At 40.8% G+C, this 576,716-nt stretch overlaps 4 protein-coding genes across 7 annotated transcripts; 2 read left to right on the top strand and 2 right to left on the bottom strand.

Annotated features, from left to right (window-relative positions):
* Nucleotides 1-116,474: 116,474 nt before the first annotated feature.
* Nucleotides 116,475-527,043, bottom strand: CTNNA3 (catenin alpha 3; the record flags this gene model as incomplete). Its single annotated transcript, XM_083865913.1, has 18 exons — nucleotides 526,933-527,043; nucleotides 523,089-523,195; nucleotides 517,916-518,108; nucleotides 510,857-511,023; nucleotides 499,840-499,959; nucleotides 450,611-450,874; nucleotides 446,385-446,588; nucleotides 289,789-289,869; nucleotides 284,481-284,633; nucleotides 261,937-262,029; nucleotides 242,270-242,426; nucleotides 218,741-218,941; nucleotides 198,732-198,883; nucleotides 174,329-174,421; nucleotides 165,875-166,056; nucleotides 136,128-136,233; nucleotides 128,748-128,882; nucleotides 116,475-116,762 (listed from the first exon to the last, which is right to left on the bottom strand). Exons 1-18 carry the CDS (start codon nucleotides 526,955-526,957, stop codon nucleotides 116,475-116,477), a joined length of 2,721 nt encoding a protein of 906 aa, XP_083722039.1. The 5' UTR covers nucleotides 526,958-527,043.
* Nucleotides 344,067-421,697, top strand: LRRTM3 (leucine rich repeat transmembrane neuronal 3). Its single transcript, XM_083865926.1, has 2 exons — nucleotides 344,067-346,235; nucleotides 421,216-421,697. The coding sequence occupies exons 1-2, from the start codon at nucleotides 344,655-344,657 to the stop codon at nucleotides 421,423-421,425; spliced, it is 1,791 nt and encodes a 596-aa protein (XP_083722052.1). The 5' UTR covers nucleotides 344,067-344,654; the 3' UTR covers nucleotides 421,426-421,697.
* A 20,344-nt stretch (nucleotides 527,044-547,387) lies between the features above and the next one.
* DNAJC12 (DnaJ heat shock protein family (Hsp40) member C12) lies at nucleotides 547,388-560,659 on the bottom strand. 2 transcript variants are annotated; one of them, XM_083866268.1, is made up of 7 exons: nucleotides 557,560-560,659; nucleotides 556,770-556,938; nucleotides 556,446-556,561; nucleotides 553,414-553,492; nucleotides 551,615-551,754; nucleotides 550,181-550,382; nucleotides 547,388-548,457 (listed from the first exon to the last, which is right to left on the bottom strand). In XM_083866268.1, the coding sequence occupies exons 3-7, from the start codon at nucleotides 556,521-556,523 to the stop codon at nucleotides 548,363-548,365; spliced, it is 594 nt and encodes a 197-aa protein (XP_083722394.1). In that variant the 5' UTR covers nucleotides 556,524-556,561; nucleotides 556,770-556,938; nucleotides 557,560-560,659; the 3' UTR covers nucleotides 547,388-548,362. The 2 variants fall into 2 exon arrangements, with proteins under 2 accessions (XP_083722394.1, XP_083722395.1); XM_083866269.1 differs by having other exon boundaries at nucleotides 556,770-556,855.
* A 47-nt stretch (nucleotides 560,660-560,706) lies between these two features.
* Nucleotides 560,707-575,341, top strand: SIRT1 (sirtuin 1). Of its 3 annotated transcripts, XM_083866265.1 has the most exons (10): nucleotides 561,417-561,463; nucleotides 561,991-562,066; nucleotides 563,873-563,989; nucleotides 564,879-565,120; nucleotides 566,416-566,568; nucleotides 567,610-567,757; nucleotides 570,081-570,160; nucleotides 572,505-572,691; nucleotides 573,418-573,975; nucleotides 574,854-575,341. In XM_083866265.1, the coding sequence occupies exons 2-10, from the start codon at nucleotides 562,021-562,023 to the stop codon at nucleotides 575,153-575,155; spliced, it is 1,833 nt and encodes a 610-aa protein (XP_083722391.1). In that variant the 5' UTR covers nucleotides 561,417-561,463; nucleotides 561,991-562,020; the 3' UTR covers nucleotides 575,156-575,341. The 3 variants fall into 3 exon arrangements, with proteins under 3 accessions (XP_083722393.1, XP_083722392.1, XP_083722391.1); XM_083866267.1 differs by lacking the exons at nucleotides 561,417-561,463; nucleotides 561,991-562,066 and adding an exon at nucleotides 560,707-560,740; XM_083866266.1 differs by lacking the exon at nucleotides 561,991-562,066 and having other exon boundaries at nucleotides 560,822-561,463.
* Nucleotides 575,342-576,716: the final 1,375 nt, after the last annotated feature.

Raw genomic sequence — 576,716 nt, 5'->3', positions numbered from 1 at the left:
AGCTCAACTGGTCATGTGTTCAGTACATTATCTATAGCAACATGTAACAGCCAATAGCTCTGTCAGGAGCCTGAGGGTGTGGCAAATACAGAAAGGGCAAGAGGCACCTAAAGAGATCATAAGCTGTTTAAATCCTAAATCCTCTGGGACTTTTTTCAGTTAAAATTTCTGACAGGATAGGTTTGAATTTCAAACAGAGAAGAGTTATGTTGGCAGAAGTCTACAGCTACCACAGGTAACATTGGATTAGCTAGTCTATTTTATACTGACACTTAAAGAGCATAAATAGGTACAGGTAATTGTGAATTCTTTACAATCGTATTCTGGGTGTTGCTAGCTAGTTCCCTATATTTTGAATCTGGAAGACAGTTAGTGTATTTAACCCATGCGGTGGTCTTGAAAGAATGACATAACAACATATTAATCTTAGAGTACCTTCTAGTTACATTTCAGCACTAAGTGTGTATAGGCAGGGCTTTGTTAGGTACAGTGAGAAGCACAACCCAGCAGCTGAAAGTTGTGTTATTCCCTTCATGTATTAAAAACCTGAACAGAGACTATAGTCTCTGCTGGCCTTGGCATCCAGGCTTTGCAGCTCTCAAGGGGAGGAACAACCTGGCTCCTTGCATTGTTTTGCAGCATCATTTATGTCGGCCCCATGACTGCCCCAGTCCCGCCCATGTGCCCTCTGTTGCAGTATTTTAAATGGTTTGGACTCAGATTCTGCTGAATGTATGTGTTGCTATCCGCAAAATATTGCTTGTGATTGGCTTAATTTTCTGAAAGAGAAGAAGATCTAAGTTCACTAATGAAAACAAAAGAGTTTAGGAGCATTATGTTTTCAGCTGAAAATTTTCATGTGTCAGAAGTTCATAGTAGTGCTTTTTTTTGTTTTGTTTTCAAGGCTGTTTGTTGTAGGATGATATTTCCTTTGTCTCAAAACAGAAATGTGTTGTTTACTGTATACTGTACTTCTTGCTTTTCAGAGGGTCAGTTTGTCAATGATATGCTGCAATTTTGCAGCTCTGTACAGCTTTAATACTCCTGTCATCCACTGCCATTTCCAACAAAACTGAGTAGAAATTCACGTGAGGCTTTACAGGACCTGTGTACCTCCTGCTGATCATTACCCTCAGGCAGGCTGATTGTGAGTACTCTGCCCTCAGGACCACTTTGCCGTGTGCCCTACAAGGCGTGCAGCAGAGAAGAAGGAAGGCCCTCCTTTGAGGCTGCTGGATAAATAAGAAATAAGAGGCAGATATGGCTCCAGATGTCTCGTACATCAACTGTCTGCTCCAGGAGGGCGACATGTGGATTAAAATGGCAGCGTTGGGTGGTACTGTGTAAGCTGGCCCACATCATACCTGCAGGGAGCCCTGAGCTGCTGTCCAAGCAGTTCTGGTAGCACAGGGATGATCTGATGGTCTGCAAGTGCCAGGTCCTGTCAGCATTCCTACATCTGATGGCAATTGTAAGAAACCAAAGACTTTGTGACTGCTAAATGCTGCTTCCAAAGGGCTCTTGAAATCATGAGTGTCTTTAAAAGTCTTGAGATGTGAGAGTCCTTGATAGTCTTAGGAGTACTGCTAACTCTTCCCCACTTGTTGAAAATGTAAAAACTCCCAGCTGCCACAGGCAGTCCAGAAAAAGCTGTCAGAAACACATGCTGGCTGAGAGCTGGCATGTAATCTGGATTAGAGTTGTTCAAATGTTCTTGTAAACATCAGTAACCTATTCTCACCCTTGGCGGTCAGTCTTGGCTGGGTGAGTACTACAGAGTTCTGACACTTTCAGCTTTGTTAGGCATGGTCTTTACACTGTTAGATGTTCCTCTTTCTTGGAAAACAAATCTGTTACTTCTTCAAAACAAAATCTTCCTAATTTTTAAGGCTGCAGATGCCTTATCCCCAGGAGCAAAACTATGTAGACATCATAAAGCTATAACACTTTTATTAAAGACCAGGGAGAAAAAAAATGCAGCTCACTTCACTCTTTTTTTTCCCATACCTGACTTGGAGTGCAGTTTGTACTGAGCATGCTGTCAGAAAGGGTAGACATGCAGGACTCATTATCCTCTTATAAAGAAGTGGTATCAGTTCTAGGACTTTGTATGGGGTAGGTGGTATCTGACTCATGGAAAAGGTGTGTAAGGAACTATGATGCTCAAAGATGGGCTTTGTGTGTATAGTCTTCTCAGCATTTTGTCGCTTGCTGTATGGATGTATTAAGGGCTTATTAGGTGTCTCAATGGGATGTCATGCACACTATCTTTGTAATATATGTTTGGATTTGGTGCATGTGATAAAAATAGGGTAAAAATTCGTGTATAAAATAATAATTCGATGTATAATGAAACAAAGCTAAAGTAAAATTGTAAAATCCAATAGAAGGGTAACCGTTCTCTCTCAGCCTGCTAATCTCAGTTGAAAAGACAGGACGAAGGTCATCAACTTAGACAAAAGACACTGGCCAACCCTGATAAGAATCGCTTCCTTGCCAAGGCAAGGAGAAATTCCTTCCTGACGTCGATGCCAATTTCACCAACCTTCTGGTGCCACAAGCGGAATGAAATCAACATAAGACGGACTTTTGGAATTGACATAAGAAAGGAGCCTTCCCGGAATGAGACAACTAGACTTAATGAGGTCCGGGAGGACCATCGAAAAGAAATCCGGACTATTCAACCCACCTTGGACACCTGGACTGCCTAAGGGCAGAAAATTCCTATAAAACGGTGGACTGAGAGCTGCACTGGCGTGGACTAGGGCGTCTGGTACATCGGTGCGGACCTCTATCCACCCAGCGCGCGCTGACAATTTCCTATCATTGTGGTTTTTCTCTTTTTCAGGTGCTCGATATTCTGTTATTAATAAATTGTCATTTATTAACCTGAAATTTGCCTTTGCATTTATAACAGATTTGGTGCCGTGACTCGGATTCGGAGGAGGCTGCGGGGACCTGCGATCCAGGAGGGTACCCCCGCTGATTTCGGCGGCCTGGTGAGTGAGGAGACCCCGCGGCTCCACCCGAACCTCCGAACCAAATTTAGGAGCGAGAAAACCACAAAAATAGGACAGGGGAAAGAACGGATCCGGGGGCAAAGAGAGCTCGGGAAGGCAAAGGGCCTTCGGAAAAGCCGCGGCTTGCAATTGCTCGTAAAACGTCTAAGTGCACGAAGACATCCACGCAGGAAAAGGAGCTGTAAGTACTGCTGGTTGAGCGGGTGATTGGGCGAGTGTGTGAGACGTGATCTGATCACGGAGCGAGTGCGGACTTCAAGGTCGCAGTTCCGTCTTTTCCCGCGAGGGGAGCGGTCGGCCGCGAAGGAAGCGATTTCGTGTGAAACTCTCTTACATTGCTTGTCAAAACCGGGACGAGGGAAGTCTCGGGGACCGATCACGGAGTGGGCAAAAAGGGGAAGGGTACGTCCTGTTGAGCTCGGGAATCGGTAAACCCTTTTTGCCAGCGGACCAAGGTAAGGGTCCAAAGAAAATCCGAAAGGATTGAGAGCCGATCAGGAACCCTCGGCACAGCTCGCTGGAGGGGGAGTGATCGAAAAAGCCCCATCCCCTGTGAAACAACCAAAGACACAACGCACAGGCAGAAAAGTCGACTTGCAGGGAATTTCTAAGATTTGGTAAGGAAATTCGCGAAATATGGGACAGAAAAAGAGTAAGCCCCAGAAAAAAACCTCAGAAAGCCCCCCCTCTGGTAAGGGAAAGGGAACCATGAAAATCCCTCGAAATAGTCCCTTGGGGTGGATGTTGGAGCACTGGGGAGATTGTCCACAGAGGAAAGAGAAATCTAAGGAAAGAATGATTTACTATTGCATGGATGTGTGGGGTGGAGAGAAATTGGGGGAACACCTCACATGGCTGGTAATGGGATCATTTGAAAGCTGGACATGTAGTAAGTTAAATCGCTATGTGAAAAACAAGAGCCCCTCGAACCCCGAGGAGAGGGAATATGCCCGGCTTTGGTTAAACACCCGAGCTGGTTTATTCCCGATAAAACAGAAAGGGCGGCCCGGAACTGGGACCGAGCCCTGGGAGCCCCTAGATCACCTCCCACCTCCCTACATTGGGCTGAATTCCCCACCCTCTCCAGAGCAAGTGGTGCCCACAGCCCCTTCCGATCCTCCAAACCAGCTTTTGGGGGCACAGGCATCTCAGGTGGGGAGTCATGCCTCCCCTCCATTGTCCCCACTGGCAGCTCCCTCACTGCCACCCCCGCTCCTGCCTCTCCCGTCTGGCCTGGGTCCGTCGGCGGCGCCCCCGCTGATAGATGCCATGGCTGCGGGAGCCCCCTCTGAGATCCCGTCTGCGCCAGCTTGGGGGCACTCTCGGTCACCTTTTCCGCCGCCACCAGGGCTGGTCCGAGCGGAGGAGAGACCCCCCTCGGCTGCACAGGCGGCAGTCCCGCCCCCGCAGTCCGGGAAAGGGAGACAACCCACCGCTACCAGTTCTCCCCCTGCTAGCAGAACCCGATTGAAAGCAAGGATGGTGGGTGATGAATGGGGAGAGAATGAGAATGTGGGACACAGTTTACTTCCATTAAGGGAAGTACCAACTGCCCCAGGGATCATTGGATTTGTAAATGTGCCTCTCAATACAGGAGACGTAAGAGCGTTCAAAAAGGAAATGGGGCGATTGTTGGATGATCCTTTTGGTGTAGCGGACAGGTTGGATGAGTTCCTAGGGAGCAGCATTTATACATATGAGGACCTGATGGCAATCCTGAGGTCTTTATTCAATAGTGAGGAAAGAGAGATGATAAAACAGGCGGGTATCAGAGACTGGGACCGGAGGAACCCACAGGGGACACCTGGGGATCAAAAGTGGCCCAGCTCTAGCCCAACCTGGAATGCACAAACAGAGGACGGGAGAAGGAGCATGGTAGATCTAAGGAATATCATAATTCAGGGCATCCGGGAAGCTGTCCCAAGGGGTCAGAACATTAGCAAGGTTTTCAATGAATGTCAAGGGAAAGAGGAGTCCCCCTCTGAGTGGATCGAGCGATTAAGGCGAAGTCTGCAGATATATTCTGGGACGGACCCTAATTCCCCTGTGGGGGAAGTTCTGCTCAAAACTCAGTTTGTGGCAAAGTCATGGGAGGACATTCGGAGAAAATTGGAAAAGATAGAGGGTTGGCAGGACAAAAGCTTGCAGGAATTGTTGCGGGAAGCCCAGAAAATATACATGAGGAGGGAGGATGAAAAGCAGAAAGTACAAGCTAAGGTTTTGGTAGCTGCGGTGAAGGAGGTCCAGAGACAGGAACAGGCTTCGGGGAAATATAAAACCTTACCCCGAAAGTCTCAAGGCCCCCGAAAAGCAGCCCCAGACACGAGAAGGGAACTGCCCGAGTGCTACTATTGCAAAAGGGTAGGACACCTTCGAAGGGACTGCAAAAAGAGAATTAAAGATGAAAAAGTATTTCAGGAAGATTAGGGGTGTCAGGGGCTCTTCACCTTGGGGACCAGGACATCTAACGAGCCCCTGGTAAAACTGAAAGTGGGTCCCCAGCGTCAAGAAACCGTTTTTCTGGTGGATACCGGGGCAGAAAGGAGCACTTTACAAAATCTACCAATAGGGTGCACGGTCGGTAAGGAGAAAGTTGTGGTGGTGGGTGCAAAAGGGGATCCCTTTAAAGTACCTGTGATAGAAAGCGTGGAGATTGAATCAGAAAATAAAGTCTGCCTAGGGAATTTGTTGTTGGTAGAGGAAGCTGATTACAACTTGCTAGGGAGAGATATGATCATAGCTCTTGGAATTAGCATAGTTGTAAGAAGTTCCGATCTTGTGGTGAAAATGTTTAAACTCACTGAGAAGGATGAGGCAGACATCAATCCAGAGGTATGGCACTCTAAAGGGGAGGTGGGGAAGCTAGAAATAGACCCTATTCATATTATAATCGAGAACCCCGGGGACCCTATACGGGTCAAACAGTATCCCATTCCCCTGGAAGGGAGAAAGGGATTGAAGCGGGTTATCGATGACCTCTTGAAGGGAGGAACAATAGAGCCATGCATGTCCCCCCATAACACCCCTATACTGGCTGTAAAGAAGGCAGATGGAAGCTATCGGTTAGTTCAGGATTTGAGGGCAGTGAATGCCCGAACCAGGACTAGGTTTCCGGTAGTGGCCAATCCGTATACTTTGTTGAATCGGCTTACGCCTGAGGATGTGTGGTATAGTGTGATTGACCTGAAGGATGCATTTTGGACTTGCCCTTTGGATGAGAAAAGCAGGGATTACTTTGCTTTTCAGTGGGAGGACCCCGATACCAACAGAAAACAGCAGTTGAGATGGACGGTGCTTCCGCAAGGATTTGTAGAATCCCCTAATCTATTCGGGCAGGCCCTGGAGCACCTCTTGACTCAGTTTACCCCAAAGGCAGGGACGAAATTGTTGCAGTATGTGGATGATCTGCTAATAGCAGGATCTTCAAAGGAGCGGGTGAGGGAATGTACAGTGGAATTGTTAAACTTTATTGGAGCTAAGGGTCTGAAAGTTTCAAAATCCAAACTGCAGTTCACGGAGCCCGAAGTGAAGTACCTGGGGCATTGGCTGTCCCAAGGGAAAAAGAAATTGGACCCTGAGAGAGTCGCGGGAATTATAGCATTGCCCGCGCCAAAAACTAAAAGGCAAATACGCCAATTATTAGGGCTCCTGGGATACTGCAGGCAGTGGATTGAGGGTTTCAGTGAAAAGGTAAAATTTCTGTATGAAAGATTAAACACCGACAGGGTGAAGTGGACCGAACAGGATGAATTAGATTTTCAAAAACTAAAAGAGGTTCTCATGACAGCCCCAGTACTGACCCTTCCAGATGTGAATAAAGAATTCCAGTTGTTTGTAGATGTTAGTGGGCAAACTGCACAGGGAGTCCTGACTCAGGAATGGGCCAGCAAAAAGAAACCCATAGGATTTTTATCAAAAATCCTGGATCCTGTGAGTCGAGGTTGGCCTACGTGTTTGCAGGCTATAGTTGCAGTGGCACTCCTGGTGGAAGAGGCGAGAAAGATTACCTTCGGAGCCTCTCTGGTAGTTTACACCCCTCACAATGTGAGAAACATTCTGCAACAAAAAGCGGAAAAGTGGCTGACCGATTCCAGGCTTCTGAAATATGAAGCCATTCTGATCAGCTCCCCGGGATTGGAGTTGAAAACCACCTCGGCACAAAACCCTGCACAGTTCATGTTTGGAGACCTTTCTGAGGAACTATTGCATGATTGTGCTGAGATCGTGGAACTTCAGACAAAAGTAAGATCAGATTTGGAGGATCAGGAATTGGAGGGGGGAGAGAAATGGTTTGTGGATGGGTCGGCAAGAGTAGTCGAAGGGAAAAGAAAATCAGGATACGCAGTGGTGGATGGCAGAACGGGAAAAGTGGTGGAATCGGGTCCCCTAAGACCCGAATGGTCGGCCCAGGCTTGTGAGCTTTATGCTCTCCTAAGAGCTCTCAAAGGGTTAAAGGGAAAGAAGGGGACCATATTCACTGATTCTCGGTATGCGTTTGGGGTGGTTCACACTTTTGGGAAAATTTGGGAAGAAAGGGGCTTGATAAACACAAAAGGAAAAGGTTTGGTCCACGGCGAAATGATTCGACAAATCTTGGAGGCAATCAGGGAACCAAAAGAGATTGCGGTGGTGCATGTAAAAGGGCATCAGGTCGGGTTGCAATTTCAGACGCGTGGGAATAACCTGGCTGACCAAGAGGCAAAAAGGGCAGCATTACTCACAGTAAGAATCCCCGAGGTGATTGGGGAGGAAAACTCCGGAATCCAAATATGTCCCTCTGAAAGGGACATTGAAGGATTCAAGGAGATGGGAGGGGCATTGGAGATGGGAAAATGGAAATTACCGGATGGAAGGGAATTGGTCCCGAAAGGGGTGGCCAGAGGGATCCTGAGACGCCTGCACGAACAGACCCACTGGGGAACACGGGCATTGGCTGACCAGTTTCTGAAATTCTTTGGGTGCAAGGGGATCTTTGAGTTGGCAAAACAAGAGGTACAGGGGTGCGTGACTTGCCAGAAAGTGAATCGATCCAGATCCAGACAAGCGGCTTGGGGAGGTCGTCCGATTTCATACCGGCCGTTTGAAAGGATCCAGGTGGATTTCACTGAATTACCAAAGGTCGGGAGGTATAGGTACTTATTGGTTATTGTGGACAAATTGACACATTGGGTAGAGGCGTACCCAAGGGCAAAAGCCACGGCTCAAACGGTTTCCAAAGTATTATTAGAGGAAATAGTCCCCAGGTATGGAATAGTGGATTGCATAGATTCAGATCAAGGGACTCATTTTACCTCGAAAATCATAAAACAATTAACCGAGGCCTTGGGAATCAGATGGCAATATCACACCCCCTGGCACCCTCAAAGTTCAGGGCAAGTAGAAAGAATGAATCAGACCTTAAAAACTCAGTTGGCAAAACTCATGCTGGAAACTAAGATGTGTTGGGTAAAATGCCTTCCCCTTGCTTTGTTGAACATAAGAACCATGCCTCATTCTGATACGGGACTGTCCCCCTTTGAAATGTTGTATGGGATGCCATACAAACATGGAATGCCTGTGGGACATCCCCGAGTCGAGGATGTGCAGTTACAACCTTATCTCATCACTGTAAACAAAAATTTACAGGAGCTCAGAAGGCGTGGACTCATCCCCCAAAGTGCCCCTCTCGGATTTGCGATTCATCACATTCGGCCCGGAGATAAAGTGTTAATCAGGACTTGGAAAGAGATTCCTCTCGCCCCGCAATGGGAAGGACCGTTCCTGGTACTACTCACAACTGACACCGCAGTTCGAACCGCTGAGAAGGGTTGGACTCATTCCTCAAGGGTGAAAAAGATCGAGGACTCAAAAGCCTCGGACTGGAAGGTCACCACCCCTCCTGGAGAGCTCAAAATCAAACTCAAGCGTCAACCTAGATGACCGACCAGATAAGTTGTAATACCCCAGGTTGTGAGTGCTTTCCTTTCATTCACTTTGAATGCGTGTACTGTAAACAGGTTTGGGTCACCCATTGCTGGAGAGGGAGTAGACCTAAAGGTCTGTGCACTAACTGTCTAATCGAGGAGCAGGTTAACACAGACCGCCTCTTAGTACTTGCCACTCGGGCCGGACTTTTTAAATTAGATTCTCCTGAGTGGTATCAGATTTTCAAAAAGGGAATAAAGGGAAAATTGGACGCTAAAGCAGAACCCTTAGCAATTGAGTGCCGGAGGACCATCAAGGTACCTTGCCGAGGAGATACAATCAAATTATCCCGGTGGGCAACCTATAAGAGAAGGTTTGCCATCAGGACCACACGGGCCCCTGAAGCAAACCCTTGCTGTCGGGAAGATGGTTTACCCCGCCGTATGTTCCCATACGGGCGATGGGCAAGGCAGAGGGGTTTTTCGGTGGGGAATCCTGACGGTCCTGAGCCTAGCCGTGTGCTGGGCCAAGGGGGCCCTTCCAGGGGCGCTCCTGGGGGAGAATCCTCCCGCGAAGTGTGAATGGTGCTTAACAGCACCAGAAACCGGGCCGATAATGGATTGTCCTCTAAAAAGGCAGTTGGGTGATTGTTGGGCTAATGGCACTCGATTTCACCTTTGTGAATTAGAAGGAAGGGTCCGGTGCCAACGCTCAGGGGCAAGTCCTAAGGGCGGGCTGTTCAGGGATCCTGCTCACTCACTCGTTAGACGAAGGCGGGAGCTCGAAACTCCTCACCCGGTACCAACATGTCAACAATGTAACAAAACTGTATGGATGGGAGGAAAAAGGCAATCTACCTTCCTTGCCTACTATAAGGTGAATCCCCTGTGCTACGACAAAGCGAAACTAAAAATATGTAATATGGGTGGAAAATTGTATTGGGAAGGGAGGAATCTCAAACATGAGGAAACGGGTTTCTTGGACTCAGAACCCATCATTTTCGAGTTATTGCCTCCGGGAGATAAGCGTGTGTGTTTGCAGTTTGACCAAGTTTTTTGTTTTTCAAGGGACGAGGAAGGGATGGACCCTGAAAGTAAAATGAAACAGGTAACATTGGAACTCAGGAGAAAGGAAGCTGAGGCCAGAAAGAGGAGAATTGAGCAGGAAAGGTTGAAATCGCTCAGTGAACAGTACGAGCAATTGGAAAGGCAATACGGGGATGGGGGATTTCCGGCCCCTAACCAAAACCTCTTTGTAGAACTAATGCAGGAGATAGCCACTGAATTGGGGCTGACGGATTGCTGGATTTGTGGGGGATTAAAGTCAGCCGAAAGGTGGCCCTGGAAAGGAGAAGGATTAGCCCCGGAACAACTTCTAAAATGGGAAAGCTCTAAATTGTCAAAAATAGTAAAGAGACCGGAGGGATGGATTTTGGAAAAAAGGATAGTGGGAACTATCTGCATCAGCCGGGAGGGGAAGGAGTTCACCGACCTGGTGGGTTATACTCCTTGCATAAATACCCTAACGGTGAATGACAAAACACGGGTCTGGCAACCTGAACCACCCTCCGGATATTGGAGCCAAATTCGAGAAAAAGATTGTGAGTGGTTTGAGACTATGGGACTTTGTTGGCACAAAAGTCCCGGGGCTAATCCATTTCAGGCACTAGCGGGACTGAGAGAGTACTGGGACGAGCCGGGGAGAACCAATATAGGCTGGAAAGCTCCAGATGGGATATATTGGATTTGTGGAAAGAAGGCCTATAGCGAACTTCCCCGGAAATGGAAGGGGTCCTGTACCCTAGGAATGATAAGACCCTTCTTTTTCACCTTGCCCAGAGCCGAAAGCAGTTTGTTAGGAGCTCCTCTGTTCGAAACATTAAACCGACAGAGAAGGGAGATAAGACGAGTGTTACCCATAGCCGGAGGCAACCAGAAATGGGGGGAGGAGGAGTGGCCCGCTGAAAGAATCATTGAGTATTATGGGCCAGCCACCTGGGCTAACGATGGCAGTTGGGGATATCGAACACCCATTTACCTCCTGAATAGGCTGATTCGGCTGCAAGCAGTGGTAGAAGTGGTTTCTAACCACACCTCAGAGGCCTTGGAACTCCTGGCAAAACAGCATTCACAAATGAGGGCTTTTGTGTATCAAAATCGGCTTGCCCTGGACTACCTGCTAGCAGAGGAAGGAGGGGTCTGCGGCAGATTCAATGAATCAGAATGCTGCATCGAAATCGATGACTATGGGGAGACTATCAAAGGGTTAGCACAGGAAATAAAAAAGGTGGCACATGTGCCAGTCCAGAAGTGGAATTCAATTCTTCAGGCTTCATGGTGGGACCAGCTGTTCGGACAAGGGGAATGGTGGAAGAAGGTAATATTCTTTATAACGTGCTCCATTGCAGGCATTGTCTTCCTCCCGTGTCTGATCCCTTGTTTCATTCGACTGATACATTCAGTCGTCCAAGGGATGCAAATAGCATCCCTTCCCATGGATCCAGAGGCAGCACAAGGGAAAACTGTGTCCAAAATAATGAAACTTGAGGAAGAAAAAGGTAAAAGAAGGGCTGCAGAGGCCCTAAGGGAATTCGAAAAGGAGCGGAAGCTCCAACAAGGTGATGAATCCTCTCAGGAGGACTGGGAAGAATGTGACTTTTTAAACTAAAATTAAGGTCAATAAAGGGAGAAAAACGAATTTTTAATTTGATGAATTATTAGGTGGGGGACTGTGATAAAAATAGGGTAAAAATTCGTGTATAAAATAATAATTCGATGTATAATGAAACAAAGCTAAAGTAAAATTGTAAAATCCAATAGAAGGGTAACCGTTCTCTCTCAGCCTGCTAATCTCAGTTGAAAAGACAGGACGAAGGTCATCAACTTAGACAAAAGACACTGGCCAACCCTGATAAGAATCGCTTCCTCGCCAAGGCAAGGAGAAATTCCTTCCTGACGTCGATGCCAATTTCACCAACCTTCTGGTGCCACAAGCGGAATGAAATCAACATAAGACGGACTTTTGGAATTGACATAAGAAAGGAGCCTTCCCGGAATGAGACAACTAGACTTAATGAGGTCCGGGAGGACCATCGAAAAGAAATCCGGACTATTCAACCCACCTTGGACACCTGGACTGCCTAAGGGCAGAAAATTCCTATAAAACGGTGGACTGAGAGCTGCACTGGCGTGGACTAGGGCGTCTGGTACATCGGTGCGGACCTCTATCCACCCAGCGCGCGCTGACAATTTCCTATCATTGTGGTTTTTCTCTTTTTCAGGTGCTCGATATTCTGTTATTAATAAATTGTCATTTATTAACCTGAAATTTGCCTTTGCATTTATAACAGTGCATTATCTCTGTGGTGGACAAGAAGTATGCATAATCACCTCATCATTTCTCTGTAAATGATAAATCACGAGAAAAATGGCTTCAACAGTTTTAAGAAAAATACATAATTTTTAAAGGAAGTTCTTCTACAGGAGATTATGAAGATGCATAATACAAAATAAAAAGTCTTCTCATTTCTGAGTGTGATTTTTTAAACAGCCCCTTCTATGATGATTAAATTTTCATATTGATTCAAGACCCTGTAGTACCTGTCATGGTACCTCACCTGTGATTACTTTTGTTTCTCCTCCATAGCAGCAAGAGTGAGGTGTGGTGGTTTTGAGGAAAGTGCTTGGGACCAAAGGATCTTAAAGAGCTCACAGATGTTACCTTTGCCATCACAGACATCTTCTTTAATGCTCAGAATTAGCTGAATGTGAGCTGGCTATTCAGCCTCTGGAGAACCCCAGTGCCTCCAGGAGTAATCAGCTTGAGCACAGCAGTATGACCCTATTGTGAATTTCTGAGCCATGGAAATATCACCAGCTTTACCCCTTTGCTTTGGTTCTATGTGCATGATTGTGAGAATGAGATAAACCAGAGTAAATGAAAGCAATCTGAATAACAACACCAGCAAAATTTCCCTTTATTTAACACACTATTCTTCCACTGTATTTATCAATTCCGTTTTACTCTTCACCTCTTACTAAACCTAAAGTGAAAGATCAGAGATAAAAAAACAAAGGGAGGGAAGGATCAAGTAGGTTTTATCTCACTGAAAGGAATGGCAGAGGCGCCATTGACTTCAATGGCTGCATTTCCTTTTGTGCTTTCCTTTGATTCAGAAGTGTGCTTTTGAAGCAGATTATCAGCACTTACTGTGCTTTGGCTTACATCCTGAAGTGTTTGTGGAGACAAACTTGAGTTCCTGTTGAATTAGACTGAGCTTGAGGATGTACTCCAGAAGTATAACTCATGCACTTGAAAGAACAGTCAGACCATGGGAGGAAAGAAGGGCTAATCTAAGTAAAGGTGCTCTCAAATGGATGTAATGTGGACATTAAATCCTAGGTGCTGCTGTTTAATTTTACTGCTAGGCCACAGGATTTGCAAATACAAACATGAGCAGTGGATCCAGGATTGCTCTGTCTGGTCTTTGTTTTAAAAAGTACTGTACTTCTTGGGGAGTTAATAGCTTCCTTAATATGTGTTGGCTGATGCAATGGCTAATAGAAATCAGAAGTGTTTAAATTGAGATCCAATATGAAATCAAAGTTATTAGAAGAAAAGAGATGTTTGAAATTAATTTGAAACGGTGATTTATCCCAAGTTTAAAAATTAGTTTTCTTGTATGGAATTGCTGTTACAAAGGTGCTGTCAAAATGCTTGACTGGTCTAAAGCATACATGTCTTGAAGAAGATGACATTTTTAGAATGTGGATCTGCAGAACCAACTTATCACCATGAATTGAATAATGCTGGGCCATATTTGCATTCCTTCTAGTACTGTAATAGCACCTTGTGAAGCTTCAATGTTTAGTTTTTGATGGGTTTTTAAAAGGAAAATTTGAAAGGAAAAATTTGAAAACTCTTTTGTGGGAGGGAACAAGAACATATATCTGCTATGTGAGTTAGTGCATTATTTTAACTTTGTGTGGTCTTACCGGAAATCTTTTTAATTACGATGACTTTAAAATATATTATTAGTGATCTGAATTAATTGGAACTAATGTAAAGATCAAGGGCATAAAAAGACATGTCACATAGCATGTGTTTGCTCATTAGATATGACAGTAACTCTGCAGAGGAAATTAATATTGATATGTATATTGAAACAGAAATACACTGGAAAGGAAGAGAGGCTGAGCACTGTTCCTTGCCATCATTAACAGTGGCAAAATAATTAATATTGACTACAACTTCTCATATGTTAAGTGTTTTCTGTCAGTTGCTACCATTTCATTTCCCTGAGACAAATGGCGATTCCAGTAACACTGCTGCATTTCAGACAAGGACTACTCCATAATTGGGTCAATTTTCCTAGCTACCATTATGTTAAAATATATTTGTGCAAATTTGGAGACTGTGTTACCGCCTACACAGGTTTTGTGGTGTATGCAAAAGCAAAAGCTGTCAGTGTACATATTAAGCTTTACACATATTTCTCCGTTTAGTTATCTGGCTCTTTTTGTAGGTAAATCAAATCTATGTCACTATTGCTACTTTGCTCTCTCTGGTAGCAAGCCAGCAGAGCTTGTGTATTTGGGGTAGGGCAGCAGGCTTTTGGGCCAAACATACATATTTTTGTTGCTTAACTTTTAACTGTGGTATTTAGAGCTGTAACAAGACATATATCTAAGTTGTGTTTCAGAAGCATTTGCAAATGTTTTGACTCATAGATATTGTGGTCTTACATCACTGCAGTTGGGTAAAGCTCTAGTATATTTTATTTAATGGAAAAAATGTTCAATAGTTAAATAGTTAAGAACATGAAACACTTTGTAAATCAGTAATGTGCTGCTAATCTTTCCTGGTTGTTGCCTATAAGAAGTGCCTCATCTCTACTGGGATTCTCCAGTAGGACAGTAAATGGGGCACAATGTGCCGATATGGTTTCCTGGCTCTCCTCAGTTTCCTTGCTTTGTCTTTCTGAAATATGCATCAGATATAAGGAACTCCCACTACAAAAGCTCCCATAGTAACTTCTCTGAGGAACTGGGAACAAACTGCATGCCAGCAGCAGACTTCTGGTTTAGATGCAGCTGTGGTGACAAGTGCCTTTGGTGGCTCAGTCTCTGGCAGCTGAGGATTTCTGTCCCCCTGCCAGCTCTCCCAGAAGAGCCCTTCCATGTGTGGTATCTCTAGCAGAATGGCTTGTTGCCTTAGCTAAACTGCAATTGCTCTGAGGAATTAAAGCTTGAGCACTGCATGAAGTCTGCAGGATCTGAGGCGCCTTGAAGCAAGAGTTACTTTCTTGGTATATGTGTGTTCATTTTTATAACATCCCTGAGCACCACAGGAGACCTGGCTCCTGTGCCTTGCAAAAAAGTACTATTCTAATAGTGAATTCTGACCATTCTCCTGTGTCAGATGATGGCCTGTGACCCAAAGGAGCAGGGCAGATAATCAGACTCTTAATAACAAAACCATGTGTTGTGGCTACACTTCAACAGGTTTCATATTTATCATAACTTATGCCAGGGAAATGATAATGGACTATTTCCTTTGGGAACAAAGGGGTATAGGTTTTTGAGCTGGCTCAAAAACCATTTCACAGAAGTAGCAGGAGTGCCATAAAAGAAGCTCCAATAGAGGAAAATGTGTGCCTATGAACATGCAAGTGAATGTGAACAGTCAGGTTACCTTCAAAAATCTGCTACATGTGGAGTGTCTGAGCTTTGGGAGAGCTGCAAGGATTTCTGTTTCTCATTCTGATTGCTGTGTAAAGACCTACATAGTGCTGACAAAAGTTATTTCAAAGCAGGTAATGTGCACTCTGCTTAGGTACTAGTGACCACTCCTTTTCTAGGAGTTTAAACCTCTCCAGATAAACCTGGAATTAACAGAATAGAAGAAAATAATTTTTTGAGACAACTTGAATTTGGAAGCAAGTACTGGTATTCAGGTACTGAAGTCAAGAAAACGTTTCCATTTATGGTGAAAACATGATGCAATTTCATTGTTAATGAATGATTGAAACAAACCTCCCGTGCAGAGGATGAGGTATAAATCATTTTGGATAATGGTCCTCAAATAAACACAGGAGTCTGGAACATTTTATGGAGGTGGTAAAAATTAAGGAGGCATTATATGTGATGCCTATCAATCCATCAGAATCTAGTTGTGATATAACTGTGTGCATTTGACAACTGCCTTTCCAACTGGGTTGAGTGGATCAAGAAAACACAGTGATTAGGAGCCCCACAGAAGAATATATGTCTGTGCTCTATGAATATGATACCAGTTATCAAATTTATATGCTGGAAATTTAATTATAGAAAGGTAGAGTTCCAGAAAACAATGTATATGCAAATCTCATCAACAAGAGAGAGAAATTTGGTTTGCTTGCTGTGCTCAAATCTTCAGATGTTAGAAGCTGGTAAATGCAAATTGAGCTTTGTTTTTTATTCCAATGCATGCTTATTAATTAATAGAATTCTCTTCATAGGCACGCTGTAGATTTTATTACTGAAGTGTGGGAGCATATACTGCAATTTGTAGTTCAAATATCATGGAGACTTAATTTTAGAATAAGCATGTAAATCCAGACACAGATATGGTCATAATGGGTTTGTTGTAGAGCACCCTAACCACTTTCCTTAGGCCTGAAAAACAGCTTATGATTTGAGAAGTTGGCCTGTGGTAACCAGGGCTATTCATGTCAAAGGAAATGAAAGCAAATGGAGAAACCTGCCCAGGTGCTGCAGAGCAGTCACCTGAGGTGTGCTCATAGTGGGGTACAGCACAAAGGCAGACAAACCTAACTGTGACACAGATGATGAGCAGGAGGTGCAAAATAGCCAAAGCCTAACACTGAGCAAAAAAAAAAGAATCAGCTGTCCAGGTAAGCAATGTGTTCTTCAGAACAGCACAGCAGTGAGATAGCAGCCAGGGGCAGGGGACATCACAGCAGTCATGGACACTGTTAGGAATATTGATAGGAACTGTTATAATGGAGTTATGAAATTTCCTGTTTCAGAGGAACTTTATGGTAAATCTTGTGGACCTCATCCAATCATTCTGTGCAAAAAATCTCTTAGACAAATATCAAAGTCTAGATAAGTCTATTTCCACATCTGAGAGTGGAGAACTTTACACATAGACACTAGTCTGTTCCCTTGCACCCTGGTGCTCTAGTTCTGCATCCTTGAAGAATGCAGATTTCAAATGGACAAAAACATGATTGGATCTGTCTGTCAGAGTTTGGTTTATTTCCCATAATTTTATTAGTTTCATTAAAATAAAAAACAAAGACAGTATTATGCCAGAATAAATGTATAAGCATTATGACTATTCTGCTCTAATTTGAAAAATCCTTTTAAGAAAAGAAATGTAAGTAGTGAACCGAGTTTACAGGGTATATCATTCTAGGAAGCAATACTGTCACAGTTCTAAGACTGCTTGGCACAGGTCACCCTTCAACTGGGAATTATTTATGACATGCATAAGTAGTCTTGACTGTGTGCAAAGTGATACTGCCTGCATGGTGCAGTGCTGAAGTCTCGGGTTGGGTTTCTCGCCCGAGATTCAGATTGTTAAAAGTCCTTGGCCCTCTAAAAGCCCCGAGTTGCATAGCAAAAAAAATGTGGAGTCTTCAAGGCCTTGTTTTCAGGTTTCTCATGTTGTTTATTATTTGATATCTCAGAATTTTCTCCGCTCCCAGCCGAGGTCCGGACAGTGGCTGAGACATGAGGCGACAGCCCACCAATGGGACGTCACCATACAGATAGCTATGTGTTGGTTATTTACAATTTTATACCAATACCTAGTGCTCACACTAAAAGGGTCATTTCTACTTTGACACAATCCACTCTAACTACCTTGTGTCATAACCACCTTAGAAGATGGAGGATGAGTAAGAAGGAGAGGAACTCAAAGCACCACCCTAATTCTTCCATTTTGTCCCCTACTTATTTCTATGCTAAGAATCCCAAAACTACTAAATTTTTTATTTTGTGCTGTGCTAAACTACTATTTTCACACCTTGGTGGTTTGTAATTCCTCTCTCAGTGTTGGAAGCCTCTCCCATGAACTAAAATCAAAGCCAGGGTCTTCCTCGGCTCTGTGCCAAGGTCTCCAAACCCCCTGGACCGGCTCCACACTCCCCTGTCCAGGGCTCAAACTCCCTTCCTCAGGTCCCAGGTCATCCAAGGGCTGGACTCCAACACTGAAGGAAGCACTACTTTGGGCGTGCTATATTCTCCCCAAATTTTTTGCTTCCTGGTTACTACCTGGATCCCCTTGAAGCATAATGTAGGTCAGAACAACCAAAGGTTGTTTCAAGTTCTCGGGTGCCCCAAAGAGGCTTTCAGACTGCACTGTAATGTATGGATCTGTTATTGCTTTCAGCTCTGTTTCAGTCAAGCACAGCTCTCAAAATATAAAGCACCTACAACATAATAACTTGTAATGACATTCTGCCGGGGGATTTACCTCAGCTCGCAGTTACTCAGCTTGAGAAATGAATACTGGCTGTCTATGTTTACATGACATGCTTTGTAAAAGAAAATCTTTGAAGAGGAATTATCAAAGTATAAGTAGCCTGCTACTGTGCTGAAAATGTTCTGGATTCTGCTCTGTACCAATGGAGGGCTATCATGAAGTGTAAACTGGAGTGTTTTTTTCTCTGAGGGTGTATGGCAAACAGAAGCTGTGCTTTCAAAAATGTGCCAAAAGCACCCTGTAAAGATGGGGTTTTGAAAGTTCTTGACCTCAGCTGTGCTGATGCTCCTTAGCTAAATGCTAATGCTGTTCAAGGCAATGGGAACAGGAGCAGCCCAACAGTGGACTCCACATCCATAGCTCCCAGTGCTGTGCTGTAGGAGAGGCCTTCAGAGGAGTGTTTGTCGGCTGGGAGTTTTGATCCAGCCACAGTTCTCTCCAGGACTGTAATCACACAAACCTGGAGCTCACACAGCTCTGTCAGACACGCTTTCCCCTCTGCCATGCTGCACAAAATCAAAACTAGAGAAGGAGCTTAGATGCCTAATTGAGTGTTACTTCTTCATGCCTTCCTCTTCAGAGTAAGATTCATTGCTTTTCTTTTCCCTCTGGCCCAGGTGTCATTTTAAAACTGTTTTTAAAGTTACCCTGTGAGTTCTATGGAAACTTCCTCCAGTAAGGATTAATTTCTTGTCTATATCTGTCAGTTTAAATAGATTCGAGTTTTAAATTTGCAATTGCTACTGATTTGTAACATGTAGGATACTGTGTGTTGTGAAGGAGAAAACTGCAACTTTTCATTTACAGAATCCCAGAATCCCAGAATATGCTGAGTTGGAAGAGACCCGCAAGGATCATTGAGTCCAGCTCCTATTATTTAGTATTTGTTTAATTTCCTGTTAATCACTACAGATAATTCTGATGGATCATAGCATATTTATTTTTTACACTGTTTCCTATGTTTGAGTTAGAACTATATTATTTTGCCTTTTGCATTGTTATTTTGGAGTTCTCAACTGGATTTTCTTGACTGGATTCTTGAATAGAGAGTGTAGTCTCTTCATGAAAATACACTCAAATTGTGTTCTAAAATATTACCATCACTTCCTAGGCAGCAGGTAAAATGTGAAATTAATTTTTCTGGCAGTGCCTTATTGCAAAACTGGCACAAATGCGAACAAATGTGAAATGAGGACCCGCTATGATCACAGGATATGTGAATTTTGCAAAGGGCAGACTCTGAGAGCTAGTTGAGAAATTTAAACACCCTCTGTGAGTGAGTCACTTAGAGTGTGTTTAAAATAATTCCAGGAAAAGGCATAAAACTCTAAAATAAAGCCAACCCACCACAACAATAAACAAACAAACCTCCACAAAAACAACAGCAAAACAAGCAGCCAAACAAAACCCAGAAAGTCAGTGAGGGTTTTTCATTATCCACTTCTGGAAGCTTTCAGATTGTGTCATGATAATCTCATTAAAGGTACTCTGAACTGTGCTTTTCAAAGGGAGCCTCAGATTTGTGTCATTTTACCTGCTTATGGAGTGCCATGGTGTAGTTAGACCTCCTGGGAAGTATCACTCAAATTGTAACTACTCAAGATTTATGCACTCCAGAAAACACCTTAAGCATACCCAGCAAGGCTTGCAGGTTCTGTTTCTGTAGTAAATTCAGGAACAATGCTGTATAATGTTACGTAATAGTTGGGAAGCTAACATTCTGCTTGTGGGGAAAAAAGAAATCAAAGAGGTTACTTTGGTCATAGAGATAAAAGGTGTCTCAGGCAAAAAAATAGTTCAGAAAGCAAAGCAAAACGAGACTGTAGTTTTCAAACTGTGTGATAGTTTGGGAATGTTAATCTGACTTTGGTGCGTTTTTTGGATTTTTCACTGTAAGAAGGGAAAGTTGTCCTGAGGATGGGGTACTGCCAAGAAAGGTCTTGGGAAACTCACAGTCATGTAGTGTGTGAAACTTGAGGTATATTGGGATAAAACAAAAGAGTTGTAGACCATTAAAAATTATTTATTTGGTAATGACACATTGGAGAAAGTGAATTTTGTGGAAAGTGGAAAAGAACAAAATATTGTTCTTCTATTTTATGTTATGATATTATCCTGAAAATTTACAGTGCTTGTTTGGTAGCACAGACCTCATTTGGGGGGTTGACAAGGCAAAATCCAAGTTTTATGAATTTTGCTTGTAAATAGGGTTTTGAGATATTGCAACATTGAGGAATAGAGATGCCAAGGTCCCCTTTAGTACTGATAGGGAAAAAGGTATGAAGAGCACTTCAGACACTGTTACAAATGATGTAGGAGGAAATAGCTGTGTCTGATTACTTAGGATTGGAAAGAAATTATGTTAATATGAAAATACTATTAATGATAATTAAATTACATTCAAGTTTCTGAAATTAAAGATAACTGAGTTGGAGAAATTAAAGTGACTGTAGAAGGAACTTTAGAAGGGCTAAGCAATTACAGCTTTCAAATGCATGATAAAGGAATGGGACAGTTGGTTTTATTATTTGCAAAATGATACTTGCAAATTGAGACTGGAGTGGGTACCTCCTTTGTTATTACCTACACCTAATAATTCTCATTAGAATTAGGTTGGTTTTCCATCAATGTGACACCCACAAATCTTCATAGTTGCCTCTTTAAATGTAACTGAAAGGTCAGAATAAGGCCCAGATAACTGCAGTGGTATTTACTGTTCATGTCTGTTCATTTACCAAGAACAGTCTCCTTCAAATCTGTTTTGTATGCCCCTGATGGGATTTCTGAGGGGCCATGGCATTTTCAAAAAAGTTGTTATTTCACTCATGTTCTAATTTATAAAACTTAATCAAGTTACTTTTTTGAAATGAAAGATGATTGTGGTGCCAGTGCTAAATGAAATAGCTGTTGTTGAAGTAACAAATCTCGTTAGGGATTGGAGTCACAAATGCTGTCCATTTCTGACCCCCTCACCTGCAGCTGCAAAGGATAATGCATAGCAAGTGTCACTGGATATGTGAGGTGTCGAGGGCAGTAGCTATCATAGATTTACTGCTCAGATTTACAGCTTTAAGTTGCCATAGACCCTAAGGCTTATCTCAGAAGGGTGTGGGATGACTGAACTGCTGATGTAGTTGTTTCAGTTTTAGATTATTACAGTAGTGATTAGGATTATTTGAATTAAAAATGTGTAGTGAAATAACTAGTGAATTTTATTATTTACAAGAATGATTAAAAACTACTTACATTGTATTCCATATGGATTGAATTTCAGTACACTGAGATTTACTGGAAAAAAAAGTTAAGTAGTCCGTTGAAGGTTTATGTGCTGTGAAGCATGAAATCCCCTGGTAGAAGCAATGCTTTGGAGATCAGATCTGTGTTCCTTGAGCTAAAGCTGGTTTCAGCTTTGTTTTGCCCCTCTTTGCTGATGAGCTCCCAGGTGTTCCACACATCTGTGGGCACTGGAAGTCCCTCCAGCACTGCTCTGCACTTGGTGCTCACTGGGACACTTGGAGTAGAATCCAAGCCTGGTGTGAGAGATGTAGAACCACATTAAAGGTTTGAGAAGGAAGAGCTTTAGTTACAGAATTATTTTTTCTAAGTACTTTGCATGGTGACTTAACTATATTATTGATTATTTGTAAGTTACCCCTTTAATCCCTTTTTTCTTAAGACATCTCTTTCTTTCGTCTTGTTGGACAGGACTCTGAAATTCATGTGCAAAAATACAACTGTGTCTAATTCTTGGAATTAGTGCCATTCTTTTCTTGCATTTTTTGCAAAGAAATAGGCTTCAGGCAACGAACTGCATTGAGGGAATGAGCAATTATGCCACACTTAATGAACTCACAAGTTTGATGTCAGTGAATGGCAGCTCATTTTCAAAGTACAGTTTCATGTTAATGTTGAGAAGAGGGAGAAATTGTGTTTTATTTTCTTCTCCTGCTTTCCCAGAGTCGCTTATTTCTTTTGTCATTTTAATGCCATTTTGATACTAGATAGCTAATTACACTGATGATTTATTTTCATATGAAACACCATATAAACAGCCAGGCTAAAGGGGATGTAGTGTAGAAATTATGGACAAAGCATTTACAAGAAGTACCAATCAGAATGGATATGAAAATCTGGGAATGTCATCAATTGCTTATCTTTATTTGAGAATAGGAACTGCAGATTGCTAGTTGAGCATAAAGACATGATTCTAAATAGTGGGTGATAACTTTAAGAGTTTTGAGTCTCAGTGTTGGTAATAGCTCCATCTCACTGAGCTGCTCATGAGAAGAAACCTCCACATGTACTATTTTGAGTGTCTGAAAAAATAAAACAATTTTTCCTCTATGAATTAGCCTAATGTTTATTAGAATAAAAAATTTCATAATTCCTCTGAAATTTCGGTGGTTTTGCAGGTTTCTTCTGCAAGGACAAAAGAAGACCTACTCATTACATGCATGCCCTGTGCCTTGAGCACTGCCTGTGCAGAAGATTCTCAGAATGTTTGTAGGTATGTCTTGGTTTGAATAGACAGTTATCTGCCCAAGGAAGATTGGAGTCTCCCTTGGAATGTAAGCCCCTCCGTCTCCCTTTTTCAAATTATTATAAATTTGCAATTAAAAGGCTGTCAGGCTAAGATTTTGGGAACAGGTATAGCAGTTTTTTACTAGGGATATTAAAAATACAAACACTGTAGTACAAAATAATAAGCAAACAAACAAGGAATCCCAGAAAACCCTGACAGAGTCAGAAATACAACCTGATGCCCTGTTAGTCAGGGCATTGGAAACAGTCCAAAGTCAGCCCTCCTGGAGTGGCAGATGTGGGCCTGTTGGAAGCACAGATGGTCCTGTGGAGCCAAGGGTCCCGAAATGGGTCCGGTCTTCCTTTGGGAGTCCCATGGGAACACCGGAGTGCCTGGTGACACTTGTGGCTCCTTTTTATCTAGGTGGAAATGGTTTAGCTTCTTCTCCCTGCGTGGAGCATCTCACAATAGGATGATGAAATGTGTCATGCCATTGGTGAGCTTTAATGGTCCATTAACAGAAGATATTCCCATGGGGGTAGTGGAAGACTGAGCAGAGATAAGACACAATACCCCACCTGGTTTTTAACAGCTGGCTTGTTATCAGAGAAGGCAGTTACCACCTCCCTTCTGGAGTGACAACAGAAAAGATAAAACCTCCCAAACCAAACTTTGGCCATCTCTTTGTTTTGGTCAAGTACTCTTAAGTATCCAACACTTAGTCTCCTTGGTAACTTTGGGGAAAAAATTCTTTAAAGTAAAAAATAAGCAAACCTAACCCCCAACAAGGTATTACATTTATTAGTGGTGTCAAATCCTTAAGTTTTCTGTCACAGTCAGAGGCATGACATTTGCCCAGGGGCTTCAGTCATCAGATAAAAAACTGTAATAAAATGATTGATCATTTCTATAATGTACTTAAGTGTCGCCCCTGACTTTCTTGCTTTCAAGTGTTTGAGTCTTTGCAGCCTGATTCTCACACTGCTTCATGTAAACAATACTGTATTCTTGGAATTTATCAGTATGTTTTGCATAACTAGTTCTCTGAGAGACAATTTGACTGATGGTCATAGTGACCAATGGAGTCAGGAGGTTGTAACCTCCTTGGGCCAATCTGGGCCCTCTGTACAAAATGTATATAAGTAGAATTGAAGTCAGATAATAAAGAGCCTTCCATGTTTGATCCTGCTGCTGCCTGCTGTCCTCTGTGAGGGTCCACACCCATGTCGCAACATGTTACCCCTCTAAGGGCGGGGGTAACAATTTGTGACCCCAACTGTGGAGAACTGGGTCCCCTGTAACACTTAAGCAAACAGGAATTAGGGATTGGACCACTTACTGACACCAGTATTTTTAAATCCCCCCAAAGTTCCTAGACAGCTACAGTAAGGGTTTCTCTTGTCCTTGTCCCACTTAGGAGCTTTCCCATGTTTGCTGTGCTGGGCAAAGCAATGACTGCTGTGCTTGGGCTGGGTCAGGATCTGTGTGTGTGGTCAGTGGGCACAGCCCCGGTGTGTCAGCAGGGACAGTCCCGGTGTGTCAGTGGTGACAGCCCCGGTGTGTCAGCAGGGACAGTCCCGGTGTGTCAGTGGTGACAGCCTCAGTGTGTCAGCGGGGACAGTCCTAGGTGTGTCAGTGGGGACAGCCCCGGTGTGTCAGCAGGGACAGGCTGTGGGACAGGACAGGACGGGATATGTGTGGTGCTTCCCCAGTCGCCTCAGCCCGGGCACTGCACTGCATCCTTGTGTCTCTGACGACTTCCTCCATGAGCACATCAAGACTACTGGATCCCTTGTACTTTCCATCCTGTTTATCCAGTCTTACACTCCCTACTTCGATGTTCCTTCTGAGTCTTGATTGTTCTATAAAAAAGGAAACATTACAGAATTCGAAATCTGGATCCCAGGCAGATTTTTGATGGCATGCTACATCTGGAGCCTTTCGTATTTAGAGATTTCTTACCACAGATTTAGGGTTTACACTTGTTTTTACCTTTAATTTGGTTTCTTAGCTCCTGCCAAACCACAAGTCCATACACATCTCTGGCCTAAAAATTTTTTAAGACCTTCTTTAACTGTGATTTTACCTGAAGTGATCTTTTCTGCCAAGAGTGAGGTACTTACTGGGAGGGGTGAGAGGGAGTAAATTACTATGTACTAGAAACATTCATGTTCTGTGAGGATTATGACAACATTGCTAATTAAACAAATAAAATCTTATAGATTTTTTCTCTCATTCTGTCCTTTTAGTCTGTGGCTGTTCTTCATGATAATTACTCTGTAAATATCCAAAATGTTTATTGATCACCACTGGCAAACTATTCTAATTAAGAGTGAAATTCATTAAATAAGTACATGGGAAGCAACTCCTTCTGGCTGTAGAAATCGAAATGGATATTTGGTAGTTTGGGAGTTCATGATTGCAGTGTAAAATCCACATGAATAGAAAGTGGGTTTGGAAACCTTAAAAGCTCATTACCAAAAAGTAACACTTTTATCAAATTTATTAAAATTTCTGTTCAGCAAAATGAATCTTACAAGTACTGAGTCTGTAAGGTAGGGTAATTTAGAATTGAATTTTTCTATAATCAGCAAAGAGCAAGTATACTAGATAGTAGGTACAGGCCTATAAAAGTGAAGGGACAGGAAGATGGATTAGGAATGAAAAATGTTACAAATACTCTGATCCTTGAAGAATCACATAATGTATAGTGCAGAAATTATACAAACATCAAGGGAGACTGATAAGCACAGAGAGGGGACAAATTCCAGCAAGAGGAATACTCAGGGAATGGATGTTGACAGAGAGGAACAAAAATTAGAACAAATACAATGTTAGTCAACAAAATTTTGCTTCTAAGTCCTAAAAGTACTTATTAAAAGAGGTTTTCTGTTTTGAAGTCCAGACATAACCCCAAAACACAAACTTTAAAGGCAATGGTATATTCATACTTAGTAGAACAAACCTGTGCTAGGTACACCAATAGGCACAAAAAAGGTTTAGATCAAGTGTAGTCAGGGGCTTTTTTCTGGGGTAAGTTTTTGTGATATCTCTCATTTTGCTCTAAGTTGAATTTGGTTAGAAAATGGTGTGTCACTGTAAGTGAATAAAGCAGAGTGTCAGTGATTAGTCACTTCAGAATTTCAGTTCTTAGGCACCTCCTTCTTGCTACAGCATAATCTAAATTTAGCAGTGTAGTTTTTAGCAGAAGGGAGAGAATTCCTTTGATCTGATAAAATGTTCTTCATCTGACAATGCCTCTACTCAAATGCAGCATGTTAAAAAGTCCTACATAAAGAATGCTAACAAAAGACTAAACCTGACAATAGTGTGATGTTTATAAGAGAAAAAAACTGGCCAAAGAAATCTTTCTCCTGTTCTTGAATGTTTTTCTGTACTGTAAGGGACTTCTGCGGCTAGAAAGAGATTGGTAAGAAAATTCAGCTGAAATGGAAAATGCTTCTCCTTAAGAACAACAACTAAGAGGTAATTGTAGTTAAAGAGTTTTTGAAGAGTACTACATTAGCTTGAGTATATCTGGTTTTCTTAGGGCAGATTTTACATTTCAAAACTGTGTTAACATTAGTCATTGAGTTAAAGATCTAAGTGTAGCATGGCTGAGTCTAATGTAGTGCTTTTGATTTTGTCCTTTGATTAGTTCAGCGTTCTGGAGGATATTCCTCATTCTGAAACAGTGTCCCCATAGACTCAGTGTTAATCATTGTTGGGACAGCTCTGTTAATTGACACCAGTGTTACTTTCTTCTGTTCTTGAGGTGCTTACAAGTTTATTCACATTTAGTATTTCTTTCTTCTTTAAGTTGTTAATTCCAACATTAATTTTTTCCTGAGTGTTGACTCATTCCTTTGTTTCAACTTACTGTGTTCAGTCCTTCTTTCTTCCCTGTGCTACTCATAATCATAACTCATTTTCTCTGAATGCATAAATGGCCCCAAGGCACAGGCATTTCTAATTGAGGACGTTTCAGAAGTTCAGTTTAATGATTCATGAATGAGCAGGTGAATGCCAAACTCCCAGGTTGCTGCTTTGTGGTGGTGCTTAAATTCAATTCCAATTGGGTTTTCATTGCTCCAGTTTGGTTTTATAATTTGTGTTTTATAATTTTGTAATTATTACTATTGTTTAAGATGGCCTCTCCTTCTCTCCTTCCCTCTCCTTCTCCCCTTCTCTCCTTCCCCCAGACTTTCCCGCCAAAACCTTGGTTGTCCTGGTAACCCTATCCCATAATAGTTGTTTACCACTTTTCTGTTAAGTGTCAATCTTTAAGTTATATAACTTCCCCATCCCCTCATCATGTATTCCTCCTCCCCAAGTTACTTATTATTGGTTCAAAAGTTGTGCATCCCCTTATTATACATTGGCAAAAGGTTGTAATTGGTCCCACGCAATCCCACCCCTGTAACCCACTCAATAAAAAGCCGTGCCATTTCGAGGCCAGCGTCTCTCTCCGGAGCGCTGCCTTGGGACCACGCATCCCTTGGTTGCACACCCTGAGAGTCCCGCCTTTCTATTCTGCGCACTATCCACACCGTGGTCGAGTTTGCCCACGCCTCTGGCAAAGTGGCCCCTGGATGTAGTGGTGGCAGGGCTGGCCGGAACTGCACCCATTGGAAAGCCGAACCACTGCACTGCTTCAGCATTTCAACTGCTCTGGTGTTATACAGATCTCAAACATATGGGCGCTGTACTTCCAGCCAGATGACTTCATAAGGCCATTCTATTGCTTTAGCCATTTCTGTTTCTGTTAAGTGGCAAAAACAATATAAGTAATATTATCTTTTTCAATTTATTTCCTTCTTTTTTAACCTAGGTAATTTTTACTTTATGTCTTAATTTATATGTCACTGTTTTCAAGAGACATCTACTTGCACAGTATAACTAGTAAGTGCCATAAACCTGTAATGAAATACAAATGCTGCTGGATACAAGGCCTTATTGAAAAAATCAGAACTCACAGATTTCAAACAAATATCTGCTAGCTGAGATTGAAAGCATGGGTGTGTGCAGAGATTGTGCAGTTCGTTCTGAGAAGCACTGGAGATGTACTAACTCTGTCATAGCACTTGTTGATAGTTAGAACTAAAGACAAAGGCCTGATTTTTGCTAACTCTGTGTTAGGGTCACTGAGTGACACTTCCCACTGTCTCTCCCTTTCTTTTTTTTCCAGAGGAACTAACAAAAACTATCCAGTGTGCCGTTACGTAATTCATGTGCTTAAGCAATATTCAGAAGTTTATCTTCTGTGATGCTCAGTAGATTAAAAAAATACTTACTTTAAAATTTCCTATTTTCTTTTTTTTATTTGTCTCTGTTGAAATACAACATCTGCCTTTGAACAACCAGAGGGCAGGTTTCCATTAGCAGAAACTGAGCTTGTGACAGGCATAAACCACTCTCCCTTGTAGTAAATTATCACACTTTTTAACGGTAGTTACTCCCCTGAAGTTGTAACCAAGTGCATTAGAAATCCTACCAAGGCACCTGGATATATATTTGAGGCATGCAAATACTTTGAGCTGGTAGACCTAGCAGACACCTATTCTCTGCGGATCACCTGGACACAAAGTGTATGGTAAACAATGCACTATAACAATGCCCTGATCAGAGCCTGCTGATGCTGGAGCATGGGTAAGAAGCCAGCACAGTCCTATAAAACTAAATCAAGTAGTAAAGGATGTTAATGGAGTATCCTGTGCCCATCTTTTCAGTTTTTTGATTTGGCTTGCTTGTGTGTAAAATTTGTTTAAGGGATGTTCTTGCTGAGAAGTCCATCTTGTAGATCTTCTGTTCTTCCACATCTGTTATGCCATGTCGGTGTTTCTAAGAGGTTGGAGTCTTGAATCTTAGATTTGAGTGATCTGGAGCTTGGATGTTTTGTTAAATATGAGAAACTGTGGGTTTAGAAAGTAGGTGAACTGGTCTGGATACACATATCTCAAAGAATCTCTTTCAACTGAAGTAAGAATCTCTCCTGTAAAAATCTAATTTCCTTGTTTTAAATATCACTTTAAAGGAAAACAATGCTATATGTTCCTGAAACAGTGTTTCATCTTTTGGAGGGTACAGAATTGTCCTTGTCTGGAGGGTGATGCTTCATGTAATAATGAAGTGTTTTGCTATGAAATGCACTTCAAAATTTTTTTTTCATTGCCTTTTGTTCGACTGTCCTGATGGTCTATATATCTGTGTAAAGTAAGGAGGGAGAGAAGAGAGGACTACACTAAGTTTTGCTTTGGTAAGCTGTTTTTGTAATGACTTGATTCACTGTGAAACAGCTCCCTGTCATCAGTTTTAAAGTCCTTTAGTGGCTGTACTACATCCAAATCAAAGGTGATGGTCATATTTTAACTTGGTAGTGGTACAAGTCATGGATCACCTTTGGTTGTGGATGAATGCACACATGCATTGTGGCTTGAACCCACCTAGAGATGGTGAACTGCTTTCACTTGTGGCAGGGAACAACAGCTTTACTTCCCTCAGCCTGCTAGCAGCCAGTGAGGTATCAGCCTTTAACTGTTAGAGTCTTAATTTTGGATTTTTGTTTACAAAATCAGCAGAGAAGGGCATTCAGTTTGCATAGGCTCACCACTCCTTCCACATTACAGACAACAAAAGGATTTTCAATTACTTTTGTGGCCCTGATTTAATTTTTTCAGGGTTTAAGGATGATCCAACTTTTCCTTTATTAATCCCTTCTACTCCCTCTTTCATAACCCTGCACCACCTTCTCTTATTTTATTATTTTTGCTCTCCTCACCTCCTTCTTTGAGGTGTAACTCCCTCAAGTTGCTTTGTCAGCTTTCTAGCTGTTATGGTGCTCCTTATGCTTTTTATTTACTTCCACACCTTTCATAATCCTGTCTTCTCCTTTCGGAATCTTACTCTTTTTTCCCAAATTACTAGCTGTAGTCTGTCTTCACAGAGTAGTACAGGCAACATACATATTATCTCACATTTTCACAGAGGTGTGTGTTTAAATGCTTTGCTGAATTCTTCTGCTGATTACACTTCCAGCAAAAGAGAGAAATTATAGCGCATGGATCGCTTTGAGCAAATCTCAAGGGAATGCTTTTCAGAAAGCTGCTTGCAGTTTTGACAAAACACAAAGACCCTAACATTACCTACCCTCTTCTTCCAAATATGAAATTTATGAAAGAGCAAAGAGTGTCCCCAAGTTAACCCATGTAGAAAAAGTTTGGCTGTTGTCTTGTTTTCATAAAATGTCTTTACAAGAGTTAGTGGATTTGTAGGTAGTGTTGATGTAATGAAAAGACTTTAGATGGCAGTTCTTGATAACATGGATTATATCAATATTGCACAAATGCTTAATTTTAAGTCTTTAGGCTGATTTCAGTGGAATTAGTTAAATGTGTATTTGTTTCCTTCTGTGGGAGTTACAAAATCAGAAGCACAGATGTTATGTCACTGAGGAAGGGCACATGCCCTTTGGAAACATAGAAAAGGTGCTCAAAGCAAGTTCTGATAGGCAGGGAGAACAAATTGTTACTTTCAAATATTGTTCAGAAATAACTTTCAAGAAGGGTAAAGGAAAAAGTTGATTTTGCAAATATTCTGGAAACAAACAGTTCCTTGCAAACTATTTGCTGAACTGGTTTATCTTTTTATTTTGTTTGCAAACTGTTCTACAACAGACTTCAAATTTTACAGTTTTGTTCTCCTGAGTTATTTTTGCAAATGCTTAATGAGGAAAATCTTCATCTTGTGGATTGTTTACTAATTGTGTTTTCCATATGTTTATATGATTAGCTTTTCTGTGGAGGAATTTCATCACTTTCATCACATGCTTAAGGACTGATTTTTCTGGAAATGGTTATATGTAGCATAGTGCTGGAGAAGAATATGGAAGCACTAAAATCTTTACTTTCTGTCAGATAGTGTCTTTGAGACCTTGCATGCTAAAGATTCTGCAGAACTTTGAATCATTCATATTTTGAAGAATATGGTTTTTTTCTGCTCATCACTTTAAAACCTACTGGTACTAAACTCAGTGTTGTTAGCAGCTTTCATCTGTATTGAGGTTTATTCTTTGTCAGACACAGACATTTGTTTTTAAGGAATGAAAGCCAACAGCTATGACCACACACCAGACACTGTGCAGACTTAAGAGTCTTCAGATTATACATCAATAATCTTTGCCCTTTTACCTCCTGAGTTCAATTCTCTTGCCTTTTTTTATACTCAGTCTTGCATTTCCACTTCCCTCATTATTTATATTCCTGAGGCCCTCTCAGCTTTTTGCCACCCTTCTTCCAGGATCCACCGAGCAAGCCTTGGCCTGACAGAGTGTAACTGTAGGGCTTTGTCAAGCTCTCAGTGTTGAGTTGTTTTTTAATATGCCAAATCACCTCACAAACTAGCAAATCTCATCTCCAGTCACTTCCCGGCTTTTTTGGAAGAGTAATTGGAGATGGGTGGACAGTTAGACTGATTCAGCATTTCAAGTAGGCAACATGTTGGTTAATATGATTTTTGCTCCTGTTTTAGTTTTGAATATGCCTGCAGTATCTTGTCGGACGCAGAGAAAAGATAGAATTATGCCTGTCATTGAAATGAAATGGGAGTCTGAGACTGTTAGGGGTTTCAGAAGGATTACAAGTTCTGCACGGATGAAATTCACAATTTCTTTATGAAACCATCCTGGAGGATGTGCCTAAGCAGTCTGAAGCAGTTCAAAGTGCTTATTGGTTTCAAAGCAAAACATGACATACGTCATCCAACTCCCACTCTGTGTTTATTTCTTCATAACTGGGGAAAAAGAGGAAGAGAAATAGCAGAACAGGACATGAGTCTACCAGTCTGTGAATAACATCAGATGTTCTTGCCCAAATGAAGTCACTGACAAAGATCCATTCTCTGCCATATGAACATAAATCATCCTTTGTGGCAAAGGGTGTTATGGCTGGGTCTGTCTGAAAAGATATCTTTCGAATTGTATGTGTGCATGCCTTAAGGTTGTAATGTACTTCTAAATCAGTGTGGCCCAGTTCTCTCTGCCCAAGGTGCCATCTCAGTGTCTGCCCAAGTTGGATCTGTGCAAACCAGCAGAATTCAGCAGAACTTCTGTAAGTCCCAGCTCAAGCCAGAGACTGACTGTATATCTTTTAGTGGCATCTGGGGGAAATCTCTGACAGAAATGTCAGCCCCCCCATCTCACATGGATACAGAGACCTGTGGGTGATGTAGTTCTCACAGCTTGCCTTCATAAGTACAAAGGTTCACTGTTTATCACTACTTCTTAATTTCCTTTACATATGTATTTATTTATTTAACAATCTTTAAACTATGCTACTAATGATATCAGGGTTACAGGAACATTACTTTGGCACCAGAGTGCCTGAAGACACAGTCCTATTGTCATTTGGTCACTGGTCTAACTACAAGAGCATTTTGTGGGATCAGCAAGAGAAGTTGTTATCACATTTTCTGTAAAAAGCCTCCTGAGTTCAGTGAATTGCATTGTCCTTCAGGTCTCAAGCAATGGATGAAATAAATTTGGTTCAGCTTGTAAGTGCTTTAGGACAGCACATACTCAATGTCCTGTGTCAGGGAGGAATTTAGCCATTGACTCTGGAAACACTGGATCTCTTGGCAATGAGAAAGTAGCAGTCATCCTCCTCATTGCCTGTGGTATCTTTGCTGGGGTTGATAAACAATTAAAAAGATCCAGACAAACAGAACCTTTAAACACAAAATTGCTTCTTGAAAACTGACCTGATCCATTTCCTGTTCAAAACACAGGGGATTTTTGGATCTTGAAGGGACTAAGCCAAACAATACAAGCAACCATCCATTTGCTTAGTGAAACATTAAAACAAGTCATAAGATTAGCCTGTTAATCACAGTCATAACCTGTCTAAGATAAAAGGGCAAAGCCAATGTTGTGCTCTCTGCACAACTACACCAGACATTGATTTCCCTCTGCCTTCCACTGTCCGGACCGGTGGTGAGGTATTGTAATAAGTTGGCTGTGACTCCATTATCTTCATGCAGGGAAAACCCAATTCTTTATTATCACAACTCATTTTATACAATTTTTACAGACCTCATGTGCAACTTTAATTGATTAATAGCTTTCTTGCTAATTACTCTATTGGTTAGTAAAAGGTATTCTACTTGTCTATCAAATCTCTCTATTCTTGGATAGTTTACATATTTTCTTTACTGATTCTCATGGGACAAATCCCTTGCTGTTGCAGGTGCATTTGTTTTTCAACCCAGGAATAGGTTATTATGCCAACGAGTTTTCATACCAAGATTGTTTTTGCATGGGAACTTGCAAATTACTTAGAAGAAGTGACAGGCTAACTGGCAATTTAGCAGAGCAGGCCTGATTTTATGAGGCCTTTCTTTTATAATTCTTTTACCTGTCATGACAGTGATGTGCTGGTTGTAAGCACTTACAATGAAGGTTATTTTTAGCGAATATATGGCAAGGTGGTGTCCTGGTTTAGGGCAAATTTGAGAGGAAGCCTCTGAATGGGGTCCCTCTAGAAAGCACATTCAAGCAGCCCCTCCCCTAACTGGTCTGGGAAAGAATTTCCGTAGAGAAAAGTGGAAAAAACTGTGTATTCAACAAGAAAAGTGTTCACAAGCATAAAAAATGAATAACATTAAACAATAAAACCTCTCTCTATTCTGAAGAGAGGTGGCAAATTCAGAAAGTCCTTGCTGTGTGTGTAGCTTGTCTCACCCAGTCTCTGCTCAGTCCCAGCTGGCCACAGGCTTGTGCTCCAGGTGTTCTCTGGGTTTTCAGTCCAGAAACAGGTTTAAACAGTTCCAAGAAAAAGAAAAAAGTCCAAGGAACTTCTCTGCTTCAGCTAGCTAAAACTAACTAAAAGCACAGTCCAGGAACAGAAGGCGGAGCAGTGAGTGCAGTTCCTGCAAACAAGCCCCACACTGCTTCTTTGCCCCCCTTCACTCTCAGAACCAGTCTGAAAGGTGCAGAACTCAATATCCAGCATAAACAGAACAGACAGTTAGGGATACAAGTGTCATAAAGTCACCTCAGGACAGGTGGTAAAACAACAGATTTACAGCTGGTAAAAACTGAAAACAAGGTTTGTCTAGAGTTCGTTCATAATTTTTCAGATATTAGATCGAGTTACCAAATATGAAAAAATGCTGTAAAAAAAAGAGACATTAAGACAATTAGCTCTAAAGTTGCATCAAATAAAAGCAAAACAAGCAGACAGGACATGTAAACCCATGGAGGATCCACAAACAGCTGCAATAGAGCATCAGGTGGTAAGAGAACCTAAATATACCTAAAGGTGAGCTTACACTGACAGCAACAGCAGTTTGCTCACTTTATGGGTTATACAATTGTACTGCAGCCAAATGACTTTAAAAAAGGAAGCATAAGAAACACAGAAAGGGAGGAAATGTACAGTGAGACCCACTTCACAGTATTTTCCCAAATACAGAACCTCAGAATTCTACTTCCACACTGTTGAGGGATAGCCATGCCAAAGAAGCCAATTTCTGTAGCTGCAGTTTAAATGAGCAAGCAGAGAAAGCAAGGTCTTTGCTACACAACACAGACTGAGGGATTTTATCTTTAGTGGAAGCTTTATTGTGGCTCAGTTGACACAGCTTGATACTGCTGAGGAAAAACAGGCTATGTCAAGCCAGAGGAGCTTTTCAGCTGACGTCCTTTGACTTGGACAAGTGAGCTGAACATCTCAGTGAATTATTCTGTACCTACACTTCACAGTCCCATCTAACAGTGTCAGAAGTATGGAAGCAGAGGAATCAACTTAGCCCATAGGCTTCATTTAAGACTGAATGACAAAATGCCACCTATCAGATGAAAGATAATAATGGTATTTGTCTTCTAAGTCATTATGTAAGAATAAAAAAGACTTTTTTGAGTGATCTGTAGAAAGAACAATTTCTTAGCATTTATAGAAAATATATGGAGGAAAATATTAGGCGATAACCATGAGGGGGAGAAACCCAAACGTACACACAAAAAACCAAATCAACAGATGTAACAGACAGCTGTGTGAATATGGAAAAAAGAAAGTCACTACAATTACTATTGTAGACCAGTTTTTGCAAAAAGAAAGAAAAGGAAATACCAGAAGATGCTCCCAGTATAATCACTTTGAGATAAAATATTTACATTAGTATCTATGTTACTTGTGCTGGTATTACTAATATATTTCTTGTCTGTCTGGTGTTAAGCCATAGGTCAGGTTTAGATCTCAAAATCATAGCAAGGAGTGGTTTCTGTAAGTTGTTTTTTTTCTGAAAACTGAAGACTAAAACAAGACATTAAATGAAAAAATTACTGTGTGTATCATTCAGCTTCCCAAAATCTATTAATTTTCCTTCATTGTTTCTGCACACAAACATCAAGCTGGAAAAAAGGTGAAATTTCTAGGAGGGACAGTCCAAATACTCAGATTGTGTTCTCAAAAATAAATACCATGATTAGGGTACAGCTCAGCTTTATTTTTAGTCCACACAGGATAGACAGTTTGATAAAACAGATGTGGTCTTCAAATTCAGTATCTCATTTTTGCTTTGGCAGCGTCTTTTTTCTGAAAAATCTACACCACTGGCAAATATTGTCAGACAATGTTGTCTTTCATTTGACTGAACTAGAAACATAATTTTGTGACCCTATCCAGAAGGAAATGTTCAAATTTATAGAGGTTTTTGGATTAGTTCATTTTTACTGTCTTGGACAAACTGAAGAAAGTGGTTTGAGGAGAAGACTAGATGGAGAAGTTCAGAAGAATTGGATGTGTTCATGGACACACGGACTCATCTCAGGAGTTTTCATATCCAGCTTGACAAAGAAGCATTCAGAGATGCTAGATCTGAGAACTCTACCAGCAGTGTTTCATTGGCATTCTGAGACAGCTCTAATGACAACTCCCAGCTATTCTTTTACATTCAGAAAATCTTTAATTATGAAGTAGGGCATGTATTCAAATGATGTTTTAATTTCTAAAGGCTTTTTTGCCTTTTATGATTTCCTCTGAGCTGCTTTCACCATCTAGCTTTGCTCTTTAGAGAACCATAAGAAGTAGTATTTGTGGGTCTGAACCTCAGACAGAAACGTAGCCACAGCTTGGAAGCAGGAGGACTCACACCTGGGAATTAGGAAGCTTTATTTCAGGCCCCAAGCCCACGTGGAAGTGAGTCTCTGGGGCTTAGTGTGCCCATTAAATACAGGGGCCGTTCCCTGGCAAGGCAACACCCAGAACGATTTAGGAATGAAGGGGAGTGAGTTAAGAAAAAGGGGGCATTGGCAGGGCTATGGCAGAAAGAGGAGTGGGATATTGTTAGGGAAAAGCCATCGGTAGTTGGGAAAGGGGGCTTGTAGGGACAAACCATTAAATTAATGATTTGAAATTAGTAACAAAACATACAGAAGTTTGGGAAATCCAAAATGCACACTGCAACAGCTTTTGAAGAACTTGACCACAGCTGATAGACTTTATGAAACCCCACAGCTCAGTTAAGATTAAATAGGCAGAATTGCTCATAAAAACTGTGGTAGATGTGGTAATTATTTTTTTCCATCAGAGAAAAATGCCTGAGAAGACTTCTAAGAAACAAACAAATGATAGAGAGTCAGCAAGATGAACAGAGGAAGGGAATTGTGTGGAGACCAGATGTGATATTGAACCCTATCATAACTAATTGCTGATGGAGTTGTACAAGAGGCAGAATCCATGTTCACTGACTGCAGATCTGATGGCAGGGTAGCACAGGGGTGTCTGCAGTGTCCGTAACTGAGGTCAGCCAGATATTGAATGTCCAACAATTACCAGTGTGTGCTCTGGGTCCCCTCAGTGGCAGACAGGAGCAAGCCCCGGGACTCCTGCATTGTAGTGCTGCCTTCACCACATTGCTCAATTGCCCAGCTCTGCTCCAGTGCCCTTCCAGTGCTGCCACGTGGGCACCTCACAGGTTGCAGCCCTGCAGTGTTTCTGTGTAGAACCACCAAGAGATGTGTGAAATGGCCCAGTTCTTCTCTCACTCAAAAAAGCCAGCCCACCACAAGCATGTTCTTCCATAAAGAGCAGTGGTAGTGGCTCTGTGCTGGAGATGACAAGGAAAAGACAGCTCCAGTGTTCCTAAAGCAGTGTATTAAATCTTAATAGTTCAGTAATCAGGGGGTTCCTAGCCTGAAAGGCTATTATTTCCTCTTGAAAGCAGAGACTGAATCACTGCTGTGACGTTTTTTCAGCCTTGTGTTCTCTCCTCTAGAGGCTTTTATGGCTTTGCTTTGATTTCACTCTTTTTCCTTTCCATATTTGGGCTTTAGGAAAAGAGACAGATTTAGCATTTTATCACAACTGCTCTTGCACCAAGCAGGAATTTTGTTCTGTGGCTACTTAAGAGCATTGCCCAATGTATTTAGTTAGCTCTAATTAACAGCTCTAAACATACAGGAATATTTAGATTTCATAAATTTATATGTAATATATATTTATTACCAAAAGTATATTGCACATTAATAAGGTACTATTATAATACCCTATAATTAGAATGTTTAGATCTGCTAAGCATCTCCAAACATTCAGAGAGATAATAACTAGAAGTTGGAATGTGTGTTGGAAGGAAAAACAAATTCCATTTGCATTGGCCCTAGCTGTCGGAGTTCAGGGCATCCCTCTGGGCACCCTGGAAGGTCACAGACCTCAGTAGAGAGGCCTGGGACCCGAGAAAGAGGGTCCAGGGTCTGTCCAGGGGGGTTTGAGACCCTGGCAGAGAGCCCAGAAAGACACAGGCTTTGATTTCAGTCCATGAGAAAAACTTTCAACGCAGAGAGGAATTATAAGTCACAAATGTATAACAGACAGTAGTGTAGTTAATCACTGGGTGGAAAATTTTGTAGTTTTCAGTTTTTAGAATGGAGTTGACTGGAGGACAAGATGGAGATTTTAGGGCAGTGCCCTGGGTTGTTCTTGTTCTCCCTTGGCATCCATTTTCTGCAGTGACATGGGCACAAGGTAGTTTGAGGGGATTGGGTCAAAGTAGAAATGACCCTTCCAGTATAGGTATAAGGCATTGACACAGAATTGTAAATAATAGACACGTAGTTATCTGTATAAGAGGCAGCGACCTCCCATCACGTGGGGAGTTGCATTGTATCTGAGCTGCTGTGAACACCTTGGCCAGACACAGAGAATTGTAAGATAAGAAATAATATCGCTAGAAACCAAGAAAAAACAAGACCTTGAGACTCTGCTTCATTCTTGCGCCGAGCACAGACTCAGAGTCTTCAGAGGTCAGAGAGCAAAAAAGATCCACTCAAACCACCAGCCTGGAATCTCGGGGAGAGAAACCCAAACCAGAGCCTAGCAACAGTACTTTCAATCTGTTGTCTGTTCTCTACTTTCATATAGCAATTTCTACTAAAAGTTACTTTTTTTTCAGAAGGGAACAGGCTTTAAGCCACTTCTGGCTTCCCCTTACCTGACGATGGATCTGTCATAATAAGTTGATTCCTTTGCTCAATAATCTACACATTTGCCTATTGAAAATAAACTTTCTTACACTTCCTTCTCAGAAGCCTGTATTTATATAGTAATTTATTTAGTGGAAATTAATTAGATTGTTAAAATAGAATTTTGTGAGGTCTTGCTGAAATGTAGTCTGTACACTTTAAATAACTTGTGTCTAGTTTCTGCCTCATTTAATCAAACTCCTAGAAAATGTATTAGGGATCACAAGAAAGATTGTACTAGATATTTCAGTCCCTAGAGAAATAAAGGCTGTGTGTCAGATCTGGTCATGAATTCTGGTTTAACTGGCCTTATCAGGAATTCTGATTCATTAAACATTAGGCATTGTGTACATATACATCTGTTAGAGATGAAATGTTTCTCAGCTGGTAAGGATAGAGGTGGACTCAGAAGTTGTGGTTTTGGGGCTCCCCTGCTGGCAAACCATTGTTCAAATTCTGCTCTAATTATTATTCAAATTACACAGTGGGACAGCTCCAGCAGGAAAATTGGGATAAGCCTGTCTCAAACTAATTCATAGGCTGGTTATGTGGTGGCATTTATTAACATTGTGGGAGTTCTAAATTCAAATCCCTGTTCTACCAATAAATGATACAACTATGGAATTTTTATATGTTATTTCTTATCAGTTAGCATTTTCTCCCCTGTTTTCAAGAGCCAAGTTTACGGATTACATTAAAATGTAATACAAATTGTGTGATATAATTTACACAGGCAGAGGAGAAAGAGTTCTAGAAAAGCAGAAGTTGAAAGGCACAGGATGGCCTCTTCCTATCATCTCTCATGTGCTGCCTCTCTAACACTTTGCAGCTGCTTCAGGCCAGGTGTCATGCCTGCTCCGGAAAATTCCTGCTACACTTGCCTTGCAGTGTCATGCCCATTGTCCTGAAAAAATGTGTGAGACTGTACACGTTACACGTCTCAGAAATAAAAGTCAAAGAAATAATATTATATATTATTTATAGAATAATATTTATTTTATATGTTTTTGGTTTCGGTGCTTAGAAATTTGGAGGAATAAGCTGTCAGAACACTTTGTGCCAGCAGTGGATGGCCCTTGGTATACAGTATAACTGAGGCCATCTTAGAGTGCAAATAGATACTCATTTAGGCACTCCATGGCCTCACCAAATTTTGCTCTGCATGATCAGGGCCTAGTGTAAACTGTTGTCTTACTTACGCAGTGCATGATATAAATAAATAAATAAAATCATATATAGGATAACCACTTGTTCTCAGCCAAATGGCATTGATGTTCAAATGTTCCTTATTGGTGTTCAAAATTGAAAAAGCTATTTTAAGGAACTACAAACACTGGAATGCTGAGATAACTTTCACATCTTTACTTTTTCATTTAACATAGCCATTACTTCATTCTACATTTGGAAAAAGATAGCTGTGCTACGTCTTTTGTCATTGAATTGCATAGGAACAAAGAGAGAAGGAAAGGGATATCAAGCAAAGGAGGAAGTGATTCCTTGGTAGAGGAGAATGGTTTCGTAGCATTTTAAGGAAGGAGATGCATGGGATTAGGCATATCTTTAATTCTGTGTAAGCTAAGGAATTTGTTAGAAATCTGCACAGAGTGTTAGGATAATTCTAGTAAAGGAGACTATTGGGATCAGATTTATTTCAGATTGCCTACTGGTACTGCTTGTCTGTCATCTGCCATGTGTGAGCACAGGTTCTTTTCTGCTGCATCTCTGCTCTAAATGGGTACACACCTGTGTAGGATTGAAATCAGCCCTGGTGAGACCTGCTACATTTCCCACTGAAAGCTTGTGTCATCAAGAAGTAATTGATGTTGCAGACTTTCACTGATTTTTAAAGGAAAAATTACCTTAAATATTGATTTCAGTCTTCCATTAACTGTTGGAGTAAATGTTTCTTTGTAGGGCAGTCACACTTCATGTTGTTATAACAGTTTGAGAAAATCCAAAGACTTGTTTCACTTGATACTATTTTCTGGCTTTTTTGTAAACCTGTGTGAAATTCAATTAATCAGTAAATGGATAAAAGCTATAGTCAAGGCAATATAAATCAGTCTTGCTTTTGTGTTAGAAAACATCCCTGGGAAAATCACGGTGCAAATTAAATAGGCATTAAGTCAGAGAATCTGTAAAAGCTGTATACCTCTAGATACTGTCTTGAAATTTCATTGTACTTTAAATACTTTTCAATCTGGTAAACACCTTAGCTCAAACATGAAAGTGTGTACTTTCAAGGATGTTTCTGGCTTGCTTCTTAATAAGTAATCCCGTGATCTGCTTGATTCTAGTTATTTTTCTTCATTTTGCATTCTTGTCTGAAAAGAAAAAAAAGGGACTCAAGATTCTCTGATTTTTAACTGAGCCACTGCTTTCTGGTGTTCTTATCTGTAGCAGGAGACTTTAGTAGCAAAACAAAAAGCAAAAAGCAGTGGCTAGAACTGGAAGTATGTTGTAACATCTATACTGATGTTTGTTAACTACAAAAGGTTCAGATGTGATGATTCACACACAAGTGCCACTGCTATTAATAGGCGTCTCAAGACTCTGTCAACTGTAGCATGTTGCTGCTTTTTCAGTTTCTGCTGTGCTGCTCCGACACAGTTGTGTAAAGAATTTTGTCTGTCATAAGTCTTGCAAGAGGAAGGATGAACTGGCTGGGAGCTCAGACAGGTCAACATGTTGGCCCCTAGGCCATCCACAGAGGACATCACTCTCACACAGGGAGTGTGCAGCCTCTAGGCTGATTCAGAGTATAGTGATTTCCCCCCAGGAAGTCTCCCTGGGAGATTTCTCTGGGCTCATAGTGACCAAAGTGTGTCAAAACCATGAGCCTTTGCAATGTTATGTTCATTTGTTACTTCTTATTGCTTAGTTCCGTAGTTCCTGGTTTTCCCCTGCACTGATTGGTGTATTTTGGATCCTCAACCTGATTGCCCCTTTCCCAATTCCTTTCCCCATTGGCGAAGTTGTAAAACCTCACCCCCTGGCTACCCTCTGTAGTCCCTGTCCCCCTGAGCTATTGGTTCTTCCCCTTTGGATGTCCTGGAATAAGGAAGATTCTTGAAGGAGAGAAGACCCCATCTCACTGCCTCATTCCTGTGTTGCCTGCAGTGGCAAGCGTGGATCTGCTGCTGAGGCAGCCTCACAAAAGAGCAAATCACCCAACACCTGTGCCTCTGTCACACAGAGGGTATCTTTAAAGATGCTTCTGACGAGGAAGGTCGTGGCACCTTCACCACCAGACCAGGCCACAACAGATCAATGTGCAGACACAGGTGTAAGACTCCAGAAAAGCTGCTCAGTTTGGCTGTGCTCAATTTGCCTGGAGCCATTGGGTCGATGTGAGCCTGTAAAAGTGAGCAGCCACTGCCTTGGCTGAAGGGGCTCTTCATTCTGTGTCCTGGCTCTGCCAGTCCATCCCAGCTCTGTCCCATGTACCCCTCACCGCACAGAGGCTCCTGAGTCTGCAGTGGCCCAGGTAGCACAGAATTCCAGGATGGTTTGGGTTGGAAGGGATGTTAAAGATCATCTTGTCCTGCTTTCTTGCAGGGACACCTTCCACTACCACAGGCTGCTCTGAGCCCCATCCAGCCTGGCCTGGGACACTTCCAGGCATCCAGGGGCAGCCACAGCTGCTCTGGGCACCCTGTGCTGGGGCCTCACCATCCTCATTTGGTTATGTAAGTGGAAGTGAAGAGACCATTTTCTTCTGATCTAGGTAGACTGATGTCAGAAGAACAGTTAGTATGACAAGGTTATCAATTCTTAAAATGCTAGAAATGCTGTAAAATTGCCCAACGTTGCATATAATCTAATCTGAACAAAAAAATTTCAGCAGTTTTTTCCTAAGAGCTGTTTTCTTGAGTTTTTCCCCAAACCCAACTTTCAAAATGTGTGATACGCATTATATTTTTGAGCCATATGGGAACATCAACACTTGGGCTCCACATGTCTAATGTTAAACGCCTTTGTTAGGGGGTGTAAAGCTGTTTGATACAAAAGGCATTGAGATTTTTAAATTTTAAATTTCTTTTAAAATGGAATTCAGTATCCTAGTCAGATTTATGTCTTTGGAAAGCTAACTACTAGACAAATGAAAAGAACCTGAGAAAAGAAAAGCTTCTGGGAGTAAGACATCTAAATTTGCACTTTTAATGTTTTCCTAACATTTGAAAGATTTCATTTGTGAAAAGAACACTAGGTATGATTAATTGTAAGGAAATAGTGCAAATTGTGTTAAATATACACTTATCAAGGCAGTGAAAGTGAAGATAATGAATCTGCAGAATATACTCTGCACATTATATTTTTGTTGTGATTGGCTGGGGAGGCTGCTTGAGGTTGTTGAGTACCAGGAATGATTTCTCTTGAGCAGTGTGCAGTAGGAGTGAAGAACAGCCTCTACATTTTTGATCGATATGTTTATTAATTTCCCAGACAGCAAGATAAGGCTCAAAGAATATTGCAGTGCTCTTTACTGCGGTGGGTCAAGGTGTTTTCAGCCCAGTGCCTCATAGGGCCCAGGCTGCACTTCTATGGATTCTGGTCCAGCCAGCTGTCCCTTGAGCACTTCCTATGCTTCACTATGATAAAAGAGGAAAATACAGTTCATTAAGGAGATGGAATGTTACTGATTGGTAAAACTTTACAAAAGGAAAGTCATGTAAACTCGTGGCTCAGGCCTGTTACTTCAGCTGAGTAGAAAAGGACTGTGAGAAAGACTCAGCTGAGTTAGGGGTAGGAAAACAAGTTACATAACCATTGCATGTTCACATTGTGGTGAATGGTGATTGGTTGAATTATGTTATGATTTAAAACTATGTAACTGAAAAAGGTAACTGCTTAAAAAGGCCTGGTTTTTGCAATAAAGCGAATCTTCTTTGCACCTGCCTAGGGATCCTGTGTCACTATGGACCCTCACCCACAACAGGAGGCAGTAAAATTTCTGAAGCTTAAACTCATTCATCAATAGCTTCTTTTTCTAAACCTTTTGTTTCTCTTGTCCATGATACTTCTCTTTAGATACCGAAGGGTGATACAGTGAAAGTAAAATGTTACTCTTTTCTTTCCTTCAGTTGTGATAATTCACTTTCCTCCATAAAGATGCAACTTTTCTTTCTTCCAGAAGACCACAGACTGATGTCACAATCTTTGTAGTACCTTTTGCTTTTTAATTTTTTTTAATTGTTTACATGAAAACTATGTTTGCAGAGTTTGCAGGAGAGGCTTCCCTTACGTAAGTATCTTTTCCAAAGCACTGGCTAAACCTCCAGGAGTGAGCCTGGCTTGCCAATGACTCGCTTTAGGCAGGTATGACTTTGTTGCTGTGCTGCCTTTTGTAGTTTTAATGTGTATGAGCAGTATGAGATAGCAAAACTCACAAATGGCTAGCAAAAGGAATTCAGAATTGTTGGCAGTCAACTTCTGTGTTGAGAAAGAATATCAGAAAGTATAGAAGATTGGAAGAGGGCATGCACCCAACAGACCAGTTTGATACTCTGCAGTCACAACTGTGTACAGCTTGTAAAATAAGTAGTGAATAAGCTCTCCCTTTTTCAAAGTGGGGTAAAAAAGGAAACCAAAAATTACTGACAAAATAGATGCAAAAATACATTTCAGGACATAATGTGTAGCATTTACCTGCCTCAGTGTTGGAGTATACTCTGTGATGGAGGTCAGTTGATGAAATGTGCTTTTGTGCACCCCTCCTTATTTGAATGTTTTCACATAGAAATTTGTGAAAACATGTAGAGGTGTCTTGTCTCTGCCTTGGCTGGCCCTGACACCTTGACAGTAAAGGGTATAGCTTGGTAGCAGGATGAACCTCACCGACCCCTGTGAGTTCTTGCTTGCCCGAAGGAGTGAAGCAATGACAGCAGGAAAAAAGAGGGAGGCTGTTCAGGGCTAACTGCTGGCTTTATTCATCAGGGTATCTGCCCTAGCAGACACCCCTCAGCAGAAGCAGCGGGGAAAGGAGGAGTAGGAAAAAGCCCGGGAAACCCCCCAGCGTAACACCTTTTATTGGGGGGAGGATCTCAGGGATGGGTTTAACTGGGGACAAATCAGGGACCAAGGGGGTATGGCTCTCCAGGTAAATTACACACATTGTAACAAATCAATAACTCGGGTGGGGAGACAGCTGAAGTCTTGTCCAATCACTTGGGGTCCTTACTGAAACTTTCCAGACTTTTGGGAGAGACCCCAAAGTGACAGACAAGACCCAGGAGCTGTATAACTTATGACTGACATATAACAGGGGTTGGGGTAAAACCAATAAGGGTAGAACATGGGTGACATGCGGCAAACCATTACAACTTATAAAAAAGAATATAAAACAAGGAACAAATACATACATAAAAGTGATAAAACCAAAAACACACCACTACAAAAACAGGATATTTAATAGATTAAAATTCGGTGGGTTATATTACTTTCACAGAGCTTTGAAGCAATGTGTTCATTAAAATACTCAGCAAGAAAATTGTCTGGAGAAAAGAAAGCAAAAGGAGGAAGGGATGAAGACTGCAGCGATCATATTTTTTGACAAAAACAAATATAGGAGGGCGTGCTAGCATTTGTGAAGTTTGACATAAAAGGCTGTAGGAAGTACAGCAGTTAACAGAGAGGCAGATGTTAACAGAGTAAAATGTAATCAAGATGAATACAAAGAGGTTCTCACTCTGTAAAAACTAACAATGAAAAACGTAAAACATGGGAATGCTGACAAAGAAACAGTATTAGAAAAGCAGGATCATGGAAGTACTAAATTGAACATAAGCATGCAGTATGGTGCTGCTACAAAAATGCAAGTGGGGGATAGAACTGAAAGAGGACTTCTCTTTCTTTGGGCTAAGAAGAATGAATTTTCTCAAAGAACATTCTCTGGCTGAAGCAGTATCATCAGAAATGTTACGAAAAATGTTCTGCTGGGTCACTGCTTCAAACCAATACTGACCTGCTCCATAAAATCTTTTTCTCTTCAGAACTGACTTTTCAAAAGGCTTTGTAGATTAAATTATGAACCTTCCCTCACTGCATTAAAGAAATTGTCCCTTACAGCCTTTCTGGCTTTGTCCTGCTTGCAGAGCACTACTCCTCTTCTGCAGAGAACAATTAAAATTGCTACTTTATTCTGTGTATCCTGTTTATTGTTGCATCTCCCCATTGAGTTTTTGACCTCCACATAAGGAGCATCCTAGAACAAGCACTCCTCCAGCAGCCATTTCTCCAGTACTTCCCTGTACCTCTGCCATGTTCAGCTGACCTTTTGTGCATAGCCCTTACAGCTGAAAGCTATTTGTGCTACATGGAATAGAGGAGAACTTTTTTTAAGACAAAGGTTTTTTTGCTCTCCTTAGGTTAATCATCAGCTTTTCCATTACCACTAAATTAAAATAGAGCCAATTATGGAGGGCTGTTGGAATTGGAATAAATTGGTATCCACAGGACGAAAAAGCTGGATGTTTTTGCTTCTATTACAGTTATTTCTACTTTCAACAACTTTCATCTGACTTGTGTTTTGTAAATGGTCTCTTGCAGAGCTCTTTCTGAGGCTTCTTTGCTTAATTTTCTTTTTAGCATTCTGTTGATTTATTTTCTTGGTTGCCATCTGAATCCTACTTTATATGGCTTTTGACAGATGCTTCTGGTTTTAACTTGCTGCAAGCTATGGCTGTTAGTTTCACATTGTACATTTGCTCTGCTGTTGAATATTCTGGATTGCACTTTCATATTATTGCCTTTTCGTCTAATAATGCAAAGCCATATGCAATTTTAGCTTCAGAGTTATGAACTAGATACATAAAATTCTTCAGCACATAAACAACTGCTGTGTTTGAAGCAGTGGCTGTTCTTGCTGTGAAGCTGTCTCATCATACCATGCATTGTCCTGACCGAGTACCACGTATTTCACTGAACACTCTTATTAGCAGCTCCTAATACAGGTGGCATGAGTGTTCTGTGGCAGGCTGATGATGTTACTGTTCAGAAGAAGCAAAGCTATTCTTTTACTGTTAATTACATTTAAAATTATGTCTGCATGCAATACCATATTCAATTCTACTTGAATATTATCTAGGCTGTTGTAGGGTGCGATTAGTTTAATTACCTTGAAAAGAATTTGGAAGTTGTTAGTTCTTCTGAGGTAATTTAAAAAATAAGGTAGGGTTGTATTTTCTCTGCAAATCCCTCAGACACATGGTAAGCTTCTGGGGTAACAGCTCATGTTAGATTGAACTGCTGAGAAAAAAAAAGGACAGAAAAATCAGAAGTAACTGCCCTTACTGATAACAGCTGTGGTCATGGAAAATAAGGAAGATTTTTCAAAATGTTGGAATCAGAGACAAGATGATAAAGGAGTCTCTCAGAGACAACATATAGTTCTTGAACAGCTGACAAAGACAGCAGCAATTGTGCCAGAGCACGGTCCAGAACAAATGTCTTGTCAGGAATTGTGTAAGTGTATTTCCTACTGGGGAGCATCCAGTTCTTAATGTTTGAGCTGAGCAAAGGAAAATGGACAAGGGACATCAACAGGTTTGCCAGAGGGGGGGACGAGAAACTCATGTAACAGTTTGGTTTCTTTTATTCTAAAACAAAGCTGTAAGGATCTTATTTCACTGGTCTTCGCAATTCAGTGTAGATGAGGTGTGAAACAAGAACAATTAATGTTGTATAGTGAGCTTTGCCCTCTGGAAATTTAGCTGTAAAGAGGCTGTGATGAACAAAGGGATTCTTTCCTCATGGCCTTGGCTGTATCATTTATGGATAAAGCAGCTTCTTCCATTAAACTGTAGTTCACATAGTTTTAAATAGAATCACCAAGAAATACTAAGAGATCAGTAAACATATGATTTGGAAGAAAAAAAATCACATGTACAGTAGATCAGTTTGCTTAGTTTATAACAAGAGGGATATTTTGATCTTTTCATTTAATGATGATTCAACAGAGGAAGGTCTGTAAGCAGAGATTTCACACAAGATAGAATGCTGAAGACACTTAGCATGAAGAATGTGGTGTGTATTGGTGGACTTGCCAGGGGAAGTTAAGTCCACACTTCTTTAGTGAAACACTGAATAGAAGTCACAGGAATGGGAACGAAATAGCAAAAAGGGCCTTGTTTATATGCTTGGGTTTGGGAGAGATCTGGTATGTGACACTGCACAATTGGCTTCATGTACCTTGTTGGTTTCACATACGTTTCACACTTAGGCTGTAAAATGCTTGGCCAGGGCTGGATCCTGCTCTGGGTACCCGCAGGGCCTTTAAATGAGGCTTTGGTCCTCCTGGCAGCCACAAGGCACCAACCCAGACTGCACACGAAGCAGGGTGTCAGCGCTCTCTTACAGTGAATCCCCATTGCCTCCTGCTCTCTGCAGCTCAACCAAAGAGTACCATGCTTCCAAGGACATTTTACAGACATTCCTACATTGCCTTGCTTTAATAATCTGCAGTTTTCCTTCTCAGTTCATTATTACCTAAACATGGATTTCTATACTTGCACATCTTAGCAGAGCACAGTTTGTCTAGAAAAAGCAGTGTAAGACGATCATGCTGGAAATTACAAGTTGTTTCCAGCCTAAATTGTACCTGTAGTATGCTTCTACTGGATTGTACTCAAAAATAATTTACTCAATAATAATGCAAAAATATATGTATGTCTTGCAGTCTGAAGTCTTCAGTTGTTAGTTTTATTGGGCTTTAATCCATTTTAGTGCAGAAGGCTCCAAATGTCTTGAAGAGAAGAAAAATGTAAACAATTCTCTTCTGTAATCTTATAAATTGCTATATCATGTTATTAAAAAAAATAAATTAGATGGAAGTCTTCATTAAAACTGAATGCTGATGAAGGAGGCATTGGTGCTTGTTTAAGCACTGCTGTAAAGGGCTAGTAACAGTGGTAGTTGATGTAATGTCATTCTAAAGAATACTCCATGATAATAAATAATCTCATAATAACTAATCCCTCTAAAGTAAGAAAACCAAATTTGAAGAGGGCTGGTATGGAGTATTACTGTATTTGAACATGAGCTAGTAGAAAGGATGTAAGATTTAGGCTACAAATTAGAACTATAAAAATGCCACAGTTTCAACTAGAATGTGAAAATTAAAATATGGCAAGAGGTAATGAGGAAGTACATGTGGAACATAGCTTTTCAAGTTACCGTTGTACTGTCTTGGCCCAGTTCTTAGCAACAATTATGCAGTTGTAGTAGAAAGGGATCTTAGAAGTGGAATTTATCTGCTTGCCCTTTGATGACTGATGGTTCTAGCTGAAAATGCATTTTGTAGTGTGGATTTGCATTTTTTGAAGTTTTTAATTTGCAAGTTATTCTTAAATTTAAATTTTACTGTGGAGACAGTAAGTTGTATTAAACCAACAAATATAGCTGAGAAAAATGAGGCATTCAGGAGCACAAGGGGAGAACCTCTGTGTCTATACTTGAGACATGGCTACCACAGTTTGCATTTTGATAAGTAGAGTGAGATCTGAGTGCAGGAAATCTCTTGCTTCCTTAAGAGATCAAGCAAATTAACTCTTAACCCAGAGCTCATGATTGTCTCCTGTTTTCTTAAGAATAAATTGATGCCATCTAGCAAGATTGGCACTAGCAAGAGTTTTCCAGCTCTTTACACTATCCTGCTGCATCCAGAATTCCCTGTGCTTGTTGGAGCCCTGGTTTTGAGGGCTCCTTTTCACTCTCTGCCCTGTGTAACTGTGCTCTCCATTCTCTGGCATTTGTGCTGTTCTGCTCTGCAATCTGCCTTAGAAGTTCTCTCCTCTGAAGTCCATCCTTTGATCCACAGAAAGTGTAAGATCTCACCAAATAGCTGCCTGATTCTGCTGTACCTTTTCTCTTCTAGATCTCTGTGTTTTCTCTCACTAAACTTCATTTTTTTCCCTTTGATCTCTTCTGGGTTGGTTTTTTTTTTATTCTTTTTAGTCTAAATAAACTGTCCAAAAGGCAGCTTTTTCTTCTTGGTCTGCATAACACATTTCCTGGCCTCAACACTTCCTTTGTTTTTGTTTATTTACAGGTATTGCCCTGTTATCTTCCCTGCCAGTTAATTTTCTTTAATGCCGGGGGTTTAATGTGTTTGAAATCAAATTTTGTGTTATGATATTCTTGAAAATAGCATGGTCCCAGCCCATCTGGAAAGCTTCTTTTCTCAGCTATGTCCCCTTGCTCCATATTTGCCATGTTATTTCTCTGTTTCTAGACCTAATGCAGTCAGGGGGAACAACAAATCATGCCTTCACTGTGGACTTAGCTGTGGGCATAATAACAAACCCTGTGAAAGTTACAGTGCAAGTTTCGGGTTGTTGATTAGAATTCCCTTCCTGTCAGCAGGGGACATGGGCATTTCTGTTTGATAATTCAGGATATTTTCAAAAGCACAAAAGAAGTTGGAGGAGGAAGTTTGGAGCTCTCCCTGCAGGGGTTTGTGGCTGTTGACTGGAGAAGGACCCCAGTGCTCCATGTCCACCTGCCATCAGTCAGGCACCTCCATCAGTTCCCAGGAGTGGAAAGTCACCTTAGCCCAGGTATGCCAGCCAGCAGCAGCTGTGAGAGAAGGTGGAATTACAGGCAGCAGGATTTGGAGATGGGTACATTTTCTTTCTTTTTCTCCCTTATGGGAGGTTTCCTGGACTGGTCTGAACTATGAACGTGATTGTGACTTGTACTCTGAGACAGTAAACTGGTCTCACTTGCCCTACAAAAATCCCTCTGAAACTGGTTTCCTGTTTCTTTGCTTGTTTTAAGTCTGAACAAAATATCTCAAGGCATAAGACTTGCAAAATAAAGATCTCTTTATCTCAGAGTCATGAACCAAACACCAAATTTAGGCAGGAATCAATCTTCATGTGAACAGCAGATGATTCTTAATTCAATTTAAAAGAGGAGGAAAGCAAAACGGAGTAGTAGGACAAAATGCCAGTAAATGAAAGACAGTTCTTCTATGCATCTTTTGAAGACTAATGCACAGAAGTAGCCTTTTGGCTGTTTCTGTGCTTTAGGTACTGTGGGTGACTAGCAAAATACTGTAACTGTAATGTAAAGCCTCCTGTAATTACCAATGCTATGCAATTTGTATTTTTTTTTAATAAAAAGTATTACCATAAATCCCATGAACCATTTATTGTTTCTTAGATTCAGGAAGAATTGGGATTTTTTTTTACCTTGAGGTTACAGAGACCACCGTATCCAGGAGGAGTCTTGTGAAATGCATAAGGGCAGTGAAAATTAAATGACTGGGGTTTTTTGTTGCTTTAATTCATCTAGGTGTTTGCTTATAGAACATCATTATATCTTCCTAGAAGGAACTGCTTTCATATAAAGTGCAAACGTGCTGCAGGAGTTGCCTTCATAACTTGATGGGATAATGGAGATTGCCAGGGAAGAAAGCAGCCCGGTGACACACTCAGTGGAATTGTCTTTTAAATATTCCTTTCCTAGATCCAAGTGCATCATTGCAGGGGTCCAAAACTAGACCTGGGAAAGTGTCAGCTATGTTTTATGGGAATACTGCATTTATTTCAGAACTTGCAAATGTGATGAAACAGAATCTTTGCTGGGAATTTACTGACTTTTAAGTTCTTTTGGTCTCCATTTCATGATGCTCACCGGCAGCAAGTTTTGTTTGTTTAGAGCTAAACTTGGTAGTGCTTGAGCTGTGTGAGAATGACCTTCAGTGAAGGAGTTGGGAGGAGGAGGAGGGGGTTGCAGTGATATTTTGCTGTGCACTGAGAGAGATGGTATTTTAGTGGATCCAGACTGGTGTGTGTGATAGAGCAACCCTTGTTGCCTGGTGTGGATCTCCATCTGCTCTCCATGTGGAAGGCAGCTGTGTTTGCACACACACAAGTGATACAAATTCCCTAGCACAGCTCTGGTAGTGCTAGGACTGTGTGGCCAGGGGAGCATTGCTGAGTGCTGAGGTTGCAGAGACAAGCAGGTTCAAAGCAAGGCGGGTTGGGTTGGAACACAGTGTGTGCATGGAAAAAAACAGTGGGACCATTGTAAGAGAGCCAGAAGCTCTGGCACCAGAGCTCAGCCTTTCTCTCCTCCAGCTGGCAGGGAGCAAACTAAAATTTAGCCAAAAGAATAAAAGAACGTCTTTCCAATTTCCAGGAAAAACATCTCACATGTATAGTTTATTATTTTTTACTTAATTTTCCTGACATAACCAAGGCCTCAGGATGAGAAATGTGAAAGAGTTTATCCAGCATTAATCTGTTTTTAAACTAAGGGTTGAATAGAATGCAATAAATACTTTGACATGTTAATGAGCATTATAGGAGCAATAAGAATTAAACAAAATAATACCTGCTGGGAGCTTAATTGACCAGCATTCACTTTGAGCCATAACTGAGACTGGAGTTCTTTGGGAAAAAGAGTTGTGATTATGTAATGGAAGATGATTATAGCTCAAGCACATGGGAGTGGATTATGTTTGCAGAGATACCAAATGCCAGAATGAAGATTATTTTTGCACCTGTAGCATCTGGTCCTGTGAGAAAGTAAATTAGAATAAATATCCCCCTGTTCTTGTACAATGACTTTCTTATATTCTTATGAAATATTTTTAATCTCCACTTGTGGAATTCTTCCTCCCACATGAGAGATAATTTTTACATGGAGCATCTGCCAGTCATTTATGCATCCAGGCCCACAGAATGTGCATGAAAAGAATGTCTCAGGGAATTTGACTTCTAGGATTGCAATGAGAGCTCTTTGACCCGTCCCTCAAGACACCATCTTCTCGACATCATGGTAATCCAGAAATGGAACTCTTGTTCAGACAACAATGAAAATCCCCTAACTCTTTTACTGTCCAGGCAGAGTTAGATCAGACTCCCAGTCAGACCTCTTGTGTGAGGGCCATGGGGATTTGCAGGTCAGCTCACACTTGTCTGCAGTTTGACAGTTATGGCACAGGGTGAAGTAGTATTCTTCAGAGCTGATTCTCTTGCTCTCACACCAATATTCTGTAGAATGAAACTTCTTTGGTGTCAGCAAGAGCTCAGAGTACTGCCCCTTTGTTCTTGAACTTATTTTCTCATTGCAGAATATGCAGACCCTTCTTATCCCAGCTCTGCAGGATGATTAGCTGCACTGTAAACAAGGGATTTGCAACCAGGCATTATTTTCTATTCCATTTTAATGTGGCTCTCCTTAGAGTACGCAATTTAAGTTTTAATTTCTTATTAAGAGTAGCCATTGCAGATAAATAATTCTGTGAAGAAAAGGGAAAACAGATTACTTGCCACTAATCTATGTTCCATTTTAGCACCCTGAAAATGAAGAGTTGCCAGGAGAGTGGGAGGGAGGAGGAGGAGGAAGAGGAGGAGGAGGGGGGGTGGGGGGGGGGGGGCGGGGAGAAACACTGGTTAAACACAGATCATTCTTTCACCCAAATGTCAATAACAGCTTATTCAAAATTATTTTCTAGATTTTCAGGGCATTAGAAGTTTCTGTACCCACAGACAGTAAGCTGTTGACTGTGGAAAATCATAATAGAAAGAGATGGAAGCTACAGTCTGCAATTATGTAATAGAAAAGCAGTCCAGCAGTGTGAAATGTCCTTTTCTCCTAGGAATAATATCATGGTGAATATTGTTTTGTACCACTGATGTGACACTGTTATCTTAGAAAATGGGTTTTAGTAGTTTTTATTTTTAGTACTTTCTTAGAGAAGCCAACTGTGTGCTTCTCCCTATAAAAAGTTAGAGATATTTTAAAAATTCCTTTTGATAAACAAGGTATGAGAACTAACCAGAAGAAAACTGGTATTCTATGTACTAATAAGTTTCAGTCAATACTATCATAAGACTTGGTGATGGAAATTGTCTTTTCACAGTGTTTGCAAAGAAAGGCAGATACAAAATGAATTGGACACCTTTAAGATTTCCAGAGGAAAAGACGGTTGATCTAAAGAGTTGGACTTCGGTGAAGGAATAAGTCTAGAAGATGTCACTGATATGATGATTGGATCTGTTTGGAAATAATCATCTGGGTTTTCAATTTAAAATATTTTTGCTGACTCACGACCAGCCTACAAGAACAATTGCTATTCTAAAACACTGCGAGCTAAGGGCCAAGGCAGTGGGGCCATGCCAGTCAGCAGAGCTTTAGACAGGCTGGCAGTGAGGTGTGCTGTTTAAAGCAGGGTGCAGAATCTGTCAGAGGAGTGGAATATTTTATGTACACTGGGATTCTCTGAGGTTTTGGTGCCCAGGGTTTGATGGGCTGGGTTGTGGTGTGTTTTACAAGGCATGAGTAAGGTAAAGTAGAAGGAAGGTGTTTCTGTACATTCTCAGTGTGTTGTATGTGGTGTGGAACGGGACCCTGCCTCCAGTTCCACACAGGAAACGATCCTTGAGCTCCAGTCAGTCAGCACCATTGCTCCCAGCTTAGTGTTTTATTAACATACTTATCTTTGATCATTGTGTTAACAGAGTTTGGTGCTGCTCAGCCCGAAGAGCTGCCTGCTGCATAACTCTGCTTTTACAGTGGAATGATTCCATTGTTTTCAATGGTGCTATGTGATTTAAAAAGAATACTAATAGACATCTGAATTAACTCCTGTGTTTTCCCCTTCAGAATGATACAGGAGACAGGCTTTTTATGCACTTCATTTAGTCACATATTAATATTTTAAATCCTTAGAATAAAAGACTTCCTGGAGGACTTGGGTGAAGATTTGTCTTTCTAGTCTGCTCTGTCAAACACCAGAACTTCAAAAAAGGGAAGAAATATCATGATTTCTTTCAATGCAACTTGATGGTGTACTTTGAAATTACTTCTTAAGTTTTGATGTCAGTAATATTTGAGCAGTTTACGTTATTATTAATAATTGACTTTAAGTACCTTCAATGATCTGCTCAATTTCTAATCTGAATTTATGAAGTCTTTAATAATACTGTGCTGGAATGGAAAGCAGTGATGAAAAGAAAAAAGCATATGCTTCTGATTTTCTAGTAAACTTTTTTTTTTCTGCAGAGAAAAATGGGGTCTTTTTAGTAAGACTCAGTTCTTACTTAAACGATAAAGAGGAGGTATTTTATGGGCATTGCATTTACATAGTTGTCTCACGTTATTGTTTTTACTTAAATTAGCCTTCTGTCACCACCCACTTACCAGTTAGAGTGGTGTTTTTGGAGGGAGTTGTTCTCTGCAGTTTCTAAATTAAAATCAAAGACAGAAGACTATACTTTTTTGGTTTATTGTTTTGGTTATTTTTTGTGTGTTTTAATAAAAGGTCTATCTGCACAAACAGGAAGATATTGGACACAATATTGCATCAATATAGGTGCAGTTTAGATCGTCTGAAAATGCAAATGATGAGTACATTTACCTGATGGTGTAGAGTTATTCACTGGAATGTGTTCAATTATTATTTTCGAGTGGCTTATAGTGGTGTTAAAGCATTACCCCTGGACTGCATTGATGCTCCATGCCTCAGTTCTCTAGCATTAAAATAAGGGTAATAGGTCCTCCCTTTCGCCCTTTTGTTTTCTCTTTGGTATAGAGCCTAAATTTGGGGCTCTGAGTCTCTCTCCTCTGTGTTTGCTTGTTCAGCAGTGTGGGATCCTTGAGTGCTACTGTTGTACTGACAGTATGAACGAAATGATCTCTCACTTCTTCAGCTCTTGGGTTTGCTGTTCATTGTTAAGGAAGGTGATTCTCTTCAATGTGTTTTTAATAAACCCCTTTAGACATTTTTTCATGACTGTTCTGTTCATTGTGAAAATCTCTTTCCCATAGCTGCTACATTGGGGTTTTATTTGATTTGGAGCTTATATTAGCTGACAAGACTTAGGGATTTTGTATGTGAATCAACCTGCCATTGCTCAACTGAGTTTATTGTCTCCTGAATTATTCCACCTCTTTCCCCTTCCCCAGCATTTGTGCCCTGGGAAATGATGGCACTTTCTCAGGGGAATATTTAATGGTGTTAATTTTCAGAATGAGAGAAAGGAAAGATGCTTAGAGCTCCCCCCATAAAAAGTACACAAGGATGGATTTGTCCTTAGCATGCAGGCAGTCCTTAGACTGTCAGTTATGCAAGTTCATAGACAGTGATTTCTGACCTAACTTTCTGCTCACTCCTGGTTTCTAGCAGGCAGATCATCAGTGAAATATTTAAGATACCGAAAGAGTACCTGCATAAAAAAAATAAAATGAATGCTAATAACATTAAATGAAAATGATTTGTTTATGCTTTTTCACAGTAAAATATGTTTTAATTTTTTTCATCTACAGTGCTGCAGTGATTTGAAAGCCAGAGCAAGTTCACCAGGGGCATTATGATAAAACTGGAATTAAAGCTCAGCCTACTCAATTTATTTGTATCATAAAGCAGTCAAAAATGCTGATGGCAGTTGAGCTATTGATAGTTTATCAAGTTTTATGGACTAATAGAATGTAGATCACCAGTACTTGTGTTAATAATGATTTTATAGCACTGTTTATAAATAAAGGCAATGATTAAAGAATGTTGGTTAAACAACATGTCTGATAGTTCCCTAGAAAATATTTCTTCTTTCTTTTTCCTTTTTAGTTGAATTCACAAGCCTCAAGAGTTGCAGTTTACTTATTGAGGGAGAGCATATCAATTACCATAAACTGGAGAACAGCTAATAAACATGCTGGATACTTTTAATTAATTTTTGATTGCAAAGTGTCAGAGTAAGAGAGTGTGTGTGGTTGCTGGCTTTGCCTCTCCTTGCACTCTTTCATGTGCCTGTATCTGCCCCTAGCTACAGATTGTGTAGTACAGCAACCACATTGACCTGGTGTAAACTGGAAACCTCATTATTTTGCAATTAGATGTCACTGATTTGACATTTTTTAGAATATGCAGAGTGTGTCTAAATGTGATGCCCAGAAGGATTGATTTGGCTGGTTTTTGTCAGTCATCCTGAAGGATGTCCCATTTTTCAGAAGTGGCTCAAGTGAGAGATCTGAATTAATGATGTATGCTGAACAGGAATGGCCATTGGGTGCTGAGAAGAGTTCTGCCATAGCTGCCCAGATAAGGTCTCTCATGCAAGGACAGCTAAACATGGACAGGTTCCCTGGCAGGCTGTGGAATCCCTTCCCAGGGACAAAGGTCCAACTTCAGGGACTGTCTGTGGGCTGGAGCCTGTTCTGTTCATCACAGCAGTCACAGGACTGCCAAGCTGCCAGGTCCTGACACAAGTGATCAGAAATATCACATCAAGCAGAGGGGGGTCCACCTGAAACCCAATTTTGTTACTAAAAGCCAGAAACTGGAATTCTCATCAGAATAACATGAAACAAAAGGCTTGTCTTGGTTGCTGTCTGAAATGGGCCCAGTAGGGCTGAATCACTGAAACCCTTCCGGCTGTCACCTTACATCTGACACTGCTGAGTAGAGCACTTCGTTTCTTGTAAGTGTAAGCTTGCTAATAGTTTATAAGAATCAGTTCTTGTCATTTTTACTGGCATGAGGGAATTTGTTAGCACCCTCAGATCTCTCAGCTGTGGTTTCTATTATATCCTTTTTTTTCCTTGGCTAGGGAGAAGATGCACCTTGGCATTGAGAGAAATTATTTTCATGCAGGAATAGTTCTGGTAAAATTAATCTGAATTTAATATAAGGATAAGCATTTAGTTCATCAAATAGAATATTTGTCGGGGCAAAGCTGGCTTGACTTAGGCGGTTTTCCTTTATTTATTGGCAACTACCACAAACTTAATTAGTGATCCATATATTGAGAAAAAAAGCCAAAGTATTTATCCCTTAGAGAAATACTTTGCCTTCCCTCTCGCCAGGCTCAGGTTCAGCCCACCACATTTTCATGCCCCTTCCTGCTGCTGCTCCTCCAGGTGTTTTCCCCCTTCCCTCAGAATGGGAGGGGCTGCTGGGAGGTGCTGGGAGGCTGGAGTCACCTCTTCTCCTGGAGACCAAACCCAGACAAGACAAGTGCTCCAGCCCTGAGCATCCCAAGGGCTCTGCAGAACTTGCCTCTATCAAGTTCTGGCAGCTGTGGGCTGTAGAGAGTTATAACCTCAGAGCATGCACCAGATCTGCTCAGTTCAGCCTGGCTGCCTATCTGAGAATACAAAATGGTTTTCTTTACTGTGTTGGAAACTACCTCAGGTTTCTCATTAGTTCATATGATGGCCTCTTTGGGGTGTGACCTAATATTTACTGCTGCTCATCATTCATCTTTTGAGGTCATTTAGAGACTGTGGCCAGACAGAAGGAGCTTCGCTTTTATTTCACTGCTCTAAGTTTTGGTGCTGCAAGGATAGGGGTACAGTGGAAACAGAAAGGTGAGAAAGATGTTTTAAGTGAAATTAACTGCTATTGTACTGACAGCCTGATTATGAAACCACCCTGTCTCCTTTCCTCTGCTAGTAGGTACATCTTTTCTCTGTAACTTCAGAAACTGTGGAATAGCTTTCTTCCAATATTTTAAATCCTTGGAGAAAAATACTAGAAGGGATCTACTTGTAGCTTTAAATTACTTAAATAACAGGCTGTTAATTTAAATGGAAGCATCCAGCAAGGGAAGAACTCCCCTCTTTTCATAGCATATGCATTCTGTGCGGGGTTAGCCTGTCCTGAAGGGGCCGACCCGTCGTACCAACAGTTCCAGGGTTGCCGGCGATTAGCAGCCCCTCGCCACCTGCAACCAGGGTTCTTGCTGCAGAATAGCCCGCACCAGAGCAAGGGAGAAGGAGGAATGAGAGGGGACTCTCGGGGAGGTGAACCAGAGGAACTTTATTCTCCGGCTCGGGTCCCAGGAGAGACCACGAGCAGGGTTAGCAGCAACTTTTAAACATCAGGGGTGGGTGAATATACAACCAATGGGTGAACAGGGAGGAGTGTCTTTCCAAACAACAACCAATGGTAAATGACGGGGTGATGAATACATTATAACGGAACCAACCAGAACTACAGAATCAGAGAACTCTCTAGCAAAAGGGGTAGGGAACAAACTGATGGACAGATCTAAAATTATATAATTCGAATGATTGACAACTGAACCTTAACAAGTAAACAACTATTATGGGATGTCTGTTACTAGGATAACAGGGTTTTGGCGGGAAGGGGTGAGGGGAGAGGAAGCCATTTTGGGAAAAGGAAACAAGCATAAATTTAACAATTAAACACTGAACTTAAGTCGAACTGAACTTGGTGAAGCACCACCACAATTCTGGATGTTTACTTCATTCTATATTTGCTTTTTGGTTCCTATCCATCATCTCCTGTATGAATCACAGGTCTGAGAAACTGAACCTATGAGGCAAGTTTAATGTTTTTCTTTCTTCTGTGTTGTTCTCAGTAGAGGAAAGAGATGAAAAATCAAGTAGAAAACTCAGGCAGCCACAACTAAGCAAAATTCCTGATCCTTCAAAGACACAGGGTTTTTTACAGACTTCAAAGCATGCTGTGTCAGACTGATGTTCAGCATGAGACACAAGTCTCACAGTAGTTGATGGTACTCCTTAAAGATTTCCTTCTGCAAATACATGAAGATTAAGGCTGAGCTAACCTGTGATATTTTGTCATTAGTTTAGCTTTAAATAAGTGAAGAGTCAATCCTGTAAAAGTCATTAAGTACCTAAGCCCATCACGATCACTGGGACTTCCAGACATCACATTTCGGTGGTCCATAATCTAGGAAGTCACTAACTTTTGACAGGTCTCTGGACATTTGGTGGCTGCTTCCTGTCAGAAACAGAGGTGCCTAAATCAGTGTTCTCAGCTCGGCTGGTACCTGCTGGGATATCTAAACCTTGACCTTCTTAGAGCCAGCAATAACAATTGGTGTGAGCTCAGGGAGAAGACTGTAAGGGGGTTGCAGTCAAGTGTTTAGAAGACATTTCCCCTTTTTGTTTCTGTTTTTACTTGGTTTAATTACTAGGTTAAGAATATGTTTTAAGCTTGTCTGCATATGAAACCAGGGAAGATCTCATTTGGTTTGTTATCTGTACAGTAAGAGTTGTAAGGACTGGTTGTGGAAAGGGCATTAGAAACCAGGGGATGAAAGAATTTTCTGAGACTGTCCTGGATATCATTCTTTTGTTAAAGGAAGCTGACTGTTTGCAATACTCAGAGAAATTTTGGAAAACCGGAGTGGTACATGGATTACTATCCTTTATGGAGTGTCTTCTAGACCTTCCTGAGTTCTTGCTGGCAGGGGGGTGCTGCTGTTTGGATTCCAGGTTGCACAGCTCAAGGTGGGTTGCCTGTAATAACTCAATAATGTTCCCTCACCTTTCATTCCCATCTCAAGCTTTGTATGTTGGTTTATGTTATATATCAAGTGACTGCTCAAGCTGGTTTTTTTAGGAGTTGGGGTTTTTTGTGCTGTATTGCATTTTTATGCTTTCCTAAGTTTATTGCCTTTGTTGTGATCTGTGCCATGAATCAATGAAATGTAGGTAACTCAAGATTGTATATGACTTCTGAGTTAACAGAAGGTGCTTGTGGTTTATTGATGTCGTTCATGTAAGGTACTGAAGGGCAGTTTCTTATGGATTTAGTTCAAGGCTATCTCAACACCTGTTTAATGATAGGTACTTGCTAAAAATACATAGCAATAAACCTCTCCTAAGCAGTAGCATTGCTAAGCACTACGGGTTGAGATGTTAAAAGCAACTTTAAAAAAAAGTGAACCAAGGAAAAAAGAACAAAACATAAAAAAGCCCCTAGAAGTGATGGAGGGGTATTTATTGGAATTAATAGCATGATATTTGTACATTGATTACGGTGTAACATTGCACTGATTAGGCGTGTCTCAGAAGTCACGTATGTCAATACAGGGGATTTGAGGGATCTTTTTAAAGTGCTAAGGAATGAGACCAGGAAACCTTCCAAGAACATGAAAAAAGTATCTGCCTACCTGCTGAGCTGAGCTGCAAAGGCAGAATACCCACGTTAGAGCTGCTATTGGTGCAAAAGTGGATTTTCCTAAGTGTTACCCGTGCACACCTGCTGTGAGACACCAGGGCCTCTTCCAGCATTTCGTTCTTGGTTGGGATTTGACTGCCTGTGATCAGACACAAAATGCTGACTTGTTACCATTTCCTACATCCACAGCGCTGGTGGTGAGAGGTGAGGAAGGCAGATTGCACTCCTCTGGATAATTTCAGTGTTAAAAATAAGAAATCAAGGATTTCCAAATAACCCAGAAAATGAGCTGTGAAGTTTGCAAGACACAAGAGCCTTCTGAATGTCTTTGTGTTTATGAAGGTGCTTCTTATGGGGAGGAAATGCCTCGAGAATGTTAATATCCTTATGCTGTTATTAATGCAGATAGTCTCCTTCTCCTCTTTTTCTTTCTCAGTGTCTTTTTGTCTTGGATTGTGGAATTTTATTAAGACCTGAATTACATTTTCTAAAGATTTTGCTAATGCCATGGGTGCCAAGAGAATTTCTATGTCATTGCCTCCAACAATTGGATCAATATAATAGTACTTTCTGGGGTCTTCCAAATGTGTAACCGAAGTGAATTTATTCCAAGTGCATTTTGATTCATGTCATTCATCCTTACCTGAGAGATTTGTTTCAAAGGTGAGGATGCAGCTGAAGAAAGGATTTTGGGGTTGCCTTGGTTTTGTACATCCTTTATTTCTACAAAGAAAACATAATTCCAGAGGAGTAAAATACTATAGATATTATTTAGAAACTAATTGACATAAAGATGTTTGCTATTTAGTTATGGCTGTTTAAAAATAAATAGCTAATCAAAAAATCTCATTATGTGGAAGAAAAATATCTACTGTGAATCCTCACAGTTCTTTTCCTAAATTTGTTCAGACTTAGTCTGTTGCAGTACACCTGTCTTTTGATGTGATGATTTTATGTGCTTCTCATAGAGCTTCCCTGTGTTCTAAGTGTAATAGCTGCTTATAAATAACTAAAATCACAGCATTGTTTTTACTTACGGATTTTGGAGAATCTATTGGAATGCATGTGGGGGTTTTGTCTTTGTGAAAGTGAGGAGGAGAAGGTGCAGAGAGGTAGCATGGCCTTGCTTGGTGTCACAGAACAAGTCACCCTCTGAGCCCACAGTACTGCTGGGTCCTTTTCCCTGGCAAGCTCCAGCCCAGCTGCTGAGGAAGAGCTGCTGTCAGAGCCACAGAGCCTTGCAGCTTGGACAGGTCATGCTGTCAACTGACACATCTTGCTTTGTCCCCAAAAAAGGGCATTGTGCTTATAGAGCAGGATTTTGCTCTGTCAAAACTTCCTCCACGACCTGGTAAACTGTGGAGTAGTAATTTGGTTCTTGGATTTGTGCATACTCGTTCTGTGTTGAAAAAAGGTGGAAAAACTAGGGAATGGTGAATGAATGAATTGAAAAACTAGGGAATGGTTCTGACCAAAGTCTAATGATAGGAAGCAGAAAGTCTCATTGTTAAAGTAAATTATTCAAGTACCTGCTGAAGTCTTTAAAAAGTGTATGCCACTCTCAAGGTTCGTTATGACACACAATATGCCAAAAAATTTCTGTACTGTGAATCCTTGGAAAACAAGTTCTGGCTCATAAAATCTCCTATGCAGGGCAAGACAATTTTCGTGGAGGAAGAGTAAGTTATCTTACTGTGGCTGCAGTAGACCAGACCTCCATGCTAAGAGCACATACATTCCAGCAGCCACACAGGATGGTGTTACTGATCTACTTGGCAGTGTCATCTGAGGAAACAGATGAAGCTGACTTAGTGGGAGCATCATTCTTTTGTATCTCCTCACACTTCCTAAAAGTAAATAAAGCTTGAATTGTGGAAATGCTTTGCTGGCTGTATAGTATATATGGCCTTTATATGGCTGATGGACAGATGGATTCTGTACTATGTGTTTCCATGGCTGAAATAACATGGAATTCCCTATACTCGGCATTTGTTCCATAGACATTGTTTTTTTTATTTCACACAGTAGTATTCCAGGAAGGAAATTGCTCTCCCACATCTTATTAATCAAATAAGACTTCCAAATTTTAGTTAATATCAGGAATAACTTTATTTTTCTTCTAGTTTTGAAATTCAAGCAGTTTGTATGTTGGTGGCCTTCCACTTCTTTAGAACATTGTGTTTGATAAATGACTGTCAGCAGACCTAAAATCAGCATTGACATTGATAAAATTATGTCAGTAGACACAATGCAGGATTAATTAGAAAGTTTGGCTTATAGGAGATCACTCTGTATACTCTTTCACTGCCTGCATTTTCATTCTTACTGAGAGTTACATAGGGCTGCTAGCAAACACTTCCCATTTGGAGATGACTTGCACTGCCACAATCTCTGTATATGAGTTAGCATTTCTGCATATAGAGTTAAATAAATAATGTTCCTAAGCTTGGGAGTTTGACCCTTTGACCATGGGAAAGGACAGGTGCTGAGCACAGTTATTGTCTGCCCTTGTATCTCAGTGCCAAACAGTTACACTCTTAGAACGAGCTGGAAAAGCCAGAAAAGAGGCAAATGCTCCTCCAGTGTTTGACTCCAGCAAGTACCTCTTTATCAGATCTGCTGTAGCTTATCTAGCAGGTTACAGGTGTGATGTGGAAGTTGTTATGCAGAGTGTGTGACCTGTGCTGAGTTTAAAAAAAGCTGTTGCCAACAAGTTGTTAAAAAACCCCTCAGCTTCGGTCTGAATCTCTCTCTTTGAGGAGCACTGAAATTCATGATAATCCAAGGAGGAATGGTAGTCTTTAGAAGTAATGTGTGAGGGAAAAAGAAATGAAGAGAGTTATTCTTTGTTTATTCTCCTCAAGATCAGAATCTATAGTTTATTAGTCATAAGAAAATAAAGGTAGAAAAATTCTATGGAGCTTTCTGACAAGACTTTTACCAGTGAGACTCTCACAACAGTAAAACATAGGAGAGCTAGAACTTTAGGGAAAAGGTTGTTCAAAAACAAATCACTGACATTGTGGGGGAGGAGTGTCAATATAAATCAAACAGGAGAAGAGGATGGTAGGTGATGCCTACTCCCACAGCTCACACTCTTTGCGAGAGGCCTAGTTATTCTGTAGCAGAGAGAATGTGTTCATCCAGCTTCTGGCTCTGCAAGTTCCTTTAGGATAACATGAACAGGAGTGGTTTTAATAGATTAAAAGGTGATGTTTTAGGAGGAAAATATAGATAGAAAACAGTGCTTATTTTATAGTAATTTCATTTTCTTGGAGGTTTGGAAAGTCAGTGCAGTACTTTACTGTGCTCCCTATACAGCACTCATGTTTCAACTTGAAATGTTCTTGGGGGAATGGAGCCTAGTGATACCAGGCTTTCAGCGGTGTAAACAAATTGCACAAAAACATTTGTTCCACATCCAGGAAATATGGCACATGCATTACAGCCAAATTTAAAATGAGATATTAATAATTAAAAACTGCCCATCATAATTTATTCCAGAGCTTAATGGAGGATAAATGCTTTGTATCACAGAGATCTGGCTCTCATTTTGCTGTCAGTTTGTATATGCAGCAATTCAGCCTCGAGTGAGACTGAGTTCTTGGGGTGAAGAAGGAGACAATAATTTGAGTTTTAAAAAATATTTATGTAATTTAAGATTGCTTGTTAAAAAACCAAGTTCAAATAGATTTATAATTGAAAATAATTTCTCACAGTCGGAACTTAATTTCAATAATATGATAGAGAACTTTTATTGTACCCCTTGAGGCAAATGAAATGCATATTTGTATTAAAATAGATTTTTAAAGTGTGTTAGACAGGGTCCTACCACCATTAGTGGTTCTGCACAGAGTCTTCTAAATGCATCACAGTCTGATTCCTTATAAACACTTGGAGCAGCACCAGTGCAGGGAGCACTGGCACGAGGTGCCTCAGCCCAACATGCCTTCCATCCACAGTGCCAGCTCTAATGCCCAAAGGTAGCCCCTGGGCATGGCTTTCCAGGATTTCTGCAAAACAATGCTGTGGATTTTCCTTATCTCAGCAACAAGGGAAACTTCACTCTGTTATAGGGAGTCCTTCTGCCTCTAGCATTGCAGCCTGCAGCCAGCTCCCCTGCTGCAGCTGGGCCTTTTTGCCTTCCGTGCCAGGTAGTTTGTTTGGTCACCCATTGGCACTGCTAAGCAGTTACCATTTCAATTTCCCATTCAGGTATTTCTGCAGTGACCTTAGCCTGGATATGTCTAATGTCCTTCAGGACCCTCAATGTATCTGAACTGAAAAAGAAAAAGAAGTAAAGCCAGTATGTTGAACCCAAAGATAGCCATCTACCTCAGGATTTGTGGCTTATGCCCTTTCTATGTTTCTGTAATTGGTGATGTTGACACCTTTTGTCAATGCTTCTTTTTTTTTTTTTTTTTTTTTTTTTTTTTTAGGTTTAAGATAAGCCTGGACATATGCATCCATGGTGTTTTGGGCAAGGACAAGATTTGTTCAGTTTTACTTTGGGTAAGCCTTTCATCAGGCTGCTTTTATTTGAATCTGCCTTTGCTCTGTATTTTATGCATATAGCAAGATACTTAAATACTTGTGAATCTTCCTATGAGACCTAGTATGCTTTGAAATTGTGAACCATGATCTGTTGTATATCAAAATATAAAGTCTGTCTGCTGGAAGTCTGTTTGCACAAGTTAGGTGTTACAGAGGTGTCCCTCTGAGAAGCTATCAGTGATACATAGAGGATCTCCAAAGTCATCATGACATACTGGTTATTACTGAAAACTAGGTCGTTTTCGTATGAATTGGGACAGCAGGAACAAGGGTCAATGAAAAGAAGGAGAGTGAGGGATTGTCAGTTGCATGTCTGAAAAGTAAAATATCTGTCTTCCCTTTGAACTATCTCCTCAGATCTTGGAAACTAGTTGGGTGTTTTTTCTTGTTTTTTTCTGCTCATTTACATCCTAATGTATTTTCCTGGAATCAGCCATATAATCTTTTTGTGATTAGCTGTGGTAGATTTAGTCTTGGCCCCTGGAGCTCCTTTCAAGTCAATACAGAGCTGACAGTAACATCTGGAATATGATGGGAATAAATGGCAGCAAGACCTCTGGAGTCCCAGCCTGCGCACCCTGTCTATGACATGAGAAGTGACAAGGAATGTGTTTCTGAGCTCCTGAGCCATTTGCAGCTTTTAAAATCTAAATATTTGAATACTGATAGCAGCACAAGAATGCAGGTTTCCATTCAGTCATGTAAGATGCACATATGCATTGTGGACAAAAGCCAGTGTGAAGCTCCTTGGACAGAAGGTTTACAGCACAAAGACGGAAGCTTTCCAAGTGTTATGGGCAAATTCCAGCAGGCAGCTGAGCCCCACAGCTGCTTGCTCACTTGCCCCCAGTGGGATGAGGGGGAGAATTGGAGGAGGAGAAGGGAGAAAATGTGTGGGTTGATAAAGTCATTTCAACAGATAAAGCAAAAGCTGTGCACACAAGGAAAGCAGAACAAGGAACTGATTCCCCACTGTCCATGGTTGGGCGGGTGTTGATCCATCCCCAGGAGAGCAGGGCCCCATCATGTGTGATGGTGACTTGGGAAGACAAACTCCATCTTCTTTCTCTTCATAAATCCCCAACTGCTCTTAGCTAAAAGGGCAGTCCTTCAGACTGTGTTGTTTAGCACTGACAACCTGTGCTGCCTTGACTGCAGGAGGGTGTTGTCAGAACATTCTTCCTATAATTATCAGAAACCTCAGAGGATGTCCTCTGAAAAATTTTCATTTCTAATGGCTCTGTATTACCAGCCTGTGCCTGCTTGCATGTTCTGATTAAATATGGCATCTTGAGGCTCCTTCTGTTAAAGTTTTCATAGAAGCTACTTCCTCTGAGGGTACACAGTTTTTCTTCAGCTATCCTGACTTCTTTACTAGTGTCAGCTTCTTTTACAGAAAGAAGCCGAGCAGTGTGAGCAGCATGGAGCTTCTCTTGTCATGTCCTGGTGAAATCCTTTACTCTCTCCTACTAGTTCCCACTTTGTCACTAATGTTCATGCTGGCCACCAATGTTTTTAATACTAAAACACATTCAAACCTAAATCCAGCAGGAGTGAGAAAGTTCTCCAGCATCAGACAACTTAACATACACGTTGAGGGCTACTCTTCAAAGTGGGTATGGCTCTGAAATCACAGCAAGATCCACAGCTTCCAGAGGGTGCTTTTCCCTTCAAGTTTCTGTCCCCATTTCAGATGAGGAGTGCCCCCCTTGGTGGGGACTCCCCATTTTCTTCCCAAGTGTTTGAAGCACTGCGTTCTGCAGAGCATTCTCTACCTGTGTTCAGACCATTAGCGATATTCCAAGAGATTTCCGGGGGAGAAGCCTCCCTACAGTTTTGCTTCCTTGCAAACTATTCTGTTTTTCTGCCCTAGCACCTTCTTAGCATGTGCTCCAGAAATTGTAACTGGGTAAATTATGGTCTGCTGTCATCAGTCCTCAGCATCCAATACCTCAGCAGTGAGACAGAACTGCCAGAGAGCTGAAAGTTTTTAATCCTACACACAGATCCAACCCCCATAATTTCAGTCAAATGTCTTTTCAAGGATAGACTGACAGATTTAACTCCTAATGGCAGTCTATAAATTCTGCAAGACAGGCTTTTAATATCCTAGTCTATGGGTATACTTTCTAATTCTTGAGAATATTCAATCTATTCCTCCTTCCTAATCCCCTTTCTAAGAAACCATCACAGGATCTTGAAATCCTATCATTATTTTATCCAGGTGCTATAAAATGAATCTCCTATACACTTTGATGCAAATGAGTTTTTCAGAATCTTCTCCCCATTTAAAAGAATGAAGGCTAGAAAATATTTTGAATTTTTTGATCCAAAACTTCTTATTTGGAATGGTGCTTGTCTGGGCAGTATTCTGCTGAAGAAGGTAGCAATTTTCACTTCTCAGGCTGTAGGATATAGACACACACATGTGCACCAGATCACTGCATCCGTTCTCAGCAAGTAAGAACCAGTCTCAGTCAGTTCCAAGGGCAGCTGTTGGTGTTTCCTGTACCCACCTTTAAAGATTCTGCTGCCAACAGACACCTTGGATATGGGGGGAAACGAGACCTTCTTTATCTGAAAAAGTGCTGAGAAACAGAGCATTGGTGCTGACTTTGCAATGACCTCAGGACAATGTGACTCGAGGTGAATTGTTGAAGAAAACAGCCTGAATGAAAGTGATTTTTTTGTTTTGTTCAGGACGTTGCTAATTAAACATTTTGCTTTCTAAAATTCAAAATTACATTAATGCTCCCTGTGTGTTCACTGTAGCAGTAAATTACAAAATTTATTATAATTTAGAGTTAAGAAAACAATTTGCTTTTGAGGTATGGTAGCAAAGAGGCAGTGATAAGGAAAATAATGAGTACGTGCAACTATATATGCATATAACATAGGCATAACATTTTAATGTGTGTCCCTCAGTACAGAGCACGACTTCCAGGGAGTAAAGACTGGAGTTTTGAGGCCAAGATCTATAACTGTTGTTTGTGGCACTGACAGACTTTTACCCCCACCAGCAGATAAGCTGCTTCTACCTTCTAAGCTAAGTTCTAATTTTTTAATGAACTTTTTAGATTTAGACTGTCTCAGCTCTGTGCACAGCTTGCTACACTCACCTTATGGAGCAAAGTTTTGCGATAAAGAGAAACGTAATGAAATCCTTTTTGGCATTTCATGCATATATGGAATTTAGGAACTGTAGCTTGAGCTGCACTGAAGTCATAGGTGGGCTGTTGGAAATCTGTTACAGATTTCCTCAGGAAAGGAGGGCATGATGTGTATTTAGACCTCCTTGAACTACCCTAACTGAGGCCTGGCTGAGGCCTAGCTGAGGCCCAAGGCCTGTGATGCAGTAGAAAATTCTCAGTTAGCTGTGGTGCTGCTAAAAATTAGATGTTAAGGTGTTAATGGGAGATAGTGGGTTTTCCAGGTGTTAATAGGTATAGTTATTAGTGTGAATCTTAAGATTCACCACCTTGAGCCACTTTAAGAGTAAATCAAACAAAGTGTGTTTACATTCTTTCCTCTGCTGTGTGCCAATGAAAAAGTTGTTACATGTATAAACAATGTAGAATAGTATATAAGTTGCTGTACTGCACATAATAAATGGACTTTGTAGAATTAACCATAGTGGTTGTCTCTACGTCTGTCTCAGTCCAACCCTCTCTTATCATTGGTATCCCTGGCTTCATAAATCTTGTGAAATTCAGGAGCAAATGCAGAGACTTGATACAAGTTCAGTAATCCATCAGGACTGATCCAGTGCACCAGCATCTCTGTCAATCACTATCTTGCAGCTGATACTAGGATAAAAACACTGATATATTTTCATACAATATTTAGCTAACAGTTCTTCCCCTTTCTTCTTTCTCCTTTTAAATGTCTCTCATATATCTTACAGAAAAGTATTTATTTCATGGTTCCACTCTGTGGAGTTTAATATCTCTTCTACCTTACATCGGCATCTAGAAATGCATTTTTTCTATGCAGAACCTTGGCAGTGTAAGAAAAAGAACTGCAAAATTTAACTCTGTTCCTTTTCTAACTGGTTAAAAGCACAGCAGTAGGAGTTAGCTGACTAAGAGCAATCATTAGGGATTTCTTTTTAAGGGTTTCATAAAGAGATTTTTTGGATTAGTTTTCACTTAGAGAAGTCTGTAATTTGCCTCTTCAAATCAAAACTCAAAGAGAAATAAATAAACAGTTTAAAATATGCTCTTGGAAACTAATTTTTAGTACTTCTGAAAAAAATGAAAATTAGAAGGCTCCTAAGTACATATATGTTGAATTTAGAGTGTTAAAACCCTTGGTTATTGTATAATGAGTGTATTAATATTTAATTTTTTAAAAAAAAAATTGTAATGTAACAATGAGAAGCCACCTTGGTAAGCAAAAAGGGGGGGAGCTCTTTAAAAACCGCAGCCCCCCCCCAAACAGCTGAAGAAGAGAGAAGAGAAGCCCCCCCCCACGCTTGCCAAACTGCAGCAGCCCCCCCACAGACGCTGGCAGCCCCGCTCCCACACTGCTCCCGCTGCGGAGCCGCCAGAAGCATACACACACCACCCCCCCCCACCCCACACCCCCCCCCCCCCCCCCCCCCCCCGTCGAAACCGCGAGACCCCCGAGCTGCCAGACCCCGGCCCAACCCTCCTGCACCGCGGAACGGCTGCTGGCACCACGGCGCCCGCTCACTGCCCGGCTGCGACCGCCGCGCGGCCGTCCTGCTGCCACCGGACCCCAGCCTGACTCCCCGCCATGAGGCTGCCACAGCGCCGATTGCAAAATAACCCCCCCGGGGCAACCCCGTGCTACCAACATGTAAATTAAAACCCCCAGTGTAAACTGGGACTCTTTTTAAAACCAAAAAAACCCTATAAAAACAAACCAATGTAAAATTTAAACCCACAAAAGATAGTACTAAACTGTGTATGCCCTAAAGTATTAATGAACAATTTTTTGTAACTCGCTGTAACCTAAAAAGTACCCAAGAAAAGGCAGGACCCCAAACTGACTCGATGAAAACAAGAATTCCTTAGACCCCCAGCAAGGAGAGAGTTCCCAGCTTTGCAGGAACTTCAGATTGCAAAGCTGACCAAGACCCTCCTCCTCAAGGGTAAACTCGGAAGGGCTGAAACCTCCCTCGAGCCGCCCTTGTAAGAGCTGATTAATAAAGGCATTTTAAGGAGAAAAATATTATCTCCCCCCATTTTTAACACTTCTAATTTTGCTGCAGGTGCATCTATAAATGGGAAAAAATAGAGTCAAAGGGGTGATGTTTAAATGTAAGTAGACTTAGGAGGCAGTGTGATAAATAGGCTTATTGTCTGTGTGTCAGGCTGCCTTATGTTGTGTGCTGTGGGAACTGCCTCATCCAGCCTTACTCTTTTGTGCTAGGACAGCTTTGCTTTGTTCTGCTGATTTGTGCTCTTATTTATATAGGTGCCAGTACTTTCCTGTTTATCACAGACTTGCTATCTGGCTTCCAGTTTGGTAGTTGAATATTAGAACAGCTATTGGGATTTGGGATTAGAGATAGTGTTGTGCTAATGCTAAGTATGCATTTTTGCTTGAATTCACTGCTTTTACAAAAAGTATATACTTAATCAGCAAACTTTGAAATTTGAGAGTGTCTCAGCTACATTTCTTACTAACAATTGTCACATTTTACTGTTATTTAGCTTGTTTCCTGGTGATAATTACTGTTCTCATCTTTTATATTGAGAGTATCCTGGAAAAGTTTTAGTAGCCATATGCTGAACATGCTTTTCAACCCAAAAATAGCAATTCCAGCTTGGTTCCATGCAGTTTCAGTTGTTTGTTTGTCCTGTGAGGAATCACTGTGTGTGACATGTTGCACACACAGGCAGTAGCTCTTGGATGCCACTGTGGCTCCTGCATATGCCTTCTCCATGCTGGGTATACAGAATAGTTGGAACACAAAGATAAAGGTATTCTAGAATTCTACAATTTTAAAGGGTTGTGTGTTTTGGGTTGTTTTTTTTTTTTTACGTCAGTTACTTTACTTTTAGAATATGCTGTTGAATGGAGTCTGATATGGGCAGGAACTAAAACCAGCCTGAAAGGGCAGCGGGATATTCATGTTTGTAGCGTTACCTTGGGAAAGGTGGAGCTGGAGTCCCACACAGCCTGTGTGCACTGTGTGCACTGCCCTTCTGGTAACACAGACTTCCACAGCCCTGCCCCGTGGCCAAGGCCAGCAGGAACATGGCTAAAGTTGTGTGCTTCCCCAGAGAGCAAAGGTGGGAAGTCCTGCAGGGCTCCCCGAGGTGGGGACTGTTGCACCACACATAGAAAAGTTAAGCTAAAAGTATTCAGAGCACATCACTTATTCAAATACCTGACACTGCTGCTTTTTTCTTTCTTTTCATCAGACTGACACCAAAAAGCACTCTGGGAGAAAACTATAACTAGAAAATGAACAGATAAGGCATATGCAAAAATGGAATTTCCCTCCAATGTTAATTACCAATATAGAACTGCACTTTGATTAGGAAGATTTGGTAAGTCACTGACAAGGCTCCATATTGAAGGCTATATTAGTTATTAATTTGATAAGCAGGATGGATTTCTTGCTCCTTGTTTGCAGTATGTTACCAGTAAGCTTAATAGTCTTTGATTCTAAACCAACTGAAAACTATTTTCTGGCCATATGAAACTTCTTAATTTTTCTGATGTTAATCTTTCTTTAATGACTTCTGTGGAAGGATGTGTTTTATCATCCAGCTGGTGGCCTTAAATAAATTTTCCCTTTTTTCTTGAATCAGACTTAGAATTGAAGGAAAGGATTACATAAATAAGGTTTTGTCTTCTGGCAACCTTCTTATATTATGTCAACTTATTGCAGCAATACATTTACCTTTCCTTGATCTTGGATGCAGTAACTCAGTGTATCCAATTGTGGGGGGTTGACCCAGCCTGGACACCAGGTGCTCCCCAGAACTCCTCTGTCACTGCCCTCCTCAGCTGGACAGGAGAAGAAAATGCGATCAAAGGCTCCTGCTGCAATCCTGTGCAAAACAGACTCAGCTTGGGGCAATTAGTTTAAATCAGAGTAGGAATAAGAAGTAAAATGAAGTCCTAAAATACCTTTTGTTCACCCCACCATTTTTCCCAGGCTCAGCTTCATTTCTGAATTCTCCATCTAATTCCCCACAGTGGCACAAGGGACGAGAATAGAGACATGGTCAGTTCTTTAAATGTTTCTGCTGCTACTTCCTCCTCCAGGGGAGGATTTATCACGTTTATCCCCTGCTCCATCATGGGCCCCTTCCATGGGGTGCAATCCTTCGGGAGCAGCCTGCTCCAGTGTCCCCCACAGGGTCATGAGTGCTGCCAGGACACCTGCTCCAGCAGGGTAACAATGCCTTACCACCAACCCAGCTCCAAGAAATCCTGACTCTCAGGCAAGGTTAGATGGAGGAGAGCTGATACAACATTCATGTTCAGTCTAGAATTGGTGGTGGTCTTGTATCAAGACATGTCATAGAAATATTTCACATCTAAAATGCTCTGTAGAAGTGTGCAGAACCAAGGGAACTGGAACCAGAGAGACCATAAGCATTTATTATATTAGAAATTTGTCTAGATAATAATTAAAGTTGTTAATAGTGTAAAAGCCTATGTAAATTTGGCAGAAAAAGTGCTGAGTGTAGCAGTTGGAGAGAAATACCAGCAAACAAGCAGGTGAGATTTCAAAGGTTAGAAATGCATGTGCAAGACAGGAATTAGTAAGAAGCTGTAGTTTTTGGTGATGAAGACAACTTTCTCAAGCACACCTTTCAGCCCCTCCAAATTACTTCCTCACCAAAGGATATCCAGGGGCATTTCAGTAGCCAAGGAGAGAATGCTTATAAACTGTTGTGGAAGCCATTCTAGTAAAGTGTGCCTGGGGACTGAGAACTGTAGAGCTTGGTCACTGCAATACAGCTTCTTATTCATAGTGTAGCATTGTTACTGAGTTACTAGGAACAGCAATGGAAAGCCAGACTGTTTTACTTGCTATTACTGGATACACATCATGTAAATGGCTGTAAAATTGAGATGGTTATTACTTATGTGCCATAGTTGGATTAAGCCTTATTGTGGTGCTTTGAGAACTGCTACACCCAGAATTTTGCAGTGCTCTCCTCAGTGAGGACTGTGCCATATGACAGTATGGCCAAACAGCTCAGAGTAGGAGCACATCATGTAGAGTTCTTTAGATCCTAAATGATGTACTTTCCTTTCTCTTTTCCTAGGAGAAGTTACTGCATTGAAATTTCTCAGTATTCCATAAGAGTACAAGAGCTCATCATACGTGGAAGTATATCCCTCAAAGAGCCATAAATAAACAAACTCTGAACAGTCAAAGGCTTCTTAAGAGAATCCAGTGAGTCATGCTCTGTACCTGCAAAAACAGGCTGGCTTTACTGAAGCTGCTCTGGTCTACCTCAGAACCTGACTGCCTCAGCTCTCCCTGGGCTGTAGGAGAAGGGGAGTTGCCCTTCCCAGGCCTGGTGCTCGCCCACTTCCAATAAACAGGAGTTCCTCCACTTCATCTACAGACAGAAAGAAGTGCTTCTCAGTTGTTTCATACCAAGCTTCTGAAATAGAAATTTTAATGTAGCACTAACTTTTTAAAGGCAAACGGCTACAAAGCGTTGTTTGAAGTATCAGATATTTGTCTGCATATTGCAAAACCTGCAGCTTCTGAGATCCCACTTTGGGGAGCAGCTGATGTGAAACACCCAAGGAAGAACAGGCAGCCTCCCTCCCCTAAAGCCTGGTGTGGCCTTATCATCCCTCTCGCCTGTGCCTGAGTAGCAACGAGATCCACCTGTGGAACATGCACAGCCCACCCAGCCACGGCTGGCAGTGTTTCAGAGGAACTGGGCTGAGAACAAAGAACAAACGAAGCACAAGGGGCACAGAGAGAAGAAGAGTATAAGGTAAAGCTTTGTTTTAGGTGCTGCCTTTGAAAGGCTGATGTAGAGGAGAAGAGCTGTGAGAACACTGCTTCAAAGTGCTGCTTAGCCTGCCTGTAGCAGACACTCACAGTCAGGGAGAGGAAGGAGCAACCCCTGTTGTAAATACAGGTGTTTTGGACTGGGACCTGGAACAGCAGCTGGCAAGCCTTGGGAGAACCTTGGAAGAAGGTAAGATAACCAGAAATAAAATTATGAAAATAGATGTGCACAGGGGTGTGAAGTGGCACAACACTTCTTGAATTTTGGAGAAGACATGTTGGAAAGTTCTAGTGCATCTTTACAGGTTTAGGATAATCCAGGATCAAAATGAACCCATAGTAGTCAGAGTAGTAGAAACAGTTTTGGTACTGTAACTACTTACAGTGAGGATTTTTGCTGATATTGCTGTAGTAGGTCCATACCATGCCTCATTGCGCATCTGATTGGACTAGCACAAACTTCTAGCTTCAGTAACTGTTGGTATCTGGCAGAGGGTGACAAAGAGGCCTGCATCTCCTAGGGTAAGTTCATGGTGAGTCAGGATGTGGAAATGTCTCATTTCTGCTGCACTGAGCATACACAGCCTGCAGCAAGGAGTTGGGGATATGGTGTGTCTGCTCAGGACACTTGAATTGTGAACAAAATGTGTATGGCCATGGTTATGTGTGGGTGGTGGTGTTCTGTCCTCTCTGGCTGGGGGCTGTGCATTCTATTTGCCTCTAGAAAGATTTTGCCCTCTAAGTGCTTTTAGTGTTAGTGTAGCAGCAGTCAGCTCTGTGCAGCTCTGTCTGCAGAAAATGTTCCCCTTAAACTGCCTTGTGCTCACTCCCTAAAAGCTGCATCCTCTTGGAGAAAGGTGAGGACTGATTTGAAACTTGAATTGAAAAGAATGGGTAAAACTATGAAAGCAGATTCCTGGATTAGTGATTAGACTTCGCAAAATGTTTCTGTTGAAATAGCAAGTCAGAGTTGTCTTGGAGTACAATGAGAAGCATGTCTTGATTTTGAAGTAGCTAATTCTGCTCTAAAAGCTTCTGCTCTGTGTATTTAAATACCCACTCCCCATATATTTTTGAACTTTGAATTTTCTAGTACTTTCTTTTTCTTTCTGATGTTCTAACTAGTTTCAAATTTTTATGTTTCTAGAACTGACAGTTAATGTAGAGCTCAAATGCTAACTGAAATCACCTTAATTTTGGGCACAATACAGGTCAAAGTAATTTTCATACAGGTTACCTCAATACAAATGCCTCTTGCACTCTTAAAATAAATGCATGTTCCACAATAGCTCCTTATTGCTGTCAGTATTGCAGTGTATCAGCCAGGTAGGGCAAAGCAAATGCTGTTGGAGACATAAATTTATCATAGTTTTCGTGGCCTATATGACAACTGCTAAAATTTCAAGGCTCATAATTAATAATGCTGGCAGTGAGAAAGAGGGAAAGAAGTCATCAGGAGAGGTAATATTTTCCTACATTGAAACCAAGTAAGGCTGCTGAGGAGAGAGCCTACTTCAGGAAGAGTCACTACAAGAACCAGCCAGCATGGAAATGTTTTCATATTTATCTCAATAAAAATAAAACTTGAAGATGACAGCTGAAAATTGAAGCATTAGAGTCAAGACAATGTCTTGGCCTGGGAATAATTGGGAGGGGGGAGGGTAAGGGGATGGGGATTGGGGAATGGATTTAAAGTCTTAACAGCTTAGAATCAGTAAGTTAATGTTTTTTACAAAGTGTTTTCATTGCCTCAATTGCTATTGCGGGATTAAATCAAGAATTCTTGCAACAGATAAAGTGTTGTGTAATTTCATTTTGGAGAAACCCTCAGCCTCTTTTTCATCATCTGTAAGAGATATATTAAAGGATTTTCTGGTTTGTGTAAATTTCAGAGACAAGAGGACATCATAATTTCATAATTTGTTAACAATGCTTGTGGGTATCTTTTATCATAGAGTAAAAGATTATTGGCTTATGATTTTTTTAAAAAAAGAAATATTTGTTTCATCAGCAGTGTGCCTTCACAGAGATTGTATCCATCCAACTCTCTAGAACAGTGTTGGAAAAGTTCTGGTTTAGACAAAAAATTCTAAAATACTGGTCATTGCTAGAACATGCTAGATTTTCAGATATAATTTTATTCTTCAGTGTAATGTAAATTGCCTTCCGCTACTTCACTAGTTAGGGTCAAACATATTGATATTAAATAATAGCAGTGGTCCCAGTGATCCATTTCAGAGTTCTTTCTGTGGTACTTGGCAGGACTGCTGGAAAGTATTTAGCTGGAGTGTTGACTCCCCTTCCCTGGCCAGTCTTTTGATGTAAGACAGTAAAAGAAGCCTTTTCTCTAACAGGCAAAAACATTCAGCTGGTGAATAAGTACCACCTGTCACATTTCTACCAAATTACTAATTAAATTCTCCTCCTCCCCATATTTAACACAAAATTGTATCCCAGAATCAGAAGGATTCTATCAGTGCCTTCTAAGTTACAGCTAACAGAGAAAATACCTGGTGCATTAAAACAGCCTTTACTGTACCTACCACTCTGTCATTTCAGTTTTATTCACAGTCTTTCCTGTTTGTTGGAGAAAATGAAAGTTCAACAAGAAAGTTTTACAGATATAAATGCTTAGCAGAAGGCTCTCTAAATGGTAAAACCTGTAAGTGAAATAGAAATTAAAGCAAGTTTTCATATGGAAGAATAAAGGATGTCTAAAGTTAGAATTGCTGAGCCAGTTCTCACTGGACAACTAAGAAAGCAAAGGTTAAGTCGAGATGGAAAGAGGTTTTATGGCTAGAGCAAAGGATATGTTGACCACAAACAAAAATGTTTTTACCAAGCAAAAGTAAGTCTCAAAAAGAGCAGAAAATACCATAGGCAAACACAAACATGTTTTTACCAAGTAGGAAAAAGGTCTAAGAATTTTCCACTGCAAGAAAACAGAAAAGTAACTTTAAGCTTAAACTGTAATTTACTAACTCGATGTGATTGGGTAGTACTAACCATAAAATGGTAATGATAATAGTTATGATAGGCTAGAGGTAATGACAAAGGTATTGTGTGTAATGCTGATTGGGTTTTATGTATTAAGATGCTTGGCAAAGAAAACTATATAATGAATTGTAACCAGAACTAACATGGCTTCAGGCATGCCAAAGCCATAGCTGGCAGCTTTAGGCATGGCTCTGTCACCCACAACCCAGGAATGCTGTAACGTCTTCTGTACAACAAACAGCATTTTGAAGTGCTGCTGTTGTCCCACATCACTCATTCAAACTCTTACACCTGTTCTTATCAATTTTCTTAGGTATTCCTAAAATCTGGTGGTCTGAAGCTGAACTTTTAAAGCTTGAAAGTATTCATGGTGCATTTGCTTTATTTCATAGGTTTAGCCTATGGCAATTTTGATTTCCACTTAGAGTGCTGGAGACAAGCAAATGGTCATTTGAGTGAGCAAATGTTTTTGGTGTTCTTTCAGTTATTTTTGGCATTTGTAGGAATCTAGGAGTTTCTTGTGGGTCCTGAAATCAATACTGGCCTGTGATAGTGGTTCCTGCCAAGAAGTCCAGGAGAAAGTTGAGTTGTAGTAGCTGCAGTGATGAGCAGAGACGGTTAAGAAAAGCAGGCAATGTTGGAGTAAATTGTTCATGAAGTGTTCCTTTTTCGTCACCAGTACTTCTCTCTTAAGCATAGATAACATTAATTTTATCTACTGTGGTCATGTTATCGTGGTATCCTATTGCTTAACAACAAGCAAACCACTGGAATTACAAATGGAGGATGATGAATAGCCCCCTCTTGGAAAGTGTAAGGCTGGTTGTTAATCATAGTATGAACTTAAGGAAGAGACAGGCACTACAGGGGGGTAGGTTACTTCTGTGGGTACACAGCCCACTTTGAGATTTATTTTTCTTGCTCCCTATTAACACTAATTGTTAAAATGATGCTCTTGTATAATGAAATGTATTTGGCTTGCAAATGCTGTGGGTGGGCAGGGCTTGTTTTTTCTGAGTAAGCAGTTAAGTGGTTGGTAACCATTTGAATGGTACACATGAATAAGCTCATATGTGTATTTGCAAGGCCACTAGCAGGCATGTAAAACTTATTTTTGCATCTTGTTCTGAATTCATCAGTTGGGGAATTATTTAGGAGAGCATTTTTAATGGAAATACCATGCCAGTTTTTATTGAATTTTTGTTTTAATCTCTGTTTTCAGTTATGGGATGTGTTACCCTGCAGAATTAGAGAATTTACTGTAATCAAACCAGATATTTTAGATCTGACTAGGAACAATATCATTGACTGATGTGTATTGGTAAAAAAAACACTTAGTGCACAGGCCTAACTCTGACATTAGGAATTCTGGGAAGTTGCCATAGGGGAAGCCTTTTTTCACATCATCAGCTCAGTCTCTGTGATGCTCTTAGGGACAGTGGCTGACACAGATATGAGCTTTGCCTTAAACAGCCTAAAAAGCAGTTTTCTGGTCAGTACTCAAGGAACTTTGTCTCATTTTTCTTACAAAATTGCACCAAAACTTCAGTGCATTTTGTTATTTCGCATGGAGAGGATTCAGAGCTTTTCCAGTACGTGATAAGATGCTGAAAGACTTGCATACTTTGTTTGGTCTAAATGCCTCTTTAAATCAAAGATCCCAAATACACAAAGGAATGTAGATATGCAGCTTGATCAAATACATGATTAACAGCTGTCTTATAGTTAGAAAAATGGCTGACTTCTGTGATAAGCAGCCCAGGTGTATTTGTATTTCATTGGTCAGAAAACACTCTGGAAACCAAAATCAACAGAGTCATGGGTCAGAAGTTAATTATAAATACATCAAATAATCAGGGCTTCTGATGAAGGAAGGGGTGCTCCCAAGGGCTATGAAAGTGGTTGCTGTGCTGGGGTTGTGGCACATGGCAGGGGATGATGTACACCCCTGACACAGCAGGGCCTCGTTCCCTTGGAATCCCAGAGCTGAACTGCATATTCCTGTCTTTGGGTTCCTGCATTCTGTAGGCGAGGGCTGTAAATTGAGAGACCTTACTGGGGGGTCTGGTGCTGCTGCAGGAAACCAAGAGAAGGGAGGAAACTGGGATGGGGTGTTTGTGCCCTTCCCACAATAGGAGGAGGTGGTGAGAGCCAGTTTCAGCACATCAGGTGGCCAGGGTCTCCTATGCAGCAAGGCAGTGAGCAGTGGAACCCCCATCAAAGAAACTGGGGATGCTACAGTTTGGATAAATTGGAGAAATGAGTTAATGGAAGAGATGGCTCTGAAGGGATGCTAAATTTACAGAAATATCATCCAAGTCATGATGTCCTTAGGCCAAAAATAGTTGACAGAAGAATTTTACCTTAGAAGTGCTTATTGCCACACTTGGAGGCAGGATGACCTTCATCTGATAGAGTGCTGCTTTTCTGATGGTAAAGTTCTGTTCTCATTTTGCAGCTTGTACTGTCAGAGGAGTTCGAGCCACTTCTGTAGCCCAGCTTATATAGGATTTATTACAAAAGCAATTCACTTAGGGGTCCCAGGGCCTGAAATACCAGTCCAAAAAGGAGGGAACTTACTATGATGGGGTTTTTTTAACCAGACATGTTGTGATCTTGCTTATTTTCTAACCATGATTTGTTGGCATCTTGCAGCCTTACCCACTCAATTGACCTGTTAAAATACACAATGAATTTCTGTTGAACTGTAGGAACTTGGAATATCTTGACAGAACTCACATTATTTTTACACAGTTAAGTGGAAATTAGAAATCTGTAGTTTTGTACTGAAAAAATTCTCTGAATTGCAGTACTATGTTAAGTCTTTTCTGCAAAGGTCAAGCTTCATCGACGACCTGAACATTCTTCACAAGAATAGGCTTCAGAATCTGTAGTTTTTCTTAGGCATTGCTTTCACCACTTTGTTTTTGTCCCCTTGGCCCCTTTTTTAAGAGAGTAAAATAATCAATTTATGGAGAAGCAAGTCACTCACTCATAGGTGCTCTGATATCCCCCAGATCTGAATTTGGTTTGTGTCAAACTATTTGCTTTATAAGTAGGAAGGCTTTGGTAGTTTGTGCATATTTGGTTTAGGGGGTGAGTGTAACAGTGTGTCTTTTCGGAGTGCAGCCATGGCCCTTCTAGATCACAGTCAGACTCTCCATAGAGAAACTGCCTGAGAAGAATTCAGGCAGCAATTCAAGCTCACACATCCACACACGTTACAAGGCTGGCTCAGCAGAGAGGCAGAGGGCTCTCAGCCCCAGAACAATTCCAGCAAGCATTTATTCCAGTGTGCCAAAGGTGAATCTGGAGGCAGAGAAGGGACCATGTGGTGTTTCTCAGTTATACAGGGTCTCAGGTTCGTGGGTGGTTGAGGGGGTGAGGCAGGGCAGGGGGCAAGTGACCATAGGGAAAAGAGGAACAGGACACCTGGCCCCAGAGCCAATGAGAAAACAGGGAAAGGGGATGCCATGGGGTGGGTGATGAACTTGCCAAACCCAGAGAGAAGATTGTGCAATGTCTGCAAGGATCCATGGGGGAGAAGACTTTTTTTATTCTTTTACACCTGGGGTATCTTTAATCTCATTTTTCCAGGGAAGGGCAGTTGGAAGTTTCTTTAATGGCATGAGGGACTCCGCAGGTGAGCATTCAGGTCAGGGCCTTTGTCCTTGGTGCCTGAACAGAGCATGTCCTGCTCTCACACTGGGGTTGTCCAGGAACATCACTGGTTCTCTTTCCAGGGTAATGGAGTGTGTCCCTTAAAGGTTAAGGAAATCCTTCTCCCAGCACAGCCAGGTGTGATAGGAGCCCTGGCTGTAAGTTGTGAGCCAAAAGACATATAGGTTAAACAGGTCACCAGTCACACAGCATTTCTGGGGCAGGTCTAGGAGCTTTTAGTTCCCAGGGTAACTACAAAGTGATACATTCAGTGTTGAGCATCTTGTACAGAAATGTTACAGAATGCAGTTAATACACTTACCTAAAACTGTTCTGATTAAAAATAGCAGATTTCCCAGTTAGATACTCCAAATAAGTCAATAGTGACAAAGTTTCTTAATGTACAGAACAAACAAAAATTTGTCGTGTGCCTGTTTCTATTTTAAAATTATTCCTATGAAGGAGAAAGCAGACATGCTTTCCATCGCCTCTAGTTTACTCTCCCCAAACATTGTAGGTAGAGGATGCTGAAGGACATCTTAACAAAACATTACAATTTTGCCTGTTCTTTTTCTTCTATTCTCAGATCATTTCTTGTACTCTCGCTCAATAGAGGTAAAAAAACCTCTTCAGTTTACTGTATCCCTAAACCTCGTGCAATTTGAGTTTCAAGAAGTCATAGAATTCCAGTATGTTTGGGAGTGATTTTCATTCCCATCTCTGTAGGATAGAGCCATTTTGGGAGGGGCTCAACCTCTTCATTTCCAGGGCAGAAAGACCACCCAGCTGACCAGGCTCAGAGGCTGCTGCACTGAACTGCAGGACCAGATTAAGTATTTCCTGCAAAATAATACATAAACTTTCTTCATTCTCAGAAGTAGAGGTGTTCCAGTAAGGGAGAGGAAGGTGAATTTATTTTAGAAGAATAGGTAAAAAAATACAAGAAAATTACAATTAATGAAAAAAAAAGTTCATTAAGTGGGTTACTATCACAGATTTATCCCCTCATTCATTCTAAAAATTTAATGAAATCATTCTTCTCTCTTTGTTCAGTTTATTGTTTTTTATTTATAAAAGTTTTTCATTCTCTTAATGTTTGCTCTTTTGTCTCACACTTGCCTTGTCACACTTCCTCACTTTAATTTTAGGGATTGAAGATGCTCTTTTTATTGTCTTTCTTATCAGATCAGCATCTCAGATTGTTGCTGCAGGATACTTAAGGAATGAGACTTTCATCTTCAGTAGTTGGCAGATTGCATCAATTCATGGTTGAGGGAAAAAGGAAGTTATGTATGTTTATATTACATATATTTTTTTGTAGCGCAAAAATGTCTTTGCTGAATACTCCCTGTCTTAGAAATTTTGTGTAATGACTTCAATACAGCTGTGCTTCCTAGAATGTAGTTTGGACCCACTAAAGCTTCACTCTGCACCTCTGGCTTACTCACATTGCTGAATGTCTTGTGTTCAACATATCATAAAAGTATTCTTCAAGTGTGGCAGTTTCATAACCTTCTCTCTGCTGATTTCTTCACCTCTATCTGTCCCCAGTCCCAAATCAAGAGTAGGTTTCAATGACTGTAAGAGAGGAGATCCACAGAATTTAACAAGGCTATTAAGCAACTTGAATCTAGGTAATTGCTTAGATACATTTCTGGATACATACCCAACCAAATAAAGGACTGTATTATTAGATCATTAAACTTACTGGTTTTTTCTTCTCACCTTGAGACCTGTGATTGTGACAGCATGTTATTAATTACTTTATAGCTTTGCTTGGGACTCTTGCTGTACGTGCTGTCCTCTTATGCCTCGATTGTTACACTGGCACATAAAACAGGGTGGTTAATTTGGCTTCATTGGAGCTCTGCCAGATTCTGATGGAAATGAGGTTAGAATTTGTTTGTCCAGTGTAAGTAAATGGAAAGCTACACTAAGAATCAGTAAAACCCAGCCAAATTACTACTCCAACAGAAGGTTGTCTATAAACATTAACAGAAATTCTAACTATAGTAAAATTGGGACTGTGCTTGTTCTAAATACCTTATACAATTCTGATACAGATGGATGTAATGAATTAAAAACAACCTTGGAAGTGCCACTTGTCATGAAGTATGGACTGGTCTGGGATATCCTGTGGGTCTCTTGGGGTCAGCTGCCCTGCTGTGTCCCAGCTCCCTGTGCTCCCCCAGCCTTCTCAGAGCTTCTCTGGGAATCTGCACATGCAGTGCATGTTCCATGGGTCCTCAGGCCAGCTGGGCATCAGTGTTGCACACTCTGGATGTGTAAGTTCACAGCTTTCCTCTTAGACCTTCTGATGGTCTTATCTGTGCTGTCCCCACTGGCACAGGAGATAGGATGTACCATCTCCCCATTTCCTGTATACTTTTCTTGTTGGTGAGCTACTCTTAGGTTATTCTCACTTCTAGCATAACCACTTTGATTGAGTTCTACACCATAGCTTGTCTAAGAGTGATAGAAAACCCATTTCAAGCATTGTCAGTCATAGCCAATCATGAGTCAAAGGCTTTAGTGAAGTCAACAAACAAGATGATTACTGAAATATTTGAACAAGAGTGATTGAGCTCTTGAGATTTGTCCCTTGTGCCTTGTCCAAGTGTATGTCATATCAACTCACATTGATATTCTGAGTTGCTTTTTAATCTTTGCATCCTTTTCAGAATAACGACCTTCCCTTCATGCAGTATCAATGAGATTGATTTGTAGTTATATGTTTCTTTTAGTACTCTTTCTCAGGTCCTGGAGTGTACATTGATCTTTTCCAGGAACCTGGCTGCCCTCCAGTTTCCCACAGCTTCATGACCATAGAAATCAACTGTGCCACTGCTGCAGTTCAGGAAGCTGTATTGGTGCATTATCCTGTGTTTGAACTCCACTCTTCATTCTTATAGCAGCTTGTGCTGCTTTGCAGTGTAACAGTGGTGCTTCTGTGTTACCTGCTCAGGGGGTACCACTCATCAGTTCCTCACCCTTACATAGTCTCTGCCAATGTTCTTTCTGTCTGCCATTGCTTGCTTCTCTTCTCTTCAGATTCTGTCACCTTTCATTGGGCACCCATGACAGGAGCTTTTCAGTAGCGCTGCAGTGACACTGTTAAAAATACCTTGAGTCAAATGTTATGTCAACTTCTCATTATTGGTACACCTTTTGATCTCCTCATTGCAGTTTTTTTTTTCAATTTTTTTTGCGGAATTAGTATAAATTATTCTCTAATTATATATATATATTTGTAAACTAAATAACAATTTTTAGCTTATCTAGGAGGTAGCCCTGTTTCTTAGTAATGTTTCAATGTCATGTTTTTCAAGAAAATTTAGTAATATGTCCTCCTAAAATTGGTTCTGCTACTTTCTGTTTGGATCTTGCTTTCAGTTTTAACACTGCTTGAAAACAAGTTTCAGTATCTGCAGGTTATGTTCTGTTACATACACAAAGTTGAAACTTAGCATATCATTAGAACTTCTTCTCCTGCTACCTTCTGACTCTTGAATACAGCCAAAGAGTCATAACCTGCACCAGGTTTGGCAAAGTCAGGGTGTACATGTCTTGCTTGCACAGATTTTCCATACAGAATTCCACTAGTCACTAGCCTTCATTTTAGCTTTCTTTTATTCTTGACTTCTTTTCCTGCATCTTTCCCAACTTTGGTATTCATCAAGGTGAAATATTAAGAGCCTCTCCTTCTGAAAATAACTATTTAACTCCCTCATTCATTCATTCTTAATGCAAGAGTAGCCATGTAGGCTATGATTCCCTGCTGTGGTATAAAAGACCACTGTGTTCTTTGCTAAAGTGTTTAAATTATTTTGATGTGACTCATGGCCAAAATTCCCAACATATCTGCTGGTTTTAATTGTAATTGATTTACAGTTAAGACAGTTAATGCAGTGCAAGAGGCTTAAAAATTACACCCATAATATGTTTTCTTAAATTTTGTTGATTTTGATTTTTTGCGCTCAGTAGCCACTATATCTGAATTTGGCCAAGTTGCTGCATCATAAAAACGTTTTCTCAAAGTGTAACGCTTATCTTCCATCATGAACCTACTGATCTCCTATTTTGAGAGCAGGAGAGGATTGAGGGGAGTCTCAGTGATTTCTGAACTTACTTGAGCCTGTAAGGTAAAGTAGTTCAGCCTGGCCTAACAGAAAATTAATTGTCCTCGCAGTGGAAAAGATGAAGACCTTGCTTCTCTTTGTTGAAGAATCAGAATTTTTTTTTCCTATTCATAGGTCTATTTGGTTTACAGCATTTTCCTCCATTAAGAGGATGTACCCAGCACTGTTGTGCTCTAGAACGGGATGGTTTTTGGGTGTTTTCAGAATTTAGAAGTAAGATGTGTTGCAAATACTTGAAAGAATACTTGAAAGAATTCAGTCTCTCCATGATGTCATAAGTGATTGTGCTGATGGTTTTACCAAAACTTACTGCACATGTTCAGCATGGTGGTATTTCATTATCTTTTGACTCTTTCTCTCAGTTTGACACCGGAATACTTTACACGGAGGTTACACATACAGAAGTTTGAAGTAGTAGCTTTTCTAATAGCAACAGGGGTAATAAAATTATGCCCTTAGTGTATGAAAATGGAAAATACATTGTATAAGTCTCAGATCACTTTAAACCGGCTGAATTAAATCTCAGGCATTCTCAGAAGAAATATTTTGCTTTGGGGCTGTGTATATGAAAGATTAAGAGAAATCATTTTTAGACCAACTTATTGCAGAAGAGATGATTGAAAATATTTTAAAGTCATATTGATAGCTTTGCTGGAATCAGTATGTGTATACAAATAGGTATTTATACATGTTGACTTCACAATCTTTTCTAGACTTTATTCTGCAGTCTTACAGTCATGGGTAGTCCTGTTTCTCTAAAATAAAATGTCCTTTAATGAGTATAATTATTTTCTCTTGAAAAATACTTATTTCTCCTGTGAATATGAGGGATGAAAGGTTTTAAGTGCCAAAATCTGGTCTTACTTTACTGGGTTTTCTATTTCTGAATTACCACTGTTGTGCATTAGAATTTGTCCAGTATTCTGAGCAGTAGTCCTGTGTGTGGAGCAGAGAAGCAGTGTAGGATTTGGCTTTCCTCAGGCATAAGGACAGAAATGAGAACTAAAAGAGGTGGAAGAGTGGAATATCCCTTCTCCCTGGTGCTGGCAGCACGGACTGCAGCAGGTCAAGGGAGAAGGGAAACTGTGTGTCCTCAATGAGGAGCTGCCATCTGGGTGCCTTGGCATCCAGATGTCACATTCCTTAGTAGTCAGAGAATGCAACAACTGTTTCAGGGTTTACTTGGAGGGAAATTTGGCTTGCAGGGAGGAGGCAGATGTGAAGTAGACATAAAGATTTTGGAAAGTAATTTAAAAAGATTGGATATTCTGCTTTATACTCTTCAGAAATTTGTTCCACCTGGTTTGCTGTTATTACAAATCTTGGGAATATCCTTGAAATGTCAAATACGACAAAAAATGTTTATGCCTCTTTACTGTATGTGTGAAGTCTTCAGGTAAAGACTTTTGAATGCTTTTTTTTAACACAGCAGTCTTTCCACAGAACTGAGAACTCTTGTTACTAAACCACACTTTAACAGTGTGCTTTAAATTTAGGGAGTATTTACAACAGAAGTGTTCACTGAATCATTGATGTCAGTATAATAATTAACATAACCCAGATCTAAGAACCAAAATTGGTATTACTCAGCAAAGAATACTTGTTCTGGCTGAGGAGAAGGCTGTGTAAATTATGCAGAATTCATTGTGCATCAGAATGTGCTCTGCCTACAACAGAAGAAAATAAATTAAAAAATCCATATTCAGTTAGAAAGTTGAAAAAGTGGTGCTTAAATAATTATGTATCACTAACTGATGCTTTTTATCTACCCCATGGTTCTGGTCTGTAACAGAAATCAAACTGGGACAAGATCCACACCAGCTTTTGAAGTCCAAATAAATTTAATTTCAGCAGTAGAAGGATCATGAGGACAGTTCTGAGGCAGCATTGCAGTCTGGAGAGAGAAGCATGCATTTGCCTTCAATCAGCCTGGGGCTATATCTGGAGGCATCCCACCATCACTCCCATTGTCCTCAGAAATTTTCTTTCAAATTCTTGTTTGTATGTGTGTCACACTTTGGGAACATGCATGCCAGAACCGTTGATTCCATAATTTTTCACTTCCCCTGCATGCTCAGCACTGCTTCTGAGCCTCCACCCACGTGCAGTATTTGATCATCAAATGGGCAGAAAACACCCCAAACCTTCATTTCAGCTGCTGTTTGAGCTGCCGGTTTGTTTGGGGCTTTTATTCCTCACTGCAGTTGACTGTAATTGCTGAGTTTTGCATTCAGGTTGTATTGATTTGAAGTTTCCTGGGGTTTATTCCTATGTGAAGGGCAGGCCGGGGGTCCTGTGTGCTCTCAGTGTGGTGCTGGCTGGGAGCTCAGCTGTGTCCCTGAAGGTGCCCCTGGCCAGCCGTGGTGCCTCTGCTGAGGGCAAACATTGCAGCTGGGACACTGATCTCTGCAGCCTTCAAACCCAGGGCACCCCAGCCCTGGCACAGAACCTCTGGAGGAATTGCTGTGGTTTACAAACACATGTACATCCACATATGGGATGCTAATTTTTTTTAATCAGATTTGGCAGCCTAGAGTTTTAAAAAAACACATTGGATTTTGCAAACTTGCCCCCTAACTCTCTAACCTTTTTATTAATAAAAATACACTGCTCCCAGCCCTTTATTCTGTTGCGTCTGAGTCTTTGCCTGCTCCTGTTTTAGGGAATGCTTTTGTGGCAGTCTCCTATAGGAGGCTCAGCACTAAAACATTCAAGTCCTAAAACTCAAATGGAACTTTTATAGTTTTTCTGCATTCTAGCAAGAACAGAAAATGGGAAAACTTTGGAGACGCTTTTATGTGAAAAAAAACCTGATGTTTGGGGTTGCAGTTTTTATCCAGAATCACTGTTTTCAAAAAGGAGATCTGTTTATCTCTCACAGCCTACAGGATGTTTACAACTGCATGGTTTTAATCTCTTTAAATCAAAAAAAGAATGTTACTGACTCAGAGTCCTGCCTTTTTGTCAGTTCATTGCTTCAACAAGCTTCAGGTCTTACATGCATAAGATGACAGGGCATGAAGACTTTCCCTGATGTAGATAAGCAGTTCTGTGAAATAAGAATTCCTGTGACTCCTTACTCCAATGTTAAGGTGGTTATACAGCCAATCTTACTGGCTCATACAACTGATGTCATTGTTTAGACAACAAGTGACATTAGTGAGTTACAGGTGGTAACCAGTGTACTGCCCTCTAAGAAGGGGAAAATTTCTTGTGAAATACAGGTTTTTGCTCTGTTTTGGATGCTAAGCCACATATATAAAAAACTTGTTTGTGTTTGGTGTTTCCTTCTTGGCTTGTTTTATTACGTAGTTTTCAAAAAACTGATTGGTTTGGCCTGTGACCTTTACTATGCCAGCCAGTCCTTTACCTCTGGCTGCATATTAATCTGAAAACCTTGGTTTATTATCCCATACTGACCAGTGTCAATTTAAAACTGACTGCAAGATCATTATAGGAAATTAGGCCCTGCATATGTATTTATAAAGTAATATGTAAATGGGTCCTTGCAGTGGAGATACACTTAACGCAAAATAGAAGCAATGTAGCAACTCTCCATTGGGCAGCTTCGGATCTATGACAGGTGCTGTTACACCAGTTGAATTGTTTGTTTATCTTAATTTTGTGAGTGATGAAGAGATACAAAGAAAATTATTTGGAACACTTGACATTCAGAAGCCAGCAGATGTACACACCCAGCTTGTTACCATATGGTTCCAATGTCCTTTGGCATGTTTCATAGAAAGCTCAGATCCAGATCACATCACCAAACATAAATTTCAAGTAAAAGCTTTCCTACTTATAAGTATACTTGTTGCTTGGATGGAGCAGTTGGTGAAATATGGATGGATCCAGAGTACCTTAACTGTTCAGAACTGCTAGAAAGGAAGGGACCTGTGTCCTTATATTTTTGTGTCCTTATTTTTTATACTGACTTAAACCCTCCAGAATTCCAGACTCCTAGATCTGCTTGGCCAGTACTCCCACTTCACCCTTTTCTGTCCTGTATCTATTAGTTTTTACTTAACCCTTTGCCATGTGAGTGTGTATTAGACTTTGGTTTTCAGTTCAGGTATTTATGGTGTATTAAGGGCATGGAAATGCCCGTGGTTTCACCTTTTTTCTGTGAATGTTTCTCATCTGGTTTGTGTCCTTTGGAACTTGACAGTCATTAACCTGTAGTTAACATCTGCCTACAGAACATGGAGCTGGGACTGGAAACCTCAGTGACTGAGCTTGAGAACCCAGCTCTCATGTGAGCTTTGAAGTGCTCTCCTGAAATCCACCAAAAAGTTAGTGACTTAGAATGTATGACACTTCATGTACTCAATTCAATGAAAGATACCAGATGAAATAGAGCTTCCATGGCTTGTATGTAGTACTTGGTGTTAGTTCCAAAATTGCCTTTTTCTTTTTTACCCTCCATTCTCACTGATGGTGTGTTTTTATAAAAAAACAGACAAAGACATGGGGTTATACTTCTGGCTTGGCTGAACCTGAAGGAAGTATTTGGCTTTCTATGAAGCCAAGGTTGAAGTTGTTGATGTTGAAGCTTCCCCCTTCTCAGGTAGGCAGGAAGGGAAGTAATTATTCAAATATTAGTCGATTGTTAGTGGTTCTGTTGATATGAAACCTACAAGACACACTGCAAACAGTATTTTAGTGTTGCAGAAAGGAGACCCATGGTTGTTTTTTCTATTCACACAACTGCCAACTTCATGTCACCAGAGGAAACTGCTGTAATTATTTGGTATTCCTTTCTTTATTCGATGTGACATAAGGCAGAGTAGTTCCCATGACATAAATACATGGTTAGAGGATTTTTTAAATGCCCATTTTATGCTATACCTATTCAGACCTTTTGGGAAGCTTGTTGAAAATAGTTTATGGTTTTGGGTTTTGCTTTAAAATGGCAGTGACAGGAAAAATTTTTATGGATGTTTCTACTAATGGCTAGAGATTCTAAGGTGGAAGTTGCATAATTTCATGCACTGGTTGTATTTTCCAGGTTATTTTCATTTTGATAGCTTTTTAAACAAATAGTTGAACAGCATGAGCTATCTACTTTTCCTCTGTGCAATAGCCAAAAATTAACTGTAAAAAAAAAAGAGACACTGATGAATGTGCTTTGGTGGAGACAGCTGAGAAAAACAGTAGCCAGTTTTTATAACCCTATTTTTTGCTCCCAGGCAAGAAGCCTGTGACAGGTCAGTGGTTCACGAAGAGGTTTTGTTTCTGTTTCATAGTTATTTGTTTAACTCAAGAAATCCAAACAGCAAGAGCGAGTCCAGTCCTTTTTTGGTTATCATATTTATGGTAGAAATCCATGCCATATGCATGTGAGCATCGGCACTGGAGTGTGGGGGAGAGGCAGGAGTCAATAGAGTTTAAAGCTGGCTTCGGATTGAGGAGGGAAGATAGGGAAAATGCCTGTTGAGAACGTATCAGAAAAGTTTCTGTGGGGGTGCTGAAATGTTATCATAAGTTTCTTAGTTGTAGGTTTGATGTGATTTGGACTTTAACCCTAGCCTGGTAAAGTTCCTGTCTTGGATTGTGCTTATCAAAGGTTGATAAGAGTTGCCAAGACAACTCTAATCCTCTGCCCTGGGTTTCGATCATCCTATTGTATTTTCCCTCATCCCATTGTATTTCTCCCCCACATGTCCACCATCCCCCAGGCCCCAGAACCTTCAGGAGAGGTGTCTGACAGGGATTGGTGGGTCTCACAGGACCACATCCCAAATTCACCTGATTTGTTAATGTTGTGTATTGCATTTTGACCTTACCCACCTGGCCTTGTTTCATTGGTCTGGTAACTTGTGTCCACCCCTGAGATTTTGGGGGAACAAAAACCCCCTGTAACCGAGGCTGGGGGTCACTCCCCAGAGGCACAGGCCTGGAACCAGGGGCTGCCCCTGAGTTACCCGAATAAAACCTTTTCTCCCTGAGCCTGGAGTGTCCCCTCTTTCGAACCACGACCGAGACAGCTAAGGCAAAGGTGCTGCGGAGCCAAAGACCCACGCAAAGGTACTGTTGGGCGTATCACAGCTAGCAGAGTGGCCCAGCTGACGCTGAGCTGACCTGAGAAACAGATACGCGAAGCAACAGATTGGTGCCCATCCGTGGGGCCTGCAGACGCCTTTTGACCCGCTGTACCGTGGGGGCTGACACGGAGGCCCGAGGAAGTCTCGGACCCTGTGACCCAGAGACCTTCTGAGAGGACGTCGCCTTGTCGTGTCCCGAGGCCTTCAGCATTTCACGGAGCCACTGGGGTTGCTAAAAAGCACCCCTGGTGGAAGAAGGGAACAGCTCCTGCCCAGAGGAGTCCCCTTCCGGCTTGTGGTTGCCCTAGCAACGCCTCCAACGTCCCGAGGGCTTGGTGAGTATTGTTCCTCTAAGGGAGGGGAGAATACCCACCACAGAGGCTTGGGAAGCCTCAGGGAACCCTAGGAGGGACGGGACGGGGGGGACCGGGGGTCCACCCGAAGGAAGCCCTTACCCCTAGGAAAGGACGCCCACAGGGATTTGGGGGGTGGTTTTGCTGGGAAGGGGTGGTGATAAAGGTAACAGCTAGTCAGAATGGGAAACGGACTAAACACCACCCAGAAAGAGGTTTTTGAAAGTTTAATTGGAGTTTTAATTGTTGCCAAAGTTAAATACTCAAAAAAGGAACTGAAAAAGTTTATTAGGTATTTGTTTTTGCATTTTCCGAATGTTAATTCGGACCAAGTGAACAGCATTTGGTTCTGGGAAAATGCTTCTAAAAAGTTGGAAAAATTAGGGAAGTCAGGAGATGTCCTAGCTGCAAAATTTGCATTCTGGCCGTGGCAAATAAAAAGTGCCTTAAAAGAGATCACAGGAATGCAAGATAACAAAGTTGCATTCTCTCAGAGCATTCCCTCAGTCCCTTCCCCCCATCCCCCTCCCCCTGCCTCTCCCGAGTCCCCCCAGCCCCCCCGGTCCCCTTCCCCGGCCTCCCCGAAATCCCCCAAACCCCCCAGGTCTCCCCTTTTTCCTTCCTCCAGGTCACCCAAGCCCCCCAAGTCCCCTAAAACCCCCAAAACCCCCCCAGGTATTTTAAAAAATGCTCCGGCGTCCCAGGGTTCCCCCTCGCCAAGCATTTTGAGAATTCCTGGGTCCCCCGCCCCCGCAGCCACGGCCGGGCTGTTCGGGGCTCCCGGGGCAGTCTGGCTGGCCAGAACGCCCAAACCCCCCCCACGACCCCCCCGATTTCCCCAGCCAACAAACCCAGAGTCCGTTTCTCATTCGCCGAGGAAGACCACCAGTCCCCAACCCCCTCGGTTGGGTCCGGCAGCGAAAACGGCTGTGAGAAACCCCCGAAGGGAGACACGGAGGCCCCCCCCTCCCCAGAGAACAAAGGAGGAGGCCCCCGTAATGGCGGCAGCCACGAGGTGCAGCCTCTTTGTGCCCCTCCCCCTTCGTCTTGTTCCCAGAATCCCTTTCAGCCCCCTCCTACTGGCCCTTCCCTCTACCCGCCCCCTTTTTCCTCACAAGGCTTGCCCCCGCCCCTTCCCACGCCCCTTCCCACGCCCCTTCCCCCGCCCCTGCCCCCGCCCCTTCCACCGCCCCCACAGAGCCAGGGGTGGGGTTTACCCAACTCCTACTGTGAGGGCACTGCCCCGACTCCGCCCAGAACCTTCCCCCTGCCCGCCCCGCCCCCGAAGTGGGCGGTTCCTTCCTCCGGGGAAACTCCTTACCCTCCCCACCCCCTTTTTCCCCAGCCATCTTTCCCGGATCCGAGCTATCCCGAGCCACGTGGTCCCGGGGAAGCCCCGCACCCCCCACCACCCCTGCCGCCCCTGGGACCGGGAGATCACGGCACAACCCCAACAGCGTGGGGCTCGCCGCTGCCCTCGGGGCTGCCAGCTGCCCCTCCCCCGCCGGGGCTGCCGGCGCTGCCTCCAGAGCTGGGACCGCCCACTGCCTGGGCTGCTGCCTTCCCCCCCCCGGAGCCGCAGCCGCCCGCTCCCCTCCCCCCACCGAATGCCGGCGCTGCCGCCGCTTTTGCCGGGTTACCGGGACAGTGGCTGAGCGGACCGGACCCCGTGGCCCCCCTCCCCCTCCCCCCTCGTGGCACCCACCGGTGGCCGGGGCGCCCCTGCCCCAGCCCGCCCCCCCGCAGCCCCTGCGTGGCGTGGACGGAGCTTCTCTCCCCCTCTCACTGCCGTGCGGCGTGGCCCCTACCCCGGTACCGCCCCCCCACCAGCCGCTGCCGATGGGGACATGGACCCAGCAGCCCCCTCCCACAGGGGGAGCCCCACCGGCACCGCCCCCGCCCTACCCCCCACTCGGGAACACGGTGTCCCCGACTGCACCTCCTTTGGGGAATGCTTTTCCAAGCTACCAAAGGCCACAGCCGCCCGTGCCACAGGCAGGCTGGGAGCCACCCCCAGCTTACAACTGGGAACCTGAGGCAGCGGCTGGGGTCCGAGAGGGAGAGAAGCAGGAGCCTGGGGGTGCAAACACAAATGGGGTACCCACAGTTACTCCGGTGACATACCGAAGGAGCAGGGGGCAGGGGACCACGGTAGCCACCTGGAAAGCGTTGTCACAGACGCTTGTTAAAGACCTCATGAAGGCATTAAAGGAGAATGGGCGAGATAGCCCTTACTTCGAAGGCTTGTTGTTTACTTCCTTTGGTGGAATCACAGTTGTACCTTTTGATTTGAAGCAGATTTTCAAGTGCCTCTCAAGCAAAATGGAATTTGAGCTATGGGAGGTCACTTGGGGAAAACTGCTGAAAGCTGCATTGCCAGGTTTGCTGGAGGACCCAACCACAGCAACTGATAATGCAGGCAATCCTATTACCCTAAACCACCTGTTGGGTGAAGGGGATTGGAAAGCAGCCTCAGATCAGGCCACCAACATTCCCCAAAATGTCCTAGAGTTTGTAGCTAATCAAGCATGCAAAGCCTTTCTGAAAATGCGGCCAGATGGCCCCTCACAATATTACTTAGACATTTTTCAGGAACCACAAGAACCCTATGTCAAATTTGTGGAGCGACTTGCTTCAGCTGTGGAACAGCAATTTGATGGAGAGGAGGGACAGAAACAAGTGATTCAGCAGTTGGTTTTCTCTCATGCGAACGAGGAGTGCACTGCTGCAATAAATCTGATACCCAGAGAACCAGGCTCGACACCTCCTCTCAAGGAGATGCTACAAGCCGTGAGTGCTGTCGTCCCACGCTGCAGAAAACCAGCTCTTAAAGAGGGGAAAACACGACATAAAATCACCGCTGCTGCTGTGGAGACACCTAAAACACCAGAACCACAAAAGAAGAACGCTCCTGCACGAGCTAACAGCCAATGTTTTCTGTGTGGAAAAAGCGGTCACTGGATCAATCAGTGTCCAATGAAGGGACAATTTGACAATTTCTTAAAACAGGAAAGGGAACATGAGGGGAGGGAGAACAAAAAGAACACCAGGGTGTCAAAAAACTGATTCGAGAGCGCGGAACTGCCCAGCGTGGCGATCCCAATCGGGCAGCCCAAACAACCCAAAAAGAAAAAAGGTCACCTAAATCAGATTTGTCTCTCTCTTCACAGGACCTGACAAAACAAGGGAAACCGAGGCACATAGTATTGCCTGAGCCATCAGGATCCTTGACAACAGCGGACAGGTATGGGCCATTTAGGCTCCAGTTGGCTGAGCCTCTTCACCTGCGGGACAGTCAGTGGCAAACAGCCATGGTCTCAAAGGAACCCGGCATGTGGCACATGGTGGAGACAAAATTTGTGGTCATTGGGGACTGTAAGTTCACCCCCTCAGACATACAGGTCGCTCCTGGGACAATCACAACTGACCCAGAGCGATTTGTTGTGTGGCTCCGCAGTGAAAACCCACCCACCTTCCTACCAAAAGGGCAAATTATTGCCCAGGCCATCCCAGCAGTGCAAGGGCTTGTAGTAAAAACTAGTCCAGAGGAAAGTGCCACAGAGAGTGGCAAAGGAGAAAGCGACAAAGACACCACTGTCGCTGTGGTGAAAAAGATAGGCTCAAACAGGCCAAAAGATTTCTGTAAGCTTTCTATGGGTGGGGAATCCAAACTCCTTAAAGGAGCTTGGGACACAGCCGCGGATGTGACGGTCGTCCCAGAAAGGATGTGGCCATCACATTGGGAACTGCAGGACATTGCCAAACATGTAAATGGTATTGGAGGCTTGCAACTAGCCAAGCAGTCAAAAAAGGCAGTGACAATTGAAGGGCCAAATGGGCAAATGGCCACGCTACGCCCATTTGTTTTGGATTTTGATGAACCTCTGTGGGGAAGAGATTTGATGTCCCAATGGGGAGTCACAATTAACATTCCTGACCCTCCAAAGGTTTTTCGGGCAGTGGTCACTGAGGAGCGCCCTATACAGAAACTGAATTGGCTGTCAGATGATCCAGTCTGGATAGAGCAGTGGCCACTTTCTAAACAAAAGTTAAAGGCGCTCAATGAGCTTGTGGAAGAACAGCTGAAAAAGGGCCACATTGAAGAGACCACTTCACCGTGGAACTCTCCAGTGTTTGTCATTCAGAAAGCAGATAAGACCAGGTGGAGGCTCCTCCATGACCTCCGCAAAATTAATGAGGTAATTGAGGACATGGGATCCCTGCAACCAGGGATGCCCGCCCCAAGCATGCTCCCCGAAAACTGGAGTTTGACTGTAATTGACATAAAGGACTGTTTCTTTCACATTCCCCTCCATCCTGATGATGCCCCAAGGTTTGCATTCTCGGTGCCCACCTTGAACCGAGAGGCTCCACGAAAGAGGTTTCAGTGGAAAGTTCTTCCGCAGGGTTTAAAAAACTCACCTGTGATCTGTCAAAGGTATGTTGCTTCCCTGCTCGCACCTGTGCGTGCAGCGGTGCCCCAAGTAATAATCCAGCATTACATCGATGATGTGTTGATTTCTGCACCAACAGACGACCTGTTGGCACATGCCCTTGACCTCACCGTGGCTGCACTGGTTGATGCAGGTTTTGAACTACAGGAATCCAAAATTCAAAAGATGCCACCCTGGAAATACCTAGGGCTGGAAATTGGGAAGAGGACTATTGTTCCTCAAAAATTGGAAATCAAAACCCAAATTCAGACCCTTGCAGATGTCCATCAGCTGTGTGGAGCTCTGAATTGGGTGAGACCTTGGCTGGGTCTTTCTACCGAAGACCTGGCCCCCCTTTTCAATTTGTTAAAAGGGGGAGCTGAACTGAGTTCACCCAGGGCCCTCACCCCAGAGGCAAAAATTGCACTGGATAACATTCAACACGCATTGTCCACCAGACAGGCCAACAGATGTAAACCTGACCTGCCTTTTCGTTTCATCATCTTAGGAAAGCTGCCACATCTCCATGGGATGATTTTCCAGTGGAACAACAAAACCCTCAAAAAATCAAGGGAGGTCCAAGGCAAAGAAGATCCTCTCTCTATTATAGAGTGGGTCTTTCTGAGCCACCACAGGACCAAAAGAATGACAAAGCCACAAGAATTGATGGCTGACCTGATCCGGAAAGCCAGAATGCGCCTTAGGGAACTGGCTGGTTGTGACTTTGAGTGCATTCACATGCCAATCAAATTGAAATCTGGTCAAATTACAAAAGCTATGTTAGAGCATCTGCTTCAAGAGAACGAAGCGCTGCAGTTTGCCCTAGATAACTACCCTGGTCGAATTTCTATTCATCGGCCTGCCCACAAAATTTTCAATTCGGATGCCCAATTTCGATTGGAATTAAAAAGTGTCCAAAGCAAGGAGCCTCTTAAGGCTCTAACCATCTTCACTGACGCGTCTGGAAAGTCCCACAAATCAGTTATGACTTGGCGGGACCCTCTCACCCAGAGGTGGGAATCAGAGGTGGTTGAGGTGGAAGGATCACCTCAGGTTGCCGAGCTGGCCACAGTCATTAGAGCATTTGAGACGTTCCCTGGACCTTTCAATTTGGTAACAGATTCAAGTTATGTTGCAGGAATAGTTTCTAGAGCAGAACATTCTGTGCTGCAGGAGGTTTCCAACGTCACTCTGTTTAAGTTGCTTTCCAAGCTGGTCAAACTGATTTCCCACAGGAAGCAACCCTTTTATGTGATGCACACCAGGTCGCATACAGAGCTCCCAGGTTTCATAGCAGAGGGAAACAGGAGAGCCGATGCTCTCGCTGCCCCTGTGGAGGTAGCCCCTCTGCCAAACCGTTTTGAGCAAGCCAGAATCAGTCATCAGCTTCACCATCAAAACGCGCCAGGTTTGGTCAGGCAGTTTAACTTAACCCGTGACCAGGCCAAAGCGATTGTGACTGGCTGTCCGCAATGTCACAGGTATGCCATCCCATCCATGCCCACAGGCGTGAATCCCCGTGGTTTGTCCAGTTGTGAAGTGTGGCAGACAGACGTCACGCACTTTGCCCCCTTTGGGAGGCAGAAATACGTGCACGTCTCTGTGGACACGTTCTCAGGAGCTGTTTTTGCTTCTGCCCACACAGGGGAAAAGGCTGGGGATGCTATCAAGCATCTCATCCAGGCTTTCTCTGTCCTGGGCATCCCCAAGTCCCTGAAAACAGACAATGGTCCAGCATACAGGTCCAAAGAATTCTGCAGTTTTCTGCAACAATGGGGAGTGGAACACAAAACTGGGATCCCCCACTCTCCGACAGGCCAGGCAATTGTAGAAAGGACTCATCAGAACCTCAAGAGAGTCCTCAGCCAGCAGCAACCGATTCTCAAGATTGAGCCACCGTCTGTAAGACCAGCCCGTGCCTTGTTCACGTTGAATTTTCTTAACTGTTCCTTTGAAACCATGAACCCGCCGGTGACAAGGCATTTCCGTGGGAGCTCACAGTTGGAGCCCCGGGAAAGGCCAAAGGTCCTTGTCAAGGATCCAGAAACTTTGAGAATACAGGGTCCCCATGATTTAGTAACCTGGGGACGTGGGTACGTCTGCGTCTCCACTCCCACCGGTTTGCGGTGGATCCCCTCCAGAAATGTGAGACCCTATGTTCCCAAGGCTTCAGAAATGAAAGTACCCCAGGTCACTGTGGCCTCCTGGAGAAGGAGGAAAAAGGAGGAAGAGGAAGCGGGCCCAGAGGCAAGTCCTCCCAGCCCAATTACTCTTCCCTCCTGGGTTTTCTGTCATGAAGAGGAAGCAGAAGAGCTGTTTCCCCCAGAGGAGTGTTTTCGATGGTTGTTTAACTGACCCCTTTCTTCTAAGTTACAGAACCGCAGTCCAGGTGATCAGCATGGAGGTCCGCAGCACAGCAGTTTGTGCCCTTGCAGTGCTGCTCAGCTTCCCGTTGATAACCACCTCCTGGATCGTTCCACAGCCCAAAACCAATGTATGGAAAACGCTCGCAAAGAGTCTAGGTCAAGATCACATCTGCCTAGCCTCAGCAGCAGCCCAAGATCCCATGTCATCCTGCCTGGTAGGAATCCCTGTGAAAGAAGAGGAGTTTCCATTCTCACTCCTCCAGATACAACAAAAATACAACCGAAAACCTGTTGAAGCTAGCCACTTTACAGAAATTGGTGATGCCTCTTCTGCTTTTGTTATAAATCCCCTTGCTTTTTGGAAAGAGTGGTTGCAGACACTCCCGCGTGCCCCCCAAGAGCCCCAAGAATTAGACCTTCTTGGGTCCTCAAAAGCTCCTTTTTGTGTTCACTTTCGTTACACCCCCCAAGACGAACACACCAAGTCATTTTATCATTTGTTGCAAATTAAGGATTCTTATATAGCAAAAAACTGGTGCACAAAAATTGCACATGTTACCACTCCTTCCACTGATGCTCACAGTCCCTTTCCCCGTTCCCTACCCAAAGGTTTTTTCCTTATTTGTGGTGACGGAGCTTTTACAGGCATTCCTGCTCGGCTGATCGGAGGCCCATGCACTTTAGGCAAGCTGAGCCTGTTTACTCCAAACATGACTCAAATCCTCAATTGGCACAGAAAAAATTCCTCTCTCCATGTACCAATCCAGAAAAGAGACCTAACAAGTCTCGACCCAGATTGTAATTCGGAAATCATCCACTGGTCCAGGGCAAAGGCCACAGCCCTGACAGTTTTTTTACCCTAGGTCTCGATAGCAAAATCCATGGGAGAATTAGGCCGTTTAGAATGTTGGGTGGCCAAACAGGCAAATTTAACAACTCAAGCTATAAGTGACCTCCTATCAGACGAACAGATTACCAGGCAGGCAACCCTTCAGAACCGCGCCGCGATTGATTATCTACTTCTACTGAACCAACATTCATGTGAGGAGTTTGAAGGACTGTGTTGCTTCAATCTGTCATCTAAGGCTGAGAACGTCAAAAAATCAATCCAGCAGCTGCGAGGAATGGTCGAGTCCATCAAGCAAGAAACAGGGGACTGGTTTGACAACCTCTTCAAAGGTGTTGGACTCTCTAACATTGCCAGCTCGTGGATCAAAACCGGACTGTTGTTTCTGTTCATCATCTTAATTGTAGCCATTGCTTCTGGTTTGGTCAAAAGCCTGATCATGAATGCAATTTTCCCCACTACTGCCCCCTCAGTGCATTCAGTGACACCTGCCATCGAATTCCCACCAGACTCTGACTCCAGCAGCGAGTGTGATTCAGATATCTACACTCCAGACCAGTGACACAAATAAAAGAAAAAGGGGGAGGTGTGGGGGTGCTGAAATGTTATCATAAGTTTCTTAGTTGTAGGTTTGATGTGATTTGGACTTTAACCCTAGCCTGGTAAAGTTCCTGTCTTGGATTGTGCTTATCAAAGGTTGATAAGAGTTGCCAAGACAACTCTAATCCTCTGCCCTGGGTTTCGATCATCCTATTGTATTTTCCCCCATCCCATTGTATTTCTCCCCCACATGTCCACCATCCCCCAGGCCCCAGAACCTTCAGGAGAGGTGTCTGACAGGGATTGGTGGGTCTCACAGGACCACATCCCAAATTCACCTGATTTGTTAATGTTGTGTATTGCATTTTGACCTTACCCACCTGGCCTTGTTTCATTGGTCTGGTAACTTGTGTCCACCCCTGAGATTTTGGGGGAACAAAAACCCCCTGTAACCGAGGCTGGGGGTCACTCCCCAGAGGCACAGGCCTGGAACCAGGGGCTGCCCCTGAGTTACCCGAATAAAACCTTTTCTCCCTGAGCCTGGAGTGTCCCCTCTTTCGAACCACGGCCGAGACAGCTAAGGCAAAGGTGCTGCGGAGCCAAAGACCCACGCAAAGGTACTGTTGGGCGTATCACAGCTAGCAGAGTGGCCCAGCTGACGCTGAGCTGACCTGAGAGACAGATACGCAAAGCAACAAGTTTCCATCAAGGTATGTCCTGCCATTAGAAGTCACAAAGGTTATAACAATTTTGCTTTTTAGGGATTTTTTTTAATACCTTTTGGCTTCTGCTGGGAGAGAAAGAATGTTGGGCCAGAGAGAAAAGTCCACGTTATGCGAGAGAAACTGCATTTGATATTGTGACTTGGACTTTGCCTTCAGTTTTAGGCTATTTAATAAGTTCCTAAGCTGAGTTATAACCAAGACAAATTGAATTCTTGAGCTGAATATATAACCAGCCAACAAAGTTAGCTTATTGTCACTATTTGTGTTTAAAAGCTTGATTAGTCATGGTATTAATCCTTTGATCCAATTAATTTAATTTAACTCAAACAACACTGAGGCTAACTTATTGGTGTATTAATTTGACCATTATTTGATTTGGATACTGAATTTTTATTTTAAGATTTTAAGAACCTCCAGTGTAATTAGCATTTACTGATGTTGCATCTACTTGATTTCACATGTGTGGCCTATGAATATTGTAGGGAGTTTACTACAGCAAGCCCCTCCCTTTCTCCTGTAGGAAAAAATAGACCAAACCAAGCCAGGGAAGCCTGTGTAGCTGCAAAGCAAAATATCGATTCCTGAGCGGTGTCCTGGCTGCAGCTGCTGCCCCACAGAGCCCGTGGTGAGGACAGCTCTGTGCAGGGAGCGATGCAGTTCCTGCCCCGCAGAGCTGTGGCCTAAGGGATACCCGTAGTACCGCCGAGGGGACACAGCACGGGCAGCTCTGGTCTTCTAAGAGCATGAGACATTCTTCTGGAGGGTCAGAAGATTTTAGGGGATGCAATTCCCACTGGTTTTGCCTTCTCCCAGCCCATCTTAGCCTGACTGTAATTGTTGGACATTGCTGTTTAATCCTGAAAACTTCCACATTGAGCTCTGAGTTCAGAGAAGGTTATCTGGCTCACTGCTTGTGAAACTCGCAGCAGCAAATTCGGAGAGAATTCGTGTAGGGGTAGGACACGTGTAATGGGATTCTTTGCTGGAAAGTGGGATGATATCCCTGAAAGAAGTTAGTTCTGAATGAGGGATTTGCACACTGAGCCTTTTGATCTGCGAGACGATCAATTCTCCATTACAATTTCTCCTCTTTTACCCACTTACATTTTCTGTTACCACTACAATTTGAGGCAGTGAATTCCAACATTATATGCTGAAAAAGAAACTTTCACTTTGTTTATTTTGGACCTGTCACTTGGCAAGGTTACAGCAAAATATTTTTCTAAATACTGTATTGTGCTATAATAAATGCAAGTAGAGGTTTTAAAATACAGATATCCAAAGTTAGATATCTAATTTAATCTTGAAAAGAACTGAAATTTCTTTCAGAAATGCCTACATTTATATTGAAAACTAGTGGGTCAAGTGTGTATTTCTGCTTCTAAAATTACATGTAATGAAATAAATGTAATTTGAGTTTTATTCAGTGGAAAATTCATTTTCACTCTCTTCCTCACCAACCAGAAGTATTATTTCTGGAGTGTGGTATGCCCATTTCCTATGCATTAATTTTGATGGGGGAAAAAATACAAATGAAGCATTTAATTTAAATGATGCTTCATCTTCTAATGTATTTCTGCCATTTTTCAATAGTTAATGACAGTGTTAATGAAACTTGATTTCTGAGCAATTATGCAATGCACTTCATAGTGGCAAAATGATTAATTAGGACCCTTTGTTGGGAAGCCAGAGTAACAGCTAACACAGTGTTGAAGTGGGGGTTTAAAATTCAGATTAAATTCTGTAGTTGCATTAAATTCTTAGGCTGGACACTAAATGGCAGAACCGTAGGAGCATTTAAAGCAAAGGTGGCTCCAGGTGAGATCTTTATTGCTAGCTGAAAGATCAATGTGGTACAGAGAACATTTCTCCAAAATTACATCTGCTGCTTATTGCCAGTCTGTTTGAATGCTGCCCTTCAGCTGAGCTGCTCTGCTTCAGCCCAGTGCTGCTGATGCAGGGCTGTGTCCTGAGAGAGCCCAGAAGGACCCTCACTTCTCTGGGGGCTGCAAGGAGAGATGAGAGGGCTCCCAGCAGGGCTGTGAAGGAAGGAGCAGGAGCCTAAGATGCCTTCAGTGCCTGACATTTACTGAAACTCGGGTCCAGACTGACAGGGCTTTAAACTGACACTGATCTCATGCCTTGGAGCTTGCTGGGGGAACAGGAGAAGGAAGCAGGCAGGTACTGTAGGGAGATGCTGTTCCACTGCTGGAGTGTTCTTCATGTATACCCAGAGCCTACAGGCTGAAATTTTAGATTGGCAATCTGCTCAGGGTTAACACTTGAGTTCCTTCTTGTTGCAGATAGTAGTGTTTTATTTCACCTTTTCAATTCCTTATACTCGTTCTTTGGAAGTGCTGCTTTCCCTAATGGAATGAGAAGAAATTGAATTATTTTCCTGAATCATGTCACTGATGTTCATTCTCTGTCACTCATGTTCCTATTTAGGTCTTTAATCACTGGCCCAGAAATCAGTCTGTCTGTCTTCTTTCTAATGTCTGGTGGTTTTTCCTGCAGTTCCCTTTTACTCTTCTCCCTGCAGCTTCATGATTTCCTGTGTGTGTTCCTGCTTTCCCTGACAGCTGCCCAGCTATTCCCTGCAGAGCCTTCCTCTATTAATATGGGCAGTTAGTCCAGCTCTTGAGTTCCTTGTGGTGTGAGGGGGTTTGTGTTTGAGTTTTTTGTTTGTTTTCTTCCTAATGTTTCCGTTTTCTAACCCTGAGTTTTGTAAGGACCCTAAACATAGGCTGCTCTTGGGGGTTAATGAGTTATGGTTTTCACCTCATGCCTTTGACTTTTATTTTTTATTTCCTGTGTTTGAGGTCCATTGAATGTGCTGTGTTTAGTGGGTGATGCTTCCACAATCCGTTGAACTTTTAAAATGCACATGTAATTATTTGCATTGTTTCTGGCTTTCTGCAAATACATTTCTGCTTTGCTCTGTGCTACCAATTATTTAATATACCATGAAATGTTGCAGGAAAACCTGATGCAAGCATTCTATGACTTCATTGCTAATGTATTCATTCTGAGATATATTAATCTGTTCTACAAGCACTACAAGCTTTGCAAGGTAATTTGCCTTTTAGATTTCTTTAAGTTTAAACGTTTAAAAAGGAAGTTTTCCCAATTGAGCTGATCTGAATATACAGTAAGAGGCTCTGATTTCCGTGCTGCTTTACTGCCTTAGAAATTTCAGTTGCATTTATGGTTATGAAATTTGTTCTTAACTACAGACTGCAGTAAAAATTCAGCAACATCTTGAATATCTGCTTTCATTTCTAAATAATACAGAAATCTTTCTCAGTTTGATGTAGCTGAGTAGCTGGCCATTCCAATTTGTAATTACATAAGGTCACAGCAGAACATCAGTAGTGCTGGAGTATTCCACCGTGAGTACTAGGGGAAAAATGCCTCTGCTAAGACTTGCGTTAAGGAAATAAGTGGTGTGTATATATAAAGAGCTGTAGTCATGGAAGTATGTAACCAGAAGCAAATTAATTCCATTTCCTTTCTTAAATAAGATCTCAGTAAAAGAGGTGAGGTTGAAACTTGTTATTTGACCTGCTGAGTTTCTTCAAATTAAATTTAAAGGGTAATTGATCAAGAAGATATATTAAAAAAAATTTGTTTTCTCTGGAATGTTTCTGAAGAGAAGCTGATGGGTGAGGAGTCACCTCAACAAGACAACTCAAACACTCATCCATGGGAAACATGCAAGGCTAGGTTAGGGTTATGTTCCCACTGGGTGTGGGGACGCCTGAGTGTCAGGTCTTTTCTTTTACTGTCTGAAGTCAACTTCTGAAATCTAAAGATCACCTTCAATTTTGCCAAACTCTGCTTGTGCTGCTATTTCTATATATTCAGTAAATAACATAAAAATATTGGGCATAGGACATGGGTTTTAGTACAGAGTAGTTACAGGCTGTCTGTAGTTAGGTAGTTCTTCTTTTTTCTTATGCAAATCTCCTAAGTATAGTCCATTTAAAAGCCTTGCAAAAATGACTATTTTATAATCCATGCAACCTATGGTTTTGTTGGCTGAGCCTTTCATCTAATATGCTTATCTGTGGAAGCTGCTCCACTTTCCACAGTAAAATGTATATATTTACAGACTCAGAGGAAAAGAATTTAAATAAGAGCATACTTCATAGATACAAAGATTAAAAGTCATGCCCTTGTCATGGTGTATAGTTGGTTTGTTGTTTCCACTCACTATGGGACAGCTTTGAGAAAACAGAGTAGTGTGTTTGTCAGTGCAAATCAAGCAAAAGGGAGCTGTGTCTCGTATTCTGGAGCAGTCTTTGAACTGGAAAGTTTTGAGGCTGTGAAAAGCCCTGGTAACAGAGAGCAGATTTTGGCTGGAAGTGGGAAACTGGTTGAAATCAGTCTGATCAGTCTGGTGTGCTTCATAGCTATCTTTTCTAGCTCACATTGAGTTGTTGTTGTTTTTTTTTTTTAAGACTGGCGTGAACAGAATTTGTAGTGTTGATTCCTCTACTTGCTTAGATTATTGGTTTATATTAGATTTTTCATCAAAATTCTGTGCTTATAAAGGCAGTTTGGAATTAATATTCTTGCACTTTCAGTGTGTGAAATGGTGCAAGGAATATCTTTTTTGTTTCATAATAATTCAAAACATTGTAGTAATCTGTTTATTTAATCATAGCTTCAACATGCAAAATGCCTTATTAATTATTTCTTATGGTAAGTCTTAGACTTCTGTGGCAGAGTTCTCAGCTGCAAGTACTGTATTAATGCAGGACAAGAATAAATAAATATTTCTGCAAAAAAAGTAACAGTCTTTCTGTAGCGTTATAAATTTGCTTCCAGGGCTTTCTCTACCTTCTCTCGTATGTACCACCCAAATTCAGCTTGTTAAGAACTGCTGGCATATGAGACCTTTCCTCATTCTGTTTCAGTGTTTCCCTCCATAGAGAAGACTGGTATAATCTGGCTTTCCTTGCCAGCAATTCTGTTTTCTGAAGCAGAAAATTAAATTTGCTCTTCTTTCCTATGAAGAAGCCAGTCTGTGTCTCATTCACACTAGGCTGTCCTGACATACCAGCAGCAGCAAATGTGAAAATAGTGTGTCCAAGCTCCCAGGACAGCAGAAAATTATTTTCCAGCAGAATCTCTATCAGATGCAGGTTCTGATTCTTATTCATACCAAGATACCTTCCGATTGCTCCAGGAGTGCCAGGAGCTGTCCCAAAGGTAGAAGGGGTAATTTATACTCTCTGCCAGAAGCATCCAGCCCCTTGCACTGGAATTCCCCCTCAGTGGAAGTGCTTCATCTTCAGAGCCCTGACAGTGAGTTTTTCAGATGATGCTGCTCCAGATGATCAGCTTAACATTCTGTCTTAGTGCTATAGTTAGTGCTTCTTTAGGTCCTGAATCTTTATGGGCAGATCAGGACCATTTGTTAGAACAGGGTAAAATATTGGGTGAGTGCACAGTGATGTTTGGGTGGAGTAGTTTTGCTGGGATATTTCCTATAGCTGTACTGTTAGCCTGCCCAGTAATGTAATTTATTTCTCCTGCTGAATGTCATTCAGCTTCTCCTGTAATTTACGTTGGAATAACAGGTAGAGAATAGTGCCTTGGACCTGGAGTATGGGCTGCCACATGAATGACACAGGTTACCTGTAAAATTTACTCCAATGCATTGTGTCCTAGTTTGCTTTTCAAGAGATGGCACAGCCGATGGCCTTTCTTGTGTCTTACTTAGCTAAAGGAAATAAAAGTAACTAACTGAAGCATTGATCGTATGGAATCTTTAACAAATACAATGTTTACTTGTTAAATACTGAAGAAATGTTAATCTCTTTCTGCTTTGACTTCCTGCCATCTCCCTCTGCTCTCTCTTCCCTTCTCCAAAACAGGCCAGAGTTTAATTTTTTTTATTGCAGTTTATTCTCCTGTATTGCTCAGAACTTACTGTTAAGTGTAAAAGCATTTCCCTTTTCTCCAGCCGTCAGTGAATCACCCGTGTGTGACCCTGCCACATCACATTAAGCTTATCAGTCATTCTTTGTGTCTTTGTGTCATCTTATGAGGGATTTCACCTAAGGGTTTTGCTTTACATGTTGCTGTTCTTCAGCTGAAATAAGTTCTCTGTGGCTTTCTTCTCTTCTGTTGTTTGTGTGCATGTGAAACAGGGTACCAAATAAACTTCATTATGGGGAGGGTCAGAAAAACAAGCATAGACTTCCTGATGCTTAGTTATAGTAGGAAACAGTTAAGCCATCCCAGCAATGGTAGGGTGAATGCAAACTCTCACAAGGAACTATGGAGAGCAAAACAGCTTCCTATATAAAGGCAGGAAAAATGGAACTTGCCTTTGAAGGTGCTGACAATATGGAATAAAATAAAAACTGGTTGCAGTGACTAAATCACTAAAGTTTTGCTTGAGCCTTTACATCAATTTTGAATGGCTTTACCAGAAGTGAATTACATACATTTTTTTAATTGCATTGCTTATTATAAAGCAACATAAGTCTCAGGCCAAGTGAGTTTCCCAAGATTGCACATTAAAAAGCTGAGAGAAGAGTTTTAAATTGTACCTCATACTCTGGACAACAAATAAGCTTCAGCACAAAATTTTGGTACAGAATAAAACATAGAAATAAAACATAAAAACTGTAGAGTCATACCATATTTTAACCATACAATGTACCATAGATGTGGTTATTCTTTGTACAGTCTAATTAACATGAAAATAAATGGATCTGGCCAAAACATGCAGATACAGATTCATTTGCTCCACTCATGTCCAGACTCCCTCCTCCAACAGTACGAATCACAGTAGGATGAATAAAAGTGGTAGTTTTGCTACTGTACTGCAATGTTGGTACAAAAATCAATTTCTTCTGCTTTGGAGATGCCAGGTGCCTTCTGAATGTGGTATTTAGTGATCCTGAAAAGATAGTGAAACAACTGAAAGGTATGTCAAGAGAAAATCCATCTGTAGAGGAAAAATCAATTATTTTAATTCATTTCAATTTCTCATTTTACAAACTTCATTACATCCAATTCTATTATAAAAATCCACTCTCTCAATATAGGAAATAATTGGAAGAAGAAAGTTCAACTGGATTAGATAATTAATTTATCTAAGTCTTAAAATGTTTCTGGGGTTTTTTTTTCAATCAGATATAACAAAATTACAGAAGCTCCTATTATCAGCCCAGATACAGTCTCATGCACAAAAGATTTATCCAAATAAGTAATTCTGGTCTGTACTTCTTATAAATTGATACTGAACTAATTCATCACCCCCAAACCACAGTAATTTACATGTTAGCAGGAGCTGGTAGAGGTATACTGTGCTGCCAGTCTGGCTGTTCCTGATGAGCCCCCCTGTTGGAGTAATGCATGCTGCACCTCAGGTAACAAGGCATGGCCTGCTGCTTACGTGACTCAGCAAAACATCAGGGGAAATAATGTTCATTTTGAATTGAGTACGTAAACACTGGCTTTGTGTCGTTGCCGTGCATTTAATACCAATCTGTCTGTTATCTTGCTGTCCTACAATGAAATGCCCACAGGTGTCCCAAGCATATTCAATTGCTCTGTTGCTGGGAGGTATTACCCAGGTTAGCTGGGTGTGTGTGCTGCTCTGTAGGCTGGGAACAGAGCAGCCCCTCGGGTGCCTCCTGCTGCTGGCAGAGGACCAGCCTGGGCAGCGCTGTGGGCTGGGAGGCTGCGGGGACGGGGCTCCCTCTGCGCCTCCAGCCTGGGCTCACAGCGCCTTCCCTGCAGGGCACATCACGGGAGGATTGCCTGCATACTGCTGCCATTCTGCCTTGGGAGGATTGCCTGCATCCTGGTACCATTCTGCCTTGGGAGGATTGCCTGCATCCTGGTAGCATTTTGATGGAGAGCAGTAGGCACTGCTTCTTGGAACTCCCCTGCAGGGTTGCATATCTGTTATGTCCTTACCTATCTGGTTAAGAGAGAAATGGCTCCCTCAGAGATTCATAATTAAAATATGAATACAAATCTCATGGTTGCTGTGCTTCTGGGGAGAGCTAAACTTCAGAGATCAGAGTATTGAAAGCAATGTCTCCAAAACTCAGATACAGCAGTACAGAAGTAGTAAATGGTGACAGGGAGATGGCTGAGGTCTTTAAAATACTTCTGATTATCCCCTTTGTTACTGCAGTTCTCAGGAGGACTTGGTTTCCTTGAGGCTCCTGTAACAAGAGATTGCAGTGCAGTGGCTTCAGAAGTCCAGTGAGTAATTCCTGGTTTTAAAGGAAAAAGCTTGTTTTCTAATCTCTGTCTCAAAGTCTTGTTTTCTTTTATGACACATGGTTTGCCATCTGTTCTCAGAGCACACAAGTTTAAGGATGAGAATTTTGAAAAAAATAACCATTTTCTAAACAACTAAATACTGTTGCTGTTGCCAAAGCACAGATCAGAGGGAGAAGCCTTTGGCCACTGCAGTTAAGGCTGTTGACTTTGTAGGTGGAGCCTGTTCTGTTTGCACACTAAGGTTTTGAGTGCTTTGTGAGCTCTTCTGTATGTGCTGCTTTAATTCTTCAGTGTTTTGCTACTAATCCCTGTTTTATCCTCCCTTTAGGTATCAGAATTTTTGGGTATTACAGTGGGCGATTAACACAGCTTGCCAAAACAGCTTGGCACTTGCATAAAAAAGGTTGGAGTCTTACTGCCAGGGAGGCAGTGTGGGAATGATGACAATTAGGCTGAAGGTGGTCAATGGATCTTTTATTCATTTAAGGAGAGCTAGCTACAATGGAAAATCTCTCTACAAGGAAAAAAGAGATATATGTAAGAAACATGGGGAGTTTATCTCTCTCTTCATCCCTCAGATTAAACAAGCAGGTTGGGATCATACTGATTTCACAGGATGAAGAAAAACCTTTCACTCGAAAAGCAAGGATGGAATTCAAGTAAACGCTGGATATGTATTAATAATAGCAATATTAAAAGTGTTGCAAAGTGATCTGAGTGCTGTTCCAGCTCATGTGCAGCAGGTTGATCCATGAGGGTGTTTGTTATCCAGTGCTTGGGGGTGTGTCAGAGTCCTAGCACTACTTCTTTCCTTGGTGACAAGCAAAATGTCCCTTGAATCCCATCTTTTGAGAGTAGTCCAGTGAAAATGAAAAGTGAACTTCCTTAAGAAGGTGGTTGGTGGCTTTCAAAATCCTTTCTGCATGCTGACAATGAATTGGTGGCTTCAAAGTGCTCAGTACGTGTAGGAGGAACTTCATACAAAGAACCCCCACAGAGGCATTTCTGGAGGAAAGCAGCACTTATTTCTGCCCCTTGAGAAACGGTGCCTTAACAATGGAATTGCAAAACAGAAGTTTTCTATGTTGTGTAAATGTCACTCTTCCTCTTCTCCCCCTTTTCCTCTGGGCTCAGAAAGGGGGTATACATTCTCTCCTGCAGAAGCATTCCCAGCAGCAGAACAGAGCCAGGATGGCCACTGGCACTCACACATGGTGCTCTGCCAGCCCACAGGCCCCACACTCGGGGTGAAGTGCCAAAGTGGGGACAGCTGGGAAAGCCCGAGGAGACCACTGTGAGCAGGGCACTGGGAATGTGGAGCTGTGCTCAGGTGTCACAGCAGCTGGAATTGGTAGAGGTACTGGAACAGGGGAGGAGAAGACTGGCACCATAAATCTTTGCCCCCATTAGGTACTCATCTCCAGGGAATTGTAACAAAGTTTGGCTTGTGACTGGATTTCCATAAAAACAAACTTCTGTTTTGATCACAGACTGAACCCATTTTATTGTGAGACCTGTATCTGGGAATATCCAGTCCAGGCAGTGTCTTACATACAAGCTAAAAAGCAAAACAGAATAGAGAAGGCCTGGGACAAGAGGAGTGAACACAGAATAGTTTGGCAGGTTTGAGTCTTGAATTTCATTCCAGTGACAGGGTTGTCTACAGTCTTTATTTTTAGCCAAAATTATGGGTTTACTTCACAGTAACTGCTTCAGATGGAATCTCTGGGATGGATACAGTTGCTGAAATGTTAGTGCACTTATATGCTGTATTCATTCCAGACCCCTGAGAACAAGAGGTTCTTCCAAGGGGGGAAATAGGGAAGAATAGTTGAAGGACAGGATGCTGGGGGAAGTGAAGCAACTTAGTCATTCTTGTTAACATAACAACTACTTGTCTTGAAATTATATTGGCTTGTATAATGCTTGCAGCTAGACAAAAATTATTTCAGTGATAATAGATCTCATCCTGAGCCAAAAAGTTGTCTCATTTCCCTTTCTTTTTATATCTTTTTATATCTTTTTATGATTTTCCTATTCAAACTCTTCAAAGGTTTGCAGACATAATTATTCTGTGCTTATTTTTAATTGCTGGAGGCTCAAGTTCCAGTTTGCTTTCTGCAGTTGCTATACTTTTGCCATAAGATGCAGCCATTTTTTTCCCTGTCAGATAATTCAAAAGCCAAAAATTGAGGCTGAGTATATGAGAGGCTGCACCTTTATAAGTGAAACATTCATGAACTCCTGTGTACTTGCTGTGAATTCTAACAACTTAAGTTTATTGGTAACTAAATATTATGTAATTATATCATTCTATAAATGCATTTAACTATAAATATATCTGTATATTTAATTATACTATAATTATGTTAATTTCTGTTACTCATGTTTTATTATTGTGTTATAATAGTCATTACTAATGTACGTTGTAATCGATAAAAAATACAAAATAGGTTAATTATATAATTATAAATAAGTATATAATATATAAATAGGTAAGTAAGAGAGGAGGGCTATTTTTCTGTCAGCCAAGTACTAAGGCGACCACATTAAGGGCAGATGGTTTGCAGTGTGTGCTCAGAGTCTGCCTCGCTTTTGTTCACTATTCCTGTATGAAGTCTGTGGCACCTGTATAATCCATACAGAATCACTGAATGTTGAGGGGTTGCAGTGGACCTTGGAGACCATCTCATCCAACACTTGCCACTGTCCCAGGCTGTTCCAAGCCCTATCCAGCTTGGCCTTGGACAGTACCAGGGATCCAGGGGCATCACAGCCTCCCTGGGCACCCTGTGCCAGGGCCTCCCCACCCACCCTCACAGAAAAGAATTCCTTCCCCATATGTAACCTACCTTCCCCCTCCATGAATTTGTACCCAAGATGTAAAGTAGCAGAGCTCTAGTCCTGTCTTTTCTGTCCTTAACTTGCTCCTAAGTGCAGATGAGCTAAATATAAACTTTGTAATATGCACCCGGAAGTTCTCTCAAAGAAACTGATGCAAACCCTCTTGACAAGTTGTACTGCTTGTTTTATTTACTTATTTTCATTTGAGGTTCTAAGGACCACACCCCCAGCAAGCTGCAAAGCCCCAATGTCAGTGATGTCTGAGAGGACTAGACTGGGTTTGTAGAGGGAATGGGAAGGCAGGTAAGAGCCTTTTGCTGTTTTTTCATCTTTGGAAAGCCTTGACTCCAGGAAGATTCTGCTTTCATGGAGCAATCATTGCTTTAAATTACTCGTCCTCCACCAGAGAAGCTAAAAACTCACCAAGAAAGTTTTCTCCTATTCTCTCGGCCATGCTGGCTGGTTGAGCATGGTACAAAGTGTGGGAACAATGTCCTATGCTGTTTCCATCCAGTGAGAGAGCTCTGGGAATGAAGCAGCTAAGGCACTGGGAATATGGCTTGCTGGAGCAGAAAGCAGTAGCTCCTTTAACCTTCCAGCCCCTGGAAAGAGCAGTGCCTGACCCACAGTGCAGGAGCTGTGGGGTGCTGGCAGCTGCCCCTCAGTCACATGCCTTCTATGAAGGTAACAGAACTGCAACCGAAAAGCCAAGGGCTCTAAAATGACCAGGCTGATAAAAGATTTGAGGGTCAATGTGATAAATTTGGGGTAAAAATTCGTGTATGAAATAATAATCCAATGTATAATAAGAACAATGTTAATAAAATGTAAAATCTAGTAGGAAGCAAACCGTTCCCCCCTCAGCCTGCTGGCTTCAGTTGCGAAACAGGACAAGAATCATCAGACTAGACAAAGACTCTAGCCAGCCTCGATAAGAATCACTTCCTCGCCAACGCAAGGAGAAATTCCTTCTTGAGACGATGCAGATTTCATCAATGCCCTGGCACGATATGCAAACTGAAATCAACATAAGACTGACCTGTGAAATTGACATAAGAAAGAACCTTCCCAGAATGGAACAACGGGACTTGACAAGATCCGGGAAGGCCATCGAAAAGAAATTCGGACTATTCAGCCCACCCTGGACACCTGGACTGCCTAAGGGCAGAAAAATCCTATAAAATGGTGGACTGAAAGCTGCACAGGCGTGGATTTGGGCGTCTTGTACCCTGGTGTGCGGACCCCTATCCACTCAGCGCAGCACTGATATTTTCCTATTTTGTGGCTTTCTCATTTTGCTGGTGTTCGATATTGTGTTATTAATAAATTGTCTTTTATTAATCCGATATTTGCCATTGCATTTATAACAGTCAAGAAGAAACAACATCCTGCACAGGGCATCTCTGTGGTCTCCAGCCTGCTTTAACACAGTCATTTTCACCATTAGGAAGTAGAATGTGAGTGTTTCCTAACCTGTAAGAAGCTCCTTAAAACAGAACTGTTAGGTCCACCTCATGCAGTGCAAGCTTTCATCTAAACTATTGCTTTTTAGGCTGGAGCCAAAAATTAGTTCCTCAGCTTCCAGTTCCTTGGACCATAACAGCACATTCCTCCTGCTGATGAGAGACATCAGGGGCTTTAAAGTATTTTCATGGTTTGTTTGCCATTTCTGCTTTGGATGTATTTTGTTTCTCTTTATGCCAAGAAAGTTTCCAGTGAGTTGTGGTTTTTTATTTGAAAGGCAGTATTTTTCAGTGAAGCAATGCCACTTCCAGCATGCAACACAAAATCCATGGCTTTTTAATTAACATTGCCAGTGCATTTTCTTCCCCTTAACAAGTGTGTAGCATTATCTGCTTGATCTTTTATTATTATTTAATTACTCGTATGCTAAATTGCCTCTACTGGACAATATCAGATGTGTGCTTTTGTTCTGTTGTCTCTCTCTTCCCAGCCCCCAGGGGCATTACCTGTGGAGTGTAAGCAGGCAGAGCTCCCTCCGTGCTCCAGGCCCGGCTCTGCGGGATGCAGAGGATTCTGTGCAGCAGGAAGGGAAGTGGGAACCCAGCACAGGGCTGGGGAAGGTCCCTGGGGTCTTGGGTGTCCGAGAGCTGCTGGCAGGGAGGGGGAGGCAAGTGCTGCCTTTCCAGGCTGTGGGGACGCAGGGCTGAGGCAGGAACAGGCAGCCTTGCTGGCTGCAGCCCCAGCCCCAGGCTCAGGTACCACGGTGAGAGCCCAGCGCTGCCTCTGGCTCCACAGCTCCCGTGTTCTCTGCCAGAAGTGCCAGCCCTGGTACTGTCCTGTCCAGCACTCGCACACACCAGCCCCCCTGTCTCTTCCAACACAGGCTATTTGTTCTGTTCTGGTTTTAAATCCAGCCTGAGTCAATAGGGGTCATTCATCTCATTTCCCGAGTCTATATACTGGCAAATCCCCCAGAGTTCAACCAGAAGCAACACACAAAGGAGAAGTAATATCTGGAAGCAAAAATAGAATTTTATTATCTACTGCTGATAAAGACTTAATTTTATTTTTCTTTCCAAAAAGAAAACTTCTAAAGGCTCATGGAAGAACTTGCTCTATAAACATACTTTTCTCAAATGCTTCAGTAGTGGGCTCAGAGAAAATAAGGGATGGAACCCCTTCAAAAGTGTTGCAGGACTTTCAAAACACCATGCCAGGCCTGATGTCAGGCTGCTTAGCTGTGTTCTTTAGTAGAGATGCAGCTATAGAGCTTTCCTAGTGGTACCAGGCTGTGCTGGCAGAAAAAAATATTCAACAGCTTTGGAATTCATGGAAGTGTTGCAGATCTGTCCTCTCAAACTAATGGGCTTCAGCAATGGACTCTCACTTTTTAGTGCTCTAGTGAAAATTTTTCATATAAAATTGCTTTCAATCATCCATCACACTTTGCTCTGTAATGTGATAATGGGGAGAGGCCAAGGCAGGCTGATGGAATCATCTGAGCGGATGAGGTGAGAAAGCTGCAGCTCTGCCAGGCTAAGAGTAGTGGAGGGCACAGTGTGAGGGGATGTGCTGGTGAGAGGCAGACAGGAACTGGGGGAGAAGTTATGCTCTGAAAGCTGGGCTAGCAGGAAATGAGGTTGAAGGACGAATGAGGAGCTGCTTGGAATAAAACTTACTGAGCAGTTCATCCTCCTTCAGAATTCTTCCTGGTGGCAAGGAAGTGGTGGTTCCCTCCTTCCCAAACTGGCTGAGGGGTAATGAGCTGGGCTTTTTACAGCTCCAGGACTTCTTACCCTCTGCCTCCTTAGCCAGGGATAAACTTTTTCACTTGGGATTGAATTTGATCCAAGATAAATTTAGTCTAGATTTAATTATCGTTCTTTTGGCTCTTCTCAACAACCTGCAGTGGGTTTTAAGGTTTGTTCATTTAGAGGGTGACTTTGGTGTACTGAATTGCTGTGTTGAGCTCAAACTGGCTACTGAGGATGGCCAGAGTAAGAGCAGAGACTGGCAGTGCAGGAAGGAGCATGAAATGAAGCAGTGAAGTGTGCTTTGGTGATACTGATGCTGGAGAACCTCTCCTGCAGAACAGCTAATGGAGCACATGCAGCCAGGAAGGCTGGTGCTCCTGTGAGCACACCTGGCAGGCCTTGTACTTCAGCCACACTGAAAAAATCCCACAACACTGACAGCAGCTTCTCAGGGGTGTACATGCTTTTTTTATTAATAACGTGATACCAAGGCATTAGTTACAAATGTTTGACATCAAGGTGACCAGGATCAAAGGTGTAACCTGGAGACTGGAGGGTTTCAGGACAGTCACACCCCCCAGAGCAGGTCACAAGGCTGTGTCAGCTCACCTGCTGCCTCTGGGGCCCTAGGAGGTGCAGCAAAGACAGGAGACATTACTGAGATCTTGATGCAAACGTGCTGGAGGGAACCGGAATTGGAAAAAGACAATTTTCTTCCAAACTCTTCCTTTTGTTCAATTAAGCTGAATGCAACATTAGAGAAGGTGTGGAAGAATGATGTGTAGAATTTTTAATTCATGAGCACTATAATTTCACAGGATTTCATAACCAACAGCCTAGAAATTACCCTGCCCCAGCATCCTGAGCTTACAAACAGAGCCAGCCCCAAGAGGAAAGGCACATATTGGGGTTATTCTTGCTGCCCACACTGGGCTGGGTCAGGCACTGCTCTGCAAACATGGTAATAAATGACCTAGAGCAGTGGCCCAGCGTATGGAGCCATCCCATAATTGCAGCCAGTGACACACAGGAAGCTCTGGCTTTTGAGGGAGCCCTTTCACTGTAGGAAATGTAGAAGGGCATGCCAAAGGATCTACTGAATGGCCAAGCAAAGACATCTTGAGTAACAAATGCAGTCTGGGAAAAATTTGTGACATGGAAAAAAGGTAAGTTAGATCCCTCTAAAAAGATTAGTCCAAGTGGATTTCAGATTCAAAGTACATGGCAGAGGTCTGGACTAGCTGAATTTACCTTCATTACACACTTTGAGTGCAGCCATTCAGCACTCACCAGCACAGTCCTGCACTCAGGACTCATCTGTCAGAAGTAACTTAATTCCCTACAGTTGCTTGGGAAAAGTCTCCCCATTCCAAAGGTTCAAGATATGTGTATTTCACGCACTGGTCTCAGAATAATGATTTATTTCAAAGTTGTTATTTTGTGCAGCAATTAGGAAATTTTTTTATTGTTAATGTCTGATTAATCTGAACTGCCAAATATAACAGTCAGCAGATTTATTGGGGCTCACAGAAGAGAGCAGGGAGCAGAACACAGACTCCTATTCATGTTTCCAAAGGCCTTCTAACGAGCTGTTATCCCTGCTGTCTTGCAGTCAGTGGTTTTTTTTTACTACATTATTACATCCACGTCATTCCAACACTTTGTGTGTTTCATCTGACATTTTCAAGCCTACATTTCCAAGGCATGGCCTTGGCCAAGGATAGGTCTTTGGATGTTGCAGTCTGGACCCAGGTTTAGGGCCCAGACTGGGCTCAGCTAGACTGGTGACAATGCCCATCAGGGACCTGGCCCAGCAGCACCAGTTTGAAATCCTGTGTGTCACCAAACAGATCAACTGCAGCGGGGCCACTCTCACCCCTGCTGAGGGAGCTCCTAACGCCAGGTGACTGCAGGATGGCTTTGGGCACTGCGCTCCTTCCCAGCTGCAGCACAGGCCCAGCTGTGCAGAGACACCAGAGTTTGTCACTGCAGGAGAATCAGTGTTATTTTCAACTGTGTACATCTAATTAATCCAACAGCATTTTCAAATAATTTAAGCAAGTGTTATCTTACAGATTTAGAGCCAAACATTGACATATGTAGTTATTAAATAAGTGGGGGAAAAGACGAAAAATCATTGGAAATTCAATACAGGAAGACATAGTGGCAAAATATTAGACTACTTCTCTGCCTCTGAATTCACTCATGACTTGCACAGGATGGATCCTCTTCTTTGCAGAACCTTTTCTGACAGCAGCATAGATTTCTTCTGGCTTCTCTCTTTTAATCAAGGGCTTCTTCTCTGGAGCCTTCATTCTCCACATCACAACTGGATGTCGTGGGCCAGCAGGACTCTGAATCTTGATGATCTTTGTGGATGCAATATAGGACATCTTCACTGTCTGCACCACAGAATTCATTAAATTTTTGGCAGCCTGGATTAGTGAAGTGACGCTGTCCAGCTGTAATAGGAAACAGAAACACCAGCCTAAAAGTCAGTCTGATTTTAATTACAGTAGGCACAGGAATAAACAACAGCTAAAGACTACCAGAGACTAAACTATAATTTCTGTATTTTCCCTTTGTGTGTTTGATCACTGTACTTGTGATCTGCTGCTCAGATTTATAGTGATGTACAGAAACTCTGTGCAGTGCTGGTGGAATAAAATAATAATTAATAATTAATAAATAAATGAGAAATGCTAATTGTTTTGGTTTTTTAATAGGAATTCATGATGCTTGTGTGCAGGGTCCTATTGCAATTGCTACTGCTGGATAATAAACCAACTTGAAGAAGGGCTGTGAAAATGTGATCCCTTTGCTTCCTTTGTTTCAGCACTCCTGTCCCATTCCAGGCTCCCACTGCTCGGGAGCAGTGCTGGGATACTCTGTCTGGCTCTGTCAGAGCTGCTGAACCTGTTCTCAGCAGCTAAGATTCGTATGGGGTATTAGAAGTGGGATAACCCACAGAAACGCCAGTGGGCTGTGTGGCCTCTCCAGCTGCTTGGGCAGTGCCCCCCAAGGGCAGAATGCAGAACAAACAAAGCCCATCACCAACAGGCACCTTCCCCAGCATCCAGCACAGCCAAACCAGTGCCACAGCAGGGCTCTCTTTCATCACTCTCTGCTCATGGACAGGAAATGGGAACACTGAGGAAGCTCTCTATGGCTGGGCTGGAGAAATAGCAGAATTACTCTTCAGAATGGGACAGCCTTCACACTTAACCTTCTAAACATCCCCTTTGCTGATACCTCTGTGTAAAAGCACTGAGGCCAGTTCTCTGGAGGGCTGTCCATGTGTTTAGTGCAGAGTGATCTGGTCCTTTGCCATCCAGCCAAACCTCAGAGCCTTGGGCAAGGTACAGATTTAGATTTACAGATGGGGTTATTAGGGAAAGTTTTGAGGTCTTCTCCTGTTGCCAGGTCAAACAAATTGCTCAGGTGAGAGAGGTGTGTTATTACTGTCTTCATTCTGACTGTAACACAAATGCAAAATAAAGCAGAAATAAAAAATGCAGCCAAGAGGGTGGATTTAGTTGCAATTTGGAAACACCTCTGAACTGGCAGAAAGACTTTGCAGTTACTACAACATACATTGCTGTTCTCTGGAAACGCAAAACAAAAAAAAAAAGATATCTGGTTGAATGCACACATATGTGTGATGGCAAACTTAATGATCTCAATTCCCCAAGAAAAGGTGTAAAATCTACCAGATGGCCTCTAAAGTTCATTTCTTGCTGCAGCATGTTAACTTTCTAGAAAGGGCTGCCAGGTTCTAGCAGCCACATGATGTTTGCAGGGCACTGCTGCCATTACAGTGGTGAGTGTGGGTGTGTTTGGGGACTGTGAGCCAGGCTGCCCAGCCCCTCAGTAGCCTTGGCCCTGCAGCAGCTTCTGTCACACACTTTGATGTGAACTTCAAAGCATATGCTGGCCCCCAAATTTCAAACACTTCCTTATACATCTAACACATTCTAACAACATCTGCATGCGCACACACGAAATTTCAATTATCTGTGGTTATCTAGATAGCTGACAACACCATAATCCTGACAGCTTCTTGAAAGCTTTGAATAATCCTTCCCCCCACCCCACCTAACATTCCCTCTTCCAGCACTGGCGCTGTAGTAACACCACTATGAAGCTGCTGGGACAAAGGAGAAGATGGTTTTGATTCTGTGGGAGATGGTGAATGCTTCAGAGGAAGTTTTTTCCCTGAAGTTTCCAAGGGACTCCAGTGTGTGTAATTGCTCCACCTTTTTAAAGTTGTGGGTTAATTGGGCAGCAAATAAATTCCTGTTTGCATGGCAGGTAAAAGGCTTCTTGAAGAAACTGGTACCATCCAGGCAGGGTGCTACAAAACTTCAGTTGTTCTTTATGGTGACTTCAGTGTGTACTTTGGAACACGGAGAATGTTGAGGTGAGCACTAGAATTGCTGCGTCCTCGTGTCCACCTGTCCCTTCAGCTTTCTGATGCATGTCACATTTGCCTTCTAAAGAGGCAGGTTCTGTTGGGGTGAACTATTAACTGCATTCAGAATTTTGGAGAAGCTTTTAGAGCTTCTCAGGTGTGTACTACAGACGGTAACAATCAGACCATACATTTAATCTCTTTTTTTTTTTTTTTTTTTTTTTTTTTTTTTTTTTTTTTTTTTCTTTTTTTTTCTTTAGAGAGCAGCTGTTTTTCTACCTCAATGCCAGTAACAATGCAGAGTTTGGTGGAAATCTGTTGTTCTATAAAACTGATGTACTCAAGAACTGTCTTCACTTGGATGCTTTTATCTCAGATATTCAGCAGGCTCTTCAAGGTCTCATATCCAGGAAAACTGAAGAAATGAAACTTGGCATAAATGAAAGACTGATAAAATATTCATTGAGTGTTTAAGTTCATTTCACTTAGAGAGATGTAGCTTCAAACTCTGCAGTGCACAGCAAGTGGTACATTAAGATTCACTAGCAAAACCAACCAACCAACCAACCCCAAACTAAAGCTGTTTCATTTTTGCCTAACTCCACTTTTGCTCTTTCAGCATTTTCCATGGAGATGCAATGTCCCAGCCTCCAGATTTTACAGGTCTCACTGTGTGAGTTAAGCCAGTAATTCATTAAAGGCTTTAGGAAAAACGTCCCTTGCCATTTCTCTCTTCACCTGTCCTGTTAGTACTAATTTACTTGGCTGTCATTGCAGAAGGAATGCAGAATGATTCTGACTACTGTAATTTCACACTGGGGTGAAACACACAAGATACACAGCAGATGACAGTATTTTTTAAGAAAACCCCCCCCATCCCAAATCAGGCTGGCAGCACTCAAGCTGAAATCCACTCTCCCACCTCCAGTACTTCTATTCCTCCTCTGTAATAAGTCCTGAGAGCAAGCCTTTGAATAACAAAGCTAAAGGAAAAGGTTAGACAATAAATTAATTTTGAAACTTTTTTTCCCAGTTTGTTTACATGCATTGTATTTTTCTCATTTTTTGCAAAGTAATTTAATGTCTTGGCAGTAGTGGCAATCCATTGCTATGAAATGTTGAACAATATAATAACTGATATGGCAGTTATTTTTAATACCCAGAATAAACAAGAGAATCATGACTTAGGAACTGAAGAACCCTTTTGCTGTCAAAGGGTTTTTCTGTTCAGTGCACTAAGAAGTGTTTGCACTGTTCTCTGTCAGCAGTAGTTGTATCTGGTGTAGCAGTGAAATACAAACTGTCCTTATTGCAGGGCATGCAGAAAAGCCAGGCTCTGCTGCTGCTGTTTGTGTGGATGTGCAGGTGCTGTCCCTCCGCCATAAGGCAGTGACAGACACCTGCCTTCCTGAATGAAGCTGTGCAGGCCTGCATAACAACGCTCCCCAAGGGTTCTGTGTAACGTGGCAGTGCCTGCAGCCCCAGCTGGGACACTGCTGGGAGTGTTCTTGGAGTGTTTGCAGGGAACTGTGAGGTTTTGCTGTTTGAGAACAGATGTATTAGTTGGCTGTTTACAATATCCCAAGTTGTATTTGCAGTTCAGCCACATTTAGGTTTTTCATACAGGTGGAAGCTGAGAACTGAACATGAAATACAGTTTTTTATCAGTGTTGGAAGTCTGAACTTACAATTCTTTAGGAAACAAGGTCAATTATTAAAACCTGATTTTAATTGAAACACAAGGTTCATTAAATACATTCCTAGAAGCAGATTTCCTTTGGTAAACTATACTGAGAAACTAAGACTGTATTTTTATTTCTTTGATAGCTACATCTAAAAATAACACAAGTTCTACATTTTTGTGGAGAGCAGTGAGTGTCTAATTAGTGCTGCATTTCAGGTAAGGAGTCCTTACTACATTGTGCTTTTGATTTTAATCCTGCATTTTTGCTAGGTGTAGCTATTTGCTGTTTTGATTTATGGTTCTTTCACTAAGGCTGCTATATAAAATAGTCATTTAATCCCTTAAGATTAAAAGTACCAGAACAGTCCAAACAGGTAAATTATTGTGAAATCTCAACTGTTAAGGCATTGGAATTTTTGCTGGGCCTTGGGCAGGATTTTAACACCACTTACTTGCCTGGTTTTCTGAGCCTCCCTTTTTTCCCCACTCAGAGTAGTGTTAATTTCTTTCTAGTGGTAATGGAGATCTCTGTCTAACAGTGACGCCAGAAGATGGGTGTCCAAGAAAGCACAGCGAAGTTGGAACTGGAAGCACCTGGTTACCTACCATGTGTGCTCATGCAGCTCCCAGATGACACACAGGACCTGTCACAGATTCAACCCCAGTACAGCGTGGATAGGAAATGAGGCAAAGGGAGCCTTGCCATTGTGATTATTTTTGTCTGGAAATTGTTTCCTCAGTGTTCTGCTCACTTCTGCTTTGCCATGCTCTCCCTCTGGGATACTGGAGAGATTTTATCCCCATGGACATAGCCTCAGGAAATCGGCTTCACTGCTTGAGTTTCTTTTCAAGGAACTGAGTTTTCCTAAAAAGTGCCTCTTCGTTGGTTATCTATTTCTGTGTGTCCATCCAGTGATTGCATTAAACACCTCAGGGGTGTCTGGGATTTGTTCTGTGTTTTACCCATTTTTCAGGTGGGGAAATTGAATCTAATGGACTAAAAACTAACCATTACCAGAGTCTGCTTCAGGCTAAGAAAGATTCAAAGAACTGAAACTGAGTTCTATAATTAGCCCAGGCCTGTGTCCAAGTTAAATGATAAACAACTAACATTAAGGGCTGTGAAATTGTTCCTGTGCAACACCATAATAGAGCAGATGCTTAGCCAGGCGGATAGCTCAGTTCCTCCCCAGTACCGCTGCTTTCATTTCCAGGGAGGATTTTTAAAAAAATAATCTAGTTTTTAAAAACAGGCCCTTGAGAAAAAGGGAACAGTGGCTTAATATAAATCCATTCCTTGCTGTTGAGGAAGAAATTGAATGTTTGTTGCAATAATCTTTGACATACACTGAGACTAAGAACTGTAAGACACATCCTGATTTTGCTAATTACCAGAGTAATTAGCAAATTAGTAACTAGGAAAAGTTAGCTGCAAACATTACTTTAGCATACATTACCAGACTGCAACTTCCTACTCTATTAAATTAGTTTTTCTCAGTAGATGCAGTTTAGAAAGCAATAGTAACTGAGCTCTCTGTAAGTGATTGACAGGAAAATCTATCCCCTTGCTTTGCTTCCAAAGGCCAGGATTTCTATATCCATGCACTTGCCAGGGTACACTAGGCAAAAGCAGGAAAGTCGTAGTGTTACTCAATAAAAAAACCCCAGAGTGAAACATTTTTGTCAACTCTCAGTGGAAGAAAACTTGTGTCAGCTCTTGAGGGTTAATGTCAGCTGTTAGAAATTGAGCAGTTCAGTATTTTCAGAGTCAAATACTCTGAAAGAAGTGATTTCATACATGATGTGACGCCCTACAAGTAACCTTCCCCATCCATTCAAACAGGCTGAACTAAGAGTTCTCAAGAAGTGCTCAGGAGAAACGGCAGCCAGGAGAAGCAGTGTCTGAGCACAAAGCAGGAACTGTGCCCTGGTGCTGTCAGAGCAGCCACTGTGGATGGGAAGCAAGGAAAAAGAGATGCTGTTCCACCAAAGTCCACACAGCAGTGAGAGCAGGACAGCTGCACTGAAGGCAGAGGAACAAACTAGGTACCTGTGGTGACTCAACAGGGCTGTCAGGGCAGCCCCTGTTCCAGTGCGATTCCCAGCTTGCTGCTTTTAGCCCTTTGCTTCTTCCCTCCCATCCTGCTGGAGCCACAGCAAGGCCATTTTGCTCATCTCACTCCTCTTCCAGGGGGAAAGCACAGCCAGACCCTAAAAGGAGCTGAAGTGCACTGCTCCCATCTCCTGTGCTGCCAAAGGAGCTGAACCCCTTCCAGTGTAGTGTGGGGCCATTTGCCAGCTGCCACAGCAGTGCCCACTGGCCAAGTCAGTCTTTTCCTGGGGTATGGATATTCAGGGATTGGGACTGTGTCAGCCAGAGGCCTGGGGCCAGAGACCCTCTCCTAACTTCTGGCTCACAGCCTTTGCCTCTGTGTTTTCACCTGTGGAACACATTCATTGCAGTGTTGTGCTGGAAACTTGTGAATTAATGGGCCTGGGAACTCAGGAAGGGAAACAGGTATTTCAGTCCAGCCTTGGAGCATGAAGTTAGACACATTAAAGCACCTCCATTTGGCACAAAAGCAGCCTGACATCAGTGTTTAAAAGTCTGGCTCTTGAGATACCTGGGGGAAGAGCTGAAGATAAATGAGACATTATCAGGAACAGCAGAGTGAAACAGCCCTCAGTGCACAGGTAAGGCTGGACAACCTGAAAGGGGCAGGGATTCTGTGCCAGTTAGCAAATTCTGGCACTCTGTAGAGTTTGCTCTTCCAGACCCTTCCTTTTTAAACTTTTTAAGGCCAAAAGCTTTGTGTCTCTTGCCAAGTACAATATAGAAGAAAAAAAGGTAATGACTATAAATAGCACAAAATAGAATTGCCTGGCAAAAGTCATGGAGCACAATATTAATATGTAAGATATGTTCATTTTCTGCCCAGTGGTATAATTCTCTCTAGTTAAAGCATTGTTGAAAAAAGAGCAAACTGGCAAGGTAAGGTGCAAGGATATTGCTGTGCAGTGCTTCAAAGTGAAGTATCAGTTTATCTGGGTAAGTGAATGCAACTCCCATCACTCAGCATACTGCAAATGTTACCCTGTTATTTTGTGCCTGAAGAGGCACCAATTTAATTAATAGAAGGAAATGTGTGTTTCCTATTTAATAACTCCTAATGAAGACTTAGAGAATCCTCACCATTTGAACTTGTGCAGCTTAGAACCTGGCAATGCAAGCCAGTACTCACAGTATTGGATAGGACTGTGAAACACTAAATAGTGAGCAAGGAATTTTTAATGAATGAAAATAACAAAACAGCATTGAATAGAGAATAAGAAGGTGATGATCCACATCTCTTCCTCTCTTTTTCTGTACAGGGCCTCTTCTAACCTCCATAATGGGAGGCTGACTAGAAAGAAGGTACTGGAGCTTGGGGATGGACAGTGAGAAAGGCAGACAAGAGTTTGTGGACTGAAGTCCAAAAGCCACTAAACAAGGAGAGCAGTGAGAAGAGCTGTCAGCTGGGAAGTCCACAAAGTATCCCAGCTGCCCCAGAGAAAGTGGCCTAATTAACCTCCACTAACGATGCAGCCTGGGATGAACTGTAGGTAAGAAACCTTCCAGAGTGGGCAAGGCACAGTGCAGTGCAGGCACAGGGCACACAGATCAAAAACAGCTGAAGGGAACTGAGCTGTGTTTATGGATTTCGACATTGGTTTTCATATGCATAATGCTCTCACAGGTCATGGAGTAAGTGGCAAACTGAGCTACGCTGGCAGCCAGCAGCACCTCCTCCAGTGCAGGTCATCATGTATGTGGGAACAGACTCTGCTGGTGAAAGAGACATAGCTGCCCTTGTGCCATGGCCTGCCACCCACTGCTCCATGGTACCATCCAAGGTTAACTGGGAACACAAGTTTAGGATTCTTTTAGTTGCTCCACCACAGCATCATCCAGAACTGGTAAGACAAGGCTGCTCCGTTTCAAGAAGACGGTTTTGTTTTGCAGATCTGCAAATATGTGACACTACATCCTCTACTTTTCATCCCTCTCTTTCTCTCAATTGGTCTTTGGGCTTCAAGAGAGGCTGGTTTGGGTTATTTTTTAATGAACCTCTATTCTTGTGGGAAGGGATTTTCCTTGAAGATGATTTAAATCCAAGATCCTTGTGCATAGTTCTAATAGTTGGAGACGGGAGGAGTGAGGTGAATGTCAGAGCCATCTCAAAACAGTGCTTTTATCAGTCTGGATTCCACCAGCTGGTACTCACTCTCCTTTTGTTTCTCAAAGTGGATTTGTCACCTTTCTGGTTCTGACCTATCTGAATGTGGAAATGTGTCATTTCTCACAGGAGAGGAGCCTCCCCCCTCAGCTGTTCTGCTGCCGTCTGGCAGCCTGTCCCAGCTCCTCGAGAAGGTGGGAGATGAGGGGAGGGACTGTGAGGAGCCAGAGCCAGCCAGAGGAGGAGTGGCTGCCCAAGGACCGGGAAGGTCATTCCTGGCACACACCTATACATGGGTGCAGGAGGGAGCAAACGATGGAGGAATCTGTGAGGATGATTACTTCCTAATGTTCTTTTTGGTAGATCTCTTTTCCTATAGCAGGTTTTCACTAACCAGAGGATGGATTCATTTTCAGGAGACTCACAAGTCTTTTACTTAATGCACAATAAAACCTTTACTATCTGCAAGAGCAGGGCCTTTTTTCTTCATCATCTTGCCGTCTCCTTTTCTGATTCTCATTCAGGGAAGATCAGGACTGGGGAGAATATAAAATATAATCCTATTCCAGCTACAGTTCTGACTCTTGTATGTTTTAATGCACTTCTAATACTATCTTCTGGGGAGGGAGAAGGTGGGAAGGGGGAGAAGAACCCCTCTGTTTTCCCACACAAAACTTGAGTTTGTCACTTTTTTCAAGGCCAGCTGACCTAGGAATGTGATTAATTTCTAAAGCCCCAACATGCACTTTCAAAGCTGGAACTTGCTCCAGCTTTTAAGAAAAGCAATTCAATAACAAGCCATTTTACACCACTAGTGCATTTCTCTCCCTCATGACTGAGCAATTTATCTGTACAACGTAAATACCGTTATTCTTCTAAAATTGAAGCAATTTAAACATAAATAGTTAAATTAATACAAAAGGCCTTCACTGGTTGGTTGGGCTGCAGTTTCACATAACCACATTTTAATTGCAGGGAGGCAGTTGAGCACAGTCAGTCACGAATGGCATCCCCTTCCCAAGACAGAGACCAGGGAGACTTTTTTTTCAAATTTCTAGAAATTTTTCATATCCACTGACACCAACCGTGTCTCCACTGTCTTTAAAAGGCTTGGAGTGAGAGCACAGGTCTCTTGACACTGGCTACCTATTAGGCTCTTTTCTATGAAGCATCCATGTTATTGAAAAAAAAATAAATTAACACAGTCATTGTTGGAGAGTCATTTTCTAAGACTATTTAAGAGTAGCAACCTTGCAGCATCTCACTTTGATTTCACAGAACACCCCCAAAGCCATTCAGGCCTCTAAGCATGTTCTTCATTTCCACTGACTCAAACTAAGCATCTGCTTAACTCTGTTTATTGAACTAGAAGGGAACAGAGCATTTATCTGAACAAGCAGCTGTCTTTCTCCACTTTCTGGATGCACACAGGACAAGTCCTCACCCTCCTTCCTTGAAGCAGGGTTAGGAGCTATAGTCCTCTCTTTGGGATTATCAATAAAGTTAAATTTGGGGTTTCATTATTAGAACTTAAAATTTTTGCACTAGGCGAATTATGCACTGTTGACAGGAGTGACACACAAAAAAAAAAGGTAAAGAAAACTAGGTGAGTATTCTACAGCAGGAGGCAGAAACAGTGAGAACCAATTTTGGTTTCAACATTTGGCTTTACTATAACCCACATTGGTCACAGAACTGCTTGTGAAAAGAAACAGGTAAGGAAGAGAAACTTGTTAATGTCCAGCCTAAGTGAAAACAAGCATTGGCTTCAGAAATTATAGACTCAATTAAAAATAATTAACTATATGTTCCAGAGGTTCAAACATGGTGTCTGAATTACCATTTGAATAGCCAGCAGAAGGATCCTACAGAAATGAGTGTTTCAAATCTCACTTCAGCAACAGAGGCTTCATTTCTGATGACTGTAATTTTAGTGAGAGGTAAATAGGCATAGGAAGGCCTGAGAGAGGCAGAAGTAAATATGTACAGATATGGATGTGTAGAGATGGGGCTAGGCAGGCACAGGGAGAGATTGAGACAGGTACATGGAGGTTGACACAGGTAGAGACAGGTGCAGACAGGTACAAACAGACATGGACAGGTGGAGACTACAGACAGATATGGATCGATGGAGAGAGGGGACAGATTTTGATAGGTAGAAATAGATATTAACAGATACAGACAGACAGACACATACACACAGATACTGACATACAGAGACAGGTACAAAGAGAGCCTGACAGATTCTCTTAGATCCTGACAGATTCTGTGAGATTTTAGACAATTCTCACACATTTTGACAAATTCTCTTAGAATCTGACAGGTTCTGACAGAGATATTGGCAATGATGGAGACAGATCTTTTAGAGAGATTTTGTCAGCTATTGACAGGTACAGAGAGGGAGATATATAGATATAGATATAGATATAAGGACAGAGAGTGACAAGTACTGACAGGTGGAATAAGTGGTAGATGTATAGAAACATGTATAGATAACTAGTGATAGGTACAGATATATAGGTGGAGATGTGTATATATAGAAAGGTGTAGATAGGTAGAGATAGTATTTCCGTAGACTGGTTTTTTTTTTTTTTTCCTTTTGATTAGGACTGTTTAAACCTACTCCAGACTGAAAAACCCAGAGGAGCACCAGGACCTTACACCTGCAGCCCACCAGGGCCTGGACCTCCAGAGAGACTGATAAGAGACTGAGCAAGCTGAGCTAACCACAGCAAAGACTTTCTGAATTTACCATCTCACTTCAGAGCAACAGAAGGTTTTATTGTTTCATATTAGTCATTCTTTATGCTTGTGAGTGCTTTGTTTGTTATATAAATAGTTTTCCCCACTTTTCTCTGGAGAAGTTCTTTCCCAGATGGGTTGGGGAGTTTACTTCCCAGAGGAACCCTATTCAGAAGATTTCTCCAAAATTTGCCCTAAACCAGGACATAAAGCTAAATATTGATGAGTATAGATAGGTACTGAGACATATGGGCAGGTACAGACAGGGAGAGAGAGGTATGGTTTGCTAGTCCTCTATAGAGATAACTAGAGAGAGCTGTAGATAGATATAGAGAGATGGACCAAGGTATGTAGATAGACAGAGGTAGATACAGACAGGAACAGAGACAGAGATGGGCAACCTGAGATAGGTATAGGTGGATAAAAGAGACAGATGTAGGGAGATGATAGAGACAGGTACAGACAGATGTAGGGTGATGATTGAGACAGGTATAGATCCATACAGATAGATACAGAGCAGGATACACAGAGAGAGATGAGTACAGACAGCCAGTGACAGGTATAGACAAACAAAGAGGAATTACCGCATGTGGATTGCAAGCAGCATGACCATATACAGGCCCATTACTGCACATGGGTCATGGGCAGTGTTCTGGGCAGTGCTGCTCATGGGTCACGGGCAGTGTTCTGGGCAGTGCCACTCACAGGTCGCAGGCAGAATTCCAGGGCACTGCCACACGCAGACCACTTGCCCACATACTTCCAGCATCATGGGAATCATGACCAGGCCCATACAGGAGGTTTTACCCCCTGCACATCACAGGAATCATCACCACTTATGGGAGCATTACCACACGCGATTGTGGGAATCATTGCAGGCCATTGCCACACGTGGATTGTGGGAAACATCACCTGGCACAATCAGCATTGATTTTTACAGCACGGGGATTGTGGGAGGCATCACCTTGCTGTTCCTTTATTTCTGCAGACCTGTAGAATGCCTGCAGCATTTTTTCCTCGCCTAGGACTTCACCCCTGGAGTGTTTTTACTGTGTTCAGACACACACGGGCACATTCCATGTGTGTAAGCCAATGCACCAGCATTTTCAAGTGGGTTACAGTTCTTTAAACCAAACTACTTCAGAATAACAGTGATAACACAATGTGCTGTGAAAATTTAAAAAGAAAAGGTGATTGTTACTCCTTTAAAGACAGAAGTCTTACACTTCACTGTCACAGATTCTTGCTATTAAATGGGTGTTAGAAAAGAAAACAGGATTTGGAGTGACAGTGGAACATGCTGCAAGCTTGAAAAATATCAAGAAGGAAAGCCCAACTCACATGTAACACGTAGTTTGACTAACAGAGTACTTGATGCCATTTTTCTACTTACTGCAGACATGATGAGCTCTCCACCGAGATGCTGGATTTCTGCTTTAACCTGGCTGCAGATTTTGAGCTGATGGGAGTATAGCTTGATCTGTTCTAGGTAAGCCAGTAAATCCTGTTTGCACGACTGGTCTGGGCACTGAAAAGAACGATAAATTAAGCATTTCAGTAACTGCTGATTCAAAATGATGTCTCAGGAATCATGTTAAAACTTCACTGAGGAGTATTCCAGTTGCAGACTACTGGAGCCTTGCTTTTTACTGCAGGTGTATCAGGCTGCAAAGTTCATTCCTCTTGGGAAGCTTTCTAATGCTGTGGTTGGAAGCTCAGATTAAGCTTAAAACTCACCATATGTACTGAGTATTTACCATTGCTGTGCTTGCCTTAGCCATATTTCTAAGCATATCCTTTAGTGTTTGGAGTAATTATTTAAATTCCTAAGATGCTCTCTAAGAAAATACCTCCATTAACAGTGATGAGGGCAATCCAAACTGATTTTGTGGCAATGTAACCATACATGCACAGACATGTTAACATCTATATATTATGTTTTATCTTTAAATATGATCTATGGGTTATTTTTGTGTTCCATCCAGAGTGTATTGAACTCAATCTGCAGATCTTCTCTAGTTTTGGGAACAACAAAATTAGAATGTCTTATGGAAAACTCACTGATTTCAATATTTTTAACAATACAGATTTCTATTACAAAAATAAAAATAGGATCTTTCTAACTTAATTTCTTCCCAAAATACATGGAGTACTTGGAGCACAGTGTTGCTCTGTGGGTACCAGGCCAGCCATCAAAGGCTGGGTATGAATTTGTTCTAAGGCTGATTTTCATTGCTCTGGCAGAATAAAGGGATCTTAAGGGGAATGGTGAGCCCCTGTTGTGCTCCCACAGCTGGTAAGAATAAGAGTGATAAATAAGCAGGAGATCCGTGCAGGTTTGCAGACAGGGTTTTGGCCCAGGTGTGGTACTTACATGATAAATACAGCCCCTTCCTTTCGGCAGGAAACTGCTCAGCTGTGCATACTCAAAAAGAAAAGATACATCCCCACCAACTGCACACTGTCAACACTCACCTGTGGCTTTATTGAATGGTTGTCAGTGGATTTAAATCCAAAATCCACCAGGTGCCAGAAAAAGTACCAATTCTACTCAACTCCAAAAATATTTCAGTTCCTGGCTTTGCTGAAGCAACAGTATGTGTTCAAAGGGCTGGTGTGACAATGCTGTTCTTCATGTCTATGCAATGTTTGGTTAAGCAAGTTCATGCTTTAGACTTAGCAAAAGGTAACAGTAAACGAGGAAGGCCAGAGTGTATAGTTTTAATTTAATTATTATGACTCAGCATCAGTCCTTTACCTCATGTTCTGCTACATCCATTATTGTTTCCTGTATTTGGGCACAGTTTACAGCAAAACCAGAGCACTTCCTTGACGTGTTCTCTTTCCATGTGTGATGTTTTCAAAATGCTAGCACATTATGGAAAACTGCCCTAAAATATGTCTTTTTTTCTTCCTTACTAAGCGCTGCTTTAAGGACTGCCCAAATCAGTATTTATATACTGGTACCCCAGTGTTTAGAAAGCTGGAATACTCACTGTCTACTTAATTCAGTTAATAAAAAATTCAAGTACAATACAATGCAATCCCTTAGAGCATCAGAACTCCTAATACCACGATGGTAGATTGTGTGTATTCCTGGAATGAGATTATTCCTCCTCCATTTTTGCTTTCCTTAGTTACACTTTGATTTAATCCCTCTGGCCAGAAAGACTCAAGAGAAAGGTGTACAGGTTGCCAATATAGTGCCTCATTCACTTCAAACAGTGACAATAGCAATTACAGAAAGTTCAGAGACAAGAATGATTATTATATAGTACTCTTTTATATAATAACAGTGTCAGGAGACAGATGCTGTCTCCCTTACACAGCATTACAGAAGAAATGTGTACCATTTTAGGAATGCTACAGATGAGACACATCAAAGGCCAGGAAACTGCACTCAAGAACAAGACCTTGAGGTTCTGTGGAAACACTTTTAGTGTCAGAAGCATTCAGAAAAGCAAATGCAGGGCATTGGATAAGAAAATTCTTCTGAAAGGTAATCATGCAACTGTGGCATATGTGTCTGTGGCATATCCACAGCTTCACTACCTGAGAAGATGCAGTGCATCTTTCTCCTGCACTGGCCACACCAGGCTCCAGATGGAAAGAGGAAGATTGTAGTGAACCCTGGTATTCTTCTTCCATTACAAAACCCAGGGGTCATTAAAAGTGAGTCCCAGGAGTGCAAAACAAAGAAAATGGTTTTTAACACTGGTTGTTAAATTGCAGAAATCTTTGTTACAGAATGGTTCTATTAAAATTTTACATAGCTAAAGAAGTTACTGGACAAATGAATGGAAAAATATCAAGGACTATTTCACATGCCAAGTGTGTGAAAAACATGTTTGGTAATGTAAATTGTGGCATGGCTGCTGGAGGCTGGGAGCACCATGATGTCCCAAGTCGTGTATATTCAGCATTAGCTGCTGGCAGCAGCTGGGAACAGTGTATCCATACCTGAGGTCATGCCCAGCCAGGGCACACACATACACACTCTCATACACACAGAATGGCCTGCACTGCTCTGAACATGAGCAAGCACTGCAGAAAATTAAACCTCACACCTTGCAGCATGTCCCATCAGCCATCAACAGAAGTTTGGAACAAACGTAGTGTGGGGAGGACACTGCAAAAGGGATCTTCTACCAACTGCTCAGAGGCAGCTGGTACAAACAGCACTTGCTCACCAGCAGAACCAAACACTAGGCTGCAACAGAAAGACAATCAACAAATCCTGAGTTTCATCATCCCACAGGAAATTGATGGTTACCAGTTTATTGCTGCACATTATTAACTGGAGAGCCCATCAGATTCTGAGAGGTTTTTCCTCACACATCCTGCAGGCAGGGGCTGTTGCTAACAAGGGCTTTCTCTAAAAAGAGCATCAGAACTGACCTGCATCCCAAAGATGCAATGGTATTTTACCCAACAGAATATCCACCAGAACATCCAAACAAATCTGAGGAATTAAAATGATGCAGTGATTAAGACCAGGCTGAAACCAGCATTCACCATCCAAGTGAAAAAGCCACAGGCACAGCAGTTGCACAGGGGATGTTAATGAACAATGCACAGGAGCTTCTGACTGCAGACCATTCTGGGTTTGGTTTGGTCTCACTTCATCCGTTTGCCTACAAGGCCAAAGCATTTCTCTACAAAATCCAAATCTGTCTTCATGGGGATCAATACTGGGGATAATCACCTACCACCTACTATAAATGTGTGCTGTGTACAGACAGGAAGTAGCTTTGCTGCTCCACCAGTGGCATTCCCATCACTGAAAGGGATTGTTTGCATGGTGCTGTCCTGACCACCATAATTAGCTCTGACAAACAGCATTCTAAATGACGGCAGTCAGGACCTGCCTGACTGCAATCCTAATGGGTGCAAAACAACTGCAACACAGAGGAGGCTCTTAACACAGACCTCACTCTTCAGCACATTTCGTCAGACGAGGGTGATGTACTGCCTTCATTATCTTATCACATTAAGTAGCAAAAGTCTTCTGACAGAAGGAACAAAGAACAAAAATCTTCTGCCAAAAGGAAATGTCTCCCAATAATGAATTTATAGTGAACCTCTGCACTTGTGATTTATGTGCATAGGTTGCTGTTGATGCTGTAACTGTGACAATTTTCACCATTGTTACTCTGAGCCATCCTAGAAGTGCTTGTGACTGTGGACTGACATACAGCTGAGTTCTGCTAATTGTACCACTGTCTTAGGTTACAATGCAAGATGTAACCAAAAGTATGTATTCTATTACCAGCTGTTAAAACCAGGTGGGGCCATGTTCTTCATCTCTTCCAGGACCCATCCTCCCTCCAGGGATATCTGCTGTTAATAGGCAATTAAGGCTCACTACATGACTGACAAAATTACATCATCCCATTGGGAGATGCTCCTCCCAGGGGGAGGAGCCCAGCATTCCTACCTGGATAAAACTTGAGATTCAGAACACCAGCACAGCCTGTTACACTGGATTCCCAGAGGAAGACTGGACCCATCTACACCACCAGTAGACCTTCAAAGGAAAACTACACCCTTTGTTGTTCCAACAGAACCACATCTGTCACTCCGGGGGACTGGGGCCACAATTCTAACTGGACTGCTACCAAACACCCTGACCAACAGTGTGTCAGGTTGCATTCTGACTCTGTCAGTGTTTTTTTGTACTAGTGCATTTTTAGTTTCATTTTCCTAATAAAGAACTGTTATTCGTATTCCCATATCTTTGCTGAGAGCCTGTTATTTTCAAAATTATAATTCAGAGGGAGGAGGTTTATACTTTCTATTTTCAGGGAGGCTCCTGCCTTCCCTTAGCAGACACCTGTCTTTCCAAATCAACCACACTATGTCCCTTCCCTTCAAACACAGCAACAGGGAGCTATAAAAATCATACAAATCCTTTTTTTCCACATAATAGGAATTCTACATAATTTAGTTGTTAGTAAAAGGCAACATGTGAAATACTCCACTAGAAAGTCTGAATGCTGCTCAGGAAGGCACTCGTTCTACTCTAGGCATCAAATTCCTGACAGCCAGTTTGGCCCAAATTCAGAAAACAGTTATCTGGTAGCCCAGAGGAATGTAAAGTTTATTTTATTTTAAGATCCCAGGAGTGCAGGGCATAGGAAACCTTGCAAAATAACAGCTGAAAAGCAGAATTTGAAAATACCTTCGAGATCAAAAATAAAATACTACAATGAGAAAAGATCTTTCTAAGTTAAAGGATAACTTGGCACAGCCAAAAAAGGTTACAGAAGTTAAAAGATCTCTAGCCATACAAGGAATGAGAGGATCATTCTAAGAATATCTGTAATAGGAGGAATAAATCAAGATTCTCTTTTTTACTAAGTATGACACCTTTCTAGCAATACTTGCAATTATGGTCACTGTAACTGGAATGCCTGCCTTGGTTCATCTTTTGATTTGTGTTTGGGTTTTTCTGGTCTTAATGTAGATAATGTAATATAAAACTGCATCTAAAATCCAAGCAACACCTGTAAGTAAGGAGTGTTCTTCAGATGCACAGAACAAATCCCAGGGGTCAGGTGGCTCCTGGGTGTCATCTGTGTGCAAGCTCTGAGCCAGGACAAAGAGTTGGAGTCAATTCAGTAAAAGGGTTACAATAACCTGAATGATGTCACATTTCCCAGCAACTCTGTTGGGACATATGAATTATCACCACTAATGGTTCATGAATACTTTTTCCTCACACTAATTTGTTCATGTTTCTAGTCCTAAGTTGATGAAGTAATACAGCTGAAATCTTTCTTTCATGAAAGAATATTTCAGTGAGAGTGGATTTCCTGTCCTAAAACCAGAAAGAATTTTTGACCCTTACTCATCTTTGGCTTTGATATCTCATCATTTTCTGCAGTGTATCAGTGATGGGTTTGAATTTTAATTTGTAATAGATAAAATCTTGAAAGGTGCTGTTGTCCGGTGCTGGAAGAATGTGTGTCAAGATCAGGAATGGGGAATCCAGACATTTAACCTATTTTTTCCACAAATCTGATCACAACTGTATAGATGCAAAATAGGAACTCTTTGTTATCTGAAATTCAGGGAGACCCATGACAACCACTAACAGACTGGTGTTGCTTCCTAGACAGTAGAAAAGCAAGCACTGAATATGCAAAAAAAGAGTGAAGGGAAGAAAACAAGCATGTGAGGATGTGAAAACAGCGACTGTCCTGTGCTGCCCTGAACCTGAAAGGTCCACAAAGGAAGAAAGGCGTCAGGAGTGACACCTGCACACTGCCATTTCCTGCAGTCCTCTGCTGGTGTTGCAGGGCCCTAAAGAAACCCACCAACCTGCTGAGCAGGCTGCAGGTGTGCTCATGTGCTGCTGTAGCTCCCTCAGGCAGGCTGCTCAGTTACCCTGCCCCAGCTGGCTGTTCTGGGGGGAGGGCAAGCCATCTGATCTAAAAATCAAACAGCAATAAAGCATACCTTCCAACTCTAACACTTTGCATTTCATGGTGATAAATAACTCATGAGAGTTACTGAAAATAATTGTAAACCTAAATAAAAATTAAAAGTAAAACTAAAAATCACCTTCAAGCTGTGGATTTGCAGAGGCCCAAACAGCCAGTGTTAGGGGTAGGGGGCTGAGAAGGAAAGTACAGCAAAAGCATGCATTCTGTAACTCTGCAGAGGGTGGAGAACAAACTATTGTTGAGCCGGGCAAGTCTGTCCTTACAAAGCTGAGACCAAGCACCTGCCCAGAGCAGCAGAGCTGTGTGTGAGTGCCCCATTCTGTGTTCCCACAGCTCACTTGGAGCAGCTGCCACTGCTGCCAGGTGATTTGGCTGGGTCAGTGAGGAGAGGACAAGGCTGTGCTGCCTGTGCAGCTGGCCTGGCTTTGCCTGGCACAGAGCTCACGCTCTCCACAGTGGCTGGCCCCGTGCTGTGCTGGATTCAGTATGGGAAGGAAGTCAGTAACAAGGACCTTTCAGTGTCCCACACTGCCAGTGAGCAGTGCACAAATACCTGGGGTTGAGCACGGTCAGGACAGGTGACCCAACCTGGCCAAAGGCTATTCCATACCAGTTCCATGGAGCATCATGCCCAGTGTGGGGGATTCAACTGGAAGGGAGTCTGGGCATCAGTGAGCACATGCTGGGGAATTGTGCTGGGCATCACTTCTTTCTCTCTGGTCTCAGTCCTCTCTTGCCCTCTCTTTCAGCATCAATATTACTACTACTACTACTACTACAGCACTATATTTTAAATTATTAAACTTTTTTTATAAAAACTCTACAGGTTTCCTTTTTTTTCCAGTTTCAGGAGTAGGTGACCAAGCAGCTGCATTGTACTCAGTTGCCAGCTGGGGTTAAACAACTATTTGTTTTATACAACTACTATAAGGTATATTAACACATACCTTAATTTGTTAATAATATTAATATATATATATTAAAGCAGCCATAAATATATATATTTTAAATGTGTCTGTCTATATACATGTTCCCATATACTGCATGTCTAAAATGTTGCATTCACAGCTTAAGGGAGCTCACAAATGTTCACACAGATGTACAGATCAGTGTGTGTACCTGGACATTTGTGATGTGTGTACTTCAGGGTGTGCATGAACAGACCACCGATACAAACTGAGAAGAGAATGCACAGGGAGGTTCAGACAGGATCTGTGTACCCAGTGCCTCACAAGTGCTCTGAGAGTGTCACAGGCACTCCTGCAGGAGAGCCTGGGAGGTGTCAGGGGTGTGTGTGGCTCCTGCAGTGCCCCATGGAAACTTACCTGGTCAGCGATGAGCCGCGCCAGCATGTCCATCCGCGAGCCCGACTCCGAGATCATCTTGGCGGCGTTGATGACATCGGACGTGTGCTTCAGTGGGCCTCGCCCCCTTCACAGGAAACAGACACTCAGAACAAATCACAGCCATGAAAACTACCTGCACAACAACTCCACTGAACAAAGAAACTAATCCATACAAAAGTGACAGTAACTAAATCCCCCCACAACATGTTTTCACGTCCCAAAAATATGCATTGTTTGGCATCAACGGGATGCAGAAGTACCAGAAAGATATCACAGTTTCTTAATATTGAAAGTACAGCCCATGCCAAATCCTGATTTTTAAGAAATTTATTGGGCAGTTTGCTATTCCCATGGTTGTATGAAGTTCCTTTCCCTTCCCTGAGTTTTCTAGTAGTATATTCCAAGGAAATTAAGCTCAGTGTATTCTGAGAGCCATCATGGATATCTGGTCAGAAAAATATGGGGTTGGTTTGGTTGGGGTTTTTTGAATTTAATTGGCGCACCCAAGCACAACAAGAGATGTATTAATGGGGCTGCAAATCAGCTTACACATGCCACTCAGAACACAGATGTGCCATATCAGAAAAATACTCCCCAAACAATTTCAGAATTTCTTCAGAATTTCAGCCAAATTCTTATGAACAGTCTGCCAAAAAGTTACTCTTTTTCTGTATGTCCCCCTCCCAAGCCCAAAAAGATGCTTAAATTACAGGAGAATGTTTCTAAGAACTAAGAAGTAAAATGTGAATACTCCAGGCAGACCACCTTTCTCTTCACATTTGCTTGAGTCTCAGTCTCTTTAATGCTGAAACACTTCACCTAAACTAAAATCAACACTTAATTGTACTTCATGCATGTATAAAAGTGAGCAATGCTGCTGAACTCTGCTTTGCCTTTCAACATCTTTGACAGGAATACATCTAAGTTTACCATGTATTTAATTTCTGAAGGCTCCAAATCAATTTACAAGTTCTGCACTGGACAAAGGAAATAGACAACATGAAAAAAATTAACATAACTCTTTGTTCAAATGAGAAGACTATTTTCCTTGAAGTCAATATGGTTTCATGTGTAAAGAGAATTCCAGTAAAAAACTCACTTAACCTAAAAAAAATTATAGTATGGACCTGCACAAATACTGCAGTCAGGAAATGACAATGGTGACAACACAACATGGCAGATAATGTTTAACCTCTTGATTAATCATACTGCTCAGCAAAGACCTCTTAGTCCTTGGAGGAAAGCATACTTTACTTATTACAGTTTCTTATTCTCAACTTTGGAGGCCCACATTTGGAACAACCTAGAATCCAGTATTTTACACACCATTCTTCTACAGAAAGGCACCTTCTTGTTATGGCAAACCTACTTGGCAGACTGCTCAGTTTATAAAAGAATTATAGTGTATGTGGGGAATGAATTTGTAAATGCAATCCCTTATTTCTAGGATAAAGTACTTGATCCCTCACCCATATCCTTCACTTGCCTTTCCTGGTCTTTTCCCTTTGAATCCTTAGTTGTACAACCCAATCCTTATGTGTGCCTACTGACCCGTCCCACCATTCCGGGCCACTGGCCCATCCTTATTTACCCTGCAGCAGTTCCAAAGGCCAGAGGTTTGTCAGGCATCCACAGCACATCCTTTAGCTGCTCCACAAACTACCACTACCCTCCTGGCAAGGTCCAACCCAGGATTTAAATGACTAGCAAAGGAGAGATGGCATCAACAGTTCAAGCCACTTCTGCTTAGGTAATTCTTGTATCTGCAGCAGCTTTGCTGACATTTGAACCTGGCTGAGTATTTTGAGGGTGTAGTTCTCCAATTATACCAGCAATTTTCTTGTACCCTCAGAGATCTAATGAGAATGAAACAATTCCACCCAAAAAAATTACTTCAGACAAATGAAAGTGAAGTATTACTTTTCACCACAAGCCGAGCCACCAGAGGAACACTCAGCAATGATTGTTCTGGAGATTTATGCCCCATGTGGCACCACTGCACCAATAGTTCAAGTTCTCCACTACAGCCCCTACGAAATGTGGGGTGTGATGCCTTGGAACTGTCAGCCACAGCTCAGTCTTGAAATAAATATTTAGGAATGCCTTAGCCTTGTGTTAAAAAGTGCTGAAACCCCAGCACATTAAGGTACAGGCACAAAGAAAGCTCTCTTGCTACACAACCAAGAACTATCTGTGCTCCTTTTTTTACCTTCATGTAAAATCCAGACCCTCTGACATAAAGCAGAAGCTTATCTGCCTTAGGGTATGACATAATAAGCCGTTAATCCCAGTTTATGATGTTGGGGAATTCTGAGTACTTTGGAAAGAATACTTGGGAAAGTACACCAGATCTGCTGAATCACTGGCAAAATGGAAGAAATAGAGAGCAAAAAAACAAAAAAGACCCAAAACAGGATGCTGGTTCAACTGCAAACACTAAATTTGGAAATAAGTAATCTACTGCTTAGAAAGACAGTCCCTACAGTATTTCTGTACAAAGCCAGAGGGGCTATTTCAGCTGTCAGTGTGAACAGGAGTCCCTGAGGCAGAGCTGCTGTGAGAATAGCAGACAGCACACCAAGGTACACACACAGCTAATAACCTACACAAAGCTTTCCTGCAGCTTGCCCTGTTTTGGTGAGACTGCAGCAGCAGGTCTGTCAGGGTTTCCATGAAGAAAGCCTGGACACAATGGGAAGTTGTGCAAAAAGGATGATTTCATGTCTTAAACATAAGGAGAGACGGAAGGGTTTACACCCACAACAATCTGCAAGCTTGGAGTGGGGCAAAGGAGGAATTGTGAGCAAGAGAGGCTGTGGGACACATGGAGAGCCTTGGAGGGGGTCCAGGGCTGTGGTGAGCAGGGAAGAGAATTGGAGCTCTCCTGGAGGAGCAGGTGCAGGGAGGGCAGAGCAGGGCAGCCATGACACTGTGGCACCACTGCCAGTGGAGGAGACCTGACAGTTCTGGGACTGTCCATCCTCTGCTGAGAGCTCTGCAGGCCTATGATTCAACAAAGGAATTTCATGGGTTTTGGTGAGTAACTACCAGGTTCAATGCATGTTGCCTTCTAACAGTACCAGGGCAGCTGTGCACTTTGTGAATTCCCACTTCTGATTTAGCACAAAACCAGTAGATCCAGAATGCCACTAACCTCCCTGAATCCAGTCGTTAGAGACACATAAAGTCTATTAAATCATTTAGGTTGTTCTCCCCAGCCACTGCACAGCTTCCTACCAGTTTTATATCACTTGCATTTTTTCAGGCAAGTTTGAAGTATGAAAAACCACTGTGCTTGAAAGGCAACGATTCCCTGAGCTATCCATCTCACTCTCTGGAATGCTTTTTCACATATTTAGGTCTTCCTCTGTATCACTGTAACAGCATCCCTTTCCTCCTACAATTCTACTCCCTGATCCTCCCCACATGCTGAAGCATCCCAGATTATGGTAGATAGTGCAGACCTGCATGCAATAGCTCATGCACCTACAGCTGTTCAAGAAACAAATATATAAAAATATCTCTACCAAGTACCATCTGCTGGTCAACAACATCACAAAATTTCTCCATTGTGGAGTTTTCCACCTCTTTCCCTGAAGAAATTCTAATTTCTCTGCTATGGAAACTGTGTAGTACTTTTTTTTTTCTTTTTTTTTTTTTTTTTTTTCAAGTCAGCTTTTATCTTACTGTTTTTTCCCTGCTCCCAGTCTCTAATGTTTAAGGCCAAACTTCACCTCACATGCTCAGTTACTGAAGTTGGTCCCCAGTGATTTCACTGTGTTCATAACCTACAACACTAGACTCTGCATTCATTGCATGGTAGATCTAATACATCTATTTTCCTCACACCTCACTATTTCCAAGCATAAAGCCTTACAGCTTGAGCCAGCTGATAACACATTCAAGGTGATGAAAAACAAAGACAAGACATGAAGTACTATATTTACAAGCAATTATATCTCCCCAAGGTAGTGATGGATTGTTACTACAGCTCAAATCAACTGCTCTTTCCAACAACAAAACTGGGAATAGGCCATAAATAATATATACAGAGACATCCAGTTAAGTATAACAAGAAAGGAAATGGATTATATTAAAAAAAAAAAAAAAAAAAAAAAAAGCAGTCTGGAGTATCTCCACAGAGATACAGGAGAAAAAAATTCCAAAACTTCACCTCAGTGTTTCTTGGAAGGTACAATCACAGGAGGAAAGGAGCTGGACTGTGTTAATTAGCACAACACCAAGGGTTTTGGGGAATTGTGAAAGAGAGCCTGAAGCCTTTCAAATCTCATCATTCTTGCTCCAGGAAAACCAAGAGCAACTCCATCCCTGTCTGCCTAAACTTAACCACAGCAATTAGCAGGCATCAGTATGAGGCATTATTTTCTGTTTTCCTTCACACTGGAATTTCACTCTGAAATGCATTGATACTCTTAATTCTTACGGTAATGGAAACTTACACTTCAACTCCAAAACATCTTTGCCATTAACTTTTCCAGGAAGAGAAATTCTTCTGTCTGCAAGCAAAGCTGGTGGCTTCCCCTACACACTGTGCTCCCCTCAGCAAGTGCTTCACGCTTGCCCCACAGCAGAAGCAGCCAGAGGGAGCTGCAGTGAGCAGTGGCTGAGGAACTCAGACCCAGCACAGACACATTTCACAGCACTCCACGGTGTGAGCTGAAAGCTCCAACCCACAGCCCCTGTGGCCACGGCCACTCTTTGGCCCTGAGCTCCAGGCTCTGACCATTCTGCCATCAGGCCTGGTCTGCAATTCAGCAGGTCCTGAGAGCTCCCACACTAACTGAAGTTTGCCTGGGGCACTGCAGAGGAGGCACAACTACAAACCAGTCCTGACCCAGAAACATTTGCTGTTCAAACCTGAGCTCAGCAAAGGATCCAGTCTGGCAATCCTGGCCAAAGCCAGGCCAGCATCCGCCTGAGCAGCCCCAGTCTGGACCAACTGTTAGGGCTGGAGGAGGCTGAGTCCTGGCAAGGGCTCCTTGTGGGTGGGAGTGAGATGGGACATTTTCTGACATGAGAAGGGTCAGAGTTCCCATCCAGGTGACCAAAGTGTTACTTCAGGTATATGCTTGTCCTGAGGAAAGTGCATTACTTACACTGCTGTGCAATTAGGTGCAGCCATTATCTTACTCACAGAAAGATACTCCTACAAATAATAATTATGTTTTATAGACACTGTTGTGGTTAGTTAATTCAGTTGTTCATTCCAAGGTACCATTTGTACCTCCTGCAGTTCTTCCCTAAACACACCAAGTGTTTCTCCTTTCTTCTGCCCCCAGTGCTGCTCTGCAAAGTGCTTTAGTACTGGCATGGTGAGAAATCTGGATTCCAGTCACACATTCTGATCTCTATTCCATGAGCCGTTTCTGAAGTTTGCTTTTTGTTTTATTAACCCAGTGACTGTGTGCAGTCCTGGGATCAGGGATAAGAAAGTAGGATTCACACCTTGCTCATTACAAATGCTCTGAACTTACTGAGTGAATTGTTTTCTCCTGCAGATCACTTTGCTTGCCCCTCTCAGCTGAACGTGCAGAGTTTTAGATTAAATCTGTGAAAGGCTTTGTGTTCGAGGAGGAAAAGCTACACTTTTAGAATCATGGCTATAAACAAAAATCCCATTTATTACATTTGGCTGTACATCTCTATCACTTACACAAACAGGAGGCAGCAGAGCTCCTCAGGAAATTCACAAGGGGAAAAGGTAATTGGACATAGTACAGGTGGATCTCAGAGCTGACCTCTGCCAGCTCATTACAGCTGTAGACACGAGCAAGAAAGGCTTTTGTATCATCTATTTTCTGCTGCTGTCTGGGTATACAGGTTTGGAAATTACAAGAGAAGATGTCCTAATGCTGGCAAAACTAGTAACTAAATTAAGGCCAAACCCCCACTCGACATTTACAGCTGCAATGGCTGAAGCAAGTCTATTCCTTTACAAAATTAATGTAATACAAATTAAAGTGTAGCCAGATGAGAAAAGGGCAGAGTGAAAAAAAAAAAAAAATTAAAGGGCATGAAGAAAACAACCAAAAACTCATTGTAATAAATAGCATTTTGTAGGTAGAAATACCTTTTGTGAGTAAAGGAATTTAAGATTTACAAAAATATCTGGATTCTATGGATCCAAGAATGGGACAGTGGAGTTCCAGACAAAGTGACAAAGGGAACACAGCACACGGTCTGTCTGTTACATAATTCTGAAAATGAAAATGGGTTTAATACAGGAGTTTCTCTTCCCTGCTGCCCTCCTGCACTGGTAATATGTGGGGTCTGCATCTCCCTCCAGAAGGAATGAGGGAGAGGAGGTCCAAAAGCACCAACTTTGTACAGCAAGAGTGGGGTGATACACCCAAACCCAACTTGTGCCTTTTTTCCAGGAGGATCTGTAAAGGCTGTTCAGGGTTGGTGCCTTTTTGACTGTGCAGAAGCCAGCCCCTTACCCTGGTGCCCTTCCAAACCTCTTGGGAGCAATGCCAGCAAAGCAGCTGCCCCAGCTGTCTGTCAGTTCCAAATGGTGCCTGCTGAGGGCAAATAAATCCTATCAATTTGTAATCAAACAAACAAGAAACAGGCATAATATTACAGAGATGAGTAACAGCCCACATGATTTTTCAAGCATAAATATTGTTCAACGAATGGAAAATAAGCTTTTATGGCTTCTGGAAAGATTAGAAGCTGTAAATACCATGTATCTTCAGGCAGAGTCTGAAACCTTCTCCTGTTGTGTTTTCATGATCTGCCTAAACAATACATAGAAAATAGATTAATTCATTGCTTGCTAGGGAAATGCCAAACTTGGAAGAGCACACTCCAAGAGGGACTGGTTATCAAAGGGCTGCTGCCACAGCAGAGGGAAGAAGAGAAGCAACCTGCTTTCTCTAGGATCTGCTTTGGTGCTGGAGCTGCTCAGTTCTCTATTCGTGGCTTGAAAGAAGGGAATAAAGAGAATGCTTAATGAACTTATATTTGATACTGATGTGGAAAAAGAAGGAAATAGGTAACCCTTAATTCCAAATCTGGTCTCCTAGCCTAAGATAAGCAGGAAGAAAACGTAGATGCAATGAAAAAAAATGATATGTGCCCTCAGGTAGTAATATCAAACACAGAGATACACATGGAGAGTCAGTCCCTACACAACAGGACAGTGTAAGAGGCAGAGTTCTAGTGCATCACAAATCCATCAGGAATCAGCACTAACATGCTGCAGAAGAAGAGGTAATGGGAAAGTGACAAATACAGGAGAGAAATAAACACTTCTGGTCTTTGTTATAGTAACGACGGCTCTGTAGAATTCCAGGAGAATTCCTGGAAAGATATAAGACTTTGTTTAGGAAAGAGAAGACTGAGTGCCAACAGAATGAATTAGGTTTGGGTTTGCCTCTGGGCTTCAACTTATTGCAGTGGAATGGCACTAAGGCTCCTCCTGTGCAGTGGCAGTGGCTGGTGCTGTGCACAGGGAAGTTGTGGCATTCACACAGAATAAGGTCCAGCACCAGTGACATCCCACTCAATGCCAGTCCTGTCCCACAGGCATCTGTCCTGTCCCAGTGCCATCCTGTTCCATACTCTTTCTTTCTCCAAGGCAGAATGATAATGCAAATCTGGCTAAAGAAATAATGAAAATGAAGGCCAGTGCAAAAACCCATGGGATTAGTTAAAGGCTTTACACCTCTGTGGCAGTGAAATGGAACTGAAAACTACTGTTATTTACAGCAAATTTTTTTTGCATCAATACAACTTTTTATCAGTCCTATGATTCCTTCTTTTTCTGATCTACTATCAAGATACTCATTGTTGATCTCACATTGGTAGTTTTCTTATCTGGGTCAGCCTTCTCTCCCCAAGTCCCCTGTGCTTTCACCAGCTCTACTAAATAAAGCCAAACTATTATTTAGAAGGCTTTGCTTGCTCTGTGAGGGATCAAGTAATTTATTTTTGTTGCTCTTACCTGCTGTACTGTGCAATCCAAGATCAAAACACAGCTACCAAAAATTTTCTCAGCACTTCATACAATACAGAAGCAGATTTTTCTGAGACCTTCAGTGACCATCAATTTCAATTCTGATAGCTGTGTACAAAATTCCCTGAATCTCACTAAAACCAAGGTCACTTGTGGTGTCTGAGGAAAACCTGAGTGCTGTGGTAATTTCACAAAGCACCTGGAAGACCCTGTGGTACACTTGTAGCTCTTCTCCAGTGACACACCCATGTAACAGGGTTTGTGGGCCCCTGAGCAGCAGGGCCTTGCCTCCCCATTCCCCCCAGCTGCTTCCAAAGGCTTGGTCCCTGTCTGCTACAGCCCCCAGGTCCATCCTTGGTAGTTCTGCTCCTGACTCCTCCCTGCTCCTCCCAGAGCTGCCATCTCTCACCTGTAACAGGCAGCAGGACTGCACCACAACAAACACAATGCCCTTCATCTGTAGCACTGCTTGGACAATGTATTTGAGGGTACATAAACACAGAAGGGACCTTTTCCTAATGATCCCTGAGTTTTCTTCCTCTCTGCTTGGATAAATGAAGTTGTAATCAAGCTATTTGAATGTGACAAGGACAAACAGGCATATTTCCAAGCTCCCATACTCTATTTTGTCAGCTGAATAAACTTTGTTAGAGCAATCCAGGCACTGAGAACTTGGCTGCACTGCAAAACAATTTCACTAGAAGTATTTCTGGAACCAAGTTTTAAAAAGGATAAAACCAGAAAGGAATTCCAGCTTCAGAATGTAGTCCCATATAGCAGAGCACTGCTTTACCATCCTGATCATATCATTTGTGGCACTGAGAAATTCTGATATAATTCTAGGGGAATACAGCTAGGAAGCAGGACTCAAAGTACTGCTGAACTCATGACAGAAGTAGATGTGCTGGAGGGCCACAAGCCCTGGCAAGTGGAGGCAAGACCCTTAAGGAGGAAAAGGTAAGGGTGAATGTATGTATGCAAGCCAGCACAGGCCTGTGCAAGTCTGTGCTAGCCCATATGTAAGTAATGTTACTAAGAAACACATATTGTTGTTATGGTTGTTGTTGTTTAAGCAGGTAGTTATTTTTAGCTCATGCTTGAAAGGTCTGTAAACCAGCAGTGAGTTCAGTAAAATTGGCTTCATGATGCAAACCATGGAGACCCCATCCTTTCAATTGCCCAACACAATTTAGAGGGAAAAATGCTGATATTACTTGAGTAGTTGCTGATAATGTTACCTAGCAGGGATGCTTCACGATTTGGAACTGACTCTTAAAATAATATGGAAGAGAACACAAAGCAGCACCAGGTGGGAACAGAGGAAGGTATGTCAGGAGAGAAGCTGTACCTGCAGCCTAGGAGACAGAAAAACAGCTGAAATTCTGACTGTAAGTTGTTAGATGACAATTCTGACAAAACTTATCACAGCAACTACAGAATGTGGGAAGCAAAGCATCAAAGGGGTATGATGTCTGTACAGGTCTCTGTCTGATGCACGGAGTATTTACGTGTCCAGCACGAAACACAGCAGCATCTGCATGTTTACATGCACTATTTATAGAGATGAAAATCAAACAACCGTGGGATCTTCCCACACTTACGCTTGCGCACACACTGACCACCTTTCCCTTCACTTCCAGATCTCAAAGTCCAAATCTTCTCTCAGACATTTGTAGTTCCCTTGCAAGCCTGATGAAATGTGTTAATGAAAATGTGTAATTTCTGTCCAGTTGAGACCAGCTGCTGAAGGTACATATATTAAATAAACAAACAGAACATCATATAATTAAATACTTTGACCTATACATAAAAAAAAATTTATCAAATTCTCATTGCAATCTTTTCAAAGATGAAAAGCACTTTACAAAGCTCATTATTGTTACTAAACTATTAATCAGTGGATTTTACAGTGAACTTAAAAAAAATAAAATTTAAAAAAAAATAAGGAATGTCAAAGCCTGTAGTGATGAAAAAAGTGGAAAGAGAGGAAGCTGCTGCCCTGCAGCAGGTCTCAGCTGCGTATAAAGTGGACTTTGATGATGCATCTTACCAAACATCCAAGGGTGTCCGTTTGCGTGCACAAGTCAAAGTATGACGTGTCTTGGATTTTCATCTCTGTAAGTGCATATAAACAGAGAAATACTTCTGCGTTTGATACTAGTTTGTAAAGAGATGGAATTATAATAAAAGTATGTACAAGAAATTATGAAATTATAATAAAAGCTTATAAAAGATAGTGCACCTGAATAAATTATATTATGCCTTTTGTAGGCAGATGGCATCCATGAAGCTCAATTTTAGTTCCAGAGGAAATTATTTACAGTTGTAGAAACTGGCTTCCCCAGTTTGCAATTTCCCAGCCACTTTTTCCTGTGCCACCAGAAACATCTCCCCAGATTCCCCGTGATCTGTTTCTCACACCAATAGTGCAAAGTGAGGAAACACCACGAGATCTCAAGTGTTCTGCCATCTCAACCAGGCATCAACTGTGTGTGCCTCTCACCTCTTTTTACTCTCATTATCTGTCATGGTTTGGAAAGCAAAACAAGTGAGAGGCTCCAAGTCAGAAATATAATTTAAAAAGAAGAAAGGTAAGAAGGTAAAAATAAAATAAAATAGATGCAATAACACAAAGGACCACTGACAGAGTCAGAATACAACCCGAGCAGGATAGTGGAAGCAGTCCAGATGAGATGGTCTTCCTAAAGCAGTGATCCTGTAGAAAAAGGTCTGGTAGCTCTGGTCCTCTGGGAATCCAGTGGGTAAGGGCTGCTTGCACTGTCCTACATACCAGCTTATATCCAGGTGAGAATGCTTGGCTCCTCCCCCTGGGCAGAGCATCTCACAATGGGATGATGAGTTGTGAAGTGGGCTCTTGATGGCCCATTACACAGAGATAACCCCTGGAGGGAGTTACCTGTGAGTCACGGGCAAGGTGTTGATGGGCCATTAGCAGAAGACAGCCCAACACTAGAGCACTGCCCCACTTGGTTTTAACAGTTCATGAAGATGGTGATAGAATAAATACTTTGTGTGCATCCTACACTACAACCCAGGACATTATCTCTCAGATGGTTCTCCATCCCCTTCTGCTTCCAGATCCAGTTTTTCAAGGACACTTTCATTTCTAGTTGCTAAGGTCAGCAGACCTTACCAGTCATGGACTTTAATATGGCTGCCTGTCATTTTAATCACTATATTATATACCCACAGTTACTCTTTCAGTGACTGCAAGAAAGTCTCTGTTATTTGCCTGATCAATCTGCCTTCTCCCATTTTTTTCTGTCATGAACCAAAATTACCAGGAGATTTTAACCTCTCTAATACAAGAAACCATCACAAGAGCCTCAGAGACTGTGTATCAGGAATTTCTGAACTCTGTCTGTGAGCAGCAGTGATTGGGTTCTGAACAAGCAACATCAAACCTGTAGGCAGATATGAGGCCTTGAATGCAGGGCTCCCCTGCACTCTGAGCTGGGCTGGGCAGGGAGGGGACAGTGCAAAAGGACAGGTCAGGGCTCATCCCTGCCCAGCAGCCAGGACTGCCCGTGGTACCCTGTGCACTGCCAGCCTGGCTGCAGGGACATTCCTGCCTGTCTCCTGGAGAGCTGGCACAGCGGGCACAGAGGTGTTTGCCTGTGTGCAGGATGTCTCCTCCCGAAGCACACAGGTGAGCTACAGCCCAGTCAGCTCTGAGGAATCCCTTTGCACAGAGCCCCAGCTGCTTCCCACTCCTGTGGACCACTGGCAGAATTTTCAACAGGAGTTATAACGTGCTCTAGAAAAAGCAAGTCTTAAGGGCCTGGAAGGAGAAAGAAATACCACAGGAGGGGTACTAATGAAACAAAATAGGGGTGTTTAGCAGTACAGGGCAAAAATAGGGCAATGCCTCTTAATGCCTCTGTCTTAAGACAGTCAGTACTGCCTTCTACAATCCTCTGGCTATGCTGTAACCTTTAAAAAATAAAACATGCTCCTTCCTTTTAAGAGTGTATTTTTTCAGTTCTCCAATAACAAGCAAATACATTGTCCTGAAAATCACTATTAATATCTTTTTTTTTTAAGAATCCAGCCACATCTACATCCAGACTACTTCCTTATCCTTTCAGAGAATGCCTTGCAGCAAGGCCTGTTCAGCAACTTAAACTCAGTGATTCCCAAAAGGTAGAGCTTATGGCTTTATGACTGCTGTACTATTGGGTTTTTTAGGGTATTTATTCCTCACTTAATTATGTCATTAAAAAAAACTACATTAATGGCAGATGTCAAAATTTTCCATCAGAGCACAGACGCTCAGGAACTGAGCAGCAAAAGTGAGTTACAGGAGCCTGGCCCAGGGCCATGCTGCTGGGGGAAATCACCTCTCTAAAGCAGCCTCTGACCTCTCCAGTGCCAGAGCCCCCCAAGCAGCATCCTCAGATGGACTGTGAGACCTCCCAGGACATCCCTGTGTCCCTCAGGTGGCCCATGGTCCCTGTGCCTAAGCCCTGCACTGCTGTTCAGAGCCAAACTCACAGATCCTCGGCCAGCAGCTCTGCCCCTACACTTATGGCCACTGTTCCAGGGCCATCCTTTGCCTCACGGATGCAAACCCCACATGAGACAACATGTGCAATCAATCAAAGGAATGGAGGAACATGTTCTGTGAAACATCAAACTCTCCCTGAGAACCAAGCAGGGATGAAGCACGTGGCAGGATATGACCTCACTTGTTTAATGGCTTGTACAAATGAGAACTTCTCCCCTGGCATCAGGAAGCTAAGAACATTTCTGGATATAGAAAATCAACCAATACAAAATATATCCATGCAATTTAAGAACATAAGCTACCTGAAGACCATTAGGTACTCTGGCAGATGCATAAACATTTGAATTCAGAAAGTCCAAGCTAGAGATTGAAGGTGCCAACTACCCTCTGGACAAAGAGTTGTAAAGAATCTTAATTACATCATCACCACAAACCCAAATGAAAATACAATGGTGCACTTTACGTACCCATGGAAAAAAAAATGGATGTTAGCAAAAGGAAATATAGACACTGAAGAACTGACTTCTAAAGGATTTTTAGATTTTTCAACAGCTAACAAAGAAGGCAGTAAACTGATTATCCAAAAATAAACATTGAAAAACCCAAACTTGTAGTTCAGAGAGCACTTTTTTCATGAACTCCAGAGAGACTCCAAAAAGACTGCCATGAACAAGAGTCACAGCAGGAGAGCTCTGGTTCAGTAATGCAGGGTCACAGTGCCAGCTGTTGGACACACCCAAAAAGCTCTAACTGTGCATTTATGTGTGCTCTATGACCAACCTGTTTTTTCGCACTTTACACTTCTGTTCTGTTTTTTTCCCTAATCCAACTGACCACAATCCTACTGATCATCTGACAGGAGAAACTGCAAAAGGAAGTAGATTCATTATTTTCAGTTTGCTCTCATATGCCAGAGTTCACATCATGAACCACTACAGCTGTTTTGCAGCGAGAGAATAACATACCTTGTGGAGCAGCCATCTATGTGGAGACCACTCTACAGGTAAAGATCCTGTATTTAGATTTCAGAACCAGCCAAGCAAACTGGAAACCCTGGGAAATCTGACACAGGTCCAGTGCTAGGGGTGTGAACACAGCTGCTCAGAGGGCTTTTAACACAACTGAGCTATGACCTGTATCAATAATGAGGTTTTAACTCTGAACCCTTGTTGCATCAAATTTTCTCATTCCCCTTCACTCTTCAGCTACAGTAATTAAAAAAAAAAAAAACCAAAAAAAAAACAACCCAAACTCATCCAGATCTCAAAACCCACAAAATTGTCCAAAACATTGTGCTGTTTGGATTATTTGGGGTTATTGGGGGAGTATTTCTGAGGCTCAAGCCTGCACACTGGTGATGTCTCCAGCCAGGCCTTTAATTATGAAAGCCCCAAACCATTTCACTGTCCAATCAAGGTTATTGGATTGCCTGACTGCAGTCACTGGGGACACCTCTGCAAGAACTGACAACAACTGGGGACACCTCTGCAAGAACTGACAACAAAAAGTATCTTCCCAAGTGAAGCAGAGGTTTGACAGGCTTCTTTACCCACAGGTGTTCAGAAGCAGTGACTTTAGGGAAAAATAAACTTGTATTCCTAGATGTGGCAGAAAATGGGGAGAACTGGCAAGACTGCTGAGTAGCAGTAGTACCACGGGCTAGAAGGGAGGCCATGCTATGGCCACAACAGTCTCAGCCACCTGAAGTTCTGCCAGGGAGCCTCTGCAAGTGCCTTCCTCACACCCCTCTGACATCCTTCTCGGAGCTGACTCCGAGCACACTCCCTTTCCTCTTCCAGGGCAGTCCCTCCTGTTTGCAATACTCTGGCCTGCAGGGTTTATCACAGCCCTGGAAGGATCCCAGGCTGCTACTCCTCAAGCCTTTAACCCCTGGAACAGCTCGTGCTCCCGGCTGCCACTGCCAGCTCCTTCTGCTGTGAACAACCCCATTTCCCAAACTGCTGCCCAGAAGCTGTTCAGGAACAGCTTCTCAATGCTACTTGAAAGAACAAGACCTCCCAATGGTATAATTATAATTTAACTACCCAGAATGTCACAACAAAGGAATCAGTCTTTGGAAAACCCCCTGGAAAAATACAAGTTATTACCGAAATCTGATTTAAAAACTCACCTGGGCTACCAGTAAACTGCTAACATTTTTGCTCATAAAGATGTATTTGGCTAAAGGGATATCACATTATAGCAAAGCTGTCTTTCAGAGTGCCCATCTTATGTTTTGCAAAGAAAAAAAATGCAATTATTAAAGATTTTTTAACTATGATAAATGCCTTTTTAATTGGATGAAGTTTAGGATGGAATGGAGGCATTTTTTGGAGTTAGGGAATCAATTTTCTGGTAGTTAAACTACTGTATCTTATACTGCTACTCTATCTGCATTTATCAAGTTTTCAAGTTTCATATTCAGAAAACAATGGCAATTTTTGCCAGACTGGGACATTTCCCAAAGGGAGTCATGAAGCTGAGCCCTCTGCATGCCATTCATCATAAATTCAGCAGTAATTGGAATCAAGGGGGCTAGAACCCCTTGAACCTAGAGAGGAACCAAACCAAGACCACCAGAACCAAAATGCTGCCCCAAACCTGTAATGATAGGCTCAAAGCTGGTAGTGGAAGACAGTAAAATTCACCTTTCAAAATTAGTTGAGTCATATTTTCGAATTTCTCAGAAAACTGTCCTCATCCCAATAGTTGTTTTGTTTTTTTTTTTAAAAAAAGCACTTTCAGTGTTGCAAACTGAAACTAATGACATGATCTATATAGAATTAAAACATTTTGTACTAAAAAAAAGAACAAAGTACTCATAAAAAATGTTCATTTTATGTTATATATGCACCTAGCACATCTGCTATGCCACTGGGACAGATGTTTATTAATATGGATATCTGATCATATTGCTATACTGCTAATGCCTCAGTAATCCATCTTCTAAATATCACACAAGTTTCTGATGATATGCAGAACCAATTATCAAAATATTTTTTAAAAAATCCTGCTTTACTGCTATAGCCTGTGAAAAGTACCATTAACTTGCAGTTTGGTTTCAACAACAGGGTACAATAGTTACAAGGTGTTGTGTTTATAATAAGTATGTTGTATAAAATACTTACACACCCTCTAATATGGCAACTTAAACAAAACTTCAAACTCCCAGCATTAGAAAATCTCCCCTCTTCTTGCCACAGTACTACAGATCATGCCCTTACCTAAATTACTGGCTTGTAGTGGGAGAGTTTAGTTACACAATTAGACAATGCAGTTAATTATGGAAATACTGGGCTTCAGCTGAGCATCACTGTTTTAAGATTTATCAAACCATATAAATAATAATGGTTTATTAAATTGAAGATGATAGTATCCTTTTCTAATATTCCAGCACTTAGCTACTGATGTCCACTACACACCTGTCCTCACCCTCACTGTGGACATATTCACTAACCAACTCTTCTCCTAATTTCTAAGCCCTCATGAAGGTACAGATAAAGTTTACTTCATTTCAAGTTCACTAAAGAGTAAAAAGTACCTGGTTGTAAAATGCAAAGAGGAAACTACTTTCAGAATAAAAATATCCACTTTGCATAATGACAAAAACAGACTAAAATGCATTTTCTTTGTACTTCATCAATTTGATATGAGCCTTGCTCGCACTTTGAGAAAAACACTAAGTAAACAAATTCCCCTTGATAGGGCTGACTTGGAGTTATCAACAGCCCTGCAGTGCCAAAGGGAAAGGGTTAGGATGTTCCCATCTCCCCCATTTTTCATGGTGGGCTCTCCTCATTGCTCTGCTTGCATAAACACAGTGTAACGTAGAGACTGTGTGAATGAAATTTGTATTGTCAGCCCCAAGCACTCAAATATCATGAGTCAGGCTTCAAAATACCACACAACTGGAAAAAATGCCAGGAGAATTGAAATAATACATCTGCAGTTCTTTGTATTTACTTTCTCTTTTCCAAGGCTTCAGGGGTCCCATTTTCAGGATTTGCTCAGCAACCATGAAACTTAATTAAAAAATGCTGGGAGTAGGTGAGTTTCTCCTACAATAACATATCGCTAGTGCCAATACACATACAAAGATTTTTAATAATGTTCTGAGTTAGAAGCACTGACGTATTATATGAGCCTAAGAAAAGAGCAGTTAAAACATGCAAGGTCTTAATTTCTGTCTGCTCATCAAATGGCAGTGAGGAAGCTCTCTTGCAGCCACACAGTGGTGAGAGATGAGTGGGAATATGGCAGGAGAATATTGGCACTGGCTAGAATCCCCCACTGATGGCAAAAAAAAAAAAAAAAAAAAAAAAAAAAAAAATTAAAACAAAAAAACCCAGAGCAAAGACTTGAGAAAAATTATTAACATGGAAGCTGTTTTCTAGAATAGTCTTTGGCAGGCAGTTCTGTCTCTTAGAGTGCTGTTCAAGGCTCACCTCACTTTGCTTTCTTCTCCACCACTCTAAGTCATTTGCTACAGACTGGCAATTAGAGAGCATCCATCATTCCTGCTGCACAACACTGGGGTGAGGAAGGGATTTCCTTCTATGCAGTGATGTAAGAACTCAGCTGCTGAAAGGCCTGGTTGAGATACTGCAAACTGCAACCAGAATTTGGGGCTTACAGGGATGATTCCTTAATGTTTTGGACTGCCTGATGCAACCTCAGCAAGACAGGCCATTCTTGATTACATTATTTAGGTACTTCCAGGTTTTCTTAACAACAAAAAAGGCAAGAAAAGAGACTTTTCTGAAGGGACACGCATTTGCTGCAGAAGATTGTATTTACACAACTGACGCAATTCAGCCAGGCAAGTTACTTGGCATCAGCATCAGTGTCACTTTGCATTTGAAAATATGTTTGGCACAGGCTCTCCAGTGAGTAAAACTTATTTTCTTGTATCATGGTAGGTAAAATTTTCTCAGATGGAAAGGGGGAAGGGAGTATTTCAGTTGAATAAAACATGCCCAACAAATAATGCAGTAGTCCTGAACAAAAACACCACTTCATCAGATTTTTCCATCAGTATTAACCACACTTTTTTCTAAGGCCTAAATTATAGCAGCATCTTGCTTCCTCGAGCCTACAGGATTTAAAATTGAAGGGAACTTCTGGAATAAGTTACTGCCTTGACAAGGAATACAGTACAACAGCTGATTGTTCACTGAAATCCTGACAAAATCTTAAGGGTTTCTGCTGCTGAGACAGCAAAGATGTGAAGAATGGCCCTAAGTAACTTAGTGAGGACTTCCCTCTACAACATCCCCATCATCAATCCTCCTCCCACCCTCCTTCTGTTTGGTTTGCCTGCTGTCAGAAGCCAGGGGGAGACTTTATGTGAGTAGTTCTCCCTTGGGAATGTGGGATGTGCATTCCCAACACCAACAACAGGCTGATACTCTGGTGCTGACAGCACCAGAGAGCTTTGCCTTCCTGGGGCCTTCAGCCTGCCATGCTGTGGACAGCAACTGCTCTTGCAGAGAATCTCATGGATGGGTCTGGAAGTGCCCTTTGAAGAATAAACTAAAAAGAACCATCCCACAGCTAGTTTAAAAAGGAATAGGAAATGAAAGAGGAGAAACTCATTAACTCTCTTATTAATCCAGACTGAACTGCTGGTTCCAAAAGCAAAGTTATGGGTTGTGCAGAGGAAAGCTGCAACCCTGTGTGGAAAACAGAACGTTCTTGACAAGGGTAAACTGCATCAATTAATCTGAGCAAGACCTGCCCATGTACAGCACTGAATACTTGGAAATGCATGTTTCAGGCATAAATAGAAAATTAAGGCAATACTGACTGGATGCTTGCAATGCCCCCTCCAGCAGCAGTAACTCCCTTGGCAGCAGCTCCTTCCTGCTGTATCTTGTGTTTTCCACACCATGCCAAACCCTTGGTGTAACATAGCTCTGAGCTCTCATAGTTCCTGCTAACAGATGTCCAGCATCTGGTGCTGCAGCTCCTGCCTTCCTGTACAAGCACTGAGAACCCTGTAAGGAAATCACTTTTAGAATATTCATATTATCCTCATCTGCTACCTCTGACTGGCCCACTTGAAAAGCAGTATCAACAGAGAGCAGGCAGCAATAATGAAGACATTTCGGAGAGAGAAAGAGTCATGCATATTCCAGTACAGAAACATTGAAGCACTAAATTAACTGGGATCTATGATCTGTTTATAACTATTTAGCAAAAAAGTTACTTAAGAGCAGAACATTACCATATGTCTAGTAATTACCACAGGCCCAAACGTACCAAAGAGGCTTCTCAGCCATTACCCACTGAATATGCTGCTCTGCATAGATGATTTGGCCAACAGGAAAAAGATGTTTACGTCAATGAACAACACTGAAAATAAACCACTGCTCAATTCTAAAAGTAAGTCAAAGCTGTGAGTGTAAATGGCCAAGTCTTCTCTTAATTTTACACCTAGCCTTAGAGTTTGCCTTCAGCTCTAGGGAGAGACAGACTCCTGTCATGACAACAACAGAACTAGTGATCAAGTCATCCAGGTGGAAGTGGGAAGCTGATCTGAATGCTGAAAAGCAGAAATTGCATTTGTTTCCTCCTTCTCTGACAATGCACCTGACCAAAAGCACACTTTCTCCACAAGAGCACTCATTCCTGGGGTAGGCCTGCAGAAGAAGTGTGCTCACGACACCTCTCTCCTCCTCCTTTTCAGCTCTGGTTGTATTTTACTTATGTTCTTTCTTGATCTATTGAGGACCTGTGCCTTTTCCATCAGCCTAAAGAGCACCTCAGTGATGGTGTCGGCTACTTATTTTAAGGGAGCAATAGAGGTGCCTATTGCATAGGGATGATCTCAATGGTCTGTGGTAGAAATATGACTACAGCAAGGATCTTCGAACTACTTTTTCAATAGGTGTACCATGAGATGAAGAGACCCTACTGAACCCTCAGCCAGCCCATACACACTGAAGAGTGTCATTCCTTCCCTCTGCCACCACAGAGCACCCCCAAGCAGGGGGTTATGTGACCCACTACTTCCTACCAGTAAGGATAGCTCTCGGATGACCTTAACAGTGCAGGACTGAGACAGCTTTGAGAAAATACTCTGAAAGAACACCTTTGCACCTTTTATGTTTGCAATCTGCCATGCAGATCCCTCTGCACTTGTGTCTTTAGCCCTCTTCTTCCCAGCTCAGGGCTTGGGCTAGAGGCTCACTAGGAGCATCCTCTTTCTGTCCTCCAGTCCTCTGCCTCAACCTGGCAACAAGGCAGGAGGATGGAGAGGAAAAACTCTTTGCTATCCTTTATGAACAGCACTACTCCATTAAGTCTGAGGCATACTGAGATATGCTGAATGCCACTGCCAGTGCCACCTTAAGGAGAAAGACAGAGTTTGGATTCCCAAAAGTACCAAAACAGCGGCTGTTAAAGGTACTGAGTTGAAAAACCTGTGTTAAAAAATGCCATTTAGTTTCGGAAGAGAAGTGTGAAAACCATTGGCAGGGCTATGCAAACTGTGAAAGGTCCAGGTTTAATTAAAAAAGGTTGGAGCAGACTTCAGTCATAATTTCAGCAGAAAACAGCAGTTCAGCACTGTTTCTGTTGTTCACTGTGCTCCCAAGGTGAGCATTTGTGCACAGTTTTTTCTCAGAAGTACACATACGCCAGGAAGAAAACTAAACTAAAATATTACTAAATAAAATTAATTATATCAGAAATACAGTAAGAGTGCTTGCAACCCTGCAGCTTCTGGGAACAGTTATATTTCATTAGATGGCAACTCTATCCTAGCCTGACCCTTGGCCATAAAGAAATCAAAGGTTCTTTCCTGTGGAAATTATTTCCTGTGAGTTGATCACTTATTTGGTAGGGTGAAGAGAGGGATAAGAAATAATACAGCAGAAGTGATTTTGGAAAAACAAAAGCCTTAGCTCTCTGAAAAAACCATGCCTTCATCTGACAGAAAAGGGTGACTGCAGCAAGTGATGTAGTCCTTGTTCTAGGGAGGAGGGGAAAGCAGTAATAAAACAATAATTTAGGAACAACTGAAGTAATATACTTCAGTAGAGGAAATTCTAACTATACTTCTTGTCCCCAGCCTAGAATGTACTTCTGGCATCCCAAACAACCAAAGGAAGACACACCTGGGGAGCCTATAGCTGATTTGGGTACAGCTGGGTACCATATCAACCTGGTTTTCGGGGTGTGCTGTGCCTTCACCTCACCTACACAATGGCAGCAAACACATCTGGAACACAAAGAGACAAAACCTGGTTTTCCTCCAATGCTTATAACCTTATTGTACATGTGAATGTAAAAGAAAATAGTTTGTGTTATAAAATCTCTTTGCTTTGGAAAACATGACTTAAGGCATCAATTTTTCCCCGTTTTATATTCTGATAGAGAACCCTTGATGTACAAAGTTGATATCATTGCTAAGGGTAAAGAAGCAGGCGGAAGAGGGCAGGGAATCCCTGCACCTCACTCCCTTCCCTCCACTGCTCACTTGTCTCCCCACCGAGATGAGAGAGGCAGCTGAGACAACACCACCCCTTTACTGCACTCATCTCATCTCAGTAGCCACAGCCCCTCAGGGGGTTCCCTGAGGATATCAGCAAATTGTTGTGACCAGCTCTGCAAGGCCTATTCTGCCTTAAAAGCAATTCCCACTGATCTGTTTCCTTTAAGTTTCACTATCTGCAACTACTACTCATTTTTATATACCCCCATTAGGTGCTATCTGTATTACCAAGTTCACAAAGGCTGCACAAGTGACAACTCCAGACTCCTGTTTCACCAGCCAGGTCAACAGTGCCATACATCCATTCTTAGACAATAAATTGTCAAGAGAAATGTGGGTGTACATCATACTCTGAACATTACTGATCTCTTGTAAGCAAAACTTCCACTTGAATCAGCATTTAATTCAGAGGGGAAAAATGTAACTAATATTTTATGTCAAATTTCTGGTTGTAATTAATTCACTGCTGTGCCTACACTTCCAATGAAGGAGCTGATAATTGCAAAAGTTTCCAGTCATATTTCTTGGAAGCCCTCCAAAGGTTTAAGCTTCTAACTTCTGCTAATTAATTCAGGAAGAACCTGAACATATGGTGTTATAGCCAAAATATATATAGCATATACAAAATATAGCAAATAAATCCCATAAAAATAGGCCTATATTTTAAAGGGTAAGAAGCTGGGAGAGATGCTTTGCCTTTTTAATGACTACTTCTTTATCTTCCTAGGAGACATTGCTGGGTGCTCCCACCTAACAACATCTTGAGCAAAATAAATATAAAACCAAGACTTGCATCAAGACACTGCAGCTCAAAAGGCAGGTTTCATGCCGTGCCTTTGGAGAATGCTGCAGAACTGCCATTGTTAAAAGTTCCCTGAACACTGTCATGGCCATGGATTCCAGCCCATCACTGATCACCTCGTGCCCAGTATCCCACCTGACCTTGGTTCCCATTGTGGCCTGAGGTGGCCCTGCTGTGCCCGGTGCCACAGGCCCAGGGCAGCAGTGACCCTCAGTGCTGCTGCCCAGGCTCCCCTGGGCCCTGGCACAGGCCAGTGAAGCTCTGGCCTGCAGCCCAGCCCAGCCCAGCCCTGCCCTCTGGCTGGGCACTGGCCCTGCCTCGCCAGCAGCTTCTCCCCTGGGCAGGCTCAGGGACATGCTGCAGCCTGCCTTTGTGCCCCTCAAGGGCCATGGAGCTGCTCCCTTGCTCCTGGGCTGGCACTGCCAGTGGTTACAGCACCCCCGGCTGCTCCTACATGCTGCTGCTGCTGCTGCTGAAGGGAGTGGTGCTCAGGGCAAGTCCTGTCTGCGCTGGGATTACCCCTGGCCCCTGGCTCACCTCCCTCGGGGCAGCTGGGCCCGAACAACCTCCCTGCTGCTGCCCCAGGACAAGGAGGAAGGTGCTGAGGAGCGGCAGAGGAGCAGCCCCAGTGTGGCTGCCCTGCAGCAGCCCAGAGGTCACAGGTTCCTGTTTCCCGGGCTGGGGGCTGAGCTGAGCCCGCCTCTGCCCACCCTGTGAAATGCTGAACAGCCCCAGCTCCAGCGGAGCCCGGCGCCGCTCCCACAGGCACTGTGTTGACCTGCTGTGCCCAAAGGAGGTGTCCCACCACAGCCCTTCCAGCTGCCCAGGACATCTAGCCTGGAAACTTTCAAACTACTGCCTCAATTCCTCTTTACACTCCTGATGCCTCTGCCAACAGGAGCTCACACTTGGGAGTTCTGAAATCCCTTTGTCCTTTGACTACAGCAGACCCTAAAGACGAAAGGCAGAAGATGGCTCTTTCTGGCACAAGACATACACTTGTCACAAAAATGGGGTTGTATGTGCTGTAATGTACACCGATTTGTAGCTGATTTGCTTCTGGTCCTGGATGGATTTTTTGCCAGAGGCTACACAGATCTGTTTGTCTGCCTTATTTCTGATTTTGCTATATTTGAGTATGTCTCCATTTTATTAATTTGTTTTTGACTGCAGGTCCTCATGATCCTCTTTGCCAATCTCACTCTCTTCACTTTTTTTCCTCAACTTTTATGCTAAGGTTTGTAGTACTAGATACTTTGAAATAACTGTTATGCTAATTGTAATATTGCTAGGAATGCAAGGAATTCACTGAAATCTTACACAGGACTACAGGAAAACAAACAAACAAAAAAACCCCCACAAAACAACAACAACAAAAAACACCACCAAAAAAAACCAACTAAGCAACAGCTATTCAGCTATTCCCTCTGATCATTTTGAGGACTCCCTGCCTTCAAGTAAGTACCAGTCACACCTGGACACAGGGAGGTTGTGGCAGCATTGCTTTGTCCTCTGCTCACCCACACATGAGGTATGACTAACACATCAGCACAAAAGAGGAATTTTTAAACAACCAGCACAATCAAGAGCATTACTGTTTAAAATGGAACACACTTTCTTGGACTTCAATTTATAAAATTCTTTTAGGATGTGGAGCATGTAATTGCTCTAATCAGAGGAATTAATCTTCACAGCTTCCATGACTTCAAGGCATCCTATAGCAAGCAAGAACTGATTCAGAAGTGGCTTCACTTCCAGCAGTAAGTCAATTGAACACATCACACCACCAGTAAAGCACCACCAGATTTTTTAAGCTGACTTTTAAGCAGATGACTGGGAGAATTCTCTTTGTGAGAATGTATCTGGATTTCTACCTGTATATAGCAAATTTAGGAGTCATTTTCCATTCTAGCTGCAAAGGACTGTTTGTTTAAAATCAATTAAAGCGTTATCTTAAATTAACTTTCAGGTCCTTATGAAAAAGGCTCCATTCATTAAAAAGGTTCAATTTCTGAGCGCTGCGACTTGTATCAATATCTGGTTTTCTTGCAGGAAAATAAGAATTTTTTAAAAACAGTTTGCAATCATTGGCAATATAAAAAAGAAACTAGAAAGATCAAATATCAAGCCAAAAGAATTTTTTGTCATGTTTCTATTAAAAGTCTGACTGTAACTGTTAAGCCCAATAAAACAACAGTGTTATGTTCACTTTAATTTCAATTCCAAGGAAATGAAAGTTTCACAAATAAAGTTCCTTTTTTAAAAATAGTTTTTAAACAAAAGTACAAATTGTGAATGCCTCACCCTTCCAAGGGAAAAGGCAATAGATAAACTGTGAACTAATTACACACGTTCATCATATAGACAGATATCCACAATATAATTATGTCACTGAGAGAAGGAAGAAATAATAACAGAGCATCTTTCTATCCATTTGCTAAAGAGTTTTTATTTTCCCAGAAATTCCAAGAACAATTTCAGGGACTTAGAAGTTTCTCCTGCCTATACCAGAGCCTTCTGGGTGTCACGTGCTGCCTGCAATCAGCAGCAGTACTCAGAGATGAGACAAAATGTGTGTTTTGGCTTTGACAGCGAAGGCAGAGAACAGAAGAGCCCAAAACAGTTGTGGTTAAGGAACAACAGGTGACACGAAGGAACAGAAGACTGCAAAAACAATGCTGATGCATACAGGCCTGTCTGTGAATGTACTTGTCCCCTCCCTGCTGGGATGCTGACAGGCAGCTCCAGTTCATCCTTTCCCTTTAGCATTTCTACTCCAGTTATGAGTAATAGCAAAACCTGACTGCAGCTGTACATGACTCAGCTGTACTCTGCCACAGAAATGCTGCAGAGGAGAAGAAGAAATGTTGTGCTCGTTATCTTGGCCATTAGCTGTTCACTGTATTGGTTTCAAGTATTTACTGTGCTTTGTTAACCTGCAAAGAGCAGCCATGTGAAGGGTGTCCCTGTGCCTCTGATCCCCTGACATCCTCTGCAGCTGCACACTGCCACCACCAGAACCTGGGGCACTGAGGGAATTCTGACTCTTTAATCCCTATCAGAAGGATTTAAATCAACTCTGCATTCATGATCTACTGTGTTCGTTTAATAATACTACTATTGATGATAATTGTGCCTACTACGGGAAAATAAATCCACTTAGCTTGCAGGTAAATTGGATATATAAATACATGCAGCAACACTGTCACAGAGCCAAACTGTTAAATTATTTGTTTCTTTAAATGTTTCTCTTTTGGTTCGAAGACTTCAGTCCACCAGGCGATTTTCCCTTTGGAATAAGGGTTGTACAAAATAACCAATATCTTTGGATTTTATAGGTTTTTTTAGAAATTTTACTATGAAAGGATGAATATTTAGCACTTAATTATTACAACTATATTGAGTAGCAACTGCCAAATCAGATTCAATACTTGCTGGTGTATGAATTTAAGAATCAACTGAAATTACTTCTACTATAAAAGTGGCAGAAGCATCCACAAAAGTATCATATGAAATATCACATTCTATGCAAATTATCATTAATAAAGACACAGTAGTGGTGTAAAGGAAATTCAGACTCAGTCACAAGCTTTGAGAGATGGGCAGGACACAGATATTGGACTTCTGCCTTCAAAATCTTGACTTATTTGTGTAAATATTAGAAGCTCTGTGACCTTCAGGCAGAAGCAGCAGTATCAGCTGATTGTGCTACACGGTTTAACTTGGCACCCCTCAAGGATCCCTCACAAATGAGAGTCTATGTTTATTTGAGAGCAACAAACGCCATTACAGGCAGTCCTGCCAGGACAGTTGGGTGCCTGAGCACTGCAAGCCCTTCACCAGCATTGGTACCACTCAGCTAATGCAATTCTGCTGCTGCTTTTAACAGCAAGATGTAGCTGCTTAACCCTCTGTGCAGGAAGAAGGAAATTCTGCTAGCTCTGTTTGATAAGGCATGGACGATAAAACACAGCCAAGTATGCACACACACAACTGAACTGTTCTTGCTCAGGAAACAAATTAAAAGAACATCTTTACATAAGTAACATGAGGAGAACCTGCTCTTGACACAGAACCCAAATGAGAGGTTCACCTTCTTTGTCCAAGTCATTGTCTCCAAAATACCTGTCCTTTCTGATAACTCAGCTGGAAAGCACCTCTGATGACAAAACTTTTACAACTTCCAATCTTTAAGTGATTTTTGATGAAATAATTTTAAGTGGAAGTTGTTTGTTCTTATACAGCTTATGACATAAAACAGTGAGTAGCTATGAACTCTCAAAAGCATCCCAGACTGCCTAATGAAACAGTGCTGAGCAGTGAGTACCCTGAGATGAGCAGGGAGGAGAGGGAAAAGGGAAATTCCTACATGTATCTCAAGCTGAGTTGGGATTGCAATGACACTTAGTAATAAAGGTACCATTACCTTTTGTGGCACTGACAAACCAGATTGGTAACAGGGACAATACTGAGAAGGAGAGCTGGGATATAGGATTTCCATATGGGTGAGAGGAGCTGGATGGAGCTGATACAAATCTGAGGGCTAGAAGGGTCACAAAAAAAAAGGCAAAGAAAGCATCAGATTTCAGGGTGCAATGAAAAAGCTCCACAGAATTTCAAAAGAATCTGGCTGCTGGATGGGAAATAGCAGGATCACAGGTAACTCTGAAGTGGGAAGGGGCAACAGGAAAAGTAAATCAAATAGTGAGTTATGATGAGGAGTTTCATGGATTAACTCGACTAGAAATAGAAGCCTCTTCTGTCCTCTTTCTTTGTCTCACAGTCTCTTTGAGCCCAGTAACTACAGAACTGCCATCTCCATTTTGCTCTCCCAAGCAAAGACCAGAAGCCCAGATGAATTAAGGCTGAGGACTGTGGCTATTACCAGGTGAGAAGCTCTGCTTGACAAGGCAACTGCACTTGGTGGTAATCAGGAGTAATTACAGGAGTAATTACAGAGAGAAAAGTTTAGCCCAGCTGCAATCCCTGAAGTACTAGAGAATTACATGTAGCCTTACTACAAGGAAAAAGGGAGACAGATTTTGGAGGATATTTTTGCTAGATTTATTTTTTTCTAGTCTTGTTAATTTGTTTTGCCATTTTCACTATATTTCTCATATTAACTCCAATATTGATGCCATTTTAGAAACAAATGTCAAGTAGCAAAAACAAATACGAGACACTTTCTCACCAGTTTGCTGAGAGCTGCACCCTTTTGTTTAAATGAAGTGTTCATATGGTCCCATTTGGAATCTAATAACCCACAAAATGGGTAAGGGGTAAAAGCCCAGATTCTCATTTACAGTTTACACCTCAGAAAAGTGAGGGGGATTGTCCCAGAGCCTTCAACAGGCCCTGTGAATCCTGAACCCATGGGCTGCCTCCTGTCAGGACAGGCTCTGAAACAGCCCAGCCAGGTCAATTACCAGCACTGGTCTCTCTGTGGTGCATCTACAAAACCACCTCTGACACAGCAGCAAGCTCTGCCTGCTGTTCTAGTCTTACCTGAGCCCTGGTGATACCTTTCCTATCATCAAAGTGCTGTGAAAATCCTGCACAGAGACACCCTGCAGTCCTCTGTTTGAAGGAACTTTCCCTGGTGCACAGGGCTCAAACAGCAAAACTATTTTCAAGAACTTCATAGCAAAGCTCCCTTTATGTTTATACTGACCCTTCCTTGCTCCTTCCTCAACGGGAATTACAAGTTCCAGTGCTGTGATGCAAAGCACTGTTTGAATTAGATACATGTTCCCTTATATGAGCAAAAGGGATTTAGGTATGTTTATTGGCAAATATCTTTTTAATTGTAGTGCTGCTTTGGCAATGGAAAACAAAAATTGTGCTCCATTTACACATAAAGCTTAGGGAAAAACAGAACAAACAAATGCAACCTTGAGATTTTTCTTGTACATTTTTAGCCAGTCAGGAGAGAAATTAGAATATTTCCACTAAAATATTATTAAAACTGTTACAGCAGGTCAGGCCATTTCTTGCTAATTACTTCTACAGAAGACCAAGCAAAAAACCCAGAACTTCGAAAACCAGTCACTGAGATTAAATAATAATGAATGCAAGGTAATACCACATGCAGAACAACAGCACTCAGCTTATGTAACAAGCTACTCAAATACAGAAATTTACTATTTGTCTGAGTAGCTACAGAAATTTACTATTTGTCTGAGTAGCTTCTGATGTAACAAATACGAAATGTCAGGATCTTGTATTTCTTCCATGTTCAAGAACTTGGGAGTTACAGAGTGGCGAGCTCAGACCCTAAGGTGAGCTGGTGCTTGCTGTGCGTTCTGCAATATTCATGCCCTGGGTGTCCAGAGAAGGACAAAGGAGCTGGGAAGGGTCTGGAGTGGCTGAGGGAGCTGGGAAAGGGGCTTGGACTGAAGAAAAGGAGGCTCAGGGGGGACCCTGTGGCTCTGCACAACTCCCTGACAGGAGGGGACAGCCAGGGGAGGTTGGGCTCTGCTCTCAGGAAACAAGGGCCAGGATGAGGGAATGGCTTCAAGTTGCACCAAGGAGAGGTTTGTGTTAGGTATCAAGGAAAATTTCTCCACTGGAAGGGTAGTCCAGCATTGGAACAGGCTGTCCAGGGAAGTGATGGAATCACCACCCCTGGAAGTGTTCAAAAACATGTGAATATGGCACTTTGGGATGTGGTTTAGCAATGAACATAGTGGTGCTGGATTAATGGATGGACACAATGACCTTAAGGATCTTTTCCAACCTAAACAATTCTATGATCCAGATTTCCACAGAGAAGGAAGTGAAGAGCCAGACGTTTCTCAGCACATAAAACTGCCACCTTTGATAAGCAACAATTAGAGAAGAGCCACAAGAGCTCACCTGTTACTCAGGCAGATACAGACTTCATTTGGCATCTTAAAGAAGAAACAAATCTCTCACTGAAGGAGATATTTAAAACCAGCTTTATAACAGATCACAGACTTCTCCATGCAGGTCTTTACCCCCCTCTCACTTGGTGGATTTGGAAAGTGCCAGTGTGATAAAATGCAACAGCTGCCTTCCCCTGTAAGAGCCTGCACCAGAGCCCAGCTCTGTCCCAGCTGCTTCAGCTCGATGCAACCCTGCTCACTGACACCCACACAAAGATACAGAGATTGTTCTTTCTGTCTTGCATGGAAGGACTGATTTTATGAGGCACTAAGTGTCCTGCAAGAGTGGCTGTGTGTTAAGGCTTCACCTGTCAGCAACTATTTTACTGCTAACTACACCAGGGAGGGAAAGGAAGGACAGACACCACCACCTTCCTTTGTTATAATCCATTTGATTTACATAACATTTCATTCAGAGCATGGCAGAAAAAGCTCCTACACTTAAACTTGCTTCCTGTTTTAACAGAATCATCAGACACGTACTGGCAGCAGAAAGAAAGACCAGCTTTGAGAGCTACCTGCTGTGGTACTCTTCATTCATTGAACTACATCTAGCAGCACAAGAGTTCTGAAGAAAGCAATAGCAATAATGGGATATAAAATATGTATGAGTCTGAATGTACACTGTCACATGTGGGCTCTGTACAGCGTGTTTCATGCTTGACAGCATACTATGATACAAGTAGACAGAACAAGAGATGAGACAAATCTACAGCTTAAAATCGAGATTATTGTTACTTTCTCCCTTTCACTGGGAACAGAAACAGAATGCTAAAACATGTGCAAAATCCCTACCAAGAAATTAATAAGAGGAAAAAGGCAAAAAACTAGGGCTAGTTTAAAACATTACATCTCCCAACACTTCAGTGCTCCTACCTGATGTGTTGCATTAGCTGAGCCACTCAATTTTTCAGAGAGACTGTGACCTGACATTAAAAACTCTGTATTTGCTGCTGTGTGACAATGGCCTCCAGCATTTGTAAGTATCCAAGAACCATTTTTTACATAGTTACCTTGTGAAGTCAGTCATTTCCATCATAATCACACACATCCTCTTGGCCAGAACAATTATGTCATTGCTGGTATCATCCCAGATTTCAATCTCTGCATCAAGCTTACTCTTGACTTTTTTGAAATCAGCCACTTGCTCAGCTATCTTTTCCTTTTCAGCTTCTGGCAGTTGAGTCATCTTGGCCTAAAACAGAATAATTTGATCTGTAAAACATCTATTTTGGAGTATTTTCTTTTTTAAAAACAAAACCACTGCACATTAATAAATACACAGTTTAAATACACTATGGCCTGAGCCAACTGTTTGAGTCTGAGCGCTTGTAAATTTCAAAATTTCTATGTTGTCACTGGGTTGGGCCAAATGATCTCAGTGTAATGGGGATAGTGGTGTTCCTGAAACCATTAATTTTAACATAGTGAGAGAAAGAAGATTAAATTCTTCCAAAGAGCCTTTATGAAACATGACTGATAAATTTTCCTATTTCTTAGGGCTGAGGAGCCTAAGTCATTTTAAGTATGATTCATGTAGAAGTCACAAAATGCAGTATTGCTTCAGGTACAAAGTAATCAATGAAAAGGATTAAGTGTCCTGAAATAATCAGTATGCTCCTCTCTTCTGAGAAGGTTCTAGACTATCATCTTAGGAATTGAAAAATATTTATTTGTTCAAATAATCATCTTCTGTCTTTGCAGAAGACGAACAGATGAACGTCAGAAATCTGAATGTGAATAAAATTATCAAAAGCTCCTGAAAATGTAGCAGGGTGAGAGGAATGTTTTTGCCTAATGTTCTCCATGAGAAAGATGCCCAGCCTGCTGCAGCCATGGGTTACTCAGCCCTCCTGTGTCAGGAACAGGCCAGCAAGCAGCCAGGGGTCAGGATATTGCCTGGCCACACAGAGGTCCTGGCCCTTCCTCACACCTCCTATGCCAGGAGAGAGGAGCCATGTGGTGCTGCTGGTGCTGCTGGCTCTGGGGCCATGCTGGTTCTTGTCTCACACCTTCCCTTCAGGCCACCAGGAGCTCACAACTACACATAGCAATTATTAACACACTGTCATTACTCTATAATTACAAAATAAATACTTTGTGACTTATTCTTGTTTAGAAAACATTATCTACTACCAATAAAATGGAAAGTTAAGGCCATGGCTGAATTGTTTATAATTTAAAAAATGAGTCATCGGTTCTATACACAATGTGTATATTTTTCAAGCCACGCCTTTTCAGAGATTTTATTTACACCAGAATCACTGTCACAGGGTTAGCTTTCTGACTTACACAGATTACTGAAAATTATAGCTTTCCCAGCATGTACCTGTAACTGCAGTCACAAAACCACACAGAATCACAGAATGGTTAAGGGTGGAAGGAGCTGTCTTACAGTGGTCAGAATTAGAAAGTACAGCTGTTTTGAGGCTATTGCTCCCATAAAAAACCATTGCTCCATAAAAAAACCCAAAATGGGCTACAGAGGGAAGAGAACTTTCACGAACTCATACATTTTTGCTGATGGGTGGAACGTCTCTGGTATTTCCTAGCCCCAGCTTCAACACTGTTTTGAGTTCAAGATCACAGGCCTGGATCTTGAAACCACAAGAAAGATGACATTTTAATGAGGGAACTATGACATACAGCATCCTGCTATGTGCCAACAATAATGAGCTTCAGGTGAAATGAGACATTATCCACTGCAACAAAGGACAAAGGAAATTGTAATTCTTACCTTGTCTTTTCTTCCTTTCCCTCACACTACTTTAAAACCATGTCAAACAAAATAAAGCAATTGTATACAGAGCCTTTTAAGCACAGATTTAATTTTGTATTGAAATAAGCAACATAACAGTAATTGTGAAATAAAGATCTAAACTGAATGACTATTACATGAGTGCAGGCTTATTTTGTGCAGTGGGAGAAAATGATTTTTTCACTATTTCTTAGACAAAATGTTATTATTGCAGTAGCAGATAACAGTTACGACTAGGTGAGAGGACAAGCTATATGTGTGATATATCTTTCCTTCTAAAAAAAAGGTATTGATTTTTTCTTAAATTTTCTTGACTTAACTTTTCTGAAGGCTGTTTGTTCCTGGAGCTGGAGTCTCCAGCACTGAAGCTTGTGTTATTAGAATTGTCCCATATGCAACCTGACTTACCCTATGAGACTGGTGTTTCCTTTCATTACCTTTCCATGTCTCAGTCAGTTCTCTATCAAAGAAACTGAACTTCTAAGGCCATGTCAGGACACATGGCAGGTAACTAAGTGGTGAAGATTTTGACTCTTCTCTCCCTGGTACATCGCTGGCCAATGACATCCCCACCCTAAGAACTGCCCTTTTGCCTGTTTTTGTCTCCAACTGCTCTCCAGGGATTCGATTATCATATGAAGTTTGATTATGCTCTTAAAATCTCAGGCTGACATACAATTTTTCTTCCCTGACCCCTAAAACCAAATGACTGGCCAGATCCACACCAGCACCATTCTTACCACTTACAGGGACCAGGAAGGAAAGAAAGGCAACAGAAAGTAGCACAATACATTCAAGAAAAATCAAAGAATCTCCCTTGAAAATTATAGTTAACATTTCCAGCTTTGTAGGCTGCAATATGTCATGTAACTACAGAGAAGAAAAGAGGAAAATGCTGTTTTTCTGCAATTTTGTAGGTTACAAGGAAACAAACCCCAGCTTCCCAAATGAGCACATGAAAACCTTCTCAGAGCTTTTACAAGCAAGAACACAAAATAACCTGCTCTTCTCATACTGTAGTTATGAGGTAATGGCAGAGATCCTATAAGAACAGATCTGTACCCCTACTTTGTCGTGAGAACTGAGGTTTTCATTCCCCCAGAGCCCCAGCAGCCACAAGACGTCCTCTGGTCTGTTCCTGCTCTCCTGCTGCAGTCAGCTGAACATTTGGTGAAAAAGAACAGGACCCCTGCAAATCACCCCAAGTACAGAAATATTTTTCAATCACACTGTTTCACAACAGTTCCAATCATGACCTTTACCTGGTTTTTCTTGAACAAACTTTGTAGACCCACTGTCATAAAATACACATGTGTATTTTATGACCCCTGAGCAACCTGAGCTGGTGAGTGGCATCCCTGCCATGGAACAAAATGATCTTTGAGGTCTCTTCCAAGCCAAATCATTCCCTGAGTTTGATTCTGTTTGAGTGCCAGTATGTTCATAAGTGAATTCAGAGACATCACCAAGTCAAAAGGGATTCTGTTAAAATAGTAAGATGTGTCCACTACCTTTTACTACTACTTCTCCTACTGAAGGAATAACTTTGTGAGTTTCGATAAAGAGGTGACAGAGATGATGGTGGATATTTAGCACTCACAGCTAAGTGAATACACACCCCCAGGGATGAACTGTGTGGTGTGTGATGCTGACAGTGGGGAGAAGCTGTATTTCTTTCGATACTTTATTACCTGCTGTCACCAGCTGCCTTCTCTCAGTTTCAAGAACTGCAGCAAGGCTGCTCAAGTGCAGCATTCCTTAAACAAGTTCAGAGAGTGCCTCAGTTGTTCTGCCATGGCAGTTCCACTGTATTTTTAGATACAATATAATTGGATAAACTGGATAAAGAGGTAGAATTATTGGGAGATAGTAAACAAAGTGTTTAATGCCATTTTTGCATCAGTCCTCACTAAGAAGCCTTAGATGATGCAACTACAACGTATTAAATGTAATTTCTCTTTGTCTTGGGGCCATAGGCCTATAGATCAAAAAGCCTCATGTGCTAAGTCTGGGCTTCACCACCAGAGATTTGCCACTGGCTCTCACATCATCCTTACCAATAACCTGGAGAAATAAGGTCTACATGTAATCTCCAGTGGGTGGATATAATGTTGGGTAGAAAACTGCTTGCATTTATCAAGAACACACACCAGGCCAAGGGAAAAGCTGTGAAGGGAGCTGCCCTGGCACTGGCATTAGTCAGTGTTTCCATGGAGCCAAGAGTACACACCACCACTCACAGTGGAAGAGGCCTGGTTTACAATTCCAAGGGAACTTGAGAACTGATCTGGAAACATCACAGGGTATACCGCAGCTGAGACAAGGACAGGGTTCACCCCTCAGAAAAATCACAGCACACTCACAGAACTGAGACAGAACCAGCCATGGGCAGGTGGGTGGGTGGGCATTTGTAGTTGATAAAAGGCTGTGCTCTTGACAGAAAGGCAAACCTCATTAAAAAGCTCCTTCTGAACTATGCACACAGCAGGAAATAGTGCAAATCTCATGTGTGCTGTTGAAATCACAGGTGGCTTCACACATTTGGCAATATAAAGAGTCTGAACACAAAAGTCAAGAATTCATTAGCCAGCTGCAGAGCACCCAGAGGAGAGAGAGACTAACAGGACATATGGGAAAGGCTACCTTGAAGAGTAAATCAAGATTACTGGAGTTATTCAACCTGGAGTCTCCTAAAGAGACAGGCCATGGGAAAAGGATGTGCAAGTACATTAAAAGAAATACACATAGGAAGGAACCTCACATTCTCTGTGTCCATTGCAGATGAGCGCTAACATGTTAATTGCAACACATGAGGTGTAAGGACAATAATTTCCCAATAAACCACCAATTCCAGCAATGAGCTAAGTAGGGAGAGCAACGCAATTGTTCATATAAATGTGTGTGTCAAAAAGAAGTGTATTTATTCTGCCCTGCCCTGGATTAGCTGAGTTCTTAAGGTTCTTTCCAGCTCTGCTTTGGAGAAGTACATAATATCCTGCTACAACCTTAAGTATTTCAGTAACTTAATCTCTTCCCTTTATGGAAATTGGGTTAAAAATTGGCAAGAAAATTAAATGCTTTTGATGGATTATGACTCCTGACAGGGAACCTTTTGCTATGTATCAAGTGTCAAAATTACTGTTCAGAGAACCTACTCAAAATTACAGCAGTTATTTTCATTATGCTTGAATTCTTATCAGTATTTCATGCTTGTGTAGGGCTTTGATAAAAATTAGAGTAAAAAATATTCTAAAATTGACTTTTTTATTAACAAAATAGTACATGCTTCCCATTAACATACACCAGCGTTTCATTTAATGTAGGAATTTAAATGTACAATATTTTCTACTTGAATAAAAGTGGCTAATTAATCTGATGGCAAACCTAACTTCCATTCAAACTACTTTTTTTCATGCAAATATCAACAATTCTTCTTGGTCTTTACTGTTTTATTTACTCTTAGAGATTTTTAGAGCTATATATTCTTATATTTTTAGAGCTATATAACTGATTGCTATATTTCAAATGCAATACAAATAAAACAATGAAATAACTTTGCCTGGATTTTCTCATTCACAGAACATTCTGAATCAATTTTTATCCACCCAGAATTGTTGCACAAACACAGTGTGCAACAAAAGGGTATAAAAAATTATCTTAATCTCAGACATTTTTGTCCATGCATCCACAACATTGTCTGCAGAACTCTGAGAAAAAAAAAGTGGGTGTGATGCTGCCCGAAAGAGTTCTACTCTTGCCACCTCTAAGTGGATTAAGTTGTGAGATAAAACATTTTGCCTTTTCCTCAATATGATGACCTTAACCTGCAGCAGCAACTTTGAACTTAAGTTAAACTGCTCTCATCACTAATTTAGTAATGTCAAACACTTGAAATATTTTTTCCTGATCATTAACATGTATACTGTCTTCTGGGTTTAAAATGAAGTGGGCAAAATCTTACTTGCCCTGCTCGTCAGCACAGAATCCCATGATAGTGAGCCACTATCTCCCTCAGTGGAATTACACTGATCATGACAGCATAAATTAGTCTGTGATAAGCCTCCACAATTTACACACAGCTAACTTTCAGCTGGGAAAAACTGCATTAGTCCTTAGATCCAAAAGCAGTACCTGTTTTTATAGAAGCTAAAGTTTTGATCTAAAGGAACTTCTTCTTCAAGGATGTAAAATCATCCTACAAATAATCATCAGTATTTTTATCCAGTTTAAATACCCAGAGATCTCACAGCACATTGCCCAAGTTGACCTGTATCCCCGAGCCTGGGATGTTGCCAGAGGCACTATCAGATTCATCTTAGAAATAGGAAATTATCTGAGGGAAGAGATCAATGAAGTAACATTTGCAAGATGAGTCAGGAAGATAAATACGAGGCCAAATTTCAGTCCTACTATCTCACCACTAACCTCTACTCTCTCTCTTTATGGAGACAGAATCTGAAGGTGTGATTAATAATACATGACTTTTTCATACATAAGGGAAACAGGATTTGCTAGTTAAGATGTAGCCTTTGTTACAAGTGGCATACACACATCACATCTGGTTTTATATGTTGTGATAAAAACAGGAAGAAAAAAGGCATCAGTTCCCTGTTGGAGCAGTAAGAGATGTGGCATCCAAGAAATTACAACACTCTTGACAAAGGAAGAGGAATCGAGAGTGCTCCTATGCAGCATGAGTATGGAGTCAGATATGTATAAATAAAACTGAATTATTATAGCTGAAATGCCCAAGAGAAAGAACTCAGGGAGGAAAAAAGGCTGCTTTGCAGCCTTACCAAAGCACTTTTGGAACAGTCATTTCTGGTGTCAACACTGCACACAAAAGCCTCCCAACAGGACACAAAGCTGCTGCACCACGCAGAACCACACACTGCCTAAACCTTAACATCTACCTTCCCTGCACAGATTCCTCATATTGCTAAACGGCTTCTGAGTATAAGTCTTCAAATATCAATATCAAATAGCACTCCAAACAAAGGGGCCTTAAATCACTGTTCTTGTTTGCAGCTACTAGATTTGTTAAGAAGTCTTTTTTTAAAAAAGTATGCGCAGGTGCCTGTCAATATGGTATTTCAGGCTGAGTGCATACATATATAATTTAGTCAAAGCTATAATTTTCTATTGCTTTTGGGGGGGTAATGTGCCATTTATGGCTCCGATAGCAGGACCTGAAATCTAGGAAAATTGTTTCTAAACTATAGAATCAGGTTTTAAGCCATGACCTCTATCTAGATGTCACAAAAAAAAGAGCACTTACAGTAACTGTATTATTTTAGGGAGAAATGGAAAAAAATAGAAATGCCCATAGTATAATTTTAAAGTACCGAGGGGTTTTACCTGTATTAACCCCAGTCTGTGTGGGTTAGACCCACATATCTGAGGGCCAGCCTTGCAGAGACATGGCTAATAAAAATGAGTGAGAGGCTAATCACGGGTGCTTTGAAAAAAAAAACATGGTTTTAATAAAGGTGGAAAATAACACAAAAACAAAATAACAAAGCCGAGCACAGCACAGAGACAAACCTCTTGCTGCTACAGCACCTCTAAACGTGAGAAGTGAAAGCAAAAAGCGTGGAGTTCCTTTGTTCTCTCTCTTTTGTACCTAAGGGCTCAGGCGGGCTTTTTGGGCCTTGGCCCAATGAGAAAAACAACATTCTCTGAGTAACATTTCCAGGGTCCAGTCTACATTTCTGTCCAGTCTACAATTGGCTGCCTCTGAGCCAATTGCAAAGAGAAATCCACAGAACTTTCCAGCTAACTTCTTAACATGTCAAAAGGTAAAGTGAGACCCTTTCCCTATAAAGGACACCTGGTAAAGGTATAGAGATTGCATTCTTACAAGTCTGTGCACAAGAGTCCCTTCCACCTCACAAGGAGAAGCACATCCCAGAGACATCTCCCCACAGCACCAATCTTACCTCTGATTGCTAACAGCCAGCTCCCTACCTGCCACTGTCCTCAGCATCTACTTCTTTTGGGGTTTGTGCCCTCTCAAGTATGTGTTACTAATGATTTTCTTTCCAAAGAAAAACAGCCCCTTAAAGAAGTACTCTGGTTTAGCTGAGGAGTAGAAGACCATGCATGAAAATGTGGTTTTTGAAAGCTTTAGTGCATCTTTTCTTGTTCTATTTTGACAGTATCTCCAAACTACTACTGGTGTTTTGGCAGAAAGAGAACACAGGAGGAGAACACAGCAGCATTCCCCTGCTCACAGTGCTCCTCCATGCCCTGGTATGGGTTATACTCATACCTCTGAGGGTCCAGCCTGGCAGAAACATGGCAAAAATCAACTAGTGAGACAGCATGTGTCTTGAAAAATCAAAAAGGTTTTAATAAAGAAGGAGAACAATACAAAAACAAGAACAAAGCCAAGCGCAGTACAGAGACAAGTCTCCTACTTGCGATAACACCTTGAAAGGCACGGAGTTTCTTTGTTCTCTCTCTTTAGTACTTAACAGCCTAGGTGGGCTTTTTGGCCCCTGGCCAAATGAGATGAACAACAGACTTTGAGCTCTTTGGAGCCCAATCCATGCTTCTGTGCTGGCTCTGAGCCAATTACAATGAGAAAAACACAGAACTTTCCAGCTAAACTTCCTAAAATATCTAAAGGTAAGCAGAAACTCTTTCCCTATTTGGAAGCACCTACTGGAGGTGTGGGGTGCAGCACCACACCGTGGGTCACACGTACCCGGTCAGTCTTCCCCTCGGTCTGGACGCTGGTTCGGCTGCGCGTGTCGTGCTCCTCCTCCAGGTCAGACACGTCCTCCAGCTCCTCGGGTGTCTGAAAGGCAGGACAGGGAGGTTATTCTCTGTCACACTGGGAATCTGGCTGCTCATGTCAAACACATCCTAGCTGGTCTAAGGTAAGGTCTGATGAAGGTTCCAGCCGTTACTAAACTCTCTGTTTAAATTGGTGCTGCTGCTAGCAAAGATGTCTAACAAGAAACCTTTACATGACAAGAACGGATTGTGAATGTGTCACTTACCACTTCTATTAAGCAGCACAAGTTCCTGCACTACCAGAAAAAATAAGTGTCCTTAATTTGCTATTTTTATACATGGCATTATTTCATATGCCATTTTCTGTTCCTTTTAGTCACATCAGCTGCCAGTTGATTTTGTGACTGTTTAATTTACAACAAGAAATTTTCTATATGATCCAGGTCTTCAGATTTATTTACTGCTTCCCTTTAACCAAAATATTATTAAAAGAAAAGGATTTTCATGCAGAAGTTGTGAATTTTATCAAAAATACCGTAACAAAAAACCCACAATGAACACGACTTTATAAAGGACACTAAATATAACATTAAAACCAAGTTTCTTCTATCAACAAAACACTACACAATGAAGCATACAAGGTTTTAGGGATTACAAACCACTTAAAAAATAATACTGGTTCTGCCGATGCAATAGGGCAAAGTCAAGAAATTTTACTTTATCAAGTAAATTCACACTTTTAAGAAGCAAAAATATATAGGACCAAGCTTGACAAAGCTGATGACAGATTTACCACCACCTTGACATCTAGAGTTCCAATTAGAGGGAAATCCTGATGTTCCAAGTCCTCCAAAAGCCTGACATTCCAAGAGAAACATGACAAGACCAGGACTATCAGATAACCTCAGTAAAAGACAGGCACAAAAAACCCCAGCCATTACTTTTACCCAATTTTCAATCAAGTCAAATATAATGTATTTAATCCAGAATTGCTGTATATTCTCACCTCCATGTTTTTACTATCAAGGCATATACAAAGAAGATCTGTTGAGAGGAATACTGCAGAGTTCTGTTATTTTATTTCTGGGTCCATAGCACGATAATGGCACTGCACTAACCTGAATAAATCCACCTGCATGCATTTGAGTCCTTTGAGAAAGAACCTCTGTGGTCAGAGGGTGGTACATAAACCACAGAGTTCAACAGCAGCCTTGAAACAAGGCTGAAATAAGCGCTCCATTGCTTCAGCAGCACACAGACAATTTCACCCACTGAAGAAAATCATCGTTTCTATGAGATAACACTGCAACAAATAACTCCGTGTTGGTGTACAAGTTGGCAGAAATAGAACGCTGGGGCTGATAAATGAACCTAAATTTCTTCAAGAAAACAGGCAATCCATTTTTGGGACAAAGATAATCATAATGCTACACTCCCAGAGTGGGGGGAAAGAACATTTTATTTTCAGGCAAAGACTAACATGGTGACCAAGTCTCAGTTTGAATACTGGAATTAGACCTAGTAAGAATTCCACAGTAGCCAAAGGCTGTTACCACACAAAGTTGTTGAAAAAAGCTGCAGTATGAAAGCAAAACGAAATTTTGGTGGTGGTGGATATCCCTGCAATAAAAAAAAACTATCACAAACTCACTTTAATTGAAACATTTAGGGACACTCTTATTAGAGGACCAATAACATAAAGGATGTTAAAACAGTAACTTCAGCTTCTCAGGATTACACTGACTCCCTCAGGCAGGTAAGAGCCTTGATTAAGTGTACAGAAAAAAAGAAATCTTTTTCCTTTTAAAGTTAAACAATACTTGGGTTATTAATACGATTCTTAGGTTTCTATAAAATTAGTTTGGAATTTTTTTCCCCAATCATCATAAAGCTGGATTCATGGCAGCAGAGCCTCATTTCTTCCTGGGTGAACAGGTACTTGAGAATCACACACTTCCAATACAGAGTTCCTTTCTTCTATAAAATGTAGAATTCAAAATGTTGTGACAGGGTAGAATGGTTAAGAACTTTAAACAGTCACATTATATGCTGGTGAATTTTAGGTAATGTGTTTAAGAGCTTGTTGTGGTTTGAAAGCAAAATGAATGAGAGGCTCCAAGTCAGAGATATAATTTAATAAGAAGAAAGGTAAAAAGGTAAAAACAAAATAAAATAAATGCAATAACACAAAGGATCACTGACAGAGTCAGAATACAACCTGAGCAGGATGGTGGAAGCAGTCCAGGTGAGGTGCTCTTCCTGAAGCAGTGATCCTGTAGAAAGGTCTGGCAGCCCTGCTCCTCTGGGAATCCAGTGGATAAGTGCCCTTGCACTGTCCCACATACCAGCTTATATCTAGGTGAGAATGCTTGGCTCCTCCCCCTGGGCAGAGCATCTCACAATAGCATGAGAAGTGTGAAATGGGTCTTTGACGGCCCATTAACAGAGATAACCCCTAGAGGGAGTTACCTGTGACTCATGGGCCATTAGCAGAAGACAGCCAAAAAGTCATTAGCAGAAGACACCCCAAAGGCATTAATGGGCCATTAGCAGAAGACAATCCAAAGGCCATTAGCAGAAGAGGCAGGGGGCTTGGGAAAACACTAGCCTACCTGGTTTCAACAGTTCATGAAAATGGTGATAGAATAAATACTTTGTGTACATCCTACACTGCAACCCAGGACAGAGCTTTATACCATTATTACTCCACAACAAACTGTATATATTTACAGAGTGATTATTTTAGGGCCATCAAGAGAATTATGTAGAATTCCCCTGATATAATTTTTCTGTGAAGTCAAGCTATGTAAATATGACCAGCCTCAACATGGAAACATTAGCAAAGAGGTCAGCAAAAGGACAGCAGGATAAGGCACCTTTCAATGGCAGTCTCAGGTAAGCTTTCTGAAGATGAAACTATCATTATATTAATCTGATCTGGCACTTTACAAACTGCAAATGGTAGAGCAGAGATTCCCTTCCAGCTGCACTGGCATAGGGATTCCCTCTCCAATTCTGTATCATAGCCAGAATATTGACTCAGAGTCTAAGTGCTGCTCACCCGAACCCCTTATGGGCTAAATGCTGTCAGAGTCCCACTTGGTTTTAAATTGCCTATGCCCTTTTCATGTTAGTAAAATCTGTTTGTGGCTGGGATGAAAAGTTTCCTGCACAAAGCCCACTCTCCCAGCTAGAGGACTGCACTCCCATCAAGCTCTCCCCAAGTCATTCTCTCCAAAGTCCAGATCTGCCATGTTTTGAATTGTTGGTACCACAGAATTCAGAAAAACAAACAAACCTATCAAGTTATTCAAGGATATTTCATGCAAATGGAAGTTGTTGATTTATCAAACCTTTAATCACAAACCATAAACTACTGTCATTTTCAGACACACCAAAATTGAAAAAAAACTCCCTACTATAATAACGAGAACAACAGAAGTGGTTTCTCAATTCTTTTCTCTCCATGGAAGCTCTTTTATGTAATTCAAAGCAAAATCTGTGATTTTTTTCATGTTACTCTTGTGATTCAGTATTTATTAAATACCTGAGACACACCTCTATCTGCTTATATGAATATTCTATATTCCAGCACATGGCTATTCAAACGGAATGTCTGATGATTGTATGGTTAAACATGAGGGCTTGCAATACAAAATCAATTGTATTGATGTGCTAGCATCAATAAACAAAAGTTGTGCACACAGACAACAGCACAGCTGGAGGACCGGAGTGAGGACCATGGAAGGAAGTCGAAGGTGTTTTTTAAGACTCCTAACAGGCATCTTATCAACTGCAAGTGACAGAAGAGGAAGAGATTTGAGTTCTGCAGTCAGTGACACAATGAATACAAGACATAAATGGCAGATTCACTGCAAGACATACAGAGGATGGAATTTCCAGTAAATCTAAGGAAGAATGATGATGGGTAAAATGAAGAACAAGACTCCAGCCAGCAACAATGTACAGATTCATGTGTAACACAGTGGTAAACAGTTTATAAACAAATTTGAACAGAGAAAAAGTAGGTTTCCAGCAGCCACTGGAGAACTCTTGGATCCTCTACCCTAGAGCTGCTGGAGGAGGGGAGAAATGCATTCCAAGATGAAGGCTGAGCAGCCTACACCACCACCAAGGTGATGGAGCAGCTGGCAGTGAAAGCAAGGCACGAGGGTGCACAGGACGCCTGCCCAGCCCCCAGCCAGGGCTGCAAGAGATGCCAGTCCTTAGTGAAAAGCCTTTGCTGATCCTGACAACGCACTCAGGTATATTCCTACACATCCATTCTAGGCTGTAATTCCATTACTGTGCCTGACAAGCTACACAAGTAGTATGTACTCCTTTTCACATTTCAGTGATTGCAATAAATCTGCATTCTCAGTGGGTTTGCTACTGAAGACTCAGGCTGAGGACTCAAAGTTGTATTTATAGCAAAGTCTAATACTGATGAATTTGACACCTTGCTGGTACTCAACTCCAAGCCACAACAGCAAGTCATTACTATTGCACCCAGGTGATTTCAGGATATGAATTACCTTTTCATCTATGAAATGAAAACCACTCTCTGCTGACAAACCTTTTAATTTTCTTTTCTACAAGGGTTTTAAAGAGAATAATTAATAAAACCAAGGTCTGACCCTAGTCTTTAGATCTCTGCCAGTTTTTCAAAACTGGTTGCAAATGTGCTTTTCGGTTTATCTGGTTTTTAATCCAAGCTTTGTAGAACAATTCACTTGAACTAAGTCTCACAGCGTCTTCTCTAACACAGTTTTTTATACAAACTCTCTTCAGAAGCAATTATCCAAAGAACTTTATCTATATCATTTGTTTGCAATATGTTAAAAATGGGCGGAGATAATATTTTTCTCCTTAAAATGTCTTGATTAATCAGCTTTTACAAGGGTGGCTTGAGGGATGGGCAGCCCTTCTGGGTTCACCCTGAGGAGGAGGGTCTTGTTCGGCTCTGCAGGCTTAAGTTGCTGTACAGCTGGGAGCTCCTTCCTCGTCGGGGGTCCAAGGAGTTCTTGCTTTCGTTGGGTTGGTCTGGGGGTCTGCTTCTTCTTAGGTACTTTTTAGGTTAGAGCGAGTTACAAAAAATTGTTCATTAATACTTTAGGGTATACACGGTTTAGTACTGTTTTTTGTGTGTTCAAATTTTACATGGATTTGTTTTGGTAGGGGTTTTTTGGTTTTAAAAGAGTCCCAGGTTACATTGGGGTTTTTTTAATTTGCATGTTGGTTGCTGGGGTCGCCTGGGGGTGTTTGCGTAATCACCGCAGTGGCAGCCTCATGGCGGGCGGGCTGGGGTCGTGTGTGCCGCGGCTTGCAGTTTCATGGCGGCAGCTGGGGTCCTGCAGCGGGAGCCGTGGCGACCACGTGCGGGGAGGAAACAGGGACGGCCGCACGTGTTGGGGGAACAGGGATGGCCACGGTGCGGGACATGGAGGCCGGGCCGGGCCGCCCCGAGGCAAGCGAGTCAGTCTGGAGGCGGGGGGGGAAGTGGTAGCTGCGACAGCCATGTGGGCCCCGGGAGCGGGCCGCCCTGTTGGCAGAGCCATGCCGGAGCGGTGGCAGCAGTGGGAGTGCGAGTTTGGGCCGGCTTTCACTTTCAGTTTCTTCGTTGGCTGGGGTCTTGCAGTGGCGGCGTCCTGGCGGCGATTCGCGGCTTTGGGAGCGGTGGTGATGGGTGGCTTGGACCCACACCGGCAGCCGCTCTGTGGCGGGAGCGCGGGCTCAGGCCAGCATCTCAGGAGGAGGAGGGGCGGCAGTGCTGGCGGTTGCTGTGCAGGCTCTTTCGTGGGCTCAGTGGTGGGGGTGCAGGTCCGGCATCCGTGGGGGGGGGCTGCTGCAGGCGCGGGGGCTCCTCTCTCCTCCAGCTGCTTGGGGCGGGGGGGTGCAGTTTTCAAAGAGCTCCCTCCCCTTTTTGTCTACAAAGGTGGCTTTTCATTGTTACATTACAATTTAAAACATTTAAAACCTTAATACACTTAATACACAACAACCAAGGGTTTTAACACTCTAAATTTTCAACATATACTTAGGAGTTCTCTAATTTTCATTCTTTTCACATGGAACCATCAATCCTGCCAATAAAGGGTCTCAGCTGCTAGAACATAATGCAGAGCCAGGTTTAAAATCCCAAAATACACAACATAAATGGACAACGAGGTATCATGGTGTGAAAGGAAGCTATCTCCTCTTATCTAACATTCAATTAAATGCTGACCTTCACACTGTCATTATATGCTCTTATGCTTTATCTTATCTTGGTTTCAACAGGTTCATCAGTCATTCTTTTTCACAGATCAACACTAAAATGCAAAGCAGACTAACACCTTAACGGGAGCTAAGCTGATGACTGATGTCTTTATTTTACCACTGCAAATGCTGTTATTTGTGCTATGTAAATCCCAGAGCAGCAGCAGAATGTTTGCATGCGCTCCAGGAGGATCAGAGTTTGTCTATTATGTCCTTCAGTGAGCACACAATGGCTTTACAGAGATTATCAATTCTACTGTGGACATTTGCCTAACGCCCAGATTTTGAACATCTCATCCTGTCAGGCTGCATGTCACTCAGTGTAACAAACCATGGTACATGTGTCACAAATGCAAAAATATCATGCACTGCAAATATTTAGCTACCGTGTGATATTTTTGTGTATTAGTCACAACACCATCATTATCTCACACTTAATTCTGCCAGATGACACACTGCCAGAGCAAGAGTTTTGATGGGCTAGAAAGAGAATAAGGAACTGCAAGCATTGTTTATCTTTTCTGCCAAGCTGAGCAAGAGCCTCACGTAATTGCTCCTATCTAGTCATTTAAAGTACTTATCGTGTTTTTGCTAAAAGCACTTGAGTGTTGAGAACAATAAACCCCACAAAGGTCAAATTAAAATACTATGTTCTTAATCTGTCAATATTGTGACATCTGAATGGTAAATACCATCCCCTCAGTTAAAGATGATCACGTGTCTATTCCTGAAATCTATTTGTGGCAGTTCCCTTCACATGGTATCTTTAGCATACCACGTTATTTGGGATATTGTTAACAAAAATCAACAAATGATTAATTAAGCCAGAAAGCAGAATTCTGTCTTTGACAGAAGTATTGTCACCATGGACAGGCAAGGAATTTGTCATCAAAAAATAGTAAAATCATTATCCTGCCATAGGCTGTACACATTTGCATTTTCAAATGGTATTAAACATTTCTTGTTACTGACAGAGAAAATTCTGCGAAGTACTTTTTTATATATTAAAGTTGTAATTCCTGTTAAGATCAGTGAAAATATAAACTTTGGTGAAGAACAAAGAGTTTAATTATGAGAATAAGTGGTGACCTTTTGATACTGAAAGATGAAACTATTTTCAATAATAAAAGATGTTACAGGATAAAGAGTAGAGGTTTTAAAACTAAGAAATGCTGTGAACCCACAGCATGGGGCAAAAGTTGCCTTTTTGTTACTGGATCCTTGGAGGTTTTGTTTGCTCATTTCACAAGTCATTTTATAATGTTCTGGTCCAGGAGATTAAGACCAAAAAAGTTAAAATTAATCAGCATTAGAGACAGCAAGGCAGATCAATAGCCTGATTCCACGTGACAAATCTTGTGCCTCCAAGTCTCACTGGGCATACATTAGGAAAACAGTCTTCTCAACAACCAGCCAGGAGATAGGGAACACCTGAACTGAGGAGTGGAACCGAAGAGTTTAAAGTGAAAATTCTGAGTACTGCCCTCTGAAAATCCTTTTAAAGAAAAACTGTGAACTTGGCACAGCTAAGTAAATTGGCACAGAGAGTTTCAGGACCTGTTTTCTATCCTAAGCTACATTTTTTGTGCTGGGAACATGCATTTCAGCTCTGTTCTGATTGCTTCTTCTTTCCTTTCCCCGATAGTACTTTGTACGTATGCCACTCTCGTGTAATGCCTACAGCAATTCAAAGAGAAATTTACTCTGGAAATACTGACCTAGTTATGCTGCACAAAAGCTCTGAGCACATCTTTAACTCTAAAAAGTTAGGGGAAACTTGACAGCTGCCTGAAAATCCCATCTGGTAATGGTATTGTAGCCAAAAGGGTTGAAAGATAACAGCAGGGTAACATTTACAAACAAGGTAACAGTTTTATAAAACCAACAACATCATCCAAAAAGAAGCTAAGATTTCAACGGTGCAAAGCCTTCACCAGGTTACCTGAGGACTCACTTAGGAACCTGAAAGCTTTACTTTTTTTCTAGTTATTTTATTTCAAGAAAGCACTCTTCTGGGTGTAACTTTTTAAAAATAATTTCAAATCCCTAAGAACAAAAGACGATCAAACATAGGTATTACAATCACACAACTCTGCTGTAACCTAAGCCCCTGCCTTGATTCCACAAGAACCGTGACAACTGATACACAGCTTCATGCAACGAACAGCCTTTGCTTATGTCTATATAGTAGGAAAAATCGTCATATGGCTGAGAAGCTTCCCTTCTAAACTCAGAAAACTGGTAATTAACAAGAATAGAACAGTAGGCTTTAATGCAAGTGATTTGCTCTTCAACTATCTAAAATATATTCCCCGTTCCCTCTGCTGAGTTGACATACATTTGCTCCATCTAGTGGGAAGCTAATTAAGACATTTCATTTATAATGGAAATACTTGTTCAGCTGTTTAAAAATGGATTGTGAAAAAGAATTAAGCCATTGTTCTTTTGCTAGTAATCTTCATAAAGCAAATTATATATGCTCTTATATGTGAGCAGCTTATAGCTGTGTTGAAATAGATTTCTAAACATCAACTCAACACTTGAAAATGAGAAGAGATTAGACACCTTGTTTTCTCTCTCTTAACTGTATCTATTAAACCAAAACATCTTTACTGTTGGCCTGGCTATCTGCAAAGGCAACCAGAGAGGTGCTCTGCATTTTGCCTCTGGGAAAATTTGTAATGGTTCCCATTTTTAATAAAAGCCAGAGAAACAAACTGACCAAGCCCAGGCAGCTCAATCTCCTATCAGTCCCTGGAGTGTCATGGCCTGAGTGTCACTGAGAAAGGCCCTGCACACCATCTCCCAGGTGCTGTAGCTAAACTAGGCCATCAGCCTTTGGCTGTGGGGCTCCAAGGGCACTTATCCCAGGCTATGCCCACCTGGGAACACAAGGAGCACCACAGGTGTGTGTGTGAAGGGCTGCAGGACATCCCTGCCAAGGGCAGGGGAGCTGCAGGAGCACACACTCAGCAGGTCTGCACTGACACCAGGGGAAACTGCCCGGGCTCTGTGCTAGGGCTGCCATCCAGATGGACTGATGCACTCTGCAGAAAGGGGCTGACAGGAATCTTCTAAAACTCGCTGAGGGAAAATTCAAACCCTGGAACCCAGAAAGGCAGAAACTATAAACAAAACAAGCTGGGGCTGCCTGACTTCAGAGCAGACCAGCTGAAAAGGACCTTGGGCTTTTGGCACAAAGAACACTGGGCAGGAGCCAATAGTGCTCCTTGGCAGCAACACACAGCATCCTGGGATGGAGTGAGGTGTGGCAAGATAAATCCATTTCTGAGAACCAGAGAGTTGAAATTATACTTTAAAACCATATGATAGAGTCTGCCTTCCTGCAGAAACTCCCTTTCCTCTCCAGAAACCTCCATTTTTTGTGGAGAAGAGTATATCCCAGAGCCAAAACAAAACCATTGCTTCCAGGCAGATGAAATGCAGAAAAGAAACTGCTTTTGGAATGCATCAATATATTAAAGGTAAAAAGGGGGCAGTGAATATCTCAGTTTGACTGTGCTAAAAACATTTCAAGGATCAGAAAGGACAAGAAACAAGAGACAAAGAGACAATTCAGAATTCTAAAAGAACTGCAGGTTTATCAGATGAATAAAGCCTGAGCAATGGCATCCCCCTCAACAAAGATTTCTAACATGCCAGATCTATCTGTTTCTCTTACATGAATTATGCTAAATGATCACACTAAAAAAATTCCCTTAGATAGGTTAATATATTCCTCAGCAAAAGGCTGCCAATGAGAAGTGCATTTCTCAAACTGGAGTAGATAAAATTATTAACTACAATCTCAACATCTGCTTTAGACTCTTCAGTCTCAACTGACCCTCTGTACTATCGGAGCTGCAAGTAAAACAGGTATCTTTAGAAAAGATGCACAGAGTAAGCCTGTCCATCACAAACTCATGCCTCACTGAAAAATGCACACTGTAATGCACAGCCTGCTTATCAAAGTACAGATACCACTGCTGTCATCCTTCCCACATATTCCCACCCAGGACTTGACAATTGTTAAGCACAAATTTCTGGTTTAGCAGCTACTCCTCCCAGACACTCAGACAATGGGAGTAAAACCACCTGAGCCATGAATCCTGCATCCATCACTTTCATTCCTGCTTTTAATTATCAAGAGGCTTCAGATGCCCAGAACATGCATCCACCCACCCTCAGTCATTGAGTAAGCAATGATGTCCAAATGTATGATCAGTGCCAGCTGATGTGGAACTAAGGAACCCATTAAGGCCATCACTGGGCAAACCAGCCTTCATGCTCCAAACCACTAATTTCATTCTGCTTTGGGAGGCTGAGAGCCTTCATTACCAAGCAGGCTCTCCAAGCAAAGCAGAATCAAACAGACACAACGCCCACAACTGTCCCTCAAAAAACACTAGTTCGGGTCTAGCTTCTGAAAAAAATATTTATTACATTATTTTCTTAGAATTTTTGTAGATGCTAAAATTCCTGTTTGTACATAAAGTAAATTCTTCCATCTGCGAAGGTTCCATGACCAAGTTCTCTGAAAGGCAGTACAGAACACTCCCCTCTAAGACATCAAATGAGAAAGTTATTCAGATCAATACTTCGCACATTTTTTCACAATATGTAGCTTTGACAGCCTCTTCTGTCCAGTGAAATAGGAGAGATTCAACACAACTCTGTAATCTGCTAACAGACTGATAGAGTCAAAACTGGCACAAAGTCAAACACAAGAGACTTAATATATATGAAAATTGATCAAAATCTTATGTATGAAATTCAGTTTTCTTCATGTCCAAACTGAACCTTCCCCTTGTATTCAGATTTTATCCTTTTTGTAATCCATTATGAATATGTAACACAGATTTTCTCCAGTCTTGTGCAACAACATTTTACATCAATGAAAACAGCTATCTCATCTTGCCTTCTCTCCCCTTTGGTTCTCTGTTCCCTGGGCTAATTAGAACTAACACATTTGGTGTTTTTCTCATAGGTCACAATTTCTAATGCTCTGGTTATTGCAGCTGCAATAAATCAGAGTGCACTTGCTTAAACAACTAGGGAATTTTGGAGGTTCTCACTGCTCACATTGGGACGTAAATGCCCATTTCTCTTATTTTTAACTCAGGTATGTACAAAGCTGAATAACTGCAACCAATCATAACTCAGTAAAACCTGGCTTGGTTGCATGGGCTGAAATTAGTTTTCCAGACATCTCCAGTATTATCTGACTTGAACAGTAATTGAACAGCAAGAACTAATGAATCTAAACACAAATTAAGCATAAGCAGCCTAAATTTAATCAGTAACTGGCACTGACAGAAATATTTTTATCCCATGGCAACAGATTTTAAAAAGCCTTTCTTACAACAACAGAACAGAATACAGGGACTTTTTTTCTAAATGCAAAGAGTAAAACACACATGATAAATACTTTCTAGAAAAGCACTAGGAATTACAGGGGAGCACAGGCTAAAGAGAATGCAGCAGCATCACATTCCTGATAACAAAGGCAACAAGACACTTCTAAGTATCTGGAGGCACAAAGACAGCAAACCGTATGAAATATGCCTTCCCTTCAACTGAGGGCTGAGCCTCCATTACAAGTACTGTATCAAGTGCTGGGCACTGCACTTCCCAAAGGAAGGACACAGCTGGAGAACAGGATCCAACAAGCATCAGCATGACGTGCAAAAAACCTAAACAAACCCAAACTTTAGGTGTATAGGAAAAAAACAGATCATCCATCCTTGATGGACATGAAGTGCTTTAAAATGCCATAAGGAGAGGTGTGGAGTGGATTAAAGGAAGAACTTTCTAAAGGGAATGGAGTGGGATTGACTGCTTGAAGGCATCCTCCAGTTGCCAGCTATGGATGTCCTAAGAATAGGTCAGAGAAATGAACACAGGGAATTATTTGAAGTTCATCCTGATCTGCACAGGAGACAGCACTGATAGAGTTAGATCAGTATCTTTAGAGTACGTATTTGATTGCTGCATTTATCTCAGGTCAGATAAAAATCAGAATTTATGTATTAGTTACCCTTTTCCAAAGAGACTGGCACCCCTGTAGGGAGGCCAGTTTTCAGGCTTTACTACCTTAGTATGAGTCATGAGAAGAGAATCTGCATATAAACAACACAAGATTAAACTGTAAGATAAGAGGAGAGAAAATAGAAAAGAAATGAAAAAAGGAGGGAAAGGAAAAGAAATTAAGATGATACAAAGAAACACTACAGTGTGAGGCAGGACAATGCACAGCTATGCCTGTGATGCAGCACCACGAGTCCTCAAAGAATACCATGCTGCATCTTTGTGGCAAGCTATTTGGTGTGGGTTGCTGAATGCTCTCTGACAGGAATTTCAATTGTTCCTCTTACTTTCCCTTTGTGGAGGATGGTATTTTTTGGCAATTAATACTGCTCAACCTTTTTTTCTTCCCCAGGCAGTAGATAAATCTCAGAGCTCATAAACAAACCCAAAAATAAACAAAAAGGAGTGGAAATGTATCACAGCCTAAACCTGAACTCTGCCAGGTAGAAGCTGCCTGCCAAAGCCCTGAGCTATCTGGCAATCCCACAGGCTGAGTAGGACTGAACCATTCCATCTCTAAAGAGCCAGGCTGCAGGTAATACTTGCTGCTGAGCTTTCTGGAAAAGAAATACCAGGAGAAAAAGCAGCTTTTTACTGATGAACTAAACACAACTTAAATTTTCATCTCAGTTTTTCTCTACCAGGTGAGACACCAGAAAATTTTAGAGGGAGAAAACAGTCCTGTGAGTTATAAATTCAGTATGACCTACAAATGCATGGTGCAATTTAATATGCCATTTGATAACCCAAACATGGAAATCAGACCAACACTATACAGCAACAACACCATCATGTTGGATGATCTTTTCATTCAGGAAAAAATAACTCCCTTTCTGCAGTTAAAGACAAGCAGGGTGAATCACCTGCTTTCTGACCTGTGAGTTTCCTATAAACTGCATGAGCAGATCAAGCAGCCCAGTCCGAGATGGAGGAAGCTGGAAGATGCAAGGTTTAAGGCTGTATTAATGGAATGGAACCACCAAGTGGAAAGAAAAGCCTAAGTTTAGGCAGACACAATTTCAAGCTTCATCTCTCTTGGGGACTGGCTCCATTTCAGCAATAAGTGATTAACTGCAAACCCCAGCATTGGTAAATTAATTCACGATTTCCACTGATGTTGCTGTGCTTAAAACCTGAGTATGTTCTGCTTCTGGCTCCATTTCCCAAGGTGACAAGAAGATGTTTTATTGGCTGCCCTTTGAGCAGCCAGAGTGAGCTCCACACTCCCACACGTCCAGGGCACTGGTGTGACCTCGCATCACTTCAAGCACATAACCAGGTACTATGATGGCTTCACCTTTGTTGGCTGTGTTTTTCATTCCCTCACTAAAACAGCAAACAATTATTTCTGTTTGTTCTTCATTTGCTGAATGCTAATTAATTTCATGGGTTTTTCTGTATGTATTTGGAATGCCGCTTTCCCAAACTCACAAGAGTTTCAGTGTACCTGACAGGGCCTCCCTGTGGGGCCAGCCAAGCTCCCAGCTACAGCATGCCCTGCTCAGGTGGGATGCCAGACTGGTTTCTCACTGGGGGAAAAGGGTCCAGTCCCCATTCTGAGAACACATCAGCAACAAACTTACAGCTGACATCTGCTGATCTGATCTCCTCCATGCACAAACCACATGTCCTGGGTTGCAGTGTAGGATGTACACAAAGTATTTATTCTATCACCATCTTCATGAACTGTTGAAACCAGGTGGGCTAGTGTTTTCCCGAGCCCCCTGCCTCTTCTGCTAATGGCCCATCAACGCCTTTGGGGTGTTTTCTGCTAATGACTTTTGGGGTGTCTTCTGCTAATGACCCATGAGTCACAGGTAACTCCCTCCAGGGGTTAGCTCTGTTAATGGGCCATCAAGGACCCATTTCACACTTCTCATGCTATGGTGAGATGCTCTGCCCAGGGGGAGGAGCCAAGCATTCTCACCTGGATATAAGCTGGGATTTGGGACAGTGCAAGCAGCACTTACCCACTGGATTCCCAGAGGACCAGAGCTCCCAGACCTTTCTACAGGATCACTGCTTCAGGAAGAGCACTTCACCTGGACTGCTTCCACCATCCTGCTCAGGTTGTATTCTTACCCTGTTAGTGATTCTTTGTGTTATTGCATTTATTTTATTTTATTTTTACCTTTTTACCTTTCTTCTCATAAAATTATATCTCTGACTTGGAGCCTCTCACTCGTTTTGCTTTCAAACCACAACACCACACACAAGGCAGGCAGAGGTGTGATTCACACAACACACAAAGGTGGAAGAAGAACGGATGGCAGCCCCCAGGTGGCTCTGACACCAATTACTGAGGCCAAACCTGTGCCTGCCCTGCAGGACTGCATAGCCAGGCAGTGAGGCAGTGAGCTCAGTGCCCGTGCACTCATGAGGAAACTTCCTGGCGTGCTGGCCACAGCAGGAACACAAGAACCCCAGCAGGCTGCAGGAGGGATGAGATCGCTGCAGTGGGGCTCTCAGCTGCTCTGGGTGCAGCCAGCCTGAGGCAGGTGCCAGGTGACAAAGCCTTTCTCAGGGACACACAGGCATCCCCTGGCTGCCACAGCCTCACTCCAGATGCTTTCCAGCAGCTCTTCATCCCTCACGTGGACACGCTCTGCTGTATCCTAATACACAATTGTGACTCCTGTGGGCAGATTTAACACTGTAGCACATTCCAGGAGATTTCAAAGGCAATTCACACTGGCCCATATGATCATTTCTCATGTGCTATTTCATGCATGTTCAGCAAAAAAGAAGGCTTCTACTTTCCAAAAGAATTACGTTCATTTGCTAAATAATCAGGTTTTCTTCTATTTTCTGTAATTCTATGCAGACTACTTCATGAAGACCAGGATCACGAGGCACTTGGAGTAACAAACTAATTTTAAATTATTATTACTGCTCTAATTTCCTAATAACTGAAGTACCTGGTACAGCAATTACCTGGGAGGTACTGTTGCTGTTTGCTAGGCTACACTGGAGGAATGCTGCAGTAAAACACCAATTTCAACCCAATCCATGTGCTAGAGGATGCACAACACTCTCCTGCTGCAACACACTTCTCTTCAGTACTCATATACACTGATTTTATTGATAATATAATGAAAGGACTCCCCTGTCTCTATTTTAGGAATAGGCTGTAAGTCCCAGCATTTCTCAGGAAATTAGGCAGCATCAGTTTTGCCAACCTCTACAGAATCTTTTCAGGTAAAAAGGACTCACAAATACCATCTTCCAGGCTCAGTGAAGGATATATTTTTTTTTTTTCAATTCTCCAAAGATTTTTTTTTCAAGGTTTCTTTTTTTTGTGAGTCAGTTTCCCTGTTATCACTATGTCTCCTCATGTCCACCTCCCTTCATCAACTGCACTGCAACCCTGATCACACTTTCAAGAAAGCAACCTGGTGTGACTCAAGTTGGCAAGTATTGTTAATTTAAAAAACCCAAACTAAAAAGAAAGAAGTTTTCATTAAAAGCAGAACCTGAACTCAATTATACCCATGGAACACTACGGAATTTAAAAAACAGAAACCAAAAGAACTCAGGGAAGCAATAAAGAACCATTTAATCCCAGACCTTTTCCACTGTCATACTGCTTTCTCAGCAAGGACATGCACAACAAGAGGAGCAGATCTGACACTGTTACACCAGCAGGCAAGAATCAAGGCACAGAATGACACAGACTCCAGCACTGCTACACTACTCCTGTGCCAGCAGAACTCAGATCATAATCTAACACAGATCATTATCAGTGGTTTTTGAAGTCCAGTGACCTTCTGAACACATTTGTGATGTACCTTATTGCTTTTCTGTGCCACATGAAGATCCATCCTACTGGATAAAAGGTTCCACAGTGATAACAGCAACTGAGAAATTTCAACTAAGCCATGACCTCACAGATCACTGTGATCAGCAGTGAAGGGAAATACAGCCAGATCCACTCTGAGCAATGAAGGTCTCTGAGGCAGAACTGCAGCAGCACTGACAGAGCTGATGGCAGCATCACAACTATAGCTGAGCTCCTAGTGCTGCTGGGAGCTGCAGTCTCCATTCCCAGGCTGGCCTTGCTCAGACTCCAGTGAGCCATGTGGCAGGAGGCATACTTTAATATAATCTATGATTTGTAACACTTTTACTGTGCTCTCCAGTTTTGGTTACAGTAATTCAGTCCTCTTTCCTTTCAGCAGCATAATATTCATTCCCTTTCTCTGGGAACATAATTTATATTAGACAGTAAGCACCAAATGGCGAGGAAGGAATACATATCACTTTTTCTTGCTCTAAGAATAAAAAAAAAATTAAAAAAACCTCAGCAAAGATTTTAATGTTTCAGAAGAAATACTGTTATATGTTTAAGTTTCCAATGAACCACTAAAGCAGAGCGATCAAATAATTCTGGAGGGTTGTGTCTTTCTGAAAGAGAAGGGTGATTTTGTGAACAATTAAAAGCATAATCATATGTGACACTTGCAAGGTAATTTAATCCCTACACTGGGAAAACTGACATTTGTAGTAGTCTGTAAGTCAAAACTCTTTATGCCACCCAAAATGGTATTGATTCCTGTGTGTGACCCAGTAATCCCAGCACCAGATTTCCATGGAAAGCCATGTAGCAATTTGCTGCTGAAGAGCTCTTATTTTACTGCACAATGCCTGCAGCTGTGTAGTTTGGGCAGAAGACAACACAGATTTGCCAGGATGGATAACTGCACAAGGATCTTACAATGGATGCAGTTGACATCGCCAGCACTATCTCTGTATCAGCATTTCAGAAATAATTTATTATTTTTGTCTGTATGTACCCATAAAGGTTTTCCTTTTTTCTTTCTTTTCTTAAACAAAACACAACACAACATCCTCTCCATTAGCTGATGTTTAAACTGGAAACCTAAGGCAGGCTAAAGAAAATTCCATTTTTAACTGGGAAGGATGGGTCATACATTCCAGTGCAGAATGTAAACAATGAGGCATAAACACAGCCAACAACAGCGAAAGTATTATGGACTAGCAGCAGCAGGCAGTGGAGCAAGCAGCTTCCTTTTGTAAGTAACTTTAAGACACACTATTGCTTTGTTTGACCCATCAATTCCCCATTACTGTTCTAACTCTAATAAGCAAACAGAGAACTCAGACATGCTTTGACAGGGGCCCTGGATAACACTCTGCTTTCAACAGCATGTTGGACCAGCTGATCTCCTGAGGTCCTTTCCCTCCATGAGCCTCTGGGCACACTTCTTCTCCTCACTGAGAAGAAGGTGAGACAAGTGAAATGTGTGATAGTGAAAAGTAAGATGGGGTTCAAAAGATACTGCAGTACTTCTGCCTTAAAAAGAAGGCTCCATGAATCATAATATTTTGATAAAAATGAAAAAAAACCCCTGAGTAGTATTAAAAGAATTTAAAGCAATGGGGAAAAAACCAAAAACTAATGCATGTTAACATACAGAAACTACAAGTTTGAACATGGCACTACCCAAGTGGTGAGCTCCTGGTACTGCTTTAAATACCCACCTCCACTGATGTGCCTGTAGAGTCACCACGGTGGTGCATGTGAGCTGCTGCTTTGGAGAGATCTCCCCCATCACACCCGTACACAGGACTGGCCTGACAACATCAAGTGCTTTCTCACAAGCTTATTATAGCTGCAATTAGACAGAATCTGCTCCTCCAGCACACGCACAAAACAACACATCAGTTCTACATACTGCTCCTCAGAAGGGGGAGCAGCTGCTTTTGACATTCCTCTACCACTGGATGATGTCTCTGTACAGGAATAATGGGACACATGGATGTGAAAGGACCATTTTGGAATTGCACACAGGAGGATAAACGGGGTCCTTATTTTCCTAGTCACTGTTCATTTTGTATGTAAAAAAGGACCCAGAACCTAAAATCAGGAATCTCCCTGTAAAGCCTGAGCAAATGCCTGGAACATGGGAATGGGGCAGCAGTCAGAAAAAATGTACAAAGAACCAGAAATCTGAAACCTGTTTATCTCGAAGTGCAGAAAAGCAGAAGCACAAAAAAGCAGGTAATTTCTCTTGTCTTGTGTTAACAAAAAATAAAATGAAAAAATCCATAATTTCCCAACTACCCTGTGGATGGACTCTACTTCAATGTTTAAGCAAAGGGGACCTGAAAAAGGAGGAGGAGGAGGGTCACCCATCCTTGAGTGAAATAATATTTTATCTGTGCTCTGGCTTCCACTCCTGTGTCCAAGATGGGAAGGGTAAGCATGTGCTTTTTTTTCTCTTCTGTCTCCCTCCCCTCTACCTGAGATGTGAATACACTACCTGTTTTTAAAATCAATAAACTATATTTCTACTCCTTTTTTTTTTTTTTTTTTTCCTTGTGGAAACACCTCAGCTTTTAAGAACAGGTCCTTGTTATGGCAACTGAGGCAACTCCAAACTAAAGCTATTCCTTAGGGTAACATCCTGCCCACATGTTAACACGAATGGATGCAACTTTCAAGGAAGAGACAAAAAGGGGGTATTATTTACAGATACACTACTGAGCAGCTTTTTGCTCTGTAAAGCAACAAAGTCAGCAACAGGATCACACCAAGAATCAGAAGTCATCTGACTTGCTGAAGACATTAAAGGCCCTAAACTAATGAAACTGAGACCTTTGAGAGTTTGTTATGTGGTGCATAAATGTGAAATAGAAGCAAATTGATATGTATAGCTGTTTGCCAAAATAGAGGGATTTGCTTTATTTATTTCGGACGACAAATTCCCCTGGTACTAAATGGAGATTAGCATTTTTAAAAATATCTTCATGTTAAATTGAAATGTATGCTGAGTGTGTCCCAGAATTGTTCAGTACAGAGCATTTTGAAAAGATATCTGCAAGGTAGAGTCATAATAATAATGACTGACTCTATGATGATAATAGTGATATAAATTTTAACAAGTATTTGTACATTACGAGAAGGCTTCCCAGGTATACTGTAAAGAACACAGACATTTTTAGAAAATATCTATGTAGGTGAATTAAGACATGGCATGTACCCTATGTGGGATAGTGCTTTCAGTTTTCCCATAATGGTACTTCAAGGTTGGTGATAGTGACTTGAGATGTTAAAGGCCAAGTAATATGGCAGAAGCAAGCAGCTGTCAGAAGCTTTTACTTGCAAGTATGCACAGTGCATTGTGGCAGTAAACACTTTTAACTCACCTCTTATTTGGGTTCTACAGCACAAACCAACATTCTCCTTTTATGTGACTCAGGATAAAAACCCGAAAAAGGAAGAGGTGTCCCACTATCCTCAATAAACTACAGGTATTTCTTCTGCACTCTTTTGTAAAGACATCACATGAATACATTCTTTTGCAGTCATACTGCATGCAGATGTATCAATCTTTGTGTGACAGGACTGAAGCTGACAAGCAGCTGCGGAAGGAAAAGTCCTGACCTACTTAGGGCAGAAACAACCAGAAAGTGCTGAGAGGTGCAGGACCAAGTGGCCAACTACTGCTTCAAAGGTTCTGCCACTTGTGCAGCTGGTGTAGAACAGAAAAAGATGAAGAAAAAGGTTTTTATTAAACTTCTCAATATGAGTTTGTAATAAATTAGCATCACGTCTATATTTCAGACCAACAACAATGAAGTTTAACAAGGCTGCATGAACAGCTCCTTGTCTGTCTGTTCCATGAGGTCTCAAGGCCCTCTTGGAAAAATCAACAATAGGACTATATTAAGTGTCTGCCTTTTTCATATGTTTCCCTGTTTTGCTTTGTTTTCTTTAGCTTTTAAACAGAGGTTCAATTAATGTCTGTTATTGCCTGTATTGGACAGGATCTAACTCACTTGGACTACAGAAGTAAAAATAGGCAGAAAACCCTCTGTGTGCAGGAAAATTCTGTCATTAGTTGAAGCAATGGTAGAATTTAAACTGGACACTCATTAACTGGCTGAAACTTGCTACCTTCCTGTCCTAGAGGTCCATGTTCTAAAAATTCCTGTAACTCTGCTGGGTGTAAGATAATGAATTCTGCTGTGATGTCTCTTACTGAGAGAAATCAAGTGTACTGAAGAACTCACAAGCTCTGTTAAGGATGAATTCTTGTATTTCTTTAAAACAGAATGAAAAACCATGCCAGATTTGCAACCAACAAAAGAAGTATAAAAGGGAACTCATCCCAAGGGTATTCTGAGAAAGCCAAAACATGAAAAAGCATTTATGCTGTAGACTCTTGAATGTGTAGCTAAACTGAGTTTGACTTTCCAAAGGAAATTAAAACACACAGCAAAAGACAGTTAGCTAAAGAAACAGGAAAATTAGGAATTGATTGAAGATACAGGGAGTATCTAGCTGAAATAAAAGTATCTAGGTAAGTCAGAAAAGAAAAACAAATGCTTTGCTTCAGTTTTCAGAGGGGCTGGGGGATGGATATTCCATACATCATGGAAGGAACAATGTACTAAACAAACTCAAAAAGCCTAACACCATAAACTGTTGAGGGAACCTACAGCCTCCATGCCAGAATTATGAGAGAAACAGCACAGAGAATACTCATTCAGCAGAAAGGAATTTTAATAAAAGCTTTCAAGTGTTAAGAACAGCAATTTCAATACACATCCTCCACTTCTCACAAAAGTAAGGAATGTGGGTTCCTCACTTACTGCTTCCGTGAGCGTAAGAATTAAAAGCATTTTGCATAGAGTACACAAACCCGCTGCCCTCTTCTTTGCCTCTGCAAAACCTGGACAGCTGCTCACTTGTTTAGCCTCCAAAAAGAACAAAGAACTCTGTGAAACTTTTGACTTAGTGAGTTTGTTTCCACTGTAACTGTTAAAATGACTATAAGTGCTTCAGCTACCAGCATTTACTATTCTTTTGAAGACTAGAATAAAAACACCTTAATACAGAAGTTTTTTTAAAAGTTCAACCATTAATCTTAACATTCTGCAGCATTTAATAAGTGTTATCTCAAAAACCATCAACCCGCTTCCTTTGACTTTACATATTTCACATAGAATTTGCTTTAATTGTACTATCTAATCTATTTCTGTAACATCAATATACTGATTAAAATGTTACCCAGATAATATAGAAATGCTCCTAAGCAAGATCAAGCCCACAAAATCTCTAAAACAAAATAAAAATGGGACCCTTAGAGTCAAAAAATGACTGAGAAATATGGATATGCCCTGGATCAACTATCTAGTTATTTTAAATCAACAGCTACCACTACATTAAGCAGTCCTTGCAAGTGAACAATGAAAAACATCTTAAGGGGAGCAGCAGTATTACACCTCAGCAGTACAACACACCTGCCACTATGTAGCTGCTCTCAAGTACAGTATTTTAGTCTTTAATAAACATTCAACTTCCTTGCAGGACTACAAGGAATGTTTTATTTATCTTTGGTTAAGTTTGGACATTGAAATGCATAGATGATAATTTGCATTAACAATAGTATTGGGCAACATTTTACAGTTAGGAACTCTATTTTTAAAAGTATTCTCTCTGTGTAATTACATGTTTGAAATGCTTTCTGAGAAATTGATTGGGAGAATTTCTGCTTTTACTGCCATGTTGAAAAATTGCCCCCTGTGAATGAGTGGCCTTGTTAATTTACATTTCTCAATTATTTTTTGATTGAGTTTTTACCCTGATTCAGCCGTGCAATCAAATCCCCTGTAATCAGTGAAGCACCTTCTCTGGCACTATCAGCATGTTGGCCACAGAACATTTCATTTCCTCACCCTGAATACATCCTGACTCAGAAAATGAATGCCAGGCTTTCCTCAGCACTCTCTGTGCTGGCAACCACTACCTCTAAGGGATGCTGGAGTAGCTGACTAATGTTTCACCAAAGCCCAAAAAGGCCTTCCCACGGCTGTGGCTGAACAATGGTATTCATTCAGTAGAAAGCTCATGTCCTTTCTAACATCTCTTTAAATTTCCTGAGCTCCCATCAGGACTTGCAAAGCAGCAGTGAAAATGTCCCTGACATTACCCATTCCATCACTGCTGTCTGCTCAGTGGTGTGCAGTGACTCAGGATTTGATGGGTGCACGGCACAGGTAAGGCACACCAGGCACTTCCTGGGCCTTGCACCTATTACAGTCTCTTCACACCTGTGCATTTTCCCCTCAGAATGCCTTTCTGAGTCACTGTCCACATGAACACACACACCACAGAGGACTCTAAGAAAATACACTTCCCTGCAGAGCTGTCTCTGCCTCTTCACAGAAACTGACTGAAGCCATGTTACACTCCTCAGTGCATTTCCCAATTCCCCAGTTCCAGAAAGAAATGCTCAGTTGTGATCATGGAATTCAAGCCTAAGAGGACTGGACATACAGAAGACTCAGATCTCATGGAGAAACAGAAGCAACTTTGTAATCTTAAAAGACCCAAGAGCACCTGAGTCACTAAGGGAAGGGAGGGATGAGCAACACAGGCCTTAAATGAAGCTTATCTAGAAAAAAATGAGATGTTCCAATGAAAACTTCTTTGCCTGTGTTCACTGACACAGGAACTGATCCAAGACCTAACAGAGCATCATCCACAATCTGGTTCATTTGATTTGGACCTACATTCAGTTCACAAACTCTTACTGCTATGGGATACACGTTGGATGTTTCATGGTCTCTCTTCAGTATACAAACATCTTCCTAATTGACAACTGCAATAAGGATGAGACATTCTAATAATTTTCCACATTTGAATTCCTACTTTGACTTACACACTAGAGTACGTTAAGACTGGTATTTTTCACATTAGTATGGTTTTGGTTGGAAGGGACCTTTGAAGGCCACCTAGTCCAACCCCTCGCCATGAGCAGATCAGTTTGCTCAGAGCCCTCTGCACCCTGGCCTTGAATGCTTCCAGGGATGGGGCCTCTAGCACCTCTCTGGGCAACCTGTGCCAGCATTTCACTATTCACATTGTAATAAATTTCTTCCTTTTATCTAGCTAAATCTCTCCCCTTTCAGTCTAAAACCATTACCCCTTGCTTACCACAACAGGCTCTACTGAAAAGTCAGTTCTCATTTATCAGCCCCCTCTAAGTACCAAGGGCTGCAGTGTGGCCTCCACAGAGGCCTCTCCAGCCTGAAGAGCTCCAGGTGGCTCAGCTGCTCCTTGTGGGAGATGTGCTCCATCCCTCTGAGCATTTCTGTGCCTCCTCTGCACCCACCCCAACAGTTCCCTGTCCTTCCTGTGCTGGCACCCCAGAGCTGGAGGCAGCCCTGCAGGTGGGGTCTCACCGAGATGGAGCAGAGGGGCAGACCCACCTCCCGTGACCTGTTCTTGAGCTGGGCTGTCATGGGTTTGCATTCACGAGAAAAGGAATCTGCTTCCTACCATGGTCTCAACTGGAAAGGCAATGCAGAAAACAAACGTCCTTTGAAAAATCTGTAGTTACATCTATAATGTTTAATCCTATTAAAAAAAAAATTGCTGAACATACAGACATTGCAACTCAGTTGTTTACCATTTTTTATGAAGGTATTTGTGGGAAATTCTGCATCTGACAAAATTCTTTGAATTTTAAAAATAAGCTGTTTGGGTTCAATTTCTGAACTTCAGGAAAAATGCAAGGGTAAGCACAGTGATCATAATTGTTTAAGATTGAAAGAAATCAGATTAGGTCTTCTGGTGTAAGGCTGAAATGACTTGATATGGGATTATCAGGATCACCTGGAAATACTCTCTCTCCTACATTCCACAGGTTAAAGCTGAAGAACTGTAAGAAGATTTGGGTTATGTAGCTGCAAGTTAGTAATTAATGAAGTGAAAGAAGATCTTTACCAACCAAATGTAACTATGTATTTTTAAAGAAGTGATGACACTTTTATGCAACATTCTGATGTGGTACTCAATGCAGTTCTGTACTTCTGGAGTTACAATCACACATGTTTCACTGTAGCCCAAATTTCCCAGGTCAATTCAACCTGGATATGATCTTGGGCGCATTTACCACACACACAGTTCTGAATGCTCCCAAAACCGCCCTGATATCCTGATCCATTTCAGATATGAGTATGAAAAGGATGAAAAGAACAAATTACAAACTTACCCGAATCATCATGACCGAGCACCTGATGTTATGAATCGTATCGTACACCTTCTTGGAAATATCCACAAACTGGTTGTCATCAAACAGATGCACTGTGCTCTTGCTTAAGCTCTCCAATGCAATATTTACTTGACTAATAAACTCTGGAATCACTATTAAAAAAAAAAAATAAAAATCTGTGAGCATAAAAAAGGATAGAACATGTAATATTTCTTCTCTTTGGCAAAACATCTGACATTAATAAAAAACTTTGTTTTCTAAAAAGTATTACAGTAATAGTGCAATTACTTTTAAGTGAGAATACATTTGTAGTTTTTATCAGTTATAAAAACGTCCATGGGGAGCACATAAGCTGTGGGTGGTTGTACAGTACTACAAAGAAGAAAGAAGTTTTAAAAGGGGAGATGGGGAAGTAGTTGTAAAAATTTGCTCATTATTTGAATAGCAATTTTACTGCAAGAATCAGGATGAATAACCTAGCTCTAAGTTGGAATCACAACTGAACAGACTGCCACTATTTCAGAATCTGCTTCCAGTCTGAATGGAGATGTAACTAGCACAAGATTGATGCTTATTCTTCAGCTGAGGAAGTCCCACAACAGTAACCTGAATTTACCAGGGCAATTTATCTTGTTTGATTGAATCAAACAAACTGTGCATTTTGAGGCAGTTTGATATTAGTCTCTGCTTTACCCAGAATGGCCTGGGCATTTTCTTCCGGTGCTCCAGGGCCTTATTCTGCATAGTGACCTGGTAGCACTGGATGTCCCTCCACATCAATCTGAAGCAAAGACAACCCGGCATAGAATACAGAGAGAATGAAGATGGAAAATCCACCACGCAGAGGAAAGACCTCAAACAAGCCCAGACCAAACTCATTTCCTGTCACTTGGAGTCTGAGGACACAGAAGAAACAAATGCAAAAGTATAAACCTAAACTTGTGTAATATTCAATATGAATAACAAACCTCATGGTACTAAAGCTCTCTCTCCAGCAGTGTGTTCGTTTCAAACACTAATACTGTTTGTGTTCCACTCTTCACTCCACAATTCCATACTGTGAAATTCACAAATTCTTAACAAACGAAAGCAATACTACTAATGCAATAAATCTGGAACATTCCATGAAAATTTTGGAGTATATAATAAATTTGTAGGCAGACAAAGCTTCAGCTGAAGACAACTGCATTTCTGAATTAGAAAACCTATCAACTTAATACTTTAGGTAGTAGGAAAGGTGTCCCAATAATGCTTTCCTCCCTTACTTTAATGAAGAGACCCACATAACCCTTGGAGACACTTAAATTCATTCTCAAATTACAGTAACTTCACAGCCTTTGAGCCAACAAGTAATTGTCACTTAATTTGAAAAACGGTATTTAAAATCAGTACTACCCTCTTCAGATTATCACTGGAATTGTCTCACTTTCAAAAAGGTCAGTGGAAAGATCTATAACAGTACAGAAAAAAGACAGGGTACATTTCTCATTTGTAACCAAATAAAATAATTAAGGAGAACAAGTGCCTATTTATTGTTTTTTAAAAAATCAAAGAACCACCACTGAGTGAGAACTTTTCATCATTTTATAACTTTTTTTTTTCCTGTAAACAAAGATTTTGGCCACTATGCTATCAAAATAATTCCAAGTGGAACAACCCAGGCTGCACTTGGGTACACAACCACCACCTCAGGGCCTTCCTCTGGCAGCATTTCATATGGGGCTTTGCAGCCACAGCCCTTTTACATAGACAATTAAACACAAGACTATATTGTCATTCTAAAACATGTAGACACCAATTTGCTAAGGAAGTGTGCAAATACACTGGAGCTACCAAACAGGCCTTATTTCCTGGTTATTTCCTCTGTAAGTGATAGGATAACTCCCTCAAATCCAAGACTACCAGGATTTATTTCAGTTTTGAGCTCCCAACCAATGACTAAAACAAAGAGAGCATTTTGGTGAATATATGAGCTCTTATCCATGGATAACTGACATCCAAATTACTTCATAGACCTCAAACGATCAGGCAACCCTCTGAAATACTGCATTAAGTGGACTTGAATTACACCAATAACATGCATCTTTCCTGTACTTAATTTTTCTAGGCAGCCTAAGTATAGTGGAGAAGTGGATGCAACTGAAAACAGATGGAAATGATTCATTATTTTAGTCTTTCAAAAGCAAAATTAAACAAGTAAAATTAAAAATATCAAGTGTTAGACAACTGAGAAGTACTAAATTTTTCTGGGATTTTGGTTTTTTTGTACTTTTTTTGTTGTTGTTTTCTTTATGTTCTGTTTCTCCTTAAAATTAAAAGCAAATTTCAATATGAGCATCTGTAATTCTGCATTCCCTGAGGGAGACGGCACAGAAAGGAGGGTTTGGAAAATACCAATATGTTCATAAGTGTTATAAATGCAAGGGCAAAATCCAGATTAATAAAGAAACGGTTTATTAATCAAACAATCCCAATCACCGACAAACAGAGAAAACCACAAAATAGGATATCTGCAACGCAGCATCGGGTGGATGAGGGATCTGCACATCAAGGTGCAGGTCACCCAAATCCACCCCGAACGATTCTCAGTTCGCTGCTTTATAGGGGTTTTTTTGTCCTGAGGCAGTACAGGTGTCCAGGATGGACCAAATAGTCCAAATTCCTTCTAGATGGCCTTCCCGGATTTGCTGAGTCCCGTGGATCCATTCCGGGAAGGTCTTTTTCTTATACGAATTGAGCCAGCCAGTCTTATGTTGATTCTGGTGTGCATATTGTGCCAGGGAATTTTTCGTCATCGGGGAATTCTGCTTCACCGTTCAAGAAGGAATTCTCCTTGCATCGGACGGGATGTGATTCTTATCGGGGCTGGCTAGCGTCTTTGTTTGGTCTGATGGTCCTTGTCCTGCTTTTTGTTTCACAGCTGGAGCCGCGGAGACTCAGCTAGGTACAGATTTCTACCTGCTAGGTTTTTTACAGTTTATTAACACCATTATATTATACATTTGATTATTATTTTATTTACGAATTTTTATACCAGATTTATCACAATAAGCATAATGTTCCAAGTCCCTAAAGTAATTAAAGACTTCACACTATCAACCTAATTTGTTTTAAAATTCGTCAAGTGTTCCCCAATTCCTCTGGCTTTTTATATAGTACTATTTGTATTTTGTTGTAGGCACGTTGTCTTAGTCCTCTAATATTTTTGCTTGATTTTGTCTTCAATCAAAACCAACTAATGAATCCAGTCTGTAATTTAACAGTTGTCAGGGTCCAGTTCTTCATACAGAAAACTAAACTTCACTAACCCCTTTATTCCAATTAGAAACTCTGTGTCTGTTATTTTTAACAATAAATTGATAAGGAGAACAGATTCTCGGCTTTGCACAAGGCCACTGACAACAGCTGAGAGCACAAGCCCCTGTGCTTGTGCCTCTAAATTCAGCTGTGTTAAGTAACTAACACCACTTCAGCCACCCACAAAGCAGCTTGAGAATGAAAAAGCAACAGTCTCAAAGCTAAACTGTCCACATGTGTCCAACATTCACCTAAAGAATGTCTTAACAAAACAAACGTACCTGACCAGACATGAACAGTCACCTCCTCTTAGAACTGACCAGAAAAAAATTATTTACAATTTTATTTTTTTTAAATTCAAAATGTTTATATTTTTTCACTTAGGGAAAAAAGGAAAGAAACTAGCTAACCAACAATTTACCTCAAGCAAAAGAATTTGTGGTAAATAACCAAAGTCTCCCTTCAGTGTTTATCCACATCTTAAAAGACTATGCACTATCCTAGGGTGACTTTATGACACTTGTATCCCCAGCTGTCTGTTCTGTTTATGCTGGATTTTGAGTTCTGCATCTTTCAGACTGGTTCTGACAGTGAAGGGGGGAAAGAAGCAGTGAGGGGCTTGTTTGCAGGAACTGCACTCACTGCTCCACCTTCTGCTCCTGGACTGTGCTGTCTGCAGGACAGACAGACAGCAGGACAGAGATCTCCTGTGCTTTTAGTTAGTTTTAGCTAGCTGAGGCAGAGAAGTTCCCTGGACTTTTTTCTTTTTCTTGGAACTGTTTAAACCTGTTCTGGACTGAAAACCCAGAGAACACCTGGAGCACAGGCCTGTGGCCCACTGGGACTGAGCAGAGACTGGGTGAGCCAAGCTACACACACAGCAAGGACTTTCTGAAATTGCCACCTCTCTTCAAAATAGTGAGAGGTTTTATTGTTTAATGTTATTCATTTTTTATGCTTGTGAATACTTCACTTGTTGAATAAACAGATATTTTTCCACATTTCTCTAAGGAAATCTTTTCCTGAACCAGTTGGGAGAGAGGTCGCTTAAATCTGCTCTCTAGAGGGACCCTGGAAGTTTCCAGGACACTGGAAGTTTCCTCCCAAAAAGACCCAGTGCTGCCAACAGACTGGGAAAAGGCTGGAGAGCTCCCACTAGAACAAAGAGTGAAGAACTACTCCTTCAAAGGCAGCTTTGAAATGGAAGTGAGAGCACAGGCAGTGACTGAAGCTCTCTGTGGCACAGCTTCAGAGCCCAGCTACACACACGGAAACCCTACCATAGCTCTGGCTTAACTCAGTTCCAGTGGCCTTTCAACACAAGAGAAAACTCTCTTGGGCATCCAGCCACCTGCAGACAACTTCTGTGCCCAAAGAAAAGTCATTAAACAAAGAGCATTTAAAAAAATAAATGAGTGAAAAAATGGTTTTCCTTCTGAAGATAAAAAAATCAGGGTAAGTTACTATTCACAAATTAGGACTCTAAGAGGAGGAAAACTTCCAAAAACCCACCTGCAGACAGAAATATGGTCAAGTAAGGCCTAAAAAGCTACTGGATGAGTTTCATATGAAGCTAGCATGATAGCAGAGCACTGAAATAAAGCAGATGTGCAGGCAGGCAAGTTAAAAGGAGTATGTCCTAGACCTACACCAAGGCACAGGTGCTGGCAGCACGAGAAGTGACTTGACACAAAAGGTGTGTACCTCAAGTATTTTATTATTCCCTCATAACCTGATCCCCTAGCATGAAAGTCAGTGTGATGGGTGTATATACAGGTAGCATCCAGAGGATTTAAGCAGTTTTCCAGGTGCAAGAATTCAGTGGAAGTGAAGAAAAGAATAGTTGTAAAAATTAAAAACACAGCCCTCTCTTAAATGCAAGGTAATACTAGAAACAGTAAGAAATATAGTAAATAGCCACACAGCCTTTATTTAATTACACTCCTTGAGATCAAATAATAGATTGCACTTCTTGTGATTAAAACATAAGCATTTGTAAATTTCCTCTGAAAAGGTATCTGAAAATTTCAGATGGTAAGAACATTGCCTATTCCAGTTAGCCAATTTTACTGCTAAGTATTATGTCTACTCTTAAAGCCACTTCAATCCAGAACAGTATACAAAGAACTAAAAAATAAAACCCATCTAACTGAGGCAACTGTGCTGGGCTAAGGGACACCATGTGAAATACAAGGGATCTGCTGGCAGCAGCCTGAGTCACAGCACCCAACATGCCATTCAGAATGGAACAGATTGTTTCAGCGACTGATGGAGGTAGCTTCATTAGAGGTGTTCCAAAATACATTGAAATAATAGTAGAATTACTGCAGAAAAGAGTACTGTGCTGAGGCTGAGGCTGAATAACACAAACAAGTCTTGAAACTCCAACTTGTGACTGTTACAAATCCACATTATGCAATCCTAATATGAAATCAAGCTGCTTCTGAAGCTGATTGCACTATGGTACAGACCCTTAATTCAAGCCTCTATTTCTGTGATAGGATGTTAAATTGGTAACTTTTTATTATGGTACTGTATCCAATGGCTTTCCAAGAGATACATTTGCATATATATATATATACACATATATATGAGAGAAGCAGAAGAGCTATATTACTATATGCATTTGATATACCCCTTATATTAGCATTCATATTTAATTACCTTATTTGATAACAAGCTTACAGGTTTTATGCAGGAAAAGAGATTAACTACTTGTGGAACTTACCGCAAGTTCAGCTGAAACAGTTCATATTCCTCTGGCAGTCTCAATCCTAGGCCAGTGTATGAGAGGCACGATCTCAGAATCCCCCACTGTGCCCACTCCCCTCCTTGACTATTTAGAGCATAAAGAGCTATAAGTTATCCTAAGGGAATTTTGTATTTCATGCTAAAGTTTCTGCATAATGACAGTGTAATACAAAATGAAGCAGCCCAGGCAGAGGCCTGATGTACATAAGAAGTCTCCTAATGAAGGCAAGCTGTAATCAGTATCTGCTTCTCTAACTCAGATCTGTGCCAGCTGCAGCTGTGCAGAGGCATTTTGCAGCTTGCAAAGCTGGCAGACTGCCGGCAGACCCACAAGCACACAGCTGAGCATGTATATACATATATACACATATAAGTGTACAGAGAATTACCTAGCTGTATGCAAATGCGCATCATGAATATTTTTGTATGCATGTGTTTACAGACATATTAATACATAAACTACGCTGAACACAACAGTTTTGTGGTACCAGATCTTCACAGCTAACAAGGGTAAGATTTTTAGCAGTTAACTATCCTGAATATGAGAAAATATTGACAGTGTGTGAGACCTAATTATTGGCAATGTGTGTAATTAATGAGTGACAATCCAGTAAATTGCTCCTTTTAATTTTGAAACAGCCCTAATTTATTCCTTCCCTAAACACACCCGTGACAGTGATTCAGCTTCCTACCTGGAACACAGAGTTATTTTGCTTTGCACCAGGACAGTTTAGATGTACACACCAGCCCCTGTTCTCCAAAATGTATGGGCACAGGGGATTGATTGCTTGGGACTTAGGAATTCCTGGACTTTGCCCTACACAGGCACCCTCTTCACAGCCTGGCAAACACATGGAAGGAATCTGGGAATTACAGCAGTGCCTTGCATCTGAACACCACAGTTCAAAGCCTCAGTGGAATCCCTCACAGGGATCTTCAAAGGGGTTCTTTGTGGGCATGGTTTTGAGGGAGTAGATGAGTTTCCCTGTGTAAGGAACTCATTAGAGACAGGTCACAGCATCCAAGAGAGCAGAAAGATAATTTAAATCATTTACATAAGACTCCTTTTTTTTTTAAGCCCTCTACCTAATACATTTTGCTGCCATGCTCAAGGGACAGACCGACCATGAGATCCCAGATGAGAATGACATTTCCCCCCAGGACAGATGAGAGGAATTTCAGAATTTATTTCTTATTCCTTAGCAGACAGTGTGGACCATGTGGGCCTGTCTTGTCTCATCAGTCCCATGCTACAGCAGGACATCCATGAGCTGTGGAAACAATCACTACTCCCCAGTTCAGATCACAGCCCAGAACATGCCTTTCCTTCCTTTAAGTGCAGTCCTTGGGTTTCACTTAGAGACATCTGCACTACATAGAATGGAACACAGATACACAGAAGCTAAGAACAGTGAATACCCATAGTCTGTACCTAGAAAAACCCCACAAACACAGCTGAAGCTCAGGCAACAAGAGCAAGGAGACAATTAACAAATCAGTCAATTTCTACAGGCTGCTGACCAAATACTCCCAATCTGGGATTTTCCAAACGGACTGAGCAGGACACAGAAAATCCCATAAAAAGGCAATTAAGAGGAAATAGAGGCCCTGGGGGAGTGACTTCATTCTACATAAGGGAGACTATCTGAACAGAAAGCAGAGCTTTTTAGTAATTTAAGTGGGAAAGAAAACTCCTGAGAGTTTAATAAAAATAAAATTACAAGCACCCCAAACCCCTCTCTGTGAACTTTGTTTGGTTGCATTGTAGAAACATTGTGCTATAAACCGTCTAAGCCAGAGAATGGTGTTAACTCACAAAAACCTTACCATCAGCCTATGAGGGAGAAAGGCGGGAAGAAACAAGTGAGCACAGCAATTTCCAACACACAAACTTGTTTATTGTCCCCAGTCAGTCCTTCAGTGAGGGAGCACAGCAGTGGTACTGAACTTAGGAGTGCTTGGGACTGGCTGCTTTCTGTGTACTCCAGTAACTTTTATTCAAGAGACACCAGTGTCGTTTCAGAAGCTCAGAACGTGTAGCTGAGCCATATTTTCCCAAATATAACTATGCTGACAATGAATTGGTCTTCAAAACATTAACAGCAGACAACAATTCAAACATTTAATTTTGAAATGCAGCCAGCTATTTTGGCAGAAAACTAGAAATATTGTCTTTTCAGAAATCTGGTTCCCAGTGGGTGTAGCATTAACCTAGAAAATCTTAAAATAATTGAATTAGTCACAAAGAATAAAACTGCACAAGATTCCAAGCTTTTTTTGGCCCAAAGACGAAAAAGTTTGCATATCCCAGTGGGAAACATCACAAAATTAATACGGCTTTTTAGGCAGAGTCAGATACTGTGTTTTTGACATAAGGTAGCAAACAAAAAAACATACAAGACAAAATGTTCTTGGTCAAAATGTATTTGGGAAAAGGGTCACATTTTAGTTCTATGTCTACTACAACAGTAACTTGGAATAACTGAAATAATTTAATCAAGAAGAATTATTTTTCATGGAAGACTGCTGACATTTTAAAAGTAAGCACAAGAAAAATACAGCTTGGTAGCCAAAATCCTCAAATACTTAATTACAGTGAAATACCACTAAATGCTGTCATCTGCAAAAAAGGTATTTTTCTGAATGGTGCCAGAAAAATACCATCTCTAAATTTAATATTCACAGCTAGCCTCAGAATGATTCAGAAAGCAGTGACTCATGACAGACTAACTCTGTGCGTGCTTCCTGCCTCTGCTGCAGCCCCTCAGAGCAGTGGGATCACAGACACTGGCACCGGGCAGAAGGAACAGAAACCCAAGGGCTGCATGACAATCACTGTAGTGGATTTGCAGTTAGGTTCTAATTGCTGAAGCCCACCAGGTAGGCTTTCATTATTAGAACACAGTGTACTGCAATGGATTAAAATCCAGAGTGATAAAGGGATGCTGGTACATTTAAAGAGAATGTTCAATTGTAGCATATCATTCAAGAGCAATAAACCTGCTAGTTGCAGATGACGAAATACCAATGGGCAGCTTGTTTGTGGCCAGGGTGACAAACTCAAGTGGCTCTCTCTAAGGGTTCTAAGCAAGAACCTGAAGGGGCTGTTGGCACTTACGGGCAACCATAACTGCATCCTGCATTACACCTTCTGCCTTACAAAGAAGCCTTGTCTTACCCAACTGCCTACCAATAACATTTAAAATGCCTACCAATAACAACAACAAAAAAATATTATCTTTCTGCTCTTTTGGATGCTGTGACCTGTCTCTAATGAGTTCCTTACACAGGGAAACTTCTTCATTATTTACCTGAAATCTCTCCATCAACTAGTGTTCAAATAAATTAGCAACATTTATGGGTATTAGTGCCAACGCTACTGTTACCAGCAGGGAAAATTTCAGCTAAAGAAAGTTCTGTACCAGAATGTAAAGGAACGGTTGAAGTATCACTTATAACAGGTATTGACTGTCCCATGCAGACTCTTAGGGAGAACTCCAACTGCAGTGGACTGCTGACAGACAAGAGAGAAACTGCCAATTACACTTCCTGCTACATCCAGTTCTGTAGACACACTATGGAAAGACTGAAAAGGTTCCCAAGACATTTTTGTTCTTTGCTTGGGGTTTAGAGTCTACAAAGGCTGACTACAAGAAAGCTTCCTCCCAACCTGCAACGCAGACATGATTTTCCTTCAAGATACAGAACAGCAGAATATTAAAGATTCAAGAAATTCAGTTATCAGCTCACAAACAATGGTTAGAAACTGAATAAAACTACTCTGAATAAAACTAGCATTATTAGAAACTGAGTAAAACTATACTTTAAAAAACTAGCATTGCTTCTAACACTATTAAGATACAAACTCTAAAGGTGTTTTTAGGTAAAGGTTCTTACTTGCCATATTAATCTCACAGAACAAAATAGAAGCAAGACAAGTGAACAAATTAAATAAACACAAGAGGACTATGTTGTTATTTGAAAGAAATCTGGAGCACTGCTGCAAAGTTTACTTAGTTCTCAGTAAAGAAAGTAATTACCATGGTTTGAAATGAGCATGCTGAAGAGTAAACAAACACTTTAAAAAGCAGAGCACCTACAAATTTTAAATGCTTCTTTGCCTATTTGGAAACTTATTAGACTAAACCACATGGATTGCATCCATCTGCAATGTTTCTATGCTTGACCATCATTTAATACATAATACTTCATATAAGAGGTCTGTATTAGCATTCTGGAGAAATCTGCAGATTTTGAATCAAGTATACGCAAACATTTTCACTCTCCAAGTCCTTCTTTATTAAGAAGTAACAGTATGTATTTCTAACAACAATCAAGTCACTAAGCAGAGAAAACTTTTCTCTAAGAATATGAGATTACTACAGCAGAGTATGAATGCCCACGTTAAAACATTTAATTACTCAAAAAAGATGGCTCTTATGTGAATGCAGCTGATGTCTAACACAGGGAAAAATCCTACATACATCATTTGAAAAGGATTCTGCATATCACCTCCTTAGACAAGACCAACACAACATCAGGCCAGTCACAGCTTTGTACAGCTAAGTCTTGAAAACCCTCAAAGATAGAAATGTCACTGCATCTCTGTTCTAGTGCTGCACTACAGGGAATAAATCCCCTGCTCAGCCCACACTCTCCCTGATTTTCTCTGCAGCTTGTGGCCACTGCCCTCAGTTCTGCCACCTGTCTCTACCAAGAGGGAGTGGCACCAGAGTCACCACAATTCTCTCAGGAAGCTACAGTTTCTATCCATTGTCCCTTGGCTGCCATCTCCCCATGTCCAAATCTCAGTCTCTCCCTCTTCTCACAAGTCACCTGCACTAAGGCCCAGCCCACTCTCAGTATCCTCTGTTTGTTCCCCAGAACGCTTTTCCCCAACAGTTTGAGTTTGACAAGGCCTACTTTGGGAAGTGTACAGTGGGTACCAGCCTCTTTCCAAGGGTCACATTCTTAGATCTTTCCCATCTTATTTTGGCATTCCTGTTACAATCCATGTATCAACTTTGATGCTCGTCACACTATCATTGAATATTGTTTATTTTACCATAAATGCTTCCTCAGACATCTGCTTTACTGTATTTCCTGAAATCTAGCTTCCCCTTCCTGAAAAAAATGAGCATATCAAAACCAACAGTATGCTGGTATCATCTAGAATTGCTCACTGAACACTTCTGACTTCAGACCAAGGAATCAGTTTCAGGCAATTATCATAAGCCTCCCTCAACATCAAAAGTAAGGTTCCGAAGAAAACACTAATGGTTCTGGTACAAGGCATGCTACTTGAAGCTGCAGGTCAGGAAAGAAATTATAAAATTGAACCATAATGAAAAAAAACCCAACCCCCCACCTAAACAAGCTGCTGAAAAACGTCTATGGGTTTTCCCCAAACATTCCTGTTGCTTAGGATGGTCAACAGTTTACTGCCTCACCTGGCTGCTAAGGCCCAGTATTCCATGAGCAAAGCATGGCTGCTACTTTATAGTGCTTGGGAAGGCTGAGGAATTCTGCAACAACTCTTTTGCACAGTTACCCAAGATACTGACCTTCCCATCTGCTTACTGAAGCTGTCTACCATTGAATTTTTAATGCCTGACAACAATCAAAAAGGAATGTGAGTGACAGACAGTTGTACATTCCTGCATGAAACTCCATGAAAAATGCTTCAATTCTGATAGATGCATTCCTTACACTTTGTCTGCTACCTACTGAATTATTCCGAACAACTGCAGCTGTTTAACAGCACTGGGTAAACTGAGGAGGTGGTCTGGTGTTCCCATTGACTGTGACACAAAATGAAGCCTGCAGCAAACAAAATCAGCTTCAGAGATGACCTTGCCCAGTAGTGGAATTCTGGTAGAAAACAGAATACAGCCCCTAGAAAGCAAGGAGAAGCCCTATTTACAGAAATTTATTTGGCATATAATGCATTAAATGCCATCTCTCCAAATACCATGAATGGTGGTGACAGACTCACTGAGACAAGGTGAGCAAAATGAAGACAAGCTTATCATTTATGATTTCAGCAAGAATCAATTTTACTACGTTAACAGATTTATAATCCAAACATACACATGCAGGCATATATAAATCCTATTGAATTATGCGTATGCTCCCCCCCCATCAAGAGCAACTGCATCATTTCCAGACCTAAAAGTTCATGGTTTATAAAGAAAGAAACACGAAGAGCTGAGGGCATGCAGCCAGAAAGAAATCACTGAAAAAAAAAAAAAAAAAAAAAAAAAAAAAAAAAAAAAAAAAAAAAATCTTAGAGTGCAGTTAGATGTATGTAGTTGGAAATATTACTGGAGGGAGGCAGGGCAATCATATAACTTTATGACAGGGCATGTCACAAAACTATGAATTTTACTATAAAACATAAAAATGTATTACATGCAAAAAATGAAAACTGTGAAAGGTGCTTTTTTAAAATTCTGATTTGGAAATTATCTCCATGAAGAACTTAAGAGTGAGCTACAGTTGAAAAAAAAAAAGATTCTGCAATTTTTTAGGTCCACAGAAATCCTTACTGAGACTGGATTATATTCACATTTTAAACCAAAACAGTCCTCATAGATACAATGAAATAGACAATGAACTCTTAAGTATTGATGATTTATGAAATCAAGTTACTCAGTTCTCAATGCTGCTTAGGAGGCAAATTGTGCTATGATGTGTAAACATCATGGCTCCAGGACATGTCAGATGAAGCCAAAGCTGCCCATTAAGAACTAAAATGTTCCTTGCTGCAAAAAGCTTGTAAAATAGACAAAAAACCCTGCAGTTTCTGTAAGAAAGATGCCATCTCCAACATATTACACTGTTCTAAAAGACAACAGGATGAAAAGATTCCTTGAATGTGGAATGGCAAAGGAAATAAATAATCAGCTGGTGCCTGAGACATAGCAAGCTAACCACAGACAAGTGCAACAGACACAGCATGATTTTAACTCCTCAAAAATGTAAAGTAACAACAGCATCAGGGTTTGTAGGTGCAAGATCCCAAGATACACATTATGACAACACTAATGAGATAAAACTCTGTTCCAGAGGCTCTGGAAAACACATTCCAAAAGTTACAAAGCTGGAAATGAATGAAATGTCCTTAACAGTACAGAGGTCAAGGCATTTAAGAGCTTGTGCAAGAAAGTCACAGCTGAAGTGAACATAATGGTTTTGATACAGGCATAGAGATATCCTTGCGCAAGTTTGAAAGTTTGCTTCAGTTAAAAATACACAGTAGTAAACGGAACAGCAGGGGTTCCTTGATCTTCTTATCAGCCTAGGGAAGGGCTGTCATTAATGAAGGGACTCCACTGAACCAGACCAGTCTAGTAGTCCTTAAGATCTAAAAGAGAGCTAAATTAAAAGGGATATATTAAAGTTATACAGACGTTGGTGAGTCACAAGTCACTTCTTAATGTAACTCCAAGTGAGGGAAGATTTATCACAAAATGTCACATACAATGACTACAGGAGGGCAATTCTATTTGAAAAAAGCCAACAAACCAACCAACCAAAAAACCCAAGACCACAAAACACTGGAGAGAGGAAAAAGCCATTACTGCCCATTAATATACTGCCATTCTCACACTGCCCATTAGTATACTGACATTCTCACATTCCCTGTAGGGCCTATGGAAATTGCAGAAGCAAAGACAACACTGGTGGTTCAGTGGCATTCTCACTTTAAGGAAGGCTTCCCCAAGTGTCCTGTGCTCCAAAATTGGACTACAGGTAAACCAGGCTTCACCAAATTGGCTAATTCATTACCACGGGAACAAGACTTGAATCCACCCAACATTCACTTTTCCAGTTCTTCCACTAGTGTCACTCAAACTGAGAGACCCTTCCCCCAGCTCCCTCCCTCTCCCCATGTAACTTAGACGATGCAAGACCATGTGTGCCAAATCTATGGCAGGTATATTTATGATCCTAATCCAGGAAAATGACCTAACAACCAAAAAAAGCATCAAAACACAAGAGAACACTGCAAAAACAAAGTAATTACTTTCAGAAATATGCATTTATTTAATAATAATGCAGCATTTTAAATGCTGCTCTTACTAAGATTTCTCCTTAGAAGGAGGAAAGTTCTTGGAACTGAGTGTGTTCAAGGACTGCCCTGAACAGCACGTCTGTGCTGGGCACTCCGAGGCTGTCACTGAGCAAGGCCTGGGGGAGTAGTGCACCGAAGAGCACTTTCCTCTGAGTACTTTAAATGATTACTAAGTGCAGCATTTCAAAGCAGCAGATGTGTAGTTAAAGGCACCTTAACGCCCACACAGTGCCTATAAGCAACATGGGTATTACATTGTTATTAACAGAGAAGAAAAAATATTTTTGCGGTACAGGAAAGGAAGAAGAGATTGGCAAAAAGAATTTACAATGTTCAGGGTAATTTTTTGGTTACCTGGAACACAAAAAATGATGGTATTTCCTGTCTATTTTTCAGAACATTCTTATATTGGAAGCAAAATCCAGTGTTTAAAGCAAACATTTTTTAACAGAAATTCACAGAAGGATCAGAACAGAGCCCTACCAAAAAAAAAAAAAAAAAAAAAGCCTCACTGGAGATTCTACCAGTGGAGGTTATTGACTCTGTAATAGAGTAACAGCCACAAGAGTGAAGGGTTATTGCTTAAGTTATAGTCTTAAAATCATCATGTACCTCATAAAAAGGCATATTTTAGGCTAAGTCATGTAAATACCCTCAGTGTTTTTCTTTGCCCATTTTTTTTTTCCCTTTTAGCTCTTAAAATAATTCTGCCAAACAGTTTCTTATAAGCTGTTCCTTGTCTGGGTTGTGCATTGATTTCGCAAGTTCACCAATTCCATAAGCTTGCATGCTCAGGCCTCCCTCCTTCTTCAAATGTTCTGGGGATTTTCATTTTTTTTACATATTTTGAAGTGACAAGAATCAATCCTCTTCTTCAGCAGGTTTTTGGATTTCATAAGCAAGGGTAGAAATCACTGAATACTAAACAGTCTTGAACAGCAAGTATTCTCTTTAGATCTCATTCTGACAGTGATGAACAACTGGTGAAAAATTTTTTCACTGTCTTTCTTAATTAATAAAAGTTATGATTTTTTGTGTGCCCCACAGAATGAGTAAGGTTCATTCACCTCCTTTTAGCCACCCCTGTGGGAATGGACAGTGGTCAGAACATGGATTCTCAAGTTCCAGGCAGTGAGTGCCTTGAAGCCTGTGGGAAAGCCAAGGACAAAGCTCTCTCAGTCTGGCCTCGGAAATCATGAGAAGGAATTCAAAACAATCCCTATAAACAATCCCTGTAGATCTCCTCCTCCTGACACCTGGTGTTTTTCCAACTTGTTTACTGGTAGAGATGTTTACAAAAAGGTGGTGCCCTAAAGGACCAATCCTATTCATTGTACCAAAACATTGTACAAAAGAATCTGTCTCTCAATAAATTTGCTATAAGCCCTCTGAAGAAATTGGAGTTCTACATGTCGTTACATGAGCCGTCCTGAATCGTAACAATACACCCCTAAATAATTTAGAATGATGTTGGTCATATTGGTATTTTTCATTCTACAACAAGAGGTAAAGGCCTTCAACAGCCCATTCATCCCATCTAAGGACACTATCAACACATCTTAGGAAAAACCAGCAAAGTCTCTGGACATGCTCATCTCTCCCCATGCTGGCTCATGTGGCTTTGCCAAAAGATGACAAAATAAGTACCAAGTGTAAGAGTGGGCAGGAGAAAACAGGCAATCCCCTCTTCCATTTCCTCTCAGGAGGCTGTCTTTTGGGTGAAAGGGCCACACTTCTGAAAAAGAAAAATCCCTACTGCAGAAGACTTGAGGCAAGGGACAAAGGAAACTGAAAGCCATTTCACATAAGCTGCTGTGACAAACCTGTAAACTGGAATTGAAAAAGGCAAGTGAAGCAGCCAGGAAAACACAAGCCATTAGCTTGTGCACACAGGCTTGCAAGACATGGAAAAGCTGAATAAAAAGGCCAAGATGGAAGGAGGCTTGTATCATGAAAACAGGACTGTCTCTTTTATGGTTCAGATAAATTACCTTTTCCCAAAGGAAAGCAATATAGTAAATTTAATCCACCCTGCAGAATCAATTAATAAATTACTGCACAGGAAAGCTCTGTTTCAGGTGAACTAGATCAGTATTAATATAGGGCTGCTCAAGTGCCCACACTGAAAGGGCTGTGAAGGGAAAGGGGAGACTGGAAGGTGACCAAAATAGCAATCTTGGGACCAGAAAATAAATAAATGCATTAGCATAAATAAATAAATTCATTCATACTGGCACATAATATTGTGTTAAAATATGCTGCCAAAAAAGTAACTGAGGCCTGTAAAGGTTTTACAGAAAATCACTGAACACCAACCCAAACAACCCAGAAAAGGTCTAAAAGCTTAATGTCTTTGGCCCACTGCAGACTTGAGGCAGTTAAAATACTTCTCCACCCTTTTTATTCTGTTTTTTTGTTGTTTGTTTTTTTTTTTTTACAAGATCTGTAGACATCTAAGTAACTAAAGAATTTATATATATTCACACATATATGTATATCATTATACTTTGGTATTAAAGCAGAACTGCAGACCAAATTTACAATACTGACTTTTTACTCTATCAACAGATATATGCCATAATATAAATTGTTGACTTAAATTTAACTGCTGCAGACTCTGGCAGGCAATAAAATAACAGAGGAGACTGGTATTTAAAAGTACAGAACAAGATCATCCTTCTAGTTCTAAAGATTAGGATTTTATAAACAGAGTTCCTAAAGGTTTCAGTTTGCTTTGATACAGCAGTACACAAACCCTACCAAAATGTAACAATCTGCATATTTCAATCTAACAAACAGTGCCAGACAGAGGCACCAGCAGTAAAGTTTTCACCTAAAAGCTTTCAGCCTTAACCACACCACAACACAGCCTCAAGCTCAACTACTTTACCCTTGTACAGTCAAACAGGTGCTGCCAGGCTAAACCCACTGCCTCCGCACGTGAACACACAACCCCCCACAACTGAACACTTTTCTCCAGGGTCCCCAGAGTTTCACACAGGCCTTGGGCCATGGTGCTCAGTGCTGGATTACAACCATCTGCACTGGGGCCTTGGCTGGAATGCTCTGCTGCTCTTTCCTACCCACACAAACCCGAGAGGAGGGGACAGAGCACGGCCCGGTGTCACTGTGGTGTGAACAAGGGCACAGCCAGCACAGTGCTTCCCCATAGCAGAAGCACCCCTGAAGCCCCATTAGCACAGCCTCAAGGCCTGGAGATCAGCAGGAACTCTGCAAGGGCCCTGGCAGCACAGCACCATTTCACTCCAGGAAGCCTATCACCAAGTCCCTCTGTAACTATGGCCAACATGAGATCATATTCTCTCTTCCCACAGTCTTGTGCTTCATCACATTCTAAACTGAGCCTGTGGACAGCAGCCTTCTCTAATCCGTGACCCTGGCATACACCCATGCAGTGACCTGCATAAAGCAGCTCTTTGGTATCACAGCTGGGTGTGATCACATAACCACAATGTCCTAATGCAGGTCATGCACACACAGAGGGCAAACCAAGGGCTATCAACTTCAGCTCTGGTATTACTGAACTTCTAAAAGCTCAACTCCATAACATAGATGGGGCTTTTACAGAGCCTTGTTGTTAGTCTTCTTGGGGTTTTCTTTCTTGTTCAGGGAAAGGGAAGGGGTAAAAAAAAGGAACAGGATAAACACACCTGAGAAAGCAGACACTCCATTGTATGGTGCTGCAGAGATGCACTTGGCTGCCAACAGATCATATGTACACCCAACTACACCTGAGCTAAGAAATTAGGCTCCAGTTTTTAATAGTCATTTTGTGGCAGTATTAAGATACTACTGTTGAATAGCTCACTTTATCTTAAATGTGTGTCTGTTGTCTTCCAGCTGAAGAGACAGATTGAGTGATCTTTTGCTCTTCCCTTGCATACTGCAGAGAATTAAACATCTTTCTTTTCTTATAAATTATCTCATCATATATTCTACAATTTAACCCTGATCTTTGTTCAATGAACAGTAAATATATCTGCTTCTCTTTAGGCAAATTTCCTCCCTTCTGTTACTTCCAATTTGGATCCTTCCTACTTCTTCTTCCATTTACTCTTCCATTCTTGTTTTTAGTTCTGTGCTATTTCCATGTATACTCCTTGTCTGTAATTTTGTTTTCATTAATTCTACACTCTGCCTACAATAATTTCTCATCAGTAACACCATACCTCTTCCTTTGGCATAAAGGATGCCATTCACTGAACCAGGTTATTTGTGAAAGTTAACTGAAGAGGTTATGGCAGCATAAATACAGTTTTCTCCTAGTGAAGTGTCCCTTTGCAAGACCTAGCTGGGATAGAATGGTTTAGGTTACACCTGTGGGCTACAACCTACCTGCATTTTACCTGTAAGTTGAGAAAGTTTAATAAAACAAAACCAAGTAGCCCTCACACAGTTCAATATCTGTTCACTGCAGAACATATAAATACAGGTGAAAATGAGAAGTACATGTCTTTTCTCCACTCCTATTGAACAAACATAAAGACAGTAAATTCTTTGAAGTACTAAGTCATTTGAGATGTGACCATGCTTGATGTGCCTTGAAACAAACACACATTCCAACCACAACCAGTTTTATGCCTCCCTGTCTTCTGCAGACAGACAGGTTTAGGTATATTATATATACTACTGCCAAAGCAAGGCAACAGAAGAGAAATCAATGTCAACTCCTAATGTCTTTAAACACTATCAATTTCAATAAAAACAGGCTCAGCTTTTACATGAGAATCAAAACTATGCTTTTCTATGCTGTTTCCCTCTCAGTATTTGTCACAATACTTCCAGAAATCATGAAGAAAGGAGTGCAATGGTGAAAATTTTTCAATTTTCTCATCAAAATATCAGAAAACAAGATCAAAACAGGCAAGCCTATTTCAAACTCTTCCCACTGTTCTGTCTCTTTTGCCACTTCACTGTGTCAGTTTACTCTTGTTCACATGAAGAGAGTTCTGTCCCGGATATATTTGAACTTATTAGGAAAGAGCTCAAACAAAATTCCTGTCTTTTCTTGTGCTAAAATAAAGCAAATGTCAGTTAAATGTAAGGTACTAGACATTTGTTTAGATTGACAGAGCTGGGAATTAGATCTCTAAGTTCAGGAAGCCAAATCCTATATTGCAGGGATGTACAGACTTGCCAGAAAATCTCTTGGGAGCAGTTTAACTTCTCAACTATTAGACTTGCAACCATTTAAAACATGGAAGTACTGGGAACTGCACAGACTATTTTTATTTTTTTAATTTAGTATACAATATGAAAAGACAGAAATTAATTTATGGAAAACACAGGAAGTATTTATAGAATAGTGCAGTTACACCCCTTGTGGCCGGTACAGGCATTTTCCAATATAGGATGCCCTTTTTTTTAACATTATGAAAATGTAAAGGAGACTGCTAAACATTTTAAAGCGTTTCAAATTTGTTTTGCAGAACTGAAGACTTTTCAGGACATCTAATTACTGCTTAACAGTCTTTAAAGTGGCAGTACACACAAATCATGCACCTGCTTCTCTACTTTGCCTTTCATCTGCTTTAGAGCAGCTGTGGTGAGGCCAGTGCAATAAAGTGGGAAGCTGCTACCTCATTAGTTACAAGTCTCCAGACAATGTCACACGCATTAAGGACCCCAGTAACAGTCTCCATAACTCAAGAAACCTTACAGAAATTATGTAATTCAAATAAAATTTTAAAAATTAGTCTTGAACCACATGGTCTCATGCTAACTCAACAGCCTGCTAAAAGGAGAAGGAATCACCAGTGTACCACCCGAGCACTACATCAGTGCCCCAGAGGATTGACTTTGGATGCAGCACCTGAAGGCAAGGTTACAGTGTTATGGATAAAGCTGCAGCATGGAGCCTTACCAGCCCTGGAGAGGTGCTGCACGTGCATCATGACTCGCTGGGTGTAGGCTCCTGGCTCGTAGTTGTCCATCTCCCCAGCCACAATGTGCGCGACCCTGGCGGCGCGGCCGCGGATGGCACCGGCAGCACGGTCCAGGCCCTCGGCGTCCTGCTCGCGCAGCGCCACAATGCAGCGGTTCACGTCCTCCAGGATGTGGCTCTCTGCAAGCACAAGGCACTGTTTTAACACCCCTGAGGCATTCACACACCACTTACACAGCTGGGCTGGGCTGCCAAACTTACAGTGCCAAACCTACGCTGAACCACCTTGAAGTTCTCTGAACAATGTAACGATTTCTACAATTCAAAGGCACTGTCATGCTGTCCTATAAGCAATGGCAACAATAAAATACTGAGCCAGAAAGCGTAATAAAAATATGAAAAACACAAAACCTTATATACAAAGTAAATATTTGCAAAATAAAGAAAAAATTATTAAAGCTGCTAAATGAGCTCATCCTCTGTTTTTCTAGGCAAAAATTTTTCAACTGACAGTAGTAAAGTTGTATTTGTTCTTAGCAAACCATTCTTTGATGCTCAAATATGTAGAAATGGGGAAAAAATCAGCAGGAATGACAAAGGAGAAAACACTGGTACTGAAGACTGGTCCAAGTGTAACAAGCACAAGTAAGGATTCAAATGAAGCTAGAAGGTAGTAATGTCAAGAACTACAGAGGGAACAGTTATATGAGATGTTAATATTTCCATCTATACAACCAATATTGAAGGATAGACTCCTTTTTTTTCCAGGCAAAGTAATGCAAATATAAAATTAAACTTATTGTACAAAGGTGGTATCATAAAATATGGTTTTAAATGATAATACGCTTACTGCTTTAAAGTTTAAATATTTCATAAAAACTTCCCTATTAGTGCTGGTATTGCATTTCCCTTCCTACACAGATCTACAATCTGCTTTGTCTCTCAAGAGAGTGTACTACAAGAACACTAGACATGCACTTTGTGAAGGCAATAGATCTGCTCCATCTTCAGAAGTACCAGTGAAACTTCCCTTGCACAAAGCCATGAATTAATTCAGAGCTTACAGGTTTCTTGTTAATTCACGACGGCCAATCTGTACATAAGTATTAAATTATGTTTTATGTTATCCAATAAATTAGACAATCACAGTAACTTGGACAGATAAAACACACCATTAGGTAATTCTAAACTACTACCTGGGTCTGGCATGACTATCTTGGGATTCTGCCTATGCAAAAACCTATGAATTCTAGTTCAGTTTATAAAATGGCTGCATTACAGAATGTCTCTGTAAACATAAATTGTCCTAATCCTTTTCAGATCCATGTCACCATCTCCACAGTGTGCAGAAAGAGAAATGTCTAACAATGCTGACTTTGTCAGTGCTGTGTGTTCAGCATGTGCATATTTGGTAGTTGCACCCATGGACTGACATCTCCACACACACAGGGCACTCAGAGCACTCACAGCTACCTCAATTCCTCCAATGTCAAACACAACACATCCAGCTGGAAACAAGGGGCCAAGTGAGCAGAAGCACAAAGATGTTCCAAGTTCTAACCTGTGCTGTACAGGTTGCATCTCTCCTTTCCTTTTTCAGGCATCTCTTCCTGTGTGCTCCCACAGGGGAAGGTTTCCAAACAAACCAGTTTGTCAATGTGCACAACAATGGAGATAGAGGTCTGACATGCACAGAATGCAGGAGAAACTGCTAAAAAAACCCACTTCTGCTGCCACAGTTACATGCAAAATGAAGCAGTACGGACCTGTATTCATTTTAATACTGTCCATGTATTAGCAGAGACAATGACAGAATGGATAGTACAACCACCACTTTAAGGGCCTTGCTGTGAAGAATACATTGCTTTTTACTGTCCAGCAAAGACAGCAATTAACTGGCTTAATTCTGTGTAACCAGAAAGGCAGGGCCCTTCTGAGACCTATCAAGCAAATTGTCCATCATGGAAGAAAGTCACCTGGTCATTTTGTATGACATGAATGTCGGGTGCATGAAAAAAACAAAACTGCACATGGCCTTGTGGACATACTGCATGAATTGAACACATGGTGGAAAGCTCGCAGCTTCCCAACCTTTTGAGGGGATGTCACAAACAAAACTTTCACGGAATGGCAAACTTGAGAGAGGATGCTCAACAAAAATGCAATTAGACCTGTATGTTGTAAGCCTGAGATTCCCATCAGCAGCTTCCTTCCTAAATGGCAAGACTACTTCTAAACCATTTTAGAATTGGATATAAATTAGACTGTGATGTATGCTCTCAGATACTGTGTTTCAAAGATGAACAAGAAGGATACAGATTTTATTAATTTTGTATTGTCCATCCATCTCATATTAGACGAGCAGTGCAACAGCTTTTCTTGCTCCATTCATCCATGGCCACACGTCAGGGTCACAGGGAATCTGCCCAATGCCATCTGTGTATCCCACGCTCCCAAGCCCCTTGGCAGCACCCACCGTGTGCACTCTGCACTCACGAAAACCACAAGTGAGCCTGTCCCCAGCACAGGCCCTGCCCAGCAGCCAATGCGGAATAACCACAGCCAACAAGGCAGCTTCTCACCATGTTCTGAAGGTCTTCCCAGATAAAGTACTTCCCAATCAATAAAACTTTGCTTAACTTCATTTTCCCAAGGCACAAGTAAGCTTATTTGCCTCAGGAGATCTAATAGAAAAGAAAAGAAACAGCACTGATCACAGTCCAGCTGAGATTGTTTTAGTCTCTATCTTTCTTACAGATACTTCCTCCTCCTATACCAAATGTATTAGGTCAACTTTTGATTTTCGGCCAAATATCTTACTTTTCAAAGCAGAAAAGGAAGACTAGGATGATGGACTACCTCTTTGTCATGATTCAATGTCTAGCAGAAGAGTTAATTGTAACAGTGGATTGATAGATGTTTAAAGAAATTGTAAGATTGCCATGGTTGCCACAGCAATTATCACGGGCAGTGCACTGCACCTTCTGATTTCCCTCTGGGATTTTGGTGTTAGTCAAAACTGGCCAAAAATTATATCTCAGCTGAGCTAACCAATGGCTAACAAAGTTATCTGACAAAGCCATGACTCAGACTGTCTCTGGGACAAAATCAATAGCTCCTCCTCTGCATGTCATCTAAGAAAAAGACAGGTGATGCCCTTCCACTCCACTTGGCACTGATAAGGCCTCAGTTGAAGCACTTTAATTAAAGTTTTTTTGCTCAGCTAAAAAAAAAATAAAATTGTGAGCTAAATAGAGACATTATGAAAAAAGAAAAGAAAAATAATTACTAGAAATTAAAAAAATGTAGTGCATGAAGAAGCATTATAAAACTCAATTTGGTCTCCTGAAGACAAGACAGAAAATAAAACATTCTTTTCTACAAGCCCTAAATCATAAAATTAGGAATGTATGCAGTGATAGTCTAGCCAAAAAATGATTTCTATCTTTTCCCATCTATAGGCATGATAAAACGGGAAGCACAGAAACTTTGTACAGAAAGTCTGCTTCCCTTCAGATAACTCCTATTCCCTGGGCAAGGTACCTTAGATCGCTCATCAGAAAAGGATTCCAAGTTTTCCAACAATGTCACTACCTAGTATGGCAAAAGACATGCTCCCACAGATTCATAATGCTTTGATGAACTCCAGAAAGATACCTAACATCAAATAAATGGTAAGAACATGCATAGTTAGATTTAGCAAGTTTTAGTGCCAAAGTTAAGAGAACAAAGCAACTAAGCAGAGAGTGCAAGTCCTGGTATACAACTCCCTGTTATAACCTATCTTGTATTCAGATAGAAAAGATAAAGTTAATCTAATTCCCACCTTTTTGCTACATACTGAAGTTCAGACAATGCTCAAGGCTAAATCTCCATCAGCAATCTTAAGAAATAGATTTTCTTGGCACTTGCAGCTCTTTTAATAAAATACATATATTCTATAAGCAGGACAGTGTCTTAGTCACTACTCAGAAATAAAATCACTGGTAATCACTTAATGTCCAAAGTTTGTGGCACTTTCAAGAGAGGAATTTTTAAATTAATAGGAAAGTGCAGAAAAATAATTACTTAGAACAAGGAAAATACGTATCCTTGCTTCTCTAATTGTATTAGCTATACATTCTTCATCTGCCAGATCTAAGAAGCTAAATGATAATTTCTAGTATTGTTGTTGCTAATCCACCTAACAACACTGTCATTCTGTCTCACACCAAGGGTGGTATTGACAAGCAGGGTTCCCAATTATTCAGTATTTAGCCAAATGCATTCAGACTTCCACAATGCTCCAGTTTTAGACACACAGAGCCATAACATAAGAAGTGTTGAAGTGTCTGCTGTCCAGCTTAAAAGGCAAGGAGCATCCAGAAAGCTCCAGGCTAAAGCTTCACCTCAGTTCCTGCAAAAATTATAGAGCCAGACCTCAAAGAAAACATTTCCAGGCACCAGAAGGACAAGAAGATTATTAGGAAAAAATAGTACTGATTTACTAGTAGGGGCAAATCAAGCATGGACAAACTGATTCCTTTCAGTGATGGACAGGCTCTGTGCATGGGGGCAGTGCTCTGGTTATCCTTGACCTGAAGGACACTTGTGTCAGTGTCCCCAGTCTCCCCACAGGGAAATGAAGGTGGCACACCTGGGCAGGTGAACAGACAGAGGCAGGAGTCAGCCCTGCAGGCTCACTGAGGAGCAGGCAGTAGGACAAAGTTGGACAGCTGCTCCTCAGGAAGAGGAGGCTGGGACGGTTTAAAGGGCAGACACAGGAACACATCTTGAGCAGCTCTGGAGGTGACATCAACCCCACAGCTGGCTCATACTCCAGAGGACAGGGCTGACACCCAGGCCAACCCTGACAAGCTGGAAAAATTGCAGCAACAGGCAATTGCTCAGCAGGAAAGCAAAGGAAACTTGGGACTTGATATAAAGGAAAAAAAAATAGCTTCTCCATTATGAGCATGGGGAAACATTTGAAGAAATTCCCTGTGAAGACCAGAAATTAACTGATGCAGACAAGTGGGTGCAAATGCTGTTGTTCCTAGCTGCTACAGAAAATTAATTTATTGTTCTCTTTGTGGCAGACTTTTCAGCATTGTTCAACTATAACCTCCCTCTGAAAGGGAAATTGTGATGTCAAGAAAGATCAAGCACATATATGAGAAGCCTCCTGAGTTAACCTGTATGCCTGATCTTAATGGAACAGATTTTCCTGAAGGAACATGTCTACAAAATTTGCTAGAGTGGTCGAGGAAAAAGTAGGCTAACTTGCAAAAAGGTAAAATCCAGGAGTATCCAGTACTACAGGACATACTGTGTGTGCCTCTAAGAATGAGCTGGAGGCTGCAAGACAAAAGCTAGAAGACAACAGAAGAGAAAGGATGGAAGACGGCTGAGAAAAGAGGGAATAGCATAAAGGTACCCCCTAGGCAATGTTCTTCAGGATCTACCATTATCTGTGCAAGTCCCTACATATTATTTTTCATGGAAAATACTTCATGTTTTTAGAAACTTTAACCTGTAGTCTGAAACACTGGCTTCTGTTCTGTTCCCAGAAAATACTAACTGAAGTGTGTATTTCTTCCAAATTTTACCTGAGGGTGAACAAAGCATTGATTGAGTTGACAGCTTCTCCTTAAAGTTCATTTTCATTCACAAATGCATGAATGAATCTAAAATGTCAGTACCTGAACTAATGAAAGCTAAAAAAACCCCAAAAAAATCACAGAAAAAACCCATCAACAAAAACAACCCAATCCACACAGTAAAACAAAGCCCATCCAAAACTCTCTGCCACATTACCATCGAAACAGCAAGAAAAGTATAAAATAAGTCTTAAATAAGTATCTACTAATTACAGAGTTGGCAGCCCAAAATTATCAGTTTAACTAGCTGATAAAGGTTTCAGATTACAGAAAATTTCTCTCCCTGCATGAGTGAAAATCTTACAGTAATATTAATCCTTTCCAGAGTTTAATCTCTTTCCCTCATTCCTTTTAACACGATCACAATAAGATTTGGTTGGTTTGAGAAGCTAACTGGTTCTGCTTCAATCCTTGCTCTCCATTTCACTAACACAAAATCCAGCCTACAGACAGGTTACGGGATTGTCAGCTTCCCCATTCGGCATCCAGATGTATTCCAGGACCTTGGGAAAATGAAGGAAGCACCAGCTTAGTCTCCCAGTGTTTCAGTGCCTCTCCTCTCCTAAAGCTTTACATAAGCCAAGCTCAGAGAGCCCTGAAAACAGAGAATTTCCCTGTAGAAGCACACAGGCCAACCCGGACCTAGGTAAGGATCTGGAGAGAGCACAGGCAGACAAGAAGTAGATCACAAGTGCAACCACTGGGGTAGGACAGAGATAAAGGGAAGGCACAAAAAGCAAAGATGTCCACGTATGCAGGTGGGCAGCAGTCACTTGTCCATCTCTAGACTTCAGCTGTCCCCTGGGCGGCAAGCCCAAGGAAACACTTCCCTCCAGAAACATGTAGGGGTGACACACCCTCACAGAGCCACGCCCCAGCCTCTTCATTTGGCCCAGTCCCCTTAAACACATCCTTCTTGAGTCAGCTGAAGAAATTACTGATCTTAGGACAATCCACCTCATCCTCCACATCCACATGTAAAGGTCTGCAATGACCTGGGCACCTCAGAGGCGCAATTTCTCTTCTCTGGCTACAATCACCTGGGAACGCTTAGCTCAGTTTTTATTCTAAACTTACAGGAGATGGTTCATACTTGCCCTTGACAATGTACAGAGGCAACATAGAATTTTTTATGTATTAATACTCTGCAACATGCTGCTGACTCTGCAGGACCAGAAGGGAAAAACAAGGAATTGGAAATGGTAGCGGGACAAGAAAGAGGATACAATGGGGAGTAAATAAAATAGAGCATTCTTGTTTAATCCTTAGAAATCACTGGAACCACAAACTGTGTTTGCAATATGCCCTCTCACTCCTTTTCAAATGCTACTAGATTCCAGAATGAACATAGCAAATTTTATTCAGAGTAGCCATGTCTCAACTATGAACCTTGGCAACTGTTATGTTGATAGCCCAGGTAATCATGATGTTAATAACAATTCTCTCCTAGAAGAACATTCTTGTCATCAAAATACCTATAACCACAATCAATTAATTTCTTCCAAGAGGGTAACTTACCTTCTTAACAAATTCATCAACTTCAACTTCTTGAAGTACAATGGAATTTACCAGAATGCCATTTGGCCAACATGAGGCAGCAAACCTTTTTCTAGCAAAACCAGACTAGGACACCCGTTTCTGTCTCAACTACAGCAGCAAGACTGATACTTCAATGGGCAGTTATTTATGTTAGAATTCTCACGCTACACATGCAACCTGGACTATCTGATGCTGTCCCAGCCTGAGGCAGGGGTCTGGAACTGGAGGGGTTTCAAGGTGCCTTCCAGCCCAGACCACTCTATAATTCTATGATCTCCTAAATCTGCTCACAAATGTAGGGAAGGACAAAAATCCCCATTTCCTCTTCCATAGCAAGTTCTACTTCAATTAACATGCTTTATACACCTAGCTTTGCAAAATTGCTCCAAAAAGTACCTAATACTGTATTAGGTGTAAATATTTTATTTGAAGTGTTTCCAGATAGATCCAAGAAACCATGAGGTCATCAGCAGACAACCTTCTCCTCTGAAAATGCTTTTACGGTATTTAAATTTTAGTGAATGCAATTGCCACGTAATCTTAATTCTGCATTAACAGGTTAACTGAGTCTGGGTTTTTTATTTCTTCAGTAGGAGGCTGGCAAATGAGCAGTAACAGTCAAAGTGAAGCTGCTGAGGACTGGGGCAGGAGGAATGGGAAATCACTGCAAGGATAATGGGATTCACCAGAATAAAAAACTCTAGGAGACTGTTCTTGGTCTGAATACAATACAGAGCCAGCTGTCAGCAGCAGGATGGACTAGACCTCCAGATCCCTTCCAACCACAATGGCTTTAGGATTCTGAGATAGAGAGGGAAGAACAGTAACAACTGTCAGCCAAAAAAGAGCATGGGCATACCAGGCTCCCCAATTGACAGGAACACGCCTCTTCCACATCAGCAAGACCTTTAACAGACTTTGACACACAATTGTTCAGAACATTTGCCACCAACTGGCAGCCTTAACTTAGATGTTTCTTTTGAGCTTGTTATCTTAGACACAATAATTACTTTTCACTCTTCATTTTAGCTACTGGATAATGGAGAATTATTTGCCTTAAAAAATCCTGTCACATTTTCCCTTAGTATACGGCAGCCAGCTCAAAAATTACACAGGAAAACCATTTTCTTTATAGTCAGTCTGGGCCTGTTCTCTTTATTTCCACTGCACTGCACAGCCAGAGCATTCATTATTCTCCTCAGAACGTTGCCTCTCAAAAAATACAGGAGACAGTTTCCCTTTCTGCCACTTTTATAAACCTCAGGTAAAAATTCTGGGAGGTTTCTTTTTCCAGGAGATGAACTACAGAAGGGGAGAGACTTTTCCTGGCAATTTGCTCCTTTCTTTCTTCATTGCCATAATTTTTGCAGCAGCCTGCTGGAACTGTCTACAAGAGAATGCTGAAGTACAGGAGAGCATTTTCCTTTAGCACATAAGCAGAGGACTGTGTCACATAAAAAATGCTCCACGAGCCTTTATTTGGTCTTTTGTGCCTCACGTGCCTGCCTGATTTCAATGCAAAGTTGCTTAAATGCCCCATTAATTAAAGCAGATAGAAGATACAAAGAAAAAAAAAAAAAAAAAAAAAAAAAAAAAAAAGGTTGTATTCTCAATGCTATGAAAATTGAGATTCAATTTTCCATACCATTTGCTCTGCCAAAAAAGAACTGAAGTCTGCACTTTTATTGCCCTAGGTGAAATATGAGCTGGCCCTAAACAGAGGATAAATAAATTTGTTTTCTGCCCTTCTGTGGCTGGCAAATGGAAAATTTATTGTTGCTTTCTAAATTCTGCATTCAGAATCCAAATCTAGCTAAAATATTGCCTAACTTCATGAAATTATCTCTTAAAAACTCAGAAAGGCCTTGATAAATCATAAATCTTTAGGTCTAAAATGGCAAAAGCAGTGTTCTCTGACTAAGGGATTATCTGAAGGAATTAGTTTATGCCAGGAATTACACTGAGACCTATCTCATTGTAAATGAAAAGCCTTTGCAAGAGGGAAATAACTAGCCAGATTACAGGGAAATAGTTCATAGCACCTGTCTTACAAATCAATACATAGCTGATAACCTAGTTCATTACTTCAGGGCAATTTCTACAGAATGAAGAGCTTGCAATCTTCCCAGTTTGGACCAACCAGCATAAGAAGAAATCTGCAATTACTAGGGAATATTCAATGTCTGTCTTTGCATCACCTGGAAGGTTTGGCAACTTGTCACCTTCAAAAGATTTCATTTCCTCAGGAGGGGAGAGGGGAGAATTAAAAAACTTGATAATATGTCTATTTCCTTCTGCAAGATCAGGGGTGTAAAACTGGAGAGCTCTGTTTACCTGTTCCACAGTGTGTGCAACAAAGCAGACTATGATGTTAAATGGTGGCTACTTCATTGGTCTACAAAATATTCTTAAAAGATAATAGCCATCTGCTACTCTTAAGAGAATTGCCCAGGTGAAAATACTGACTTTATGATAACATTCTCTTGTTGCAGCTTTGTACCTCCTATAGTAAGCATGTGATCAACACCTAATAATACTTTTCAACAGCTAATAATACTTTTTGACACAACAACCAATGCACAGAGGGGCAAATGTTAACAGATAGAAAACATTTCATTGACAAGAGACAATTGGGGTAGGAAACTCCCAAGTCTCCCTAAAATGGTAACTTTTAAGCTGTGATAAACTTGTCAGTTTTCCTGGTGGATACTCCTCTGCAAATTGTGTTGTTTGCTGTTAAAAATTTACTTCTCACTTGCAGAGAAAAGCTGCCTCTTCATTAGATCAGTTTTCCCACTGAAGTCTAAGCTGGTACCATTTTTGCTCTTGGTGGAAGGCAGATGTGCTGCTGATTGGTTTTCAACTTGTCTGGGTTTCACAGGACCTAAGTTTGGGAGGTGTGTTTGGTTTTAGGTTTTATTACCATTCACCAAATTTCTGGAACCAAATCTGAGGTATCTGCTAAACTTACGGGCAACAGACATCAGGGCATAAGTCAGACTTTGTGCACCCCACAAACCCAATGAGCATGCTCTTTGATTTCACACTTCTTTTTTTCTTCCCCAAGTGCTAAAGGTTCCTAGCTTTGCAGCAAACAAGCACATGTCCTATCCAGTTACTGCAGGTTCCAAAGGTAGGCTGCCTTTGGATTAGCAAGAAAATTTCGTTGGTATACCAGTGCTTGATAACAGGCTCACAAGAGGGACCTTGTGGGAACACCTGACATTCAACAACCAGCTTTTGCTCATCTTGTGCACATATGCAAGTCTGTTTTCTTATGTTTCCTTTTGACAGAACAGACAGATTTGACATGCTGCTTCCAGTAATAAAAGCACATTCCAGTTTTAGGACTACAATACAACTGGAACCTGCTGTCCCAGATAAAGATTTTGTATCTTACCCTCGAAACAAAGTCCTGCATTCTGCACCACAGTAGCACTGTCACCTTAAACACTTAATGCCCTTGACCAAAATCTTCCCTTACCATTTGGCTGTGCTTATTTTCATACCAGTTCTTGGGAACACTTGTATATGTTTCCAGTAGGCCTCATTACAAAAAGCAAGCAAATCAATTCCTGCAAAGCTGCACAAAACCATTAAAAGCTACTGCTACAACTGCAGCTGGAAAGCCATTAGCAAGCAGCCTATTAGGAAATAAGCACACAAAAAATTAATCCAAAGCTGCATCAAACCCATGCGTCTTAGAGCATGCTTCAAAGGCTGCCAAATCTCAACTCAGCCAAATCCCATACAAAGTGAAATCCAAATGCATCAGCCCTCGAAACTTCTGAGGAGCATGGCAGTAGTTTGCAAACTTTGTGATGAGAAATGAATCTAACAAATAACAAGGTCTCAGCAAGAATTTACTGAAATTCAGTAAGAACAGAGCAGGAATTCAATACAAAATTTCAGTTTCTAAATGGAAACCTCAAGTCATCAAAATGCCAAGTGCACTGCTGAACTGCACTACCCAACTCCTTAAATCCTGCCTACTTGCTTAATGACTTCACACATCCTATTCACTCTTACCCTCTACAGCTGTCCAAAAGTTCACCACTGAAATATTCCCATAACCTCACTAACAAGTGCAGAAAATCTTGATCTAGAAAATACTGATCTCCAGTAGCAGGTTTTCATGGGACAACGTTTGCCAGAATGGTTCCCAAAATCAGCCTGTGACACACAGTCAGACCCAGGGGCCAGGGCATGGCATACCTAACCAAGCAGCCCCTAAAAACACATCCACTGCCTAACAAGTGTAACACACCAGAATGTTTGCCCTTGAGTCCAAGCCACGATTGTTGCAAGAGCAATTTGCATTTAAATCAGTGTATTAGGACTGTAAGCTACTTCTAAGGCAATGATACAGGATATGGATATCCAAGAGAGGTGGGAGACAATGTGTGATTTTCAGTTAAAACAAAAACATCAACATCAGAGATTTGACATCAACAAATCTCCAGGAAAAAGACATTTCTCTAAAGAAAACTCTAGGTGACTCACTCGTTGAACTATCCATTGTGACACGCAGCATATCATGTTCTATTTATCCTAATAACAAAGTAAGAAAAATGGATTACCATGGTGGTAATTTCTGAAGCAGTTGGGAGGAATCAGGGCAATCAGAAAGCTGTATGTAGTATTTCTGCTGGCAAAGTGGTATAAGCTACTGTATAAAAGAGAACAGAGAAAGACAGGAATACCACATGATTAAGAAGAGTCCAAGTAGCTCTGCAGAGCAGAAAGCTGTGTATCACAAACTGGAGGCACCAGTGAAGAGTGAGATAAGCACTGCAGCTGCTAACTGTACACTGAATTTCCAAAACGCTTTCAGCTGCTGTTCCTGAAGAGCTCTGAGATGGCACAAGATAAATGACAGATTTACTGGTGTTACCTCTTACAAAAGATAAAAGAAGGGGCAGAAATAAGCAGACAACTCTGTAAGCCAGCATTTCCACAGGGATTGGCTCTGAAATAGTGTAATTCGGTGCTTTCAAAAGTAACATAAAAGGAGACTATTGAAATAATGAATAAGGGAATTTTTCTTGTCTTTTCTCATTCCAGGCAGTCAAAGCTGACAACAAAGAACTGAAGATGGTATCACAGCACCAAGCCATCAGTGAATTAAGGAAACCAGTTCAATGTCAATGAACTCAAATGTGTAGTGAAAAAAACCCTAAGCCTATAACAAAATATTGACCTATAAATTGGTTACTACAGTTGAGACAGAAATTTCTGAAGTCAATTAAGAAAACACTAGAAGCACATTAGCTCAACAGTAATTAAAGGCAAATAATGCTGTTATTTCCCAAAGAATACCTGGTAGCAAAGATATATCTAAGATGTGGCAAATAGTTCTTGTCCTTACTTCCATTTTAAAATATCAATTTTACTAAGCAGCACAACTAAACCTCCTACTCCTCCACAAGACACATCTCTGCATTGTTGAAAAGACAGCTACTACAATGTTACGGAAGAAGAAGAGTTTAAAAGAAAGAGCAGGGAAAAGCAGAGGGTGTTCCCAGCGAGGGCAAAGCAGTATGATGGTTTTGACAGAATTTCCAGGTGGGTCATTAGCAGCTAAGAGCTGCACCAGCAAAAACAAACTTTGCATGCTCAGTGACACACAGATCCAGCTTTCAGTCTTGATAAAAAAGGGAAAATTCAAGGCCATTTTCTTACAAGAACAATGTAAAGGGAGCTTGACCATTTTAAGTTTAGCAAATTCGTATTTATCCTGAAGCACATTACCGTAGGGCTGAACAAACTTGATATAAAAGGTATTGAAATCCAGAGTGTAATTTACCTTTCTGTTGGAACTGTAATTAAGTGCATACATCTCTACTTAGATTCTTATGTTTATTCTCCTACAAAAAGCAAGGCATGGTATTTTGCTATTGCAGGTGCCAGAAGGCCAGCATGAAAACATTGAATTTAATTCTAAGTCTCTGAATAGCATCTTGTTGGTTTGGTTTTTTTCTCCACGATCTCCATAGCTATGCTAAGGGCGAACGTGTAATTGGCAATTTTTGTGATGTATTCATCTGTAAACATGCTACATGAACTGGAAAAGTGGTAATAAAGTGAACCAGAAGTTTAAACCATTGATAGAAAACAATTTATATCAAAAGAGATAAGCAAGACAAATTCCTTTACTCTGTACCCAAGTATTTACAGCGCATTTTGCAGTTTGCCATCTTAATGACTACAACCATCAAAAATTGATGTGAAACAGAGCCTGGTCAAAATCTAAAACTTAATGCCATTAATACTTCCATGCTGAGACCTAGCCTTATCATACACAGTGCTACTTATTAAGTGCTGGGTTTTTTACATAATAAAAGATGTAACAATGCACAAAGTTAAAAGAAGGGTGATCTTGGCTCCACAAACAAGCCCTACTAGGGAGCCCCTTAAATCTCCCAATCTCAGAGTCCAGACTAAGAGCATTTCAGTATCCACAAAGATGAAAATTACTGCATTATTACATTATCTAATCTTATCAGCCCAGGTTACACCCAACACTTTGTATCTGACTTAAGCAGAACTGTGTATTTTGACAAAAATCAAGTGTCCAGTAAAGCACATACAGCTGTGCCTGTAGAGGAGCAGAACTGCAATGACCTCACACTCCCACCTTCCATATGCAGGCTCAGTGTAGCTGTTCAGCATGATGGACACTAACATGCATTCCTGAATCACTGAATAAAACCACAGCACAATAAAAAGGCAGAGATGTCATACACTGTTTGCAAGTGGCTCCCCTAAATTAGCAGACAAAGCATTAAAATTTTACAGCCTTAGCCACACATACTGGCATCTTGCAGAAGACTTTTAAATTTGGTTTTAATGATAGAAGGAATGACACTGTAAGTTTTAGAATATAAACTTCAAAGGAAAAAAAATGATAAGATTTTTCAGTGAGAGAGCAAGGAAATGAGAAATTTTCAATGGAAAAGCATACTTCTAAAGAATCGAGCAGATTTAGGAATAAAAGGAGGAAAAATCACTTGCAAAATGGTTTCTAGATTTCAAAATGCTACAACATTGGATACAACCTTTCAGAACTTTTAACCTGAATTGCAGAAGTTGGCATAAATAAATTTCTAAGCATATCTAAAACTTGTAATGGAATATAAGAAAAATTAGTAGGGATAGCCAAGCTTTTCCACAGTAACTACCACGTTAGTTTGGATGCGGTTTGCTGATGTGTGATAACCATGGGAACAATCACAGATCCTAAAAGAAGCAGGACCACTGGTTAGTAGACTCAATGAAAAGACGAGAGCATGTTAACCACCTCTGCTGCTTTGCACCCTCCTCTCTCAAATGTCAGAAATTAAGTTAAATTAAGATATTTTTAGCTTGAAGTTGGCTGGCTTTGTTACAAGCAAGAAAAAGGAGTTTTATACTAAAACCCCAGAGCTTTCTCCTCCTTTCAATTGTACCAAAAATATATTAACACCCTCTTCATATCTTGGCCTGTTTCCATCCTGCCTGCCTGCCTCCTGTGGCAACTATAAATTATTCTTTCAGATTATCTGAGATTCTGGGGGAAAAAAACACTCAGCACTGGTAGACTAGGACACAATCATGGATAAACAGATATGATGCCATTAACAGGACAGGAAGCATCAAGAAAGTTATTTCTTAAGAGCACCTTTATACAGAGTGTGACACCAGATAATGAAGAACCGTTCAACAGCAGAGTAACTACACAGGGTAGAGATAAGGAAGGCTGTGTGATATTCAGAGAATATTATAAAACCTGGAAGATTACTTGCATGTAATTCCATTTAGGGGTATGAAAAGGCAGAGGAACTGAACTGACATGAAGTTGTTGGTTTTTTTAAAATGACTGATGCAAAGTAATTTTGAGGAAATAGAAGAAAGGCCTGCCTCTATTGTACAAAATTGGATAATGCTACAGATCTGCTACATATTTGAAGAAACCTATCTACCAACAGGAAATAGATCAGACTGGAAGATCAAGAGGAGAATAAATAATATTTTGTATTAGTCTAATCTCAGCCAGCATTTTCTGTATTTAGGAGAGAACGACTGCATCAACCAGAACAAGCAGTGACTCTCCCAAAATGAACCTCTCTGTCTACTGAGTACCGAAGAAAAACAAGGGAGACTAAGCTTAGAAATGTATTCAGCTGGAGATGGAGGAAGAAATGCTTATCAGACTTGGTAAGAAAAAATAAAATCACTTATTTAAGAACTACTTTTCTTTAAAAAGTTATTATTCGTAACAAACACTGGCTTGATACTACTGCAGAGACAATTATATGAAAAGCTTGCAGCTGTCTAACTTAAGGTCTGTTAAGGATGAAGTTTGTTAAGACTGAGAACTGCTCAGTGCCGTCAATGCTACCCGAGACCAGGGGAATACAAGCAAAGAACTGCACAAACTTCACCCAGCTCTTTTATGCCATCAATCACAAACAGATATTAACATAAAGCCTTCCAAAGAACACTGTAGAGGTTCTGGTTTGTTTCCTGGACAATGCAACAATTAATGTGGTAACTTGAGTGCCCACTAGATTTACTCTTTTTCTGCTGTGAGGGTTAGAAGAAGACCAAAGCAGGCTCAAAACTTAAACAGTATAAAGAAAGCTTTATTAACAAAACTACAAGAGGGAGAAAATTAATCAGAATAAAAGTGAAACACTTTTTCTCCCCCCACAAGCATCTTTTCTTTCTCACTGACAAAGGGCAGAGACAAAACTTAGAACTTGGGTTAGTTTATTACCTCTAAAATAGTCATTCATCAGTTCTTTTAGGGAGAGGAGTCTCTTTTGCCATGTCATAGAAACTTCTCCACAAGAAAAACAGTTCTCTTGTGGCTTTTAATTCTCAGAAAAAGCAGCCACCCGGGAATCTGCATTTGTGAAGTCCCTCCCATATCACACAGCCTTCCCACTGCTGTATTTATGGGCTATGATAAACTCATGGGGTACCATTTTAAGGATGAGATGTTCAAAAGCAAAGGTTCTCTTTATTTATTTTTGAGATAATTTTCATCTCTGGGAACAGATATCTTCTCTCTCTGGGGGCAAATCTTTAGCTTCATCTCATCTCTCCCTCTCTGTTCAAACTTCTAATGAAATCACAGCTACTTGAACATTTACTTGTTTCAGCACAAACATCTTTGCTCATGTCTGCAAATTAAAAACTCCATTTACCCAAACTGTTTAAAGGGATATTCTAGTATATCACAGTCCATCACCATGGCTTTAAGAAAGAATTTCAGCCTAAAAACAAGGCATCTCCTCATTCTCCTTCCATCTAGGAACTGACTCCTTCACTGGCCTTGGCATCTTCATGTTATCTCTCTGTGTGTTTTCACTCTGTCGCTTTCTCTCACTCAGAGAGGATTAGTGCTTTGCAAGTTTCATCTGTGCAAGGAAAGAGTTCATATCTCGCCCAGGGCCTGGAGAGGTCATAATGGTTTCTGCTGGGCAGTGGCCCGGTGGTAGAAGGTGCTGGATTCACCATCCTGGGGCTCTGCCAGGATCTCGGGGGCTCTGGCTGCATTCCATTCCAGCTGTGGGGTGGCTCTGCACGGCTGCAGAGCCACCCCGTGTTTCAGCTGCGCGATCTCTCACGGCGCCGGGACAGTCCCTCAGCAAGATGAGTTGATAGCAGCAGCTGGAGCTGGTTACAGTAGAGAATTCTTCAGAAGCCCCACTGGGGGGAAGCAGCTGGAGTTTCACATCAGCATGCCCATAGCTTCCCGCCCGCCCCCCCCCTTCCTGTGCCTGGCAGCCGCTGGGGCCCGGCCCGGCCATGACAGGGCTCTTCCTCCTCCCCTGTGTGCCCGGCAGCCGCCAGGCACAGCCCCAATGTGCTCCCCAGAAGGGCTCTGGCCCCACGGCAAGGAGGGAGCAAGGCCTGTTTGTTAAATTTTCCCAGGCTTGTTAAATCGCTTCCCAGGAAGGGAAGAGAGCTTTTCCTGGGGTTTATTCGATGTTTAACATGTGTGTTCACAAAGGCATGTTCAGCTTTCTAGCGGTTTAACAAGCTGTTAGTATTCGAAACTAGTCACTGATTGGCCCCGTCAAGCACGGAGGAAGCTGTTAGCAGCCTCTCCCAGAAAAATCACTTCCTCAGGTGGCTTTTACCCTCTTTACTGAACATCAATCTATGCAAAACCCGCACAAACACCAACAATATACACAGAAATAGAGTTGAGACAAAAGTCCATCTCATGTAGTTCTTCCAATGAATGCAACAAAACCCAAAAATAACCCTTAAACCCTGGAACAGCTTGGAGAAAAACATTACTGAACGGAAACTGACTTTTGTGCAATCCAGCCAAGAATTAGTAAAACAAACCAAGTGTTTTTTGTCAGGATTTTTTTCTAAAAGTGTACAACTGGTTTAGTACTACACAGAAATAATGAAGTTCTGGACCCCCACTCTCCCTCCTCCAAAAAAAATATCTTCTCTATATACTTACATGAATCTACTCTTTATTGGTGTGATTCGGATGTACTTCATTCTTTCCTCAGTGATAAAACCAGGAGAAGGTATTTGCCAGGTATACACTTTTTGTATTTTATTGCAGTAGATTAATACTAGTTAAGGGTTGCATTGCTTAAGTTTTGTTGTTCAATAATAGATAAGAACAAATTAAAAACAAGATCTGCACTATATATAACTGAAGAAGTTTCAAATTAAATTTCTGCAGGAAATTAAGTTTGCCCTGCTCTGCACAAGATGCCTCAGTAGACAATCTCCAGAGCTCTCTTCCAATCCTTGTTAGTCTTGAATTCTGCTGTTCTATTCTGCCATTTCATACATGCTATGCTTTGACACACAGTCAAAGTCCACCTGATTCACTCTTTCCGAATCAACTACTGAAGACCTCTCCCAGCACTAGAAACTGCAGCAGCAGCTGGGGTTCCAGAGCTGGAACTATAAATGTTGGGGAAAGAAGTGAAGCTGGGTATTTGCTCCCTCTGTGTGATCAGTAAATTATGTATTTAGAAATAGACCTGTGGATAAAATATATAAGGTAGGTCCTTTTGTCCTGATTATTTTCCTAGTGGTTAACTGAGAAATCTCCCCTGAAATCAAACAAAAGCAGTCAAAAACATGGTCTCTTAGCTCTTGTTCTTTTTGACTGCTATAAGACTCTTTGCACCCACAAAAAGGATTTTCTCCAACAGCTTTACTGTAACATCCAACCTTTTGCTGCTTTCCTTGAATTAAAAGTAGTTTCTGATGGCACAGGTTTACACAGGTTTACATTAACAGCAACTTTTGTTCTAAAACGGTGGCATCATATTGTTTTCCACCATGCTTAGAAAAACTTAATTTTTAGATTCCAAGGGAAAGATTATGAGATTGGAAACAAATATCTAGTTTGCATGATTTCAAGACTTTTCAGGAATTCCCTGCTCATTCCCCATTTGGAGTGTAATTTTCTCTACTCCATTTGGTAGGAGGTTGCAAGGTTTCCCTGGATCTGCTCTGGAAGTCTGCCTACCATCCCAGAACAAGAGTACCGCAGGAAAGTAAACCATGGCTCCTCTTCTTGTCAGGAGTCACTGACTGGTCCCAATTCTTCAGTAAAAATGTTATTCCCTTTTGCCTACTCAAGTTATCTTGAATGAACGTTAATCCCATCACATAACTTCCTCAGCAGTCTCTGAAGTCTTCACCTATTTAAGACCTCTCAAGCCAGTTCCTGTAAGGAGCTGAATTTGTGGGGCACTACCAAATACTATCCTGTTCACAGGACTAACAGTGGCAGACTCCAGATTCTACCACAGATTGATTTGCCTGTGTCCACATTTGCCAGTATCAATTTGGCAGTGGAAACTGCATGAAGGAATTACACAAACCCTCACCTGAGGCAGACATGTAAGTCACTGCACTCACTATGACTTCATCAGGTGAAGAGCAGCAAACAGAACTTCTGGTAGGGAAACAACAAACTGGACATCAGACAAAACCCTCTCAGTGTCTAATGACTTATTACCAATTATCTGGAATCCATTTACTTTTAAAAAATTAATTCAATTAAAATGGTGATGCAATTACAAGGGACAAGATGCACTTTAGACAAATTGTATTTTAAGAAGGTATATAAAAGGGTGGAGAGCACAGACTTAATTTTACACAACATGAAAGGCTCTGTGTCATTTGTGGACTGTACTTGAAGAAAACAGATTTACTTATACATGAGGAGAATGAGAAAAGAGATGAACAAGGAAATGTTTTTATGAAAACATGGCACTTCCATTTTGGCATAAGAGGAGCTACAATTAAAGGAATTTAAGCATTGTGATATTATAAATACGACAGAGCAAAACTCAAGACAGCATAGGGAAGGCTGAAGAGAAGACCCAGCTGATGAAATAATCTTAGTTTGGACAAGGGCATTAAGAGAAGGACAAAGAAGTAGCAGAGGGATCTGTCACGCATGATCTTCAAGACAATAGAAAGAAGGAAAAAAAAATCACAGGTCCTGAGAATTCTGTATATATAAACACACTTCAGATATTGCCTATATGGTCCTTGAAAAAGTTGAGTTAATTCTGGCACTAAAGGATCCAAGTCTTTTCTTACTGGCTTTCTAACACACTTGATAAAATTGAAATACTTATTAATTGCAGTTAGCCTGTCATTGCTACTACACACTATCACCAGGAGCAGAAAACATGCATACAAAGGAAGGAAATACTGACATTTCAGATTTTCCACCTACACCCACTAGGTTTACTAAGGCAATTTTGAATAAAAGAGTGTTGAAATAACACAGAAGAATCAAGATTAGGAAACAAGCCTCAAACTCTGTTTCAGGCTAATTGTATGAGGGACAAGACACTAAAGAGTCAGTTTACAAGAGCTGAGAGTTGAGGATAAAACTTCAGATTTACCAACATGAATGCAATTACAAGCATAACAAAACTGGTTTCCTGAAAATTCATGCATCATATGCAACAGCACACTTTAATTTATGAATCTGTAGACTTCACATCATCATGATAAATGGATGACAGTAATTTTTAAACTTTATGTCAGTGGGTTGTAAAGATTAACACCCACATTCTTCCTTGCATAAATTAACTATCCAAACCCAATAGGCTGAGACTGATTCTCTGTTACTACAAGGTGTAACAAATCTATGAACAACAATATCATCATTTATAATGTTTCATAATTACAATTACTTTTTTTTTTTTTTTTTACACAAGTCATTAACTCTTGCTTTCCTTTATAAGGAACAGAGCTTCGTTTCAACTATTTGCAATCAGACCTCTTTTTCACTTGTAAAGACCTGATTTCATCTTTTTTTTTTTTCTGCAGTGCTGTTTTCCTTTGAATACAGTATCATAGATAAATAGTAAGAATACACAACTGAAACAAAAATAATCCAATTTCAGGAAGATGCATGAATTTGAAGACCAATACACTTAGAAAAAGAATAACATTATTTTGTTTATTATTAGATGTAATTTTTAAGAATATTTTAAAAAAAAAACAAACCCAAAAGAAAAATCAAGCAAAGAAAAAACAACTAACCTTCCAAATACTTACAATTCTCCTTCTCTGAGTGCCAGTGGGACAGGCAGGATTGTCAGAAATAATTGACCTCTCAATAAGTCAGAGAAGAAATTTAAAATGAACTTTAAAGCAGGCAATTCTCTTGTATGATGCAGTTCTGAACTACCAGAATCACTAGGGAAATTGTGTTTATTGTACTTCCTAAGAAGTGTCCTGTAAATCTGAATGCAATTCTGACACTGCAGGATTCATCATTTCCCTCACCACCTGCAAACTCAGCAACTCCAACTCACATGCGAGGAGCTGATGTGCCGGCACAGCACAGAAACTGTTTTGAAAGAGATCTGTTATTTAAAAAGGTATTTCTCACCCAGAATGCCCAAGTTGGCATGAGATGTACAATACTAATTTCTGCAGAAAAAACAGGGCTGTTAAATGCCAGTTCTGGAGTTCCTTTCCTTTCAAACACAATGCAAAATCCTCAGTGCACATTATCTTCTCTAATTACAGAATAATTTCCAAAAAAAGTGAGATACCATCTTCTATTACACTTCTAACCTTTCTATTTAGACAGAGCAGTATATGAACAATTTAATCTTTCAGAACACAGTATTGGTGCTAATACCCTGTGGAATAAACAAAGAGTGACTTGCACTGTTCCTTACAATTACTCCTAATATTTACTTCTTTGTACATGAACTAGTAAAAAAAAAAAAAACCAAACAATCTTCCCAAAGCAAAAAGGTGACATTGCCATAGAGAAACATCTTTTCAACAGAGCACTTAAGAGCAAACATGATACTTGAAGTTTAAACAAATTAAACATCTGCCAAAGGGTCCAACAAAGCTTACAGAAAATGTCCTACACACATTTTAAAAGCAAATACACTAAATGTTCATCTTTCTTGGACCTCATGGCATGTATGCCTATACATCAGTGCTACCTGAATTAGTTTCTGCTTTTACTTAATGTGAGATATTGCCAATCATACAACTGTGTTCAACAAAAGAATGTAAATGCACGAAAAAGCCAGGAGTCTTCTCTGAAATGAGCAGCTGCCCAATGCCAGATTTTTCTTTTACACAATGATTATTGGAATGCTTACTTTTATTCAAGTCCAAGAAATTTTGTGAAAAAAAACCCAAAACTGAAATGTGCCATTTGAGTGAATCATAGCTGCACAGATAAAAATAATCATTATGCTCAATGAATCTGACAGAAGATTTTTAACCTACTATGAAATCTCCTGAGTTTTAAGGAGATTCATGTAATTTATTCATTAGCAATTGAATTGTTTCATCTCTTTATTAACAGCTTTAGGCAATATCTGCATAAATTTCAGGAAATTTCAGAAACAGGGAAGATTTGCACTATAAACAAGAGGCACATTCGTAAAGTACTTCCATCAAAGGCTAACTTAGACAGGGAGAAAATAATTCTCAGGTTATGCTTCTCTGTAGTAAGATGCTGAGATACGCACAGGATAGTACCTGTGAATAACTAAACCACACTTCTACAGTCAGACCTAAGTCGCTTGCCAGGTACACCAACTGACCTTGTAAAGCACAGAGAACTTCCCTGCCCTGAGGAAAACTCTGTATCCCACATCAGCAGACCCACAAAGGCCTTGAACAACCATCTCTGCTCATGTTGTTTGCACTGTAATATCCACACCCTGATCATAAGAAATGAACACCACTCAGTTACTGGGACTCCACTCCAGCAGCTGCCAGTCCCCACAGTGATGATAGCAAAGAAGCTTTAGAGCAATGAACACTCAAATTCTGCCCCCTTCCACGCAAGAGCCTACCCTCATGTTTAATGAGCAAAGCATAACTTGGGAACATGAACTTATTTGTGACTTCACTTACAAAGGTTTTAAACTACTTACACCTGCACAACTACTCATGTTTCATACTGCTGCATAAACCAAACAGTCCTAACTAATGGAACTAAGCCCAAAGGACATGCCCAAAGAGAAATGGACAAGCAAGGCCGACTGACCAGACACACGCATAGAAATTTTAGATTTAAGGCATGAGAAAAACCTTTCCTTCCTTTCATCTTATGTTACTTTAAGAGAAATCAAAACGTAGAATTGTACAAATTTACACGTGCTTCACAATACAAAGATGTCTGAACTATGTCTATGAAGGTATACTTTAACAGGAGCAACACAAAAAACAGGCACTGTGAGAGTGAAATGTTTTTGTTAAATACTTTTCCTCAGTGAGGGCAGAACCTTACTCCAGAACTGGGATCTTTAAACTGCAAAAAGTGAAGCAACTGTTTTCTGGCTTCTTTTTAAATGCTGAAGACACTCACTGCTTCAGTAAGTACAGTTTACTACCCAAGGTCTCTTCACTGAAGAGATCTGTAAAAGTACATTTTGTGTGACAAATATCTGTGACACTGAAAATTCCAGAAATTCTACTGTGCATTCCACAGTAACTGGAACACAGGGTATCACAAGAACCTCTTGATTAAGATATATGCACAGGGATATGCACTTCCTTTCCTCAGAAACTTCTCACAGCTGCAGAGAGGATTTGAAACTGCAGAGGTAAATGAAACTGTGGGGGTGGATAAATGTACCCCTGCCAAACCTACCTGGTCAGCCCCAGGGACTTCTGCCCAGCTCTACATTGTGCACAGCAGGAATATCCCCTGGATGGGGATATTTTAAATAGCAGCAATGGTTTCACAAATCATTATACAACCTCATACAACTGGTTGTCTATTGAAAAGTGATGAAGATTTTTCAAAGCATTTGAAAGAACAACTGCAGTCTGAAAATTATCATACCTGAAACAGCAAGGAAATCATCAATGCTCGTTATATCATCCACAGCTTCAGTAAGAACACGGATGTGATTCTCCCACGTACTCCTATACATCTCCATGTTGTTTTTCACAACTTGACTTTTTGGTCTGGCAGCAAGAGCTAAAGCAGCATTAATAACCTGTATCAAAAACAGATAAAATCAACTAATTTTTTTTTTTCAGAAATCAAATATTATATTTTACTTAGCATAGCAAAGCAGCATTCCTGTTCTCCAAACAAAACGTTTGCTCAGCTTTTGGTTCTGTTCTCAAGCACAAATCAGTCAGATGTTTCTTAGGTCAACTTCCATTTCAGCTGCATAAATTAAGAAGCTGATGGAAGAGGACAGCAAAATCCCACCACTTTGGTTTTAGTTGGAAAATCACACTGTCCCAGCTTGCAAGATATCAAATACAAGGAGGTTTTTACTCACACGCACTTCAGGCACACACTTACCAGAAAAGCAAGTATCAGTTCCAAGTTTAAGCTCTTTAACATCAAGAGCTTGTTATGGAGTACCCCCACTGAGAGAGAAAATATCAGCCTCTGCCATGTAAAAGTGAGAGGTTTTGCCAGAACAACAGGTGTGTCTACATAACACATACTACACCTAGATAAAAGCAGCAGACTGGTTGTGCTGAATCAATTCAGAATAAAACCAGAAATTATATCCACATGAATAGGGTAATTTCATCCCTTTCAGAAAAGACTAACTGAAGATGCAAAGACTGGATCCCAAAGTGTTCGTTTCTAGCTAGAGAGCTTTCTTTTCCTAATATGGAAGTTTATTGATGTTATATACACAAACATTTTTAAATTAAACTAATGCATATGCCAGGTAGAAGCTGAACATTAACCTTGCACTTTTCTTTTTTTTTCCTTCTGAATACTGCTTATTTATCAAGGGGGAAGGATTTCAAAACAACCAAACAACAAGCAAAACATAGGGAGAATAAAAACAACATACCCTTGCTGCTGAGCATGGGAGAGAATTGAAAAGCATAGGAAGAGCAGCAGGAAAAGAAGAAAAAAAAACCCCAACATCCCAAATGAAATATATATAACAAGTTATCTTTCGATTTCTGAAAAAGGAAGAAACACTTCAAATTGAACACTGGCCCTGGTAAGAGTCATAAAAAGACTTTGCAAGATACTTTAACAGATCAGAATATGGTGGTGAAGTAACAATGAGAAATCTGCCTTCCCCATTTTGGTCAGCTGGGTTCCTGACGTGGTAACAAACATTTGTTACAGTACAGGAATCCTGATACTGCCAGGAGCAAAAGGCATCAAGGCTGGCATCAAACACACACCACCTCCATACTGGGGGGCATTTTTATAGAAGTGGGGATGCAAGCTGTAATTAATAATTTTTACAAATTCTAACTCTAAACATTTGAAAATGTTGGAAAACAGGCTTCCAGCAGTCAGCATGTGTATTTCTGTCCAAATCATACATTTTGTTAGGATGCACAACACACCCAAAAACTCAATTCAGTGCCTATCCCTGTACAGTATCATACATACAAGGTATCACCTCCAGTTTCTCTATTTCAATAGCAATAGCCAAGATACATAAATTTCCACATGCAGAGCAATATATAAAAGTCCATTTCTGTCTAGCTCTACAGCAGTTTCCCCAACACTTCTTTTAAAAGTAAGAAATTCATAGGAGTTGAGGCTTTAACTGTTTTCATTCCTATCATGCTTGATCCAACTTCACAGGATCAATTTTATAAGCCAAAGGCTCGAAATTTCACCTCAATAATTCTTAGGTCACATTGGCCCTGTTTTGATTTACCACACTAACTAGTTTAGGTTTTAAAATGTGTCCATCAAGACTAAAATACTGAATGGGTAATTTCTAACTTTTCTGTTTAAGCCCCTAATTAGATATTAGCTGAAAGTCAAACTCTATTTCTGGTTGAATACAATAAAGTATTTTTCTTGCTCCATTTTCTTCTTTGTTTTGGCAGATTTACCAGGTTAGCTCTGCCAAAAGCAACAATGAGACTGTGCAAAAAGCTGATTCAGTATCAGAACCAGCATCCTTTATCTTGGCAAAGATAAAAAGAACCAACTTTCGTCTCACCACATGAAATAAAGAGGTGAACTGCTTGGGAAGATCACCAAAACTGTTACAGAATGTAGCCAATTTTATCAGATGGGTGCATGTAGAAATTCTGATGACTCCAGATCTCTCTGGAAATAAAGTGCCAAAGCCCGCGGTAACTCCAGCCCAGGCAGGTGGGCACCCTGCTCTAACAGCACAGAGACTGCACTGGCACATCTGGTGGGCTGAGGCTGCACCAGGCTGCTTCCAGCACCTCTAACCACCCCAACCAGCACAAACCAGAGCCCTTACCTAAGACTTCCCTCAGGAAACTTGCAGCTACAAGTGAAATCAGGTCCATCCCACACAAAGGCAGCTAATCCTGAATTAATATTAAAGGTGACACTGTTCCTTATGGTTTTCCTGGTAAATTGCTCTAACCCTTAACATCCTATTAAGAAAATACTTAATTCCACTTTGCATAAGCATGAATTCCACAAGTGTGGAAACAATTCATAGGAAAACATACCACAGAACAATTTAGACTGATAGCAAGGAAATCAAAATCATATCATATCATATTACAGGGTGCACTGATGTCAGAGTCCAGGGCATCCCTCTGGATGCTCTGGAAGGTCACAGACCTTGGCAGAGAGGCCTGAGACCTAAGCAAGAGGGTCTGGAGTCTGTCCAGGGGAATTTGAGACCCTGGCACAGAGCCCAGGAAGACAGAGGCTTTGATTTCAGTCCATGAGAAAAACTTCCAACACAGAGAGGAAATCCAAGTCACAAATGTGTAACAGACAGTAGTGTAGTTAATCCCTGGGTGGAAATTTTTGTAGCTTTGGGGTTTTTAGAATGTAGGTGCAGGGGAACAAGATGGAGGATTTAGAGTGGTACCCTGGGTTGTTCTTGTTCTCCCTTGGCATCCATTTTCTGCAGTGACGTGGGCACAAGGTAGTTTGAGGGGATTGGGTCAGAATAGAGATGACCCTTCCAGTATAGGTACTAGGCATTGGTATGAAATTGTAAATAATAGACACGTAGTTATCTGTATAAGAGGCAGCGACCTCCCATCACAGGGGGAGTCGCGTCGTGTCTGAGCTGCTGTGAACACCTTGGCCGGGCACAGAGAATTGTAAGATAAGAATTAATAAACACGCGAGAAAACAAGAAAAAACAAGACCTTGAGACTCTGCTTCATTCTCGCACCAGACTCAAAGCCATCAGAGGGCAGAGGGCAAAAAAGACCCACCAGAACCACCAGCCTGACTCTTGGGCAAAGAAAACCAAACCTGAGAATTGGCGTCCCTGGGTGGGCACGAACCACCAACCTTTCGGTTAACAACCATAGACCCCATGCCTTTGTCCTGCCTGCAAACCACATCAAGGTACAAGACTTATGACGCAAGCAAGGCTGCTGAAATTTGGCTAAGCACAGACCTACTGAAAGCTTTGTTCTATCTGGAACTGCCCCAAAGCCATGATCCACATGCATGGTTCAGACAGTGTACTCTCAATCTGGCCTAACAAACTTGAAGACAAACGATATAGCATAAGTAAAATGAAGACTTTAAACCTTTTTCTCCTGTAAAAAGAAGAAAAAAAAAATCTAAAAAAGGAAAAATAAACTTCACACTGGCACATACTCAGACTCACCAACAAGATACCAGATGGAAATGCCACTTTCTTCAGCTTCACAAAGTTTATTAACTTTTCTACTTGATTCCAACTATCATTTATGGTATAGATTTATCATCTGAATTGGCCTCAAGAAACAATGAGAGCAAACCTCATCAGAAGTCCCTGTTTCACCACTGCTTCCTGATCTAAAATAAGGTTAACATTTGTTACTGGCTAATTAAATATAGCATTGTTCTACCTTATAAAGCATATTGGGCTGTTCAAATACCATTATTACTTTTTCTCTATTTGTATTTCTGCACACTGTCCTGGGTTGCAGTGTAGGATGTACACAAAGTATTTATTCTATCACCATCTTCATGAACTGTTGAAACCAGGTGGGCTAGTGTTTTCCCAAGCCCCCTGCCTCTTCTGCTAATGGCCTTTGGGGTGTCTTCTGCTAATGGCCCATTAACGCCTGGCTCATGAGTCACAGGTTACTCCCTCCAGGGGTTATCTCTGTTTAATGGGCCATCAAGGACTCACTTCACACTCCTCATGCTATCGTGAGATGCTCTGCCCAGGGGGAGGAGCCAAGCATTCTCACCTGGATATAAGCTGGTATGTGGGACAGTGCAAGAGCACTTACCCACTGGATTCCCAGAAGACCAGAGCTACCAAACCCTTCTACAAGATCACTGCTTCAAGAAGAGCACCTCACCTGAACTGCTTCCACCATCCTGCTCAGGTTGTATTCTGACTCTGTCAGTGATCCTTTGTGTTATTGCATTTATTTTATTTTACTTTTACCTTTTTACCTTTCTTCTTATTAAATTATATCTCTGACTTGGAGCCTCTTATTCATTTTGCTTTCAAACCACAACACACACAAATATCACAATTCATGTTTCCAGAAAGCTGCTACTACTCCAGCTCACTGCTGGGGCATTTCACTAGGAGCTAAATTACCAATTTTCAAATAAATCCTTGGACTTGTGAGCAGAACCTAGGTGAGGACAGCATCTGCTATTATTAGCTGCACAGCAGTAATATCCATATGTCCTCATCAAGTCCAGGGTACATCATACTCTATATGTTCCATCAAATGAAAACCAGTCTCTGAAGTTTAACAGTGCACTGATTACACAAGTTGAGAGAAGCCTGAGGACACAGCAAAATGAGGACAATAATAAGATAATCCTACCTTCTTCTAACTTCTGAACAGCTGGTTGCTCCATCAAAAAACAGGTAAGTTAAAATGAAATCTGAGGTGTGCACAGGACATGCAGCTTTCACGGATATACTCCTGTGCACAGTGGGCTAAAACAGAACGTGTGGGGAGCAGAGAAACAAAACACCAAGACCATGCCAGACCCACGAGCCCAGAGCTGGACACTTCACACAAGCAGCTTTGTCACCCCTTTATGGCAGAAGTTACAGCCTGGGGACAGCAGACATCCATCCTGCCACACCAGGCATGGGAGAAGTGTTGAGTGAGATGGTGCCTTTAGAGAAGGGTGAATCATCCAGCCCAAGGCCAGGAAAAAGGAGACAACCCAAGAGTAAAAGCGCATATGTAGGGTTGGATTAACATTACAAGGGAATGATTTTACAGTCTTTTGATTAAAAAAAAAAAAAAAAAAAAAAAAAAAAAAAACACCCCAAAAAACCAAAAAAAGCAATGGCAACTACCTGTTATGGCAGTGACTACAGCAGAAGAAAACTGGAAATTTCTTAAAAATTAAATATAAGGATATTCTGAATACCAAAATCTGTTAGTCCCTCTAACCAAAACAAGAAAAATACCTAAATTAATAGCTTGGGTTCTGTTTGGTGATTATCTTTCTTTTTGGATAACAAGAGCTGGTCACCCAGCTTTACATTCACTTGCACATCCAGCAAATTAATTTCCAACAAAATTAGGTGGGCAAATACATCAACTTGACACAGTAACAGCAGAGCCAAGTTGAGTCAAGTATTTCTCAAATATATTTGAGAAATTTACCTCCAAAAACAGAAGGGTCAGTTCTGCTCTAGCAGCTACTACAGCAAAGCTGAAGGAGCTCACCCCAGGATAACACCATTTAGAACTTGACCAGAGTTTTTCTACAGTAAGGTGGAACTTTGTAGCTCCATATTTTATTGCTAAAGGAAGTGTAACAGGATGGTCATACTCAACGTGAACAATACATCAATGTGTCATTTGAGTTTGTCATTTCTAGAGATTAGAATTCATGTCTTTGTTTAAAATCAAAACTGTTCTATGCATCTAACACTGATCCCAATTAATTTATGTAATGTGACCGGTTTCTAAGCATACCTGAACAAGATTAATTAAGGTACATACACAAGTAACACAACAAAACACAGAAGAGTGGTTTCTGAGCTTTTAGAAGGTGATTTTTTTCCAAGCTGTTAGTAAACTAACTACCTCATGCTACATCACAAAAGAAATTGCACTGCTTGGGACTGTAAGGAAGAAAACTCATGTCCAGCTGGTTCTGATGGAAGAGAACCTGAGGTTCTTCTTCCTTCTTTGAAAACTTATCACCTGAACATGAAAAATCCAGTCCTGCAGCTGGGCTGGAGTAACATACTCCTCATGACACAGTCTGGGAAGCAGCTGGCTGGAAAAAGACTTGGCACCTGCTCCATGCCAGCAGCATTGCCCAATGACAGCTGAGCTCAAAGGGCACAGCCATGGTGCAGAGGAAGAAGTGACACTTGCTGGATCACACCTGGAAAAGCGTGTCCACGTGTCCCATTTTGGGTTCCCCGATACAACAGAGACAACAATAAGTAAGGCACATGCAGCAGAAGGCCACCAAGAAGGTCGTGGGCTGGAGCTCTTACCCTGCAAGGAGAGGGACAGAACTGAGCTTTTTCAGCCCGGGGAAAAGGTGGCTTCAGAGGGTCCAAGAGTAGCCCTTCAACACACAGGAGATTACAAAAACAGCACAGACAGGCTCTTCACAGCCATGCTTGGTGGAAGGGTACTCTGGCAGCAATCAGAGGGAGGAGCTGATGAGAGACGGCAAAGGAGCAATTTCACACCAAGGTCAGTCAACTTGTGGAACAAGTTGCCCAAACAGTCTGTGCAGTCTCTGCCCTTGAATTTTCAACACTTGACAAAAGTTTAGAGAAAGGCCAAGAGTTCAGTTTGAAATTGAGCATTGAAACAAACAACTGTGAGCAAAAGGCTGTAGACATCCTAAGGTCCCTTCCAACCTGAAGTACTGTTGTTGTGAAATGCAGTTACAGAGTGATTATATGATAAATACTGACATCAATTCCTTCTGGGGCAAGTGACACACTACCTCAGGGTAATCTAGGAAAGGTAATAGAAATGTAAACAATGCAACAACACCAGGACGGGATTTCCTAGATCACTACTAGGACACAATGGTTCTACTAAAGAAACCACAGAAACATGCTGGCACTGTTATTTTTGTTCTTTCAACACAAAATCGTGCAGAACTTATTTCTGTCAAGTTGCACCTTGTATTTCACAGTGGGGGAGCTTAAATATCCAGACATATCCAAGCTCTGCAAAAAAAAAAAAAAAAAAAAAAAAAAAAAAAAAAAAAAAAAGGATCTATTCACTACTAAGTCAAAAAACAAACTTGGAAGCAAAAATCCCACAATAATGTTAAAAAGGTGCAAGGATATGTGACACTGTTGCTTTGGCATCTGGCCTATAAAGTGATTGCAGTAACCCAGATATGAAAAACCCATAATAATTTAAAAGCTTTGAAAGCTGAATATCTTGTATACAACATATTTAATTGTAAAATGTATTTCAGTCAATATAAATAAATAAAATTTAGGTCATGTTGATAACAGCTCTAGACAATACAGACATATCCTACTCAAGGGCTAAATGCATTCCAAGAGTAAAAAAACTACTAGGTATATTTTTTAATAAAACTGACTTGAATTGTTTTGTAAATTCAAAAGGTAAACTCTAAACCCCACTGGAAACAGCTGAAAGTAGATGCAGAGTAAAGGGATATTGTTTAATTGTTACCTCAAAAGTGACGTATCAAGACAAAGTATGGTTGTACTTCCACAAGAAATTTTCACCCATTTCTGATGGAGAATTTCCATCCACAGCCCACTCCTCTCCTCACAACATCCTGGAAAACGCTACCTCAGCCGCATTATCTAGTCCTTGATAATTATGAGGAGATAAATGTACACATGGTACATGACCATAAAGTTTCACATTATGTTCAAGATTAAGACATCTACTGCTTCTGAGAGAGACTCAAAAATCCAACAACAATGACACAATAAGAACTCAGCAATCCCTAAAATACTATATGCAGTGGCCAAAACAATTAAGACAAATTATGATCTAAAATAAAATTTCAAAGTCCTATTTGCAGTCTCTACTTTGGCAGAACTAGTATTTAAAGAACTCACTAAGATTCTTTCTCCTTTCCCACAATTTAAAAAGCAGGAAGGAGGGATCTCACTCAAGGCTCATGGTTTAACAGTGAACATTACTTGACTATATTTGGTAATAATTTGGAGAAGTTATATATGAGTTTACTTTTTCTGAGAATATGAGGCAACTTGAAGCTCTGCAAAAAACATCCTTGAACAAAGAGTTATATTATCTCACCTTAAAATCTAGCAAAAACCTTCTTGATACCAACAATTAAAGGAAGATTAAACTTCTACATGGTTATTAGAAGCTACTGCCAAGGAATTTGTGACTAAATCAGGAGCACACAGATAAAGCAATCCCTCAAGAACAAACAGGACTGTGGGCAAAAAGGCAACCCAGCAATTCTACGAACATTATTGATCTGATACATGAGGCAAGAAATTTGACAAAATTCTGCATGGCTTTGCTCCTTGTGTCTGGGCAGTAGCTGCCAGTAATACACAGAAATACGTTATCATTACACCAGGATAAGTTTTTTGTATTTTACTTTAAAAAATTGTGTAATTTCACTCAAAAGCAAACCTTCCAACAAAGTCTAGCCCTACTGAGAGGCATGATGCATTCCTCAGGAAGAAAACCAAAACCACACACATCAAGCAATCCTCTCAAGCTCCTCTTGCCCCTGTACACACCTGTTTTGGCTCTACATAGGGACTACACACACTTCTGAATGAATTTGGAACCCTTCTACAGAAAAGGCACATGAAGTTATCTTTCACAAAATGATCATTTCCATTCGTTTAGTTGTCACAAAATGTCACAAAAGCACAAAAGAACTGACAATGCAGTTAGATGTTCAGTATTTACATTTGAGTGGATAGTCACTCTGTTTTTCGGATACAAGACAACAGAATAGGCTGAGCACTTAGACTGATTCTTAAATACATCCAACAGCACTTTTTTTCCAGAACTCACTCACTTGACCTGACAAGTGTAGCAAACAGCAAATCTCAAAATATACTGGGCTCTTTTGCAGGTCGGATTTCAGGTGTCTGATTTAAATGGAACCATAATTTCAGTTACTTTTGTGCTTTTAGTTTGCACTACTGAAACTCAAGTTAGGAGAAAAAACATTTCTCTTTCTGTCTTTTTGAATACAATGTCTGTAAGTGACCCAGGGAATGTTTTGGATAAGATATTCATAGGTATGGGGGTGGATTACACAAATTCCCTAGTTTATTTCAAGAAATGAAAGTGCATTTTTTGACTCAACCTAAAAACCACTGTTCCTCCAACTGTATTTTTTGTAGTAGCTATACACCCATTATCCAGGATGTCACCTAGGATCCACCGAATCAGAACACTGGGCAATTACTTTAAATCATTTTAGCTACTGTTTGAATGTTCTACCTAAGAATTACTTTCTTGTAGCCACAGTTTGTATACGTGGAGGCAATTAGATTCTGCTCAGAAAGCCACAGAACATTTTACCCAAGTTTATCAAGCCTTGAGCAATGCATTCTCAAAAAATGCTGATTTCAAGATAAGCATATTTTTAAAATGGAAGGTTAAAATAATCCTCAGGACTTACTGATACATGGAAGAGGAAATAAAAGTATTCTGAGTTCTGCTTGTAATGGTTTTGAGTATAAAATAGTTGTATCTTCATCAGTGCTCCATCCAGACCTGGAGCTCAGCTACCTGCAGTTCACTATAAACATATTTACTTTTCTGTTCCTTCACAAAGTCTCTTCATGCAGCAAAGCTTTTTAGAGATGCAAACATTTTCCACATTTTCTCTAGGCCGTGTAAATGCTCTATCACAGCACAGCAGCAGCACCAACTACACTAGGAGAAAACTTCTTCCCACAGGGGATAACTAGGTTTGCTGATCAAACTGGGACAAGCCATGCAGCCACCAGCTCACATTACCCTCCCACAGCTATGGTACAGCTTCCCAGCACAGGCAGGCATAAAGAAAACTCTCCAGGGAATTATATAGTCTAAGGACTTTATCTCAAAAGATGTTCAACATAAAAAGCCCCCATGTCTAAATACAACACCCATAATTATCAATCAAATTAGCTGCATTCTAAAATTACAATATAAAACTGAAGCTTATGTCATTAACCTTCTGTTTATTGGATTTTACATTTGAGTAAATCTTTAGTCCAATTTATAACGTAATGCATATAGGACAGAAAGGTCCTTATAGACTATTCATTCATGTACCAAACTTTAGAGAGAGGAAATAAAACTGTAATGGAACTGGAAGAATTGCAGTATAACTACACTACAGTTACAGTCCTTGAATATTTGGTAAGATGAATACACATATGGATTACATCTATAAACTGGGGAGAAAGGACATCATTAAAGCTCAACATGTATGACACAATTATTGCTTCATGTACATTTTTAAGTATATTATACAAAATCCCAACCAAAACAGCAACAAGAAAATACAAATGATCTATTAAATTAGTATTAATTAGTTCCTCATTTGCTCTTGGGATTTCTAACAAAACCATCACCATTACAACCAAAACTAATAATTTAGTAATTATCTAAATGCCAGTGCCCTTAATTTCTTGTAACATCTGTAAGCTATGGTATGGTCTGAACTGAAGAAACAAAGAGCTGAAGCCAACAGCGAGCCTTCAACCTCGCACAAAAACAAGTTACTGAATAGACAGAGAGCAGAAAGCTTTAGTAAAGTTACACAGGGACAGGGACATGGAGGTAAAAAATCCATAATGTGCCTCTGGAAAGAACAGGTAGAAATAGTCTGGTGAAAACGTGGAACTCACAGGCATCCTCAAGTATATTCCATGTCATTCACACAGTCAGACAAACTCCAATTGTTCACCTGTTTCTGCCACAGTCAAAGATCTAAGCAGCAGCAAACACTGTCAGGTCCTTTCTGGTCCTGGAGGTTTTTGCTGTCCTCCCCAGGCCTCACTCCATGCTCCTGGCCCTCACTGCAGACTTCAAAGATCTTGCTAAGGCTTTCCTTGCTGCAGCCTACAAACACTCCGACCTTCCCAGGCTGCTCCTTTCTCCCATTTCAACACAACTGTGAACAGACAAGCCAACAGTCCATGCAGATCAGATTCTTTCTCTAGCAGGATTATAACAACACTCAAATGATGTGTTTGTCTTCACTTACAGCAGGACCAGCAATGGAAAGAGCATGCTTTTTAAGTTAAGTAAGTAAGAACATTCAGTACTTGTGGTTTAACCCCAGCCAATAATTAAGCACCACATATGAAGCCATGCATGCAAGCAAAAGGAAAACAAGGAATTCCCATCTTCAGGCATACATTCAGCCAACCCCAGGAAAACAGGGCTCCAGCATTTGGTTTTATACACAAAGTCATGTGTGCTTGTTCTGATGTTCTTCTTATAGTCACGTGGTTAGAACACTCTCTACAGTACACCCTCTTACTGACAATCAGAGCAAATGCTCCTGTGCAGGACAACAACCACCATCCTGTTAACCAGCTCTCATTTCAATTCCTGCCTATCAGAGGCTACATGGGATAACAGTTCAATATTCAAGGAAGTTACTGAAGGGGACAGTTAAAATCCAGAGTAAGGTTATGGCATCCTAGCCAAACATATTGTCTGCATTTTTTCCTGCTAGGATGCCAACACTAGCACATGTCAAACAAAACATGAAAACCAACACTACCAAAGGTTTTCACAGAGCTCTTAACAAATCCAAAATTATCTACAAGTACATATCAAGTTAGTATTTTGTAGGCTACACAGGAACTAAGAATAGTTTTTAAAGTACTACAATCCCACGATACACATAATGGCATGACTTTATCTGAAAACTGAAATTTAATTCTCACCAATTCATCACGTAGAGATATACTGTGGGGGAAAATAAGCTTGGTAAACGCCACCTGAAATTACTCTGTTTGCAATACTAGCAAAAGCTTTATGATGTAAAGCAAAGCTTTTCTAACTCAGAATAGCAAATTAAGGCTCTGCCCCCATGTCAACAATAATGCACAATCATTTAAGAGATACAGGAAGGAAACAAACTGCTGCTGTACCTGCTGCCTTTACTGTTACTTTCAAAGCTGCTGTGACTTTTCCTAATTACTTTCAATTAGGAATTTAGTAAAGCAGGCAGTCAAATTGCTAGGCATTTTTGCAAAAATGAATGCAAAATGGAAGTCAGAAAATCCCCTTGCAGATCTCATAATCTCTCTGCCACATTTAATGACATTATAGCATTGTAGCTGCACTTAAAAATCATGAAAACACAAGAAGGGTAGTCATCCATTGCCTTGAATTTGATTCTACTACTATAAAACCATTTAGAAGTTCTTTTTAAAACCGTGGAAGCTCAGATACATGAATCAACCAAATTTTTAAGATGTGCCCTTTCACCCCTGTTCAGTTCAGATACTCCACAGATTGATGGAATGGTAGGGGCTGGAAGGGATTGCTGGGGGTCAGTCTGGTCCAACTCCCTGCCCAGGCAGGACCACCCAGAGTCAGCTCTTCAGGACTACGTCCACATGATTCTCTTAATGTCTTCCCTCAGAGCTCTGCCAGAATTTCCCCAAATTGCTCAAGTCTGACTCTGCACAAAGGGCAAGGGAATAGTGTGCAGGGAATAAAAAGAAATTGCTGTGCCTTTGCTTTCCAAGCCCATGCAGAAGGCAGTAGAAATCTCCAGAAAGCTTGTTCTGCAGCTGCAGCTCATAGGACACAGAGGCACACACAAGGACATGGATCATGTAGCCCATCTTGTCATGAGTGCAGCTACACCAGACCCAAGAATACTTCATCCACTTCCCCAAGTGCTTGCCAGACTAAGTACTTCTATCTGTTCCTCATCTACATCCCTAGGTGACTGCAAGGTGCTGAGTATGCACAAGAATCCCCATCACACTGCCAGTATTCCAGCTGGAAAACATCTCCAGTTTAGGGGTAAAGCTGGTAACAGTCATGCACAACGTCCCAGAACTAAACATTGTCAGCTGGTTCCAGCGATCAGTGATTTCAGCTCCTTGCTTCAACAAGAGCAGTGAATTCCATTGTCAGCCTATGCTATTTGCATCTCTCTATTACTGCATGCTACAGCTATTTACATTTTTGGCTCTTTACTGCTGTCCATTCCTCTCTTCTGAACACCATGTAAAATCTCCATCTCTTAACAATGGTATTATTTTGCTGTCTTGTACTACTCTAAGCTTTCCTACCCATTCCCCACTTTGCCTTCCCACTTCCCAGACTCAGTAGATGGTTTTTTACCACAAGAAGTCTCTAATAATGATACCTTATTGCCATTCTTTCCCTTCCTGGCATTTTGCTGTAGGACTGTCACCAACAAAATGTAGCACCTCAAACTAACTTAGAAATTCAGAAAAAAAGGATGAACTTGATGAGATAAAAAAAGAAATACCATTCTAGGAGAAATACTTTCAAGTTTTAAAAGCAAAGGGAAAAATTGTTTATAAAACATTCATAACACTTTGTGCAACATGAACATATAGTAAATGCCCTCCAGCAACTTTAAAAATCTCAGTCTCATGTCTTTTGTCCACTGACTGAAGGTGAGGCAAGAAGAGGGTAACACAGGGCAGCTTCTATATTGCTACAGAAGCCGAGCCTACTCAGGGTTTGTATTTTTGCTTACTATTACAAAGTGAAAATTTGTTGAAGATTCTATTCTAACACAACAGATGCTGGAAGATGAAAGTTAAGATTGAAAACCTCAAGGCATTTTGTAATTAATTATTCTCACTCCAAGTACTATCATAAAAGAGCCAAGCAGTCACAGCCAGCATGAGACTTTCAGGAGTAAGAGTAACAGTGGGGGGAGGTTCCCCCCCTTCAAACTGTTTATTAGAGAAGTTCAGGCCCAAGCAAACATCTAAGTCTATTTGTACAGAAGCACAAAATACTGTGCCTTTCAACACATTTTGTTGTTCCACAGCTTTAGGATTCATAGTATCCCAATAAGCTTGCTATGAGGTTTTGAAAATGACAAAACTCAATTTCCATAAATTGAGCAAGATAATATCCTGCAGATACTAGTGTCAGTACATTATGCTAGGGGACATAAGAAAGACTTTTTCCTTGTACCACTTGTCATATAGCCAGACAGTTGGTTTTGTACACACTCCTCTAGCGCAGCTTGCCCTTCACATCAACACTGCACTGCTCTGATGGTACAGAGCACCATCCATCCAAACAAGGCCACACATCATTGTATCAACTGAGGACCAGAGTCACAACTTCTTCCACACAATATCTCCTGGTAACAACAGCTCTCCACCAACCCTGGACACTGCCTTCTGTTACCAAAGCTGTGCCACTGCCAGCTCAGGCTGGCATCACTCAATGAGTCTGCAGTGCCACCAAAAGCAGTGACTGTTCCTCTTCCAGACTGCCCTCGCTCCTTTCCCTTGAGGCAGGCAAGGCTGTTCAGGCACTCACACAGTAAACTCCACTGCACAGCTGTCCTGAAGGAAAACTTCACCTTCCTGCTTCCCAGGTGCATTCACAGCAGTTTCCTGATCCAGACTGCTGAGTGCAGTGACTTCCATGTGACTGCTACTCCATGAGGGCAGGGGCAGAAAGGAGTGTTTGGGAGCAGAGAGGGAGGGAAGTCTCCAGCAGCACTGATGCTGTAAACCAGACCAACTGGCTGTGGAGCCAGGATATAGGAGAAGGAGCTAAACATAGGAGTACACAACAAGTCTACCATAGATATCAAGGCCAGTGACAAAATCCTCACCTTCAGCAGCACTGTGTGTGAACTTTGCAACATGGTGAAAACCTGCATGAAAACCATCACTTCACCAGAGCAACTTTCCTTTCAGAAATAGTATTACTAAGGCACAATACATCCTTTCAATTAAACTCTCCCCTGAAAGGCTGGAGATGACACCCAAGAAGAAGTCTGATACTGCTGGATACTAACATCTCTTTTCTGTCTTTTAAAGCAGATGGTAGAGAACTCATTGATTTGCTATGTTCTCCCCCATTACTTCTGCTCTGTATTTGAAGGAAATTGTACTAATACAGATAAAAGGAGGTGCCACACAGATGGTTCAAGCAAGAAAACGAAACTGTGGTTATTAAAGTGATGCTGGTGAAGAGTTTTTATGAGGCTAAGAAAAAAATATTCTTCAGTGTCCCCCACTATTTAATGAGCCAGAGCAAATAACAAAATGGATGATCGATTTTCTCTCATGAAATAGTAAATATATAGGAAATGCAAATTGCTAGCTTCAAAAATCCACAGCATCATCAAATACATACTTAAACTCCAATACCTGAAAAATGCAACACACTGAAAGATCCTGCCCACTGATTAACTATCAAGTCTTATTTTTGTGAACAAGAATTTTCATTTTTCCTATTACCTGCTACCTAGAAAATTATACAGAAGGAAAAAATATCCATTTGTCTGTATCAACAAAAAAGGGCTAGACAATTTAAGTGCAAATCCACACATAGCTCAAAGGAAGAGCTAAATTCTTCCATTCATATTCATAACAGAAAAACACAAATACAATGTTTAATTTTGAGAAAAAAAATTATAGGACATTCACATGAAAGCTTGATCAAAACTTGTAAAGCATAATGAAACCACAGTCATTTTCTAAGAAAGCAAGCAGAGAGCACACAAGCCCTGCTTGGGAAGTAGAGCTTCTCAAGCTGGATTTTTATGTGTGTGGGGCACCGTGCTGTCACTGTTGGGCTGCTGAATGCTTCCATAACACTTTGCACCAAACTGGAGGTCATCACTGTACTTGGAAGAGCAGAGAATCCAAGTGGCTGCTGGACTGGAATGGAGATGCTTTGCCTGGATCCCTTCTGCACACACACACACACTCTCCAAAAAAACCTTCAACTCTTGCTTCTGTGGTATTTCTGATTTTACTGATAAACACAGATGGGCTTAATACTGTCTGCTAGCAAGAAAGGAAAGAAAGCATTAAAACTCAAAGAAAAGAAGCCTGCAGAGGTTGGTTGCTTGCAAGGCCAGATGGTTTTTGCCCTTCCCCTCAATGCAGCTATACATGTGTCAGTAGAGAAACAGCTCAATAATACAGCAGTCAGTTCCAGACTGTCATCTTGGCATTGAAGAAACAGATGAATTATGCTGGACAAGCCAAATACAAGATGTTCAAGACAGCTGTCAGATCAGTATTTCAGTGGCCTGTAAACACGATGTGTATAAATACATTCCCACTGATCAGCTCTCAGCATCTTGCTTACCCCAATATCTCTCTCCATGTTACCTGAACTACCACAGTGATTTATTTACAAAACCACCATAGCCAAAAAATCACCTTCTATATTTACTGGTTTATCACATATCAGGCAGTACTAAAAAATACAGGCAGCATATTAAGTTCTAGGCAGCAAGAAAAGATGGCATTCAAAATTACAGCCAAATCCTTCACAAATGTGCTGTTACACACTTCATTAGTTACACAGAATTGCTTTTCACCTCAGTTTATAACCAGATGGTTTCTATCTCTCTCTCAGTACTTCAGAGAAAAACAGAGCTCACCAAAATACTAAGACCCAAGGTTCTGCTTGTATCAGTGCTTACACCTCTTCTTTAAAATATCTGGTAAAATATTCCATGGGATCACACGACTTTCAAAACTTTTTTTATCACCATCTGAATATTAAACTAAACCATGAACATTTGTGGGTTTTTGCACTTTCCTTCCTTTCATGATGTTCCAGTAATTACCCCATACTGCTCTGGTAACCAGCAGCAAGCTCTAGTGAGAGCTCTTTTTCAAAGGAAGTGAGCCTAAAATTCACTATTTCAGATACAGTCCTCCTAAAATACCCAAAACCCCGCCCCTTACAACTCTCCAGGGATGTTTATGCTAACAAAAAGGCTCTAGGCAGAGCCCTCTGACACACTGAAGACCATCTTAGCTGTTGTTTTTAAGACCACCCACCTCTGATCTCCACTTTGACACAACTGTCCGAGCTTCAGGCTCAAGGTAATTCTTCTCAAAAACAGCAGCTTAGGATATGAAAGCTGATCAGACAATAAAAATGTAAAAACCTATGAAGAATTTAGATAGAGAAACCAGATTCTCATCTGCTAATCTCTGGTTTCCCACAGGATAATTCTCCCTCTCGTTGTTGAAAGGTTTGCCATCTACCAGGCATTCTAGAGGGCTGCTAGAGCAGCCAGAGTCTTCCCCAAACACACCACTGAATGGAAGCACAAGGGCAACAAACCCAAAATGGGTATAAGCAAAACAGCTCTACAGGTTTATAGCCTTGCTTTTCGAAACAAAAGCTTGTTTGCTTCTGTTGGTTCTTTCCCTTTTCTTTCTTTACCATGCACCCATTTGAAGTCAAGATTTTGCAGGCATACCAGGACAGTAACATGGATTCCCAATACAAGTGACACTGGAGATCTTACCCAACTACACCCAATTCACCCAACCAAAACCAAACAGAAATAGTTCTTCATCAAATCATATGCAACCAGCTCTTCATTTGTTTATTCTATTATTACTGATTTAACACTAAATTAATTTCTCATGAAACATTTGTAACATTCTAGCATCCTTAAGTGTTTTGCACTGGCTCTAATATAAATGCCCAGCTTACTTCATTTGTTGAACAGTCAAAATATTTGATCATAATTTCACTAGAAAAAAAAAAAAAAAAAAAGAGGGTTCAGAACCAACTCTCTACATTTTACCTACAGTAGGGTATGATTAATGTAACAACAGCCATAATTCTTTCCTCCAGTGTTTACCAGTTCTGTAGCTGCCTTTTCCTCTGTGCTCTACAAGACGTTTTGCTGTCAAATCTGCAAAACTCCCAAGACTCCCAGGTGTTTTCTGTAAGAACTAGAGGGAGTTTTTGGTTGGTACTTTTTTGGGTATTTGGGGTGGGGAGGCTGTATTCTATTTCTGCTATACCAGATTTCAATCCATACCATGCTTCCCTCCATGAAATATTTGACAAAGCACATAAAATACCTTTTTTTCACTCTGAAGATTTAAGAGCAGTGGGGAGTTCTGCATGTGAATTTCTCCATTCTGAACTCTAACGATTATCTTAGTTCCCTGATATCTCATGGGGAACTAAGATAATTATTTTCCCTTTGGGATGTTTTTAAATGATATGGCATAATCTGATGTGCAGAAAAAATGCAGAAGCCTTAATCTGCTATTTCTTACTTAGGTAAAATGCGAATTACATCCATAGGGCATGGTCCTTATCTAAGAAAGCGGCAAATCCTGCACAATGAGAACATCATCAGTACTAATATAGTCTTATGTGCATTCCACATTATCTTTTTAGTCAGATCTATAATCATCAACTAATTGACCCCAGTTTACCTTGAAGTTAAACAAAAAGGAAAGAAATAAAACCAAAAAACTTTCATTTTGCTATAGGAAATTAAAAGCCTAGAAACTTAAATGGCTGTGAAGAAAAATCAATATTTTAGTCAAAATTAGATTTTAGGAGTTTCTGGTATCAGATATAGAGGTTTCAAGTTCCATTAAAAAGCTGCATCTAGATGCATAATCATCCATTATAAAAGTGCACCTGACCCCTGGAGAAACAAAGAAGCTGTTAGAAGCCTTCTTACAAACCCAGTAGAACATTAAATCACAAAGGAGTGTGATGTGAAACACAGAACTCTTCCAGTTTTAAAAACAGGCATTGAAACTGAATTATTCAAGAGAAAACATTCATTTGTGACATTTTCAGAACATCACACTTCTTTGACAGAAATTTCTTTCTCCAAGACTTGCATTTATTCAACAGGCATAAAATGGACTTTGCAAGCTTGTTATTGAACATATTAATATTTGCTCTTCTTCTTTTATTTCAATTGCATTACCACAAAAGGGTAAGAACACTTATGCCACTATGTAATCTACAGTGTTCTTCAAAGAGCTAATGATCTTGAAATTATGCAGCCTCAAGGCTGCAACAGGAATCAGTAAAATCTCTGCTCTAAAACATCTAACTGCAGTTTTTGTATCTCTGTAACTCTGAACATGACAAGGTGAACACATTTTTGGTACTTAATATCTTAGAAAAAGTGTATCTGTAGCTGTGCTTTTTTTTCAATTCATTTCCTTAAGATGAAAGTTCAAGCTTTTAAATTGGTGATAATCAGAAGAATTCATACTTTACTGTTCACTTACACAAAAACCAAATCAAGTGGTGAGTCATTCAAGTTAAAGGTCAAAATAGGTGCTGCTTTTTAACAGTAAATCATTCCAAATTTTTTCACATTACAATGTTCATTCAAACAGGTGTGATTTCAGAAACAGAGCAGCATATTTTTACAATTGCAGTTTTTATAGCTTTTTAGCACTCCCAACCAATACAGACTATTAACAGTGTCTATGTTAACCACAGAGAAAATGAACAGATTACTTAAATATTTGCATATATCATTTGGTTTCCATTTGCTCTGCTGAGCTGTGTAAATGGAACATGAACTCAGACTAAAGGAACACAATTAAACATCTGCATTGTGTGACAACATCTGTATGGTGAGAGCACTGCAGTGGGAATGAAGTGAACAAGTCCTACCTGTGGGCACAAAGTCTCGATGTGACTAGCTGCCATTTGGACAATTTTCGTTCCATCTTCATTTGTTGACAACGAACAAGCAAGATTGGCAACCTTAAATAAAATAAATAAACAAATAAGCAAACAGCCTTGTCAGCAAGTATTCCTGCTCAGACTTCAAACTTGGCAAAAAGCAAGTCTGCCAGAAAGGCTTCATTTTGAGGGAGAAGTATTTTGTCAAAGAATATTCTTGAACAAGGAAATGCTGCAGGAGGGAAAAAGAGCTGTGGAAAGAGGTGATAGTGATGAGAAATCTTACAACCTCACCCAATTTAGGCACAGTGAGTAACAGCTGCAGAGTGGTGTTTAGAAAATAGGAGGAAATTTCAAAGTAAGAGTCTAAGGTTTCAGCAGATTGCTTGTGATCTTGTCCCTTAATTTTTCAGAGCCCTTCAAACCATAACTAGCTTTTACACTGTTCTTTTAAACTTACTTTTAAGACCCTAAAGCTCAAATAACATGTATCTTGACTTTTTGTAATTAAACACAAAGTAATTTCTGCCCTGAGCTATCCACAGATCATTCTTTTAATTAGTGGTATGGTTTTCAACTGAAATGATCATATCATATAGCATATACAGTGCAACCAACAGTGACAATGTATAAGGAAACTTGAAATCTGTGAAAGAACAAATCTATCTTGTATTATAACATACACCATAGAGATACAGCTTCCTTTAAAGTAAAAATCTCTTCCACAATGATCCACAAGTTTAAGTGGATGAAGGAAAAAGCATTCCACTGCAACTCAGCATCAACAGGCTGAGAGACAGGTTTGACAAAGGTACAAGAGAGGCTGGGATACTGGGATCCAGCAGATATTTTTATCCTACTGTAATAATGCCAAGTCCTTCTGTAAACTACTCCACACTTGCTAACCATCACAGCCTTCCCTAGAGTTGCTGTGCTGCCTACAACCACTCTAATGTTAATGCAGACCAAACACTCCCTGAGAACCAGACCTCTGCAGTGCTGTAAATATGAACACAGACAGCCACAGTTATTCTGGAGATACCCAAAATTCATACAACTTCTACAGTTCGGCTGCTATGAAATAGCAGCAAATCTTTCTTCACCAACATTTTAGGACACCACTACCAGTTCAATGATGATCTACTACCAAAGGCTTTTATTATTCTTACTTAATTGATACAAGTAATTACAAGACATTAGTCAGTGCATTGACAAATTAATTACTTTCCCTAATGAGAATTCAGAAGAGATTAAGAAATACTTTCTGAAATGGAGGAGATTTAGAATGCAGGGCCTTCCATCTACACCTGTGCCTACATAAAAATACTTCATACAACTTTCCCAGGTAATCACTGGTTCCCTACCCATGTGATGTACTATCTTTTCCACATAAGAAAACAATGGTTAAGACTGAAGAAGTCTAGTTTTCACTAATGCATTGACACTGTATTCTCTTTTATTTGAAGTAAACTGCCATGGGTTGGTTTTTTAATGCAGTATCTGAAAAAATGGGTTTACTTCTATGCTTTCATTCCTGACTCTTCAGGTTAAATTACCCACAGACAACTTTACATAATCACAATACAATGCTAAAAAATGTTATTCCCTCCCCTCAAAAAAAAAATTGCTTTTCTTTAGATTGAAAGTCAGGAACTTTCACTCCTGGTCCCAAAAAATAATTAATATTATCTTCAGTATTTTAATTCCTTTGCCCCTGGGGTGCTTGTGTATCCTTAATTTAAATCTGTGTTCACACACACTTCATTCCTACACTATCTGTGTAAAATGAAGCACTCTCAAGACTTGATGCAAACATTATTGATTCAAAGAACTCTTCTATGCCTAAAGCAGTAACATTTCAAAGGTAAAATAAAAAGGCAATGCCAGCCATTCCACCAGGACAAAAACTCTCAGCAGCTTTTTTTTCTTTTTCCTCTTGACCTTAATTTTTCAAATTCATTTGGCAGTTTCCACAAAAACTTTACTTTCATTTCTTGGAATCCACTACAAATGTGTGATACAGAGTTCCTGTTTATAAGTGAGGTACTGCTCTAAGCAGTTTTGTCCCTGTCATGATGAGCAAGGCAGACACAGACGGTTTACAGAAACTTTTTATCCTGTTTCCTAGTTACACTGGCTCCAACATTTCAGTACGAATGCAGTCCTTGATGTCAATTGTGTCACAGTCACAGAATAATAAATTAGGGTGAAAGAGGTTTCCATAGATCACATACTCCAACCCCTGATCAAAATATGAGAATGAACTTGTAAACAATTTGCGCCAATGGCTCAATGTAACAGATCACCATCTGGGAACAAATTCTCTGTGTGTGTCCCAGATCATGTGGGAGATCAGAAGGGTAAAAAAGTGTGGCTCTTCTCTTACAAAGCATGCTCAGGTTGGGAAGGATCTCTTAACCCACAAGTATTCCTTTTTATTTAAAGTCAACAGGAATAAGGGGTTTTTTAATATAAAGAGAAACAACTTTCTGATTTTATGCTTCCCCTCTTGATTGTTCAGCTCTAGGCATTCCTTGGTGATGGCCCAATTCAGAATAGTATTCTCAAAGCACAAGCTGCAAAACAAGGGTATAAGCACTAGGAACTTACATCAGGCCATTTACAACAGCAAACAGAGATTTGTATTATTTACATTAGGTGTCTGTTGTGGTTTGAAAGCAAAATGAATGAGAGGCTCCAAGTCAGAGATATAATTTAATAAGAAGAAAGGTAAAAAGGTAAAAGTAAAATAAAATAAATACAATAACACAAAGGATCACTGACAGAGTCAGAATACAACCTGAGCAGGATGGTGGAAGCAGTCTAGGTGAGGTGCTCTTCTTGAAGCAGTGATCCTGTAGAAAAGGTCTGGTAGCTCTGCTCCTCTGGGAATCCAGTGGGTAAGTGCTCTTGCACTGTCCCACATACCAGCTTATATCTAGGTGAGAATGCTTGGCTCTTCCCTCTGGGCAAAGCATCTCACAATAGCATGAGAAGTGTGAAATGGGTCTTTGATGGCCCATTAACAGAGATAACCCCTGGAGGGAGTTACCTGTGACTCATGGGCCATTAGCAGGAGACACCCCAAAAGTCATTAGCAGAAGACACCCCAAAGGCGTTAATGGGCCATTAGCAGGAAACACTCCAAAGGCCATTAGCAGAAGAGGCAAGGGGCTTAGGAAAACACTAGCCCACCTGGTTTCAACAGTTCATGAAGATGGTGATAGAATAAATACTTTGCATACATCCTACACTGCAACCCAGGACAGTGTCTTAAGAAAACCTATTAAGTTAAACAGAATAGTGTTGGCCACCTTGGAATAAATACATTTTATATTTTGGATGTGTGTTTGCAGTTCATACTACAGTGGTATGCCAGCAGCAAATTTAGACCTTTGCCTTGCATTTTGATCAATGTTAATAAGATTTCTGTTTCCATGAGAAAATGGGCAGAATTTTCTTCTTCTGGCATTGAAGCAGCACTTGTCCACATGTACCTTGTGCATAAGTAAAAGGGCTCTAAGTCCCAGCAGTAGGTAATGAGGCTCACAGCTATTCCACCCCAAGACAATCCAGATCCCTGGCAGTCATAAACATGGTCTCAGCCATCAGTACACTCACTGTTGGTGGTTTGCTCACCAACTCCTGAAGAGATCTCAACACAAATCCAAAACACAATAATTCAAATAAATCACATGGAAAGAGGCAAACACCTCTGTGTGTAATTTTTCCAAGCAGGGAGAAGGGCACATGAGAACCTGAAGTCTCTTTTGCAGCTATAATATTGCAAGTAAGAAGGACAAGCTGTTTCTGAAATAGTAAATGTCTATATTCCATAAGAAAAAAAATCAAGCCCCAGCTCACATAAGACATTACTGTCATCAGTATCACACACATGTCAAAAGATTTTTGCAATCTGAGAAGTCTTCATTACACCACAGCCTCGCCCTTAAGCAGCATAAACTACACAAATGCATTACATTTCTTTTGTATTCTGTGGGAGAAACTAGCTTCCCTTAGAGGGACTTCAAACCCAAGAACACTGCAACTTCAAAAACAAATAAAATTGCAAAATGAAAACCCAAGATTCATCTAAGTCAGAAAATAATTGTCCTTCTGAAAAGTTTGTCAGGACAAAGAAAAAGCTTTCTTGTAGGACGGTCTGATTGAAATCAGAACTCCACCAAAAAAAAATCATTATCATTTTCTCCAAGCATTTTTAAGATACTAGGAAAGCAGTTACACAGCTTTTCCTTGGAAACATAACAAACAGAGAACAAACCATCTTTGATGAGGTTTAGCAACATCAATTAATACACTAATTAAGGTGCAGTGGGAAAGGAAGACTTTGAACAGAGCATGTAAGTGCAGCACTAGCAGTAGATAAAATATTTCATTAACCTGATGGATTTTTAGATTGGGAAGGCACCAAAGAGTGTATTTTTTTGATGCCCATTACCTGTACACAGAAGATATGCCAACACACATTTCTTTTATTCCTACAGTTATTAAAGAAGCTTCTTACAAGCACTTTAACTGGTGTTTTTACTATTGGAAGAGGGTTTACCTCTCTGTATTGGGGAGGGGGGTTCCTCTCTTTAGCATATGGCGACCCAACAATTTTTCAGGCTAAAAATTGCTGAACAGTAAGATTTGTGTATAGCACATATATTCAGTTAAAAAAAAAATTCAACTAATCATATTCCTCTCCTTGATTTATACATTACATGGGACTAGTCTATCTAAGAGAGAGCACAACTGGAAATGTGCGTCCAGACTTTTCCAGTTCCTTTTCTTTACCAAACTGAAAGGCAAAGAAAGATGCACTTGGAGGCACTTGAACAAGTTCACTCTGTTGTTCAAACCTCCTTGATGCGGCTTTTTCCCTTGCCTATGCTCACACAAATGCATTCACACTGTGGATTCCCTTATGTTCTCTCCCCAAGCAGAGGATGAAGGCTTTAAGTCATTCTCTGAAAACTTCAAGCTTCATTCAACCTCAGATTTCCCAATGCTTTCCACTGGGTATTAGCACAAACCAGAAAAACACATTTAGGCAAAACACCTTGGAGAGCCGTGGATTACTAATTACTTGCTGTGGATTTCCAGAAAGGTGTGGTAATTCTCAACAGCCAACTCCCTGAAACCATCTGTTGCTGGAAGTAACAGATACAACCCAATATCCTTTCTGGAGACAAAAGGGACGTGTTCCCAACCCCTTAAGAGCCTCAGGGCAAGTGGAAGTCCACATACAAAGTGAGACTTCCCTCTTCCCTGTTGATTCTGCTGAAAAGGAAGAGAAATCCTTGGGAAAGACATTCCAGCCATGACTTAAGGATGCAATACAGTGGTTCAGGAATGAATCCTGGTTCAGAGTTTACTCCAGGGTGAGAACAAAATGCAAAAGTGAGATTTTTAAGTAGTAGAGGACTAAATAATCACTGCTTTGCCTCACCACCTGTTTCATTCACAGTTGAAAACAGCTTTGCTGATCTACTGTCCACACTGCACAGCAAGAATTAAATGTACCCCCAAGGAGTTTTTTTCAGTCAAATTCACTCCATTAATTCCCAAAAATAAGTATTTGCTCAGGAACAGATTGTCTGCTAACTAGCTAAATTCTTCTTCTTCTATAAATTGTACAAAATAAAGCAGCATGTTCCCTAGATGTGATTCCTTTTGCTCCACCAATAGAAGCTCAGTTTCTTTTCATTATTTTACCCAAAGTCCCAACACACTAACATTGTAAATCACTAAGGATAACTAAGTCGTTAATTCCATAACAGCTTCTGTTTCCTCTTCTTGGTGAAGATTTCCTGTTCTCCGTATTAAACACCTCCTGTCAAGAAACTGTTTCACTGAGGAAAGACCTTCCAAAGCTCTTCCTAGCCTCAAGTTACCCAGGTCCTTCACTACACTGCAGTGTAAGCCTGAAGTCTGTTCTTTGGATAATTTTTTAGCCTAGTGCAAAGAATCCTCCAGCAACCCAACTCCTCCCACTGGTAACCCTACAGAAATTCTCAGTACCACTGGGAAAGTGTTACTAAAATAAAAACTGGCATGCTTCAAATTTCACAAAAAATGAATTTGTGTGTCACAAGATTTCAAACACAGTCTTTATGAAGTTTAAAGAACTGATCCTATCATTTTGCCTCTTTTTAAAAACATAGTAAATATCAGAACAAAAACTTACTGGTTTTCCATAAAATCAAGCAAAAGTATTTCTTATACACATCTTTAAGGAACACTAACCAGATACAGTGTCACTTCAACATGTATGTGAATACTCCCTGGCAATGGCAGCAAGTTAAAAAGGCCCAAGGAGGACAGTGCACAAATGGACACAAAACCAGCCCAGTAATCCACTGAGGTAGAGGTTAATCCTGCATAATCACAGTTCAGATAATATTTCATTTGTAGCACAGCAACTCAATACTGAGCTGAGGAATAATATTTGAATTCCAGCATTACCGCAGTCAATATGGCTTTCAATATAAACTATATACTCTGTGTAACCTGATTAAAAAGTTAGCCTGCTCTCTTCAAACCATAAATGAAAAAATGTACTCATGTATTTTCTGCTGCTAATTTTGTGGTATTCAGAAATATCTTCTCCAGGTTTTTTATGTGTTCTCAGTTTCTACCACTAGCTTTATTCATGAAGCCTTAAGAAGTCTTGAGGGAAATGACTGTTCATACAGAAAAGAGCCATGAAAAAACTACAAAGGTCAACATTAAATAATGACTCTATACTTTTTCAAGGAAAAGGCTACATTGATGTATGTATGTCTTCCAGTCATTGCTGAATTTTTATATGTATTTATGATTATTATGTGCATTTTTATAGGCTTAATAAAACTTACATAGACTACAGTATTTGTTTATAGTGAAAAACACATTCCTGTGGACTGAAAACTTACCTCCAGTGGGCAATAAACATCACAATGTTACTTGTTTACCAATCCATTTTCTACCATAAAGCTTAATTTCTTTTCAGATCAAGTCAAGTAGTTATACTCCATTCTTACCTTTTATTAGTTTCTACTTTTGTGTGAAAGGAGTTACAAACTCTACTCAAATATGCATTTACCATATATTATGCTGCTTTCCCTTCCTCTTTTAGCTTTTCACCTTCCACTCTTTCAGAAAGACTTTTGAATCTGCTAAATACAATAGGGGACTACACACCTGCAAGCTTCTTCACTCACCTTTTGGTTTCTTTCGCACTTCTCTTAATAACGCTTCTCTCCATCTTCTTCCATGTGACAAAATTAGCTCAACCAGCTACACCTGAGGCCTATCACTACCCCTCCAGGCATTACCAACCACCTGGTTAAGATGGTTCAGACTCTGAGGAGTATTATGGAACTTACAACTACCAAGCATATCCAAGATTCTGCTTGTGTAAATAATAAAGCATATACAAATACCCATGGACTGGATTGTTCAGTTTTGTTATGTGGTTTTGGGTTTTTTTGTCTACCAGCATAACTGCAACTGGTTTATTTCAAATTCCATGTGCTCAGACAAGTATTATACAAGTTCATCTGGGAGACTGCCTTGATCAATTGTACCTCAACCAAAATGAAAATAGATAATACACACACTTTGAGGCAAACACTACACACATGTAAGGGAGAATCCTGCCCAGTAAAATTGCAGACACCATTTGCTTTTCAGTAAAGGTGTCAGGCCTGATGCAGAGCCCCATAAAGCTTTCTCTCAATGCTTTAAGTCACAGTTACATTTGAAGAATTCAGGTAAGGATTCCCCCTCCAGATTCTGAGCTTGGTTACAACCAAGAACAAATACTGTATTTGCATTATATTCATGCTCAGGAAAGCTAGCTGAAGACTCTAGTAAAACCAGAAACTGGCTGTAGTTGTGACCTGTGTCTCACTAATGGTCTCTCAAAAAAAATGTCCTATGTGAACCAGCACCAGACTTAATCCACTGCATTAACCATGAAATGGCCTCTGATACTTGAAGAAAGCTCCTTCCACAGGCTGAACAAAACAGCAAGTGAAAGCTGTAAAGGTTAACTACTTGATGAAACCTCCCCCTCAGCACCAATTACTGAAGTGTTAGCAATAGGGGGCTCTCCAGAAGTATGCTGTATATTAAACCAGAAGAAAGCATGGTTTTCAAAACGATAAAGTGGCTATCCCAATTCTGTAATCACATAACCTTCTCCTTTTCCTTAGCTCAGCCTCAAAACATGGCAAATAAGACAGCAGTTACCCATGGAGCAAGAGGACACCTGTCATGCACGGAATTAGCCAATTCCTTAAAGCAACCAGGAGAAGGATTAATCACAACTCCCTGCCAGAATACACAGCACTTGAAGGAACAAGGCATGCACGAGTGCTGATAAACAGATTAATTAACTGCCCCTAACTGTCTGGCAGTAGCAAGATTTGATCAACATCTATCACCAGTGGAACTCAGTAAGGATCAGGATGGATCAAGCCATTCTCAAAACTACATGCAACCCTCCATTTCCTGCACTTCAGTAATAAAGAAGAAAATACAAATAGAAATAAAATAGCTGTTGAATACTCAAAATTTCAGGCCTTTTTCATCTGTAAAGCACAGGCAAGATTCAAACGTATGCATGAACACATCCTTATATGTTTTCTTATTACTTATTAGTGAAATATTCCACCAAAAAAAGGAAAAAATAAAAGTCATCCAACTTCCAATAGTCTGCCAGTGGCAATATCTGAAACCCAGCACTCTGAAATCCTTCCCAGAACAAGTGCAAGTCCATCTCCCAGCTTAAAGGAAAAAATTTACTGAAGAAATCAAGTCAGAGCCCAAGGCAGCTTGTGTCATGTAGAACCACCAAGCCCTCCCAAGTGTGTACACAAGTACGCACCATGTGTGCTCAAAGAATTCTCTTAAAGGAGCAGCTTTTCAGAAAGAAAACCTATCCCACTTCCAAGCTCATGAGGAGTCAATTCTCTCTTTCAGTACTCCTGGAATCTCTTTCCAACCCAGATGGTTCCCTCCAACCTTTGGAAAAACCTTTAGTCTATTCTTGTCATGCTTCTACTCAACAGGACTTGAAAACGTGATAAGCAGAGGATTACTGTAACACTCCATCCCCACACAGCTTTAAACTCAAGGACAACGTGTCAAAACTGAGCTGCAATAGCGACACAAACACCACCACCCACCCACCCCCCCCACGGGGCTGTTTGTCCATCACCAGGGCCGGGCCGCACTCCTTCACCCCGATGGACGCCACTGTCTCCAACAGCTCAGACTGAAAACTGTGTAACTCAAGAAAAAAAACTCCTAACATATTATTTCTTGTTGTTGCCTCACAGATTGCTATTTTAGAACTTATGCAGCACGAAGACAGCCTTTAAAACAGAGAGGTCACCAAAGGCCCACGGTTTCAAAAGGGAAAAAACACCTCAAAGTACATGATAAAGAAGAAAACTGGGGGCGGTAGGTGGTTTTAGACGGCCGCCTTGCTCGCGTCGCTTCCCCAAAGCGCCGACGGCCAGCACGGAGGGACTCCAGCGGCAAAAAAGGTGGAATACCGATGGATAAAAGGGCAGAATTCCAGTGGCAGGGACAGCTGGATTCTACCGTCAGGCCACTGAAACGCAGCCTCAGCGCTGACGTTGAAAGCTCCATGCGAGAATGCACAGCCAAAGCCGCCCGCACCGGCACTCGCGGCCCCTGCGAGCCTTCCAGAAGTGGGCACGGCGGGCACAGGGGCTGAGCGGGTGCAAATGGGGCCTGAGTGCACAAGGCTCTGTGTGAGTGAGTGAGTGAGTGAGTGAGTGAGTGAGTGAGTGAGTGACCGACCCATGGCTCACAGCTTTCTGTGTGTGTGTGTGTGTGTGTGAGTGTCCCATGGCTGACAGCTCTGTATGTGTGTGTCCCATGGCTGACAGCTGTGTGTGTGTGTGAGTGTCCCATGGCTGACAGCTCTGTGTGTGTGTGTGTGTGAGTGTCCCATGGCTGACAGCTCTGTGTGTGTGTGTGTGTCCCATGGCTGACAGCTCTGTGTATGTGTGTGTGTGTGAGTGTCCCATGGCTGACAGCTCTGTGTGTGTGTGTCCCATGGCTGACAGCTGTGTGTGTGTGTGAGTGTCCCATGGCTGACAGCTCTGTGTGTGTGTGTGTGTGTGAGTGTCCCATGGCTGACAGCTCTGTGTGTGTGTGTGAGGGTCCCATGGCTCACAGCTCTGTGTGCGCGTGTGTGTGTGTGTGTGTGTGTGTGTGTGTGTGTGTGGGTCCCAGTATCAGAATCAGTAATTTTCTCAGGTGTATTAGTTTTTATTCTCCTCCTTGTAAATGGTGCTATTGAAAGTCATGTATGGACAGCCAATTCCAATTGCCCCTGGAGCTGGACATAAGCTGATAGCTACTGTAGTTTATATGGAAGAAACATTGTACTTACATAAAATGTTTCCGTGGAAGTCTCCATTTTTGTTAATGGATTTTAAAGGTTCATAAAACATTTTATAAGAAACCCTTGACTAGTTTTTGCTGTGCTATCTCTGATCTAGGAAATTGTGAAACTGATCACAGAGAAAATATTTAAAACTGTTCATAAGCCTTGCAACTAACATTCACATATAAAATTGTCCAGATTGCAAACTGCAGATTGCAGTGCGGCCTGAAGCACCAGTATGGGCTCACTCAAAAGCATCTGCATAGAATTCAAACTGCAGGACTGTGATCATACTAAGGTCACTGAAAAACTCGTAGGAGATCCTATCTTGTTTACAGTACACTGGCCTTGAAAAGAGGCACATGAATTGACTGTTACTCACTGCAAAGCAACTCCCTGATGAGAAATGTTCCTCACGCACAGCACACACCAGTCTAACAGCAACAAGAAGATATGTGGAAGTCACATTTCAAAGGAAACAGATCTCTGTGCAAGCAAGTCTAGAATTTAAATCTACAAATTACTCCTGGTTAATAAAGCTAAATCTCAGCATACGCTGATCTGAACTTCCTATCACATAAGTTCCTGGGATGTGGCTACTCCTGTCCTCTGTCCCCTCACTGCCTCAGCTGGGTAAAGGACTGTGATATTGTGACTGAGGACAGTTCACATAGAGAAAGCATGTCTGCACAGGTTAATTCTGCCCTGCTGAGCCTAGCAAGGAGGTTCCTCATATCTAGCAAGACCAGCCTGTGTTTTTCAGAAGGCTTTAGAAATTTACCCTGAACTCAGTATTTTGAATACTAGGGTAAGAGTTATTAAAAAGCAATTTAATACAATGATGTTAAAATGTTAGCCAAGTGAATTCCTTGGAAGTAACTACACTGACATTATTGCATATTGTTCAAGTTTGACATACAGATTCTTTTAAAAAACTTCTGCAGAAGACAAATAAAACCAAAGGGAAATACCTAGCAAAATGTTCCTTTTGTCTCAACCAAGCTGTCATAAAAATGTATCCAACTTCCCAGATAAACAATGATCATTTGCCTTCCTTGTAATCAGAAATTCTAGTCCATGGCTTCCCAGTGTTTTTTAATAATTTCCTTAGTTTTTTGTTTGTTTTTTTTTCCCAGCATTTCTCTCTTTTTTTTTTTTTAGTCTTATTTATTCTGTTATGCCTGTATTTAAAAATTTGCCCTACTTTTGCTTTCTTATCTCAAATACAAGGTATGACGTAGCTCCTCTAGGTATTGTGCACAAACTGCATCTCAGAACAAAAATGTTTATCAGTTATTTCAGTGAAATAACATGTTCTTCAAGAAATTCATGTTAGAAAGTACAGTCTGGTAAAAAGCATCACCCAGGCAGTAGCAGAAAAATACTGGTTCAAAAGCCATTTGCCAGTGGTAAAATAACCAGAAAGACTCCTAGAGAAATGGTTAAATTGAGCAAGCCAAATTGTTGCCCAACTGTCAGGAAAATACTCTTAAAATCATAGAATGCTTTGGGTTGAAAGGGATTATCCAGTCCCACCCCCTGCCATGGGCAGGGACACCTCCCACCAGAGCAGGGTGCTCCAAACCCCATCCAGCCTGGCCTTGAGCACTTCTAGGGATGGGGCAACTTCTCTGGGCACCCGGTGCCAGGGCCTCACCACCCTCACAGGGAAGAATTTCTTCCTCCTACTTAGTCTAAACCTACCCTCTTTCAGTTTAAAGCTACGAAGAGTAAATGTCCTCCTTGAACAGTTATCACAGCATTCATATTCCATGAAAAAAATAAAAACAAGCCAACAAACCCTAACAAATTAACAAAGAGACTTGTTTGGTGTTTGAGAAGCACAAGCTTTAGCAAAATTATGTTAATATTTTGATCATGAGTGCCTTTTTTGGCCCCTTTGGAATTACTCTGTTACAGCTGACTGGCTTATTACAGATCAATGTATCAAAATGATGAGACTTCTGGGGATATAATGGAATCACAAGGATCACAATTTCTAATACTCTGAGGAACTTCTAAATCTGGTTTCTGCAGCAATAAAAAGCAAGAAGTCAGTCAGCTCTCTGTGCAGTATCACACAGATGTTAACCAGTATATGCTGCTGGGGAGTCCACTTCCCTCCCAAACTCCCAGCACACTGCACGAGGTAACTGACATTTTCAGCTGCTGAAATATGCGTCTCAGACACAGAAAATCTGATTAATCTTTGGGTTGTTTAGCTTTTGTTCCCTTGCTTCACTTATGCAATAAAGGCTGTGATTAAGAGGATTAATGAAAATGTCACCATTTAGCACCTGAAGTTCAATCAGTAATAAGAAAGTTGGACCTTATTTGATTAATTAAACAGAGGTGTGAAAATCCTTGCATTATTAATTCAGGACTTGCTGCAAAATGCTAGAACTCTGTTAACCCCTAAACAGCAAGGTTCAAAATCTTAAAGCTTACAGACACTCAGAAGTATGTGCCTGACTTTAACCGAGTTTTATTGAATTAATTTTCTTAATTCACTGTCTTGACCACATTAGCTCTCCATTAAGCATCCATCTACCGGCTCCAAAACATCCAGAAACAAGTTACCTGTCTTTAAATGTCTCTTTCCATTTGCCTGCCACCTCTCAACTGCTATTGCCAGGTTACATAATACTTTTTTTTTTCTTTTTTTTCTTTTTTTTCTTTTGCATTTAAAAATTTTGTGCATCATTCCTGCGCTGCCTTTAATTTTAGAAGTAATTCCATACAACCCTCCCCTTCAAATGCCATTATCATGATTAGGTAAACCACTTTTACCTGTTGCAGGCTCTCTGCAAATCCCACCCAACTGGAGCAACACCTGGCAGCAGAGGGTCTGCAGGCTGCCTCCAGGGCCCTCACACCCTCCTGCTAAGCAGGTCAGTTTGCTGAGGGACTCTGCAGACTCATTGCAATAGGAAAGCTGGGGTTTATATCCAACTCTTGGGCCTACCAGCACTGCATTTGTGTTTCACACATCCAAAGTTTGATTTTTAAACAGCTGCAGAAAAACAAACGTATCTCTAAGTAAAATGAGGTAGTGCCTTTTTTTAAATTTTATGTTGTAGTTCTATTAGTATTGCTAATCACAGGGTTGCTAAAATTAGCAAAGTCAGCAGTCAGGTTACTCAAATGGGTCCACTGAGGCCTTTGGATTTAACTGAACAATGAAGCTACAAGAAAGGAACGCCCCCTGGCCCCATGTCCCCAGTGTGCCATGAACTAAACCCTGCCTGAATGGGAAGCTGGCATGCAGGTCTCTCCTGAAAGTGAAAAAGTCAGACAGCAACAAGGGGGGCCTGAAAGGGAAGCCCCAATCACACACACTGAGCATGCACAGAAGTTAGAAAACTAAAATTAAGTGATTTTCCTCTCAGAAACAAAGCATTAGCTTACTAACTGAGAGTAAAAAACAAAATATATTAAAAAAAAAAAAAAAAAAAACAAAAAAAAAAAAAAAAAAACCAAAACCACCCACAAAACAAAGAATGTGTGATAAGAAAGGAGAGTTAATTAGTATGGTAATGTAAAAAAAAAAAAAAAATCCACTTCCCATTCATAAATATTGATTGTGCTTAAAAAAGCTTATCTTATTTACAAAAATGACATCTTAATCTGCTGACAGATACATTCTGTCCCCAAAATGCTGACCACTGTTGTGCATCCACAGCTCCATATGCTAACTGCTCCACAGTTCAATGCTCTCTGAAGCAGAAAGCCACACTGGAGCTCTGCACCTGCAGATCCCATTGTGCAAAGGGACCCTCTGTCCTCAGGACAGCTGCTGAGCACTCTTCTGTACTAACACACAAACTGTACCACAAAAATATGTACGAGGATATAGTCCACAGCTTACAGTCTTCAACTGCTATTCTGACATATATGATCATACCACTGAAAGTATATTATGGGTTAAAGAAGAACAGTAAGAGCAAAAGCAACAGCAAAAAAATGACAAGCCCTTGAGCTGGATCTTGCATCTGGGGATGAAAACCCTTAGCATTGAACAGCCTGAGACTAAAAACTTCCACATAACAGGATTCATGCTTGTCTTCCGATTATACTCCAAAGGAGAATGATAAAAGATTCTGCTCTCTTCTGATATTCTGAAAGTTAATAAAGATGTTCTTGTAATCTGTCAGTTTGACCTCTACACATGTAGTTTTGAAGTTTTGCCATTGTCAGAAGTAGTTTTGTTTTTCAATTGCTCAGTAAAATCAATATTAAAAAAGAGGCAATGAAGGATTAAAATGTTATTTTTATTTTGTGTTTACCAGTCTGGGATTAAAACTGATAGAAATAGGAGTAGTGCTGAGAATACTCAATTCCCAATTGTCTTTGAAGGTGGTAGAAAGAAATCAGAGTCTTCCAATTGACAGGACTTTGTACATGCAGTACTTTGATACATAAGGCAAAATTAAAGGATTGTTAAATCCATTTTAGATTAAGCTGCTATCTGACAGGAAACTATGCAAGTGTACGTTGGATATCAGATCAGGGGGGCTGTTGGTTTTCAGAGTTCAAGTAGGTTTATTTCCATGGATCTTACCTCCAAGTAAAAGCTGAGTAAGATTAAAGAACACAGTCCTTAAGTACTGGATATTCAGAAGAAAAAGTAAGTAACAGCTGTCACAGGCTGCTTGAAAGTTGGTTGTTGTACATTCAGGAAAGCACAAGAGTGAGATGATTTGTTCAGGATGTCTTTGTTGCATCTTCCAGACCTAAGTAAAGTTGCTCTCAACCCAGTTATCTGGGTCACTATATTTAAAATCTGACATAGAAGGAATGTAGCAAATTACATACAAAATCAGACAAGGCAGAAAATAAGAGCACTTTTAGATGCATGCCAATAAAACAGACTGAAGTGTGAGAGTTCTCCCATTGTACTTAGAGAGAAATGTTCGCTGTTTGGATAGAAAATAGTAAGCAACCTGTTAGCTTTTGCATATTCCATGTTAAAACTGATTTTTGGCAGAGCTGTTTTCCACAAGAGGCAGATGTAGACAGCTTTAGTTCAAGAGCCAGTGGTTGTGTTTTGCCTGTTGGGAGAAAGGAAGAGTTTTCCTGAGCATGCTCATTAATTTATTCTCAATATTATTTTTGGTTACCAGATACTTACTATTATTTCCACTGTCCTCAGGTTTGCAAATGAACTGCAAATGCTGAAAACAGTTCATTTTACCATATGTAAGTTCTTTCATATTCTTTGGCAAAATGGCATTGTAATCTAATAGCAATAAACAAAAATTCATTTTTAAACTATGTATTTATAAAGCCTCAATTCCTTTAAAGAAAAATAAACAATATGTATTTTTATAACTCAAGGGCTTTTCTCCTTCACAACTTTTAATTTTTATAAATGCTCTCTTAAGGAGAACTCACCTTCAATAGATGTGCATTTTCTGCACTTGAAATCTTTGCCTTAACTTGCAAATTTGTTTTTTTGAGCAACACCCTGTGTCCTGCACACCTCTGCTGCTCTATATCAACACATTACAACACTGATGCACTTAAATGTATGTGCTGTTTGTTACTGTCCCTTGTTCGTAGTCCCAGAAGCCAGCACTGTCACGTTGCAATACAGACAAAACTGAAAAACACACTAGCAAGAATTAGGCCACAGGCTGAAGTGTCATATTTATGTATCAGCACATCTGAAGTCAGTATTATTAGATCAAACAACAGAGCAAAAGTTATATTGGTGCACCGAGAGAAATGATGAAGAACACAAAGTTCACTTCATCATTGCCTCCACTTCTATTAAATCTCTCTGCCTCTGCTTGGTATAGCTGACTTTAAACACCACAGTGGGAGATTTGCATCTGTGCCAAAAGAAAAGATAATCAGAGGATTCTTCCATGCTCCCATCAAATTCCTTTTTTAATCTCAAGTTCAGCCAGCCTATCACTCCTCCTCTCAGAAAGCATTACATCTCCATGATGGATCAGCTCAGAACAGTCTGTCAGCTTCCCCAAACAAGAAACTGCCAGTTACACAGGGCCCACTTTTTTTCTCTTGTAGCTGTGACATTTCAGTCTTCTTATTACCTATTTTTTGTTCACTGTTACATACTTGTTATCTCAACAGCAGAATTTGCTTTTGTCTTTGGTAGAAGTGAATCAGAGGCCAGAACACTCCAGTCACTAAAAACAAGCTTGTCTTACAAGGGATTAGAAGGTGCACCTGAGTCCCTTAAAGCTTTTCATTATTTTGCCTTAATTTTCAAAATTTAAAATAGTGTTTATATACACAGATAATTTTGTAATGTCCTAGAAGATTCTTTGAAAATGTTTCCATACAATCAAATATTTCAACTGGATTTGCAATTTAATTGCAACATTTAAAATGAAAAGGTATTTCAAAGCAAAACCTGAATGTGTCAAATCTGAATGTACTTAATCTTCATTTAAATTAAATTATATTTTAACTTAATTAAAACTTCTTAATTTTAAAACATTTTTTTAAATTGCTGCATTTCAATATGGAATTCCCATTAATCACAATCATTTTCTAAAAATCCAAATATTTGAAGATTTTTTTTTAGCCAAGGCTCACAAAGACTTAGACTTTGTTAGATAGAGAGAATCTTAACCCAGACCTTTTTTCATCCTGCAATATATTCTAGGGTTTATTCAATGTTACATAATCAATATTCAGACTTAGAAGTATTTGATGCAGTATATGAGGAATATAAGGCACTGCGGCTTAAAATAACCTCCATCAGAAAAATGTTTAACATGACCCTTGGTGCTCCTCAAAATACTTCAGCAGCTGAGTGTTCATTTCATATGTGGGAAGTGTCCAATATCATAGCCAAAGTGGACAGTTTAATGTGGGTTTGGGTTTTTTTACAACATAACTGTGACTATTCCACTTCCTGCACATAGCAGAATATACATTATTCTAATTTAAACAGTGAGACACTGATGTGTGCCATTATTGTGCAGCAATGGCAGCATGCAGATGTTAACCACGGTACCTCAAACCCTTTGCCAATGTCTGAGCTCTTCCAATACCAGTGCTGGCCACAAAGCCCCAGCTGATGCCCCTGGGAAGTGTGGCTGACTGCCCAAGCCTGTGGACCTTTTAACAGCAGGCAGAACCTCCAGGCTAAGAGCACAGAGGAGTTCATAAACTCAGCAGAAAGAAAACCCAAGAACACAAGAAAGAAGATATTTAGTTGCTACTACCTCAGGAAATATTATCTCCCCAGAGCTGGTATGGTGCTCAGTCTTTCCATCTCACTGATGTTTTGTACCTCACTGAATTTATATACATGCTTCTGAATTGTATTACTTTGTTGTGTCCTAATTCAGTTTTTAAAGGAAGGTTGTAAGTTCTAAATGCTAATTTAGAAGGGAGATTTGTAAGAGATCTCACTGCTCAAGCCGATTTACAAAGGTCGCTGGCCCATGAGGATACTGTTTGTTTCTTAAATTACAGTGTGAGCAGTGAGCCAGTGTAGCAGCAATTTAGCTTAGCTCAATTAACATTTCCTGTTCAAAGAGGAGAAAAAAGTATCTTCTTTCTAAAGACTTGTTTCTATTAGAGAATTCTTCATATTAAAACAGAAACCACTGAAAATGTCTCTTGATATTTTAAGCAGTACTTCTAATTTCCATACCAAATTCACTGTTGGACTAACCTTTGTGAGACGATAAACTTTTGTTTTTATAATAACCAACTCAGTCTATTGTTTTTTTATACAAAACATTTCATGACCTACTCTTCAAGCATCCTTGATCTTTCAAAAACTGATTCAAAAACTGCCCTCAAATACAGGATATGCCTGATTAAAATTGCTATGCAAAGCATAAGAAAATGCAACATAATGCATGTCCCAAAACAGACCAACAGTCAGCTGTCAAAGTACAAATCATCTCACTTCTGTCATCTAAAAATTAGGCATCCACACTAAACTAATCATTTAGTCAAAGAAGAAACAGGCACTTTGTGTAATCAAGAGAAATCTTCGGAAAATCTTTATCTTGGATTAAGAGTCAATGGGGTAAATAAGGTTTTAAATTGAAAAAAGACCAACACAATAAAATCTCAGAATACCTGCATGGATTTGTTGACTTTGAAAGAAGACAAAACAAGCAAAATACCAAGAGGAGTGATACTGGTGGGTGGGCTGCACAGGCCTGAATTATTAGTGCAGGTTTTGAACGGGGCACATAAGGAAATACTTAAACTGGAAATAACACAAATATCAATGGCTTGTTTTACTTAAAAATGGACTGTTTACAGCCTAGTCCTGTAACATCAAAATCACTTTATTACTATCACCACTGGACATGCTGGCTGTAATAATAGAATCCATTCTTATGTGACTGGAGATCTGGCTACACAAATACACAGATCTTTGTGGTCCAGATTCAGAAACTTACTTCATACATTTCTGCAATCAAGTGAAATATTGTGACAGGAAAATTAAACACTGATGGTTTAATCAATATGGCAACAACAGCATATTTATAACTGAGCCATTGAACAACATTAACAAAGGATATATGAGAGCAGGCAATACCATGGTGCTGATTCAAATTATTGCTCACTGATTATTTTGAGAATGCAATGTCGTCTCTTTTGACATGTTGTTCTGCCTTCACTTTCAAATTACCACTATAAAGTTCAACTTTGGTGCAACACTAACATCATCAGCTCAGCTCAAGAACTGCTGGACAGAAGCCTGACAAGTGTGTGGAACATGTTCAGCAGGAATACTGTCTGACAGGATAGAACTGAGACAATGCTTTTTATAAAAGGAGACTCACTGAAGTTAAACTCATGACTGGATTCAGGAAAACCTACATTTTTTTAAAAATCACTTTTTCCTTAATTTGGAGAGAATTAAACTTCAGCATTCATTACACAGGTGAATTCACAGCATATATCTTCAAGTGCAACAAGTTACCTTTAGAAAATGAAAAGGCAATAGTCATAAATCTTCCTTATGCCATAAATATCTTTTAGAAGAGCAATGTTAAAATAAGCAGGAATGGACATCCCTGTTCTCATCCACGAAAACAATGGAAGAACGGAAGATCTGGACCACTGATTGTACTGGGTATGAGATCCAGGCATGTGGACATCAGAGTCCTCCAAGAATTAGGATGGCTGAGTAACCAGTAAATTCCCGGGTGATTCAGACATATTAACTTCAATTGTTTCAACCTCAGGAACAAATCAGGAAATTGGAAGAAAACTGTGAGACAGGAATTTCCTTGTGGTCATGGTGTCTGCATTAACTTTTTATAAATTTTGTTTAAACATATTTTAACAAGTTATTTGGAGCAATAAATAAAAAAAACAAATGAAGATTTGCAAAAGGATGTTATGTCATCACTAGATGACAAAACAGTAAGTACAGAGATGAAATTCAGTTTAGAGAGATTAAAAGTGAGTCATTTTGTGAGGAAATAACGAACATTTTCTGTGATACTATGAAATATCTTGAGTGTATCACACAGTTCTGCCCTCCCATCTCATGGGCTGCAAGGTCCTGGAAAAGGTACAGGGAAGGGAGCAAGCTGACCCTTTTGTGGCTTCCAAATAAGGAAAATCTTCAAAGATCAGAAATATATTTAAAGCAAGAAAAGAAAAAGAAAGAATAAGTGGCATGGAAAAGGAAAATAGGGACTAGTGTTAATTTTCTCTTCTGATACCAGAATTCAGAGACAGCAAAAGAAAAGATCATGTGTGGGGGTTTCACAGACACTTCTTTACACAACGCATAGTCAGGGTGTGAAAGTCTTTACCAGAGGATGGAGATGTCAAAGCTTTACAGTCAGCTCAGATCCACATCTGGAGTGCTTTACAGTCAGTATTTGTCACATCTCAGTTCTGAAGTATATGATTGTTTAAGTACATATGCTTCTGAAAACCACTGCTAGTCAGATCCAAGTCTATAGATACTATCTTCTCTGAGAAATTAAAGCAGGAGTGCAGTGCTCCACAGCATCCATTTAAAAATACATATATTCTCAGCTTAACATAGTTTAGGCCACTGAAAACCAGATATGCTTCCAGTTGGAACTGCAATAGTAACTGCTCTGATGTATTTAAAAGCTATTACATTTACATAAATTTAATTGGTAATAAACATTCCCAAAACAGCTGCCATTTTTCTCCCTCTTTCATGATGCTGTTGAAAATTACTGATTTTTTTCTTTAAAATGAGATAAATCTGTTTATCTCCACAAAGCCCCTTTGTGGTCACTTGCTTAGCTGCTAATGTTTTTTTCATTTTTGTTCTGTTTTACCTCGGATAGGCTCACAGTTGATGGATGCAGTACAACTACCACCTAATTAATTTGCTGGAGAGTTTAGCAGTTGATAAATACAGTTTATCAAAAAGCCCTCAATTAAGCTCTTATTTATAGATCTGATAAGGACATTAAACAAATGCAAGCAACTTTTAAATAAGATACTTAGTTCTACTAGATATCCATAAGATAACAAAAAGTAAAATTGAAGTTAATTTTCCATAGCAGCCCATGATACGATCCCCAGTAAAGTGACACTGGAACAACTAATTCAACAATAGGAGGTGGCACTGTGTACAGTCTCTCTTTAGAAATAAGTTTTCTTCACTGTAGGCAACACATTGAGTCACAGCATAAATATAAAAAGTGCACACACACTGTGTATTCACACATACAGCAAGATCAATCTGTGGATTTTCCAGGCAGTGGATCTGTGCAGCCATCAGTCTCTCTAACCACACACCCACACTCATGGCCAGCTAGTCCTTGCATTGGGACACAAATTCAAACCCATGAAAGGAAACAAATTCTGGAATTTAGGCTTATGTCTTCTAAAATTAATAATGATTTGGGTATTTCAGCAGGAATCAGAAATTCAGTCAAGTTATTTAATCTTCAGTAATCACCTGTTGTTTCTAAAAATGAAATCGCTTCAGGATGGTTTAGCTTCAGTATTAAAAATCTGAAAAGCTTGCAACTTTGAGTTTGTGCTTCAGCTGTCACTTGATTTTGCATCATGGTCAAAATCAGATACTCTTGTAAATCAAAGAATAACAACTCTTCTTACCCTGTAATCACATGGCCATGAAAAGAAACGTAAATCCAATACCCTACTTTTACTTCAGCTCTTTACCTACTTTTCTTTCATTAGCTCTAGATCACTCAAGATTAATTATTAATTCTGAGCCAAATAGTCTTTCTAAGTAAATTTTCAGCTGCAGAGTGAATTCATTGATCTTTTTTCTCATTTTGCATTACTGCACACAAAAGCACCAAAAGCTAAAAAACCCCACAAAAATTACTAATGCATTCTTTCCAGGCACTTGAGATAATATTGCTGTGAATTTTTGATTTTAGTATTCCAGTAGCGTTCCAAGCTCCAGTTCAAATGTGTTTAGGCCAGTGCATATTTAAGTCACATTTGCGGGACTGATTGTCCAACAAACAAAAATCTTCCCCCAGTTGTATCTGCAAATCTCTTAGTGCTGAAGAAGTACTATTTATAAGCAATAAGGAAGTACATCTTTTAGAAATGAATACTGAGTCTCCAATGTATGCAGGGAATTCACTCAGCATACAGGAGGAGCTGGGCTTGGTGATTCTTGGGGGTCCTTTCCAACTTGGAATATTCAATGATTGTGCCAGTGGGCTCCTGGCTTTAAGCTGTGTCAGAGGCCCATTTCCCCTTCAGCAGAGCCCTGCACAGGTCACAGACTTCGCAAGGGAGAAAGCTGGCAAACAACTGGCACTAACATGGTGCTCCTGTACTTTGGGCAGCAGGATCATGAACACTGTGAGCTAACACTCTCAGAAACACACATTCAGTCAAGTTCCCACTGAACACTTTGATGGAAAGGCTTACACTGGTTTCTCAAATTACAGTTCCTCACCATCTCGTTTCTATGCAATGAAAAGCTATACAAGCACAAAGCCCTCTATCTTACTACATACCATTATAGGAAAATGGACTACATTTACTATTACCTAAGGCCACTTATTTATTCTTTCCTGAAATGCCAGCCTTAAACATTTTTTGATGTCTGCCAGCAAAGGGGGTGTTCAGTGGAAAATCATTTACACCATATATTCCAGAAAAAGTGCAATTCCATCAAACATACCTCCACAAGCCTGCTGGTATGTTCTCGAAATATAGCAGCATATTCCTTTATTTCTTTCTCTCTTCCATTCTTAGCAGCTTCAATGAGAACTAGCAATGGAACAGTGGTGTCTAAAAAGGAGTCTGAGATGTGATCTATAATGGCTTTCCGGAGCTGCAAAAGAAAGCAGTACATCAGTACCTGCTAACTGGGGTATTCATTAAATCTGCTGTAATTATTGTCCATTCCTATTTATAACATAAACATATACACGCTGTGTTCCTGCATTGTTTGCACCATAGGTCTGAAACCTATGGCAGCTATAATTTATGTAGTACACAGAAAACTATATTTAATTTTAAGGACAACTTTAATATGCCACTAGGTAAATGTGGCTGTTTGTAAGTGTTTGTACAGATACATAAAACACTACAACATGTACTGGTTCTCTTGAAATCAAGGGAGACAAAAAAATATCCCCCTTCCTTGATGAATAGGCTACTTCAGTGATTCCACTAATATGAAAAATTAGTTAGCCCAGACCTCATATGTACTGGGTATTCTCCCTTGTAATTCAGATGCCAAGGGAGAAGGCTATTTAATTTTACAAAGAAAATATTATTTAATCATGTTTGTACTCACAAAATAGCTACATCCCATGATTTCCTAATTGCAAAGTTACCCAAGTATATTCTTTCTGGGAAACCCACCAACACAGTCTGGTTTGCAGAATGGCAGCCTTCATGGTGATTATGTCAATGAGATTACTTATTGTGCCACCTGATAATGTATTAATAGAGCAAGAAGATCTATAAATGAGGCTGGAGTTCAATTTTCTTTGCTTAAATTAATTGTTCTTCAACTTCTAACTTAAATTATTAAAGCAGTATAACACTCTGCTATAAATTACCTGTCTTAAATTAGACTTCACAGAAGCTTGTAACCAATCACTGGTACACTACTTCACTTAAGAGGTTATTTTGGATGTTACCCACACATGAGAGCTGTTCACTTAGATCATGCAGCACTACAACAAACATACCAACTGGAACAAAACATGAAATGCAACTTAATTATCAAATGCACTGAATTTCCTACTCCCAATCCAGTATTTTTACAGTATATAGAAAAGATATTGATTGGAACAGAAAAGGACATTAAATGTTTTTAAGCTCATCACACTGTTGCCCAAGTACTGTTTTCATTGGGTGTTTTGCTCCAATGTATCTGTGTGAAAACTCAGTAGAAGTGAAGACTCCTACCACAAGAAAAATAGAAAAAAACACCACAATCTTTTTGATGCTGCTGTGTTTATAAGTACGGCAGTGACCATGCACAGCAGAAAGAAGACTGGAGAAGTCTGCTGATTATCAGACAAGATCTGGATATGAATTCCACCACTAGCTTTTGGATAGCCTCTCCACCTAAAGTCAGTTCTCCTCGACTCACCAGAGTGACAGACAAACCTTCCAAACAAACATAGGCAATTTATGTTTGGAATGGTTTCTTTGTCTCCTAACCTACTGTAGCCTATCACATTAGGATATAGTGTCTGGATACACTGTATGTTCTGCAAAGTAATTTACTAACACAGAGGCTGTAGGATTCCAATACAAAATTGGATTTCTTACATTCTCAGCTTTATTCAGGCTGGAATTCAAAAAAAAAAAAAAAAAAAAAAAAAAAAAAAAAGTTATTAGAAAGTTTCACTACTAGAAATAAAATACATTGAACCTTCAGTCCTGCCAAGTTACCTGCTAAGATTTCTCTGTTGTAAAGGGTCAGTTAAAGAAAACAGATATTCTTGCCTGTTAAAAATTAGGTACACTCAGCTTCCAGGGTTCCAGCAGTAAATGAATGTGACCTTGAAGAGTCACAGTTTAAAAATTAAGATTTCAGTCTATGAAAAACAACAACAAAAAGTTGTGGAATCATGATATCCATGGCCAATGATTTATTTTGTCCAACAGAAATATTATGGAGTTCTGTACAGCCTAGATTGCAGGACTTTCACAGCCTTAGTGAAGTATCACTACAATAACCTCAGTCACATTTGTGGGGAGCTTGATATAGCCAATTTCAAACCAGCAGCCTAATTTTAGCTCTCACTGCATAATTCTTTGTTATAGCTTTTCACTGGTTTTCTTGGCTTAATTAACCTTCCATGCAGAAATTATCATCACTATTTCGTTCTAAGAAATTCTCTGTCCTGCAATTATGCAGCAAATTGCATCTTCTTCAAAAAACCAAAGATAATGGTGTCTTTGTTGAAAACAAACAAGTTTGAAATTATGTTTCTGTTGCAGCTCTGCAAAGGAATACATAAGGCAAAGAGAGTTGCAAAGGATGGCTTGTGTAGCATTAAAGAACAAAGAAATAAAACATAGAAAAAGAAGGAAAAAACAAAATTAAAAAGGAATATCTGAGGCAATATCTATTTCTTTTCATGCTAACCCTAACAAGCATTTCTCCCATGACTCACAAAGTCTGTTTCTGACTCTGGCCACCTGTAGGGCAAAATGCTAAAAGCTAAGTAGCCAGAAGGGAGGCTTATGAACAAAGGACAGCAGCAGTAGTGCCAGCTCACAATGCTAGGGCAGTTATTGTGCTATAATTAAACTTTTTCTTATATTTTTAAGTGAAAGAGACACCATTGGAAGAGGTAAAGGAGAGGGAGGATGATGTCTGACAAATGGCTTTCTATTTAAGATGCAAGGTCTTGCCCTTTGAGCAGACTGTTACAGAAGCATGAAGAATTTTTGTTTTGATACCAAAATGCACTAAAAAATAACACAGGAACACATTGTTTATAAAACATGGGGCATAAGGTTCTTCTCAAAAACAGTGGTGGGTAGAGAAAAAAATGGCAGCAGCTGTTTGCAACACTATTCAACACCGGTACTGATGAGCACAGAAAACTCTGTTTGCCTCTACTTGCCTCACTAGACTACCCTGGCAAAAGTCCAGGCCAAACCTCAGAGCAGTTATTACTGAGGGATCTCCCTTTCCCTTTTCAAAAGGAGCCAGGAAGGCCAGCTCTTTTGTGTCCAGAAACAGTTACCTATGACAAAGAAGTTACATAGAAATATAAGAATATCACCAGGAATAACAATTATTAAAACAACTAACCAGCCAGAACTGCAGAACGACCACAGGAGAAATATCTGTGCAGTCCATTCATGCTACACTGGGAAAGAACTGGGAGGCAAGAACTCAGTATGGTAATTTCACATAATTACAAATTGGAATGAATAAGTAACTCCTTCCTAAATATTCACACAGCTCTCCTGGGCAGTGATCCAGGTAAAACTGCACACACAGAAATGACATGCACATCTCCAGCACAATACAAGTAAAAATCAAAACAAAGGAGAACATTTAAAATCTCTGGAAGTACTGGTCAAGCTCCTGAAATGAATGCAAGTAACTTTCCTTGAAAAGCCTGAGAGATTTTACGGCTGCTAGAATACCCTGTTCTGGGGACAACTACTTTTGCCTTCAGTCTTACCAGACACAAGCCTTCCTTCACTCCCCTTGCTGTGGTGCGCAAAGGTGTTCCAAAGGGGCCCATGGCAGAACCCACAGCTAGGCTGCTGACTGGGACAGCACCTCTCTGATGGTTTGGTTTATTGGGTACTACTGAAGAGATTTTTAAAACACAGCTTTGTAAGGTTTCATCTTTAAGCCCAATTCTGCAGAGGCACTTCCAGCCATGACTGAAAGCTGAATACACTGCACACCACAGCCCTGAATCCACTGAGAGTGCCTGACGCAGCACCAGCAAAGGTACACAGTATCATTAAAAAATAAAGTATTATAAAAGCTGTAAGAGTAGAGCAAACAACAATTTTCATGTTTCTTGTAAAATTGCTGGGAGACAGAATAATGAATGTTCGTAAGTGAAAGCAAGAAAGACTCCACTGCAGTATCTGCAGGCACAAAACTCAAAATTTCATGTCTCCCAGATCAGGAATTAGGCATGCAGAAAGCACTCCTCCTAAAACAATTCTTATGCAATTTATATATATGAACATAGAATTGGAGGAAATAGATAAAATATTTCTCATAAATGCTTTCCAGTGAAAAAAGTGTCAAGAAGCACAGAGCTGTTCTGGTAACAAAAAATTACTGGTTCTAGATTGACTATAAATTGGGCATGATTACATTCATCCTGAACATTTTCCAAAGGTTTACAGAAGGATACAAATTGAATTAGTTAACAGCTTTTAACCACTATAACAGAGTTAATAAAGTGTTTTAAGCTGGAGTTTAATTAATTCATGGAAGGAAATTAATAGAAGGGTTTCTAGACACATGGAGCTGGTGATGCAGGTCTCTGCATTGAACACATTTTGGACAGAATGTGAGCAGAAACTGAATAGCTACTTAGTTGTAAACACTGTATTTGTACAATATTCTTCTAATTTTTCAAGGCTTCCCCTGGCTGATTATGGGAGCAGGAAGGAATTTATTCCTCATCTTGAAGCACAGGCTGGCTGGCTGGCAGGACTGCATACAAAGCTGGGAGAGATAGTCTTCCACCAGGGAGTTGATAAACAGCCCGAGCTGAAGACAGGATGAAAGAGGTGTGCTCATGTTCTGTATAGCTGTAAATTTTCATGCACTTGGTTGGGGTAGCCTGGCTGAAAGAACTACTGACTTTCTAGGGGTTTTCTTTCTTAAAAGGACACATTACACACTGCCAGCATAATTTGCAGTTTTTCTCAAAGATATTTATTGCAGAGAAAGGCTGGAAACACAGAAACACAGCTGATGTCTACTGCAAACCTCCTGCCCTTCACTGAAGCTGTGAGTTCTGGTCCATGTCTCAGATTAGTTTTAGGTCATTGGGATGTAAAATGGCGGGGGGGGGGGGGGGGGGGGGGGGGTAGACTGTGGACTGGGCATTCCAAAAACCCTCTTGTGTGGCAAGAGGTCTCACAGCTGTAAAGACCCACACATAGTGACTCAGTAGTTCCTTCAAGGTGTGTGTTCCAACAACCAGTAATAAGTCCAGCTTATTGAAAATTAAACAAATCCTGATGGCCAGAGTAGATTATTGATATATATCTACAGCAAATATATTTAGACATGCATACATACAGATATATATTCAGCCAATATCATCTGGCAGGTTTTTCCCCCAGAGTTTAGAAAACTGGTAAGTTTTAGAAAACTGTAAGTACTCTGTGGAATGGTGCAATTGTCTTAAAGACATTTTTTATTGTGGAAAAAAAATCTTCTTTTAAAAATGCATAAACTGAAAACAGAAAATTGGAAAAGAATCCCTCAAGACCTTTTTCTGCCTTTTATTTGCCCCGGTCCTCACCTGTCTGCGGAGGTCTCTGGTCTTCTTGCACATACCATCTATGGCAACATTCAAGGCATTGCTTCTCTCTGCCTTGTCAGTCTGCAAGCAATGGGACAGAAAACAATCAGTGGTTGTCTGGGATCCCTCAGCAAGCACAGTGTTTGTGTCCCCAGTGCATCAGAGCATTTGGTTAATCGTACATGCTGAAGGGTTTTTCAAATTTTTCAAGAGCCAGTACCACAATATTCACAGAATGCAAATTTGTGATGTTAAGCATAATTTGCTGAATCAAAACATATGCTTTAGAAGCAGTATACAGGAACAAAATAAACACCTCTTAACTTCTGAATTGTTGTAATACTCCCAGTGTAATCAGCCATATGAACAGAACTATGATAATAGTGATGATGATGATGGTGATGTTGATGATTAATAGTAGTAACAACAATAATAATATTTATGGCAATCCATTATACCCTATTCATGTGAAAAATGTCCTCTCTTTACAAACAATGTATAAATTCAGGCGCCCACAATGCAGCTTGGTCACACTTTTGTCTGCAGTATTCATTATTTTCTTTCTGTAAAACAGAATTTGGTGAGTTTCAAAATGTCCAAGATGTTGCAATGCAAATACTGTCCATGAAATGGCAATCTCGTCATTCCACAGCACACTCATCCTCAGCATCTAGATGATTGATTTCTTGAGATATTTGAAAGATCTGAAGAGAATCAGTTTCACCTTCTAAACAATTTTATTTTTTTTTTTATTTCCACCTATAAGCAAAGTTCTTCTATTGTTGTTACCTATTTAAAAACTGTACATCACACTTCCCTGGACCACTCAGCCTTTTTTCCCTACAATACCATAACACTTCTGTGCATACTAGCTGGTTTGATTTATTTTTTTCTGTTAGTACAGAAACTACATGAAAATCCAAAATGCCTAATGAACTTTGCCTAAAGCAAGCAGTCGTTGCTCACTACCTTGGAGCACTGCTCACTGCTGTGGTCTGAAGGAAACAACCACAAGTGCTTTACACAAAATCGGCACACATGACATTTACAGTGCAAAGAACCAGACTCTCATAAATGCTAAGCAACAGCTATGTACACTGACCACAGATTATGGACTCCGTTTACCAAACACCAGGAAGTCTCTATTATGAACGTGACTGTCTCATTTTATAAATAACATTAAAATTAATATGAAAGTAGCAATATCTTGGAAAGCACCCAGGAGTATAAGCTTGTTATCTACATATCGTATTTCAGTTAGAGTTATTTCCTTACCAAAGAAACCTGCACAGAACGGTATGCTTAATATGAAAACAAAGACTAGAGGTGGCAAGAAAAGAACTCTTACATTAAAACTGAATGTGCAATGCCATAAATGCCTTGAAATTATTACATTCTCTATCAATTGAATGGGAAAACTACTTTAAAAATTGAGCTTTTATTTTCAGGGAGATTTAGAAAATCTCCTATGACCTTCTATCTCTGAAACTGCCCAGTCTTTGCAGGGAACAGATGATAAAAAACAGGTCTCGGAGAAAGGTCTGAACTTCACCTTAAAACCTCCAAGGAATCTCTGGAGATGGATACTCACTTTTGTTCCACAGCAATGCCATCACTTCTTATACCAAGGCTTGCACAGGAACCAAAGTAAATAATGACTCCTCTGTTATGCTTTGCAAGCTCTCGTCAACCTTGACAACAATGATCCCTTCTGAACTGCCAGGTAAACAGGGCCAGGAAAAGCTCTGTGGACACAAACTCAGCTTATGCCTATGTATTTTCAGACTATGAAAATGCACTGGATATCCTTTCTAAGCTTTATATTTAGAGCCTATTTTTCTACAAAGACAAAATCATTGTAAAATATTGGGATTTTTTCAAATTCTCTGGTAATCTGTAACTTCAAAGGTGGCCCCTAATGATACAACTGGCTCTAAGCTAACCTAAATCTTTGAAGCAGCTAATATGAAATAACCTCAGGCAGCAAGTGGCATAAAATATTGAACAGTGAACAAGTTAAAAATACTTTATTTTCAAATTCTTAACATAATAGTCAATGTCTAGAAAGCAAATCTAACTATAAGTGAAGTTATTCTTTACCTCATGTTTTCCCTAAGAAATAAATACACTACCAATGCACTGTAAATGCAGCTTCAGGCTGTAGAATATGGACAAGTCCAGACTGCAGGTAACCTCATAGCTGCAGAGTCTCATTCTTCCCTAAAGAAATTTAAACATCAAAAACTCCACCCTACTGTTTGGATACATCCTACTTACAAATACTTAGGAACTTCTAAACTGTGTGCAGTGTTTTCCAGTCAGAGGGACACCTGGCTACACAGTCTCCTGTGGGAACACTCTCAAACATCACTGGCCCCAGGTTGCCTTCTCCCGCTTCTGTGAGGTAGGGTCCCTTTGCCCCAAGCACCTTGGGATGTGAGGTACCCCTGTGAGCGTGTGTTCCCCTGCAGAGCTCACCTCGGATCCCACACTAACAGTCCCACAGCTACACAAGATGATGATGGTCTTGAGTAACCAAAAAAGAGCAGATGTAATGTCTTTAAAGTGTAGTTGAAATGCTGGCACAGGGAAACCAAAGGTGATCTGAACACCTCCACACTCAGCAGAGAGCAGCTGCCTCATCCCCAGTGATGGAACCCACACGTCTGAAGTTGAAATACTCTACATCTGCTTGGCAATTAAATCCTTCTGGTGACTGCTGTACTTCAAAACAAGAAAGCCTATCCTGAAACAGCTCCTTCTTGTACTGTATTAGGAAAAGGGCTAGGAAAATTGCACACATTATTCTGGGTCTGGATTTTAAAAATCAGGCAGTTGAGCCTTTCAGTTATCCTGCACTCACCTCCTGTTTTTTCTTGTAAAATATATGTAATAACAGCTATATGGCTCCCTTGTTAAGATCCTAAAAGCCATATCCAGTTCCTATTTCAATGCCTTTTTAACATTTGAAACATTTTACAAGCACTAAGTCATAGTGTTATTAATAATCCACCAAGTGAAAATAAGTATTTTTAATTAACATTCGATACCCTGAAGATAAATGCTGGGTACTGCAAATAATACAGGCCCATCTATTTCACACATTCAACATTAGTTGAATGTCTCAAAATGTGCAGAAAATCATTCCTGCTGGATTTCCATTTAAACCAGGACACATGTAGGGGCAGATTCTCACTTGAAACACATAGGCATATCCCCACTGGTTTTGCTGGAGTTTATTTATACCAGCAGGGGACTGTGACTTTCCCAGGCACTCCAGACCCTTCTGCACCCCAAGGTAAACAGGTGCAAACCTGCACAGCCTTGCAGGACTCAGGAACAAGCATCCAGCCAAGCCTCTGTGGGCGCATGCCAGCGGTTACCAGGGGGAACAAAAGCTGCAGGAATTCCTTAAGCCCCAGACTTTGTCAAGTTGATCTTAAACAAAGGACTACATATAGATACTTTGAGAAGGGTTTTCATTTCAGTGTGTTGATACTCCTGAAGGCACAAATGTTTACCTGATAGTTGCACTGATCAGCGGATTACAATGAAGATATGAGCAAAACTACTTAAGAGATCATCCAATCTTTTCTAGTACTCAGGCTAATATTCCAATACTTAAAGGTCTGTGGCGAGAAATGAAGCATGTTTTGTTTCATGGGATGTGTCTGTTCCCAAATAGTCATTGCACAATCTTGGGAGGAATAAACAGGAAAAAAAATCCATGATTTTCTTTGTTTATCCCACAGTGACAGAATGGTTTGGGTTGGAAGGGATTTTAAAGCCCATTTTATTCCAAGCCCCTGCTATGGGCAGGGACACTTTCCACTATCCCAGGCTGCTCACAGCCCCATCCAGCCTGGCCTTGGACACTTCCAGGGATCCAGGGGCAGCCACAGCTGTTCTGGGCACCCAGTGCCAGGGCCTCCCCACCCTCACAGGGAAGGATTTCTTCCCTGTATCTGATCTAAACCTGCCCTGTTGTCAATTGTCTCCAGCAGCTGTACCATGACTGTGATAAACAGCTTTTGATATAGTTCTATGAATCCAAGAACTGTTTCAGTTGAAAAAAGACTAGCACATTTATCTAAATTAATTCTCTATGGAAATATTAAAAAAAGAAGCCAAGTTAAAAGGTAAACACCAATCAATACTATAATAACTTAATAAATGTCAGTGCTCTAATTAAATGACTGACTGTTTCAGCCTATGTGTTGACTGAAAACAATCTTATGCTCAGCAATTAGAGGGTCATGTCATTTGCACTTTAATTTAAAAAAAAAAAAAAAAAAAAAAAACGCTCACACAACTTAGGTAGGTCATTACAGCAAAGTCACAGTCTCTATAGAGACACCAAGCATTTTATGTCTGTTATTAGAATTTAGCATGCAACATATATTGGGATTTTTGCATATGGAATTTATAAATCGTTCTTTTTTTGATCTATAAAGTCACTGTGATTCCTAATCAAAACCATAAGGCTATAAGAAAATTGTATAAAAAGCAATTTTACGGGTTTTTTGCATGATGAAACGATTTTGTCATTATTTGGGACATTTCCACACCTCAATTTTTTTCACAATAACAAGATTTTTTTTTTCAAACACAGCTTATAGAAACTCTGACCTTTCAAATCCTATTGTGGAACTCAACAAAGTAAAGACATCTACAAGCAGCTGTCTCAAAAAAGCCCCAAAGAAGCCCATAAGTCTTTATAAGGGAAGATTCAGCTCAATCCTGTTGCAGTCTTCATTCATCCTAGCTGGCTCACAGCTGCCAGAATTAGTTAACACCATGCTTCAGCCATCAGTAACTAAATAAAATTAATAGCATTTTCTATATTTTTTTCTATGAGGGGACAAAGGATTTGTCACCTTGAAGGTCACACAGAGAGAAAAAAATCCCTGACTGTGTGGCTATGTGAGAAATGCCAAGTGTGGGGAAGAACCTCCTTGTATTCCTTTGTACCAGTCTGGATACCACTAGGCCCTGGGATTTGTCCCTTAAATGCAGAATTCATTCAAATATTATTTTACCTTTCAAATTTTCAGCTTGTTCCTCAATGTGCAATGTCTAAGTGAAAATCAAGATTATTTGTTGGAGGTGCCATGTCTGTTTAAATACACCAGAGTAAAACAATTACCTTCTCCAAACCTGCAGAACTCAGTGGACAAGTCTGTGTGGGGCTGGAACTCAGAAATGAACCTGCTCAGAAATGTTTACAGTTCTTCTTTTTAAGTACATCTCATGCTTTCAAACAAAATGTTTCAAAGACCTCTTGGTTCTCCATCCTGGAAGTGGATAGGAATAACTCCTGGAGCACAAGCAACCTCATTGAAACATGGAACTATTTACATGCATGAACAATTATATGCACAGCATTCACTGCCTGAGAAATCTCTTACATGAACATTTCAGAAGTTATTCAAGGAATCCTCTGACAGGGCAGTTAAGGCAGAACCTGACAATTTCTGACATTTTTCTTTTGAAAAGGTAAAAGCTCCAAGGCCTTTTCATACAGCATTTCAAAGCCTATTTTTACTGTACATCAAAAGCCTGGAAAGGGAAATTTATTTAGAAATACATTTATTACCTTTCTTTTTTAATATGGACAACACAAATGAATAACCCACGAGTACTTTAAGTTGAAAATCACTACCTTCACTCAGTGATACAGATTCCTTACTCTAATACACCTACCCTGGTGTGATTTTTTGAAGATAACCTGGCTCAAGAAAACCTATTTCTGTGATAAACAGGGAAGCATCTTTTTTTAAAAAGCGGTATGGAGAATCATATGCAAGTGAGCGAATAAGGACTCTTTCATGTGGAACTGTTTCTCATTATAAGACAGGGTTTTTTCTTCAACAGCTTCAATACGAGATTGTCATTTTCCTCCTCTTCAAGCACTCATGGAATACTCCCTATAGATCTAATGCTGTGAGATGTGAAGTACCTCATAAAAAATTAATTACCTCAACCTCCACTGCTACAACTGGAGTACTAAGGGCTCTCCTTCCTGTGTCAATTTTCCAATCAATATGCACAAACAGCCTAAAATTTAAAGCCGCTCAGAATAACCCTTTTTTGCATTCAGTTTGCATTATAGTTTGTAATACTGCAAAACACATCTCAAATTTCATTCTAAATAAGACATAACACACATCCTAAAAAACCCAGAATTTAGAATGCATAGCCCTTTAATTATTAGAAAAAACACTGAAACACTGAAATTTGCAGATCCCAATTAATCCTAAAATCTCAGACTTATGTTGCTGGAATATGCATAATACATTTTAATCCACTCTCCAAAACACTGGTGTCAATCAGCTGAAGGTGTTGAGGATGGCCAGGTTGCCTCAAAGGACAGAGCTGGGATCTTTATCCCTGGGATAATAAAAAATAAATTCTCTTGAAAGTGACTGTAATCCAATCATAAGAGAAGACAAGGAATCTACACTATTCTAAATTTTTGTTTCTGTCTGTTACATAAGACAAATATCTCTTTATATCAGTTTTTCTCCTACTTTTTCACATTGGGAATATTAGAAAAGTTCAGCATGACTCCTGAAAAAAGGAGGTGATCCTGAAAAAACACCCATACTTTGCTAGTAGTTATATGGGGGGGAAGTGCATGTGTCATAACCAGCATATCGCAGAGCAAATACAATCATCACTTACTACTTCTAATGCAAAAACCAAACGCCACAGGCACTTCATACCTGAAATATGACAGCCTTAAAACTCAATAGAGAAACCTTAAAGGCCAGTAGTACTTTATTTTGGTTTGTATTTCAACTCCAGGCCTATCAGTGGAAGCAGCAGGGAATAAAAACTACATTAAATTTCTTTTAATCAGATGTTACTGTCACTCACAGATGATGCAGGAAGGAAAGGCAAATACAAGTAGAAATAGAGCAATACTATTGAACTGACAGCAAGAAGTATACTTGAGGCTAATCTGCCTTTTACTAAGAAGCAATTTTGTAAGTTTCTAGTACAGAATTTTTTAATTGAATATCCATCTACCTTTCACCTAAGTGTTCTGGCAGTTTTACAGCAGGAAAATAGAAAATTAGCTGGAGAAAATCTCATTCTACAGCAGCAGCAAAAGACTTTCCTATGATGAACTATCATATAAATTGCTTGGAGATTATATGCTGCTATGAGAAAGAGGAAGGGGATGGAGGGAGAAGAAAATTCAAAATAAAATACAGTAGAGTTGCTGAGACAGTTCTTCTCATCCAGATTGTTTACAAGTCTTAGTTGTACTCTAAATCTGAAAGTTATGGTCTTAAACAGCAGCCATAAATAGGGAAAAATGTCCAGCACCAAGCCACTCATATTCTGCCATACCTAGGGACAGACTGACTTAGTGAAGGTTCCAAGAAGGCAGAGCAAAGGCACATCCTGCATTTTTCAAGGAATCAAATACAAGCTTACTGTGGCTTTTGAGTGGTATTTTAATGCACAGTGTGCTACATAAATAGATTCCTGCAGACTTAAGAGTAGTATACCAGCACTCAAATCAAACAGCAATACATAGCATAGAATAGAATAGAATAGAATAGAATATATATTTTAAAATATACAGGGTAACTAAAGAATTGTATTTCTAAAAAAAGTCTTCCAAGTCCTCTTAGCCACTCCATGCCATCCAGTACTCTCACCCTTTCTCCTTGTAATTCCACTGTATCAAAGAGTACTATGCAGAGAGAAGAAAGATAGAACAGGAAAATTAGGAAGTTGGCTCTGTTGACACACTCATTAGTCTGGGTAAATCTCTATGATATTGTTCATGATCATTCAGAACAGACATGCTGTGATACCTCTTTTAGCAGGAAACCAAGCACACTTTTGTACCACATTGGAAGCATAATGAAGCTTGATTTCCCTGATTTTCACTCCCACATAACTTTAACATTTCTGTGGAGTTGCCCGCAAGGAAAGCAGCTTGAGATAAGTATGGGTGGACCCATGACAGAACCTGGCTCACAGACAGAAACCTTAGAAAACAGCTACTTATCCAAGACTTCAGCTCTGAACCAGGCAGAGCTTGGTAATTTCAAATAGCACACGCTATGGATGTGGCTCTGCTCAAAACTGTACTTCTAAATAACAATTAAATGCTGAAACTCCAAACAGACCAAAACATGTAATTCCATTTCATTATGTATTCATTGTATTAGTTAATCCCTTTCTAATCCAGAGTAATTAATTTAATTTAACACCACGCTGTGATGCAATATGTGAATCTAGGAGGCACTTCAGCATACGCAGTGAATGAAAGTCCAGCTTTCTGGGAGAGGAGTAAGTTAAATTCTCAAATTTACAAATATTTCAGCTGAACACTATCCAGCATCCTGTGTGCACAGTGAGTCCAGGCTGTGTGAATTCCTTTGACACTTGTCCAGTCTGTACAGAAGACTGTAAGGTAAGAGGGAGGAGCACAGGAGGTTCAGGGGAACATGACAGCAAATGGTAGTTGATGCCATCACCTCACTGGGTGAATCCAGTCACTCTGAACAAAACATACCCCTCTTTACAGCAACACAATGAAACGGCTCCAAGGAGGTATTCCTAGCTCATGACTAAACGTTTCAAATATTCAACTGTTATTTAAAATTTTACTATTTTTGGCTAGAGAAAACCTACTCTAGTTCAGAAAGTTTCTGTTGTTAGCCCCTGTGGGAGAATGAACACAAAAGAGATTGGTAGAAGAGCACTTGAATGATGCTTTTACACTGATGACTGCCAGAAAGGAGCCCTTGCAGAGCCATTTACTCAGCAGATGGATTTGAGAGTGAGAAATCAGTGCATTACTTGGGCTGTTGGATTAGAGCAGCACAAGCTGGAAGATCCTGGGTTCCTGTGCTACAGGATAGAAAAAAGCCCCAATTTGTTAAAAGTAGCAGCTACCAAATGGAACAAGGGAGGCTGTATGTGACGGCATGCAGGGAAGACAACTGAAAATTACAACCTCCTGCAGGGCTGGGATCTGCAGAATCCTTCATGAGATCAGGAGAGTCTGCTATTCAGGGCATATTCCTCTGCAGTCCTATGCAGAAATTCCCTGGGCTTTTTCCCTATTTATTTTTACACATAAAAAACCCAAATATACCTGCAGAGACATTCAAAGTCAGCAGGCAATATTTCTGACATTCCAACATGGCAATCATACCTCATGCTGGAAGTTCATTTTCTGCAGGAAGGACTTTTACCTTAACCGTTGTAGAGAATTTTTGTCTAAATTAAAAATGTAAAGTTTCATGTTTAATTTTTTTAACTATTCATATCTCCAATTAGCCAAGGAATTAATTTATTATAAATGAACCTAAATTTTCATGTAATTGTCATCAGCTCCATGGAAGACTACAGCAAAAAAAGGAAAGGAGAAACACAGACTCCTAGACATAACTAGAACAGAATCAGTAGAAAAGTCATTAGGAATTAGCTTGAGTAAAGCAAAAATATTATAGAGTTCAAAGACTTTTTCCTTTAAGACTTATACCAAGTCCTTCAACTTTCAATGAAGTAAATACTTGGCTGAAATCTAATGAGTAACCTGTTCTTGCTGTAAATGTGTGCTACTGAATTTCATGTGAAGTTTATGAAATGCTAAAAACATAGTCAGAAGATTAAAAGCAAAAGGTTAAATAGGATCTTCATAAATACGGTTCCCTAGTTGTAATGTACATGAAAATTCAAACATTTATAGTTTTCATTTCTATATAAATGCATATAAGATCTACTTATATTAAAGAAATATTCCAGTTGTGAGGACCTGTAATTGAGGTCTTAAAAGATCTGCGGTTCGTGTACCCTAGAAGTGGGCACATTCTACACCCCACTGTGCAAGATCTGAAACGTTTCCTTTGTCTGCTCTGGGATCTCCGCCCTTCTCACCACCACTGCAGTAACTCTCACCATCCACCCCATGGCTGCTCCAACAGGAGTAACAAAGGGCAGCCCGGAGACAAAGCCTACCCACAACAGTTTACTGCTAAGGAAGTCTCTTCTTCTTTGCAAGTGTTTGTGTTTGCTCTAGCAGGGGCAGCCAGTTGCCACTTTCATTTACTATCTAGCAGATAGTTCTGAAGTTTCTCACGTAATCACTGATGAAGTGTCAGCCTGCCAAAAGCCAGTCACCTTCTGGTTCTTTCCCGGGGCCGCGGCATGTAATGGCAGTGCCAGTGGAGCTGCAGGCGGCCCCAGCAGCCATGCAGAGCTGCAGCCCCAGAAGCCAGGGAGGACTCGGGAACAAGCCGGTGAGGACAGCCCCCTCCAGCAGCTCGGTAGGCTCAGCTTGCCACGCTCAGTCCTCTCGTTAGCCGAGGGACGGATCGGCAGCAGTGACAGCCCGGGAAGCTCGGGACAGAACCGATCGCTGCCCCTGCAGCAGCGCTCGCTGCTGGGGACAACAGGCGGCGTCCAGCGGGCATTTCACTGCCCTGCTGCGCGTCCTGTGGGGGACAGAGCCCTGTGAGGAGCCCTCCCCCTTGCCACCACGCTCCTGCTGCTCCAAGAACTGCTGCTATTGCTGTACGTGCGTTTCATCACACACCGATACACTCCTCAAACACATCACAATCCTCACACATACATATACAAAAATAAATACAGATTCATATATCAGACTATTTAGCTTACATTATAAACCCATTTTGAAATGAAAAAGCTGGCAAAACTGCAGTCTGATCTGATGAGAGGCTCAAAAGAGCAAGTGTAAAAACGTCTCAATTTACCATATTTGAGGGCTATGTTTAAGCATTCCAAATAAAAATAAAATAAAACTTATTTTATATTAATTTGATACATAAACACTGTTAGTAAGTTCCATGAAAAGAGACTTTAGCATATAGTGAAATTGGGAGCGTAATTCTGAGAATGAAGATAATGTAATACTTACCAGATATATTTATTTTACTTCAGACTTCCATGAATAAAATACTTGTTAGTGTACTAGGAACAGTATAGCAGAATGGAAGCCCTCTTCTGCAACCCCTCCCTCCACTCCTGTTCCACCAAAAGATATCCTGACCTCCCTATTCTAAAATCACAAGGAGAATTCTGTGTCTGTTTGTGGGGGAGAAAGAAATGGAATCGCTTCAATTATCAATCGTTTACAAATTGATAAATTTAAGGCCCAGTGCTGAAAGTGTAACTTCAATTTGGCATCATCTTCTGTGTGTAAATAAATACAGTTTCCAATGCACTTGCTGTATGTAAGAGACTTCAGAGTGCCATGCTTCCAGACTGTCACAAGAAAACTCTTTTAACTTATTAAAATTTTCACACAGAAAGTATACATTTAAACTCCTCTTTTTCAAGGATATTCAAGGGTGCCATATGTTCATTTTTAATTAGAGTATGTCTTTCAAAGTAGACAAAATAACTCTTCAATCACATGACAATATTATATATTAAAAAACAAGTAAAAATAATCATTGAACAAAACCACATTAATGGGATCCAAAAAAACACAAGAGCAATTGTATATGAAAAGGCTTTATATCAGATTGTGCTTATAGCCTCAGAGAAAATGGAAGCTGTAGTAAACCATATTACTTAAAGCACGAAGCTGATGTGACACTGTGTCTGCAAAGAACGTTAATAAAAGCAAAAGCAAAATCAAAATCATAGAAGAATGAGAACGGGAAAGCTAAGCAGAAAGGGCAAAGCAAATATTCCAGGCTAGGTTTCTTCTGTAATTACAAAAAATAAATTAAATTATGAATTATGGAAGAGTCATTTCCTACTCAGAAGGCATGAGAGAGAAGAATACTTGGAACTGAAATGAGTTTGCAGAACCAGGGCTTAGTTTTGCTTGCTTAAAACTGTCAAATTCTAGCTCATGATTATTTTAAGGTTACTGCTACACTTCTACACTCATCCATAACATCAGCAAATTAAATATAACACAGGTTTTTGCTACTCTCAGGAAACCTCAGGTGGGCACTAACAGGCAAGAGCCGCTGCAGGCACACAGCAACTGAACCTAAACCCAGGGTACTGGGCTGAAGAAACCAAACCCAACGCTCAGCCCTGGCAGCCACAAAGCTGAAGGCTCATTCATCCTGGGACATCATTCAGCCATGCTGAGCATGGCAATGCAGCTGAGCAGAGCCTCAATGCCTCCCCATGGTCCTTCTGCTAAGCCAGGCTCAGAAACACCTGGCTCCTCACACATCACCCAACTGAACTCTGACAGGTAAACAAAGCCAGAGAAAACACCACTGAAGGCAGATGGCAATAACTGGATATGCCATGATCCCTGCCCAGTACTTCTCCTTGCCTAAAGACATTAAGCCTGTGTTAGCAGAGCAGGTACCAACTAAAAGATTCTCTGGCTTTGGGGAAATCCCATCCAATCTCTCAGAACAACTACTTGTGCCCAGAGTGATCAGGACAGGAGAATGGCAGACAGAGCAGCTGGGCACTGGAGCTATGTCTGATTTACACCACCCTGAGAAAAAGGAGAAAGGAATTTTGTGTTGTAAATTATGCCGTCAAACAGGATCACTTCATGTATCCCATACTGGCCAGGTCCAAACCCAAAAGCTGACAGATGTCCAACAGAAAGTGCTTTCATTAAACTATCATGGTAATCCCATAGTATCTGCAAGTACATAAAAAGCAAAGCATTGTCTCTCTTAAATTAGTCAAATTTTAAGCAATGCTGGGAGACGGAGGCTAGAGGGAGCAGGACAAACCAACTTTTAAAACGTGTCCATTAAATCCACCATAAGCAGCACAACAGCAGTGCTCTGAGAAGTCCCCCACAATGTATGAACAATGTGTACTGGGAGCCTCTGGGTATTCTTATCCATGTTTCAAGAAATTTTCAGGGGGAGGAAGGCTACTGTAGTGCCTGCAAAAACTTAAAGTGCAGGTTTTGTTTAGAACACAGGAGTGCATACATACTCTGCAGAAGCTCAAAAAAAACATGCTTCGAGATCAGTTCACTTTGTGGCTGTTTTTGCAGGAGGCAGCCAACACTACCTGAGTGCCAGCAGAAATATGTGCATAGGGAGATCAAATAGGCTGAAGGAAATACACCATAGTATCTTAGTCTTCATGCAGTAGGAAAATAAAGATCCCATGTCATGTAAAATATCTTTAACTACTTATCACACTATATATTAAGTATGGCATTTACTGAAAATGTTGCACTTTTAATTTTGCATTCCAAACAGTTTTAAGAGTAGTTTGGTAGCAATCAAAATGTTGGGAAATGTGCAATATACAAGTAAGTGCTATGCTTTTAACAAATTTCATCCACTAAAAATGATCCAATCTAATGCCATCCAATATCATTTTGAAAGATAAATACACTCAAATTTTACCTGTAACCTGAGCCTAAATAAAACTGAGACAACAAAACTGAAAGGTTCAATGCATTACTTGAAAAAGCTGGTAAACCTCAATACACTATATGCAACTTTGCTGATAAAGCTAAAAAAAGAAAATAAGAACAAGCTTCTAAGCAGCACAAACAACACTTTGCTTTCATTTTCATATATAATTGAAATATCAAAGAGAAGCGTACTCAGGGGTTCTAAATGATATATGATGGAAATCGGTGATGAAACAAAAATCCAGCAACTCAATTCCAGCATCAATGAACATTCAACGTGGGGCAGAGAACAATAGGAACCATCAGTTCTTGATAATTTTAATTTTTTGGAGGTTGTTTTATACAACACTGCCATTTCTGAACTTAGAAAAGACTGAAGAGAATTAAAAACCACATCATCACTGAGATGCAAGTGCCTTGTCCAGTTCAAGCCTACTATGAAGAGACACTGCCATAAAATGAAGGTACTAATCTACTGAGGCTGTGGCAGAAAATTAACAGCTTCCCACCTCAGAAACAAGTTTAGTAGTGGAAAAGGGAGAGTTGAGCAGGAATGAGCTGTGGCAGAATGGCATCAGAAGACAATATCTGTAATTGTAAATGGGTTTACCTGTTGAATTATTAGAGTGCAATGAGGACTTATTAGAGAGCAAAGCAAGCCTTTATCAAACAGTTTTCCTCCCATCTTTTGGAAGGAAAAGTGAAGTTCAAGAAACAAAATCTTTATTAAAAATATGTTTCTGCTGTTACAGAAGCAGAGAGCATCCTCTGTGGTTAGCAATAGGTAGTCCTCTCTCATTAGCAATTAGTGTCCTGTAACTCTCACACCCTACACCACAGCTTCCACAAAAATATGGGTCATACTCCTTGCTGCATAATGATATATACACTGCTGAAACAGGTAAAGTGTAAGAAAAGATCGATCTAATTTTTAATTCATACTTAAATGAGATTAATTTCTAATTCAATGCACTGATTAATAAGCCAGAAAATACCCTAAATTATAGGTGTGAACAACATGCACCTATTTAGAAAACAAACAACACCAGTACCACTCCTGGAATTTGTATATAAAATAGGAAATGTTGCTAAACAGAAAAATGCTTCTAATTTAACCCCCCTCCTTAGCACCGTGTAGGGCAAAGTGGCAGGAGCCAGCACAGAAGACTCGGACTGAAACCCTAAAAGCTGGTAGTTCCTACAAAGGATGCTAAGTACCATCTGTGACTTCAATAAGAATTTGCCTCCAAAACTTTTGAAACTATTCACCACATTTCTAACACACTCTAAAAAGCTCTCCAGTTTCTGGACACATGCCAGAAACTTCTAACCTTTCATACTTTGTTTTGCTAACAAGAGTCTCATTCACCTAAGACTCAGTAAAGACAACTTGATTTAATTGCAAATCAAGACAATTAAGTTGTAAAATACATTTCCTGTCTGGAAACAAAACATTGTGCTAAAGAATTCCTAAGTCCCCTTTAGTTTAACAATACAAAATCTATAAACATTTGCAGATTCTGCTCAAGACTGTGCTTAGATTCTGTCCTTTTATTCTTTATACCTTAAATGAAACCTGGATAAGTCAAATGCTTTTGAAAACTACACCTTGTCATCAAATACTGAGTCTCTCATTAATATATCTCTCACATGCCATGGCCCTAGAAGTACAGCAATGCCTGTTATCTGTGCCATGCCAGCTAATGATTCTCTGCCACATCCTCCCAGATGAAGGTAGCTCTCGATAATGGAATGCCGAACAGCTACCCCTAGTGATCAGAGAGGCGGGAGATGAACTTCAAAGCCTTTTGTTAACAGCCATTTCTCATTTTCCCCAACAAGCTTGTCGCCAGAAACAGAACACACACTGAGCAAAGACAGTACTCAGTATCCAAACACATATCTGCATTGTAAATAATTTTACCGGGAAGAGCTTTGTGTCACATTGTTACACCTCAGTCAGAACTCCAGCTTCAAACACTTAAAAACCATCACCTAAAGCATTAAAGCCCAATTTAAATCCCTCTACTCTGCTTCCTATCACACAGAATTGCAAACAGATCCCTCTCAGGGTCTCTCTGCAATACAAGGAATCCTCCAAGCCACACAGTGGAGGAGAGGGGACATCAGTGTGCTCCAACTGCAGCTGGCAGTGTTCCAGATAACATCAAGCAGATAGATCTAGAGCCTGGCACAGGAGAAATATGGAATCACTGAAACATTTAGCTTGGAAAACACCTTTAAGATCATCAAGTCCAAACATTCAATCAGCACTACCAAGCCTACCACTAACCCACGTCCCTAAGTGCCACATATACGTATGTCTTTTAAATACCTTCAGGGACAGTGACAGCCCAGGTGCCTTTGACCTTGCTGCCCCACACCTGGGCTCATGTTCAGTCTCTGCCACCAGCACCCCAGGGCCCTTCCCGCTGCCTTCCAGCCCCTCTGCCCAGCCTGCAGCTGCAGGGGGGTGTTGTGACCCAAGGGCAGGCCTGGTTGAACCTCACACACTTGGCCTCGGCCCATGGATCCAGCCTGTGCAGATCCCTCTACAGAGCCTTCCTGACCTCCAGAAGACTGACACTGCCACCCAGCTTGGTGTCACCTGCCTAGGTGTGAGGGTGCCCGTGATGTCCTTGTCCAGATCATCACTGAAGACAACAAGCGCCGAGCCCTGGGGAGCAGCACTGGTGCTGGCCCCAGTTGGATGCAGCTCCATCCACAGCACTCCAGGGCCTAGGGCAGCTCTCAGCCCAACAAAGAGTGCGCCCACCCAGGCCGTGAGCAGCCGCTTCCACCACCAAAACGCCCTGTGAATCAATGCCAGGCGTGTCTGCAAACTGCAGGTAGACAACACCCACAGCCTTTCCCTCATGCAGTGGGATGCTCACCTGGGCATAGAAGGAGATCGGGCTGTTCAAGCAGGACCTGCCTTTCATAAACCCAGGCTGGGCCTGATCCTCTGTCCTCTTTTCATATAGATGGAAAAAATTAACATGACCATTCTGTAGTGCAAGAATGTTCTTCACCAGAAAATCAAGCAAGCAACAATCTTCCTGATTTGTCTCCCATGACTGAGCGCACAGCATGAAGTCAATCCCACTAAACATTGTCCATGAGAAGGCACGCCTGCCAGATAATTAAGTATCAGCAACACAGACTATTTGGAGATGTCTTTACCTGGAGCTTTCTGACCACTATATGGGCTCTTTACTTAAGTCCCATGGTTATTTTCAAATATGCATAATACACTCTTTATAACCATCAAAAGAGGGATACGGGACTCAGAAAACAATCTTTACAAAGTAGCTAAGAAAAAAAATTAGCATAAAGAACATTCATGTGGCAGGAAATTTAAAGTGCACAAGCTGCAACAGCAAAAAGAGATAAGAGTGAGGAAGAAATCAAACATGTACTCTCAATTTACCTGAAATAAAGGAGAAAGATGTTTGAGAGCCCCAGTAGAAATAGTCTCCCAGTAACCTTAGTGTCACATCACTCAAAAAATTTTGAAATGTCTGTCCCTTTTAAAATAAATATTTTTGCAAATTATTTTCTATTAGATTAAAACACAATTTCTCTTTTGAAAAGGAAATTGGACAAAGTGTGCTGGCCAGTTAAAAAACAGGGAAGCATATCTTCATCTCTATCACTCAAAGGAAAATAATTTTAAAGCGTGATCCCCTGCACATTCACCAGCAGATATTACCTGGGCATATCTTCGCATGAGAAACACAACATATGGAGACAGACTTTTACAAGTTCGCCCTGGGTGGAAAATAGTTGATATCAAGGAATATTGCTTCTAGGGCCAGGGAAATGTGTCTGCCAGGAAATAAAAGCAAGGTCAATCCACAGATAAAATCACAAAAAAAAATGCCATTCAGGTGTAAGACTGGAAGTAATTTGGAGCTGACACAGGTAAACACAGGACAGACAAGTGCAATTACCAGCCTGCTTTGATCTGCAGGACCACATCCTTTCTGAAGCTTCTGTGCTATTGTGGCAAGCAAATTTTGCTGCAGAGTATTATCAAGCCTGATGATAAAGCAGAGTCGCAGTCAATACAACAAAGAGCCGGTGCTGTTTTGGTCAGACAGGATCAGCTGTCATATTAATCATGCCATGACACCATGTCTCTCACGTTCACCTGGGTACATTATAAACTCTGAAAACTTTTTCACCTCCTTACCCACAACGCACTACGATGAGGTCCCTGTTGGAAATAAGTAAGTGCACTGAAGACAGTACTCATTACAGTAATGGAGGACTGGTATCAACCTTCTCATCAGCCTTTATCACAGTGGTTAATGCTCTGAGATTCTCACATGTTCATCTTTAGGCTATTGTAAAATGAGAATTATAATACTTTCTTGAAAGCAGCGAAGACTAGAAAACAGTACATCTACAATTTGTAATACCTTGAAAAAGTAGTTCTTTACTGACATGCCAAATATATTGTAATAACATGAGTAAGACTCTACCTAAGTACTAGGCTTACTTTGAAATATTTACACTTCAACATCACAGTCAGGTATTTATTCATAACCGAACATTGAAATGGTTTCATGGGCTACACTACAAGTGGTTTTATGATAACTGGTAGAAAAGAACATTTATATATTCAAACTGTATTTAGCAAGCGCTTTTACATCCTTGAAAACTTGACTGGGTAATGTTGGACTGAGCAGACAGGCTGCCAAAACTCAGTGGGCCAGATTGTTGAACAAAGGAACAAAATGCAACAATCATAAAACCAGCAATAATAATAACAGCAGCAGCAACAACAGCAGCAGCAACTTCCTGTGACAGTAGATAAGGTTGTGATACAACTATAAATGCATTCATAGATTTGGTCTCAACAATATTGATAGTACACGAGTCTCTGAGGGCAAAAGAGCAAACAGGATTTGAAGCCACATCACATGAAAAATTCCGACTGTCTAATCATATAAAGCACTGTGCAGTGGATTGAGCTTGCCTGTTTTGTGCCTCACATCCTTGTTTACTAGTGAACAAGATTGTCACTAAAACTCTCCAGATAAACATCTCTACTGCCTCGATGCTGTTTATCACCTGGCACTAGAAGTTTACATGACAGCTGTAGGAACAGACAGCAGCAGCAGTGCTCTAGTACAGAGGCACAGCTTAGCCGTAGTCTGACAATCACCTTTAGCAGAAGGAAGATTTATTGCTTTGCATTCTGACAGTTTTTCCGTGATTTCCTTGCCTGTGCTTCATGAGGAAGACCTCTGATGTCCACTGTAAAATTGGCAGCAAGAATCCTATCAACTACTTTCCTAATGAACACAGATAAATTTGTACTCAGTGACCACTCTTGAAAATATTTCAGTCATTTCTGGCTCACCTTATATGCAATTATTGCAAGCTCTTATGCATGTCTTTGTTTAAAGTCACTGTGATTTAACTTTTTAATTTTGTATTCACATTCACACTATTGTTCAGTGATTTAAACTTTCTGAGGCTATTTCAAAGTCTTCTCTGACAGCTGCTATAAAGGTGCTCTGGACCTCAAACCTAGACATCTTGAAGAGTTCACTTGTGACTAACTTTTTTAGTTTCTTTCTCTTGTTTATTTTAATTCCTGTGTTCCGAATCAAGCACTAGCACTAGATGTTTTACTTTTGCTGTTTCTGAAAAGCAGGCAAATTCACGTTACATCTCTACCTGTTCACTTTGGCACTTCATTTTTGCACTCATTGTGGAAAATGTGTGTACTGTGCATGTTGAAGCTGAAATTGGCTGTTCTCTTCCATTTTCTTTTCCTTTTTTAGTTTTTCCAAAATAAGTGTTCCTGGGACTCATTCATATTGTACATTAATCACCTGCCAAATGTTCATGGTTCATTAAAGAACGGTATGTTAAAGGAAGCCAATGGAAGTTGCTCATGAAAGAGTAATTCAACTTCTGGTCATAGCCTTTTATCATGTGGCTTGTTTGTTGAAATTGTAAATCAGTGTCTAATTTTGAAGTTTTCTAATGTGAGTATGGCTGTTGATTAAGAAAAAAATATACACACGTAGAAAGATGTTACAATTAGCAACTTCTAATTCCATTTTAAAGATATCAACGGCTTTTTCGAGTGTATTTGTTATAGACAATTTTGTAACATTACTTTAAAGGAAAAATGTTTTAAAAGGCAAAAAAGCAAAAAATCTGGAGTACTTTGAGATTCAGAGACAATTTTATCAACTCTCTGATTTTGACTAGGTCACTCTTTACAAGAAAACAAATTAAAAATATAAGGGTATGTTATTACTCAAAGACAAACTTCTCTTTGAGACAGATACGAACCACAGAGCATACATTTGTTCAGCAGTGACAAAACATACAGGTACCACTTGCTACATAACTGCCCAGCTGTAACAACCCCGCAAACCGAAATTTAAAGCAGCTTAGTCTCATATAACAGCAGATCACTGTAGCTATGAAGTCTGTAATCAAAAGGGTAGGCTCAAATGTTCAGCATGCCACCTCAGAAATATGGCAGGGAGACACACATAAAACTTTAATGTTGCTGTTAAAACTCGCTCATTAAAACCTCTCTAAACACCAAAAAGAATAAAATCTTATTATCTGCCTTGCTCCCACTTCTCCAAAGCAAATAGTCAACTTGAGGACAATGACACTAAATAGACGTTCAGTAGCATGAGATCCACAGTAGTTTTTCTCCAACTGTGTCTTCTGATCCTTAAAGTAAGGAATTGAGGGAATTTTAAGCACTTTTACAGACCAAATGAGCAGTGCTCAGAACTCCTCAGTGAACCCAGCACAGAGAGCCCACAGCTCAGGATTTACAAAATGCTGAGACACTCCTGAGAGACACTTGGAGCTCAGCCACCCATCCACTACTTCATTGTTTTATTTAGTCTTCCTGCAAAAGATTTAGATCTACAGGCGAAAGTTATTCTGTGACTTGAGGGACACACACTGACCCATGAGTATGTGTACCTGGTTATTAGGGCAATAGGATCAATCTAATGTCACCTATCATCCATAGTGCAATGGGAACCACTGCAGAACTGCAAAATACAACAGCAAGGGTCGGCTCTTCCCCTAAGCTTTTCTCAAAGTGTTGTTCAGGAAAGCAAGTACTTCTCCCTGATCTCCCCATGACAAAAATGAGCCACAGAACGGTGATGTTATGTGGCCATTGCCACCTTCAGGACAATAGCAAAGCCAGAGATAGAAAATAAAACTAAAAAAAAAGGCAATTTAACTCAACGAGGTCACACATGAAAACACAACTGAACTCATACATGAGACAAATAACAGTACAGACAATCCAACAATCCAGAGCAAATAATCTGGGTTTCCTGAGACAAGACTCCCAATGCAAGTCAGGATTTCACAACACAAACTCAGTATCCACTGACACCAATTGTCACTGTGGAGAGGAAATGCAGTATCACAAAACATCTGCCATTAACAGCTAACAATCCTACACTGACCAAGCAGGCATGGGAAAGGGGATAGACATCCTCCATTTACCAACAGCTGAATCATTTCACCTTTCAATCTCCCTGCTTTTGTGCTCACAAAGCCATGTCTTCTCTTCATCTTCTAAACATTTTTCCCCCTTCCAACAATAGATGGGTCCATCTTTTATTTTTGCCAGTCTGACTTGCTGAGTAATGGAAAAGTTAGCCATCAGCCCAAGACAAGGTTAAGAGGAATGAGAATACTGACTTCCCTGGGTTTTTCCAGGAAAAATCAATCTAGGACAAGACAATAATCAGTACAAATCTATTGTATTTCCTGGAAGCAGTAATAAGTTTCAAAGAAAAAAAAAAAAGGCAATAGCAGGATAACTGTGATAAGAATGAACTTGTTGAAGAACAAAATCATCTGCAGGTCATGCAAACTAGAACAATTAGAATCCATTTATTCTGCTTAACCTGGATCTTACTCTGTGGAGTGCACGCACACTAAGAAGGACAAAGAAATTAGATGTATTTTCCTGAATAAATCCCTACAAATTCCAGAAATGTATTCTGCAAATGCTACAGAGTTGGGGCTATAGAAGGAACCTGAGCTGGCCAGACTACTGATGCACATTACACAAATTAAATATTACAGCAAAAGCTTAAATCAATCACTTCCAAGATAAAGGAGTCCCTGCAAGTGGTTTCAGTGAACATCATGTAACCTTCCAGGCAGTGTCGTCCCTCTCTCTTGGTCATCATTAAACAAGCAGCAGTGAAAAGCACTTTGTTTTATTGTTTTGTTTCATGGATTTAGGGATGGATGAATCTTATTTATGTTCTCTAAAGTGACAGTTGAGAGTGTTTTGGATGAACAATTCTTTGTTTAGCTTTGAAACTACAGTCAAAAGGCAGGTCAGAGCATGGCAAGCTATCATTCATGATTTCTTCTCTCACATTAGGAAATAACTCTCAGAATGAAATTAATTCATTTTACACGTCCACACAGTGCTTACTTTTAGGGTTAAGATAATAAACAAAGATGTCAGTAAATAAAAGTAAGCACTGCCCTTCTGACTGCAGTTGATAGACCCTTTTTCAGCAGAACAAACACAACTGCATGTTTTGAAGTTTAAGTTTGCCTCCTGTCTTTTAAGGACATAGAACACAACCCCAGAAACCCTTTTCCTTATCCCTCACATTCTCAGGTACTGTTGTGGTACATCCACTGAGCACTGCTGAATCTCCACTGTGAAAATGCATGTGTACACTGAGGTCTGTCTCTCCAAAAGGACAAAGGAAGCCCTTGCTTCCCAGAGCACAGCCAAGGACAAACTGTCTCTGTCCTTGCGGGCTCTGTCCACATGGAGTGGCATAGAGGAGGTTTATCAGCCATGGTGGGCAATTCCCCACAGGCCTGACCCTCGAGGCTGCCCCAGCACCAGTCTCCATCCTGCAGGGAACAGGCAGGACTGATTCTCACTGCAGTCACAGATAACAAACATGTGGCTGGAGGGGAGTGGGCAGAGGTCTCCCAGTAGTCTCTTGGGGAAAGGAGAAAAATAGAGCTTTAAAACTCTCCACTCTCAGAGGGCTTAGGAATCAACTGTACACCATCAATACAACAGCTGTCTGACAGGGAATAGTGAGGCACTTTGTTCCTTAGAATGATTGATGAGAAGTTAACACAGGACACATAAGTATAAAATTGTATCAAATCAAAAGATGAAGGATGGAAGAGCCAGAAACATCCAGCCCAGGCTGAGATAGCAGCTACTTGTATACATCTTTTACCTATCATGACTGCCAATTTGGATAGACTATGAATCAATGTTTGATGAACTCCAAACTATGATCATTGCTGCACATGGACCACTGTTGAACCTTCACACAGCAGGCATTTTTTGGTCACTAATGACTTGAGATTCAAGCTGCATCTACAAGAAAGCAGTAAAAAATCCCTATTAACTGTACTGTCAGTCCCTTCCCTAACTGAAAAGATTTCATCAGGCGGAATATTCAGTCCAACACCTGCTGTCCTGCTACAGATCACCTGGCATAAAAGAAAGTGCAAATCCATTACGACAGGACCAAACTGGGGTTTGCAACTTGAGTGGCTATGGGAATGTCTGCAGTCAAAGGGGCCAAAAAGCCTGCCATGTCTTCCTTTTCCAGTGAAGAGGCTGAGTATGCAGGCTGTATAACCTGCTGTCACCTCAAGAGTGTAGAGCTGCTTTACAAGCCTGACAACAGGGATGCCATTCTGCCCGTAGGGCTCTCCAGCTCCACTATTCCAGAGTGGAATTTGCCACACAGGACTCTAATCACAGAAATAATAAGCCCACTTTTACTGCATTTAGCCATGATAAATACTCTGGACTAAGAGGCTGTTAGTATTACCCAGTTTGCAAAGTGTACTTTGCAGTTATGAAGTGTTTACAACCAGCCAAGCCTTTGTTAATAACTCAGCAGGATGATGCTGCAATGTAGCACCTCATATAATGGGAAAGGCACAGTCTCAGTGCTATTCATATTTTGCTTCTGCATTCTTTACATGAGACATGCACATGAAATACTGTTTGTTACCATTACAGGAACACAGTTATTTGCTACATAGAGAGAAATATCTGTGGACAAAATTCTGACTGGCTTCAGCACAGAAAAAAGAAAAATATTCTCCGACAGCTAGAATCAATTACTTCAGAAGCAGTAGCTATGAAAATATAAAAGTACTATCAAACTGTAAAGATTGACAGGAAGTACAGGACCAACTCAGTACTGATATAAGCCTAGTGGGAATTTACTGGTGTGCCTATCAAGTACATAACCATATTGTTCAAAGTCATTAATTATTAGGAATGAGAAATATTTGTATAGTTTACTTGCAATACCACATGGAATAGGTTTGGGGGGGGTTTTAAATCCTTTTTAGGGTCTTTTTTAATGCTCCTACAAAATGGACTCAGCATTACAATTGCATTACACTTCACTATGATACAATACCTTTATTATAGCCAAATTCCCTTTAATTTTCTCAGCCTTTAAGACACCTTATAGTGCTGCATTGTGGTTATTTATTTCTTCTATTTGTTTTGTTTCTAACCTGGTATTCATTTTCCTCCACAGAGTCATTTCCATTTGGATGAGGGAGAAAACCCCAAGTTTTCCCAATTCCGGACTTGACCACTGCAAAACTTCAATTTGTTTTCTTTTTACTTTAAAATGATTTATGTAGTGTTTGGGATTTACACCCAAATCGGCCTAGCTCACTGATACAGTCATAGATCTTGGAAATATCAATTCCCTCTGAACAGCTTAAAAGCTGCATTGAATGTAAAACAGAAGGGGAATATATGCTGGCTGGACATCTAGCATCACATTAAGAACTGCTAATTCAGCTTTCTAAAACAACCTATATTGTTTAGGATAGTCTCAAACAATTCACACCTACTCCCCAGTTAGTTTATGAAATCCCAGAATTTCCTGTTTGCATTATGTTGACAAGATGTCTGGCAACTGGAGGAGAGGAAGGAGGAATGTATAGGAATTTATGCTTCTGATCTTAAAGATTAATTATCCTCTGAATTCTGTTCCAGCCTCTTGTATTTTGATGAAGCTCTCTGATCTTTAACAGTACAAAACTAGCAGACTGAAAGCACTGATCTATTTTCTAGTTACCATTAGTCAATATCTGAAAGGCCCTAGTGTATCAAATGTTTGCTACTTTAAATTTCAAGTCTCTGTTTTTAATATCTGGGTCCATTGATTTGTCAATGCTTGGCTACACAACAATGAGAGAAGTCACATATTGAATGCAGCAAAATCACCCTTCTCGTTCACCTCAAATAATCTGACTTTTGGTATCTCCACTATTGATACCCACACCTGAGTGAGCTGCTCTGAGCTCGTTCTGTGCCAGTGGAGAGAGAACCAACACAGACAATGGAGTCAGGTCCAGTTCAGGTTATTCTGTGATTCTAAACTTGGCCTTCAGAGCTGGTCAAGCTGTGGCTCCACTGACTGCACTGACTCATGCCCCAGGGCTGGGATCAGAACCTCTTCAGCTGGGCTGGGTGGGGATAACTGCACTGCAGATACAGACATTTAAGTGACAAGAGCTCTACTCTAAGTGTGCAAAAATGGAACAAGCCCCTTTATTTTTGATAAGGGTTTGACGATGTCACTATGAAAGTTTTTTCATTGCATAACTGTAAATTAAATACCTTGGTATTTTCTGTTTTGGTGTTTTGGGGGATTTTCTTTGGAAAAAAATAAAAAAAATTAAAAAGCCCCCAAAAAACATAAAAGGCATGTCCCCTGAGTCAGGCAAAATTTTTACATTTTCTTTAGCCTCTAAATTAAAACACCTGAAATTGGCTATTGGGAGAGCTGGCTGGAAACATACAGAAAATACAAAAAATATAGAAAACAGCAGAAGACAATGCTGTGTCCACAGAAGGCAGCAGGAACACTACTACCCATCCAAATGAAAGCAGAACTTAAGACTTTTTTCACAAGAAAGCTTTGAACTACTAGAAACTAAAACATCTATTTTCAAAACATATGTATTCTGTGGAATTGTACACTCAAATTAACTACATATTGCTGAGACGTTTTTAATTTCAAAATCTCCAAAGGATTTTTAAGCAAAAATGCAATTGAATTTTCCCTATATATATGTCACACCAACATATTCTTTTCCAGCAGTCCAAGCCAAATATGAAGATTTGCTCGTACTGCAGTGCTGTGGAGAGTTCTATTTGAAGTTAGCACACAAAAAGCCCAGCATTTCCTTTTCTTTCCAGTGCATTCAATAAGCAGATCCACAGCTCACAGTCTCTCCCTGGCAAGAAGAGAACCTGGGCAGTGCTGAGGGTGAGCTGGTGATCCACAACTCCTCCCTCTTCCCACACCCAGCTCCTCAGCCATGCTTGCCATCAGCTCACTCACAGACTGACATGTGCTCTTTTCATTCCCAAGCGGAAAGTCCTTCCGTCCCAGTCAGAAACGCTACAACAAAAGGCCCATGTTTGCACTGCTGCAGTCACCACTGTTGTGCGTGCAGTTGCTTTCCAGAGCAAGAATGACGATCACAGGTACAGTCTGTAACCTCAGCCAAAAAAGAACAGGACAACAGAAAGCAAATATTAGCTCAGGGAAAACAGAAAATAACATTTACCTGATAAAAAGCCAAAGATGGGTAGACAGGACAGAGGCTGACGCTCCACTGAATGCTTAAATTCTGCTCACAGAGCTAATTCTATTTTTATTTTCTATCATAAATGCATTCACTTTAAATCTCTAGTACTGCCTGTCACTAGTTTAGAGATATAAGCATTTGTTTAGCCAAAGAAAAGCCCATGTTACACACTAGACCAATTCTAAACTAGAAATTTTAGCAATGTACAGGCATCAATTAGATGTGTGCATTTTAAGAACATTTTGCTTTAATGCAAAAAAAAATGAGGGAAGTTTGGTTTTAACTTCATTCAAGGACCTATTACAATGTCCATTCCCTTTTATAGTTATAGCTAAATTCTCTACAATATATCTTACAGTATTTTTAGTAGACACTACCCTGATTAGTTTAGCTTAATGTAGAGCAGCTGGCCTAGACGACTAGAGTTAACTGATCCACTGAATGACAGAAATTGAGTCACTGTGTCTGCAAATACATCCAAATTTTTATCTCCTGGTTTGCACTGCTCCTAATTTTTGTTTTGCCCCACCAAAACATGCCAAAGAGCTTGGATAAGAGCTTAGATTTTCACTACAATTAAAAGTGTGGAATTAAAATATATGTTAATATTAAGACAAATTATTTACCATACTGTTCAGAATCAGCCTGGTTCTATATTCTGAGTTTTAAAGATTAAACTCCTGCTCTAAAACTTCTTTTTGCCTGTCCTAGATTTGGGTCTTCAGCTGTTTCAGATGCAATGTTTGAGAGACAAAAGAAGGGTCTGACAGCCCAAGTCCCCATCTCACATAACAGAGGAAGGCTCACTTGCATCTCCAGCAACAGGTGTGAAGATACAGGGAAGCAGAAGGCATTTCCCCAGAGCTGCAGACGGACAGACAGAGGTCAGTGCTCAGGGCATGGCAGAAATGCAACCACCAAGCCATCACCAGCACACACACACTGTTCGTGGCCAACAAGACACAACAGGACATTTCCCTTAAGGCCTGAGCTGATTCATACTAAGGAGCATAAAAAAACACGTTTTTCAACACAATTAAGTAATTTTGCTTATTATTCAGAGCAAGAGGCTGGTGTATGCCACAAGTCACTCATGTACAGCCCCTCCACTGAACAATCTGGAGGATGGTATACATATTTATGCAGAGACTATAAAATGGGAGAAAGTGTGCCATGATAGCATGTGCAGCCTTTGTTTACAATACATTTTACATTGATGGATTTCAAATAAACTAGCTATCACTTCCCCCTCCCAGGAATAGAAGAAAATGGCACATTCCAGAGAAATGCTATCTCCAAACAACAGCTGTATGGGTACTGTGGCGATGGATGGAACTGGCAGAGAGCTCCGGCAGCGCTGCCGCTTCTGTCATTCCCCAAAGAGAATCAATGCCTGATCACATTTAGCCTCTCTTTTGCTACCTTCATTACATCTGCTATGAAATCACAATTCTCTCTTTTCATTTCTTCCCTAAGCTTTCTTTGTCCCGCAATTCCTCTGATTACTAATCCCCTGTTCACAGACTTTGTATCTTTTAAGAGCCAGAGCCCACCCTGGAGGTCTTTCATGTAAGGTTTTCCCCCTCTAAATGTGAATTTGCACCCCTTCATCTCACTAACTTCAAAACATCTCAGAGCACACAGTTTGCTGCCATTCCACTGCCTTAAGATTGTCACATGGGAAAAACAACAACAAAAGCTTACTGTCCTGCCTTCATCCCTCTTTCTACAAGGTCTGCAACTGCAGCAGTGCCTGCATATCCTCTGTGAAGAACCTGAATGAGCCCTTCCAATCTGGGGATCCTGATGCTTGTTGGTGACTTCAGGGAGAACCCAGTAGTAGTTTCCTGTCACCCAAAATGCCTCTCCAGGATATGTGACAAACTCTGCTCGTGCAAAGCCATTCTAGATGCATCACTGTCATTGTTGTGGTCTCAGATGGACCTCTGGCATGCCATTAAAGGTGAGAATTAAGTAGGCTGTCAGGTTTTACTAGTTCTGTATCCAGGAAAGCCACTAAAGTTATGTAACACTACAAACAGCACCCTGAAAAAAGTCACCCTCCCTTGCAAGTCAAAAGGGTAGCCCTGCAGTGGAAGGAACATGGGCAAGCCTCACAACAGTCCTGTGATGTCGCTGAGGTGAGGGCAGAGGGTTCCTGCTGCTCACTCGATTTAGGGTAAGAGAAAAAGATTCAGAGTATGTGAAAGGAGGAGAGCAGCACACTCCTCCAGGGGCAGTGTGCTCTCAAATCCATGCCTGTACTTTTGGGATTACAACTAGGCTGACTGGTGTTCTAACAACACTCTGACACTGCTGCAGTTAATGGACAAGGATCCTATGTTTACTGCAGACAAACCAATTCATCACCACAGCAGTACTGAATATCTGGGAGAACACATGTATTCTGTGAAGTTTCTGGAACGTCCTCAAGACTCATCTACTAACCCTCCATGAACACCCATTAGTAGACTGAGCATTACAAGAATGTTCCCCACATTATTTTCAGAGGTTTTTTTTTCTTACTGTAGCATTTTACAGAGTAAGATATGAATAAAGCCTCAGGAGAAAACACAATGTGAAATTCAAAACCTACCAAGAGTAAAACCAACTCATATTTAGTACACATGATCTTGACTCTTCTTAGAATGATGTGTCAGACTGTACAAGCCTCAGAGCTGAGCAGAGCCTGCCCACAGGGACTTGCTGGGGATGTGTATCAAGGGGGGCCCACAGTCAGCAATGTAATCATTTAAGCCTCATTTTCCTAAGAACCTCAAGCTAAATAGCAATTATTTTGTAAAAGCCTCAAGCCAGGAAAACACATCAAATAAGTTTCCAATTTTAAGTGTGAAGAAGTCCAATCAAATAAGGAGTAGCATAGTAGGGGGGGATTGAGTGCAGTAAAACGTTGCACACCAACAAAAAGAGATTCCTCACACTGGCCTCACCTTCTCCCAGCAGCAAGTGAATCCAGCACTAGAAGCAAGTGGGACAGAACTAATGAGCTCATGTCAGTTCCTGTGCTGATTTTGTACTCATTTCCTTGTCTTTAGAAGGTTTCCCTTGATTTTGTTTTTAAATACAGATATTTTACAACCAAAACAATGTATACCATGTTGTTGTAGCATTAATTCTAGTCTATATACATATAATTTTCATCTGAAGCTCAAACAAAATCTAAAGGTGTGGTAAAACTGGTTTTAAAAGAGCTTTTTTATTGATGATATAACCACTAAAATATGGCTTTGCATTGCCCAATAATAGTAGCTGGAGTTGTGTTAATGGTATTGCCTACAAGAATACACTATAAAATTCAAACAGCATATAAAAATAACAATTACTTATAACACATATGAATAGATAAACAAATTCAATGTGCCATTAAAATGATGTTGTATTTTTACTATATTTCTCCCTCTTTTTCCCTACAGTTTTAACCAGTAATAGAAAAAAACCACTGTCATGCAAAGAAGTTACCATTTGTGTACAGGACTGCATTATATATCTATATACATACATCTTGTATTAATAATGGACTGCAGAAATAGATTGGTGTGAGGAAGCCCTTAACAAGAGGGAGTATTATCATCAAGAATAAACATGGAAGATTCAAATTAATTAAATGCCATATCTTTAGTATGTTGTTGTTCCTATTTTTTTTTCTTCCTATTCAGCTACTCCAAAGGGTACTAAAAAGTATTTCCCAAACTTCCAAGTTACTGAATGTCACTCCTATGACCGTCTCTCTGCTACCATACAGGTCCAAAAAGAACCATTCACTTAGTTTACAATAGCAAAGTGAACAAAAAATAATCTTTGCTTTAATTCAGCACAACAATCCACCTGACACAAAAGCAAACCATAAAATGACCCCATGTATGATGTTTGTGCTCACATGCAATGCTTTTTCACATCTTCACAAGGTCAGTCCCAATTAATTTAGTGCTATGTTACTCCCAACTACATCCAAAAAAGTTACACACACAAGTGTCTGGGGTTTCATACAAATACAAGAACAATCAGGCCACAGGTTCCCACTGCTCAGGATCCTGTCTCTGAGACTAATCAGCCAAAAATGTTAGGAAAAGTATGTAGGACAGAAAAAATACACACAGGTAATTTCCAAATTGTGTGCTCCCACCTATTGGCAACGTGCAGCACAACTTGCTGACCTTGGGCCTTGGTGAGCCAGGGCTGGCATCCACCTCTTAGTATAAATGCACAGCTGCAGTGCATAAAGCTGTCTCACTGCTACCTACACATAATTCATTGCTCTTCAGTCACTGAATCTCCAAGGAAAAACAATACTCTGTGACCCAGGTGAGCAACTGCACGCCATCAACAATAAACTGCAAATAATTCAAGCAAACAGTTTCTGCCCAAGGGCTAACATTTGTTCACAAACTATGTCAACATTAATAATATATAAATGAAGAAGAATGCTTGCTCATGAACGATTCACAAACAAATGCTGCTTTAGCGAGATAATTTGTTTGTGACAAAATGTTTGGCCAAATCCTGTGCTTGGAGAGCTGATAATTTTTAGTGTTCTCCCCTTCTCTTCACCCCTCCAGGTTTCATCAGGAATGAAGGGATAGGGACTGGAAGGCAGCCTGAGCTCAGTCTCTTGACTCCTTTACTTCCCGCAGCACAAGGCAAACAGAAAGCAGCCAGGACCACAGCTCCACTGCTTTCCGAGAACTGTAACTATTTCAAAGATGCTTCTCTTTTCCCTCTTTCCCCTCCCTCCAATTCAAGATGCTACCTAAGACGAGAAGCAAAAACAAAAACCACATATCAGTGACATGTGCCTCTCCTGGAATTCCTAACCACATCTCTATGCTACCATCTGAAAGAAAAGCCACAGTTCCGCTGTGTGCTGAAAAACACACTACCTATAGCTCACAATGATGCTGATTACATACCAAACAGTGGAAGCCCCTTCTAAATATTCGTCCCAAATTCCATATACATCTTGTTAATCCCCTTCAATCTGCAGCATTTTCAAATGACATTTCAAAACAGCTAGAGGGTTTAAACCAAGAGTTTGTACTGAGTGGAGGCAAAACTGAATTAATCCTTAAATGCAGTACCCCCTCCTGTACTGGAAATTTCAGGCTGGATCCAGGCACTCATGTGAATTTCTTCAAGTAACTTCAGTGCATAAAACTGGAGGCCATCTAGAGACCACTCTACATTCCTTCTATAATCAATCAATAGGGAGAAGACAGCCAGTTCTCAAAGGGCAATTCAGAAAACAATACAAAAAAGAACAGCTACCAAGAGGTTGTTAGTAGAAAGTAACAGGGCATCCAATTCCCCTCCTCATGCAGAGATCAGACACCTGTCTCAGGACATCACACCACTCAGCCTGACATGGTTTCAGCCTGTGCCTCTTGCTTCCAGGTCTCACTTCAGACAGAATAGGTCAGGTAGGGCAGTGTTTCATCCCAAAACAAAGCTAAAAACTCCCTTTTGTTGGTTTTGTTTGTTGGAGGTGTCACATACGCTGTTGGATGATTAAAATACAAGAGGAGGAAGGATTAATCTAATACTACTCCAGTTTACCAAGTAAACTCTGTGATGATAACAAGCCTTAGCTACTAGATTTGTCATCACAGTCCATAAATTACGTTTCTAAATCACTTGCACTGTTTTGAAAATTTCATATTGAAATACTGAAGATTCCTACAAAAGTGTCCTCATCTTTTAAACTAAACAATATCATAGCACATTAACTAAAATATGTATCAAACTAAAATAATCCATAGTAAATTAAGCCAGAGAAACAGCATACTTCCAACAGCTATGCCAACTACTAAAGATATGGATATTTTCATTCTTCTGGATATTTTCAACCAAAATAAACTTAGTAGGTTATCCACTTCATAGTTCATAAAATGCATATGCCACTGTAGAAGTATTCACTCTACACATCACTACTATTTTCAGTCTTTGCCATGTGAATTCATGAGTGCCAGCAGAAAGCACATGTTTCTAGATGCCACTTAAGTATGTCTTAATTTAATAACAAATACTCTCACACATCAGAATTCCTCACAGTTTTGAACAGCAATGAAGACAAAATCTACCAGTGCTAAAGATTTTGCTATCGCACCAACACATTATGCCAGGCACTCTGAAAAATACATTTTCCATGGCCTTCCAAGTGCAACTAAAATATGTGTGTAAATAAGCACCTTAAAAATGGTATTTTTTTCATTAATAACTGAAATACATAACTGTGAATCTAAATGTTTCTGCAACCCATGCAGTGGATGTGCCTATGAAGAGGTGCACATGCAAACTGCCATGCCTGTTTATTGCATTTCCCAACAAAGTCCTCAATGCAGCTGATATTGGCCTTAACAGACAGTGCACTAAAATCAAATCGAGAATGGGAATTGTGAGGGAGTAAAGAACAGCCCTGGGAGGGCCCTGAGCAGCAAGGGAGGGCCATAGCCAGCAGCCCTGTGCTGCAGAGAAAAGACGAGACACCCCAGCTGCCCTGTGGGTGCTGGGCAGTCATCCTCAAGTGCCAGCCTTTCCAAATGCCACAGAAAGGTCCTCTCCAAGTAATACCTTTATGCCCCCACTGTGTCTCATCTTACCTTACAGATCCACTAATCAGAGGTTGATCCCTCATGCTTGTCCTTCACCCCTCTGTGGTTCCCAGCTCACAAATCCACAAGCCCAGGTACTGACCTTTCATTCCAAAACACCCAATTTTCATGTAGTATCACAGGTCTCCAAGGGCATCTCAAAGTATCAATACTTTTGCTTTTGTTTCTACGTCTCACAATAGGTATTCCAAAGATCTGACTTCACTTGAAATCATGTCCATATCTACAAACCTAATTTTAGTCCTCACATACATATAGTGTCTCAAATTTATATCTGATTGGAAAAAAAAAAAAAAAGATAAAAAATTGCTAAATATTTTTGAATGCAGAAATCTAAGCCTCCCTACAAAGAACATTTCATACTCTTATAGCCTATTTCAGAAGTTCAACATCTCAGATCAAACTATTAGTAACATTCCTACAATTTAGATGTCAGGTTTTGACCCTGGGATGGCAATTTGGAAGACTTGTAATATTTGGTTTGGTGGGGGTTTTGGGGTGGGTTTTTTGGTTCGTTTATTTGTTGCTTTCATGGGGTCTTTTTGTTTGTTTTTTTTCCCATCAAAGTTAATGCTAAACACCAAAGCTAGTATTTTCAAATATTTCAAATACTTTACAAAATTGCAAGCTTATTTCTATTAAATGATTGAGGTTTTTTTCTCTATCATTTAGCTTCCAGCCCCTATGGTAAGAATCACACACTCAAAAAAACTCTGGCTACTTTAGAACAAAGTTTCCAGACTACACAATGATAGAGCTGGATGCAGTTATAACATCTATGGAAGTGACTAAGGAATGGACATCTGGAATCTGGCATCCTAAACCTCATTAAGCTCTTTTACACTGTAGAGAACTGCAGCTATTTCCTCTAAAGTCTAACTTTGGCCCTGAGTGGGGAATCAGCACTGGAGAGCTGTGTTGGCTGATCACAGGATCACAGCCAGTGCCCTCTGGCCCCCAGAGGATTTAAGGAATGCAGCTCATTGAAGTGACACAGATTTCTCACAGCATACAAAGTTTCATTTCTCTGGCTGTTAGAGGTAATCAGATGGGTTAGTTAATCAATGTTAACTTGTCGAACTGGTAAACAAAAATGCATTTCTATTACAGCAGAAAACCCCATAAATTATTTAATTTTCTTTAGATCCCACCTAAAGACAACAGCATACACCCTGCATTAGTTGAACAGAGAAGTCTGTTCACAGCTCTGAACTACACTGGTATTTACCAGCTGCAGGAAGAGCTGGGATTTTAGAACAGCAGAAGAAGCATGAAGCTCAGCTTCCCTCCTTCTCCTAATTAACTTTTATAATACCCCAAAAATGCAGCATACCTTTAGGGAAAGAAAGTTTGTCCAGCCCTCCAGGCACACTGGATTAAGAACTGGGCCTCAGCAGCAGACGGACACGTGTGTGACAGAATGATTGCTGCCAGTTATATTCAGATCAACCAACTGGAAAAATTATGCTACCACTGGTGGGATTTAAGGCTGCATTTTTTATCATCAGTAAGTTAATATGATTTATATTAATACCATCTTCCTTGAAAGAAAAATAAACCTCTCAGTACAAAACTTCTTCTAAAGCATCCTCCCTCACTTCAGCATCCAACCATTTAGCTGTTATTAACTCAGTCACACTAAGGCAGACAAGGAAGTTACCAATAAAATCTAGAAATAGTTATCTTGCTCCTCACCTCTGATTTTTGGAATCTAAACAAAACAATAAAATTGCTGTTTTCTGTTATTGTTACCAGCGTGTCTTATTTTGCAATAATATTGAGCTGCTTACAGTTTCAGGGAACATATGTATTCAAACATGATACATTTTAAAATTCAATGTCATCTAAAAGTGCTAATGCAATGTGTGTAATCAATTAAGACTGTTTTGTATATGCATTAGTTTTTATTAATTCTGTGTTTATTAGGTGTTAGTTAAATCCAGTTTTCCAACTGATTTTAAAGTAAATACCTTTCTACAGTCCTGAGGAATGAATTGCCTTTTGCTGCAATAGCAAAACCCCATGACTAAAGTGTTTCTAACAGAAGTTTTCTAATTATTTCAATTCAAATACCTTCCACCGTGGGAGGCAATTTAGCTGTGGTCTGAGAGTTCTATCACCACAAGTGTCCAAAGATATCACTTTAATACACACTCAGAAAGGAACAAATGCTGTTTATACAAGGTGTCATTCCCACAGAGACCAGACTGGCAGGCAAGTCTGCGTTCTTATAATTCCATTCTTCCTCAGGGAACAATTTCTGCCATAAAAGTTTTATTCCCACTGAAAAATTTTAACTTCCCTTAAAGAGAAGAACCTTTTCTCATTGCAGGATAAACACAATTTTAAAGATTCAGGACGGAAGTTTAACTCATTCATGCAGGGTCCAACGTTACACTGCAGCCAGACAGTTTCTCTTGCCTTTCTTCAAGCGTTTCTGTCTCCCATGCTGTCCATTGCCATAACTCCAACTAGGGGAGAAGAAAACCACTAGGATGTAGGGTAGGACCCTATGAGATGTACACTCCTAGAGATGATCATTCCATACCAATACAAGAAATATGCTCACATCCTTATGTACTATCATGAAGTAAAACAGTGAAGATGGACAGAACAATGCTTGCTTCATTCCATAAATAGTTATAGCTCTGAAAAGAGAAGCAGTAATAAAACACTCTATATATTTAGTGATTCCAAAGAAATCTCTCAAAATCTATTATCACAGAATGTAGGACAATATTTTAAATCAAATATGTGAACACATCAAGAACTGAGATCCAAAATACAGTCAGGTTTTCCTCTTCCCCTAATCATCTGCCTGCTGTCAAATACTCTTCTCCTATCTGTGCTAAAGCCAACCTTCACGTAGAGCTGGCAGGTTCTCCTGATTTCTCAGGTTATAAAACGCTGTGAAAGTGAAGCATTACAATTCTAACAGCACTGAAGCTGATGTATATGCTTTCTGTCTGTTGTTATAGCTTCAAAGCACTAATTAAATAATGGCAGCAACAATTCTGAACTTCCCAATGAAATCAATATGGATCAATGATGTCAAACCATCAAGCTGTACAGAAGGTTGGTCTCTGAGCAGTTCTGAAAAGAACTACCATATCTGTCACTCTTCATGTTTTATCTTTTGATAACATCTGTCACATCTGTTTTTCAGTGATGCCATGAACTTGTAGGGCTGTGATTAACCCTTTCTGTATACTGTCCACTGACTCTGCTCCAGCTAAGAAATTTATACACCAAAGACCTAAACAGAACTTGTGTTATAATTTGAAGGTATGCTTGCAAGTCTTGAAGATTGATAAAACCAGAACCATTTCATCCCTGAACAGTCCCCATTCAGTGGTCCAAAATACAGAGAACCTTAAACAACATTTCATTCTTTATTTCATGATCCTGATCCATGATGAGCTGCCAAGCCTAATACTTAATACCTACCTGAACAGAGTATTAAGCCAGAGACTCCAAGATCAAGCATTACACTTGACCTTTTGAATTTTGTTCCAATCAATACCTCAAAAATTGATTTTCTCTTATTCAGTATACCCAAATGGTTTCATTAAACTGAAAGATTACATGACCTCCCAACAGGGAAAGGCCACCACAACCTATTCTCTAGCCTGTGTTATATAAAAGCCCTAATCAACAACCAGCGAGTATCTGAGAATACCAAACATGTCTACCTCAATTATACAACAATCATACCAGCAGTGGTGCACAGAGGAAATCATGACTCGAATATTCAACTATCAAATTTTTAGACTTGGTTAAATGTCTGGCAGCAAAACACAGCTGGATTTGGGCTGCACAGAAGTGCAACATCAGCCATTGCCAGTTCCTTGTAGCACCAATATGAGAATCTTTCCTGAGTCAAATGCATCCAAGGACTCCCATACACCGATTCCCTGGGAAGTGACACTTCCCCCAAGAGCACTTTTAACCTACAATAAATAAGGTAAGCACACTACTGTGACTATTTGTCCCCATCAGCTTGTAAATGCTTTACTCCTAAGACGTGGTGAGGATGAAGCCCAGGTCTCTTCCCGCAAGGCAGCTTGGCAGCCACTCTGCCCCCAACCTGTCATGGTTCTTGGGGCCGCTGTGTCCCAAGGACAGCACCTGGCACTGACGCGTTGTACTTGCTGGATCCTGGCACTGGTCTAATAAATGGAGAGTCCTTCTAATAAAATATCAGAGATCCTGTGGATATAGGTAAAATAAAAAGAGAAGGAGGAATGGCTTGAGCCTTTCTGCGGTGTGCAAACAGGCTGCTGCTTGTGTCATTACCTAAAAACAGGGTCTCGCTGTAAGTTGACCAGACAATATTTTCTGAGATCTGTCTCTTGTACCAAACCCATTTCTTTTGTACAAACTCTTTGCTTCAATTCAATACCACAACCTTCTCCACAGCTCTCATCCCTTCCTGGAAGTGTCTATTCCAGAGTTACTACAATTCTAATCCACGCAAAAATTTTCCCTCATACTGCAAACCCTGTCTGACAGAGTTCCCTCCTAATCTTCTGCCCTAACCTGCCTCAGCTTCTCATTTACAAGAACCAGGCTTTTTCATTATTCAGCTGATTACAATTAATGCAATCATGACTTCTTGGTGTGTTGGGAAAAATGGGACAGGAAGGACTTATGAATATGACTGCATGGCAAAAAATACTGCAGATATAAAACCTGTAAGTGAAATAGAAATGGAAGCTAGTTTCGAGATGTAAGCCTGGCAGGCAGGAAGATGGTGATTAGCTGACAAAAGGACAAGAATGTTGCCTTTCCACCTTGGCAAAGACATCTGGGAACAAATGCATAAGAAAGAAGTCTATAGAGAGTAAAATGACATAGTAATGCAGTCGTTCTTATAGGCTGCATACAAAGTTTGTAGGTTTTGTATCTCACGCCGGTTGGTCAATGTGAATTAGAATATTCAACAGAAAAAAAAGATATAATGTATTGTAACAAGAGGATCGCTCTCTTCTCCGCTCAGCCCCACTCTTCTCCCCTCTCTTGTCTTGTCCTGACTCTCCTACCTTTTGCCCTTACCTCTCTCCTCTGGCCCTCTCACCCTTCTTCCCTTATCTCTCTTGGCCCATCTCCTCTCCTCTCTCTCACCTCCCTTGCTCCTGCTTTCTCCCCACGTTTTTCCCTGCTCCTGCCCCATTTTTACCCCTTAGCTCTCTTCTATCTCTCTCTCTCCCCATTCTCTCTTTAGGGCTTTGCTCCAGCCGAGGCTGGTGGCTGGAAGCAGGCCCTCTTTACCCACGACCCTTGTAATAATAAAACCACATGCATCTCAGGTGTGCAGAGTTCCTTGTCCCTGCCATCCACGGAAAGAATTCCTACATTGGTGCTAAAGTGAATTTCTGTTTTCACTATTAGAGGTCCCACTTCTGCATTCTTCCAAAAATACTCTTCTAGATCCTCAGTCTCTTTTCTCTTTCCTTTCTCCTATGCTTTTGCCTTTGTACTACCTGGATTTATGTTCCTCTACTCTAATTCCACCATGCCTGCAATCCAGAACTCCTTTATGCTAGCACCTTCCTTTGATCCTTCTCAGTCCAGCTGTTCTTTCCCTGTGCTCTGTGCCTGTTCTTCACCCCAACTAAGCTCATTAGGGCTCTTAGGGTGGGGTTGTCTGGGTGCAGGCATGGAGAAGGAAAAGAATGAAACAAGAGCTTTAAAAAAAGTCTACCCAAGACAGAAAAAAAACACCAAAACCTGAGGAGAGCAGCACTGCATGATAGATGTCCTGAGTATTCATGCAAGCTCAATAGTAAATACATTCCTTTGCCTGTGGCCTACCAAAAAGTAAACAAACAAAACATATTTGAAACTTACATTTCTTTCAATAAAAGTAATTGTAGAAAATATGAGTTAGGGTAAGCCTGGTGAAAAAAAAGTCAATTTTTGCAAGGAGCTCTCAAAATACCAAGGACATAAAAATAATAAACAGAAACTTTAAAAGTGCAGTTTAACAAATGTTTGATCTCCATGAATCATCAAGTCAAAGGAGAGGAAAAAACCCAACAAAACAAATTTATTGCATGGCAACACTGAAGTGGTGGGAGTTTTATCTGGCAGAGAAGAAATAAGAGAAGGAAGGTTAACCATTCAGTGCCTTAAATCAATGTTCATTTCAAAATATTGCTGGTCTAATTATAAACTCAGGGAGAGCCCCAGTACAAAAACGGGGTTTTGCAAGGCAAGGGCAGGACCCGGCACTCAGTCTTATTGAACCTCATACCTGCCAGGCCTGCAGCTCCCTGGATGCTCCTTCCAGCCCTTCTCGTAGATGTGTGTCCCACTGGCCAAGCTCCAGTCACCTGCAACCTCCCCAGTCAGCCACAGCTGTTGGGATATTATGGAAAGGGCCTTGGGCAGCACCTCCGCTGGCTCCCTCAGTACCCCTGGGTGGGTCCCATCTGTCCCCTTGAACTTGTGTCAGAATCATTCATTATTGTTCAGCTGGAACTAAATAGGAATGTCAAGGACCTGGATAAAAGAATTATTTGTACTTCCCTTGTAATCTTTTTCCAGAGCAATAACATTTTGCAACAATCTTCCAAAAATCAAAATGTGTCCCTTGTCTGCTATAGTAAAACTCTTGTATTAAAGATCGTGTGGATGTTTAATTACTTCTTTGTGCATTAGAAAGTGATTCAGCTTGGATTTATATATTGATTAACAGACACAGCAGGGAGAAAGAAAACACCTCAATGCCAGGACTCCACTGACATGAGGCTGTGAGGAACCTGAGGGCTGGTACTGGTAAGTGGATACACACACAAGAGCTACTCAGAACTACTCACACACCAGTGCGACGTGGGTGAATGTGCACATCTTAAACTGACCTTTAAGTGGGACCTAGAAGGGGCTGAGAAAGGTTAAACACACCATCCTGTATTCTCATCTACAGTGCAGAAATGAACCTCACAAACACTGGTGTGGGGGAGACTTTTCACAAGGTGGTGATAATCTGGCTATCTCAGTCTCTTTCCCCACGGAGTATTAATCCAGAATAATGGGACACAAAAGCTCCCCTTTAGAATGTCACCTAAATTGCCTGCTTCAGTTCCAAGTTAAGTGAGATTCAAATTGGAGACACAATGTTAGAGCCTGTCTCCCTAACCCTACGCAGACATTCAACAGCATGAAGGATAGCTACCTACATGAGAAGAACATCTTTCACGCCACGATGTTTAAACTAAACAGTATACATCCCTTGTGGTAACAGAGCCAAGAACATTTCAGCTGTATGGTGTTTCTATGGCTCTTGACTTCAGCAGGCAGACTCCATTTAACAGAAGAGTCATACTGCTTTTCCATCACATAAAATAATTCCCTTTCATGGGGAAGGAAAGAGAAAGAGAAGCCAGTGCAGCTGCCTGATGGACGTCAAAACCTATTCCATTAAATAAAGGTAATGGCAAAACTCAGGAGAGGCAGAAGCACTTTATAGTGAGTTCCCATTTATTCATTTTGTTTCAAAGCCAACAACAATTCCTGTAGTCTTAGACTCCAAAAACCAGAATATTTGCATTTCAGATTTTATCAGTCTACTAAAGACACTACCTACAGCACACACAAGTATATCTAATGCATACTCAGAAGCTCTTAGGGAAATATTATGCTCAAATTCAAAATGCATGAATAGAATAGGTATAAAATATGATTGATTAATCACTCTGAGTATCAAGAGTAAACGTACCCAAACAGTGACTACATGGAAGATTTACCACTGACCTCTGTTCTAATCATGTAATGTACAAATTAGAGACAAGCAGAGACAGTAATTAATTCCATGAGGAACAAAAATCAGCACAACATAAGCCCAGTAACTGTTATGTTAAACCATGGAAGTTGATCAGTAAGTTCCTTTGACAAACATATTCAGAGGTGCAGGAGGACACTGCTGCTCTGCCATACCCATCTCTATCCAACCCACTGCTATTCCTGTTGATCGGCATGCCTGGAAAGTGCTGAAATAGTGCATCTCTCCATATAAGGATGTGTAAAGCTCTCCATAATTTTTAAATTTGTTTGTGTTTGAAAACAGGAGAAACTCTCTAATGAATTCATAAATACTTTTCTACATGGTTGCTGCCTTTCCTAAATGGTAACAATGGAAAGAACAGGAACTGAAACAGAGCAGATTCCTTTGCTGCTGCTGCTGGCTGCTTCTGCATTAAAGTGGGGCAAGTAAAATAAGGCAGCATGGACACACACACGACACTTGGAGCCAGCCCCTGACAAGGCAGCAGCGCATGGCGCCAAGCAAATTGTGCAGAAAGCAAAAGACAAACAGCAGCAAAATGTGGCAGAGGCTGCAAACTTGTAAAGCACTAAAAGCATTTACTCTTTTTCAAATACATTCTAGGCACAGTGGAACATAAAGCATTTCATACATTTTTGCTGCAAGTAGCCTAAAGTAAAAAATACCAGGTAAGTGGCAACCTAAGCAAAGAATACAAATGTCCTAGAGAAGCACTAAAAAAAAAAAAAAAAAACAAAAAAAAAAAAAAAAAAAAAAAAAAAAAAAAAAAAAAAAAAAAAAAAAAACAAAAAAAAACCAAACCACAGTCCTAAAGTACTTCCAGTAGCTGAGAAAAAGAACAGTAACAGAAGAAAGGTCACTGGTATACCTATCAAATTAGATACTGAACATTTAACAGGCTAATTTTGACATACTTAGGAAGATCAGCAACTCTCCAGCCCTTATCTTTGCATGCAACATATTGCATTAGTTTATTATATGATCTGAGATTTAATATTCAAAAAGAGAGAAAAATATACCAATGGAGAATCCTCTCCTACTGTGAAATTCTGCAACTTAACCACACTCACATGATAATTAATTTTGTCAGCAGGTGAGTCATTTGACTGAAAAAAAAACCCTACAGAGAGTAGGAATTCTCTCATTCTCTGCATCCATGGTGTATTTTACAACAACTTTTTTCAAGCAGAAGATCCACATTTGAAGTTTATCAGTACTATGGAAATTCCCACCACATTAGGAATAGGCAATGATAGAAGGAGGCTGCTACAATTCTCACTAAAGGTACAAAAACTATCACAAGCAGATTTGGATTTTGTGAATAACTCCAGTAGCAGCAATTATTTGAAACCTTTTCTAAAGCTGGATTTGGGTAAAACTTTGTTTTATCAACATTGAGAAGTCTGCAGCTCAACTGTTACAGAGGCTGGAACTCACTGATTCCCTCATGTTTCTGTGTTTATGAAAGGGTGAAATATTAAATCCTGGTCCTTACGTGAACATATGAATTACTGTCTTCTTTAAAATGTTGATCTTTTTATCAGCAAGTATCTGATACAGAATTCCAAATGCCATGGTATTTATGTAAGGTGCAAATGCATTCAAGGACATTTATAGTTTTCTATTTGGAAATGTTCTGAGGTGCTCTGATACAACTCCAAGACTTTTATCTGTTTACAAATATCTCAATTCCAACAACGTATTTCTACTTGACTTTAAATCATACGGAGAAGAACATTGAAATTGCTATGTCAGATAAGAGCTCTGGCTCTCTTCCAGCTTTCTGTCCCGGAGCAGCAAGTCCCGGGTGTCTTAAAGGAAACTGCAAAGATCTTTATAAGAGACAGCTCTTATTCGGTAATGTGGCCATACAGTACCTTGGTTTTTTCTTTTCCTACAAGCCATTAGTTACTTTCTAGATTTTACATTGAAACATGAGACTTTTAGGTCTTTTAGTTTTACTAAATACCCTGTGTGAACTCTTTATCCACCTGAACTGCACCAGGGCACATCACCTTAGAAGTCCCTCAGGAATTGTATTGTGGGGTTCAATTATCATAGTGTGAACTAAACAATACAGCTGAAATGAGACATACTGGTGATACAAAGAAAAAAAACCAAAGGTATATTTGGCTTCCCCTAAAAAGTTCTTCTTTCCTACTTTTCTTATGCATCTCAAACTAATTAACATTGGAGCACCACTCTATTTACAGCTGGTCTGTATATTAGATTTGTATGCAGTTATCTTAAAATTTGGGTTCTTTTTAGTCCTTCAGTGACAGAATAAAGCACATTTGTTTCCTAGAAGTTGACAGACTTACAAAGAAACTGCACAACCCAGAGCAGCAGAAATGGCCACAGGAAGCATTTTTGTTGTGTTAATTATATTGGGACATGTCTATTCCTGCTCTGGATTTCAACCTGGTCAATCTGTCTAAATCACAAATAAATGATGACACAAACATATGCTGGAAGACCACTGCATTTCCCTAAGACACACACAGAAGATCATCCTGTTGTGTATCTGTGACAAACAAGGTTCCCTGTAAGAGCACGTGGATGGAGGTGTCCCTGCTTCCAGTCTGCCTGGAGGCCAAAAACTGAGTCCATGTTTGTGAGTGTTTCTGTTTTCTCCAGCTCCTGTTAACATTCAGGGACACAAAATGAAGCTGTTGACTCACTCAGGCTCAGCTCTCCTGTGTCTCCACCACACAGGCTGGCCACAGGCTTTACCTGGTTATCAACTGCATCATTTCTTGCTTTTCCACCACTACTGTGTGCAATAAGCTGCAAGAGGAAAAGGTGCTTTTAAGCCCCTTACCTACTTAGGAGATACAGAATGCTGGATAGAAGGACTTAAAAAATACAAAAATACAACAGGCCTACCCTAATATTCTGGAAAGAAAGAGAAGAGAGAGTGAAAACTTCTCTTCATGTCAGCTTCCTCTCCTCTACCCTTCAGCATTGTGTCCATCAGCAATTAACAGTTTGCAGGTATTTACTGTTTTACACACATAATGAGTCACTTTGAGTTGGTTTGTCATTTGTTTCCTGTCCTGTCCAGTGGGTGAAAGACAGTTTTAATAAACAGTAGAGTACATTGTCACAGAATCCAAAATAAATATGCAGGAACACAGAATTTTTTTCTTTTTAATTAATTAATTAATTATATGGGAGTCTGTTGCATTTTTTTTAAATCACTCAAACATGCTGGGGTTTGGTTGTATGGTTACTCATTTATTTAATCACATTTAATTTATTATCTTGGGTGGAGATGAGAAGATGAGCTAATATGTCATTTTAAATTTAAAGATGTGGTTTCTTCAGACCCCTGACTGCCAGACACCCCAATGGGAAAAGACAAAGAAGGATAGCAAATACAGAATGGAACAGTCAAAACACACCTGCATGTATTTTATTTTCTTTTAAACCATAAAGCTCTAGTCCACCATTACTGGCATGCCACCACCCTGCTTAAGCAGCTGCTGCTTGCAGGCTGGTTAACTAAGACTGTCAGCATAATTAACATTCTGAGCCTTCTCAGGAGCATCAGGCTACCAAAACTGGAATATCTACAAGCTGCCACAGCTTGCTTAATTGAAAAGACTTGACTGAATTACACAAAGCTAAAAAATCTGAAACTTTTGATGGAAAAGAGAACAAACTTTGTTTTGCAGGAAAATGGCAGAAAACAGCATTAGGCTGAAGCCAGAGAAGGAAGTGACTAAGCATGCAACTGCAGCTACTTGGAATAAATCATTTCTATGCTAGTCACAGTGGGAATAAGCACAATTATATGCTTCTTAACTTTGTTCATGTTTTCCTCTTTCAGCTGCAAATCTGCCCAACTGTCATGTTTAGTTTTCTCTTCAAAATGTTACTAATGCTGCCTAATAACACATCACTCTGTGTCAGACTGGAACTCACAGCCTCAGAACACCACACTGAAGTCCAAGCAGGAGACCTAACAGAGGAAAGCTGGAAGGTTGTGGAGGTTTTCATGCATAAGCAAGTGATAAGAGAGACTGGAAATTATTTTAGAATATCATGTCAAATGAAATCATTCTACTCTGCCCTCCTGCCCCCTGGGTGCCTGTTTGTGCTGAAGAGCAGTAACACTAGCAAGTACACCAATAAACATCTACTAATTCAGGTCTGATCCTAAGAAGTGCTACATACACCTTTTGTTTCAAGAAGATAAAAATGTGCCAGTTGCAATTTTTATATGGAAAATAAAGGTAATATACAGCATATAATGAAGTAATTTTCAAAATGGTACTCTTGTAACATTAGAAAGATTCTGTAAGTGAACAGACATTGGCAAACTTACTAACCACATACAGACGGTAATTCTGCATTTTAAGTAGAAATCTGTGTTTCTATATTTAACAACTATACTGTCCTCACATGGAATTCTGCTATCTGGCCACTTGAGCTCAAAAAAAGGCATCAAAATAAATGACATCCATAATCCACAATAAGAATTACAGTAGACACAGAATAACCTGAGCTGGAATTCCAAAAATGAGCAGACAGCTTAAGTGATAGAAAATGGATATATTTGAATATAACTAGCGCCAGACAAAAAGTCATGCAAATCATCTATTATGCTGATATGCTTATAGAATTTCATACCACTGTTCCTCTCTCATAAGTGAAGATACTGAGACCCAAAAGATTAGGATAAAAGCTCAGGTTTGGAAAACAAGTTATAATGGTTTCTGATACGACATGGATGTCATGGGTTTCCTGTAATGAAAGTTCTTGCCAGCTGCCTTCCTCCACCAGTCAAGAAGCTGCTGCAGCCAAGAGATATTCCAGGGCTGACAGAATAATAACTCTACAGCCTCACTACATAGTGAGATATCAAGGCAGCTTCATCTGGAGCCTCACAGAGTTAAATGCATGGCAGGGCACAGGTCTGAAACTCCTAAGAAATGTGTGAACATGCATCATCTAGGTATGCTCCATGCTGCGCAAATGACAAATACTAATCCCTCAGAGATGTACCAAAAGGGTAGGAGTATAAAAGGAGCAGCCACAGGCAAAGGCATGAGGGCAGAGGGAACAGCTGAGGAGGTGTCTTGGGTTATGTAACAAAAAAAAAAAAAGTGTATTCTATTTCATCTGTTGAAAGCTGCTGGGGACATGTTTTTCCTTTATCTCTCGTGACTCCAGGGAGGAGGCGGGCAGGTCCCTTCTGATAATGGTCCAGCTGTTTGAACCAGGTGGGGAATTGTTCCTTATCTCTCTTCCAGGACCTGTCCACCCTCCGGGGGATATCTCCTGTTAATGGGCCATTAAGGCTCACGAATGACATGACACATTACATCATCCCATTGTGAGATGCTCCACCCAGTGGGGGGAGCCAAATCATTCCTACCTAGATGAAAACTGAGACGTCAGAACACCAGGCATTCTGGTTTTCCACTGGATTCCTGAAGGAAGATCAGACCCATCTCACCATTACTGGACCCTTTTCTACAGGACCATCTCTACTCCAACAGAACATCTGCCACTCCAGGAGGACTTTGGTCTGTTTCCAACACCCTGACCAACAGGGTGTCAGGGTGTATTTCTGACTCTGTCAGGGTTTCTAGGATTTTTTGTTTGCTTGTTTTTTGTACTACTACATTTGTATTCTTAATATTTCTAGTAAAAAAACTATTATTCCTATTCCCAAATCTTTGCTTGACAAGCCTTTAGTTGCAAAATTGTAATAATTTGGAAAAGGAGGGGTTACATTCTCCATTCCAAGGGAAACCCCAGCTTTCCAAACCAAGACAGGAGGCAAGGCCAGCCCTGAGGGTTTTAACTATACACACAGAACACTGAACAGGTGTAAAGTTTGGTGAACAACAAAACTGTGCAAATGGCCACATGGCTGGCACTACCACCAACTCATCTTTAGTCAAACATTACCATTCCTGCTCTTAGCAACATGACAGCCCACACTCAGAGGTCACTCCTTTCCCTCTGGCCAGAACTGGACACTGTCAGCATTATTGGTTTTCCCTGGGACCAGGCTGCAGCTCTACTTGGATTCAGTTATGCAATGCCTCTACACTGAAGTCCCAGCCTTGCAGACTTCTCCATGAACAAAACTGTTCTATGAGATGTCTACGTAAATCTGGCTGCCCGGGAAGTTCATTCCCTTTGCCATCCCTCAATGCACAAGTAGAACTGTTCTAGCAAGGCACATGTCAGATACCTCAGGACATTTGTTGTGGCTTTGAGTTTTTCAGTGAATCTTCTCCCAGTTGTTATCTGAAAAAAAGACGCTGTGAGGAGAGGAGGTTGACACCTGGTAGATGTACTCAGCAATTCTGATACAAAAGAACTGGCCAATGATTCTAGCATTCCACTGAAATCTTCCAGGGAGGGGAGGAGGGGAGTTGGGCACTCACTTAGCTGAGGGGGAACACGCTGGCTGTGTTCAGGCAGTTTCTGGTACTGGACTCGTCCTGCTGAGGGGCTCGGTGCTGCTGCAGAGCCCTCCTTGCTGCCCGTGAAGCCTGAGGGGCCCTCCTTCCTGCCCATGAGGTCGCTGCAGGAGCCACCGTCTGACTGGGGCTTTTCAGCATCCGCCAGCGCTGGGAGACCCTCACCATGGCCACAGGTGTTTCGGGGGAAAACGGACTCCCACCTCTTCCCTGTCTCCGGAGGGAGCACCTCCCAGGTGCTGACTGGAAGGGCAGTGGCTGCCATGGCTGGGACCCTCACAGGGCACACGTGAGGGGCCGGGGAAAGCACAGCGGGAGGCTCGGGGCTCGCCCGGCCGGGCCCAGCGCCATGAGGGAGACCCTGCCCCAACAGCGTCCCCTGCCGACGGGGCACAGGGCAAAGCGCCTCACAGGCGGGAAAAGCCTGGCACTGAGTTTCATTTTATTTTAATCGTTTTTATTGTTGATGTTGTTGTGTCTTGTTACATATGTAGATATATTCTAGTAAAGAACGGTTATTCCTTTTTCCCACACTTTTGCCTGGAAGCACTATAATTTTTAAAGGGAGGAGGTCATCCTTCCATTCCAGGAAAGTTTCCAACTTCCTTGGCAGATATTTTTCTTTTAAACCAAGACAGAAACAAACCATTCTTCCCAGACAAGCACACTTCATAGTAATACCTAAAGATCTCTCAGTACTCAGTGCTGTCTGGATGATCAAACAATAGGCATTCTTCCAACAACAGCATCCTGGCCCATGGAAGAGTGGGAAGCATTTGCAACAAGCCTGGTTTATTCTATCCTAATCTCTCTGGCACCTTCACAGAGACTGCAGGCACAATCACAAGCAGAGCCCACCAACACAGCCTTGCATGTCACCCCTACACATCTCCAGAGCACTGACAGTGGGGATCATTCATGCTCTGCAGGTTTGAAGCACTATGTGGAAGAAATAACTAATTTTAATTATCCTTCATCCTCCAGCACCTTCTGCTGCTTCTACTCATATTAACTTTTCATGAGGATGCTGCAGGATAAGACTGAATGGATCAACACTAAATCTACTGAAACAAAAGTGGTCGTATCAATTTCAGAGAGTAAAATGATAGTTTTGCATCTCATGCTGTGTCTCTAAAGGACAGACTGAAGCACAGGCCCTTGTCAGGAAAATTAATCCACAAACACCAGAGGCTTATGTCCACAAAGGAGACAGAGGAGTCCTGTAACTTTATTCAAATAAAGGGAGAGGCCATGGGGCATTTCCCCTAGAGTCTCTCAAAATTTTGGAGGATGCAACCTCCTTTTATCCTAATTTCCTGGCCAGCTGTCCCTTTCTCTTCCCCACTGGCTGAGGTACTTGAGAGTTACAGACTTCCCAAAATACCTATAGACCTCCTTCTAACATATAACCCCTCCTTTTTCTTTTCCTGGTGTCAATCAGTGGAATTCTTATGGAATTTCTGGTTCTTCCCATTGCTTCTTCCATCTCTCAGTATCCCATTTTATTGATAAAATGACCTACAGTTTGTTTGTGAAGACAATTCTCTCTCATTCCATTTATTGATCAGTGGAACTCTTCCCATTGTTTCTTTTATCTCTCAGTGCTAGTTTTATCTACTAGCAGACCCACAGTTGGTAAAGAGAAGTCTCTCACTCCTTTCACCCTCAAACAGCTTCAAAATCATAGGACGAAATGCCAGTTGGGATCAGTTACATGTCCAATGCCTTATTAAGGCCAAAGGACTTAGGACTGGATCTGGAAAAATCCAGGCAGTGGACAGCATGAACAAAGGTTTGACCTGTGACCTGTCCACCACGCTAAGACTTCACCAGAAGTAGCCAGCTGGAAAAGCTTCCTTGTCCAAGTGTGTAGCTGTGCGTGAGGGAAGCAATAGCTGGAGTGGCCCTGTGCCAAGGGCCTGAGGAGCCCTGCTGAGCACACACTGTGACAGAAGTGTCCCTGGTGTCCTCTGCAAGTCATCCCCCACTACAGGGCACACTGACTCCTACACTCCTTCAGCTTCTTGGGGTGTGTAATATGGGATCCTTTCACCTCCACAGGGGCTGGGGGAGGCCTTGCAAAATAAGCTTCTAATAGAAGAGCAAGAAAGTATTTTAATTTATCCATCTCCCTCACCTACCACTGACCATCACGGTCCTTTAGGGCAGTACAGATCAACTCCTGGGATAAAATCCTCTCTAGTCTCAATCCTCTTTCCTTATTTCTTCAGAACATTTTCTGTTGCCTCAATTTCCCTTGCCTGCATGTTCCTTGCACCTGGCTTTCTCACACTTGCCTCTTCTTACGTCTGCCTTCAGCAAACGCTGCATCCCGAGTTTCCCTCTGCCGTCCCACGCTCTGATATTTACACTGGGAGTTATACGCCCCCAGCTCTAATCTGATCCTCATGGAACAGCAGGTTCATTTATCACTGGCTCAAAAACTGCAGACACATTTTATTAGACTTATCTCTCTTAATGATACAGTGATAGCACACTACAGTACCATTTAGAGCAAGCTACTACTTCTAATCCAGCCAACTCCTGGCTCCTTTATAGGGGAATAAAGTCAAGGGAACGACACACAGTGTCACTTCATAAACCCAAAAAGAAAGTGTGGCACTTGCAAACTACAGGTCCCCAAAGGGATGTGTGATTCACACATCAAGGCACTCCCAGACCCAAGAGGTCTGTCTATGAGCAGAAAAATGCCGTATATTCTGATCTAGTCTGGATTCCAAAGTTTGTGCACTATGAACATAATGCCCTGTGTCTAGAAAAGCTTAGACTGCATTCCTGAATGTACTTTTCACAGGAGTAACAGAAATCTTTTCATTTTTTTCTTCTCCATAGCAACATCATTAAATGGATTTTAAAGAGTAAGCATGGAATATCCTGAGGAAGGCTAAGGTGAACACATGACAGAACAGGGGAAGGCTTTTTGATTGATTTGCATGGATCTCACTAGCGTCTGGTTTCTTACACTGGGAAGTTTACCTCCCTTTCCTGCCCCCTCACCCCTGTCCTACTGACAGATGATAATTCTGTCAGTCCCCCCTTTTCAAATGTACTTAGTAAACAGATGTACCTGGCTATTACAGATACCTTCTCATAATCCAAAAAAAATGCACCATTTGCTGATTCTCCTTTCCTCTGTTAAAAGTTTCAATTCCAAACCAGCTCTGTAGAGGAACAGGCTCTCACAGTGAATGCCACTTTTTGTTTCACCATTTACTATTGTGGCTGCAGTTCATACCAAGCTTTCCATAGGAAGTCGCATCTAGGTACACAGAACTCAGCCAGAACAAATGGAAAAAGAAGGCACACTATAATTTAAACACATAAGAAAACCCAAAACCAAATATGAAATTAAATTGAAGAAAATTAGTGCAAAATCAGCAGCAAAATCAACCTAGAACAATATCCAGATAGAAAACATACTGAAAGTTTAGCATCAAGAGAAAAATCTGGACTATCGCTACTGTTGCAGCAGACCTCTCATTAGGGGCAGAAATGAGCCAAGACACAGACTTTTTGTTTATCACAGTCTGGAAAGGGTCCTGGTTTATTCCTTGTTACAATTCAGTTATCCTGACTCTGACTATTCACTGACTCTAGCTGCAGCAGGCTCCTACTGTGGGTTTTCCTTGCAGCCTCTGTCTGCTGGTTATTTCCTGCTGAACTCTGACTGCAGGGATTAGTTTGCAGACTCCGACTGCAGACCCAGACCGACCTCACAGCAGTGATTCTCTCTCCTGTTCTACCCAGTTCTTCTGGATTGGTCCTTCCTCAGGAAAAGCTCCTGCACTCCTATTGCTTGTCCTCCTCTGACTAACCAACCCACCCTTTTATCACACTTATCTTTATTAGTCACAGCTGCAAACCATTAAGGGCAAGGGTCTTCCTCTTCTTGTTAATTAGTACAACTGTGACTTATCAGAGGCAAGGTCACCTGTAATCCTTTCTTCTACACCTACAACTACCTTAACCTAGCGCATAATTCCCAAACAACTTTGGATTTCTCTGTGGTGTAGATGATGAAAAATATGTGTTCATCACAGGCTCCACCCAATACATCTCTTTTAATCTGCATGGATGTTAAGGCAAATCTAGTAACACATTTGCCACTGTATTGCCAGATGTAGGCCATTTTCCCTTCAGAAAAAAGCCCAGGAAAAAAAATAAATTAGAGTGATCATGGAGTCATAAAACTCAAAACTTACAAGCATCTCAGGTTCTGTGGTATCTCAGTTTATGTTTAAGGCTGAAACCCCAAAACACAGACTTGAACTTTGTGTTCAAGACTACACAAATAAATAAAATATTTTTCTTCAGAGGTTTTTCTTTGCAGAATGGGCTAAAATACTTTTCTCTCAGGCAGATGCAATAACGTTGTTCCTGAGCACTAATGCTCAGCCAGCGTGAAATCACCGAGACTTTGGTCACTTTGCACCTTCTCACTCCTGACTGGGAACTGCTGTTCCAGGACAGGACAAGAGAGGAGGCAGGGCTGCCTGGCAGTGATACAGAGGTGAACTAACAATGCCCTGTGCCTACAGCACCTGTCCTGCAGAATGAACGACAGGAACTCAACACACAGCACAAGCTCAATTCACACCAAGGCGTCAGTGAACTCCTGGAGTTTGGGCACTCGGGAGTGGTGGGATTAGTTCCAATGGAAGCTATCCACAGCTCATCCATGAGAGAAGCAAACCTCAAGGTCTCGTTTCCCAGTTCCATGAGCTGAATGATTTCCCAGTGGGATGCAATGATAGACAAGGTGTAGCTGATACAAGGCAAAGGTATCTTCTTATGTAAAACACAGCTTTAACTTCATTCTCTATTTGTCATAGTTTATAGGCACAACTTGGTCTGAAGTTTTATAAGAAATGTGTCATACTGGGATTTGTTTCATACTGGGAACTGTATTTCCACAAATGGAGAATAACTTATTCTGCTGTATAAAGATACAGAAATGTAATTTTAAAAAACTGTTTATCAGACTCTGGCACTTTTCCTGCTCGTGTAATTCAAAAAGGATCTCAGTAAAGAAAATTCAATTTGGCAATCCATTAACATAGATTTGATGCTCTCTCTGTTCGTGTCTTGATGTCTCACCCCTTTCAGAAAAATGAAAATAACTCTTGGTAAAGAGTGGCTGTCCCCTCTTATTAGTCCAGTATATTGGCAATTATTAAAACCCTAGGAAAGCTGCTGAAGCTCTGCTGACTCATGGTGGCCAAGAAGCTACTTGTTAACTCCATAACCAAGGTGGAAGAGGGAGAGAAACAAAAAAAGGAAAAGCCAAAGAACAGGCAAAGTTTGGGAAGAAGGCAGAGTGCTAGCTGTACACTAAGCTGCACCAATTATCCAGGAGAAGTGATCTGGATGTTATTGGAAGTTTTACATGCTGTGTTTGAACCAGGTGAAGAGTCAGACCTAATTTCAGGCCATTTAAATTTAGGAACATAAAAGAGTCCTTTCAATAAAGAGTTTACATCTCACAGACATCTACTGTCAAAAGAGGAAGAGCAGCAGTTCCAAAAGACAAACCAACTTACCAAAGGTCTAAACTGTCTTCTTCCTGCTACATGAAGAACAGAGACACCCCAAGGCAGGGATGGAACACCAGGACACCAGGCTGTCACTGACACTGCTGTCAGCAGAACAGCTCAGCTCCCAGCATACTCTGCAGTTTGTCGCTGGCTCCTCAACCCTACAGACGAGACTGCAGAGCCCCAAACAAGCTGGAGCAGAGAGTGGGAGATGGTGACACTGGCAGAGATTAATGGAGCAATTAACCCTTTCCTTCTCCACCAATTTGCCCCAAAGAGAAGAACTCTCACAGAATGTGCCATGATGCAGGAATAGATTTCTGACATGAAGATGTTTGTAGCTGTTAGCCAGGGATGACTGCTCTCCTCATTTGGGGACTCTGGTTTAGTACATTAATACCAGTGGGATTACTGTAAACTTGAGGTCATTCACAGCCTAAGTACTGGCAAAGGTGGCATTTTAATGCCTGGAAAATTTTAGGTTTCAGCTCATTTTAAGTTGTTCTATTCTCACAGCAGTGAATAATTAGGGAAAAGCCAGAGCACATTATTCCAAGGGTAATGATCCGCCCCCAGAAAGGTGAAGTGGTTCTCAGCACTGTCTGGTTGCATTTGAAGACTGCACTGTGCACTCCTCTTCTAAGAAGCAGCACAATTCTCTTCAGTCTCCTGCCCATTCTTGGACGACAAAGAGCCAGGATTTTCCCCTTGTCTGCCACCATCTGTGATCACACACTGCCCGGTGAAGGAAGCTGCCAGCGTGGTGTGTTTGCTGTAACACCATCTTAGCCATGCTCTGGCCAGATGAAAGAATGTGCTCTTTCCCTACAGCACGCAGGGAAGGGAAAACTAAGGAAAGATGAGGCAGCTCTCTTGGTGATATATGAGGACTGTAGAGCATCACACACATAAAAAGCTCAGCATTACTGTACCTTCACATCAAATCCTGTCCATGTCCTAAGTGACAGTAAAAACAATTCACCTCATTAAGGTACTACACCAAGCTGCTTAGTAGCTATGTTGTAAAGGTTCTGGAAGCCTGTGGTTGAAGTGTCAGTGTTGTGGAATAAAGTGACAGCAAGCTGGGAAATAAATGAGCACAGTACTCTCTTCTAACCTCCTGGCACTGAGCCTTTTAACAGAGAAGAAGAAAGCAAAAAGGCAAAATGTCAGCCCCAAAAACATTTTTCATGTTGTAAAAAAATAGTGTCCCCACTAAAGCACCTGATAAGAGGCACACTGAGAGGGCTGAAACTTCACTAGAAAATAGTGAGTGATTGCAAAAAGGTTATGTGAACACGTCTAACGCAGTAAGAAAAAAAAAAATCTTTCCGACCAAAAATTTGTATCTAGATTCTATAAATGTCTCGTCAGCCCTTCAGATGGAAGTCTCAGCAGCAGCCGCTGAGCTCTTAAGCTCAGGGATGCAGGGCAGCTCTCACAATCACAGAGAGAGTCGGGGCGGTCCGGCACCCCTGGGAGCTGCCCCTGCGTGGCGAGCAGCGCCCGCTCTCCCGGGAGAGCTCGCTCATTTGCAAGGGAAGGCAGGCACTGCACATGCCCGCGGTGCCGCTGCCGCTGGGGGCAGCTTTACATAAGGCTGCGCCTGGCGCCAGCCCGCCACAGCCGGCCGGAGCTCTCGGCATGCAAGCGCGGCAGCGCCGGAGCCGCGTCCCGGGCCGGGCTCCCCGCACCTGGCGCGCCCGGCCGGCGGCGAGCCGCGGGCCCGAGGGGGAGCGGGGCCGCCTCTCCCGGAGCTGAGCGCCGCGGGCGACACCGCCGACATGCTCTCCTCTAAAGCAACGTTTTAAAAGCCAGGTTCCTAACTAGAAAGATGCAAAACCGTAATATCCATGAAGATCCCATCACCTAGGAAGAATTTGACGTTTTGCTGCGAATGCTGTGTTGGGATTGATTTATTCTTGGAGTGTTCTGCACGACTGGCAAAGAATAATGTTCCAAAATCGGTCCATCTCCCAAGGGGTCCAATTTTTCTTCCTGGGTGTCAGCGAGCCCTGACTCACTACAGTGCAGCTGACAGGGGCTGCCATGCTTGTGGCACACTAAGCAAAAAACAAAAGACCTAAGGACGACCTTTGAACAACACAAAGGATGGGTATGTTTTTCATGTTATCTTTTTAATTTATAGTTCATAGTCACTGTATAGCCTGTGCTTTAATTACTACATAGACTTACCTTGATGTGATTTGTTATTATACTTAAATGGCTTAGGAATTACACCTTTTACCCAACCATTTTCAGTACTTATATCAAGGTGTTCTTAAAAGAAGAGAAAAAAAAAAAAAAAAAAAAAAAAAAAAAAAAAAAAAAGCTGAGGGAAAAAAAACCAAAAACAAACAAACAAAAAACACTGTGAAAAGTAGTCGAGTCGAGCTAGGTCTTTGTAAATGATTGTTAAGTAAAAAGATTTTAGCATGATTGAAAGAAATGACTGATGTGTGGGGGGATAACTTTTCTAAGTTGTTTTTATTTCCAGGTTTCAATGTAATTAGGCTACTGAGCGGATCAGCTGTAGCTCTGGTAATAGCCCCTACTGTATTACTGACAATGCTTTCTTCTGCTGAACGAGGATGCCCTAAGGGCTGTAGGTGTGAAGGCAAAATGGTATATTGTGAATCTCAGAAATTGCAGGAGATTCCCTCAAGTATATCTGCTGGTTGTTTAGGTTTGTCCCTTCGATATAACAGCCTCCAAAAACTAAAATACAATCAATTTAAAGGTCTTAATCAACTCACCTGGCTCTATTTAGACCATAACCACATCAGCAATATTGACGAAAATGCTTTCAGTGGAATACGCAGACTAAAAGAGTTGATCTTGAGTTCCAACAGAATCTCCTATTTTCTTAATAATACCTTCAGACCTGTGACAAATCTCCGGAATTTGGATCTGTCTTACAATCAGCTGCAGTCTCTGGGATCTGAACAGTTCAGGGGCTTAAGGAAGCTGCTGAGTTTACATTTGCGCTCCAATTCCCTAAGAACCATCCCTGTTCGAATATTTCAAGATTGCAGGAACCTTGAACTGTTGGACCTGGGTTATAATCGCATCCGAAGTTTAGCAAGGAACGTCTTTGCAGGTATGATCAGACTGAAAGAGCTTCATCTGGAGCACAATCAATTTTCTAAGCTCAACCTGGCACTTTTTCCAAGGCTAGTCAGCCTTCAAAACCTTTATTTGCAGTGGAATAAAATCAGTGTGATAGGACAAACTATGTCCTGGACCTGGAGCTCATTACAAAGACTTGATTTATCTGGCAATGAAATAGAAGCTTTCAGTGGACCTAGTGTTTTTCAGTGTGTGCCCAATTTACAGCGCCTCAACCTGGATTCAAACAAGCTCACATTTATTGGTCAAGAAATTTTGGATTCTTGGATATCTCTCAATGACATCAGCCTTGCCGGGAATATATGGGAATGCAGCAGAAACATTTGCTCTCTGGTAAACTGGCTTAAAAGTTTCAAAGGGCTGAGGGAAAATACAATTATTTGTGCCAGCCCCAAAGAGCTGCAAGGAGTGAACGTTATTGATGCAGTGAAAAACTACAGCATCTGTGGCAAGAGTACCACGGAAAGATTTGAACTAGCACGAGCTCTCCCAAAGCCAACGTTTAAACCAAAACTCACCAGGCCTAAACATGACAGCAAACCCCCTCTGCCCCCAACTATGGGAGCCACTGACCCGAGCTCTGAGCCCGAGGATGACACAGAACACATCTCCTTCCATAAAATCATAGCAGGCAGCGTGGCTCTGTTCCTGTCGGTGCTGGTGATCCTGCTGGTGATCTACGTGTCATGGAAGCGTTACCCTGCCAGCATGAAGCAGCTGCAGCAGCGCTCTCTCATGCGAAGGCACAGGAAAAAGAAAAGACAGTCGCTGAAGCAAATGACTCCAAGCACACAGGAATTTTATGTAGATTACAAACCCACCAACACTGAGACCAGCGAGATGCTGCTGAACGGAACAGGACCCTGCACGTATAACAAATCAGGCTCCAGGGAATGTGAGGTATGAACCATTGTGATAAAAGAGCTTTTAAAAGCTGGGAAATAGTGGTGCTTTATTGAACTCTAGGGACTATAAAGGGAACGTTTTTCTCACTTTTCTGGCACAGCTCTTCCATGGCCCTTTTTTGTACATTCATAATACTGGTCATTTTACTCTCATACATAATCAACTCATTGAAATTTAAATACCGCAATCAATGTGAAGCCTGAGCTCTGGTTTAATACAATACCTATTGTACAAACCCTCTACTGATTTCATTAAAGTCTCTCTTGTTTTTAAATAGAAAACTTCTTTCATAAGTAATCCACTGCACCTGCACCAACTGTGCCTCTGTTTAGGGAGAAAAATAACAATGAAAAAAAAATCAAACTCAGGGTGTCCCCCTTTGCCTCCCCAACCCCATTGCTTGCTCTAAAACTCACTTTTTGAGCCCAGAAGGAAGTAAAGATCCAAGTACTGTAGCATCATATGAATTCTGAGTTGTCTGAGGAGAGAGATGGTGCAGGCACAGCTCTGAAAAAATGCCTGATTGCTGCCCAACACAAGAGAGACTAAAAAGCATGCTTAGGACATGAGGTATCACACCAGAGGCAAAGCAGAGGGAAACCTAGGCTTAATAAAAAATTAAAAATAAAAAGGTACAGTGGGATTTACTGTACTGCATTGTAACACTGTTTCTAGGGCTGATAGCTAGCAATTGAAACCTGTTTATGTGACTTCATACAAAAGGTGCCAGTGTTTATCCCTACATCCAGTTGCCTTTCAGAAAGCAGTCAAAAGGCATTCATTAGATGAGGAGCAGAAATTCCTTATTGATGCAATTAGAGGAACTCAAATGTGCAGCAGCAAAAGCAAGACCACTTCCTGCACACATTTGTTTCAGCTCTCATTAGGAATTCTCTTTTCAAGACTGTCAAAGGCATTAATGTAGATGAGGAAACCATTAAAATCTATCATTTTCTTCTATTTCTGTTTATTTGCTGGGCTAGGCTTGCTAAGGTTGTGTGTTATGTTTTGCACAGTGTCCCTCTAATAACTAAATAAGGCTTCATCACTTAAAATGCCAAACACTGCATTTTAGACATACTACAGCTGCAAAGAGCTTTCAGAGAAAACTGGTTACTCACTGATGTGAGAGGAGCACACCCAAAAATCCTTTTAGATAGATCAGTGACAAATCATTTTTCTCTCTTATCAAAACCCTAATGACATTACAGAATTCATAGATATTCAGTTTTAATGTCTCGTCATTACCAGTGGTTCTGGGCAAAGTACAAATTTGAAACCCAGCTATTCCCTGCCTTCCTTCTCCCAAAATCCTGCATTCTGTTGTCTGCAGAAGAATATAATACCCCTCATATTTGCAAATAAATCATACCACTTATTTTGATTATCAGGAAGGGAGGGTATGACATAATACAGCAGCACCTTTATAGAAGTCAGTAATTTAATGATCTCTATTTTGCAGCTTGATTTGGTTTTGTAAACTTCACATCTTCAATTACTTGGGAGGAAATATTTCTATAAGGCAGTTTCACTGCAGCAGTTTGGAAAAAGCAAAACCTTAACAGAAGGTTCTCCTGAATTGTTACTGGAAAAAACCCAGTCACAGCCAATCACCTTGAAACATGCTCGATACAATGAAAACAAAGCTAGAAACATCTCTTAAAAGAACTAATACACTTGAAGGGGGTTAGGCTGGGATTTTTTTTCACGGAATGAAACCATTCCCTCGTTCAAGGAATGTAGTGAGGAAATAGCTGAGGGTGGAAGCTTGAGACTGTACTGAGCCCTGCAAGAGAGAGCCTATTTTCCTGAATACAGGGACCTCACACCATTAACAGTGCAAGTGCTCGAGACACTCACCTGAGTTGTACCTTGGAAGTTGCTATTAAAAAGTCAATACAAATTTAATTATCTTAGCTACTACAGGATTCAGTTTTCTACCAACATATCTTGGTTATCTCTGTACTGAGGCATTAGTTTGCTATAAACTTCATGTTAAGAACCATCCCTGTACTTCAGAGGCTTTCATCTCTGCAATGGTGACTAACATTAGGCACAGCCAAAACACAAGAGATTTGCCCCAAAACATTGGGATGTTCCTATATACACACAGACAGACACAGGCACACATGTGTTTGCGTACAAATAAAAATACGTATAAAATTAAAATTAAATTTTTATATTTAGTTTTAGGAGTGCTAACTGCAATCAGAAAATAATTTCATGTTATTACTTTAGAGTTTTTGTTATTTAAAAATATTCAATACATCTTCTAAAACTTCTTAGTGGACCGTGATTGTGAGAGTTGTCTATAATTGAGTTGGACTTCATATGCTGTCTTTTGTGTTTCTTTAATGCTTTGTTGTAAACATAACAACTCAGAAGGAACCAATCCAAAACCTCCTTCAGAAAGTGATACCTGTAAAATCATCACTAGTTCCCTTTGAAATATACTCAATTATAGGCAGAAAAAAGAAAATAGGGCCAGTCTGCCATTAATCATGGATGGATAACAAAAATATAGTAAAAATCCAGCATTTATATTCATGCACAAGTATGCGCAGATCAACAAATTCATTCCTTGCTGGATAACTCCAGCTGCAGGTATTTCCAAACACATAGGGGTCAATGTGTAATTGCTGCCATTGTCATTGATAATGCAGCCACTGTCTGACTACACAAACACACAACCTGTGAAACTCTCCGAACCTTCTTCCACAGCCCAAGGCCTCTGAGCCAAGGTTTTAAATTCCACTCTAGTGCCTATGGCTTAGAAAACATTTTAAACCAGCTCCACAGCACCTTAAAACACATTAAAAACTTCATGTTTTCATGTGGGCAAAACCCACATGAACTCAGCTAAACTGAGCCTCGCACTGTCAAATGAAACACTCCGGAAGTGACTTGTTTTGGGTGGCAAGGCCACCAAAGTCACAAATTCTAAAAATCTTGTGCTAATGGCTTGGTCTTAGCTGAGCAACTTTTATCCCCATGAAAGGCTACCCTTGTTCTGAAAACAAATGGAGTGCTGAAGCCTCAAAGGTTCCAGCAAAGAAATTCCTCCTTTGCTTCTCTCCAGTATCTAAAACCTTGATCCCACTTTGTCTTGGCTTTTGGATCATTTGTTGCCAGTCTCTCACAAAACTGTTAAAATCTCTCTGGGGTGATGCCAAGCCGTCCTCAGAGAGTGTCAAAGTAAGAGCCACAGCAGCTATGATGTCTCTCACAAACCTGTGAGCCTTCACATAAGCATTTTAGGCACCAAGCTGAGGAAGGAGATGTGACCGAGTGCCTCCAAAGACTTGGCTTCTCCTTAATGGAGCTGACACCACCTACATATTCCAATTTCAGGAGAGCAGGAATGGGTTTTGAAGATGTTTTTGGAGGTGTTTTTTGTTTGTTTGAGGTTTTGTTTTGGATTTTGTTTGGTTTGGTTTTGTTTTCTTGTACATTTTGGGGATTTTTAGTAATTTACTATTCCTTTTCCTGAGACATGTATGGTGTTCTGAGGCTACCACTGAAGACCAGGGCTTTCCAAGCTGCAGACAAAATGCAGGATTCTTCCATGCCTGTTGTCCTTTTCATTGGGTTTGCATGTACATGTATTAAGACAATGTGGAGACAAATGTTAGATGGAATCACCAGAATCCATCACCAGAATCATTTTATTGTAGCACCCCAAAAATTCTAAGGGCAGTCAGGACTTTCTCTGTGAGACAGAGAAATGATGGCAGACAGACATGAGGGATTTGAGGTAATTTTCTGGATCACACAGCAGCTGAGTACTGGGAGTGTAATCCAGCCCCCTTGCACTGAGACATCCTCCTCGCCAGTGGATTGCTTGGGCTCTCATTGACCCACCTCTTGGAATATTCAAGGGCTATTTCAAAGTAATACATCACACAGAATGCACATCTTTGGGAAGAGGAAATAACTAATGTACTAAGCAAATTTGAGGAGACTGGTAATGTTCATTCACAGTGTTGAGATCACCTCCAGCAACTGCAGAGTAAGAGAATAATAATGAGAACAAGTGGCTTGAGTATAATGACTGCAAGCTTCTCTGCTGGTTGCTTTTCATGACTCACTATCTGCACTTCCAGAGTCATCACAGCTGAAGCTTTGGCAATGCTCTCTTTTCTTATTACTATAAAACGGTGAACCTTGATATAAAATTCAATTGCAAAATGAATATAAATGTACAATACTCCTGCAAATACAATTAGAAACTTTCAGTTTGCTGCAAGCAAATGGTCTTTGCTGTCAGCCCTCAATGCTACATAAATTGTCCATGGATGAATTTCTGTGGAACAATAGTGACATCCAGTGGGTAGGGAGCTTAATCACAGGTATGTCCTGCATAAATCACACAGAGATGTGTTTGCCTTTTCCCTTTGCATCCTTCTGTATCCCATGGGAGAAGCATCAAACCCTTGCAGCATAGTGAGTACTCAGCTGAATTGGTGTACAGGAGCTGTAACCTACATGTAGTGAATACATGGAGAAAGTAAGAGGAGATGAAAGCTGGCAGGAAGTGGTCTATCCAATGTATCAGTCACTACTGCCAGCAAAAAGCTAGGACTATACAAGTAAGCAAGGGCAGGAGCTCTTACACATTTGTGGCCACTGGTTTAGAACTTACTATTTATAAAACAGACTAGAAAATAAACTCAGGCCACAAACAACTCATTCAACTTCCTAACAAAAAAAGACTAAAAAATTTATTTTTTAAATTTATTTTTATAATAGCAAGAGAAAGGTATTATTAGATATTAAAGGAAGGGCAACTCAACACCTAGGAACAAGTAAAAGTAAGAACTTCCTCTCAAAAATACGCAATGTCCAAAAAGACAAAAAGTGAATGATGCAAGTTCAAATTCACAAACAGTAGCAAAGTCATACAATGGCAAACATGACACGAATGCGCAGCATATTTGCTTGGACAAAGCCTCTGGAAGGTTTTGCTTTAACTCCACTAGTCTCAGTCACTCTGTGCCAATGTTTCTGGTATGATCCTAAACCACAAGGAAGGAGAGAAGACAATGAAGTCATAATTACAGTTCTGGTGATCAGATTCAGTCACTGCCCATAAGAAGGTGCACAGGAACTCCACCCTGGAGGAAATACAGTTGTAATTCTGACTTCCGATGTCTTCAGGTGCATTGGGAAGTCACCTATCAGTTCATGCTCGGGTACTTTGCTTTTCATTCCTAGCCAGGCTTTCAAGAGTGGGTGTCACCACAGAGGGACAGAATGTGATTGTGGTGTGATTCCCAGGGTTCCAGCCAAACTCTTCCCTGGCATCAGCACCCACAGAACACAGTAGGGCACAAGCAGGAAAATGTGACTGAGCTCAACAGCTATAACATGCCACCCAGGAGGTCATAACGTAATAGAAAGGTTTTTAGCCAAGACCCTCTGGGACAATTAGCTGTGAGCTGATGGCCAACGTTTTACCTACCAGAGAACCTGCAGATCTCATTTGGAACAAGTGCAAACATCATAAAAGCCAGAGTGGAAAAAGATTTGCAAGTAGGCAGTATCTCTTTATTCAACCAATCCATCACAGAAATCACATCTCCCTGCTGTTATACTATAGTGACCACAGCACTGGCATGCTAATGTAAGAATAAGCATTGCTTACTGAGAAGGGACAAAAGACTAGTTAATTCCTATTTATTATTTCTTCCTAATGAGCTTAATGACCTACTGATATTATTATGGGAAATATTAGATATTCATGTGAAAAATCACAAGTTTAAGATTTTTGATCACTAAAATCCACCAAACTCTTTAACAAAACAAAATATTTCATTCTTTACTTACTGTTTGTTACTGTTTCCCATGAACTCTTTTGTTTGCCAAAAAGAAACTGAATGACTGGAGATACAATCTTGAAAAAAAGTCCTCCAAAAACCCCTCATGTCATGTTCACCATTAAAGCCATTCCCTTCCTCTGTTCACGACCAACACACTGCTCATGTCTCACAGTTTACACTCCTGCCTGAAGGCTGAATTTCTGTTTTTCCTGCACCAGCACTGAGACCATGTATGACTTCATAATTACACTTTACCCTTGCTAATTTTCCCAGTGTTTCATGACAGCCAAAGTCTACTAATGCATTGCAAGGACATGTGACAAACAAAATATCTTAATTACTCACCTACTTACCCACCAAACCAGGACAGAAATGCATTACAAGGTTCAGCTTCACTACACCACTCAGAGAGGAAATCACCTGCTCAGTTCTGTGTGCGAATCCTTTTCCTCCTCGAACTAACGAACCCACTAACTAGCTAGGTCAGTGTCTCAGGACTCAAGTTCCTTAATGCCAAAAGAAAGCAAACCTGACTGCAGTGACAGTGGCAGCAGCCTGCAGAAGCCTTTATTAGTTACTCTCACCTGAATTCCAGCTGTAGCCCCCATACTTGCCAAGGGTTATAGTGGCACTCCATCCCATAGTGTGGTGTCCTAACCCTGAGAAAACACTGCATGTTCATGTCTGTAATTATGCTGAGAGATTGAAAAAAGAAACTAACTCAGGGAAAGGACTGCATGTGGCTTACAGCACTAGTAAAAAGTCAGGAAAGGTCACACAGCTTTTCCAGAACCTAAAAAACTGGATTTAGAAGATACAAAAGAATAGATAGATAGATAGATAGATAGATAGATAGATAGATAGATAGATAGATAGATGAAAATGAAATGTCAAATAAACATTTCTGCATCTCTTGGAAGTATTTTAAACTTTTTTTTTTCTTTCTTTTTTTTTTTTTTTAAGTTGCTACTGTCAGGTTCTGGGCATCTTTAGACATCAAACAAAAAACTTCTTTTTTCTTTTACACCTTTCTAAATGAAAGGAAGAAAATACCTTCCTGTAATGTAGACATTCTTTCCAAAGTTGTGGGACTGAGCTGGTATTTGAGAAAATCTAAACATGTTCCATCTTGCTTTTGTTGTTTCCTATGTGATTATTTCCAACACCTGTAGAAATGGTAAGATACTGCTAACAGGTAACATGTACGTTATTCTAGCTGAGCACATCCTCCTGGAATTTATTTTGTGCTTCACAGCAAATCCTCGGTTGTGCTGTTGGCTCTTACATGTGCCCTTTCTGGTCAGGAACAACTTACTGAATGTTTGAGTGCCAGTTCTTTACCTAGTGCCTACAGTAGTTAGCACTGTGGAATTCATGGTTCTGACTTTTTTGGCATTTACATTTCCCAGTTCTGTAAAGGCTGCAAAACTCACAAACAGACTCCAAACTAAGGTAATGAGATTACCATCCCCTTCCTGGTTCTGCTCAAGTCAGGGGTGCACCAAACACTCCAAGGTACAAGCCAGGATCTCAAATGAAAGCTGGGCATCCCAAGTGCTTTGGCAGCTGTTCCCTTTGCTGCCCTTGGGGTTACAAACAGCTGTAGATGAAGGAGCTGTGAGAACTGAACACTCCAGTGCAGATCATCAGCAATAGTAATACATTAGTAATACAAATCCACTGAAAACAAAACCATCATAAATGGATTCCTTGTTCAAAAAATACAGATTTCATAATGTATATTCTAGCATACACACTGTCTCTTGTTTGCTTTTCTTTGTTAAAATGCATTGTTTAACATTGCAGAAGCATCTACTTGGCCTGTGCTAAGTTGTGCAAAAGCTGCAGGTAATAAAACTGGAGAAAGTGAACACAGTTTAGAAAAAGCAAACTGGAGTCAAACAGAAAAAAACCCTTCAGACTTCACCTTAATTAGTGTGCTGTAACTCTTTTTTCAGTCTCCTATAGATTATCCTGTTTATTTTAAAACAAAGCAAAGGTTGTAGCAAAGGTTTTCAAACCTGCAAATGGGAATTTAAACACCCAAACCTCACCCATTTGTTGCACCAGTTGCATTTAACCTTTGTTACAAAACATTATCTCACCTCCATTTCTCCCCAGAACTGGACATTTGAACAAGACCCAAGGGTCTACAAAGTGCTCTGGCCAGCTCCATGAAGCTACTCTAAAAAATTACCTCCCCAGAGATTTTGGCAAATTCTCTTGCAAGGGAAAGGGAGCAGTTGTGCAGTGGGGTGCAGATGGGGCAGACACACCTCAGTAACAGTGGGAAGGCTGCATGTTCAAAAAGGGTGTTACCTGAGGAGCTGCCTTCTGACCTACTGCAGAAAGGACTGACACTAATTCCTGTTACAGTGCATGCAGTTACAGTGAACTCACCTCAGAAAATAATCAACTATGTCTCACTTTAAAAAACAGCCACAGATTCTCAAGTCTGGGTTTTTTAAGCCAGGAGAGTTTATTCCCCATATTCCTCACTAATAACAATCATAGCAATCTTACATAAAAGCACCTAGTCAAAGCATAAGAAAAGGATCATCTTTTTCTCTTCAAAAAAAGAGTAACATCAAATAACCATTCCAGCACATCAGTTTTGTTAGCAGTGCACTATTCCTTGGAATCTGACTTTCAGATGGCAGCATTAGCCTTGCAGAGCCATCTGTGAGATGAGTCATACCCTCAGAGCAGTGCAGCTTCATCCTACCCTGCTCCAGAGCACCTAGCTTCTCCTGAAACACCCTGAGCTACCCAGACACATCCACAGTGCACATCCGAGCAATTTTCACTTCAGAAATTCACCCCATGTGCTCCCACAGCTGTGCCTCACAGTGTGACACCCTCACTATCCCCCTTCCAACACAGGAGCCCTCCAGATGGGATGGAAAACTGTCTCTGGGAACTCCTCCTAAGCCTACTTGTACCTGGCACAAACAGGCTCTCTGCTTTGGGGACTAAATGTTCCCTTGTCCCTACTTTATTCTATATCTTCAACAACAGTTCTCAGGTCATATTACTGATACAAAATGCAGGCCTGCAGTAAAACCCAGCAATATTGTTGCATGAGTTCAGAAGCTCAAATTACCAGACAGAAACTTGTCCTTCATTCAAGGACAGACTTACTTCTTGTACATGATACTGGACAATCTTCTACCCATCCCTGCTGATGCTGAAAAAGGGCTTTGTTTTTTTAGTGAGCAAGTAACAATCACAGAAAATAAGAGAGAAAACATTCCACATGAGAATGCTGAGCACTGAGTCAAGCTGAGCAGAAAGCAGTAACACTACAGGGAAAAGGGGCTGTGAATGCAGGGCAGCTGCCCTCAGTTTGCATGCACTGAAGTCCAGCAGTTTCCATGGAAGTCTGCTTCCATGACAATTTAGGAAAGCACAGGAACTCAGGCGGTTATGCACAATTCCTTGTCACCCAAAGGAGAGTTGGTCTGTAGCCATAACACACAATGGTAAGTTCTGACGTGCAAGAGAAGTATAAAAGAATTTGAAATAATAACATAATGGACTGCACTGTTAAATCTGAAAGTATCTTGGATTTGGATTGTTATCAGTATCATAAATTAAAAACATCTATATATGAGTAATATTAATAAAATGCATTTTTCCAAAGCTACAGAATTATTGATATGTGTGCTTTGGCTTCATGTACAAACTGACATGGCAAATTCTAAATTTAACCAAGCCAATTTCTTTTAAAGTCTAATCACACTAATTACATCCATCAAGTGTGTAAGATACATTTTGTCAGCTAAGAACAGAAGACTTAAATTAAATGTAAATCCTTACTCAGCATTTTAAGCTGTTAATGGCTCTAAGTCGTTAATGAGATGATGAAAAGAAAATGCTTCTGCAGACTCTGTAGTGAGAATTTATTACAAGCACTCATTACTTCTACCCAGTGCATATTCTGAAAGTGTCCCACATTTATGTCAACACCCCAGTATGAACAGAGAAAGATATCAAAATAATCTTGTTTGCTTGTAAATGCTCATTTACACAAGTGGGGCTCAACAAGAGAGATGGATGGCCTTCCTCCCTAACCCAGAGGCTCCCAGGAGAGCTGTTGAAAAGGCCTGAGGTTGGGAACACTGTCAGAATGATATCTTAGCTTAACTTTTTGGCATTTTAATTCATCAAACAGTATGAATACTAATGGCTGACTGCACAGCATGCCTGGGCTTATGTATTTTTATAATGAATTTTGATAGATCCCCTATTAGAATTAGTTCAGAAGTGCATTGGAGATTTACAGAACTAAGGATGGGGGAGGACATTAAAGGAATATACCACTGTTATCCAAAACTTGCAGTTTCAATTTCGATTTAGTAACATCAGGACTTATGAATTTTCATCCTTTTCACAGACTACAGGATTTTCTGTCTCTGTCTACAACCTTAAAGAGGGTTATTAAGGGAACTTCCCAATTGCAGAAAACCCCTACAACAGGCTTAGTTCTCACTGAAAGGAAAAATATCACTATTTGAATTTCTTTCTTAGATTTCTCTCTCCCAGTCTAGTCCCTTTCTTTCCTTCAGTCTGGGCTCCTCTCCTCTCTTGATTAGCTATTTCCCAGAAAGAAATAGAAAATATAAGAGCTACATTTAAATATACCAGATGCCCTTGAATTTCTACCAAGTTGTGCTGCTGTAAAGCTTTGTTTACAACTACAGCTCCAGCAGCAAGTGAGCTTCCAGGAACAAAGAAATGTTAGAGGCATTTTCACGATAGTTTTAAATTGTTTCCCTAAGTAGAGAAGATTCATTGATGAAGTAAATAAAATGAGGTACAGGGAAGTGATTCATGTTCAAGCACTATGAAAAAAAAATAAAAAAAATAAAATAAAGCAGTCTGGAATATTTGTACCCTTTGCAGGAACCCATTCCCATCAACTTTTAGTGAAAATTAACATAATGTTCAAAAATTATTATGCATGAGAAAACAAAAGCTATCTCAAAGGATGGCTCTGCTGTAACAGGATGCTGATTAGCTACAGAGAATTGAATTTTGGTATCAGTGCTTTATTGGGTCACTATATGGACATGACAGACAAGACACTTCCTTCCACTGCAAAAAGGAAGCAGATCTGCCTAAGATTAATTCAACACTATCTTAATTACTAATTAATCTCTCCCAAATGGATTTTAAAAATGTACTTTAAGAGGCCTGTGTAAACAGAAGTGCTGTTTGTATGGACAGGACAGCTTTGCAGGCAGGCAGGGATGCTGCAGTGTATAGCCAGCATTCCTTAGCTGATGGGCTCATTAAAATGCATGGTTATAACAGACCCTTAGAGCTGCAGCTGGATAACCCATGAGCCCTTTTCCTCAGTACCACAGAGCACCTCGTGTCTATTTCATAGGGCTGTTTAATCAAAGATTTACAATGTACACCCTGGAACAAGGAATCTTCCCCTATTTAAAAGGTTTCAAATAAAACACTCTTTTTTAAAAGATATTCTCTCTGAATATCTGTAGCCTGTGCCCCTTATCTGCACCTTCTTTCAATTTAATGCCCATTTTATACCATTTAATGCTTCCCTTCCATGTCCCTGCCTCCCCAACACAAAGAAAATGCAGAGACTGTCACATGTTCTTTCCAGCATAAATCTGTAAGTCCAATTTTATTGAATTAATTACCGGCTTTGAAGGGAAAAAGCAGCCAGTGAAGTCCAGGAGCTGATGGAAACCTGTGCCAGGCAGGAGCTAGAGCAACGCCGAAATGAGTGAAAATCCACCTGCTCTGTAGCATTTGCTAACACACTGCAGTGGTGCTGCATGCTAATGCCAGTGAGAGGAACAGAGGGGTTGCAAATCTGTGAAGCTCTATTGGCATTAAACTGTTTGAAAAACAGCCTGGAAGAAAGGAGTGCCTCAAGGTCAACCAGTCAAAAATATTTGAAAATACAGCCCCTCCCTATTTCTGTTATGCATTATAAAAATTGCTGTGATAATTACAAAACTCATTTAGCCAATAATGGCAAAACATGTGGACAGACACCTGGAACTTAATCACTTTCAACTCAGTTTCAGCTCTGACTGTATCTGAGTCAGTTCCTTCCCTTTTTGGAGCAGTTGGTCATTCCCCCAAATAATTTCTGGCAGGACTCTAAAATGATCCTCTGTTTCAGGGCCAGGCTGGACAGGGCTGTGAGCAGCCTGGTTCAGTGGAAGGGTTCCCTGCCCATGGCTGGGGGGTGGAAAGAGATGGTCTTCAAAGCCTTTCCAACACAACCCATCCTGTGATTCTCTGACTCACACCCTTAAATCAAGACCTCTAGTCAAATCCCTTCACTAGGCTGGCCTGTGCATCTTTCCCAGGCAGAACTGAAGTCTCCAGTGAGCTGGTAACTCCTGAATCCTTCTGCAAAAGGTCACAGGTTAGGTCTAATCTGCTCCACATTTACCTTTCCAATGGGCCTCCTCCCAAAATGCTTGAAAAGAACTTGTTGTCCAAAGCCGTATTTTCCTTTCCAACAGGCAAATTCATTAGAGCTCTTTTTGCAGCTTGCAAAAGGGAACTGGCAGAACCCTACTGAGAGGGTGTTGAGGGCACTCTGATAGCATCAGCAAACACCTTTCCATTCTGTGTGTGCCCCTGAAGCAGCACAGGGCAGTGAAAAATCCCAGCACATGCCCCTTCTGCTGGTTTCATTCCATTCCAGAGTATGTCATGGAGAAAGTGGTGCTTGTCCCAGGGTCTCCAGGAGCAGCTTTCCCAGGATAACTGTCAGAGCAGGTGTGTTATTTTTTACAAGTGTTGTTTTGGTTGACAGTACTAACACTGACTGCAAGAACAACAATATATAACTGCCTTATGCCTTCCTATCCTATTAGTGTTCCACATATCAAAGCTTGCAGAGCCTGTGGGAAAAAAGGCAGTGACCATTAACCTTCACTTTATTTTATGCTTTTATAATTTCAGGAGTTTAGTTTCAGGCTTGCAGCCTTTAGGGTTGCAGAGTTGATACTGGAGTAAAATACAGCAAAGCAGCAAATGGTTAGCATAAGTTAAAAGAGCTTTTCCTGAGTCCCCATGCCAGTTCTCTCAGCCCTAATGCAAAATTTATTTCAAGGGATTTAACAATTTTTTTTTCTGGAGTTGAAGTCAATGCTTTTTGCTTTTGTAACAAAGAAATACCTTCTGGTTTGACAGTGGCCAGTTCAGTAGACTCCCAAGAAGTCACACTGATTAGCCAACACCTGACTGTCTTTCAAACCCTCAATTTCTTGTCAGTGGACAAGATGAATTGAGGCTGGAAGGATGACTAGGACAGCACATTCATATCTTTGCTTCTACCACCCATACAAACCCAGGAGAAAACCCTACTGCTATTAAAAAGCAGAAAATCCCTCTTGTACCTTCAAGCTCCCCTTTTCTTTGACTCAGCTTGGTCCACTGAAACTCAAGACAAAAGTTGAGTTTTCCAAAGGCTGTGTGTGACACAAAATCCCAAGACAAAGCTTAGTGAGAACCCACTGGCCTGAGGACTTTGGGGATATGGTTACCATAAAGTCATGGGGGTGTTTCAGAAAGTTTACTCTTCCTACATCATTCATAAAGCAGAGCATTCCCAAAGGTGAGCTGAATTCCACAGACTCCCATATGCTGCAGTTTGTAAATCACTGGCATGAAAGTAGGACAGTGTGTCATGCTGACAAGAGGCCTTAGCATTTTAACAATTTCCTCACTAAATAAGCTTGACTTGTGGTGACTGCAACAAATGCACTCCCCCCATCATCAGCTTTCCAGCACAGCCTTCTCTCCCCAGCACAGAGCAGCTGAGCCTGCCCTTCCCACAGCAGCCACCCTGCTCCCAAGGGCACCAGGGTCTGGCTGCAGGAGCTGGGACACAGCTCTGCTCCTGCTGAGGAGCTGCACACAACACAGACAGCTGCGCTTCACTCACACCTTCACAGACATGCATTACACTAAGCATGTACAGTATTACTCCTCTAAAAACTGGGGCCCCTTATTCAACTTACAGAATCATTTCATTTAAGATTTATAAAATTTAAAGGCTGTACAAGTGCAAGGTAAGGCAGCACTGCAGAGAAGGATGGTTTCATCTTAAACAGACCTTTTTGCACTCTATTTTTCAAAGGCTTGACTGATCAAATACTAGCCACTGGTTTCTATTACACAGCAAAGCTGTAGCAGAGAGCCAGCAGGCCACTGCAGTGGAAAGGAAGGTGGCACCATTGATTTTTACATCTCCTACAAATCAGAGCCAGCGAGTTCAGGCCATCTTGACCTGTAGGTGAAAAACAGATAATATTACACTTTGTGTCTAGTCCCAGATTCTCCTCAGGGAAAAGAGTCTTGAGCCAATACACAGTGTCAGAAAGGTTGGGGTTTTCTGAGTGTTGCAGGCTGCTAGCTCCCAGTACTGAGTTCTGTGAGGTGTGCACTGCACTGTCACTCCTGTGCTGCCAGCTCCAGGGAAGGCCTGGCAGGGGATGCAGGCACTGCTGCCACATTCAGTGTGCTGCTGCTGAGGCAAAGCACTGCCCACCACTTCTGCCAAAAAACAGCAAACTCTTTTCACTTGTCCAAGTCAAGTCAAATAACCTGCAATTTGTTTATGTTCTCAGAACTTAGTACTTAGGGATATTAAGATTTCTTCCAAATTATATCCTCTATAGTAATCCTGCATCTCTTCTCTTTCATTGCTCTGCTTGGTGAATGCAGAGATCAAAGCCATCAATCTGGAAAATATTTCCCTTATATGGAGTTTTAGTATCAAATATGGAAAAAACTGCATTTAATTTTCCAGTAATTCCAAACTGAAAATAAATAGCTCATCAAGTCAGTTATCTATCAATTAAAGATTATAACATTTCTCCTCAATTGCTTCAACAATAGAATTAACTATTTCTAATTAGAAATAAATGTCACTCCTTTAAAGTATCTTAACATCAGTGTTCAAGCCCCTTTCATTAGAGTCTCGAAACACTTTGCAAGACATTATCAATGCCATTTCTACAGACCAGACACCTGAGGTGGGGTCCTTTTCAGGCCATGGCAGCACTGGGCACTGGGAGCAAATGCTCAGCCTCCCACTGCCAATTTTACCGATTGTTTTCTTGCTCACAAAGAAAAGGGAAGTTGGGTGGGAGACATGAGTCAGGTGAACTGAGAGCACCGCATTATTATGCAGCGGCAAGGGAGCAATCCCAGACACCTCCACCCAAATTTAGAAAGGTACAGAATTTCGTAAACTAAAATATAACCTTAATCCCATAACAGCACACTTCCACAAATGTTGCTTGAAACCTACTGTCAAGTCATAAAATATAATTACTCAGTGCTTATTATCACCATGTAGCCTATTGTGGTTTGGCAGGCTCTCCTCCTCCAGTGTCAAATATAAAACAGATGATGGTGGCCTACAGAACTTTGGGGAAACATAATGCCTGACAGCAGAGCAACACTGCATGGAAAAGCATCCTATCACCTCCAACAAAATCAACAAGTCAGAACGCTCACAAGATTCACACCAGCAATCACCACCACCATAATAAATAGAGGGTTTCATTTTACTAGTTTTAAAAGACTTTTTCCACTTGGCAAATTGTGGCTGTTCTTTCTAAAGTGGCTCCTGATCTGATTGCTCAGAGATTTATGTACAGTCACAAGGTTGGGAAATTATTATTGGGAATGTCTAGTCTTTCTGAAAGTTGAGATAGGGACTAAAATCAGATTTTATACTTCTCATTTAACAATCTATTATTAATAAGCTTTTTAATTTATGTCAGTGGTGTTATAAATGCAATGGCAAATATCGGATTAATAAAAGACAATTTATTAATAACACAATATCAAACACCAGCAAAATGAGAAAACCACAAAATAGGAAAATAGCAGCGCTGCGCCAGGTGGATAGAGGTCCGCACACCAGGGTACAAGACACCCAAATCCACGCTGTGCAGTTCTCAGTCCACCGTTTTATAGGATTTTTCTGCCCTTAGGCAGTCCAGGTGTCCAGGGTGGGCTGAATAGTCCGAATTTCTTTTCAATGGCCTTCCTGGATCTTGTCAAGTCCTGTTGATCCATTCTGGGAAGGTTCTTTCTTATGCCAATTATACAGGTCAGTCTTATGTTGATTTCAGTTTGCATATCGTGCCAGGGCATTGATGAAATCTGCATCATCGTCAAGAAGGAATTCTCCTTGCATTGGCGAGGAAGTGATTCTTATCGGGGCTGGCTAGCGTCTTTGTCCAGTCTGATGATCCTTGTCCTGTTTCGAAACTGAAGCCGTGCAGGCTGGGGGGGAACGATTTGCTTCGTACTGGATTTTACATTTTATTAACATTGTTCTTATTATACATCGGATTATTATTATTTCATACACCAATTTTTACCCCAAATTTATCACAAGTGGCAATAATAACTTTGTATTCATAGTGTCAGACAAAATTTAGTTTAATTGCTTAACCATATTTGTCCTTGCCAAGATGACTTAGCAAAAGCATATTGATGCTGTGCTAATCATTCAAAAAGCCCCGGCCTTAAAACACAGCCCACTTTTATCCCAGAGTTCATATCAGCACCAGCAGGTAGCAGTGACCATGCCTGTCCATGATAAACTGATGAAATCCAGCTGAGATGAAAACAAGGCGTGGTCCACCTGGTAATGACCACATCACCAGTAATAATACACGAGGGAATGAGAGATGTGTCCAAAGCTGGCCTACTCCAAGGAATGTGCTACCCCAGCCTGAACTCCACATCCTCCACAGCAGCAGCACCTCAGGAGACTTCTCCTGCATTCCCACATGGGTCAGACTGCCAAAGACTGCTCTTCCCCATGATGGCATGTGAGGAGGGGGTATAAACTGTGTTTTACAGCTTGAAAACTCTGATCCAATTTCTGGTGACTACATTAGCATCACAAAGGAGTTGGAATACTAATGACAGGTGGCCCTGGAGAAATTCAGAATCAAACCAGAACAGATGCCACCAGGAAAATCGTTTTCATTCCATTGTGCCTCTGTTTAAAAAGCTCAGATCATGATGAAACATGATACAATAACCTACCTTGACTGCAAGGATGTATTTGCATAAGCACAGACAACTGCAACACCTCACAAAGGAAGGAATGCATACACAGGGCATTGAACTGTTTGCGCTTTCTCCGGAACCAAGGATATCACAATCACAGTAGGAAATGTCATATCAGACATGCCTAGCAGGCTTTCTAACTGGGGGCAACCTGTGTATAACAAGTAGAAACAAACACTTACAAAAAAAAAAAAAAAAAAAAAAAAAAAAAAAAAAAACCACCCAGAAGAAAAAAGACAGCTTACAATAGTTAGAAAATTATGTCTTAGCCCTTAACATACCCGTGCAGGAATGTGGATCATGTATTATACTTCAAATAACATACTTGTAAGTGTTCTCATTATACACTTAGAGATGAAATCTTTTTATACAGAATTTCCACAAAAACCTTATCATCACTGAGGTCTGGCAGCAAGTTCTACAGATGAATTATGGACTGTGAATAAAAAATATTTTATTAAGCCATTTTAAAATCAATTCCCTGTCCCTTGAATCAAACGCTCCTAAACATTTTCCTCACTCAACTCCAAACCATTTCTGTTTCAGCTCATCTTCCTTGACAATAGGTAATTAGAATTGACCACAGACTCAAGAATAAAAGGCAAAATATTTACACAAGCATTATTAATATACTCTTAACAAGCCTTTTGAACTGTGTCCAGAAGAACACAACATACCCTTTTTTTTCACTGCTAAGACTTGGTTAAATACTAACAGCAGATGTCTATAGTTAAAATCATTGCTAGCACTGCCAACAGGCAATACTTCGCATTTGTGAATTGATTCTGCTCGGTATACTCATGCTGGTTCATGTGGCTTTGCTGAGTTCTGGAAGGTCCTGCTTGCATTCCTAGATTTGACTGACCCAAATAATTTACATTACCTGCACATTTTGCCATTTTCCCTTTCACAGAGGCTTCGGCTTGTAGCACATGAATCTAACCTGAATACGCGAGGGCTCCCTGCTGTTAACCTTTTGCCATGTGGAAAATTGACACTTGATTCCTTCTCTGTTTTCTGTCTCCAGACACTTTCTACCACAGAAGAGTAGCTCCCCTTTCATTCAGCAATGTTTAGCTTCCCAAGTAGCCTCTTATGATAAACACTAGCAAAGGCTGTCTGAGTCCAACAAATTCTGTCAATGTGCTTCTCTTTACCCTGGCAGAGAGGACAGATTAGCTGTTGTGGTAGAGCTGCCTTAGAAAGAAAATTTTTTTGGGCTGGTGCCACCTGAAAGCACCTCAGACAGCAGTAGTTACTACCTCCATTTACCACAGCCCCTTGAAATGACATTTAGGAGACTGATAAACAACAGCTCTGTGCAGCAGTGGAAGCATCTGCTGTACCATTTCCCAGGAAACACACCTGGACTTCCCAGCAGTGGTTGGGAATTTTCTCTGTGGCGAGTCCAGGCAGTTCCTGTAATGTTATCCTTAATTTAGTTGTTTTCTGATTTAACAATGCTTAGTCCTAGTTTATAACAGGACATGCTTCTATTATCCTAGGCATCCTACAAAGCACTAAGACTCTGCAGGGTGTAAAGCTCCAGCTGTTCTCTTCAGCCACACGCCCTGGATTAAATCACGTCGGGTTTATCACAAAGCTCTCATTCCGCAGGCAGAACGCAGTCAGCAGCTCTTTCATTTTCCCTTCAGAAAGCAGTGAGATGAATATGAAAAATCGAGTCTTATTAAGCTAAAAACTATCAGTCAGTAATGGGTGTAGAAATACATTTGATTAAGGTCTTATTGATGTACAATGCAAAAGTGTGCAAATTGCAAAAATTAAAATCTATTTGTTTGCAGCTGGCAAATGGAAATGTGTGTAATACTAGACACAAACAGCATACAAGTTTACAAGCATAGCAAATGTTCAGATAAAGGCAGAGTTACTTCAAGTAATTTCTGTTATTCTAACAATCCATGCATGACTTCCTCCAGAGTATACCAAAAAGAGAAGAAAAATAACATTATGTAAAATATTTGGTTATTAAACACATATGAGATCTGTCACATTTTTTGTTTATCTTATTAAAACATCATCTTATGAAAATTAATACTGTCTTACCTGAGCTATTTTTCCCTAAAAAGACAAATGGCCTGTTTAGCCCACAATAAATACACCACAGATTAACATACACTAAGTAAACAGATTCTTATACACCCTACATATATAAACCCAGGAGCCACTGCTTATTAACCACAACAACTAAATACCACTAAATGGTATCCCCAATATGTTCCTGGCACTACAATCCAAACAGAACTTCTTTGGAATGCTGCTCCACATAAAAAGACAGCAAGTGTGCTCAAGAGCTGGGCTACCAAATGCTGTGCTGAGCACCAGCACTGCTATTCCAGAGGCATCAGGGGGACAGGGACTGGCAGCCACACTGACCCCCATGGGAACAAACTCTTCCCTAAATTATGAAGGTTCCAGTGCCATCTACTCATACCAATCCACAAATGAACACAGTACCATCCTAGGGGCATGAACAGTCCTCCTTCACTCCAGGAAGCTGAATGAGGTGATGGATGTTCTTGAAGTAAAATTTAGATGACTACTTCATTATGGGTTTTTTTAAGATTCAGGTTTCCATTGGTGATTTCCCTTTAGGTGGCTAGAAGAGGGGTTTAGAAGTTTAGCTCTGGTTTGAACACTATTCATATCTATTTTCCCTTCACAGTTCCATACCATGTTCATTCTTAATGGACTTCATTATCTGCAGATGTACAATTTAAAAAGGCATAACCTTCCAGCATACAAAGCCATTACAACATACCTGTTGAGAGAAGCTTCAGAAAATTGCCTGATGTGCAAAGGCAGAAATACAGCAATTTTCACAGTAATAAAATGCAGGCCTTTATTTACAAAGAAATAGAGCAATATCTATCTTGCAGGTGCTATCAAAGCAGGAGTTATTTTTACTTTCTGTAATAAACTTAAGCAAACAAAATTTAAATGAAAAACTGTTTGCAACTAGGTTACAGAAATTTTAATGTAATATGGAATATTGTGAGTTCATTGCCTACTATTATCAGATCAAGATCAGATGTATTTGTGCTAAGGCTGTCCTTACAGCCCTGTGGAAGGTTTAATATTCTTTCATTTCTGTAATAAATCAGCTGTTCTCTTCTTTCACATAAAATGTTACATACTTGTAAAACCACATCTGGTGGAGAGAAAGGAGGGGATGTTATTGACACAGGAGTCCAAAATCTGCTGTTTCTCAAAATCCCATTTTATTATACAGCTTTAGGCATCCACTGCAAAAGCAAGACTAAAGATTTGCTTGCATTATTCACTCATGATACATTACTGACAGAAGGAGTTCCCCTTATTTTGGTAAGTGATTTGGACGAGCTTTCAGAGGAAAGCAGCAGGGAGAAACATGTTACCCTAATTGTTTGGGCCTTATCCTTCACTAGGCAGTGAAGCATTCTCTTTCCTCACAAAAAATACTGCAGTTCCCGCATGTCCTTGTATCACTTGCCTTGTATTTCTAAAGGGAAACCAGAATAGTACCAAAAATTTTATCAAATGCTGTCAACAAACACATTCCCCACAAGGGGCATGGCCTTTTGTGAGTTTCAGGGCAAGTCTTCAGCCTCAGCATCAGCAGCTAAGCTCAAAATCCATCACAAAAAAATATTAACTAATACTGACTCAAGAACAGATTTAAGCTGCCGAGTGAAACCCATTAATTTGAGTCACCCACTCCCATAACATGAATCCATACTAAAGCACAGACACTCATCAGTCTGCCTGCAAAATTCATCTGGAGTTATTATTAACACTTGCACAACAAGCTGAGAGCCCCCAGAGAAACACGTGGGAAGACCCTGTCTCCTTTTCCTCATCTGTCTACAGGCCCAAGGGTAGAAAATGCACTGGCCAAAGTCAAAGGGGAAGCTGTATTTTCCAAAAGAGGCAGAAGACAAAAAACCCCTAACCAAATGTAACTGTGTCTATACAAATGGTTAAAAAAGGTTAAAAAAGAGATGGGTACAGCACCTACCTGTAACTTTGTTTTGAATACTATCAAACACTTGGAGGAAAGAGATAATTATTGGTACTTTAGTATCTAGATAAAGGATTAAAAATGCAATAGCTCATGTCAGTACAGGAATCATGTGAAGAAGTCGCATCACAAATATTTTAGAATCATATCAGAGCTTGGTGAAATGTACCAACAAGTAAAATAGAAGCTCTACAAAACTCCAAGTCCATGTTCAAATAAAGGAAAAATACATTATAAAGGACAATCTAATATTTTTCATTTGAGAAGAGCCACCCTGTTGTGTGCAGAGAAACTGGAATGATTGCTAGCACAGGAAAACAGCAGTAATGGTAGGATTCAGTTATTTCAGACATGCTGAGTGACAAATCTGATCTGGAGATTGTACTTCAGTGAGTGACTAGATAGGGGACCTGCTAAAAAACCACCTTGTGACACAGGCACAGCAGTGTCAAGGTCCTCACTGAGAATATTACTACCAAAAAGGCAGTCTGTAAGAGAGACCCTGACACAGTAAGATTCCATATCTCTAAAGCAGACAAAAGGTTTTTTTTTTTAATCCACTTGATTTTAAAAAGGTGATATAAGTAAATGTGAAAGCTTGTTAAATAAACATAAATTCAAATGTTAAGTATTGGCAAGTATGTGAAGGTTATGTAAGCACAGCATACTAGAGGGTGAGCATATACCACTCACTTCAAGGAACCTTGCTGAAAGGCTCACAGCAGAACAGCCATTGTGTGGAAAAGGCAGGGTAGGAGAGGGTATCAGCAACAACAGCATCAAAAAAGACCATGGCATATGCATGTAACAAAAAGGAATATAAACCATGGCAGGTTAGTTGTAAAAAAACACATTATGACAGCCCACAAAAGACTTGAAGGACAGAACTGCAGCATTACAACAATCTTTAACACACCTTCATCATTACATCAGGAGCAGGATGGCTGCCAGACTCTGTGGGATCAAGCTGGACTATCCACAGAAAACACAGTAACTTGTACAAAAACCAGATGGATCTTTTTGCACATTTGGTACAGAAAATCGCTGAGGTTTCCATAGATGAAAGGGTGATGCAGCTGAAAATGTGACCAAAAATGAATTGACATTTTACTGCAGAAGAAATTGAAATAGTAAACTGTAAGAACTCACTAGGACCAGCCATAATTCACCCAGCAATTCAAAAAACATTCACAGATAAAATAATAATCTAGTCAGTATAATATACACTCTAATACTTTGAAACCTCACCAGCATCAAAAGAACAAAAGACAGCACAAATGACAGCTTGGTATTAAGAAGCCTTTACCACAAGGACCAGCACAGATAACATCCCTCTAATGTGGACTGCTAGGTAGGAGCAGTAATAAAGGACCAAACCAAAAAATGGGCAAGAACTGTGTCAATTATACTGGACAAAGGGTTAGGGAGAGTTTTGAAAAGAAAATTCATACCTCACTAAGCTATTGAAACTTTATGTAGGACTCAAAGAACAGCTGGGCGAGCTTTACAACTAGTACTTAATTAAAAGATCTAGAAACCTATTAAAATTATATCCATAGAGAGACTGACTTGTAAAATGTAAAATCAATATTGGCACACACAGAGAATAAAACCCAGCTTTCTGGACTCTCAATCCCACCTGTCTCACCTGGGATTTTCAAAGGTTAACAGAATTTATTACCAATGGGTAATTCTTAAATACTGGAATTGAACATTTTCTGATGTAGTTCTGTGACAAAATTAGCTCCAGCCATTCCACTAACAACTTCCTCCAATTCACTTTGCTATTTCAAGGTAAAATTGATTCCTGGAGTGGTGTTACTTTTCTGCTTGAACACTGCAATTATAAAAATCCAAGTTGCTATTCAAGTTTAAATGAGACACATTGTTTTTCTTTTGCCATGGCTGTTTCCCTACTTTCAAAATCCCTCCAGCCCTGATTTCTGCCAGTCTCACAGGTATTCCATAGATTACACCACGACAGACACCTCACAAAAACACACTTTTGAAGTCTCCATTATGAAAGGAAGTCTCCAGACAGGGAAGGTCTATGAGCTCTCCCTTTTCCCAGGCAAAGGGAAGCCTGTGTGTGAGCTGTACCCCCAGGGAATGCTGAAGAGGAGCTCAGCAGAGGAGGAAGGAGATAGGTGAGGGACGCCGTGTTCAAAAGCCCCCTTGGAGCTCTGCTTCTCTTTCTCACTGCCCCTGTCCCTCCACAGCCAGGCTGCCCGTGCCCCATTCAGGAGCAGCTCTTCTCCTTCTCCCCTTAACACTTCCCCATCCACCCACACAATGTCCAGCACCTCAAAGCCTCTGGGTCTGTACAGCCCTAGGGGCTTGCAAAGTAGGAGTGAAGGGAAGAATAAAGTTAAGAGTGTGGGGAGAGAGCAGGGAGTAAGTGGATAAGTAGGATAATGGAGAGGGGAATCCAAGCACTTGTGGAGACATGAGGGAGTTGGAAGAAGCAGATGACTGCAGCCGTGCAGTTGAAGACAGCAGTGTGAAATACTGCACTGAACACACACATGGTGGCTGTTCTCTGCTTCTCTGGCCTGCAGCAGTTTCTCCTTTGGAAGAGCACTGTGCTCATCAAGATCAGGCACAGAAGCCTTAGAGACTCACTAAAGTCCTGCAGTTTTATAAATCTAAACGAAAGTGTGTGGTGTGTCCTGCACACACTTCAAAGGAAAAAGAGATTACAAATGGATCTTTAAATATGTGCTAAAACCCAAGAGTGTAGAAAACAAGTCATACACTCACTCTTTCCAAAACCAACCCTTCACAGCCAGCATCTCCACTTCAATTACTATTTCCTTAAACAGACCCCTAGGGGAAATGAAACAAACTGATTTAGCCTCATTTCAAAGCTCCACCTCCGTGCCTACAGGCGCAGTATGTGCCCAGCCCTGGAGGAACGCCTCCTGTCCGTGGGGACACCGAGCCCTGTGTGAGCACGGCCCTGAGTGAGCACAGCCCTGTGCGAGCTCAGCCCTGTGTGAGCACAGCCCTGTGTGAGCACAGCCCTGTGTGAGCACGGCCCTGAGTGAGCACAACCCTGTGTGAGCTCAGCCCTGAGTGAGCACAGCCCTGTGTGTGCACAGCCCCGTGTGTGCACAGCCCTGTGTGAGCACAGCCCTGTGTGAGCTCAGCCCTGTGTGTGCACGGCCCTGTGTGTGCACGGCCCTGTGTGCACCGCTCCCCACGGCCCCTGTGCTGACAGTGCCTGGGCAGGCAGGGCATGGACACCTCCACACTCTTCCTGCCCATCCCTGCCCACTCCTCAGCCTTCAACACAGCCATGGGACAGGAAATCCTCCACTGCTGGGAGCCTGTTCCACTGGAGGCATGGCAGGCACTCAATGCTTCCATTTCCTGCCCAGGAATGCTGGGCAGCTCATAATTAAACCTTCTGCTGCAAAGCTTTTGAATATTTTTCTATTAACTTCTACGAGACAGTTTTTGAGCAGCTTTACTTAGAAACTACCACTGTGACTTCCAGAAGAAACATTAATTGGCTGTGCTAGTACTCCTCTTATAACAGCAAAGAAAAAGCTTTATAATGAAAAAGAGAGTTGGATTTAGCAATTAAACCTTCATTTGTATTTCATTTAGCAATATGAGAATTCTGCCAACATCTTCAGAAGGCTTTTAATATATCTGCATTAATGCACACCCCATAAGCCAGCAGTGCTCTCATTTACTAAGCACTCTAGTGCAGTTCCAGTCGCTATGTACCATCACTGCTATTCCAGAGGCATCTTTCATCTTTTTTGCCTCTTCCAGAGGCAATTACAGTTGCTGTATCAGCTCGTTCATGGGGAAAACATCCCCTTGATGTGACTGGATTCTCCAGTCAGCTTCAGGGAAATAAAACAAAAGCAGCTCCAAATTTCAGCTTCAGAAGAGCTGGAATACATGACACTTGTTCCTAATCAGAAGCAGATGATCTTTCAAACACGCATTTAGTGACCCAGCATTACTGTTCAGAGAAGCACACATAGAGCAGGAAGCAATCTCTATGTGAAAACAAGAGCCTTTCAAAACACAGGGATGACTGTAACCCATCTATTTTTTATGTTTTAGAAATTACTTGGAATGCAAAAAGGAATGATGCAGCATTCCCTTTAAAGCAGAAAGGAATAATGACAGTTCTATTAGTCAGCTACACAAAGGGCCTCATGTCCAGAGTCTCTGAGGAAGCCAAACCATTAAGTTTAAAAAAAATCTGAGGAAGAGTTTTGCTCAGAAAGATGCTTATGAGATCTATATTGCCTCATTATACAAATGTAAATTCAAGGATGCATAATATGAAGATTAGCTCAAAGTATGAGCTCCCTGTCAGCAGTGCAACAGAAATCCATCCTGTTAGCAGCGATGCAGGAGCAAACCTGCTCTACAGGAGCTCTGCACACACACACAATCTGCATTTTCTTGTCACAATTAGGATCGCCCAAACCATGCAGATCTTCCAGAACAGCCTCTTTAAAATTGATTCCTTGTTACCAACCCCTCTTCTCTCAGCTTTCCATATAAATTTATGAGTGATAATGCTTTTGTTGCCTGAGTCAGAATCTTACTCTTTTAAAACATTCTACGTCTGTATGCAAACCAAACTGGCTATCTTCTTGGGCAATCACAAAACTTGAGTCCTCTCACATTACTCACCCAGGTAACACTAATATAATGACATCTCCTGGTTTGGGGTGGTTTTTTTGTTGTTTGTTTGTTGGTTTGGTTTGGTTTGGTTTGGTTTTCGGGTTTTTTGTTGGGTTTGTTTTTTTTTTTTTTTGTATTTGGGCTTAAACATCAAGACAGAGCAATTATTTTACTGCTCATCAATACTAAAAACAATAACACAAATGAAAATTTCATTTATTTTTCATTACAATCCACCCTCCCTCCCAACATTGCAAGATCATCATTTACAATACAGAGCAAATTATTTGTTGTGAAGAATTTGCCCACATCTAGAGTTAGTCAGAGCTCATGTGTCCTTCAAATGTGTTATAAGCTTTTATAAAGAAGAAAAAGCTTCAGTGCCAGACCGTGATCCTCTCATTTATATTGGCTAAGGATAACCAGTGGTGTTTCCTTAAACTCCTATGAGCTCTTGTGTCCACAGGAGCTAAGGACACCTTTGTCTGAGTCTGAAACATAGAAAACTGGGAATAGAATAGAAACAAATAACCTTTTAGGACAAAGTCCTGCACATTCCAGTCTCTCCTCCTGCCTGGAGAACACAGTCTAAGGAAGAGCATTTCAGCAAGGGGAACCAGCAGCACCCCAGAGTACAAAGGCTTGGTATTTTAAAAGGGTTCTCTCAGGTAACACTCTGAGGTGTGTCATGTACCTGTGAGCACTGCTAATAATTCCCTTCTCCAGAGGGAATCTCTATCTAGTCTGACAAAGCACCACTGAGACTTTGATGCCCTTTTTGTTCTAGGAAAAGATGAAGACAGATCATTTAGCTGTTTTCCATGTGCCTGGGACACTGTTCTAGAAATGTTTTTTAGAAAATCAGCTCTTAAGTCCTGGGCTGTGCCTGAGATAGGCAACTAGAGAGAGCTCAACTGTTGAGTGGTTTTGGGGCCGTGTTTTTATTAAATCCATTCTTTTCAAAGCAGGTAGGGCTATGATTCATTTTCTCCCCACTGTTCCAAAACAGCATCTTAACTACCCAGTTACCCTCTTTTTTAAAAAACTTGGTTCATTTCATCCAGCTGATGAAATGTTTCATTTTCAGCATAACAAAAAATAACCACATTTCTCTGTGCTTTTAGTTTCCTTCTTTGTTTTAACTACACTGGCTTTCAAAGGCAGCTGCAGTGCAAAGCTGCTCTCTCAGGTTCCTGATGGCAGCAACGCTTCTGGCTGCAAGCTCCAGCATCAGCAAGAGGCAGGCAGAACTGCCGAGGAGCAGCAGGGGAGCTGCCAGGGCCAGGAAGAGAGGAGGAAGGTGGGAAACAGCAGTGCCAGGAGGCCCAAAGCATCGGGGCAGGTTCCAGGGAAAGAGGACTGAGCCTTCAGCCAGACCCTGCTGCTGACACAAGGCAATCCAAAGTTTATGGACTGTCTCCAGGGCCTTCAGGAAAATTAGCAGAGTAGATAATGAGAGAGAAACTCTGATCAAGGAGGAGAATTTCCTGATCCTTTCCACTCCAGACTGCAGCTTCACAGTTACTTCAAACTGACCTGATTACAGACTGATGAAGACAACTGTCTGGATTTTCTCTCTCTCCCTTGCTAGACCTGGTACTGAGCACACTGAGCAGGATTTGGGGTTTCACATGGGGCCATGATTCACTCAAAAAGCAATTTTTCTGCTTTTTAAAATTCTAAACATAGTACTGCTAGGCTGGATCAGTTCTTTCCTTTGGCTCAGCCCAAGCTCCTCAAGGGAACATTAGATAAAACGAGGTATGAAAGCCTATCCAGAAAAGAACTGCACCTAGAGACAGAAATCCCCTCGGTCCTGGGCAGCCTCCACCTTCTTAGAGTTAGTCAGGGTTCATGTCTCCTTCAAATGTGTTCTAAGTTTTTATAAAAAAGAAAAAGCTTCAGTGCCAGGCATTCAGTGCCAGTGATCCCCTCATTGATATTGGCTAATGATAACCAGTGGTGTTTCCCTAAAGACCACCCTTCCACCCGTGGTTTCCCGTGGCTCTCAGCACATCCGCCTCTGCTCTCTCCAAGTACTTCCATCCTGCTCATTTTTGTCCCACAGCAGGAGGCTCCAGGACAGAGGCCCTGTGTGCCCACCAGACTGCAAACAAGCAGTTCCAATGGAGTGATGACAGAGCTCAGGCTTCCAGTAACATGACACAGGTTAATAAGATGTCAGGAAAGAACATTTGGCTATCAGTGTTCCATAAATAGCCAGTCTGAAAAAAGCTGTTCAAGTTCTAGAAATCTGCCATTTCTCTATTTTCAGTTCTTTATCTCATTGCTTCATATGAATGTTCAGAACAGACTTCATACTTCTAAGATCTAAAATGGATGTCTTTGTGGTTTTGGGCTAGAGGACCACATGCTTCACAGATACAAATGGTCAGAAATTAATCTGTGTGATAAATGAAAAGAGGAATCAAATGGCAGCAGCTCCAGTTCTGCAAATCAATTAGTAATCACTCAAAAAAACCAAGTAAGAATATCTTTATAAGGAGAATTGTTATCTTCACTTGTCTGTAAATAAGAAATTTATTCTCATCACCTGCTCAGACAAGCCATCTTTGAAGCTTCTCTTTGGTATTACTCTATGACACTAAATAGTTCCAAAAATTGCCTTTTGGCAATTCTCTAGGCCCTTGTCCTTGCTCAGCTGCTCAAAAGCCACCCCTTCTTTGGGAAGAAATCCTTCCCAGTGAGGTGGGCAGGCCCTGGCACAGGGTGCCCAGAGAAGCTGTGGCTGCCCCTGGATCCCTGGCAGTGCCCAAGACCAGGCTGGACAGGACTTGGAGCAACCTGGGACAGTGGGAGGTGTCTCTGTGGATGTGCCACTGAATACTGACAGCTCATCCCTGCAGAGAAAGGTTTAGGAACTTAAGTCCAGTTTGCAAAGTTTATCCATTCATTTCCTGAGCCATAATTCTGAAAACTTATTACCTTATTTGTATTTGCCAAGAACGCTGAAATAACTGAAAATATTTCAGCATTTTCTTGGATCATTGTTGCCATGAATACACCACACTATTCAGGTACACTCAAATCCAGCTTGGGCTCCTCAGTACTCTCTCAATTTATTAGAGGGCAAGAGAAAGTACCTTATCCTGTAGGCATAGAACACTTATAAACAACGCTTGTATGAAAGATTTTTCACTTTGTGAATTCCAGTACAATTTGCTGTAGAATGATGAATAATAGAAGTAATTCTAGCATACGTCTCAATCTCATCTAAACCAGCTTCTTGGGCTTCACAGAGAACAAACAAAAACGTTGTAGAGGATCATTTAACAAAACAGTTTTTGAGATTGACAACATACAGTCCCTAGCATAGCTGCTTTACTGAAAAGTGGAATCAGATTACTCTAAAGAGAACAAAAAGTAGTATTTTCCCACATTTCTTAAGCACCAGGAAATATCCTTTCCCTTTTAATTTCCTATTAAAATAAAGGTGAAGTTAGTGACTCAAAGAAAACTAATGCTGTAAATTATTGACCTCCATAGGTCTGAAATGATGGCTGGTACCACTGAATCCTTGAAACATGGTTGGAAGAAGTAAGTGGAAAAGTTTTCTACACTACTGTAGAATTTTCTAGTGGTGTGTGCGCCTTGTGAAGTCTTAAATATCTGCCTGACAGTATTCACAGAAGTGATTTACAACAAACAAGTTCTGTTCAAAAGTACATTGCACTGAGATGACTGATCTTCATTTAACGTGATTACATGGCCATGAATTAAAATTAGAACTCTCTGCCTTTTCAATGTGAAACTCAATTTATCCCAGAGTGTCTTCTGCACTTGATGAAAAATTAAAAGATAATTTCTTTATTTTTTATATAATGTAATCACAGTTAACACATATTTGCTGCAACATTTCATTACCCAGCTTAACATGCAGCACGGAATACCCTAGAAGTATGTTTACAGAAACCAGAATTTTTTAAATGTCACAGAGTTGAAAGAGACAATTGGAATAAGATGAGTGAAAATTTTGTTTGTTCCTTCTCCCTGAGGACAAAGCCATTGTTTTCTTCAATGGGAAGTGAAGAGGAAAGCAAGGAGACAGCTCTGCAAATGAGGATGTATTGAGATCTAATTTACAAAAATAAAGCAGAACAGTTAATCCCATTAACCTCTGCCAAAAAGCAGCTTAGGTAAGATTCTTACAAATCTTAAGCTCCACAGAAACCCCGAGCTTCAGAGGAGGCTGGCTGAGAAACCCTGGGCTGCTTGTGAGCAGCGCATTCCCCATTGGAGCTCTCAGCAGCACAAACACCCCCCTGGGGAGCCTGTAATTGACTGCGCTGCTGCCAGGGGCTGGAGAGCCAAACGCAGAGCAGACACGGGCACGGCTACATTCCTCATGCTCGAAAACTCTGCGCTGCCATAGTCGCCCAATTAGCGAGTAAATGAGCACACGGTGGAATCTCCCCGTGCTGAAACGAGAGCAAAGCAGCAGCGCCCATTTGTAGGGAAGGCAGCCCATTCTGCTGCCCAAAGGCCACACGATTCTTACACCTCCCCAGGAGAAAGGTGAGCAAAAGGAACCTCAGAAACATGTCTGAAAAGTGCTTTGGATTTATCATCCAAGCAGGCCTTTGGTTCCTACAAAATTAAATAAGACTTCTTAATCTTAAAATATTACTAAGTTTAAGCAGTGAAGCCAGCAATAATAACGTTAAGAGGTATTTATTGATAATATGCTGATTAACCACCAACCAGAAAAAACTGTCAACCAGAAAAAATCCCCAAGCTTGTAACATACCACAATAAATACAACTGACTTCAGTGGGAATGCTGGATAAAATCTAATAAAGGATATAGTTCAAGCTGCAAACCTAAAGAAATAATCTTCCTGCTGTTTAATTGAGAGAACTGGTCTCACTCTGAAATAACTTCCATGTAAGTTAATGAAAGCCTTGCCAGTGTTTTGCCACGGGAATTGGACAGTGCCTGGGCTTTGTTCCACTGTCAGAGACCATCAGCCCCCTCTCCCTGTGTTTCCTGCACCAGGGAAGGCAGTGGGCAAAGGAGAGTGACTCTGATTAGCCAAAGGAAACAAGTGCCTGAGAAGCTGATTCCCATAACAAATACCTCTGAAATTCTATGATCCCCACTAATAATTCACCCTGAAGAACTTAAAAAAATATCTGAGAACAGGTCAGAATAAGGGTTAGAGATACCAAAACTATCTAATCCACGGTGCATGACTATTATGGATATGGGCCATTAAAATTTTTATGCATGAGACATTGTAATCTTTGTTACTTAATTACATTTCAGTAGAACTGTGGATGAATGGGAGCATCTTTAAAATTCTGCCCCACCGTTCTAATTAGCCTAGCACAGTTACATTTAAGAGAAAAAAAAATTCAAGAAAACCTGAAAATACTGCTAATGGGAATGATTATATAAAAAATGGAATTGGGGGAGGAAAGGACAGAGACTAGAGCTACCTTCAGATTGGATAAGCAATTAATATTGGTTCCAGGATATTTTATAGAAAGCACAGGAGGTCTAGCAGAATTATTTCACTCAACTGTTGTGAGCTGATACACTGCACTCAGTTGCAGATACTGTATTTTGCAGAAAAGAAAGAAAAAGGTAATCTAGAGAAAAGAAAATTAGAATAATTTTTTTTAATTACCTATGAAGTGTTTAATCAGTTGCATTTAGAAAAGCCTGACAGAAACCACACAACAATCCTCCACTTGACAAAAATCTGTGGCAAAAGGAGTAATAATAAACATTATCAATAACAGTTGTGGGGAGGCAAAAACAAGGGGAAAAAATCCAGTTACTTGCAATCAAGATTAGGCTGGCTGACAAATATATTTCTTCAAACTCTGTCTGCAGTTTTCTCTTCTGCCTTCTGTCCCAGAAGAGCCTTCAGTGCCTCCCCTGCTCAGGGCAAACAGGCCTGTGTATAGAAAGAGCCCTGTGTACCAGCACACTGCTGGGCACTGGAGCAAACACAATCTGCAGCTCAGAGCAACTTTCATTCAGTTCCACACAAGATTCGAGCTGCCAGATGTTGGCCAAGAATACATAAGCCTCTTACAAGCCCCAAATAAACCCCAATAAACGATTTAGCTGAGATTCTGTGCAGCTTCATTACCTCCTACATTAGGCTATCAGAAATACAAAGTGCTCTTAGGCTAAAGCAATACAATGGATTACAAATTTGTCAGTGGAAGCAGAAAAGCAGGGTTAAACCCCCCCCTCACACAGATTTGCACGTGACACAGACAGTGTGCTGTACAAATGATACACACAGAGGAAGGTGGGGGATTGCCAACAGATGAGCAGATGAGGTGAACAATGAGGTTCCAGGAGCAGGGAATGACAACATGTCCCAGAAGTTTCTCTCCTCTGGATCAGGCAATGAAATCAACACTTATTCCAGTAAAGAGAAATTCTAAACAACTAAATATAGAAAGTACAAATCACAGATTCAGCACAATGAGTAATAAAGATGCCTCAGAAATACAGGAAAAACAGAAGCAGCCAGATATGATGTCATGGAGTTCATTTAAAATCTACCTAAGGCTAATTACAACAGGCCAGGCTCAAGCACCTTTCAGGATAAATCATTTCAGGGTAAAGAAACATGGTAAAGGGATAATACAGATTCCTAATTCCTTACATGTCCCTTAAACTGGGAATAAATTCAGCTTTTCAAGGCACATCCTTCTTTATAGAAATGGCAGTGGTGTATTTCAAGGCAGTTCAATGAGGAGGCTGCTGGTATGGCATGGAATTGGCCAGCAGTGAGTGAACACAGTTCCAATCTAGGCATGAAGTGTTTTCAGAGATGACTGTGATCTTTTATCATATGAAAATGCATGTAGTTGGAAGGTATTTAGCTTCTGCAGGCTACAAAAGGATAACATTTAGGACAAGTGATGGCACTTAATTGTGGAGTCCAGTTTGATAGCTCATGTGTTCAAAAGAAAGGGAAAAAAAAAAAAAAAAAAATTTGGTTAACTCATCAGGGAGTTCTGAGGTACAAAACAACCCTTGCATGAAGGGACTAAAACTTACAATAACCTTGCCTTTTTAGCATGTCAACCCCTCAAATCCCAAAAGCAAATGGAATCAGACTTGCCTCTCATGTCACCAATGTACAGCACAAGCTCCAGACATAATGGGCAGATCCAAAACCTGATCCTTACAATGAAAATGCAGTTAAGGATTGCCATTTAACAACACCTTTCTGATGTTCTCACCTTCCTTCCACCTGCTGCCAGCTAGCGAAATTAATTCAGCAAGCAGATTGTGTAAAGGCAACAGATTATATGAGTTTAGTTTTTTCTCCCTTGTGCCATGTACTGTTTCTGCTACCAGCTGGTTGGAAATGCCACCTAGGCGGTCCTGGTGAAATCATGGAACTTGACAGCACTTTGAAATTCAGAAGTTGCAGAACATGAATATAAAATATGATTAGAAATATCGAAACTGTGAAAGAAAATACAGATGGATTTCCAGAACAGGAGACTTACACAAGTCTGTCTGATTGATGGAAATATGAATAGACAGTATTTGTCTGAATCAAACATGGCCCTGCAGCACATGGACAGGACAGCCCATCTCATCCATGGGACTTTGACAGTCCATAGGTCATTCCAGCAGCATTCCATGTTTCTCTTCCACAGCCCAAAGGTGTAAGAAATGCTCTGAGAAGAACTGTGTTTGTTGTAGTGCAGGTATGCAGATCCTACAATGCCTAATAGCTGTTCTTCACCTGGCCAATTAGGCAAATAGGGCAAGTAATTTGGGGTTTCCCATATCAAGACAAATCTCCAGTTTTCCACTTGTCCATACAATGAGGCACTAAAACTGCTGTAAAGGTCTTATTTACAATGACTGAATAGTTCTGCTTCTTGGTCCTTACCTAAATTCTCACTTCACAAGCCAACAGCCATAGGTCTTGCTGAAACCAAACCATTTCATGTAACAGACTAAATAAACGGTAGTAGAGAACCGGCCTGTATCAGTCCTGCAGGTGTCTCTCCTGTACCTAAACCAGGAGAAAAGGGTCGGCCTGGCTAATCCCAGCTCAGCTGCTGCCGAGACTGCCCAGTCTCCAGGAGAAACTGCCACTGGAAAGCTCACATGCCACAGAAGGGTATTGTGCCTGTGCAGCCTTCCCTCCCAGAGCACAAATCCATAGAGCAGCCAGGCTATGCTGAAACAAACAGTGCAGATTAAAGCAGCAGCAGCAGCAAACCTAAATGCAAGCCTGAGCAGCTCTTGGATCAAAACCCTAGACCTGATCAGCAGCTCAAACTTTGGAATGTCTCAGTGCTGGACAGTCTTCCTAAGAAATCTGCTGCAAGCTTTGTGATGTCCCTCTGCTCAGACGCCTGCTAGGATGCAAGCTGGAGAAGAGTAATGCATCCCCAGGGGGGAGGTGACCCCCATCATGAGATAGTTTGTTAGTGCAAGTGGATGGAATAGCTATGTGCCAGTGTACCAAAGGGCTCTAACAAATGAGGTGTTTACACAGCACAGCAGGCACAAAGGTTTTCTGCAAGAGACAAAGTATCTGCAGCTCTTCTCTTCACATTTGTTCCCAGATGTTCTCAGGGTCTCTCCCAACAGATGAGAGAGACAGATATGACAGGTATGATAATGTGGATAATGTGTCTTGCAGCACTGAGGCTGTATTAAGCCAATCTGTGAGCAGATCTGAACCAAGGAATGATGGCACAGATTTTACAAGCCAGAAAGCCAAGCACTGTCAGTCAGGCATCTTCTACATGCATGGAATGTACACAGAAAGGGGACATCAGAAGACACAATGTCCTGAGAACCTTTCCCCTCTGTCTGACATACCCGTGTACCTTCAAACATTTAAAGCCCCAAAGCAAGCTTCTCTACAGCCTCCAAAGATGCTCTCCTCTTCCCAAATGCAATTTAAAAGCATATTGAAACCTCATTCTTGTGACAGGTGTATTTACCCTGAGCCTCAAGGTGCCCACCAGTGCTCACACACAGTGCCCACACATCCTTCCCCAAGGGCTGGGCCACTCCTGGGGGCTGATTCCAAGCCAGCTGCCTTCCCAGAGGGAATCCCACAGCAGATGGGAACAGCTACAACAGCTGCCACCTTTGTGCAGACATCCCTTGGCACAGAGCACACACACTCAAACTCTGCAGACAAGTTTGCTTCCCTTCACTGACTGTGCCAGTTGACTGACTGTGCCACAGCAATCCCAGCTCAGAAAAGGTCCAACACTTCCCAGTGCATTGCAGGGAACCACGATGCCCTTCTATTTCACATACAATTCATTGCTTTGGACTTGAAAAATAAACACGTGCATTAAGATCGATCTTCCTTGTCATGGCACAGTAGCCCTCTTTCTAACTTTATCAGACATTTATCGGGGTTTTAGCTGCAGGTTATTTAGGGAAGATCTTATTCTGCTGCCATTATTGCTGTCAAGTAGTTCAATCAAATTCAATGGCACGATTTGTTTAATACAATACTACCCATCGTGAGAAAGAATGGATAAATCCAGCTCTCAGTCAGGTTTCTGTCTCATCTCAGCTGGAATTACGCTCCTGATAACCACACAGACGTTACATGGTAATTTCCTCCCATCCTTCCCCTGTGCTGGCTTTTCAAGTGATTCTTAATTAGGTCTGGTTTATTTATGAAAGCATATTTTGCTAGACTTTCCCCAAGAGCTTTAGTAAACAGCTATATTAAGCTTGTATTTACTTATCACATCTCCTGTAATGCTTCCAAAAAAGGAGGAGGGAAGAGGAGATCGTTTAGAGGGGCAGAGCTGTGGTTGGGCTCTAAGGGCTACTGCTACTTGTAGTCCATCTCTTAAGCCTAATTTCCTTTGGAAATCATGCTTTTCCAAGCATGGCTATGTGCAAAGGTCCATTTGTCTCCTTTCTCATTGGTTTTTAGCCAGCTAGCCTATTGTGGCCTAATTTAGTGGAAGAAAAAGCTCTTAAAAATACAAATTTCTTAAAATTCTATAAACAGAATGTGAGAGTGCCTGTATGAACATTCCTATAAACCAAACATCTGGTAATGCTTTTGTCCACAGACTTCAGTAGTGATTCTTCTGGCCCCATTTGTCTCCTTTCCTGTCACTTTCATCCAGCTGATCTGTTCTGGCCCAGTTTGACCTATTATCTTTCAGCTGATTTTTACTTTGGAAAGATAAAAGGTGGCACCTGAAACTTAAAAACTTTGAATTTTTACAATACTTGCCATTAAAGCACTTAGAAATTAAATGAAACTAAATTGATCAAAAAATTGAGCTGAAAAAATAATTTCATCTTTTTTTAGATCCCTGAAAATTTCAGAAGCTAGAAGTAGACCCAAAGTGAAAAAAAATTAATTCAATATTTCCCAATTTTAAGAACATTCTTATAATTATTTTTTGCACTGAAAAAATATGTTAATAAGAAAATTAAAGAAAATATGCTGACTAAAATATAAATTTTAAATCAACACATTAAAAAAGGGTCATGTAATTAGATGGCACTTCTATTCCACAGTGCCAATGTTCCATTTAACTGAATTGAGTAAATAAGCCTTCTCCCATTTTTGTGACCTTTTATGAGTTGTCTTCTATGAATAAAACATATTTCTGATAGACACCAGGGTTTTCTAAACAAATATCAATGTTTTCCACTTCTGTCTCCCTGGCAGACTCCCCCCTGCTTCAAAAGAAACTTCTTGCATCTGTAGCCTTCAGTCATGTTTTTGTTTCAGGTTATATGAAAGTTGGAAGCTATGGCAGACACAGGAATAAAACAAATAGCTATTTTTAAATAAAAAGCATGCAAGTTCTACCTCCAAGACTTTAATTTAAGTTCACTGAAGTTAATGGGAAAAACCAACAGCATGGAACCAAGTAGGATTCCACTGACGTGGTCACGTTACTGGGTGCCGGTGAAGACTTTGTGTCTCAGAGAACCCCCTGACACCTCTTAGAACCACTTCAAATAGGTCATGTTTACATTAAGCAGCATTTAGGAACATTTTTCATAAGTTTTAAAATTCTTAGCTTACAAATTTCTCAATAATGTCCCAGAGCAGTCGTTGTCTTACTGTAAATCGACACCCCATGATAGACACTGCACCCTGTCCAGGGCTGCTGATGGCCTTTACACAGGAATCAGTGGCACAAACACAGAAGCCCTGGAGGGAAAGAAGGGATAAATAATCTTGGCACAGGCTTGAAATGTACTCCCATGACTCTTTCCAAAGTCCTGAGAAAGTTAGCTAACTTCATTCCTTCAACATCCCCCTCTATAAAAAGGGAATATTAACATTTACGACTTTAAAGGATATGATGAACATTAAGGATCACTTGTAAACTGTTGAAGGCTAAAAACACTACCTAAAGGCTAAGTATCATCCCCATCATCAGAAATTCATGGTGTAATCCTTTCCTCCTCCACATATTTGAAGGCAGGAAATTATCTTACCAAGGAGATTGATGGCACCTGGAAATTGTAGGCAGCCACCCTCTAAATTACTTTGCATGAGTCACTTAAAAGTATTACAGTTCTTCCCTCAGTGGGACTGTATTGGCTCGAGCATATATTGTCAGAAACTGATTCTGGAGATGTTTGGGAGAGAGAAATTGTTCCTGAAGATGACCTGTAGCCGATACATAAAGCACCTGGGGCGAACTTCCCAGCGGTGGAAGAGCTGCGGACTGTATTTCAGGATCCCCATCCCAAAACATATATTTCAGATCACATCAAATAGAAGCTGTGCTGATGTACTACACCACCTGCAGCACCAACAAGGCTGGATCCAGACCTAAATTCAGAGCTGTTACACTATGCTGCTGCGTCTCTCCATTCCCTTTTTCCCCATGGACATCATTACCTCTGCAAGCCCTTGTGGGAAAAAAACAACAGTCAAAAAAACACAGCGTTGAAGGTACCATAACACATCAGGTAGGGAACTGCCCAGACAAAAGATACTTTAATCAAAAGCAACTTTAGAATAGGAACTATTTCTGTATCTTTCCAACAATTCACAGCAAGTTTAAATATTTCCAACAAGTTTGAATTAAGATAGTTTCCTTGATGTTAGGGGAGCTCTGCTGCTTAACAGAGGATGAAGATCAGTCATTTAAACTCTAAGAAATAACTAAAGCAACACCTGAGATATCTGTAGATGAAACTCCGTTGACATTTCTTTCACAGCTTCATCTTTTGATCTGTTAGTCTTTGCAGGAAGCAGCTTGCCTCTGCTAATCCTGTCACAGCCACAGTATATTGCTTGAGCCCTTTGGGTTTGATGTTGTGGAAGTGAAACAATATTGAGTGACATTCTATGGAGCAGTGACAGCAGGTTCATTGAAGTTTAGAAAACTACATCAGCATCCTTGAGCTATCTTGACACCCACCCTGTGTGCCCAAACTCTCAGTCATTATTCATCCACCATGAGACAATCAAGACCAAGGACCTTTAGTTAAAAGATTTGTCATTCACAACCTCCAAATGTGGTCATATGCATCTCAAGAGCAGAATACTAAATTCTAAATGCAGTGGGGAAAAGACAAAATCCAGAATGTTTTTTTGAACCTCACCTCATAAGACTGCAAAATGTCTCAAATTTTGGTTTTAGACCTTAAATCTGCCACTTTGACTTCAAGGGTTAAATTTAAACTGCTAGGATACATAATCTTCTGAAGGCACTGAGCAAGTTCAACAGTATTTTATGGACTGAAAAACTGTTTTCTTCACTTTTCATGTTATTGCTTCTAGACTTAGCAAGTCCAACTCTTCCAATCCCTCCTTATATGTATTACATCTAGGCCTCTTATCTCTCCAGTGTGTTTAGGTCCTAATAGTGATGCCCAAAGCCAACACAATATATTTCCTTTTCATAACTAAGGAGCATCCAAACTGCCCTTGTCCTAAGCAGGAGTATTATAAATTTTTCAGCAATATCCGTTACCTTTGTAAAAGTAGATACAAGCCTCTCATCTCCTGAGATTTTGTTGTGTGTGTATTTTCCCAGCACACAGTGGTGAGAAAACTGAATTACATGTTACTATATAAAAAAATAATCCAAATCTTTCTGTCTTGGCTGTGAGGAAAAAGACTGTAAATTTGAAATGAGCAGGCACTAAAGACTCCAAAATTGAGATGAAAAATAAAAATAACTTTTAAGTACATTTAATTACTTAAAAATTCCTAATCTCCATTTTCCAAGCTTTGTACTCTGATTTTGGACAGTCCTGTTCATGACTTTTGACCATTTCTGGAAAATTGCCAGAGCTTCATAAAAGAATCAAAGCAAAAGGCATCCCTGAAAATTCTTTTCTCTGCTGCATTTAGAATAACAAGATGCCTACTGAGCTGGTGTTCTCCCAGCACTGGACTAATGGAAATCATAAGTAACTCAATCCCTACCATGAATTTTGTGTCTTGATTCTTAACATCACTTTGCATTTCCTGTTTCCAAAGAAAAATGAATACTGTCATGAATGGCTCATTAAGAAGTGTGCTAGGCCACTTTATACATCATGATTGATGTTGGGAAGAATACTCTGGAAAAACTGAAGCTGAAAATCTCATTTGGATTAAGTTCTTTCACATGATCTCTAAAAATGAAAAATGGTTTCAGTCCAGAGAAAGCAATTTCCACAATTATTTTCACTATGCACAAAAGATATGTGAAGTTCTGTCTTCAGTAGATACAATTCTTCAATCTAACATTGATTTTGACTTGACAATTTTAGGGGTGACATGAGAAAAGTAATGTAAGAAGGCAGAGACACATGGAATCATGCCAAGTAGAAGTTAAAGGCTCAAAACACTTCTCAAGAGCACAAGGTTAAGAAAACCTTTCCATTCATCTTATTTAACACTGCATAGAAAGAGGTGCCAATTTATTCCTAGCAAGCTTTTTTCTTCAGTTGTGCTGTCTCTTGCACAGGCGAGAAAAATCAAATAACTTTTAAATCAACCAGCAACATAGCATAAAAAGACTGTGGAAAAAGTGAGGAACCACCTAATTCTCAACCTGTCACAGACTAGCATAAGTTTTATTTCTCCCAGGAAAAAAAAAAAAAAAGGCAAAATGTGTCTGAAGCAATGGTAAAGTACCCATTCACCTTTCAAGTTCACCAGTGTATCCAGTGCAAGCCCTCAAAACAATTTAGAGGGAGGCCGAAATTGTCAGGCATATCTCCTGCCCATGCAGCTTGTTTTGCCATGAGAGACTTTTGTGTTTGTCCTGTGAGACTACCACAGCTCATGTCGGAGATGCAAACAACCTGCCCTGCCACGGTGTTCTCTGTGCTGCACAACAAACAGAACTCAAACACTCCAAGCACTGACCTTGGCCACTGGCAGCCTGGTTCCAAGCCCCACTCTCTCACATCACACCACAGATAAACCTGCCCTGGCGATATTTTCCCAATAGTCTCCATCCCAGCTGGCTCTTTATTTTCTTGGAGCAGGACAAGCACCTCAGCACCTCCTGCACTTCTGCTATGCCTCTTTCACAGCAATGTTCACATTCTGTTCTCTGCCCTTCCCCTTGTGCTGGACACATCAGCTTTGGGGTCTGAGTGCATGAGAACACATCAGCCCCAAATCCCCTGTCAGTACTAAGCTCCAGAGCAGATTTATAAAGATGTCCTTGGGCATGAGTAACTAATGACTGACAACAACCCCCAGTTCAGCAGTAAATCAAAGAGCACTGTCCAAAGGTCAGTGTTAACATCTGGAGATGCGCCACCTGAGTTCCAGAAAGGGAAGTCCCAGAGATGACCAAACCATTGGCAGAGCCAGGTGACAGGAGCCAGGCTTCCTGCATCTCATACCCTCTGCACTGGACAAAACTCAGAAATCCCCAGTTTTACTGACCCTCTGTAAACCCAGGCAATGGTGCCAAAAAGGAAATGCGTTCAAGCAAAATCTTCACTCCTCAGGTTAACTGACTAAAAACAGTCACCTGTACTGCTGCTTTCTTTGGTTAGTTGAGATTTTATGCCTTAATTTCAGGATTATGTAAGTATAGCACAGTGTGTCATATCAACCATTAAACACCAAACCAGTTTATTGGCAATAATGCCACCTTTGAAGTGAGAGTTTAAAAGACTCAGTACTGGAAGCCTGTCTCTGGTAGAAGCACAGCTTTGGTGCAGAGCAAATGTGGATATAAACCCTGTTCTTTATGAAACTCAAGCATTGATCCTAATGAACAAGGCCAGGCAGGTCTCATTCACACATCCCCATAAAGCTCTGGGAGCACTCAAGAGTCCCAACCTCTGATGTCGTGGCATTGTGCTTTCCAAGAGTACTTCTCCAGTGGATCTGAAATGTTTTACCATTCATGAATGCATTCTTAATATTCATGATGTTTCTTAAGACTGCTGCCAACCTGGGAAATTTAAAATGGAAGAAAATTACAGGAAACTATTTCAGCCCCAGTAGAGCTGCCAGACTTTTGTTAGCACCTTTCAAGGGCAGTAAATAGCAGGGCCTGACATGCAGGATATTTATGCAGGATGTGCATGTCAGGAGCATTGATTAAACCTCTTTATTCAGTTAGTCCAGAAAGTACCATCTGGCAACATTGCTTTTTCTCCCTCTCAAAGAGCACCTGACATTGAGGATGTTTCAACAGCAACCTTTACACTTGGAGACTCACTAAAGGGAAGAATCCACTGGTCTGCCTGCAGTTAAAGCAATCAGTGCCTTGCTGACAATCACAGGCTTAAAAGGTGTTAGATTTATGAATCAGCAAGAGATATATAAAAAGGTGCTGCTGTCTACCTACAGATAATCCCATAACCCAGCTCTCCAGTAAATCATCTTTGACTAGAGCCAAGCAAGTCTTTGAACCAAACTCTAAGATTAAGTGATGATAAAATAAAATACAGTTTCTGTAATGTTTTTTTTTTCCTTCCAAAAACAGTTACTTGAATTTAGAATTATTCTTTTCTTGACCACTGCAAAACAAGTGCAGTGTAACCCCTCTGAATGCAAAAAATGTGAGGCAGAAATGCTGGAAGCTCAAAAAATAGGAAGTCTTTGTTGCATAAAGAAAATACCAGGTAAAACACTTTACTTGCTACACTGGAAGCAGAATTAGCATCATTTTCAAAGTCATCCATTTTATCCAGCATGCCACAATTTTTAGCACTAATCTATTTCAGGTGTTTAGGAAGCTGTCTGGGTTAGGGCAGTAGTCCATTAGTACTCAACATTCCCATTGGTCTGTTGTCTTTATGGCCTGAGAACACGAGAAAGACACTGAAAGCATTGGTGGGTACCACTTCCTTCAGGTTCCTGACTGGATTTTACCAGTCACTCCTCTGTCTTCTCACCCAGCATTTCTCTCATACACCAATCACTAATTTTCAGTGATTTTAAAATAATTCTATGATTGAATCGGTCTCTATCAGCATTTTCTTAAAGTAAGATACTGTAATTGGGTGTCTTAGTTTCCCAAATAAATTATAGTGCCAATACAAGGAATTAAGCCTAATGAACTCTCTAATAATGGGCCAAATCTTTGGATACTCTAAATGCCATCAGTGGAATTCTTACACTGGCAGAAAATTTGGCCCTGCAGATTTAATAATGCATGAGCAGACACTTTTCAGCATTTTTTGGAGGCACGAATTGGAACTCACCAGGTCTCTTCCTAATGGAAATAGCTGACAGCCAAGAAACTCATCAGGAGTATTTGAAAATTAACTTTACTCAACCCCTCCGGGCATTCTTAGCATAGTGCCTTCTCCTCCAGCTGCTGGAAGTCATGCTTTCTGTGGGGGACACAGAAACCAGGGAGACAAGGAATGGCTAAGCCAGCCACGAGTCATTTAGCATATGTGTTAAAAGCTCACCCTTATGACACTAATGTCTCAATAGTTATAGAGGAAGAATAGGTTTGATATGTCAAAATGTTATACAGCTTGTCATTTAAATTGAACCTCTAAAAGCAAAAATTACAGTATTTGTAATTTTCTTTCAGATTCTTACTATCCTATTCACATCTAAACTGCACTGGCTCTGTTTAATAAATGTAATCAGATTTACAGCTTCATCCACTCATTTTTGTAATTAATGCTACAGAATAACCTCAGACTTCCAATATGGAAGTTTCTCACCACCTGTGTAAGAATAGGAAGAGCAGAAGACAAAAAGCAGCAGGTTCAGCTCACAGCCACTTGGTGTGACCTGACTGAGGACTGCATGAGCCTCCAGACTAGGGCTTCAGAAAGAAAAAGATGCACCACTTCTTGATGCTATGTTATTAGTTATAATCCAACCACTTCTAATTACTTAAATACTTAGAGCCTAAAAGAGTCATCATTTTCACACTGAATACACTTATAGCACTTAGGCCTTGGTTAATGATACAGCATCAAAGGCAAGAGCAGTGTAAGTCAGTCAGCAGCAACAAATTCATAGCATTTTTCAAGAAAAGAAGCAGCTCTGATTCCTGAATTCTGCCACTTTAGGACAAATAATGTATTTCCAGTTTGATTTCCTACTGAAGGTATCAGTTAAGAGTGAAGGATTTAGCAAAGTACAATTGCCAAAGCAGCATTCATCACCAAACTTGTTGGTCTCTAAAGATGCAATGCTGGCTCTAATCAAAGAAAACGGAAATCAGGTTTGTATGAAAAAGTACCTTCCCTGTGTTTCAGCTGGGAAAGTCCCATCTTTTCAAGGGACTGTGTTACTACTGCCCTTGCCCTAAACTCACAGCATATGCATCTAGAATTTCTTCTAAAATCTTACCTGTGTATCAAATTGACCATGTTATCAGACATTCTGGCAACACTGTTGCCCTGTCATGTGCCACAACCAAAGTCCTATTTTCTCACCCTCATCCCTGTGAAGGACTGCTACTCATTGATTCTACATTCCAGCTCTGAAACTTCTTCCCCTCAAAGATACACCACTTTGAAAAACCAAGAAACTAAAAAGACCTGCTAGTTTTGATGAAGATACAGCAATTAGCAATGAGAATTCTATGGTGGATAAACTTTAATTATAAAGTTTTAAAAAATCAGTGTTTGAATAAAAAAGTAAAGGCCTGGTGAGAGATTGTAAGATCATTAATGAGCGAAGTAATTTAACAAAAAATAAGTAAATTCATATTAATGAAATTTGATGATACACAAAGTTATGCAATATCATCAACAAAGGGGCACTGAACTATTATCCTGAAAGAGGGAGATGTCACAGAACAGTGCATTAGAAAGGAAAATATTAAAATTGATTGGAAATAATACAGACATGCATTTAGAGACATTTTTTTTCCACACAAACAATGGCTTATTCACCAGACTTAACAGCAGGGAAAAATATGAATGTATTCATCAATTCAAACCTTAATAAGAAGGAGTAATGCAATATGGTTTGGAAAAAGGTGAACCTGATTCTAAATACATCAATTGGGTAATTTTCAGTAAAGAAAGAGAAGTGTTAACATTATTATGAGAGGTACAAGTAATTTCTCCTGGATAATACATCAGGCTGTTCAGCTGTATTTGAGAAAGGGATTCAAAATTAATCTCTGATGGAGAGAAAAACCTTTATGACAATCACTAGGATGGATGAAAGGAAATTAACAGCTTGGATTTTTATTATTAAAAAATTAGGGACAAAGGAGAAAATTTAGTATGTATCAGTAAATAAACCCCAGAGAAAAGACAGGTTAGTTTAAACTGGAAGCCAGTGAAATGTCTTTATATTGACCCTATTACAATGTAATCAGAAACTGAAGAATTTCTAAAGCAGGAAGATGAGGTCCTATAACAAAATTAGCAGAAGAATGGGGAAGGGAAGAAACACAAGTTTCAAGAATGAGCTAAAGCAGCAAAAAAGAGGAACCTGCAGATGTATGTTCTATTTATCCCATAGCCCCAGGCTCTGTGTCAGCACAGCCCTGCCAGGACTGCAGGGAGGCCTGGGGGGTTATGGCAGGAATGGAGACTCCTCTGTCACCAACTGCTGCACCTTGGGTGTGCAGGGATACAGGGGAGCAGATGAGGAGACATCTCAGGAATGCCAACTCATTCCAACACACTGCTAGGCTGAAAGAACCTCGAGAAATTATCGGGGTAGGTCCCTGAGTCAGTAGGAAGTAGTTCTAGAGCCCTTTGTATGGGAACCAAAAGCTGGATTCAGCAAACTGTCATTCCACAAGTCTTTGATAAAGCATTTTCCTCCAAGTTAGGTCTGAGAGTATCCTGCACTTCGATTAAGCACACAGGATTTTAGGCTAATCTGCTTCCCTAGGTTCTCCTGATTTAACTTGGTGTTCATCCCAAACAGCATCTCTGGTTACGTGCTCTGCATTCTGAGAAACCTCCAAGCTCTGACAGTGCCAAACTGAGCTTTGACACACACAAGAAATGCTTGCTGAGCTGTTTTTAAGGTGTCTCTCCTAAGATTTCAGAACCTGTGTTCTTTGGCCATCACAAGATTAAATCTAATCTTTGGTAGATACACAGACCTTTCTCTAGTCCCTAAGAGGTCCCCTTCAAACACAAATGAAGATTACAACCAAAAGGAGCAGAGCTAACTAGAGAGCCTAGAAAACTTGTTCCAGTCCTCTAATGAGGCAGGACCTTTTGACACACGTTATACATCCCCTTTTGCACACAGAATGCTTAAGGTCACCACTATGATTTCTCCAGTGAATCCTCAATTACAAGAAGAGTAAGAATAGGTTTTTATGACACTACTTCATTCATTTATCAAACTCCTTAAAGGTAAAATTCATCCCAGGGGCTTTCTTCACTGTGTTGTCCCAGAAGTTATACTATTATCAAATCTGGTTTTATTCTCAGGGATTTGAAATTATGAATAACAAGCCTTAGCCCTTAAATATTCCTGAAGCAACATGGATGCCAAATATCCCACTCTGTAATGTTTTGATACTTCTCCAGAGAACTTCAGGATTTTAATAGAAACCTGAAAGCAGGGGAACTGATGACTTTCCTGAATTCGCTGACTTTTAAACTCTCTTGTTTACAGAAGGTGTTTTAGCTTTCAGACAGATCATAGTAAATGCTCAAGGCACTTAAAGTACTTGTGTTTGAAAACACCAATGGCCATCCAGGAGCCACAGGAATCACAGAGTTTATTCATTACCAACAACATAGTCTTTACCACCTCTCATCTGTGCTGACCCTACACCTGCTGAGAGGTATTGTCCATTAACTGTGGCTCTGGACTACTGGACTAGTTGAGGAAAAATAATTTCAGTATGTTTGACAAAATCCACAATGTAAATGGCTGGGAATTTCCACCTTACCCATCTGAACATATACATGTCCCAGAACACTCAGCCAAGCACTTCAGGAGCTTTTCACTTTTGGGCTGGCTTCGTGTAGGGGTCTCAAAGCAAACCACATTCCTTCTGCAGCCAACTGAATCAGAGGATATCCTCCAGGAATGGTTCAACTGCTTGGGAGTTCTCCCTGCACAGGATCAGACAAGGTGTGACCTGGGCAGTGCAGAATCCTGGAGCTCCTCAGCAGCTGCCTCACAGCTCACAGTGGCTGCAGTGGCTGATCCAGGTGTGCCCAGAGAGCCTCCAGAACTCCATCAGCAGCAATACTGCCTGCAAACTGCCCAGCAGCTCTGGCAGATCTCAGAACACTGGAAGCTGAGGGAAGTCAGTAATTACCCATATCTCCTTCTGCCTAATGAAAGATAGAAGTAAGAGGAATTTAATCTGGTACCATACCACAAGCTCCTGTAAAGCAGAGGAGACTGGAGAACAAGATTAAAGAGTAGAAAAGAGGTCATTTTCTCTCAAAGGCACCATCCTGAAACTCAGAGCCACTGTCCCCACAAAACAGCTCTAAGTGCACAATAGGCCATTTTATATAAGCATCATTCCTATTTTCAATTCTTTAACCTGTTCCACAACAGCTGTGATGACTACACAGTATGAGAGGCTAAAAAACAGGCCACATTAATCTTCCAGTAAAATTTGACATTTGAATCAACCACATTAAATTATTTGAGTCATAACATCAACAAAGGTGCATAAGTAACACCTAATTGCAATTGCCAAAAATTTCCTTTGACAGAGTAAGGAATGCTTTGTCCTTCATGACACATTGATTTCAGACATTTTTTATGACAAAAATTACATATACATCAATATGCAGATGCACAGACTATTCACCACTACTGTAGAAATTTCCAAAAGAGTTACTTCATTGGTCATTTTCTTTGTAAAACATTGCCTCGGCAGTAAAAGCAAACTTTTCATATGCTCTTGAGAAAAATCCTTCTGCAATACATCTTGTCAAAATAGCTTCAGGCTGGTGTCAATGGGAGCCATTGGTGGTAGCGTTGCAGAAGGCAGTGAGTGTCCAGAGGGAGTGCTGTCCCATGGCCACATGACATCAGTGCCAGCCTGAGGAGGTGACTTCAGAGCAGTCACTGCCAGAGGAGCCTTTGGGGGTGGCTCCGTGACGACAGCACCACACTGCAGTCACAGTGAAGTCATAACACTCTGAAAATTTAATTGGAGTGCTTGGCATCTCAGTGAATTACTCACACAGGCCTATCTGGAAACTAATCAAGCATTGACTCAGCAGCACTTACTCACCAGTGCCACAAAATGAGAAATAGCAACTTTCAAAGAAGATGAGGTGTGAGAAGAAGGGAAAGGTAATGAGTAAATTACTTTGTACACAACTGCTGGCAGAGATCTCCCTAACCAACAGGTTCTGCATTCATCACAATTAGAAACATGCACAACCCAAAAATATGTTTATTTTGGTGGCATTTGAATTATAAACTCATATGCAAATCCTAGGCACTACAATACAAAGTATGTCTCCCAGAACTCTGAGAAATAAGATATTAAGACCTGGATGCAAATTTTTCAGATCAAGTCTATTTCTACTAATATTAAATAAATCTTCTAATTCTACTAATATTAAATAAATTTCCTGAAACCACAATATACAGGCACCCATCTAATGGGGAGGAAGGGAAGTAAGAGAGAAAGAAAGAAAAGAAGAGCTAATCAGGTAGCTGTATTTACCTTCTAAAATACTATTAACTAATACAAAACCATTCAAGTCAGGATTTACCTTGTTCTTACTTACACAATGCACAAATTCGGTTTTCCAACCCCTCTGGTGATACTAATATGAAGTAAAATTTTCTGTATTTGTGAAATTAAGAAAAACACTACACCACCAAGACGTTTTGCAAGTGCCAAACAGGATTTCATAAACAGAGACAGTGCGCAGAGGAGAAATCTCTGGGTCTCTGTCCTGAGAGCAGGTAGTGACAACTCTTCTGCTTTGCCATGTCACCTTTCTCATTAGGCATGTCCTTGCCTGAGATTAACTGCCAACAGCAACAGCCCAGATAAACAGGATTTTGGTGTGATGTACTATCCAGGGATGTGTGGTAACTCATATTGCTGGAGCTTTTCCAACTCACTTTCTCCCCAAAAGGCATGTCCCATTTCATTCCTAAAAGCTTATTTGGTAATTATTTGAAGATGTTTTTTCTAGATTTTGTTATGGCTTTATTTCTGTGTTAGATTTCACAGGGTTGGTTCTTGCCTCCTTTAAAACCCAGAAATGCAGAATCCTTAACACTGTGTGCTTATATGTGCACATACTCAGGACATAAATTCACAGCCATGAGCTTGCAGCTGTAGTTTTATGAAATATGTATGACACGAGTGAGGGCTTTATTAGAAGAGAGGAAAATCAAATGTTTTTAGGCAGGAAAGTGATGTTCCTGGAAGCACCAGGACTATTGTGTGAGCACCAGGGCCAGCTGTGCTGTGTGATTGGCCGTGCTGCCACGGCAGCTGGCTTTGTCTCTAACCTCATTCATCTCCAGCTGCCTCTGCCTCCATGTGCAGGAACAAAGGAGGGGCCGGGCTCTGTCCCCAGTCCCTGGAGAGCCCCAGCCCCGAGGGGTTCCTGGGGCTGAGAGAATTTACAGCAGAGCAGAAGCAGGGGCACAGCCTCTCCTGAGGACCAGCTCCCCAAAACCAGCAGCAGGGGCAGGCCCAGCACAGCACAGACTCTGTCAGGAGCAGCAGCCACAGCCACACACACCTTGAGCCTCTCAAAAAACAACCATTTCCAAATTATGGGGCTCAAATCGACTCTCTCCATTATGCTGCAGTACAAAATGCAGGAAAATTAAGATTTGCTGGGCCTGTCGCTCCTGTATTCAGATGGTTCCCGTCTCACAATTTCTTTTATATGGGTTGATTAGATTTTACCTCAGAATTTACTGAGCAGTTACTGTGTTAGATGGGACGTAAAATAAAAAAGTTATGCTAAATAGTAAGTTTATAATAAAAAAAAAATTCCATGGTGTGTTTAAGCCAATAACTTGGAAAAACCCATCCCCCCTCATGTAAACCTTCCTTTTAACACTGAAACGAAAAAAAAAATTAAAATACCATGCAGAAGGTAAACTTATGCAAGTCCATTTGAATTTCAAATTAAATTTGTGACTATAGTTTTGACTATCTCTTCCCCTTTCTTTCTCTTTTTTACAGTCATTTCAATCTTACCTCGGTAACTAAAAAAAGTGATTTTTCATATACCTACTGCACATTCTCCAAGTAATACACATTAAACAACTGGAAAAAATGTGGCATCATTTAAAGAAGCACAAACTTCTCTGTTATGCCTGAATAATACATAATTCAGAATATGGAAAATATTAAAAAAGGACAGTGATAAATCCCTTAACTCAAGGCAACTCTTATTAGATTAGCTTTTCTCTGAATAAATGGAGTCTTAATGAAAACTGTCACTAGAAAATGGAACGCAATCATTAGATAAACTATTGAATTACAAATTCCACCCACATGTGAATGGGCACATAAAGTTTTACAATATTATAAGAGTATATTTCTGCACCAGGGTTATTAAGGAGCAGAGCAAAATTATTTTTCCATCCAAACAGCTTATTCACCACAAAAAGTAACAAAAATTTCTTAAAATTATTTGAAAAATAAAATTTGAATCTACCTCCCTTTTTTGGCCAAAACATTAGGGGAAAAAAAAGAAAGGAGGGGAGGAGGGAAGGAGTGGGGCTATCAACAATACTAATGTAACTCAAAACTTGGTTTTCCAGCTGTTCCCATAATTAGCTAGAAATGCTGAGAAAAGGTTAAGGGGAGATTTCAGTAAGCACAGTAAAAAAAAATGTACTGACAGGTAGCAATTTCATACATTTACAACTTATTCATACATCAGGTGTTCTAATTACCACCACTGAAAAACTGTACTCCTACAAGTGGCCAAAAATGTCAAGACCCATACTAAATAAGTAGCAGCAGCCCTGACATTGATTATACCATCACCTCTGCTCATTTCTTTGCAACATTCCATTGCAAATTCTGATAAGTGTAGTTTTACTCCATGACATAATGACCAGCCTCCTGTGTGCCTCAGACTGAAGAGAACAAATGTTAACTATGCAAAATCACAAATTGATCTTTTTTGGTAAATGCATGAGACATCAATCTTCTTGTCCTGAATGACTTTAGATTTATCTTATTTCTACCTCAAATACAAAACATCTGTTTATGAAGATACTGGTTTGACTTCTATTCACATTTAATTTACTGTATTGCTGTGACTCTATCATAAACACAGCCATGCATGAGATTAAATGCATTTTATGAAATAAGAACGTCACTTGTTTAATTTGTTTCAAGTAATTCAGCCCTAGTGCATTTAACAACATAATTAAGTTAACACAAGTGCTGTTCTCTTCTGCATTGTGTCAAGAAGTGCTGCACTTATACCTGCATCAAGGTCACCTTCTCCCATGACTTTCATCATCCCAAATCCCCACACAATAAAAAACCTGCTGTCAGTGACTGAACAGATTGGTATTATTTTTAACAGCCCAACAGAATGAAAGAGTTGTGGCACCTCCAAGAGAGGCCAGCTTTTAAGGTACTAGGCACGTAGGAGTATTAGACACGTACCTAAAATGAATTACGACACTTCCCACATTCCATAAAATCGGCTTCCTCAGAGGCTCTCCAGGCCTTTAGAACTGCACAAAACCTTGCTGGGAAAGGAGGAATGACTCTTTACACTAAAACCACCTCACCTAAATGTATTTCCTTATATTTATTTTAACTACTGTTGAAGGGTATTTCTGAGGTACTGCAATACTCTGAATACCAGCATAGTCAAAAGGAAGCTCAGCGTGTATAAAGCAGGGCAGGCTCTAACACTGCAATTAGTTTCCCACTGCTACATTAGCAGGCCTGCAGAGACCTCTCTCAGGCAGTTAAGCTCCAAAATTACTCTGTGTCTAGCAGATCACAATTCATTAAATAGGACATTTTCTCATTTCCTTGTTTGCACTTCCAGTATATATGGCATAGATGGAAATACATACATGGAAAACATTTGTATCTATTTCTCCTAAATTGGATTCTGTTAGATTTAAAAGACTGAAATTATCAGGATCACAGAACAGGAATTGCCATGTTAAAGTTCCAAAGATTTAGTCTATCCTCATCAATCTTCATCCAACCCTGTCCGACTCCAGAGCCTAAATTATACTTTCAAGCCTTGATTCCTTGAATGAAGGCTTCAGAAACAATATATTCTAAGAAGAATACCAGGGCATTTGCCTCTACCCAGACTAGCTAATTAAAAGCATCTATTCCTGTCCTGTGTACCTCCCCAAGAACTCACAGCCTTGGGTCCTCAGATTTCAGCCCACAAACACTGTGTTGTTCCTGAGCTCTTCCTGCTGGCAGGATCATCCAGAGGTTCCACAAATAATAGCCCTCCATTTCACAGAAAAAATAATAAATCATAATATGAAACAGGGAGACTTTTACACACTACATTTCACTATTTCATTCCCCAAGCTGGTCACAAAGGCAAATGTAAGCTATTAAGTAATATTTTTACTGATTTAGCATTTCTGTAGCTTACTCTGCAGGACAGCAGCCTCCATGAACTGCTAACTTGAACAGATCATAAAGAGCATAATCTTTTTGCTGTACAAGTTCATTTTTTTCACTGTACGATTAGTATAGAAAGGCTGGAAGATAAATCCTTTGATCCAAGAGGATAATACTTTAGAGAAGACCAAATGATATTTTTCTGAATTCCATCATTGGGCAAGAAAGATTGACTTAATCAATCTGGATTTCTGGAACTACTCCATTTCTGCTTTTCTTTTGATCAAGCTCTATGTGTAAAGATGCAGTAACTCCAGGCAGGCCAAATTTATGCACCAGCTTCTTTGAACTTCAAACGAGCTTGCTGGACCCTTTAAATTCAATTTTATCTGCAAGTCAATTACGGAGAAGTTGTTCTCTCTCCTCTGCCTAAGAAAGTATATTTCCATTTGCAGCATCTCATAATTTCATATAACCTCCTGTGGAATCCTATTTCCCTTGTCAAGTATGATCAGCTTCCCTAGGAAAGTTATAGAGTTTAGAGTTAGTGAAGTATTCATTCACAGAGCTTTTGGTAGTCTCTGCTCCAGTAAAGATGATTTCAACATTTTAAATATCTCCATTCTTGTCATATATGAGAAAGTGAAAAGGTATCTCCCAAGTTTCGTACAGCAATCAGTTTAGTTCTCCCTGAGATCTTGCAGGAAAATCACCTGCTTCAGAAATAAACTGCCTTGTTATAAGTACTTACATGCCAGAGACTTGGGCAGGCAATGGTGGGAGGAAGCTCCTGGAGACAAGAGCTGGACCCCTTGACTGAACTCTGTCTGAGGGCAGAGCTGGAACCTGCCCCACCCCCTGGGTGGGCACAGCCAGCCACGGCAGAACCCACTCCAGTCCCATGGAGATGGAAATGCTGCTGCACAGGGGGACAGTAGTAGGCAATATACCTCCAGGGCTGTCTTTTGACACATCTGCAATCCTACTACAAGCCCCAGTTTGTTTTTGTGGTAGGCCAGGTTGGCCAAACCCCTCCTTTTACTGTCAGTCACCTGGTGTGCCCTCAGCCTGAGGACACAGCTGACTGTTCCTCAGCCCTCTGGCACATCTAGAAGGTGCCCCCTCGACAGAAAATCCTCATCTGCCCTACACAAACTGCTCCAACATTTTGGTACTGTTAGTGTTAAACTATGTGAAGCTGCTGCTGCTTGCCCTAGCAATCTGAGCCCAGGAAAGCAGGCCCCTTTTCCCAAAACAGCTTTTAAGCCCCCAGTGTGGTATCCTCCAGGACTGCTATCAGGTTGCCACCGTTTCAGTTCAGAGTGTTGCTGATAAGAGAAACAGAGATGGGAACTTCCTAAGTCTTGTGCCTGGAGAGGCAGTTCAAGGTAACTGTGCAGCACACAGGCTGTACCCTCCACACCATGCCATTTAGTCACACTGATGAGGCCAAAACCATGAATCTGCTTCATTTCATTAGCTGGATTACAAAAAACCAATAAATCTTTCCCAATAAAACCCCACTACCTTTGCCAATAACTTGGCTCTCTAAAAGCCTGGGCACAACTGTTACAGAGAGATGAAGATAAATCTTGAGGCCAATTAACAGCTCCTGAATATCAAACTGAATTTTCACAATTGTATGGACCTGAGCTCTCAGGAGAAAGTACACAGAATAGACAGCAATTACAAGCACTCCCCACTGCTTTATATGCAATTACAGACATCCCCCAGCAACAGAATAATTTTCTTTACAAATAAATCTGACAGTGAGAACTTTTTAATCCTTCCTGAATTTGTCCTTAAGGAAGCAGCCTGTACCAGCTCTAGACTCTTCCACACTGCTTCTGCCCCAGTACTGCAGCACATTGAGACAACTGGAGATGATAACAGTGCAGGAACTGAGGTTTCTGAAAGATGCACCAGCCAGGAGATGCTCAGCTTCCAAGGAACAAATCAGTGCCCTAGAGGTACACATTTAGTTCTGCAAATTACCTAAAAGTTACTTTGAAATTGTGGTGAATTTATTAAGCCCCAATGAAATATATAATCAGATTAACCCCCTGATTTCCTTTTACATCTACTGTGCTATTGGTATAAACCCATCTAGATCAGTTTTGATTTATGATACTGAAAGTAGGAGAATAATTAAATCCATTAACACACTCTCCCAGAAATAAACTGTGATATATAGCATTCTTAGTGGCTTGACGTGGAAGAAAAGATTCCATCTAGCCCAAATCCTTTGTAATTCAAACATGAAAGCCCCTGTGCTGTCCATCCTATGTGACTGTCTCTTCCAATTACTGCTACTTTCATCCTCTCTCTTCAGGATAGGGGAAGAGAGAAACTCTATTAAAACTTCTACAGAGAGCACACAGAAATGGCAGACATCTATTCTGAGCAAAATATCCCTCATCCAAACCAGTTCAAGATAAAAGAGAAATAACCTCTTCCACTAGAAGCGCCTCTCTCAAGAGGCAATATTCTCCCACTGCTCCTGTGAGCCACCAACAACCAATACACAGAAATGTTCCTCAGGGCCACACATAAGGGTGCTGGGTTCAGGTGCCAATGCTGAATTTCCAGTGTTCCAAGCTTGCTCCAGGTGCCACCTCTCAGACACTCAGCCTCTGAAGACATTCCCAGGCTCCAGGCTACCCAGGGTTTCCTTCTGACAGAGCTGTGCCATGCACTCCAAGCTACATGTTGGCAACAGAGGATTCAGACCTCAGTTTTCAGGCTCATCTTTTTCCCTAAGTTCTGCGGAGGTGGAACTCTAATTTTTCACAGTTTAACTCAAAGAGAAACACCACAGGTGTGATTAAAACACACACTAGCAGACAGACTTTGCTAAGAGTCCTGAATAACTCAGTTTCACAGTCAGGTGCAAAAACCCTGGGGAATGGGGTTGTTATCTCTGTCCAAAACAGCATAATCCTTCCTTTACTTGCCTCCCATCTGCTGAAGACAGTTTCTCAGGCTTACCTGAATCAGAATATTCCTGGTGATTTTACCACCACTGAAACCTCTCCGTTTCTGAAAATGAAAACTCAGTTGCTCTTTGTGATCCCTGCATTTGGAGAGACAACTGCATGACTTCAGCACTTCAGTCAGACAGTAATGTCTCCTTTTAGAGTGCAAGCACAACAGAGAGGTGAGAAGAAAACAGCTAAAGAAAAACTGAACAGATGGGACTTTGGCAAGAATGTCTCTTATCCCACACAAAACAGCGATCTTCAAATTCTCTTTTAACCTACTTGTTGCTCTGTTTCTCTTACAAGGACAGACTATCTTCACTCAAAAGTGCATTTCTTTGATCTATACCTTCTAATTCTGGGAACAATCAATATAACTTACTAAGCTAGGAACTTTTCAAGACTAAAAAGTGGGTGTTTTTTTCTTTTTTGGAGAGTTGAGGAGCAGAGGACATGGAATGCCAATGCTAAATTCAACAACAACAAGCCTTCTATCTAGAAGCTTACAAAGAAAATGTTTAATCCAAATCAGACTTGAGAAACACATAAGGGAAGTTGTTTAGTTCCAATTCAAAGTGCCTTTGAAAACTGGTATTATAGAGTGGGGCTGAGAGGAGTTGGGGAGATCGGCTTTTCCATCACTTGCCCCAGCAGCAATGGCCACAATGCATTCTTGACAGAAGTCTGGCTAATCTGTTTCTGGCTTGCTTCCTGTGAAGTATACTTCTCTATTTCCTCTGGCAGCTATTACAGTACTTAATTATCCCTAACAGGAGACGTTTAATCCAATTTAATCCTATTTAAGGTCTGCTTCTTGTTTTACCCACCACTACAATGGAGAACAGACCTTCTCCTCTCTGCAGCAGAACTGTATATATCTGAAGATGTTTATCACATGTTGCTTCATGCTGTCTTGACTGTAGAATCCAAATCATTCTTCTAAATCATCACTTCTAGATTCCAATTTCTCCCAATGCTGTCCTTCAGTAAATCTCTGATTATTTTGTAGCTTTAATGACACAGCTCAATAGTGGACGTTATTCCTCTTCAGCCAAGGCCTCACCAGTGCTGGCCAGAGTAAAACAATTCCAAGACATGCCCTGGTGCTGAAGTACCCCAAGTGCCACATCTTTCTTGTATCAGCATGCTGATGGGGCCCAGACAGACTTTGTGCTGAATTGCCCCTCACCCAGTTGTTTCCCCCCGCCATGGGGCATAGCTGACCAGTCCCGCATCAGGGCAGAACCAGGCACCCCATCCTTGCAAATCACCTCTCCCAGCTGCCAATCTAAAGTCCAGTCCTGTCCTACAACACACCCACAGTCTCCTCCTGCAATTTTAATCCTCAGCTCCACAAAGGTGCTGCCTTAAGACCCACACACCTAGGGGAGGTTTCTGAGGCCTTCATTTGCTGTTCTCCTGACCTGAGAGTGAAACCACACAGCTCAGTATCTACAAAGCTTCCCCCGTGCCCTCACCTGCATTTCAGCACACAGTAAGTTCAACATCCAGTTCACATTCCCTACCATACTCTCTTTCACTGCCAGGTTATCCTGCAGCACCTCAGCCAAATTAGTACATGTGAACAGGTCTATGTACAGTACCCATTATATCACTGTTTTTTCAATTTAGGTCTACACAGTGACTAGAAAGATTACAAACAATGTTACAAACACATCAAATCCCTGCTTCTAAACACACTATAAAATATACAAAATAGGCATTCTTCCACACATTTCTTCCACAGTGTTTATAGCTTCCCTGGTTTCTCTGGTAGAAAATCGTGATGCTGACCCTGTGTACCACAAGTGCCACAAGCAGCCTGAAGCACCAGGACATTGTGGTGTTGTGGCACAACCCTGGGCAGAGTTCCCAAGTTAGGTATGTCCCACAACTGGTGGGCCTGTGGAGCAGGCCCCCTGCACACCCTGTGCTCTGCTGTTCTTGTGTGCAGCTCAGGAGCACAGAGGCATCTCACAGGAAATGTTCATGCAGGCAACTTTGAAATCATCTCTCTCCCATTTTAATACACTTAAGTTTGAGAATTCACACAAGAACATGTAAAAATCAAATAGAAAAGAAGCACCACTGTGATAATAATAAAAGCTAATTTACTTACCATGCATTTTTCTGCAGCTGCTGTGGAAATTGCTTTAACCAGACCTAGCTCTGGGCTGAGAATAAAATACACTCAGCTTATCAGAAAAAACAGGTATTAACAAAACACTTTGATTTTAAAAGCAAATAAGAAAATTGGAAATTAAAGTTCCCAAAGCAACTAGAAGTCTGTCATATTGTATGTGTGTATTGAAGTGAAGAATTAAAATACACATATGCACAATGGAGAGACTTAAAGAATTGCCATGGAAGAGTATAACAGCACAGTACTTCTTCAGGGGCGGGATTAGAGAGATGTGTGTTTCGCTCCCCACACGGAAAAACAGCAGACCTCAAAAGAACTGAGACACAGGTCCAGAAACACAAAGGATTTCCTTGAAAATCAGAAAAAGCATAAGGACCTTTCACCTAGACAGGTTTGAAATCTCCATTATAACTGCTGTCCTGGCCAAATGGACTTTTCCAGAGGAAAAGTTATTCACAACTGGGCCAATTCCTATATTAATTAGTGTCTGATTCAGCTTAAAGTGCTGATCTTGATGAAAAGTGACATTAGTTATGCCAGGAGCAGATGTTTTTGTAACATCATCACCATCGATTAGCAATGACTTCACAGGCAGGGCTGTTACACACACCAAAGCCCAGTGTAACTCACCACACTCCTGATGAGCTGTAACTTGCAGCTAAGAGTCAGATGCAGCTGTGCAGGGATGTTAGAAATGTCAGCCAGTGTACAACCTAACCTTGGCTTTTAAAAATTCCCTGACAATAACCCAGTGCCATGTATCAAACTGAGGTTTTGTACTTGACACCCCACTATCATGTGGTGAGCCCCGATGTCACTATTAATTGGGAGATCTGAGAGGACACCACATTATATATTTTTCCAATACTCTTCAATCTTGATTTAGTAAATCCTCTCTGATTTATAATAAATAAGTGCTGATCCAAAGCCTGGATTTGTGAGAATATCCAAGGACTAACAGTATCTTTCTCAATTAGAGTGAATGTATCTGTCAGTCTCTCACTGTTAATTCAAGGGTCAGTTGAAAATAACATTTGATCAAAGTATCCATAATATCTTTAAAGGCCAGTAACAGATCAGATACAATAGAGACAAGACATCAACCTTCAATTCTTACCATGTATTTGAACAGCGATATAGCAATGTATCACATTTAAGTAGGTTCCACAAAAAAGGGGAAATATCTATGAAATTGGTAAGATACTAGCAATCAAAAGAATAAAGGAATGTTTTATAGTGACTAGTTTAAAGATCCCTGTCCTATACTTTCAACAAGATAATTTAGCAATAAGCAGCCAATAACATTAGGAATAAATATGTCTATAATTCTCTAGTTGAAACAGTCTTTTCAATCCAAAGTCTACTTTTGTATACTACAGACAACACAAGCAACTGTTTAAGCTTCAGCCAAAAAACAAAAAAAAAGTGCAACAGGAAAACTGTTATGCTAAAATCTTTCTGCAAAAATATTTTCACTTTAAAAAAAAACAAAGAAGAAGAAAAGAAGGTAACATAAATGAAATGGAATTTCTGTTGCTCAGTCAGATTTATCTGTCAACAAGCTGCCACTTCCTTAGTTGAGGCTACAAAGGCTGAACCCGCCTGGAGGACCCAATTCCCCCTTTGGTGACAATCAACATTAGATTTGCTGTGAACAAAGCACTTTGGGATCCCTTTTCAGACATCTGGTAAAAAACCTCTTTGCATACCCTATTAACTGGTACATGAGAAAAGTACTTTACCCAGAAAATCAGAGATGCTATTGCATAATATAAATGTATCGGACTTCTTTTATATTTATCACATCTACATATGGTAATAGTAGTACAGCATTTTTTAAGTGGGTCACCTCAAATACCTGAAATATATTACATTCTTCAAATCTGAAAACTAGGACCTCATCCTGCCAGTTGTGCCTCTTGGCACATCTACCTTAGACTTGTAGCAAATACTTCTGCAACTATGAAAGAGCCAAAACTAGAGATTTCAATATAACCTACAGACCAAGTGGTTTCCAGAGCCTGTAGCTATGACATCTTCATGATTAACAGGGCTGTCACATGGACACTGGAGCACTGTCTGCTCAGGTGATGGAGTCTACCTGTTTCACTGAAAACTGATACTAACTCTATCAGTCAGTATCCAGGAGCTCAATTATGGCTTAGAGGTCAAAAACTTCCTAAAAATTAGCCACTAGGCTGGCTGGTTTGACAAGTAATTGCCAAGAGGAAGTATCCTAGAGGTTCTGAATACGTCCTAAATTAATGAGGGGGAAAAAGTGGATTTTATGTGCACACTGGACCACTCGCCCCTGCAGATGACCACTTCCCTTCCCTGCCAGCCATGGGCAGTGTTTGAATCAGGACATGAGGTAAGGGGGACAGCATAAAGAGCCTCTCTCTTTGTGGCCCTCTCAGCCCCTCTTCTCTTGGTGTTTCAGTAACATGCAAGCCAAGCACTTCATGCCCTGGCTTTGAAGTCCCTGAGTGACAGTGTTTTGCAATGGAAAGGTGGAACCATTTTCTTGTTGGGGTTTTTCTCCCTGAAACAAGAAGAGATTGGTATCATCAAAAGAAATGTAGGAAAAAAAGGAAAAGCAGGTCCCATCCAGACTTACGGCACCTTAACATCACAATACAGACAAGAAAAGTTTGGGACACCCGGATGAAACAGGGTTAACATTGGAGACATGCTTTGTTTTACTGTTGCACGCTCTGTCCAAAGCAATGGTGCAATGCTGAGCAAGGCAAAAGATGGCTGGCAGAGGCACTGTGAGCTCTTTAATTAAAAAAAGCTATGTCCTGGCCAGGGCTTTATGTGAAACAATTTGCTGTTTAAGCAACCACCTGTTCCATCATGTTAGAGTTGGCTCTGATTGAGGAAAAACATCTAGAGATGAAGCTGAGAAGTATTCATTATTCTCCAACACTGAAGAAAAATAAAAAATTTAAAAGGGCATACAGTTCTATCCATCAAAGTAGAAGATTCCATAAAATCAGTATAAAACACATTTGTTGAATGTATTTTAAATGTTAGAAAATCCACTGAACTAGCACATTTCTGATGACAGAATAAAATGAAAATAGATAAAGACTGCCAATCCTCATTCTACCATATCCATACAACAGAGCTCCCAGGAGTAAGTGCTGAGCTGACCCCCACATGTAAAGAGGGATGCCCAGACAGACACCAACACACAGCTATATCAGCAGCAGGGCTGAGCTACCCCAGCTAAAGGAGACACAGGAATGAGAAAGCACACAGAACTCAGTGGGTTACAATCCCAGCACAACAGGCAGATTAAAAAGGAGCCCTGGCCTAGGGGAACAACACTGGAGCAAAGATCCCCACAGCTCTGATGCTGAGCATTGGGGCTCCCAAGCACTCCTGCTCTCACTCATTAGTTTCCTCCAATCGGACACTCAGACAAGCTCAGCCTTTTATACCTTCTTACAACACGTGCACTTGTGTTGCTTTTCAGTGGAACTCTTGTCCCAGCAATATCATCATGCTTATCTTTTGGCTGAGCTGCAATTTCCTGACCTTCCTTAATGTATCCAAACAAGCTGCAGGAGCTAAAGGCTCCCCTGCCCTCGCCCTGAGCTCTCTGTACAGGGGTTTCACTCCTGGGCTGTGGGTGTCAGTAATGCCCTCAGAGTTGGGGGCAGCACTCCAGTGTCAGTGCAGGAGGCACAGATAATGCAGCACAAATTACGGGCTGGCTGCTCAGGCCAGTAAAAATCCTACAGCCCAGAGACTCTAATTGCTGAAGGGAAGACAAGAGGTAACACAAAGCAGCAGCACATGTTGTTCGAATCTCCCCAGGAGTGGAAAGGAACAGAAAGGACAGGTTGATTAAGGGTTGAGCCTAGAATGCTTTTGGGATTTATTTGTTTGTTTGTCTGTCCTCACTTTCTTTGAGTCAAACAATATTTGTGAAAGCATCACATACTAATTGAATAAAAACGAGAAAATAAGAAAACTGAAACTGAAAATCCATTAGGCTGTATGTATTGCTTTTAAAGAATAAAAGATAATTTGTTAATGAAGAAGAAATGAACTTATCAACAATTCAACGCAAATCATCAGCCCAAGAGATTGCATTAGCTTCTCTGAATGGCAAACAACTTTTACTCTCCTCATTTTTGCTCTTTAAAGCTTTTCTTTTTAAACAAGCAAACAAAAAAGACAGAGTGTGTTATTTATTCAAAGCACATAACTACTTCTCAGAAAATGAATTTATTAGAGTGTTTTGAAAAGCTCTACTGCAATTTTTACATTTACTCCAGAAAGTGAATGATGGCACGTACTCAAAAAGCTGGCTATCTATGATGCTAAGTGGTTTATCTTACAGATACAATCCAAGCTTAAATTAATTATTCCTCCTTTCCTTGCTGCACTCTTCTCAAGTTGCCACCTTATCTCTGGAGTAGTTCATTAAGATAATTCTCCTCATCCCTTTTCTCAGTAACATCAAGCTAAGGGTTAACTCTGAATACAACTTTCTTCATAATTTTACTTCCTTTTAAACCATCAGTTATTATTCCTACAAAAGTCAACTTCAAACTCTCTTTAAACTCTGAAATGTGAAAGACAATGTGCACTGTAGGAAGAGAGAAAGTAAATCCAGCCCTGAGCAGAGGCAGTGCCAGCCTGGCACACAGCCCTTGTGTGAGCAGTGGGAGCTGAGGCAGCAGCTCCACACCACAGGGAGCAGGACAGGAACTCCTCCAGAGCCCATTCGCTGCTCTGCAGGACACAAGAGTGACTTCCTTTGCAGAGACAGGGATAGCATAGATAGCTTCCTTCCTTCTCAGATATCCAGATCCTAACCTGTGCACTCCACTGGACTGCCAGGAACACCATCTTCAGACATGACCTTTGGCTGTCTTTGACACCTTAGGGAATGGTAAAAACAATGCCAAAGAAAATGCAAGGTACGAGCTTAACTGGCAGGAAAACTACAAAGGACTGCTTTGTGCTGACCATGAAGCAAGAACATTTTCTGGGGCTATCACTGCAGCATTAATCAATCTACACAATTTGCTTTAAAGTAGCCTCCTTCTCTAGCCAGCCTTCGCTTACTACAGAAATTCATAGAAGTGAAGTAAGTGCTTCAACAATCAGTAATTTGGCTGTATCTTTCCTAAATCGTGACACTTAAATAATTATTTTATCACCTTTCTCTTCCAACACACTGCCAAATCCCACGTTTCCACCAAGTCCTCAAATAATCCTAGGAAAAAACAATCTTTTCTGGGCAGCTCTTGGCCTTCCCCAGGCCCATTTCCTATCAATGCCAGATGCAGAGTGCAGATACAATCAAAAACTTTGTGGAAGGCAAATTCCAAGTGAGGCCCAGGCTCTGTGGCTGGAGCACAAAGCCCCCGCAGAGGCACAGTGTTCTAATAAACTCCTGGGTGAACAAAGGCAGCTGTCTGACTCAGGAGCAGTGCCACAGGCTCAGTGCATAATAGGGAGAAGTGAGCAGCACTGAAATCTTCATTGGCTTCCCTTTTATAAACCCTTGTGCTTGTAAAACCAAATAGGAGTTAAAAGATGTGTTGCTAATGTTCATGAGCTTGGAGAATTTTTTTTCTGTACAACTGTAAAATCCATTGCTAGAAAACAAACGTGAGCCATTCCAGTTAATTTCACCAGCTTTGGGGTAAAAGTCTTTCATGGGGAATTTTCCAATATAAATTTGAGACTGGCAGATTTCTGCACCAGCCACCTGCATCTTTGGGTAGCTCAGCTGAATAGTTCTCTGTTCATCTATTTTCAATGTGCAAAGCACATTACCAAAAGGAACAAAATGATAAATAGCAAACTATTCTTTAAAAAGGCAGAAAACATCTCTGTCACATGAAATTCTATCAAATACTTCTCTTATTCTAGAATCCTCCTAAAGAACTTCTGCCTAAATACTTAAAAGTATTAGAAGTAATAGTAAACTATTAAATAGGTTTGTAAATCAGATGTGGCCTCTGTTTGACATCTGATTATGAAATTTGGTCAGATTTTTCACCCCACCTGTTGTGCCTATTAAATCACACAAAATCAGATCTTGAAATGCAGTACTAAAAATGAATTTTACTTTAGTCATTCTCATGCAAATTCTTGTAGTCAAAGTTTTACACAAAGGTTTTCAAAGCAAATGGCTTCAGAGAGGGGTTTGTGAGAGGCACAGATTCTCTGTGGAATCATACATTTCTCTGTGTTTCCAAAGAAAGCCCTTGGCTCAGGCAGCAGCTGTGCTGGCCCTTGGGCAGATCTGTCCAGCCCCTGGAGCCAGTGCTGCAGGCTGCACCTGCCTGCCCTTCCTGTGTGTCACAGCACTGGGGACATGCAGCCCAGTCCCAGGGAACAGCCCAGATGCATGCCAGCAGCCCCTGCTGGAAAACAACCTTTCAGAAGGGATCCCAGGACTGCAGAACCACAGGAGCACTCTATGGTGACCACCAAACAGAGAAATCCAGCTCTTCCCGCACTAACAGAAGCCACTGCAGCTGGGAAGGCCAGTCCAGCAATGTGTGAGCAGGCTGCCACTGCTCCTCTGCCAGCAGCCCTGTGCAGAGAGCAGCATTCCTCACCAGTGACACCTTCTATCTCTTGGTGCTTTATGGCTACCAAATATTGAAACAGAATTTATGACTGCATGGTCACACTACTCAGAGCCACTTTTGCCTTGAAACTCCTGACGCTCTACAGGTGCCATCAGAGCCCTACAAATGGGACAAGTCAAGAGTCTGCACCTGTTTTCTGTCTGCTATATTCAGAGAGAATGCAGAAATGCCCAGGGAAATTGATAGGGAAAAAAAGGGGTCCACGCCACATCCTGATCCATGACACACACCAGACACTGATCTGCCCAAGAAGCCAGATGATAACAAACTACTGACACAGGGATTGTCTACATTCTGTCCTGACAACTTAATTAAGTCATTTAATTAGTAACAGCCACCAAGTATTGCACTGGCACTGTAACTCCATCTATTGTTACTGGATTACCTATTTTGTCTGTGTTTAAAGTCTCAGATGAGATGTGATGGTACTTTGTGACTACAATCCTGCTAATGGCATGGAGCAAAGGAACCAATCCTTGAAATTATTCTCAAGTTACTCAGAATTGGTCAAAAACACATGGACAGATTTTTTTCAACAGAAAATTGCAATTAGGGAAATTAATTTTAAAAAGAAAAAGAAAAATATATACACAATATCTCACTAAAAAGTCTGGAACATTTGGATTAGACTACAATGTTCTCATTATGATTTTAATACACTATTGCCACATTACAGCTTTAATCAACATTTCAAAAATCAATTTTGATAATCCATATTGTTGAAGGTTTAGTTACTAAGACAGCATGTGACAAAAACCAGTTAGAACAAAATATTCTAGTTCAAAATGAAAATAAATCAAAAATGTCAAAAGTCCTTAATTTTTTTTTCATTCTAATTCACACCAAGATCTCTCAGATTCTTGAATTTCCATCTAAGTGGAAGTTCACGTTTCATCATCAGGATCTGCCTAGAGCTAGTGAAGGTGGAGCATGAGGCCTCAGAGTGTAAATTTCTCCTCATTTTGCAAAGCAGAACTATTTTATTACCTTTACCATTCACAGATCCATTAACACGGGTGGCTCACACATAATCTTATCCTTTGCAAACACAGAGGGAAATTCTTTATTAGCAGCACACTTTTCCCCATCTTGCACCTGCAGGCAGGAAATCCCAACCCAGGCCAGACACACCAAAGAACATCCAATGCACCTGCACTTCCTTTTTCCCTGCACACAGTTGGGCCTAGCTCTTGAGCCCTCCAAGTTTGTTATGTTTTCCACAGAATTTCCTCCCTTGTTCAAAGAGCAAATAAGCCCTCTGAACAGAAACACATCCTGTCTTGTAAAATCTGTGGAAGTTTCCCTACAGAATTACATAAACCAAATGTATTTACTACACTGTCTGTACTACTATCATTTGTTTCAGAAGTATTCAGACTCCATTCTACTTCTCCAGACCAGACCTGCTAGAAGCACCGTGGCAGTGCTGTTCCACACCCATTTTGTGTGATCCCCAATGTCCTGTGGGTTCTTGCTACACATAGAGCGGGGGTTAAATAGTGTTTAACATCTCAGGCTGCATGAAGACAACCATCCTCTGCCTAATCACAATACCAAAAATACTGTAAGCAGCTTCTTTCAGCAAACACAAGCCCATTTTGACCAGAAGGAAACATGCTGACCCAAAACTGCCATGCAGCAAGGGCAACAGATTGCTCTCTCTGCAACTGAAGTGAGAAAATAAACATTTGTATGGGTTCTAGTGAAGATCAAAGGGACTGGCTCTAAAGAAATATCCCAACCAGCCTGCCTTTCCCTCACTGCCTGAGGATTTAATGAAAGAGAAATGAACTTTATCTGTACAAATCTGAAAGGAACACCATTGGCACCGAGCAGTGAGCAGGATGGGGCTTTAAGATCCCCTTGCCAAAAAGGCCATGAAGAGTTGGGGCAGCCTAGAGAGGCAGAGAGGATTCTCCTGTCAGTGCTGGGGCAGCCCCGATACAGAGGGAGCTGTGCATGGAGAGCTGTGCAGGGAGAGCTGTGCAGAGGCAGCTGTGCAGGGGGAGCTCTGCAGTGAGAGCTCTGCAGAGGGATCTGTGCAGGAGGAGCTGTGCAGGGGGAACTGTGCAGGGGGAACTGTGCAGAGGGAGCTGTGCAGAGGGAGCTGTGCAGAGGCAGCTGTGCAGAGGGAGCCGTGCAGGAGGAGCTGTGCAAGGGGAGCTGTGCAGGGAGAGCTGTGCAGAGGGAGCCGTGCAGAGGGAGCTGTGAAGGGCCAGCAGCCTCACAGCACTGTGCTGGGCTGACCCAGCACAGCCAAACCTCTGCAGCAGGGCAGCACAGCAGCGAGCAGCCCCAATTCATCTCCAAACAACACAAGGGCTTTCTACAACCCACCCGGATTTTTCCTTGCGAACCACTCTGCTCAGCCTTGCCCCCCTGCCTGCACACCTCTGACATAGTGTACTGCCTATGCCCCCTTGTTTACTATCGTTTCCCTGAAACTCTGCCAAAGTAACTAATTCGTGCAGCATTTAAGAGTGGAAAGGACAGCCCGGCTATCAACAAACTGTCACTTCATGTTTGGATTGTCTGGCCTGGATTTTAGAGGAGTTAATATTAAATTGGCCAAGTAATGCTTTCCTGTCTTGAAAAATGTGTAGTCCGAAACCAAAGAATTGCTTCGTTTTGGACAATTCAATACACAAACAACCAGCCTGAGTGCCACACAAATGTCATAGCAGCACTACAACTAATATGCATGATGGAAATATTATAACAAGTGCAAACAGTAATACATCTTAGAATTAAAAAATCCAGCATATACTGATATACTGCTTGGGAATGTAACAGAGCTTTTTCCCTCAAGAATTACACAGTGATACAATATAATATGAAGGCCACTCAAAGAGGGAAGTAAGTTAATTTTTTTTTCATTAGCATAAATATCGAGCAATGTATGTTCAGGATGTGATGGTTAAAGAAAAGAAACAATCTATTATTACTTTTGTCATATCAGAAAATAACAATTTTTTATCAGTAAGATATATACAGTAACCTTATTAAAAACTTTACTGAGAACTGAATGATCAATATATCCCATGCTCCATATCCATGAAATTTATAAATTATATTAAGCCCTGCTCTTGCTTTTCAAGCTGTGTCTGGTATTAGTCTTCTGTTGTAATATCATTCAATTTTTAACCAACATCTTTCTTTAATTTACTTAAATAATTACACAGAGTCTATTCAGTAATGTAATTGGAAATACTTCACTCAGAAGAGTTTTATGAAATTATACTATTCTGCAGAAATAAACAACACAAACACTGCTCATTTCATGATAATGTCCAAGAACTGAGCCTGATAAAGCAGTACTTTATTTAAACATTAAATGTAAATTTCACTTTTCTTTTAGATATATTCTTCTCTCTCTCTTTTTTTTTTTTTTTTTTTTTTTTTTTTTTTTTTTTTTTTTTAATTTTTAGTTAGAAAGTTTTGGGTTAAATTATTCTGTGTTTTGAGTCATTTCTCCCAATATCCATTAGGAAGTTAATCTTCTCTTGGGGTGAACATATCATTTCTCCTACCACTAACAAAGAATGAGGATGCCAGGAGAGCCTCTGCCAAAACTGCAGTAGCATTTTGGCATCATCCAAAGAGTTTTTAAAAGATATATGAAAATGCTCTTTTTCCAACCATTAGAAAATATCAATATGCCAGTTATTCAACCAAAGTGCAATGGTAGCTGTACAGAGAATTGGTTTTTTGCCTATTTTAATTATTCTTTGAAGAGATTATCATCCACTCCTCTTTGAGCAACACAAACCCACCTCACAGAACAAAGGAAGGAAGGATGCAAGAAGAAAACCTGGAATTCTGTGCAGCATGTATTACAATTTCAAAGAGAACAGCTGCATTACATAGTGCAAAATAGACTTCAAACAGAAAACACTTCCTGCAATAAACAAACCATTTTTGTTTCAGCAAATTATTAAATCCCAAGGGAATCAGTCTGTATCCTTCAACTAATTTAAAGATTTACATGCAAAACTCAGCATGTGGGGCACGTTTGGATTTGAGTCAGGCGCTTCAAGGGACTTTGAGACCATAAAAATCAGCAAATGGATTAAAGCAGTCTCAGTATATGCTTTCCATCTCTGACAGGTATGCCTGGATTAGTCACTGGAGTAATATTACTCATATTTTAAGCTGATGCGGGCTGTAAATGTTAGATTTTTAAATAATTTGAGAACACTGTGCACAAAGCAACACCACTCCACAGAAACAAACAGTTTGAAATGTAAAGAGGAATTTCTATTGCAACACACTTGGGACTGAAAGCTCGTGATTGATATCCTCATTGTTCGTAAGCAGTTTGCTGTGCCCAAAGAGGCACTTTGATGTTGTGCCTTAAAATGATCTGCACACACCAGAGAGCTCGAGGTGTGCTTTGGCTCAGCACAGCACCACAAAAGGCAGCAGGGCACAGAGGCACCAGAGAAGGGGAACCGAGGGATTGGGGGGTTACTGTTTGTGGTTTTAAACCCTTCTTACACACTTCCTAACCTGGACTTGAAATTTACATGGGAATATCCCTGATGCTGTATCACTGACCACTGAATGCCTCAAATTCCCTGGCAGCTAGCTGGGAGTGCTGGAATAGCAGCAGAATGATGTGACTTCAGCACCAGCTGAAGAACATCCTGCCTGACACACACCGAGCTATTAGAATTAAGCATAGCTGCATCTGCAGGAAGGACTCTGGCAGCACACCTCTGCTGAGGCAGTGTTGTGGCTTCAGCTACCAGAACATTGTGGACAGGATTCTGTCAGCTGCAGCTGTGACAGGAAAATCTGTCCTCCAGAAATATCAGGAGAAAAGCATTGAAAACATCAGCTTTTGGTTAATTTTTGTGAGTTTTTTAATTGGCACCCTATTTTAATCTCAAGTTATCTATAATACAGAAAACAAATAAAACACATAGTTTGTCTTGAACTCAGTTTCTACACACTAAATTTTGGGGAAATCAAGCTAACAGAGTAAATAAGGCCTCCTCCTTGTTCTCAGACACAATACAAGTCCCTCTTCCCCTCAGATCTATAAATCTTGTGGCCCTGGCTTACAATATCCCAGGGAAGCTCACTTTATCCAAACATATGCACTTTCCACCAGCTCATTCCATTAGATGAGCCACAGCTCCAGCAGCACTTGGCAGGATCAGCCTTTGGACAGCCTGGAACCACCATCACAGTCCATGCAGCAGCAGAACTGTTTCAAGGGCTGACAACTAATACTCACAATTCAGAACCACAGAGTGTGGTTTCACTGTTTGTCTCAGCACCACCAAACTCTCGTGTATCTGAAAGCCTATTTTGGGATATAGCATTTAAGGGAAGAGAGCATTAGGGCATCTCATTGAGAAGCAGCCAAAGAGACAGCATAAACTGCAAAGAAAAGCAAAGGTGAATGAGATAATAGACTAATGGTAGCCAACATCAATATAACTGGAAAATGGAGAGCTTACACAAATTATTAATATGGTCAGTAATAAGAAGGATTCTTCCTCCCTAAGACAGAAATAGAGGGAAAACTATAAAACAAAGCAAGTAAGAAAGGTTAAGATTTGGAAGGTAAGAGAGAAAAAGGGCAAAGTGTAAAAAGGAAGATGTTGACATCATCACTCTATCAAGTTCCTTAGTATTTTCCAAACCTCCTCTTACGGGGTTTTAATTACTTCAGCTTTCGCTAAATTTAGAACTTAGCCTTCACAACTAGATACACAATTGATATAAAATTTTCCAACTGTTCACACAATGAAAAGTAAAGAATCAGCTAAAGATTGTATCAATAAAAATATCTTCCTTTTCTTAAGGTAAACTCATGATCTGTGGAGTTTGAGTTGTGGTTTTGAGCACTCAGAGTAGCTAATACTTCAACTCCTGGTTCATTCAGTGTTGTTTATTCTGCTGCTGTTTTATTTCTCTGTAAACAAGCCTGATGAAAAGTAATGAGATTGCCTGTTACAGTACTTAGGGGATATGAAAATTGCCTATTACATTAAAATAATTAGAGACGAAAATAAGATCATATTAAACGCACTCTACAGAAGCCTACCCAAGGTATGTGAACCCATCCTCTGAGGAATACAAAAAAATCCACTTAGAGCCCACCAATGGCCCAAAAAGTTCATCTACCAACAAAATCAGGAACAATTAATAAAAATCTGTGAAGATAACTGCAGTGGGTGTTGTAAATGATTGGATATTGCACCTGGCAGCCTTCAGTGTGTTCTTCTCATTATGAGAAATCCCCCTGACTAGCATGCACAGATCTCGTTCTCCAGAACACAAAGTGTGCCCTCGGGTTTGTGGAAGACTTGCTGCTCAACCAGGCCCCAGCCTCTTTAGCTGAACAAGGCACCATGATGCTCAACTAACCTGGCCTGGATAAGTTTAGAACAACTTTAATTCACTGTTTATTCTACTCTGTGATACAAGAGGTTTTGATTTAAGGGAAACAGACCTCCCCTAACCACAAAACAAATTTATGATGTAAATCCAAATAATTCCATTGGTTTTCTTCTTAGCATTCCAGAACTTTCCAAGGAGAAGGGAAGGGGGTGCACTGACCTCTTCCAGGGCTTGTCCACACAACTTACCAAGTGTGCATGTACAATATACACACCTTACCTGCATGTGTGGCTTAAACACACATTCTCTGAGACATCCCTACAAATTTACTTTTCAAAGGTGTCTTTTTTAATGTGTAAAAGAAAATACCTATCAGATTATCATCTTGTACCTCTTCTTTCATTACCTGCTTTATTCATTTAAGTCCCTCATATTTTAGGATAATCTATTGATTGCTAAATAGAGAATTATAACTAAGATACAGTAGGATGCTCAGGTTTTCTAAGCTGCAACAAACCTTCCTAAGACAAAAGACAGCTCCCTTTTCCTACATGCAACAAAATCTGGCTAGAAAATACTTTGAGTCTATGATTTATCCAGCATCTAAAGCAAAAGCTTTATCTGTGTTGATTCACTTTTAGTTCCACAAAATTCAGCGCTGCTGTTTTTAAATGATACCTCAGTAATTATGCCTTCAGAGCCTATCTAATAAACACCAAGTTTTGCATACAAATTAAAAACAAATGAGATGCCTAAAAAGGTTAGTGCTCAGTTAGATACAGATCTAATTGTAATAACATTTGAGAGCTAATTTAGGATAATGTACACCTCTATTAAATATTATGAACTGTATTTCAAGGAACTAAATGGATTAATTTTTATTTAGTCACACATTCTCATACCTACTTTCTTAATTCACTTTACTACATTAGAACCTGAAGAACTGCTATTAAAAAGAAACAAAAATCCAAACCTTCAGGTTGTTTGAATTAAAAATAAAATAAAACCAAACCAAACAACAAATAAAAACCCACACAACAAAAGGAATCCACACATACAAATTAAAAAAAAAAAAAAAAAAAAAAAAAAAAAAAAAAAAAAAAAAAAAAAGAGAAATTTACTTTGTCAGGCAGAAGAGTATTTATAACTTGTTCATTTTTCTAACATTATTAAGCAAGCAGAAGTGTCTGAAAAAATGTAATACATACTCCTTTCCAAGTCAAGCATGCAATTAGAGCTAATCAAGACACAAGTTGTTCTCATCATCTTATAAATGTCACACTCTTTGCAGGAAGGAAAGATCTTAAGTAAATATCACCTGTTCAAATTTTTAGGAAAATTAACAACATGCAAGACAAAATGTCCAGCAACTAGGAAACCATGGCTCATTATGTCTTAGCCTGAACTCCAGTGAACTGAATCAGTGAAGTACAAAAGCTTTTCCTTCTGCTTTCTCCTTTTCCTTATCATCTTCTTAAAATAAAGAAGAAAGGGCTTAGCATCTGTTAGCAGCTGTTCATTCTGGAATTTCAAAAACTGGTAAAAGTGACTGTCAAAATTAGTATGTGCAAATTGCTGAATTTTTTTTTTTAATTCCTTCTACTTTAAGATATCAAATCTACATTGGCATAACAAAAAAAAAAAATAGCCTGGTTTTCCCATGGAACCTATCAGTGGTTGAATGCTCTCTGCACTCTTCCAACCCTCAGAAAATAGCAATTTACTGTTCAAGCATCTAACATTCAAAGCAAAGCTTCAGAAGTTCTGGTCTTCGCTCATCAGGGTGTCTTTTATCTTTTTTTAATGCCATCCTCCCTTTCCCAGGGAACGTGCTGCATTATAAATTATTACAAAGTCATGTTGAACAGGAAAGATTACTGTTACAGGTGGACTATAATTCTAATCATGCACTTAGTAAAGATTTTTTGTACTGTCAGTATAAGCCCAGGGCATTCAGCCAATGACACAAATGAAGTTTGGACACAGCAACTACTTCAGTAAGAGGTTATTTTGTTTATACTGCCATAGAGACAATGGGTCCTCCCCTTGAGAGTAACTCAGGTGATGGTTTAAAAGACTTACAAGGATTTCAGGTCCCTCATCTGCCCTTTGCATCCTCACTCTGGTCCTTCTCTGCCAGGAATGTGCAATTTAGTCTGACGCAGCAGTGAAGGTTGGGCTCAAACACCTGCTTGGATTCAGCTGCATTGTTTCTCACTCTGTGGGAGCCCAAGTAAACCCCCCTAACGCCCCTAACATGTTAGAATAGAAAAATTGCCAAAGCCAAGCAGGACACATGAAACATTCCACAACTGTGTAGCAGAAAAAAAAGCAAGAGTTCCTCAGTGTTGAAAATTCATACAACATCTGAGCAGGCGTGCCCTTTGAAGAGAAAACACAATTCTCCCTCACCAAGAGGGCATTAATTAACATTTGTGTGAAGAACAATTTTGCTGTTCAGTGAAAGCTATTCTTGCAGCTTATACTTTTGGTAGGCTTTTAATTGCAGCCTGAACTGAGTAGAAAATGAGTTTGAGTGAAGCAGGAAAAAGCCTGAAAAAATCTTTCCCTGTGCATTCAACTCCTCTGTGCCACTGCCAAGGAAAACAGGCTGAGTTGATACCTGTCCTCAGGAGTCTCCTGCTAAAGTTCTCATCAGCTGATCCAACAATACAGTCCTTTACCAGGCCTTCAGAATTTGGACTTGGAAAGGTTGAAATATGTAAACACGAAAGAGCCACCTAAGAATTGAAAAGCTTGAAGGAAAACAGAGGCCTTTAAGAGTGACTAGAGATCCCTGCAGCCATCTTTTTCAGCACTTTCAAGGGACAGCAATTCAACCCGAGGCATTCACTGCCTTACAGTAAATGCAAATTACCACAAAAAGTAACCTCTGGTAACTTTACCCCCACAGCTGAATTACTTCATGGTAGGGGACCTAGAAGGATCTGAACTCTAAATCCATGACTGTCACAAATTGGCTGTAACAGATTTATCTGTTCCTTTAAAAGAAGTTTAAGTATCTCCCTTGTTTCACGGCACAGCAGTTTTAAGTAAGTGCTTGAAGAAGCAGATAATGCAAGAAAAGAGACAAGATGATAATCAGCTAGGTATTTTCTTTTCATAACTGGCTATCAGACACCTCTAGGGCATTCTAGAGAGAAATTAAAGGACTTGTTACATACAGGGATACAGAGGTAGGAAGTGTAAATGTAGATACAAAACGTTATAGCCCTGTCCTAAGACCCCTTAAGAAAAAAAAAAAAAAAAAAAAGGCACAGAGACAAACTGATGGATGGTGAAGTCACAGGTCTGTTTTGAGGTTCATTTGAAATAACAAGAATTTTCCCATGGCCACAAATAAAGTATTTCATTTTGGTTTGTGCCTATAAAAGCTGTATAGTTCCCTGGTATGTATTACAAGGGCCTGCTCCATTTTTTAATTGAAGGCAACTGCAAAATTTGTATATGAAATAAACTAAATTCTCACATATTGAACATATGCTGATATATCACATTCCCATGCCTATTCTGTATTTGACACTGTCACTACACTGTAATTCTGTACATATTCAGAATGACACACCACAGCTCCATCACTTCTATTGCTTCCATCCTTCGGCTCATTTTATTCTCCTGTTTCAGTGTGGTTTACATATTTTCATCCTTCCATTACTTATTTTCATCCCTCATTTTCATCTGTTTTTCAGCTCTGTTTCTGTCACCTTCATGGAAAATATTCCATTGCCCTATCATAATTTCCCATCATAACATTCTCAAGCTACTCCAGATCTGGTGGCTGTCCCCTTATGCCTTTATTTTCCAAGTTTTCATTCTCAGGATTCTGTGGCTGAGTCTTGAAATCATCCCAAGAAGTTTGAACACCCCATGTCCACGAAATTTAACAAAATACCAACATGCTTAGGCTGAAAATAGTGCCTCTAATTCTAAATACAATACAGTCAGAAAAAAATCCAATTTTGTGTCTCATGAAAGCGCAGCCAAGGTCAAGCAATCAGATAAGAGCACAGGCACAACAGCAGAAGCTTAATAAATGCTGTAAGGCCTTTGCAAGAACCTTTCCCATCTTTGGTGAGTACCAAGATATTCATCTGCAGCCACAACCTTTCCCCTCCCCAGCCAGTTCACATCTGTTTAGAAGTAAATACATTTCTGTGGGCTGGGGAAAATAACCCATTTCCTGCAGATCCCTGTAATTGCTACACAGAGAACAGATCCAAATTATCTGCCTTTTTTTTTTTTTTTTTTTTTTAAAAAGCGCACTTTCTTTTTAGTCTGTGATAACTCTTCAACTGCCAGTGATGATCAAAATAGAAATGCATTTAAAAAAACTAAAAATTTAAAAAAAAAAAAATTAACAGTCCAAACACTGGACTACATTCTTTTCATAACTGAACAGAATTATTTTCTAAAAAATTCTGGTTTGCCATACAGTTTTGTAAGTACAAACTCTTAGCTGCACTTTCTATGTAAAGTAAGTCTAGAGCTTTACACTCCCTGACTGAAAAGATGGAAGGTTGCTGGAACTTCCCCCTCACTGCACAGAAATTTAATACTTTGCAATGAAATTCAGCTTGCAGAACAGGTGCTTCCTTGAATAGAAACTGCAATTTTAAGGCTTCTGAAGTGTAAATCTAAGATAAGCTGGGGCATTCTCATGCTCATCTGAACCTGAACTCCAAACAATACGAAGCTCACATATCGCTGGTAATTAAACACTGCAGTGGGTTTTACTCCAGAATTGCTGTCAAAGATGAGAACCATTACAATTGCCCATGATATTTTTAGATTACTTATTAATTTCAAAGAACAGGATGTTCTTCATAACTAGAAATTTTATTGAGATACATACCACAAAGAATGAAAACAGGAAGGAAAGCTGCAAAAGAGGAGATGCAAATAGGAATGTTCCCTGTTTAGTTACAATGGCAGGAGGGTTGAGGTCTCCTTCCCCAGGCACTTCAATAGTAGGAACCCTCTCATCTCTATTTCCAAGCAGATCAAAGGTGTGACACTCACTGAAAAATTCAAACCACTCACTTGGAAAAGCATTTACATTCCATTTGCAGTATTTCCTGACCGAGTGATTATAGCTGAAGTTGATTACATTCTAAAGATAATTTAACTTGACTCACATCTTAATCTTCTCAAACACATTCAAGCACAGATGCAGCCCCAAGGTGGTAGAGGTCAGGGTTCAAACCTCCTGGTGAAGAGCAAGGTTTGGGTGGGGAGGAGTGGGCAGAGGGACACAGAGAGCAGACAGTCTGGTTTTTCAATTCAGGCGAGTTCCATTTGGTCACGTCATTTGGTAACTGGCTGGTTTCCCCTTGGTTTCTGCCCTAGATCCCGCTGTCCATGAATATGTCGACATTCCTGGCCTACGACCAGCCCACACTGAGCTACTGCGGGGTGCACCACGAGCTGCTGGCCCACAAGGGCTACGAGGCCGGCGGCCGGGAGGAGGCCGGGGACACGGGCCTGGAGCCTGAGCTGGACCTGAGCACCATCACCACGTCGGCACGGATCAAGGAGCACAGCCAGCAGCTGCCTTAGGGGGCTGGTGGCTTCAGGGGGTTCCTGTAGCCGAGGCTGCAACCAAATCCTTTGTAACGCTGTGGACACCAGTGAGAAGACAATTCCGTGGAGTCTAGGATCCCTGTGCAAATTAAAAGCGAATCACAAAGATTAATTGCTTCCAGTCTACAATTTGTAATTAGTTCAGTTGTGCAGTATTTTTTTGACTTCAGAGTATGACCCTTGAAGTGAATCTTTTTCAAAACTCATCCTACCTACCTGTATAAACTGTACAGATGTAATGTATTTTTCATATTGTAAAATTTCAATTACCAAGAACAACTGGTATGTACAGTACCATAATTTAATTACATCTTACTTTACAAGCTTCAGTTTCTAAAGCTTCAAATTAACAAAAGTTACTTCTTGTGTTATTAAGTTACTCTGTTTTGTAAGGATCATTTTGTTACTGCTTTTGTGCCCAGACAACTTTAATCTAAAATTCTGTCCTTTGCAGAATATGCGCCATTTTTACTGTGTTTAATGTGTAGAATTTTATCTACTGGTTCCAGAGGGAGGGTTTAACTATTCAAACTTCTAAGAAATTCCTGAAATAGATAGCCAAGTTTTCCAAGAAATGAAAATTTAAAAAAAATAAAAAAAACCCTTAAACTTACCTCTTGCCTTGAAATACAGCCTGATTTTTAAGAACAAAGCTTGGTTATGCAACTGTTAGTCAAGGCTGATTATATTTTATTAAGTCTCACTGTTCTGCAAGACAGTACAGGAGACTTCAACAGGCAGCTACAAAATCTGCTGTGAGAGTCTGCCAAATCAGGCATTTGTATTTCTGCTTAAAGACAAAGAGGTCCAAAACCTACTTCTGTCACAGTCAGCTGCTGACAGAAGTGGCAACAGAAACAAGCCCTTATACTACTCCTAGAATGGAAAATGTTACTCAAAAGAAATGTCCACTTGCTGAAAAAATGTAGTAATTCAGAACAAATGGTAAAAGTTTACAGTCCTTTAACATAAAGCAAAGAAAGAAAAAAACCCAAAACCTTTAAAGAAAAAAAATTAATGTAGTATTAAGTCTTTAACAATTACTACATTGCTTATTTGTCTATCACTTAATATCTGGATTGAAGCATTCTTATATCCCACTCTTTGATTTTAAATCTTCAAGGCTTCTCAACACTGTATGAGAGTAACTTTTTATACCACTGCCCACTACCCTGTAATCATAAAAGATTACAGAAATTAGGAAGACATTATATCATGCTGACTCTGTGAAAAACAAAATGGGAACACAAGCCTTCCAAAATATAGGAAAACAAAGTTTCATATGGTGAAGCAACTTTTTTATAATAAAGAGAAATTATATAACCACAAATCTATTTTTCTGGATCTTTATCCCACCATATTTTCATGTAGCTTCAAAGAAAAAGACTGAACTTAAAAATTACAAGGCAACTGTTTGTACAAAATAAGGTGAACAGAATGAAGATGAGCTTCAAAAATTGGTAACAAATCAATCTGCATTCAGTACCTGTTAAGTGGAAACAAATGTCAAAAGGGAATACATTGTACTGCTTATTTATTAGCACTTAGATTTTGTAACATATTTTGCATAAATTATTTCCTCTTCAAAACATGAATTGTCTTTTTAAGACACCTCTTAAACCTGCACACTTCAGTTCCGTATCTCTTCAGTACACTGGCTCTTGAATTCGTGGCCAGCTTCCACAGTGCTGGAATTGTCCTACACACAGTTTGAGAATACACTATGCTGATTGTCCACTGCCAACAAACACTCAGGAGTTGCTCTGGAGCCCACCAGTTTTTGGGCTGCAGGAAGAAGTTACCTAATCACTCCACAGCTGCTTGGGAGGTTTACTGTTTTGGAACTGGTCACTGGAGCAGGCCTGAGCTGGAAGGGGCAAATACCACTCTCCCAAAAGGTCATTCCATTGTTCTTACCCAGTCATTCCTATGCTGTATTTTGAGCCACTGCCCTTAAGTATTTATGTGTGAACAAGGTCCTGGCACTAATGGAACTATTCAAAGTGCCCAGGTATTCAAAAGTTCCATGTATTTCCTATTTATGGATAACTGTATATAGTGAGCATTCCCAGTGTTGGACACTAGTGAATTTAGACTGGGGAACATGAGAAAATATTTTCTTATGCAGAGACACAACAGGTTTTTGATGTATCTGCTTAAAGAGGCACATCTGGGTAGATATTCACATACACACCAACATTTCTCCTTTTCTCTTCCTCAGTCATGAATCAGAGATCCCAGTTCCAAACCCACATGTCACAGGACAAGCGGTAGAAGCAGAGTCACAGAATTAGCCCCTCACAAGTTCTTCACAATCACTTCCCAGGTGTCTGCAACACCAGGCTCTCTGTAAGCCCAGCAGGCTACTCCAGTGCTCTGCAAGATGGATCCAACATCAGGGCCTAGAGCAGCAAGGGGGTGTGTGCTCAATCCCAGACTACTAAAACATGCCTTTCTGTAAATATTCAGTGGATATCCTTTTTTTCCAATGGACTACATCAGCCTGAAACTTGTTATTCTCACCAAGATGGATGTCTTCAAGAAAGCTACATGGTAGGTAGGTAGGTACCTTCTCTAAAAGATCCTTCCTCATCCTAGGTTAGGCTAACCCAGAAAAAGACTCACTCCTGAATTCTGACCTTAGCCTGTGTACACCTGATTGCCAACAGATTGTTGCCAGCTGTGTTGTGTTGTGATTCTGGCTGCACAGGAACAGTAAATGCTTTCCTTCCATGCATAAAACAACACAGCATCCCTAGAAAAGCCCCAGCAAGGAGAAAGGAGTCTGGGGGTTCAAGTACTTATTAAGAGGGGATCACTTTCATGTATCATTTCCCTCTGCAGAAAGAGCTATGCACCAGGAACAGCCAAGGACAGCATCTCTGTCAGTTAAGTGACACCACATACCTTGGTATGTCCTCTTACCAAGAAAAGGCTGGGGGAAATCATTACTGCTTGCAAAATACAGACTGAGACACAATATAACCTCTAGCAATAGAAAACCCCAGACAATTTTAAAAATAAATTTAGCTCCAAGCAACAATTCTCACCATCATCCATCAGCGATCATGCTGGTACAGCAATGCACACGGCTGAAACACCCATTAGCAAAGCAAGCCCAAGCATCTGCCTGGAGGACCTGTCTAGGGAAGGGGGTGTATGGGTAAATTAATGACTAATTTGACAAATTCCTGCATGTATCTCAAGATGGTAAATAAAAAAATAACGAACACCATCTATACAAGAAAGCAAATGACTGCTTCAGTTAAAAAGTTATAAAAATTTGTAGTACAAACTATTCTCAAGGGGTCTGAGAGCTACCAATAACGTAAAAATCCCCAGAACATACACAGTTTTCAGACATACATCATAAATATCAGACTTCTTTTGGTAGCACACAACAAATGAAAAATCCCAGCCTCAGAAGCTGTGTACTACGATTGCTCTACTCAAAGTTCCTCCATTTTTCTCTCTCAAGGCATGTTTTATCTCTTATTGTTTCCAATCCTCATACTGGGCAGGAGAACAGAAATTATACAAAAGCCATAACATGAAGGCTTAAAAAAACAAAACAGAAGTGCAAGGGCAACCCCAAGATCTGAACTGCAATAAATTCTGGATATTGCAACACTAGCAATGAAGGTCCTCAAAGATGGTGACTGTAATTAATGACATGATCATGTAGAGTGTCACACACAAGCAGCTGGAATCAGTTCCCAGCTGGGGTAGCAAAAACAGTCTGCTGAACAGGTGAAAAAGTCCAGCTTGACTCATGCCCTGCAGCCTGACCCTCCTCTCTGGAGGGAAAGGTCCTCCTGCTCCACAGTTTTGCACGGGTCTCAGGGGCCTTGGCTTGCTAAAGGCAAATGTAACTTGTAAAGCCTGAGTATAATAATGGCTTTACTTGTTCACACCAGAGGTACACCCAGCCTTGATAATCTGCCTGGCACAGCAGCTGAGAGATGAAATCCAAAGAACTAAAGCCTGAGGCAAGCAGACAGCTGTCTGTCCCTGGAGAGCCCCCACAGATCCCAGTTCTGGAGGTCAGGGACATCCTGAGCCAAACATGCCTCACACCAGTTCCCCCTCTGAAGGTGCACCACAGCAACAGCAACTGGTAACATTTACCACTGCTGCAGCAAGGACACGTACTTCGACAAGAAAAGCTGCCTCTTCTCCTTGTTCTGGAAGCAATGATTGATTTCCATTTTCAACACAGAAATACAACTGCTGCGTAATTAATAACGGCACGCTGCCAGCTTCCAGGGAGCGTGACTAACATCCACTCAGTCACCTGGAGAGCAGACTCATCTGAAACCTGAGATTTCTCTTATGGACGGTGGGGGAGTGTGGATCTTATAATCAAGATTCAGCTAACCAGAAAGGAGAAATGCTTTTTCCCAGGTTTCTCAAGTCCATCACAATAGTAAACAAACAATAAGCCTCCTTGTCAGAACTACTGCAAACATTTTTCAACACAGAAAGATACTTATCAAGCTCTAATAGGTACAAATTTGACCATAATGATCCATACTTAAAAGCAGATGTTCCTTAAATGCCTAAAAAAAATTCTAACATTTGAGTGGATTAATAGCTCTATTATAAAATAACAAGGCCAGGTTCCATTTTATTGTTCTACCTAATTACAGAACCTGATTAATTTCAGTTATAAAGTTTCAGAATAAGATGAACATAATCAGAGTTCATGATTAATGTTATTCTAATGATTTCCCAAGAAATTAACATTTTACCGCTAGAACTTTGCCAAGAATTTTTATGTAAGCTGAAGTGCAGCGTGTAAAAGTGTGAAAATCCCACATGGCACGGAGCTTCTATTCTACTCGATCACCATCGTTTTGGTATGTAAATGACCCACTCTGAGAGCTGCCTCGTTAGACGACAACCACAAAGGAGCGCCTGCTGTGGGACAGCAAATGAGCCGATGACACACGGCTCAGCACCCCCAGCCCTCTGACACGAAAGCTCCCGTACAAGGGACACCGCAAAGTCGCACCACGACAGGCAGAACACTTATAATATACAAATGAGCGTTAATTAGCCGTGCATTAGGATGGCATTGCTTTGGATTAACAGCAACTGTGATGATTGCCTTATTAATTGCCTTAGGTCGGCTGACACGAACAGGATGGATGATCTCCTCACAAACACCAGAAGAATTCAGTGTTATACAAGAGTATGTTTTTTCCAGCTTTCAGAGACTATTTCCTACTTTGTAGTCCCTAAGAAACAGACTTTTAAGGTGGATGCATATCAGCAACAGTTCTATCTACAATCGAATCATAAAGTGAGTGCTTCAATGAAACATTTCAAAGCCCAATAATTTAAACATTGTTATACACTAATTCTGTGTTTCTTAGAGAACAAAACCTCATCAACTTTTGCTGAGAATACTCATTAGAAGAAAATGATGTGTCTCTGCAGCACTGTGCACTTCAATAATTTCAGTAGTTTTATACAAGAGTGTGTCATAAATGAGGCATGGGAAGCCATTAACTGAACAATTCATATTGAATAGTTTGTTATAATTTATGCTTTCAAAAGAAATAATGAAAGTGATTTATTTTTCTAGTAATAATGATGCACCTCCCTTTTATGTCTTGCTGTTGATAACTTTATTTTTAGAGAACCTGTAAATTTGCACAATTAGTCCAGCCTCCACTGCCCAAAAGCCTTATTCCCATTGTCAGAAAAGGAAAAAATACAGCTATCAATGGTGTATCTGAATATGCAAATAGGATTCGTGAGCAAGATTTATTTTTGTCTTCTGCTTCAGCATTAGCTACACAGTTGATAGTTCTCTTTGCCTTCTGCAGCGTAGCTCTTTCTCCCAAGTTTAGCTGTCACAACTGCGACTGCCTGCAGTAAAAAAGAACTACTCAGACTGAGATCCTGGAGGGAAATGCCTCTCAGGTATCCACCTCCAGAGCTGAGCAGCTTTGCTGCCAACAAGCACATGCTGAAGCTTGTCTGACTCCTTTTCTTCATTACTAGCTCTTGCAAATACAGATTCATAAATATAATGCTAGAATATGCTAATAAAAATCAACCTTTTTTTCTTTTTTTTTTTTTTCATTCTACCACGACACAAGGTGATATAAAGTTCTGGTGTTTTTATAATCTGTTTGCACACTAAAGCCGTGAAGATGATTAACAAATATCAGTATGAACTGCCCTATTCCCACTTTCATCAAGTGATTATAACAGAAACTTTATAAGTTTCTGAAGTTTCTGGAAGGGATGAACACGATGCCCTCCCCATCTCAAAGCAAAACCAACTGCGTAGCTGTGTCCTGTTCCGCCGTAAAAGCGGGAGTCGGGGAGGATTCTTTTGATCGATTTCTCGGACAAAAATAAAGTGAAAACGCGGCAATATTATATCTGAGAACAGTTTATTGATTAAAAAAAAAATAAGCGTTCCTACTAGAGGGCAATAGGAAAAGGTGCAGAGAGGAAAAAGACAGAGGGGGAAGGAAACAGAAGACGGGGAGGACAGTGTAACCGCAAGAACCCCCGCTCTCTGTCAGCGTCAGCCGAGGAGGCTGAGCTGCATGCTGCGAACCGCCGTGGGCTGGGTGGCTCCCGGGCCGGGCACGATTTCTGAACAGCAACGGGCTGCGTGCTCCTTCCGTCGGCGGGGAACAGGCTGCCGTGGCCAGGGGCGCAGTCCTGGGGCACTCCGTGTTCTCAGGGTCGGGGCACAGCGGCCATGGGCACGATGGAGCGCAGACGGCGGCGGCAGGCCCGCCCCGGCACATCGGGGCAGAGCGCCAAACACAGCGGCGGCTGCGGCCAGGGGCGAGCCTGGGAGCGCTGCGGGCCACGGCTGTGCCCGGGAGCACTGCGGGGATGGACGTGCCCGGGGAGCAGCGGAGCCCGAGGCGGTGGCGGCAAGGAGCCGGCCAGCCCAGGGACAGGCAGGGAAGGAAGCAGGAGCACAGGGAAGAAAGGCCGGGCGGCGGCGGGCAGCGAGCCCCCTCTGAGATAGCCAGAGCAGAACGGGCCCCGTGGTCCCGCAGTTCGCTGCTTTCGTGTGCTGAGGTTCCCCCCACAGTTTGATTTCCCGGACAGGCAGGCGCCCGCCCCACCAGCAGCTGCCGGGGGCATTTCCAGTCCCATGGAGGCTTTGTCTGCCCCGATGTCTACCCGGTGAGGCCTCTCCGGGGACAGGGACACCAGCACAGTCTACAGGAATCTTTCACCCCATCTGTAACATATAGTGAGGCATAAATAAAAACTAGATTGGTCCCTCAAGCTGCTTCTCTAACTTCTTGAAACCTCTTCAGTCTCCGGGGAGCAAAGTATCTACATCAATGGAATGGAATTCCTGATAAAATTTGCTTTGTAATCCTATCTCCTGCCTGGCTTAAATAGTCACTTCAATACTACCTTCTTCCTGAAACTTTCTTCCATCTCTTTATTTCTCTGAGTAACTCCTTGACCCTACAATCTCCTAGAAGATACTCGGATGCCAAAGGGGCAGAAAGATGTTCTCCACTGCGGAGTCCATCTGGTGGTTCAAATGTGACGAGCTGCCAGCCCCCTCTCCCACACTCACACACCTTGGCATTGCTTCACTCCTTTCTTCCCTACCTGCATGAATTTTGCCTCAGGAATTTTGAGACTCCACCTTTACTTTAGCAAAGAAATTAAAATACCCACCGAAATAAAGAATCGATTTCAGATAATTTATACTGCTAAATTACATTCTAAGATTCCTTCCTGTAATATGCAAGTATCTTATTATAAACCACAATTATTCTTTGAAAAAAGTTGGGTTTTTGCTTCCCAGAAATAAGCATTAATGACCTATTTTGAGAGTTTGTGTGTTTGTTTTTCTTTTACAAAATAAGAAGGGAGGAGAGGAGGAGAATTTATGTAGGGGCATTGTTAATGCCACAGAAATACAATCGTTTAAAAAAAAATACGTTGCTAGCTAAAACATGAATATTTAAATGCAGAAATAATTCAGCATTACTCCTGAGAGAGGATGTAATGAAAGGAGCTATAAATACCATAGATGCAACTAAGTTATGCTGCAGGAACAACAACAACAAAGAAAAAAAAATTATATGGATCTCGAAGAGGAGATATTTAAGGCTGGTTTTTAAAAAGAGGTACAGGCTAATAAGACACAACATAAAACAGAAATGAGAAGGATTAAATTTAAGTCTGGACAGGATATACACAGGCAAACCACTTCAGAATGGGATCTGCCTTTCCCAAAGTGAAAACCATTTCCATTTTCTTTAGTACCAAGTATGTCCTGTACATGTCAGTAATCAGTAGGATAGCATCTGAATGCAAATCAGTAACAAGGATAAAAAAAGTTGGCCTTACACACATGAACTAAAAGAAGTAACTGACCCCAGAAAAGAAAGACAGACCCAGATCTGCAAAACTGTTCAGGGAGGCAAATAAATATAATGAAGTTCTAACAAATCTATATTAGACCCTCAACCAAGTGCTTTTATGTTAAAAATAACATTGCTAATGGCCTCTTTCACCTAAGAGGACTTCAGAGAAACCAAGGGGAGTGGAAAAGTAAATCAAAGGCAGAATTATTAACAAATAATAATATATGTAAAGATACCAAAGTATTGGTCATATAAATATTAATTCAATTAGATAGGACAGTAAAGACATACAATGCTGCCCATCAGGAGGTGATCATTGGTGTGCTTCAGTGGTGTATTATTCCATTAACACCACAGTTTTATGGATTATCGGTTAATAAAAGTAACATTGGAAAGTCATTTAAAAATAAGAGTGTTGTAAATACAAAATCTTTATTGCAGCATCAATGGTTAACTAAGCTGAAATAGCAGGAGCTGCTTTGTAGGTTCAGTGTCTGACTGAAGGGGTTAAACACATCAGCAATGAGCATGAGGGGAAATGGGGAACTCCTGATAACAACCCTTGGGAACCTTACAGTTACTTCTCACCCAAATCCAGCATCTCCATTAAAGCTGTCCAAAAATAAATCAGCATTTCACTGAAAAACATCTGTAGGAAAAACACTCAAGAGGGTCAACAAATTCATTCTATCTATATAGGAGAAGGGATAGATGTATGAAATGGAAAGAAAGGATGGAAAACCATGGAGGTGCTGATGGAACAGGAAGATCCCAACGATTCAGTGAGAAAAGACTTGACAAAACTGTAACTGTTCATCATGGTAAGGAAATAGGAAGGGATGAAAATGGGAGGGCACAAATCCAGTTGCTCCTTCACCATGGTTGGTCTGAAAACAAATGGAGTCCCCTGGGGCAGGGGAGTGAACAAACAACATCAGCATCCAAGGAGCTGCCCCCCTCACCTGCCAGGGCTGTAAAATAAATAAGGTGTTTGTTATGTCAGGACAGCACAGTGCCAACAGAGACAGACAGCACCCTTCAAAAGGACGTTATCGCTTCAGCCTGAATACTTCCTTCTGGTTGGACATCTCCAGGTAGATCCATTATCTTCCTTCTGCCTAAAAGAGCTTTTAATTTGCAGCAAAAACTTGCAAAAAATTAGGTTTTAAAAAAATGCATTTTTTTCCTCCAGCAAAAGCACACCAAACTCCACAAAATATTCTGCTCCCAAAATTCTGATAAAAATAAGAGTTTTGCAATCAGATATGTGTGATTTAAGGATAATGAAACAGGTTTTATGGGCTGCAGAATATTATAAATCTTTTCTGATTTCTTTCAGGGTAGAGGGAAAAGGGGAATTGTTGAAGGAAAAGATGATAGATCACATCTTCCTGTGGGTAATAAGGCTTCCTATAAGGAGAAATGGCATACTCAGAATAATTATATGCAGTCTGAGGCCAAAAGAGACAGAGTCTAGTCCTGGTCAGATATTTCAGCTGCCACAAAATACTTGTAAAAATGTGTGAGGAAAATGTGTGTAGGATGAATTCTCACTCGTTATCAATAGTTTTTCTTTTGCTAATTTGCTCAGCTTCAACACTAGGTCAAACCATGATTTCTTCTTTTTGCTTTGCAGAAATTCTTCCATTTTACACCATAAATATCAACAGAAACATCCAAACCACAGCACCATTCAAAGAAGGGAAAAAAGGGGAGATATAACCAGGACTGTATTTTAACAAAAATACTGAGCATATGTTTCAAATTAAGTTTGTAAGACACTACAATAAACCACACTGCCAGGCAATATAGGCAAAACCGAAAAAGAACAGAATAAAATATTTAATACAGACCACACTCTTTACAAAGGCAGTAAGAGCCCCAAGAGCTGAGCTTAACTCCTTGAAACAAGGCAATGCTTTGGCTCCATTAAAGCCAGTTGCAGTTCCACCACTGGCTTTAGAGGATTTGATATATTCAAGTATTAGGATTTTTGCACTTGTACAGGAGATAATTAGGAGTCAGCACTGGAGATAAGAATGAGAGCTTTATGCAGCACAGCTGGACACAGGCAATAGCCACAACAAACTGGCTGCTCTCATAATTAAATGCTCACCTGCAGATTTTTGAGGTATTCCCTATACTCAGTGAGTATTTGATTAGAGGGTGTCTCCTTCCTTCTCACACTGAAGAAATTAACTCATCCATGCAGTGATTTAGGGATTTAAATCTTGCATCCCTGAGAAGTGGCTATTGGGACCCTCCCAGAGACTGCCCCCTCCTGACCACAGCCTTCTCCTTGAGAGAATCAAAAAGCCACTGAATCAGAGCTGTGCTTTATTGCAACACAATTATGAGAGTGACACAGCTGTCCTGATGGACAGGAGAAACTGAAAATCAAAATGCTGGTCAGCCAACCCCACTCCTGCTCATCATGGACCCTTCCTTTCCTACAAACCTGTTCTCAGGCTAGGAATTCTTAGCAAGGCTTTTGAGATACCATAACTTTATAAAACTCCCCCAGGAGCCACAGAAATATTCCCCTCTTCCTCTTCAGTCTCTTCCAAGAGAGACCAGGCCCCAGCTTAGGAAGCTCCAGAAGTTTCTCTCAGATGAGCATTTTCAGCTGTTCCCAATGAAAATGCCTTCTCCCTTCCTCCCAAAAAGCTCCACCTGAGCAAGGGCTGCAGCAGCCAACAAGGAAATTAAGTGACCTTTCTCCCTGCCTCTGAGCCAAAATATAATGCACTGTAACATTCAGTAAAGAGTAAACAATTTAATAACAGAAATTATGCTATCAATCACACCATCCCAGAGCATCAAAAGTCACATTTTATATCACAGTTCATAGATCAAAAGCACCAGAATAACTTATATTTTTCTTCTCTGTAGTTTCAGGAACTTCAGGCTATTTTCTAGGTTGCCATATGTATGACTTCAGCATAAGCTAACGAGATATTGAGTGAGAAATCATTAGCAGCTGGTCAAGTAAAACCACTCCATCAATCATTTTCGTTTCCTTAATGTCAACAATTCTAATTTCAACTCTGGAAAAAAATTGTGTTTTAAACTGTGAAATACCTCACATAAAACAGTGACATTTGACAGTATGCTTTTAGATTCTCAAGTTTATTGTGAAAAAGTCAGTTCAATATATAATGAAGTCATTCTTCCTTTGTAACCACCAAACCCAATTGTAGGGAAGGAAAAAGCTGCTTCATCTAGATTAGGCAAACAAACTACCATCTATTCCAGAATAAATCCATCATTTTTTACCTAAAGCATCAGTAAACATTCTGGAAGAACTGCAAAGCTGTCTTGTGTCTTCTATTTACAAAGTCACATTTTAGGTTGTTCTTGTATTCCAGTCAGTGAAACCAACCCATGAGTTCCAGAAGACCTTTCAGGAGACAGATCTTCAACACCGTGCCCTGCTCAGTTTGCCTGGTGCTGCTCTTTGCAGACACAGATCTGTAACCAGCTCTCCTACAGGAACTCTCCCTGCTGGTTGTCAGAAGCTCCTGAGGAGTGCAGCACTGCCATCAGTCACACAAAATCCCATCACCACCAACACATTTCTGTGCTGGGGACGAGGTAGAAGATGACAGGGTCCTGGGGAGGCACAGGACCAGCTTTTCCTTCTGGGTGTTTGCACTAGAGGCATCCTCCAGCTCTAAGGTTGGGTTTGCTGCTGCTTTCTGATTATTAGAACAGGAGGACTATGGAACACGGCAACTTTCTGAGAAAGAAAGCTCAGATGGCCAAGTGACTCCAGCGACTGTGTCCCCTCACCTCTATCCTGACATCAGTAGGTTACTCTTTCCTTGCCTTGAAGTCCAACGCCTTGCAGCAGCACCCAGGTTTCCATCAGTCCTGGAGAGCCTCCTCCAGAACTCTGGGAAAATTTCCTCCCTTCAGGTTTTGGGCAAGTCCACTTCCTACAGACGCCTGGGGCAGCCTCCTGCCTCCCAGTGTTCCCCCAGCCACAACGTGCTCCAGGCAGCTTCCCCACCTGATTGGATTCTAACACTGGGAAATTACTGGGGATTTCTGCCATACAACAAGAAATCACAGAAAGACTTGGTTGGTTTGGAGGGTTTTTTATAGTGCATATCCATTCTCCTCAGAAGAACATGTTACTATGAGAGAAAAGCTCAATATTACATTACACAAATGCAACTTGGTTGCTAAAGTTTTAATCTTATAGAGCAGAATTCCTATTTTCTATTTCTTGTACTTAAGTTCCAGTTTATGAACAGATTATAGGATGCAAAATGGTTAGGTAGATCCTGAAATATTAAATTTAGATAAATCTTTCTAATGTAGTTCTAAATTTGTCAGAATACAAAACCTCCTGCTGATATGAGAAGCTGAATCATTGTTAAATGTACTATTTTCATGCAAATAGCTCATGAGAAAATAAATTCCTAGTATGCCTACAACTATTTATAGCTTCTTTTATTAACCAGCCTTCCCCAGATGCTTGAACACAAAATTATAGAAAGGACAGATTATTATCTGTAGATGGCCTGGAAATGTAAAAGCCCCACCAAATCTCACTCCAGTTTTGATCACTGCATAGAAAAAGCATTCACTGTTACAAATCCGCACTAATCTGTGGAAAAAAGAATTTGTAGTAAGAAAATGCAGTATGAAGACTGGGAATATTTCTTTTATAAAACTGCAAACCAATAATCAGTGGGGCTAAGAGGGAGCTCACGGTCACTCTGTGCATCCTGAGAACTCCAAAACAGCCCACATGTTCCCAGCACCCCCAGGCAGATGCTGGGCAGCCCAACCAGCCTCACCTGTGTGCATGTCCATGGCCTCCCAAGGCAAGTGTTCCACTGCTTACTCAGCTACATGGTTGGGGTGTTTTACCCATACTGCACAAACTTTGGATTTTGCCAATTACAATTGTCTTTTTCTGAACAGATGCAGAGAGCAACTTAACAGCATAAACCTTATAAAAACCTCTTCCGTATCTGAAAAGCATGTTCCTCTTCTCCTCCACCTCTTCCTAAGTTACACAGACTCAGTTCAGTCAGCTGCTTCCTACTTTTTATAAGTTCTGAAATCCTTGCTTCATTTTGTTCTTATCAGTCCTTGTTATTCTTAAACTGTGATGCCCAAAATTTCCAACTGAGCTAAGCCCCCCAACAGTTAATTTCATTTCTGATTTTCATGTGGTATTGGGAGCTGTAGAGCAGTACCACTGCTAAGTCATAAACCCCTTGGCTGTGCAAAGGAGCAAAGAGCCATTCTGGCCTAGAAACCATCTAAAAAAAAAAAATCTGTGTCTCTGCAGCAGCCAGGCCCCACAGGCCTGGGGGGAAGGCATGGCATTCCCAGCATGACATTCCCAGCAGTGGCTCCCCAGGAGTCCCACAGGAGTGCTGTGTCACAGGCAATCCTAGGACACTGGGATTTACTCATTTACTCCACCTCATTTATCTTCTCAGACACAGGGAATACAAGGACAGTGTCATATTCCAGCTGTTTGCCAGCAATGGATGATTCCAGATTGACAGGCCTACAGATCACAGATAGACTCTTCATAGACTCTTCATTGTAAAAATAAGCTAGAGGACAAAAAAAAAAAAAAAAAAAAAAAAAAAAAAAAAGCCACTTTCTTCCTTAATTAGTGGTCAAAACAAAAATCTAATTACCTCCCGGTAATTTTTTCAGCCTCCCTATTTTTCTTAAGTTGTAATAGCTATTTAGGTCTGGAATAGTACTTTACCAGATCTGCATCTGAATAAATGCCAAACAAGTAATTTTAATATTTGACCTTTGCCAATTACATTTCATACAGACATGGAATGAGAAAAAGAGGGCTTACTATTTGCTTATAATTCTATCAAGACATTTAAAATGGCATTGACAATGCTACAGACTAGCTGGAAAACAGAGCAAGAACTGAAGCACAACATCAGAAATCAGGAATACAGGTGGAGATTCTCCAGAGGAATCTTTCTTCTATTATTTTTGCCAATTTATCAAAAGCAGAATCTTCCATGGAAACAGAGAAAGCACAACAGATCTGGCAAAACACAGGCATCTGCCCTGCCAGCTCTGTAAGACAGCCTTGGGACCAAATTCTGAAAGTTTCAGATCTGTGCTGGGAAGTTTCAGTCTTTCTGGAAAGAACTTGGAAGTATCAGTCCCTGAGCAGTCCTGCTCTACAAAAATTCCATTCTTACAGCTGAGAGAGGCAGGTGTTCCAAAGATCACAATAAACAAGGAGCCAAACAGCCTCAGGACCTGGCAGCCTTACCCGGGCTTTATTCAGATTTTGCATGCTCACTCATATGCAACAGCACTCTGCTTTCCCACTGGGATCCAGGATAATTCATCTTCTCAACAATGTAATCAGCTGTTCCCCAGCTGTTCAGGAGAGGGTGGGTACGAAACTGCTCACAGCCCTGGCAGTATCTGTCAGCATCACCTACAGCATCCCAGTGCACTTCATTTCAGAGTCTCCCTCTAATGTACAGTTGCACAGTTGAACACAGGAGGTGGCTGGCAGAATCCAAAAGATTATTAGGCCTATTGTTTTTCAAATTGGAAACAAGTTTTTCTCATTACTTGGGAGCTAAGCAATAAAATCTCCATTTCTTTGCCAACTGTAGGACACATGACAAATGCCATTATGGCCTTACCTCCTTGGCAAATAGCTACGAGCTATCACATTCCCCGTTTCCTTTGCCTGTGTGTTGTTTGGACTCCTTTAGTTCACACTTTCTACAGGAACTTTGCAAGTTTTCCCCTATTTCACTTCCTTATTACTGCAAGCAGTAGACTGGAAATAGCATTACCAAACCAAAATGGTTCTGGCTTATGTGCATCTGCTGTCTCCTGTGTGCACTGTCCATGTGTGCATGTGCACACTCAGGAAAGGCACGTTAATAATACAGTGCTCTTTTGCTGTATTAAGCAGAAAAGAAGCACTAGTCAAGCTCCAAGAGAAGAGATTTACCTTGGGCTCCACTTTTGTTTTCCATTAACTGCTGCCAGGGCATATGTAATTATTATATTTCTTATTTTCTCTTATCTACATGGAACAAAAATTGATTATTAGTCTTCTTTCTCCTGCAAAGAGCTAAATATATTCTAGGAAATGAAGGGAGGGATTTCTTTACTGCGTATCTTCTTTTACAGACTGATAATTCCTCCTGTACAGTATTAGAGTTTAGAAAAAAATTAGAAACATTGTTTTTGATAGAAAAGATAATTCTAGATGATTCCTGAGTACAGCTCCTAGTCAAGTAGCTGACTTATCATTTCTTTCCATCTTTGTATAAATTTCCTTTGTTTTTCCTTCTGATAATGAAACAACGGTTAAAGACATTTAGAATAACCTAAGATAGCAGGATTTTCCAGTAAATATAGCAATTAGAATCGTTTATTTAATGTATTCTACTAAGCACCACAGCTGTCTGATTTCAGAAATTTATTTTCTTTGCGTACTCAAAGAGAAAGAAAATGTGCCAATTGGCAACACAGGCTTAGAAAACAACCACAAGAAACATTTCTTGAGAAGAGCTGATCTTGAAAGGACTAAAGCACATCTTTTTTATTAATATGATGGGGGGGGATTGTTCAATTGTTTACTTTGCCAGCCTTTTGTTCGTGCACATTGGTCACAAATGCAATTATACAAAATTACATTCTTCCTTTTTATTTTACTTAATTAAGGAAAGAAGAGAAGCACGTCAGACAGGAACAACAAACAACAACTGGAAATGAATCCACTAAAAGGAAAGTTAAAATAAAAGGGAAGTGCCAATAAATGCTGTTTGTGACCAAAGACAAAGATACGGTTTTGGTTTTATGCCTTGTTTTGGTTTTTTTTTCATAAAGAAGATGGAAATGTGGAACTGAGATTTAGATCTTCAGGTTCCTGATCTCCTTTAAGTCACTGTTTTAAGATCTGGCTGAACAATTAAGATCAAGAATTACAATTTTTTTGCAATATGATACAGTCCTGATTTCATGAAAAGTGACCATAAGCTATTTCACATAGAACTCCATTGTTCATTCTTCATAAAAAAAAAGATGAAGAGAAGCTAGGCAAGAAGTTAAGTCCAAAAGTCAGCTGCCAACTATGCAGTTGTCCATTTCTATTGAAGGGAAGTCACTTCTGATACTATAAATTAACAAGTGCAGCATCTCATAGGTTGCTGGTGTACAATATCCTAAATCCAAGTAACTATAGGAAAAGCACTTGGTTTTAGCCATGCAGTAGATCTCAACTGTCATGTGATGAAATGCTGAGGGAGAGCTTTCAATCAACCGCTTCCCAAATGACTTCTACAAGGTGCTTTTTTTATAGAGAGGATTCATTAGAACAGAATTTAACACAGTAACTACTCTTCTTTCATCATCTGAAAATTACCAGAGATTATTCAAATGAAAGAAACTTTACTTTTACTACTTTATGTAATTTCTTGTCCTGGCTTCATTGCCTAAATATCTTTCAATCTTCCATCAGTAAATAATGGGATTTACTGTATATTAAAAGGAGCTGGCAGGGTCATCCAGGAAGTTGCACAAACACTGGAATTTATTCAAAGGTTTAGCATCAGACTCCACAGACTGAAGACAGCAGCAATGGCTGGACATTATCCAGTCCAGCCCACTGCTTCAAGCAGAGCCAACTCCTGCCAGGTTGCTTTGGGTTTTGCATGGGCCTACAACACCAACATTCTATGAAGAGTTCCCTGAACTATCCAATTATTGATTGATTGTTTTAATTAGAATAATTACAAAAACAAAAAGTAACTTTCAACCTGAAACAGAACGAAATTTAGAAATGTATCTGGACAACAAGAATCAGCTGCATTATACCAGAGGACAAAAACCAAGATAAATGCATGTGAAACAGCAGACTTCAGTAGCATTCCCTGAAATGGCACTCTGACATTTCAGAAAATGACCAGTTTAACATCCTCTTAAAAAACAGGAAACTGGTTGAGAAAAATCTAATGTATTAAAAACTATTTTCATGAAACTCTAAAACTAGGAAAATTCTTGTAAATTAAACAGCTGAGTTAACAAATACTTGATTATTTTTAATGCTTGTTAATTACCATAATCAAAGATTTATTTCATCCCGGGGAGAGTAAATGCTGCTTTATTGAACATTCTTAAAAAAAAAATTAGTCTTCAGCAACCCAATATATTTTCAGTGCTGCCAAGTATACTAAATACAAATTACTGACTCCTGTAGTGAATCATCCTCCACAGAGCCACAAGTCACTCCTCACGCTCCGTTACTCCAGTGCAAGCCTCACATTCAGATCGGATTAATCCTGAAATAGCTCAGCTCAGAACTGTTCAATGAAAAGCAGGACTTAAGGAGAGAAAAGATTTCATTATCCTCCTCCAGCTCACGTGCAGAGATCCCAGATTACTGCAAAGTCTGTAAGAGCATCTATAATCAGGTACATTTAACTGCAGCTTATTTTTCAGCTGTAAATCTATTTGGGGAATTCACTAGATTACTTCTGTCTTTTAAGTACATTTAATATCCTCCTCCTTATCAATTCATATCTAATTTCCCCATAAAACAAAATACTCCCTGAAAGTTAACATTTAGAAAAATAATTTTCAATTACACATACTGCATACAAAATAGAAGAAATTCCTCCTCCTTAGGAGTGTTCAAAGTCAACTCAATCAACTATTCAGGGAATGTAAACAACAGAATCATGAAAACTACATATTTTCTTGCATAAATGCCAGCACAATATGTGCATACCAATTTTCCTGGAATAGTCTTTTTTGAAAAACATAACACTCGCTAAAGTCACTAAAAAAAAAAAAAGTCATGAATAAGTAAATAACTGAGTGACACTTCCCACCCACACATCAAAATTCTTCTAGTTTACATTTTGACATATCTCAACTTCAAACTTGTCCGGAACCCAGTTTTATTAAGACATTTAAGTATGAAGAGGACAGTAAAGTAAGAACATTCCAATCCACTCTTTTTGTAAAAAGACACAAATACAAGTGGTTTTCATTTGTGCAGAAAAAAAAAAAAAAAAAGATTAAAAACCAAGGATTTCAAGAAATCAGTTATTTCAACCCCTTCCATGAATAGCCAACAGCCATTCTGTTCTTGAAGATTTTAACAAGGAATTTCTTCAAACTCCCTGTTAGTAGAGTCTACCAAGTTTGGGCTCAGTTCTTCAAAGAGCAGCTACGCAGAACTTTGCAAGTTACATATTTGTGAAAGAAGGTGGAAGTAACCACAAAGGACAAGTCCAACACTCCCCTATTTTTACCTCCTCTGGTGTCACTGGCAACCCAGGAAAGTGTTAGAAGTCTTCATCAGGAAACCGTGAAGCACAAGTAATGTCAAGTTGAGATGTCAGTATGCTTGAGGCATCTGTACATCCCTCCACTCTCCGAGAGTAAGAATGGCAATAAAATACCACCAAAAAATTATCATTGACAGTCTCCACATGTAGACAGTGGGTCAGACCTTAAGCTGTTGCTGCAGAGTACTCAATACAGAGGCAGAGCAAGGCAGTAGTGCTTCACAGCAATCAAATTTAAGAGCTGAGACAAAGAGCAAGTCCCAGAACCACACCACCAATAAATAAAATTATTTTCCACCCATTTTCTGACTTTGAAGTTGCAATGCTCAGGTTCCAGTAAGTGAACAGTCAGAGTTTGAAATCTAGTGAGATGCAACAGCCCAAGTCCCAGCTACCCAGTGTGTCCCCTTTCCCACAACTGGACCTTCCCTGTGGCTCTGCACTTCCCACCTTTTCTTCAAGGGCTCACCCAGTCCAGCTCACACCCTGTGCCAGTTACCCCTCTGCTTTCAAGGATCCTCGCTCCTTGTCTCATCCTCACAGCACTTCAGCTGATGTGCTCAGATCCAAACAGGTCTCACACCCAGAGGCTGAGGATACAATCCGGTGTAAAGGACGAGGTTTCAGAGCCTTGAGGGAAGCCAGTTTCATGAGCACCAGGAGTTGGACTCCCAGCAAGGTTCAGGTATCCCCTACATGCAATACAGGGCATACCTGGTCATTCCTGAGCTCTGCCGCAGAGCACACAGCATTCCTGCTCAGCCTCAGCTGGCCTGCCCTGAGGCTGCATGGATGGCCAGGGCTTGATCAGCAGTAATATAAATATGTACAAGGTGGGCAACTTCAGTTCATTTCCTGATCTGCCTCAAGGTCCAGTGTATGCTTTTTCTCCTCCCATTTTTTAAATAGAAGCACCACTGCTGTAAGAAGGACTGGTCTGGCTCTGCTCCCTGCCACACACACAGCACAGCTGTGGGACAGCAGTACACAGCAGCTGCTACCACCTGTGGCACAAGGGCCACAGGCAGGTCCAGACTAAATTACCCGTGTCTGACACAAACATTTAGGTAATTATAACATTAAAACCCAGTTAAGAAACAAATATTTTTGGAATACACAGGAAGGAAGTTAAATCAGAACTGATCAGAAAAATACACTGACCTACATATATATACACACATGGAAATGTATCTCCAGCCTATAGCCATAGTAACTGAGAAACTATGAACTAAAACTAATAAAGCTCAAGTATCATGAAACAACATTCAAACAGTAAGGGGGTTTCAGTTCAAGAAAGTAGCTCTCATATTATCAGTGTATCTGATCTTTCTTTACCAGCCCTAACAATCTAGGAGTGATGTTTACTGAAAGCCAGAGGAAGATGCAGAATAATTTTTCAGGCACACCTCCCTATTTAATGCTGGCAGAGACAGCAGCATCTGCAACACTCAGTGCTGCTCACAGCAGCCACTTCCACTCATACTCAGTCACAACCCCATTATCCCGTCTGAGCCCCAGGGAAGGGAATGCTCTTACTGTGACTGAGTAAAAGCACAACTCAGGGAACATGGAGGTCATATTGCTGCACTCCACTGAGTTCAGTAACTTCTCATTGTAAAGGATGAGGAGACAAGAGCTTGTCACCAGGAAAAAGCAAGTGCTTATTACTAGAACAATATGATTGCTCCAGTGGATACGTTATTCCATTATTATCCACACTACATATCATTCTGCCATTGATAAGATATCCAAACCCACAGTAGTAATTCCTGTTTCTGGATATCCTAAAATGCAGCTATATTCCCTAACAATGTATGTCTATGAGTAAAGTTCAGAAAGGATAACAGTAGTACACAAATAATTTCAAAGAATTTTTGAAACAATTCAGAAGAAAAAATTGCTGCCTTTCAGAAGAATTATAAATGTATTTGTAATTTACTATGCATCTGAACTTCTCTGTGAACAGAAACACTTGGAGGTTCTTGTGGAGAGCATTTTGCTTCACTTTCCATTGTACCATTCACTGTAATAAAACCTCTATGAGAAACAGACACTCACATAAAAGCAAGTATCTTCTGAAAAGATGTTTCTCCCAGCTTGCATTAAAAACTCTCAAAAAATTTTTTAAAAATTTATCACTGACATCAACAAGCTCTTAATCTTTGATGCTCTGGAGGCTTATTAGACACTTTAAATAATTGAGGAAATAAATTTTTTTAAAAATAAAATTAAGAACCACAAAAGCTATACTCCTTATACTCTTCAAATGTTAGGGCTAATAAAGCCTAAGTTCATGTACAGTTTGTCAGGAAAATTAATCCACAAACACCAGAGGTTTATGTCCAAAAAGGAGACAGAGGAGTCCTGTAACTTCATTCAAATAAAGGGAGAGGCCATGGGGCATTTCCCCCAGGGTCTTTCAAAATTTTGGAGGATGCAGCCTCCTTTTTATCCTTATTTCCTGGCCACTTGTCCCTTTCTCTTCCCCACTAGATGAGGTGCTTGAGAGGTACAAACTTCCCAAAATGTCTAATACTTAAGACCCCCTTCTATTGTATAATCTCCTCCTTTTTCTTTTCCTGGTGTCAATCAGTGGAATTCCTATGGAATTTCTGGTTCTTCCCATTGCTTCTTCCATCTCTCAGTATCCCATTTTATTTATCAGCAGACCTACAGTTTGTTGGTAATGACCAAATCTCTCATTCCATTTATCAATCAGTGGAATCCTTCCCATTGTTTTTTTAATCTCTCAGTGCTAGTTTTATCTACTAGCAGACCCACAGTTTGTTTGTAAAGCCAAGTCCCTCATTCCTGTCAAGTTCAAGCACTGACACCTCCTTTCAAAAGAACAGACAATGCAGAACCTACACAGAATTCACACACCCAAGTCATTGGCAGTGGCCCTGTTAAAGCTCAGCATTTACCAGGCATGGCACATCCACCATCAGCAGCAGAGCCAGAGAGCCCCTGGCTGTCACCAGTGCAGCTTCCTGGCACAGCAGCTGCCAGAGGAGGATCTGTGCAGGTGGCACTCACTGGGTGAGAGTCTCTGAGACTATGCAGCTCCCACTGGCAACACTCAGACAGGCAGAAGCCTTAAGGCGAGTGATCAAGGCAATGTGCCAGCAAGAAACAGCAGACCCATCTCCAGAATAGCCAACCCTTGGGAGCAGCTGACTGGCACAGCTTGTGGGAGGGGGTGCAGAGGCTGCAATGGCAGCGGGGAGGGATCCTGGGAGCCCCACAGCAGGAGCACAGAGCCGGAGCAAAGCGAGCCCTCTGCCGATTGTCGGCAAAGAACAGTTTCCACTCACGTCCAAGCTGTGGCACAGAGGTTCTGGAGCTCACTCAGCACAGGGCATACAGGAGGGCATACACAGAAACACCCATGAAGACACAGCACTTGCCCGTGGAGTCCGAGAGTGTTTCCAAGGAGAGTAAGGGAATCGCAACCCTTAAATTGTGCTGCGGTAACAAATGGCTGTCATCATCTTTACAGCTCATTCAATTCCCAGGCCTGGCTTATTGAAACCACTAATAGAAGAGCCAAAAAGACACTGATAAACCAACACTGTTTCCTGGATCTATCATCTCTTCTTCAGCGAGTTAGAGCTGTGAAATAAAGTAATTGACACCTGATAATATTCTCTTTGAAAAACTTATTTAACACAATCTCAGTAATAGCCATAAAGTATTCTCAGTGAGAATGTTTCCATTCAGTAGTAATTGTATAAGAAGATCAAGAGCTCTAAAAGAAACCAAAAACTTTTCATTCCCTCTTGTTATATAACCTCATACCTTTAAATCTTTTGTATTTTTTCATTTGCACTTCCTTGTTTTTGCCACCTTGTGCAGTCACTGTTTTCTGCAGGAAATTATATGAAATGATCTCTTATTGTCATATTTCAATAGCTGCTTTCTGACTTTCTCCAGTCAGTGGGGTGGGTTATGTATTATTCTTTTCCACCTATTCTACATTATGTACCCCCAAAAACCATGATTATTTCTGAAGTAGAAAAGATCATCACGATTTTGTTTCAAGAGTCTAAGAATTTAAGACCATTTGACTTAAAATCTTGTTGTTTCACACCAGAGATACATAGGAAAGCATCCTTGGGATAAACCCGCAGTAATTTTTTGGAGTGATACAGGATGCTGTTCATCTCATCTGCATCCTGCCACAGGTTCTGGATAAAATCATAGAATCATTGATGCTGGAAAAGCCTTTCAAAATCATTAAGTCCAGCCACTAAAGGTGGATGCCTTCCCATATAAAACTTTCAGCCACTTAACAGGAAACCCTGACCCACCCTAGAACAGACATTGCCAGAGAAATCTGCTACAGCAGGATTTACATTCCAAGCTAACCAAAGCTGAAGAAATCTCACTATCTAACCCATATGTAAAGCACTTCCAGAGAGGTTCAAGAATTAAGGCTGCATTCAACAGCATTTTGAGTAAAAATTTTATAGTACCTTTCTCTGGTATAAGGCCTGAAAGTACAACTTGACTTTAATAAAGTGTCTGTAAACTCCCAATAAAGAGAAATATCAAAAGGTACAATATCTGTGAGATGAAAAAAAAAAAAAATCTGATATGCATAGACTATTTTAGTCCCTATACTACATTATCCTAAGGACAATAAAATAAGACAAAGGAAATAACCTCATTAGAACAGCTTTAGACTGTGTTACCTGCTATGACTTACAGAACAGAAAGGAATTTCAGCTTCCCAAAAAGAGAACAAATATCTGCATCACACAATTGTTCTCTCAATGTGCTTGATGAATCATCCCGACGTATCTTTAGAAAAGAACATTATGCCTACAGAAAATGTTTACAGATGAAAAGCACGAGATTAACATTGTGTACCCTTATTAACAGTATTGAGTCTCCACTGTTTCAACATTTACCTGCCACGCGTAACAAGTGTCAAAGCCATTCTTCAAATCTAAAAGAATAATCACTTTCAAAACGCAAATGACATTTCTTTTCTAACAATTCACAGCTACAAGCATGTCAGACAACCAGATTTCTAGATTTATCCAACACTCCTGTCTTCCCAATATAGCAATTTAGTCATTCTAACACTTGTAAATTGGTGCTCTTGTCCTCTTCTGGTGTCAACATTCTACTTGCAAACAACATGCAAACAACACTAACAGATCGCTTACATTTTAAGAAATTATTATTTAAATTGTTGCATTCTACAGGAACAGAGATTGCATTTTCAAACTCTAGTCTAGGAAGTGGCATTACAAAGAAATTCTTGTTTCTGGCATATGAAGGATTGCCTGCTCTGAACCAGTGACAGTTCACAACAAGCATAAGATAACCTAAACATGCACATTTTATCTATGGTATGGCATTTTCCACAGACTTTATATACACGATATAATACAATTCACACTCATTCTGGGGATGTGTATTTAGGTTTTGCTTAAATTTCTGGAGAAAAACATCCCTTTCAACCTTTTACAGAGCATGTTGCAAAATGCAGTTTAAACTGTACTTTAATTATTGGTTAAACACTTAGCTCTCAGAGCAGGAGGCACTGAGGCAGCCCCGAACAGGGTCCTGTGTTACTGTTGCCCTTCATTACTCACTTAGTGGCCCTGTGTTACTCACTCAGTTGCCCCATGTTGCTCACTCAGTGGCCCTGTGTTACTTAGGTGCTCCATGCTACATGCTCAGTTGCCCAGTGTTATTCAGTTGCCCTGTGTTATGCACTCACCCCACGTTACTCACTCATCCCACATTACTCACTCAGTGGCCCCGTGTTGCTCATTCAGTTGTCCCATGTTACTCACTCAGTGGCCCCACGTTACTCAGTCTCCCTCATTACTCACTCAGTGGCCCCATGTTACTCACTCAGTTGCCCCATGTTACTCACTCAGTGGCCCCACATTACTCACTTGCCCCATGTTACTCACTCAGTGGCCCTGTGTTACTTAGTTGCCCTGTGCTACACACTCAGTTGCCCAGTGTTACTCAGTCACCCCACGTTACTCACCCCATGTTACTCACTCAGTTGCCCTGCATTACTAAATTGCCCACGTTACTCAGTGGCCCTGTGTTACTCACTCAGTGGCCCTGTGTTGCTCAGTCAGTTGCCCCATGTTACTTACTCAGTGGCCCCACATACTCAGTCTCCCACATTACCCGCTCAGTTGCCCTGTGTTACTCAGTGGCCCCGCATTACTCAGTGGCCCCGCGTTCCCCAGTGACTCACAGAGCGCAGGTACTCGGCCAGCAGGTCCTGCAGGGCCTGGCGGATGGCGCTGCACTCGGCGATGATGCGCTCGCGGTGCGCGTCCCTTGTGCACGAGGAGTCGGCCAGCAGCGCTGCCCCACTGATGATCGCCTCCAGCCGCTGCTCCAGGGATGGCCTCACCTTCTCCTCGGTCGCCACCAGAGCATCCAGGGCTATTAAATTCTGGGGAAAATGAGGAGTACAGGTAAGAAAAGTCAGTCCAACGAAGCTGCTGCTTTATTTTTCACTTGCAGGAACTGCAGTAGCATTATGCTTCCCAGACCTGCTGCTAGCCATTTCCATTGGAAGCATCCAAAATACTTCTGACCATGGCAGATTGCCTTTTCCCTAGTAGGGCTACAAACAGAGACAAACCCAGGTTCTCTCTGCCATTCAGAGTCTCAGACCAGAGGTTAAGGTTTGTTTCAAAGAGGAGTGCAACGCCTATAAACTTTAGTCTTTTAGAGATCAGAACCTCTGCGTTTAACTTAGAGCCAGCAATGCTAGCTCACAGCTGAGAAAGTTAAGTCAGATTACGTGAGCAGTCTAATTCTGCTGATTTTTAGTCTAATCAATCCAAATCTAATCTAATCAAACTGTGGCAGAAGGTCACTGCTGCCACTTTTAACAGTCTGAATATGGGCAAAGATAAAAACAGCTTTTGTTTAACAATTATTTTTCCAAAGGGCATAGATATAACTGTCCTTTTGCTTTTCAGTAGGTAGGGTAAACAAAAGCAGACAACTCTTTTGACTTGATAAAATTAATTACATTTGTGTGGGAAGCAAATATTCTGAAGAGAAAGAAAAGGAGAATATGAGATTTTCATGAAATGTGAAAGTCAAGTATATTTGAGCTTCAGCATTTGAAGAAATTCAAACTAGCAATTGTTAATGTAACTGAACATCTGAAACTGTGTCATTATGGTCCTGATCTTCAAACCTACACTCCACAGACACCCATTCACCTCTTGCATCACATCCATAGGTTGTCTCCAGCTTTCAGAAGAAATAGTAAACAAGAAAACTATGCCAGATACCCTGACATGGAATTTAGGTAAATCAGAACTCATCTGCACTTAATTAGTATGGGCCAGACTAATTGTAAACTGGAGGATTTTAATCATTTTTTTCAATTTAGATTTAATAGAACAATTTCAGGGACTGTCTAGCTTAAGCTAGAAATGAAAGTGTTGTATTAGAACACCATGAGATAAAAGCTTAAACAGTGAGGCAAGCAGACTTGAGTCTCAAGTTTGTGTTAGAGATTTGGAGCTCTGCCTCCCTCATTTCTGTCAGAGCCCTCAATACCAAGGAGTTCTGGGGTACCTCACATCTGCTAAAGCTGTGCCATGTGGCCACCATGCACTGCAGCAGCAGCTTCCCCTCAAGCTCCTCTATCTCAAGCAGCCTCCTCAATGCCAAGCTGTACATATGGTGTCCATCATAATGCAAAACACACCTGGCAGGTAGAATATTGAAGTGTTGCTGCAGAAAAAACAGCTTCATTGACTGGGGAAGACTAAGACACACCTGGCAGTCACAGCCAATTAACCAATTAGGTGGGAAAATGACTGCCTTCAAGTCTCAGCTGACCCAAAACAGAAATGTTCTCATTTGGGAGGCAGTTTGGAGAAAGTTTACACCAAGATGGACAAATAGCACTGGCCAAAATGCTACTATGGTTCATCTCTGAGTAAAAAAATCTAGGCAATTACAGCCAGGAAAATATGAGTTCAGGCTCTGCCCTACAGATAAAATTCTTCAAATAATTTCATTACCTATTCACAATCAGTACATCTATGCAGAAAAGATTCAATTAGAAGACAACAGACACACGAGAAGCACTCTCTGGTGGGTTTGATTTAACAGGCTAAACAGTGGTCAGCTACTCATAAGTAGCTTAATGACTCAAGCATAAGGGAGCATTTAAGAGGAGTGATTAGACCCCTGTTTTCTCCCTCACTGATCTGATCCAGGAAAAAAAGAGGACCCATAGCTATGCAGAAACTCGGTTGTATCTGGTCAAGTTCTGGAGTGACTTACAGCCTTTTGGCATCTCACATGTAACTGCTCAGCTGGATGGCCATGGTCACTCACAGATCACAAAGCAGCTGAACACACCAACAGAGACCCAGGCATGCACGACCTGGGTCATTCTGTGAGAAATCTCTTCGTATTCACAAGATGAAAGACCAGGGAAAGGCATTAGATAACCTGCACCCACACACTCTTTTCACAGATATTAATGTGCAATTAAATTTTAAAGTTACAATTTTGTGTTTATTTACAAATGACACGGTTGTTATAGGGAGCCTTTAAGAGGAATTGTTGAGAATCTGCTGATTTAAGAGTTAGCTGCTCTAATTTTACTGGTGGTTTCCTCACCTATAAATCCTTAATAACTTTCATAGTGCCAGCACTAGCAAAGGAAGAATGATATTGCAAAACATCTAGATACTAGATTGTTGGGTAAGCTCCGAGATACGTTTCCACACTATAAACATTTAATGAGATTTGTTCCCACCAGACTAGTTACTGCATCAATCTATTTCATGGCACTGTATTTGCAACAAGAAGATAGAGCAAAGGTTATTTCAGGTCCTTAGCCAATGGAACTTTCTGTAAAGCGAGAAAAGTATAACCATCTAATTCATAGAATCATTTCAGAAGTTAAATGCTCTATAAATGGTGCTTTATCTAACTCACACAGCTTCAATTCCCATTTGTGCTACCTAGGTAAAAATATATTTACAACTTGATAAATAGATGGCTTTTTACAACCGTCAGACTTTTACGTTCTTACATTTCCAGGTAAAACAAATTCAATTCAAAATACAATTTTTTTCCAATTTGTGATTAGCACGAATTTCAAATTTTAGAACAATAATAAATGTTATTGCATTTTTAAATAGCACTGTCTACCTAGAGTCAAGATGAATTCGTCTACAGTAAAAAAATGCAACCCTTTTTAACATCTCTTTTTCTAAAATATTTAAATAGTCCTGGTAAATAGTAGATCTCATATGAGTGATCCCATTTTGTCATTCACAGTTACACTGTAACAAGTTATGTTTTAGTCTTACATGTTTCTTTTCCCTTCCATTTATTAGAAAAAATAGATTAGGAACTGTAATTTTAAAACCCATTGTGAGAAGCAAGAATGGATGGCACATAAAGTGCAATTGTAGCATGTTCCTTTGGGAGGAAAAACCTGTCTGATTTTGACTTTGAGCATGACTGAGAGCTCTGTTTTGATCAATAAACTGCCTCTACAAAATTTGTGTCATATTTCAATGTATTTCTTTGATCTTCCACTGAAAATTTTAAATAAAAAACTGCCACCATCAGTCCTATAAATTTTCCTGAAAATGTATCACAGTCTTAGGCCCTGGGATGATGAGATCTGCTGAGTCCAAGAATTCACAACCAAAACCACCCATATGTGCAAATGTGTTTAGAAACATTCATTCCTTTTGCTGATTTGGGTCTACATCACTTACACCCCAAGAGGATCATGGTCTGTAGTCTCACCTACCAGAGATCTTTTACCATTTGTGGCTGGACAATGGAAAATGACACTGGTGATAGCCAGAGTAGCCATGAGAAAAAGGAAAAGCTCCATAGAAAAGCTTCTGATGAGGTCAGGAATAGAGCAAGTGCTGCCTTCCCCAGGCATTTGCTTCAATAATGGAAGCAGAAATGCAGAGGGGGTGAAAGTATATTGGCTTTTTCACTTTATTTAATGACAAGCAGAAAATATAATGAGGTTTCTGAATTGCTCAATTACACAAATTACAGAATGATCCCACTGAGACATTCTGGTGACAGGGACTTCAGTTTGCATGGCAGCAGCTCAGCAAGGCAGCAGTGGACACTGTCAGCTGAGAATCACTTCTGAGCAGAGTCAGCTCCTGGGTTCTGCCCACGTTCTGCAGGACATGTCTGTCTCCAGCAGTAGTGACACGCTTTGCCCTCTGTTCAAGGGAGCCAAACACTGGACACACACAAAGCCTTAATTCCAAACTCCTCTGGAGAAAGTGATCCCTCTCAATGAAATTATTTCAAGTGATACTATTTAGACAAGGACTAAGCAGAGCAACAATCTTTAATGCTTTTAGGCTCGTCATTTATGATAGCAACAGTTATTAAAAAAATAAATAAACCTTTTTTCCAAAAATATTGGAAACTCACACATTTACATACCTCAAGCTCATCAAGTGCCCTTCCAAGAGTAGCTGTGCGAGATGCAGGTTGCTCTATTTTATTTCCAACTCCTTGGGAAGCATTAGAAATTACATTGAGAGCATTCTGTATTTCATTGCAAATTGAATCCTTGCTGGCTGTAAGGGATGCAACATCTGAATGTTCCAAACAAGCTGAACATATTGAATGTAGGAAAGCAGAATTTTCCTTCAGGGATGCACGTGCTGCAGCAATTTCATCTCGCTGATTGCTAGATTTCAAATCCTGTCAGCAAAAAAACATGCTGCTTATTTCCAAAAGCACTCCAGAACTGACACGTATAAACATTTTTTTCATTTCTATCTCTACACTGCTTAAGGAAACATCAAGTTAAATTCATCAAAGTTCGTGAAAATGGACTGTAACAATAGTTACAATCGAATCATCATTACCTCATGAGAAATGAACAAAGTATGTGTAAAATAACCACAATTTTTAGTGTGTCTTACAACCAGCACCACAAACTGTCAGTGTATTGTTTGGTTTTAAGCAGTTTTCCTCTGAGAAAACTGCCTTGGAAATTAGCTGTCTTTCCTCCCAGCCACATCTTTCTTCAGTGGCAGTAGAGAAGGACAGAGGTGCACACTCATTTAAGGCATTCTGTAATTGTTGCATCTGAACGCATTTCCTGTGCTTGTTTCCCTGCCCCAGCAGCCTCTATCTGGAGCACACTGCAGAAAAGAACAGCAGGTAAGGGATATCAATCCTGTGCCCCTAGGAAAGGGGAAGCATGGAAAGGTGTAAATAAAAAACATGCTCGAGGTGCCACTGCCTGCTTCCCCTCTGTCCTTGCCGTGTACACTCTTAAAGCATTCAGGGATCTTACTACACCCACCTCATTCCTCCCTGCTCCACCCAGACCTCTCTGACACCCCACAGGCCTCCCACCAACAGAAACAAGGGACATCCAGGTTGCCAGAACTCCCCAGTCCAATTTAACTGCTTCCAGGAATCAGCTGTGGGCGCTGTTATTTGGACAGCTGAAAGTTACAGACTCTGGAACAGCCACACAGTCCACATGAGGCTGAACAGAGCCTCCTGCCTGATCTTATTTTACTATAGACATTTTCCCGTGCTTCTTCTGCATCACGTCCCTTTGAAAAGAAAACTAATAGATATTTGTGAAATGGCTTGGGTGAAGGAGACAGTTAAATTCAGAGGAAAAATAAAAACAGGAAAATAGCACATCTAAGTCTGTAGCACCAGATTCAAATCATGAGAGGAGGCACAATGAAGAATGAACAAGTAAATGCATACAAAACTTCTCACAGCTTGCCCACAGGCAAGCTGAAGTCTAATTATTTTCCTTTGCATTGCGTCAGGCTCTATATGCATTATTTACAAAAGTATCCCAGTATCCACTTCTTACTGCATGAAGTTTTTAAGTTTATGGCTGAAGAGCGTTTGATATTAAATGAACCAGTCCTGTATTTTTTAAGTCTCATTTACTCCAAGATACACATTGGACATGGGATTGCATCTTACTTCCTCAGGCTAACATGGAAATCTTGGGTTTATAGTAACACAAAAAAAAAAAAAAAAAAAAAAAAAAACACAAAAAAAAAAAAAAAAACCAAAAGCAAATAAAATGAAAGAGATGTATTCTTAAGCAGGAGTAGACAACAGTTTAACCAACTGATAGTCTGAATGACAAAACTGTTTCCTTGAGTGTATTAACACATAATGTATTCTTAAATTTTTAATAAACAAATTTATAAATTAATCACCACTGTGCAAGAATGCTGTTATTGCCCAGTGTGTTCAATACAAAATACTAATGCATCTCCAACCTCAGTAAGGCAGCTGCAATTTGTCCAGTGAACTGGACTTGCTCAGAAAAGGAATGTTATTTAAACACTCACACTGGTTCTAATTAGTGAATCTATCTTTCCTGCAATTATTACAAGACAGCAGATGCTCTCTTTTCTCCTGTGCTACAGGGAAACCACAGACCTAGAGATACAATGGAAAGTTAATGCAACACTTCAGCCTAACTGGCTTCTATTATTAACCATTTCTTACTTTGTACATCATATAAAAACAATCAAACCCAAAAGCCTTTAAAAATTACTTTTTCCCTCTAAAACAGTACTGTCTAAACAGGACTGAGATGTTAATAAGAAAACCAAAACTAGTAAGCCAGTAGCACAAAGCCAGTAACAGCAATCAGCAACAACATCTGGAAAGGTTCAGTAAGTTAATGTTTTTGTTTCACACAATACTGTAGAGAAATTCCAAGTCGTGGCATTGATAAATTCTCCTACAAATAGCCCCAGTTTTGTTCAGTAAAATGTTAAAATGGAAAAAAATGCTCAGACCCATGAAATTCATCACTATTTTGTTGTTTATCTGTGAGCTTGGAGAGCCCCCAAAGAAGCTGTAGAACCGTTACTCCTTTCCATATTGAGGAAGAATTTATTCCTTGAGATTTGTCATGTGAAAAGGAAGAAACATCTGATAATCTTAGTCTGATCTTTTGTGTAAATGAACAAAAAAAAATCTTCAAAGATTGAGTGAATTTGCTATTAAAGCTCTGCTTATGTGGATTATCAGAATAATGAACTAGTTCTTTGAAGGAGGAAGTTAGTCTTTACAAATATCTGCAGTTCACCGAGCTGCTTTACTGCACTCCAGGCTATTTTATTTTTTTCTTCATGGTTTAGCACTTCTTATTCCAACTTTTTTTTTTTCTTCTAGCATGTGTTTTTCCACACTAAATCAGTTATGTGATGTGAGACCAGCTGAGATTAAAGATAATCCCATCTCTAACCACTGCCAGTCCAAGAGACCCACTATAGTAACAATTCTCCAGGCTGCTGTCCCAGTCCTTCCAGGTCATATTTCTGTGTCTTCCTTATATCTGGTTGTCCATGACAAGAACGGAAAATGAATGGATAATCAGAGATTCCCAGCTGTGGATTGTTCCAGCTAAACCCATTGAATGGACACTTTAAAGAAGACTTTTAAAAACTTGAAAACTACCTTCATTGTTAAGCTTTGATTGCACTACTTCAACAAGGAGAAAGAAAGAAAGAAAGAGAAAAAAAAAATCTGTTCTTTATCCCACATAATACATCTAAGGTTTGACAGCTCAATACACCAGGATGCCAGCTCCTGTTCACTGAGCACTCCCATCAGCTCACGGGGGCTGGGATCACTGTAGGTACAAATCACTCTGCTGTATTTTACATCAGCTATAGCTTCAAAGTGCACTGCAGTACCCAGCTTGTTCTCTGCAGAGACAGACATCCCTGAACTGAGTTCTGTATCCAGGAAAAACACAGGCATACAAACCTCCACAATTTCATGCTCCTATAGAAATAGGAGACAAAAGCATTTGTTTTTATCACAGCAAAAACCTGGGCTTTAGCATTCAGGTTTCAGTCAGAAGAGGCTGCCAAATCGTGCGTAGTTGCTGATTCAAAGACCATAATAAAGCTCAAACTCTTCCGAGTGCATTCATGCACTGTTCATCTGGGCAAGGCTCCAGACGGATTTGGTAGGTATTGTGTCTTCCTTTTCAATGGAAGAAAGTGTCTCACTGACAAAAGCAAGTGAAAAAGATCCAGGGGTGACACTGACAGGAGATGTCCCTCAGCTGTGTCAGTTCTGCCAAGGGAACGCTGTTTACACGGGTGTTAGAGCTTACACCCCTCAGGGCTCTGCCTGGCCTCAGCTGGGAGCTGCATCCACACTCACCCCAGTCCCTGCAGCGCCAGTTCCACTCGGCCTGGCACCCTCAGTCCCTCTCCAAGCCATGCCATGGGGGGGGCCAGGCTCCAGCTCAGCCACAGCTGCCCCTGCCGGTCTGACCTGAGCTCCACCTGGCCCCGTCACCATTTCTGAGACACCACGGGGCTTTCACCTGACCCAGGACTGACCTCACAGCTCATCCCGGGGGCTGCCTCATCACCACAAACCTCCCTGAGGACCTGAGTGTGGGCTGAGCCTGCCTAGCACAGCTCCTGCCCGTGTTTGGCTGGCGAAGCCGTGCCTCAGGGAGCAGCTGGCCCTGGCTACACCCCACAGGACCTTTTTCAGATAAGCATTTACCATCAGCAGGGATCACCTGGTATCATCAGTTCCATCAGAAAACTGACCCTGCCTGCTCTACAAAGAACTCAATTTGCCAAGTTGCATGACCTGGTGGCTCCTTTCCTTCACATAAGGCTAACTACATCTGAACGGACGGCATACACAGGTCATTGTAACCACAAAAAAGAGACACAAATAGACATTGGGGAAAACAGCAGGCAGGATAAAGGCTTTGTTAGCACAAATGAAACACCACTAGATGATAGAGCTGTGCTGCACTGACTACCAAAGGTTCCCTTACATGCATGCACTGCAGGTTAACCACTCAGCCTATCTTTACCAAGCAGGATTATAGTATGTGCTTGACTGTGAGGTATTCCAAGCTAACTTTTTAATTAAAAAGTCTTACCTGGCCTCTAGACTCACTTTTTCTGACCTGAGAAATTATCAGCAGTTCTAAGTGTCTTCATGGTATCACTATACTTCGGCATGTATAGAGCACAGAAACACCACATACACACATAAAATACAGACTCCATATGGCCAAAATTGTAGGTAGAGTTTGTTTGCATCACATGCATGAATACACTAAATATCAAGTGTTACAGTACAAATGCATATCAATGTTACCACAAGCCTGAGCCTTCAGTAATACCCTCTGTCTCTAAGGAGGTTCAGCAGTCTTTATAAAACCGTAACGGAGAGCAAGCAGAGAAGGGATTCACAGGACTGAGGTTCCTGCAGAACCTGCTCTCTGTACCAATATCTATCTACTGTTCATCATTCATCATATTTCAAGGTGTGAGATATAATACCACAGAGCAGCAAAATTATCTTAGACAAAGCCATTACTGGTTAACACCCCTGCTCTTGCAATTTACTAATGTTTTCCAGGAATTTGTTGTTCAGAGAGGGAAGGATGCCATTTCTTTTGATGATGTGGTTGTATCAGACTGCAACTACTGCACAATATTCTGTCTCCACCATGCCCTGGCAACTTCTAGCCCAGTTATTGATGATGGAGCAATCCTTGCTGTCACTTTTCTATCTGTTTTAGGATCTGGTCCCTGCACTCCAATACCCTGCTGCTGTTAACTTGCAGTCTCCTAGATGAAATAGCTGATTTGGAAAGGTAGCAAAGCAATTCTTTCCCTATGACAATTAATATATTAGCTCACAAAGGTTTTCACCTAGTAGAGCTACAGTCCCATTTGTCACCAATGAGCATGCCTAGAACTAGAGCAGGAACCATTCATCAAGGAGAGCGCTCAGAAAGTAGGAACCTCCAGAAGGTCTTATCACACCTGAAGTTTTAATTAAGCTGTTAAAGGTTCAAGGAATTGTTCTGGCCTGGACTTTTTTCAATGGAAGATGATTCACTGAAAAATGCAGCAGAATGGCATTCATCCACAAGTATTTTTTTCCCCACAATTTTAATAAACTCTCATAGTACCACATGATTATTTCACTTGCTTCTTTTCTGAGATTTAAAATTAGAAAGGAATTTGGGATATTTATTGGATTGAAAACTTGTTTCATTCTCTGCCTTAGTAGTAGTAGGCTACTCACAAACAGTAAATTATTACTGCTGGCAGATCAGTTCATACAGGATCCACAAAGACTTTCACTGATACAGTTTAACAGACAACAAACAACTCTTTCACATTTAGCCTGTTCCAGTCATCTTTTCATAGAAGTGGTCATGCCAGAACATGGTACACCTGCCACAAGAGCTCAGGATCTCTTCTTCAACAGATCAGCTCAAGTTCCCTCAGGTACAAGTTTTTCCTCATTTCAAGCAGAACATAGTTCAGCTTTCCTAGATTTATTATCTTATTATGAAAGATAGTAAATCATCAACAATAAACAGGTACACAACTCATCAGGCAGTCTGTTCCACTTGCTCTTTCCTCACAGATTATATACTCAACAAATCTTCATGGTCTTTTCTCCTATTCTTCTGTCGAATTCCAGATCAGATATAGTTTAACTCTTTTTAATATTAATTATAAATATTTCCAAAATGTTTTAAATAATGTACTTCTCTTTTTTCTAGTAATAATAAAATAAAATAAAAATTAAAAAAAAAATTTAAAAAAAAAAAAATAAAAATAAAAAAAACCCCACCAAGCTGGATCAAGTAAATCAATGACAGCATCCTACAGCCTAAGATGCACCCAAACCAAATTTCAGGGAATATTAAGTTTCTCTAACTTGCAGACACGTCCGATTGACGTGTGTGAAGAGCATCACTCAAGCAAACAGGACTGAAGTGCTAATCAATCAAAACAAGCTTATTAGCATTACCAATTTCAGCAATGTTAACAGCAGGGTTTGTTTTCACTGCTCAGCTGAAACTGCAAAATCAGCTGGTTTCAAGTATTTATCATGGACAATTACTTGTTTTTCCTGTATATCAATTTTGTTTTTTAAATTTTGTTTTCTGCATACCTTGCAAACACTTCCAGGACAGAAACTCAGAGCAAGAAAGAAGCCATAAGCCCTTGAGTTTTGAACTGAATGCTAATGCCTTATATGTGATAGATTTAGTACAGAACTGAGAATAAATGACTTCCAGCAGCTGCACTCTAGACCTATAAATTGCTGTGAGTACTACAAAATCCATACAAGAGGAAGAACAACTGTATAATTTATGTATCAGTATCTGTCAAGAAATGCTGCAAATACAGAACTTGATTTCTTCCTTTTAACATTCCTATTAAAATTAGAAATTATCCTTACATAAATTCCATTTAGATTAGGAATTTGATTAATCTTCCCTGGTGGTATATCAATGCAGAACACCATTTAATTCTTACCACTGTTAAACTAAATTCATAAAGTATAAACATCAAAAGAGTTTGATAAAATAAACATGCAACAAGCTAAGGGTTAGCATGAGTTTTACATAGCAAATGCTTTGAGAAGATTAGAAAAAGGCAGTACTCTGATGACACAATTTATACTACACAGCAGGCACATGCCACACAAATCCACAGCAGCAAATCTTAGGGGCAAAGGTTTACACAGTTGGATTGTTCTCAAGCTCCATCCCTGCTAACAGCACTGCAGTCACCATGTCCCACACTCCTATTCCTCCTGATGCTTCAGAGGATTTTGCATTCCCTTCACTGCACAGTTTGACCCAATATACCATAAATACATAACAGGAGCTATAAAAATGGGATGAACTGTCACCAGTATCTACAAACTGCACAATGTTTTATGGAAACATTTCAAAGTTTTGGGGCCCAAATTCACATGTCCACTCAAGAGCTATAAATGGTTGCTAATTTGTGGACACCAAACAAGGGATTGTTAAGGGATGAACCAAACCTTGATTTTTTGCTAAGGAAGAAGTGCGTTCCATCAGCTGCAGAAGCAAATCAGCAAAGGGGAAAAACTTCTGACTTTCTCTAGACAAGAGACAATGTAACAGCTGATTTTATTAAAGCAAACAAACACACACACACAAACACCCACACACACAATCTCTATTAACATCCTTATTAACACAAGTAATTTCAAAATCTATGGAGCCACAAGGATTCTGTTTTGCTGAAGACATTACAAATAGCTCCAGGACTGAGATCAGTATGGGACTGCATTGCCTGGTACAGTTATTACTTTAAGAGACTACTGTCTGTTAACAGTGGTTTAAACCTCCAATTTAAATTATAGGTCAGCTTCAAACTTTTATAGTTGAACTGACTCAACTTTTACAGTTTAATTGATTCAATGACTTCCACGTCTCCCCAAAGTGCATTTTTAATGTAGCAGTAAAGGTGGTAAATACTATTTTCTTGATCTCTAAATAGATAAGAAATAAGGTGTTAAAGTCCCATGAAAAAATCCAGCTGAAGTAAACTGGTCTGAAACAAGACATTTCATTACAATTTTTGTTGCAGAAAGTCATAAATTTCAATAGATAATTTCCATTTTCCTAAACTGAATGCCCTATCAGAGGTTCAGTCACATAAGAGCCATTCAAACTGGTCAGAACTCAGCCTTACCCCTGTGTCAGACACACTACACCAAAAACAAACCAGGAAGACTGTTTGTGCGTATTATCTCATGTAGCATTATTTTAATAGATCTCTCCTCCATCCCCTCCATATAGAACTTCAAATTCCAGTTAAGTTTGGAGAAGCTGAATAAAGAAAAAAAAAAATGCAGGTGAGAAGTTAACTCTGAAAAAACCCTGGCTTACTTTGGCTTGTATAACATTTTCCATTACAAAACTCCTGCTTTCACCTGTTCCTGATTTTCACAAATTAATAGGTTGGGTTGGGCTAAAACTTCTCACATCAGATCTTTGAAGAGAGCTGTTGATTTTTCCTTATTTGATGGGGTTTATTTTTCAGAGAAAATGTGGGTTCTTTCAGGTTAAAGGCTAAGGAAAGCATTCTCCCCATGTTAATAAAGCCTGAGCAGTATTTTCTGGAGAAAATACAATATTTGTGGGCATTTTTTGGAACAACTGATTTAAGATTGCTTCCTTTAATATCATATAAAGTTGAAATAGCAACAATAAATATAAAGCACAAAACATCAGAGAGTAATGGTCAGAGAGAAGGAAACTCAGGATCCACAGTCCTGGGGGACTGCTCTGACAGGGTGCACCAGGAGAAGGAGCAGAAACAGTATCCCCATCTCTTCCCTATTTGTTTTGTCCAACTGAGAATACTTTTTAACTCTGTGTCACAAACTCAATGTGAAAAAGCAATTTTCTCTAAATTGGTTTTAAAAACTCTTCTTTAAAAAAGTTATTCCTCCCTACTAATTATAAGCTATGGTATTGAAGCAATCACATACTATTCTTCCAATTAGTCACTCAGTGCAAAGCTTGACTATTTCACACAGAATTAAAGCAAAATTGTACAGAATTAAAGCAATTCTCTGTAATTGTCATGTTAAGTCTTTGGAGGCCTGATGGTTTGCTGTCTGTAGGCTTATTTTTTCTTATTTTTGCACCCCACCAAAGCCTCTTCACTATCAGCAGGCACATTTCTTACCCCTTACTCGATGCTTTAGAGTCTTCTGGCACAACGCTGGCCAGTGCTGTGCTGTACTCCATCAGCTGCCTGCAAAGAACCCCTGTGCTGCTCCTTCCTGCAGCCCTGGGCACCTCTCCTGCACAGCACCCTCCCTGCTGAGCCTGGGGGAGAAAAGGCTCCCACTGATGTGGGCACATCACACAGCACCAGCTTCCGCACTCTCACCAGGCACTGCCTAAAAAAGGGATTTTCTCCAGCCCTTAGAGATTCTCTACAGGCTCTTTAGAATAAGAGACTGACTGTCACACCTTGCATCACAATCACAGTAGAGGAAGCAAAAACTGAGGGGAAAAATACTTAGAGAAGAGACTAAGAAGGAAGAAAACACAGATGAAAAATAAGTTCCAGAGAGGGCATGCTGAAGGAAGGAAAGAGGTAGGGGATTCCTTAAAGGCAGCAAGCAGAAGGAACAGCAGGGATGGCAGAGCAGAATACATGGCCATCATGTCTTGGGCAGCCTGAGATCACCTCAGGGCATGGGATTTCCCAGGTGAGCACAGCAGCCCCTCCTGACGACCAGCACTCAACATTCCAACATCCCCAAGCCACAGAACACAGACAGCTCAGTTTCTCTTCCCATCTCCTCCTGCTCAAGACTCTTTTTGTCACTCCAGCTGTGTGTCAAAGATAAAATAACATTTGGTAGACGGGAACAGAGGTCACCATCCAGCACTGATGCTACTGCCAGAGAATAACCTTGTGGCAGATTTCATCTAGGAAGGCCCCATTAGCAAAATGAGCCTAAGAAAAAGACTTGCAGTACTAGATTTCCCAAGACTAAATGATTTCTCACATGCAGGACTTAGATACTTATTTTTCACATTTTATACAGAAACTTAGCTTCATATGTCCAGCAAGGGCTGGATGCCTAAGCATCAGGACTTTGTGCTACTGTGAACTTTTCAGGAGCAGCCACTCCTCCGAGATGAATCCCATGTTATCAATGATCCCATAGTTTTCCAGTGCCACTTACAATTTGATTAAATGCAGATTAGATCAAAAATCTTCTCAAGCCAAGTGAGAAGTACTACATAAGCCTTAGCGAAAAATGTGAATAAATGACTACAACATAAACATTAACAGAGTTCCTTTGTATTTCTGGATCTGCTCTTTTAAGAGTAGACTTAGACATTTCTTTTATCGACAAGCTAAGTATTGCCCAATTAGTTTAAATGTAATTACTTTCCTCTCATTACAGTATCAAGGCTTTTGTTTGCAGCACACTCACAAATTCCAAGGCTTACAAGTATCTGTAGTGCTTTTCACTTACAATTCTGGATGAGTGTTGTAATTTCCTGGGTTGCTGAGACATATCATCTTACAGTTTCAGGACTGTGAATTCCATTTATACAAAAACTGCAGTAGAGTTCTTTTGTCTCAGAAAGTATATTTAACATAAAAATAACCTTTCTGAAATGTTTCCTTTCTTCTAGATCATTCTTGTGACATATTAATGCAGCAGTAAAACTTTTTTCATAAGACAATACCTCACTGTTAAAATGATAAATCACACTCAATGACTATCTAATCAATTTACTTTTTAGATTATTATTAGAACATCGTTTCTGAAAAGTGAACAGAATTTTTAAAAAGTGTAATCCTTCAGAGACCTGATCTTCAAAACTAAGAAGCATAACTGCCACCTGAAAGGGAACAAATCTTTTGTATTTCATTATAATAGTAAATTTTCGCACAATATTAAAGACATTATTCTTGCTCAGGGAAAAAGTTCCAACATTTCTAATACAAATTTCATTCGGCAGGAATGTGAGATGAATTGTGTATCTGTATATTTTAAAAGTAAATTTCCTGGATGTCCTCCCACAGTGGATTTGAAGTTGTGGTCCACTCAGAGCTGATGTTGCAGAATCACTAAGGGCAGAGGTAAAGGATGTCCCTCCTCCAGCTGGCTGTGGGATAGAGGGCAGCAGCAGGACCAGAGCCCAGCACACAGACACCCAGCAGGAGGGACACAGGACACATCAGCAATAGCTCATGTCCTTCACAGGTGAGGGAAACGTGGAAAGGAGCACATGAACAAGGGAGCAGAGGGAACCATCATTCCAGCCACACATTCAGTTTTTTCTTCTCACCATCAAGTCAGGAGGAGAAAAGAATGGAATAGGAGGAAGCAGGAAGTGGTTGGGACTGCAGCAATCTTTGGAAGGCTTGCTAAACAAAGGTGACATTCTCAAGATGTCAGTAATGGTAACAGTAAAATGAAAAGAAATATCACTCCTTTGAATGACTCCAGAAATGGGAAGAACAGCCCTTGGCACAGGACCACCTAGAGGAGAAGGAAAGAGCAGTGTCCCAAAGAGAGCAGCCAGGCTCCTGCCAGCCCCAGCCTGTCTGGAGTTCCCCATGGGCACTGAGGGCTCAGCCACAGCCTGGGACAGCAAGTAGGGAAAGGGCTGCACTTACACCCTGCCAACCACACTCCTGCCAAGCTAAACAATCCTCCCCTCCAAGCATTTTTCACACTAAGCAAACACCAGGTAAAAATACCTCTATCTCATTCTAAGCCAGATGTATTTCCTGGGTGTGGGGATTCTTTCTGCACTGTTTTGGTTCTGTTTGGGTTTTTTTAAGAGAATTTTTTGTTCTACTTGAGGCTTTTCTGTCATTTTGGGTTGGGTTGCTTGGGTTTTTTAGGATCCATTCTCTGAAACCAAAGAAATTTGTTTCAGAATTGCCCAAGTCTTCAACATAATTTTAAAGTTCTTCATCACGCATTGTCTCTACAGAACTATGACCAAACTGGAAACTTTATTAGGAAAGTGTAGCATGGAAAACATTCTCCTGTTAAACTGCTAGTCATATACTAACAGCAACAACAAGGAAAAAAAACACCCAAAAAAGCTATTTAACAAGTGCATACACCTGCATTCTATATACTTACTCATCTTACAACACCCACACAGCAGCTGTGGCATGTCTGTTATTAACTATTTTTTCTGCTTTTTAGACACTCTTCTTCCAACTTAGACAAAAATAATTTATCCTTGTTAAGCAGTCACAGAATGACAACTTCTAAATTTAAAATTAGTATCATCAATCACTTCAGCACAGAAAAATGCCCCAAATTCAAAACATTTGAAATTCTATTGAGCAGCGTATTAAAAAGCTAGCCCTGAAAACTCAGGTTTGTGAAAGTCACTGAAGTGTTTTCATAGCTGCTGCTGATTCAGCCTGTTAATGCCACAGTAATAGAAAACCGCCAAAAAGCCAACCACATAATAACAGTTGCCCTGGAAAACCATTTTGGTAATTACAGTCTTCTCAGATAATCAAGTAAAAAGCAATTTACAATCTCTGTAAGATGATTTTTTCTAACGTAATTATTTCCATATAGCACTTGGATGTTGCATTCAGTGGGTGCTACATTGCAAGGAAACCTCCTGATCATTCATGACCATTTACAGTAATTACACAATAAGTGGCAAAACAAAAATAAACATTTTATCTGAGCTGGCTAAACTTGCAGTTTCAGTAAGTTACAAGAATAGTGCTTTAAGTGGATCCACATGCCAGAGAAAAGGCAATAAGCATGAGTAAAGTACATAGCAAACTAGCAACTTATATTATAAGGGTAACAAAGTTCATTATCTGTCCAGGTGAAGTGTCCAGGCACTCTTCCCTCACTGGCTGCTGCATGGACTGCACTGCTGCACGAGGGTGGTGCTCTGCAGACTGCCTGAATGAAGAGACCCTGCAAGAGAAACTTATGGGTCACACTGGTTGTGCAAGACATTTTAGTCTGGTTGTGCAAGAGGCTTTAGTCTGGTTGTGCAAGAGACTTTAGTCTTGCTGTCAGCTTGGAAGAACTGCAACACTTCCTACTGCCCTCTGGAAATAATGGACAATTATCATTACTCCCAAATGAGGCTGCTTAACTTTCCCAACACAGATTGCAGATTTCATCCTCCTTTCCCCTGAGAGCTGGTACTTGAGACCACTAGTGCGAAAAACCGTGCCAACAACATTCTTACTCAGCACCTCAGTGAAACCTACATGGACTAATCAGAAGCTTCTGGAAAGCTTTGCAGACACGCAGCTCCAAACCACCCTGTGCTCTGTCTAAAACATGCCTGTTGCTACCCCACGCTGGTGAAAAATCATCTGGAATAACAACTCCCTAAATTCCAGCTTGCTCCAAGTGTAACATGGAGCTAATGCTGGAGAACCAGTGAGAGCTCTGACCTCCAACATTGAAATAATTTCTCTCCTGATTAGAAGAGGGCTCCAGATGAAGGAAGCACCCAGAACGCTTCTGCGAGGTGGAAACCCAGACAGAAACAATGCTGCCTAGCTCCACGTTTCCCTAAGTTTCCACTTGTCAATGTTCTTCACTGTTATTGTCCTGGGTTGCAGTGTAGGCTGTACACAAAGTATTTATTCTATCACCATCTTCATGAACTGTTGAAACCGGTGGGCTAGTGTTTTCCCAAGCCCCCTGCCTTTTTCTGCTAATGGCCTTTGGAGTGTCTTCTGCTAATGGCCCATTAACACCTTTGGGGTGTTTTCTGCTAATGACTTTTGGGGTGTCTTCTGCTAATGACCCATGAGTCACAGGTAACTCCCTCCAGGGGTTATCTCTGTTAATGGGACATCAAGGACCCATTTCACACTTCTCATGCTATTGCTAGATGCTCTGCCCAGGGGGAGGAGCCAAGCATTCTCACTTGGATATAAGCTGGGATTTGGGACAGTGCAAGCAGCACTTACCCACTGGATTCCCAGAGGACCAGAGCTCCCAGACCTTTCTACAGGATCACTGCTTCAGGAAGAGCACTTCACCTGGACTGCTTCCACCATCCTGCTCAGGTTGTATTCTGACCCTGTCAGTGATTCTTTGTGTTATTGCATTTATTTTATTTTATTTTTACCTTTTTACCTTTCTTCTTATTAAATTATATCTCTGACTTGGAGCCTCTCACTCGTTTTGCTTTCAAACCACAACATTTTTAAAACAGGAAAAAATGAGAACTTCAGAGGATAAACCAGTAAAATAAGTTTTAGGTAGCTTTGATGTGAAAACAAACAAAGAAACAAACAAACATGCTTCCAAAATGCAGTAATTCACTTGTTAAAGAGAACAAACCCCAAAGACGAATGTGACTGTTCTCTTGCTCTTTGTAAGAGCTCCTGACAATATAAAGACCAATGTCCTGGACTATTGGTCCCTGTCAAGCCCAGGCTCAATTCCCACACACACCAAAGGGCACCAATCCAGGAGAAACTGAAGAGGGTGACTAAGCTTTTAATCATGGAGCTGGAAACAATACTAGCCACAACTTGACCTTCAAATGAGGATTAATTTATCTTCAAAGAACTGACCCAAACTTTACCCTTAGGTAAAATAATAATTTATCTGGCAGTTCCTCTCCAGGGAAACTTACAGAATTTTCCCCACAGACTGACTGTCTATCCATCTATCTATCCATCCATCAAGACTGGGGAAAACTCTTCCAAACCCATTAAAACTCTTTTTTTTTTTTTTTTTTCTGCAAGGAGCATTTTTTAGAAATAACTTCTTTAAGATAACAAAGGGACTTGATTCATGAGGTACTTTGCACCTACTCACTACTGAGATCATTCACTTACTCAGGCTCTGATTCAGCAAAGGCCCACAGAAGTGTCTCTGAAAACATGAGTGACACCACTAGCCTCCATGGGACCAGAGACATACCTGCTGTTTAATTCAAAATGATTATGATGTGGGAGTTGGTAGACTAATAAATGGACAAACTGTCAGTAGGACAGAGAACAGCTGTTATGTGTCATCTCTAATCATCAGAAAAAAGTAAGATTTGAACCTCTGAACTGCAAACAAAGGCCCCATACGCTGGTATCAAATCCCTGGAGTGTACAGTTCATCAAATACCATATGTCGAAAATCAAACACTCTAATAAAGTCTTCCTAGTCAGTAATGAATCCCAAAAGAAAATTCATTCTATCACTTAGATGGATTTCTCAGAATTTTCCAGATTCTTCTATTTTTGAAAAGGTTAAAAATTTCATTTTTTCAAGGAATGCAAGGCCTCAAATTGATAGCTTGCACAAATCACAAAGCAAACAGCTCATTAGAAATACCACAGGTAACGAGTTTATCATCCTTCTGTTGTCCAGTCAATAAATAAAAACAGAGATTTAGCTGAAATGTATAGAAGACATTAGCTTTTCATGAGTAGACAATTTATGATACCAGTTATAAGAAAGCCAAGAACTGAATGATCACAATATGGTGTAGTTAACACAGCCAACAAATCAAAACAGCCTGTCTCGTATATTAAAAAAAAAAACCAAAAACAACCAGAAATTGTCAAAATTAAGCTCCCTTATTTTCCACTTTCCACACAGGTGCTCTGGATCTCCAGTTCTTACATCCAGAGATACCTTTTCTGTCAAGAGTACAGTTGTAGGACTCAATACTCCACTCCAACTCTGTAAACCTTTTTGAAACCTTTTTGCTCACAGTTCCTTGGTGAAACCTCCAGTTAAAGGAGAATAAGAGCGTTAGAATAATAGCTATACATAACTACTTCTCTGTTTATGTCATCTGCAGTAGCCTAAATCACATGGATGTGTGCTTTGAAGAATATTATACTTTTGCATTTGCAGTTTGCTATCACAGTAAAGGTCAGATGGAGAAGCTACAGTTGACTAAACTACATTTTGCTACTGCTTCATTAAGAAGTTTCATGCACAGTCGTGTTGTAATGAATTACTCACAATATTTAAATCATTAAAGAAAAAAAAGCCTTTCTATACTCAGAAATACTCCAAAGGGTAACAAGCTGAAAAAAACAAATTCAGTAACTCATTTCATCTTCATTTTAAGTCAGAGAATTTCTGAATAGTTCTAATTTTTCAGTTTCATTATCAAAAATACTTGCTAAAGACAGTCAGCAAAAAATATTTAATTTGTTGCAGCAGCTTCAGTGCTAAGAAAAACCACATATGAATGAATAAGCAGGTTAAGGCTGCAGAGGAGGAGTGCCATTATGAGTTAGGCTAAGTACAAATAAGGGAGCTACAACATTCAGGAGACATCAGCACTTGGTTATACAAACATATGACACTCTTCCTCATACTGTTGCTCATGTACAGTGATCGGGATTGCACCGAAAACCACGAGTTGACTGATGAGCAGCAGAACCAGCACATTCCCCAGACCTGCCCTGCCCACCACTCACCAAGCCCCTTGTTGTTAAAGAGGAGCTGCAGCTCTGCACAAAATGCTTCTCAGGTGGATGCACATCACCTTTTAGCAATCAGACCAAGAGCTGGGTGAGCTGCACCTCAGAGCTATTTAGTCTGCACTAACCAATCCCACCAGAAATGCTTCAGGGCCACCTCAGTTCAGAACAAGTATTACATGTTGGATATCTGCAGGTTTTCACTTCCCAACAGACCACAGCACGTTCTCACCGCCTGCTGCAGTGCCCATCTCCCCTGGTAGATCAGGTCCACGGGTCTCTCTGCACTCCCAAAAGGACAAGCCCTGCTTCTCCTCCTGCAGCCTTGCTCTGCTCCAGCAGCTGCCCTTGTGGAGCAAAAAGCCTGTGGGCAAGTGGCTGTTGCTTTCTGCATCCAGGTTACAACACCCCAAGCACACAGGATGCCTTTGGACATTTTACCCTGCCTCGGTACAGTTTTGATTAGTTTTCTCCTCCAGCAAAATAAAAAGGATGGCCTTGGAGAAAGATGACTTGGGCAAACACAGAGTAACCTATGACAAACAGTCACACTGTGGGAAATTGAGAGAAAGACCAAATGGATTAATCATCAAAAATTTCCTTCCCTTCTAGGGGAGAATGAAGGTAGCCTATTCAAAACAGAAATTCTATCGGATACTAGAATTAAATATAGAAGAGTAAGTTAAACACATAAAGGACAAAAAATCAACACTAGCAAAACATTAAAAAAAATACTGAATTATCCAGGAATACCAAACACTGCAAGAAAAGTTCTGGAAACATTGATAGAGTAGGAGGAAGTTGAAGTAAATGCTGAAGCACTAAAGGGAAATCTCTAAAGTCAGATTCTTCTTTGAAAGATAAGAAGTTCAGCGATTTTTTTTTCCAGGCTTTACTTCAAAGATCACTTGCAATCATAACTTTAAAAAAATTATATAAGATTTCAGATTAATACTGGAAAAGAAGACATTGAAGAATACTTAAGACAACCTGGTATCTTTCAAATTGCCTATATCTGTTTAGTTTCATTCCATCTTACCCTGATCAAGCCTGAGAGTCATAAGTGATTCACCTGAGACCCTGCTGGATGAGGGCAGAGAACTAGGGAAAAATAATATATCCTTAAAGTAAGGATTTCACAAAAAGAGGAAAACAAGAAGAGCAATGGAATAGAAGTCTAACTCTTGAAAGAAAAGTCCACTGCAATCACAGGAAAAGAAAATTGAAAGTAAGTTACAATAATTTGGGCTGGCTCAAGCAATTCTCTAACAGGACTGGGGGATGTGACTAAAAGGAGATGGCAATAATGTCATAATGTCATTTCTCTAGCATGCCTTTCAACCCCATGACAAAGGATGTTCAGGAAGCCGGTTCAAAGAACTTGCTTTAAATGAAATTAGTCTAAGGATTGTACAAAAACATCATCAGGGAAAACACCCTAGAATAGACAGTGAAGGACCACAATCAAGTGGAAATATGTATTAAATTAAGGCTCTTCAGAACTTCTTTCTGCAACTGGAAAAAACCCAAAATACTCTCAACCAAGGTTATGTAAAAGAGAGAAAGCTGAAAGAGAAAACAAAGGGCAAGATGAAAACTGAAATAGTCTCAATAACTAGCATAAGCACACTTACACCTAAAAGCAATTTAAAAACACACTTTTCAACATATACAAATGTCTATACACAAACTGGAAAAACAAACTGCCAGCTATATTGCAGTCCTACAAAAAAAAGAATCACAACAGGAAATTCACATCTTAATGCAATGGAAACATGCTGCCCTATTGTAAATCCATCTCCAATTCTGCCTGAAACAGACATTATTGAAGAGAAGTGAATTAATAGACTGTAGCCTGTAGAAACATCTGGTTACCTTTCATCATCTTTAACAATGATAAATCCACAGCTGAAGTCATGTGGAATAGTTGTGGCACTACAAACCCTGCTCTCTGCTCCCCTCAAAAACTCTTTCCAAAACAAGAGGGGTGGAGAGCACTGGATCTGCACAAGAGTCCTCAAAAAAGAGCACTTGGACTTAGAGAAATGAGGAAACTGAGGCTGCAAAGAAAAAAGTTACAAAAATTGCTGTGGACAGGAGAGAAGAAAAAAACCCAAAAATATTTAAATGGCAGGAAGAAAAACAAATAAAAGGGGAAATAGTTTAACAAGGATAGTTAAATACCAGTACAGATTGCACTGTGAAGTTGCAGCACACATAGGGATAGACATCCTAGAGGAAAAACCCAACTGTTGAAATCGCTCTGTCATATATAGTTCTGGTTTGGGATGCATGGGTTCTGCAAGACTTCCTGTGCTTCTTTCACACCTACTTTTCTGATTGTATGAACACACATACAAACATAACAAATATCACAACTCTCCATCAGACTAAGCAAAGAGAGATTTTACAACCAGTATAGAAGGAAATGTGTCTGACTAACAGAAGAGTTACAAAGGCATAAAGAGGTTCTCATTATGGGTCAGTTAACTTGTACAGACTTGTGTAAAAATATCAGGCATGTTGTCAGTACAAGCCAGAAGCACACAGGGTCTGTGCTTTGTGCTTCTGCTCTGCTGTGCACACACACAGACAGATTTGGGGCTAAACAGACCCCACAGGTGAGCTTTGCTCAATGCAGCAACCTACAAAGCACTAAATTAAATGCTATTAAACACAGCAATTATAACTAATCTAATGAGTAAGCTGCAGGTGAAGTACAATAATCTAAAAAGAAGACATTAAAAACAACCACTTACTAAACACACATGTTCTTTCATTCACTGTGCCTGAGCAAGCTCCTGAACTACAGTACAAACTAACACAGATTGTAGTGCCTGTGTTTTGGTTCCAGGTTTTAGGTCTCCCCATTTCAGCTGTGTTCACACCTCAGATCTGTTTACCAAGTAGATTTGAAACGATTCCACTGAGCACCTGAACTGCCTCTGACTGCACCTGGAGAGCATCACTGAAAAGCCTGAACACTCATCCTGTGCAGTGCAACAGGGCAGAGATGTCTGCACTAGCACTGGCCCAGGGAAATAGAGCTCCAGGCACAGACAGGGAAAGAAAAGAACACTCTCTTGCAGAGTAAACTCCAACATCACACTTAGTAAAGTGCTGTGCCATGCCAGTGCCTGGCCCAGAATAACCCCTGCAGACACAGAAGATTCGCACTTTGTGCTCTTACCAAGATCAGTAGGGCAAGAAAAGGAAATCCAATAGTATTAGCCTTGTGCTGAGGCAGCTGGACAGCTTTGAGATTCTTGACCATCTCTGTAAAACTTACACACATAGGACAGTTTGAATCATCACTCTCTTGCAGGGTGGACAACCACTTTCCTTGCTTAGTTGTAGTTAAATCTCTGATTTCATCCCTACATGTGAAAACCATTCCATGCACTTTGTGTACCTGAAATATGAATTCCAGAATTTTTACCAAAATATATGCAGCAGTGTTTGCTGAGAGGTATATTTCTTCTTTTTTTTCACAGAACCTGTGAAAAATAATTAATGACTCATAATACTATTCATTTTATTAATAATAGTAATAATTTAGTGATGTATCTTCCAACCTCTCACATAACCTGTTCAAAAACCATTACTCATATTCTGGAATCTGTAATACATTTCTCAGGCTTAGCTCCAAACACTCTACCAGGCCTAAGAGCTTCTCAAACATTCCTGAACACATCTCAAAACTTGTAACTGAAAAATCTCCTGGAAAACACTGCTTCCAACAGTTCCATGATTTAGGTGCATATCCTGGCACAGCTTTGCACACCACTAATCCACAGCATCTTTACACATCACAGGAGTGCTGTAATTAGCGCTATACAAACTGAAAAGCAGCAGAGAGACCTGGTTAAACATCAGCAGGGAAATTATTTTGCTAAATGTTAAAGGTTGCATAGAATTCAACAGGCATCCATCCCCATCAAGTGGTGCCTTTTCTCCCTCACTGATTAAAATGATGTGCCTCTGATGAGCCTCTGCCATCATCATTTGCCATCATCCCTCCTCTCCAATTTCCTCATCTAAAAGCCCTTTCTTTGCTTGCTTTATTGGTCTTGTGAGTGAGCAGGCAAATTACAGACATTGCATTAATCTGTTCTAAGGGCAATGCAGGTCTCTCAGCCCTCTCTCTCCTTGCAAGCCTCTAACACACAATTTTTACAATCATCTGTTATTATCTGTTTAGACCACCCTGGGTCTTTTTTAACAACACCAAACCAGTAATCACCCTGAAATATCTCCTCTCACGGCATGCTTAGGTCATACCCAGGGCAGCTTTGCATTTAGTGATTGTGAGACCTCTCACAATTACTTTGTTGCGGAGTCATTTAACATGGATTTAGGCTCACAAACTGCATTACTGACATTGATGAGCCTCCAAAACGTGGCTTGTTGGTACCCAGCAGCGATAGCAGAGCTGCCTTGGAAAAGTGAGTGATCTCAGGAGATCCGTGCTTCTAGAGGCGTGGATGCCACACCCCAGACAAGACCAGCAGTCAGTGTTCATGGCAGAGGAGGGAAAGAGCATCCCTCCACAAAAGCAATGCCCTGATCAACTCCTTCCATTCACACTCCAGCACACAAGGGAACTAAAGAATCATGCTTTGTTTTACAGAACAACTCACATTAGTCTATACCAGCTCTAGTTTAAAACAAGTTTTTGCATACCCCTAGTCATAATTCATGACACCGTCTAATACTCAAATACAACATTTTTCAAGCATCTTCCTGCTCCCCAATTTCACATCCATCCATAAAGTCGTATCAATCCATATGTCTCCCATTTTCCATCACCACAGCAGTTTGAAAGAAGACAAAGGGGAGCACATTAAATTATTTTACATGCATTTCTTCACTGTGTCTGAATAAATCAGCATGAGATTATAAAAATGACTGATTTTCCAAAATTACATGTGGAAGGATAGAGGACTGTCGCCCTGATTTTTCAGCCTCCTGATTGTTCCTCATTCTACTGGAGCTTTCACACGATTTAAACATAAACCAAGACTGATGTTTGGTAAATAAAGCGTTCCTTTCCAGGGGGAAGGACGAAGTGATGGACTTCTGAGTTGACCACTGGGGTCAGAGAGGTGTTCCTCTCATCCCCCAGTCCTTGATCAAATTCCAAACCCTATTTAAACCCCAAATCATAATAAATTGTCTCTTTTCTCTCCTCATTTCTCAACCTGTCAGGTGAGTGTCGTTCTTTCGTGTCATGATTGCGACAGAAGACTAAGACTCAGCATTTAATATATTTTGTTTTCAATTTCATGTTTACTGTGAATGAGTCACCTTTCATTTCTTGGAAACTCTGGGTAGATTACTTAATTCACAAAAATACTGACATATGTTTTGCACTAAGATCTGAATAGTTGTTATACTCTTTTTCTCCTTATTTGATTGTATAACAATTTAGTTTGCAAATCCTATGCTAAATGCAAAAACCTGTGCTCTTAATTTGAACATCTCAGATTCCTGAACTGAACTGATTTTCAAATAGCTTTTCCCAGTTTGGGAGTCAGCTCCTCAGGCTCAGATTTCCATGCCATAGCCTCTCTCCATCCATTTGAATTCTGTCTTCTCAGTTTCCCCTCTCCAGTGCAGCACAGCAGATGTTGGCTGAGCTCACATGAAAGGGGCTCAGGGGCTGCCTGATCTAGTTTAACATGTGGCCTGAGTCTTATAAACCACATGTTAATGTATCCATCTCTGAGCTCCAGCCCTTGCAGATTGGCTTAAAATAATTTGAGTGAGACCGCTCTTCAGAGGTGTTTTGTAAAGCAAAAGGCTTAATAAGTGAAAAATATCAAAATAACAAATGTTACAGAAAACAAAAGAAAAGCCATGCACAGGTGTCTGAGAAAACCTCAGACACCCTGCTAGAGACACTCCAAAAAGCCTCTTACTTCCTTTGTGATCCTTCCAAAATACTGACTGTTTTAGGAGGGACAATTCAGCCCACTGCCAATAGGGAGAGATACAGGGTTTGAGGAACAGTGAAAAGGTTCAATAGACGCTTCTCTCTTGGCCCTGAGCCAATTACTGCTGGCAAGGTATGGAAAATTCTAGGGAAACTTCCTAAATGTCTAGAGGCAAACAGAAACTCTTTCCCTATTTGGAAACATCTGCTGGGGGTGTGGGGATTCCAACAGCTGCCCATAGAGGACAGTCACATTTCACTGCGGGGGTCCATTTGCTTCACTGCAGCACTTAAAAAATAGGGTGAGGCAGTCTGTGAAGACAGAAACTCAAATCTAGCCTTGATGAACATCCAACTCTTCAATAACCCAGCCCTGCTTTCCACACAGAAACCAGAGTTCATATAAAGCCCCTGAAGTTATCCTTGCCTTTGCACACAACCCACATCTTACCACAAAGTAGGAAAGAACTTTTCAAAAAAGGCAAGACTGGCTGCAATATCAAAAGCATTTTAACTTACATTTGGTTTTTATAGCCCCTATCCTTAGTGACTTCAAGACTGAGAGCTGAAAATCCTAAAATTAAAGCTTCAAAGAAGTTATTGTTTTAATTGTGAAAATTTTGATACAAATTTTGAGCTGAGAAAGAACAAGCCTTTACACATCTCTACACATTTCATAAACAACTATCACTGCTCAGCAATCTGTCACTTGCAGTCTTACTTCCTTTTCTTTTCATTATTAAAAAAGATTATTTCCTTAATTTCCTTAACACCTCATTACAGAGATAAGGAACAGCTTTAAAGGAACACATTTAAAATAGTTTTGCTGGCACCCTGACCCCATCAGAATTTCAGCACTGACTTAAATAAAAAATGCACATCAAATGTAATTTATAAAGAAAAATACTTGCTGGTCACAAGGACATTTTGCAGAAGAAAAGAAAAAGGCCAAGATCACTTTCTTCTGCCTGACTATAAGAAATTCCAGTGTTTGTGAAGCCTGCCCAGTTAAACAAAAGGCAGAAATATCTGCAGCACTATTGAGCCAGCATTTCAATTTAAAAAATTACTCCTACAAATATTATAAAATCAAAAGACTCTCTAGAAAATAATGATTCCAGTTAACCCACACACAGTTTCAGTCCAACCCCTACAATTATGACACAACACAATTTCAAGTCCCTCAAACAGCCTCACTTTGATAATATACCTCAAGCTGAAATCTGTACACTACAGCAGCAGAAAAGACACTACATTTCCAGCATGAGTGCTAAGATCAAGAATGAGGAAAAGAAGTTTTTTGATGTTGTTTTGGAAATCTTTCAGTAAATAATGAAAAATATACCTACTAATTAGTTCACTAAATGTTAGATTCCTTGAAAACTTGGTGAATATGGTAAAATTTTATGTTCAGAAAGGCCTATTTAGTAAGTACACATTCTTTGATAAGCTGCAAAGCTAAGCAATTTTTGAACATTATAAAGCTATTAAGGTTAAAATATGTCTTACTGAATATCCAGACAAGCAAGTGTTTATGAAATCCAGTGAGTGAAAGATAATAACCATTGCACACGGGATTGTTCTGAAGTGCTGTGTCAGAAACACACCCTGTCAGCATGTCTGCCCATTCTTTAGGAAGTAGTTAGAAAGTTTAAGGAGAAGTGCAGTCTCCAGCTCTGGAATTTACATCTTTGAAAACAGCTTAAATCAGACATGCCAGAATTCTCCAGGGGATCCATGCTCCCAGAGACCTGAAAGCCATTCCTACACACCAAACATTTCCCTCATGGTGCAGTGTAAGTGCAATCTTCTTCTCCTGGAGCCCTATTTTCTCCTCCTCTACCCTCGATGGACCATTCAGCAACTCTGAGAGCGAAAAAAAAGGCAAGTATCTGTCTTTCTTAGTATGAGATGGGGAGATTCACTTGCAGGACCAAAGAACAATGTGGGCAGTGCTGGTGGTGACAGCTGGGAAATGCTCAGGAGTCCCTCAGCAACCTCACACGAATGACAACTGAGCTTCCTCTCCACTGTCACCAAGGGTATCGTACACTATCCCCCAGCTACTGCACCAAGGATTGAAAAAGGAATGGGGGCTATAGAGCACACAAAGCAGCTTTTATTTCTTGTCATGCTGAGAGCTGCACAGGAAGAAGAGAAGTTTGACACATCTCCCATGTCCAGCTCCCCAGCCTGCATCCTACAGCCAGCACAGAGGTGGGCAGTGGGGTCAGCACTAACAGAACAGAGCATCCAGGGAGGATGCCTGTATAAACACCCACTGCTCCTGTCCCAGTGGAAGAAATAATGAGGCATTTAACATTCAAATATTTGTGTATTTACATAAACAAATTCCAAATTTATTTATGTAAAAGAAACTCTAGGAAAGGCACAGTTGCACCACTTTTTCTGAATAAATTATGCATACAAAAAGGACAAAAAAGTCATTTCATCAGTGTGTATTATCTTTTATGGTCATACTAACTTAACAAAAGAAATAGAAATGTATATAACAATGCACTAAAAAGAGCTTGTGTTATTTCACAAAGCCAAGGGAAAAACTAAGAGGTTATTCACAAGAATTTAAATCCATGTTTCTATTTGACTCATAAAATCATCTATGATACTGAAAATGCTTCTAAAACTGCAGAAATATGTGACCTCAAGAAAGATCTATAAATATACCTAAACAGTAAAAACACTAAGCTACATAATAGATTTGGAATAAAAATTTTAAGTATGCTCTATTCTTCCAGTGTTTAGACTTCATCTGAATCTGCAGGTCAAAGATGTTAACACTCAGAACATCACTGCTCATCATCCTTTTTATTTTCAGTTTGTCATTGAAAACAACCTGGTACAATGTTGTCTCACCAGCTTTTTGTTCCCAGATCCTATAACACTACCTCCCTAATGGCTGCTGTGATCAACCATGTGAAAATTATTGCAGAAAATGTTGAAATTGGAAAAAAAATAAGATTAATTGTGGTTGTACCAGAAGGGATATGTAAAGCACATCACACTGCTCATTTTAAATAGGTCATGAGTTAGAAGGGAAACGAACACCTCTCATGCACCAGGGAGCTGGGTAATGTTAAAAATCATACATTTTCTCTGACACCCTAGAATGAACAGAAATCTACTGACTTCTGTATTACTGCAACAATACTGAAGCAGTTTCATTTTGATAAAATTTATTCATTTTAAAATTAACCACTGCGAAAGCCAAAATAATTTCTCCTTAACAAAAGGGAAGACAGCCACATCCCATGGCACCCAGGAACAGTCAGACTTCTTTTCACATAGAACCAGATGCTGTGTGGCTCAACTCTCAGATTTTTTCACCCTGGATTTCACCTGAAGCTCTGGAAGATTTATACCCAGTGCACATCAGGTATTGACTGAATGGCTTTCATTTACTTTTTGAGACTGCTTTGAAAAGAACGGGTTATGTTCCAACTCTTCTTTTCACAAGCTTCTGAAATTCTGTCCATGAGGATTTAGGCCAGTCCCAACAGGAATGCTGGCAACGTCCTGTCAAACCAGTTGGATCCAAACCCCAACAGACAGAGCCTTCTCTAAGAGCATCAAAATCTGCATTAGTCCCATGGTTACATAGCTGCCCCTCTTTTTGCATTTTTCAAGCACATGATTTAACGCGCAGTCATTTAACACTAAATGGGTTTTTCAGGAAAGGTCAAAGGTCCTAATGTTTATAAATCTCCCAAATCTCTTCTCTTTGTAGAAGATGACCATGTAACTACATCATTTGGCATCTATCCTAGGGTGACTTTATGATACTTGTATCCCCAGTTGTCTGTTCTGCTTATGCTGGATATTGAGTTCTGTGCTTTAAAAACTAGATCTGAGAGTGAAGGAAGGAGGAGGAGAAGCAGTGGAATGTCTGAGGGGCTGGATTCAAAGACACAGAGATAAGAGCTTCAGCTCTCTCTTATGGACTGTGTTGTGTGCAGCACAGACAGCAGGAGGGAGCTCTCCTTTACCTTTAGTTAGTTTTTTGCTAGCTGAGGCAGAGAAGCTCCCCAAACTATGAATTTTCTTCTTCTTGGAACTGTTTAAACCTACTTTGGACCAAAAACCCAGAAAAACACCAGGAGCTCAGGCCTGTGGCCTGCTGGGGCCGAGGATGGCATTTCCAGCACAGCAGGGACTGATCAGAGACTGAGCAAGCCAAACTACACCCCACAAAAAGGACTTTCTCCCTAAGTTTGCCATCCTTCTGAACAATGAAAAGTTCCATTGTTTAATCTTATTCATTTTTTATGCTTGTTAAATAAGCAGGTTTTTTCCACTTTTCTCAAAAAAACCCTTACCTTCCAAGCTAGTTGGTGGAGTGGCTGCTTGAATTTGCCTTCCAAAAAAATCGACTTCAAAAATTTCCTCCCAAAATTTGTCCATAACCAAGACAAATACAGCTTCATACTGAGCTCTCCTCACTGGTTACTGAATTACTGAATTCTTGCCAGGACATGCCATTCCCTCCACTTTTCATCACCATATGACCACCAAAAGCATTAGAATCAGTTCTTAAGAAAACTAAAGGTGGTTATAACTTTTTCATCACAGAGGCCTGCCCTCTTCCACACTTCTTCTACACTCTGTTATTCCAAACAGGTTTAGCTTTATTAGTGGGTTCTAGGCACTACTTCAATTCCTGAGTAAATTCCTGTGAAGCTCTGAAATACTTTCATAAGCAAGAAGAGTTTCAATTTCCTCTTCAAAATTGTTATCTCGAGCCAGCACGTCTTTCAAACCATTCAAACAATTAGTGCTAGCACTGAACAGAAGCTGTGTCCCTAGATCTAGGATCTTATTTCAATCTGACTCCAGCTGTCACGTCTATTTTAAATGCAAAAGATCCCTTCCAACCCAAACCATTCTGTGATTCAAACACTCTGTGAACATTAGCTGAGGACCTATCCCCAGAGAAATGCTGCAAAAACAATGAAGAGAATTTATGCAGATTTAGAAATATACTTACATAAAATGTCACTAAAAGAGCACTGTTCTGATTTTCCATCTAAACTACTTTCCTAAGGAAAACACTTTGAGTACCAAAGTAAAGTAGAAGTATCATTATCTGAACTCTTCTATTTTATCTAGAGAAAAGTCAGCTTTCTGCCCTCACGTCTTCAGTGGCTATCACCAACAAAAGAAGACAATTAAGGCTTCAAAGGAGAAGCATGTTCACCCTACAGAGAACACACAAACACCCTACAGAGTGGAGCTACCGCAAAACCCTGTTCAATTCCTCCAACAATGAGAGATCAGACAAACACCTCATGTAGTTACTGGAATGGCTGAAACATCTCTACCTGAAGCACAGACCCAGAAAGTTTCAATTGCTGCAGGGAAGCACAAGATCTGGATGTCTCAAGGTCACACAGAAGCAGTGGCTCTAAAATTTCTTCCAGTAGTACTAATTTATCAAGGCCCTGGAGGGCTACTAACCAAAATCACAGTAAATTTCATATATATTCTCTTCTGGCTGCTATTTCAGGAAACAAAAAACCCAGGAGAACAAGTACAGCTTAATGTGTGTGGTAAGAGACAATGACCACTTAGACAAGGAATCATAAATTACTATAATTAGAGAAGTTACCAAACCCATTCAGTTTTACCTGAGTAAAACTTAACAAGTAAAGGAAATATTTATTCATATGTTTCAAACATATCTGTAGATAAAATCTCTGGATTACTTCTTACATTTCATGTGCTGTTCCAAAAGCTTTGGGTTACAACACCTGAAGGAATCTTTAGATCTGATTTTGTTGATGGAAAAGGTAGGTACTGACAGAGTAGAGCTGCATTATTTTCACCTGATTGTTTATTCTTTACTTGGGAGTGATGAAGTAGAATCTGCAGCGGTTTATCTGCTCTCTCATTTCTGCTGTTACCTATTTTCAGACATAAAGTTATTCTAGATAGGCACCACACAATCTTCTGAAGGAAGATTATTCAGTAATTCTCTCCATTTGTATGTGTGCACTCATCTTGTCTCCACACCACTCCTGGGAGAGAGCGGCAGATGGAAAACGTCACAACTACTCAGTGCTGTCTTACCTTCCCTGATCACAGTGAAAAGTGATTCTGGTGTGAGAAGCACTAGCAGATACCTGAGAACCAGGTCAGGATCAGGGAGCAGAGATGAGGATTGTATATGATGGAGTATTAAAGAGAACTGCTGCAATATCTGCAGTCATGGATGGCCAGAAATACCCAAGTAACAGAATAAGTAGGATGTAAGGGGAAAAAACCTGTCTCCACTGATTGTTTCTCCACATTGCAAGTCCCAAGCTGACACAGCTGCACAGCAATGGACTTGCAGATTAGTATCTTTTCAGTGCCACATTGAGCTAAAGCTGAAACTCGAATGGTGATCTTTTGTCTAAACCAGAAATTGTTAGTCAATGCTTGGATTTTATTCTACAGAAGGAAACAACCCCTCATATTCAAAATATAAATTCAGTTCACAAGTCTCACCGTCAGTCAAAACTTTCTGCATTCTGCTGCAGCTTTAACATTGCTAATAAAGTTTCTGCTGATTTCACTAACAAGCCAGAAACTAAAGAACCATGTAAAATCAAAGCTTTAGATTTTACAGCCTGCAGGCTGTTTTAAATTTGCATCTATTTGAAACATCCAGATTCCTTGCTGTAATTTTTCAGTAATTGCAAGTAGGCCATCACATCAAAAGTAGGCGGACCAGCTACACGACGTGTCGATGTCAGCATCCGGTGTTGCTGCTCTGCACAAGAAAGGGCTGCCCAACAGGTCCCTAAGGATGAAAAATCATCTTACTGCAAACTTGTGCAGCAAAGCATTACAATTAGCACCGTGGATAACTCCTTATAACAGTTATCTCCATGCAGATATCACTCAGCACTGCTTTTTAAAAGCCACTTAAAAAAAAGAATCCCACCTTTCACACCACAGATGTAAGTTCGGTAAGTATGTTTTTACCAAATGTTCTACTTCTACCACTGATTTTTTTGCTCATTACTTCATCACCCTCTTAGTTCTATGGCAAGAGGAGGAAAAAAAACTACTTTTGTTCCTTCTGCACCTCCTGCCCTTTGCTGCTTAGCTTTGCACAGACAGTCTACAACAGCAAAGCTGTGAAGGATGTGATTTAACAATCAGCTGGAATACCTGTCTGCTCTTAAAGAGGTACCCAGATGATAGGCTCATTCAGGACTCCAGCAGCTTCAGAAAACAAACATTAACAAGACAATCCACATTTCTGTGTTGTAAAGATAAATAATGAGCTTTGTTTTAGCTCTGGGGAAGTTTATTTAAAAGAGAACCTGTATCTGCCTGTCTGCAGCAGCTGCTATAATAAAAACACCAGCATTACATGAGTCAGTCAAGAGGGAAAAACTGGAGCAGGCAATTCTTAAAGAAGTTACTTTAAAATTATGCCTAAATGTGGATGTTATGGTTCCTTAAGAATTCAGGGATTGGTTAAAATCGTATCAGAAAGAGTAATACAGGTGTGCAAGGTATGTACTCTCTGCCATTTTAAAAAGAAACTTTAATCCTAAAAGCACCAAAGCATGTATCAAGACTCTATATTGAGTGTCAGACACACTCAAAGCTAACTTTTAACAATCTCACAGAGTAGGTTAAATTTCTGTCTTCCCCATCACTTTATGAATAAAGGGACGGGACAGTGGTTTTTTCTGCATTCCAAAATAAGTTCACCTTTGAGAACAGGTCATCCATGAAAAATTTCAGCCTTAAGGATGAATATTTTGAAAGCTCTGAGCATGTAAAATAGAATGCCAGAAGAAAAATGGTGTTTCAACTCAAACCATGGACTGGCATTTTGAACCAGCAAGCTTTGAAAGAGAAATATCTTCTGCTGCTACTGCAATTTTCTCTTTCCTTGCTAAAAATAGTGACTGAATTTAAATCTCTTGGAAAGCCACTCATTTTGGAAAATACAGTAGTTTTGTTTAAATAATTGTATCAAGGACAAATTAGTTCCCCTCTTATAGATAAACTGCATGCAATAAGGAAAAAATATGTACAGTTATTCCTGAATTTATTTATAGAACTAATAGTAATAGCCTGTAGGTAGCTTTTTTCCCCCCAGAGAGAATTATAATGAGTTACATCCTTGTCTGTTTTGCACTTTCTTTTAACGACCCCCAGCAAAGACCAGGAAATCTCTCTCTCATGCTTTCCATTCTAAAGATTCTAGCCTGAAAGTTCACTCGGTATGAGGAAATAAACTGAAAAAACTGGAGTATAATTTTATTTATCTATTTAGCTAAAACCTTTTTACACCATTTCAGGATTACTATCTCCCATTCCAATGTTGTAATTAAATGAACCAAAATCTTCCAACCAAGACTAATAAAAGCTTCGTTTCTCAACTACAAAGTCAGTATACACAGTAACCTATGTACATTTTCCTGTATTTTCCTTAAATACATTTTCAGTGTCACTGCTGGTGGTAAACAAAACACAAGCACGATATATACATCAAAACCAAAAACATGGTAAAAACTCCTTCTGCTCAGGCCCTTTCAGGAGTGATCTGCAGGAAGAGAAGATTAAAAGAAAAACATGAAATATGTTTAATTTCAATGTGCATTTTAAATAAACCATATGCTCCATTGTTTGCACTGACAAGTGCTGACCTACTTGGTCCTTATAAAAATTTATAGGTAATTACAGCCTCTGCTGCAGCCACCACGCCCTGGCTGGAGGGAACGCCCCTATTTCTAAAAACCACCTTTCCCTGATGACTCTTCTTGCAAGAAGAGTTCTGTCAGAGACAGCCTTCAATTTCAGAGCTGGACTCGCTGCCAATCACCAGAAGCCAAAGAACACTGTCCCCAAAGGCTTTTCAGAGTCCTTTGCAGCAGAGGAGGAAGGAAAAGAGAAAGAACCAACACCTTTGAGCCAGTTGTTCTCCTCAGCATATTCATGGTATACTTACAGGTACCGGAACAAAACCAATCTGATTCTTGAGATAGAAGCTTGGAGGGTTTTGGTTTTTTTGCTTACTGATTTGTCATTTGCTTTGTAATGATCTGTAATTCCTACAGATTAAAACTGGTCTGTTTCACTGTGGTGCAATTTATTACTGTGTGAACATCTTTGAAATAAAATCTTTGTAGAGTAGTAAAAGGACCAAGTCCCAACCAAATGCCAGTTTTAAGATTAGAGATTATTTTCGTGAATTTTCTACTTCTGCAGGAAAAATATTCAATGCAGAAGCCATAGATAAATGTACACCTGTACTGTTCCATTGTTATTAAATAATTTTTCAGAGAACCAGACTGTAGGATTTAGCTCCCTTCCAGAGCTGCTTGACGGCTCAATCAAAGTGGCAGCCTGTGATAAAACCCCACAAATGCACTAAAGAACAACATCAGGTACTTGTCACAGTTTATGAACTTAAAAGAAAACCCACCAAATAAAAACCATGCACAAAACCTACAAGCATTACACACTATGAACTAGTGCTACAATCATTTGCTTTACCAATAAAAAATGCTAACAATATTAGTGCATTTCTATCACTTGCAACCTTGCATCCTTTCATTTGTTACAAGCAAGTCTAGCAAATCTAACAGCTGTCATAACCTCTATTTACTCCATCTAACCAAGTGTCAACCCAGAGTTTTGTTTGTCTGACAAAATACAGAAGTGCACAATAGTTCCCTGTTTCCTATAATGGAAGATTACAATAGTTTAAAAGAATTTTCTCAGTTGTCACTCTGTGCATGCATGTGTACTGACAGTAGTAATTTCTTACTAAACCTACTGATCTTACAGGAGTTCTTTGGAACCATATAATTAAGATACTTTGATGGGTCTTTTGAGGCAGGGTCTCTGGAAGGACTGCAGCAGAGCTCAGCTGTCAAGTGACAGGTACATGGGAATAAGAGACAGACCATTTTGTTTATTTGTCACTTTCTGGACATTAATAGAGGAGGAAAATGCTTTGAGCACAGCTCATACAAGGCAGGGGATGCAAGAATGTTGTCTGTGTCACTATTCCTTGTTGCCAGAAGTATCATGAAAGAAGAAATATAATTTTGCAATGCATTTCAAAAATCTCTTTCTTGTCCTATCCCCTAGAAATAATCTGGAAAATTTTTTGTTTTCTTCTATTGTTAATCTTTACATAAAGAATTAGGATGCTTTAAACAAAAACACTGTTGAAAATGAAGGTCCAAAATGCTTTGTGTTCTAATAAAACAGGTCTAGAAATTCAAGCTGTGTTATGAACCTAACTTCCACAAATTGTGGCTACCATTGGAAAGGTTAGTTAGACTTGTTTTCATCTTACAGATTAGTTATCTTTTTGATCAGTCAACATGGTTGTTAGCATTTACTTTTTATTACTGTGATTTTATTATTTATCATATATATAAGTACCACAATCTCCACTCTTTCTGTTCCCCTTTGTTTCAAAGCAGATGTATCAAGACAGATCTCAAGTGACCCAGAGAATCCAGAAGTCCACATAAGTCCATATCTGCTTCCAGCACACAAAATAAAAAATACCAAGAGTATTTAATATCACAGCACCACTGTGAATGTCAGGAAGGACTTAGGAAGGAATCTTGTTTTGAACAGCTGAGTCTGGTCTTGTTCAGTAAGTGACTGAACTGTGCTGAACAGAACTTTCAAACTTGCTGCAGTTGATTGACCTTACCTTGACAACAAGCATCAAAATGCAGCAATTCTACCTTGTCAAAACTCCTCCCCCTTCTCCTTCCTGCTTTTTTTCCCCTCCTTTTCTTAAAAGTTTCTCGGAGACTAACTGTTAACAAAATTAAAATAATGTTGTGCAAGTTACTTTCAACGAAAACACACGAAAAATTATTTTCCAAGGTAAGAACAAGTCATAAACTTCTAGAAAGCTTCTGCACCACTCCATGCATGTGAATCTACTTACGTATTTAAACAGCTTTATTGGATTTTGGCCACGAAGACTGATACTTTAAGTCTCTGTAGACAGAAGTCTCATTTGACTCAACAGGATATTTATCCACTAAAAAAACTGCAGAAGCAAAGCCATATGGCCTTTTGGCTTGGATTATAGAATCATAAGAATATTGTCTTTTTACTCTCCTAAGGGTGAATTAACCTAGACATGGAATAAGACCCTAAGGAAATATTTGTGCCCAAAAGCACCAGCTGACTCTTCAAAAGCACAAAGCCTGTTCGTTCATAACGTTCCTGAAGTAAAGCACTGGACTCCAGTCCAATAGTAAGAACTGTTAAAAATGGTTAAATGATTTACAATATCAATATATAATGTATACTGGTCTGGTTTGTGTTTGCTGTCACAGAATCATAGAATGTCCCATGTGGGAAGGGACCCACAAGGACCATCAAACTCCAACTCAACACCAACAAATTTGCACAGGGACATGAAAAGAAGGTACTTGCTTCAAGCAGCCAGCTTGGAGGTCAGCTGTTCCACAGTGCTGAGGTGGCTTAGCACAGGACCCCCATAAGACTGCTTGTGTGAGTAATGCTCTAATTAGCAAACCATTAACAGCCCACAGGCTTCACAGACAGAGAGAAATGGAAGTAACAGTTCATGTTTCTAAGCTTACGTCTGTCATAAATAAGTCTAAATCATTTATATCCCCACTAATACTCAACTTTATAAAAGCCCCACAACTCACTACACCAGCCTTCCCCAGTGCACTGTAACTCAGTGCTAATATGACTGCCCTGTTACAACAGTGTAGTTCTTCCAGTTTTCATCCCTGAATTTCTTAGAATGAAGATGAATGTTGACTTGTGTAAATCTCCTGCTGCTTTGTACACCTGCAGACTGCCTTATGCAGCTCCCCTATTGCCCAGAGCATCTGCTCATATTTTACCATCAAAATGTACTGCTTCTTCACATTTTGATTTCTCCCAAAACTCCTTAATAAAATCTTTGTAGAGTCAAATGATGAAAAATAGTAAGCCCAGCAAACTTTTTTCAATGGTAGATTTTGTAGTACCTGAAAAACTGCTCCACTTTATCCCCTTGAAACACTGGGGGGTTGTTTATTAATACTGTTTAATGCAATTAGGGGCCACTGAAACAACTTATTTCCCAGATGGAGAGGACATAATCTGAAAATACAGCACACATACCATCTGAGATTTATTCTGCCACTATCTTGTAATTCCTTTCTGAATTTCTTACAACAGCACCATCCATATAACTAAATTCCCAAGAACATATAAACCATTAAAATATGATTACAAGAATTTGTAATGTGCTAAATAGTCAGGGTAAATTCTATTAAGTTTTACCAGTATAGTAAACAAATACAAGTCATAAAAAGGTCACTTGAGCCAAGTTTATCCTATTCAAATTATTCCAGACAAAAAATTAGTTTTTTCCAGATAAAAACGTGTCTGTAACAGCATTCTATCTTCAATAAAGCAGACACCTAGCTTAGGGGTTTGCTATGAAAATTAAGTATTTTCTAACTATTCACAATGAAGAAAGACCCTAATCTTAAGGAAAAAGCCCTACAAGCAAAAAGTTAAAATATCGTGCACCACAAGGCAAATAGATGAAAAATTAAAGGAACAGTATGTGCTTAGCATTTATGCAATATCATTAAATCTAATTGTGACTATGCACAGTATTTGACAACAAGTTACCATAATATAATGCTTTTGTATAGTTGAGGTGCTGGGTTTTCAACAGTGACAGCCAATATATACAGTGATCTTTCAAACACCAGGCTCTGCAGGAAATTTAACCAGGTTTACTGTTCCCTGTTGTACCTCCAGCAACATTCCAACAGCGAACTGAGGCTGCTAAAGTGAAACAGGCAGGAAGGTTTGCTAAATGGTAGGATAGCAAAGGGGAGTGCCCCAGATTGGTCTAGAGCAGCCTCCCCAGGTGCTCTAGAAACAACTGGTGCTCACACACACCCAGCACCAGCAGAGCAAGCCTGGGACTCACCCACACAGCTCCACCCCAGCATTGCCAATATTCACATCAACAGAACCAGACATGAGGAGCAAACACAGGGGTGACAATTTCACCATAAGAAGAACTGACAAAGAGAGGGGGTTGCTTCCCTAGGCTGCCTGATTCTAAGTATGAGCATTCTGCTCATAAAAGCAAACCAGTGTTGCTAGACTGGAATCCTTAGATTAGAAGTCTTAACTTAGTCCAGTTACATAGTTACATAACTTTTTTTTAATAGTTTGCATTTGAAGAGACTTTTCTATGGGATTAGAATTATTCAATACCACAAAAACAAATCTAACAGGAAATGTACACAACAGGCAGTGTAAGACAAAACAGAAAAGGTACACATTTCTTACCATTGTCTCTGTCTTTAAATTCAGAATTAACAGCACCTGTATATCACACAGCATATGCCTCACAAAAAGAGGTAATTGTAAAAATGTACTCAAGCGTCATTTCACTAAGCCACTGTCCAGCTTATGGAGTACAAAGCTTACAGAAAACAAGTGCGATGATTACTAGAACTATCCCAAAATCCTGCTCATAAACCACACCTAAAATTTCTGATTTCTTCTTTAGAAACTGTACTAAAATAAGAACAGTGAATGATTCTCTGTAGCAGGGAGATTATTGCCATTAATTCTTCCATTACAGTGCAGCAGCCAGATTTGTCTGTTCCTGTCATGGCAGCATTGCATTGAATGGACATGATATGAAAATACAATTTTACATTTCCTATTACAAAAATAACTTTTCCACTGTGCCACACAGAAATTCGCATCAATGTCTAAATGAATTACAGCATACAGGTAAAACCTGTCAATTAAAAAACTTCTCCAAGTCACTACCCACCATTTACAGAAAGATTTAATAGTGGAGGTGGCAGAAATTCTGTCTTGTGACAACTCCATTATTTCCACAAGGTATTTATTAGGGCAGTGTGAATAGATCTACAACTACATAGCTAGGAGTTCTACAGTTCTTTCAAACTATACTAATCTACTCGATATTCAAAAAACCTATGGATTAGACATACTGAAAAATAATTCATCTTCCAAGACAATTGCAAAACAATTTTTAAATAAGATTAAAGCCTTTCCCACTCAACCACATACTGGACTGACATCTGATTCTACCAAACTACTGGATTTTAAGTCATTTGGTTTGCCACTGCTGCACATTACAGAAAGAAAGCAGTGTACAAGGTTGCAGGAGAAAGTTTCTTCAGATGTAAAAAAACACAGAAAGCAGATTTATGATACTGCCTTTAACAAACCCTGAACCATTAACACATATAGAAAATAGAATGCATAAAGTCTATGCACTGTGCTTTATTTAAAAGCATTTTGCACAGGAGGGATGTGCAAGTAAGACAGAGTCAAGGCCTGTGCAGCACTGCATGGTAGCAGAACAAGACACAACAGGCATAAAATGAAAAAGAAAGCTTCAGGTTAGATAAAAGCTAATTCTTTTTCCCTGGAAGGACACCCCAACAGTGGAGCAGGTTGCCCAGAGGGGCTGAACAGTCTGATCCTCAGAAATTTCAAGGCACGCCTGGATAAAGCCCTGAGTAACCTCATCTGACCCCTGAGCTCATCCAAGCTGAGCAGGAGGTTGTATCAGGAACCTCATGAGGTCGCTTCCAAATGAAATTATTCTGTAATTCTCTAATTACAAAGAGAAAGCAGAGAAACTGATAGTCATAAATAAATCATTGTGACATTTTTGTGACATATAAAATAATATTGCAACAAAATTATCATGCAAGGGTATAAAGTCTATATGAAGGTCCATAAACCATCCTTATAGTATCCATAAACACAGTAAAATTTATGTGCATGGTAAAAAGCCTAGTTTAAAAGTTTTATAATATTTAACTAGTTACATTTTATTAGCATTACTTCTTTCCAAAAAAGAGGATTGAGTATTACAATTAAGTACATCTTGCTAAGAGGCAACTATGCATTTTATTATTCAAGTGATGGACATGCTTCAGCTTTTAACTTTGATTTTCTAACTAAATAAATTTTACAGAACAATTCCCACCAGTGCTAGCTCTGCCTCTACAGAACTCACATTATCAATCTCAAAGGAAGCTCTAAGTCAAACTTCATCCTTTGACTAGGAGCATTTTTCATTTTGCTCCCTATGTCCATCATTCTAATTTAACTACCAGAACAGTAAAGATGCTGCAATAACCTGAAAGCTTGTTTAATTTAAGGCTAACCTCAATTCACCTAGACCCACCAGAAGAGTGGTATTCTGCTGTATGACTTTTGTGGTTTGGATTTTTTGATTCTGTTTTTGTTTTATTAAATGGTGTGAGATGTGCCATAAGTGTTTTTATGCCTGACTACGCAGAACATGGTCAGTTCCACCCCCGAGGCAGCTTTTTGAGAGCATGCAGTCATGTTCACACACAGATTTCCTGCATCTGTCAAATCTGTATCAGAAAAGACTGGAAACAACAAGATCTTGGCAGAGCACTTCAGTTTCACAGGACACATGCACAAGGCAATATCCATAAAGGAAAATAAAAAGAAGAACCTATATGGATGAGACTAAATGAATATTTTAGGAAAGCATTCTTGAAGGATGGAACACCTCTTAAAGGTCTAACAAGAAAGACCAACATTTTAGCAGGGCCTATTGCAATAAGACAACGGGTAATGGTTTAAAGCTGAAAGGGGCTACATTTAAGAGTAAATAGAAGGATGAAATTTTGTACAAAGAGGGTGAAACACCAGCGCAGGTTGCCCAGAGAGGCAGCAGATGGCAATCCCTGGAAACATTCACTGCAAGGTTGGCCGAGGCTCTGAGCAACCTGATGCAGCTGAAGATGTCCCTGCTCACTGCAGGGGACTTGGACTAGATTGCCTTTACAGATCCCTTCCAAGCCAAAGCCTTCTGTGATTCCCTGACCATCACTTGTGGACAGGACTAGGCTGGTCACAGCTGACTCCAAGAGGAGTGACAAACGCACCAAGGTCAGGCTTTTCTGCTTGGGGTTTTAGGGTGTTTGCTACTGCAGAACTTGGGCAATCAGTGATGCAAGATGGAGGTGCAGGTGTGTGAGCAGTAACCCTGCAGGTCACCCCACAGGGGCACCCACGGCACACTGGCTCACCAGGATCACACACTGCACAGCTCTGAGCACCACTGGTGCCTCAGCTCTGCCTCCCCCACAGGCCCTGCTCCCCACAGGGAGTGAGGGGGGCCAGGGCTCACTGGAAAGGTGACAGCTCCCTGCAGGAATGCTTGGAGTGCCATTTCTAACATTTTATAGAATCTCATTCCTAACAACACCCCTTGCAACTCCTGTAAGATGGGTTAAGGCTTATCTCTACTTACAAAGACAAAGACTTTAAGAGCTGTTTTACTGACACTAGTAAAAGCAGTGAAGAAATTAGCTACTAAAGGCACTGAATGAAGGATATAGAGAGGATTTGTTCTCATAACTTTGAATTATCTTAAAATACTTCTCTTCTGCATCTTCTTTGGATGACACCAGTATTGTTCACAACTTTTTTTATATTATTACTGTCTTTTATTTTCAAAATTGTTTTCTTTTCTCCCTCCCTTGATAACGGCTTTAATTTTATAACTATGTCAGGAGCATCTGTCATTTCTCCCCTAAACTATTAGGATGGGAGCATATTGCCTTTCTAGACTATCCTTACTACTGACAATAAGTGATGGAAAAAGATTAGGTAAGATTCATGCAGCAAGCAGGCACAGGTACACACACTTCTTTAAATTCATCTTCATTCACTCTAGCCTTTTCAAGATTCTTAACAGCTTCTCAGCTAGCTCTTTGCAATTCTAATGAACCATTTTCCAAAGCAAATAAAAACTTTCCCATTTTATTTTCAGTAAGTCAAGAAGGTGGCCAAGGCCAGGATGAAGAGCTCTTAGCATGCCTTCTGTTATTATTCTCATTAACTCCCTTCCCTGACCGCCCAGGCCCAGGTCCAACTCTCTCCACAGCACAGCAGGGAATACACCCACCCTTCCGTGATGAAATGCAGTTCACTTCTCCCACAGACACCCCCAGGGAGTCCACAGGGGAAAGGTTCAAGTGCAGAAGGACACTTGGCTATCATTTCACTTGTGTTTAAAAAATACAACCTACATAAAAATTGGGGGGGCAGGAAATAGAGAAGTAACATTACTCCTTGTATTGTCTCTGTACCTATCCTCTCTAATCCTCTCTATTAATTTAGCAATAAAATATCATCAGCATCTCCAAGATTTTGGTCTGCAATCAAATTTTATTTACAGGCAATTTAGCTCTCCATTTAGGTTCAGCTCCTTGCAATACAAAATACTGCTCTAAGAATGCTGACTTTTAGTGAAAATGTAACTTTTGCCAGGAATTTCACCCAGAGACCAAGCAAATCTGCTCTCTATGAATTAATAATCAGTAAGAAATTTTAACATAAGGCTGCATAATCTTTTCAGATCCCAAAATAATTTATTTACCTCTACAAACTTAGCAGAAAAGGCGAAATGCTGCAGGATTTTCTTAAGATAATCAAGAAGACTCTGCACTTCAGACACATCTCTGCAGGAACTGCTCAGACACTTCCTTCCAAGCTCCCAGAAACAGAAGAGGGAATCATCACTAGGAGATCATAGCCTCCAGTTCTCTTTACCCAAAAAGATACATAACTGTTGTCTTCGACTATGTGGTTTCTTAACCTTTTCCTCCTTAGTGAATCCAGTGCTGAATTTCATAACTGCAGATAACATAAGTTAACAAATGCACTTTTAATTTTTTGCAAACGTTTGTAATCTAGGTAAAATAAACTACATAAAATTGTCCTGTGGTACAGTTTTCCCTTTTTCCCTCACAAATCAAAAAGGATAATCTTTCCTCCAGTGCTAACTAACCAAGTTACAGCTAAAATTAATATAATTGTTGTTTCACATATAAATCTTCACTGAAGTAGGATTTTATTACATATTATCTCTTGTTCTTACAAAGTTAGATCCATGGTTAAATTAATGCAGGAAAAATCCAAACATTCTTAAGGAAAGAAACAAATTTATATTGGACATAGGAAAGCTTACACTGTCCCACCAGCAGCAGAATTTACTGTTATGAGCTATAAAAGCACTGTTACAAGTGTCAAAATCTTACCTACAAAGAAAATTTTGTTCCATAATGATCATCTGTAAAGGCCCGACTTCTCTAAATCACATGAAGGCCAACTTCAAGATAGATCAGCTGAGTAATAGCCACTGATAGCTGTAAAGTAACTAGCTGTAGCACTCTCAAACCATGAAGAACTTACAATACAGACTCATGTTCTAAAAAAAGCTTGATAGCAAATAAAGGAAAATATTAGAGCCTGGTGAGCCCCATCAAGCAAAGTCAAGGTCTGACTGTTCTCCCAAGTCCCTGATGAGAAAAAGAGCCAGTGATGACAGGTCTATATATCACAATCAGATGCATTTTGGCTGGGCTGTGACAATGACCTGGAATTCTAGAGGGATGGAAAGGGGGAAGTTAAGGTCAAGAAGGCCAAAACTAGGTTGTGGCAGTGCCCTCTGTCATGCCCCATCCTCTGCCCTCCTTCCTTGCATGCACAATGTCCCTGTGACCTGTCTGTCCACACATGCACATGCTCAGCTCTTCCTGGTGATCCTTCAAGCCCTACGTAAACACAGCACAGTGTTTGTGTACAGACAGAGAGGAAAACAGGAGACAGCATCTGTGGGGTGGGATTGTTATATTTGTGTGAATCAAGTGTGATAAGCACCTTTCTGTGAGCAAAATGAATGAGTCAATACCTTCAGAATGCACCAACAGATACAAGGTGTGAATGACAAATGACAAAGGCTTGGAGGAAGGAGACAAAGTAAGCAAAAAGTGATGCAGAGCAGTTGGATAAGAAATTTAAGTGCTAAGTGACTAGAGTGAGTTTTAGAGGGAAACTGCACATGGGATTATGCAAATGCAAAATACGCAGCTTGACGCAGGACATGCAGGACAAGGGGCAAGGATGTGTACAGGAGAGACAATACAAAAAGAAGGACTAAGTGGCCAACTTGACAAGGTCACACAGACTACAAAGTAGGAATTCTGTTTCGGACTTGAGACAATAAATAATTGGCCAGGGCATGTAACAGTGATTTCTCTTTTCAGGTTTTTTTTCAGCCCTGTGTAGTATTGTTTCAGCTTAGCTGAGCAGCTGGAATCCAAAGGCTGAATGATTCCCAAGGGTCACAACCCACATAAACAGAACTAACAAGTTCTTCCCTCAAAACAAGGTTGTGAGCCTGGGAAAAGCTAAGAAGCTTTCCTGGTACATAATCATAACTGGTCACAGAACTTGAGTTTCACAGGAGACACGGAGATCCCCACCTCTACCTCCTAACCTGCTACCACACACACACAAAAAAAAAAAAAAAAAAAAAAAAAAAAAAAAAAAAAAAAAAAAAAGCACCACAAGCTCAGCCTTCAGATAAAGGCAGCAAGACACAACAGCTCCCAGCAGAGTTGCTTTGGCTGTCGCCTGCTACAAGTTCCTGGAGCAAACACGTCAGGAACAGCACTCCTGTAGAGTTTGTCCATCATTCCCAAGCATTATTTTTTCAAACCATTTTCCATTCACAGCTCAGTCATTTTGCAAGGCTTTGTATGTCATCTAATCTGATTTTTACAAGGCACCAAAGCTCAGAAACATTTTATATGAGAATTAATTTTTCTGTGAGATGCTGGTGTGTGTATGTCAGGCTGGAATCAATACAACGTAACAATCCCCTCAGATAACTCTTCCACAAACTACTATTACTGTCATTTTCACCAGGACATAACATCATTCACTAGCCACTCTTTAGTAATCGGAGTTCCACATTCCAGTTATTGCACTTCTAACTTGCATCCTTTCAGCATCTAAATAGCAGTTTTTCTCATACTAAGAAAAAAAAGCACAAAAAAAAATCCAATCCCCAAACAAAAAAAACCTCCCACCATAAACAAAAACAGTAGCTCAGACTATATGCTACATACTGCCTCTGAGCCTGTAAAAATGTCACTTGTCTTCAGACTGAACTTTTTACCTAGTCTGACATAAATCTGTCACAGCCTGACAAAAGGAACTTCAAATATCCACAGAACCTTACTGGCAAGTCCTTACACACCTATAAATCTTTAACTCTTGGATGGAGGCATTTAATGATGTCCTCCAGTAGATCTGGTACTAAGAGGCTTGCTCAAGGTCACTCAAGATAGCTGAGAAAGCAAATTTGAAAATGTTTACAAGACATTTATATACATAGCTCCCACTTCTCTTTTTTTCCTTTACGATTCAGTAAAGAAATCTTTTTTATAGTCACCACTCCCTACTGCTCCAAGGCATTTAATTTTTTAAAAAGGAAAGAAAAGAATGTCAAATCAAAATAGCACATACATCATTTTTATAGTGTTCAGCAAAGGAAGCATCCTTTCTCAATCTTGCTTTTTCTATGGAATATGCAGATACATTACTCCCCAGAAAATTAGGGAATTCATTTTCTTCTTCAATTATGGCTAAGAATTGTATATCACTTTACTTGGCGATGATTTCAACCCATAAAAAATACAAAGCTGTAGATCTAGGAGAGGGACAAAGAACTCAGCACAGTCTTTGAAAATAACATTCCTTAATTATTTCAGAGATATGAAGACAGCACTTAGACCTCATCCACACATAAATATTGCTTCTCACACAGAATTATGAAAGTATTGTGGTTATAAGATTTGATTCTAACAAAGGAGGAGGCACTACATGAAATGCTGAAAGCCATTGCAGTTCAATGTTGGCTCTCTTGGAGAGGCATGACAAAAACCTGCCAAATAAACAGCAATGTGTTTCATATGGAGTGGGCTGAATTAACTCATGATGATGACAGAGAACTCAGGGGCCCATGACAAAGCTACTGAACACTCCTTGCTACCAAATGTCCAATGTGAGAGAACAGAGATTTGCATGACAACAGGAGACTGAAAGGAAGCAAACTTGACCAGTCCTTTTTCAAAGACAGAAACCAAGCAACTAGTTCAGTCAGCTACATTTAGATTCCTGAGGAAAAATAACTACAGCAAATAAGGAAAGAAACTATTTTATCCATCTAGAAATAAGTCCAGGAATGAGTAATAGCCACCACAGGTTTGTCCAGATCAAATCTTGCCAAATTAGTCTGGATTTGTAGTCATAGGATTAGCAGCAAGTATCTCATAATATGACTAGATTCTAGGAGTGTCACAGGACTTTTACATGAATAAAAGGGAAAAATTGATTAAATTTCTCTAGAATCAATGGAGATTTCTTCAGAACACTTACCAGTGATTCTTTGCAACTACTGAAATGCATTACATCATTTTCTGCAGGGGTCTGTTTTGGTTGCCCCACTATGGAGCGTAACTTGGATAAGAGAAGAGAAAGGGATTTCCTGAGAGGGAGAGAGGACAAGGAACCATTACTGCACTGTAGGGCAGGATTTGAACTCACAGTAATGTTCATAGATAGGTGTACTGCTCTCAGATAGGGTACCTTAACGATGAGCACAAGTCATCACATATAGGCAGGAACAGTTAGCTACACAATGTATGATTTAAAACAACCAAATAGGCAACACTTCACAGGAAAGTGAAAAGGCTCACCTCACTCCTTCTGTATAAAACTGCAGTTTTGTTTTTTCCCTTCAGACAATGCTGCCTAACAGAATACTGCCATTGTCATAAAATCAGTTATCACTGCTTCATTAAGAATCATTCTCCTTAGACTCTGACCCCATTTACAATCCCCAAATTCTGGTTTTATGCCACATTAACACAAACATATCACCTGAAGTATCATTCTACTTCACTAGGAGAAAAAAATAAATCGATTTCCAGTCTACAGAATAGAGTTCTAATCGTAGCCACTACTTACCACTGAGATAAACCACTCAACACTTCAAATTTCATATAAGAGACATACATGGTACCATAGCAAATGTTAATGTACAAATCAGTGGTGTTTCTAAGTCTCCCAAGGAATGCACTCAAAATTCTCTACAGCTTTTAAAATCATGCCCTTTTAACATTACTTCATTGTCTCTGTAATTTAATTTCTAGCTGAAGATCTCATTTCCTTCCCACTGTAACACTCAATTTTGTATTGTTTATTTGTTGGTAAATTACCTGTGGACTTCTGGGTTGAACATAAAGCATCATCCATCCTTGGCTCCCAAGACATTTCAGCTACATTTATCAGAGACAAGACTAGACTGGAATCTTTTACCCAAACTGAAGACATCTTGGGCACAGCCAAAACTAATTCAGTTTCATAGAAACAGCCACAGTCCGAGCTTTGAAAAGATATGGGGAGGCACTACTTTTTTCCTCAGAGGTTTAGCATCCATACAAAGACAGAAAAATTGCATGCACAGAGAGACAAATTAAAATCATTCAAGCCTAGACTGACAAATCCAACTGATCAAGGGAGCACAGGCTGGGGCAATGTTGATGGGGGATATCAAAGTCTTCCCCCTTCCACTCTAAATACATATATAATATTATGAGCACAGGGAATATGAGCACTTTCAGGTAAGCAGGGAAAAGGAAAACCTCTTCGCCCCTTAAGCAAGCCACAGAGATACACAGGACAGACAGAAGCAAGGACCAAATAACAGAGCTATAATCATGGAACTACTAAAACAAGTCAGGTGGCTGAGAACAGAATTGACATAAATTTTCACTCTCTTAGCTACCAAGACTAATTTGCTGTTTGCTTTTTATAAAAATGAATGCATAAATCAACTTTTTTAATTACACAACAACATGATAAATGTTGTTCTCATGTCAAGGGGAGATAAGTAGCTAGAATACTGGAAATATAACCTATAGTTTCATTTTATAATCAATACTTTAATATGTAACTACATATTAAAGGAGAAAACAAAAGAAGGCATTTTCAGAAATCTAATGGGAATCAAATGCCTATATGTCCTTAAAATTACTTTGGAGTAAAGTACAAGGCTTCTTGGAAAATTCCTAAACAAGATCTCAACACACTCAACCCTAAAATCTAAAAGATTAGACAGTGATGGGTTGGTAAATACAAAAGTGACCAAATTCACCCATTTATTAATCCAGGATGGCAATTCAAAAGACATAATTCTGCCTTTACCCTTCAACAAACAACCAAATATACCATCATTCATAAGTCTGGAGGAAAAAAAGTGAATTCTCATTCATATTCATTCAATAGCACAAGCCATAAAACGATCCATAATTCCTGCCCTTTAATTTGCATCTCAGTTATTTCACATCCTTTCAAAAGGCATGGATAATGGACAGAAAGGCTACAAGCAGTGATTAATGTACTGCACCTCTTAACCAAGCCCTCTCAGTAGTTAATTGTCAAAAACATTCATTTGTTTCCTGGTTTGAACTTGTCTGACTTCCATCCATTGGCTCTTCTCATATTTCTGGGTACTAGAATAAAGATTTAGTTAAGTACCTCTACTCCTGACATTTCTAAGCCATAACCTTTTCCAGATAACTTAAGGAGCCCAGTCATGCTGCTGTCTATCATCATGCTTGTTTTCTTGACAACAAATAATTCACCCTGAACTCCCTCCAATTCTCAGCAAATTTTTAAAGGGTTTGCCACAAAATAAACCTGCCAGTTGATGAGTGATAATCTCTTTCAAAAACTTGTTCCAGCTGCTGGAGTGGAGCTCTTCAGTGAACGAATCCCATACTGTGCTGGTTTTGGCTGGGGTATAGTTCATTTTCTCCACAGCAGCCTAGGCTGTGCTTTGGATTTGTGCTGGAAGCAGTGCTGGTAACACAGGGATGTTTGGTCAGTGCTGAGCAGAGCTCACACAGAGCCAAGGCCTCCTCTGGCCCTCAGCCCACCCCACCAGCGAGGGGCTGGGAGGGGACACAGCCAGAACAGCTGACCCCAAGGGATATCCAAGACCATGTGGGGCCAGGCTCAGCACACAGAGCTGGGGGCAGGAGAAGAAGGAAGAAGGACATTCAGGGAGATGGAGTTTGTCTTCCCAAGTCACCATCACACATGATGGGGCCCTGCTCTCCTGGGGATGGATCAACACTCGCCCAGCCATGGGAAGTGGGAAATCAGTTCCTTGTTCTGCTTTCCTTGTGTGCATGGCTTTTGCTTTATCTGTTGAAATGACTTTATCAACCCACAAGTTCTCACTTTCACTCTTCTGATTCTCTCCTGCCAAAGTGAACAATCAAAGGTGAAGAATAAAAGTGCATTTAATCCATAAAAAAAAAAAAAAAGAAGTACCTACCCTTTGACTGAAGAGGCAAGTCTTCATTCAGAATTAAAACTTTCAAAATGCAAGTTCAACCTGTACGATCACAAAGCCATCTGCAGTACTGATAAGGAGAGACTGTGCAAAACAGAACAGCAAATGGCTCTGCTCCATCTTCTATTTCCCATGAGCAAAGTAAATTACTGTGTGTCCCTTAAATATCTTTGATACAGCCTTTAGCTCCTTCAGTTTCCAACACAGCTTTTAAAAACTTTTCCAAATATAACAAACATCATAAAGAAATCCTAAAAAGATTTTTTTAATGGATTAACCAAAATGATTTCCCATAGATTCAGTCCTTTAACGCACAACTTCCTTGAGGGCATACAATCAACATCAAACAAGCAAACCTTAAATCAGAATACTTTACAACAGGATACTGCTTTCGTGTGTGTGCACATACTAAAGTCCTGTTGTCAACTATAAGATAATTGATGAAGGCTTCTAGTCAAAACCTGAGTGTCTTTGGATTACAACCAGCACTGCCACAGGCATCCTAAAGGCACCGTTAGCACTAAGAACAGCAGCAACAGTGGCAATTTCTCATTTTGACAGGTGCTAAATACCACTGAACTTCATTATAAGTCCATTTTTATTGCAGCTATTGCCCAACACTCCTTAAATGACCTTACTGTAAGATAATTATAATAAACAGCCTTAAACTAGGGCCATTCCAGTGGAATGATATAGGGACAACTTACCTTCAATAGCAACAAAGACCCACATAAGAGAAAAGGAAGTGTGCACCTACTACAGCATCCCAAGAGCAGAGCTGGGATCTGTCACTGAGTCCTATCTTATCCCCAGGTGCTTTACCATTTTGTCCTCTCATTTCCCCTGAAAACATTCAAATTGAAAAGGTGTTCATATTTAGGTTGATACAAACCAAAGCTTTACTTAGCTTTTACTGGAAACATTCCACAAAGTCACAGAGCAAGAGAACAAGTTTTAGTACTTATTGTGGCATGTAGCTATTCTTTTTAGTCGAATTTCAGAGATGAGACAGTATCAAGGAAACTAAAAGCTTGTTTTAATTCAAAGGAATTGCCAGACTATTTTCTGGACAAGAAAGAAAATCTACATTTCTCAGATACAGGTATCTCCTGGCACATTTCAAAATGGCAGCCTGGCTATAAACAGATATTCTCAACCCAATAGGATTTCTCTAGTGGATGCAGCACAATCATCACCCCAAACAAGTTTGCCACTTGTATACTGCTACCACTCATAGAAGTTTGGTCTATATTTATTAATCAGAGTCAATGTGAGACACTTTGAACATTCTTTAAAAAGCACAGTTGTGATTTCCCATCTGTCCTGTAAACTTTCCCACTGAAGAAGTACATTGCTATACCACACTTCATGGCTTGTGTCTGAAGAAAAGGTACAGAAGCAGATAATTGTATTTCTTTCAAAAGCAACATCCATTGCTTTCAGCATAGAAGCCCCTTATTTTACCACCAATGGATTCACACTCAGATCGTGTACAAATGTTTGTCTCCAAACAGATGCTGTTACTCTGCATTTTGCAAGAGGGACTATGAATATACCTTTAACCTAATACAAGTGCATATAAATTGTTATCAATTAAACGTGCACACTCCACAAACATGTCCCAAACTCACAACAGCTTCAGTCCCAAACCAGGCTAGTGATTTTTGCACAGTAATCCAAGAAATTCTCAATATTTTCACAAAAAGACTACTTTCTTTTTAATGCAGGACAAAATTCAAAGCACCTTCTACACTAAATACATACATACATGCACTTTTCAAATCCCTCACTGCAGATTCTCCATCAAGTTGTATTGAAATTAAAATCTCAGTATCAACAAGCAGGTAAAACACTTCTCACCATAACCACATAACTACTGCTCAGATTAACAGTGCAAATTAACTAAGACGCAAGTAATCTAATTAACTACCTGACATAAATAACTGCAAGTGAGCGGCCTCAAGTGCATGAACTGTTTGACAACACTGACACCAAGTGACAGAATTCAGAAAATCACAAACCACAACAACCCCGAGACAAAAATGTCACAGCTTTTACACTTATGCTCTGGAAGAGGTAAAGTCTTATTTTATCATCAAGAGAAAAAATTAGTGAATACCCATAATGAGAGCTGATATTTTCACATAAACTATGCATAAGTGACAGAATATCCAACATCGAACACGTTAACAATTCAATTTAACCTTGATTTTGCAAACACAAGTCAAAGACCATGTGCACTTTGAAGTTTGATGTATACTAACCTCATAAATTCATTTCTAAAGAAGAAAAAATTAGTGGTTTGCATGCACAGGAAGTATTGGATTCCATTAACTTACGTGAACTTGGTTAATTTTTCAAGTAAAAGATTGCAAATAGTACTTCCATACACTTCCACTTAGAAAATTACATCTTAATGCAACTTTTAATGTCTGCTAAGTCTCATTTACTCGTTTTGCCTGTCCTCCTCTCTGCTGAAAAACTAAAACCCAGGCAGTCCAGCAGCACATGCACTAAGTAGACTTGGCCCCCTCCTGCTGCCTTCCCTGACACTGCACAAAGCACAAACCCCAACTGACAGAACAGTCACTCCATCAAACACAGCAGTGTTACCACCCACCCTGTTCATGCCCAGCATTCTTACAAGCTTCCATGGTCTTACCTGCTGACGTTTGTATGCCAAGTAATCAAGATTTTCCAGATCTTTTTGAAACTTTTGGTAGGCTTTCTGTAGATCAGTTTTACTGGATACATTTCTTAAAGATTCAAATGTTCTTTGAAACTGTGAGGGAAAACAAAACAAAACAAAACAAAACAAAACAAAAAAAGGGCAAAAAATTATCATTCATAGAGTTGCTGTGTTTCACTCTGTATTACAATTATTTTCTACGAAATGCTAAGTCAATTGTGCTTTGCCACCTCTAACCTTCCACATATTCCTACAGTTTTGTTTTGAAACCAATCACAGAATTCAAAGCATTGTACATATGCCCTCCTCAATTAAATGAAGTCATCTAACTCCATAGGTCAGACACAACACAAGCAATCAACCTCTAAAGGTGAGTTGTTTTTCTGTGCCAAGTTCCAGGAAATAATATATTCACATAGATTTATATACTTTCTTTTCAACAAAGAAAACTGTATGCAACTTTATACAGGCCATGAACTCATTCTATCAAGCACAACAGTAGAACTTAGAAATCACAGGGTGCTTCTTATCAAGTTAACTTACTTAAGAGTAATTTAAGACCAGATAATCACTTGGGCAATGTGCTCACATTCTGCATGAAAACTGTGGCAACTCCAATTATACTCGATTATAGACCTTTCTTTAAAATTTAAAACTTCTTCCATGCATACACTATTATTAAAAATACAACTGGTATTTTTCAGAGACACACAACACCAGCCAAGCTGTAGGAACTGTAACAGAAATATTAAGATTTGTGTCAGAGGAGAACTGGAGGTCCAACTTCCCAGCTACCTTCAGGAAATCATGAGCCTTCTTCTCTGACTTGCTGTTTTCCCACCTGGAAATACTCTTCTTCCCCTCATGAGCATGTGACAGCTGCAAAGCTGCAGGTAGCTCAGTAATATTTTGTTATCAGTGTGATTACCATCAGAAGCAAGTCTATAAACATGTATTTACACTGATATAATCAGGAAGAACTACACACTTGTAAACCCTTCCAAAGTATTGACTTAGCCTACTGCAGTTCTAGGGCCTGTAGGTGAAGCTCACTTGTGGTACCAGTGCCCAGGGAATGAGGCAATGGACTGCTTTCCAGTCAGTTCTGGAAAACCAAGTACTTCTGTAGTAACTACAGCCCACATTTCTCTACACCTTTGCTTAAACCACAGCATTCCACCGAATTGGAATGATGAACCACAGGGAGAGAAGGGGAAGAAAAAAACTAGACTGTGGGGGTGCTGGAATTGTTTCATAGGTTTTTTAGTTGTAAGTTGATGTGATTTGGACTTTAACCCTAGCCAGGTAAATTTCCTGTCTTGGAATGTTCTTATCAGAAGTTGATAAGAGTTTCCAAGACAACCTAATCCTCTGCCTGGAGTTTCGGTCATCCCATTGTCTTTCTCCCTCATCTCAATGCATCTCCCCTCCCCACCCATCATCTCCCAGGCCCAAAACCTTCGGGAGAGGTGTCAGACAGTGATTGGTGGATCTCCGAGGACCCCACCTCAATCAACCTGATTTGTTAATGTTGTGTATTGCATTTGGCATTAGCCACCTTGCTTTGTTTCATTGGTCTTGTAACTTGTGCCCACCCCTGAGATTTCTGGTAAACGAAAACCCCTCGCAAACCAGGCCCTGGGTCACTCTCCAGAGGCACAGGCCTGGGACCAGGGACTGCCCCTGTGATTCCCGAATAAAACCTTCTTCCTGAGCCTTAAAGAGTGTCCCCTCTTTCGAACCACGGCCGTGACAGCCAAGGCAAAGGTACTGCGGAGCCAAGACCCACGCAAAGGTACTGTTGGGGCGTATCAGAGCTAGCAGGGTGGTCCAGCCGACCGCTGGACTGGCCTGAGAGACAGATATGCAAAGCAACACTAAACAAAAATCAAAGCCAAACCTCCACTCATCTTCTGTCCCTCTCAAAGAAGCTGGCAACATAACTGACAGCCACTGCTGGTCGTGGACGTGGAGTGCTCCAGAGCCCCTCATTCCAGAGCATTTGACTGAGCTCAGGCCCAAGCTGTACCTGATGCTGAACAGCCCCCAGGTACTTCTTCTTGGGGATAATAAGCAGCTGCAGTGGATTTCCACTGACAATTTACAACAATTTTCCTGGAACTTCAGGCAAGTCAGCACTGCTTGTTTGCCGGTCTGCAGTCTTTATTTCTGTCTCACTGCTCTCATAACCAAAAGGCAAGTTAAGGCAGTGTTTTTATCTATTTGTAATTTATCTTGCTCTACCTCATGCAGCACTACTAGAGGCTAACTGGAGCCTTTCTAGCTGCATAGTGTTAGCTACCAAAAAATAAAATAAAACTTTCTCACCCAAAGTATGTTCCTGAATTCTGTACTGACATGGCTGACAGAATACACATGCTAAGACAAAACTGCAATACTCTTTATTCTTTTCTGCTTGACTTCATTATCTTCCAATTTTTGTATGATTTGTTGTTTTCAGGGTTTATCTCTGCTCCAGAGCTGATCTGAAAGCCTTGCATTTGCAATGTTTGTTTTCATCAATTCCCACTCCTGGCTAACCCCTTAGTTGGAAGCAACTTAATTACAACATTTGCAAACAAGACCTGAGTTCAGTTTAAGGTGACCAAAAGCACTCCATAGTCCTTGCTTTTTTTAAAGTGTGTAAGAAACTGCTCATAATGTCTCTGGCAAGTTCCTCATGTACCTCTGCTTCAAACCATGATATATTTCTCCAGAACTGTTGCAAAAGCTATTGCACCCTGTTGTGGGATTGAATAATACAGGCATGAGGTCTCCACTCAGGACACCCAAACTCACTAGATAAACATAAGGTACAGTCTTTTCTTGAGGTGTCATTTTTGTTTTCAGATGTTAGACTACAATACAGTTGTAGAATCATCTTCATCCTTCTAAGGATGTACTTAATCCCACAGCTTCAATTCTTCATTAGCAGGAGCTCTGCTAGCAAGATCACTCACTTCCTTATGTCCTGAAGCAACAAACACATTAACAGTGCATTTGGCTCTCTGGAAAGACATATAAGAAGCATGAGCAAATACAAACCAAATGTATAAGGGTGACATGCTTCAATAAAATTGATGGGTAACTGCCAGAGCATCCCCATCTGTCTTTAGATGCAAGGGAGAAACACTTTTTAAAAATTTAACTCTAAAGTAAATAAAAAATCAACCAAGCAATTTTAAGAAAACATAGATATTCTCTTTCCACTGCTATCAGCAGGAAATCAGAAAGCTGTGCCTTGGACACACAAAGGTTACCAGTACATCTGTTAAAATTAAAGCTACATCTGGATCTTTCTGCATCATACTTCTATCAATGTGAACCAGCATTTTGGGGCAAGTGGTAAAAAAACCCTCTCTCATCTCTCCTATCTAGAGGTAAAAAGAAATATTAGAATTCCTGAGTGTTTTTTCTCCTTCCAATAACCAAGTATAAATAACCATCAGAGATTCACAGAAGCTCTTTTCTGCCTGTCACCTTTTCAAAGTGCTTTGAGTAGTTTCTGAAAGCTGAGAAGTAGCACTCCTTTCCTACTTTTGCTCTTGGTGGCACTACTAGGTAGCTACCTGGACTGATTTTCCCTCCATGATAAAATCATATCTCTGTGAATTTATCACAGCTGCTTCTGTTTGCCAAGTTACCACAGATAACTTCATAGCACTGATAGTGCATAGACAACTTCGTACCTTTAAAGGGAAGAGCATGACTTTATATTCACTAGTACCATAGCATTCCATTCACAGGAAACCGCAAACCCACCAAATGCAGACCCAGAGCCCAGCACCCTGGCCCTAAAACAGAGTGGGTAACACAGCAGCCCCCATGTCCTGAGCAGACACCATCAAGCCATAGCTGAATGAAGGCTCCATGCTCACCCCACTGGAAACCAACACACAGTGAATGCTTCAACTAAGTGAAGCAACTCTCACTGTCCCATTTTAGGTATCACGAAGCAACAAATACCATCAGAATTGTGAAAGTGATGACCATCACAAATGTGGACAGGCCAGAAGAGTGTTACAACAACACCTCCTTGGAAGTGTGATGTTCCTGATTAGTGCAAGGTGAAGTCCTGCAGCCTCCTCTCAGATACTGACCACAGTTTACCTAATTAGCAAGTATGACTGTAAGCATCAGGACTGAAAGTTCTATGGTCTCACATACACTGCAATGACAAAGATGAAAAGTGAGCTCTGACAAAGTTTTTCCTGCAGTAAAGTGCATTAACAGCTGAGAATCCTCTGCTGTCTTTTATGAGCTCCTGACATAGCATTTTTGAGGGCTTTCGCCACTATCCTTCTACCTGTGTTGAGGAGCTTTGAAACTTCTGCTCTGCTGTCATATGTAATGAAAATGAGGCAATGAGATCAAAGAAAAGAGGCAGAGGTAGAGTGGCTGTAATTTCAAAAGGAAATCATATTAAAGTAACTAATCATACTAAAATTTTGATACTGCTTAAGCCAAAATTTACTACATTTCATCTTCAACCATAAGCCATGAAAATTAATGGCTTACCAACTAAACAGGAGACCAAGATACAAAATTATGAGATTATAAACATGCAGTGCAAAGTACTTCATTGTTTATAATTCAGAAAGGTGGGAAGCAACATCATTGAATACAGAGTACAAAGCCACCTTCCTGGTAACCACTTTACAATTTCCATATAAACAGGAAGAGGGATGGGGACAGCAGATCCTGCTTTTCCAGTTTGTACATGATGTTACTGGACGGACCACATACCTCTAATGTCACTTGCCTGGGAGTCCGGCTTTACAAAGATGATGTAATCAAAGGGCTTGCTGCACTTCCTTTACATAGTTTCCTTCTACACCACTGATTCAGATTTACAGCCAGTGTTGCAAAAAGCCACTCTGTTATTCACAAATTAGGAGAAATGGCTCATTTTGTTCATCTGATGCTGCACAAGTCAAAGAGTAATTGTATTTCACAGTATCAATACTATCATCTTCCACTGCACAGGGCAATATAGCAGCACTGAACTATTTTTTTTCCATTGGTAAAATATTTCTCTTTATTTTCATATGGATTTATATGAGCTGAATTAAGGACCAGAAGCAAATTTAACTTCCATTTTGACATAAGGAAGCTCTCAATTGAAAAAAAAATCTTCCTGTTTTGATAAGGTACTGGTTCTTTAAAAGCCTAAATTATACTAAATATACTATTTAAATCACCCTGAGATATGCTTCGGAAAAAACCATTCACAACCTCTCTTAAATTCCAATTAGTGAACACCTATACTTATGAGAAAAAAGCTGCTCTTCTCATGTTTTGCTCTAATGAAATGGGCAATGTGCCTCCTTTGGAGAGGTTTTTGGAGAACAGTTCACAGCTTTTTCCATTCAGAAAATATCAGATGATTCTGCTGTCATTTTAAGAAGGTCTGAAGACATACACTCTGATGCTAAAGCATATACTGTTTGTTTTGCATGCATTTCCTCATTTCTGCCTCTGAGAGCACAAATGAGTTATAAAATAAATTTCTCTAGATCAGAATGACCTCTGCATACTTGAATTGTTGATCAGACAAGCCATTCTACATTACACCAGCTTTGTTACTGTACTACCAATAAATAATGTGCCAGGAGAAGATATTTCCCAAGATTATTTCCCCAGCCTAGAATTGCTTCCCATATTACCACTCTAGGGAAGGAAATTTCAGAATGTCACTTCCTTCTTATTCCCTTATAAACACAGCACTTGAGTGGTAAGAGTTGCTGCGGAGGCCAAACACAGTAACAGACACTCTGAAGTGAAGCCTTTAGCAATGTTCTTGCCCTGACAGGTTCAAAGAGAGTTGACTGCAATGGAGCCCTGGTCACTGACTGGAGCATGCAGACATCTGCACACTCCAAACAAATTTTTCAAATAGGCCTCTGCTTTTCTAATATCCCACCTTCCAACTCCATCACCAGACACAGCATGGATTTCTCAAACTCTGTTATATTTCTAATGATTTCAAGAATTGTATGAACCTCACTACAAGCCACCTTTATGTTACAGATCTTCCCCAGCTTTATGTTTACAACTTAATATTCCAGTCGGAATTTATCATCCCACAGCTTGACAATTATTTATTTTTACAAGTTACAAAGGAGCAGTCAAGAGGCTCCTATAGCAAGCACAGAAGTGGATCCAGATTCCTGCTGCATTCATAAGGACGCTCACTTTGAAATTTTTGGAATTCTTTGGAAGCTGCTTTTCCTCTGTTATTTACTGCACATCACAGAGTGCTACAGAATTTGCAGAGTGTGATGACAAACACAGTGGCCCTGATTCTAAACAACTGCATCCCACATACCACAGACGAACCTCTGATTGGTAGCAGGAATCTCTGTTTGATGAGAAAATAAATAGGAGTGTTGTCAAGTTTTTGGCGTGTCCTCACTGAAGACAAAGTCGACGGGTAGTGGTAAAAGCAAAGTCTTTTATTGCATGGCTAAATCAGCCTCATGAAGGCAGAGGTTGTTACAGTTCATGCCAGCAAAGTCCCCATGTCCCAGGCAGAAGTGGTAGCACCTTATCAGCAGCAGTAAAGGCAACAGCAACAACAGCACCTGTATTCCATATTCCCTAAGTATATGTTTTTCTAATATTCTTAGTGCATTTTATTCCAATTTTAGCCAATCAGACTTAAACACATACTCTCAACAAAAGTGTTGGACCTATCCTAACCTAAAATTGATGTGCGTTAGTTTTTGTAAATTCTTACACAAATTCTACACATACAGTTCTATCTGTTCTATCTAGGAATTTCTAGCAAGGTTACATTATTTTTATTATGACTAGAATTTAACTAACTTTGCAAAAGGCAATATCACTGAACTTCAAACTGGGTACTAGGTCTCTTTCTTACCTATTAACACAGGCTCTTATTTTTAAGGCACTTAAAATGCTCTATTTATTTAAAACTAAACTTGCATTTCTACCTCATGTCTGGATGGATTTATGTATCTTAGTTTCTCGGAAGGTTTTAAATCAGTCCTCACATCTTTGGACACTCCTGGGCCTGTATGAATGGGGCCAGGGGGATTTGTACCCCAACAGAGTATGAACCAAAGGAGAAGCCAAATCTTCTCTCAAAGACTCCTGTCATCTTCTTTATACTCCTTATGCTCCAGAAATTCCCCTGCCATGGGAGTAACTCAAACCCAAGCAAGAAAGGTGGCAAGAAGTCAGAATTTAATCTACTACTGCTGTAAAGAACAAGGTCTCTATAAACATATTAGGGACAACTGGAGGGCTAAGGACAATCTCCATCCTTTATTGGATGCAGGGCAAAACACAGTGACAAACAAAGAGAAAAAGTATGAGGTACTTCTCTGTCTCAGTCTTTAGTAGAAGGACCAGTTGTTTTCCAGACACCCAACCCCCTGAAATTGAGCACAGGGATGGGGAGCAGAATGATTCCCCCTGCAGTCCAAAACAAAATGTTTAGTGACCTGCTACACCATCTAAGACTCACACAGGTCTATGTGCCAAATGATCTCCTGGAGGGTAGAAGGTTCCACACATGGATCTGGATCAATTAAGCACAGCTCTGGGAGTTGAACCAAGCCTCTAAACCTGAAGCACAGGCCAGCCCAAGATGTCTTTGCTCTTTCATTCCATATAACCCTACCGAGTTCCTGCTCAGAACATCTTTAACGCTGATGAATACTCTGCAGAAAAGGGAGGAACAGACTATGCTCAAAGGGCCCAACTTCATAAGTTGCTTCTTATCCGTAGCTAGTCTCTTTTTTTCCTCTAGCAGGAGTTTTAAATAACTCTAAGTAAGCATTTTGTAAAGACCATGCTGTCTGAGGCATTCATGAAAAATATGAAGACTTACACAACAAATCTACAAGCATGACATCAAGGGGGGAAAGGCAGATAAAACATGTTGGCTCAGCATGATCTGAAATCTATTAGAGAAAGACAGGCTTCCCATGGTCTTTGAATTAAATTCTCCAAACTTGTTACTTTCCTGCTGTTCTCTTCTGATCAATAAATTTAAGCAATTCCATTAGTCTGTTAATTCACTTAATTAAACAATATCGAGCATTATTAACCATAATGGATGAGCTGGTAACACAGCTCTGAATCTGAGGGTGCAATACACAAGACAGCCCTTTGTCTGACCACATTTTTTCAGAACTCAGTTGTTTCTTTAGAGACTTTAAACTCTTTAAGTGTGGAAACTCAGACAGAGTTAACTATTTATTTAAACTCTTTCCTGTCTTAAAAAAAAAAAAAAAAAAAAAGTTGTTTAAAGAAAGAAAATCTTTCTTTTTGGTGTGATGTACTTTATTTTTTAGGTGAACTCTAAAAGGATCTTTCTGTTTGCACTGCACTCTCACAGTCTTACAGGACTGCAAATTCCACAAGTGGCCAAAAGTGCTCTGTGCCAGAATGTGATCAATCACTTTTGTACTGGCACCTAGTATGGATTATTTACACACACATTTATTCACTCCTTGCTTGGTGAAGATCTGATAGAATTCATTAAACAGCCAAAATTCTCTCCATTTAATTAACAAAACTTCTAAAAAAGCTGATTTCCTGTTCACAAAACTAGGTTTTTAAACATCTGGTTTGAAATTCCTGCCAGGATTATCAAACTCACCTGTTATTTCTACTCCTGAAAAGTCACATTTCAGTGATTTTGTGACCAAAAATATTTAGTATTTTCATCATTACACACTGTTTATTATGAAGACTTCATAACACAGAATTCAAAAACTCTCCTAAGTCTAAGCAAAATGTACAGAAGACAATATTGTTAGAGACTACATGAGCTGGAAGGAGATAGCTGAGGTTCATCCTTTTTTCCTAGATATACATCAGCAGGCAGATGTGACAAGTAACAATAGATGAGGCTTTCTATGACTGCCAGTCACATTGTATTTGTTTGCTTTCCATTTTTATTCCCAGGCTACTGAGGAAATGAAAGGTTAATGATCCAAAGTGTATTCTGTCAGTAGAAAAAGGTACAGCTTTAAACATCAGTGTTGGAAATAACTAATTTTAGTGAGTGACCAAGACTAAAAACTGTCAGCACTCTTTAAATAAATGGATTTGAAAAATATTAGATACTTAAATCAGTAATTCCCCATTAAATACTTCTATATTGAGCAATATCTCTCACTAATACTGTACAGAGTTCTTTGATGATGCTGAACTAACTTCTTTCATTTTATATATGCAAATAAAGAAAAAGTCCTTGATTAGAATTTTTATGTCTTTTATTCTACTATTACTTTTTTAACTTTTCAAATTAATTTTGGCTTAGTCCTTTCTAATGTCTTCATTCTACCCCATGAAAATTACAGCACTCAGAGACATGGAAATAAAGAACAATGAAATTTCCCATCTCTTAAATGATAACAGCTGTAACATCCATGTCTGAAGAAAAAGATAATATGGTAGAAGCATTAAGGTTTTAGAACAAGTGCAAAGAAAAACAGCTAATGACTTTTAAGGAGTTGATTTTCAAGGCACATGAACTTGCAAAACCCAAGAAAATTAGAGTTGATACAGCAAAGACAAGGTCTGTTTTGACACTGTGTGAATACAATGTCTTGTTGTGGGAGCAAGTCCACATTGAATAAAAATTGAATTTCTAAGGGAGTGTTTAAGTGTAATGATTTCAGTTAAATGCTTAGAACAGAGCCAAGTTGAAATTCATTAAAATATTTAATTGCATTTAAATCTGGCTCAGTTAGCTGTGACCAAAAGTTGTTAGAAACTGAGGGATGTTCAATAGCACATGTTGAAATTACATTAAGTTGATTTCCTAATTAGATGTAAACATTAAAAGACACCATTACAGCTAATACCACTGTTGGCAAGTTCAACAGCCAGAGCAGAGATTAAATAAATATCCAAAATGCAACAATCTCCTCTAAGAACTAGGGTGAGTCTTTTTGCACAGGCATTACCAAGAGTGTTATACCACACTAATTTATTCTAAGGGTTCATTTACAAATGCAGTCCTCCCTCCTATTAAGAGGAAGTATGGAAGATGATGACAATTTAATGGCACTCTTTGCAGTGCTGGAGTTTTTTTCCTGAATGACACCACATTCTTTCATCATTGCAGTTATTTTTTTGTTTTCATTTTCAGAAGGAAAACATGACGTGAATTAGACAGCTGTTTAGAAATACTGAAACTCTGGCAAGGAAAACCATCTAATTTTAGTTCTCTCATGTAAAACATACTCAATACACCTCAGAAGAGAGCATCTAGGATTATGAAAATAAATATTAAAAATATAAGAGATTACCATAAGAAATATCATCATTTAAGAAAATTTTCCACAAACAGTACAAAAGACATAGGCTATTCCTATTACAGCTGACAAATTTAAACATACAGAACAGCACAGAAGTTTCTGCAAGTCAGTGTTAATTTAACCTGGGGTGCATCTCTAGCAGTTGTCAGTGGCAGATCTTTCAAGCCCAGTATTGAAACCCACACAATGTTGTTTTATTATTAAACACTTCTCCTACTCTTAATTGGAGCCAAATTTTCATTCTCACCCTCACCAAATTGAATTTGCTTCAACATGGTCCTCTAAGTCACTGTGTACTCTTGCGGAACGAAGCGTTATGAGAGGTGGCACTGATTATTCACCTCTGCCCTGAAATATTAGGAAGTCAAGGGAAATTTGTGGTTTTATCAGTCTCTTCTAAATTACTGAAAGTATTAGTGGGGAAAAAAAAAAAAAAAAAAAAAAAAAAAAAAAAAAAAAAAAAAAAAACCCACCCACCAAAAATAGAGTAAGCATGCTGAGCTGCAAGCAGATGAGTTTTTTGGTCCATTTACCAATGTCATCTAGAACGCACACTTGCCCCAGCTGCTCAGGTGGTATGTGCCTGAGACCTGCAAGGCTCGAGTACAGAAAGCTCCCCATGGCAGAAGAGCCCTGAGCAGACACACGTCTGGCTGACAGGATCCTGAGGAGAGCAGAGGTTTACTCACCACGGTCAGGTGCTGCAGCAGATAGGCCACGTCCACCATGTCGGCCAGGACGAGGAGCCTGGTGACAGCGGCCAGCAGCGAGCGAGCGGCCGGGACCACAGCCTGCCTCCTGGGCAGGGAGCAGGGATCGCTGGTGAACGCCTCTGCTGACACCTGCAGGGCCTCACCTGCAAGAGGAAGACAAACTGCCTTAGGCTGGACCACAACACCCAGAGGAAAGGAAGTCATTGAAGTTCCATCAGTTATTTGCCAAGTCCAAGTACTGCCGATAAATCTGATATCTCTTTGTTGCCCGAATGCCTTGAAATGAAGGTCAATTATTACAGATCATGCAGGTTAATGTTCCACATCTTCCATGATGTTCCTTTTCTGTGCTAGAGCATCATTTAGTTCTGAAATAATTTCCTAGGCCTTCACACTATTACTCTGAACTGTACACAACAAAGCCAGGGGCTTTGTTAAACTTTTCTAGATGCTACTTGTCATATTACATGTACTTTGGTGTCCTTGCTATTAAATAATTCCTGGTCAAAGAAGGGAATCAAATATTGCTCTTCTCTTTACAAATATAAGTTAATGGAATGAAAACCTCGTACAGTTAAACATCTGACTGACATAAAGTGAAATCTGTGCCACAGAGCTAGTGACTGCCAGTAGACAATAATACTGCTCTCCAACGTGGTAAATGAAATTCAACAATACAGACAACAGTGACAAACATCATAAATACCTGAAGGGAGGTGAAAAGGAGATAGAGCCATACTGTTCTCAGTGGAGCCCAGCAACAGAGGGAGAAGTAATGGGCACAAACTGACACACAGGAGATTTCATAAATGCATCAGAAGATGTTTTTTCACTGCGAGAATGACTCAGCAGTGACACAGGCCAACCAGGAAGACTGTGGAGTCTCCATCCTGGGAGATGTTAAAAACCCGACTGGACATGGTCCTGGGCAGACTGCTGGCACTGCCTGGCTTGGGGCATTGGACCAGACAACCCTCAGAGGTCCCTTCAACCCCTTAACATTCTGCAAATCTGTGAGCAAACACAAGTCAGAAAGGTCTGAATATGACCAAGCCCCTAGAAATGAGCGTGACATAAGCTGGGATGGCCAGATGAACACATAAAATCATAATCCTAAAGTAGAGCCATGAGATACAGGCTAGACAGATAGGAGCTACAAGTAGAAACAGCAAAAAATGACAGCTCTGACATGATGTTAAACAACGTGATGTTAAAACTTTCTTAAATTGCAGTAGACAGCATGACAGTTTGATGCAATTTAATCTATTTTTATTTTAATTCCCATCGAGTGGATATTATTCCATAATTACATTTGTCACAAACAATGAAACACAAAAAATTGCCCTTTTAGTGGCGCAAACAGGAATTCAGACAGACAGCAGCATTCATAGTATTTCAATTATTTTAGACAATCAAACAAAAAGCAATTCAAAGAACCAAAGCCAGGATCTATCATAACTACACAATTACTGTCAGGCAGATATTTCCAAGACTCTGTTCAATACACCTAGAGAGATGACTCCCAAAGTAAATGTTGCTCCACCATCAGCTGATCAGCTACTGACAACTACTGCTGTGTCAAATGACTGTTACTTACATGTGCCTACAAAAATCTGCTCAGGCACAGGGAAATGTAAAAACACTGTTCAGCCACAAGGAATTTTTTTAAAAAAGTTAGAGGATTCACACACTTTATCCAGCACCAAAAATATCCTGGAACTTACATGAAAATTCCTTTAAAAACAAGTGAACTGTGAGGCTGTCGGCAATTAGCTGACAGCTGGTGCCAGGCTGTGTCTGTACAGAGACTGCAACAAGGGCACCAACCGCGGGCAGTGAGCACCCCTCAGAGACAGTGCTCGGCATAACACTGACAACAAGCCAAGTGCTCTTCACTGGCATAGGAACGATCAACAAAATTATGCTTTCTTCTTCTATTTCTTTGAACAGATTTTCTTTCTCCTTTTGAAATTCCATCCAAGCATCACATTTTTCTCTCTTCTATTTGTATCTACAACTGGCTTTCTCCTCTCATTTTTTTCATTTTAACTGCAGCAGTGTGAAATGCACATGGAATGCAATGAATTTTATGCCATTCTTGTGTCCTCCCACAAGGATGTACTGCTGCCAGGAAAGTCCTGTCACCCACTCCTAACTGCACTAGTAGAGGCCGATGGCTTTACAGTTCCAGAGAAACACAGTTGACAATAGGAGCTCATTTACTAAGGGCGGGGGGGGACAGACGTACCAAAGTAAGTAGAAAGAATTTCCAACATTTCAGTCTCAAACTTGAGAAAACAGAAATACAAACAAACAAGAAAAAACCCACAATGGTTTGTAATACAGAATCCTAGAATGCTTTTGGGTTGGAAGGGACCTAAAAGGTCATCTAGTCCCAATCCCCCTGCCATGGGCAGGGACACTTTCCACTAGCCTAGGTTCCTCCAAACCCTATCCAACCTGGCCTTGGATGCTTCCAGGGATGGGGCAGTTACAGCTCCTCTCGGTACCCTGTACCAGTGCCTCAGTGTTTTCATAGTGAAGAATTTCTTCCTAGTATCCAATCTAAAACACCCTCTGTCAGTTTAAAGCCTTTGCCACTTGTAGAAAGTCCCTCTCCAAATCTCTTGTAGGACCCCCTCCGGCTCTAAGAGGCTCCAGTAATGTCTCCCCAGAGCCTTCCCCACAGGCTGAACCAGCCCAGCTCTCTCAACCTGTCTTACCAGGAGAGGTGCTCAGTTCCACTGTTCATCTTTGCAGCCTCCTCTGGACTGGCTCCAACAGGTCCACGTCACTCTCATGTTGAGGGCCCCAGAGCTGAATACAGTATTCCAATGGGGTCTCACCAATAACAGAACTCTTATTAGCTCTTACTTACACTATAGTACGTGCAGCCTCAAATCCTGCAGGCATGAACTGACACATTAAGCAGAATAAGTATCAGAGCAGGTTGGGAGTCAAGGTCACATCATGGCACAGAACAACCTACCCTTTCTAAAAACACAAGATTAAACAATACAAGTCACCAGTACCGTCACCTGTTCTGTTCCTACAAATACCATCTCCATCTGCTACAGCAAATAAAAGGATTCTGCTTCAGCCAGCCAGCTGAAGTGACACTATCAGTGTCAGGGCACAGCAGATCAATACCTCCTGCATGTTCCTAATATTCAACATTGTGATAACTCAGATACTCACAATAGCTTTCTGGAGCTGTTACAGGACATTTCTCTCCTGCCACACAGTCTCTTATTCCACTCAGATACCACTGGATTCTGTTGCATTGCAGCTATTTCACCACTGCGTATCAGGATGTTCCACTTCCACATCTCATCCAGTTCTTCCTAATGTGTAATCAGAGCCGCCACACATCCCCATCATGCCTTACACCCACCTCTTCATTCTCCCTTTCCCACTCAGGGGCACCTGATCCAGTGAGGCTGATGTCAAAAGCTATTCTCTAGGGGATCTGTTCTTGGTTTGATGAAAGGAGTGTACAGCACAGATTATTTTAAGCCATTTAAGTTCTGCCTCCCAGAATGGAAGTCCCTTAGACACAGAATACACATATGTACCTCTTCATGCAGGATGAGAAAGTTAAGTTCACTTTTAAGATGAGGGACAAATAAGAACACAGTATAATACAAAAGATCCCTATACCCTTACTTTAGTAAATTCCCTTTTAAGTAAGCTCTCCATTTCTTGCCAGTGAATGGTAGTGTTTTCCATGCCATCAAACTCTTGCCTCCCCTGTTTAATATCAAAAGACATTAAATATGGCCACTCAAAATATCAAAGCATTTGTTGGAATTTCCTTTTAAAGAGTAACTAAGGCTCAAAATGTAACTCCAGCAAGTAACTCACTTTCAATTCCCTGCTCTGTGCGATGACAGGCTTATCTGGGAACATACTTGAGTGTGATAACAGCTAAACACATGAAACACTGACATTGCAATAGATAGAAACAAGGCAGAAGACAACTGTTGTGCTTATGACTATATATAGTCAGTCAGCAATGGCAGTAAATACCAAACATTTCAGTTATGCCCAGGCAACTGTCTGAGAACTATAAGCCATCACACCTTGACATAAATGCAAAAACTCATCATCCCAAGGATAGTGCGAGACTTCAATTCAGATCTCTACAGCAACATTTCACCACATGAACAGAATCAATGCTTTGCCTTAAAATTGATTAAATCTCAGAATCAGGACATGAATTCGAGGCTGATATTTAGTGTCAGAAGCATTCAGGGTTGAACACTGCTCCTTACACCCTTTGCACAGGGGTCAGCTATTCCACAGAACATTGAATTAGAAGACAATCTTTTGAAATGCTGCATGCACATGAAATCTCTCAGTGAAAGTTTTTCAATACACTAACTTTGGGGTTTACTACACTATTTTAGAATAAAACTGTGGACATAAGTAGCCTCTAATAAAGTTTCACCAAATCAGATCAACAGGAAATCATGGCAGTTCTTCAGTTACTAGGCCAGTGGATTTCTGGATGATGCATACAGTCCACCACCCACACACCTTCCTTAGCAGAGTTCCAGAAGAAGATGTTATCTAGATGTGGGTAGACTTAAAAAGTACTTTCTTGAGAGGAAACAAAAAAAATGCAGAGAACCTCTATTAAAATGACTGGCTCTAAGCCAATCTTTCTTAAAACTTTACAGACGCCAAAGGAAGCATTTACTGTATTTATCTGTATTTACATTTAACTGTATTTATCCAGTTAACATGTCTGTCATCCATTATAGCAACACCTTTTTCAGAGGCCACTAACAGAATTCAGCTGAATTTGAGACTCCAAAATCTCATCTACTGACAGTTCCTTGAGCAAGCTGTAGTCAGTGAAGCCATACCCATGTTGTCATTTCTGAAGACCATGAATCATACACAGATGAATTAAATGCACCCCATTCTTCATTTTTATCGCATTCATTTGATGCTTTATTCTCCAAAGCATTATTACAAATAGGATTATCAGAAGAGACTGAAAAAAAGTTTATCATTCCTTTAAAAGCACCCCCAAATTGATGAGCTCCAAAAGCAACAAAGAAGCATTTTCACACTGGAAACTGCCATTCAAAAGGAGTAAGTGTTTAATGCTCATGTTGCATCCCCAACTGAACAAGTTCAGCACGTGACACAAGATAAAACACAAGAGGGGGTAAGACAGTGTTTATTTTTTCCAGATCTCAGTGTACAAACCTGAATTTGGTTGATGTGAGTGAAATTATCTAAAGCATTTCTTCAAAATTCCATTATCCAGGAAATACAAGCTGTAGCCATGTGCAAAACTTCCTAATTAATTTAAGACTGTATTAATAGAAGTACCTGGCAGTCACCACAGAAAATATACCCAGAGAAAATTAAATTCTGTATGGTCTGACATGCATGGCAGGTGACACATGCAAGCATGGCTGCTGACCCACATCCCTCCAGAGCGCTGGAAGTGAATAACAATGGAACATTGAACAGCGACAGAAAGTGGCCTGAATAACAGGCAACAAAGTTACATATGATGTGACCTACCACAAATTAAAAATAGCACACTGCTTCAAAGGTTTAAAATGTCTGCAAAATTAAGAAACTGCTACTTTTTTTACAATTGTGTCAACCATTTCTTAAAACTAACCTGTGCAATCTGGCAAATCCTTGAAGGGACATGGGCTGCAACCACTCCCTTCATCATTGCATAATGATAGGTGATAACATGGACTTAACTTCCTTTTAAAATGTATGAGGTATATATAATCTACTTTATGTATTATTTATTTTTGTAGTTACCTCTGGTCTTGGCTGAGAATCAATAAGTAATATAAAAATATATCACATTTTCAACTTCTCTATGTATAAAAATCAATATAAAACTATGTATTTTATTCTTACCTTGTGTTATCAGTCTGTAATGGATGGGCTAACATTTTAAGAGTACTCCAAAATGAATGATTTTGCAAGAGCCTCAGCTGCTCAGTGTGACAGATAACAGTGATACTTGCTGATCATAAACGCTTTTAATCACAAAGGACCTTAAGGTATCTCAGACACATATGCATAGATCAAACTCTAAACCACAGTCATCTCTGGGCTCAGAGGAAGCCAAAAGCAAGTAATCACTGCCCTGAATAACAGCAGAGAGCCAGAAACCACCCCAGCTGCATGTGCAAGATGACCAAACAAAATAAATTTAAATTTAAAGATAAACCTGATTAAGTTCCATCTTTAGTAAAGGTAGGATGATATCATTAAAGCATACATGAACTTTAACTTGTGATTTCTGCAGGAAAGCATTTAGGCTGTTGGTCATGTACTCATGGCCTTTGTGCTCACCCAAATATTCCCAGTTTCCATGGCGAAAAGTAAAACTCAAGAAACAAGAAAGAGCCTGAAAGAAAATGGGTACGACATTCTCTGCAGATCACAAAAACTATCCCAGTCCTGGGAATCAGGTCCAAAATTGAGAGATTAAGTCAGGAGGATACAGAATATGACACAACTCACATGAAAGGACCTGCTCTATCAGGAGGGGATGACTCTTATGGTAAGTTAAAGGATCCATCTTACTCTCAAAACATACCTCCACACTGGACTATTATACCCTCCCAAATTAAACTCTTACTAATGCAAAAAATAAGAAAGATCTTATGTTTTAAATTTTTAACTAAAAGGTCTTAATCTGAGATTCAGGTAAACAGTTATTTTCAAGAAGTTAAAATCTCATTAACATTTAGTCATGCTTAACAGCCACTAGAATGATCAAGAGGCATCTTCTTCTCATGAAAAAAAACCCCTCGCACTCCAAATGACAAAACTTCCACTGATACACATATTTTTTCACAATGGGGCCCAGCTTGCACACTTTACCTCCTTATAGTTGGTATCCCAGAATATACAATTAGACAACTCCAAGTTCAGACATTTGCACATCACAACACATTTCTCAGAGATATCCCAGGTTCACTTTGCCAGCAGGCATGGTTTAACCAATTCCTTGTGTGCCTGAATTATTTGCTATGTACTTACTCTCTTTCCGCACATCAGCAAGAGCTGCATGGAGTTCCTCTTTGAACACAACTGCTTCCTTGGCAATTTTTTCTCCCTTGTCCAACAGATTCCAAGTGGCTTCTTCCACAGAAGCAAGCAAGACATGAGCTCTTTTGGAACGGCCCTTTTTCTTACTAGAAGGATTCTGTGGACAGTTCACTAATGTTGTAACCTACATTTAAAAGAAACAAAAGGGACAATAATGGTTTAAGTTCTACAAGTGAATTTATACAGTTCTTAAAATTAAAAAAATTATATATAATTAAGAATAAGCAAAGAGGTTCCCTCTGCTTTAGAGACAGACAGGCAAGCTCAGCACAAACACCAAGAATGGGGTAAAGTACTGAATTCAATCTGATGCAATTTTACTCAACATTTGCATCATGCATCATCTTAGTGTTCTTCCTTCTGTAGGATCAAAGCAAAGTCAACAGAAATGTCATTGTTTTATTAACCCTGATGCCAACTCCTGCCACTGCTTGTTTTAAAACCTGCTCATAAAATAAAAAAACACCTCAGTGCTATTTGACAAGGTTTCAGCAAGGCAGGAATTATGGAACCATTAAGGTAGGAAAAGACCTCCAAACATCAAGTCCAGCTGTCATGCTATCATTGCCAAGTGCACCACCAAACCATGTCCCTAAAAACACTATATCCATGTGCCTTTTGAATACTCTCAGGGAGGGTGACTCCACTGTGTCCCTTGGAAGCCCGTTCCAATGCCTGACACTCCTTTCAGGGAAATAATTTTTCTTAATATCCAATCTAAACTTTTCTTGGTGCAATGTGTGGCCATTTCCCCTTCTTCCAGCACATGTTACTTGGAGAAGAGAACCAACCTCACCCAGCCACAGCCTCCTGTCAGGGAGTTGTAGAGAGCAAAAAGGTAACCCTGAGCCTCCTTTTCTCCATGCTGAGCCCCCTCAGCTGCTCCTCCTAAGACCTGTACTGCAGCCCTTTCCCCTTCTCTGGACAGGCTCCAGCACCTCAATGTCCTTCTTGTCATGAGGGGCCCAAAACTGAACACAGGCCTCAAGGTGTGGAGTCACCACTGCACAATCACTGTCCTGGTCCTCCTGGCCACACCAGTCTGATCCAAGCCAGGCTCCCACTGGCCTTCTTGACCACCTGGGCACATGCTGGCTGGTGTTCAGCTGCTGTCAGCCAGTGCCCCCAGGTTCTTTCTCCCTAGAAGTGCTGGGTCTTCCCAGACTTCCAGCATAAGACTTGCAAGGTATCCCAGAACAAATACCCAAAATGAGTACAGACACCTTTCAAAATGCCTTCTCTTCTTTCCAAAGAGGGATCCCAGTGGCCAGAGCTCAGCACCTCCAAATACTTCAGGGTGCTCTCAAAATTAAAATCATACATCAATTTGCCCAGAATTTAGATTTACTGCATCTTAGTCCAAATTGTATTTTTACCATTGCACTTCTACATCCATAAAGAATTTATTTTTATAGACCATCTCACTCCACATTCCTCATCATTTGAGTACAGCTTCCACACTCCAACAGAATGTTTCTGAAAGACAATTCTTTAAGGCATTTCTTGAGCTGTAATGCTAAGGAAAGACTCCCAAAACATTTTTTTAAGTGTTATAGAGATGTTTTAAAGCACACCTTATTTTCATGAAGTTCACTGATATTTTTCAATCTTCCTATCCTGTTCTCTCTACCAAAACATGGGTAGTACAGTGCTATATGTGCCTTAACTCACCTTCAGATCTTGTCCATGAATTCATGCACCTGAGTGCTTTCCATGAATCATTACTTCTAAACACAACTGCCGAATATCCTCTAGGTAACATTTCTGTAAACACATCTATAAACATAAAAGCCCTGACCCCTGTACCATTCATGTGCAATTTGGGAGGGAAAAGGACCATCCACCTGACATCAACTGCTTTGGCATGTCACAAGAGAGAGAGCAACATAAATAACTCTGGCTCAGCTTGTTAAAGAAGGCTTGGGTATTTTTCTGACTGTTGCTCAAAGGAAGAAAATAGAATTATTTATTGCACATTAATCAGCCACTGGGAATGCACTGGGAATAAATATCTTTTATTTTTACAAACCCTCTAATGTCAGTTTTAGAACATTTAAGGCAGTCTCAATGACTGCATCCTTAAGAATGAGTTAGAGATTACAGGCTGATACTTCCAATAAGAAAGGCATAAAGCACTGTCAAAATAAATAAAAGGTATTTTTAAATTTTAAGCATTTAATCACTATTTCACTAGAAAATAATGTATTCTACTTCACAGGTTTTCACTGTTTTTTTTAATGTAAAGTATCATTTTATATACTGTTCATTGATATGTTGAGGAGGAAAGGAAATAAAACAAATGAAAAAGTATTAAAAAATAAACATTCCTGTGGGCGAAAACTCCTGACTGTAAGACCCTGCATCTTCAGCATCACTGTCAGGAAATATTAGAGGCAGCAGTTGATCTCAAAGACAATCAAAATTTGTTAGATAGCTCTTTGCTCATGGAGATTATGGAAAACAGAAAAACTACTCTGAATTCTCTGAAACAGAACCCCAGTGAAATAACAACTTTACACAATCCTACCCAGGAAGAACTGATCCACAGACTAATACAGTGTGCCATTGTCAACAGTGCTTGTACTGTAGTGGCAGAATACACAGTCACTGATATCATTATAAGAGAAAAGAAAAACTTATCCCCATTGATCCTGCCCATGGATTTCCCAGTTGAACACCACCTTGTTGCCATGCACAGCATGTCTCCCAGCCTAACTGTGGTAGGAGCAACACAGTTGTGCTAAAGGCACAAAGGGTTTTAAACCGCTCTCTAGGCCATATTTGCAAAGCTGAATCACACCACTGTTGACTGTTATTGCCATTACTTACTAGGCTGAAGGGGTTTCTTATGGGGTCATGGTTATACCAAATACTAGGGTTCTAGGAAACTCTGAAGCAGTTCTTCCAATGCTATATTCAGCTACTGGCATCACTTATAGACAATCTCTTAATACTGCAGTAGTTCAGGAAGCAGTGCCTTCATAATTGGAGTCTCATAATAATTGGTTCACCTTTATCTTAATGTAAAAAGTATTTTTAAGCATCAATGTTTTTTGTTAACAACATAGTTCAGTGTAACTAGATGTCAATTTAAGAAAAACAAGACAAACTCAGAGACCTAATGACAACAGCAGAACCTCTGGCCACTGTTTCAAATCCAGAGTATTGCCCATACAAATAAACACTGGCTGATCCTGCCCAGTGAGCAGAAGGCCAGCTCACCATATGTAGAAGTAAAACCAACAGTGTGTGTTTTCCCTGTGAGCAAACGTCTGTGGTGTGGATGACAGATGGGAATACAAGCCTTTCAATTTGCCTGGTTTTCATCAGTGATGCAAGGGACTCCAACATACAGGGACTTTTCTACACATTGTGTCAGCTGAACCATGCTAACTTTGACAACTACCTTTTTTAATATGCCAGATGTAATGATTGAGAACTATACTGAGAAGCTTTCCTTTCAAAACTAACATCCTCCAATCATCTGGGATAAAATAAAGGCCACAGAGGGAAACCCCCAGAGCAATTTAGGACATTGCTTTATTCCAAGGATAGAGAAGTTGTCAACTCACAGAGGGCTTTAGACAAAACAGTTGCTACACTATTTTCAGAGTAATCACCACTGCCAATTGCAAATTGCAGGGAAGAGAGTCAATTCAAGGAGTGATTTGCAGCTATTTCCACAGCTACTTCCTAGTTACTTCCCAGGCTGGTTTTGCCTGGATTTTTTCCTGTATTGATGCTGGTAATCTAACGACTGATTGGCCTAACACTTATCATAACTGGCTAGGACAGACTTCTGAGAACCTCAAGCACTGCCATTGTTTCCTTCCTGCCACAGCATTACAAGACTATTAAATAAATAAATAAATAAATAACAACTGAAATCTCAAAATAAAGTTAAACACTGTCCCCAAGCAGCAGTTGCTAAAGTGAATCTGGCAAGAACATCATTTTTATCTGTGACTGGTCTGATTCTCTTTCTAATCACAGATTAATTTTCATTTATTACCTTTCCAGCCTCTCAATCACTCTTCATTGAGTATGAGCTTCAATCCCTATTTTTATATTTTCAACATTTTCTTTCAAAACATAAGTTTTCCCTCCACAGGTCTGAAACAAGCAAACCATTAAACTCAAGAGAGCGAAAAGACAGTCAAAATATTCTCTTAGAATCAAAGCATTTCCAATTTCAACAGCCTCAAGCTTTTCAATGGTTGAGAAGAGCTGGGAGGGAAAAAAACCCAAAACTTAGATTTTATTCTGGAACTGCACTTTCTTTTTTGGTCAGGTTTCTTTGATCCTGTAAAACTCAAACCGAAATTTACTTTTCTTTACCTTCTCTAAAAACACTCAGTGTTGCAGCTGCCTGAGCACAGTCTGACCTACTGGTCTACAAGAGGATTTTAAATTCAGTCTATCAAGACATCCATTCTTACTACTTTGAAATTAATTGTATAATCCATCCACATATCCTTGACTTCTTCCACAAACCACTGACCTGTTAACTGAGGGTTTTCACACCATCAATCACATCCAGGCAAAAAAAATATAATCAAAGGCAGACAAAATGAGAGAGGCAGCTCAGTTAATAGCAGCTGGAAATGAAGTCATGATAGAAAAGAAAAGGTTACTTTCTGAGGAAAGTAACCCTCCAGAATGGAAAAATGAGCAAGGGAGGAAAAGACACCCAAAAAAAAAATTACAATGAATTATTAGCAAAAGAAAAGAAATTGGATGAGTTAGGAAGAGGCAAAGCTTCAAATAGGGAAAATACAACTTTATTTTTAAAGAATTATTTATTTCATGCATTGGAAATCCATTTGCAGTGTATTTTACATTTAAGCATCTCCTAGATAACACTGTGCAAGAGACCAGCTAGAACATGCATTATTTGCTATGACAGACTTAGTGGCAAAGTTGGAAGTGACCAAATGCATGACCAAATCTGGAAGGCAGACCCCTGAAGAGCTCCTGAGTCAGAGTGAAGTGCAACTGCAGAAGAGCTGTGGGTGTGACTTTCAGAATAATGCCCTTAGTCAAAGCTCTTCAGCCTTATTCCCTTCCCTCTATGGTTATCCATCTTTCTGCTACTCCAAAGTACCTGAATTATCAATGGTTCCAGTAATTTCTCCACTGTAAATGTCTGGATCTGCAGATTCCGAGGATCGATTTTCAGTTTAATGTTTGGCACTTTTGTTGACATTTCACCTAGGTACAAAACAAGAGAAGTGCAATAAGCCAATATTAACCATGACTACAAGCCTCAGTGCCTTCTGTCAGAGCCCAGAGACTGCCTATGTGAGTATGAACTTCTTTCCTAACAGGCTTAGGATTTCAAGAAATACAATTAACTTTTCTAATTCCCCATTTCTAAATTGTGAAAAAAAACATGCTTGTGCTTACATAAACCATAAAGTCATAGACTAAAAGTACATATAACTCCTTATATTCACTCACAGATTTCTACATTGACCACAAGTTAAAAAAATATATAAGGATAATTGAATTAGAATGCCATTGAATAAAACTCCTCTACTAATCTAAAAAGGAGCTTTAAACCAAAATTATTAAATTCCATAACTGAATTTACCACAAAACAAAAGAATATTAATGCTATTTGCACAATATCTGTATCTTATTCCATGTGCCAAATTACAGGGGTTAAAATAAGCACCTTAAGAACAAAAAAGCATATACAAAGCAGCCCTTAAAATTTCTGGAAATTAACAGCAGGAAAAGGTGAAGCATTTTCTTATTTTATACCCTGCAATAACAAATATTTTTAAAGTGTCAAGACCGATTAAGTTGAGAAAGCCTATTACTGAATTCAATAAGATGGAAGTAAAGCTAAGTAAGGTCTTTAAAATTAATAAATCATTCATTAGGAACTTGATGCAGAATCTACTGATGTGAATTAATAGTTTTCACCAAGTTCACTGGGCCATGGCTCAGGCCATTAGCCTGAAATGTGTGTGTGTCAACAAAGAATTATAACTGCTTTAGTTGGATTGCAACCGATTATTGTCCCAAAATAAAAGACGTTTTAAATTTTGCAGTAACTTAACTTACCATAAAACACAGCCTTTTTAGCCAATGAAGACTTCAAACACAAAAATAATGGATATCTGTCCTTTTTAAGCAAGACTTATTACAACCATTGCTGCTGTATAATAAAGTAATAAAGTACTGCAATTGTGCAGGCTGAAGAGATATATTGTCACCTTCCTGTGAACCTAGCACTGATTTAACAGAACACAGTAGGTTCAGGGTTTCTATAGCAAGTGGTGTAGAAATGGATCTGGAGAGTTAGGAACATTTCACTTACAAGCAAAGATAAAATGAGCAATAATTAAAGAATTCAGATACAAAGCAATTTAGGGTTTTGCCATTCTTATGAAAGGTTACCCAAAAGCCAAGTTTTTCTTTTATTACAAACTATACTAGTGGCAGTCCTAAGTTCCCACAAATTCAGCTGCATCCAGCCAGGTGATGCATATGGAAATGAATTGAATTTTCATTTTCAATTCCAAGCCAAAAGACAAAGAAAAAAGAAACCTGAGATCAGACTGACCAGAAAAAAAAAAAAAAAAAAAAAAACTTTTCCTTCCACAGATTTGAATGGAAAGAGAACTCTAGAAATGTCAAAGCAAATTATCTGCCCATATTTTACACATTTATCATTTATATAATTTTAACAAGCACCAAGAAAATAAAATTTGAGACTCCCAAAATTGGGACTGCCAGCGGTTCTCTTTCTGTCCAACACTAATACGTTGCTCTGAAGGCCACTAAATGTCTGTGCTTCCCACACTTGCTGTCCCCGGCCAGCCTGGGTCCCAAAGGCGCTGTCCCACAGCCGCCCCTCCGCACACGGCAGTGCCCGCACCGAGTCCTGGCTCTGCCCGGGGCTGCGAGCTCTGAGCACCCGGCACAGGAGCTCCTGCGCCGCTCCTGCTGTGCCCACCCCTTACTCAAAAAGCTTTTTGATTCAACAAGATACTGCCCTCCAGCTTCACTGGAATTGCGTCAAACCACATCATTACACGCTCTGGAAAAGACAGATTCTGTCTTGCCATCTGCAATTCACTGGTTTTGTAAATCTTTGGCCGATATCTCAATGAATCTGCTTTTTATTTACATCAGAAAAAATATAAATCTTTAGGATGCTGCTGGTTACCAACCCTTATCTTCAATATTTTCACGAGTCTCCCAAAACACGGGCACTTCTTGAAATCCATCACAACAGCTGCAAACAGACGGTATCGACCGTGCTGTGAATTTTTTCCTGGTCAAACATCCCTCAGTTGCAAGGGAGCAGGTTAACCGGATGGAGATGGTACTTCACTCTTCCACTGCGACCTAAAGAAACCACTAGGTGACTCGAGTTACTTTTCTGCAGATACACTCATGCTTTAACCTCGCAGTGGCTTCCCCACAATTCCTTGATAGAAGGGTGTCAGCACCTGCTTTACTCAAAACAGAGAAATTCAACGTTTTTGCTGCTTGCTCTCCATTCTCACCGCACAATCTCTTCTGCTACACATTATCTGCAATAATCTGGTCTTTTCTAAATTTTGGCAGATAAACACGTAGCTGTAACTAAAGTAAATTCCTGTTACTAGAGGATCACTGTGCTCCAGAATCCCATCACAGAGCTCTCTCAAACTTGGGAAGTATTACCAATTCAACCCCATTTTTGCAGGTCAGAAAAAATGTGAATCCATGTGTCATGACTATGCCTTTTCTGGGTTGTTCTGTGGTTTTTGTTTGTTTGTTTGTTACCCTTAGCATATTGTCTAACATCAGCATTTTTATTCTTTGCTTGAGCCCTGAGTTCAAAAGCCAGTTAAGCCAATAATAGCTTTTAGCCTTGAGTCAGGCCCATAACAAATCATCAACTGAAAGTCAATTTCAAAAACTATTGTCTCTGAAAATTTCAATTATATTCTAAGATATAAATAACTCACTTAAGGGCTCACTTGCTGATTCCAGCAGTATTTTTTAAGTAAAATCCTAATGCTTCCTGAAACTTCCTTAAAGCAGAAAGACAGAAACAGTTTTGCAAGCCAATGCAGCAAAAACTACAAGATCTTAAATTATTTTGATAATCTGACTACATATTTTTAGCTTTCCAGGCTCTCCTTACTGTTATATACCATACCAGCTAATCAATATTTTAATTGGACACCTTAATTTTATTTTTTTTTTATTAAGGTAAGAATAAGAGGTGATAGAAGGAAAAATACACAGCCAGTAAAGATCATCCTGGGATTTTCTCTGGCATTTCCACTTACTAAGTGAACTCTATCCTTCCAGATCATATTCATTAATACTACAAAATCTGATGTTTGCCTCAGGAAAAAAATGAAAGTCAACATTACACCTTCCTTTTTTCTTTTTATTTTTTTTAATGCATTTGTCTAATCCAATATAACATCCCCCTGATTACAGCAGGGGAATTAACTGTGAGATATTTTGGTAAAAGGCTGTATAACCTCACACTCAGTCAGATTAACCTTTACAGGAGGCAATCTCAGCCCTGTACACCAGCAGCTCTTACAACACTTAGGATGTTAAGCATGTGTCACAAGATACAGTTGTGTTCCAGAACAGCCAGAAAAGCAACCACCTGCACATTCCTATGAAGTGTACCAACCTCAAGATAATGAAAATTTTGTCGTTTCATCAGATGTCAAAACTATTGAGTCTTTTGTTGTAAAAAGAAAAAGACACTGGAAAAACAGCCAAAGTCTATATCCATCTGCAATGCAACGTGAACACAGCACCTGCAGCTTTTTTTTAGAATCTCTAAGTACACTGTATACAGACATAAACTAATAAGTGTCAGAAAGCAGAGCCAAAGACATTCTGCATAAATTAGAAAACCTTTACTTCAGAATCCATTTCCTGCTAGATTGTTAGAAAGCCAACAGTGTATCACTCACCTATCCTAGAAAATACATGGTCCATATTCAGCACTAAAGCAACTGTCTATGTAATTTCCTTGTGTTAGGAACTTCAGTGCAACTGCCTTGGCTCACTACTGGGCTTCTGAGGCATCTGCAAGGGACTGCCTGACAAGCTCCCCAGTGTATTTCAGGATGACTGACAGGACACAGTGGCTGCTGGAGGGGTGGCAGGGGGATGGGCATCCTTAAAGCTATATAGTAGAGCATAAGTGTGGCAAAAAAAGTTGAGAGTTGGAAAAGGTTTTGACAATTAGATGACACAAAGCATGAAAGTACTTATATTTCCAGTGATTATTCTTGGAATTTTCAGCACAGCAACTGTTTTGCCATGCATTGTGACTGTAGGCCAGCTTCAGTCTGGAGGCAATGACTCACTCTCAGACTCCTGAACTGGACAGCAAAGGGATTCATAAAGCTCTCACCCAGGAACTTGGCACCAAATTTGTTTTCTCTGTTGTTTTTTTCTATTGTATGGTACTCTACAATGACATACAATACATTATCCTAGCAATTTCAGAAAATGCAAAGGCCTATTACCTTTTAAAAGATGAAGAAAAGTTAAAACAAAGTAATCAGGATTTGTATTTTTTACCAAGATACATATGGACAGGGCACCTGAGGATTTCCAAGATATAAAGAATATGTAACAGAATTTTTTTACGAGTTGTTCTTACTTTCAGTATTTCCTGTACAGCTTCATTAATTGTTACCAACAGCACTCTGGGAATAAAATGTGTTAGCCTTTTTGCTACAGTACAGCAAGTGTAAATCAGACTTTATAGAAGCCACAAAAATAATTACTGCAGTTTCCTTTAATCCTCTAGCTAACACACAAAATAAGATATTCAGGATGGTAAAATCTTCTAGTTTGGGCAAAGAAAAGCCCATGCTGTTGTACTGCAAAGAGAAGACCTCTTGTACTCCATAGGCCAGACCATACTCTGGAATGGAGCAGTATCTCCAACACCTGGGAAGGATCTGTCCCATTTAACACCAGATAAAACCTATAAAGCACCTGCTAAATTATTTAAATTTACAGACAACCTGTCAGGTTACTCTCTAACCATCTCAGACTTCATCATTTCTTACCACTAGTAACATGAAACGTCTATTAATGCACAGACACCACAAAGGAGAGCTGGAGAAGGTGGCAAGATTCAGACCGATTAATAACATTTATTCACTGGAAGCTACTGTATTTAAACAGGCTTTGCACTTAGGTGTTGGCTGGCAATGATGTAACTGGAGGATTTTTTTAATCTTAGCCCCAGAAATTAAAACCAAAAAAACCATAGCACTCCTTTTTGCATTTCTTTTCAATTCTGCCTGTGTTTACTTTCTCCTTAGAGCACTTTTTCAATCCACGTTTGAGGAGCAGTTAAAATTTACAAGAACATAACATAACATAAGATTTCCACCAAGTTTTTCAACATAGTTCTCAGCATAAAATACGCAATACATCATACCTTACAATCAATCTACCAAGGAAAAGAACACAACCTAAGCCTAGTTCTTTATGGATATTGGAGAATCCCCATGGCATGCAATGGTTCATGATTGACCTAGTGGCATTAAAAGGTTTAATTAAGATTTACGGGAACAAAAAAAAACACCACTTTTGAGGTGGAATAAAGCATCATAGCTCAACAAACTTGTCTCATGAAAACTTTCTTATATCTACTGAGATAAAAATTTAAGATTTTTCCCAGGTTTATAACATTCAGAACAAGCTCTCTTTTCCTTGTTTAGTAATCATGTTTACTTTTCCTACAGTACTTTCTATCAAAACACTGTTTCAAACAGAGGTTGTGTTCCTGTATCACATAAGGAAACAGAATCACAGGGGGAAAATTACCTACTCAAGATCAAAGAGATTGCCAGTGGCAGAGTGCTGGAATAAAACTATGATAACACTGAAGCACCTGACCCACACTTTCTTTAATTGAGGCCAAAAAGCAGGCTGAGGAGAGTAAAACATGTTCAGAAACAATTTACACTGTAAATCTATAGAATATAATCTCTCTTCCATACTCCTATGTTAAGGTTACCCTGATACTAGTACTGCTTATTCCTAGGGAGGTCAGAAATCATCTCCCTTAAACATCCTATCAGAATCCTTCCTTTGGTGAATGCAGGCCAGCTGTGACACCAACAAATTCCAGGAGATGTTCCAGCAGAAGTGTGAATCCTACAGCCTGAGCAGCTCCCACAGCCTTTGGCTCTGCACTGGCATTCAGGCCTGTTTCTCAACCAACAGCTATTCAAAAAATGTGTTACTGCCCTGAGCCTACAGCCACTGCAAGAACAGTGTTCCCAGTGAAGTACACATGGAAACTTGGGAACCTGACAGTATCTCATGACCAGTAAACTAAATAATTTCACTCATCAATGGAGTTCCACTGGATATGCACCATTGTGAGTGACAGCAGAATTAAATAATACTGCTAAGGCTAGAAATTATCTAATGTCTGTAACATTTCTTTCATGCACATTTCTGCAAGTACTGGAGATTTTGGTCTGAAAACTAGAGTTCTAATATTTAAGGAATTGAAAAAGCATTTACTAAAAAAAGAACAAAACACCAGCACACAAAAGAAGGTGGTGTGACATCAGATGGCAGTATTGCATTACAAAAAAAAAAAAAAAAAAAAATCATTAATATTTTCTGGACCTATTTTAAATTCTTAACTAAAACCCCAAAATCCTTCCACATGAGTCTCAGTGCTATTTTCACTGCGTGCAGTTTGAGCCCAGAGCAAGGACTCCTCTCTATTAAAGTGGCCCACAGTTCTCATATGGATGGCTATCTGAGCTCCTAACGATAGGTTAAGGAGGTCTGGCTCCAAGCCCTCCCTTTTGTTATCACATTTAAAGTGTTCCTATCTGTGTTCAGAACCAGAGACCCTGTTCAAATAAAGTTCAAGTGGATCTTCCACTAAAAATAGGATATTGTTCAACTCATAAAAATAATAGACAATAGAAATTCCATGAGGTACTACTAAAAGGTTTCTAACTTTATTTTTTCAAATACAATTTCTCATTTCTCCTTATTGGTATTTGCTGACAGTTATCTATTACAACATTACACTCTGCTGTTTTGCTTTAAAAATGTGTCTCAGCTGCAAAGAGGCAAAAAAACAGGGTTTCTTCTCTTTGTAGAGCTGCTACTGATTTTGCCAACAGGTTTGGTTGTTTCCTAACTACGCCCTACACCACGATGCTTCACCATCACGTACCATTTTATGTAACTGTTTTCTAATTGATAAAAAGGTTTGCATTTTTTCTTTTGTCCAGTGACCTAAACAGTGTTTTCGTATTCTAGAATAGTATTCTTCTTCCCCACTGCATACAGACATGCCCAAAACAACCCCAAAATTAAGGGTAGCAAACATGATTGATAATTTATATATATATATATAAAATATAAAAAGAAATAAAGCCTAAGGACATTCCAGCCCATTTTGACCTCTGCCCACAGCTCAACTCAGAAGGATCTGCCTGAAGAGCAGACAAAAAGAAAAAAGCCAAACAAACTGTGTTCCAAGATGAATTAACTTCCCAACACTGATCAGCGGATTTGAACTAGGAGAAACAGTAACAATTCATTAGGCTTGCTTCCTAAATGCCTGTCACAAGGCCTAATTCTTTGCTCTTGGATATCTCTGGAACCTCACTAGGTCTGAACACAGTTCTTGTCTTCAATTTTACCTAACAGAAAAGTGTGCATGTAAGGGTTTTGAAATATGCACAATGTTACACTGAATATAACAGCCCTCCTTTAGCCCTCTATTATAATAAATGGGGTTTATATTTTGAATTTTTTTTAAAATGGCATACAATTGTGCAGTAACTCATTATTTTCACACTGAGATGTGATAAACATACATTTACACAAACCTTCCTTCAAGTAAGTGCAACATCCAGCAAAATACCAAGAGGCAAGTGAAACTCTTTAAAATAATAGCATCCATACAACATTTTACTCTTCCTTTTCCAAAATTCCAAAATGGCTTCTCATATTTGGAAAATACACACAATTTCAGTTACTGGCTTGAAGTGATAAGACCATGACAATTAAAATATTTAGAATATTTGGATTTTTTTTAATATTCAGATTTTTAAAAATCATATTTAAATGTTCACTTTTTAGAAAGCTGGCTAAGAAATCTAGCCTTTTAACTTCTTTAAACTTTTGGAGTGATTATTTTATTAAGTAGCTATAACTTCCACTAAGAGGAAAATTGCCTACATTCTTCTTCAGTCTTACCTTCTGAATCAAGACTCCAAGGAAAGGAGGTCCTGGAAACAGCTCTGTGAAGAACTCCACTTGATGCAGCGGGACCCCAGGGGCACCAACAGTGAGGCTGCAAATGGTTCCTGTCAGTCCCAGTCCGCAAGGAGCAAAATGGGAAGGCAGCACTCCACTGGAACTCCTCCCAAAATGGTAGTGCCTGACTGCACTGACAACGTGCTACTGAAAACACCACTTAGAGACATCCAAGCTCATTCCTAGCCTTGTAAACCAGGTTTGACACAGGGCTTGTAGAACCTAAATCAGACACCAGGGAAGGTAATGACAAAGCACCCTCAAAAATCCATTTGAGGTTTAGGGAGAACATGAGAAGGGAAAGGCGAAGAAGGAAAGCAAAGGTCACTACTGGATATCCACACTCAAATATAGATGCAATATACATCCCCTTCATTCACCTTCACAAAACACACTTCCAGATTACAATCCCCCATTTGTAAGATTTTCCACCAAGGCAGCCATTTAAAAAATGGATATGAGTGAAGTTTTGCTAGTCTGCTAACATAGCAGTGAAGTGCGTAGTACCCCAAAGTGCAGTTTACAATAGTTTACACATAGAACAAGAAAACCCTCCTAAAACTCCCAAAAGGTAGTGGCTGCTCAATATTTGCATCTATTTTGCTAGAGACTGGAGGCCTCAAATCATTCAGTCTGAAAATTTGTACTAGATCCATGTGTCGGGCTGAATTTTCATTTTGAAAAATTTCAACCAAAGTAATTTGGCTATTTTTAGTTGATTTGGAGGTAAAAAGGGCATGGATGGCCTCAAGGTTGAGTAACCTGACACTACCTAAGAGCACTGGGGAGATTCAACAAGGAATGAGAGAAAAAAACCCCGAAACCTAAGGAAGAAGCACATATTGTGACTACACAGAAGGGGGGGGGGGGGGGGGGGGAAATACTTGGACATACATAAGAGACAATACTGAAACAGTTGCAAGGAACTGAAGAAAAAAAAATCACATTAAAACCCTGTCATGCAATGGCCAACTGATTTCAAAAGTGTGTTCTGCACTTAGAGATGCATAGAAGGAATGCAGCAAAAAAAGATTATGGATGCAAAAGCATCAAATATTATTAACATAAACTAAGCAGACTTTCCTAGATTATATAATAATTTATTATGGCCAAATGTACTTGGTATTGCCATATTAAGCTTGCAATTTTATTCATAATAATCTTCTCAGGTTCATATTTGAAGCTTAAACTCTGAAAAAAAATCATTCTTTTCTCCCCTGCAACTCATGAATTTAGGAGACATGAATAACAACAGACAGATAAGAAACCTGCTGGAGTAAGATTAAATTTTCTGAGTATTGTATTAAAACTATATCAAGCAATTCAGGTATAAATATCACCACCTGCAGTTAGTATTTCTCAGCTTTTTTAGCTCTCTCATTTACCTCATGAATGTTATTCAAAAAAGACCAAAAACACAATTCACTTCACTGCAAAGGTCAATGTAGACAAGTGGATTTATGTAAATGATTCCTATTACACTTTTTCAATCACTAGATCTTTGTAACTGTATCAGTATCTTATTTATGAAGCAAATTACTCTAGAAGTGAACAGCAACCCTCTTTGTTTTGATAGACTCTCTAATGAGAGGTGTGAAAAATGCTCATTTTATTTGAAGTTTTTTGACCCATCGTTTTGAGTTATCAAATTAGAGATGGGATTCAGCTGCTGAAGGCAAGCACCTAGAACCATTTTAGATACTGTAGGAGCCATCAGAAAAGCCTCTTGGACACTCCAGGCCTTCCACAGACTTCAACCACATATGAAAGGATGGATGTGGGGATGCTTTAAAAAGCCAAAAGTGTCTAAAATGATGCTAGACACCTATGTTCAGACACCTCTCACAAATGTAGAGGCAAATGTTTTGAATTCCTGGTGCTTATCAAGAAGGATCACTTCAAAAGCTGTGGTAACTTCAGGGCAGCAGTCAGAATTGGCAGGGTTTGGAGAAGCTTCTTGCCATCCCAGACCAATAACAATAAGCACCTTCTTACAACAGACCCTGAAACATTTTCAAATATTGCTGAGGCAGCTGCTGGCAAGGTTTAGAAGAGTGTTTGTACTAATATGCCAAAAATGGGGCAGCACAGGCAACTGTATTCATTTCCCCAGCATGATGGATGAAAGCAGAAGCCTCTATACTAAAAGAGACCTCCTAAAACTCCTGTATAAAATATATTTTGCCTACTTACATGCTCATACCATTCACACTGAAATAAATAAAAGCTAGACTTGACAATGCATCAAGTAATATAGCAAATTTATTATTTTGTTCAATAAAGAGAGTGAGCAAATGGCAGCACTGGGTGCGTGAGGGGTGCACGAGGTGGTTTATACACCACCCAAGCAATGCATTAATTCAGTTCCCAAACGATGATCTCTTATACCATTCCAGGTGCTTCACTTCCCCAAATTTTCAGTTATTTTCTACTTGCTTTTCTTCATAATCAGCAGTCATGGTTTTTGAAGATCTGATGGGGAGGTGGTCCAAGGTGGTCTTCTGATGTCTCTCCAGTCCCCTATTCTTCTTTTTAAAATACCTTTTCCCATTAGTATTATTTTTGGTTATATCGTTTGCTTAAGCAAGCATATATATTTTGTTAGTCAACAAACGTTTTGTAAGCCTCCTCTTAACTATTTCCCAACTTTAAAGGGTAACATGCCTTAACACCTGTCATGGGCCCCTCTCTCTCAGTTATTACAAAACCCTAAAGCCAGCATGATTCCAAAATATCTTTGTAAAGTCCCTTAGTTCTGTTAGTCCCACTTCCCCTTGTTAAAGGATTGCAAATTTTTCTGTACTAAGGAAACAATTTATAGCTTATACAAAGGGTAGTTTAAAACTTACACTACAAGGTGGTTTAAGGTTTACATTGCAAATAATTACAACTTTGTTGTTGAAACAAACTGTTAGCTAAAAGCCTACTGTTGTACAGTTGCCTTGTTAAACCCCACCTCTGTGCCTTACTTAGATGATTTTTTTTTTCCTTAAAACTCTTCTTTATAGTAATGCCATGGTCTCTGTGCACATTGCCCATAGATACACATGCTATTTGATTGACACGGATCACAACCTGATTTCTCACAATACCACAGAAATCAGCCGGAAATCCTGAAAGCTCTGAGCAAAAGGCAACCAGGTCCAGGATACACCAGAGTATCCAGAATCACCTCTCTGAGCCATATTCTCTTCTCTCATTAAGCGGAGATATTCATATGCCTTTTTGGCCTGAAATCATCCCCAGTTTTTGGTGGGGGTCTTTTGGGGTTTTTGTTGCTGGTTTTTGGGGGGGGATTTTTTCGGGGGTTTTTGGAAGTTTCGTTTTTTGGGGGTTTTTAGGTTTGTGGGTGTTTTGTTTGTTTGTTTGTTGGGGGGGGGTTGTGGTTTGGTTTTTTGGGGTTTTTTTGAAGGAGCCGTCTGCCTCATCAGCCTCCTGAAGACACTTGCACCGGCTTTCCAACACGCCCAGTTCCCTGTTTCCAGTTCCCTTCGCCTCCTCCTCCCACAGGACACAGGTGCTCGCTCTTCCCTCCTTCCTTGAGGCGGCTGCGGCAACACACCGAGTCCGGCGGCTGCCCTGAGGGGAAAAGGACGAGAAACTGAGAGGAGGGTTTGATCTGAGGCTGAGGGGGCGGAACAAAGGGGAGAGTCTGGCCTGAGGAGACCCGAGGGGGATCAGACTCGACGTGGGGCTCGGATCGCAGGGGGAGCGACCTCCTGCCCCTGCTCCTGCTCCTGCCCCTTCTCCTGCCCCTGCCCCTGCCCCTGCCCCTTCTCCTGCCCCACGTCGCGGGGACGGGCCCGCCGCTCTTCCTTCACCCTGTGACAGGTAAGTAGTTAGTCAGTTCACAGAGGGAACCTGTCCACTAAAGCCTATTTGTCGGGGTTGATTTAAAATCATTTTATGTCAGTGTTCACATATTCTCCCTTCTGACGTACTGTTTTTTCAGGTTGTTCCAGCCTCCCGTGATTCCCACTCCAGTTTGATTCACCAGAGGAGGTTCTGCTTTTTTATCTTCTGTAAGACTCTGGGTAGGATTTCACAGCTGTGAATGTGAGCTAGACCTATCGAGACACTACACTTCTGGCAAACACATTGAAAACTTAATCAGTCAAATAGGGAATCCATTAAAACAAAGCAGATTTTAAATTAGTGTTTGTATCTGCGTTGGGTGAAGACAATTCCAGTCTTGGCCAGTGATAATCCAGGTAAGGAACCTGGCCAATTCATGTTTCTGCATCTCATGTACCTGGCTTTTATTCCCACAGAAGGCAAATGAAAAATTCCTAACTGGTGAGTGGCTAAATGTGTCCCCAGAATGGCAGCAGGGCATGGATAGACTGTCTGACCAGACACAGGACCTGAGACACAACCCTGTGCCCACCATTATAGATGTCCATCATATTTTCTAAAATTATTTACATTCAGCTAGGCCAAAAAAAATTTATAATCGATTCTTTAACAAAATTTCCTGCAATAATTTTTGATGTTAGCTGTCATTTGAAACAACTCAGACATAAATCTATTTTTTAGAGAGAGCACATTCCAATGTTCTGACTCTCCATTTGCCTTCAGTTATTACCTGCAAGTCCAGTAATTAGTAATTTCTTTCTATTTTCAGTTGTTTACACATGTATTTACTTCTAATGGAAGAACCGAGTTAATATATTTCATATTTGTACATTATTATTTAATCGACGTCGTCAGAATGATATTGAATCCCTAAGACATAATCCTATATGAACAATAAATAATACTGTCTAAAGAGATGACTCTTGAAAAACAGCCTCCTTACAAGGCACTAATTCCCATTCCTACTGAGAAACCATGCAGTATAAAATTAGTAGTGTGGGAGTTTAAATTGCAAAATTAATCATATCACCTTAAGTGTCAGAAATGAAATAGCAATGACTGAAATTCCTAAACTTAGTTCTAGAGATTTACACAATCTCAAGGCCTCCATTGCTCAAGTTTTGTTTCCTCAAACTATTTTTTGGAATTTTCACCAGGAATGTTTTTCTTACATAGGAAATAGAGGCTATTCAGGTGAGAATACCCAAAGACTAAAAGGGATTATTCATTAAGATCCCAAGGTTCTCAGACAATTCCACGAAAGCACATTATCCCTATTTCTCCACATGCAGCCCATCAGTGACAGAAACCAGCAGCAATATAGACCTATAAAAATCAAACTTTCAACCATGAGTGCTAATACTGTACACCACATTTTTCTGCACAAGTACAATGCTAACAGGAGGGGTGTAATTAGTACATCTTTAGTAGTGTAAAATAACCTATCTGTGGTAGCTTGATTTGAAAAAACAGGACATTGAGCTGAAAGACCCATGGTAAATTGCCTCTAAAGTGTAATCAAAATTGGTTTTATTTGCTACTGAATTCTAGCTTTCCTTCATTCAAGGTCTTGCAATTCAAAATGTACAAAGTATTTGATTTTGAAGAATTGGGAAGGTTTATTGCTGTGATCTATCTCTGAGCCATAATAGGAATTAAAGGGGTCATTTACCCAGGATAGTTTCACCCAGCCAATACTACAAACAGATTTAAATTTTAGGCACATATGTGACTAAGCCAAGCACTAACCAAGAGGGAGATTTTCTGGTGCACCTGCTGGTACTACCCACTATCATAATTCCTTCCTGTTGTGACAACATGAAAAACAGCCTGGAAAACTCAGCAAAATAACAGTTTTAATCACACCTATTTAAAACAGACTGCGGATATTGGAGTGGTTGTTTTGTTGTTTTTTTTTTTTTTTGGGGGGGGGGACCTACAACAAACTGGAAAATAATGATTAAACAAAAAATAAACAAAAAGTCAAGTATTTTAAGATTTGAAGCATACAAAAGGTGAGTAAATCAGGGTCTCCATACTGATATCTGTGCTCAGAATGGAGACAAGCAATACAGCGTAGGAGCCAGAAGCCTCTTTTACTTTCACACAGGTGGGAAGAATGTTACTCTTTATGGTGTTGCAGATGCATTATGAAAACCAAGTCTCATTAATAAACCTACCATGAGGGTGCCTTTGGCCTGGAGTAGCATTTTCCTATGATATTCAGCATAGTTGGATTTTGAAAGCATATCCATTTACCTGTTTTCATAAAAATGTAGGAAATGTGTGGAAAAGCCATTGCAAATAAGAACATGGTTTTTGTTTAAAACCCAGTAAATCTGGTAAAGATGTGTTAAGGAAAAGGTTTCCAATCCAGCAGCACACACATGCCCAGGTTTGCTAAGATTATTTATTAAAAATAAGAATGGGACAAAACATTTGGCTGCATTGACACCTACAACATTCAGTGATATAATTTGATAATTTTGTAACACTGAGCCTGTAATTTCATTAAAATTTAAGTAGAACTAATAGCATTTTTCCCAAAAAAGATCTATTACTGAACATATGAGAGGATTAGAGGCAAAAGCAGATTCTACTGTCTGTCAACTTTAAGAGGCACATTTTCAATAGTAAAATGAAAGCTTTAGGATAAAACTGTACACCTCTTTTTGCATATGCATGGTGTTTAAACACCATAATTAATATTTAGCTACATGAGCAGGATTAGCCAACTGTCCATGTTTATTCACACACTTGTGGTGACAGATGTCATGCTGCCTTCATTTAAAGTGTTGCTGTAGGTAAGATGATGAAGCATCAAGTGAGCAGAGCCAGGCAGATGCACAGGAAGCTGCAGCTCAGTTTGCCTTCACATCAGTCAGAAACATTGGCACTTTCTCAACACTACCTTGCCAGTAGCCTCAAATTTGAGCAGAAAGGACCAACACTAGAACACTTTGGTTACCTAACTAGCAGAAACTTTTCATTGTTCTTCTAGATAATGTTTATAAAAAATACCATGGGATACCAATTAGTTCCATGGAAGATGCCCAGCAGCCATTATATCACAACAAATTTTGTCGTGGTTGATAAACAAGGAAAAGCTTGACATGTCCTAAGTAAAGGAATGAAGCCACTTTGGATACTCTACCTGAAACTTGTCCCCAGATCCATTCCTAGGCATTCACAGAATGTGACATTTTAACCATAGAGATTTTTCCATAGTAAATTCTTATTTTCCTTGTCTGTGGGGTTTCAGCTTTGTTAAATGATCTACAAAGCTAACAGACAGAACAGGAGGAATACAGAAGAAATATTCTTCAGTATGCAGTATTAGTTTTCCTACTGTTACTAGTTTCTTCAGGGAGAAAACAAAAATTCTGTAGTCTTGTGGTGCAAGCATTATCTTTGTAAAACACAATTTATGTTGGAGTCAATATTTCCCTCACATTCTTCAAGGGAGATGTAAAATTTACTCTTGAATATTCAAAGTTACACATAAGCACTAAGTTGCTGTTCTGCCAACATTGCTGCAAATACTTGTTAACTTAGGGAGAATCTAACCTATTTTTTCTGTTGTAGGCATCACAGATTTCTAACAGGAAGAAATGTTCAAACTATTGAATTTGTAGTGCTAATAGAGATTAATCAAATAAAAGGCCACAGAGTAGGTAGAGGAGAAGGGATGGAACAAGCATTATAAAACTGGCACTGCACTTAAGGTCAACAAAGACAAGAACTTGAAGGATTAAAGTGCTTGGGCTCAGTCCCTGTATTTCTAAAGAAATCACTTGTACATTTTTTATACTGGTTGGTCAATCTGTCCATGTGCTATAGAAGATTTTTCAGTATCTGTCCTCTCTACTTGAAGAAATTAAAATAATGAAAAAATATAGGCAATTCTATCCTGGGACCATTATTTTATATAACAGTCCTAAACCAGACTTTTATCCGTTACCTGTTCCAATGTCACGATCTTGCTACTTTTAAGTGATTAAGAAATAAAACTTCTGAAGATTGCTCTGGGAGATAAATTCATTTTCAAACTACACTTATTCCAGCAGCACTCTGCCTGTGTCCCTAAGCTCTTTTGTCACATATCCCGGGCAAGGACGGGTACCTCAGAGGGCTGGAAGCTGCTCTCCCTGCGCACTCCCTGCTCTGCACTTGCAGCTTGCGCTGGGAACACTGGAGGTCCCTCCAGCACCGCTCCAGCAGCAGCTTCTGCAGAGACACACCGAGCTTCTCATGGAGCTGGTGAAATGCAACCCGCTGTGTGCCTGAACAACTCTCAGCCGCCCCGGGATTTATGATGTTTTACTGAAATTGCACATTTTACCTCGAGCCCCATACGTGAACACAAAGCAGTAGCTGTTCAAAGAAAAAAAAAAAAAAAAAAAAAAGTTCTGCTAGGAAACAAAGACTCCTAAATTCAGAACATTGAAGTCAGATATTGCAAATTGTGAGACAGAAGGGGCACTGAGTGTTTCCAGGCTTCAGTGGCCCGGGATGTTGGGTGTGTGGTTTAAACGTGTTCCCTGCAGCCTGGCAGAAGCTGCAATGGGTGGGCCTGCAATGGCTGGGCTCGCAGCTGTCACCTTGCAGCAAACCGGGCTGGAGTGCTCCTGGAGCTGCAGATCCCGGCTCCCAGCGGTCTCCCTGTGGATGGGCTGTTCCCGTGTAGCCGTCAGCCATCCAGGGTTTCCAGGCGGGCAATTCCCAGCGGCCCCGCGCTGTGTGGCACCACACGGAACTCTTGTAAGGAGTAAGAGCTTGACTCAGCCAATATATCAAGCAATAATCAATTTATTAATTCATTAATTCAAATGATAAAATATGAGCAAAGCAGCGCGCTGGGCACAGTGGGGGTTTCCCCTCCAGCTGCACCCCGAATGCTGATTTTTGCTGGGATTTATTGAGCATCTTAATAAAGCACTTCTCAGCTTTTTTTTTTTTTTTTTTTTTTTTTTTTTTTTTTTTTTTTTTTTTTTTTTTTTTCTGTGGTTTTCTCCTAGTTTCTATTTGTCAAGTTCAATTCCTATACCTCATTGTGATCAGTCCCTATTGGTAATGTCGAATTTCTATACCCTAAGGTTGTAAATTGGTGATGGTGAGGCCCAGCTTCTCTTTCCAGGACCATCAATCAGTGAGGGTGATGTCCAGCTTCCTTTACCAGGATTGTGCATCTGTGATGATGGGGTTCAGTTTTCCTTTTAGGATCCTCAATTTTTTAGCTTAGGATAAGCTCAGTTTCTTCTTTTATTTAGATGATTACCACTCCTTCTATATTCTAAAGCTGTAGTTCAAAACTTCTTATTACAAAGCAGCTCAAAGCTTGTAATAATTTTGTTTCAAAGCAAATATTAATACTTATGCATTCTTCTATTCTACATGCTAAAGGCCTAAAAAACCCTTAAAACTTATATTGTGAAAACTTTAAAAATCACATTATTCACTTATAAGTGTGCAGTATTTCTCCAAACAGCCTCTTTCCATGCTTTTTCCTTTGTTTAATAAAACTCATTTTTATAACTGTCCCGTGGCCTCATTCCACACATTTCACAACAACTACACAGGCCACCTTTTTTCCCTGACAGGAAACACAACCCCGCATTTCACACTCGCCCAAAGGGGAGCCCAGGGAGCTCCCATTAGGGATGGTTCTTGATTAATAACTCATACAAAAAAAAAAAAAAAAAAAAAAAAAAAAAAAAAAAAAAAAAAAAGTAAAAACAAGGAGGGTGGGAAGCACAGTCAACAATATCGCTCCAGCTACTTAAAATGGAACAAAAGCTCTGACTATAGGAATGAAAAAACAGGTAAAATTATTATTTTTATGCATTGCAACACAGGTAGAAAGTCAAATGAAATTTAATTTCTATTGTACTACTGCTGGCACAATTAACTGTTGCTAGCATAAAAAAAATCTACAGCGAATTAAATTACATATAAAGGTCATATGATAGAGACATTTTGTAATAATTGAAATAAATAGTAAAACCAGGAAAAATATTCATGCCGCTGAAAGTTAATGCAACACCTCATGGCTACTGTCTCCTGTAGTAGTTCCCGGCTCCTCCCCGTTAGACTGAGGTGCGCAGGTTTAATTCTCAGGAGCGGACACGGCCCCTGTGTTTGAGGCTGAAAACCTCCCCACTGTCACTCGGGGTTTATTTCTCCAGCACTGTTCCTGGCGGGCCGCGGCCGCCATTGCTGCGGGGGCAGGCCCGGGACCGGCGGCGCCCATTGGCTGCGCGGGCTGGGGGCGGGGCGTGCGGCGGCGGAACACCCTATAAGGCTGCAGCCGGAAAGACGCAGTAGTATCAGCAGCGATGGCCGAGTGGTTAAGGCGTTGGACTTGAAATCCAATGGGGTCTTCCCCGCGCAGGTTCGAACCCTGCTCGCTGCGGCCCGGATGGGTCCGGGCTTTTTTTGTTTTTCCTGGCCCTCTCCTATTTCTTGTGGAAAGTTTTGCTTCTTGCGTCTCTTCTCTCGGCTAAAGGCCTCTGCAGCAGCCAGAACGATTACCTGGGACGGCACAGAATGGAGCATGTTGGAAGAGACGCAGCAGATCATCCGCTTGTGCAGGGTGATCCCTGAGTATACAGCAGGACCCTCTCCAGAGGCTCTGGAATATCTGCTCCACAGCCTCTCTGGGCAGTCGGTTCCAGTGGTCGGTCACTGCACAGGATAGAAGCTCTTCCTCATGTTCAGGTGGAGGTTCCTGTGCAGCAGTTCCTGGCCATTGCCTCTTGTCCCGCTGCTGGGCACCACTGAGCAGAGCCTGGCTCCATCCTCTTTGACCCCCTCTTTGGATATTTACACACATTAAAGAGGTCCCCTCTCAGCGATCTCTTTGGGACACTGAATAGGCCCAGCTCCCTCAGCCTTTCCCCACAAGAGATAATCCAGTCCCTGCATCATCTTTGCTGTCCTGTGATATTTATCCTACTGCAGCTCCTCGGGCCATGCCCTATCTGCTCCTCCCTTAGCCCTGCCAGGAAGAACAGTGGCACCACAGCTGCAGCAGGTCCCAGGACCAGTTTCTGGCATTGCATCTACAAGCAGGGACACAAGCCCTTGATGGAGGTGACAGAGCTGACAAAATAAAATAAATAATATCAGCAGAAGTCTTCTCTGTATGGAATGGACTTGCTCCATCAAACCTTCCCTTTCCTGAAGGAAGCTGGTCTGATTCCTCCTGGACCTCCAGTGAGGGGGACCTCAATCCTCTCTTCCTGCCTTTTATGACTTTCTGCACATGCATGATGCACATACACACACAATATGGTGATGGGAGGACGGGGGAAATCACAGAAGTTATTGTGCCGTTAATAACCAGGAAAAACAAAATCAGGCAGCATTTCCCAGTTGTCTCTGACTGGCTTAAATGGAGCCCTCACCACTCAGATGTGTGTGTCTCCTATGTGTGGCCCCAGCACTAGTGAAGGGCTGAAAAATGTGCAAAGTCAAGAAAGAAAAATTTGGGAATATGAAAAAAGCCATTTCCACAGAGGCCAAAATAGGCCAGAGCAGAAACAACTTTTCACTCCTCTCTCTCTTAAAGACAAACTTTTTCTCTTAAAGAGAAAAACCCAACACAAACATATGCAAACCCATTTCCTCCAGCATATTTTGCTAGATTTAATTTAATTTAATTTAATCAAGAAACAGAGGCAGGGAAAGAAGAGGAACAATAAAGAAAGAGGGAACAAACAAAAGTTATTTAAGCTGGCAGGCAGATGAACATTTCAAAGTGCTCCCTAGCAAGGCTCCCAGGGATTTCAGGCTTGGCTATTTCTGTTACGGCACATGCAAGTGCGATGGCAGTGGCAGGCCAAGGATGGACGTGGGGATCCTGGGGAAGGCTCAGGCCCCTGGAAAGTGAGGACCTCAAGCAGCAGAAGTCACCAAAGGCACACACAGACCTAACCAGCTGCAACAGACTCTTACTCCTCTGGCCATTCCTGCTCATTCTCCTGCTCTCCCTCACCCATGGATATCAATCATACAAAGTCTGTGAGAAAGAAGAGGAGCTCACAGACCTCTACCCAGCAAAAATCTGAGGGCTCCATGGAAATTCTCAGCTAGCAAATGTGATAAATGTGACATTGGGGTAAAAAATCCATGATAAAAGGATATAGAAATATATGTTAGATTGGTGTTAATATAAAAATGTGAAAAGGTATAGTCTGTAGAAAAATTTCCTTCAAGCTAGCCAGCTGCCGCTTCCCAGCCTGAGACAAAGAACGGGACAGGAGCCATCAGGATGAACAAAGACACTAGCCAACCCAGATAAGAATCGGCATCATACCCAGACAGAGAAATTCCTCCCCAAAAAAAGGGAAATTCTCCGCTGGGGACTACACATTGGAATAATCATGGACCTGCGGGCCCAATCTGTATGTGAAAGGAACCTTCCCAGAATTCAATTTGCAAAGTTCGACAAATCCGGGAAACCCATCCAAAGATGTATTTGGACTGTTTGCCGGACTATTCCATGCATCTGCTTTGCCTCGGGACACAAAAAACCCTATAAAACCCCGGGCTGCAATCCGCTCCGTGTGGATTTGGGAAATCCAAATACCTGTACCTTAGGGTGCGGATCCCTGTCCACCCAGCGCTGCGCTGCCCATCGTATTTGTGGTTTCTCTCTTTATCGGTGATTGGGATTGTTTTTCTAATAAATTGTTTCTTTATTAATCTGATTTTTGCCGTTGCATTTATAACACAAATGAGCAGCTCTGACAATCCTAACGAAGTAAACATAAACATCAGTGTAAGGACTGATGCCTGGAGTCAAACTGCATCTCCTTAGAAAAGCTCTGTGTCCTTGGTGCCAAGAGAAGTACTTTTGACGAAGCAGCAAGCAAAACATTTTGTTGAAAATGTTGAGAACCACAACACATGTCAAGACTGGAAACTTTGAATGTTGGCAGCAAACTTCATTTTCTAGAAGGAGCCCCTCTCCCTTCTTGCTCTGCCAGAAGGAGGGAGAAGGAGCAAACCACTGTGAAGATGGAATGGAGGAATGAAAATTCATTTTCTCCAGCATCCATGGGGTGTGGCAGGCTATAGCCATCAGAGACCTAAAGAGCTCCCAGTTCATCCTGTGCACCACTGCAGTGACTCAGACAGAAGTCTTCAGAGCTGGGACAAACAGAGCACACGCAGAGCCCAACCTTCATTAACAGGGGAGGGAGATGAGATTAATACTGAAGAGGGGAAAGCACCAACACACCCAGTGCCCGCCATCACCGCGGGGCAACTCTGCCGACAGCAGGGGGAGTGTGTGCACTGGGCTGCAATAAAAATAGCCAGCACAAACGACCTGATAATCATCTCTCCGTCTGACAATGACACAGCCCAACAGCCTACAGACTGGCTTTATCTTTTGCTGTGTAATTTCATCAGCTTTACAACAGCCTCCTGCTTACACTCTCATATCCTGAAATGAGAGATGAGTCTGCTGGGAAGGCAGGATGGCAATGTTCATGCCCAGGAAATTAAGGATACACAGTATCTCTTTTAATAATCAGAATACTTGCTTCTATTATAAACTGCCTTTTTAAAAAATCTCATTTAAAGAGGAGAACAGACAATCAAGAAACTACCTCACCTACCATTCAGCATTACTCAGCCTGAGATTTCAAGTCATATACTGTTAGTATTCATCATCCAAACTAACTCTTACACTGTCACTTGGCAGACGTTGGCAAAGCAACTTGGCAAATACTGGCAAAAAAAGAAAAAAGGCTGAGAATGTTTTAGTTCTTGACAATTTTATATATTCTGCACTTGCACAGGTATAACAGCAGCAAATAAAGATATAATAATTTATATAATTCCAGAATGCTCCCATGCTATTCAGTTTCACTGTAAATAACTGGCTAAACAGTTGCTTAATTTCTGTTTGAAATAGTTTCAAAGACCTAGAAACACAGCATTGAACAGCGTGTCCTATTCCCTGTGTTTTATCATCATTATCACCACACCTACCCCCCATCATAACTTCCAGATGAAAACTCCTCAGCCTTCACAAGTTCAGTAATGGTCAGGTTTTATTAACATTTTTGACTGGACTCCAGAGGATCTGGGCTCGCCTCACAATTCTGTTTATTTTCATACTGAATCATTCAAAGCTGTAACACAGCACAGTAAATCAGAGCCCTCACGTACCCAAAACATTCAGGACCCTTTACTGCCCACCTAAGCAACTCACAAGGGGAGCTAACGAATAGGAGCTTACCATGTCTTGTAGAGAGCTGCCCCCCTCTAACCTGAAACTTCCAGGCCCTAATCTAATAAATAGTGTCTGGGCTTGTTGCTGTTCTTCCTCACCCCCACAGCCAACCCTTTGCCTCTGTTTCCATTTTTGCAAAGACAGTTAAAGATCTCAGTGGGCCCCTGAAAACCACAAAAGGTTGCCTCAATCACACCTTCAGAGAGCCTGAGATCCATCTCACCAGCCCTGTCCCAGTTAAAGTTACAGCATGTGAATGATGTGTGGTGCTCACCAGTGCAGGGGCCAAAGCAACACATTATTGCTGATGAAATGTCAGTGGGACACTCACTGCATCTTTTCATGCTACTAGCAAAAAACTCTAAAAGGACTATATATTTAATGAAACAGATAAGCAGTTTATGCTGGGATGTGGACCCTGAATCATCTAACACTGAGTAATATGTCAGGTGCTTGTTTCTTTACTTTCTAACATGAGGGAGAACTGGGCTGCCCACTCATTCCAGTTAACTAGTTACTGGCCAACAGGTCAGGTCCCACCTGGTTTGGGGGGGGGGGGGTGTGGGGGTGCTGGAATTGTTTCATAGGTTTTTTAGTTGTAAGTTTGATGTGATTTGGACTTCAACCCTAGCCAGGAAAAGCAAAAGTGCTGCACAGGCTCCTCTTGTTTTCCAATACATCTGGTTGTGGTCTGCTAGGCATAGATTAATTTAACTCAAACTTCAAATGGTCCATTTTTCTGTATTTCTTAACGTGTACAGAAATAGGGGGGGGAAAAGCCTGTATTGGTATCATTGGTGTACTGGAGCACAAGTTAGAACCTGCCCTCCTCATGAGGGCAAATACAAATTACAGGGCTGATCTTGAGCAAGTTGTTGCAAAACACAAGTTTTGCCATGAGCTTTTGCTGGGCTAAGAGCCTTCCAAATATCTGCAATTATTATCCAGAACAAACATCCAAATGCTCTTTGCCAAAATCAACCACGCAATATTTGGCTAATAATGACATCAGTTTTAATGACACAAACTACTAGTTTGCTGTTCAAAGGTCTATTGTATGTTCACTTCTCAAGGGAAACCAGCTCATTAGGTGCTAAATCATCCATCCAACTACTCCCTTTCACCTTTACCGGCAAATGAAATGGGCAGAGAATCTGCTGCTGCCTGATTCAAAGTGCTCCAGCTGGCTGCATTCCCATCCTTTTGTCACAGGGAATATTGTTCCCTATTACTTGGTATCCTTCACAGTTACTACTACAGATACTACACAGGTATCCTTCTGTTACTACTGTTTGACCTTGTTTATAATCCCTCTCTATGAAATGGACCAGAAGTCCTTCTTGAGCAAATATCTTTGTATGAAGTAAAGCAGCAACTGCACTAGAAAAAAACAAACTAGTTACATTTACCAAATGTTACAGAGAATTATTATTCTCACCTCTATAATGTTTTCAGCTGCAAAATATGCCAGGGAAGTGCATGTAAAATTAAAGATGATGTGCCATGAAACCAGCTCTTGGTACCAATGCCATCCACTCTAGGGTCAGCGTGGCTGGATCAGCACAGCACCAGCACTGTGAGCTTTACAAATCGGGACCAGCACCAGGAGCACTGACCCCGGTGGCAGCCCCAGGGCAGCAGGCTGGCCCCGGGGTACAGATGCCGTGGGGTCAGTGAGATACCCCCACTGCTGGGTCCCAGTAACAGCACCCGGGTCACAGTCTGGCAAAGAGACCCAAGCAGGAGGGCTGTAACAGTAACTCAGCACAGCAGAGCCCAGGCACACGCCTCCCTCCAGGGAGACACACACAGCACATTGTTTCCATGTGGGGACAACACTGGACTTGCCAGGTTACACTTTCCATTGCACTGCCCAGGATTCATAACCAGGCGCCTTAAGCTTTTACCCACTGAGATGACAAATAACAAGAAATTCGAAAGGAATCTCTCTGGTGGGTGGAGGATTTAATTAAAAAGATTAAAGCAACCCCTTTTTAGTAATCACAAAGTTTTATTTGCTGCTGATGGAATTATGTCTGCACAAAACCACATCAACATTGGCCAAGTTTGCAAAGAAAACAAAGGCAAAATAAATAAACAAGTAGAATTTGAAAAGTTGCCCAAAGTATCAAAAACTTTTCCTGTGAGATTTTGTACACATTAGTGATGACTAGTCTGATTTTTCTTCCTTACCATACAAAGCTCTGATAAAACCATGTCTAGCACACCTGAGCAGGGAAGGAAATTGCTGGGAAGCCACAGGACAATGCTGGCACACATACACAGGGGATCGGTTTTCCACCAATACATCTTCAGACAAAAATTGCTGTCTGGAGAAGTTCTGGAACTGCCTTCCAAAACAAATAGCTGGTGCAAAAAGTGTTCTTGTTAAGGTAGAAGACAAGTGATTTTTAGGAGTGCTTGATCTGTCACACAGACCTTGGATAACAAGAACCTTCTTATTTCATCTATAATATAAGATCACAACTCTCCTACAAGTTTATAATGAGTACATTATAAATCACTGCAGTGAATACAATGTGATGGAGAAGTGAAGCAGAGCACAGAGTTGAGATAAGCACAGTTCTGTTTACAGTTCATTGTCATGAAGCTTTTGGAAGATCCTCGCTGAGTAGGATACCTTGGAGCCCAGGGTTCTACTGAGAGCATGTTTTTTATAACATCACACTATTGAGAGAAATATTAATGACTACACAATATTTGAGAATACAAGAAACAATATATAAGATGTTAGATAACTTCACAAAATCACTTTATGCTAATACTGAAAAGGGCTTTGCTTATTGAACAGAAAAACCTCCATCTGTAACATTCATAGCATGTGTGATAAATCAGTATTTGGACATTGACTGGAACAACACATTACAATCAAAGAATACAAAATACAAATAACTTGTAACTGCTGGCAAACAAACAAACAACTGAACTGTTGAAAGAAGTGCTGTGCGTTTCTCATTTTAGATCTCATAGTTTCTGAATTTCCTCAGAAGGTCTGATGGAGCATCGCCTGACCAGCGGAAACGCAAGTGCCAGTAATTCCCTTCTGAAAATCCTGAGGGGGGGGAAAGAGAAAGACAACTAAATTATTATAAACATGCATAAAATGAAATTTTCTGAAATAATACTTGATAGTCTTCCCCCCCAAAAAAAAGAATAAGCAGGAAAGTGGTCACTTCCAGTGCCCTTGACTAGCACTGACAAATAGGAGCTCTAAGCTGCTGGCACACTGGAATAAGACCTGGAACATCAACCCTCAGAACAGAGATCAGCTGGGAAGGCTCCAGAGGAGAACAGCAAGGACCCTGGCAGCCCCTAAAGAGCATTCCCAAAGGAAAACTGAACAAATTGCATTGGCTTCATCTAAGTGATGTGATAAATCTGCAAGTACATGATCTAGGGCCTTTCAATATTAAAACGTGAACTTCCTTTTACAGCAAAGTGAATCCCATGAGCAGAATTAGTGTTCAAATCTCTTGTTTGAGCTGAAATAGCCTTGTAGGTGGTAGTCCAGAATTCATCCAGGCCAGCAGACAGGAACAGACAATACCACAGTTTTCAAGTGGAACCCAATATATAAATTTTTGTTGGACAGAAACAAGAACATTATCAACATCCTAACATCAGATATAAACACTGAAGTGCATATACAGCCTGTCAAATATATTATAATATTAACATTTATTAATGTAGTAAGCACTTGATGAGTTTGATGTTTTTCCCATTCAAATATCTGGAAATTAAATTAAAACTTAAAAGAAAAAATAGAGAAAGAAGATGCCTGCAAAGACAATTCACCATTACAAGGAGCAAGATGATGTTTTCTTTTGTTTTCTTTACTTCAAAATTATACTGTTCTACAAAGGATACAGTGATGATTTAAGTACAAAAAAAAAAAAAAAAAAAATAGTCTGAAGTTACAGAGCACTACTTTTCAAAAACAAGTTTTCAGTTAGGCCTGGCATATACTTCTTTGTAGAATTTTCTTCTCTATTTTCTGCATTCCACAAATGTTTGGGATTACATTAGGTTTTGCTGCCCTCACAATTCACCCTAATTTCCTGTTAGATCAAGATGGGGAGAAATGACTGGACTCTGTCTAACAATAGTTCTGTGCTACCATGGGCCCAGGATGATGGAACCCCTGAAGGATTAGGCAGCACAGAGGTGCCCAGGGTGCTAAGGAAGCCTTGCTCAGGCACAGTGACCTAAATCACAGCCAGGAGGTGCTGACTGGTAGGTGGCACTTTGGAAACACACTTTCATTCTGGTGCATACACTACTTAGAAAAAAACAAAACTGAATACAAAAGAAGCCTTCAAGTCTCAAATTTTAGACCTCATTAACTCATTGGATGCAAATTGTGCAAAAGTACTGCATAATGAACAAAAAAACCCCAAACCTAAATATTTTAGTTAACAGTTTTAAAATTTATTTTTTAAAAAGTCACTGAAAATAACTGCCTTCTCTTTTTACTTTGCATTTTCATATATCAGAAAAAAAAAATTTACATTTTGGTTGAAGCTTTTATTTTTCTTCTTCTCCAGTTTCTGGTTTTACTAGAAAACAAAGCAGGACATTTGGGATAGGGAGGAAGGAGCTTCTGCAAACTTCAAAATTAAATAAATAATCAAAAGCATAAAACCCAACCCAAAACCACATTTAAAAAGCTACAAAGTAAACCCACTGTTCTGGAGAAGGCTTCCTTTGACTGAAAGCCCCCATTTCAGGTCAGTCCCTGAATACTGCAATTTTCTGTAACTGATGTTTTCACTTACTTGGGGAATCTGGATTCTTTGAAGACTGTGGTTTCACATCAGGAATTGCAACATCTTCTTGCTCCCTGCTCCCTTCCAAAAATCCATCTCCATTGTTTCCCGTTTGTTGGGTCCACATCTCCTTAGTTATGTTGTTGGTACTCCCAAAGTCAGGAGCTTCCAGCATTTGGTCTTTCTTACTTTGGACAGCCCAGTGCATTGACTAAAGGAATGAAAACATAACAAAGGACTAAGCAAGCCCTACACTTTAATGGGCTTTAAACTACTTTTTCTTTCTTATATTGCTGTAATAACTGGATAGACGAAGCACACTGAGAAGCCTACAGGCCAATAGGATAGGGGCAAGCCTGGTTACATGTCACAAACAGCATTAGAGAGGACACTTTATGGCAAGTGGGGGTGAAGAACAAAATGTACAAGCAGATCAGAATTTTAGGGGCCTTTTGTCCAGTTTCTTCCCTCATGAATTCAGACCTTTTTTTAAGAGGGCTTGAGTGACTTCAGAAATGTCCATTTTCAAAGCTGCCTTTGACTTCAAAGTACTCTTTGAAGGCAAGGCAATTTGAAAAGATTTAATATTAAAGTCTGTGGAATAACATCTGTTTTGAACTGAACTAAGCTAAATTGGATACTTCCAGCAAACATTCAAGCTCAGCCATAGTGCTGTAGTTTAAGTGTCTCAAATTTCTCTCCTAAGCAGAATTGAGATGAGCAGAATTGACATAGGAAACATTTATTCACCTGCCTTAAAATACGACCAAGTAGCCCTGTAACTATCATTCACTCTAATAAGGCAGGAAAAAATAATCCAGTATTATGGAATTGAGCTCTACTAGGGACACACTACCAAATTTTCTCAACAGCAAAATAAGGAGGGAAATCACCCAATAAACTCCTGCCTCTGTCCCAGGTCACTCCACCAGCCTAGCAGGGCTCCTCCAAAGCTCTGTGGGAAGCCCAGGGTTGCAAGGAACTATCTTCAGGATTTTTTCAATGAGATCTTTATTTAATCAGACAGCATGAAAACCTATCTGATAAGCAATATACCAAGAGGAGAATATATTATAAAAAGGTGCCAGCTTTAACTTAACTTTGAAAAGAAATAAAAGTTTCCTACAAAAGCAAAGTGAGCTGAAGCATTTGAAAACAGCCCTTAAGTTACTTAAACTCCCTATAAAAGCAGCAACTTGATAAATTCACTCTAAAACCACTAATGCCCTAATGCCCTTCTGTGAATGGGCTTCTGAAGCCATCCAGTTTTTCCAGAATTTTCTTAGCATCTACAGTGCAGGAATGTCTCTGCACTATTCCCATCCCCATAGCCCGGCTCTGTAGCACAACTCCTGACTGTAACTCCCCCTCACTCCCTGCAGGTTCCTGTCTGGGCCAGCCCCACCTCCCCACCCCTGAGGGCCCAGATCAGTCCCCACCGACCGTTCTCAGGGAGCTGCTCAGGGCCTCCCACTGCTGGAAGGGGACGGCGACTCTGCTCCGGCGCCAGAAATCGTAACGCGCACGGCTCTCCTCGTTGGCCAGAGTCTCCTTGGCTCGCTGCAGCTTCTGGAAAGTCTCCACTAGGACACACACCAAAGGGACACCAAAGGGACACCAAAGACAACGTTTGTTGGCAAAGAAATGAGTTCAGAGGCAAAAGCGGACCTGCCAGCAACAGCTCAGAGCAAAGCAGAGGAGAAGGCAGAGGGAGAAGCAAACGGCCAGGGGATGTGGTTCTGGTTCCAGTTTGCACAGTTCTGGCTTTAGGATCACGGCGCCTTTGGTGGACAGACAGCCTTGCAAATCAGGACTGAAACGTTCCTTTGTCTACCAGCCTCAAAATCTCCTAAATTTAAATTGAAAGAAAGAGTACAGCCCCTGCAGACCATCTTCAAAAGGGAAATTTGAGCAACACTGCTTAGAAGGAACACACTAAGATCTGCAGCAGCACAGGAGTCAGAGCAGAGCACAGCAACAAGAACCATGAGCAGGGAGAAAAAAAAGATGAGCAGGAACTGACAAACAAGAAGAATAATCTAAATAGAGTTCAGATTAATTAACTTGTGCATTTTATTAGGTGCATTTTCTACATATGCTAAAATGTTATCCAGACTGTATGAATGAGAGCTCTCATTTTTCCCTACAGGGTAATTTTTCATGGAATGGTTACTAAGGATGCAGCTGCATGTTACTATTTGTGGAAGGGTTATAAAGATTTAGACTTTATCTATGACTCACCTATGTTACAGTGATCTATTATTATTACTATTATTCATTTATTCCACTTCACAGATTAGAGAGAGTTCTTTTGAAATACACTACACCCAAACACTAATCAAAATTGGTAACTATAAATCAAACAAGGGACAACAGGTTGAGGGAACAATTGTACTAGGTTTTCTTATTCTAGTGTTCCTAGTCTTCACCAAATAAAAGGTATACTTTCATTACTCTTTATTAAGCTTTAAGCTGATGAAATAAAAAACATAAAGTAAACCCTCACTAGTACTGCAAAAAGGTATTTAAATTAAATAAGGCATGTTCAGGTAAAGAGAGAATATAACATTTCTTCGTGACAAGCAAAGCTGCTCTGATATTTGGCACTTGGCTGCTCTTTTTTGTAGCTCAGCCTTGGTAAGCTCTGCCCAGGGCTCTCTGTGGTTACAAATGGGTAAAGATTGGCTCCAAATAATTCAGGCACTGCTCAGCCCTCCCAGCTCTGAGGAGCTGCCCCCTCTCATCAACACAAACGTCAGCTGCTGTTCTGCAAACAGAGGCTGCCTTCTCTTCACTTCTAGTCATTAAATTCCATTAAAAGAAACTAAAACCCATTTTGTGTTTTCCCCACCAGCCTCATCCCTAGCAGTAAATGAACTGATTGACACAAGTGTGGCACTTGAAGGCCACCGAGCGTGGAAGGGCACCAACTCCATAGGTCTAGGAAGGCACACACTGCAGAAATATATTCTGTATTAAAAGATGATCTATTGTAGAAAGAAAAAAAATTAAAGGCCCTAGAAATCAAAAAAGGCCAACAAGCATCTTCCTGCTCTATCACAGAGGAGTGTGCAAGTCTTACAAAGAATATCACAAGCTTGCTATTTAAATAGAATGTGCTCAATGCACACAATGATTAAAATATATTGGGGGAAATAGAGTTTTAAGGCTGAATTAAGTATCTTGGCCATGCTAATAGAAGAAAAAAAATGGATTGTTTTTACACAGGAAAGAATACATACCTGCTTTGGGGTTTCCAGGATGCTTGTCAGGATGACATTCAAGGGCTTTAATCTTATATTCGGCAAGAATCTGTTCAACCTAAACAAAATATTGAGACAAAGTGAGTAAACACAGATAAGATCTGCAAATTTCCTTTTTGAAAGAGGCTGGGAGGAACAACAAAGAATGCTGAAAGATTTTGTCCTTCTACAAGCTTCAGTACAAGCAAAGTAGGTAACAACAACCATCTGCCAGTGACACTGCTTATTTAATCTCATTTTCATGCACTCATCCTTAAGTCTTGTTTTTGTGAGGCCCAGTGATCCAATATGGTCTACAAAAATGTGCAAATGACCACAGAGACAAAATGCATCACTTCAGTTGCCTTTTACTTTGTTTAATCAACTCTAACTTTCAGCACAGCAGGAACTCTAACATTCTCCTAGCAGGAATCAAAGGTACTCTGTATTGCTGAAGATTAATTTGTGGGTTTAGGTGGCTTCCTCCATATCCTCTTCATAGGAAATTCCGACCCCACCCCATGAGGTTTCCATCTTGGATACCCGAAGATAACCTGCTCAATAACCAGTAGTTTACATTCTTTCTTCAAGTTAATTTCCCATGCAAAAATGTTGGCTTGGAGTAGAAGAGATTTATAATCATCATTAGAATATTGGCATGTATTAGTTTAACAGTTAATTGCAAACTCCCACACAGTTTGTTATACCATAAAGTATTACAACCGCTGGAAAAACTAAGACATGTCAACAGTTAAAATACCACAGGAAGCCACTGGAGTGGGCATCAGCTTAGATTTTCAAATGTTTAATGCTTTTCCAAGTATTTTGCTGGTTCTTATAATTCAGAAGCCAAAACTTCTTTATATCATTCCAGTTCAGCTTAAGATTTCACAATTCACCCCAAGGTATTAAATAATTACCATTCTTTCCCATACTACAAAGGCTGTTTATACAAATTCCTCATTTGTCAAACCATGACAGCCACATACAATTTAAATTATTTACTTCAAAATTAAGTCTCGTAACATTTTTTATTTAAAATAAAATTACAGTTCACTAAATAGCTGGAAAAAATCTTGTTGGCATATTCTGGGAAAAAAATGTGGTCTACAGTAGTATCTTAAGAATTCTACACTTTTCACTCTGCTCAGTAGCTCCTTCCAGGGGGAGAGATGTAATGTGGTGTATCTGCAGTCAGAAAGACACTTTAAAACATACACTGTACAGAGAACTGGTTACTGTATAGCCAGCTACCATCTCAAAAATTTAATTACTTAAAGGGGAACTTTAAAGTTAAAATGTGTACAGAGGGTTAAAATGTAGCAGAAGGGCACATGGAAGTCTTCAACTTAAAAAAAAAATCAATAGAAAGAAAAGCTTATAGGAAGTTTATACAACATACATGAAATTAATATAAAATATATAGTGAGGTGTTTTATCAAGAAAGATATCCAATACTCACTATATACAAATAGCATTGTTCTTGAAGAAGGACAGAGATTAAATCTCCCCTCTTCCTGTCACATCTGAAGATGAAGTAGGTGTCTGTGAGCTCAAGTGTAGCAGAAGCCAAGAACAAACTTGGTTTGTGTTTACTTGAATACAACAAAAAAATCTGTAGAACCTGAAAACATTTCTGCTTAAATTTACCCAGGTCCAACCAAGACCAGGATATTCAGCAGCTTAGATGATAGTGCTGCAGCTGGGACTGTGCAATGTGTGCTCACAACAGCCTCTGCCAAATGCTTGACTCCTGTACAAAGTAGTGAGAGTGAAAAACCCCTGTACTGCTCCAGATTTCTGTGAGAGCCCAGAAGAGCTGTGCAGGGCCCCGAGGGGAGGCCATCCTGCGGCTCAGTCAGCCTGGGATCTCCAAGTTCTTTCTCCCGTGTCAAAGACAGCAGCATCTGCGGCTTCTCCCAACAAATAGTACTTGACAGCTTGTTTTTCAGGACCCATTAGCATTTTTTCCAGCTTTTTAATTCCGTTTTAAAGCAAACTGAAAAATCATTATCACATGCACTTGAACTGTTCATTAATTGCTAAGCCCTTAAGGAATTGGTGTGAGGTAGAAATCGAGAAACCGCATCTGCGTAACACGGCTGTGTGGGGACTGGAGCACTGCCCTCTGCTGGGATCGCTGCCGGAGAGTCCTCGGGAAAAGCTGCACATTTCCCTCTGTGACACACAGGGATGTTTACTCCTGAGCTTTATACTGCACCACCGGGACAGCCGAGAGCATCTGAATAAAATTACTGATCAAAAGACAGCTTTTATCTCCACTGAATACATCCCTCATTACAGCAGAGTAATCAAAACTTCTTTTCCAAGTCAGAAACACAATTCCAGTTAATATAACAGCTAAATTTAAAAAAAAAAAATGGCATACTAGACTAGCAAAAGAAAAGTTGTATGGACATTTTTAACACGATGCACACTTTATGTGGCTGCAAATCACTCAAAAAATTGCTTAGCCAAATCTCATTATGAAGCATGTATCTACTACCAAAACGAATTAGTAGAACTAGTATTTGAATGTAATTTAAAACAGCATTTTAAAAACATGAATATGGTAAAAGATATTGGTTTTGTTTTCATCTGAACTGGTGAATACATTTAAAAATATATTATAATAGGTATAAAGCCTGAGAAACTCAGCAGCATTATCAGCACCCTAAAGCTATGAACTTTCATAGTATCACTTGTACATAAATAGCTCCTTTTCAGTTTTCAAAACCAAGACATATTCCAAACTATTTCTTGGATGCTGTCAAACACATGCAGCCGTCTCTCTCCCTAATCCAGTCGTATTCTACACGGCATCTTCAACCTAAACCTTCCTCCAGGCTCCTGTTGTCGGAGAAAACACAGGAGAGAAAACTGAGCTTTCCTAGGGAGATCTTACGAGTGACAAGAAGGTGCACAAGGCATTTCAAACATTCCTGCCCGCAGAGACACACCTGCAAATTCCCTGAAGACACACGAGCACATTCAAACTGTGAATAAGCTGGCAAGGAAAAAGAGGCTCTCACCGTCGATAGCTCATCGCATCCCAGCAAGTTGTAGTAATCCTCCAGGTCCTCCTGGCTGCAGTTCAGGATGGCATCCATCGGCACTGCTCCAAGGGACTCTCCAGCCGGCACGGAGGCTGGAATACAGCGTCAAGTGAGAGCTCACGCAGGAGTCTGAAGTAGCCCAGGGCAACAGGCAGCTCCCAGCGCGGAGGGAGCTCCGCGAGGCGCTCTCGCACCGGCAGCCGCCCCGCCCGGCGAGGTCCCGCTGCCATTGGCCCCGCCCGCGCCCCGCCGCTCCCGGCAAGGCTCCCTGGGATGTGTAGTCGCCACAGTCATACCAACCTTAAACGGCGGCTCCGTCCACACAGCAGAGTTCTGCACACTGAAACGCGGCAGAGGTTTCTCTCTGGCCATCACCTGTGCAGGCACTGCAAACCAGGCACACACCGACAGGCTGCTGTGGACCTGAGCCATTTTCTGTTCAATTTTTATTTGCAATTTTTGCCACCATCTTTGACCAGATGATTAGATGGATAATTATAGAAAAGAGTAACGATTATTTCCAAAATAACAATTACAGGGTGTAAACTTTGGAGGACAAAGCACCAACCTTGCCAAAGTCTGTCAGAGGTCTGTCAGCCAGCTCAACAAAAAGGGAGCAACCTTCACTCTCTGAAGGTTCCCTTGGGTACACAGACACTCCTCAGCACCAAACAGCAACTGCACATCAGTCACTGTCTGGTAAATTAACACTACCCGAGGACACGAAATACCCACTGTCTACTATCAAACTAAATACTCTTTCTCATGCTAAATTACCTTCAGACTCTGTATTGAAGGTCTATACTGTGTACAAAACACGTTCCTTGTGAAACTCGTTTTACAATGAGGTGAAATACCTTAAACTATGATTTAAGACCAAGGCCTCAGCCCAGCAGAGCCTCTGGACATGTTTGGTGTCACCCATGATCTGCTGGTTTCAAAAGATTACTTCCTAACTGTAATATAACCACATGCTGAAGTCTTTCCGCTGGAGCCTTAGGAGTTCTGGTTTTACATTCCCACCCCTGCAGGAGCTCTGCAACCCAAGATGTTTCATGTCTTTAAATCCTGATGCCCCCTTAACACTTACAAACAGATGCTGTGAGGAGTTATACAGTTCTAAATGCAGTGGCCTTGCAGGAGAACAGATCCCCATGATGTGACCAAGGCTGGAACAGGCCATGTGTGAATCAATGAAGGACCCAGTGGCCATTCAGAGCTATTTATGAATAAACAAACAAATAAATTAATATTTTTTGCATCCACAAGTGCTTTAATATCTGCATTAATAATGTTCTGCAATGACATTTAATATGCATCTTCCACCATTTTCTCTTCAAGGTTGCATTGTCTGAATTTTTCTACTTTTACCGCATATTCAGATAGCCTATTAAGACTATAAAATATACAAAGTAACTAAAAGCAATAATATTAAAAGAAGAAGCATAATCCTTGGTGAAACCATTTAAATCTAATAGAAAACTCTACCAACATATTTATCAGAGTAAATAAAAGTATAGAAATTTTTTGCAGCATCATTACAAGTGCAAGAACTAGCAATTACAAATCTCTCCATCTCCACCATTCATAACTTAATAACCAGAAAAGTACAGGCAAGAAAGGAAAGTCTTTTAGTAACAGAACATGTAAATATTTAAATAGGTTGTACTCTGTGGGAGGACAAAAAACAAACAGCTGTCTTTCCTCCCAACAGCATTCCTGATGTCCCTTTCTTTTCCAAGTATTCCTTGCATATTTGCGTAAGGTGAAAGGGAAGCTCTTTAACCCTTTTCCCCTCCAGCTTTCAGAGGCTGTTTCTGTGCTGCCAGGCAGCTGCAGGTGCCAGGGCTGCACTCCAGTGACAACCCTGGGAGCTGCGAGCTGTGTGCTCCCAGGGAATGTCCCAGCCCCAGCTGTGCTGCTGAGCACACACAGCAGTGCCCACACCTGCCCCGGTGCTGGGGGCACAGGGGCTCCCACAGCACAGCTGCACCTTTGTTCTGGAGAACACAAAATACACTGAACACTAACTCAGCCTTTCACTGCTCCTGTGACTGCTGAGGGGCAACTCCCAAAGCATCATCAAAAAGGAGAGAAAGAGCACATGTATCACACAAAAAACCCCCAAAATTAGCCCCAGGACATAAAGTTCATTTAAAAAGGAATTTCAGCACAGGAGATGGCACAGACTGTTGCCTACACATGCTGTGGTTAGTGGTGCTCAGGATGTACAAACTGTTCTGAAAGCGAGGAAATCTCATACTTGTTCTCTGTACCCAGCCACCAACGAAAGGTGTCTCCCAGTCCTAACACAAATTGACAATTAAGTTTGTTTAGAGCCCAGAGCAAATATAAATTCTGCTTCAGTGTAACAAGACCTTTACCAACAATTTGTAAAAGCTGCAAATAGCCCTTTAAAGAAAACAGTAAGGTCTGGAAATCTCTATTTGAATTTATTCCTGTAAAACACATCAAATCTTTAAGACCAGTTCTTCTCAACTGACTTCAGGGGTTTTGCTTCCTGAGGACAGAGAATTCATTTATCTTGAAGAAGTCCAAGGCACAATACAACTTGTCTGAGTTTTGCCTGGAGTGCCCCATCCTTGCCCTCCCACAAGCTCAGAGCTGCAGAAGCAGAAGGGGACCCAAGCACTTCCCACAGTAAGGGTAACTCCTGCAGTGCCATTGCTGACCTGGAGAAATGTCTGCAGCATCAGAGGAGGCTTTAGGATCCCCGAGTCCCTCCCTCACTGATACCTTCACAGAAAGCCTCACATCCTACATCTGCATTGCCTGGATTATTTCCTCCTCAGAACTGTGTTCGCATAAAAAAATCACCAAACCAATCTTAAAGCCCCACCTCCCCTTTTTATGCTGACAAAAGCACTTTGCATGTGCTTTCTAAGAAATACGAATCTGGCCTCAGCTTCTAGAGGCAAGAAGGGAAAAGAATACTTGCATACAAAGTTGCACAGAATAATATAAACTTTCTGATCTGGTTACTCTGCAGCTTGTTTTGAGAAGCAAGTAGTGTAAAAAACAGTACATACATATTTTTCAGGGTTGTTAATATCTGAAAGAACAAAAAAAAAAAAACAAACAAACAAACAAACAAAAAAAACCAACCAAATCTTGCTCCCCCTACAAAGACCACCTATGAAGTTGATTATCCATGAAGTAATCCCTTTTGAAGCCGTATGTATGAAAATTTTAACCTCAAGTTTTTTTAGAAGCTGTTGCCTATCAAGGCCTGCAAGGGGGAAATTCTACTTGTCTAACCTGGGTCTTGCCACTAAATTTAGAAATTCTATTGCATTAAATTCACTAACACTATTCTGCAAACAGCTCCTGATGTTGAACAGTAGCAACAAACCAATATTTAAATTTCTATCCACGAAGTTTAGACCAAAATTCTTTGTTGGTGGCAGTCCTGGGAAAAACGCTGAGTTCTATCCAGTCCAGACTCCTAGCTGGAAAGAAACTATGCCATGGAAAGTCTACGCGTGGCACCTCCTGTTGGCTATGCAGGGACGGTCCCGCTGCAGCGCCCGGGTGAGGCACTATGGATTGCTCCTACACTCCACATAACCAGAGATCATCGGGAAACAGGGAGACCAACCGCGCACACCCTGCAGAGCACGGGAAACACAATGAATTTGGGCGCGTTATTCGACCAAACCCCAACTCTCGCCGCTCGCCATCAGATCTCTCCTACACTACGCAGGCTCCGTTCCTAAAGCAGAAGTGGTTTAGACAGGTGCTAACGCCCCCCCCCCCCCCCCCGGAAAGTTCCTGCATCCCGGGAGCTCAAGTATCGCGATGCAGAACCCTTGTTGGGGTGAATCCCGGAGGATAAGGGGCAATACCTTATAGCATCCCTACCAGGAGCCCGCGGTGCCGGTGCGCTCCCTTAGCAGGCAGGCAGCGGCCGCGCCCTGTGACCACCCTCACCCTCATCCGGTGTGCTCAGAGAGGCCGCCCCGAGCCTCCGGCCCGGCTCTGCGGCTGGGAACGGGCTCAGGGGCAGCCCTGACGGGCGGGTTCCCCCCGGCCGGGTGCCGTACAGCCCAGCAAAGGGCTCTGCAGCAGGGACCTCGCTCCTGGCAAGAGGCACTGTCTGCCCGCTACCCTGACGGAGAGCGAGCCCTGAGGGCTTCTCACGCGGCTGGCGAGGAGCGAACAGCGGAGCCGCCATTTGCCGGGAGCCGCCGACCGGAGAGTGCAGAGGAACCGCGCGAGGTCAATGCTCGGCAGCGGGCGGGCTGTGAGCGGTGAGCGGCACACGGCAGGGAGGGGCAGGGAGGGCACAGGGGCGGCCGGACCGGGCAGGTCGCGTCCCCCGGCGCTCCCTCGGGCTCCTCGTACCGCCACGGCGGGGCCGGCTGAGGGAAGGGGCGCGAGGCGGCGCGAGCGCCACGTGACGCGCGCAGCGCCCCGCGTCACGTGTCTCGGTTTGTTGTTGCCCGATCACGTGCCGCGGTCACGTGCGGCGGCGCTGCCCGCGGCGGGCGGGGTGGCCGGGCGCGAGGGGGGCGGCGGCTGCGGCGGCGCCAAGATGGCGGACGGGGACGCTGCGCCGCTCCACCCGCGCGGCCCCGTCGGCCCCGGCGGCCCCGGTAGCGACAGCGCCGAGCCCGCGGCCAAGCGGCACCGCCGCGGATCGGGGAGCGCCGCGACCGCGCCGCGCACCGACCGCGCCGCGGGGCCGCCGCCCGTGCTCGCCGCCGCCGCCGCGCCCGCGGAGCCGCCTGGGGCGGCGGCGGCCGATGGCGGCCGGGCGGAGCGGGAGGGCGGCGGCGAGGCGGCGGCGCGGAGCGGCGCGGACGGCGGCGGGGCCGGGCTGCGGGGCCTGCCCCGGGCGGAGCCGCCTCCGCGGCGGGACCAGGGGGAGGGCGCGGAGGCGGCGCCCGGCGAAGACGCGGCGGAGGCGGCCCCGGGCTGCGGGCGGGCGCAGTGTTCGAACGGGGCGGCCGCGGCGCCGGCCCCGCATCCCGGTGAGGACCGACCCCTCCCTTCTCCCCTCCCTCCCCTCCTCCGCGGGTCCCTCCCCGCGCAGCACCGGCCCCGGGTGTCGCACGGGGCGCGGCGGCACCGGCCCGGCTGCGGTCAGCGCGGCCCCGCTCCCCCAGCCCCGCGCTGGGAGCGAACGCCGGTGCGCTGCAGCCGCGGCTCCGCCATCCCGGGCGGCTCTGCCAGCCAGGGCAGCTCCGAGCCCGCCCTGTCAAGGCGTCCTGCGCCTTGTGCCGGGCGCCGCACAGGGCCAGCGGCTCGGCTCTCGGCCTTGAAAACATATATTCTGCTGTGTTGCTGGCAACAAGTTATTAAAAACGAAAAAATCATAAGCCCGGGTTCCTTTTCATAATCTCTGCCGTGTTAATTATTTTATTTCTGATCCTTAGAAATTTGCACATAAGCTGAGGAGCAACAGTCTTGACCTGTTTCTTAAAGAACTGCAAGTGACAGTCTTGGCTAAGGTTTCAGTGACTGTAGCACAAAACTAAACTATAATCTTTCTGAAAAGTTTCTTTCAGATCATATTTGAAGTGTACTGATGGGCAGCATCGTTGTGAAAGTACCTCACAGTACAAACAGATCAGGTTTGAGTTGTTTCTTGTTGGAGTTGTTAATTTTGCTTTTTTTAAAAGCAGTACTTTGGAAAGAATTATTAAAATGTATCAGACACAGATTCTGCCAGTACAGTCTTTACATTTTATCCTGGAATGCAGTTAAAGATCTTTTATCTTCAACTCCATAGCGAAATTCTACAGAAAATTTCTGTCTGTGCAAAAGCAATCCAAAAAGAACAGAGGTATAGGATAAACCTGGAACAGCCTCAGTATTTAAAAACTCCACTGGAACAGCCCAGAGCAAAGCTAATGATCTCTTACCAGTGCCTTACACGGGGCCTTTTGCTCAGGTCCCTTCCAGCCTCAGGCGTGTTTTGCTGTGGCTGGCTCAGTTCTAGCCAGCGCTACCCTCTCTGGTCCACTGGGGGATACACAGGGAGTGTTACAGTTTAAACTGTTACTTTATCCTGCTTGTATCCGTCACTGTTTCTTAAATCCCAGGCACCTTTATGTGAGGAGTCTTTCACAATGTAAGCTTTGGTTCTTGATACAGAAGCCATAAAGGTCACTGAAGTTAAACTTGCACCTCACAGTTGCTGATGTGTACTGATGCACTTTTCCCTTCTCCAAAATTCTCAGTATATTCACTGACTTCATGCATAATGAGATGGAACTGAAATGCTGTAAATACGTAGATTAATAGGAAATAGTACTGTTCATGAGCACCCGTGGCCTCAGAAGAACAAGACAGCAAGAACCAACAACAAATTTCTGTCACTCTTCCTGTTCTAATCAAAAATAAAGTATTTATGTCAACACGGGAAAGGACAACACAACCTCTGAATAAAAAATGATGGTGTTTTGTGGTGTTCTTTGTTTGAGAATCAAGTGGAATAACAGCTAAAATAGTGCAGGGGGTTCTTCAGTTCTTCAGAGACTGAGAACTACTGTAGTGATTCCTTGCTTTAGAGAACAGGACTGAAATTTGTTCTTAGATTTTCAACAAACAAAGCTATACGTGCTGAGGCTATTTCTAATAAAGCCAATAAAAAAAAGGTTGAGTAGTCTAAGTTCTAAGAAGCTGCTCAGGTTGGAATTTACATTTCCCCTTCAGTAACACAAGTGCCTCGTTCAGCAGGTTCATGGAGATGAAGTTAGATCGAGTTACTCTGGCTTAAGGCCACGGGCTGGGCCAAAGTGACTCTGGCACTCTGAGCCAAACCCAGCTGCAGGGGAAATGGACCAGAAAAATTTAGTGAAGGTGGTTCAAGGGAGTATGTTCAGTGTCACAGCTGAAATATCAGCGGTTGTGTGTGTGGTCAGCAATACAGCTCAGCTGCAAGGTAACACCCTCACAGAAGCCTGTGAATTTGTTGCAGTAAATGTGCACTTACGGGTTTCTTTCAAAATGCTGTTAAAATGCTCTTAAAACCTAGTCAAAGATCTGTCTGCAACAGTGACATGTTTTCATTTTACCCAGTTTTTTAATGAGCTGAATGCAGTGAGAATTGTAAGGGAAAGACATTTTTAATTATACTTTTAAAACATTTGGATTTTTTTCTGCGGTGAAACATCCATAATGCCCAACACCTCAGAGAATGAGATTTCACCAAGGTCAGCATCCAGCCCCCTGAAGCCCAGCATTAAGGTGGCAAACTCCACAGTAAATCTACTGACAGCTTGAAAGCGTGTCTATAAATGAAGAAAAATAGACGTTTTCTGTGCCTAAGCGACAAAACTGCCGATTGAGCATGTGATTTTCATTTTTGTGATCTGTTTGAAGATATACTGTGCCCTTGGGCTGGAGTGTAACCCCCTGGTCATGCTGTCTTGCAGATAACTTCCTCCTCAGTGATGAAATCATAGCCAATGGCTTTCACTCCTGTGACAGTGATGAAGAAGACAGAGCCTCACATGCAAGTTCCAGTGACTGGACCCCAAGACCACGTATAGGTAGAAGCCTGGAGCATGCTCTTAGATGCTCTTTGCCTTTGAACAGTCACTTAATCCTCCCTAGTATTCAAATTATTCTTCCTATTGCAAAAATACTGGCAATTAGTGCTTCTGAACAGCTTAGAGGTGTTGGCTGCATTTTGTATGTTATTTAAGGAGTTTAAAAAAGAACCCCTTGAAACTTGCTGTGTTTTGATGAAAATTGTCAATGTCTTTTTTTCTTGAATAGAAATCCTGCCATGATTCCTATTAAAAGCATATGCACAGACTCACTAAAGTAAACTAATTTATGGCGTATTTCTATAGCCTGCCTACTTAGTATTAATTCTTTAAGGAACAAGAAGATGATCCCTGTATAATTTTAGGACAGTGAGCCCTCATCTCAAGCATTTCTGGAAAGATTGATTTAATGGCTTGAGGATGTCATGTCTGAAAATAACTCATGTTAGATGACCATAAAACCAACAAAAGTCCATGGATTGCTGGGCTCTATGTGTCTGTTTAGAGTGATGGTTTTAATACCACTGAAAAGCATGTTTGTTGTCTTTTCAGCTTATTCCTGTAAATACTAAATGTTGGGAAAATACAAGAGACACATTGTGAAAATCCTGTTACCCCTCTTAAATAGTTTAAGTTTGCTGTGAACTGGGATTTCTATTTGACTGACTTTCTATGAAATCCTTCATGGGTTAATATAAAATAATGATAAATAAATAAACTGCCCAGCTCTCACTTCAGAGTTTAGACCAAAATACAGTGGATTTGATGAATGGAGCATTAAATTGGATTCATGAACCTGTACTAGCAAGCATTAATAAATGGAACAATGACCATGATCATCTGCAGTACTTGACTGTCTTAAATATCTGTTTTTTTAAAATTTTCTTAGGTCCCTACACTTTTGTTCAGCAGCATCTCATGTTAGGTACAGACCCACGGACAATTCTGAAGGACCTGCTGCCAGAAACGATCCCCCCACCTGAACTGGATGACATGACCCTGTGGCAAATCGTGATAAACATCCTTTCAGAGCCCCCAAAAAGGAAGAAGAGGAAAGATATTAACACCATTGATGATGCTGTGAAACTTTTGCAGGAATGCAAGAAGATCATGGTCTTGACTGGAGCTGGGGTAGGTATTGCTGCAATGACAGTGTGAAAATATGTAGACAGGTTGGTTCAGTACTTCAGTACAGTGGGCAGGGATGGGAGCAAGTCACTGTGCTGGGGGGAAGTGTCCAGTCCACTGCAAGGACTGGAGCTTCCATTGGAAATTACACCATCTCTCTTAAAACAAAATACTCCTAGACATAGGAACTTGTAAACAACTGCTTCCATACAAAGTACTTACGGAATAAGAACACATTACCTGGCCAGAACATTTTCTATCCTGGTCTTCAGCCAAAGGGGATTACTTTTTTAAATAAAATCTCAGTGGATCTCTTAAAATTCCAAATGGAACTTGAGGGACTACAAGAATAGGATTTGAAAAAAAAAAAAAAAGAGTTGAGGGACAGAGGAGGAGAATGATCATAAGAACAGTTTGATCAGATTTCAGCAGACTGAGTGTTACTCCAGCATGTGCTGCTCTGTGATGGTGATATCAGCTAGTAGAACAGCTACTCACTGTTCTACTAAGGACCATTTCTGAACTGCTGCACATTTGCAGCTCTGTACCTGTGCAGCAGATCATTTCTTGCTTCTGTTCACACACAGATGGTGTGACACGATTCAGAGCAGATGAGTAATTCAAACCAGCTTTTAGAAGAGCACTGCTACTCCCAATCTTGCTCTTTCCGTATTTCCATACACCTGTTTCTCCTCTTGCCTTGCTATTTTGGGGTAGTCTGAGACAATGATTTCAGTCCTTATTGTCTACTACAATGATTTGATTGGCAATGTTTACCAGTAAACAACTTTTATCAAAAGGGATTTATTCTTCGAAAGTAAGAATATATTTTTCAAAAGCAAGACTATTCTGTTACTGTGTTAGCATGTAAAAAAAAAATTAAAATACCATCCACTATATCTAAGCCTGAGTTGGCAGTTCAATGAACACTTATTAATTAAATTTAATGCAATAATGCTTTAAATTTTTGTTCACATCTTACAAAACTTCCAGTGGTAAAAGCTAGTTCTGGTATCCTGTTACAGTCTACCTGTGCAGACTGTACTAAAGGGTTTTTTGTCCATTTGTCAAATTTTGTTTCTGTGCTGTTTCTCCTGATTGTGAGTTGGGAATTGTTATATTGGACAAAAACAACAACAACAACAACAACAACAACAAAAACCACCACAGAGAACCCAGATTGGTTTTGTTCTTAATATTTCTGAGCACTGAGCATACAGAAATGTGGTTTCCAAGAGCAACACTTTATAGTCCAGTATGTTGTTTCACTTATTTCAGATTGCAAAAATGTGTTTCAGGTGTCAGTGTCTTGTGGAATACCTGACTTTAGATCCAGAGATGGCATCTATGCACGCCTGGCCGTAGACTTCCCAGATCTTCCAGATCCTCAAGCAATGTTTGATATAGAATACTTCAGGAAGGATCCCAGGCCGTTTTTTAAGTTTTCAAAGGTACCGTTTTTCAACAGTTCTTTCTTGGTCAGTAAAGACAGATGACAATATTAAAATGCATAACTCAGATAAAAACTAGAAATGTTCAGCAACTTTGACTCTTTTTAAAGCTAATTTTACTGTTTCTGTTGTAAGTTCATGATAGGCACAACCATTTCAGATGGCTGAAAATATCTCAGTGATATTAAACAGTTTCAAAAGCAATGATTACATCTCTTAGACAAGAAGGAATTGTAGAAACTGTAGACATAAAGATAAACAAACAACAAAAAAACCCCAATTGCATTTAGTCTTCAATTTGCTTGGGACCAAAAAAAAAAAATCAAACCCAAGACATCATTTCTACAGGACCAGTAAGGATTTGTGAAAATCAGTCACCAGTGGTTGTGCTCATTCTTCCTTCCATTTGCTCACAATTCATACTACTGGTCTGTCATGTTACAAAGATTGGAAAAGAAAACTCAATACATTCTTTTTCTGCTTGGCTTTCTCTGAAAGCCTCCTGTCCAGGCACTAACAAATTTTGATGCTCATTAGTATACTTGGTTCCTTTGGGTTTTAATATTAAAAAACAGCACCCCCCACAAGCAAAAACCCGTCCCAAACAAAAAAACACCATAGCAAGCTTAGTTGAAGCCTGTCTACACACAGGTTTTACCAGAAAAGTCCAAATCCAATTTAGCTGATACTTAATTTTTTTTTTTCACTCCTGCTTTTCTGTCCATCAGAATACATGTTTCTAGTCACAAATATTGAGGTCACCTGACACTTGCAAAGGAGAGAAAACTTTCCTAATTCTCAAAACCAGAAAAAGATCTGGCCATTGGTTTTGTGCTGTGTAAGGAACCAAATCCAGTGTACAGGAGCAGCTTGTCCTGCCATGCTGAGAGGCTGAGCAGTGCTGAGAGGAGCTGGATGTCAGGGCAGTGCAGAGGGCACAGGGAGGGACATGGAGACAGGCTCTGTGAGGGCTGGGTACAGTGGGCAGCTCAGGTGAAGACTCTGGATCCATTTCCGCTAAGGTCCTTCTGCATTCCCTAGGAAATCTACCCGGGACAGTTCCAGCCATCTCTCTGTCACAAGTTCATTGCTTTGATGGATAAAGAAGGAAAACTCCTTCGCAACTATACTCAGAACATAGACACACTGGAACAGGTTGCAGGAATCCAAAGGATAATACAGTGTCACGGTAAGTGGGTTTGGTTTCACTTATTTTCCCTGGGGGAATTCTTACTGGTGCATGTGACAAGGTAATCGCTGTTGGAAATAAACCATCTTTCCTTGAATCCCTGTCTCTTGCCAACAAATATTCTGTTTTTTAAATATTGACATTTTGTTTTAGACAGCTTACATATTGAAATCAGAAGCATTTCAAGTAGAAATACCTCCTTTCAGGAATTGAGCTTGATGAAGTGTCTGTGTATCAGTGAAGATCCACACCCTCTTGGCACAAGCTTAGACTGTAGTTTCTAAAATGCATTTGGTGCTTCTTGATAGTGTGAGAACATAACATGGAAATCAGTCTTGCCATGGGTCCTTCTCACTGCCCATCAATAGAATGGGAGTCTGGGTGTTTTCTGACTCTTTATTTAGGTTACATTCCACTGAAATCTTAAAATATCCTGACACTTCAGTGACTCCACTTCATGTATAAAACATTGAGGATTAATCACCAGTTCAGTTGAACTGAAGATCGTCTTGTTACACCTTCAGTGTCATACACATTCTGTAATTATGAGGCCTAATTAAGTGGAATTGACTGAAATGCTTTCCATTTCCAAGAACTTGCATATGTCAAGCTGAAAGTCCAAGGATTAATTTTCAAGAAAAGTATGCGGAAAATTAGTTCTTAAATGCATGTTTGGATCATTTAGCAAACTCCAGACAAATAAGTCATCTAAAAGCAGCACTGGCACATTTGTAAGGCCCATCATCCATCTCACTGCACCTCTGCCAGGAGCCAGACTCACATGGCTTCCATACCTCCTAAGCTTAGCTCAGTGCCAGATGCGTGGGTTTTGATTCTCCAGGCACAGCAAGCACAATGCTCTGAATCGGGCCCCAGCAGCACCCAGCAGCCTCTGCCTGTCAGCTCCCCAGCCCCAGTGCTGGTTTCTGTCTGTGCTTAGTGTGTCACGTTTTCTTTTGGTTGGCATTCCAGCTGAGGCATTCATCACAAACCTCTTAGATGGCTGGGTTTTTGCACATCACTGCTGTGCTCAAGCTCCCCATTTATCCAGCTGCACACTCCAGGGATGGGGTCATCTTTAGTGTGTGTCCTGTATAAGGTCATTCTGAACTAAAGAGATTCTTTAAAAACGTGTGCACTTGGAGCTTTTGAGGCCTTTGGAAATTACCAAAGGTGGTTTTGAGCACATCAGTCTTCATCTGACCTACAGCTACTGTCTTTATAAATGGTTGTTTCCTAATGCTGGCTGAAGAGAAACCAAAACTCTTCAGGGGGGTTCACACTGCTTTATTTATTCTACTTTTTCCTCTGGCTGGGGCAAATGGCAAGTTAGTAATGAGCAGTTAACAAAGAACTTTGCAGTGATTTGGGGAGTTTTTATGTGAACCTTCAGACCCATCTGTCACTACAGACTACAGCACCATTCCTCCTATGAAAACTGTGGTGTCTGAGATGCATTCTGCTGTATTCAAAATGGCTCTTGCATTCAGTCAGTCCATCTGGAATTATTAGATTCTATTCCTTGCCATTGTTGGAGATGAGTGAGCAGAGGCTGTGGCCTGCTGGCTGGGAATGGCTCATGCACGACCACCAAACTTCTGAAAAATAAAAAATAATTCACAAAATAGAGCTGCAGGGAGGCAGCAGCAGCAGCCTGACAGACGTGCCCCATACTCTGAATTATTACTATTAGCTAATGAGAATGAGCAAATAACTCTCATACCTGCCATAGTTCTTGGAATCCCTTATGCTAGGGAACCTGCAATGCTGAGCAAGGTTTCAGAAGCTGTGCAGTTTGCAGGCCTGCAGTGGTCAGCAGACCTGAGCTGCCAGTTGCTCATCAGTGATGTGCTCCAGGTTTTTCTGTGCTTTCACTCTTTGTCTTACCCAGATACAATACCCTGAAAGCATATTGTCTTTACTAATGCATTTTCTTAGTTTTTGCTGCACTTTGTGGAGTTGCTGCTGGTGCTGTTTACAGCACCACGGTTGTGTAATGAGAAGGGCAGTTCCTGCTCTCTGTTCCTTGTCTGTGCTTGCACAGGTCAGGGGAATGAGAGGACACAGAATCATTTGTGTTGACATGCATGTAGTATATGGCTACTCCTAAAACAAGATTGCTGCTGACTAACACATAGAAGAACAACTTTTTGCTGTTCTCCTAGTATTACAAGGATCTCCTCTTAATTTTACATTCCCTTTTTTAATGCCTGATTTCTGTAGCACTGCAACATAACAGCCTTTTTGTCAAAACAGCTTGGGCATAAGACCAAATCTGAATGACTGAAAATCCTGATGCTACCATACGGGTTTTTCCCCTCAGGTTCCTTTGCAACAGCTTCCTGCCTGATCTGTAAATACAAAGTTGATTGTGAAGTTGTTCGAGGAGATATTTTCAATCAGGTAAAAAATCTACTTTAACTCACTGCAGCTTTCTAATAACCAAACCCTGAACAACCACACTGGGATTGCTTATAAGATCTGCTTTTCAAAGCCTCCATATCTCTGCATGTATTTAATAAAAATGCCTCTCTGTATTTTAGCATTTCCTCTGGTATTTAAAAGTATATTTAAATACTGAACTGCAAAAATTAGGTAATGGCAAAAATCAGAACAAAACATTAAGAGTCACTTTTTAATGGCTCCTCTGATAAAAAGTAGAGGTTAAATGGTAAGTAGAAAGTTGGATTTATACCTGGTTTGTGTTGATCTGAATTTAGAGTCACACTGAGAAAGCATTCTTAGCCATTTATAATATCAGCTGATCTTTGAACATTTACCTGTATTAGAAATGTGTTTCAAACAGCAGCTGATACACGGAGAAATTGCTAACCAGAGAGCAGGCTCTAAGCAAGGATCAAATGGGATGTTGGTGTTGCTTCCCAGGACCCCTGGACTATTCCATGTTCCAAACTCCCCATGTCTGGGTGTCAAGTGGCCAAGGCAGGAGTTGGTTCTGCTCTATCAGAGCAGATGAACCTTTGACTTGGAGAGACCCTCTCTGCCTTTGCCCTTCTTCCCCTTCTTTTGAAGGAACAGAGGTGATGGTTCTGTGATCAAAAAGATCTTGTTTATGGTAATGAAAGGGGGCTCTTTCTGCAGGCTCCTTGGTTTTTTTTTGATAAATGCCTCAGAGTCCACAGTTGCAGCTTTAGGTGAGAACCATGGAAGGGATGTAAATCGTTCAGGCATTACATTTGAAATGGAATTCAGTGAAAGCCTTTCAGAAGAGATGTTTGAGTTAAAGCTTTAAGAAATGTGAATCTCTTAAGCCTGAAGCCTTGTAACACTGAAATACTGAATGTGAAATTTGGTTTACTTTGCTACTAAGAATATTATTTTTAAGAACATCCTACAGATGTTTTTTGTTCCGTTACCTCCAGAGCCAGCTGGATGGAGTTGGATTTTTCTCTTTCTAATACATAAGGATCTGAGAAAGAATTTCACTACTCATTCTAGCCATCTGCTCCTTTTTGGGGAATCCTTTAGTTGGTTTCCCTTGACTGTGGGATTACTGGGTGCTCTCTTGCTTGGGAGCAGGGTGAAGGTTTCCACCACACCAGGTTCTAGCTCTTGTGCCAAATTGCTTCTTATTCCACAAGGCATCCATCCCACAGGGTTTTTCTTTGTTCAAAGACTTAAATTTTTGGGAAAGATCATTTGACACTAGAGGAAGGCCTTCCACTTGTGATATTTTCTAATTTGGAGAGTATTGTCTTCTCTCCCACTGCAGGCATCCATAAAACTAATTCTTGCATTTAAACTTTCAACATTCTATATTATTTTTTTCTGCAGCTGTTCTCTGTATAGTAGGGACTTGTTATGCATTTAAATGTCAGTTTTCAGGTATTTTTCTATTGCAATAGGTAATATACATATCTTTACACCTTTATAGCTCTAATTTGTAGCTTGTGGTGGTTTCTATATGATTGCAGCTCCTTGGATTTATTGTGAAGTGCTGTATTTTAACACTACAGCTGAAAAGACTTGAACTATTAGAAGGAAATTGCTCACTATTGTCTGTAGATGTATCACTCATCTGCTTGTTTTTCTTCTCTCCTAAAAAGTCCTTAGGTAGGAAAGAGTTGAAAGAGGTCCCAAAGATCAGAAAACTCCCTGGCTCAGGAGAAAAGGGAATCTACTTCCCTACAAACCTAACTACTGTCCACTTTTACTAGGGAAGGAGGATTCTCCTCTCTTTCTGGAGGAATTAGAAGATTTAAAATAGAGACCAAGCAAGTTCTGGCCTTGGTTCTTGTCCTGGATGCTCTTAGCCAGCTGCCTGCCACAGTGCCCTGTATTTTTGTGTGTGTAGCACATGTAACCTTCTGGAGGAGAGGAGAAACTCCAGGTAAAGCTCTACAAAAGACTCGTGGATTAGGACAGGGTTTATGTAAGATCCTCAACTGTAACGTGACAGTGAAATCTAAGTTTTTGCTCCAATTAAACTAAGATAAATCCATTCCTGTCAAATGGAAGGTGTGATCAGTTGGTGTTGAGCATCACTGCTGGACTTTGGCTTGTGGTATAGACCTGCCTGGTTTCTCCCTCTTTATTCCTGCTGTAGCTTATTTCCCTGAGCACTTGCTGCTGGCAGGAGTAGGAAGTGTAGTTGCTTGTACATCCACAGAGCACTGAAATGAGGAAGTATCACTGAAACTGCCTGAGTGCCATGGGACACTGGTGGGCTGTGGGACATGTGGGTTTCCCCAGGCACAGCTGTGCAGTAACAGGGTGCTGTGTGCAGGTGGTGCCCCGCTGTCCCCGCTGTCCCCCCGAGGAGCCACTGGCCATCATGAAGCCAGACATCGTGTTCTTTGGGGAGAACCTGCCCGAGCAGTTCCACCGTGCCATGAAGTACGACAAAAATGAAGTGGATCTCCTCATTGTCATTGGGTCTTCGCTCAAAGTAAGACCAGTAGCATTGATCCCAAGTAAGTGACTGTCTTTGGTAATACTTTCTTTAAAAAATTTGGACCAGAAGTGGAATTCTCAGTTAAGAAACTCCAAGCTCTTAGAAACACCTTTGGCTGCAGACAGTGAGCACCACATTTTGTGAGATGAAAACTGCTTGCCTATGTAAAGCTGAAATGAAAATTGAGAAAGTAATAAATTCTAAGTGCTTCTTCAAAACTCTGGGTAGATCTCAAGGTAATTAAATGATTATCTGCAAAACTACTCTCTTAAACCCTGAATGACTTTGTTCTAAGATTAATTCCTCTCCCTGCTTGCAATATGCTTTAGAAAGGAAGCATCTCAGAAGTAGTATATTCCTCACATGTACTTAAGCACATAAAACAAATGCACAAAATCAACATAATTTGAAGATATTATAGTACTAATTTTAATCTTTTTACTACTACTCTATTTTTAATATTATTGTAGCCAGTATTTCTGTGCATATGTTTCTCAGTGATTGAGGAATGCTTTTAACTGGAAAAAAAGGGGTGGGGGGGGGCAACCCATCTAACTAGGCTACAATAGGCATGGCACCTGAAACTGCTGTTGGTAAATTTGGGAACGGCTTGCCTTCTTCCTCACCTGGCTGGTTTTGTCTTGTTGCAAGTGAAGGCACGAAAAGAAGCCAGAGCTTTCTCAGTAGGTCTCTGCTGGAAGTAAAACCCAAGTGACTACCTTCAGATTCTCTTTTCCATCTATAGGTTCCATCCCCCATGAAGTGCCTCAGATCTTAATCAATAGGGAACCTTTGCCTCATCTACACTTTGACGTGGAGCTTCTCGGAGACTGTGACGTTATTATTAATGAATTATGTCAGAGGTTAGGTAGCGAATACACAAAACTTTGCTACAACTCGGTAAAACTTTCTGAAATCACAGAAAAGCCTCCACGGCCGCACAAGGAGCTTGAAGTGCTCTCGGCTGAGCTCCCTCCAACCCCTCTGAACATTTCAGAAGGCTCCAGTTCACCAGAAAAGATGAGCCCACCTGATACTGCGGTGGTGTCAGAACACCCACCTGAATGTAAGGTAGAAAACTGTGAGCCTGCCTCAGAAACTAAAGGGAGCTGCTCAGATGAGATCCTTCAGGACACACAGGTGTCATCAGAAAACCCTGAAAATCCTACAAGTGAGCTAATGAACTCTGAAACAATGAAGGAAAATGGATCTAATGATGGAGAAAATAAAGAAAAGAGTGAAATACTGAAGAAGTGTTGGGTAAACAGATCTGCAAAAGAACAGATTAGCAAAAGGCTGGATGGTAAGTGTTAATGCTTTTCAGTATTTTGCTTCCTTTTGACTGATACGTTTACACTAGACTTATTTTAAAGTGATAAATAAGTTATTCTTGAGGCAATCAGTGCTATTTTTGTTCACACAAGTGGCGACATAACTTTCATTGTACCATTTACTTTTGGAGAAGCCAGCAGGAAATTTTTTGTATTTCATAATAGGTTTTAAAATCAGTGATTACATCCTCACCTAAAAGATCAAAGTTTAGGAGGCTGAAGGTAGGTATCAAAAAATAAATCCGTTTGTAAATTTTCAAATGGATTTTCAGAAAAGTTAGTTTGATCCTGCGGTGTTCAGAAGCTGGTCACAGTAGAGCATGATTTGGTATTGAAGTACAGCTGGAAGAGAAAGTCATGACAGGACATAAAAATCTCACAGCTGGAGTGAGGCACACTTTTAAGGAAAGTTTAGACTTTCCAAGGAAGCCCTCCAATGTGCAGTCTTGTAACTGATGTAAGGAGTCAGGAATTAAAGTGCAATTTTCCAAAGGAAAGGCTGGATTTAGACTTTGTCTGATACTTCGTGCAGTGGCTCCCATTCTGTCACAGGTAGAAGAATTCCAGCTGGGAATGTGTTCCCATGAAAAAAAAACTGCCTGAACAATCAGCATAAATTCTCCTTGGTGTCAGAGGGAGAGGGAGGAGGAACACTGAGCTTTCCAGTGAAACATTTGTTTTGTCCTTCATAATAAATACACATACACAGACATAAATGCATTTACATGTAATGGGATTTGTCAGTTAAGAGTCACTGCTGAAAACAGAACTCCACAGGTACCTTCTAACCCCAAGTCTGCCAGATCTGGCATCAATCATTTACTTCAGCACTGTTCAAATTCTGTTCCAGGTACTCAGTATCTGTTTTTGCCACCCAATCGCTATATCTTCCACGGCGCTGAGGTTTACTCGGATTCTGAAGACGATATCATATCTTCCAGCTCTTGTGGCAGCAGTAGTGAGAGCGGCTCGTGCCACAGTCAGAGCTTAGATGTGGAGGATGAGAGCGAGATGGAGGAGTTTTACAATGGCATAGAGGAAGAGGAGCCTGGATTCGGGGCGGACGGAGATGAACAGGAGGAATTGGCAGCTGAGGAATCAGCTGAGACAAACGAAGCTGCAGGGACGGAACATCCGAGCAAGGCGCTGTGAAGTGATCGCTGCCTGGTTACAGGAAATTCCCACCAGCATTAGGAGCTTTGGCATGTCAGAATGAATGTTTACGTCTGAATTTAGAGCGACGAAACCATACGGACGTAGTGTTTATAAATAACTAAAACAGATTTTCATGCTTAGTTTTTTACCTTTTTCAATAAAAATCTATTACTGCGCACTCAACACTAACTCATCTTTTTTTTAAGGTACTAGGATTATCTGAACTGTCACTATGTTCACTTTTAAGTTCATCTGTCTGATCAGGCATCCATGTATATAATACATATTTTTGCTTAATAAATTTCAGCTTATATTATTTTTAAACAGTTTTGAAAAAGCCATGGGAATGTTAAACTAATATAAAGGGAACAGCTAATTTAGACCAAAGAATGGTATTTTCACACCTCTTGCTTTGTAACACTTTGGTTGATTTAAAAATCTTACGCTTCTGCTAAACCTCTCATTCACGCCTAGTCTGTCATTAAACACTGGCATTTTCTAAGACCTACTGTGGCAGCTAATCTTTTTTTTGCTTTAACAGTTACTATTTATGCTTGAGACATACTTAATTGCGAGCAGATAGCGAGATGGAAACAAGACAGCAGCACTTGAGGAATCCAATGGTTTTTAGATTGATCAAGAAGTGCTGTGAAAATGCTTAGGTTGCTGAGTGTATGACTGAGTGGACATGAAGCAATGTTGACATGGGCTCCTTAGCAATTAGAATCTGGCATTTTAAACAGAAAGGTTTTCCCAGTCAGAGTCTGTCACGCTGCACCCAGTGGTCACATCTAGAGCAGCTTGCTTTAGAAATAGCATTTGAGGAATTGCCAAGGCTCCATGTGGAAGCAGAGTACACAAGAGTGTTCCTCCTAGCCATGAGAAGGCGCAGAAATGAAGCTCTTCCTTTGTGCTTATGGATGCACCAAGCCCAGGAGGGACTGACTCCAGTGATGGGAACCTCCGTTCCGCTGCCGAGGAGCTCCACACAGATAAGGAGCTACTGCCCTGAGGTCCTGATTCAGCTGGAACCTTCTCCCAGCTGCCAGCTCCACTTTGGACATGAAAAGCAAAGCGGCTTCTCCCACTCTGCCGTCCCGAGTGCTAGGCTGCCTTAAAACTGGATATTGCAAATGTTCAAGTGCAGATTGTTTCCAAGCCTTTAGAACTATTTTGTACAATTGCACAGTGCAGTAGTCAGTGAAATAGCATTTTTCTATAAACCACTTTTTCAACATTGGCCCAAATGAACTCTATGATGTAGATTATTCATATACTTTGCTTTAATATTTATTACATTTTGGAAGATGTATAGTAGCTGTTCTTTGAACATAATGCAACAGTTAATAAATATTTAAGAACAGCGTCCTGTATTCATTGGGAAATGTTGGCATGTTGTCTCATTGTCCAAATTTAATACAGCTCTTATTTGGCTACATTAAAGAATGCAATATGTTTAGTTTTCACTTGCATGTCACAATGTATTAGTTTGTGCTATAGGAGATATTTTAAATTGAAATACTTTGTTTTAAATTATTTTTACAGTGAGGATTGTTTT

This window comes from Zosterops lateralis, assembly GCF_965231275.1.
Source record: "Zosterops lateralis genome assembly, chromosome: 8".
Lineage (NCBI taxonomy): Eukaryota > Metazoa > Chordata > Aves > Passeriformes > Zosteropidae > Zosterops > Zosterops lateralis.
The sequence above is the reverse complement of the archived record's forward strand: the minus strand, read 5'-3'. Positions and strand labels throughout refer to the sequence as shown.

Excerpts from the sequence above, each read along its gene's own strand:
- LRRTM3 (XM_083865926.1), top strand. The coding sequence starts at position 344,655 with ATGACTGATGTGTGGGGGGATAACTTTTCTAAGTTGTTTTTATTTCCA. Across the intron at positions 346,236-421,215 it reads CAGGCTCCAGGGAATGTGAG|ATCCCGCTGTCCATGAATAT; the intron begins GTATGAACCATT and ends TTTCTGCCCTAG.
- DNAJC12 (XM_083866268.1), bottom strand. The coding sequence starts at position 556,523 with ATGGATGCCATCCTGAACTGCAGCCAGGAGGACCTGGAGGATTACTAC. Across the intron at positions 551,755-553,413 it reads TCCTGGAAACCCCAAAGCAG|TGGAGACTTTCCAGAAGCTG; the intron begins GTATGTATTCTT and ends TGTGTGTCCTAG. Across the intron at positions 548,458-550,180 it reads AAAGAATCCAGATTCCCCAA|GATTTTCAGAAGGGAATTAC; the intron begins GTAAGTGAAAAC and ends CCCCCCCCTCAG.
- SIRT1 (XM_083866266.1), top strand. The coding sequence starts at position 561,025 with ATGGCGGACGGGGACGCTGCGCCGCTCCACCCGCGCGGCCCCGTCGGC. Across the intron at positions 567,758-570,080 it reads AAGGATAATACAGTGTCACG|GTTCCTTTGCAACAGCTTCC; the intron begins GTAAGTGGGTTT and ends TTTTCCCCTCAG. Across the intron at positions 572,692-573,417 it reads ACCAGTAGCATTGATCCCAA|GTTCCATCCCCCATGAAGTG; the intron begins GTAAGTGACTGT and ends TTCCATCTATAG.